This window comes from Mastacembelus armatus, chromosome 7 (genome assembly GCF_900324485.2).
Source record: "Mastacembelus armatus chromosome 7, fMasArm1.2, whole genome shotgun sequence".
NCBI lineage: Eukaryota > Metazoa > Chordata > Actinopteri > Synbranchiformes > Mastacembelidae > Mastacembelus > Mastacembelus armatus.
In genome coordinates, this window is record NC_046639.1 from 9,047,198 (window position 1) to 9,454,217 (window position 407,020).

The window sequence follows — 407,020 nt, forward strand, 5'->3', positions numbered from 1 at the left end:
TCACTGCACTGAACATTCCAGATCCATACTCCAGCCCCACTAATGAAAAGGATGGCAGCTTCCAGGAATCTTTCTTGATATTTGTATCTTACAAGCTGATTTAATTACTGTTGCACTGATTACATCATATACTGTCCCAGATTATCTTAATAGTCATTTTACAACAAAAAGTATTAACATTTATAAAAGTTTTATTTGGTTGTAAACAAATTTACATCAACTATAAATTAATAAGAGTAAGATTCACAAAAATCTCTTACATTTTCAGGCTTTGCTATTGTCTATAGGAAAAATTTGCATTTTGCAATATGATATACCAAAGTGCAGAAGAAGGCTGCAGAATTAGGAAAATGGGTAACACCCTGGACAGAGACAAAAAATGTCCAGCTCCAGAATTATTATGGAAAATAGATCTTTTACAGTGTTCTCTAATTCATGCAATTTAGCAAAATGGAAGAAGGAAAAAGGAAAGAAAGGTGATGAAAAAGGGAAAAAAAAGCCCAAACAGGTCTGAGAAAGAAAAGTACCAAACTGGTCTCTGAGGCCCTGAGGGTGAGATTTTCTGCTGCCTTGTGCTCATCCTTGTGACAATCTGGCAATGCCTTCCTACTGCACAGAGATTCTTTGTGCATTTCAGCGAAAATAAGTAATAAGGAATCAGGAAAAATACAAAGTAAACAACAGTCCACAAATAAAGCAGATCTTGCCAGGAGAGAAGTTATGAGAGGTGAAAACATAATGGTTGTTAACTCACCTCACTGCTCTGCAGGAAGGAACGATACAGGAGATCCTTCACCCCCATTGCCATCAGGCTCTGCAACACCTTAGCTAATGGCAGATGACAACTGACTACTCTCTGACTCACCATATAACTACAAAACTACCTGAATTTCCCTTTTGGGAGAAATCTTAGCTCATCTTATCTTATCTTAGCTCATCATCTCGTCATTATTTCATATTTTATTCTTTTATTTGTGTTTGGGCAGCTTAAAATTTGATGCCAATTGTGGCACACTCTTAAAAATGGCTGTCTGATGATGTGATGAAACAAAATTACTAGCCAAATAAATTGGAATACAATGTGCCAGAAACATTTAACTAATTTATTGAAAATGCATTGTATAAAATGTGAAAGATTTAGCAGCATCTAGTGTTGAGATTGAAATATTGCACCTTCTGAGACCCCATCACCCCTTCCTTTTCCGGGCTCAAGGGTGTGTACACTGGGCATCACCTTTAAAACAAAATGTGATTCTTTGTCTAGAACAATTGTTTGTTTTATTCAATTCAATTCAATTCAATTTTATTTGTATAGCGCCAAATCACAATACAAATCATCTCAAGGCACTTTACAAAAACTAAAACAAAAAACCCAACAATTCCCTTATGAGAGCAAGCACTTGGCGACAGTGGAGAGGAAAAACTCCCTTTAACGGAAGAAAAAACCTCCAGCAGAACCGGGCTCAGTTTGGGCGGCCATCTGCCTTGACCGGTTGGGGTTTATCTGTTCTGGGCTATTGTAGAAATAAGGCTGTGCAACATGGCTCCCTCCAAGAAAGGAGACCCACTCCCTATGTAAATTTAAAAGGTTCATTCTAAGATTTTTTTAAAAAATGCAACAATTAGTATTTTCTGGTAATTACACACTAATGACAACATATTTATCAATACTATTTTTCAATAGAAAAAAATCTTTTCTAATTATTACACAATAAATCTTAAATAGAACAAACTGTAATATTAGTAAAGTGGGCATTTTAAGTAATTTTGTCACATTCAAACTCTATGGCCCATCTGCAGCTGGATTGCCAAGGCAGTGAGTATTTACTTACAAAAGCCATGTTAGAGACACAAAGTGTTAGCTTGCTACTAGCTAACCACCCCAGGCTAACTGCTGTTGGTGGTGGTGCCTGGTATCTGATAAAGGTGGCGGTTTCAAAACTGTTAAAAAAAACATCAAAATGGACATAAAACCTGCATTTTATCAGTTTGTAGCACTGAAACCACATTTAAAAGAAGTGCACAGCAGCAGCTGAAGTCATTAGCAGAAGCACAATAACGCAGAGCCACTATCTTCTGGACAATGGTGTGGACATGAGAAACCATAACTGACTGTTATGAATGGTTATGCATTTACTGTCCTTGACAAACCTACAAAAGACTGAGAACAGCCCAAAAATTGGAAGCACAAGCCAATGACAACCAGGCATCATGAGGTTAATGGTCAGTCTGACAAAAGTAAAAATTTACAGAAAATGAACTATTGCTTTTAAATTGTTTTTCAACAGAAGCGTTTAAAAACAACCAAATCGAACTTCAAATTTTATATTTATCCTATATTTGATGTTTATTCTTACCATTTTTAACATTTTACACTTTAAGAACCTTCAGTCATACATTTAGCTTTATTAATTGTGAATGAGAATTCAGGTGCCCCACAAACTATGTACACCTTATAGAAGGTGACCAGCAGAAGTTCCTGTTTCCAGGCACCAACCTGATCTTGGATTGATTCAGCCTCATATGGTTCTATTGACTGACAAGCAAGTCTCCAAACAGTCCTCAAAAACTCAGCAGTGCTTCCAGATGTAGCCTGCCTTGATCACTGCAACAGCACATCTCTGTGTGAAAGTAAATGGTGAACACCCAGCAGGACACTCCTACACTACACATCAGTGCAGCAGTTTGTTACTTTTTGCTGATGTGGTGTGATTATGAAATAGCATGTGTGTTTTGTCTATGATGTCAGTGTCTCTGTGTGTTTCAGCATTTGAAAGTGTGTATGTGTACGTGTGCTTTTCAATCGATGACTCACTATAAGCTGTTAGTCATCTGTCCAGGGACACACAAAAACTGTGGCCAAGTGTTGTGAGTGATGCCATGTGCTTTTGCAGGCCTTTCAGTTAAGTACACAACATGTAGGAGGCAGAAGTGCCTGCTGTTTACCAAGTGCATCTTCAACAGAGAGGGTTGGGAGAGCTTCTCAGCAACTCCGCTTCTTTACCACATTTCCACATGTCCTAAGAGTTTTTCACACACCACTGCAAGCAGCTTATTTTGTACCTTCTTTACTAGAATGAAACTCACATGAAACTGTCCTGAAGTGCACCCACAGCTCCCACACTGCAGAAACCATTATGCCACCAGCCCAAAAACTGTGCAACCAACTATGAAAAGGGACACTTTTTCAATGTTGTAATTGTTTTGTTTTTTTTTATTTATCAAGAAAGCAAACCAGAACACACATAAAGCTCAATGTGATACAAAGATTCACTCTGTGCCATCTCAATATCTAATTTTGGTGTCTGCTATTCATGTGTGTGCACATGGGGTTAGGCAGAAAGCGGGAGTTTTGCTTTGGGGGAAGTGGGCTAACAGACGGCTGTTAGAAAAGGGGTGGGGAAAGAGCACAGACAGGCTGAAGGAGTAGTACCATATAAAGAGCAACAGATCACAAGCCAGGCTTTGCCCTGCTTGTCTGTCCCACTCACTCAGACCTCACAGCAAACTCCCAGCTCGTGCCCTCACACTCTCACCTTTTCTTCCCACACGCTTTACTTTCACTCCCACACAGTCCCACCGGCTGTGCTGAGGCTGACCAGAGAGGATGGCTGCATCTATATTGAGAATGAATGGGCAGTGGAGAAGATTGTCTGGAGTTCTGATTCTCTGTGTGCTATTGCTCAGCAGTGAGTACTCTCGATTTTTTTTTGTTTGTTTTTTTTTGCAATCTGTGCTGTTCCCTCACTCCTTAAAACCTGATCTATCCAGTCTTACATAGAACTGAACTTTACTGTTCTTTTGTTTTTGTCTCAAAAAAGTATAGTTGTCAATCTACATTATAGTGCGCAATGTGATTCAGTTTGTGTACATCAGTAATAGCTCACAGAGCAGTAATTACTCTGGTGTGTTCTACCATGAGGTTACATACAGATGCAGGGATTCATGGGTCTACTCAGGAATTGAAAGTTGCAGTTAAAAGTAGCTTTCCATCCTGTAGTACATCTGGGTGGAGCCCATGCGTTTGAAAACACACTCCTCATTGTTGCATGGGTCTCAAGTTTATGCCAGTGGGGTTTGAATGATGTTTAATGTACATTGTGTGTGAGCTGCATGTGTGCTACATAAAACCAAAAGACTACGTAACACGTGGATTCAAGCGAGCAAAAACAGTTCCCTCTGCTATGTTTCCTGCAGTTCTGCAGAGCAGGCATCTGTTTCTGTGCTGGTGATAATGTGGATGTGTGCGGACTCACTGGGCAGGCCACTCTAGATCAGTCTGAGGGCTGATGCTAATTGCAGGGTGATGTATGACTTGGAGGGTGTTGCTGCCTTGTTGGTTATAAAGCAGAAGTAGTTCTCTTTAAGCCAAGGGTGCTGTTAGGCCCCATCTATGAACACATGTTTGGAGTGATTTTGGGAAGACTAGGAGGAACAGTCCAGAGCGAGGAAAACAACTAAGGAAAAAAGATCACGAGATGGCAGAACATGTCTGTAGATTTGCACAATAGAAAGTTGCACCACATACTGTATCCATCAGCAGTTTAACAGATGGTAATTAGATTTACATGGAACTAGTTCATTAAATGGAAATCTCATTACTCTGGACAACATACAGGACTGCAGTTAAGATAAAACTAATTATCAACTGTTTATATTTTCCAGTGTTTAAAAACAGGCTCTGCTATTATTACATGTTTATTATCTATATAAAGTAATTTCTATTTATGATATACAACGCAATCTAGCCTCTGTCTTAGGCTTTAGCATACAGCTTCTAGATTTCTACTTTAAGAATATCACAAGGGTGGCTGCTGACCCATCCTCAAATCTTTACCACTGCCAACAGCAGACCTGTGATCACACAGTTCTGCTAAACTGTTAACACTTATGTCCAACCGGCATTATAGTGTGAATCTGCAGGGGCATGGTCACACTGGGCTCTGAAAGATAATGGAAAATACCTCACTTAATATATTTTACACCACCTGTCCAATATTGGACTATGTGACTGCAACATTGTATGGGTCAGAGGTCTGGCCCTGATGATGTCAAATTTTATTTCAAAGATGTTGACATTTTTAGTTGCACTCCATACTACTGCACAGATCATAGCTTCTCCATGTGGACCTGTTGTGGATCAGCATGTTTAATCAATGTCATAGCAGATTCAGTCACAGAGATATCATTAACTCCACAAGGGTAAATGAGGGAGGTGGAATATCTGAGGCAAGTCTGCTCTTCTGAGGCAATACTGAATTTAAGTATGTGTTATTTAAAGGGAAAACTGTGACCATTAAACACTTTCTTTAGTTTGTTATCTCTGATGCCTGGAAGGCTTGGAAACCAGCAAGCTCATTTCACTGAGGTCTTGGACCTACTGCTCATCCAATAACAGGCATTTTATTGGATGTACTGGAATATTATAGATGGCAGCCAAAGTCACTGAAAAGACTAATTCTGGTTGTGCATATTTACAGCTTAGGTAATAATATTTGCAGCTTAGTTTCACATTTGTAGAATCGGGCAAACAAGAAGAGGATGAGTGGATGAAAGGCAGGATGCAGGAGAGACAGCTTTTGATCTGCTTGATTAGTGAATGTGTTTGTGTTTTTCACCCCAACTCTCCAGCAAACACAGATTTAGTTTATGTACCCACTTCCCATGGCACGTCATTCAGTAGTTATGCAATCATGCAAATATGTAGTGCTGAAATGGGCATGGATTGCAATGTTGGATGATGTCATTCAGTGCTTCTTGTAGTATGCTGTCTCACTCTCTCTCTCTGAAGATTTCAGGGGAAAACCCAAGCTTTACATCTGCTTTGGAGAAAGGGAAAAACACATTGTCTCGCTCATTTCAGCTTGTCAATGACTATTTCTGTTGCGAAGCCAGGCCCTCAGGCAGCGCAGTATCAGCTCTGACAGTTGCTGCTACAATATTCCACATTAAACTCAGATACTCGCTCGAGGTTGGGACATTCCAAAATTTGGTGTGCACATGCGTAGATCCATCAATAAACGCCAGAAATACTTTTGTATAACATGTCCTTCAATGATGCATGTAGAGGAAAATGGAATAAATTTTAAAAGCTGCTGGAACACAACGGACAGTGACACATAAAAATTCACAAACTCATGAATTCTGTCAAAGGAAATGTGAAAAAATTCCTAGATTAAACACAGCTTCACACATGTCTCCTTGCATACAAATGTACAAAACACTGTTTCTCAGGCAGCTGATTCGCCCTGCCAATGTAAACACAGGCAGAATATTGCCACTCTTCTTGTGGCCCGTGGCTGTTGACCACCATTCCTTTAGTCCCAAGTTGTGATGGTGAAGTTTGATTCACGTCATCTGCTGGAGGGCGTGGGTCTTTTATGTAAGCTTTGGCAGATAGTGGTCTTATGTCAGTCTAGGGTGTGTGTGTCCACTTGGGCCCAGAATTAATTAAACCTGGAGCCTGTGTTTTGTCAAACTGCCACGTCAGTCTACAGATGAAGTCATTAAAATACTTTCACAAAAATTGGTGGTCACTGGTGGCTGTTTTGTTACTCATCTGCTAACACTCATTAACACAATCAATAGAAGGGCAAGAGGAGGGCATTTTAAAATGTTTTCTACTTCTGAAATATCTTCATTTAAATTCCACTCTAGTCTAAAGAAAGCATTGACAATAAAAAGCCAAAAACACTGTTGGCATTAAATAAATGATCATCCAGGAAAAGGAGTTGACTTGGAGCAATACATTGTCTAGCAACATTATTTACCTAGTGAAACAACCTTAATGCAAAGCAGATGCTGTACTAGCATTTGAATCTTCCTCTTACAATTACTGCTGTTCTGCTGAGCTTATAGCTTCTTGTTCCCTCTGGCACCCTGCTGCAATTTTACAGCTGTTGGGCTTTACCCACGTAAAAGGGAAGAAAAGGAGAGAGTCATCTCTTCCTGTTTCGCCTTCATTTTGAGCCCAGAAAATTTGGCTGCATCTGCAACGCAGAGGCCAAGAACCTTCAGATATCACTGGTCAGATCGAAAACACTCCTATGCTCAGCTAATGAGCAACCCTAAGGTTAGAGTGTGAATTCCAAAACAATCACTTGGAAGCACCATCAACTTCTTGCATCATACCCACTTGCCTGCTTTTCCATGCTGGCTCAGAACTAAATCTCCAGCAACACACTCAGTGATCCTCCTCACACTGACCAGTCCAAGGTTAGAGTGATGTCATGCCAAACCCCAGTTGGTGCATAGTGTATTCATATGTTGGATAACAAGGCAGGGCTGTCTATATGGAGGCTTATGCCATTTACCCTTGGGAATAAAAGCACTTAATGGGCCTTGGCTGAGGATTTTTGACTGCCAGAATAATTGCTCCTAGTAATTAATGTTCAGTAAAAGGCATGTAGTTAAGCTATGCTTTATGGTTCCTAATTGAAAACACAAGACTGTGCTCTTTTGCTTGAAGGTCCTCACTTTGGACACCACATTAATTTGTACTGTGTGTGCTTGCATGCACCATATAAACAATGCATGTGATTCTGTGCAGATTTTTGTTTCATAAGCTGAAACTATCAAATTGTAGCTAGTCTTTCACAATACTCCTTTCTCACTTTGGCTCCTGGGGCTCAGTGATGTCAGAGTCAGATTTTTGAGAGCTATAAGTTTTGATATCTTTGTACAGCCTCTCCTGATGCATTCTTATGCAAAACCAACTGCTGGAATCTATGAACACCTGCTGTTGCATCCCAGTGCTGGTTCTGACACATAGAGGAAAGTGCTTAGCATATTCTAATGTGCTAAATGAACGGAATGTTTTTGGTTACACCACCTTGCTGAAAACAATGTTAATGAGTGAATAAGGTTTAGGTGAAATAAGAGCAATGGTCAGTAACTGCTGTCAGTCATAACGTTACTCTTCATTTTCCTCTTTCTTCAATTTGATTTCTTTTCTCTGTTTTGGATTTTCACCTCTGGAACACAGAATGAAATAAACAAACAAGATGCAGACCAGTTTTAAGTAAATGTAATACATCGGCTTATATTTACTGTATGTCCATGATAGCAATTGTGTGGATCCCTCTCTGGGAGTATGTGTCTGTATTGGTGCATTAATGTGTGTTATCTGTAGCCCCAAGAAGTAGGAAGAGGTCACTGCATGATATGCACCGTGACAGCCACATCCTGTCATAGGATGTGTGTGGTTAACATTCCAACCTGTTGCTAATTTAATTTCTCAACTCGTGTGCAGTTTAAAAACACAAGGGGTGTGGGCAGGGTGGAGACAATCAACTTTTGCCACACGCCTGTGCAGACACAAAAATAGTTCGCAGGATTGACATGAGTGGTGCATTCACAAGATTTATTTTGTTCCAGTTGCAGCTGCAGGTAGCGTTTTTATACTACAATCCCAACAGCTGGATAATGTAATATTTATAAGAATACACAAAATTTGGATGGATAGTGCTTACAGCTCTTACAGCTTAACTGTTTTTCTGTGCTTTTTTTATTTCAAAGTACTTTTTGCTTTGACTTCATATGATGGAATCTTGAATGTCTAACAGACATTTCTCACCTTTTTTAACATTTTACCATCTAAAAATAAATATACATTTTTAAAGAACATCAATAGTTTCAATGTAAATTTCATTTGTCCATTTCTTAGTTGCAGAATTGCTTTAAGCATCTGTGAGGCTGAAAAATTTCTGACTAAGACTAAGCTGAAGTGATGTTTGCTCTAGTAGGAAGGAGAAAGGAATGAGTGAGGGGGGACTTTGGGGTCTTCTGGAACATCTGTAACCGGAGGACACGGACATGTAAAGAGAGTTGGGTGGGGTACGTTATGACAGCCAAAGTGTTGTCTCAGTCGATCGAGATCAAGTCCCAAGATTTAGAGCTGAAGCTCCTCCGCCCCTAAGCATGATGTCACAGATCACGCAGGTCTCGAACATTACAGTACATATGCAGGTAGGGAAGGAGCTCCCTAAGGAGACTTACTGCAGCTGCATCACTCTTCAGGCCTCCACCCCAGTCTCCCAAGAGAGGAAGCAGGATTCATCCTCAAATACCATAAGTAAGACTACAGTTCGCTGCTCATACTCTGACTGCACCCATTTAATCAGGTGTGACAGTATTTGTTATTCCTGCAATTTCCTCACTATTCTGTACCCTAAACCCAAGTGCCAGAATAGCAGGAAGCGTAAAAGATAACCACAATGGCAGCTAAATTTCAGGGAATGACTGGGAAAGGCCATGCCAGATTAGCAAGGCATAGGACACGTTAAGGGGCTGGGACCAGATAGCACTATTCAAAATACATACATACCCTCAAGTCTTAAGTCCACATACACACATGCACACAAAATATAAAGGGGGACAGAGCATTGTGTCCAATTAACATATTCAGTCATGCAACCTGCTGATTCCGCTGTTGTAGCTGAAGGTGAGCTCACTGATCTTAAACAAGACCACTGCAGGGTCCACAGGTCAAAAAGAGGTGCTCGAACCTGTTAATGGGCATGCTAAGTTTTATCAGGTTTTTTAGTCCTCATATGTACAATTATACTGAACACAGTTATTGCTGACATGTGGCAACATCACTAAACACAATTCTAATCAGACAAGAAATACTGAGTACAGTAGAGAGACAGTAGTGTTGTGTGTGTGTGTGTGTGTGTGTGTGTGCGCGTGTGTGTGCATATATTGTCTTACCATAATAATATATCAGTATCATCAATATCATAATATTGATGTTTGTACTATGTCCTGAGAACATTGTTTTCCCTGCATTGTCTGGCTGTATGGGTATCAGTACATGCTCATGAACTTATGTGGGTATGCGGGTTTGTGATTGTCATTAAAGGAGAGATGACAGATTTTTTCCCCAGAGATAAGAAGGGTCTAATAGAAGGGGGAAAAGCAAATGTAAAAACATATGATCTGATTTTTATAACAACTTCAATGCGTAAAGTGATGATAAGACACAGTCCTCCCCCTCTGCCATGTCATCTCTTCCTGAGTCCACTATAGTCTGAACACCTTGGAAATAAATGGTTCATCACCTGTCACAAAGGAAAAAAACCCAGGAACCCACACATGACAGGATTTATACTCAGTGTAATGTATTATTCTGGAATTCAAATAGGTCGTGATGATGTGCAATACAGGGATGTCATGTCAGAAATTTCTTTCTTAATCCATTTCTCCATATGAAATCCACTTCAGTGAGTTGTGAAATTCTTGGCAATCTACCAAGGAATTAGATGTGCTTCATTCATGACCCTGACATACAGTACAATATGTTTGCAGCTGACTGTGGTTTTGTTTATGAAGTAGTCTACTGTTGGGCCAGCAATGAAGTATTTGCCACTGCACCATGTGTTGTGGTCCTGCCAGGTGCTGTGTGTGCTAATTATATAAACAGGCAAATTTTGCATTTTTCATTTGCAAGACAAATACATTGTCTGCCTTTTTTCTGCCTTATAGCTCCAGTCAATTTGTTCAACCCCAGGCAAAAAAAAAAAGAGACATTGAGTACTTGAATTGACACTCATCATCCTGGACCTATGTCATATCCCCTCTTTAACCTGTGATTTAGTTAGTTAGCATCTGGCATGTCTACACACCACACACCAGATCAAAGACTGGAACACCCAGGATGAAATCTTTATGCAGGACAGCCAGGTGAGGAAACCTACTTGATGTAGCCCTGTAAAAAGAGTGGTACGGAGCAAGTTTTACTTGAATCCAGCAGCTACTTATTCTCCATGGAGCCTCGGCTGTATGCTCTCTGGGGAGAGATTGAGGTTGTGTTTATGGATCTGAAGTGTTAGGTATGTTATACATTGTTTGTCTTAAGACTGGATCTCCTAAGGTTTTGTGTTGAGAGGCCTGGTTGGAGACAATGTGAGAGCTATCTGAGGTGTCTGCATCTCTGAACAGACTTTAAGCATGTGACACTAATTTGATTGGTTGTGTATGTATGTGTCCATGCGCATCCATATCTATGTGCATGTATGTGCTTAGCTGGGTTATATATATATATACAAAGTGGCTTTTATCTCAGTGCTTGATAAGGAGGTAAAAGCTTTAAAACATAAATAATCATACTTATTCCAGATAATGAAGTGCTTTGCAAATGTTATCCAAATCTAATATTTATTGTAAGAAAATGTATACCTATGAGGCATGAAGTGAGATAGTAGTTTTAACTCAAGTGGTGTGGAGGTTAGACATTTTACCCCCACATTATTGCACTATTAAACATAGCAGCTCAAACTGAAGGCTATTAGTGGAAAGCTCTAATAGTTAAACATTAGGATGTATGCCTAGTTACACCAGTCAAAATGCAGCTTTGGTCAGTGTTCAGACAGTGGATGCCACTGCCAATATGAAAAACCCCAGAGCCTGGTTTATGGTGCTGCATCACAGTGGCCTCTTGCTAGAACAAATATGTAGAACGGCATTTTGTCTAGGGTGCTAACATCCCTATAAGGAGCTAGAAACATTTTTGGGATCCACCACATATTTATAATGATATATAGTGATTAATTAAATGATGTCAGGGGTGCACCAAAGTATTTTCCCTTTGATTGCAGCATAGTTTTGGTTAGACGTTAAACTGTTTACCCACCGCGCTGGTTTCTTTCCATGCAGATGGGCAGTGTTTAAAAACTGTGCAGGCTTAATTTGACCACAGTGATGTCATCCTTGTTAATGTCTTATTTCTAATGGAAAATGTAATTCTGTCCTTGACCCTGACAGGGCCTGAACAAACACAAATACTACTATACCCATTATGGCTGTGGCAGTAAAAGAAAGGGGGATGGGCTCAGTTGAAAGAGACTGCAGTTTCAGTTATTTGTACATATGATTTAGTATATTGAATATTCACCTTAGACTTTAGAATATTCAAATATTAACCTTAGACCTCAGAAGAGTAAGCCATCTATCCATTTATCTCCCATAAAACCCTCACATGTACTTGAGAAATGTTTTCCTACTTTTTTTTAACCTTCCTGTCTTAGCAATAGTCAATGTTATGGATGTGTAGTCAGGAGGCCATGTCCTTTTTAGTGAGCTGTATATTTTCATAGGCTGCAGACCGTGAGAATTAGACCATATGTGACTGCTAATTTGTTAGAGTTTCCGAGAACACATGCCAAATTTGTTGGCATCTCTGGGTTAGGCATGAGTTGTGGCTCATCAAGCCAAGCTGTTCAAGCCAACCTCTTCCCTGACCACATCACAGTGAGCGTGTACCTTGACTTATGCTGAGGTACATGTACCATGCATCTTTACATACAAGGCTAAAAAATCCCCAAACACTAAGAAGTATAACATGTGGACTAAAAGCTTTAATTTCTGCAGGCATCAAAGAGCAATGATTCATCATATGAAAGTCAAAGGGTTTAAGTTACTGACTTGACAGACTCTGCATCTCATGTGCTTCTGTTCCTTGCAGATGAGGTGATGTGTGAAGACACAGCAACAGTTGGAAATGCAGCAGATGCAGCCAATCCAACTGCTGATGCCAGTGCTGGTAGGAGCTTGGAAAAAAGATATGTGATTTGCAATATGGTCCTGGCAATTATAGTGAAGTTATTCCTAAGTTCTGACCGTTTTAAATAAATTCGCAATACTGTACATGTTTATCTACTTCTAAGAGAGGCTATAATTCCATAGTGATAGGACAAATAACAAACACATTGACAAAGACCTAAATTACCTGAATAAAAAAAGAGCATATGTACATGTTATATGTACCTGTGTATAATAGCATTATGCTTAAACTCTTTTCAGATGTTCCAGATTCATCTGGCGTCACTCCCACTGTTGCTAGTGGTGGAGACCCTGCTACTTCTGGAAAAATCACGCCAGATTTTACCCTTGTAACCATAATTTTTGGTAATGGAGGCGCATCAGCCACTTCAGGGATCACTATTGCCCCTGCTGTCAGAGGCAGTGAGGTGGAGGCAGTCCCAGGTGATGATAAAAAACCAGTGGTGAGTACCTAAACTTCACCAACTTCAGATGGCACCCAACTGTATTTTGCCTTTTAAACATCAGCCTAAATATATATGCATTTTTTTCAGTAAACAGTGTAGTTTAGCATAGCCATATGTCAAAGTGTTCTGGCTTACTGTCTCCACAGATTGAAGTGAGATGTGTTGAAAAGAAGGAAATCAAAGAAAGTAATGCTGTCAAGGCTACAGTAAAAACAAATGACTGTGTGAGTACCCTCTTTTATAATATGAATGTAAAGAAAGATAGATTTCAATCCACTGCCATTAAAGCTACATCCTGCAATCATCTTTATGCCATTTATCCTGTACAGTATCAGCAGCCCTTCTTCGTGACCTGTCAACCACTGTCAGTATCAAATTACCAACAGTTGAGATTGTGACATGCAAATTTATGTCCAGAATAAAATAAGAGAAGAGGGCTGAGCCTACTTACAGTACCTTCTAACGGCACTTTCTTTTACCAAGACCTCTATCTGGACCCCTACACCTCAGGTGGTGTTTTACTTGTCTTAGCAAAAGAAGATGAATGTGTTTTAAGGAGCTACAGTTGAAAATATCGCTCAGGTGGATCTTTTCTCAGACAGTCCCTAGACATTGTAAATCATGACACCGTGTTACTGGCAGGAGACAAATAAAGAGGAGGGTTAATGTTTCTGCTCTTCCTCTGGGATCCTTAGAGGAAACTGCAAGGGTGTGGCTCTTAATACACAAAGAGGTTTTGTCACAACAAGAATGAAAGAAACATCTGTATCTTCCTACTAAAATCTCCAGACACTTGTAAATGCCATACTTGGACAAATCCTTAATGTTCTAATGGAACCAAGTGTTTCGATGTGTACAGTTTGGCACTTAAGGTACATAGAGCTTGAGTAACAGGCCAGATCCCAGTCGACATGCATTAGTTAGCCTCTATTTAGGTCATTATCGTGATATCCACAGAGCCAGTAATGATTAGTTCAAAATGCAGACAAAGAGTGCATGAATGGCATTAAAAATCTTCACTTCCTGTACCAGTGGAATAAATTTAACAGGAAATATTGCTCTTGCCAATGGAATATAAAGTTTTTTCATACATGTGCAAAATTCTCAAGTCACCGGTCACTATAAAAAGTAGTATCCAATATAGCATAACAAAAAAACTCACCCTGTTCTCCTTTGTATTGTTGAATCTTTATGAATCTAAAAAATCTTTAAATGCAAGTGTCACCTAAGGTCAAGCAAAGCTGAGAATATATGATTTCTAAAAGTAATATGCAATGCGTTAAAAGTGACATGCACAGATGGAGGAGAAAAGTGGTTCCACGGAAGTTACTTTGCTGTTCAAACTCAGCCTTCCTGAGTTTCTCTGTGTCCTCAAATATTTAGGTGTTTCAGCAGGGTCCAGCTGTGGGCCCACTCCCAACTAACTCAAGGACTTAAGGTTTGCTCATAGTGGCCTTCTGGGAACATTGAGAGCTGTCTGGGATCACGTTGCAGAAATTGAGAAGAGTTCACAAGTCACAAAGCCTAAAGCTGTGTAATGAGGTGATATCATAGTTCTGGGTTAAGGTGGGAAAAAGGAGGTGTGGTCAGCACTTGTAAATTAGTATATATTGCACATTTATCTCTGACACCTTGTATAGCATCAAATCACAATACAAATCGTCTCAAGGCACTTTACAAAAAACAAAAAAAAAACAACAAATCCCTTATGAGCAAGCACTTGGTGACAGTGGAGAGGAAAAACTCCCTTTAATGGAAGAAAAAACCCCAAGCAGAACCGAGCTCAGTTTGAGCGGCCATCTGCCTCGACCGGTTGGGGTGAGTGGATAGAGAGAGAAAAGGACAGCAACAATAAGCAACAAATAGACACTGCAGGTTGGTGGGGACAGTAACTGCCCATCAGCACATCCAGGACCAGGGACACCTGCAGAAGGTACAGAGAGAGAGAACAGAGAGAGAGGGAGCACAAAGTTAGTGACATTCAATAGTGGAATATACATGGGAGGGCATAATTTGTTACAAACAAATTGTTTTTTTATAGGAGGACACTAAACGCATTATTGAAGAAAATCCTGAGGACTGGTGCAAGGCAAAAACCTGTAATTTAAACATCTTCCAAAATGGAACGGATGTGCTGATTGCCAGTGAGGATGGTGAGTATTGGTGGCATCCATCAATATATATATACTTATATAAATAAATATAGACTTAAAGTTATAAGTAGTGCTATTTTTTTGTCCCCACAGTTAAATTGAATACTTTGGCTGATACACTCATGAGTGGGAAATTAAAAGACAAGGTAAGAGAGTACCAGATACTACCCACTCGTATGCAGTGGTGTAAAGGTTAAATGAAGGCTATCAGTGCAACACCTGGAAATGAAGTGAACTTCTTTTAGCCTGGATTTGTGTATATTTCTCCATTTTCTAAGTCAAAACAAAATAATTCACTGAACCTAAAATGACAGCGTACTTCAATGGGATGACTATGAATGATCATTTTAAATAGTTTCAAATACTATAAATTCACAGACATTTAGACCACAATTTAATCTCTTCCATTTTTTTTTTTAATTTATTTTTTTGCAGCTGGGTGTGCAAAAGGCTGAGAGTCCATCATCATCATCAAATTCCTCAGTATTTGTTGGAATACTTGTCAGTGGTCTCCTTGCTGCCCTTTCAATCATTATAGGTTACTTCAAATGCCAACGCAAGGCTAACACCAAGGGAGTGAGGCTGGTAAGCACATTTCTTACTTACTTACTTACTTGAATGTACAATGTATTGAACTTTATCACTGCTGATACTGTGGACTGCAATCACTCCCCTCATTATAGCTTAAGTAACACTATGCATAGTTATTCTCAGGTTCATGTTTTCTTTCTTTTAAATGGGGAACGTTGCTGGCCAGCTTTCAGAAATACTATGCACAGAAAGAGAGTGTGCCTTATCCAAAGACCCATGTCCTGCCCTTTGCTGCCTTATTCATCTGCGCAGCCCAGTGTTTCATCTACTAGCTAGATACAGCTGTGTCTCTGTACTATTCGCAGTATCACATGATTGAGACCACATTAGAGAGTGTGTGTTTATAACTATCACAGTGGAAGCCTGTGGGGTTAGTGGGTGCATCTATGTGCATACAGTATGTGTTTTTATGTGCATGAACAGCATCTGATTATATTACTGTGGGTGTGTGTGTGTACATATACATATATCAAATAGGCATAGTGAGACAGTTCTTTATGATAAATTGAATAATGCATGCTGTCTTCAAATCAAATGTCAAATGTAGACATTGATGGAATTTTAAAAAATGCACTGAAATAGGCACATTTGAGTTCACAGCTAATTCCCTCTGAATTCACTTACAAGCAACGTGCTTCCTGATACCCAGGTGTTATTGAAAATTTCTGTCTACCCGTTCCATGACCGGTTGTTCATTTGTTCTGTTCTTGTAGGCAGAGGAGGCCTCTCCAGTAAACCAGGAAAACCAAGGGAATACTCTGGTATCTGTGGCCCCCCTCAACCCTCCTGCTGAGACCCAGGAGAAACCCAGCATAAATGGAGAGTCCCCTGAGGCGGCCAAGACCCAGCCTCCTCCTCCAACCAACGGCCACTCCACTGCCAAGACAGCAGACACCGAGCTGTGAAATCATCTACAAATAATCACATTCCAGGAACTAACCCCCACAAACACACCCATCCACACACATGCCTATGCAAAACTCATCTCTCTATCCACTGCTGCCCAATCACACAGCAAAGTGGACATCAGGGACTAGAACAATGACTTAAATCAACAATACTCTTTTCAGGGTCCTCCTTTGGTTATGTGCCTAAACAAACATCAGGAAAACTGGTCTGATGATGATGGCCATTATGGTGAATGATGTTGATGATGACATGGGCTCAGTCCCTGGGTTGTTGATGGGAGCCAGACAGAAGAGATAGAGAGAGTTCTGGGTGGGTAGAGAGTATATTTTCACGTTAATCGACACTGGTTCCCATGATGACCGCAGCCTCTGAAGTCACAGCCATGTGCTGTCAGCACCCAGCAGGGTTTCTGCTTGTCATCAACTTTAAACCTCCAAGCAAACAGTCCATAAATAAAAAACGACATAAGAGCATAAATGGAATCCTTTTATTGTAAAGCCATGACACCTAGAAAATAAATCACTCTGCTTTGAAATCAGTTTACAAACTTCTCAGAAAGAAAATCCATTGGGCTCTGAACTTGTTTATGTCATTAAGATATTGATTGTGTAGGTTTGTGAATGTGTGTGTGTGCCTGTGTGTTTGTGTGTATGTGCTCTGCTTTCAAGATCTGTATGTGTGTGTAAATGTATACTTACATCTGTACTGTGCATGGACTGTATATATCCATAGTATGTTAACTGAAGTAATAGGTTGTGATTGTGTGCGTGAGTGAGCAATGAGTTTAAACTTGTATGTGACATTAGCCATGAAAACTGTAAAGTGCCAAAGTGATAGCTCCACAAGTTGAAGTAGGTCCCCATGATGAGGAGGAATGAGTACTGAGGTTTTAAATCACAGCATTTTGTTGAACTCTGCACTCTGTCACCTCAAAGCAGTCACAAAGTTAATAGCTGTCTTTTACAGTGGCTTCATAGTTACTGATGAAAATCAAGGGGCCAACAAACTCACAAGGGCCTCAGACGCCTCTAACTGTCAAATCTGTGCATTCATTTCTCTGTGCTAATTTCTCTTCAGTATATTGTTTATGCTATTTCTACTATCAGTATTATATTAAGCAGTGTATATACTGAAGTGTGGTGACGTTTTTGTCTTGTTTTTATTCTGTGTAGCCACATTTGCTACAGTATGTTCGTGTTACATGCCAAATTACATTTCATAGCTTTTGTTGTGTTAAAATATGTACTGTACTTTGTGGCATCGTTTGTTAAGATGCAGAAAGACATTCATGGGATGTGATTATTCGAAAGAAGTACATAGTGGCTAAAATCTGTAATTTGATTTCATCCTCTAAAATATGCTTACGATTAAATTCATAAGGAAACAATAATGTTTCCAGGTAAACTGGAACAAAGAAAACATAGGATATGTTGCATTGACTTCAGTTCATTTTGTGTCCTTTCATTGCTCACATTCCAATGGTGTGTGTGTTTCATTTTACTAGCACTGTGTAGTTTTAATTGGATTTAATGTGAAACCATATAAAGCAAAAAATAAATAACTTTTTATGAAATGTCATGTTTTCAGTCTCATTTTATTAAGAGAAATATTTATCTTAAGCATGAGTGGAAAGACTAATGGGGTTGTTAACCACAAAAAAAATGTTACTACAGAGGCACGTGTGCACACGTACATACATCTGTGTCTCGGCACTTGAAACTGAAATCCCACAAGGTCAAACAGCTGGTTTGCATGAGAAGTAGTAATGACATCACTTCACACTGTTTTGACTTTCACAGTTTGGGTGTGGCTGTCTTTTCTAAATGGCACAGGACATGTTCCCAAGAAGCATGTCAGTTTAGTGTCTCACTCTCCACCATCATGATCATAAACACATCTTTAATTCAGTTTCTGTGGCCTTGATTGTTTGCAACAGTGTGATGAGTTTATTTTCCATCCGTCCTCACATTTCTTTTATCCCAAGCTCAAGCTGTGTTTAAATTCCTACCCTGTCCTGTTCCTATCCATACAAGGCAAATCTTTCCTCAAGGCCATTCAGCAGTGCTGTGCAACAGCAAAAGCAGCACATAAAACAAATACCATAAACAAATATATACTGGGTTAAATACTGCTTAATGATGCAAATTTACACACATACATGCCTGATATATACAAACTGTTTGACCTTAAACGTCATGAATATTCATCTATGATCACTTGTTTATATAAAAAAAAACCAACAAACTCCATGAATGTGAGAATATCAAGTTCAGTTCTCTTTTAAGTTTTTGTTCCATATTTCCTGATGTGGGTTTTCCCTTCAATCACACTTGGTTAGGTAGGTTCCCTCAAATTACATGCACACACAGCAAATCCACATTTTCTTACTTACACCTAATATAGTATCTAGCCATGCAGATCATTTTATTTTCCCAGGTTTTAAGATATCTGTGACTGGATGGAGATAGATGGAATGTAATTTATGCCCAGAGCACTGAAACAAATAAATAACAGCAACATCTTTACACTGGTATCTCTGGATTATTATGACATGGCTTTGAATATTTTCCATTAGAACTGTTGAGGTTTGTGTTTAAGAACGTCAGAGACAAAACATGGAATTAAAAAAACAGGGTGTTGACTGAATGGCCAGAAACTATTGGAAGTAAATACATAAAAACATAAATTTGCAATTGTGTGAGCTTTACATTTCTGACCCATTGACATACCCCAGAATTATATCACTCCAAATCTTTTCACAGCTTTCTTCAATGCCACATAATTCCCCTAGCTCCAGCTTGCTCCCCATGCATTCTTCACCCCATCCAGCCCTTACTATCTCCACCTCCCTCGTCTTCCATCCAGCCAAGAGAAGTGTATGTGCTGTGGAATCTGGGATTATGAACAATCAGCTGGTTGTTTTTATTGTGGCGAGGCTCCCCCATCAGCGTGCAGCTACAGTGCCAAATACATCATGTTTTCCCTCTCCATGCCAGTACATGCCCATTCTAAACTCATTGATGGAAAGAAAATAATGGGTGGAAAGGAAGGAGGGGAGGTGAAGAAGAGCAGACAAGAGACCAAGTGAGACCCTAAGGTCAGAAGCTGTGTCAGCCTGTGATGAAAATTAAAAGCTGACACATTTTCTGGTTCATGGAAAGGTTACATGCATGCCAGGAGGTGTTCATCAAGCCTTTGAGTCTGCTTGATAAATCATTTAAGATTTTAGGTTACAACAGTAGAAAGTGGAATTTTGCTACATTAATAAATAGACAATATGAATCTTTTTCTGCAAAAGTCTCATAACTGTGCAATAGATCATGTCTCTCCTTGAGTTTCCTGTAATATGAGAAACTACAATAATGAATGTCTATCAACTCCTTTCCTGCCTAGAACATCATATTTGATGTTTATCAGTCAGATTGACTGTGGTTAAGACAATATGACCTTGCTGAGACTCTCTGGTAATCCATTTTCCAACTATAAATATGACCTTATCTATAAGATTAATCTATAAGATTAAGACAGGTACACTAAATATCAGGCCACATTTTGTGTTTTCACATCCTCTTTCATTTGTCATCCCAGTCTGGAAAAGAAAGAAAACCTCTATCATGTTGTGCAGCTGATTAATAAAAGTTATGACACATGAAAATGTTAAGAAAATGTCAAGAAATCTAATAAATTATGGGTTAACCCTGCAATACTGGTTTTGACCAATTAGGGGCAGCAGAAACCAGCTGTAATCACATAACACACAGCTTGTGGTATGTTATTTTAATTTGATATGTTTATCTTATTAACAAACACAGAATAAGAAGCTGAGCTGCAGCTTGGGCAGTAGTTAAAATCTTTTTGCAGCAGACAGATTATTTTTCATCCTCCCCTATGTTCACCAGCTAGTTGCTAACTTTCTATGCCATTAAGTGCTGGATGAGGTTTAGCACAGAATTGTTGTGGAAACAGCTGCCTGTTGCATCCAGCAATAAGCATGATTAGCCTGAACAGCAGGTTGTAGCCATAAAGCCAAGACAATGAACTGAAAAATGATAAAACGCTCAGTAGGACTGGAGGGAACTGCAGCACTGGGTGATAAAAATGTAAAAGCAACAACTATCACATATAAGTAGTCAAGCAGTACATTGTTTACATAAAAATAGTGATTATAGCTACTCAGAACAATATGACTTTTTAAAGAGCAGGCTAAAAGAAAAGGGTGTCACATCACTCAAGGTTTTAAGGTGTTACTTTACGCATTAGTATATGACTTCATACAGCTCAATGTTGAATCTGAAAGTATCCTCAGATTAAGACTGAATTTACAGTATGAATGACACAACATCAGAGCATGGGAGTCAGTCAAGAATAAATAACTAACTTAGTAGAAGCTAATAAAAGACTTCTTTTCCCAGATGTGATCAGAATGAATAATTTGCTGACAATAACTGCAATGCATGAGTACATTGCAGTTATTAGATAAAGACAATCAATTATTACAACTTACAATTGTGAGCTATTTTACTTGTTTTATGTGTTTGTTTTACAATAAATAACCAATAGCAAGTCAATTAGCTAACTTATAATGAACACAGTTTGAGGGCACATCTGAAACTTACAAGAGAAAGTTCTGCTTGAACTTGATGAACTTGATTTATGTTTTTGAGATGCTGGCAGTAGCGAAAAAGGATTTTCCTCACACAACACCCTTACATGAACACAACATCATGCATCCGCCCATGCTCACTTAGACATTCTCTTAAAATCCAAAGCACATAACAACTGGAGAGAAACTAAAAAATCATACTCTATGGGAAATGTACTATCTAGTTTCAAAGCTGGGATCCACATTAAGGGAGGTGTCCTCTGTAAGACAAATATGGGGCCCCGCTGAGTAATGTGCAATGTGTACACATGAGGGAGTGACCAGACACGTCCTACTTGTTAATGTCCTGTCAGACGGCCATCCCAAAAGCCCATCACTTTTTAACGGATTGTTGTGTAACACACTACAATATTATAATGTTTAGAACTCCAGGTTCTTGCCTTTATGAGTGGCATAGCAAACTTTCTACCATTTTTTAAAAATTGTTTAAGGTATTTCTATCAAACATTTCTGAGGAGTCATTGGCATGTTTCTGGAATTTATAATATAATAAATCTGTTTAAATGAAAAGACAGGATGGCATTATAGAATTAATGAATGCATAAATAAGTGAAATATTCAAATGTAATATTTTGCCTCCATAGACACCTAAACAACAAATAACAGAAATTTAAATTGATATCTCGTCTGTTTCCTGCACATGGCTCTGTGCTGTCGTGTTCTTTTACCAACATCTGTTGTAGGAAACAATCTGGAAAGCATCAGCTCTCTTTTCCTGTGCACACAAGATATATCACACCCTGCACTAAACTGTAGTAAATACCCATGTAGTTAATTCAATCTACTGATAGTTTACAAGGGAACTACAGTTGTGCAGTGGTCTCACAGTAAGAATATATAGGGTTCAAACCTGACTCAGGCCTTTATCTCTGTGGAGTCTGCATGTCCTCCCCATGTCTGCATGGGTTTTCTCTGGGTACAGGCACATGGAGGTTCAGTTGTGTGTAAATGAGTTTGTGAATGGTTGTCTGTCTATGTGTGTCAACTATGTGCTAAACTGCTGACCTGCCCAGGGTGCACTCCTGCCTCTCACCACCCAGTGTTGGCTGGAATCAGTTCCAGGCCTCCGTAAACAGGATAATCAGTATAGATAATGGATGTATAATTAAGAAATGCTGGCTCTAGTGCTGCAGACAAACTGCACATTAACACTACATAATCTGGGTCTGATTTACTGGGCCAGTAAAAAGATGTTATATAAGCCTTAAAATACCAATGTTTACCTAATTACCTAATTTAAAACATACACACTTTGAAATGGGTATATCTCAAGTCACAGTGATGTAGCCCAATGAAGCACACATCAGAAGTTGATGTCTGACTATGCTATTGTTGGGTTAGGATGCCCCCTGCTGTGGGCAAAATAAAAGCAAAGCAAATAATTGGCAGAATTTTAGAAATATAATTCAAAACCCCATTAAGGCTTTACCTTAAGCTTTGGGCGTGTCTGTTCCACATGCAGTCGTTTTCTCATACACAGCTACAGTAACTGGGCTGCCAATTAAAATTATCATCAGTAAAACAGTATGCAAATGAGAAAAGGTAAGTTAAACTTTATTGATCCCATACAAGAAAACTGATATTTCCATGAGAACAGAGGAAAGAAGTATATAATAAATGGAACACTATGAAAATGAAGCATGAAAAAACAGCTAAAGGGTGCTAAATAGTATATACACAATAAATAAATAAAAAGTGTGCTGTGTAAATAATAAATAAATAAATAAATAAGAAGTGTGCTGAGACAGAAAATCAGAAATAAGTTAGGAAACAAGAAACAAACAAGAAATAAATAAATATAAAATAATACATACATTTGAAATTAAACAAAAAACTGCACTTGATGTAGTAGTGTTTGGTGAACATACCTTAACTGATTGAATGTTGCGTATTTAGCAGGCTAAGAAATATCAAATGTTATAGAAACATACACAATCACATCGAGAGCTTATATAAAAGTGACGTATGACGGCGTAAGCTGAACATAAGATAGTATTCAGTCAGATTTGACTTTTGCATTGATTGGAACGTCTCAGGCCATCTTGCTGATCTTTCAGCCGACAACAGGTTGAACTGCAGGACAGTGAATTGCGCAGCTGATCAGGTCAGATTTCAACAACACAGATGAGCAGCCCTCACCGGTTTCACCATATTCAATCACATCTTCAAATTGTTCATTAGCTATCAGTAATATTGTTGTGCGGTTTCTGCTGATTTACACCACCTACGAGTTCATTCTGGCTTCATAGAAAAGAGGGGGAACTTAATCCGAAACCAGAAGCTGCCAGAAGTCAATGGTTTCCCTTCCTCTCTGCGCCCGTTTATGAACATGCGTCAAAAGCATGTGATCCTGTCGACGCATTTCGGAGTGCCGTCCAATCAGAAAACGGGGGTGTGTGCTAGAGGGCGTGGTCTAATGGTGTAGCTGTGAAAATGTCGATGGACAAGGTTTGTCATTAGGGCAAAAGAGCACTGGATTTAATAATAACCGGGAGGTTGGTGAAAGGCTAAGGCGGCGGTGACGGAGAAGAAATATCAAACGGGCCGGAAGTATTGCACAAGAGGCGCTGTCGGTAAGTCATTCCCCTTTCAACAGAAACTGTTTGTTTACATCCACGTTCTGCCCCGGTGATTCATATACCGTCATGTATATGGATTTAGGTTTTAGTGCGTCTGTGGTGGGCGATAAGCTGTTTTAGTAAGGTTTACCAATGTTGCTTTTTTTTCCCTGCGTGATGGTTTATAATGCTACAGTGATCATACCGTATTTGCTTAATGTTTATATTTATTTTTTAAACTGATCAAATGACTTTTAAAATAACTAAGAATTACGCATGACCGTGATTTGATTATTATGATGCAGCATAGAGTTTTCTAACGTTGTTTCTGTCGTTACCCGGAAATAAACAAGGTATTTGCTCACAGCTGTTTCCTTTAAAACATGTCTGTGCGGTTCATTTTGTTCGGAGCCAGTTACAGGGCAGAGGAGCAGGGTGGGATGGAGAGGTACGCTGGATGCTTGCTGCAGGAGGATGTTGCGCACTTCATTTTACCCCAGGAGTGAGTGGTCCGTGCATCCATGCGGTACTGCGTAATGATCTGATATATGTTGTTTTTTATATTTTTAGATGTTTTTGTTTATTATTAATAGTAAATTCAATATATTTGACTGAATCTGTGATATTAAAATTACAAGAAGTGGGATATCAAGTTTGATTTAAACTTGAGCTGGAGGGGAAGTAACGTTACTTTAAGTGTACACTAGTGTACGCAGCCACAAGAAAAACTATATATCCTCACTACTTTTTGTCACCAATTGTCTTTTATAGGCTACTGTCTTCAAATTATGTTATTATTGCAACTGTGAGTCTCATGCTTTAAATATTTTATCATTTCCAGCAAACTGCAATGTGTAAGAAAAATGAACATTTTTAACACTTCATTAAAGAGTCTTTTGTTGTGGAAAGGGCTAAAGTTAAAATTATGTAAGAATGTTTTTCTCATTGCTGACTTCCAGAAATAGATTCCTCTCAATGAATTTATTTTAAAACATATTATTTATTCTTTCTCAGTGCTATTTTTTGTTTGTTTGTTTGTAAACCCAGGGTATGCTGCTGCGGTGCCAGCGACTTGACTCAGCTCCATCCATCCAGAGGTTTCTATGTCATACGCACTTTTTATTTCTGATGTAAACAAACCCCCCAGGAGTAATACCGTTATTTAACACAGGATGGCGCATTTGTGCAGGCTTATTGTAGTGCCAGGACTGAGTAGGATCTGATCAGGAATCACTCTTCTTGGAAAGAGTCAGATATGCTGTCTGTAAGCATGAATACAGCACTACAGAGGTAGGGAAAACTAATGGCTTGTGCATCAGATAGTGGTCGGTGTATGTGTGTTTTCATTCATTTTGTACCTTGTAATTTTGTAACAGGTCTGGCACATCCATGACCTGACATCTTTAACATCAAAATCCCAAAGTGCCCATTTAATCGACTGTCTGCTTAAGGGGAACAGTAAAAAAAAAATGTTGTTCAAGGCTGTGACAGAATTGGTTCAAATGAAATGAATATGCTAGAAAACAAAACAACAGAGGTGCACTGAGAAGTTGAAATTGCTTCTCCTCTAGGTCTTTTCGCAGAGGGAAATTAGGTATTGCTTTCATCTTTCCACAGAAACATTAACACCGAACACGGCCAGCAGCATCCAATGTAGGACAACTGGCACAACTGTGCAGCAGCCAACTGTTTATATTAATTATTGTCAAATATTATATATATCTTGTCAGTCATATATGAATATATATATTTACAGTATTTACATCCAGTGTGTCTGTAGTCATATACATACAGTACATACATGTAACCAAGATTATAAAGGTTTACAATTACATGTTGTCAAAGTCTCTGTTTATGTCTGTACATAGGTCATTTTCTGGCCCAGCATCGTGATCCCAGATCCTGCTGAACTAAGGTGAAACATTTGAATTCATTGTGTCATTTGTTTGGCATATCATGATATTCTGACTGGGATTTTCTCAGGGCCTGCCAAGGGTGAAGCTATGCAAGACTTCTTTTTCTTCACAGAATGCTTAATTGCTGGAACACAAGCGGACAATACCAGAGAGCACCTGTTCGTAGTCTTCTGTGTGGTGACTGCAGATCAGGTAATGAATAAAATAAAATAATTCAATGGTTTACTTTCAGTAAAAACATCGAAAAAAACATCATCTCTATTTGCTTAAACATATGTGTTGGCTGTGATGAACTGGTGATCTGTCCAGGGTGTACCCCTACCTTTCACCCAATGAGAGCTGGAATAGGCTCCAGCAGATCCCCATTAGCCTAGATAGGAATAAGTGGGTATAGATAATGGATGGATATATGTGTGGGTGCATTTAGGGTATGTGCCCACTATTCTCATTACAGCCACAAACAATATCAATGAAGCTGACTGGGCACCATTCCAAAGCTGAGATTAAGGTTTAGGAAGTGGAACAGGCATATCTGATAGATGACATGGCTAAAATTAAAAAACTGCCCACTGGGTGAGGAGCATAAATAGCGGACAGGAAGGATCAGCACTTGGATGTTTCTTTAAAGCTGCAGCATGTCTTTGTCAGGATAAACACAAACCTCTGTCACAGTAAAACTTCCTGTTCTTGTTAGAAGCTACAGGCGGCAGTATGTTTTTTACAGCAACAATTCAACAACACTGGAAAACCTGTAATGAGAGGGTATAGCTATAGCACAATTGGCACAGACATTCAGTATAAGAGACAGTAAATGCATCAGCTCTGTAATATACAGTGCATTTTCTTAGGGAATGTAGATTCACAGTCAAATCCACTTCCACACATAGTCCTCAGTGTTATTGTAGTTATGTTAAATAGGGTGGACATGTAGACTGAGAATGTCTCGCCTAGAAGAGCAGATAGACCTCAATCCTCAGATCAGTACCTTCAGTATCTACCAGTGTGCTCATGGCAAACATGCTTTAATCCCTCAGATCCCGTACAGCTCAAGGGTGAAATCTGATTCTTTTACTGATGCTCTCCTTTCTCAGTCATATAAGGTGAACCTGTGGGCTCCATATCCTTTGACTCCAGTGAGGAATTATGACATACAAAACTACTGTTACAAGTGCTTTAGGGATGAAAATTTACAGCCACACAAAAGTGTTGGATGAAAATTTAAATTTGTAACAGGAAGATAATGGGAAATATAAGGCCTCAAAATCGAGGGATGTTTTGTGTTTCAATAGCTCCTACAAGCCTTTGAGACATCCGATGGAAAACCACAAAGTTTAAGCAGTTAGTGAGACCACACTGCAAAAGAGAAAATATTCCCAAACTGTAGTTGACTGCAGTTCAGGACTTGGGTTCAAGCCAACAGAAACCATGTTCGGAATAAGCAATATCCCCTGTTGAAGTATTCCTCAAAATTTTTTAAAAATTATGAATTATTTATGAAGGTATTTGAATGCACACATTGTCTAGTATCTTCTCTAATAAATAGGTGTGGTGGTGAGCTGACATAGAGAAACTTTGTTTACCTTTTGTTAACTGAGACAAAGCTTTCACTTTAGCTTAGCATATAAAGGGGACTTTATGTTTCAGACTATGCAGACAGACCTAATAGGCACAGCCTTGTTGAGAAGAGACAAGCTCATAAAAGAGACAGAACCAAGCTTGTTCCTCATATTGCCCTGCTGGATGCTGATGGTAGCATTGCAGCAGTAGCTCCACTAATATAAATTTGCTAATTTGACATATTTCAGCCCTATTACAATAATGGATTTTATTGTAGCAGGACTGAAATGTTATTTTTCATATAGTGACCTTTCCCTCAAAGTAATTATGGATGTTGCTAGTGAGAAACCATTAATAGTGTATGTATAATGATTTTAACTTCATACATACTGTAGGAGACCCTGGTATAAGATGGTTGCAGCTGCAGACTCCTTTCTCTCATTGTTTTCTGTTACATAATGCTTTTTTCGTGCTATAATGAAGGCCAGCTAATGTAGCTTTACAGTTCAAACTGAAAGTGTCTTGTCTACTAGAGTGTTCCCCATTAGCCTTGTTTCATTTCTATGTTTTAGGCCTTATGAGATCATTGTAATGCTGTTAAATAGACAGTGATGATCTTTCGGACATTACTTTTTGGTGTTGCACACTAAAAAGTGTTTTTCTCCTTTTATCTTCCTACAGCTCCATTGCTCGATTTACATTAGAAATGATGAATCAGCCAACTGAGGTATGTGAATAATCAAATAAAACTACAAAGACACAGATTCTTAAAATAAGCTCTACTAATGTTTGATGGAACCAAAAAAAGACTATTTATAAAATAAGAGTACAGTCCTTTTAAAGACACAGCTACATATCTGGTTAATAATGTGATCCAAATACACATACATAAAATAAACACTGTATGATTACATATTAGTTTACAGTAAGGTTTTTTTTTATCTTGTTATCTGATTTGTAATTAGTTTAACTGGACAGCAGTATTCTTTTTGAACAGACACAGATGATAGAGTACAGTTTTCTGTGTTTGTTTTAGGGCAGATCTGTGGTTGGAAACACACAGAACTGAAAAGGAAGTTCATGGCCTATAGTGTTATCAGAGTGTTGTTGTGACAGTCAATAACACTGTATATGCTTTTTGTTAATGCTCACTCTTTTTTCGAGGTAAAAAATAGTACCACCGAATGAGGAACAGCATGCATTCTGTAAAAGAAATAATTAAATTATATCAACCAAGATATTGGTTTTACATAAGTAATACACCAAACTGTTCCAGAGCATCACCTAAATATCCCTTTGTGCCGATTCCGCAATAAGTGGAGTTCAATATTTGACAGTATTTACAAAACCAAAAGACCATTTGAGTTCTTATGCAACTGACACATAAGCTGGTGATGTGCCTTTAAAACCAGTGGGTTGTCAGGTGATCGAGGAGGCTCAGTCAGCTCAGCCTCACAGACAGAAGAGCCAGAGTGTGTCTGTAGCCGAGAGCAGAGAGGAGAGAGCCAGAGAGGAGGGCAACAGAGCGGGAGAGAGACCCAATTATAAGGGGACATGGGGAGGGGGGGGGCATAGCAACGTCACAGAGTGGGGGACAGGGAGCCATGGTGGTAGGGTCCCTTTAACTGCAGTCTGCTCATGCTCACTTGTGTTGTGTGGTAGCTAGCAAGTGTGTTTCTAGCTCAGCCTGATCAAGAAGCTGTGTTGTGTAGTCACAACAGTGGTATAAAAGCACAGAGAATTAAGTGCTGCGTCACACTCAGGAAGAGGAATAACGTGACCATGCGTGCGTGTGCACAGCTGTGTGTGCGTGCGTGCATGCGCACGTACATATGCATTTATATAGGGTCTGCTTTGTTTCTGTGTATATGTGTCAGTTCGAAGTAGCAGTTTAATAGCAGATCTGTTGCAACAAGATGAAAATAAAGAGTGCGTATGTTTGAGCGGCAAGCAAAAAGGGAGAGAGAGGAGATACAGAGAGGGAGGGAGAGCAAGTCAGAGAGTGAGAGAGAGAGAGATTTTGGATTAGTTGCTACGTCACTTTTTTCATGTCGGGAGAAACAGAAGCTGAGATAACAGAAGCCCAGAGTCATTGAGTTTTCCACCTGAAGTGGACACAATGGTTTCGGACAACCTCGGCTCTCTCCTCCTCTTCCTCTTCCTCCTTGGTAGTTTTGATCTGCTCTGCCTGTCGCTACTCTATGTGTGTGTCTGTGTGCTGTGTAGTTCCTGTGAGCTGGGGTATCGGGAGTTTCAACATGGATGCTGAAGATGTGACACCGTTTCTCTAGGTCTTCTTATGATAGCATGTTAAGGCGTGTGTGCGCGTTTGTTGGGCAGAGGTACGCTAAAGGGGTTAACAAAAGAATATTCTGGAGGGTTCTTAATATCACAGTGAAGCTCAGTCAAGAATGTTTTGCCGAGAATTATCAAGATATTCGAACATCGGTTTTTTGCCACCATTACTTCAAGGAATATGGAGGATTACATAGGTGAATACAATCATGCATGTTTCCGTATGAAACAGTAGCGTTTAATACACCGTTATATGAGAGTGTGTACAGATGCAGCCAGGTGGGCAGTACAACAGCCATCAAATGAAAGGGCAGGATAAGTTTTTTGTTGAATTTTGTGAAAAAGCTGACATTTTCTGTTTCATTACATGCGTATGAACATGTACTTGTATCTGTGTTTGAATTGTTGACTGCTAGCCTACTTGTTGTGGTTTCTTGATGGAGTTGAAGGGAAAAATGAGTGTGGGGTGGGAGAGGCCAGCATATATGAAGGCAGAGATTGGTTGGGATCCAGCTGTATGCTGCCATCAGACAGCAGACCAGCTCGGTGTCTGTGGTTCGTGGCACTTTTGTCATGATTTGTTTTCACCCTCTAGGGCCACAGGGACTTGCCAAACCCTTCCCCAAGACACATTTGTTTCTGCGTAGTTAGGAGAGACAGCGATGGTGACGCAGTATTTTCTGGGCTGGACTTGTCTTCGACCAGTACACAGCTTGTATCGCTCCCTTTCTCTGGATCCATTTCTCTCTCCCTTCCCTCTATCTGTTTATCTATCTCTCACTCTCTCTCCTGGAAAAAAGGCAGCAATGGAAGGGGGTAAAAGTCATGGCTCCAGATCAGAGACAGAAAATGAGAGAACAGGAGGAGATAGAAACTGTGAGGGAGGTGGGAGAAAGAAAGAGAAGTTGTTTACCTTGCTTTCTGGGTGACTCTGCTTTGGCTTCTCTCCAGTTCACATGCACTGGACTTCCTAAAGCTGCTGCATCACGAGCCATCGTGCCAAAGCTGGATTTTCATTGGATGGGAGTAGCTCTCCTGGCTCCACAAGCTGTGCAGCATTATTTTATTGGCTTAGTGCTAGCAAGCAGCTGGAGTTCAACATCTGATTGGTTAAGAAGCACTGTTCTCTTACACAAAGGTTTTCCTTGTATACATGAGCACCATGTGTGTTTATATGAGTAGACCTGTTGATATATCATTAATTGTTAAAAATGGTAGCATGTGTTACTGTTAACATTAGTCGATTATCATTCATTATCTAGCCACTGCTGGCAGTCTGCTATAATGCAGCAGGCAAACCTCATGGTTTGGTAAGATAATGTTTTACATGTTATAATTTCCTAGTAATAACCCTGGACATTTCCTGGAGAGAGTTATGAAATGTTTATTAATAAAATTGGGGACATAATTTCAGTTGTGTTGCATTCATGTTGAAAGGAAGTGTTGATTTTCTCATATAATTTTCTTTAGAACTGGGTTTGCTTGTTTATTTGCTTGCAAATTCCGTTGTCCATATGCTTAGCTTTAGACAAATATCATGTGTTTGCATATGACCTACTGTGCACTGACCAACAGACCGTTTAGTTTAATTCCATAATACATAGTACCTTCCAGGAAGCTTTCTGCCGGGTTACAGTAATATATCTGTTCTCATAAAAAAATTTATTAAAGGAGATTATGGGCTAAAATAACCAAGGCCTTCCCTGTCAGTAAATCAGAACTGCTAAAAATCTGTTTGTCTGGCACGCCCTGATACCTTTGTGTTTGTGTTGAGGGTGGCAACCACATGAAGGAGTTAAATCCGTAGAAAAGAAAGAGGTGTTTTTGTTCTTTGTGCTGGAAGTCCAGCACCCAAAAGATGCCACATTTCTGAGATGATGCAAGAGCATGTGTGGCTGCTTGTGGTCTGCATTGCAGCTTCTACAGCCTGCGCCTCTTTCTCTCTTTTTCTATCTCACTCTCTCTTGTAAATGTGCTGATGGTACGACAAACTGTTGTGTATTTAGTTTACATTTGTAACTGTTGAAGCTGGTACTGGCCCAGTCATCTTACCCTTCTGGTCGTTCTTCATGAATGAGTTTGCACTACGGATAGTCTACTAGCTTGTGTAGGCTACACACCAACACAAGGTATAATCATGATTCACAGTGAAAGAGAGAAATACATAATTTTAGCTTCCCTCCAGACAGATTCATTATGTGTTTTTTAAACAAAAAGCTGCAGTTTTACACAGTAATGCATTGAAAAGCACAGATATCAGCGATCAAATTGCTTATCATGCAGGTTTCACTGCAGTTTATTCACTCAGCAATTTACTGTTGCTATTACATTTCTTTTTCTGGAGTGGGTGGGGCTGGTGGGGGAGTAGTGATGGTGGTGAGGGTGCTGTTGGGGGCACTCCTCTACAGATATTCACTGTCATGGGTTTCCGCTGGCTACTTCGCAATTCAGTCCTGATTCTGTTGCTGACCGCTCTCTGAAGGCCTCCTGTCCCTTTAAATCTTTTATAAGCATTACACAACAGGTCCAGTGGCACACAAGCAACAAACAACCCGAAAAAGAAAACTGACGGGGTTGGGTAGAGCCAGCCAGGCGAAGGAACCAGACACCTACAGACAGACAGGCCCTCTGATCAGAGCTGTTGCTGTGGCTACCATGCAAACACATAGACACACACGTACACACACTTACACACCCTCATGCACAAACAGCCCTGACAAAAAAAAAAAAAAAATGGCTTGGCTTGGTCCATCTGAAGCCTGATACGAATTTGTAAGGGCCATGGGGATTTTGCCCTTCTTATTATGAAAGTCAAAGTGAATTGCAACTGATGTTTTAAGGCTTGGGCTAGGGTTCTCTGATGTGACTTTAATCAGGTTTCAAGACAAGTAGTATTTGTGGGAGTTGTCACTATAAACACGAAGAAATTGAGGCAGACTGTGTGTGGGTGTGTGTTCTGGAGAGACAGGGGCGTTTGAAGCAAGACAATGAATTGTCAATGGTCCTTTCACCTGCATGCACACAGTAAAAACAGTAGGAAAATAAAAAAGTATAGGCCTATTAGAAACGGCTGGTTAGTTCTGTACTTTGTTAAAGCATTTCGAAGCAAGTCAGGAAACTGGCCACTACCTGTCCTTGCCCCACCCTCTCAGTGTATTGTAGCTGCGTGCGTCATGGCTCTCATTGCCAGTGACTGACTGCCACTTCCTTGCTCTTCCCTTGTAGTGGTTGGAGAGCAATGCACCATCATCCTCACTATTCTGCTGAGCAGCTGAGAGGAGAAGACTCATCATCGAGGTATGGCAGAACTGCAGGTGAGCCTGTACGTTGAAGACTAAGAGTGGTAATGTTGTGAGTGTCTGTTCTTGTTTGGCCCTTCACACAGCCGTAAATCTTGGATCAAGTATCAGATGAGTTGTGTGGGCGTGTTAGAGAGAAATAGACTGGGTGAGAGAGAGGTGTTCTGGTGCTTTCTCAGTGGTTTTCCATTTCATCTCTCTCTCTCTCTCTCTCTCTCTCACTCACCCTTCACCTGCTTCCCTCCTCTCTGCTTTCTGACCTGAACCAGGGCAGTGAAGCAAACCTCTTCCTGGACATGAGCCTGAGAGCCTAAATGGATAAGCTGGTGGTTTTCTGTTTCAGATTACTGTCACAAAAAAACAAAATCCAATAAAAATACCGCATAAAAAGGTACATATTTATCCTACTTACAGTTATAGTCTTTGTGTCCAGCATCTGATTTGGCTTGTTCCATTGTTGTCAAAGACTATTAAACACTGGGTTACACTGGGTAATATGTTTAAATATGGGTACTACATTTAGAAGTAGAAAAGACTAATAATGACAATCACTTTCACAATCTATGGAGAATAGTTCATGTAACACTCAGGCCACTGAGCACATTCCCAACTGCTCTCTAGTGGAGACTGAACACCATTATTAGTTTGTGGAGTCATTTGTAGACAAACTAGAAGGCCCGTATATTTCATAATTAAGTAACATGTCACCTAGTGCAACTGGACAACACTGCAGCTATATGGCATGGAGGAATAAAATAATCAGTTTGAACATGCACACATTATACTGAGATAACATTCATGAGTCTTTTGTTCTTTTAATGAGATATGTTTACAGTAGGATTAATATAGAAAGACATCAGCCTTATCCTTTCACCATCCCAGATTGCAATACATACAAAAGACGATGTCGAGCATCACTGGGGAATCCTCTTGGTCCAGTCAAAAACAAGATAAACAATATAATTTAAAGCATACTGTGGTTATTTCTAATTAAGTGATACTCCTCAGTATAACAGAAACCAATTAGGCTTTGTTAAAAAACTGTTTCCCATAGTCCAAAAACATTCATATCAGGTTGATTGGTGATTCTAAATTTCTAAACTGCCCATAGGAGTGAGTGTGAGTGTGTGCAGTCTGTATGTGGCCCTGTGATGGACCAGTGACCTGTCCTGGGTGTACCCCTGCCTTTCACCCAAAGAGAGCTGGGATAGGCTCCAGCAGATCCCTGTGACCCTAAATAGGAATAAACAGGTATAGATAATGCACAGGTGGATGGATATTGTATGGTTATGCATAATTCACATCTGCAAAAAAGCATGTTTCTATAATTTACAAAATGATTTAACATTTAGTTTTTTGATGGGAGATGTCTTTCTGTTTTTAAAAGCTCTTATCCTTTTACTATTTCAAATGATCAGTAGAAAGATGTAGTACCTGATGACAAATAGAAAGATATCTGACAGTTAATACTAATCACTTCAGCATTGACAAGCACATGTAATTCATCCACAAATGTGAATGTAACTTTAGAGAAATTTCTGCGTGGGCCTAGACTACAGGCATGCCAAATGGATTCAATCTTGGCCCTCATTGCACTTCCATCCTTTTTGAAAATACAATTCCAAACGTTGTAACATAATTCCAAACGTTATAACATTTGGATGTACTGCAGACTCTTATATTTGGACTGTCTCTCAGGCTATTCAATTCAATTCAATTCAATTCAATTTTATTTGTATAGCGCCAAATCACAACACAAATCATCTCAAAACCCAACAAATCCCTTATGAGCAAGCACTTGGCGACAGTGGAGAGGAAAAACTCCCTTTAACGGAAGAAAAAACCTCCAGCAGAACCGGGCTCAGTTTGGACGGCCATCTGCCTCGACCAGTTGGGGTGAGAGGATACTGTCACATCAGTAACTAATTCACATCAACAGTATCTCTCATAGGTTTAATTACAGTGCGTGTGGATATCAAGCTACATGTGTATCTGCTGCAGCATTTCAACATTTAAAATGTTTTCTGAATCCCTTACAGGGAATCCTGCTTGTACCACATCTGTTCTAATGGAGAATAACTTCTTGTTAGCTAGTGCTATTTTACCAATTATTTTCCACAGTTTCCATGACTCAACAGTGCTTTGCACCACAGAAACATGTCTTTTGTCAGATGTGCCCCCCTTGGAAGCTGGTTTCAGATGGTGGCTTAGAGTATTGTCATCTATCTAGCACCATTTGAAATCAGTGTTCTTGGGGCGGGAAGTGTATTTCACTGACCAACAACAGGCAGGCTTCATCTGGAAGGAGTCAATCCCTATTCAGTGGGCCACAAAACAGCAGTCTGCAGTGATGTTTTGACAGCTCAAGCTCTTTGTCCTCTCTCCAAGGTTGACTGATTTCTTTTGGTGTTCAGAGTCTGCTTTTGTTTCTAGCACCATTTGAAATCGGTTACAGTGAAGGACAGATCTCGTCTTACCTTGAGGAGGATTTTGCAACTAAGCTTTTTTTTTTTACCAGAGTGGATCAACTATAGTGAAATCTTCTGATATTACCCTTTTAAATAGCAAACCACCAATATTACTCTCACAATGGCAACAGTACTTACATCTCCAGGAATTTAGTTTTCCATCAGTCCAGGATCTAGATTAATATTTACAGTAGAAGAAAGAGGTATTGGGAATCTTCACATAAGTAAAAGTTATTTACATTACATTACATTATACAGTGTAAACCTACGTTATACATAAGAATAAAAGTTCAACATTATGTGACTAAAAGCATATAAATGGTCTGCATTGCAATACATTACCAAAATAGATTGTTTTTCTACATCTTAATCTACAAAGTAATTGAAATGCAGTTGTGTAAAATGTACAATATTTGCATCTGTAATGGTATAAATATAAAGAAGCATGAAATTAACATTAATTAACATTAATTACAAGTACCTTAAAATGTATGTGCTGTAAGTGCATACATTTTTTGACTTACTGTATGACATTCCACCACTGCATGACTGTGCCAACCCAAATACTTCTGCAGTCTGTGAAATCCACAAGATGGCACTGTTGCTTAGTCTCTGTGTTAGTTGTGCTTTAGGGTAGCTATAATGGGGAAGGTGGAAGATAACATAAATGTACAGAAACTGGATTTAGCACAGCAAGTGTGCTGCAAAGGTTTTTAAAAATTAACTAATGGCTTTTGTCGTTGTGCTGCCTTGGAAGCTTCCTTCTCACTCACTGAATTAAAACATATAGGTAGTTGACAAATTAAAGGAAAACCTGAAAAATGAGAGAAGCATAAAAAAAATGTAGACACACGGGGGGCACTGCATGGTACATAGTTTTTTTTATATCCGGTCATGCTCTTTGGCATGTATAAAATAGATCAAACAATCCTATCCTGATTGGAGCGGTCTCTTCCACGATGATATGCCTTCATCCATAGGGCATGAGGGGTCACTGTATAGTTCGATCAGAAAAATAAATGTAAATGTAAATTTTGCTGCTTGTGCTGTGCATTTTAATTTATGCTCGGTTTATTTTGCATGTATTTTAAACTTGCAAAGAATTTTACTCTTTTATTGCATGTTTTTGACATGCTTTCATTGCATCTTTGTCTGCTACCTGTATGTTATAAGTAACTTGATTGCCTATTGAGGATTAGCAACACCACACTGAGTGGTTAGTTTTGACAGCTGAAAGTTTTTGTTGTATGGTGGGTGGGAACACCACTGATAGGCAACAGAAGAGTTTCTATTGGTGGGTTTGAGTTGGATCGACAGCATGTCTGCACACACAATTCCCTGGTTCCATTAAGCATCAGAGACTAGATGTAAAGTGTTGGGCTATATTTAGGTTAGCTGGGATTATGTTCGTCTTTTTAATCAAAATTATTTTTAAATGTAGCATTATAAATACGTTTTTGACAGCAGAGAAGTTGTACAAAACACAGCAGAAAAAAAGAAAACACAACCACATTTCATTAAACACAATAGACAATAGGCCAGTGTCAGTGGCAGGTATCCTACAACAGCACTTCACCTACCCTGCACATGATTACAAAAATTATTGTCTCTGTACGCAAGAGAGGGAAGGGTAAAACCAAACATTGAGCCACTGGACACAGGAAAAAAACAAAAAAAAAAATAGTTTGAAGATCAGAATTTTAAATTTGACAAATATCCCAATAAATAAATAAATAACCAGGAAGGAAGCAAATACTTTTTCACAGCACTGTATCATGTTTTTGGAATCAGGCTGTGTAAATACATATTTAATATTTTAAGCTGCTTTTATTAATACGCTACAGTCTGTAATATATATAATTACCATTATGGAATGATAGTATCTCTGTACAGGGATTGTCTGTTATACTATAGGCACCTTAATACACCTCAATATTAACGAGACCGATTATATGCAATATGAAATACTATGTGATAAACACCTTTTTAAACAGCAGGCCGGCTGACTCGCCAGGGAGCCACAGAAAGTAATTTCTATATACAGTAGTGTTGTTGAGAATTGTCTGTTACCACTGAGATGAATAGGGAACTCTGTGTGCGGGGTGTGTGTGTGGCCGATGCGCGCGCCCGGTGAGAGAGAGACGACGAGCAGATGAATGTCACGGAGGACTGAGGTGGCGATTGGAGCTTTTTTTTTTTTTTTTTAGTTCAGCTGCAGGCTGGAATGTATAGTGTTATCACTAATTGCAATACGGCAATAAAACCACAACAACTCTTCAGTGAAGGTCGTGTCGATCTATTGTGTGCCTCACTACTCCAACAAACAGGTGATGGGAGTTAACCCCGGAGGACGAGCACCTCGAAGTCCGCGCGGACCTCCCCTGTGTCCCCCGACCACTGTCACGAGACCAAAGCAGGAAAGGTTAACACTGGCGACTACGAAGGGACCCTCACATGTTAACTTAATAAAGTGGTGAGCACAAAGAGAAGAAGAAAAGAAAAGAATAAGCCGTGTGACTACAAATACAACTGTATTAGCATACGCGGCCAAGCTAGCTCAGTATGACCTCCGCGGGCTATCCCTGTGATATTTATGTACAGGAAACTAAGTACTCGAATCCATTTATGTCGCTAACCAGTGGCCATGAAAGTGAGGGGTGTGCTGAGAATGCCTCCAAAAACAGGACACTGGCGAAATGTGAGCATTATAACCCGTTTTTGTGTGATGATAGCTGCACTAACACGCTTACTAAAGAAGGGAAGCTGTTCACGCCGCCCAGCAGCCCCGTTTTACTCAAAGTCTTCCCGCACAAATCCTTTTGTTGATGCTGAAAGTCAACGTTACGGATATGAGGGGAGCATAGGCACCTACATGCACCACTATCACCTCTATACATTAAAAGTGCACTATGCAAACACCAACTTTTTCCTCTGCTCACATGGGGAGGTTTGTACATAGCTCACCAGCCTCTTCTAATTCTGCAGCATCCAGTGCAAAATACACCATGGTATGACCCACAAGGAGTCAGTAATTATGGACTTTCTCCTAAAAGCATTCTACCCTGCTCAGGTTCACTTCAGACCCGCTGCATGCCTCGTCAGCCTCCATCTGACAGCGAGGAGGAGAGTGGTCCTAGAGACACCTTAAATTTATAAGCAAATTCTTTCCCTCGAGGATTAATTTAATTACTGTAACTTGCGTAGTCGGAACTGCTCCGCTTATGGATCATTGTTCCACACTGTCGCACGACGCATTTCAGTAAAGTTGGCACTATGGCAGAGAGCGAAACCGTCCGTAAAATGCAGAATGCCCATCATTTCAAACTTGCGTGTATTGTAAAGTAGAACTGGCGAACGACGACAGCACTTCGTCAATGCTTCAACATCTGAACAGTTGATCCAGTTGGAAACATTAAGTAGTGAACTAAATTAATAATCCATGTTAAAATGCAAGTAACGTTAAGCAATGTACCAAATAAGATAGCTTCTAAAGCATCCAAGTTGTGACTCGGCCAGCGGAGCCGACACAAGATGATGTCATTGTCTATCTTCTACTCGGCATTCTATGGTAAGGTCAAAGTTGATGTTAGCTTGGCTGCGAATTAAGCAGTAGATTTAGCTTGATTTAGCTTACATTGTACAACTTTACAACTTTACCGTTTTAACACAGCAGTGCTAGTTAAAACGTATGTATTTGTGGTAGTATAATGTCGCGACTAAATATGGATGACTAGGTATAGCCTAGATCGAATGTTAAGTTGTGGAAACATGTTTAAGAATGTAAAAGTCAATTTTATCCGATTACCCGATTAATCGCTGAAATATTCTGTAGAATACTCAAATCCAAAAATAATCCATAGCTGCAGCATTATTGAGTAGGGTCAGCCCCTGCCATTTTGCTGTGCTCGGCCATTGTGCATGTAAATGTAAAGTAAGTCGAATTTAGGAGGAATAAAAATATCAAGATCAAAGAGATCAGATTTTATCAATGCAAACTTGTAATAAAGATAAATCTTGATTTCTTTCCAAAATGACATCCATTTACAGCTTTATCCTTGACCGTACCTCATCAGGTCCAAAAAAAAAAAAAAAAAAAAAAAACCATCTACTGAACATCCTGGTGCAGTCATGTGACTGAATTTTAAATTTTGTGGTTTTTATAATTCCCCTGTTGCATTGAGTTCTTGTGGCTTAATAATCTGTAGAACAGAAAAATGGCCCATGTGTCTGTATATTTTGCAGTACTCCCTACATTGTACTTTCTGTTGACTGTGACTGGATTTTCTTGTTTTACAACGTGGGTATGGTGTAATTCAGTGGTGTCATAACTTCCTTTGTACAGAATGAAACCTTGTCCACAAAGATATTTTGTTCAGGTATGTGGGCCTCTTTACCTAAAATGTATATTTTCACTATGATATGAAGTGTGTAAAACTATGTATTTACTGTATACTCTGCTCATTCTGATGTAATATTTTTTGTAATAAGTAGAGGTACAATTTGAAAATGTGAAATTGGTTGACATGTTTCTTAAACTCACTTTTAATGACAACTTGTAGCTTTGCAGCTTGGTTACTGCATTGTGTTAAACTAATTTGAAAAAAGTAATTAAGCCCTTCTGAGACTTGCAAAAGTATCTGCATATTCAGTGTCCTTATTTCATGCCAAAAAGTCACATGTTTATGACAAGATGTTGGGTGCGCTAATTTTATAATCTGAATTTAAATAAGATAATAAACGTTACTGATCACATAGAGGAAATTCCAGAGTAGATAAGTAGAAAGTAGATAAGTACAGTTAAGATACTTGAGTGCATTTTGTTTTGCACATTGAAATAACAAGGCTACAACAATAATTCTGGAAGTTTTTTGCCTCTTTGTTTAAATGGCAGTTCATTTTACAATTGGCTAGTCAATATACAACATAAAGTGGCAGTTTAATCTTTGAGTTAGTGTTAATTATTTTGATAAAAATATTCAAATGTAAGCTAAATCAACTGCATTTTTCATACTAAAGTACAATTTCCTTGTCATACTATATGTGATGTTGTAACATTTTTGACATTTCTAACTCCAACTTTTAAAACTGTTATACAAACTAGCTAATGCCTGCTGCTAAATGGCCTAGAACATGCCTCAGCAACACAAACAGAAAATGCATGGCTTAATCTCAAATACAAGGAGCAAAATGTTACAATTGATCCCATACCCTGGGCCATTCATTCAAACTTAGCTTGGAGTATGAAAATGTTACAACTACAAAGCAAGCTATGTAATCACAAAAATAATTTGAGCAAATGACTTACTTCAAAATTATGTTTTCCCTCACAAATTTTGCTGTCTCTGTCTCAAGCCACTTCTACTTCACATGTGGTCTAAGGACTAAACTTACAACTTGATTAGAGCAATTGTAAGTGCTACAACTGACCCATGTTACAGCAATCCCTGGTGTCCCCTGCTAAAACATACTACACTAAGGCATACTTTCTAAATTTTAAACTTAAAACATACAGCAGCAGCTCACCTTAGTTGAGCTCAAAATGGAATTCTGTCAGTTTTTTATACTCATATATAGAATTATAACATTTCCACAAGTAAAATTATACGAGACGCTGTATGAGGAGGAATCATTTCACTGTTACATGCTGAAATTTCACACACACACACACACAATGCCACTCTGCATGTGTGGACTGTGGGAGGAAGCTGGAGTACCCAGAGGGGGGAGAACACACAACCTTCACAAAAAAAGACCCTGGAGTTGAACAGGATTCAAACCTGGACCTTTTTCTGCTGTGAGGAAAAACTGCAAGTAACTGCACCACCCTAAAAATTTCAGTGCTGCAAATAAACTTTGTAATCTTTGTGGTTATAACCTCACTCTTTGAAATCTGCGTTACTTCAGAGTTAAGGAAGTTGACCTTGTCAGGGCGTAACATGGAAGTCATAGAAGGTTGGGCCAGTACAAAAAGAATTGTTTTTCTTCTCAAACCATTATATATTATTACACATTTTAATTCATTAAATAAAGATAAAAAAGCAAAGAAAGTACAAGATGTTGAGATCAATCTGTACATTTTTCACCTTATGCAAGCACAGACAATATACTGTATATGTCTCAATTCTCTCAAAATATTTATCTTCTTTAGGGCCCTGTGGGGTCAATAAATGAAAGCTAAATCAACTGCAAATCAACAAACTAAAACTGACATTGAGACACAGCTGCAACAATCAGGCTACAGGGCACATAAATGTGCCAACATTAAACACTACCAATTTTTTAATATAAATAAAGTTAGGCCATAATGAACCTTTAATTATTATTAACAATGACCTTAACATTACATAAGCAAACACACAACGGGCTAAAACACTAACTTTGCTATATGAAAAATTCTTTCATTTTAGGCACTATGTCTGGGCTTGTTTCACAGATCCCATGGTTCTGTATAATACTACACATTGAAGTTCCAAGATTGAAGGTCTAAACTTGCATTTATCTATCAGATTTTCCTGGAGTCAATAACCATTCTCATTTCAGTCACAAAAATGGTGTAATATGTGATAGAAGTTAAAATCCAGTGTTTTGAAGAATTAATCAAAAACAATTCAATACTAACTGCAGTACTGAAGGCCAGCCATTTATTTTTTTTTATTGATGTTAAGTCATTGATATACCTGCCAGGCTGAGCTAATAGTGCAAATGTATAAAAATCATCGAGTCCAACCTCTTTGATAAATTTGAAATCTCATTCCTTTACAATTACAGAAGGAACAAAATGTGATCTAAAGCAAGACAGCCCAAGCAACACTAAAGGTGAATGAGAAAAGCTGACTTTCAAAGATCAGAGCACAGGATTGAGATCACTTTTCTGAGGTTTTTGAAACTCAGACCAGCATTCAGGAACTCATCGTCCAGGGTCTTCATAAGCCTGAACAGAGGGAACAAATACATTCACAGACTAGTCCTATTGATTAGTCCTCAGAATCACTGGGCTTTACCTTCAGTAATTTTGGATCAACACAACCACCAGGCTCACTACAGAAAAAAGAAGCAAAGAAAAGTAAGGTTAGAGAGACATTTTTTAGACTGCTTGTAAATAAAACAAAAGAATAAAACCCATCGAGGCCTGTGAAAGAACAAAAAATATTAGGGCAGCAGGTCAGTTAGCAGCCCAGAATAACATGGAAAAGGAAGGAAAATATCTTGGACACTGATATAGCATATGATGTACATGCAATATGAAAAATATCCAAGCGCCTGCCTAATTCTTTCATTGTTCTTGCTCATCACATCATTCTCTCATTCTCTCTCCATTTGGCATTATTAATTTTAAGTTGTCTTAGTGGTCCATCTTACCGAGAGTGCTACTGTCTCCCCATCTTTTGAGGTCTGAGAGTCACGATAGCCTTTCCGAGTGCTGCAATCCAATGATGACTGGTTAACATTAACGCTTTGGTTTGACAGACAAGCAGCCAGACTGGGAGCTCAGAGATTAAAGAAAACCAGAGAAACACTATCTTCACTACTGACCACCATTCTACACCACACATACGCACTTCTACCTTTGTGAGGACACTCATTGACATAATGCATTCTCTAGCACCTTAATCATCAGAACTAAATGCCTAACCCTAATCAAAACCTGCATTAAATCTTAACCCTAAAACCAAGTGTTAACCCTCAAAGGGGAGTCTGAAAAAGTGAGGACCTGCCAAAATGACCTCACTTTGTCAATATGTCCTCACTCCAATAGACTTTATATTCATGACTCGTGGTTTTGTATACAAAATGATTACATTACTGACAGAAGGAAAAAAAGATGTAAAGAAGCTTCACACAGTATGTTGGGTCTTTACACTTTTTACTTGTAGTAAAATGTGAAGACCCTACAATGCCACCAAACACTCTGTTGTCATATTTCATTGCTAGATAATCTTGTGGGCCTAATTGATTTATGAAGCTTGATGCATATTTAAGTTTCACATCTTTGAAAGAAGTTGTCTGAGCAGAATTTTTAATGATTTGGAAGACACATTCTTATACAGAAAGGTGTGTTCTGCACACAATTAATTCTTTTGCAGCAAGGATACTGCTTGTTGACAAACAGTTCTAGTACTACTACTATCTTGCACAGGTAAAAGTTCAGTGGTGCTGAAGGAAAGGAAAATACACTGAACAATGCTTGGGCTGATTTTTTCAGCCACGGAGCCAGGTATACAAAGAGTAAAGCTAGCTAGTGCATACCTAATTGTTAATACTTAAACATGCTTTATCACCTATATGGTGCATTTATATAGCACAGATTAATGTCTTTGTCAACATTACATTATTATTAGTATTGTACCAGCATCAGGTACTTGGGACATAACTCATTCTCCAAGGTGACCTATAGCTCCTCATTATTGCGTCACACTAAGAAAACAAATTAATTCAACACTGCCACAAACTGCAGATTTAAAATTGGGAATACAGTTGACCCAAAGATGCTGGCCAGAAAATGAAAAGAAAAATCAGTTAATGTGAGCATCGTGGCTTCCTAAGCTCACATTGTCCGACAAAGAGTGGTTAGAAGCAGCTTATGGTACGAGTTTGAGTCTCAGTGGACCATCCAGCAGCTGGAAAGAAAGCCAACTTAATGTACCTTTAACATGCAACATGACAACACAGAGAGGAAGCTCAGCCAGCCTGAAAAAGCTCACTAAATATGGAAGCACTGAGACAAACAAAAAAAATAGAGGAGCCAGGACAGATGAAGGGCTGTTAACATTGATCTGGAAGCTGATTAAAAAAATTCATTGCAGGACAAAATTTATAGAAATAAACCCATTGCAGTGGTTAGTCTACATGGAAAAAAAACAAAAAAACATTTTACCCTGTTTGTTTCTTTTTCCAGAATCCAAAGTACCAGCCACAACCAATGCAGATGGCAATAATTAAAATGATAGCTATGCGGATGAGAAAAAGAAATGAAGATTTCTGAATCTCATGAAGCAAAATGCACACACTCTTAAAAAGATGGCCATGAAATCAACAACCGTACTGCCATTTAATTGTCTGAAATTAAAATATAAAGGCTAGACTCGTAAATCCCAAAATGTGACAAACTGAAACATCCACCATTACATGGGTATGCTTTAGTGACTAGATGTGTGACTTTGTTTTTATCTGTTGATCCAAATAAGAACAAAATGACCTCTCAAGAACTCCAGCCTCTATTATGATCATGTCATTCTGTGACAGCACCATGATCTTATTTAAACAAAAAACATTCTTGTTCGACTGTTAAGGAATGAAACTAACTTACCCACAACAGCACCTACTATAGTTGACAGCTGATTTCCAGTACCTTAAAAAAAAAAAAAAAAGAAAGACGACAGGATAGCAATTAATCTAAAGATGACCCTTGAGCTACCAGGTATGACACTTGGCCAGGGAGCAGCTTTAAAACAGAGGAGAAATGAGAAACTTAATTTCCATCTTTTCAGTGACTTGCGGTTTATATTGCCAATATATGCAGCTGTTTTATGTTATAAACTTGCCATGGTATGCCAAATTAAATGTACCATTTTGGTGCACCACTGTACACATATTCATGCAGTAAATCATAGAATATGCAGTAATAGATTAATCAGTCCTGGTCACGGATTTAAACAGCTACTTCATAGGCCTATCTCTATTACTTTAGAGTAAGTAATTCAATTCAATTCAATTCAATTCAATTTTATTTGTATAGCGCCAAATCACAATACAAATCATCTCAAGGCACTTTACAAAAACTAAAACTAAAAACCCAACAATTCCCTTATGAGCAAGCACTTGGCGACAGTGGAGAGGAAAAATAAGTAATATGAGCAGAAATTATAAAAGATGCGTTTATACGTATAAAAATGTAGTATAGTATCACTAGAATTATTCAGTGGTCATAACACAAACAGTACAATGACAGAAATTAGAACCAAGGTATACTGAGGAGCTTTAAGACTGTATAATTCTTTCTGTATGTCTCTGGCACTGTAAAAAGCAGTATTTGATCAGGTGTTTACACTGTCAGACAGTTGTTTGTAAGAATTAACATTGACTCTACCTGTTGGTGTCTTTGTGGAGGAGGTGGTAGTAGTGGTAGTAGTAGTGGTGGTGGTGGTAGGTTTAGTCATAGTTGACTCTGATATAAAAAAAAAAATGGGGGATTAGGCCAGCGTTACTAATACTGTAGATGTATTGAGAACACATCCTTAAAGATATTCAGATGAATTATATTACCAAAGAATAATTAAGATGATGTGGAAGCTAGTTGACATACACACAGTCTTTGAAACAGAGGAGTAATTATCTGTACTGTTACAGTAACTTCCATATCTTTTCATGTTTGCAGTTTCTATAAACAATTCATGTGGACATTTCACATTGAAAACTAGTAGCTGTATGCTACATTAAATGTACCAGACTGTTTTGCTCTATATTATGTGACCAGGCCTTCATTTCAAAGGCAATGTTTATATACCTGGCTTATTTTAATAGTAATAATAATAAATTTTATTTCATGGCGCCTTTCAAAGTCTCAAGGTCACCTTAAAGGCAAGTAAAAACAACATAAAACATACTGCATGAAATACATTAAAATGCCTTAAACCCCCCTATTTGTGGAACACCATATTCATAAGTATATTAGGGCTGTCAAAATTAATGGATTAATAACCCATCAGTACAAATTCATTTTAACAAAACAAATTTTATTAACACGTGACTAATGCAGCGTGCATTTCCTGTCTGTTTTAAATTGCAACAACAGACAGTAAAGAGTGCAGCAGCAAAGAGAAATGGAGAAAAAGGTCTTCTGAAGGCTAAATTCATTCACAAAACGATGTCTGATGTTCTGTCGACAAGACAAAAGTCTGTTTATTGTTGATGTGAATTAAGTTGGCTTGTCTGTTTGAGCAACTCCATCAGAAAGAAAAATAATGGGAACTTGTGTTTTTTCCTCCCCCATGTGTTTAGACATGAAAAAGTTCTATGAAAAACATATCTACGATCTTCGAAACATGTATATGTTCTTTAAGCTGAATGTTCAGGGTAGTTTCACTAATAATAAACATAAATTTGCGTAAAGCATCCAAGTTTGTCCATGCCCATGTTGATTATTGTACTAAAAACCTGAAAAGCATTAATTTAAGGTACATTTAGAACAGATAAAAATGTGCGATTAAGTCGCGACTAATCATGAGTTAACTCATGACAATCATGCAATTAAATATTTTAAATCGATTGACAGCCCCAAATTAAATAAGACAATCTGAATAATCATAGCAATGTCATTTAAAAAAAATAAATAAATCACATTCAAACATAGCATGATGACTTTTCTTTATAAGACCAATGCCAAGTAGTAATTTTCATTTACGACTTACTTTCACATTTTGGAAGTCCAGGTGACCATTCACCCCTAATGTCACAAGTCTGGGTAGCTTGTCCTTTCATAGTGTATCCAGAGGTGCACTGCAGTACCACTGTAGACTTGGGCCTATAAGGGGGTTGAGCACCTGACTCCCTCTGACCATTTTCAACAACAGGTTCTTTACATTCAACTGCAGACAAAGAAATTGGAAAATTGAAGTTAACACAACATCACACTGTCCAACATCACATTCTCCACAATATGCGAGAGTATCAGTCAGAGATTCATCAGTCAGAGATTAATTTACAAAACGATGTCTGATGTTCTGTCGACAAGACAAAAGTCTGTTTATTGTTGATGTGAATTAAGTTGGCTTGTCTGTTTGAGCAACTCCATCAGAAAGAAAAATAATGGGAACTTGTGTTTTTTCTTCCCCCATGTGTTTAGACATGAAAAAGTTCTATGAAAAACATATCTACGATCTTCGAAAAATGTATATGTTGTTTAAGCTGAATGTTCAGGGTAGTTTCACTAATAATAAACATAAATTTGCCTAAAGCATCCACGTTTGTCCATGCCCATGTTGATTATTGTACTAAAAACCTGAAAAGCATTAATTTAAGGTACATTTAGAACAGATAAAAATGTGCGATTAAGTCGCGACTAATCATGAGTTAACTCATGACAATCATGCAATTAAATATTTTAAATCGATTCACAGCCCCAAATTAAATAAGACAATCTGAATAATCATAGCAATGTCATTTAAAAAAATAAATAAATCACATTCAAACATAGCATGATGACTTTTCTTTATAAGACCAATGCCAAGTAGTAATTTTCATTTACGACTTACTTTCACATTTTGGAAGTCCAGGTGACCATTCACCCCTAATGTCACAAGTCTGGGTAGCTTGTCCTTTCATAGTGTATCCAGAGGTGCACTGCAGTACCACTGTAGACTTGGGCCTATAAGGGGGTCGAGCACCTGAAATCCACTCACCATTTTCAACAACAGGTTCTTTACATTCAACTGCAGACAAAGAAATTGGAAAATTGAAGTTAACAAAACATCACATTCTTCACAATATGCGAGAGTATCAGTCAACATTGAGAAAGGTGTAAAAAAAAAAAGAAAAAAAAAGTAAACATTTACTTTTGGCACATGTTGGAGGATCAGGCTTGAATGTTCCATCGCTTGAACATGTTCTTGAATTTTCTCCAACGAGCGTATAATCTGGTGTACGACAACTGTACACAATATTCTCTAAATATCTATAAATCTCCCTTTCTGGTTGATAACCGCCATTTTCAATTTGTGATGGTGGCAGACAAGTTTGAACTGTGTAATAAAATGACATGTATTAGAACACAAATAGATACCGAGTTTGTCTTTAATCATGTGCCTTATATTAACATACAGAGATCACCAACCTTCACATACAGGTAACCTGCCCGTCCACCCTTGGTCTTCACAATTCATTTCAATTCCACCAACTGAGATGAAACTATTTAGACAAAAAAATATTTGACTTTAGACAACAAATTTCAGCCCTAACACTATACATGATGACCTTACTGAACAGCCATTTGATTGGAATACATTGTTCTGTAATCAGGAAAAGTGCTAACATTTAAAAGTTAAAACACAATTTCTGTAAGACCTAATGCTGTGAACATGACACATTAGTTTTATGAGTTTATTACTAACCCAGTGTTGCATTTGACCACAGCTTTACCTCCAAACTCATTATCAGGAACATATTCAATATTTCCATTAGTTACTTCCCCAGCAGAACCACAGGTTTTCTCTGAAAAAGAAAAACCTCTTAAGGATGAAATGTATCCCTTGGGGGGGGGGGGGGGTCACTGGATAACACCATGCACATGCTCTATATTATGAGTCACTCATATAAGAAAAAGTATTTTTATGTTCTTAAGATGTTATTTTATTTTAGAGTTATGAAATATTGCTGCTATTAGTAATTTTTAAGTAAAGATCAAGTGCTGATATTCACTTTGACAAATCAGTGTCACCGGACTCCATATGCCATTAGTACAAGTAATGCTTGGAGACCCTCCTCCAGGAGTGAAACCAGAACTACAGGCAAAATTAACTTTGGCACCATTTTCGAATGTGTCCTTTAAAATGTCATTGCCCCTCAGGTTCATGTTGTTTCCTGGCACAGGTTTGGGACAGTTTTGAGCTATAATAATAATTTAAAAAAAAGAGAGAGAACAAGAGATGAGGAAAAGTTAATCCCAGATAAAACACCAGCTTCTAATCACACTAAACCTTGCCCATACTTCACCTCACCTTGAACCATGGCGAGGCCAAGACTGCTCAGCAGAAGGAAGGAGGTGACCCCCATGACAGGATATGCCAAGTCTGACTGAAGCTAATGAGCCTGTTCTGTGAAGAAACTAAAATATAGCATTCCTGTTGGTTACTCTAGCGTTACTTCAGACAAAAACACGGATCAATACTGTGTGCTCACCGGATAACCGCCCTGTAACGGTGCTTTACCACTTTGGCTCTAAGTTTGTTGTCTAAAAAAAACATTCATTTAATGTGACAGCTTCGACCTGGAAATTAGCCATAGATTAGCACAAAGATGGTAAGAAAAAAAAGCGACATTTTTGCCCTTAAAAATATCATGTCCCGGATATTTGGCCACGCCCTCCGTCCAAAACACAGCAGTAATGCGTCACGTTGGCTAACGTTAGCTAGAGCTAAAGCTCATGTCCAAGGCCCGACTTTAATCTAAGCAGTTATGTAGCATTACTCTGAAATTACCTACGGATGCTCAGAGGTGGAGAAAATGCGTTAACCTACGTTTATGTGATCGTGTGAATGTAACAATCAAGGCATTATAAATTCAACAAACTGTATCAGATCTGGCTAGTCAAACCTCAGCTGATGGTTCGTTAACAATACTCCGTTTTACTCACCTAAGTGTGGTATCGCTGTTCTGTGTTGTTAATCGCACTGGTACGGTTTTTATAAAGATACAGCCTAAAGTTCCCACCTTAAATGTGAACAACCGCTGTGGTATTTCCTTCTTTCTCAATACAAAATGGTCTTTCCTTCTCAGGGCGATGTCGTTTCCTGTATGGGCGTGGCCTTACAGGCAGTGACGTTTACGTGTCCTCAAACAAAGGTCAGCTTCAGTTAAAAGAACACAACATGTAATTTGGGCATACGCAAAACATCTAGAGAGCTTGATCTAAGCCAGGGGTGCCCACACTTTTTCAGCTTGCAAGCTACTTATAAAATGACCAAGTCAAAATGATCTACATACTATAAAAATGTAAAACATATTTATTTATAAATATATTGAGTATTATTTACATGTACAATATATGTTGGTGTACCGTGCATAACTGCATGACCCCATAAATAAATACATTGAAGACTAACTAGGCAACTCGGTAGCTTGCTAGAGATTCGCAGCCCTGCCCTGTATGTCAATCAAGTGACAAATGTAATAGTGAGGATGGGTGATAGGCTGATGTCTATTTTTTTTAATGCCATGTGATCTACCCGCACTAGCTTTGCGATCGACATATTGGGCACCCCTGATCTAAGCTATGTTGAAGAAATAGTATTTAAATGATAATGCTGGCAACTCTACAAATACGTTGCTACAGTTTGTACTTTACTTGTAACTGGTTAGGGAATAGTTCTAGTAATCAAATGATCAGAATTTACCACACATGGCTGTTCATGTTTGCCATGATTTCATGACTTCACATGGGTGAATATGAGGAAGTGGACTGAGTACAGAGACTTTTTAGAATGTATGATGAAAAACAAAGAAAAACTTTTCATTTTCCTTCTAAGTATTAAAAAATAATTTCAGTATGAAAAGTTTTATTTAAATATATTAACACTGAAACTTGAATTTACCTTAACAGATGTAAATATTTTTTGACACAAACCCACAAGGCAAAATAGATGGACAGCAAAAGCTAATTTCTAAGACCATAATGGACACCTATGAATTCTGGTAGATAAAAGAGTTCAGCTTTATAATCGTCCTAAACTTTGAATCCAAGTATACTGTAACTTTTTTTATAGTCCATAGGACCAGTTAGGACAATAGATTTCCATCAAACAAAAAGCTCTCATTGTTACTCAGTGTTTGTGAAAGCAATTAGTGTTGAAACATGTGGGTGAGTTACTAGCGTTCTGATGAAAGTACCTTTGTTCCACATCCAACAACCACTCTGGCTAACTGCATTTGATTGATATGATAAATGTAAATTCACATTGTCAGTATGTTCCTGCCTTGTTTCCACTTTGTCATTATTCATGGTCATCAATCCCAGATGGTTGTAAAAAGGTTCTGTTGTTATTTCACTTTATTAAAAATATTTAATTAAAAATTTGTATACACTTTTATAACAAAGATTTTACAGTACACATTTCAGCAAAAGTGGTGACAGATCATCCCCTTTTTTTTTCACCTGAATGGGAAAGCCTAATACACTAAAACAAGCAATGGTCTGAGATGACTTGTGTGTGTATGAAGCAATCATTGGAAATAAACAATGAAGTGTTGATGAATGCTGAATGAAGACACCCTGGTGTATATTACAACCCATACTAATGCCAGGAAACCAATAAAACCAGTATCACTGAAGCTGATACAACTTCCAAAGAACTGCCATTGCATAATGCTGGTCAGTGAGCCAAATGGTGCATTCTTTGAGAATAAGCCTGCCTTTTCTTTCTCTTATTCTTGGCATTTTTCTTGGGCATCACTTTTGTACATCTAAGAACTATGCACAGGAATATCAGTAAGAATGCACAGAATTGGAACAGGTGGTCAAAGATGTGTTGGCCTAAAGAATCAATGTTTTTAGTGTTTTAGAGGCCTGTAAATCACTGCCAACAATTTGTTTGGTGCTGGTAGAGGCCTGAAGGTAGAAGGCACGTGACAAATATGTGAGGTCTTTTCCAATATGACTTCACCCTTTTTTGTCAAGCTATATAACCCTGATTCTGGAAGAGAAAGACAGAGAATTTTGTAAAGACTTCTCTCTGGGCGCCCGTGATTAAACCTGAGATGATTCATCACACTTGTGTTTGTTTCTGAGAATTAGCAACTCTCAAACTAAAACAATTTCCACGACATATCACATCAGATCTTACCCTGCATATTAACAACATATATACAGCTGTTGTCTGCAGGCATCAGAACGTGTACAGACAGGAAATCACTCCCCTGGCTGCTTATGTCATTACTGGCAATACAGTAATAATCACTGTTATTTTCCACTGTGCCACAGTGTAGGCCCAAATCTGAAGACTGCTGAAGCAGGAAGTCCTTGTGATGAGTGTGCTGATACCAAGCATAACGAATGCCAGTTCCCCTTGCACAACCGCAGCGCACAGTCACTGGCTGCCCCCAGCAGGTCTGCCTGTCCACCAAAGAGCTTAAGGGCCAAAGTCTGGGTTTAGATACTGGAACTGGTACAAAGAAACAAGCAATATATTTAAATCATGTGACATAATAAAGAAATATATGTCCAAATGCAACTTGGATGTATTTTACTGATATTGTCCCAGCAATCGTGCTGGTGTACATTTTCCAAGCTAATCATCAAAATGCTCTGTTTTATTCTTACCTTCAGTGATAACAACGTTAACTGAAGTCATGATGTCAGCATATATTTTGTCAATCCCAATCCAATAATTTCCACTGTCAGTAAACTGAAGATCTGTGACTTTCACAAACAGCCCTCTTCTTCCTGCATCTGTTATACGAGATCTGCGTCCAGTTGTGCCAACATGGTCTGAGTCTACTAAAATCTGACAGGTGTCTCTGGAGTCCCCTCGGCACCAGTACTTTTTACTGAACCGATATCGGTTTGCGTCATAATTGCAGATAATAATGAATTCACCTCCAATATGTGCAGTGATCTGTCTTTTATCACACTGGAGCTGAAGACTTGCTGAAAGACAGAGTCTAGTCAGAAAGTTCCCCTAAGCTTTCAATTTAATTGTATCTAATTTAATGTCATTTTGCATGAGTTGGTGTCCCCAGCCTACAACTGTGAAATAACCAATGTGGAAAAACAACTACTGCAAAAACATTCTTTTCATTTTTTGCATGTACCAAATTTAATAAATAAAAAAATCTAACAAATATCAAATGTAGTTAAAAAAAATGTGAAAATTTGTAAAACTATTTTCATTGTTGAATGATTCTTTTTACATACCAGGTAACAGAGCAGCATAAAAGAATTTAACATAAAAAGGGTTCACGTACCCTTATCCAACAACCATGCACTTTAACTATCCACTTTATATTTATGTATATGTTTACATTGCTTAAGTACACCAGTGTTCAATTACAGAAGAATATTAATGATGCCAACATAGCACTGGTTTTATCCAGTTATTAATGAAGTTTAGATTATGAGTAAAATTACATTTATGCTTCATTTAACTGAAAGAGATATTTGCAGAACATTCTTCTTTTGTCATAAAAAAGATTATTATTCATAGTTGCAAATAACTCACCATGAAAAAGTAAAATCAGATACAATGTCTTCATGTTGATGTTAAAGAAAAGAAGAGTATGAAATACATAACCTTGAGGAGTGCTAAGGAAGTTGTAGAGGTGGACTGTGGTTAGTGTAGCTTCCTGTAGGTGCGCTCTGGGTTACATGAAAGCTTTTGTATATTGTTATATTGTTATGCCATTAACACACAAAGGACAAACTGCATATATATAGTTATATATAACTGCCACATTTATTTTTGGTTATTGTTAAAGCCCCCTTACACACACACACACACATACACACACACACACACACACCCTACACACACACACACACACACACACATACATATATATATAAAACTAAGGCTCTAAGGTTTTATAACTAAGTCATTTTCAACATGGGATCAAGGTTTAATTTGACCTTTGACTTGTGTATTTCCCCCCTTCTGTTATTTCATGCTGTCATTTAGACTTTCTGATTGTGTTACTATTTGCAATAGTATGATGGCTTTCGTAATGAAACTGAACCATCAATTCCACAAGTGACTCCTCATGTTCAATTACCACAGAGCCACTAGATGTCACTATTTTACCGATGTTATGTACAACACCTGACTAATGCAGGGTGCAATGCATTATCAGGGCTGTCAACATATTTGACAAAATACATTATTTCCTCATGCGTAACAGAAACAGACTGCACTGTCTCCTCTCACATGAACTGCATGCCACCTTCTCTGGTAAGCCTATTTTTAGTATGTTTTCTGTATTACATACTATGTACTGGTATTTTCATCTTTATAAATTTTGTATTCTGGAAGCTTGTAGTGAAAATAGAAGTTTGACTACATGCTAAAATTTACTGTAGGTTGTCATTTAAATGTTTTACAAGAAATGGCATTTCCTTAATATTCAGATACAAATAGTTACCGTGGGCATACAGTAGGCATAAATGTTCATCTGAAGCGTTGCCTCAAAATATCAGGATTTTCAGGATTCTCAGGCTTGCTTTTCTTTTCACCACTCCTTCAAGTTCAGCCTCCATCACTAACCACATCCCTCCTCCCCTCCTTTTTTGTGTCCTGATTGTAGACCAACAAGGCTAGATTGGCATTATGCTCTAACTCAGGGTAGCGATGTCTGTTTCTATGCATAAAGTTAAGCCACTACCACTTCGACCACTCCAACGGAAGGGGTCTATTACATCACTTCCTTTAAGAACAAAAAGCACTCTGTGGTGTTAGCAGTGAGGCTTTTAGCAGACTCTCTGGGTCTGCAAGAAATGGTCTTTGAACAAAAAGACCAGTGTCCTAACAAATCTTGTAAGCATGGAGAATGGGCCATGAGTTTAATGTCAAAACTTCCACAGAGTCATTCAGGATTGAATTAATCTCCGTTTGTTAGCCATCATGTCAGTTTCTAGTGAAGTGAATCATAGATTCTGGTCATCTGGGTTTGAATCATGTAGAAACTCATTATGGGTGACTACTGTCCAGCTGCCGGCCATTTGCTCCTTTGTTTTCTCTGATTCTCATTTATGACTGTACAATTATCACACTGTGAAGAAATTATTTTGGTAATACAAATGGGTAGCAACTCTCACTGATTTGTGTCATAGCACTAGGTGCTAGTAAAAGCCACTGTCTATCATCCGAAAGCATGTAGAGTTAAAAACCATGAATATGCAGCTTTAACATAAGCCAAGACACATTACAACATGTAACAACATCATAATCCATTACAGAAAGTGTTTTAGCATCCATTACAGCATCCATTACAACATCTATTACAGTAAGTGTTGCAGCATGTCTGGAGAGACCTGAAAATGGCTGTCCACCAATGTTCACCATCATCCATGGCAATACTGCAGTGGGTCTGCAAGGAAGAAAGGCAGAGGATCCAGGTGTGAAAAACTTGTTGCATTATTCCCAAGAAGACTCATGGCTGTACTAGCTCCAAAGGGTGCTTCTACTCAATACTGAGCACAGGGTCTGAATACGTATGACCATGTAATATTTCAGTTTTTCTTCTCTGTTTTTTTCTGGCAAGATGGGGTGCTGAGTGTACATTAAGGGGAAATAAAATGAACTTTTGGCTGCAATGGCTGCAATGACACAAAGAGTGAAAAATTTAAAGGGGTCTGAATACTTTCCGTACCCACTGTACATGCAATATGAAAAATATCCAAGCGCCTGCCTAATTCTTTCATTGTTCTTGCTCATCACATTCTCTCTCCATTTGGCATTATTAATTTTAAGTTGGCTTAGTGGTCCATCTTACCTGGAGCCCTTCTGTCTCCCCATCTTTTGTGGTCGGAGAGTCACGATAGTCTTTCTGAGTGCTGCAATCCAATGATGACTGGTTAACATTAATGCTTTGGTTTGACAGAAAAGCAGCCAGGCTGGGAGCTCAGAGATTAAAGAAAACCAGAGAAACGCTATCTTCACTACTGACCACCATTCTACACCACACATACGCACTTCTACCTTTGTGAGGACACTCATTGACATAATGCATTCCCTGGCACCTTAACCATCAGAACTAAATGCCTAACCCTAATCAAAACCTGCATTAAATCTTAACCCTAAAACCAAGTGTTAACCCTCAAAGGGGAGTCTGAAAAAGTGAGGACTTGCCAAAATGACCTCACTTTGCCAATATGTCCTCACTCCAATAGACTTGCAAAGTGCACACACATATTACACTCCAACCCAAGTTCAAACAGCTGGTTTACATTCATGACACATGGTTTTGTATACAAAATTATTGCATTATTGACAGAAGGGAGAAAAAAAAAAAGATGTAAAGAAGCTTCACACAGTATGTTGGGTCTTTACACTTTTTACTTGTAAAATGTGAAGACCCTACAATGCCACCAAACACTCTGTTGTCATATTTCATTGCTAGATAATCTTGTGGGCCTAATTGATTTATGAAGCTTGATGCATATTTAAGTTTCACATCTTTGAAAGAAGTTCTTATACAGAAAGTTGTGTTCTGCACACAATTAATTCTGTTGCAGCAAGGATACTGCTTGTTGACAAACAGTTCCTGAGGTGTGTCATACCAGCTAGTACTACTACTATCTTGCACAGGTAAAAATTCAGTGGCGCTGAAGCAAAGGAAAATACACTGAACAATGCTTGGGCTCATTTTTTCAGCCACGTATTTACATTTGCCAGGTATACAAAGAGTAAAGCTGGCTAGTGCATACCAAATCATTAATACTTGAACATGCTTTATCACCTCTATGGTGCATTTATATGGCAGATTAATGTCTTTGTCACCATTACATTATTATTAGTATTGTACCAGCATCAGGTACTTGGGACATAACTCATTCTGCAAGGTGACCTATAGCGCCACCACACTAAGACAATAAATAAATTCAACACCGCCACAAACTGCAGATTTAAAATTGGGAATACAGCTGACCCAAAAATGCTGGCCAGAAAATGAACTACCAGTTAATGTGAGCATTGTGGCTTCCAAAGCTCAGATCATCTGACAGAGTGGTTAGAAGCAGCTTATGGTACGAGTTTGAGTCTCAGTGGACCCCCCAGCAGCTGGAAGGAAATTAATGATTGCACCTTTAACATTCAACACTCAACAACACAGAGAGAAAGCGCAGTCAGCCTGAAAAAGCTCACTAAATATGGAAGCTATGAGACAAACAAAAAAAAAAAAATAGAGGAGCCAGGACAGATGAAGGGCTGTTAACACATTGATCTGGAAGCTGATAAAAAAAAGTCATTGCAGGACAAAATTTATAGAAATAAACCCATTGTAGTGGTTAGTCTACATGAAAAAAAAAAACATTTTACCCTGTTTGTGTCTTTTTGCAGAATCTTAAGTACAAGCCATAAGCAACGCAGATGGCAAACATTATGGCACCTATGTAGATGAGAAAAAGAATTGAAGATTTCGGAATCTCATGAAGCAAAATGCACACACTCTTAAAAAGATGGCTATGAAATCAACAACCGTACTGCCATTTAATTGTTTGAAATTAAAATATAAAAGGCTAGACTCATAAATCCCAAAATGTGACAAACAAACATCCACCATTACATGAGTATGCTTTAGTAACTAGATGTGTGACTTTGTTTTTATCTGTTGATCCAAATAAGAACATAATACCCTCTAAGAACTCCAGCTTCTATTATGATCATGTCATTCTGTGACAGCACCATGATCTTATTTAAACAAAAAACATTCTTGTTCGACTGTTAAGGAATGAAACTAACTTACCCACAACAGCCAATATAATAGTTAACAGCCGATTTCCAGTACCTTTAAAAAAAATAAATAAATAAAAAAAATAAAGAAAGACGACAGGATAGCAATTAATCTAAAGATGACCCTTGAGCTACCAGGTATGACACTTGGCCAGGGAGCAGCTTTAAAACAGAGGAGAAATGAGAAACTTAATTTCCATCTTTTCAGTGACTTGCGGTTTATATTGCCAATATATGCAGCTGTTTTATGTTATAAACTTGCCATGGTATGCCAAATTAAATGTACCATTTTGGTGCACCACTGTACACATATTCATGCAGTAAATCATAGAATATGCAGTAATAGATTAATCAGTCCTGGTCACGGATTTAAACAGCTACTTCATAGGCCTATCTCTATTACTTTAGAGTAAGTAATATGAGCAGAAATTATAAAAGATGCGTTTATACGTATAAAAATGTAGTATAGTATCACTAGAATTATTCAGTGGTCATAACACAAACAGTACAATGACAGAAATTAGAACCAAGGTATACTGAGGAGCTTTAAGACTGTATAATTCTTTCTGTATGTCTCTGGCACTGTAAAAAGCAGTATTTGATCAGGTGTTTACACTGTCAGACAGTTGTTTGTAAGAATTAACATTGACTCTACCTGTTGGTGTCTTTGTGGAGGAGGTGGTAGTAGTGGTAGTAGTAGTGGTGGTGGTGGTAGGTTTAGTCATAGTTGACTCTGATATAAAAAATAAAAATGGGGGATTAGGCCAGCGTTACTAATACTGTAGATGTATTGAGAACACATCCTTAAAGATATTCAGATGAATTATATTACCAAAGAATAATTAAGATGATGTGGAAGCTAGTTGACATACACACAGTCTTTGAAACAGAGGAGTAATTATCTGTACTGTTACAGTAACTTCCATATCTTTTCATGTTTGCAGTTTCTATAAACAATTCATGTGGACATTTCACATTGAAAACTAGTAGCTGTATGCTACATTAAATGTACCAGACTGTTTTGCTCTATATTATGTGACCAGGCCTTCATTTCAAAGGCAATGTTTATATACCTGGCTTATTTTAATAGTAATAATAATAAATTTTATTTCATGGCGCCTTTCAAAGTCTCAAGGTCACCTTAAAGGCAAGTAAAAACAACATAAAACATACTGCATGAAATACATTAAAATGCCTTAAACCCCCCTATTTGTGGAACACCATATTCATAAGTATATTAGGGCTGTCAAAATTAATGGATTAATAACCCATTAGTACAAATTCATTTTAACAAAACAAATTTTATTAACACGTGACTAAGGCAGCGTGCATTTCCTGTCTGTTTTAAATTGCAACAACAGACAGTAAAGAGTGCAGCAGCAAAGAGAAATGGAGAAAAAGGTCTTCTGAAGGCTAAATTCATTCACAAAACGATGTCTGATGTTCTGTCGACAAGACAAAAGTCTGTTTATTGTTGATGTGAATTAAGTTGGCTTGTCTGTTTGAGCAACTCCATCAGAAAGAAAAATAATGGGAACTTGTGTTTTTTCCTCCCCCATGTGTTTAGACATGAAAAAGTTCTATGAAAAACATATCTACGATCTTCGAAACATGTATATGTTCTTTAAGCTGAATGTTCAGGGTAGTTTCACTAATAATAAACATAAATTTGCCTAAAGCATCCACGTTTGTCCATGCCCATGTTGATTATTGTACTAAAAACCTGAAAAGCATTAATTTAAGGTACATTTAGAACAGATAAAAATGTGCGGTGACTAATCATGAGTTAACTCATGACAATCATGCAATTAAATATTTTAAATCGATTGACAGCCCCAAATTAAATAAGAATCTGAATAATCATAGCAATGTCATTTAAAAAAAATAAATAAATCACATTCAAACATAGCATGATGACTTTTCTTTAGAAGACCAATGCCAAGTAGTAATTTTCATTTACGACTTACTTTCACATTTTGGAAGTCCAGGTGACCATTCACCCCTAATGTCACAAGTCTGGGTAGCTTGTCCTTTCATAGTGTATCCAGAGGTGCACTGCAGTACCACTGTAGACTTGGGCCTATAAGGGGGTTGAGCACCTGACTCCCTCTGACCATTTTCAACAACAGGTTCTTTACATTCAACTGCAGACAAAGAAATTGGAAAATTGAAGTTAACACAACATCACACTGTCCAACATCACATTCTCCACAATATGCGAGAGTATCAGTCAGAGATTCATCAGTCAGAGATTAATTTACAAAACGATGTCTGATGTTCTGTCGACAAGACAAAAGTCTGTTTATTGTTGATGTGAATTAAGTTGGCTTGTCTGTTTGAGCAACTCCATCAGAAAGAAAAATAATGGGAACTTGTGTTTTTTCTTCCCCCATGTGTTTAGACATGAAAAAGTTCTATGAAAAACATATCTACGATCTTCGAAACATGTATATGTTGTTTAAGCTGAATGTTCAGGGTAGTTTCACTAATAATAAACATAAATTTGCCTAAAGCATCCACGTTTGTCCATGCCCATGTTGATTATTGTACTAAAAACCTGAAAAGCATTAATTTAAGGTACATTTAGAACAGATAAAAATGTGCGATTAAGTCGCGACTAATCATGAGTTAACTCATGACAATCATGCAATTAAATATTTTAAATCGATTCACAGCCCCAAATTAAATAAGACAATCTGAATAATCATAGCAATGTCATTTAAAAAAATAAATAAATCACATTCAAACATAGCATGATGACTTTTCTTTATAAGACCAATGCCAAGTAGTAATTTTCATTTACGACTTACTTTCACATTTTGGAAGTCCAGGTGACCATTCACCCCTAATGTCACAAGTCTGGGTAGCTTGTCCTTTCATAGTGTATCCAGAGGTGCACTGCAGTACCACTGTAGACTTGGGCCTATAAGGGGGTCGAGCACCTGAAATCCACTCACCATTTTCAACAACAGGTTCTTTACATTCAACTGCAGACAAAGAAATTGGAAAATTGAAGTTAACAAAACATCACATTCTTCACAATATGCGAGAGTATCAGTCAACATTGAGAAAGGTGTAAAAAAAAAAAGAAAAAAAAAGTAAACATTTACTTTTGGCACATGTTGGAGGATCAGGCTTGAATGTTCCATCGCTTGAACATGTTCTTGAATTTTCTCCAACGAGCGTATAATCTGGTGTACGACAACTGTACACAATATTCTCTAAATATCTATAAATCTCCCTTTCTGGTTGATAACCGCCATTTTCAATTTGTGATGGTGGCAGACAAGTTTGAACTGTGTAATAAAATGACATGTATTAGAACACAAATAGATACCGAGTTTGTCTTTAATCATGTGCCTTATATTAACATACAGAGATCACCAACCTTCACATACAGGTAACCTGCCCGTCCACCCTTGGTCTTCACAATTCATTTCAATTCCACCAACTGAGATGAAACTATTTAGACAAAAAAATATTTGACTTTAGACAACAAATTTCAGCCCTAACACTATACATGATGACCTTACTGAACAGCCATTTGATTGGAATACATTGTTCTGTAATCAGGAAAAGTGCTAACATTTAAAAGTTAAAACACAATTTCTGTAAGACCTAATGCTGTGAACATGACACATTAGTTTTATGAGTTTATTACTAACCCAGTGTTGCATTTGACCACAGCTTTACCTCCAAACTCATTATCAGGAACATATTCAATATTTCCATTAGTTACTTCCCCAGCAGAACCACAGGTTTTCTCTGAAAAAGAAAAACCTCTTAAGGATGAAATGTATCCCTTGGGGGGGGGGGGATCACTGGATAACACCATGCACATGCTCTATATTATGAGTCACTCATATAAGAAAAAGTATTTTTATGTTCTTAAGATGTTATTTTATTTTAGAGTTATGAAATATTGCTGCTATTAGTAATTTTTAAGTAAAGATCAAGTGCTGATATTCACTTTGACAAATCAGTGTCACCGGACTCCATATGCCATTAGTACAAGTAATGCTTGGAGACCCTCCTCCAGGAGTGAAACCAGAACTACAGGCAAAATTAACTTTGGCACCATTTTCGAATGTGTCCTTTAAAATGTCATTGCCCCTCAGGTTCATGTTGTTTCCTGGCACAGGTTTGGGACAGTTTTGAGCTATAATAATAATTTAAAAAAAAGAGAGAGAACAAGAGATGAGGAAAAGTTAATCCCAGATAAAACACCAGCTTCTAATCACACTAAACCTTGCCCATACTTCACCTCACCTTGAACCATGGCGAGGCCAAGACTGCTCAGCAGAAGGAAGGAGGTGACCCCCATGACAGGATATGCCAAGTCTGACTGAAGCTAATGAGCCTGTTCTGTGAAGAAACTAAAATATAGCATTCCTGTTGGTTACTCTAGCGTTACTTCAGACAAAAACACGGATCAATACTGTGTGCTCACCGGATAACCGCCCTGTAACGGTGCTTTACCACTTTGGCTCTAAGTTTGTTGTCTAAAAAAAAAACATTCATTTAATGTGACAGCTTCGACCTGGAAATTAGCCATAGATTAGCACAAAGATGGTAAGAAAAAAAAGCGACATTTTGCCCTTAAAAATATCATGTCCCGGATATTTGGCCACGCCCTCCGTCCAAAACACAGCAGTAATGCGTCACGTTGGCTAACGTTAGCTAGAGCTAAAGCTCATGTCCAAGGCCCGACCTTATTCTAAGCAGTTATGTAGCATTACTCTGAAATTACCTACGGATGCTCAGAGGTGGAGAAAATGCGTTAACCTACGTTTATGTGATAGTGTGAATGTAACAATCAAGACATTATAAATTCAACAAACTGTATCAGATCTGGCTAGTCAAACCTCAGCTGATGGTTCGTTAACAATACTCCGTTTTACTCACCTAAGTGCGGTATCGCTGTTCTGTGTTGTTAATCGCACTGGTACGGTTTTTATAAAGATACAGCCTAAAGTCCCCACCTTAAATGTGAACAACCGCTGTGGTATTTCCTTCTTTCTCAATACAAAATGGTCTTTCCTTCTCAGGGCGATGCCGTTTCCTGTATGGGCGTGTCCTTAAACAAACGTCAACTTCAGTTAAAAGAACACAACATGTAATTTGGGCATACGCAAAACATCTAGAGAGCTTGATCTAAGCCAGGGGTGCCCACACTTTTTCAGCTTGCAAGCTACTTATAAAATGACCAAGTCAAAATGATCTACATACTATAAAAATGTAAAACATATTTATTTATAAATATATTGAGTATTATTTACATGTACAATATATGTTGGTGTACCGTGCATAACTGCATGACCCCATAAATAAATACACTGAAGACTAACTAGGCAACTCGGTAGCTTGCTAGAGATTCGCAGCCCTGCCCTGTATGTCAATCAAGTGACAAATGTAATAGTGAGGATGGGTGATAGGCTGATGTCTATTTTTTTTAATGCCATGTGATCTACCCGCACTAGCTTTGCGATCGACCAGTAGATCGCGATCGACATATTGGGCACCCCTGATCTAAGCTATGTTGAAGAAATAGTATTTTAATGATAATGCTGGCAACTCTCCAAATACGTTGCTACAGTTTGTACTTTACTTGTAACTGGTTAGGGAATAGTTCTAGTAATCAAATGATCAGAATTTACCACACATGGCTGTTCATGTGTAGCAGCAGTTTGCCATGATTTCATGACTTCACATGGGTGAATATGAGGAAGTGGACTGAGTACAGAGACTTTTTAGAATGTATGATGAAAAACAAAGAAAACTTTTCATTTTCCTTCTAAGTATTAAAAAATAATTTCAGTATGAAAAGTTTTATTTAAATATATTAACATTGAAACTTGAATTTACCTTAACAGATGTAAATATTTTTTGACACAAACCCACAAGGCAAAATAGATGGACAGCAAAAGCTAATTTCTAAGACCATAATGGACACCTATGAATTCTGGTAGATAAAAGAGTTCAGCTTTATAATCGTCCTAAACTTTGAATCCAAGTATACTGTAACTTTTTTTATAGTCCATAGGACCAGTTAGGACAATAGATTTCCATCAAACAAAAAGCTCTCATTGTTACTCAGTGTTTGTGAAAGCAATTAGTGTTGAAACATGTGGGTGAGTTACTAGCGTTCTGATGAAAGTACCTTTGTTCCACATCCAACAACCACTCTGGCTAACTGCATTTGATTGATATGATAAATGTAAATTCACATTGTCAGTATGTTCCTGCCTTGTTTCCACTTTGTCATTATTCATGGTCATCAATCCCAGATGGTTGTAAAAAGGTTCTGTTGTTATTTCACTTTATTAAAAATATTTAATTAAAAATTTGTATACACTTTTATAACAAAGATTTTACAGTACACATTTCAGCAAAAGTGGTGACAGATCATCCCCTTTTTTTTCACCTGAATGGGAAAGCCTAATACACTAAAACAAGCAATGGTCTGAGATGACTTGTGTGTGTATGAAGCAATCATTGGAAATAAACAATGAAGTGTTGATGAATGCTGAATGAAGACACCCTGGTGTATATTACAACCCATACTAATGCCAGGAAACCAATAAAACCAGTATCACTGAAGCTGATACAACTTCCAAAGAACTGCCATTGCATAATGCTTGTCAGTGAGCCAAATGGTGCATTCTTTGAGAATAAGCCTGCCTTTTCTTCCTCTTATTCTTGGCATTTTTCTTGGGCATCACTTTTGTACATCTAAGAACTATGCACAGGAATATCAGTAAGAATGCAAAACAACACCAACGCAACAGTGTGTACCAGAGTGGCACCCCTGTCCATGCACTGCAAAAAAAAAAAAAAAAAAGGTTTTTTTTAGACAACAAACATTTTCATTTTAGGTCTTGCTATTATTTCCATCAAAGTGAATAGAACATGGATAGACTGACCTGCTGAAAAAAAGATCTTGATCAGTTTGACTAGTTTGTAAAGAATGGTTTGTCGTCTGAGAGTAGGTTTTCATGGTAGTGTGGCAAGTTGTCTGAAGTTGAGTTTTGGCTGTGGTGGTGCTCATCCTGTCCGCACAGTCATAAATGGGTTGGTCTGGTGATTGGAAAGAAAACATTACAATGAATAAAGATATGGATTTGTCCTTCTGTTTATGTCTGTTCTCCACTAATATTGTGCAATGTTTTCTACATTCTGCCAAATTGAAAGTGTAAAAGTAGGTTGCGTTGTTAACCCTAACCTTTATGACTGCATAGTAAGTAGATAGATAAAATGTCTACGAAATACCTACAGACATGCATTTATTAGTCATCAGTGAGATGTCATAGACTCTATGACACACCAAGCACGAAGCACCTTAACTTTAACTTTCACACATGTAAATAAAGTAAAGCCATTGTGAGACATGAAATGTTTTGTAATTATATTTATAGCGCTGTAGTCTTTACTTGGAATGTCAAATGTCATTTTGTCCTATGACGTACTATTAACATATTGACATATGAATGCACAGGCTTTATGGAAAGTGTTGCCAATTGTTGTAGTGATAGTTGTATCAGAGAATACAGCATCTGTGGGGGTTTTACACAGAATGGAACAGGTGGTCAAAGATGTGTTGGCCTAAAGAATCAATGTTTTTAGTGTTTTAGGGTTTTAGAGGCCTGCAAATAACTGCCAACAATTTGTTTAGTGCTGGTAGAGGCCTGAAGGTAGAAGACACGTGAACAAATATGTGAGGTCTTTTCCAACATGAGTTCACCCTTTTTTGTCAAGATATATAACCCTAATTCTGGGATATATAACCCTCTCCGGGCGCCCGTGATTAAACCTGAGATGATTCATTCATTCACTTGTGTTTGTTTCTGAGAATTAGCAACTCTCAAACTAAAGCAATTTCCACAACATATCACATCAGATCTTACCCTGCATATTAACAACATATATACAGCTGTTTGCTGTCTGCAGGCATCAGAACGTGTACAGACAGGAAATCACTCCCCTGGCTGCTTATGTCATTACTGGCAATACAGTAATAATCACTGTTATTTTCCACTGTGCCACAGTGTAGGCCCAAATCTGAAGACTGCTGAAGCAGGAAGTCCTTGTGATGAGTGTGCTGATACCAAGCATAACGAATGCCAGTTCCCCTTGCACAACCGCAGCGCACAGTCACTGGCTGCCCCCAGCAGGTCTGCCTGTCCACCAAAGAGCTTAAGGGCCAAAGTCTGGGTTTAGATACTGGAACTGGTACAAAGAAACAAGCAATATATTTAAATCATGTGACATAATAAAGAAATATATGTCCAAATGCAACTTGGATGTATTTTACTGATATTGTCCCAGCAATCGTGCTGGTGTACATTTTCCAAGCTAATCATCAAAATGCTCTGTTTTATTCTTACCTTCAGTGATAACAACGTTAACTGAAGTCATGATGTCAGCATATATTTTGTCAATCCCAATCCAATAATTTCCACTGTCAGTAAACTGAAGATCTGTGACTTTCACAAACAGCCCTCTTCTTCCTGCATCTGTTATACGAGATCTGCGTCCAGTTGTGCCAACATGGTCTGAGTCTACTAAAATCTGACAGGTGTCTCTGGAGTCCCCTCGGCACCAGTACTTTTTACTGAACCGATATCGGTTTGCGTCATATTTGCAGATAATAATGAATTCACCTCCAATATGTGCAGTGATCTGTCTTTTATCACACTGGAGCTGAAGACTTGCTGAAAGACAGAGTCTAGTTAGAAAGTTCCCCTAAGCTTTCAATTTAATTGTATCTAAGTTAATGTCATTTTGCATGAGTTGGTGTCCCCAGCCTACAACTGTGAAATAACCAATGTGGAAAAACAACTACTGCAAAAACATTCTCTTCATTTTTTGCATGTACCAAATTTAATAAATAAAAAAATCTAACAAATATCAAATGTAGTTAAAAAAATGTGAAAATTTGTAAAACTATTTTCATTGTTGAATGATTCTTTTTACATACCAAGTAACAGAGCAGCATAAAAGAATTTAACATAAAAAGGGTTCACGTACCCTTATCCAACAACCATGCACTTTAACTATCCACTTTATATTTATGTATATGTTTACATTGCTTAAGTACACCAGTGTTCAATTACAGAAGAATATTAATGATGCCAACATAGCACTGGTTTTATCCAGTTATTAATGAAGTTTAGATTATGAGTAAAATTACATTTATGCTTCATTTAACTGAAAGAGATATTTGCAGAACATTCTTCTTTTGTCATAAAAAAGATTATTATTCATAGTTGTAAATAACTCACCATGAAAAAGTAAAATCAGATACAATGTCTTCATGTTGATGTTAAAGAAAAGAAGAGTATGAAATACATAACCTTGAGGAGTGCTAAGGAAGTTGTAGAGGTGGACTGTGGTTAGTGTAGCTTCCTGTAGGTGCGCTCTGGCTTACATGAAAGCTTTTGTATATTGTTATATTGTTATGCCATTAACACACAAAGGACAAACTGCATATATATAGTTATATATAACTGCCACATTTATTTTTGGTTATTGTTAAAGCCCCCTTACACACACACACACACACACACCCTCACACACATACACACACACACACACACACACACACACACACATACATATATATATAAAACTAAGGCTCTAAGGTTTTATAACTAAGTCATTTTCAACATGGGATCAAGGTTTAATTTGACCTTTGACTTGTGTATTTCCCCCCTTCTGTTATTTCATGCTGTCATTTAGACTTTCTGATTGTGTTACTATTTGCAACAGTATGATGGCTCTCATAATGAAACTGAACCATCATTTCCACAAGTGACTCCTCATGTTCAGTTACCACAGAGCCACTAGATGTCACTATTTTACTGATGTTATGTACAACACCTGACTAATGCAGGGTGCAATGCATTATCAGGGCTGTCAACATATTTGACAAAATACATTATTTCCTCATGCGTAACAGAAACAGACTGCACTGTCTCCTCTCACATGAACTGCATGCCACCTTCTCTGGTAAGCCTATTTTTAGTATGTTTTCTGTATTACATACTATATACTGGTATTTTCATCTTTATAAATTTTGTATTCTGGAAGTGTTGTATGGGTGAGTTTATGTCCATAAATAGTCCTTCAATTTCTCTTCAAAGCTTGTAGTGAAAATAGAAGTTTGACTACATGCTAAAATTTACTGTAGGTTGTCATTTATGTGTTTTACAAGAAATGGCATTTCCTTAATATTCAGATACAAATAGTTACCGTGGGCATACAGTAGGCATAAATGTTCATCTGAAGCGTTGCCTCAAAATATCAGGATTTTCAGGATTCTCAGGCTTGCTTTTCTTTTCACCACTCCTTCAAGTTCAGCCTCCATCACTAACCACATCCCTCCTCCCCTCCTTTTTTGTGTCCTGATTGTAGACCAACAGGCTGGATTGGCTGCATTATGCTCTAACTCAGGGTAGCGATGTCTGTTTCTATGCATAAATGTGTGGCTTATTCTGTTTGTGGTTGTTTCCTACTGTCATGCCATCAAACACCCGGGTGAGTTTAGGACCCAGTGAGATACAACTAGGGGGCGCGGCAAAATTTTTAATCTGACCACAGAACCTGTTAGCTTATTGTTGCTTCCTCTAAGACAGTTTGTATGTTCCTTCACAACAGTTCCTTGATGTGAGAGTTGCAAAAGAGAAGTGCTCTGTGTGTCAGCAACAGAAGCCCTGAAACCAAGCTTTTGCAACCCTACTCCATGACCCGTGGACGAGGATCTTTGTGACCTGACATGACTGTAAAAGGTGCCCAATCCCAAATCGTGTACAGCCAGCCATGGAGCAGCAGGCCCAGATACTGAGGAGCTTCCTGGATCAGCTGGAGAGAGAGGAGGTTGAGGATGAGTTGGCATCAAATGGGATTGCCGGGGAGTTTGCTGTGAGTGAAGTTTCATTTTCTTCATTCCTAAATACTGAGTAGTACTGTAAATGACTAAATAAAGTAGATTTGATTTGCTTGAGACTTTCAGTATCACATCATCAGAAACCACGCCATAACCGAAATGACAGTCTACAGACAGTGAACACAATGAGAGTGAACACAAAGTTTCACAAAAGACATCACATTGAGGGAAGAAACACACTGCTCGTGTATTAAAACCTCCAACACATTTGAGGTTCCTCTTTGCACCGATGACCGTCACTAAAAGCTCATCAACAAGGAAGACCTACAGGCAAATGGATTATAAATACCAAAAAACTAACTAACTAAGCCTATTCCGTTATATATATCATTTGTTCTTTTATGATTTATTCATTTTCAGCCTACATACAGCAGCATTCTCACACGATCATAAATGCACTAAATTGAACCACAGGATGACATCAACTGTGGCCTGCTGCCATAGTGATGAGTGATATCCTAGCATGTAAGGACAGCACCGTGTGCTTCACATGCTGCTGTTAAGCCACTACCACCTCGACCACTCCAACGGAAGGGGTCTATTACATCACTTCCTTTAAGAACAAAAAGCACTCTGTGGTGTTAGCAGTGAGGCTTTTAGCAGACTCTCTGGGTCTGCAAGAAATGGTCTTTGAACAAAAAGACCAGTGTCCTAACAAATCTTGTAAGCATGGAGAATGGGCCATGAGTTTAATGTCAAAACTTCCACAGAGTCATTCAGGATTGAATTAATCTCCGTTTGTTAGCCATCATGTCAGTTTCTAGTGAAGTGAATCATAGATTCTGGTCATCTGGGTTTGAATCATGTAGAAACTCATTATGGGTGACTACTGTCCAGTTGCCGGCCATTTGCCCCTTTGTTTTCTCTGATTCTCATTTATGACTGTACAATTATCACACTGTGAAGAAATTATTTTGGTAATACAAATGGGTAGCAACTCTCACTGATTTGTGTCATAGCACTAGGTGCTAGTAAAAGCCACTGTCTATCATCTGAAAGCATTTAGAGTTAAAAACCATGAATATGCAGCTTTAACATAAGCCAAGACACATTACAACATGTAACAACATCATAATCCATTACAGAAAGTGTTTTCTGCTCCAGAAAAAAATGCACCACAATTATATCAGATATCAATATATATTTCTGTAGAATACAAAAATTTAATTAAAAAATCATTTTTCAAATTTCACCTTTTAGGTGATACACAGTGAGAAATAAGAAAGCAACATTTACATGTCTTCAAGGAAGTGAAAAGGGAATTAAAAAGCTGTAGTTTAATGCTCTATAATTTTCAGTATTGTTTGTGTTTTTCAGAGGTTGAAAAACCAGTCACTAAAGCTCCGTGCTGACAAGAACTACCCCACCAAGACAGCAGAAAAACAAGAAAACATCAAGAAGAACCGATACAAGGACATACTTCCCTGTAAGCTTTTGTAACAAATTTGATTTGACTTAAATTTCTGCTTAACATGACCGATTCTACTTAAGGTCTGATGAGATAGTATCCAATAAGCAATCATAATGATTTTCACAAATATTTACGCCTTTGCCACTTTATTGCTGAAAATAAGTATAGCTCAATCAAAGAATAACAGGTGTACAGCATTTAAGGACCGCAAAATTTTAAAATGCAATGTCCACAAATCCCTTTTTATGGGCATGATAACATGAAATGATACATCCATCCATCCATACCATCTATACCCACTTATTCCTTAACGAGGGTGACAGGGATCTGCTATCCCAGCTCTCTTTCAGGTGGAAGCAAGAGTACACCCTGGATAGGTCACCAGTCCATCACAAGGCCACATATAGACGAACACACACACTTACAATCACTCCTATGGGCAATTTAGAGTCACCAATCAACCTAACATTCACGTTTTTGGACTGCAGGAGGAAACCAGAGTAAACCCTAAACAGGGAGAACATGCAAACTCCACACAGAAAAGCCGGGTTGCGAACCCACAACCTTCTTGCTGTGAGGCAACTGTGCTAACCACTCAGGCACCATGCTGCCTGAAATGATACATTTCAGCTAAATATAACTTAAAAATTAGTAGGGACTTTTTGCATATATGATTTTTATATGGGGCAGCGTGGATTTACTCCGGGTACTCCGGTTTCCTCCCACAGTCCAAAAACATGCATGTTAGTTGATTGGTGATTCTAAATTGCCCATAGGAGTGTATGTGGTTGTTTGTTTTTGTGTGTCTTTATGTGGCCCTGTGATGGACTGGTGACCTGTCCAGGGTGTACCCCTGCCTTCCACCCAAAGAGAGTTGGGATAGGCTCCAGCAGATCCCCGTAACCCTGGTTAAGGGTATAGAAAATGGATGGATGGATGGATGGGTATAGATGATGGATGGATGGATGGATTTTTATATGTGTGTTTGGATTTGCAGCGTGTTCTTTTTCTGCATGTGTTTTGACCCTTTGACCGTTTGGTCCACGGTAGATAACAGATTGATGCATGTTTTTGTAATGTTATCATCAGACAATTTGCAATCTGTCCAGCTAATACCAAGGTAAAATGACAAATTCTAACATGTCCTTTTTTCTTTTCTCCTTAATTTTTTTTTGTTTTGTGAAAACACACACCACAGGCTCATGAATCCTGCAACATTCATATATTAACTACATACTTTTCTCCTTTTAGTTGACCACAGCAGAGTAAGGCTCACTCTCGCTACAGCTAAAAATGACACAGATTACATCAACGCCAGTTTCATCAAGGTATAATAAAAATATCTTTGTAATGAAAATACTTTCATTTGCCTTTGCAGTATCTTTATGTGTATAGAGTTTTAGAACACCTTCCATTTTTCCAATTTTTTATTGAAATTTAAGCAGTTCAAGTCCTGAAATGGTACAAAAGTAACCATTAAACTGCCAGAGCTGACAAGCATTTAGGTTATCTAAAACTGAAAAATAATGTACATTTCACAGTTACAAAAAGATGGTTTTCACAGAAAAAGACAGGAGTTAGCAACTTACAGCTGTCCTGCAGCAATGTGAATAAATTAAGCCTTGAAAGTTGATGCTAACAATTCCTACTGATGTCCCAACTTTTGTTGACAACCTACTGTCTCTATAAAAACAGTGTGACTGTGTTAGTACACCCTCCTAAGCAGTATTTGGACAGCATTGTTGCAGCAAATAGTATATTTCAATCATAATGGCGAGAAAACTGCAATTACAATGGAGAGACCATTATAACCATTAAAAGTGTAGGTGTTTCCTTTAGAGAAATTGTAAAGAAAGCCAAAGTGTCAGTGAATAGAGTTTACCATTAACAGGTACTTGGAAACTGGAAGAAACTGACAGGAAGAGGTCTGGCAGACCCAAAGCCACAAAGAATTGGAAGGCATATTTCTGAGCTCAACAGGACAACAGATTCAAGCATGGTTTAACACTTGTCGAAGTAAGCAAGTCGCAATTTCAATTGTGAAGATAAGACCATGAGTTGCAGGTTTGATAGATTGAGTGGTATTGCTGGAAAAAGAAAGAACATTGAAAGACATTTTTGGAGCACTGCCAGGTACCACTGAAGACTGGAAGAAGATCTTATGGACAGATGAATCAAAATTTGAAATCTTCAGTTCATCACACATTTTTTTTTTATGCTGCTGAGTAAGCGAAGGGATGGTTCCTTGGTGTGTGACATCAGCTGTCAAATATGGAGTAAGAAGCGTGATGATCTGGGGCTCTTTTTCTGGATCCACACAAACTCAACAAATTCTTTATGAGCAAGCACTTAGCGACAGTGGAGATTAAAAACTTCCTTTAACGGAAGAAACCTCCAGCAGAACCAGTCACCACTCTGGATTGTCAACTTTAGAGATTTCTAGAGATAAGAGCCACACCATCCAAAGTGGGATGGATGTCGTCTCACAGCCACGCATTAATTTTAGTGTGTTGGCTACTATGATGACATTTTTGGACTTTGATGGTATCTTTTTTATGTAAAATAGTTGTAAAAATGGAGGTGTTCTACAACTTTTGACCAGTAATGTGTAAATGATGTATCTGTATGTTTTGTCGACAGGGAATGTCAGGGTCAAGGGCATACATTGCTACTCAGGGTCCTCTGCCCCACACAGTATTGGACTTTTTGAGGATGCTTTGGGAGTACAAAATAACGGTACAGTAAATTTCTGCCTGTTATCTATACAAAACCATTGTTAGCGTAAATAAATAGTAAAAATAATCAGGGAAGCTACTATACAAATAAAATGATCTCTGAAGTTAAAGATGTATTTGTGTTATACATATTTTGGTACATTATATCTTTTTATTTTTTTGTCTTGTTTGACTCTAGGTTGTAGTAATGGCCTGTCGAGAGTTTGAGATGGGAAAGGTAACAAGACATGTCTTTATTTTATTTTATTTTTTTTTTTTTTTTTGTTCCATAGTTTGCTTATTTAATTCTGAAATTTGTGTGTGCATTTGCTTTTACCTTTATAATCCCCTAGATTAGATCACTGCTTGTCTTGGTTTGAAGTGTAGATTTAAAGCACTTCTGTTATATGAAATCAAAGTTTTAACACAATTCTTACTTTCTCTTATTCTTTCTTCTTCTTGCAGAAAAAATGTGAGTGCTACTGGCCACCAAGAGAAGAACAGCCATTTGTTTGCGGGCCTTTTAAAGTTTACTGTGTAAGTGTTTTAGTCTCAGTCACACTTCCTATTTTGACAGTTTCCTAGAACTGCATAACATATGCTAATCTTGTCACAGAACACCCATGTCATAATACCTGATTGTACTATAATTAATATTATCTAATTAATATTATCTACTTTTTTAAAACATCAAGAATAAGTATTCATCCTAAGGATGTGCTGCTGGCTTTCTATACAGGATTCTGAAGAAAATAAAGGAGATTATCTGACAAGGGTGTTAAGGGTGACTTACTGCAATGTAAGTATTATTTATAATGTGATTGTGAAAACAACTACCTGAGACAAGCAAGGGATAATCAGTTCAAATACCATTTAGCTGCTTCAAAGAAAGTTGTTGAAATATACAATAAATGTATCCATATTTTACATATTTGAGACTGGTTCGACTAACAGCTTTAAAATGACACACAGTAAAATGATATGAAATAGCCAACAACGTGATGAAGGTTTTTGCCTTGAACTGATATAATCTTGCTATTAAATGTACTTTGAAATGAGACATGTTTTGTAATTGTCTCTAATACTTTATTTATTGATTGACTTGTTTCCCAGTGTAGCCGAACTTTGAAACAACTGCACTATGTGAATTGGCCAGATCACGGGGTGCCAGACTCTGTACCGCCCATCCTGGAAATACTGCATGAAATGCGTTCCTATCAGGACCATGATGACATCCCTATTTGCATTCACTGCAGGTCAGCCAGACATCCATATAGAATTGGTCATTTTGTGTGTGCCCCCTGAGATATATCATATTTTAAATCATATCTTTTTTTTCACATACATTCATATTTACATGAGAGTCTTCCTCTTTATTGCTTTTAACACATTGCTGTGCTTCCATCCACTGCAACAGACACTAACACTGTAGTATGACAGTGTTGTTGCCTGAGATGTAATTATTGGTAGGAAGTTTATGACAAAAATAAATAAAGTGTGAATTAAATACTGTCACAGTCCAACAAATAGGCTGTTGATACAAGAGGGGCACAGTACAATACCAAAGCAGCTCACTATGGAGGTTTTTTGCTTACTTATTCAATTTGCAATTAATTCTGCAATTGGCAATTCAATGTGCAATTTGTTCACGCATATTGCCATGGGTTTTTGGCCTGTTTATTCAGGCGGTGACACAGCACCCCCAGTCAAATTCATTACACTGTCACCACGCTCTTTTAATGTTAAAATTCAAATGGAAAAACAAACTGTCACCCTCTTATCAAGGCGGGTTCATGCCTGCATTTCTTATGACCCCTACTCTACTCTGCCTCTGATTGGTTAACTCTAACCATAAGCATGACTAATCAAGGCTACAAGTCCCAGCCAGTAAGAAGGGGAGTAAATCGTTAAATGTGTTATACAATGCATGACATGTCCACACTCTGTTCTAAGGTGTTAAAACATTGAGGCAAGCAGTGACGCTGAAGAATTACACTTGGAGTTATAATTAACTAGTTTCTATGGGCACTTATTGTGTGTAGGAGTTGTATATGCTATGTGTCCCTAACTGTAAAGCCTTACAAATTAGGCACAACTTCTCTTTGTTTAAGACAGGAAATGTGTGTAGGTGGTTAGCCAACTACCTAATAGGTTTTAACATGGGGGCATTTCCCCTGTTTTTCCAACACTTACCCTATGGTTGATTGAAAACCCACAATTGCCCTTTTCATTAAAGTTACACTTAAACTAAAAAATTGACTTGCATTAATCGACACACACAGGGGTAAGTGTTTGGCTTGTGCTTTCTAATCTAGCTGGGGAAAAGAATTATTTCTTTCTGTGATTCAACAAATGAGTTATGGAAATCTCAAATTGAAAAAAAGAAAGGTGGAAGTATCTGTTCAGTGTGCCATTTTGATTATACAGAAAGTGAATTCTATTTTGTCAGGACTGTGCAAGACTTTGTTCAACAGGAACAGAAAAAAATGAATAAAACACAAAGACTGATTGGTCTATTCATGTTTTTTACAGAAGTGTTCATGTGACTTTGTTCCCTTTAGGGATATGATATCAGAAACCTATCATATCTTACTGTACTACAGTTCAACACCACCAGTAACTATACTATAGTTGAATCAACCGCTGTCTGACATAGTGTCAATAAACATTGTGGAAAATATAGTGTTTTCTGCCGTACCTTGCTTTGTGTTGTACACAAGGCTATATTATTGAATTGTGCTTTATTGATGACAGATGTATAATGAATATTCATTTGAAATTATTATGATCAAGCATATTAAACATTTTATTTATTATTATTTTTTAATTTCGTATGTTAAATGAAGTCTACAGTGATGAGCCTTTAGATACTGAAAAGAGTAGAGGATAGGTGCGGTTTGAGCAATGCAGTATAGTGAGCATGAGAAAATAACCACAACAGTGTTTGAGAGCCAGTTGCTCGCAAATCGTGTCTGATGCTTTCTTAGGCTTTTGTAATTAATAATCTAATCACAGAAATATTCTTGCTGGACATAAGGAAAGTTGTTGAATGTGATTTTATGCTGCTGTCATTGTAGCGCTGGCTGTGGCAGAACTGGGGTCCTGTGTGTCATTGATTATACTTGGAACCTTCTGAAGAAGCAGGTGAGATTGCCCTGCTCTGGCATGTTCTGCACATTATTTTGTTATGGAAGACAGTAAATGATTCAATTTGTGTGCTTGTTTTTAGATGATCACTCCAGATTTCAATATCTACGACTTAGTTCTAAACATGAGAACCCAAAGGCCTTTGGTGGTTCAGACCAAGGTAGTCAGCTGTTTTTTTTTTTTTCATTTCTTTTGTTGAGTTGTGTGTTTCATGCCCTGGAGCTATGCCATCTAACAGAAAAGATTTTTGTTGTTTGACCTCAGGAGCAATATGAGCTGGTCTACAGAACCATTAAGCTCCTGTTTCAGAGATATTTGGAGTCAGTGGATGCACAGCCGTGCAGAAATGAAGTAAGCAACAAGTAATGCACCCTTTTGAATAAGGCAGACTACACAGAATCAATGGAAACATATAACACATCCTCCACCAACACCAAATTACAAGTACAATCATCATAAACAAAAACAGCAGCCGTGGCAGGCTTTCTTGTGGTTTCACTAACATAGATCAGCTATAGAACGCAGTCACATGTTCTGACTGGAAAATCATTTAATTGTGGGCTTGGTGTTTCAAAAGTGAACAATGAAAGTTGTGCAATAAGGCTTTACTTGTAGTTAAACACAAGAGATTAGTAGTATTTGTTAAACTGTAAGGGCCTATTTACTTTTATACACATAGATCATTTCTGCAAAATATGAATTAGGATTCATATTTGTTTACCATCAATGCATGCAAATACATTTTCTCCTTTTTTCACTCACTCTTCTTTCAAACTGGTCAGGTGACAAAGAAGCCAACTTCGCCTGCACCTGATGTTGAGCTCTCTCAACTCAGTGAGGAGCCTGATTTGCTGCCACAATTCCAGCAGCTGCCAGATGAGGAAAGGGATATTTTACAACAGTACCACACACCCTTGCCTTCCGCTTCAGAAAATCTCATCATATGGAGAGCCCAGGATGGATGCCAGATAGATGAGCAACAATGGCACCTACACCAGACCTCTCCTGATGCTCTGCTTCCTACCCAGCACCTGCAGGAGGGACCCAGAAGCTCACCTAAACTCGGGCATGCCAGCCAGAGAGCCCCAGCAACAGGAGAGAAGACACAGGAAAGTGATGACATTCAAGCACCAGCTATAGCAGAAGCCATTTGTCAAATGGTGGAGGACCCCTACTTTGATACTCCTATGAGCTCCCCTTCATCAGAGGAGGCATTCATGGACTCAGCTGAAGACGCCAAAGAATGGATAGTTAGCCCTGTCTTTAGCAAACTCTCACTTCTTAGAGACCTCAAGCATAGGTCTCACGAACCAGGTGAACTGTCATATTTGTGCAAATTTTTTTACCAGGCAACAAAGACAACAAATTAGTGAAATTTAATTTGGTGGGTATTTGTATTCATTCCTGTGCAATATAGGTACTGCAGAAAGTCTTACAGATGAGGACCTACCTCCTCCGCTACCCGAACGCACTCCTGAATCCTATATATTGGCAGTAGATACAGGTAGCTATTTGTAGCATAAAAGTTTATAATATAAATCCGCAGCAGTATTTTTTTGTCTGAAATCCATTTTTTTAATCCTTAAGTGTTTGAGAAAGTTATGATTTTGTCTTTCAGCGGATTCGAATCCCTGTGAAATGTTAAAGGTTATCATTCCACCTAATGCTGCTGCTGAAGCTGTCAGAGATTTGGGAGGTGAGAAAATGTCTGAAACTCTTAAATACCTGTGATAACACATTCAGTAATGCCGCACATCTGAAGATGACTGATAGTCATTGTCGTACCTAAATGTCCACCCTTGGTTTGTTAAAGTTTGGGGTACTCTTTGACGTTGAAATACAATATCCAGAATGAACTAATACCTATTGACATATTTCAGGCAGTACCCCTACACCCCCACTTCCAGAGAGAACCCCAGAGTCATATGAGTTAGCTGTTAACGAAGGTGAGAGATGACATCACAAATCCATAATATAAAAATAAGAAATGACTATGCATTGTATGTTTTACTGCATTTCTAATAATGAATTGGATTATCCTTCCTTGACCTTCAGCTGCCATAAAGCAGAACCTAGAGGTCATTCAGCCAGCGAAGCTGGACAGAATAGGAATATCTTCAGAATGGTCTGGTAGCTCAGTACCCGCTGCCAGTGCATCTCAGCTTGGTACCAAACCTTGGATGAGAAGCAAGGTAAGCTTAGCTTCCTGTGGGTCTGAATGCTATAGAGATGATATTTATAGTATTATTTTGGAAAATATCATGACATGGTACAACAAGGATTAGCAAATTTTAAACCTCTTTAATAACTGGATATCTATAATGCACTGTTATGTTTTTGAAATCATGCTGTCACAGTTTAGTCATAATATACTGGACACACTCTCAGACAGCACACAGGGAGACAGCACTGATCGGTTAGAAGATTTATTAAATGTCACTGGGAAACAGGCGAGGATAACACAGGGCAAAGCATAAGGCACTACCAGGTGCAAACAGGGCAGTGAGTCCAACTGAGGTGACTGAGGTGAGGATTAGTGTCCAAAGGGTAACAGTAACACACAGGAGAAGCCCGGAGTGCGGACAATAATCCGAATTGGGAGGGAAGCCACAAGGAGGACACGCAACAATGCAAACACAAAGAACTAAACGCTAACCAGGACCAGCACATCTTGGGACAATGAAGCCACAAACTGAAGACAAGATGCCTGGGGTATATTTACAAAACACAAGGAACGCTAGCAAAACACAAGTGCAGACAATCAGGGTGCTAATGACAAAGTAAAGCAGCACACACTAAGAGAAAGACTGTACACAGGGAATAAGTGCAGGTCATGGCATCTTGCTGTATAAATATACTGTAACAGAAAATAGCATGCCAGCTAATCAACAGCAACATGCTTCTCTTTCTTGCAGAGTATGAAAGCAAAAACGACCTTCACAGGTAAGATATTTATAATGATAATAAGACCACAATTTTAAGGGCTAATATGTATGTGTACTGGCTAGTGACAATATATTATATTACGCAATTATATGATAATGATTTAAAGTAATGTTGCAATTTTTACTTTTTTAGGTTATGTGCCTGTCATTGTGAAATGTGACTATTTCAATAGTAATGTATTTTCTTGCAAAATCCATAGGACCTGTTACACATTTTGATCTTGCACCAAATACAACTTCAAGCCTCCATCCTTTCGATCCACCTTTGGGCCACCTGACTCCGCCGCTTTCTCAGAGTAAGTTGACTCAGCTACATAATGAAAAAATGACCTTAGATTTCTTTAGAGATTATACTTAGCACAGATGGAAATACACAAATATTTATGTGTCATTTCAAGAGAGGGTTTATAAATGAGCAAATAATATTAATAATTATTCAAAATATTAAAAAGTTGGTGTTGGCTGCTGTTTCTATTTCATTGTGCAGCTGAGGATAGCCTGACTCCTTCCCTTCCTGAGAGAACCCCAGAGTCCTTCATCCTCAACACTGGCGAGGGTGGGTGCAAATTCCTTACAGCAGAGACAGTTCACCTTTTGCAGCAGAATTTTTGGTCTAAGTGCTGTTTTGTTTGTCTCTGCATTTTCCCAGCAGTTCAAGTGGGGACTGCCCAATGCCCACAGCCCTTAGAAACAACACAGAACTCACCAAGGGCAGACAGGCTGTTTGAGAGGAATGGCACCTCCCACCCCAAGAAATTCCTTGATGCCATGAGCAGGAGCAAGGTAATGAGGAAAAAAATCAAACATGTCAAAACTTGAGGAGTAGAGTGTGTTGTCCAGAAAACAGATGGCACACATAACAATGACACTTACTTTCTCACTTTTTTATACTCACCTTAGCGCTGCTCCATTTAGTGATGCCTTGATAAATTTGTATTTGTTAGGACTTTAACATTTTCACTTTCAAATGTTCCAGAGTGTCCGAACGAAAAGTTTAAGTGAAGGTAAGCTGTTTTTGAATGTAGACTCTTTTCTCTTTTGCTGTTGCTTCACTTGATCTAGCGGTTCTAAGATAGGGCTAGAAATCTTTTCTTAGTGACAACAAATTCCACAATAAGACCCAAACCAACAATGTCAGTCTTAATCTGTTAATAACTGCCTGTCAGTCTTAATCTGTTAATAACTGCCCACTTCTCCAGCCAGTCTGTGGCACTGAGTCCCAAGCCCATTAGTTCCCACTGTAGATGTAAATCTTGAAACATAAGTCATGTGTATATACTTTTATTGCTAAGAAATGGCCAATTACCTTTAAACCAGTTACTGTTGTTTTTTTTTTGTTTTTTTAGCAAATATTGAATAGTGAATTTATTGGGGACTATTTTCAGATTTGTTGCACCGGGATGGTGAATGAGAATTTTACTAAAAAGTGAACACGTTGGTCATAATGAAGGAAAGTTACACCCAGTGCTCTAATGTGGCCGACTGATTTGTGCTAATAGTTCTGGAGTAACAAGAAAGCTCTGTAGCACAAGAATTACTTGTTTTTGTGTGACTATAGAGACAATAGCTACTAGTATCATGAATTGTGGTATTTGTGTCTTTTCATGTGATATTAGTTTAGATAAGTTTAGGCAGATGACCAAATAACCACAATACAATCTCAGCTGATGACAGCATGCAGATTAAAATGTTTTTTTAATTATCTTCCATGAAAGCAAGACATAATCCTGACAAGATTTTTGTTGCCTTGTTCAAGATAAAGATAGTCTAAATAATAATGTTTAGTGGGACTAGTTTTTAATAGCTGTGTTTCTACTGCAGTGCCCCTCACTGCTGTTCAGCTCACTCCACCTCTTGTGGTCACAGCTGAAGGAGGAAGTGGTAAGTTAAAGGCACTGCACACTACGCAGTAGCCTCTCAAACATACTGTTAATAGACACATGAATACAAAGCCCTGTCACTGAAAAAGCGTTCAGCCAAATACAGCACATCACCCATCACATTGTATTAGAAAAGGGTCATCATCAGAACAACTGTCAAACGCACAAAATCATTTAATTTTCTCTACCTATGTTCATCAGCACAAGCGGGACAGAATGATGTGAACCACAGGCCTTTCCTGAACGCTGACACACCAGGAAACAAATCAGACAAGAGCAACGAGAAGGGCATGTCTCGAACAAAGGTAACAAAAAAGAAACACACAATTTGTTAATGAATGCAGAAGAGAGTAGGCAATTAAATCTTTGTTTTTGCTTTGACTTTCTAGAGTCTGAGGTTTTTTAGACACAAACAAAAACGTAAGTAATGCTAATTTAAAACTCCACTCATTAAAGCACTGATATTTATAAGTTAGTACAGCTAACATGCCTAAAAACTTAATTATCAGCTAAGACTACCCCTCCACCACCTCCTGCTCAGCCTGAAACACCATCTCTTTCACAAGAGGCCTCATCTCCCATATTCAAATTTGGTAGGCCTGCATCTACTTCTTTATCACATTTACATATTTGGCCCATTTCAACAGATACACTATTCATGGCACCATCTTCTTTCACAGGATTTGGGAGTCGTTTTAAAAAGCCTAAAGGCCCGAGGAATTATCCTGACACTTGGTCTTGATGCAGTCACCCGTCTCTAAACATAAACAGTGGCTAACATGTAGTCTAACAATGATAATTATGATACCTCGCTAAAAGACTTGTAGATTTTAAAGTTCAATTATCCCTTGAAGAAAAGCACTGAAAGCCACTTCTGTCTTGCACAGCCCAGTAGCACCCTCATCAGAGGACAGAAAGGAAGTGCCTTGTCAGCAGCTCTAAAATATTCTGTATTATACATCAACTAAGATATATTTTAATATTTGACCAGACCTGTTGAACAAAATGGACTTGGAACAAGGGCTTAAATGTTAATGAAAAACTCAGGACTCTTAGCGTGTAAAATAATTTGCTTGAAAAAGTCTGCAGTGAGAAGTTCATGCTTTTTTTAGTGCTCAAAGCGATGCTTGGCATTGGCAAGATGCTTGTTTGGCATCTTTGCACTTGGGCTTTTGGCATGAAATAAGAAATGATAAGAAGAAATACCATCCAGTTTATCAGCATTGCACCATGAATGTTTTCTTTTTATGTAATAATTCACAAACTCACCTGCTGTTTTCAAATGGAAGTGTTTTAAAAGTATAATATAAAAAAAGAATATATTAAGGTTTAGTGAATGTGATGCATATTAAAATATGCATATGATGCAACTGTAGAGTTATTCTGTTTTACACTTGTTAAACACAAAATTATTTATTAAAAAATATAGAAAGTCTATGCATACTCTGTATTATTCCTACTTAACAAGACTGAATCACATTGGTACCAGATTTCTACTGTCTGTAAGTCATCACTCAGGTAACTGACAAACATTATTAAAAATGTTTCAGTACAAACATTAACAACCGCAATGATTGGTCTACAACACAGAGCATTACAACAAATCTGACAAAAACTGATGTGACAGTGCTGCAACTGTCAATTTATTTCTACATTAATTTAGTAAGTTAAGACCCTATAACAGCCACATTTCTGACAAATGAAAAGGGGCCACTCTGTTTCCTGAATAGGATCTAATGTCTGTGAAAGGCATTTTCAATTGTATGATGCAGTAATTCTTTGCTTCCAGGTGGCATGCAGATGTAGAAATCAAAAATCCTGATGTGAGCAACATAATGTAAAAACTAAAACAAGATACAGTTGCTTCAGAAAGTATTCCGACCAATTTACTTTTGATTTCATTTTAAATGGGGAAACTGTCATTTTGCCCACCAGTTAACACTAAATAACACATAACACAAGTGAATATATGTTTTCAGAAATTTCTGTAGATTTATTAAAAATCAAATCCCGACTCTCTTACTAGCAGTATTAACACCCTTAACTTGTAGAACCACCTTTGGCAGCAGTTAAAAGCTTCACGTCTACTTGGCCAACTCGTTCCAATCCTTACACCTCTGGATTTAGGTAGTTTGTCCCATGCTTCCTGTCAGATCCTCTCAGGCACCATCAGACTAGATAAACTACTTGAAGTAGCATCTTCAGGACTCTCTGTAGATATTATATAGTGTTGAAGTCTGAGCTTTACCTCAGCCACTGACAGGAGACCTGTCCTGAAACTAATTGAGAGTTTGTCTCTATGCCTAAAATTGAATGCCCTTCCCTGGTGTATACTGCATCACAACTTCATTGTACAACTCTACAGCAAATACCTTGAACTTCATGACTTGTTTTTGGTCCTGACATGCAGTGTGAATTGAGGGACCTGTGGGTTTTCTCAAAAATAATTAAAGCAAACAGGATGCACCTGCCCATCCTGTGGAGTGACACAGCATATGTTGCAGCAATTTGTGACAATTTCTAAAAAGCATGTTTTCACTTTGTCATTATGGGTTATTGAGTGTAGACTGGTGGGCCTAATTATTTAAAATGAAATCTTCACCCGAGTACTTTGTGAAGCCACTGCACATATGACTGCTTTGTTTTAAATTATGCTAACCATATACAGTAACAAGGCACTAAGTCAGGGCAGAGCAAAGGCAGTGTTGCATCACTTCCTTTACAGAGGACTAATTTTAGAGGAGCACAGAATGAAGAACTCTGCAAGTTTCAGATGAAACATGAACCTCAATCAGAATGACTGGTATTTTCATTTTAACTGGAAAAACAACTGGTCAATCTCCAGTCTGACATGACACAACACCACTCAAGTTTATACAACATGGTAGCCCTCTCACATCGGTGCCTCCATCAAACTTATGAAGTTGCATGCTAAAAGCATGAATGGACTTTAATTAAATGAAGAATGTTTGCACTAACAGTATTCACATATTCCCAGCTATTACAACATCATATTTACATACTAAATTCAGAAGACATACTCCACACCTAAAGCAAAAATTCTGACAATTATTGCTAAGTGCAATAGATGTGATTTCTTTGTCATTTAGAGGCGCTCCTAAAATTAGAACCTAACTTTAAATATTTATCACTGGTTACAAACCTGTGTTCATACGTTCAATCTTATGAAAATAAATAAAATATCAAAACAGTATTAACAGTAAGAAAAAGGACACTGTATAAAATGACATTTAAATAAAGAATTGCAACTTATAAAGCTAGCAAAACGTTAAGTGCTTATAGCATAATTAGATAATTGTATGCCAGTTTCAAAACAAAGGAAATGTTTTAAAGTCTTTCAAAATAAAAGACTTATTATTTTGATTTTCCTACCTTTATTGACTGTGGCCAACCATGAATCCTAATATGTGCCAAGCTCTTGAGTTATATGGCAAAAGCCTGGCTGTCCTTTGCAGACAACTGACAATATCCTTATTCTATAAAACACAACATATTGTGGGTAAGCTTAGTCTACATGCCCCTGTCGCTGAAACTTAAAAAAAAGCAGTAAAATGTCAGTATCATGCCTTCAGAATAATCATATTCTATGTAAACAATCAGTCCACTTGTATTTATGAGCTCAGTTCTCAGTAATTCTGCCAAAAAATAATAGCTGAGCTTTGAACATAAATTAACGATTTATAATAAGTGTGGCAATTTATATTGTCAGCCTAAAAATAATAACTATTTTGATACACTTGTTTTAAATGGAGTGTTTCAGATTAGGTGTGACCGAATACAAAATAAACCAAAACAAAATAAAATGTATTGTCTCATTAAATAGTATACTTTGGCTTAATCAAAAAAACAAACAAAACAAAAAAAAAAAACATTTTAACCAACATTTGAAAATTTTAAAAAGTATGGATAAGTATTTGAGGTGAAAGGCTTCCTGATTGACAGTTTTAGTCTCAAATTCCTTCACATAACCTCCTCCAGTGGACGGAGAGAGGTTGTGGTTGGGGGGCATAGAGGTCATTTAGAGAGCTCAGCAGTGTGGCCAAAAGCCTTTGGAATGGTGGGTTCTTTTGAAGGTGTACAGCCAGAGTGGACTGGTGCCAACGAAAGGTGGGGATCCTGGTATGTTGGGGGCAAGTGAGCCGATTTGGTGGGTTGTGGAGGGGCTGGCTGAGGCTCTTGTGGAGGTGTTGCTGGCCTTTGGAACTCTGGTTCTTCAGTCTTGGCCACCCCACCTTGCATGCTGTCACCCTGTGGTCTTGCACAGGGGATTACATCAGGCCTGGCAGGGGAGGAAAAGGAGACTCGACCTGAGGTGGGGCTGAGATCACTGGGTTGCTGCTCCTCCTCCTTGACCTTCTCCTCATGATGGTACTGTTTGAGGCGGATGTGCCAGGCCAGGCTACAGACTGCAGACACCGTCTTGAACTGATGGATGACATTTCTTGGGATGAAGTAAATGTCGTCGTCACAGAGCTGGACACGAACATATCGAATGCCTTCCCTCCTCAGCTGGTTGAGCTTGGCGTCGTCCACCCACTGGACGCACTGCAAAGACATACACAGCATTTCCATGTTTAGCCTTTTAGCAATATGTGCAATCTGTTGTATAATGAGCAAATAATCTGTGACATAGTCAGAAATGTTCAGTTCTCACCTGAGACACAGGGGGCTCATAGAGATCCAGCTGCAGTCTCCGGACAACTTCATTGAAGTCTCCAGCATCGAAACAAACTACATCTTTGGTTATCCGAGGTCGACTATCCCTGTAAGAGATAAATAATGTAAATACAAGCATTAATGCCTTATTTATCTGGTCATTAACAATTTAATTAAAGCTAAATCAAAAAATATTCACCATTCTCCAAATTGCACTGCTTTCAGTACCCCCACAGCAGCAGTGCTCTGCCAGTCAAAACTCTGCCCTACGTGGTCAGCATGGGCCTTAGTCCTGTCCTCAAACAGAACTTCTCTGGGTTCACTGGCCCTTGGCAGGTAGTGCAGATTTTTTATCTCATTCATAGACCTGGAAAAATAAATGCAGAGGGTGGAGAACACAGGGGAAGGACTATAAGATAAAGTCTGCAATCTTATGCGAACAAGTAAGTATTATTATTTTATTCTACATTTCCAAAACAATTGATCTTTTTGACATGGAACAGTTTTCCTGTATTTCCTCTAAAGTTGGGGTTGTACCTGCGTCGTTTAAAAGGAGACTTGGGCATGTCAGCAGTGGGTACCATTTGTTCTCCGGGTCGCACCCACATGATGGGCCCATCGTCACTCTGAGAGCGACAGTCCAGCTTCAGACTGGACAGGGTTCCCCATGGTAGGGTCATCTGTGGTGATGCATACAGAGACATTAGTTTTTCTCAGACATTATAGTATTCAATCAGGCATGGTGGTGCAAACAATTAAAAAAAAGAGTACTGTGTGTGAATTAGTTTATGATGACATTATGTGGTAACTATCTATCTAAAAATTCATCACTAAGTAATAATGTCACTGACAGAATTTCTCTGGGTTCACTGGCCCTTGGCAGGTAGTGCAGAATAACAGTGTGATACTTGTACTTCCCAATAAGCTTCTGAAAGCTGTAGTCAGTTTAAAATATAGTAAACAAACTGCTTCCGTTGTGACACTAATGCTGTGGTTAACACATAGCTTCATCAACTTTATGAGCTAGTTAGACTGCAACATTTTTTCACATACAGCCCTTGGGATTTATAAAAAAAATATAAAACAAACTTTCTCCTACCTTGAGGAAGGGTGACTCTTCCAGCATGTCAAGGAATTCTGGGAAATAGTCTCCAACTTCTTCATCCACAGCTCCCACCAAGCTGATTTGCCTCATAGGTCCGGCCCGATATGTTCCTGAACAGTAAGTCCGGTTCACCTACGACACATAAAACAGATTATGTTAGTGGGCCCCATTCCATACCTCAAATACACTTCTTTAGAAAACAGCCCTGGCCACCTGTTACAACTGTCCATTAGCCAGTGTTGCACATATATCTAGACAAGCTCATTGCTAATGTCTTACTAAAATCTGCTCACTTCACTGAGTAAGGGTTATTAGTGTTCAAATTAAGGCAAACAAATTTCCTGCTGTAAAGAAGCAGTGTGTAACTTATAAAGTAACTTTTGTCTAACATAGTCCTTCAGGCTAGAGGTAGAATTTGCCCCCTCATCCCACAAGGTTAATGGGACGGGCACATCTTGCCTTTTCAACTGTGAAGAATCCCTCTCATCTATCACCTGGCATCAAGGGTGGTTTCTCCTCAGTATTGAAATAATGGAAGCTCCATACACAGTCACTGGTGGCTTACAGCAGAGACACTACACAGCCACAGCCTGCGGGTTTTACACTGTCATATATAGGTTTTTTATTTTTACAAATAAACTCTCAGCTACCATAGTGTAAATAAGCTCACAGAAAACATGCCTAACTACATGAATCTGCAGATTATCCTAGTATGCGAGCAGTGCCATAACTACAATATTGTTTCCATCCACGGATGCAGTTTAAGGTACTGACGTTGTTAAAGCACAACTGATGCAACAAAGCATTTTAGTGCAGTCTTTCCACTCTCAAAGGAGCCATTTATTTTGTTAACTCTACAGAGGTGAAATTATGAAACTAGGTCTACTCTCCCTGCATATGCAGAAAAATGCTGAGCTGTTAGTGTCTTCTTTCCTCCCTGCCCTCTTCCTTGGGCTCTGAGTGTAGGCATAAACCCACATGTGCATGTGCATGTGCATGTGACTCCACTACCTCCACTATCTTTCTAAGAACATAGACAACTTGGCACCTGCACAGCATTTAGACAGAAGGGCAGCATATTTTGGACTGAGTCAACAACCAGGAGGCAAATGTTCCTGAGCTCATTCACAACCCTGGCTTGGAATGGATCTCGTTGTACCTTTCTACAATGCTAGCTGGGCATATGCAACTGGGACCTCCGGATATTTGCTGATTGACAAAAATAAATAAATAAATAAAATAAAATAAATAAATCAGCGATGACTGACCAATGATATTTTTTTAACAATTCATAGAATTCTATGATGCTAAATTAAACATCTTGGTTTTAATGACTGTTGGTCAGGTAAAACAAGGTATCAGGACCATATGGGCTCTGGTAAATTGTGATGGTCATTCTTCACAAGAGTCTGACATTTTATGGACTGAACAAATTAAAAAAGAAACTAGATGTAAGATTACATCAGTTACAGCCTTTAGTTAGACATAATTCATATATCGACTGAGCTTATTAGGAATAATTCTGCTCTAATCAGAGGCTATGACCTATGAATTAAGCTGAGAGTGGTCTACTAAACACTTTTTTTCACATACCTGAGAGTGAAAGTTGGCAATAGTGGTGGTCTCGATGTCTTTCTTGCCCAATATCTCCACTTTGACTGGTGTGCTGGGGAAGTTGAAGGCAAAGTAGTCCAGGAAGTCTGGTAGATAGGAGGCTGCGTTGTGCACCACTGTCAAAGCATAGGATGCTGCACCTCGAGACTTTTCAGCAAAGGCCAGCTCCAGGAACTCCTGGGCAAAACACTCCATCTCACCTGGACTGAGACAAGCTAACTCATCAGCATAGGCATGCAGAACTAACCCCCCACCATTGGCTTGCCTTTCCTCGTGCATGAAGCGCCCATACCAGGTGCCCGTCTGGAGGCAGGAGCTGCGGATGTAGTGTTCTTGATGGGAGAGGAAGGGGACCTGTCCCAGTTTGAGAGCATGGAGGTAGGGTACATGGTTGTTGGCTGAGTCTCTGCCAGGCTGCCAATTGTTTTCGTGCTTCATGGCGCCAGGCAGAGACAGATCAGGGCGAATGGGCAGAGTAAGATCTGCTCCAAACCCTGCATATACAGTCTGAACTGCTTTATTGTGCATGTATCTGAGCTTCTTGGCACTGTGCTCATCCTCGCGGTGCTTCTTCTTCTTCTTTTTCTTCTTCAGGAGATACTCCTCCAGTGTTAGAGACTTGACATTCTCATTGTGATGTCTTGGCTCTGCAAGAACAGGAATAAGTAACAGTCAGAGAAGCAGGATACATGCAGAGAACGGAGGAGAATCAGTGCTTTTGTTTAGTAACCCTGCTCAATACAACACTAACAGAAAACATTAAATTAGCAATGCACGTCCTCACAACATTGTTACACAACTTTGTTACTCAACTTATGCAGTGTCATGCATATCAGAACTGTCTAGTAAGATGTTCTGGGTAATACTACTACTACAGGGTTTTGAAGGATTTCAGGTACAACACACATACACACCCACATTTTACAATCTGTTTTCAAACCCTATACATTTGAAATCTCTTGCAGGTGGCACAGGGTCACTGTCTAATGCTGGTCCGTAAACACCACTCTGGGAACCTTTAAAAATGTCTTCCAGCTTTGGAAGGCCTAACGTTATTATGCGTGCATAACATAATAAAACTCACCCTTGTTTTTCTTCAATTCGGCGTGTTTAACATTTGCCTCGGTGTTTTCCTTCTTGAGCTTCAGCTTCAGGTCTTTCTCCCTATGCTTTTCTTTGAAATCCTGGGGTTTGGCCTTGACCACTTTGAGAGGCGTGAAAGTGAACAGCGCAGGTGGCTCGGCGGGCACCGCTCGCTTCTTCTGCAGCTGCTCCGGCACCCTCCGAGGGGGCAGCGGTGGCTGGAGGCTCTTCTTGGTGCCGTTGGCGAGGCTGTGGCCGTGGTGCTGGTGGTGGCTGTGCAGGACATGTTTATCCGCGCTGAAGTTGTGGGATTTGGGATTTTGCTGCAGCGGATGCGGCTGGTGGCTCCGTTGCTCGGCGTGTTGGTGGTTATGGTGGTGGTGATGGTGGTGATGGAGCTTCACTTTCTTCGCTTCTGTCTCTGCTCTCTCCCGTTTGTCAGATGACGGCGACAGATCCCCTTTCTTCTTTTTCTTCTTCTCTTTCATAAACCGATGAAGACTATCCCGCATCTTTTCTTCTTCTACTTTCGCACGGTGCAAGTCGACTTGAGCTGCCATCTTTACACGTACAGTACATTTAAAGGACTCGAGACTCTTACTGCGCAGGTGCTGGACAAATTGTAGTCCTCTTGTCGCCAAATTTGTAGTCTAGTCGAATATTTTGGATCTAGCGCGCAGGCCTAATACATAGAATTGTGGGTTGTGTAGTTTTTTTTTATCGCAAAGCGAAACGGGAGTTGGAGTTTATATTGTTCTGAATGCGTGCTGCTTCGCACGCACTCACTTCTGCTCAGCTGACGTAATGGTTATTTTAACCAGGGCCAGGAGAGGCAGTGCTTCACTGTTTATACAGGAAGAACTGTTATCTGGGTGAAGCAGAGAAAAACTCTGTGAACTCAACCTTTAAACAGGCGGACGTGTTAAGAAACAGTTAACTATTGACACCTCTTCAAAATAAAATAAAACTGTGGGAGGCAGAAAGGTACTGAAGAATCCATTCCAAGTGCAGGATCAAGACAGTATAACCTTCAAAATGCCAGTTGTGTTTTTTTCAGTAAACCTTTATTTATCAGTGCATGAACAGAATGCCATGACAAGATTATATCTCTTCACCCCTTCTACAGTATATAATTTCCTCTTCCTCCCTTAAAAAAATAATGAAACGATTTACAGAGGATTTGTTTCTGCATGAAGGCAAAGATTTATACAAGTGCTGTACAATTTATAAACATTTACAACTACCATGATGTCAAAACTAAGACTTTTTGTATGTTGGAGCACTGCAAGGCCACAGTATTGTACATGGAAATAACTGAAGAGTAAATAATACAGTAGCCCATCATTCAACAATAAAGTGGACAATAAATTAGTAAGTGGTCTCAAAGACCAATAGATGCATGTGTTATTTCTGTACATCCAGGCAGGCTGACGAGGATACTGTTCAAGCAGTGAAAAGCAGTGTACGAACCACTAGATGTCTCTGCACTCCACAGTAGCAACATTAAAACGACACTAAAGTTTGTCTTCAGAGCAGAGCGATCCCAGTAATTTTAATTTTTTTTTTTTTTTCAGATGGGAATTAGATCCCTATCTAATTCAATCTGAAAAACTGTATAGTGAAATTTCAAATAGGACTCCCAATGAAGCAGTTATTTCCACCCTATCCCTCTTTGCCTGGGAAACTAACTGCATTCATTGGAAGTAGGATTTTATCAGTAACACAAACAGTATACTCATGTTGTTAATGATTAACAATTAAACAAAACAATACATTTTTTTTCTCACATTAAGGGGCATGTACTAAAAAAAAAAAAAAAAAAAAAATCATCAAAAATAGTCAGCATGAGGAAAAATGACATTTTTTGTGCCTAGATTTTTTTAGGATAAAAATACAATTACTTCTTAAAGTTTGAAGTACATTGGTGAAGCCAGAGCTCACACATCTTACAATCAAACTGTTATTTGGACTCATCTAATTTATGTATCAATATATATGTAATCATTATGTTAAATAATGCATTTCAGATTAGATATAATGCTACAGCAATATCTAAAATACACAGACCTACCAGTCAGCTTGTATACATACACACATAGCAAGAGGATTTAAAATACAAAGCTGCTAACAGTAGACATTATGAATCCTGCTTGTGTGACTGTTCACAGATCATAAATCTTAGAAATAGAATGTATAGATTGCAGTTTTTATACTGTTATTGTTAGATTGTGATGCTTGTCTACACATTCTATTCATATCCTTAAGTCCACACCAAAAGTGAAATGATTCAGCATGGATATGTGTACTAATAGTTTGTTTATATAATTTCCATAAATTACATTATGCTTTATTATTAACACACATGTAACAAACATTAGAACTGTAACCACAAGTATCTGGTCTGCTGATTGATGCATATAAAGCTCCAGGTTAGCCTGTCCACCCACAGATATACTAATGGGATAAGAGTGTTTAATAGTCTTCATCTCACATGTATTGATGCAGTCCAGTCTCACACACACAAGAGGGTAAACAGGGAAAGCAGTTCATCCAATTACCCAAGAACAGTCTCACAGTGAATGCAATACGGAGCAGCTTCTTTAAAACCGGAGTCTCTGATTGGCACAAAATAGACTTCAGTGTCACACCCATAAAAACCGGAATCTGTCATACATACACACACACACACACACACACGTCGTAAAACAGTACAAATACTTATGCAAGTACAAGCCTGCATGTCAGACCAGATGTCAATGGCTTGACACAAACTGGGTGGAAAAGAAATAAGTAATGAGAAGCTATGTTGCTGGTTACACAGTGATCTGTTTCGTCTAAGATTGCTTAAGAAAATCCTTCCATTCTGATACTCCATCATCCGGAGCTCAGCTTTTCTAAATATACCCAGACAGTCCTGGAAAGATATCAGACATCTGCGTATGCTGTGTCCACTTGGGACTGGATCTTGGTGGAGCTGGGAATTTTCCATGGGCCAGGGGTGATGGGGGGCTTCTTGCTGGTGGTGGTCCCATTGCAAGTGGGTTCGTGCATGCTGCTGCTGGAGCCTCTGGGGTCTTTCTGATTCATCTCTTCAGCTGGCCCAAGGTACTTATTCTCCCAATATTCTCTGTCTCCCTTCACTCTTCCACTTTTCCGGCTCTGGGTGCCACTGTCTGCATCTGACCCTGCCCTCTCCCTGTGCATTTCAGAATAGGATTTCTGTGCCCCTGGCTCTTGCTCAGCCCTTTTGCCCTTCCTGTGGCGTTCACTGGTCCCCCAGCTTTTGTCTATACTCTCTGTAGCCCCTTTCTCTTGCCAGTAAGCTCCATCATCCTCCATATACTTCCAGTCTTTCCCTTCTCCATAGGCAGTGCTAGGCTGTTGACCAGCTGGACGTCTGGGGCTCTGGGGCTTCTCCAGTTCCTTCAAAGGCACAGCAGGGTCGGGTTCTCTCTTGAAGTGGTGGTCTCTCTGCCCTTGAGCTTTCCTGTCCCTACTCATATCGTCCAAGGATCCACTGTGGCCTCGCTCTGCTTTTCTAGGGCTCTGCGAGCGCTCTGTGTGATCAGCCCAGCCTTCAGTGGCTCTTTTGGGACTAGCAGATTTAGTGTCACTCCTGCCTGTTTTTTGGGTGTGGGTGATAGGGCTGGTGGTGCGCATATGGTTGTGGTGAGAGAGCTGCTCTCTGTTAGCCTGCCCAGTGCCAGGGGACCAAGACGCCCTTGAGTCGTTCCCAGAGAACTCATCAGGGACAGATATTTTTGGTGAAGATGGGGACAGTTCTGAGGTAGAGAAGGAGACAGAGGACGGAGAGGCTGGAGAGGAGTGCCCATCATATGCAGAGAGCCTGGGAAAGCTTGAGGTTGGAATGGTTACTTTGTCCTTTGAACCTGAGAAGCAGGCAGCGGAGAGTAAGAAAAGGTCCTAACTGAGCAAAAAACATATACTCAAACAAACAGCAAGGGCTAAAATATTAGATAAAATATATTTTGCACATTCAATATAAATGAAACATGCAACAGAAGCACAATATTCTCTTATTTTGAGATGTTTTTCCCCCAGTTCACTATCTGTAATAACTCTCTGTTACCCCTCTAAATATTTGCATTGTTTGAGAGGTGTATCAGTAGTCAACATAGCCATTAATGAAAAAAGGTTTCTTTCATTTGCCCAGCACTGCGGTTTCAATTTTCCCCTGAGCTGTTAAGAATTACACAGCTGTGACTAAGAGCAGATATATGCAGCAGAAAACCAGAGATGGAAAGAGAAGAGTGATGGACTTAGTGGTGCTGGAATGAGCTTTTGGATTTCTAGGAGCAACAACTCATAGAAATTCATTCTAATTTGGTGTTTGGATTGAAAGAGTGATGCCAGTGAATGCACACAGATCCTTGTGCCACTTGTCACTCACTGCTCAATATCTAGTTAAGGTCTCCATCTTCAGTCATGCTCAGGATGAGGTGTGTGTTCAGTGGCATCCTTGGTTTTATAATACCCTTAAAAAATAACTTGTGGGGGGCTCTGAAGTCTCCCAGTGCTCCTGCAGGTCTGTTCATTCTTCTAGGACTCACTGCTTTAATTCAGCCCTCCAAAGAAGAGTCTATTTCTTATATACTGGGTGTTTACTGAGCCAAAAATAACTAGTCTATTTCAGATTGATCATGGGGATGAAGCAAGGAACAGAAAACGACACTTAAATCTGGGAGATGATTTACTTTGAAAGGAGAGGTCAATGGCAGACGTAGGAGGAGTACAAGGTTTTACCAAGGTTATTAGGGACAGACCAAGAAAAGCAGTGAGGCCTTTAGTGATGCTCTGGTTTCATGTAGAAGCACAGGGTGGAAGAAGAGTTCAGACCTATAGGAGGAAGAGATAAACAGGTAGAAAGGACAGCCGTGCTGGTGCAGAAAACAGAGAAAGCAAGGCAGATTAAGATCATAAGAGGTAGATCAAGATAGAAGTAGCGAGACAGAATGAGAGGAGAGAAAGGTCAAGAGAGAAGCTCGCAACACATGCATGAGAATAAAGAAACTCAGCAGTCAAGCATATCCATACAAAAGCTTCTACATATGTACGGTGAATATGCTCTTTACATCTATTTGCAGTGTGCATGCATGCGTGTTGTTCTCAGCAGTCACTCACTGTGATCCGGGACCAAGCCCTGGCCAGGTCGAAGCAGCAGATGAACTCTATTGCCTCCTGCCTGGATCAGCTCAATAGCCCGTGTGTGTGTGATGCCCTGGGTGGCCTCGCCATTGATCTCTACTATCTGATCTCCAACCTGTGATGAGAATATGGTCCATTACATTTTACAAGGAGGAGGCTTTTTAGAATATACCAAACAGGAGTTCAGAATGAGATCATACTTTTTCAAACTACAAGGCATCCTGAGAAATTCCAAAAACAAAAGGGAGTATGTCATTTAAATCTATTCTGAGGACAGACATATATAATACAAGCAAGATAACTCACATGTATCCTGCCGTCTTTGAGAGCAGGGCCATCCTCAGCCAGTCGCAAAATGAACAGACCCATGTTATACTCCTTCCCTCCTCTCAAACTAAAGCCAAAGCCCCGCTGACTGCGCTCTAGTTCCACCACAAAACAGCCCTGTAATGCACAGACAAGACAATTAGCTCTTGAGATGGGTCCATTTCTTGGAAAATCACTGCTGGTTGATATGAGTTTTAGCCCAGCGGCCTTAAACGAAAGTGCTCAGGAGAAAAAACATTGTACTTTGAAATTTTAATTAAGAATTGACTAATTTTGGTTGTCACCTTACCTGCTTAGGGCCTGTTGTGGTAAGTGTACCCATCTCTCTTTGTGGGAAAGAGTTCTTCATTTCATTGTCACTATTCCTACCCCAGAAAAAAAAAACCCAAAGCACCTTGTAATTTGTTTCAATATAACATGGCAAAATAACTCAGCAAAGGCGATAGCATGTGATTCAATATAAATGTGCAGAAAGAATGAAAACAACACAATGAAAAAAAAGTGTTTTGTTAAAATGTTAAGTTATATGTAATATACATCAGAGCAAGTGCAGTAATATGAAAATATTTTGATGCTGTGTAAATATGCTATGTTATAAATAACATTCATTAATGCTTATATATTTCCAAGCACAAAATACCGATGTAAGCTCTGCAACCAGACTAAAGGTGAGATTTTTAAAATCTGCTATGGGGCAATGTGTGTGTTGTATTTGAACATAAGTGTGAGGATTTGACATGTTAACAGTTAATGTGATATTAACAGTGATGCCTGTATGTAACCTACAGTATGAAAAGTGCTCTATATTGTAGAGACAGAATGAATGTCATTCTCTTCACCCTCTGCTGTATCCACACACATTGCAATGCATCCAGTACAGCAACAAGAGCCTCTTTCTGATGATTTCGCTATACACAAGATCAATGCAAATCCTTCAAAAAGCTACACTGCTTGATGTTCAGCAGCAGATAACGGGGAAACACTTTAATGCTTTGCAGAGATCATTACATGGCTTTTGAGGGAATATAGCTGTGCTAATACACTATCTAAAGAGTTTGGACTTTCTTAGCAGCTCTGGCGTGGAGAAGAGTTTACACACTTCATGCTATCAAGCCAACAGTCTTAGCCTATATCTCTGAGGAGAAGGGGAATGCATGCTCGCCGACAGTGAAACAGAGCAAGCAAAGGCCAGAAATGATGGTAGTGATTTGCTGCAGCAGCAATGGATTAAAAAGCCTGACACAGGTAATCTTATTTAGAAAGAAAGATCAGAGAGGAAGTGAGACACCCTATTAATCTGTCTCTGTTTCTTTGCTTTGCCATCCAAATGGTGACCATGGGGAGCATTTAATGTCTTTCTGGATAACAAGAAAAGTGTGGGCCACCAAAGATGGTAATGGGCCACAATGTAGCACTAATCGGAACTTACTTTGAGAGGATTGGGGTTAATTTATGGTGTAGGTGCCAGAACATGTATTAACCTGTCTCCGTTAGACCTAATGTTTGAGAGTAATGCTGGTAAGCCTGTGTGAATGCGTTTAATTTCAAGTGAGTATGTTTGTATACTTGTGTACCTGTCTGGATAGCTGGGAGGTTGTTGGCCCACAGCTCTATGTTGTGCTGAAGGGCTCTGCTTGGCTGAATTTGTTCCAGATGGAGGAGCACTGTCTGTTAAAACACGATGCATACAACATTCCCATTTAGCCTAACATATACGAAAGCCATTGTTTTCTGATGTGCTATTGGATTAATTTCATTCCAGAAAATGTTCATGGTATTTTCTCTGTAGATCAGCCTCTGTGCCAACCTACCATCTTCAGGCACAACAGTGAGGGTGACAGAATTGCCGGCATCCTTGATGAGCTGGACGATATCGTTGTGTGACAACTCCATGATGGACTGGCCATTGACAGCCGAGATACGGTCTCCCACCTTCATCTTACCTATACGGTCTGTAGGGCTGCCCTCAATAATACGGCCGATCTTGTGAGGTATGACTGAAACCAGGAAAATCAGAGAAATGACAACCTGTTGTCTTATATGTTTGAGCTACTACTACTACTAAAAGTACTGTACCATCTAGATATCGCTTTCAAATACTGTAACATAACAGGCAACATATTGTAAACAGTGTTTCTGTGTATTGGACACTTAGGAGAGAGGAAGGATGCTGCACAATGACCTTCAGTTTGTGGTCAGCAGTGCTGTTACTAGGGACCTAATTAAACAGCATAACTCCAAATGTAAAATCATGTCATTAAGTTGTACAGGATATTATGTGATACTTTTTACAAATGTAGTTAAATGAATTCTGGTCTTATATATGTAAAAAAATCCTGATAAATACAATTATATATAATACAAGTTTACAACTTTGCTAGGGTTTATGAGGCTGTGCTTTTGAATAGTGCTGCTGTGAGCTAAAAAATAACATCAGAAGGCTAACATGCAATCCATGACAACATTTACATTCTGATGTTTAGCTCATATCATGATGTTTATCATATTTCCTAACTTATTGTACAGTAGTTCAGCATGGATGGGACTATCATAGACAAACCACTGGACAAATAAAATGAAAAAGGGAACTTACTGTCAACACCTAGGAAACAATGAAGGGGTTGTCAGAGTTATTATAATTTATCCTGAGGCACATAAAATGCTAAATTCCATGGTAATCCATGCAGTAGCTGTGGAGATGTTGGTGGTGCAAGAGGAAAATTTCAGGGGATTACCAAAGTAATTAGGACAAATCTTCTAGAAGCCATGAATGGCTGCACAAGATGTTGCCAGTACATCTAATAGGGCTGCAGTTATCACTGGGGACCATAAATGTCTGTACAAAATTTCACAGCAACCATCCATAAAGCTGCAGCAATATTACTATCACCAAAAACCAACAAACTCTTATGTGAAAATATCTGAAGAGCAATCCGCTGTTCCCTAAATTCTTTATAGATCTGCTTAAAATGAACCTTTTCTAGGTTTTATATGTCCTAATGATCCTATTTCTTAAAAATACTGCTAAATCCTTAAATGAACTCATGCTTTTTATTTATTTGATTTTTGTATTTTGTTAAATTCTAACCTCCAGGCGGTGGCTTGTTCTTTGACGTGAGAATGACAAACCCAAAGCCCTCATTGTCTTTGCGCTGCAGAGTAACGTCAAAGCACTCCGGCCGAGAAAACTGGGCTGGTTGGATGGTGTTCGGCAGCTCACCGCGAGGCATCTTGGGAGAACTGTTAATCTGAAGGGATGCAACCTGCTCGGGTTGCTGATCGCTCTCCTCCTCTCCATCACCATCATCATCTGACAAACAACAGTGCACAGAAATGTGAGGGAGCTCTTTCAGTCATACATTTGGATCGGGTCTTCTCAGCTGGTTCCACCATGATATAAAGCTACTGAAGATAATGCATGTCATCAAAGTTACAATTCATTGCTTTCACTAACAGGACAAGACAGTGACTGTGAGCAGTGGTCCGTCCAATCTACCTAACATACAGTATGTTTTAAGTCATGAACACTTATTTTTTGTAAAAATGTTCCAAGTGTATCCTTCTTGAGATCCTTCCCAGAACACAGCAGCTTTACTGAAGAAAGCTTTTTTTGTTGAATTTATTGCACACATAAAATACAAGACTGTCAACTCCACACTGGAGCTGAAAGCGCTCTACAATCTGTTATTCAGAACACAAGCTAATCTACCTCAATCTCTCATCAGTGCATGTTTGTTTTGCTGAGTCCCTGTTTTGTCAGCCGGCATCAGGGAATTTCTTTCTAAACCCCTGCTTTGAAAGCATAAATCCTTACATGATTGATGCTTAATTTCTGCAATGTGATCAAAGCTGTTGTTGCAATACATCAACTCCAAAGTAATTTCAAAAAGTGCTTGTAATATTCCTAGAGTGGTTATTTGTGGGGTAAACAAACCTGAATGGTGGAGGGGTTTGTGCTGTTGAAAAAGAAACCTCAGCATAATCTATTTTTTTCAAGCTTTGAGATGTAAATCTACCAGCTGATCCAATCTTGACTGCCCTTCACACAGCTCCAATCAGCCTCAACACATAAACACAGAGCCAAGATGAATGAGCTGTTTATTGTAAAGCACTTCTACAGTTTTTTTTTCCCTGTTTTGGTGGATAAAATATTTGCATACATTTTCATATGATTAAAGTAAATTCAAAATTATTTTTCAAAACATAATTTTTATTTTTAGGAAAATGTCTGCACAGTCCACTGGGTCAAACTATATGTATTGAAATATATCGCCAATGAAGTCATCCAGAACGAACTGGGAGGACTAGTGAAATTATCCAAGATCAAAGCTTTTGCTCAGAGCAGACTAGTCTACTGATCTACACAAATGGAGCAAAAACAAGAAGCTTTGATCGAAAGCTTCAAGTACACTCAGACAAATGTAGAACTGATAACTCTAAAGCACACTCACCTGAGTGTATCAGTTTCCTGCGGACTGTGAGCATGACCTGGCCGTTACGGGCAGCATTGGTCATCAGCTCCAGCACTTGCTTGTGGGATTTGCCCTTGACTGGGATGCCATCTATACACAGCAGCTCATCTCCTGCACGGAGGCGTCCATCCTTTTCTGCTGCACCAAGTGGCACAATGGCACCAATGTACACCTGTGGAAGCAAGAGGATATACAGCTTGACACCCTGATCTAAGCCAGAGAGAGCTGGAGGATTGACCAGCATTATGAAAGTAATCAGTTGAAAGCCTCTCAGGTGCTTTGAGACATTTTTCCTGTGTTCAAGATAGAGGGTTTCTGTTTTTTTACCCCAGTGTGTGAAAGCAATACCAGAAGTCCAGGCTACTGAAGTAACTCAATGCAACTCAGTATTGATTTGCTTGTTGTCTGGCTCCTGGTGTTCTCTGAAATCTTAAGACTTTGCCCAGACTGGATGTAAACAGTGGGGCTGTGCTCAGCTGCTGGGCTACTATACCTACCGGTTGATCTGGCCCCTCGCCTCCGAGGACTCTGAAACCAAAGCCTGATTCCTGGTTCCTTTTGATGAACACGTCCAGGTCTTTGGTGTTAGGAGCTGCAGAGAAAAGAGAGTGAACTAAACACACTAATAATGCTGTTTGTGTGTTATGTTATGTAGGCCATAGGGCCAATGTGCGTATTAGATAAGGCCAGGGAGTTATAAAATGATTCAATCAGATGAGGAAATATTTTGATTCAAATAACTTAAAGATTATATTATTTTTTAGATACCACACGTACGATGAAACTATCTGATTTGATTTCACAATTCAAGGCTGAAATTGGTTAAATAAAACTGAGGATAATGATTCCTGACATTTTCTTGACAGTAAAAAATAAACTATTTTTTGGTTTCTCAAATGTAAACATGTTTTTCTCTCCATTATATTATTATAAATTTAATGATTTTAATAATCAATTTTAATAAAACTTAAAGCTCGGGTGCCTAGGGAGGTGAAAGAGATTTTTATGCGGTAAACTGAGAAAATATATGCCAACATATTAACATTAAATGATTGAAACTGTACACTTACGCTTGCTGTCCAACAATGCCTTGGACTTGAGGTAGAGCTCAGATGCATCCGGTTTGGGTGAAGATGAGCGTAGAGTGTTGGTGGAGAAGGAAAGGGGATTAGAGGGCACCTCTGGCTGACCGAGGGTCTCTGTGTTGTTGATAATCTCCTGTCGCTGTGTTAATGGTTGGGGTTGCTGCTGGGGTATGGGATGAACTACCTGTTGAGGTGTGGGCTGTGACATGGCTTGGGACATGGGAGCTGTGCACTGCAACACAGATCAAGAGCCTTGTATATAACACTTAATCCAATAATACACAGTATAAGAAATTTCATAAATTTATGTCAGTGACATCCAACCAAGAATGATGGCACTAAGTCAGATAAATTGTTCAGAATGACATGGCCAGATTACTGTATTGTCCTTAATTTTTAAAACTAGACATTGGATCCTTCTGTGTTGAACCAATAAAAACAGTATGAGTAAGCCTATTGGCGCCTCAACTCCTCTCTATTTTAAGAGTGCAACATGGAGGAGCAGCAAAGGAACAAGCTGTTGAACATGGCATATCATCTTAAAACACCCATACACAGAGGGATGGCCAGGAGCCAGCATATTTACCCACATGCGGTTCCAGAAATAACAGCTCTGCTAATGTGGGCTCTCTGAATAATGGAACTAACAACAGCTACCACACTAGCAAAAGCACACACACAGAACCTTTTTGGTTTAATCATTAAGCAGCAGATTTATTAAGTGTGTTTGCTGAAAGTTATCTTCACTATCTATTTTTATTATTTAATACCATGTGGTGAGATATTTGAAAAGCTGTAACAAAACATTTTTGCTGGCTATATCTCCACCACCATGAGGTGCAGCAGAACTGGTGTCTACAGATTCCATGGTGGATGCTGAAGAGACTGATATATTATAATGATTTTTTTTAACTTTTTTTTTTTTTGCCTGTATTTCTACATATTTCATTCAATCTCTACCAAATTTGGTACATGCCATATATTTGGATGACCCATGTTTTAACAAGTTTAACCTATGTAGGGCATGTTAGCATGTATTTAGCTTAGTGATATCTGGTATAAATAATTAGTCACTAATATTTTAGGAATGTTGGTCTATGACACAGTGCATGTAACCATCAGTTTCTCAGAGAATACACATCCTAAACAAATCTCATTTGCTACACAGATGTGCCATGGTGAAATGGTCAACATATTGTAAGACGTTATCAGTGCTGCCACCATGTGGCCAATTACAAGCCCTAAACCTTTGAATTTTCCACAGTCTCTTACTCCCATTTGCATACCACTGAAATAAGCCTTCACGTCTACATTATCCAGCTGATTAATTCTCCCAGCAGTAGCTTTCAGCAGTCACTAGTGAATGAATTTGAATGAATGAAAAATTACAAAAATTAGCTTACCGGTTTTAGTGATTTCACAGGAGAGGTCTGGCCTGCAATAAAAGAGGTATACATGGAAATTAAATTTCAAATTTTATTAATTAAGAAAATAACCAGCTATTATCTAATACATGCCTTAAAGGAGGAGTTGTACTTTCACTCTTTTTCTGATCTTTTGGCCTTCAATGGAAGAGTTTCACAGTATATCTGCTCCCACTCCTTATGCTGACTTATTCCATGTTTACTGAACTTGCCTTGAGGTTTTCTAAATATTTCCTCAATTCTCACTCTTCTTTCCTCTTTGCTTTTGAGTCACAGTGTAAGACAACCAGTAGGGGACAGTATACTTCAGCGGTAAAACTGATTTACATGTCATTACAGAGGTGACCCTAAGCCATGGGAAAACATGTGCTTCTCCAGGTTAAACCTGCCAGCTGTTCATTACAGTACTAAAATGCTGCAAATTCATTCACTGGCTGTAGATTTTCAGACTTGAAATGTTAATAATATTACAAATGAAAATTCTTATCTGAATCTGTATATCTCCTTTTTCAAATATTTATGATACTGGTGCTATCTCCCTATTGACACTTTCTGTTTCTAACATAGCATATCGTAGGTACTGAGTGCAGTACATAGGGCACTTTGTCTCATTTTCAGATGTAAATCCAGAGCAGTGAGCAGAGTCAAATAATTTCCTGTTCCATTTTACTCTGCTGCTGTCACCAGGGGGTAGCTCTAGCCCTTGGCCAGGAGTAAAATCTAACATAATCCTGGCCTATGGGTGACCTGAAGGAAGCCCTCCAGCACTGCTTCTTTAAGCTGCGATCTCTTGCTCTTTGCTACTCTTTGAGGAGTAAACCACATCCACCCTATGGTACATACACTTATGGAAATGTGGCATCAAAAGTGTATGTAAGTCAAATGCATGTTTGTCTTCATTTGTTATTTATCTTTGATTAAACTAATTTCCTCTATACTTACCCTAACCTTAACCATAACCACTGCATGACCCTAAGCCTTACCCTAAGTGTAACCTAACCTTTATCTAATGTTAATCCAAGTCATCAGTCTTAAATTCGGTGATTTCCAATATGGGGACAAGCATCAAGACAAGGTCTGAGGAAGGCCAATTCCAACAGGTTTCAGTCCCCACATTGTGAGTAATACACACACACAGACACACACCCACACACACGCACACACACAAAATGAGCCCTGGAGCTCAGAACAGACCCCAGCTGCGCACATCTGATATTTGGTTGCAACACTGATCTCTTGAATCTAGGCTACTGCACTGCAGTAAAGGCAAAAAGGAACAGGCCTTTCAAATCAATAAAAATCTGAAGCAAACAGAAGGGCAAAGATTTCCCATCACCTTCTAACTATCTTGACTTCCTTCTCTCTTTTTCTCTAAGCAGCAAGTGAATCACCGAAAATGCCATCTTGCTGCGCCTTCCCAGCACAGCCCACCATGTGACTAAGCATGACTTCATCCCTATTTGGGAAGGCTCATGGTGGAGGATGCAGAGTTGGTGTGGACCAGAGCATGAAATTGCTTTATTTGAGATTGGGAGAGTTCATGTGGTCAAGAAATACTGACATAGAACACCATAATTGTGATATGTTTAAAATAACAACAACATGCATGTTAGATTAAATCTTGCTGAAACCAAGTAGACATTTATCAATACTGTTTCCTCACTCACTTTCTCATTTGGATTTGAAAAAAAAAAAAAAATCACATCCAAGCAGGTGGGCTTCTCACCTCTACTGTTTCATTTACAGTTTTCTTCTGGGAAAACAGTAACAGTGAGATAGAGAAACAGACTACAAGCAACATAAAAGCTGTGTGAGGATTAAAATGATTTCAGGAGCATGGGAATAAACCACCAGACTATCTCCGGGCACTCTCACCTGTCTGTTGCCTGAACAGTAACCTGAGCAGATTAATACAGACAGCCATGATTTAACAACAAAGATTATCTCAGCTCTGTAACCCTGCCAGTTGTGAAATACTAGGCGTTGTTCAAAGTTGCAGGCTTACCTGCAATGTGCCCTCTTATTTCTGCCAACTCACCTCCTCTCAGCACTAGCACGTTGACCTCACTGCCCACAGGCAGGTCTTTGAGGATGTCCACCACTTGGGAATGGCTCAACGTCTGGACGTTCTGTCTGTTGATCTCCTTGATAACATCACCCTTCAACAAACCACGGCACCACTGGGCATCCAGGATCATCTTCACCTTTTGGCCCAGGGGGCAGTCAGCAATGGCAAAGCCAAATCCTCCAGGGCCTTTCACCAATGGCACACTCACCAGCTCTGGCTGTAACAGAGTAGGGTCAGGGCCTTCTTGGTTGTGAACATGAGAAAGATGGTGGTGGTACTGGTGGGAATGAAGATGGTGGTGATGACGCCCTCCATTGGTCATGGGTGGCACTGCAGCAGTTTGCCTGGAGAGGGTCCCTCCATCTGGGATTGTGTAGTGAGAGTCTTGTGGTGTAGAAGTAGAGGGGGTAGGAGAGGTGTCCTTAGAAGTGGAGAGTCCTCCCGACACCTCCTCACTGCTGTTGGAGTCTTCGGGCAGTGGGTAGCCTCGGCACAGAATCATATCCACATACTGGTTGACTGGGATGGACTGGAACATCTGCACCACATCAGCATGAGTCTTCCCCAGCACACACATCCCATTGATGTCCACAATTACGTCACCTAAGGATGAGCAATTAGCTTTTACACATTGGTGAAACAGCTAAATGAGTAAACACAGAGGAGACTGTGGAGGAATGCAACAGAGTTATCACAATGACAAATGAAAGTGAAATCATAGTTGGAGATGGCTTGTGTTAGTATAATCTGTATATGTCGCTATCTGCTCTTCAAAAATTATAGACGTTAATGGGAATGGAGCGAACAAGAGAAAGCATAAAATAGAACAAGACCACTGGCATGTTCTTCTCCTCTTCCTCCTTTCATCTCCTTATGAGGGGGGTGAATCTCATCACCTCTGGCCTGGCTATGATATACAGTGGGGCTGCATAGTCAAATTACTGAACTGCTGACTGGCTAGTTGGCTAAAAGCCCAGAGGCAGATTCAGTCCACCTACACAATCAATACGCTCTCCTGACAAACACAGCTACTGAAAGGTTTCACTTGAAATAAGCTCTGTATTGTAATGCAGTGCCTGTTCAGACCTATTTAGTTTAACTAGTAACTAAGCACGTACAAGAGAAGAACAAGAGAAGAAAGCGTCTCAGACTATACATTCTATATTTAGTAATAAATAAATGCGGCTGGTCTGCAATCAAAAAAAATCTCAAATCCAAAACAAACAGCACAGAGTTGACACAGTCCACTGCTTGCTATTATAATGAAATTAATTACATTTATTTCTTGATTTAATCAGTTACTCTCCTTCTCAAGGGAATTGAAAAAGTGAATGTAATTACTCCCTCTGTTCCACATTCAAGTTGATTCTCAGCAGCACTGCTGCTGCAGCTCTAAGAGCATTCAATATAATCAATATTACTGTAATGTGAAACCTCCTGAGGGACTTTACCAACAGTAATTTAAATTACTACAGTCATCATGTATGTAATCACAGCATTTGTGTATACAATAAAAGAGATTCTACTGAGCCACAACATGTGGCTGTTACTACGGAGAGGCACATGTAGGACTATCCATTCTGCTGGCTACCACGCACACACACACACGCACACACACACGCACACACACACACACACACACACACACACACACACACACACACACACACACACACACACACACACACACACACACACATATACATATATATATGTGTGTGTGTGCGTGTGTACACTGTAACGATGAGCAGGCTTGTTACCCTGCAGCCATGAAAATAGCTATTAAATCTTTGGTATATGGCTGTATATAAAATCTGTGTTTCATCGATAACCTGAGCATGTACTGTATTGACAGAAGCTTCCTATTTATAGCGCTGCACCACTGAACAGTGCCTATAAACATTTGTCTTTGCTTGATCAAGTTATGTGACATTCATGGTGAAGTGCTTATTTTCTATTTTTTCTCTAAGTGTATTTGTGTGTACACAGAAGGTACATAAAACTGGGCTATTATGTAATGTACAAACACAGATGCCAAGCCTGAGTATCACTGTGTGCCTAAGCATACAGTACATGCCATACAAACTGTGTACATGTGAATGTGACGGAGGATTATGTTTTGTTTAGAGAAATAATAAAAGCCTGTTTGTCTTTCCTTAACTCTTGTCTCTAGCAATTTATCCCTATATGATTATGCAACATGGTCATGTACAGTCTTACAAACAGCAGTCTTGCTATGCAGATACTGGAGTGCACTTTTATGAACATCAGGTCTTCAGGAAAATATTACCTGATGCAATCTTATTATCATGTGCTGCAGGCCCATCTGGAAGGACATTTTTGACCTGAAGGAACTCATCAGGTCGGTCTCCCCCGATTATAGTGAACCCAAAGCCCTGGGGGCTTTTTCGAAGGGCTGTCTGTAGGATGGAGCCCTGCAGCTGAGATGGATCCCGTGTGAAGCCCCGTACTCCCTTGCCAGGCTCTTCTGTTGCAGAGATAATGGAGGAAAAACAGGAAGGAGATTGACAAAAGAAAATGGACTATGGAATGGAAAAATATATTTACTGGTCTAAGAACTCTAATTACTATATATGAAATTGCTTGTTTACCCACTTTCACAGACAATATTAGTTGTAGTCTAACAATAAGTAGTGAGTCATAAAATTCATCTTTTTTATTATAAGTAAAATGAAGTCAGCCTATATTAAGTCTATAGATAAGAGCAGCACATCTTTAAAGTTCACTGGTTTACGTGCTATGACTGTCTGAAATATGTGGCACAGACACACGTACATGTATTTAATAATGAGCTTAGGATATGAAGAGAACTTGCAATTTAAGTGCAAAACCAAACAAATGACACACACAAACACAAAACCTGTGAATCCTCTTTTGCAAAGGCAATAAACATGCAGCTATTGCAAAATGTCTGAATTCTGCCTCAGTCTTACTGCAATTCCTTTCGCAGCAGTGATAAATCCATCTTGAAAAGCACCTGACATTTTTCAGCTAAACTTTCATTGCATATTTCCTTTGTGGTGCCTGAAAGAGTAAATGGGGCAACCTTATAGAAGACAAGAAAGAAATTGTATTAGACAGTGGGTGTGTGTGTGTGCGTGAGAGAAAGAAAGAAAGAGGGTGAATTAAGAGCAATGAGAGACATAGAGAAACAGAGTCAGCCTTGACAGAAAGAGGGAAATCTTAACTAAATCCTGTGGGTCATCTGGGCTTCATCTGATAGATGGTGGGACATCAGTCTTATAGGGAACATCACTCTCACTGTGCCATAGCATTTCAATTTGCATAATTGTATTGCAATTGGCAGATGAAACAGATCCTCATAAAAAAGAAAATTGCCATGACATTTCTACTTCAGAGCTGTGCCAGAGAGATACTTTCAAGATGTATGTATATGGAAATTAATGTTAGCCAAGTATATAAATACAGGTGTATGTGTATAATATGTACAGTGGGTACGGAAAATATTCAGACCCCTTTAAATTTTTCACTCTTTGTGTCATTGCAGCCATTTGCCAAAATCAAATAAGTTCATTTTATTTCTCATTAATGTACACTCAGCACCCCATCTTGACAGAAAAAACCAGAAATGTAGAAATTTTTGCAAATTTGTTAAAAAAGAAAAACTGAAATATCACATGGTTATAAGTATTCAGACCCTTTGCACTGACACTCATATTTAACTCACATGCTGTCCATTTGTTCTGATCCTCCTTGAGATGGTTTTGTTCCTTAATTGGAGTCCAGCTGTGTTTAATTAAACTGATTGGACTTGATTAGGAAAGGCACACACCTGTCTATATAAGACCTTACAGCTCACAGTGCATGTCAGAGCAAATGAGAATCATGAGGTTGAAGGAACTGCCCAAGGAGCTCAGAGACAGAATTGTGGCAAGGCACAGATCTGGCCAAGGTTACAAAAGAATTTCTGCAGCACTCAAGGTTCCTAAGAGCACAGTGGCCTCCATAATCCTCAAATGGAAAAAGTTTGGGACGACCAGAACTCTTCCTAGACCTGGCCGTCCAGCCAAACTGAGCAATCGTGGGAGAAGAGCCTTGGTGAGAGAGGTAAAGAAGAACCCAAAGATCACTGTGGCTGAGCTCCAGAGATGCAGTAGGGAGATGGGAGAAAGTTCCACAAAGTCAACTATCACTGCAGCCCTCCACCAGTCGGGGCTTTATGGCAGAGTGGCCCGACGGAAGCCTCTCCTCAGTGCAAGACACATGAAAGCCCGCACAGAGTTTGCCAAAAAACACATGAAGGACTCCCAGACTATGAGAAATAAGATTCTCTGGTCTGATGAGACCAAGATTGAACTTTTTGGCGTTAATTCTAAGCTGTATGTGTGGAGAAAACCAGGCACTGCTCATCACCTGCCCAATGCAATCCCTACAGTGAAACATGGTGGTGGGAGCATCATGTTGTGGGGGTGCTTTTCAGCTGCAAGGACAGGACGACTGGTTGCAATTGAAGGAAAGATGAATGTGGCCAAGTACAGAGATATCCTGGAAGAAAACCTCTTCCAGATTGCTCAGGACCTCAGACTGGGCCGAAGGTTCACCTTTCAACAGGACAATGACCCTAAGCACACAGCTAAAATAACAAAGTAGTGGCTTCGGAACAACTCTGTGACCGTTCTTGACTGGCCCAGCCAGAGCCCTGACCTAGACCCAATTGAGCATCTCTGGAGAGACCTGAAAATGGCTGTCCACCAACGTTCACCATCCAACCTGATAGAACTGGAGAGGATCTGCAAGGAAGAATGGCAGAGGATCCCCAAATCCAGGTGTGAAAAACTTGTTGCATCATTCCCAAGAAGACTCATGGCTGTACTAGCTCAAAAGGGTGCTTCTACTCAATACTGAGCACAGGGTCTGAATACTTATGACCATGTGATATTTCAGTTTTTCTTTTTTATTAAATTTGCAAAAATTTCTACATTTCTGTTTTTTTTCTGTCAAGATGGGGTGCTGAGTGTACATTAATGAGAAATAAAATGAACTTTTTTGATTTTGGCAAATGGCTGCAATGACACAAAGAGTGAAAAATTTAAAGGGGTCTGAATACTTTCTGTACCCACTGTATGCTGTTTGTAACATAGGTTGGTGGAGACTGTGGGGTAGGACAGGGAAGGGGCCTACACACCAAACTCGTGTTTACATGGTCTTGATTAAGCTGTGGGCTGCAAAAGGACAGTCTGTCTTCCCAGGGTGAAGCGATTATATGAAACGTCAGACAGGATTGTCAGTGCTGTAATTATGGTTGAACACAGTGCTGCGCTTTGCTCGTGTGCTCTGCAGCATTGTCTGCGAGGTCAGGATAGCCAGCCTTGTCAAAACAGTGTTTAGAAGCCACCTTACGCACATCCACACAGTTGCACAAGACCACCAGCCATTAATTCTCATTAACACGGGTGGGAAGGTGCAGAACGGACACATGGGAAGCAGCTGAAGCTAGAGGCAGTCATACACAGGGGCAATATCATCCACAGACTGCAGAGAGACTTTACTGTGGAAGGTGGGGTCTGCATGCAACACAGTGAGGCAGACAGTTCAAGGGGTGTCTGAAATGCAGAGGCTAGTTTGAATACTAATGTGGCCGTGCTTTGTGTGTGCACGCACAGTATAATAATTCTTGGTCATGTTACACCAACACAGCGATTCCAATTTTCAGGCATTTATTTTGACTGAGGACAGAGCGATTACACCAGTAAAGCGGCACCACTCACCACAGGTGGTAAATGATGAACAGATGACCCAGTAGAAATGCAATTTATGATCATAAGTGACTTTCAACTGTAGTCACCTCTTTCGTTGTCTGCCTTCCTTCTGTTGTAATGAGAGATCTTTGAACTGGGGTGAATGAATGGAGCAAAGCATTTTCAAAGAGATCTAAGAATGCTCCCTATTTCATATCTACTTGTCAAAATGAATTCTGCCGCCCAGTGAAGCGCTGCTCCATTATTCAAATTGAATATCATTGCTTTAGAGGCTATGGGCTGTTTATCAGCAGCCTGTCAACTGTTAGAACATCCTCCAGACAGACATCTCACTATAAAGGAGACACTAAACATGTTTCGGTATTTGGATAACAGATAACACTTTGTTATACAGGTTTTTTTTTTTTTTGCCTTCACTGAACAAAAAGCTAAAACTACAAAGCCGGAACCTGTGTCTTAATAAGACTGTCACACAACACTGTATCTTATAAAACAGTGGGAATAGGAAAGAACTCAAAATGTAAAAGTTAATGATTTAAAGCACCAAGCTGTTCACACTACTTACTGTCAACCTCTGAAAAGTTAACTATACATTTACAGTATGTTTTTTTTAGAAACTAGAAACCTACAGTAAAAACCAACATGTAATACTGTGATGTGTAGTTATAGCTGAAATCGGTCTTTCATAGATCAGCACAAGATACAATTTAAGTTAAAAAAAAATTGCTACAATGCAAGCTACAATGAGCTACAATAATATATCTTCCAGGCTTATTTAATCAAGATTAAAATTCATCATCTGTGTTACTTTGTGTTCTCTCTCTCTTTCTTACATTCCAGGATACAATTTATGCCAAATGATCTCACTTCCTGTCCATTTCCCTTATGACCAACTAGGCAAAAACTTCCTGGCCCTCAATCTAAATCATGACATTTAATTTAAACATTGGCAGAGCCAACTCAATAGTCCTTATCTATAATGTTCAGTTTCTATTAAACAGTAAAACCATATTCATTATGCCTGCATTAAATCCTCACTTTGTTTTAAACAAACTGACATCTCTCAATGTGGGAATGTTTTGATATATTCCAAAAATAAACCAGCTTGAACTGACATTTTCTATCTACTCTTCTATCTACATTTTCTCCTCATTGCCACTTTTACATGAGAAAAACAAGAAATGAGAAATCACAAAATAATCTATATCCTTCTTCATATCATGTAGGCAGTTTGCTCCATAGGGCTTTTTTTGTGAGTAGAGGTACCTGAGGGTGTGGCTGCCGGTGGCGGCACTGCAGTGGGTGTGTCCACACTCAGCTTCCTCTTAGCTTCCAGTACTGGATTTTCAAACTGGGTCTTCTGGTTGATGTGGCTGCAGAATAAAGATAACAACATTACATATAAACAAGAACTGAAAATAGTAGAAGTTGTTACATAAATCTTGACTGCCCATAACAAATACAGTTCCGTTCAGTGTTTGTTGGCTTACTGTCCATCACACCTCCCACTGTTTTTATTTATTCACTTACCTACATCAGAGGAATACACACAGCCTGAGCTGCCAGCTACTCTTCCTGCTTTTTATGTTTGTCTGTGGTCTTACCTTTTGGCCTGACAGAACACAGCTTCCCTACACTGCTGATACTGTTCTTTGCCTGTCATGCAAAACTGTGATTTGACTATGACTGGCTGGCTGTGACATACTCTATGCTGGGCAGCACATCATCTACTGTAGCACACAGGCTGTTGTAATACATCATGTACAGTAGCAAGAAAAAGAAAAGTGAACCCACTGGGTTTCTGTAATTATATTTGAATTAAAATCTGTTCAGACTTTCATCTAAATTGCAATTTTATACCAACACTATTTGAAACGGCAACACACAGACCATTGTAATGTTCTTGCCCATACTAAACACATCACTCAAACATTTACAGCATAGGTTGGGAGAAGCATGTGACAGCTGGTGACATCAACAAAAGCTAATTGAAGTCAGGAGTTACAAAACTGGAGTCCAAACAGTGAAACAACTGTTGTTTGTTAGGCTTTATAAAAATACTAAGACAAACATTATTCACAAGAACCATCTGTTGATGTTAACCATGCCTTGCAGCAAAGAGGTCTCAGAGGACTTACCCTCAAGAATTGCTGATCTGCATAAAGCTGGAAAGGATTACAAAGTGATCTCAAAGAAATGCTAAGAATATGTCAAGATGATAAAGTTCTGGGAGAATGGTCCAAATTTCCTCATGAACATTGTACAAGTGCTCTCTGAAGTTACAGGAAGTGCTGGTTTGAAGTTACTGCTGCCAAAGAAAGTTCAACCACTTATTAAATCCAAAGGTTCACTTGGTTTTTCCACCAACACTCTGAATGCATGTATTCAATAGACATGAAAGAGTGATTGTTTGTGCCACTATTAGGCACGTTGTGTTTGTCTGTATTTGTGACGTCTTGCATGATTTAACAAAAAAAAAACAAAAAACAGATCATAGTTTATGACCAATTAATGCAGAAAGAAAAAACTCAAATAATATGCTCAGTGAATTCAAAGAGAAACAGCAGGAGAGGATCAGGAACAATTTTTGATGTGATACTCCACATTATTAGGATGGGATAAACATCTGCTCAATGCAGCACAATCCCAGATAGATGTAAACAATGGTGTATCCAATTATTCAGATCCTTCCTTATAAGGTTTTTTTTTTTTAAATAAAGCTACATTTATGGATTTAACAATAAATTTAATCTAAAACAGTTGATGATTAACACAGACCTCTGCACTGAAACATTGTCTTCTACCCACAGAAAAGTCCCTCCATGGTTAGAGGTGGTAACTGGGAGAGATAGCTCATCCGCATTATCAGCTTTAATGGTTGTAAATCCTGGTCATGACAGCACCTTGGGAAGACAAAATGCATTGATGCTGCACAGCGAATCAGCCACATGCTGAGAGGCTGATGTGTGTGTACGCGTGAGTATGCGTGTTTACGTTCAACAAAAACTACTTTGCGTTCTTGCTGTGTATGACATGCAAAGAGATACTCTCCCCATTTTGTCTGAGGAGATAAACATTCCCCTCTCTTTCATTTCCTCTGCTGCTCTCTGTCTCACTTTCTTGCTCCTTGATTGCCACACCCCAGGTTTTGTGCAGCTGCTCAAGAAATAATCAGACTGTGCCACGCTGTCGCATTTGGTCATTCATTCACAACAAAATTTCCCAGACAGAGACAGGAGAGACAGCCTCTAAGTGACCCTTTTGCATAAACAGGCACGTTGATTTTCCCCCCTGCTTGCAAGCCTCTCCCTTTTTGTCCATGGTAATGGGACTAAAATGAAACATTGTGCTCTTGTTTACACTCTTGATCAGAATGGAATCTCGCCCTCAATTCCCTCTCAGGGACCTGAAACCTTCATTGTCTGTTGTCTTCACTGTCTTTCTTTCAAATACACACACACACAACTTGTAACTCACCAGTGTTATCTCTACTGACATAATTGCTTTCTGCAGGATCGTGGGAAACTACAGTATGGTTCAATTGCATAATATGACACTATCACACTGCCTACATATCCCAACAGTCAATACTTCTATATATTTGGAATATGGCTCAAGTTTTAGAACATGTGAACATAATTATAATGACACAATAACACAGAGCTCATTCTAAAAAGTGTACCTTTGTGAAATCAAACATGCAGACACAGCTCCAGGAGACTCAGCCTTTTGTTGTCACTTCAGTAACGATACAAAGAGGCTGACTATGAGCATCCAGTAAGCCATTTCCTCTAAAACCCCCACAATTCACAGCTGTAGCCCTCTGGGCCCCTCCAAGCACAGGGAGAAGTTTACTCACTCTACGTAATAGGTGCCGTACTGGGGGTCTTCAATCTTCTCCCACCCATAGGGCAGCTCTGGGGGAGAAAAGACAGAAAACACAGACGTAAATCACTTCAGATATTGCTGAGACACTGCATGGACAATTGGACACATACACTAAAGTGTGGTGCTTCGACTGGTAGCTTCACAGCATGCTTACATACACCTACAGAAGAGGAGAACTGCTTTTATTTGTCATTGTATGCTTAGGACTTTATACACCCCAATGGAGGAGGCAGGAGGGAAAAACAGGATCTATCTCCCTGGAAAATAACAACTTTTCTTTCCAGCATTGTGTATATGAGCCACATTGAGTTTCTGCTGCTGTGGTGTGACAAACACATACAGCACAGAGATCTTTACGCAAGAGGGACCATATAAAATTGCCTTGTGAGAGATGGTGCACTGATGAGCTCCCTGCATGTGTCCCAGAAACCATTAGGGGAAGAGGGGCAAGCCGGAAACTGGAGGTTTGTGCTGTGTCACTGGCACGACCGTGACTAGACCTGCTCAGCTGTTCAAACTCCGTCTGTTAACCAGTGCCCCCTTTAGAGAGGCAGGGACGCGACCAATGCACTTGCTGATCTATGCAGCAGGGAGCTGGGAGATACATTGGTAGGGAGGAGAGTATATGAGTGGGACTGTGGGGTAGAGCTGCTACCACAGAAGCATTATCTTACCTCCATCCTCGCACTTCTCAGGCGGCTTGGACTTCTTGGCGAGTCTGGGGTCCAGCCAGGTGGTGGTCTTGCTGTTGTGACTGATGCACAAAGAGGAGGCAGGACTTTAAGCAAAGTAAGCATTTACTTTAAAAACATTCAAGATACTGTGACAGTTCAGCAATTAGCACTGGGAACTCTCATGGGCCACTTTACCCAGGAGCTATTCCATTAGCTCCAAGAAACAAACAGAGCTCCCTGATAACATTAGTCTGGCTAACATCTAATCTTTTGGGATCAAATGGCTTATTAAAGAAGCCTTTAAAATATTAGATTATTTTTTACCCTAGCTCAAAGTACCCTTTGATATACAGGGAAGAGAGTGCAAGAGCAAATCAGAGAGTAACAACACGGGAGAAAAGGAGGAATAAGTAGACCACAGAAAGGAAAGAGCAAGTTGCACAGATCATAAAGAGAAGAGAGAGAGCAGGTCAGGGGTGGCAAGCTCCATTTAGCCAGTTGTTTCTCTCCTTGACAGAATGAGCTATTGATTTAGCAGTGAACAGCAGCACCTGGCTCCGTCAGCGCCTCAGCATTGACTGCCTGCCACACTAATGGGCCAGGTAAACAATGTGGGCCTGCAGCTTTTCGCACCAGCCAACAAACCCGACATCAAACACAGGGGAACTAAAAGAAAAACTTAATCAAGAACAATGCAACTGCCATTGCTGAGGCTACAGATAGAGTACATGTCCAACACCTGGTTTGGTACAGTACAGAGGAATGAGTGGGGAGTACAGAGGACTCACTGTCAGATCTCACAACTCATTTGGCTTACAGTGCCAGAAAAAAAGGCAGTAATTGGAAGACTACTGGTACAAGGATTAGCACAGAGCTGATGTAATGGGACAGTAATAGGACCAAAACAAGGCAAGCAAGTAGCAGTAGAAAGGCTACTTACTCTATGAAATAGACCATGCCAGTCTCAGTGTAGGCCATCTCCCAGTTTTTAGGTAAGGGCTCCTGACTGTCATCATGTGTGCTCCATACACGCAGGTCCATCGCCCCGGCTGACTGGTTATAGCTGGGTACTGTCTTCTTCCACTCCGCCTTGTCCTTGTGCTCTGGGGCCCGGCATGGTGAGAGAGACATAGGCATGGAAAGAGAAAGAGGAATAGGATGGGAGTAGGGGTATGGGAGATGGTAGAAGGAGAAGGAGACAGGAGGTGAGAATGTGGTGCCATTGGAGCTCCTCTGGGCTCCTTGCATCTCTCCCTGTTGCTGCTGCCGCTTGAGCTGCTCTTCCTCTGTACACTGGGTGGACGGTTACATCCACAGGAGAGGTAGGGGTAGAGACAGAGAGAGAGAGAGAGAGAGAGACACACAGAGAGGACGCAGCAATTGCCATAGGATTTGCATGTCAGCTGCGATGCATTGGGAACTACCTCCCAGGCAAGGACAGAGCTGACCAATGCTTCAGTCCTGCCGCGAGCAACACATCAAAACTCTGTTAGTATCACACAGGCTGCTGAATTTGTGTGTATATGTGCATTTGCATAATCTTGTGTGTGTGCGTGAGGCTCTTATCTGCAGGTCTTCATCTGGCTCTGTATGACCTAGCTTCATCATGCCACTGAATGCTCAGTTTGGCTGGGGTAATTGAATGGCAGGGATGTAAAGTGGCAGCTGTTGACTTGAAGAAGTCAAGAGCTTTTTGTGTTGAAATTGTGGCCTCATTTTCATGACGGAACCATGGAGGAGTTTCAGCACTTATAAAGTCGGAACAAATGACTACATACAGACACTTGCTCCAGGCTACAGCAGCTTTCAGCCCTTGCAGAGAGATATAAACTGGGGCTGTTGTGCGCAAATGTGGCCATGTAGACTATAAGCTGATGAGAATACTAAAAGGACACAAAAGATAAATGGCTGTTCACAGCAATGCATGACCTTTAAAGAACTACCTTCAAGGCATGGTGATATGTCTTCTGCTACCGCTTTTGTTGTACATCATTGGCACTTGTAACAATCCAATCCATCCATATGCTGACAAAGGTAAAATAAACTGCATTTGCTATTAGACAACTCATGGACTAAAGAATTAGGAGTGGCATTCACCAATGAGTGTTTTTTCTTGGCTGGGGGCCATACTGCTATCATTACAGTCCAAGGCCAGAGAGATGATGCGTCTCTCTCTTGTGCTCTTGGATGTGAGATGAGCAGCTCATCCCACATGCTTGTTTATTTTGGTCAATAATTTCATCTTGACGCTTCTTCCCTAAACCAAGTAGTACCATTTCTGTGGTTACCAGAAGTGTTCATAACAGTTTAAGATTTTCGATGTCTACTGACTTTTCCTTGTGGACCACTGAGTGTGTTCAGTGCAGTCACAGTAGTAACATGGTAATAGCAAGCATGTTCTTATTTTCCTTTCCTTACGTTATGAAAAAGTCCTCACAACCCAAAACAGGAAAAAAAAAAAAACCCTAAAAACTCAAAATAACCTGCAGCTATATCCCTCTTTAGTCTATCCAGGCTGTTGTCAGTTAAGAAACTTTTTCTTCCTGCATGATTGTTGAACACTACTAGAGAATAATTAAAAGGTCTGTCTACTGAACTATGGTAATCGTGCAGTAAATATTTTGACATGATATACAGCCTCTTACCTTTAAGAACCAAAATATGACCAAAGTGGCAATGTAATGTGTAACTCTTATGCAACAACACTCTTGTCCAGGGGGTGTTTGGGTCTGGTCAGACACATTGAAGACATAACAGAGGACAGCAGGACCGACAAGAGAGTAGAGGATGTCTGCTCAGGCAGCACCAGCAAAGAGCCAGAAGCTGCTACTTTGTTAAGTTAGCTGGTTTGAGATGGGTTAATGGTATTGGAGATAAGCCTAAACGTTTTTGCATATTGATCATAATTATATAACATTTTGGCACACAGTAATGACTTACTCATATCATTAAATTTTCTTGCACTTTATAATTCTACAGCGATTCGAGCTTTTCTAACTACTTTCACAATGAGGACACCAACTGAAAACACATTTCTTATTTTGTTCGAGCCATAAGGACATCACTGTGGGGGAATCAAAGAAGGACAAAGTCTAGCTCTTTAACTGAGGCTTCTGTTAATTTCAGACAGAGTTTGACTGCTTCTTGACTTTGCAGGGCTGTCATTTAATGCTGACCTTGCATGCAGAACAGCTAATCCTGAGAGTGTTCGGAGAAAAAAAAATGATAAGGAGGAAAGAAAAAAGGTCCTGCTGTTTTGCATTTGGAGAATAATATGATGAACAAAAACATAAATAAATCGAGCCAAGAAAAACCTGCTTGGGTTAAACCTAAGGGAAATCAATACAACATTACTACTAGCTGTAAGAATTTTGGAAACTGTGTGATATAGAAAATAGGGCTGTCTCTCACCAGTCAGGCCGTTGACAATGGGAGGCTTCTCTTCATCTTCTTCCTCCTCTGGTGCAGCGCTGTCCTTTCTGTCCATTTTACTGACAGAGGTTGTGCGTTTTCGCTGGACCTCTGTGTCAAATTCCTCATCAAAGAGAACCTGGTCCACCAAGTCAGGCTGCACAGGGCTGGGCTCTGCAGGGGGCTTAGGGGTGCCATAGTAGTTTCCTGGAATGAGGAGAGAGAGAGAGGATCTTGTGACTGTGGCCCCTGCCAGCATGTTGGGTATATTAAGCAGCAGGTGAACATTAAGTCCTCAAAGTGTTTTCTTATTCTTGAAAGCAGGAAAAACAGGCAAGTGTAAGGATCTGTGTGGCTTTAAAAGGGGCCAGTGTGTGGTGGTTAGATGACTGGATCAGAGCATCTTGCGAACTATAGATCTTGTTTGGTGTTCCCAGTCTGCAGTAGTTAGTACCGACCAAAAGCTGTCTATGGAAGGACAAACAGTGAACAAATGACAGGGTCATGGGTGTCCAAGGCTCACTGATGACAAGGTAAACCTACTGTCCATAAAACTTTGGTCCTTGTAAATATGGTAATGGCACAAGTACAAACATACTCACAAATGTTAAATACTTTATGAAAATAAACTGCAGGTATCTTTTCTGGCTTTGCACATCACAACACAGAAAGCAACAACTAAACATAAAACCACGTTGCTGACATCAGATCAAGAGGAAACCACATTACCGGTACATCAAGTATAGCAGTTGTTTAAATGTATTCACAGTCACAAGGGAGAGTCTGGTTATTAACTACAAATCAAATCTGGCAGAGTCTGAACTGTTTGGAACAAAATGAGGCCAAGTTTCTGCCATTATAAATCTTGGGTTTTGGAACAGTCTCCTGGATGATGCAAAAGTGTTCCACCACCTCCACATTTTTGGATGCAACTTCATCTTTGTTATTCATATTGAGTGTTGCTATTGCTGTCACAACTGATGTCACTGTCAGTGGAAGGTTTACCCACAGCACCACACGCCTAAGGTTACGTTGTTTTCCTAGAACCAAACCTGCTGATTTGGTTCATTTATCAGAAGCAACAACAAACATATGGTCCCTTGCTCACTTCCCATCTGCAAAACTCAGAGATGAAACATTTTTCTAATTTAACAGTTTCATCATCTTCTGTATGTCCTATAGAATTTTGAATTAATATATTATTTTTTTATGTTCACTATATTTTTATATACATGTTACTATTTTTATTATTATTACAATTCACTTTAGGACTAGTCCAAGTCTTCGATCCAAAGCCAGAAAACCTGGACTGCTGTACTGTCATATTTCCTCCCTGAGGAACTGTGACTACAGCATTTATACCAAGGTGTGTTGTCAAGCACTTGATTGTCCCTTTAAGTCCATCAGTTTGCCTTTTCTGTCATGTTGGTGCCTAGGGCAGCAAACAGAGCCAGCCTTTCCTCAGCTACAGAAGAGGGGTGACCCACTTTACTACTCACTACCTCCTCTCGCTCTCACTGTGCAGGAAAATAAGGAACAACAGCAAGGATGAAAACTTAGTGCAAGAGGTTAGAAAAAAGTTGGGTATGCATGGTGCAAATATTGATTCACTGGTTGTTTTCTGAGGGAAACAACAGACCTTCAGTGTTTGTGTGGGACTGCAGCATGATTAAGGATGAGCTGTGTCTGAGTAGCTGAACATTGTGTTGTAACTGTCAAATAGCACATCAGGGAGCGGACCGATACTGTGACAAAGGAGTCTACTGGGAGGGACAGAGAAACAAGAGACTGGGAAAAAACAGGAAAGACGAGAGGCAGCAGAGAGCTGGAGGAAAAGACAGAACATTTTCGTATTGACATGGTGACAGAAAGTTCTACACAGAGCAACATGGGGAGCAATCTTACTTTCTGAAATTTAACTCAATTAATACATTTAATATATATATATATATTTACTATACTGCTATCACAGTAAACTATAACTCATTGTCACCTTACAGCTCACTTTACAACTGAGCGAAGTTTTAACTGCTATAATTCTATGAGCAAAAACAGAAGGCACAATCCATTTGGGGCGTCATGTTAAATAAAACATCATAACTGACGGAGGTAATTATATTAATCTGTGTTTTAATTAATGAAGCAATATCAATACTCTATTGAAAATCATTAAATCCTTTAGTTTTAATTAATTGGAAGCTTAATGGTGGGATGCAAATTGAGAGAGTTAAATTAGAAGTGGTAATTTGCTCTGTGCACCTCTCCTTTCCCAAAGCTTACACAAAGGTACATGCAGCGTCTGTAAGGCCCATTAGCAGGGTACTGGAAGATAGTGGCCACATTAAGGAAATGCATTATGATGGATCATGTTGTAATTAACTGTGCTAATGAGTCACAATATAAAAAAGCAGTCTTTGAGGAGAATTTATAACTTCATCCAGTGCAGATGTACAACCAAAATCCCTCACCCCTGACCAAAAAAAGAACTCCAAGGACTGAGTGTTGGTGACTGTTGGCTGAGTGTTTTGAACTTCACTTTAACTGAGGTTTCTGTCTGGGATGTTGCATCTGAATGTGGCTCATCATTTAGTTTCACTTTACACATATTTTGTGTATTTTGTGTCTATGGGCATAGTTTTACTGACAATATTTAGTTGAAGGTATAATCCTGTTGTAATGTAGAAGTTAGTTAATTTCACACGTTTAAAAATTAGAATTACAGTGGGTACGGAAAGTATTCAGACCCCTTTAAATTTTTCACTCTTTGTGTCATTGCAGCCATTTGTCAAAATCAAATAAGTTGATTTTATTTCTCATTAATGTACACTCAGCACCCCTTCTTGACAGAAAAAACCAGAAATGTAGAAATTTTTGCAAATTTATTAAAAAAGAAAAACTGAAATATCACATGGTCATAAGTATTCAGACCCTTTGCAGTGACACTCATATTTAACTCACATGCTGTCCATTTCTTCTGATCCTCCTTGAGATGGTGCTCCTCCTTCACTGGAGTCCAGCTGTGTTTAATTAAACTGATTGGACTTGATTAGGAAAGGCACACACCTGTCTATATAAGACCTTACAGCTCACAGTGCATGTCAGAGCAAATGAGAATCATGAGGTCGAAGGACCCGCCCCAGGAGCTCAGAGACAGAATTGTGGCAAGGCACAGATCTGGCCAAGGTTACAAAAGAATTTCTGCAGCACTCAAGGTTCCTAAGAGCACAGTGGCCTCCATAATCCTCAAATGGAAAAAGTTTGGGACGACCAGAACTCTTCCTAGACCTGGCCGTCCAGCCAAACTGAGCAATCGTGGGAGAAGAGCCTTGGTGAGAGAGGTAAAGAAGAACCCAAAGATCACTGTGGCTGAGCTCCAGAGATGCAGTAGGGAGATGGGAGAAAGTTCCACAAAGTCAACTATCACTGCAGCCCTCCACCAGTCGGGGCTTTATGGCAGACTGGCCCGACGGAAGCATCTCCTCAGTGCAAGACACATGAAAGCCCGCATAGAGTTTGCCAAAAAACGCATGAAGGACTCCCAGACTATGAGAAATAAGATTCTCTGGTCTGATGAGACCAAGATTGAACTTTTTGGCGTTAATTCTAAGCGGCATGTGTGGAGAAAACCAGACAAAACCTCTTCCAGAGTGCTCAGGACCTCAGACTGGGCCGAAGGTTCACCTTTCAACAGGACAATGACCCTAAGCACACAGCTAAAATAACAAAGGAGTGGCTTCGGAATAACTCTGTGACCGTTCTTGACTGGCCCAGCCAGAGCCCTGACCTAAACCCAATTGAGCATCTCTGGAGAGACCTGAAAATGGCTGTCCACCAATGTTCACCATCCAACCTGACAGAACTAGAGAGGATCTGCAAGGAAGAATGGCAGAGGATCCCCAAATCCAGGTGTGAAAAACTTGTTGCATCATTCCCAAGAAGACTCATGGCTGTACTAGCTCAAAAGGGTGCTTCTACTCAATACTGAGCACAGGGTCTGAATACTTATGACCATGTGATATTTCAGTTTTTCTTTTTTAATAAATTTGCAAAAATTTCTACATTTTACGTTTTTTTCTGTCAAGATGGGGTGCTGAGTGTACATTAATGAGAAATAAAATGAACTTTTTTGATTTTGGCAAATGGCTGCAATGACACAAAGAGTGAAAAATTTAAAGGGGTCTGAATACTTTCTGTACCCACTGTATGTTACCAGTAAACTTAAATGTGCCAAAATCTGGGTAAGCATCAACAAATGTGTTTTGACATATTAAAGGGCCCCACAGAGAGAATCATACCTTAAACTGCTTTTCACTCCTAAGTGGCATGTAGAGAGACAAGGTTAATTTTGGTTTAAGTTTTATTTATTTTCTTCTAAACACTGAAAATGGCAAACTTAGTAGATTATACAACTGCATTTCAAATAACTAAAATAGTTACACGTAATAAACTAAAATCTTTATCCTGTAGCACTTAAGTCAAAAGCCTTAATTGTTACAGGAGAACACACTAAATCTGGTCAACTCCAAATAAATAAAACAAAATTTTAATTTGTAAATTATGAATCTACACCTAAAATATTAAAGCTTTCACATTTTACAGAAACTAAATTCTGTGTTCACTTCCGAATGAATAAACAAGGTCTGTCGTGCAGCAACTGTCACACGTGTTTTAAGGGACCACCAACACTTGTTTGGGTCTGGGACTGCAAAGTCTTGCATTTTATGTGCTCCAGATGATGGCACTGCTTTTAGGAGGTAAAAAAGTTAGTGGTATTAGCTGTTTTTAGTGCAACATTCGTATATTCTTGTCAAATATAGGTGTAAGTTTTGCAGTGTGTGCTACTCTGCTTCTTGTCGGACTTTAACAATATCTAAAATATCTCCACACTACTAAAGTCCTCAGACACTCGCTCTCAACAATGTTCTCATCTTTTGAGCCCTGGGATGTGTCTGTTTGGGTGTTTTCATCATTAACTGACACTCGAGTTGTCAACATTTTCTGTTCTGTTCATCTTCTCTTTAATCAGACCCCACTCCCGATGTACTGGCTTACACAGCTACAGCAGCCCAAACATCAGTATGTGAGCTGCTGCTGGCTGCTCTTCCACGCTCCGTTCTGTGTGCGCCAACCTAACTGACGTGCTCTAACTCTCTTCCAGCCATGTGATTTCTTCAGTGGGGCACTATTTTCATTATCATTGGCTGTTTGTGCTTTCTGTCCAAACAATGATGGAATGAGTCCTATCGTTGCTGCATCGATCATGTCTCATATTCTTATTGAAGAAAAGTTATATCGCAATAATTATTTTATTATGGAGCTGGGCCCTATGACAAGGGACGCTGTTCTTTGGCCCTAACCTACTGCACTCTTAAACTGACCTAACATACTTTTAAGCTGCTAATGACTCACACCCTAACCCAGGCAAAGAGTAAATGGTCAGCAGCTCAGACAAGACCAGTCTCTACAGTATATTGTATCACCTTAGGCTAAGCTGCCATGGGCAACCCAGAATCATCCACAGGCTTGGCAGTTCCATCTCAGTGCCAGAGCACCATTAAATCTTTCTTTAGTCCTATCGTCACTCAAGACATAGCACATACTATCTGTATTGTGTTTGCTCAGGTGAAGCTACAGGGGCAGGTCCAAATGGCTTGTTAGTAGCTCAATCAGAGAGCCAGGCCTGCTCTGTTGACCAACCAGCATCACTAATCTAATCCAATCTAAAACCCAACTGAATTTGTGTGTGAGTGCAGGCAAGCCTACAGGGTCATCAGAGGGGGAACCTTCTCAGTTTTTCATTGAGTTGGGGCCATGACACCAAGGAGGTGTGTTCCAGTAAACAAGTAATGAAGCATCCACTTCTATTTCACTTTCAAGAGTGCCCTAAACTAATGAGCATAGTAATAAGGATGCTACCTTTGTTCTGAGTTAACAGCATACACTTAGCATAAATTATTAATATTCTAATGTGACAGAAAAAAGTCTCATCTTTCTTTTGATGTGACAACTATATATAGTATGTTTTACATATCAAAGATTTCAACCAACTGTAGAAATAGCAATCAATTATTAAAAACAGAACATGCACAACAACAACAGTCTAGATCAAAACGGCGAACATTTGTGAGTCTAAAAGATAAATAATAGATAGGTGAATGGTTAACTAAAGAATATCAGATTAAAATAATGTGTGACAAGCACAGCAAAATGTTATTTGTATCTAATCCTTCACAGTTAATCTCATAAACATCATGATTTCTTTACTATCAGTTTGAACATGAGATGGAACTAATGTTAAAATATCCTGTGACCTGACATTGTAGCTAAATGCTGTGTTTGTATGAGACCAGATAAATAACACAATGAAATTCCTGGAGATGAGCTCCAATAGCTGGTTCTATTTTGGATCAAAGTTGGTAAAATACTTGGATTTGCAATGAACCCTGGCCAAACAAATCCCTTATCTAACCTGTCATTCACATTATCTGTTACACTCTGACAGTGCAGACATCAGCAAAGAAAGATTTTTGGGCCTGTAGTAATGCAACAACTAGCTCACCTTCAGTCCATTGTAAATGTAAAACCCTAGTGATTTATTCAATTGATATTTAATGCAAGAGAAATTGGAATTCATATTATTTTCACTGTGTTGGAATTTATCTCCTGCTATAAAATCACAGCGCACTGTGATGCACAGAGCCAAGAGTCTTTAAAGTGGAGTGAGATGCATGCATATAAAGAGTTAGAGTATGCACTATATCACAGAGCAGAAAAAGTACTCGATTGTGCAAGGGCCTTTGAACTAACTAAAGATGAAGCAGGATTTGTTTCTATTCACAACAGTCAGAGAATAAACAGTCCACACAGTCACTGTAGTTACTGTGGTTCTGAATTATACAATTGAGAGAAAATAAATGCTTTATATGATAAAGCAGTGAATGTCTCAGCATATTAACAGGTTGACACCCAAACTGTACTGTTAGCACAATAGGATGTTTCTTAAGTCTAAAAAGTGATCAAGCCCAACACTATTAGACTGGCAGAAGAGAGGAAAAAGCTACTAAAGTACTACTACACGTATATGCACTGGGCAAATTATATGTTCTGTTCATTTTTGAATTGAGAAGATGTAAATAGAACAGGAAAACAAAACCAGCCATTAATCAAATCTCAATGTACTGTATTATATTTTTTCAAACTTAAAATTAAGCAGCAATTGTAACATAGACAAAAGTATGGGTACACTGCTAAGTTGGTCAAACCCCTATCACAGCTTGTGAATGTGTTCCGTAGCCACATATGAGTCATTCTAGTTTTTATTTAGGAACTTTCAGCCACTCTTACTGCAGATCCCATCAGGTAGTGGAGTATTTTTGGCTGTTTGCGAACACAGCATGTTTATCTTCTAATGTGGTTTTCTAGGATGTTCAGGTCAGTGAACTGTCAGCTTTCGCTAATAGTTAATGGAATCCATCCTTCCAAAAACACTGATCTAACCTGTTTGCAGTCCTTAGATATATTTTACCTGACTGACAAATGCCCAAGGTCTGGGATGTCTGTTCATCTTTTCACAGTCCTGATTTGTTGTGTTTTTGTCAAGTGCCTTGAGATGATTGTATTGTGATTTGGTACTATACAAACAAATTTAATTGAAATTGAAATTGAATTGAAAAATGTCAGTGTGACCACTTCAAATCGTTCAATTGAATTACTGCCACCGATTAAAGGGCAGATCATTTTTGGAAAGGAGGTGGGGGCAATGGGGGCACTGACTCAAATGTACAGGGAAAATACAGTAAGAACTGCAGTACGATCTAAGAACTAATCACGTTCACCACAAGCTGATATCTGTAATATGTATATATCATATAATGTATGTACAAAATATAGACAGAAAATTCTAAAACATCTAAAATTCTAATACATCTCAACTTGGTTCCTGTATTTTACCTATTAAAGGCAAGGTTTGTCCTAAATGCAGAAGAGAACTGAAAATAAAAGGATTGCACCTCATCACGCTGCAAAATTCAACAGTTTGGTCATCGACCCCTTATGTAATTTCAATCTTGCTTCCCTTTTGTCAGTGGCAAAAAGACAAAGACCAGCCATGTAGAAAAGAAAGGTAAAGGCAGAAGAGGGCTGATCATTTCAGCAATGTTCTTACATTTAGCTTAAATATACACTACTAGGACCAAATGTGTTTAGGAATGAGAAAGAATGTGTGTGTGTGTGTGTGTGTGTGTGTGTGTGTGTAGATTTTACACCATCTGTTTTACTCAGCAGCTGCCAGTATGTCTCATCTCCACCTTGTGAGAATGTCACTAAAATGTGAGTACAACTGTGAACAGACTTGTATCTGCAGTGAGACACAACCTCGCTAAATCTCACTATACCCTTCACAAAAACCGATTACGGTCCGTGACTGAACTGCGACTGAGCAAAGGTTCTTGCAGTCATGGTCCATGGTCCTTCAGCACTGTGAAATGCAAGCAACGTGTTTCGTGGCAATGTTTTCAAACCCCCCAAAAAACTGGAAACACCCCTTTTGTTGTCAGAGTTTGGGGAAAATCCCTCATGGCTTTATATACCTTTGCTTAGCCATCATCTCCCTCCCAGACACCCCCGACCCCACCTGCCCAATGACCAACTTCCATCACACCCATATACTCCATTTGGTCCCTCTGCCTCTTTGAACCTGCCAGCCATGATCACACACCCTCATTAATCACTGAACATGCACTTGCACTCTCTTGGGCAGTCCCCAGTCTGCTGAGGCCTCTTCACTGACTGCCAGTGCCCCAGGCGGGTGAATCCCATCTTGTGCCCCAGCTTTGGCAGAGGGCTTGGGAGCTGCTTGGGATGGATGCCCACACTTCACAAGCCAACCTTGTCAACCCTGCATTCCTCCACTCCCTGTGCATGTGTGTGTGTGTGTGTGTGTGTGTGTGTGTGTGTGCTGCACAGCTTTGCAATTCTGTGCCTCTGATAAATAAGCTTCTTTCCTAGTTTAGGTTCATCACCACAGTCTGTGTAGTGATACTTATTACAAATTACAAACCCTTCTTATCTTTACTTTTTTTTAAACTGCTCTCATCCATCTTAATCCCTCTTACTTTATCACATCATCTTTTATTCTTCCATTTTCTGTTTCAGTGTTTTTTGGGGTTTTTTTCAGTGTTTTTTTTTTTTTTTTTTGGTTCTTTTATTTTATTTGGATCTGTTTAAAAACAACACTAATCCAACTAATTCTCCTAAGGTCTGAGACATTTCATAATCTTCCAGGCCTCTGTTTTACCAGTTCCTAGGAATGGGCAGCTATTGCTAGTGTAGCACCTTCGCACCCTCACGGGCACGATGCTCCCACCAAAAAATACACTTTTAATGAGGAAAGTTAATGTGCACGTTTTAACCTGAAGTTTTGTCTGAATTGTGCACATTTCTATTTTCACATGCAAATGACTTGTTGCACATATGATTTGTTTCCGCATATTCTTAGACTATGGCCCTTTGAATTATAGCAGTGTCTGTCAACAAACATAAGGGTCGTGACAGGTAACCTGCAATAAATCAATCCTCAATAAATGTTTAATTTAAGCAATGAAAACACTTTTTATTCCTGGGCACTTTTTATTCTTTGTGAGATAAAGGGGGAAAATTAAAATCGGCAAAACAAATCAGCCAAAAGAATCGGCATCATATATCGGCTATTGGCTGCCCTGATTTCTAAATATTGGCATCGGTCAGAGAAAACCCGTATCGGTCGACCTCTACTCACATACTTCCTTTTCTGTGACTTCTGGCTTGTTGCCCTGTTTCTATCTAATCCACAGCTATGCAGCTTTCCCTCAGAACTTCACAAAGCCTATAATACCAAAAAAGACCCTATTATAAAATGGTTGAAGGCAATGCGGTCCACCAAAACAAGGACATGGTAAATGGTCATTTCCTTTCTGGTAAAACCCATGATTGTCATGGGGAATGAATTTTGTACTGCACAAATAAAGGGATTTCATCATCTTCATCCCCTGTCAAATTGGTCTCTAGCAGGCAGATAACTACAGAGAGTAGCTGTCAGAGACAATGAGTACCACACAGTTGTCTTGTCAATAAATCATGACCTGTTTTCTTTGCTCCAGCCTTTTATGCGTCACCTGTGGAGTGCCAGTCAGTACCACTGAATATTCTCACTGCATCCTTGCAGCAGGCCATGACCCCATGATGCTATCATATACCTCCAATGTGTAATCAAGGTTATTTTTTCAGTTCCAGTCGTATGCAAAAATGGATGGTGGCATGGACATATCCAGCCAAACAGAGTTCATCAGCTATGCTGAGTGGAGAATGCTGCAGAAATCTTCATATTAACTACTGTACCAGGCTGACTGGTGCAGACTTTGATTTTCAGCACCTGCTTTCTTGGTTTTGCTTGTCCATTTCAGCTCTCTGTCTGTCATGAATGATTCACACTAGTGGCTCTTCTATACCTTTCGCAGCGAGGGGTAGAAAATTGGACATGCCCTGAATCACATATGTGTGCACACACACAACTTTAATTCTTGAGACTTTCTACACAGCCAAAGTAACAACCTGACACTTTCATCACTCTGTAAAACAAAGATGGCAGAATTAATTTCTTTTTTCTTGCGCTATTTAAACTTCCCCATACACTTCACTGGCTGATTCAACCTTGCTGCTAAGACCTGCTTGGAGTGCATAGAGCAACAAAGTGTGGAGTTGAAAATGTATTGGATTAAAGCTGAGGAGTGATCTCATAGAGACACACAATCTTCCTCTTTCATGTTTGGTTACATATTTTCATAAGTAAATTAAACTTCTGAAATAAAACTTTCTTTAATTAGCAGGTGACATTACCAATCTGTGCAATGCTCTTATTCTCAGATACTGGCTTCAGCAGAGCAGTGGAAGTGTCACTTTTGGTTACAGATTAACGGTGACTACAGGAGACCTTGTTGTTCACAGGACGAGGATTAGTCAAAGTGGTGAACAGGGCTGCCCAGGTCAATGCTTCCATTCTTTCATCCACATATACAATGAGGCCTCGTTCACACGGGGAAACCTGAAGAAGAATAATGACCTCACCTAAGATGAATAATGAGACTGCAGTGAAAAAGTAGGTTGGAATGGAGTGTGGTTTCCCCCCAGTCCTTGACACTCTAAGCTTTTTCTCCCACAGTCAGAAAACTATTTTTGCAGAAACTTAACATGGAAACAATGAACCCAATAAAACAATAGAAGACATAAAAAGTGGGAACTTGCATAACATAACACAAATAGTATATGTGATTTAAAAAAAAAAAAAAAACTGAAACAGTATAGCTTCAAAAGCTAAACTGTTTTCAGGTGGCTACATCAGCAGCTTCCGCAACCATGTCTCAGTGCTCCATCCCCCCCAATGCTGGGACTTGTACATTTCTATTAAAATACATGTTAGTGCCAGTTTTAAAACCATACATTTTTTTGTATTTAGAGTACAAAATAAGTAGCAATTAAATAAGTAGCAACTATAGTAACTGATCTGTAGTCAATGGCTAACTCACCAAGGACAAATCATTCATTATGTGGTCTATTTTTCCCAGCATTCAAGGGTGTCTGTCTGCAGGTATGTTTATTTGTTTTTCTGTAGAGACTAAGAGGTCAAAAGTGTGGACATTAATAATTAACTTTCATGGGGGTTTCCGAATCTTCAATACACATGCATCTGTGTTACAGGGAAGGGCAGGGAAGAGCAGATCCATTATTCATCCTGTTGACTGGTTCGTAGGCCAAGGGTTGAAGGGCCAGTCACTCAGGGCTGGATGCGAGACACAGGGCAGACATCATATTTGTGATACTGTGTGTGAAGGATTGGAGTGAAGTTCTTTGCAGCAACAAAGTCACCCGGGGATATATTATCTCCATTTCTGTCATGTTTATGATGGAAGTTAGATGACATGGGCAATGTGTTGACTGCACCTGACGACCTAACGGTGCACAGCTCAGCAAATTCACAAGAGAACTAATAACCATGTCCCTAGAGTGGACTGGGATGATGTACTCTGGTGATAGTGTTGAACACTCCGAGTTATCTTTATTATAGCTACCTCATCTCCTCTTTGCCTGTGTAGTTTAGTTAATTTAGGCTCCCAGTTACAGTGTTTTACTGTGTGCATTGAGTTGTGCTTTAGACATACCATCATAGGTGCCACTCTCCAGCAGCAGTCCACTTTCCTCGAGCTCACGGAATTCCCCCACACTAATGAAATTGTAGTCCACCCCAGGAACTTCCCCCTCTCTGGGCTGCCGAGTGGTACCTGCCAAAAAATGACACGATTTAAGACAGAGGGAACATCAACACAAGTCGGATGTGTCGTTCTCTAATTTGGGGGGTGGGGAGTGGGCACTGCACCCAACATGCCCACAGGGATGTGATTCAAGTCCAAATACAGCACTCATGGGAGGATCTGTGTCTGCATCATGAATAGTCAACAGAGCTGGAACCACAAGGCTAGAAATTCATTATTCAAATATGAAACAGAGGAAAAAAATCCCTGCACAGAGCAGCACAGCTGTCAGAATACAAAGGAAGTATAAGTGATGATAATGCTAATGAAGAGTATTTTAACTGCACACTTTAACTTTTGTGTACAAACACCACTTTCATTCCATAAGGACACAATTCAATTCTATGTTAGTGCAATAAAGTTGGATTTAGGTTTGTAACAAGTACTGTACATGAATGGATGAAATCTAACTGTACTGTTACTGCTACTTTAATATCTGGTTTGTGCATTTACAAAGCAGTGTCTCCACAGAGTTCCCTGCACAGACTTGTCTCCATGGCAATATGATAGGATATAATTATTAAAGATATATGTAAACTGGGGACTTGTCAGCTCAGTGCTGACAAGCAAAAATCTTGTTTATGCCAGACCATTGCTGGGACATCCCTATTTGCAATAAACCAAAGAATGAATTTGTGAACCCATGGAATTAACTCATAAAATTGTGTCCTCAGAGCACCATCACCATCAAAGTCCTTTCCAAGAAATTTACAGATTACAGCCTTACTGCTGCGTTTCCAACATTGGGAAAGATTTGTTCACGTTCATAAAACCCAGCTAAACTCTCTAAGGTCCTGGAAGTAAAAATCAGTGACATGTTTTACAGTGTATTCACTTCCCTCAGTGCCAGCAGTTTTGATCAAGGTCAGTCTATCCATGTCAGAAATGATCTTTTAGCAACATTTCTGTAATATAACCTCAAGGGTTCCAACTTTGTGACTTGCCAGTTTTTATCCCCTTTATAAAAAACAAAACAAAAAAAAAAAACAGTTAAGCTCTAAATTTAAATTTTAAATTTAAGCTCTGCAAAGTTAGAATTGTTAAATAAATAATCTGCCAAAACTGCTGCAACTGGTTAAAAAAGTGCCATGTTCTCCCTTGCTGATGCTCTCATTTGTGAGACATTGAAAACATGTTGTTATGAAAATGATTTTACGCTGTCTAACATGTCGACTCTGCTTACCGTCATCTTAGATGTAATCAGGGCTTTTACAGTACCTCAGCTGAACTGCTCTGCTATCTGGATGTACTGCAGGCACAAGGGATATAAACTCAAGAGTTTATTAGCAATGTATCCCCATTCTTCATTTTCTTTCTGTGCCAACATCCATCCTGACTGCAGCATGAGCCATCACATCTGAAACAGCTTAGACTGTTGCAACAACAATCTTTTATTCTGTCGAATGGAGCAATCCGAGGAAACCAGCAAAGCCACAAAAACAGAAAATATGACTTTGTTTTTGAAAGAAGCAATAGGAAAATGTGGTTGCTTAGCTTTATATTGTTTATTCAGTTACCTTTACTGAGGATTCTCAGACAATTTGGATCAGTTGTCCCACTTTGCCAGTTTTAATTCTTCTCATACCACCATATCCCTTTGTAAATGCAATTTTGTCATCTGATGTCCAAAGGGCTGCTGTAACATGACTACAAGAACTGATGGAATTTTATAAGACAAGAAGATTAATGATAAAGATACAAGAGGAAAAGTAGGGAAACAAAGGTGGTGAATCTGCACTGATGTGTCAGTGAAGTGATGGGTGAATTTACAAAGCAAAGCATCTCTTCAATCCCCGTACCCGAAGAGCCGTGAGAAGGTGCTAAAACTGTGAATACTAGAAATTCAGTTGTTACCTGGGAAGGAGAGTTGGGATAAAGAGTTGTAAAACTAGAAGAACCAAGTCTCACTGGAAAAAGAAGACTTTATTCTAAATTCCATCTCTTTGGAGAAATGAAACAATGCACAGCATACTCATCAACCAAAGCAAATGGGAAAAAAAAAAAAAGAAGTACAGGTCTTTACCAGATCTACAGGGGTTATTGTAGCTTAACAAAAAAACTTGGCTCTCCACTGTTTATATGAACTATATGTGAATTTCTCGCAGGTGCAATAGGTTGAACACGCACTCAGCGGGGCATCAGAAGCCCACTGAGAAACATTTACCAAAAACACTCCCATATGCTAATTGCAGCTGAACAATAAGAAGAGAAGGGGAAAAAAGGGGTAAACCAACAAATGTAAAATTATATTTACAGATCAGACAGCGACAACTTCAAATTTCTACAACAATGAATAGTGTTGACTGTTGCCTGTAACACAATTTAGAAGGACAACAATAACACTGACTATGCAGTATAGCTAATTTTTTTTTTTTTAATCATTTGCATTTTTCACGTCCTTTAAATTCTGGCCACTATCACTGGCTATAGTGAACACAAGTGAAAAGTCTTGATCCTGGCCTATGAACACTTGTAAGATATTTATAAAGAAATTAATTGGACTGACACACATCCAATTCCTATCAGAATAAAAAGACAAAAGTTGGTGTAAAATAAGTGTTTTTAGATAGTTTTCAATTAGTCACTATCATGACTATTAGAACAGCAACAACAGCGGCTGATTCAGACACTGTGTGGGACAAACACACTGGTCCATAAATAGAAGTTGATGTTCGATGTTTCAGTTGCAATGTAAACTCCCTTCTATCATACTTTATATTTAAAAAAACATTGGTCGGGTCACAACAAGCAGATGTTTGCCTAAACAACTAGACACGTTTTTCCTATTTTTTTTTAGAGGAACTTAAAGATCAAAACAATCGAATCTGAGCACACACAATTACAGTGGTCCCGATCAAGTGGCTGGCCATTGCTGTGTTTAACCTTGTAACACCTTCATTTATTCACTGAGTGGTTACTGGCCTACATTTATTGAGGCCAGCGTGAATAAAGGCAATCTTCAAATGAAATATAAGAGGCAAAACTTTAGTTGATGATGTAGTTAATTTAATGCATTTTTACTTTTACTGTATTTTATTTTACTGTAATATCATGAATGCAAATCTACTGTACATTCTGGCTTTTATCTCAGAGCCCTGTTCAGTTTTCTCAAAAAAAAAAAAAACCCCAAAAAAACAGCATTTGTCAAAACCTGGGGCAGTTCTTTTTTTTTCCACATTTCCACTATCCTTCCTCATTTTCCTATCTTCCTCATGGAGCTGATTTCCATACTATGACTGATATTAATGCCTGGGGAAGGAGAGAGGTAGTTGGCTTGAAAGGGGGCGTGGGGGTGGGCAGGAGTCAGGATTTAGCCAAGCCTCAAGGACTTTGTGGTGTCCTGGACCACTGGCATGGCTTCAAGCTCCTGTCATTTTCTGTGGGAGTGACACTCGTGTGTGGTGGACGGAGGAAGTCATGCTTGTTTCGCCCTGAGATGCCACTCAGGCTGCTGTGGAGAGCATAGGCATCGTGCTGCAGTGGCCACTCCTCGCAGGGTCTGTGAGGGTCAGCATGCTGGTACTGGCATGAGTTTGCATGAGCAGAGGGGACGGTTGACACATGCTGAGTTATTGATGCCAGACTGCAATATCTCATATGGGATTGCACATGACAAGCTTTTGTCTTCCATCATGACTCACTAAAGTGGTCTCAAAAGGGCAGAACTGGGTAAAACCAGAGCATGATGTTTGCTTTAACAACTGATTATGCCTGAGGTCTTTTGTGTCAGGAACTAGAGAAACTAGAAAGCCTTGCTTATTATGTCATTATCTCCAGTAAATGTTTTATAGCACATTGAATACAATTTCAAAATACTGGATGCCTTAAGAAAATGACTTCCTCTACTAATTCCTCCATGCAAAATGTTAGAAATGTGAGCGTTCCAAATGCAATCTGAGTGTTACACAGATAATAAACACCGTCTGGAGCAGTGATAAATTGCAAAAGAAGGTTTTTAAACTCAGCTGTGCAGCCCAGAGAATTGTAGCTGCTCTTTCATTTACGTTTGTTGGCACTGTTGTCCATTTTAAAATCACTCGGGTATAAAAACAAAATCATTCTGTCCTGGTTTTATTTATTCTTCCATTTTAAAAGTAGAGAGGACTCGTAAAGAAAAAAACTTAAAGCTCAACTGAAAAACAATGTTTTACTCTTTCACACATTTAATTGTGAGATACCGTCTGGCTTTAATCAGAAAGTGAAAAATAACTGTCTATCTTAATTGAACTGAATACTTCATATTGTCAGTGTTAAAAGTCATATCAGTAAAATGAAACGTAAAAATGGAGAAAATGTCCACCCCCTTCAACTTCTTTTGTACAAGCCCTGGGGTCTTACAGCATATTTTACTCATGGTAGATAATGTTAGCCCTCCATATCAAAGTCTACTCGGGGTTTCCTAGGACATGAGGGTTACACTGAGCTTAAAACTTTTACTAATTATGTTGAGAATCTAAATAGAATGAAAATTTTTTGCAGTTTATATAAATCACAAATTCATATTATCCTTGTGAATTGAGGAGGCAAAAGGAAAATGAGTGGAAGATAAGTTAAAGATGGATTTAAAATAAAAAGGCATCTGAAATGCAGGCATGTAAACAGTAGGATGGTGCAAGTAGTTCTACAGATGAGAACAGACCAAGCTCCATCTGCAGGGGTCAGAAGGCACAGCTCAGACAGAGAGAGGAGACAGGTGCCCCAGGCTGTAGAGGCTACTCACAGGGAATGGTGCGCAGGTACAGGTTGTCCCTGATCACCTGCTGCAGCTTATGGTCCAGGGAGCCCTTCTGAAACTGCAGACTGAGGTAGTGACGCAAATCAGTATTCAAAACCTTACCTAAAGGAGAGGGAAGAGAAATCTGGGTCAGTTGAACAATTAACTCACGTAGGATGGCAAGTGCATACAAAACATTCAATCTGATGATGTGATTCTGAGAGAATTAAAAAGACATCCTGAAATTTCAATTCATAACAACCTACACCACACTGGTCTGATGGATAGCCACACATGCTACGACCCCCACAACAAAAGGATTCTTGTCTGGACAGCAATTACTTATACCTGAGAAGGCAAAGCGGGCACACCGATGCCGTCACATGTGATGAAACATTAATTGGACTCTTTAAGATCTCAAAGCATGGATGATAAGGAGGAACACAAAACTGGACTACTGCTTCGCATGATCAACAGCAAGTGAAGGTGACGACATGTTATGCCATAGTGTAATTATGACATAAGTTACACTATGGCAGGTGTGCCCAACCAATGTTCCTTGAGAACCACTGCCCTGCTTGTTTTCCAACTATCCCTGCCCTACCCACTGCTTATTAACTGGATCAGGTTTGTTCAGCCAATTAGCAGCTGGAGGATACTAATTTACTTTGTTTTCCCCAACTCCACCCTCATCTAGTTGACTGAAGACACCTGATCCAGGTAATCAGCAGTGAGTAGGACCGGGATAGTGGGAAAACAAGTGGGCCAGTGGCCCTCAAGGTACACAGATCGGTATCAATAACTAGAGCTTTCCACTCAAAGCTGCTATGCAAGGGGTACACCATTAACCTAAGGCAGAGTAAGTGAGCATTGGGGTTTAGTAGCTATGTAAAACACCAGCTGCAGTTGCTATGACAGTTATCTGTAATGTGCCTAATCAAAATCTAGCCTAATTTTCTGTTCTACATCTACCTTCACAGCTCTCCAAGATCAGAATGTGATCATGTTTACTGTCAGTGTATGTGCCAGAGCCTGACACAGATGTTAAGATCCCATAGATCTCAAGATTAGACAATATTGATAAATCAAAATGGCATAGCAGGCAGGCTTTGAGAAATCTCATCCAGACTCCATATCAATAAAGCTTCCGTGAAGAACGTCAGTCAGTAGGGTCTGACACCTTTTCAGCACAAGAGAAAGAGTAAATACATAGCTTTTTTCCAATGTGAAGCTAACTCTACTGTTGGCTAATCCACGATGAATATTTTATCATACTACACTGTTGTGAGCCAATGTTCATGACACTTTCTGTTTTTGCTGTCACTGATCAACTGAACACACAAAAGTCACTGCAGCTTTGATTTCCAAAGGAAATATTTTTATATTCTATTTGAATCCATTCATCCCTATAAACACGCATAAGAATAACTCTTTCAGATGAGTGATGGGGTTCAAACTGGTAGATGTTGGCAGACATAAACTGAATAAAAATAAGCATAAGGCATAGAAACAAAGAGAAATATTCCCACAGTGAAAATAATGAAAATTATGAAAAGTATGAGGCATCCTACACATCCCACACGCTACAGGAGTTCTACCCGAATACTTCAACAGTCTTTATTATGACACTGATTTGCAGCAGGAATGATAGATAGATGTGGTTGCTAAACAATAAAACTATCATCTACTTAATTTGAAACATTGTAAATTAAAAACATTAAAAACATTGTAAATTAAGTGACATTTTTCTCAGCATTATGTTGGTTAGTAAAGGTTGTACCTCTCTCCTTATCATCTTCCAAAAGTGGAGTTGGGAGTATTTTAGATAACGCCTCGCTGCCTGCTTACTGGGAGTTGAACCCAACGCATTTGGCTTTTGCTCTGCAGGCACAAACATGAGCTAACAGTTTGAGTGATTTTGGAATTTCGAGGCTTCTAGCCACTCTGTGTGAGCCTGCAGCATTAATTGAGACCAAACAGTCCAGAAACCACTGCATGGCAGAGGTACAAGTGAAGGTCAGGGCCAAGAGAAGCATGGCCTCTCCATTATGTAACTCTATAGACCTTTTACTGAAACAATGAATGTGAGGAATTTAGGTCATGGAAACAAAAGCTCAGTCTGGCTATGCCTCTCAACTTAAAAGCCACAAGCATGTGGTCCATGTTCCCAGAAGCTATGAGACATGAAAAACCCCAAAACACACACAAACAACATACATCCCATTCCCTACCCCTGGGTCAGGCTGGTTCCCATGTTAAAGGAGATGAGAGTGATTCTGCCTTACTTGAAAAAGGCATTTTCACACACTGCCTTGAAAGTTCATCTAGTTTCATTATAGGCACTTAAGAGTACAAATTGCTACCACAGGATTCTTGCAACTAAGGGTAGATATCCCACTGGGTCAACAAAATCAATCTCTCTCTCTTCATACACACAGACATGCAAATCACCTCTTCTGCCCTAAACCAACTCCCACTCAAGTGCTTCTAACAGGGTAGCCTTTGTGGCCCGGCTGTCAGGTTGTGTTAACGTGCTACATCATATCTCCAGAGACAGAGAGAGAAAGAGAGAAAAGGAGGGAGCAGCAACTCAGGGCTTCCCGCTAGGTTACAAAGCAGCGCATCACTGGCCTGCCAGGCTGGTAGTACGATGCATGCGGGACACAATGGAAGCCTTTGTGCCTTGTCATCTGGCTATTAGACAGTCTCTCATACAGGGGAGTTGGTGGGGAAAAGGGGGCACCACAGCTCAAGGATTGAAAAACATTAAAAATAGAGGGAGTGGGGGACGTTTGAAGAGAGAAGTGCGAACACACATCCCGCCTTTCTCCACCTGCCCTTTAATTGTTATTCTAACGCTCCATCGCTGACTATACATCTTTGCCTCCCTCACTGTGGATACTCATCATGCCTGACAGATCTCCAAAGGGCTCATCACACCTATATTTGAGATCACTTTCTAAATAACTATCAGCCTTCCCTGCATCTCCCCTTTTTCTCTCTTCCAATGCTAGCCACTTAACCTTGTGTTTTCACTCATATTAAGTCTCCGCTTTCAAGTGAGGCGTGATATGAGTGGAGAGGAGAAGGGGTGAGGAGAGGCCTTACTCAGATCAAGATCTACAGAATTAAAACCATACTGTACAGATGTACTATTTTTCTCTCTCTCTCTCTCCCATACTGTACAGATGTACTATTTCTCTCTCTCTCTCTCTCTCTCTCTCTCTCTCTCTCTCTCTCTCTCTCTCTCTCTCTCCTCTTCTCTCTCTCTCTCTCTCTCTCTCTCTCTCTCTCTCTCTCTCTCTCTCTCTCTCTCTCTCTCTCTCTCTCTCTCTCTCTCTCTCTCTCTCTCTCTCTCTCTCTCTCTCTCTCTCACACAGAAATAAAAACAAAGCACATGCTGCTGCCCATCATCCTTCCCTCAGTCCCCTAGGACACTTACATTTTGGTATCTGTCATGGGAAACTGCTACTCTAAGCTCACCTCACCATCTGTCATTTTCAGTAACTGATGTCAAAACTGTTGAAGTGCTTTACAAAAAGTCCTTCATGGAGAGACTTACTCAGCCAAATGACCAGACAGGACCTTTAGTGTTTCTACCGTTATAAAACAGGTTTAGCAGCACGAACATCATTTTCGACAGAACCTGTCTGCTTTAAGGCACACACAAAGTCCACAGGACACAAAACCTTTCAAATTCGGGGATTCACCAAAGGAAATAAGCTTTATCTATATCTTATCCTTCATCCAACTGAAAGACCAGCATTGCCATGCTGACAGAATAGCTAAAATTCAGACTTGTGCATAATGCAGCTTTTTTGGCTCATGAGTGTTTTTGGCATATGCTCAGGTGAAAGTGAAATTTGGCACAACAACTATTGTGCCAGTTTAGGCAGAATCCTTGCAGCTCAGCTCATTCCTACCATGGCCAAAACAACTGACAAGCAGTACAGATATTTACCCAACCATTCAGGAAGCGGGCAGTTAAATTACAATGGCTGTGCATAGACATAGTGCTTTACCTAAATAAGAGCGGAAGCAATGCCGAGATGTCACCAGCAGGGGTGTCAGTGGGCGTCTAATGAGGCAATTCTCTGACAGTAATGCAGCTCCGGAGACAGTGAGAAAGTCCCCACCATCTGCTAATTACCGCCTTGTTAGGTTCATTTGGCAACACAATGTCCTGCCTCATTCTGTGTTACACACAGACAGAGAGAGCATCAACAGTTTATTGGCATCTAAGAGACACTTGGCCTTTTCACCTTCTCCTTGAAATAGCAGAGAGCCAAACAAGATTACCAGTTCCGGCATAACTGGTTTTCTCTCCAAAGAACAACGGAAGGGAGGTGGATATGTTGGGTCCCACTGACAATGGTCCCCCAGACCCATGCTGGTGGTCACTTAAAGTCTTGGTGGTGGAAGTATACTTTCCAATAAACACTGCAGGCGTGGAGTGTTTTGCAATCTCAGACAAGCTCTGTTGCTCCTACATCCAACTGTTGAAGGCGAGTGCTGTAATTGGTCAGTGTGAAGTCAACCCCAGGAGATTAATTGTGGATAGAAGTAGGCTGTGGTATAAAAAGCATTACACGTAGAAAATCAATGTCCCCAGTCACCCTTTTCACCCTTCAGGTTAGATGCTTAGAATCCAATTACTTTAACCATATCACAAGGTAAGGTCAGTCTTAACAAGCTGGGTGTTTTGGCTAAAACATGTCTAATGACCAGTTTGAAAAAACTCCTTCTGCATCATCTACCTTTCCAATTGCACCACTGTTATATTAAAACACAGAAAAAACATGTCTTTGGCTAGATGTTTTCAACATGTTTAACTGCAGAATTCATAAGCCATGGGCATCATATTTGTAAATGATAACAGAACATAGGAAAGAATGCGGTGCTAGAGGGGAAGTCACTCTTTGAGTTTCTATTTTGAGCTTGTGGTGCCACATGGACAATGGCATTATCCCTGGTCCCTTGGCAGAAAAGTGTGATCAACTGTTTTAGCTGATAATTGAAAGGAATGGTCTTGCTACACACTGTGTGCCGGCTTAATGTTGCAGGCTTATTATAGTCAACATGATAATCATCAGCACGCTTGGCAAAAGACACAGATGGCGTCCCAAAGCACTCAGCATTTAGGAATAGATTCTCAGCTCTGGGTGGCTTGCCTGCTATGTTGGCTGACTATACTGACTATCCATTCGTTACATATTGGAGATAATAATTCAACAGTAAGTGCATGTCCTGCTCATGCATGGAGTATGCATGTACACAATGTCATAACTTCAGAGCAGCCAGCCAGTGTGTGTGGGTGAGTATAGTATTGATCAAAGTGGTGATTTCACCTTAATTCAAGGTACCATGTCCTCCCCCATCACTATGTTACAGCATGTAAAAAATATCAAACATTTTTTTTGTCAGAGATTGAGACATGACCTTGAAAATGTCCTTTGTAATCCTACTGTAGCTTAGAGGATGATATTTAAAGGACATAGTGAGCGCTCGAGCCCCCTTTGTCTGTCCCTTTTGGATTCTTAGCTGTGGCAGGGAGGTGAAAGAACAGTCACAAACACCCTGTGGTCAACCTGAGCGGGGAGGGGAGATGGCTCCACCTCCAGTCTGCATCGCTTGTGATGTGGAGCAGAATGACAGAACATGGCATTAACCTCTCCTGTGCCCTGTATCCATGTCCAACCGCATTCATGAGCACTACTATCTGCCCTACGATCTGTCAGGTCCAGTGCAGCTCAGATCCAGGTCAGGTCCAGTGCAGCTCAGTGGACACTCTCACCACCACTAAGGAAGTCAGGGGTTAACCACCAAAGAATCCACCCCTCAAAATGTAAGCACCTACCTACTAACAGTTTTATAATAAGTCAGAAGTGAATATTAGGAATAGTTGCTGTTTTTTTTTTTTTAAGCTACACTAGACGCTTGTGTCAGTCAGCTGGTCCAACATTTTCACGAACTATCATATGGAATGACATGAAATTCTGTACAGATATCCGGTGTGCCTATAAAAGCACACCTATTGATATAGGTGATCCCCCGACATTTCTTCTAGTGCTTCTACTGTCATTTATCTAGTGACATCTCTCGACATCTACTTCATATATTGCTACAAAATTTTGTAAAGACACCTAAGAATGTACCCTGCTCCCTTTACTTTTCTGCTGGCACCACCATGAGTGTGAGATGACTTTCCAACTAGTGCCCTTATCAAAAGGTTTGACTGTCTGTAGTTCCAAGTGTCCATAAACCTGCTCTGTACTGTTATGTTTTTATGGTTATTGACTCATCAAGCAACTATGTAATTGATGACACCATGACTGTTTCTGTGGATCCTGTGAATAAATAATGTGTATCACAACTGACCAGTTTCATGTATCCCATCATTTATCCCTCAGTGATACTAGTGATTTACTTTACTCATAAACTAACCACTGTTTGCCACTCTGGACAGTTTAAAGTTTAATACTTTGAGGCAAGTCTCACAAAGCAAGGGCTGTTATTCAGATAGAGCAGAAAGAAAAACCAGGTCAATACAGCAAGTCACACTTTAATGAGCCATGGAGACCTCTGTTGTTCACTACCGCCAAGGGTATTGCTCAAGCATGCATTTCCTGAATTGCAGCCAGGCAGCAGACCAATAGGAAAAAAAGGGGAGAGAAATTTTGACAGCAAGCATGAAAACAGGAAGATTATAACAAGATGTCTTCAGTTCTTTTCACCTGTTTCTTAAGTTTTTGGGTTCCTTTTCATGTCTAGGGTTCAGTATCTCAGCAGCTCTAGTGCCCTCTAGAATGCAGACCTCCAAAAGTGAGGTTAGCCCCTTTGTGAAGCACACAAACAAAATAAAGTGGCTGAATAACATAGTGCAGCAGAACTCAGGAGGAGAGAAGTGTGTGCGTGTGTGTGTGTGTGTGTGTGTGTGTGTGTGTGCACATGCAGACTCAGAGCCATTTCCTTCTCGCCCCATTGTTCATCTGGTTGATCTGTTGTGTGGAGGCCGTCTGGATGTGACCACAGAAGTAGAAGCTCCCTTCTGCACTGTGCATCATCAAAAGCCTGCTGCTGTTTGCTATCGCTGTGGTTTGAAGCCTCCGTCTGTCTATGCGCACACAAACACACACCTACTGCAGACAAGCCTGCAAACAAACAAAAAAACCCACTCACACTGCATGTGAGCAAACAGGAGCACTCTCATGTGGACACATGATAGCTTCCAGAGAGAATGAATGAGAACACAAGATCAAAGAGTGGAACAACCCTTTTCACCTCATCTCCATGATAGTGAGGGAAATTTACATCCCATCATATGGAGAAGGAGACAAAAGGCTCCATTGTCACCAGTGAATCAGAGAAAATGAAAGACATGACATGGGAAGAAATAAATCAGTGTATAATTGAAAAACTAGAGAGGGAGGAACCATATGGAGATAGATGGAAGGATTCATACAGAGCATGAGATGAAAGACAAAACTACATTACATTTTAGACTAGATGATCACATCAACAGCAGAATTTTACCATATTCTAGGAGAAATTTTACTAAGAGGAAACAGCGACTGGAAATTGACAATGCTCAGTTTTCCCGAAAGTTGTGTAAAGACCCAAAGACCAGGAGTGCCACAGTTTGATTTCTCTAACAGAAAACTCCAGAGCAGCAGCTTCTGCAGCCCTGTGGATTATGGTTCTGCAGAGCAAGTAAAGTGATGCGCTCTTAGCCTCAATAAGTTGAGCTGTCACTGACAATATGCTTCCCGATGCATCTGAAAGAACCCCAGGGGACATAAAAAGTCTCACCATTTTTTTCTTTTCCTTCATGAACACATGCACATGCACAGGCACACACACACACACACACACACACACACACACACACACACACACACACACAGAACAACTGAGCATTTGCGGGTATGATAAGTGACTAAAGAGATTAACATAGGACTGAGGTATTTGCTCTCAACACTGAACATGAGCTGTTCCATGATTCCACTGTCCTGCATATGGGTGAGTAAGGCTCACTTCAAAGGCCTCGGGTATAGCGAGCACTGATGTTTTAGGCACGTCTGCTAATAATATGCGCAACCAAGCAGAAGGCATTGTATTAGAAAGCACAGCCTGAGGAGCTGCAGTTGCTGATGTGATGTGTGCGTCTTTTGTTGCCAGGCTGACCCAGATGCCACCTCGATCCTTGATTCACACACATTTTCAAATAGCCTCCTGCTGATACACAGCAACACACCAGGCCCATATTTGCATACATCAGTGAGAAAACAATTAGTTGACTAATCAATTAGTCAACTCATTTTTACAGAAATGCGCCGAGGGAAATCATTTTGATGATTTATGATCATGATTTGCTTGCTTTTCTCTCCTTTATATGAATCAATATTCTGCATTTGTCATATACATTGGAATTTTTGATATATTAATAATTATCAAAATAATTTAAAAAAAAAATCCCCCAAGTATAGAAATATAATTTCAGTCTTATAGGAAGATGATATTGAAGTTGAAAATCCATTCTTGACCACGGAAACAGCAGTACATTGAAGCTGTAGACCTTTCTTGCACATAAAGGACTGTAAAGCTTATAAATTAAGACTAAATCTGGAATCTTGAACTGACTTTCTGGGAACAAACCACCAGCTGGGGATGATCACACAATACAAGCAGAGAGGTCCTTAAAGTCTTAAAAAAAAAAAAACCTCTATATTCCAACATCTACTCTATAGTATCTTAACAACGGGATTAACTCCTGTGTAAAATTAGACCTTTGAATCAAAAGCTCATTAAAAAAAGATTTTTAAAAATACCAGTAAATGCGTATTTTATACTTAGTCGGAAATGCAGTAGATCATAACTATTCTAGCTCTCACTGGAAACACATCCTTACCGACGTAGTCCTTCAACATGCTGTCACCAGTGGGTGCAGCTAAATCCAATTCCAAGTCCAGGGAATGGTGTAACTATTACATACATGTATATGCACTGTCACAACTTATTTATTTATTTTTTTTTGTTGTCCATCTCAAAGGATCCTATGCAGGGATTGTGTGCATGAAGAGAAACCACTCTCCTACATTACATCCACTTATCAAGTGCTGGAGCCTCTGGCTGCAGAACATGAGTCTTACCGATGACTGAAATGAGCCTGCTCAGTCAATTCAGCCTTACTTCCACCTAACACCCCTTTTCTTGAAAAATGTGTGTGTGCTTGTGTCTGTGTGTGCATGCAGACAATGGTTAGAATTATGGTGTGAGGATTTTGGAGCACACATGCACAAGGGTAGCTTAGTGAAGCCTATATAGACCGTTGCTCGGCCACTGTATGCTGACATTTAGTTCATGATTTATCTCTACCTCTTTGAAGGGACACACGAGGGGCTGCTCAATAAGCTGACCAGATGCCCAGGGAGGAGAGGGCAGCCACATCAGTCACTCACAGCAGATGAAAAGGCTTTAGCAGCCAGACGCTATAGAGCAGATATGAAGAGAATCAGAGGCCAAACCTCCCTACAACCACTGAATGTCAACTGAATATTTGCCTCATGCTGTTTTCTGTATTCTCTGATGACTGAAATTTGTACTCTTCCAGTTGTACATGGCAGACGTTAGTTATGTTTAATAAATAATTCTTCCACATGACTGTTAGACTTATGGATGGTGGGGTGGGAGTGAACTGGAGCGAATCAAACCGAACATCTGTGTGCTTGCTGCTGTTACGAGAATGACAGAGATGGGGTTTCAGTCAGCCAACACCCTGTCTATAAACATTGCTAAGTGTATAGTGGGATCACAGTATGTGTGTACCTGTATGTGTTTACCTTTATAGGTAAGTGTCAGACAGAGCTAACCCACACACAATGGCACCAAAAGAGATTGCAACTGTATGGGAAGAAGGGGAGCATACGCACTTCAAAATATAAGCATCTTTCTGTCCAGAATGAACAGCACACATGGAGAGCAGGGCACTAATGACACCCAGTACCAGTGGGTGAGTCATGGTGACTGATCCTGTTTAAACTGATGGAAGAAAGGCATGTATTCTTCCCGTTGATCCATGGGTCTTTGTTATTAGTATGATGTCAGAGATAGCTTGCGAGAGTGTTTTGGATTATGTTAGACTGATTTGTTCCATGTGTGATGGTTTTAGTTTACTCACCTAGATTTGCTCTTCTTCACATTGGTACACAGTCACACAAACAAAAGGATAGGTCACCTCCTTGAGAGGTTAACCTTCAAAAAGGCAGTGTGGTTTTAATCATGATTAAAGAATGGAGCTCAAGGAAAAGCCAAATCTGTGAGTAAGCCTAATAAAAATTGAACTGACTCAGTGGGCCAGCATCAACCAAAACTTAACCTCCCAATCCCCAAATACCACCTCCCCAGACAATATTACTTATACAGACACAAAACCAGAGAGATATTATTTTTGAGACACGTTTTCATTTCAATAAATGCCTGAGGACAGGATCGCCCCTGACCGCAAACACACTGACTCACTCAATGACAATTATCTGGGTTATTCTGTCGCTGATGCTCCTCTGATACACCCAACCCAAGATGCACAGCTAAACACATGGAAATAAGAAACTATGGCACAGAAAATGCAGTCAACAATGCACGTGGATAACAAAAGGTCAAGAATGTGGGAGGGAGGAGGAGATAAAAATCAGAGGCAGGGAAAAAGTAAGATAAAAAAAAATGTTTTTTTATGCATGCACGATGGAGACTCAATGCAGCTCCATATGGAGTAGGTGTAGTAGGTGTCCATCATCAATGCCCCCTTGCACTGTTTGAGTTGGAAGTGTGCTGCAATGAATTTGGAAACAAGTGTTTCATTCCTGTTTTGTGCTCTGCTCACACACTCCTCGAGGCTTCTTTTGACAGCTTAAAGCTTTGCCATCTCTTAGTGAGGAGAGGTGTGTCTTGCTCTCCAACAAAACAACACGGCGCTTATGTGTCGAGTGCTATGAAAAACAAGTATGGCACTGGCAGCACTGGAGGAGAAGAGCAGGGGACAGTGTGACAGTACAGAATGATGGCTGTAGAGTAATACAGTACAAGGGTAATAAAAGCGGATACCACCAGCCTTCCTTGTCCATGGTTTATTTATACGATGTTTTTTTGTACTTTTTTCCTTCTTAAGAGCTGCTTGAGAAGAAAATGGTAGTTATTTAGCAGCTTAAAACCTCACAAAAGGAAGAAGATTTTGGTAAAGAAAGTTCGAGGAGGCAGTCCATCTAAGGGTCTATCTATATATATATATAGATATAGATATATATATATATATCTATATATATCTATATAGATATATATATATATCTATATCTATATATATCTATATCTATATATCTATATATCTATATCTATATATCTATATCTATATATATATATAGATATAGATAAATAAAAATTATTTCCTTGTAAAAACTATAATTGCTTGGCTGGCATTTGGATTTTTTTGTCTACTTAACAATGGCACTGTGTGTAGAAATGTCATGCAGTAGTGTGGGGCAGAGCTGTCTTTAATAAAATTTTTCATGTAAGTGTATGTGGGTGTGTTTGTAAGAGGCATTATTACAAAATGTATAATACTGTGTTTGTTTGTTTGTGTGCCTGGTATTACTCACATTTTGGGAACAAAAACCTGTTATATTACTCTGCGTTGTTATTCTGTACACATAAAATAGGAACAGACACACGTATAAATATATATATACATATATATACACTAGTTATTTATTGCTGATTAAGTAGCAGGTGAACAGTCAGTTCCTGAAGTTGATGTGTTGGAAGTAGGAAAATGGCCAGTGTAAAGATGTGAATGACTCTGACCAGGACAAGACTGTGATAAGAGCATCTACAAACCAACAGGTATTGCAGGGTGTTCCCGATATGCAGTGGTCAGACCTACCAAATGGTCCAACTAAAGACAACTGGTGAACCAGTGACAGGGTCTTGGGCATCCAAGGCCCATTGATGCATGTGGGAAGACATGTCTAGCCTATCTGGTCTAATCCAACAGAAGAGCTACTGTACTATAGCTCAAAAACTGAATGCTGGCTGTGACAGACAGCTGTAAGAACAAGCTGTCAGCTCACTGTGCCTATGTTGCTGTCCATCACCAACAGCACCTACAATGCGCACGAGTGTCAGATCTGGACCACAGAGCAATGGAAGAAGGCGGCCTGGTTTTATGAATCATGTTTTGAGTGCATGTCCATTGTTTTTCTGAGGAACAGATGGGGGGAAAAAAAAAGCCTGATTCATGGAGGCTCCACCTCACAAATGCCAGGACTTAAAGGATTTGCTGCTGAGCTGCTGAAAGGGGACCTACACAATATCAGGCAGGAGGAGCTATATAATATTACACAGATGGTTTTAATATTGTGGCTGATCAGTGTATGCACACAGCTGGATGAGCAAATTCAGGTCATGATTTCCAAGGTGAAAGGGAGTTCATTATGTCTTAAATAAAATGATGTCCCTTTATTAGCGCACACATCCCAACCAGAGTAAAGAGAATGAAGATGCCAGCCATTTCCAAAGACAATGATACATTTAATTAACTGTGAGATACAACTGCAGGGAAATTCATACCATTCTTTGCAATAATCCACTTTCCATGACAATATTTCTTAACAGGATTATCGATGGGAGGAAGAGCAAAGAGCTGGCTGTAGGACTCGGCTTGGTGGCACACTATCGTTTAAGTGCAGGGTTTCCCCATTAGTGGGCAACTTGAGGAGGAGTGGGTGTCTGCTAAAAATTTGGTGCCTGGAGGATGAGCAGATGAGATGGTGGATAAGTTGATCCCTTATGAAGCACATCAGTAGCTCTCATTCATGTCATCTTTGAGGAAGACTCAAGTGTCAATGCCAAAAAAAGGTCATTCTCTTTAGCATGCTTAGACAACATGCTGCCAATTTGTAGAACCACAGTACTGTAATTAGGATTCTGTATTGGAAAAATATTTCATTTTGTATATGCCAGCCTCCCTACCAGTCAATTATCAGTTAGATTACAAACTGACTTACATTCATAGTTGAACTGCAGAGGCGACATTTTCGGTTACAGTGATGTAATCAGGAGAGAGTATCTGACACTGGACCATTACTGCCTGGCTGTTAATGCAGCACCCACCATTCACACTTTTGTACCAATTGTCAAATGGCTTGAGGGATTAAATATCACCACTGTAATAAGAGATAGCCATCATCACAATTATGTCAGTCATCACTGAGTATTTTCATAGCTTTGCACCTGGAGGGGGTTGCTGCTACTTCTCGGCATGAATGACAGGTTTGTGAGGAAGCAGGCGTAAGGGATCTATTAGTGTTGATGAAAGGACAGCATGCTTTATGGTGAAACCCCTCATTTTCAATTACAACAGTGGATTAATAGCAATCAGCACACCCAGGTGGGGCCTGTGATTAGCTCATCTACAAAAGCATGCATAATGACATCTGTTCCACACTGCACCTTGTGCCAGCTTACCCTAGTTAACATAATGTAGCAAGCAAGAGTAGAATAGGGGGCGGGGGGGTACATACTTACATGAGGGTATGTTTATCATGAAAATCACAACAGAAGGAGAAGGTCACAGAAGAAACACAAGGTCACATGAGGATGTCTGTCACTTCACATTTCTCTCATTTGAATTGGTGTCAATAGTTAAGAGAACAGAACTCAGAGAGGCAATTATAAACTAAATTTGCTCTGTTGAAATAGACTGAAATCATGCAGCATCTTGGACTGCTCTGTTCCAGCAAAGCCCCTTTTGGTGCCACATATGCAGAAATCAAACTTTGGCACTTCAAAGCCATTCTGCCACTTAATCAAGTCGATACAACCCACAGCAATGTTGTTTTTTTTTTTCTAACCATTTCACTTGTAAGCGGACAGACAAAGTTGAACACTCACTGCCAGTCTTCTTAATAGGGAAGGAGGGAAAGCCAAGAGCAGGCACTAATTGAGAGGAATAAATACATTTTCAATTAGCAAGCAGAAGTGGTGAAGAAAACTCAGCAGTCCATTTTTAATCAGATAGGCTAGTTCGAAATTGAGGCCTCACCCACTGTCTGTCGTTTTAATGACTTTTAACTAATTGTCTACAATCCTCAGGGCTACTTTGACTTTTGCTCACTGTCTTTAGATTACATATGCACAGAAAACACAAAGACAATGAAGCTGTATGTATGCTCCAGAGTGTAAACCAGTGTCATTATCTCAGCACGGAATTTACCATCCAGGCCAGCACTTTAGCTCTGTGTAATAAATGATTTATTTAAATTTATTATTATAGTTTTGATTTTTATTGACCCATTGACTTGGTTTATTCTGACATCTCTGCTAACAGAGATGTGATTTTTAGGAGCAATACAGAACACTGCCTTATTCATAACTTGCATAATAAAAAAAAGAAACCATATTTGTACATTTTTTGAGGCAAAGCCACTAAGTTGTTTAAGTTGTGTTTGTAAAACCTTTGGAATTTCCTAAATCACTGCATTTTTTATAATTTAGTCTGAATGAACCATAGTCAAAACAAAAATACAATGTAAAATATGGCTGCAACTGACAATAGGATGTAAGCATAACTAGAAAACCATTTCTTGAAATCAAACTGCCTTGAAACCTTCAGTGTGATGTTAACCTACACTTGTCCAGGACCTCAGAGGGGGAGTGTGTGAATTAAAAAAGCTGGCGAAAGTTGGAAAATATTTTGTTGTCCATCACATGGTGAAGACATGGTAGAAAAGAAGGAAATTCAGCAGTGCTTGCCTATCTCACTCCCAAATGCTAAGACATCACAGAGGGACAACACAGACTGTTTCAGTGGAAATAAATGCTGTCTCTTTCAAGTTTATTTGAAGATTAACTGAATTGTCATATTGTTACAGAAATGTTTTCTATTACAGAGACAAAACTTCAGTGGGGAAAACGAGCCATTTTCATGTAAAAATGAACATTTTTAACTGCTAACTGCTTTGTTAAAAGGGGATGTTAAAAAAAAATAGCCTATGGCCCCACAGGCAGCTTTGCAAAGCTGCATTTACAGCACAGCAGTGCTTTCAGATGACCATGGATACAAGATTTTATACTGACCAATCCAACAGCCTTCTGGACCAAAGTGGTGGACCGATCAAGCAACTGACTACGATCCATACAGCTGTGCCACTGGCATGTCTTATAATGGCTAAGGATTCAACACTTGTGCCTTTGACCTGCTGAATTTGCATACTAACAGTAGAGTGACATCCAATATTTAAATGGAAAGTCAAAAAGCCCATCACAACATGGACCAAGATCTATTAAGTCATACACTGCAATAAAGCTGTCAACTGAAATATCAGTTATCTTTTATGACCTGTGGGTCAGAGAAGAAGCCAACAAAACAATGGTCTTTCAGACTGATAAAGCACAAAGGACATAAAAACCCTGGTTTAAAAGACAAGCAGACACAGGTTGTAAACACTAACAACTGAGGGGGCTGCAGCATCGCTGTTTGAAGGCAAGCCAACTGATGATCCAATCTGTGATTGATGCTACTTATTTCTGTCCTCCCCTCATGGCCCTGGCACTGTCATCCTGAACATGGTGTGAAATTAACAGAGGCTTAAAATTTATGATATTGGGACATTGTTATAAAAATGATAAAAGTGCTTTTAAGGTTTTGGGTGAATGATGAGAGAGAGTGAGAGAGTAAGAGAGAAAATGCAAAAGGGAAAACCATAATTGAATTCAGCAAGGATAAACGTTGCACTGCCAGATCGTATTGGATGCATCTTGCGTTGGGTCCTTCTGAATGAGAATAATAATGAAGAAGAATAGAAAACAGAGGTGAGGAGGCGAGAGGCAGCGTAAAAAAGATTTGCATCTTCTGTGCTATGATATCACTGTGTGTCAAATCCAGGCTGTCAGCACTGCATATATTCAATCAAGGCTCCACAGGCTTTTCATTCGGTGTAAGGCTGGTTTGCATGCAATCCGCCTTCATACTCCATATAAATATTAGATGCAGTGCACGCTATGCTGCAAAGCTGTCTGATGGAACAAACAGACACACAGAGTCAGACAAAGGGAAGGGAAGTGTGAAAGTCAAAATACAGACATCAACGCTGACTGTCTGCATAGCTGAGAAAAGGTAGTAGCAGTCATTTGCCAGAAACAGGAAAAACTTCAATTAGTGCAAGAGTTGTCATGTCAGACTGGAGTCAGAATGCTTTCAGATGGTTCTCCTTTCATTACCAGGCTGCATTCAGGCCTGGTAATGTTGGGCACGAAAAGAAAACAAGGCAGCAGTAGAGAGAAGCATCAATCACCCTGATATCTGCTGGGGATTTCAATCATGGTGAATGGGCAGATACTCTGTGCAGGTCGCTTTGTCAAAAAGTAAAAGCTGTGTTGTGCACACTGCTTTATTCTGCAAACAATAGTGCTGCTACACATGCAGAGTGTTTTCATCAGTTCCAAACTGGGTAACTATGTTTTAAAAAAAAATGACAGTAACATCTGTTTTAACTTCAGTGAGTTTGTGTATCTCCAGTATAAACGCTTTTCTGGAAGTACACCTCAGTCAGTGATGAAAATGCAAAATACTAGAAAGAACTGCAAACTTCACACTGGATATTTGAGGCTCTCCAGGGGGTCTACATTCTCTAACATAATGTCCAACAGAACATCAGCACTAAGAGAAAGATATTTCCACACTTTTGATTCTTACACACTTACTTTTAGAAGTAGAATTCATTTTTAACAACAGCTGTTAAATGGGTTCACCTAGGCTCTTTCAACCCTCTAACAACAATAAAGAGATTCTCACCTCTGTTGTAAACAGTCACATTACTGAAGTGACAGAGAACTTAAAGTGAAAATAAACAACGTCAATAAAGTCACAATGTGCTTACTTTTTTAGAGCAGCTACCTTTCCCTGCAGTTAAATCAGGAGCTGTCATAGTAAGAGGCAGGGATTATAAAGCACAAGGTGTACAAGAGCTGAATTAACAGTCTTTTTTACAGATACCACACCAGCAGCAACATTTGCAGTGTGTGTTGAAGGCTGACTTAAATAAAAATATAGGGTGCAGTTAGTGTGTATGTTGGAGCACCTCTTCAGACTGTTGTTCACCACTTGATCGGACCTTCAATCACTCTTTCCACCCCTTCCACCGCTCCATCACTCTGAGCACCAAGATGATCAGCTTTGTTCAGAGTAGAGATTTTAACCATTAACAATGGTGCAGTTTTATCCAAGCGTCTTAGTGAGCCGTGACAGCGAGGTAACAAGCACAATACCAGGACCAGGAAAGCGAAACAGCTATGATTCACTTTATTATTTACACCTGTACTTGTCAAGAAAAGGACTTGACTATGATACAGAAGTCGCTGTCATATATAGTACAGACCAAATACAACAAATGCCTTTCATGCATATTTTTACCAAGGACATGATGTTAATAGGAGGTAACCATATGGCCTGATTTTCTCTGATCTGTATGGCAGAGTGACTGATGCTGCAGTTGCTATTCACAGCTAATACACAGTGGAAAGGCAGTAGATGGTGGGCTTGAAGCTAATTAACCAGCCTGCCTGCATGCAGAGTAGCTAAGTTAACTTCTGACCGTCCTTCAATCCTGGCACCATGCTATTCCAAAATCCTGTAATAACTGGCTAGAGGAGTGCTGCTGCAAAAGGCCTGCCCTATAGGGCTATAGGGGCACCAGCAGGTCTCTGGGGTCGGTGACTGTGTGTGTGATGGGCTGTGGCGGGTCACAAAGCAGGCCGAATTCACACACCCCTAACAGTCTCCTGAGCAATGGGCTAAGGTGGCCCAGAGAGACCTCTGTTAAATTTTCTTCTCAGGGAAACAGCAAGACTGCAGCAGGTCACCAAGGTTCTGTTCCGAATTGTTGTATCACTATGTATCACTACACAAACTATAAACATCACTAGATGGAAATAACCACTTCAAAGCACAATGTTGCAGTACAACAAGGTGGGCATGCTCTGTTAACCTACTTAGAAACAGCATCTACCACCTTTTAAAGGGCACAGAGGCAGCCAGTGTAGAAAATAAACAAACTCATGCTCCAGTTGAGCCAAACCAGGGTCTGTCTGTTCAGTAAAAATGATGAAAATACTTTTACTGTTGAGATTCAGTTCATCTTTGGATCAGTGCTTTGGTTGAGGATGTAAAAAGATTTACAAGAAACAACCAACTGTGCCTTAAGAATAATACACACAAATCTGCTTTAAGGAGAAAAATTATCTCTTGACCCAGCTGTGGAATCATACTCTATTCTCACTGTGCAAATTAAAGGTGCAAACAAGAGCAGATGTACAGTACAAAACTAATATTAATATAATTAATATATTAATTAATATATTTTCAGTAGATTAAAAGAAAACACATTGCTCTTACCTTAAATGATCACAGATGATTTGGAATTGATGGAAAGAAGCAGAGCCACATGAAAAAAAAGAGAAAAAGTATAGTCAATCATCAAATAGTGTTACATTTGTTTCAACTCTTTGTATATTACAGATTTGAATGCATCGAATGCATTCAAATCTGTAATTTGACATTGACATTTAGAAAATCATGAGCAAAAACGGCTTCAAGGCACTCATCAAGCCTTCCCAAGATGATATCTCCCACAACAGGCACAGAAGTGGGACAGGTGAAGCTCATAATGATAAAATAAGAATTGGTTTGAATACTGTGGAAAAATTAATCCATCTGTCACAAGAAAGTAATGCCCAATGCCTCCTCAAAATTATGAGGGAGAATATAATATTTTCTGTGCTAGCACATAAGGCACAGTACATCCATCATTATGATAATGTTCTTGCGGCCACCATTTGATTCGACTTCTATGTGTGCACAAAGCATGAGGAGGACTCTCAACAGGTTATATAAATCAAATTACTACAGAACACAAACACTATTTGTATTCATTACAGAAAACTGGCATGCTACATTCAACTGGACACACTGTACATTGGTTTGTACGCGTAGAGTAATAAGGGAGCATTGCATGATCTACTGCAACAAAATCAATTTGGGCTATGTGTAAGTAAATAAAACCTTTTTATAGAATCCAGCTGAATCCAAACTGCCATCACGAGAATGCTCAACTTAAAGTCGCGTCTGTGGAAACTTTGTTTAAAAAAGACCTTAGTGGAGAATAGGCATAATACATATTTGGCATATTTTCTACTTTCCTATTTCATTTAATGCATCAAAACAACATATTGCAGCAGCTGTCTACAGTGACACTCAAACTAATCAGTCCGTTGCTGTAACTACCAGAATTCGCACTTTCAAAAAGAGCAGTGACAGCACCACTGTATGATATCCTATACCAGAAACATTATAGTGTTATAGTATAGTGATGAAATATCTTTGGTAAGCTAAGGGTTACAAAAAGAACATCAGAGGAGAGTGCGCCACAAAACTGCACACACAAAGGAAGGTCAGAGTACTGAACTTCATTTCTATGTTTAAAAAAAACTCACTACAAGTATTGACCTGAATTAAATTTTAAGAGTGCAGCTGGGGTGGGGTCACTGCAGAGGAGCTCTGGGGATCTGCTAGTTTTCTATCCCTTATTCAGCAAAAAAAAGAGACATAATGGCAGGGATCTTGCTTTTCAGAGAATGTATCAATCACAAAATCAAGGGCATATCACAGAATTTACCATCTCAGCCCTTGGGTAGTATCCCCTGTCTCTATCAGTCAGGTTTTAATCCCAGAGTCCACCATTTTTCATTATGCAGTGTGGTTTTCCTAGGTCGTGCTAGTGAGATAGATATTAGATGCCAGCGTTCTCAGAGCCCTAAGGGTTTCCTGCAGACTTTCTCTGAGGTGTGGATAGCTCAGAACAATCAGTCAGCCTGCAGACAGTCTCTTCTTGCCATTACTCTCAGTGAAACTGACTCAGGAGGGAGAGATTTTTTTCCTAACCAGCAGGCATTATCTCCACACTCCTAGCAGGGCCCTTGGTCCCCGATCCATCTGCTGGCTGTCCCTTACACTCATTAATTCTGTCTGTCCCCAGGTGGCTGCTAGTTGGTGCAATGTGATTAAGCTCAAATGAACCACCAGGAATAAATAGAAGCTTGAGCCTCTCAGAGGAGACTGGGGAGAGAGAGTTAAGATAAAATTGTGAAAGATCTTTCTGATCGCAAGTTGTGAGGGACTGTCTGTCTCTGTGGGCTCCAAACTGTTTTGACTCCAAAGCAATCTTGATTTTAAGGGTTTATTAAAAAACAAAAAAAACAAAAAGAGGCATAATAACAGAAATGACTGAGGGAACTGTTTAAAGTCTGATGAATGAAGGTGCTTAAATAAATACATGTGTTGCCTTGTATGATCTTCCATAACAGTTCTACAGTTACTGATATGTGGACAAAAGCAAACCGTCTAGGTATGGATGTCATAGTTCTCTTTTTTGTTGGCCATGTAGGTTCCCGTGAGTTATCCCTGCGTTCATTGTTGAGTCGCTCTCCTCATTTCTCCTGAGGCTGCTTTACTTGGGGGTCTCTCTGAAAGGCCTGTCAACCCTACACTTTCCAGTGACTCGGTATATCGACAAGCTGTCTGCAGAGTGGCTGGGCCGTACAAGCCAGGCGCCTTAGAGTGCAGATGCTGCCCTGGCCTTTTAAAGTGGATTTGATGGAAATGCTATCAAGACTGGTCCATCTGTCCAATTGGCTCTAGTGTGTCTGGGTTTACAAAGAAAAAAGGATGCTGTTCGGGAGGGGGATAGGTTATAACTACTGTCACTAAGGAGATTTGGGGGGTGGAGAAGAGATACCAATTGCTGGGGATTAATGAAATGAAATGATATGAAAATGTGTTTTTGTATGACTGAATGTTTCTGTATTGCTCATTGATGTGATGACCCAAAACTAGAATTAAAAGGATGGAAGCCCATCACAAACCCACCCACCATTCTGAGGTCTTGAGTTAATTACATTTTTTTTTTCATAAGACAAGGGAGCACAAAACAGTGCATCATAGCTACAGAAGCATGATTAAAAACACAGATGGATCCTTGATCAGAACGTCTGCTAATAAAGATAATGGGGGCATGAATATCTACTGTATGACTTGACAACCTGTCCCTGAGCAAAATGCAACACAATACACCATATCAAACCCTACTCTTTTCTCTGCTCTCTAAAGCAGAATTTAGGATTCTCAATATTAGCACAGGCTGACCTCCTTCCTTTCCTCCTCACACAGGACTTTGATCATCCCTGCAGCATTCATTTTACAGGTCCAGTCCTCCTAATCACAGCCAACTGGGCCTGTTTTGCTTCTGGACTGTGATGCTGTATTTATGCAGAGGTTTGATCCCAGATTCGTGCTTGAAATCGCTAGGGGCTTGGCATGCACTAGTTAGGTTGGAACTAGCATTTTCACTAAAAAGGAATGAATAGTCTGGTTATAGGCATATTAGCATTCTTAAAGCATGCAAAACATAATGTAACATCTGAATTCATAAGATAAAGGTTTATTTTGTTCATTTTTACATAACAATGCATAAGAAAAACAAAAATTCACATGAAAATGTAAAGTTTAAAAAATGAAAGCACTACATATTGCTTATATTTGTCTATAGATTAGCTACTCAACAACTTTTTCTAATGCTTTCACATTTGCAGTGCAAAATCTATGACATACTAGCCACTCTATAACTGGGCTGTATTTAAAATTCTATACAGCAGATGCATCAAGGCCCTGAGATGTGGGTGTGCAGCATAATGTGTAGTCATCACTCTGAAGTCATACCACTGAAAGTTCAGGAGATCAACAAAACATCCGTCTGTTTATTCTGAGTTCAGGACATGTTGTAGTTATTAGAGCTGTACAGATCAATTTCCACTTCTACAGCAGCCTGACCACTGAAGTGAAATTCAAAAGACCTTAAGTCTTCTCAATATCAAATACTCGCCACCAGTGGGGTTGCTTCTTTTGTTGCATGTGCACCTCTTATCTCATTAGGATTATTACTTGAGAAGGTGGTTGCTAAGCAAATAGCTCACTATGTGAGGCTGATGCAAACAAAAGCCAAGTTATTTTTTCTGACTTCTTTGAGCATACTAAGCAAGGGCAGGCAGTCCCTGCAGGGCTGATTTGATGACTTTCTAGGATTTTTGACATTTTTCCTCCATCACCTAAAATTGTCACTTTTGGAATCCATTGTGATCAACAAGAATTCAAACTGACAACCATCTCTGTTGTCTCAATAAATAATGAAACTGCCTCTATTTAACAGCTGTCTTTCAAAAGAAGAGCTGTGATACAAAAAGAGCATGAGCAAAGACTCAGTAGTTTCAGAATGTGATTCATTGTTGGAGTGAAGAGAATCTGACCCTTGTTCCACAAAAGAAAAGATGCATCTATGACAGCGGCTGTACAGCAGAGGGCAGACAGGCAGATAACATACAGCTAAGATATATGTACTCGCCCCCCACTGGAATGCTCCCCTGTGATTTCATGGTTAAGAGTAGTAACAGTAACGCAGTAATATTGTGTTGTATCTGTATCTGAGCTGTACACCAGGGAAACGGCACATAAAACAGTTTTAATGATTTGTTGTGATACTGGGGGAATTCTCCTGATGCAATGCATCATAGTCCTGTCATGCATTGTTCCCATATGGAATGTCTTTTCATTGACAGCTGTCACTGTCACCTTTCTAGATTTCCCAGCTGCAGTTTGAGCTGGCCACATTTCATTATAACACTGTTACAACAAACCTTGACCTCTCTCACCAGGCTGTCCTAGTCAACAAAAACCCAAGGATGTCAAGTATGCGCTCCTGTGCCTCTCTATTTTAACAGGAAACCCAAACTGGTGTGAACAGCAATAAGGAAGGCAAGAAACTGTAGCAGGAAGGACCAGCAACTCTCCACACATTCTCCACACATTCCAAATATTTAAGTGGGAAATGAATATCAGCCCCACATAAAAAACGGAAAAGAATATGACTGCTCTAAGCCAGGCACGGTGTTCATTTTTCAGAACTACACATACACAGCTGCATTAGCAATATCTCACATGTGTCATTAAGATCAATGCTGAGTGGAAGTGCGGCTTGCGTAACGAGGCGAGGGACGTGTTCTGAAAACAGCTCTTGCAAAGACTCATTCTCATTCAAGAAACACAAGCTTTGTGAATTACAGAACACATGCCTGCACCAGTCAGTACAACCCACATCCTGCTACAAATCACACAGCACACTGCAACAGCCCATTTTCAGACTTTTAATGCCCTTTACATGTTGTGAGGGGCTTACATAAAATATATGCATGAAGCATATACAGTGTATCTTAGCACTTGGTTATCACTGCTTTCATATAATGTCTCCATTTAACTACAGTATGCAAACTACATGCTGATGAACACCATCACCACACATTATTAATCTGTTTCTGGACTGATGTGCCAAAACAGTCTGATTTGGACTTCGGTGAATGAAGCACTGCAGAATTGTTGGGTTTAGTCAGTGGATTTTAGATGGAGTAAGTTCCCAGTTGCTAACTCTCTGCTCACAAGTGTGTCTTTTGGGTAAGCTATGTGGTGTTATTTGCAGCACCAAACAACAGGCACTGTCTTTACAACACATCCTCCACAAACAGTTCACAACACTCATCATGTGGGTGAGACATTTGGTCAGACATTCCCGAGAGCTTCCAACACCTGACTAAGACCATCCGTCACAGAGGAGGAGTGTACGCTACCACCTCTGCTCTGTTGCATTTTAATTGTTGTTGTCAAAGTGAGGATGAGAGGCACTGAGGGCTTTATTGAAAGGAGGGATGTGGGTGCTGCCCATAGTGCAGGTAGTAGTGGTAACCAGCAGCATTTTTATTCTTTATTTTAATGCAATGACCTTGGTGAAAATTTTATTTTGGTTTATTAACTGAAAGGAAGGATGGACCAGTTGTCACACACAGGAAGTTTTGCACTCTAAAGCAGGTGAGTATATTAACCAGGTGCAGTGTTGTTAATGCTCAACTGAAAACAGAAACAGCAGCACCATTGTCAGGTTGATGTGTATATGTAGAGGGTTTAGAGATGAAAAGTCTCCAGGCACCAATGTTTTAAAGGTCATATATTGTCGGCCCTCGGATGGACTGGTGACCTGTCAAGGGTGTAACCCCTACCCTTCACCCAAAGAGAGCTGGGAGAGACTCCTGCAGATTCCTGTGAACCTAAATAAGAATAAGCAGGTATAAATAATGAATGGATGGATGGATGGATATTGTATGTCAAGAGCTAAGCATATCTCAAGAGATGGCCACATTCTGAATCTCTAAGAGAAAAGGTGAAAGTTAGGAAGGAAAGGAGGGAAGAGCAGCATATTCATGTATACAGCCTGTATCATCACAATATCCATGATACCCTGTTTAACCAGCCAGTAGCCAAAAATAGGGAGAGTCAGGGAGAGCAGCTGAATAGCAAGACTGACAGCAACTGGCTGCATATTTATCAGACCATTGGTTAATTAAATAACACACTGCAAAAAAATTTGGGTGGACTGTAGTATCAACAGCTAGAACTAATTAGTGTCAGGACACTAATTAAATAAAGCATTTTGGAATTATACACATCATTAGATATTTTTTTCTCAGCCCTGTCAATAGTGTCTTAGGCAGCTGTGGTAAAGAAATAGATGGCAAGCAGGGCATGAAAAAATGAGCAAAGCTCTAGAGAAAAGGATAGATGTAAAGATCTAAGATGATGGCAAGAAAAGCAAGGAAACATTTATCCACAGGAATATTTGTCATTACAAGGTAAAAGCAGCAGGCCAGTGACAGTGATTGATATAAAGAGAGAAAAAGAAATGAAGAGCTACATGAGGCGCTATTACACTGAGGTTTTCTTGTTAAAGTTCTTCATGGCTAAAATCAATGTAAAACACACAGCCAAACAAAAGTAAAATAAATGTTTTTTATCACCCTACCCTTGGTGGTACCAGAGAGGATACAGTGTGCACTGTGCATATAAAAAATACATGCCTTGGATTTGTGTACAGACGCAGTAGCAGCTTTTACTTTCCAGCCATGACAGGCCCAGCAGAGAAGTTCAGCAAAGGGCGCCACTATTTGGCTACTATCTGATAGGCTGTCATTCAGCACGCAGCGTGGCAGCACTGAGAGCCCTCACCACCTTGATAACGCACCTTTCTTCCTTTTACCCTTCTCTCTCTCTCCCCAGCTTTTTCCATTCTCCTGTTATCTTGTTCCTGCCCATTGGTTTAAAAGGGCTCTTATATTTTTCTTTCATGATCTTTTCTGTTGCCCACTTCTTTCAATCAAAGTCTTTATCTCCAATGCGAAAATTCTCATTACTGGTATCTTAAGAAGTCATAAGACCACACAACTGCAGTTTGAACTTGTTCCCTCTCTGTGAGTTGGTGCATTGTACGCAAGCTTATGCTCCTGTTAAGGTAGTAATCTGACGGTGGAGCTCATCAAATGAGTCATCATAGCAGTGCCACAGTCACAACCCAAATAGCACTTACATTCTGCTGTTTAAATGACTCCTGCTGTTTAAATGACTCCTAATGAATGAGAGAATATTAATATATGAATGGTGAGTTATTCATGTATTTTACAGGAGTAAGATACCCCCAACTATGAGGGTCAAAAGTGCAAGGCCCATTAAGTCTGATAGCTATCATTAGCTAATGAGTGACTACTGACCCATCATTATGCAACGGAAGCCATTGCTGAGCCCAGCCAGAGAGCTGCTGTTTTCCCTCTGTCCAAATTGAAGCCTCTTGATGGTTTAAGCCTTAGGATTTACCCAGTTATAGTGGCTAGGAACTAAAAATAAACACACAGAGGAATGACCCAAAGGCTTCGAAAGCCTTCTGCCCTATGAACACATGCATGCACAAGCACACACGCACGCAGGCACGCACGCACGCAGGCACGCACGCACGCACGCACGCACACACACACACACTTACTTCAGTCTGACCAGCACTGTCCTCAGACAAACTAATTAATGTCCTTCAGTGTGGCATGTTGGCTCATCTGACAGCTCATTCATCCCCTATCATGTCCTCCTCTTTCTCATTCTTTGCTTTCCCTACAGAAGGCTGAGGAGATACTTACTAACAAGATGCTGTTGGGGAGGGCAGAACAGAGATTGGACATGCCTCTTCTATTCCAGCTGATTTGCTTTATCTAGATGCCAGCACAGACTGACACTCGTCCCACAGTGAGGGGACTTACTGACAAAACAAGAAAATGAAATGAGGGGTTTTCTTTATCTTGCTTGGTTGGATTTTTTTTTTTCATTTTTTGGAGCAGCTCCATGAAATAGTTGCCTGCTCAAAGATTAAGCAATGGTTCGCCTTGGAAGGAATTTGGGATATTCTAGATGGAGATCTGTTGAGTAAACATATAATCTAAAGCAAAGTTGAGAGGAACAGCCACACCACAGTGGTCTACAAAAATATCATTCTTAATATCCCCCTGCTCAGTATCTGTAACCACGAGCACACACACACACACACACACACACACACACACGCGCGCGCGCGCGCACACACACACACACGCACGCACACACGCACGCACACACGCACGCACGCACACACACGCACGCACACGCACATGTACACAAATGCTGTCACGTTTTGTTTTTTTTCCAGCAGGCCACAGTTTTTAGCCACAAGTACAGCACAGGCACTTTCTTTGTTCACAACATCTAAACGCCTCACACTTCAGGTCCGCTTTTAGATGACAACTGAATATACAAAATTATTAACAATGGCTGCCTGCAGGCCACTATGTCTTCCTGGATGTTTGTGATCCTATAAACGGCACAAAATTAGTAGGGGTAAATAGCAATTAGAAAATAATAATATAGCAGAAGCCAACAGACGTGCAGAGACAAAAGCACAGTATAGATGCACAAAAACATTCCCACAATACTCTGTTTTACGGCACACCTTTTATTTTCACCCCACTAAATCAAATGTTACATCAGCCTCAAATAAATTAAAATTCTAATTAATTCAAAAATCATTCATTCATTCATCATAAAACTGCTTTGCATTAAAGGCCTTTATAGAGATCATGCATTAACATTCAATATTTCAGTAAAACACAAGAGATCAACCCTTTGTTTCACATCTGTGGCTCCCGGAGTGATGTCTGATCTATGCACAGAGCAGCACAGATAAGATAAGATAAACTTTATTCATCCCCAAAGGGAAATTCAGGTAAATGTAGATGAAGTTTTGATGACAAGGCTTCATTCTGAAAATGTTATTGCCAAAGAATGAAATGAGATTCTTAATTAAATTATTTCATTGCTCTCAGGTGGGATTTCACTGAAACATTACATATATGGTCTACAGCCATACTTGCAGCTTTGAGCTACTGTAAATGTTAATTTCAGCAATGACAACACTATGGGAAGCAGGTGTAATTTTTCTCCTAATCACCATGTTCTGCATGCTAAAAAGTAATAATTAGAACTGAATACAAAGTCCAGTTTAAGCTGATGGGAATGCCATATTTTTGCATGTATTTGCTAATAAATGAAATTACTGAACAAACTAAAATATTGACCTGATGGTGTAGCTAGAGGAGAGTCCAGGAAACCACCCAAGTCATCAGGAAACATCTTCTGAGCACCGTGAATCCATCATCTATGCCCAAACAAGTTAAAACGTAGGCCAGTTAAGTGCTGATCCCAACGTGAAACTGACATTGCCATTCCTAGAGTTATGCTGCTAGCATGGCCAAAAACACATCCGAATAAATGGGGTTTAATGGTCCACACAATGATCCATGGTATCAGTGACCCTGTCATAACAACCAATCAGGCGTACATACTGTAATCAAAAGCTTCCAAATAGAGTTTTGTTAACACAGACACTGAAAATTGATGTCAAAGTTCACACGGTTTAACATTTTTATGCTCTTCTTTCTGCTGATAGCCTAAATGTAACAGCTCTGCTTCAATGCACAAGAAACACTTTGTCCTTGGCACTGGGTATAAATAAGAGATTAAAAAAAAAGAAAGAAGTACCGAACAGTCCTATCATCTGCACAAAAAAAAAAAAAAAAAAAAAAAAAAAAAACTCACCTATTGATGTGTGATGGAAAAAAAAAAAAAAAAAAGATGAGAAGCGCTGACATGAGAATAACAAGCACATTCTACAAGTACGGAAGTTATTATGGCTAAAGACGCAGAGTTAACAGCACTGTCCCTTTTTTCATATCTGTTCTAAATGAAAATGGCTGGGAGTGAATTTATTTTATTTGTATTAATCTGTATTTTACACAGTGGGAAGACAATTTGAGCTCCAATTATACATTCCAATTTCAATTCTATTACCAATATAATCACTGATATTAAAAGATGATCAATAAAGAAGATGTCTTGCATCTTTAATACCACAGTTAACTGCACTGATACTGCTGTGATAATATTAGATTAAGATTGTATTTGTTCAACAGCACCAAACGGAGCCAACTTGGAATTAGGCTGAGACTACAAATATTAGCACAAATTAACATGTTTCCCTGCTGCTGCTATCCTGCAGAGAACCTTTCAGTCATTATGATATCAGTATTTATCCATGACCCACGGGGCGAGCTTTTCTCAACCCAAATGTGGCTAGCCACTGCTACGATAATTGCGGCTGCGACACATACTTTGAGGCGAAACTGCAACATATGCTAATTGTTGAGGTGAAGCAAGGCCTCAATCACCCTGTGTACATCACTTTGTGGAGCCAAAGGGTTGTCTGTTTTTACCCATTCAGAAAGAGGAAATCGGCTCAACCCGGCTCATATTTAAAATCAAACAAACCTCAATAAAAAAAATAACAATACCACCCCCACATTCCCGATTCTCACTACATGGCAAAATGTAATCCTGGCCTTTTCCCTACAGCTCAGCAAAAGAGTAATGCTGTTGTTGTTTCTTCTTGCACATGCCACTAACAGCTTGTGCCACACAATCTCTTGGGCAACCTCATTTTGCCTCATCTGAATATTTATGAATGTTGTAGAGCGGCCACATTCCATTATCGAGGAGATTGCCTGGCATGGGGCTCCCAATCCTTTCACCCTGCTCACGTCTGTCTGGGAGCCTTGCACTTCATCCAATTGCAGTCTGTATTTCACCATGCCTGGCTGCCACCAGCACTGCCGGTGTTATAGAGAAAAATGAGAAGCAAAAATCCTTATAGGGGGAAGAATGTGGTAAGCAGTCAAGTAAAAAAAAAAAAAATGTACAGGAGAAAGATGAATGGCTTTTTCAAGGTTGCAAAGGCTAAATTAAATCGACTAATTCTGTGGGGTGAAAACATATGCCAGAACAGCGCCCCCTGCCTGAGAGAATTAGCCCATGAATCAAACTTTCAGGGTGAAGGTAAAATATAAATCAGCCAATGGGAGGAGACGTGGATGCATGCCAGTGCATTTACACTTGAGTTCTCCCACCTTATCTGTACCACCTTTAGCACTCATTACAAGATTTATTAGAAATCACATCTGTCTACAGAACCAAGCAAACAAGAGGTGGTCAAGGAGCTGCAGCAACTCCACTACTGCACAATGTTCTCATTGTTCCCCACCTGGGTGTAGCTGACTAATGTAATCTATTCACCCTGCTGAAAACAAACACTAGGAATACAGAGGGAAAGGCTGACCCAAAACTGCCTGATAAGAATCAGGTCCAAGCTCTTTTACCTTCCTAAAGAGATAATGGGAGTTTTCCTGAAAACATATGAAACACATAAAGCTGGAAGAAGTTGAGAATGTTCCTCCATGTTTACAGCTACAAATATTATGAAGTATAATACAATGAAGTACAAATATATGAAGGAGTTGTAGACTATTCATCATAAATGACTACAATATCTATAGCCTTCTGCAATATCTAGTCAGCATTCCATTGTACTATAAACCATCAAACTCTGGCAGGATGTGATAAGTTTGATCACATACAGTAGGTGTTACTCTGGTACTTATGAGAGGAAAGGGCAAGGATTGGAATTTCAGCAAAGACAAGAATTCACAAAAGATGCCATAAATATGTTCATCACCAGAGATACCACTGTAAAGTACACACAGTCACCCTACAAGACTGCTGCCTTTTATTTTTTGTTTAAACACTTTAAGAACAAACGTGACAAATATAAGAAATGTTCTTTTCATCCTACTCACATAACCCAAAAGAAGTGCTGATGAATACATTCACCATGCAGTGGGATGTTGTGAGAGAAAAGAGAAAACAGAATAAGAGCCAAAAATACACAGGAGTGATTTTTAATTTTTTTTTTTTTTTTTTTTTAAATGTGAGAGGCGTGATTTTTGTCGACATCATCCGTGACAAGTGCTACTGCTGAAAGCATACACACCTGATTACGCAGTGTGTCACCTGTCCGCCTTCGCTGGTTTGTAATCTTTATTCAGAGCAGTGTGGCTTGATGTGCATGAACAGGGAAATGAGAGTAATTTCAAAACAATCCCAGGCCAGGGTTTGAACTTAAAGCTGTGGTTAAATTAGGAAGCTGGGTCAGGACAGGTCTTAGACCAGCGATGGATGACTTTGGAAAAGTATCCAAGGCACATAAGAACCTGGATATTTTGTTGCACCTGCTGCTTGCACAATTACTCCTTGTTACACATTCAGGGTCTTTTATATGAACCACTCTCTCCTGCATAACCACTTCCACCTAACAGAACCAAAACCATTCTTCCACTACATGCATGAACATGGAGCTCCTTCAACTCATGTCCCCGCTGGCTGCCCACAAAACGCAGACTGATTTAATCTAATCAGCTTGTCAACAACTATTTAGCCTGCTCTCCCACATCATTTTGATGTAAATGCACATTTAAGTGCTGAGATACGTGAAATGAAGGACGGCCCATGATGGATAGGCATCAGTGTTCTGCTCACTCAGGCACACATAGACAGCACGAGTCAAGGTGAAGCATATGGAGCAATTCTGTGCTCCACATAAAATCACCACGACCTGCCTGGAAGCAGCATGCATCACAGAAAGCAAAGAGCCAAACGTAACTGTAACACAATGACTTTTGTAAAAGTGTCAGCTGTAGATCTCATGTTATATCATGGCCTTTCACAGGATGTCACTCTCATTTGCTTTTGCTCTTTGAGAAATGACCTTCCCAAAAATGTCACAACTGTCTGATGAGTCCTTGTGCTGCAGTGAGATAAGACAACAGTGTGTCCTCTGCTGGTAATTAATGCTTTGGCTAAGCTGGGCTGGGTGTGGGGTGAAATCTTAGAAGGGGAAAGAGTGGTTAGCGGAAAAAGTGGGCACCGAATAGCACTGGAAATTGTCTTGCATTGTAATAGACCAAATTATGTTAATACGGCAGAGAAGATGAAACGAGAATGGGAATGTGCAATGTAGACAACCTGATCCATCATAACAGAGACTGATAAGACTGTTCTGCCATTATGATCTGGCAGTGGAAACTGTGTACACACGCAGGTGATTGTTGGATTACGGCCACATTCAGACCAAGATTAGCAATTTCATTCATGTCACTACAGAAAAAAAGGCATTGTTAAAGAAAAAGTTAAACGCAGATGAACCTTTTACTCCTACATCAGATTAGACTTACAGTTGTGTATTAAGGTCTTACACCATACTTAAAGAATCTACATTTCTAGGCAACATAACTAATGTGCATTTGCTACAGCAGCTACAGGCACAGCATACAGGGATCGTAAAACCTATGACATTTTGAGATAATGTAGCCCACTTGTGGTCTCTGGAGCTGATTATTGATAGTGAAGACAACATAAGCCTCAGAGGTCTACTCCTATTCAGCAACATATAATTAAAGCCTGATATTATCATGTATGTTGGGTATTTTTGTGGTGTTATCAATGGGTGAAATTTATCCAAAACCCATACCTGTTGGTGACTATTGGGGACTTTTACAAATTCTATAGTGCTTAGTTATCTGGTTAGCATTAAAACCTTGGGGTAGTATTAATCAGACTTGACATTTTCACAACTATATCTGTCACAACACACTCCCATGTAGCCCTTGTGTTATTTTTAACACAGTGTGACTTTTAGTTCACACACCCTCCTAAAATGTTTAGATGAGAAGCTTCACAGAGTACAGATCTAGTATGTTTATTCATATATGTGACACTGGATGAAACTGAAGAATTCCCTTTGAGCCTGTGTTAGGAAGGTGAAGAGAACAGCAAAGGTGTTAGTCCTGGTCTGTGATCTGGCAGGGTCAGATGAGCAGCTCTAAAGTGATTAGGTCTGAGTGCAGTGGCCTGTGGAAAGCAGAGCAAACCGAGGGAATAGGCAGCAGTATGATGCATCATCGTGTGAATGTCTGAGGTGGAAGAGAGGTGAACAGCCTCACTTACGTTGCTCTTCAGTGTTAATGCACATTGTTGGCTCTGAACTGATTCATCACAGCCCTGTCAACAGACTCAACCAAACAAATGTGAAAGCTAACTCACTTGAGGAAAACTAATGTGTTTGTGTTAGTGAAAAGGAGCACATGTTTCAATTTCACCTTGGGTAATGATGTAAGGCCTTGACATTTCTACAAAGCTATATCCTTTTCTAACGCCTCTTAAAGTTGATGGCAATCACAAAGTGAGCATGAAATCATCAGCCACAACCAATGAAGACATCCGGCCCCTCCTCCTCAGGAACCAGTTGTGTTCCCCTGAGAGAATCCGAGCTACAGCAAAACATCTCCTTACAAAGCCAGGAAGGAAAAGACTGAAATGGGTGCAGCTACAAGGCACCTGGATCTAGGCCCTGAAACTAATTGAAAACATTATTCACATAACACTAATGAGATTACATCAAATGCCCCCAGGAAATCTGCTCTGAGGTGATGAAATTAATTACTTTTAGTTTTTTGCCTGTGGTGTGTCCTTTTGCTATTGCAGTGAAGTAATGTTTACTTAAAAATACTGCATGTACACTGCCTTGAGTCAAATTCAATCAGTTATTTACAGTTAAAGAGAGAAGAGAGAAACTTTTATCCAATATTTCTGTTTTTACAATAAAGTTCAGATGCCATAGACATTCTTCTGAAAAACATATTTTTCATTTAATCTTAATCTTTGTGTTGTTTTAACTCCTTTTCCTGATATTTCATCGTACCATGTCAAATTCTTGTATTTATGTATTAGTATTATTATTATAGTGTTTGGTATAGTGCAGCAAATTGCCCCAAAACTTGGGAGTGTAGAAACATTTTCCCTATAACACTAAACAGACTGAAAAACAGTTGACTTGAATATATTCAAAATGTGTGTGTATGTAGATGGGGAATAATAACCACATTTAACACTAATTTGGTTACAGCACACATCCACAACAAAATACTACGAAATATGGAGTGTGGCAAGAGTGAAATAGAGGTTCCCCAAGGAAGAATTTGGAGCTTGATTTGGTATTGGAGTTGTTTACTGGTGTCTGGGAGGAGATGTTGCAGGAAAAACAACTATTGATTGTTGTCATATCTTAAACATTAGTAATGACTTTCCATCTACTGGATGGTTCGTGTGAGCCTGAGTTCACTCATCACGCAATGTTGTAAAAACACCCATCATACTTATGCTGAACGAACACACACACACACACACACACACACACACACACACACGGGTCAATACTACCTCATCAGCTCTTAAATAATGAGGGTGGTCCAGACACCACACTGGTAATGAGACAATTAACTCCTCATCTGACATTTTCATCCAACAGCTCTTGAACAACAGAACAGCCGGCAGCAATGAGTGCAGGAGTCAGAGGGAGGTGGGGGTGCAGCCTGGGAAAGGTACACCGTGTAATTGAAGGAATGTCAGAGATGATGACAACTTACTGAGAAGGCATGGGAATAGCAAGAAATGGGAAGGGGTCAAAGACAGTTGGGGGAGGAGGTGAAAGATGAACGCACATTTAAGAATGAGACTGATTGAAAATTGACAGAGAAGAAGCAAGCACCACAACTGAAGCAATTGCCCAGTATTCCATGTTGCTGTCCCTTCTCCTCTCTGCAGCAGATGTTGGAGCGGGATGAACGTGTGAGAGTGCTGTGAGCTGTCAACAGAGTAGACCCCTGTCTTCTCTGACCTCATCATCAACAGGATGGCCCCTTGGTGAACTACAGGACACAGAAAGAGTGTAAAGGTTGCCCATACAGGACGGGTGCACATTCTCCCGTCACAGTGAAAACACAGATAACTGCCTGCACCAGGGAACATCCACAAATGTAGTGGATTAAGGCTGTTGCACCAGAAGTTGACACAGTGAAATTGGTGACACAGGAACTACTTCCAAAGTTGTAAACTATTCTAACTGGTAAGGTTAAAAACATCCATAAGTCAGTCACAAAAAGCTTTTCTTCCATTTTCTCAGTTGTTTTCTCCTCTGATATTTTGCTTGTAGGTGTGTTTAAAGTTTAAAGAATGATTTTTTTTTTTTACCAAGGCCTTAAGGAAAAAAAAAAGAATCTGGCACAAAGTTTCATACGTTCTTCAATAGACTGCAATTGAACCTACATTTTTCTGATATAGAACAAAAGATTTTGCTGCTTCTCAGGAGCCATCACTTATTTAGTTTGATGTGTCAGTGTATGATTCTTTCGTGAGCAAGAAAACTGAAATCTTTTTGTAGCAGTCAACTGCTGGCAACACACCATCCCCCTGGTGTGCTCCTACACAGTACAGCATTACTGTTCCCTGATGTATTATATTACATGCACAATATGGAGGTCCCCATTTGGCATGTAATCACATCCTTATAAGTAACACTATTTCAGGGCTGCCTGGGTCAATGCTCCCCAGTAGCACACGTGGGGAAATCGATGCACCCTTTGTCAGACGAGACTAATTGGCACGTTGCTGATATTTGGTGGAAAAGGCAGATGCCTGAAGGAGGTGTTCCTGCAGTGTCATGGAGACAGAGGAGGAAAAGAAGGAGGATTATTATCATGTAGTTTTCTTTCCAAGTTGAAAAACAAGCCTGTGATGCAAGAAGCTGCAGGCTCAACTGAACCCTGGTGCCAGTCAAAGCTCAGGATTGTGGATGTTTGCATGAAGAAAAGAACAGACAGGAGAATGAACTGATGGTTAGACAAGTGAAGAACTAAACTGAAATAAAAAAAAGTTCACATGCTGCAATTTCTAATGAAAATGTACATAATAATACAGCAAATGTGATTTTATGTTAAACCAACTTTAAAAATGATATTATATAACAGCCAATTGCAAGTAGCATGGAATAGCATGCTTGGAGTGTAGCCCAGTCATAATCCAGCCAATGTGCAGACAAAGAGCATCTCTAAGCTTGGTCATTTAATCCCTCATACTCATTCTTAAGAGCAAGAGCAAAATTTGATTACAGTATACCAGTTACATATAAGGTAGATTTGCTTTAAATGCGAGTGAGAAATTGGAAATAACAAAATGAGTACACATCATAGGAAATAGCAGGTTGTGTCTGTCAACTGAGCTTGCGTCCGGTCTCGTTTGCAATTTGTGCAATGTGTTGGAGCAGGCCATCGATAATGCAAAACCACAGATGGGGGATGACACTGACCAGACTGTGTTTCCGCAGCCTAAAAAAAGACTTAAAACCTGCATCCTCCATGGATTACTGGTGTCTTGCAGGAAATTGGCCCAATCCAAAACAAATCCACTGGGATATTTTCTTGTAATTCACCACATGTGGCGGCTATCCTTTTAAGCACACTCAGACACGTCTGACAGACCTTTTGTTCTCACGCTTCACTGGCTGCGGCCTCAAGACATCAATCTAACAGACGTTATTAGCCAGCCTGGACTTGATTACACAAGAGCCGCATTACAGATGCAAGACAAGTAATCCTTTAAGATTAATAATAAAATACTCAAAATGCATATATAGCTAAATAAACATAAACTAAAAAAACATTTATCAGCAGAACACATTCTAATGTCTATACTTACATTTTAAAAGCATCATCCACACACATGATTAAGATGATTGTTTTTAGATGACTGTATAATTAAACTGTTACCTGAAAGTCTTTAACCTTAGTCTTGTCATTTTGGACAAAAACACACACATACACACGCACGCTGCTTGCGCACACAGTGCAACAGGCTGGTGGTGTTATCAAGCACTGTGTCATGGCAACCTTTGTTAACTACACACTGCATCTGTGCCTGTGCCTCCCTCTCCTCTCATCCTCTCTAAAGTCCATGCTGCACCAAAACTCCCACTCCCTCCTCTTAATTCTGAATCAACAGGACAAGATCTAATCAAGCCATGTTTTTTTTTTTTTTTTTTTTTTGTATTCATCCCGTGTAGGGTGACCCCTGCCCTCCTCACCTCTCCTGTCAATTAGCCACAGCTCATGACCAAACCCCAACTCAAGCACTTCCCTCCCTCCCTCCCTCCAAAAACCCCTTACATAAAGGGATCTGGAGCAGGACATATGCCCCTGTGTCTCTGCAGACCCCACGCCCCTGCAGCCAAAGCCTAGGGATGACAGATGATGAGAGAAAAACAAGCAGGGAGGGCAGGGAGAAACAAAAAAAGAAATTAAAAATGACAGAAATAGAACAGAGAAGAATGAGACCACCAGGTTATGATTGTCTCTGAACTACTGTTTAACCAGAGAAATGGAAAAGTAATATATATCCTGACTGTGTGGAGTTCTACATTATCAGTTGTGTTGCACTGTGATGCAGCATCTGTAAGTCTCTGGGCAGATTAATAGATAGCATGATTGGGAGTTTTCAGTTTGAATTTACAATCCCCATCACCTGTGGAAATGAACTGGTCCAGTCACATTAGGACAACCAACACAATACATCATCCCCTCTCCAGTGAACAGGGCAAGGGGGAGTGCGAGGACCAAAGGTCTTGCCGCAGAATCGGCTGTGCATAAACAACATGGTTCTGGTGGAAGGGAAGACAGGTCTGCTCCACACTGCTCTCTCCAGACTGACATGCTCTGATCTGATTTTATCACAGATTCTGCACAGAAATATAGTTGAGGTCTATTATGTGAGGTATGCAAATGTAGAGAAGAGGAAGAAAGGACTTAGGAAATAAAGTGGGAGAAAGAGAACAGAGAGTCCTATTTGATAAGACCAGGATCCTTTTTGGGAAGGCATAGTTTCTGATACTTTAAATAGTTTTACTCTCTTGCATCGCCGTGTCTGTCTTACATCCATCCCCAGTACATCTCCTCCTCTTTCTTACCCTAACTGCTACTTTCTCTACTTCTCCTCCCTTGGCTGCACATTCTGCTGGCAGGTCTTATTGAACAGCAAGCTTGCATTGCGTTAACAAAAGCTCCCTCCGAGCCAAATTGCATGGTGGGGAGACAGCATCAAGCGGTGACTGTAACCCAGCTATCCGTTTGTGACCTGTCCACCTTGAGCTTTGGAGGTTGGAGCATAGTGACCTTTACAAAAACTGATATCGCTGTTTCAGAAGCTGATGATGGGCATCAATCCTGATGGGCCTTCTCTTTCACCCTTGATAAACCTTATTAGACAGCACTGCTGGTCTTATTGATTTAGCAACATTCTATCTGGTTCCCATCCAAAAAAATCTTCTCCAGGGTAAAATGTAAAAGTTGCTTTACACTAACTCTACAGCAAGTTCAAGGCAGGAGCTGTCTTGTTTACTTGAGTGCTGAAAAAAAGAGTTCCCACGGCTACAAATGTCTAGAATATGGATTGTAGATTTATTTTCATCTGCATGCCGTCACATAAATCCCAGGTGGCATTTCTTGGGTAGCCAAGGTCACTTTTGTCATGGTCATGAGATTCACGAGAATGACAGGCCAAGAGAAGAGCTGGAGAGAGGGGTCACCAGAGGATGAAATAAGCAAACCTGTGACGGACATTGAGGATTCGAGGTTACAACATCTGCTTCAGCTAATAGCCTGAGCGAGAAGAGGGAGAATGAGTGTTATACAGAAAGCCTCTTGATGGGTTTTGTTTTGTTTTGACTACACAGAGTGAAATTTGAGACCAGCACAAGTAGTAGATAAGATTACGGGCAATAGAGTACTGAAAGTACTTTGCCTTTGTTTATCTTACACAGCCACTTTTAAACAATCAATGCAATGCCTGTAGTTCTTCTGTGAGCACTTTATTTCCACTTCGCGCCATGTCCGGTATGAAAGAATGAAACAAAACATGCATCTGGTGGCGGTCTTATTGATTTGGTCTGCTCACTATGTCTGGGGACCAATTTCGCTCGGCGTGTGATGCGCTGCCTGGCCAGTGGTGTTCACTTTTTCAAACTGGCCAGATTTGTTTGAAGAGTATCAGTTTGCAGCTTGCAAATTTTTGCATATTATAACAAAGCTAAAAAGCACTGAAAATCAATAGTGACATTACAACTGACATTCTGATAATGCAAAAAACAACTATTTCCAAATCCATAGTGTATTCTGTAATATGAAAATCCAGGTACAAATGATAAATATTCAGTTCTACCTCAACAATTACAATCTGCATCCTGTACCTTATTGTATTACAACGTGATACTTTATTATGATTTACATCTCCACTCAAGTTTATATCAGCAGTGTTATTTTTCACGAAATTAAGGTTAGATTGAGTTGAGCTGTATTTATCTTCTGCCACATTTGCATTAATTGTAGCAAATCAGCAGCAAGAAGCAGTTACCTCTTTTTTTCATAGAAATGCTGCTGCACATTCCTTACAGCAAAACTTACAAATATTACAACTACAAGCCATACATCAAATCATCATTCGCTGGTTATTTAGCAACTACAGGAGCTCAGACCAGTATGAAACATCTGATCAAAACCACTTGGGGAAAAACAAGAGGTGGACTGCCTCAAGGCTCCTGACTGATTGTAATGCTCTCCAGCTGCAGGCCTTGTTTTTCTGTTGACACTTGGCTGGCACAGTGAGTTCGGACAAACAAAGGTCTATTGTTCGCAGGCATGCATTTACAAAAACGCCTCTCCCACTGATTGTATCCCTCAATTAACCAAATTCCACACAGTGTAAAGTGGCCAAAATGTCATGAAGTTATTGAAACTGGAATGAAAAGGAGTTGAAGTGAAGGCTTTAAACTTTATCGATACTTTCTTACGGTGAAGTTTAAATGGGTCAGGGGGCTGACAGCTCTGATCTGGTAAAGACATCAGAGTGGCTGTGTACACACTGACAGCAGATTTTTTGATTTTAAATACTCAGGGCAGAAGACCATCTGGGGGAAAATCGTGATAACATGGTTACACAGAGGTCTGTTTTAAGGTGGACTGCAACTACCACTCTCCCCTTTAGCAGAGCTGCGCTACTATAAAAAATACAAAATGACATGCAGCATTGAACAGCAGCCAGTAACTGCAACATTGGTCACCACTTAAGAGCACCAGCAATCATCACTACTGCCCTGTACAAAACAGTACACAGTGCTGCACACTATACACAGGGAAAATGTATCAGGTAGACATTCCACACAGCCACATATAAACATAAAATGTGTCACTTCAATAAATCCAGATTTCCCTATAAAGGCTTCAAGCTTTCAAAACTCACAGCTGCATCTTCAATTTTAATTCACACACTAAAAAGAAACTACGCAAAGAAGAAAAGTCTGAAATAGATCTTAACTCTGTATAGATTGCTTCTCTTAAATTTACCCAAGCTTGTTTTGACACTCATAAGTGTTTGATTAATTTCTTACACTTTTCAAATGTAGCTACTGAGAAATTATGACTTCTCTGATCCTATTCTAAGCTCTCAAAAGAAACCAGCTCTTGAGATAGCACCAAGATCCCAAAACAAACTTTTTTGACTTATCAATATTATAAAATTTGTTTTAAAGATTCTTCTTTAGAGATGTAAGACTTGAGGCAAAAGTCAAACTAAAGATCTGACAGCAGCTACCAAGTGTAATAGAGAACACTGGAATTTAACTGAGATCTTCATTGTGCATTAGCAGCTGAGGTGCCAAAAGCAGAACATGCAATATAGACAAAAACACATTCCTTACTTAAGTGACTGCGATCTGCACGACTGTAAGAGACTGGACCAGTCAGAGAAGAGCTGTATAACACTGTGTGGTTCATTTGGGGGAAAAAAAGCATACCTCACCATTTCACCGTTTCACATGACTCTGTGTGCACTAATTAAAAGAAGATTTTTGTGGCTCATGGTAGAGCCACAAATGATAGGGTGGTGGTTACATCCTCAGCTCCTCCTCTCCACATGTTGAAGTGTGCTTGGCCAAGACACTGAACCCTGGCATAAGGGGATAAATGCAAAGCACTATATAACTTTACCACCTTAGATTGGATTGACCTAATTTGAAGACTAGGTAATACTGAGAGGTAATCAGAATGTTATGTTTCTCAAACACATTTCAATTGTAACTCTGAAAACTTTCTTTTCTTTATCTTTGAATCTCAAATGGTCATTCGGGAGAATCTCTGACCACTGCATCTCCTAAGTGAGACCTTGCTCATTTCTTTAGCTTTTCTATTTAACTGTTGCTCCATATTTCCTCTAAGAGGGATTTGAAAGGAAAAAAGCTCCAGTGGCCTTATACTGAAAATAAGTATGTGATTTGCTTCTCAGGAGACAAGGGAAAGACAATTGTGAGCAGCACCCTCTGTTCTCTGACTCTGCTCACAATGAGGCATCACTGAGGCATGCGTGGAAAAAAAGCCTTGAAACCAGCAGGTTTTGGAGCACAAATAGCCCAGGAGATCTGTTAGAAAACACAGAAAATCTGGTTTGAAAAAAAACAAAAAAAAACAAAAAAAACACTTGGAATCTGCAGCTGCCTCTACTAAGCACACATATATAGCAGATAACTGTGTAAAGGTCTAACGTAGCCAAATCTAATCAACACTCATGCACCTGTGGACACACCTGTTATTGTACTGTTGCACTGAAAATGCACCTGGCTATTTCATTACATCGCTGTACTGTAACACCACCAGACTCTCTTTGGGATTTATTAGTTAAGGAGCCAAATGAAGAAGAGAGATGAGAGAGACCCAAACGGTGATAGAGAATGGCAATAACGCAGACAACATAAATGCTTCAGTTCACACACTGCTCATACTTGAAACACACAGGCACAGCTGCTCACGGAAGCAGCTATCCCTGACAAATACACAACCCACATAGACTCAGACTAATCCATAGTTCACTTAACAATAACTTGGCACTGTGCTCACTGAACTACAAGAAAGCATGTACTGTATGTCTGTGTGGTGGAGCGCAAGTGTGTGTGCGTGCGTAGGTTAAGTAAGGGTGAAGCAACACACACACACACACACACACACACACACACACACGCTCTTGCAAAGTTCTCCTCTCCACCCTGTAGTCTGAACATGGATGAGGAGAACAATAGGCTCCATGAACCCACCCTCAGTTCCCTCCCTTTCTCAGGAGACATATTTTCTTTAGTTGTTTGATTACTTTGAATGAATAATTACACCTCTGAGCATTACAAACTATGTGACCTTGTCTAAGAGAAGAACACTTGGGTTGAAGGCAGTGACAGTGACTGTTTGGCAAACCTTTTACTGTGATTTCAAAAAAAAAAAAAAATGTTCTTCATCAAGGCTCTGTGTATTTTTCTCTGCTTGTGTTGTGTCATGCAATGCCAGATAAATAAGTAGCCCTTGCATCATACTGTTGGAGAAATGCCATCAAAAAAGTTCAACGTCCTTTCAAATCTTCACATCAGCATTTCTGACAGACACAGCTCTTGAGTCAAATTCTCCTATGAGCCATTTCAAAGCACAACCTCTTCAAACAAACAGGTTCATTGCACGAATGGGATTTTGAAAAACTTGGATGGTTTTCAAAGAGAGCCCAGCCACGGTGCAGTGATGTTTGAAGAATATTACCACTGTTGTTTACACCACGTGGGCAGCAGCTCAAGCCCAACGCCCAGCATGTGACCGGCAGACCAACACAGAAGCACCGAACTTATGTCATCACATGCTTAACCGGTCAGAGGTAATCTGTCATGACTGGTAGACCCATTAAATATGAGAATGACATGCTGCCCTAATGCTGTGCTGATAATCCCAAATCATTGATATTCATGTCAAACATGAGGCCGACTGCCAGTCAAATAGGGTGAAGTCCAGACACGATGCAAACTCTTCATCAGTAGAGAGAATTTCCTCAAAGGAAGTAGTTGAAATACTGGTGATATTAAAAACAGATATAGCAAATAAACATAATAGAGGTCTTTTTATATTTCAAAAAGACATATCTGCCCAAAGTGTGCCTAAAAGGCTAAGATATTTAAACAGTGCTGTAGCTGCAGCCTGTCAGGAGTAAGCAAACACTTGGTTTCTGTTTGGCTGTTTCTCAGAATATTTACACAGACCATGTTATCTTGCTCCAAAAAGACCAAAGAATGTGTCTTAGTATGAGTGGGTTTATTTTCTAGTATAATCCCAGGGTAAATACATGTCAACCAAATTGACTGTTGTAGGTAACTATTTCCTTCCAAAGCAATTAGGCTTTGAATTTAATATCTTCCAGCTATCACGCTAAAGAATAAATACATCAGCATGTCAATGAAAAGATGAAAGGTCAACACACCAACACAGTAATCAACTGGTTGAAGAGAAGACCTCAGAGCACAGAAATGCACATCCTCATACACAGAAACTCCCACACAGATATATTATTAAAGGCAAAAGAACAGATGTATGCACACAATAGATACACAAATTTAAGACAGCCATCATATTCGACCCCACTAAATGAAACTACTTTTCAATTAGGGAACACAATACCCCTGAATTTATTGTTTCCGCTTGCGGCTTTGTGTTTGTGTGTGTGTGTGTGTGCGTGTGTGTGTGTGTGTGTGTGTGTGTGTACAGGCAAACATACACCCACAAATACACCAAAATGTTCAAGTTCAAGTCCAGTGACTATTGCTTAATGGCTGAGATTAATGACCCAGCACGATATAGACAGTGCTGAGTGTCTGGAGTGCAGCTAATCAACACGATTGTTGTGACATTTCCGACCAGCCATTATCTGCAATTGGCCGTAATTCCATGCTGCTGCTGATGACTTAATTTAGTGATCACCATAACGTAGAGACAGCATGGCTCATCTCCTCCAAGATGGGGCGCAGGGCTTAGCTCAGACCTCTCCCCTTCCTAATCCTCCTCTTTTCTTCTTCTGTAGTTCTTCCTCCCTCTGTCTCACTCTACTCTTTTCTGTCTCTCTCTGTCTCTCTCTGTCTCTCTCTGTCTCTCTCTCTCTCTCTCTCTCTATCTATCTATCTATCTATCTATCTATTCTGCTTCTGCCCAGAGCTGAAGCACCCTGTAGCCTGACAGTGTCAAATGCCCTTATGTCCTCAGAGGCACCTCTTCAAACAAAAAAAGCATTTCTTGTGCACTTCACTCTTGTGTCATTGTGTCTACCGAATACAAAAGTAAACATTACTGTCTTAGAGCAGAGTTATAATTATTCTCTTACACTTATGTAAATTTGGTTTCCTACCTGTTTTGTTTATATGGCTGGCAGCGCAAAAGGTTCGTCACAACTCAAGTATCACAACTAAGAACTATAAAGGAAATATATCATTAATGCATCCGCAGTTGGCCTTAGATTCTACAGCATTGGCAATGAAGGCCTAAAATAGACTACACAAGGCATCTTGCAGCAGGGTTAATAAAGGAAAAAATAAGAGAAAAATGGGATCTGAAGCAGATCAAAGAGAAAACACTCAAGCTTGACAACTAAATTGGAAAAACATGTCAAAAAGTGAAAGCTTTAGGGTTGTATAGCTTGAGAGAGTAATATTTCATATTGCAGGAAGCATGCCTGTGTGTGCATGTGTGTGCACATAGGTATAAGTAAAATGGCAATGCTGCCAATGTCTCCCTGAGACATGCCCAATAGGTCTGGGATCAGGGAACGAGCTAATTGGTCTCACTGCGCTGTCTTCCTCATGTGCCCCTATTCTTGAACACAAATGTACAAACAGACATATGTGCACTTCATACAATTGTGGCCTTACACTACAGTCACAACGTCTGAGTCTGTAAAGAACTCAGCTTACCTGTCCCCAGGTGAGCGAGATTAAAGCAGATGTAACGCTCTGTGTCATTTTAAACCGCACACTACGAACCTCGCTCTTTAATGTTGACTGGTGTAATGGATACTGTTAGGCGCTGTGGCTCAATACTTGCATTCTTGATACCACAATTCCCACTGATTGTGAAGGACAGCACCAGGCAGAATGGAATCTTGTCAGATACAACAGACATTTGGAGTCGCAGGTTCAGATGATTATCCGCACCTTCAATCTGCTGCAGTGGCAAAACAACTAACATGAAATGAGAAACATCATCATACTTCAATCCGGAAAAACAGGCTCCCGTATAAATACAATAGTGTTCAGAAACTCCACCGAAACTAACAAACAAGTGTGGCTAGTCTAAGCTGCACTAACTGCATCTGTTCCTTATGAGCCAAAGGATGTCTCTAACCATGATGAGGGGTGTTTCTTAAGACTTATGGGACAAGCATTTGGTTATTTTCGTATCAAAACATATCACTTGAATCACTATTGCATGTTTCCTAAACATGCAATCGGTTGATTGTGTTTGCATGTTCTACATTGGAGGCACTGTTCCCCTAACCATCAACAAACTCTCTTTCCTTTGAAGCCAGTACTGCGTTGTAAACCACAGAGGGGAAGAGAATAAAGCTTCTTCTACTTTAGCCAGTCTCCCCCATAAACCATCTGCAGACGAGCAGGAGGAAAACAGAAGGACAGAGGAGATAAAAGAGGAAAAAAAAGGGGAGCAAGAAGCGGTGGGAGATGGGGGTGGTTTTGACAGAGGGCTGAGAGGAGGGAAGTGTGGAGCCGCTTATGCACCCTGCCACCCTGCATCACCAAGCACCCAATGATGGATGAATAGGAGCACATCCCAATAATAGAAATGACTTGGGCACCGTGCAGGATCATTAGCTGAGTAACAGCAAGCCTTTGGGAGATCATAAGAATATGTGTGCCTCTAAGTATATTTACGTGTGTATGTTAAATTCTCTTTAGTTCAGCAAGGTTTCATTTGTCAACCTGCTGAGCAGCAAACCTACAGGGAGTGCGTGCCAAATGTGTCTCTATTTCTAAGGTAGTATCAAGGCCTGAGGATTTGAGTGAAAACACCAAATCTGTAAACCACAATTCAACCCTTTAACAGCATTCCCTAATATTTCTTCCTCTGTGCACTCGTGTCCTGTTTTCTCGGCCTCGTTACAACTCTTGATCATCAGTTATGATGCAAACTTCGAATCAAATGGTTATTTGCCGGAGACAAAGCTGGTCATATATTTGCCTAACGTGGCGGCGGCAGTCTCTGTAGCACAGAGATAAAAATGGACAATAAATCAGGGTAAACAAACAGATGGCTGGAACAAACAGAGCAGTAAGAGAACAGAAGGGTTGAGATGGAAGAGGAAACACAGGTATCAGAGACCTGCACAGATTGACGCTTCTGCTCCTAAAACGCTCATCTGCATATACCATTTAAGGACTAAACAGACGGGTTTCCACGTTTTAGACCATTAACTTTAACAAGGCGCATACATTTTACATTATTCCAGCAAAACATAGCCTTTTGCAACTTCTTCACTATACTTTAATAAGTCATAGCTTTATGCAAGAGAGTTGAGAGCAAAGCAGCAGCTTATTTAATATAAGAAACAAATGGCATCAGTCATTTTTGACATCTATGATTCCTTATAGTTTAAGAGTTCATATTTCTGATTTTTGGAGCTGATTCTCAAATCACATATGTTGTACTCGAATCCTTCAATAAATTTCAAATAAGCTCTGTTCAACTGCAAAATCTCATAATAAATAAAACAAAAATAAATGAGTTAAAAAAAATAAAATAAAAAAAAAAAAATGTACACACAGAATCTGGTCCCTGGGCTGATTGCCTGGAATGCAGAAAAACAGTCTGAAAATGACTAACACGCTTTACAAACAGTCATCAGTTACTAATGTGCTTAATGGACTAAAACATGAAAAACAATTGTGCTGTCCTTTAAGTCTGGGGTGTCTGAGAGTTTGCTATTTTCTGGAGTTTTTTTAGTTTGTGGTAAGCCACTGAATGATCATCTACCATATGCAGCTACATGACAGCATCAGCAATGTCTAATTCCTGGAAGCCAGTGTAGACTCATGGTCCCCTTCTCATCCACAAGCCGCTGTTTAGTGGAAATGTGACTCAGCAGAGGTGAGTATGTCATCAGCTGCATTGCTGGAAAACCGCAGCAGCTTTTAGGTCACAAATACACCCTGCTTAAGTGTGTGTGTGTGTGTGGGGGGGGGGGGGGGGGGGGCTGAGATCCACATATGTTTTTTTACAATATATGTGATTATTTCAGTGGAGATACAGGAGGCAGAGAGGAAGAAAATGATGCTGCAGAACATTAGTTTGTGTTGTGTGTTTTCCTTTCGTTTGATTTTCATTTCTGGCATCTGTGATTTGTAAAATGTATTATTGATTTCATGTGTATTTAATGGTTGCTTGCTGTGCATTAGTTGTCTTCCTTCAGCGAGAACAAGACAAGCAGTATGATGAATCAACAAAGATGATGTTGGTTGCAACAGATCCTTAGAAGTTGACGAAGAAAGCACAATCAGCGAACACCGTGGGTGGCAAGCACTGTCACCCCATAGTGTGAAGGTTCTGGGATCTTTCTCCCCTTTTGTCATATTATGGCATTCTTATTGTAACGGAAATTTTTGCAGCACGACTAAACCTTCACTACAATACCAAGAGACTTTGCTATAATAAGGATTTTAGTCACTGTGCTACAACAACTGAAATAACTTAGAGATGATGATTTTCTGAATCCTAAAGTTCAACAACTTCATTTCACAAATACTAATAAATAACAGCAAAGCAACCGTCAAGGCCTTACATTAGCATAAAACACGCACCTCACATGTCAATACGCATTGTAATCGCAGCACTGAAAACAAAAAAAAAAAAAAGCCTGTATGTTTCATGACAAGAGGCTCTATTTCTTTTCACTTCCACATGTCCACTCCTGAGCCATCCTGTGCTGACCTGCTGTGAGGGGTCACACAGATCAACAGATGGGTGGGTGGCTGTCAAGAAGAATCTGAACTTTATCCATCATTTGTGCGTGCATGTGTTTGTGCGCATATGTGCATGTGCTGAGCGCCTGTGCCTGTGTCTGTGTCTGCATGTGTGTTTACTCCTCAGCCTAGTTGTGGCGCCTGTCAACTTAAGCGTGGAATTAATGTGAGCTGTGCCACTCTGTCACCTTGTAAGGAGCCCTTTGACAAACAAGGGCAGCCTGGCCATGCAGACAGCAGCAATGCAAAAGTCCTAGATTAGTCAAGAAGCCTGATATCATGAAAGTAGAACAAGCCCAGCTGTTGGCTCTCACTGGACTAGCTCTAAGCAACACCGTTTACCAAAGCCAAAATTTACACCTTTCAAGAGAGATTTGAGCCAGTTCACTTCTTCCTCAGCCAAAGCTGAGCCATTTTGCTTGGGTATTGGATTCATCAACCTGGGGTTGTATTCATAAAGATCCTAAGAATCCTCACAGAGAGCATCTAACTTAGCTTAACACTTTCAGCCAGGAGTCTTCACTTAAGAGTAATTTAGGACCAATCTTACCACACATCTGAGCAGGAAAAGAAAAAACTCTTTATCTCAGTGAGGATATGGGCTACCCCCCATTGCTAAGCGTCACAGGACTGGTTGTCAAAACAAACAAAAAAAACAAAAAAAAAAACAAAAAAAAACAAAAAAAGCTCCACGCACAAACAAAAGTACATGATACTGATATGGTATGCCTTTTCCTTTCTTTGAAAAAAAAAAACAGGGCTATTTTTTGTATATTTCACCATAATTGCACCCACAAGCTTAATGTATTCAAAAGTAACTGGTGAAAAATGGCCCAGCTGTTTATAGTCTGCAATGGAAACAACTTGTACATTGATGCTGTGGTACCTCTTTCTACTTAGCCTACCTCTTTGTTTTCTGATGGTGCGATCCATCACTTGCTCAACAACACCGGGGAAGCCTGATATGGCCATATATACCTTTTAGTGAGCCTGCAAGGTGGAAACGAAATAAACTGTTATGTGAGGTGAGGTTTTGGGAAGGCTGTACTAATTGTTTCCGTATCACTCTGCTGATGGAAGATTGCAACAGATATAAGTGATCACTGCCGTATTGTTATATTTTCCCAGTTGCCAAATACCTCTGATGATGAGATAAGGAACCTTTTTAATCCCTGAAGGGAAATTCAGATAGTCTTGTAGCAAAATAAATAAGTAGTAAGTAGTAAAAATAGTGAATAATTGATATGAGTGCATCTGTAATAAGATTAAATGCAAACATTATTCCTGCACAATCTAATCTACAAGGTTTGAGTAACTCACTGTCATCCAGAGTTTTGAGCACATTTATTTTCCCTCTTTGACTTCCCAGCATTTTCCCAGAAACTCCTAAGCCTCTTAAAAGTCCTGCTCCCTACTCCTGTCAGTTTTCCAACAAAGACCTCTTTTAAGGATTAAGATGCTTCATAAATAACTTTTATCTTTAGTAGGGTCTCCTCTTAAATGATAATAGAAATTGATGAGAAATGTCCACAATTCTAAGAATTCCCTAGGAGCTACTCTATAATTGGTGCAAAGGCAAAAAAGACTGAATCCAAAAGGTATGTTAAAACTAGGTCTTTCAGAGCAGGTTAAGACATTTCACCACTCCTCTTGTTTTCTGTAATGTAGATGTACAGGTTGTACACCAGTTTGACCACATTCTTCTTCAGTGACCCCATCTTCTAGACATGTAAAGGAATTCAGTGAATGTACAACTACGTGAAAGTGATTTCCCTGATATAGGTTTCAGTGTGACAAATTGACTGGAATTATAATAGGTTAGGACACCTTAAGGCCATGCCACACTGAAACCACTTTTCAGTTACAGCACATGTGACAGAGCTATGACTGACTGACTGGCATACAAATACTGGGCTATGCATGATACTGTAAGCTGTTTTCCTACATCAAGGCAAACGTGCGAGAAAAACAATGCAACCACATATGCAAGAACAAATGCCATGTATGGAACAGGAACCTTGAAAATAAATCCATAAGATGTTTTCGGAAAACTAAAAATGTTGTTTTCATGCTGTGTTTAAACTGTGACACTGATGGTCCTCTGTATCATTTTATTGTCAAAATGTGGACACTAACTGAAGAGCATTCAAAAAAAAAAAAAAACAAAAACAAAAAACAACATAAGCAAAAAGGTTGGAATTGAAAAATGAAAGAAGCAACTCTCTTCTTCAATTTTTCACCATGATCTCCCAACACTAAACTGTCTGCCTGATAAGGTTGGTAACAATACAGTAGTGAAACTTGCTAACAGTTCATGCCATGGACACCAAATCCAAAATAACTGCATTCCACAGATCACCATCCTCAGATAAACAGTCAAGTCCTCACATGGATCATGCCAATTTGTCAACAGAGATCAGGGAATATTTCAAAACTTATTATTTTTGGTTTCAACTGATAATGTAATGAAACTGTAACAGCACGTGTACCGACACTTTGAAAACATGTTCTTAATCCAGCAAACATTATAAACCAGACAAACACTGTGACAACAGATGGCTAAACGTGATCAGGAAATACAAATATACAGAGCTTGCTCAGCCAGCTGTAATTTAAGTATGAGTTAGGGTAAAAGGATAACAGGAAGTGTATAGGAACTGCTGTCCTAAATATATGAAACATGACCAGGTCATCACCTCTGAAGCAGCTGAGGATTTTTCACTCAAGTCCGGACAGACGGAAAACCTCTGTGGTTCAAGACAAGTAAAACAGAGCTTGTCTTTACCGTCCCTTTTGTAGGAATACGTCATATCCAAAAACTATTCAAACCATCTGTCTGGCTATTGTATGGCAGGCTTGAATGACTGGTACTAGTAGATACTCTAGCGATTACATCACTACAATGCTAGGATTGCAGAGAGACATGTCGTTCTGCTTACTTTAAACAGTGAGTAATGTGCATGTGATGTCTTGAGTCAATTTGCTCAAAGATCTCAGAGAACAGGCGATGGGCTGGCTGCTGCAGAAGCCTGCAGGGCAAATTTGTCATTTTGTGTGTGTGTGTGTGTGTGTGTTGCCTTAGAAAAACACAAGCAAAAATACCTGACAACCACAGACTCACAAGTGCAAAGAGTTCAAATACTTTTCTCATTTCTGGATCAGGAAGAGTTGGCCTGGGTTTGGCTTATTAGCAGAAAATAAGACAAAGCATTCATCAGCAAAATCCTAAGTAGGCAGGCTGTCAAGCACCAGTCACTGTTCAATTCAATTCAATTTTATTTGTATAGCACCAAATCACAATACAAATCATCTCAAGGCACTTTACAAAAACAAAAAGCCCAACAAATCCCTTATGAGCAAGCACTTGGCGACAGTGGAGAGGAAAAACTCCCTTTAACGGAAGAAAAAACCTCCAGCACAACCGGGCAACTGTGAGCTCACTATCTCCCTCTGCAAACCAAGAATAAGAGCTGCGAGTCAAATGCACTGTAAGCAACATGTCCTCCCAGTGTCCTCAACTTTTAATAAAGATCGGGCCCTTGGGTGTATGCAACAGCTACAGATGCGTCAGCTGACTTAACAGGGATAAGATTGGACCCGATCAATAACCTGTTAGGCAAGCTAAAGAGCAAAGCAAGCTAAATTGGTTGGGCTGAGATCTTGATAGCTATGAATTCTAATGAAGCCACTCACAAAACCTCATCTCCACTAAGCATGACATTTCAGCATGGAGGAAGCAAGGTGTACACATTGCATTAATAACACAGTGAGAAAAATGGCTGACTCCAATGTCCCTCATCAGTACAAATGCATTTTTAGATTGACTTCATGACTCAAAGAGGGTTTGTTTTTCATCCATGCAACCATTTGTATTAATATAATTTCATCCAGTCCATGTCTAAACAGCTGTGAACAACTTTGGTCATGTCCAGTCAAACCAATAGTGAAAGCTTAATTTAAGCAGCAATAACGTGTCTGGCTTAATCGGATCATAACTTAAACATATGGGATCAGGACTTTCACCGAGATGTTGTCATCAGTGTGAGCAGAATGGGCCGAGATCGATTCTTTGAGATGGAGGACCACAACTAAACAGCTGAGTGGGCTGCACTGGAAGGAGGAGTATTGACGAAGGTCCCATCAGCACAGGCAAAGGGCCAGGTCTGAAGTACCACAGCCAACCAGGAGGATGAACTGAAATTGAGTCTTCTCAACTCATTTATTTCCCAGAGCGTACAGAAAGATCCTAACTGAACGGACGGAAAGACGTGCAAGTCCACAGCATACTGATAGGCAATTCGTCTTAGTCTTTTCGTTACCCTCGAAAATATACTCCGGAGATCTATGAGGGAATGAATCCAGCAAAGTCAAAACAGCACCACCTTTACATACCCCTTCGCTGCCGCAGAAAAGAGATATAGAAAACTATGAACAAAATTAGAGAGGTGATACTGTGGAAGCATTCAAAAGCACGGAGGAGGATGCCCGCTGTCTTTCTCTATGATTGTGTCTGGCCTCAGAAGTGGAAACCAATTCCGATGTGCTTTAATTTTTGATCATCATGCATGCTTGCATACACTCACAGATACACATACACACACACACACACACACAGATATAGATATAGATATATATGTATATATATATCTATATATATATCCAGCAAAGTCAAAACAGCACCACCTTTACATACCCCTTGGCATATATATTGCAGTCAGACCACACAGGCTGGTTACTTACAGACATGACTGGAAATACTGACTGTGGGGTTAAGACTGAAATAGTGAGTGTCAGCTTAATGAACAGTAAACAGAATCATATCAGTCACAACAGAGAATCAATACTATTATCTTGTTTAATGATAAAATCTTTTTCAGCCCAAGATCATTATTGTCTTTGAGCTCTATCTCCGATTCTTCTCCTGCTATTCTTACTATGTTTCATCTTCCCTCTCCCTTGTATTGTCAGCACTCCTCCCTCTTTGACCCCGTTTTCTTTGCTCTAAACCTGTTCATCATCTTTTTTTTCTCCCATTTAAATCCAATGCATCCTTCAAAAGAGAATCCCTCTCAGGGAAATTTCCGAGGCCAGGGTGTGCCAGCTGCCTCTTCTGTCTGTTCCCGTTATTGGCTCTGCTGCAGCACCGCAGGGATGGTTCATACAGACCGTGCCAAAAACAAAGCCCCCAAATAGGCTCTCCACAGAGGACAGGCAGGCAGTTAGTGTGCATCTGGAGAAAACTCAGGTCAATCAACTATCAGATAATCTATCCCCTATATGCCTCTGTCCACACCCACACCTGCGTATTGATTCATGACAGTCGGTTTTCATCACTCTCTCTCTATTTTCACAAAAAATTACATCCTCACAGCCATATGAATTAATGCAACCACTAGAACACTTACTCTGGCATAGCTTCATACATCATACAGGGATGGACAAAAACATCCTCTGCAAAAACAATGCGTGGTTTTATTTAGAAAATGAAAGGCTGGTGAATATACTGAAACCATTCTTTACTTTATCACCATTTTCTCCTTATCATCCACAATAAAATACCTTGTTTGCTTCTAATTGTGGCAATTTGCATTTTTGCAGAAAAAAACATAACTTCTCCTGGTACCTGGTAACAAAAAAAAAAAAAAAAAAAAATCAGTAAAAATCTGTTTAATTAATATGTCTTCTTCTACAGGGTGGGCCATTTATATGGATACACCTTAATAAAATGGGAATGGTTGGTGATATTAACGTCCTGTTTGTGGAACACATTAGTATATGTGAGGGGGCAAACTTTTCAAGATGGGTGGTGACCATGGTGGCCATTTGGAAGTCGGCCATCTTGGATCCAACTTTTGTTTTTTCAATAGGAAGAGGGTCATGTGACACATCAAACTTATTGGGAATTTCACAAGAAAAACAATGGTGTGCTTGGTTTTAACGTAACTTTATTCTTTCATGAGTTATTTACAAGTTTCTCTTTGTTCACAGCCATTGACATGTCGAAGAGGTTAACACGTGATGAGCGGATCGAAATTGTGTTGATATCTGGTGAACGCAGTAACCGGGTCATTGCAGCAGACTTCAATGCAAGACACCCTACGAGACCACCCATCTCCCATGCTACAGTTAGCAAACTGCTTGCTAAGTTTCGTGAAACTGGTTCAGTGTTGGATTTGCCAAAATGTGGACGCATGAAAACTGTCACTAATGAGCAAACATCAGTGGCTGCCCTAGCTTCATTCAGCAAGAGCCCACAGAGTAGCACTCGCCGCATGTCACTGGAGAGTGGCATTAGTCGAACATTCCTTCGGCGGATATTAGCTACTCACAAATGGCACCCTTACAAACTCCAGCTACTGCAGCATCTCAACGAGGATGACCCAGATCGGCGCACACAATTTGCAGAATGGGCAAAACAAAAATTGGAACAGGACCCTCAGTTCACGCAGAAGATTTTGTTCAGTGATGAGGCAAACTTTTATGTGAATAGTGAAGTTAACAAACAAAACCACCGCTATTGGTCTGACACTAACCCACATTGGATAGATCCCTCCAAGACTGTTGGAACAAAAAAAGTGATGGTATGGTGTGGTATATGGGGTACAAAGATAGTGGGGCCATTCTTCATCAATGGAAACCTCAAGGCCACTGGATATTTGAAATTGCTACATGATGATGTGTTTCCCTCTTTATGCACTGAAGCTGGCACGTTCCCTGAGATTTTCCAGCAAGATGGTGCACCACCACATTATAGGTGTCACGTCCGAGCATTCCTAGATGAACAGTTTCCTGAAAAGTGGATTGGTCATCGTGGGCCAGTTGAATGGCCCCCAAGGTCTCTCGATCTGACCCCCTTAGACTTTTATCTTTGGGGTCATCTGAAGGCAATTGTCTATGGTGTGAAGATACGAGATGTGCAGCACCTGAAACTACGGATACTGGAAGCCTGTGCTGGCATTTCTCCTGTGGTGTTCATCTAGGAATGCTCGGACGTGACACCTAGTGTGTGAAGAGTGGGAGAAGAGGGTTGCATTGACAATCCATCACAATGGGCAGCACATTGAACACATTTTATAAGTGGTCAGAAACTTGTAAATAACTCATGAAAGAATAAAGTTACGTTAAAACCAAGCACACCATTGTTTTTCTTGTGAAATTCCCAATAAGTTTGATGTGTCACATGACCCTCTTCCTATTGAAAAAACAAAAGTTGGATCCAAGATGGCCGACTTCCATATGGCCACCATGGTCACCACCCATCTTGAAAAGTTTGCCCCCTCACATATACTAATGTGTGCCACAAACAGGACGTTAATATCACCAACCATTCCCATTTTATTAAGGTGTATCCATATAAATGGCCCACCCTGTATAAAAATGATTGCAAAACGAAAAGAATGACTTGAATGAATTAATTTAGGTTATTGTTCCTAATGATACAGGAGATGCCAGGCTCTGTTATGTTCATCCACTGTTCCAACTGACCCACTACCTGTGCCGAGAAGCTTGCTGTTGGAGAGAGACCAATTAGGAGTCAGACTGAGGAAAAGAGAGCAGGAGTGTCTGATGAAGAGAGTGTGTGTACACACATTTCAAAACTGCATATGCATTTCCACCAGCAGCAACCTGGAGACACTGCTGCTGCTGACGCCGCAGCACAACCACTCAGCGAGTTGAAAGAGGCAGTCTCGGTGAATCAGCACACACTCATCTCTACTGCCTTTAAACATGCCTGCCAAGTCATGGTGGCCGCCAGAGAGAGCCACAGCTCATGTGAAAATGCTGTCTTTGTTCTTGGCCCGTTCATTATCTGCAATGCGGCTCCATGGACAGTGTTAGCGAAGGAGAATGAAGAAGGATACCCTAGTCCTTGCACACGTGGGGGGAGATTTGTAGAGGTTTGCCGTTAGCTGATGGTTCCAAGACGGTAAACCGATGCAGGAATCATTAGATAAGTGATCATATGGGCAAACTTTTCATTCTCCTTCTGTCATTCACTTTTGCTTCCGCACTAATTGACTCTGTCTCACATCCACTGCAGAAATTGAGACAAAAAAAAAAAAAAAAAACATGCAAGACAGGAGGAGACAGAAGTGTGAGCTTGTGTCAGACACAGGGAGTGAACCAGGACAGTGTGAGGTGGGGCTGGGCTATGCAGAAGGGCCACTCCAGGCAGGGATGGAGGGATGAAAAACAGCGGTCAAGGCGTGCTTTGGTATTCACAGCAGCCACTGTCGTCTGGGGTTTTCAGCATTCCCTATCCGCCCTCACCGTGGCTCTCACTGTCGGCCCTCGTCACTCACAGGCTGGCAGGGCGAGGGGCGGGGAAGTATGACAGGTTTGGGGAAGGAGCAGGGAGAGCAGCCAGCAGGAGGGGGATGATGGGTGGATGTCATATCAGGTGTACAGCTGCAATACACACACACACGCACACACGCACACACGCACACACGCACACACAGACACACAGACACACAGACACACAGACACACAGACACACAGACACGCACACACGCACACACGCACACACGCACACACGCACACACGCACACACACACACACACAGAAAATAGGACGCGGCAGAGAGCACAGAGAAGGGTGCCAGCAAAGCTCCATTTGCACTTTGAATACTGAACGGCCTCCATGTTTAGATTCACAACAGGAGCATGATGTGAGAGGAAGAACAGCATTCAAGATTATTATGCAACCCATGACTTTTCACTATATCCAGGATGGAGTGGGTCATTAAAAAATTTAATATCACTTCATAAAATAAGAATGAATGTCTAACTATCATGGTCTCTGTAAGTCTCTGTAACTGTGAAGTTTTGGTTTCTGATGAACTCAAAGCATAAACAGAAATGTACTGACACAATCAAGGGCTTCAGTGTAGATGCAGATGTAAAAAGGCAGCAGCTGGAACAGAAGTTACATTTACTGTGGGGAGAAGGAGCCACAGAATCAGAGAGATCTTGACAACTCCTCTCAGCAGGTTTAGAGCAGCTTAGTCACAGAAGGCCTGACCGCACTGTGGGGGGAACCACATTAACACAGACTGTATGCTTTTACCGCTCTGCTATGCTGATGACAGCAAATGCACGCAACATGCGTCAACTTCAACATGACCTCCAGCAAGACAAGAAAAAGTGTGTCAATTCTGGAGAGAAGAAAATTATTAGCAAAAATTAGCAAATTACTTCATGTCATTCAGGTTAGTTAAATAATATAGGGATGTATGTCCATTTATTACACTTTGTAAAGATGGAGACAGCAGGTACTCCACCCCAAAGAGCCTTGATAGGCAAAAATGGAAAACATATCATTAACACAAGTAGTCCTGCAATAATTAGTTGATTAATCAATTAGTCGCTTGATAGAAACCTAATTGGCAGCTATGTTTTTAAAAAAAAAAAAAAAATCAAATGACCATTTAATAAGCAAAATACCAAATATTTGCTGGCTCCAGCTTCTCAAATCTGAGGATTTATTGGGTGATTGTGAGACTTCACTGTAAAATGAATATTGCTTGTTTTGGACTGACACTACAAAACAAGGCAATTAAACATATTATACTGGGCTGTGGGAAATTGTTTCACACGTACTAAAATTTTTCAGACAAGAAATTCAATTTGTCAGTATGAAAACAATTCTTAGTTGCAGCCCCGAAAACAAAACAAGTTCAGTTTGCGCAACTCACTTTGCTCAGCTGCTTTGGTGCAGCCACACGTAAACCATGGCAGAATGCAACAAGATAAGGCAGACTTTCAGGTTGCTGTCAAAAGGTATTATGGAAAAAGGTATAGTGTAGTGTAAAATGAAAACACTTCATCTCATACGGAAGCATTGAACATCACAGCTTGGTGACATACAAGACTATATGTGGATGCAAGGACAAGGAAAGGGTCCTCTGTTGAGGAAAGTCTAACAGGTGAAATAAAGGACCCACTGCAATGATCTCCCACTCAATTATTCAAGCTCATTGTAACCCGGATTCCTTATGGCTCCTTTTGTCCTCAGGATCCTTTTCTAGTCTCTATAGTAAAGAAAGGACAGCATGCTTGAAAAAACATCTGTTACAAAACTGCCTGTAAATTCTTCATAATTGTATGTGCATATCAGAATAAAAGCCCCAAGTGGCACACCCTAAGCACTCCAGTTATCCACAGTTCTCTTTCCTAAATGATAATGGTAATAAAACAAAACTGAAAGCAGCTCATTTTATTGTCTCTACTTGGGTATTAAGTGGAGTGTGATTGTATGAAATTAGACATATAATCACAATCATTTCTCACTAGATACAGAACGAAGTGCCAGGTTCCTGACATACACTCAAAATATAAAGTGTAGCTAGAAGAGTCCTAGTAATTTTCAGGACTCTTAAGGGAAACTTTTATGCGTTAAAGGGTAAAAAAAAAAATTTTATTACTGAAAATTAAAATATGTTGGGGCTCCTTTAGAAGATATCCTTTGCACCTTTATTGGCCAAGAATGAACACAGGTGTCAGAATTAAATAATTCGTTCATTAAATGGTCCATCCATTAAGCTCCATGAGGCTAAAACAAGCAGATCTAAGTCTGTTTACAGCATTAATCAATGAGATGCCCACTCACGTCTCTAAGCTACAATAGGTATCTGCGTATCACTACCCCTCTGCTCTCAATCATCCCCTCAAGGTTACTGCCGTGCGCCTCTCATAGGATGAGAGCTGCATACTGAGTCCATTGGCTGGTCTGGAGCCAGAGCATCACCAGAGACAATCTTCAGTTTTCTGTCCCAACTGCACAAGAGAAGTGGAATGAAGTCTCAGCTGCAGTGTGGGTTTAAACTTATATTTGACTAAGGAGCTGCAAAATCAACTGTCACAGCAGCTGGGTGCAATTACTCCCTTCACTGGAAAGCACTAATGGGAGTAAGACTGAAGAAAGGTTGTGCGCAATTTTAAAGATTTACTTAGAGGGTAATGTAGCTGATGGGGAAGAAAAAGGAAATACAGAGCAAACAGGTGATGAAAGAGGAATTAGAGTAAGAGTACAAAGGCAAATTGGAGAATTGGAATAAAATAAAAAATGGTGGTTAAGGAAAAGAAAATAGGAAATGATCGGGGAACGGCAAAACATAATGATAAAATACAATCGACAATGGAGAACATGGCAATGAGTAAGAGCAACGTGGTCAAACAGGTAGTAGGTAACCTTTTTTGCTGTGTTGTGCAAACACGAGGCATACAGGCGACACTGTACTCTGACAAGTTTACAACTTTGTTTTTGAAACAGACACACAAACCTCAGTTTAACACCAAACTTCTCAGACTCTTAGCATCTATCCTCACCCCCAACTTCACAGCCTCCTGAGAATACAAGTTTACATCCACACGGGACAGCTAACATCTGATCCACCCATCAGCCACCTCATCTTGGCACGGAGCAGCCATCAATGATGGATGACACATGAATTAATCATGAGAGAGGAGGCAGAGATATAAACACACAGTGAGGGCCCAAGGGGAACACAGGAGCCTGCACACGTCAAACTGTAGCTCAAGCATCACTTAGCATACAACTAGCATTACACAACACAAGGTCAAGAGAAAATGCAGGAAGCTTTTAACAGTGTGAATGTTCTAAAACTGGCATAATAAACTTTTACTTCACTTGATTTCTAATATCAAAATTCAGACAAAAACTAGAATAAACTTCATGCATTAACATTTCCTAGCTAAGTGAAATTAAAAGCTCACAACATATGTTATTAGAGGTTTTTGTTAGTCCTTGCTCATTGGATAGAACATTAATGCTCAAAATGAATCTTAATATTGCGATTCTGATTTTAACCACCAATCACCAGCCAAATCTAATGTACAAGAGAAAGATAGATTTCCCTACAGGAAACCAACATAAAGCAGAAATGCTCAACAATCATGGTGTGAAGTCATGACGCCAGGCTAGTGAAGCATCCTGGGTATTTAAGGATATGGGCCTAATTGATTCAATTAGTCTTGGACTCACATTAATGCTGCAAGCAGACTGACACTGTCTAAGCTGGCAAGGCAACCATTACCAAATCCCTGCTAAGTGTTTTCAAAGTGCCACACTGAGCAGGGCCCCTATTAAATCCATCCACCCTCACTAACATAAACACACAAACAGCTTCTGTCCACATGACTAGTAGAGTTTGACTGTCACCAGATTGATTGTGGCATCTTACACGCACCTAATAGCCATGTGTGTGAACCCACATCTAAGCGCAAATATGTTTCTAGTGAATCAGGTGATAACACACACACAAATCCAAATGAAAAAAAGCTTTCAGCTGAGGGGACAGACGCAGATGCATGTAAAGTAAGAGTGACGACTATATGAATGTCTTCCAGTACTGTACACAAGCCCACAAGAGGACAGCCAACACTTGTGCATGGATGCAAAGATTACAGGCTGAGTTCAGACAGGCTTAATGACCAGTCATGGCCTATGTTGTGGTACATGCAGATCTTGGCACTATGGACAAGCACTCCTAAACACAGCATTTCCCTCACTTGTGTTGTTTAGCAGGGTTGTGCTGCAGCAAAAGCACTAGTAGAAATGTGTGTGTCCACATGAATGAGCTGGAGGCATGTAGATACACAGCTAAAGGTATGATCAAATCAGCTGAAAAAAAAAAAAAAAACCTCCAATACATATACTACAGAAGACTGCGCGCGCGCGCGAACGCACACACACACACACACACACACACCTGGTCCTTCAGCACACAGCCATACAGTAGGGCTTATTTATTCATGATACTAGTTACACCTCCCCTGATCACTCTGGTGCAATAAATCTTTACACACCTGCGGCAGGTTTGGTTGTGTATGTGGATTAGTGAATGAGGGGGGCCAAAGGTCACTGATTCAAAAAAAAAAAAAGAGGATGGGCACGGGCATGCGCGCACACACACACACACAGACACAAAGACAGAGACACACAAAGACACACAGAGACACACAGAGACACACAGAGACACACAGAGACACAAACACACCTACCTGGTTTCACGGTTTTCAGGCGGATGGGCTCCCGAAAGTGGCGAATGACAGCCAGTGTGTCCCGGTTGGTGAGTCCGCTGACTGGGGTGCCGTTCACCTCCAGCAGCACGTCCCCGCTGCTGGGAAGCCTCCCAGCGTGACAAACCATCGCTTCCGAAACTATGTGTCCGAGGTACGGGAACTCTCCCATCTCAGCGCCACCTCGCACCTCCGCTACCGCGATCAACTCGCCGGAACCCCCCCACGACACGGTGCACTCCTGCACTTTTGTGGACCAGTGCTTCTTCTTTTTCAGTGTCTTGGACATTGTTGGTAATCTCTTGTAAACCCGAAAGCAAGTCCAAGAATGATTGTCCTTCAGAGTAAGACCCGCTTCTGATCCTAAGACGCAATGACGCACGGAAAAATCATTGCAGACTAAAGAAGTTCGGGCTGATTTGTCGTCATGTATTCCATTCCAGGAAAAACAAGTCCTCTTATCAGATCAAACTCCTGGCGCGGACGATCGGTGCTTCCATTGAATTACTCGAGCATCACCTGTCTGCGACTGGGATGCGAGAGCAGCTGCGTCAGTGTCGCATTGAAGCGGAAAGTGCTGGTTTTGATGTTGGGGCGTCTCGATCCCTACACCCAGTTTGTGCGCTTAAAAGCAACAGCAGCTTCCTCTAACCTTAACGCCTTTAAAGCAGGACGGATCCTGTGCGCACAACAGCGTGTCAGTTCCCAAAGCGTGACAGACAATATATTCCACTTAAGGACTTCAGAAAATGCCAGCCGAATAGATAACACTGCCGAGAATAGACTTCAGTCAAACACTGGAAAAGCTCGTAAACAGATTTTTGTCAATATTTATCAGCTGCCGAGCAATTCTCCGCTCACTGACAGGTCTTCATCTAAACGTACTGAAGAAGTAAGTTTACTCTGCGCACCTGTCCTGCTTTCCTGCCCTCCTCCGCGGTGACATCAGCAAAGCAGCCCTTGGAAACGGAAAAACATACCTGGTCCTCCTGTGAACCGGGCGGTTTTCTGATCCACTGAAAACACAGCCTGCTCGTTTCGTTCCGCTGCGCGCTCCGCGCTCTCCCCTCTCCTCTGCTTCTCCGGAGGCACTGAGAGGATTTTTCTTACTAAAACTACGCAGCACCATGCAACAGACGTGATCCGCTTAAGCTTCACTCCATAACTTTTTTTTTAATGGTTTTCCGCGTTGCTTTCTTGATTGCAGGGGTTTCTGTCCAATCAGAGGTTGGGGGACGGTACATAAAAAAAAACCTTTCAGTTGAACCAATGGTGAATGGCAAGAGGCGGGTCTCCTGTGACTGGGAAGCGCTGGATTTGTTTCCATGGTGTGTTTAGCAAGGCGGAGTTCCCGCACTGAGACGTGGGTTATATTTTCACATGGGAGTTTGAGTGGATGACGGTGGACCTACAGTTTTTGTACAATTGGTCTGCTGTCTGAATTGTTTTAGATGGGTTCTTAATGCAATAAGCTGCAGTTTCCAGTGATTTTTGAGCTTTGTTATGTAGTGGTACCTCCGTGAAGTAGAAGTTTGGAGAGTTGCGACCTTTCCTGCTCTCAGATCCGAGGAGGGGACTATTTGTTGAAGGCGATTTTTTGCACAATTCTGCCCCCTTGTGACTGCACTAGTCATTGCGCACCTATCAGCAACCCTGATGCCGCTGTAGTCTTTCACTTCATTCCTTACAGATAAACTCACAACATAAATATACACAAACTAGAAAACATTAGACATTACGTGTACACCACAGCATTGACCTTCACACACATTTCACATTTTAGTGGTTTGACCTATTTATTATTTATTTATTTTTTGCTCCCATGTTGTACTTTTTTCAGCCAAACTTCTCATCTGGGTTGTAAAAACAGACTGACCTTAACCCCCTTCCAATAAATATTAGTCAGACTTTAGTCTTTATCTGTTAAGGCAGCTGGAGGTGTGGGCACAGCACCTGTTACTGTTATCATTTCTGCTCATTTGTTAATGTTTAACAATCACTCAGCTCTCAAGCTCAACACGTCGGTCAGTGCCCTCAAAGGCAGGTGGAGAGAGCTCAGCTCATTTTTCTGTAAAGCTTGATTGATATTTTTACTAGATTGTTACTGTGATTTTTCAATTTCTCCACTGCTGTTCATTTTTATATTATAAGGCTCGAAATGTATGTTTGCGCCAACATTTGCAAATCAGGTTTGTGGCAAGAAAACTTTAAAGTAATTTGTAGCAATTAGATTTCATGCCACGTTTGACTTTTCAGTGTTTTTCAGGGTTTGGGGTTTCTTCATAATTTTAATCTTCACAAGGGTAAACTTTCCTGTTGGTGACTTTTGAATTTCTTCTGTCCTTTGTTCCATATGTGATAAAAGCCAGCTGCTCCTCATGGACAAGGACACAAAATGTAGCAAAGACACCTCTCTCCCCATGTGTTGTAAGTTTTAAAAGTCGTTCTTATTGCATTGCAAACAGCAACATTCCTTTTGAATCCTACAAATTATGTGATTTGATAGTCACCACATATGTAATGTCATATTTAATGTCATTTTTAGAGTTGTAATATTAAGGCAAATAAATAACTGCGTGTTGAACCTTCTTTTTCACTTCTGGAAATGAGGAGTCATCAGGTCCAATTGCTGTGATCACCATCCTTTCTCTGTTGGCTCTCAGCACAGTTTTAGTGGTGGCTCTGATCTTCTGTAGTCGCCACAAGAACAAACAAAGAAGACAGAGTACCCTGACTCATTTTCAAAACAGTGGGGACGCATACATTAGTGCCTAAAAGCAATGACAGGTGCCTTTCTATCAAATAAACCTGTATCCTGTATGTCCATTGTGTTTTCTAACAGGTCAGCATGGTGTATCACCAACTGCAGCTCCACAGGTCCAACAGGCTTTGTGTGCATGGGAAATCACTGAAGAATGTGTTCTTGAGGGACTAGAGTTCGTGCAAGGCAGGCATCACCACACACTCACTAAGCACTGAGCATTTTATTAGGTACACCTTTACAACTAAAAGTACAATAGTTGTGCCATAAAACTCATGTTTCAGTTTTTGGTGAAATTGCTACAGATGTAATAAATTCAAGTATATGAACTTATTCAAGTATGTGGACGGTGTTATATCCAGCTGTGTTCCTAAAATTCTGACCCCTTCATCATGTAAACTGAGAGAACAAAAATATAGAGACAGCACTAAATATATAACAGTCAAGTACAACACCACCTTTAACTATGACCTTTAACTAGACATGATTGAATGGCAGGGGATGTTGCATTAATTTGTACAGGTGTACCTAATAAAGTGCTTAGTTAGTTTAGGCTGTAAATAAATTTTAAATATATCTAAGGTTGCTTACTTTATTTGTTATTATTTGATTCCTATAACCCTCTGTTATTAATGTAACTCTGTATAGATGGGCCAAAACAGCCTTAAGCTAAGGAGTTTCTGGAGTGGGTCCTGTTCCATGCTACAGTATGTAAACATGAGAATATAGTGAGGATGATGTGCTGTCAGACCAAGTGTCTGCCCATGTACCTGATCTTAGATGCCTGCAACCCAGGGAATCTCCTTCACTTCCTCTGGACGCTCAGAAATGTAAAAGTAGTACACAGTTTAAATTTGAACTTAAATTTGATGGTACAGCCATAAATTCCCTGTAATGACAAGGAATTTTTCTTCCCTCTAGCAGAATGCAAACACTGCCAGTGCATTGCAGAACTTTTCTGAGAGGTCAGTGCTTCTAGTGGCAAAGCAGGTTGCTGCTGGCCTGGTGAGTCTTTTTTATTAAAAAAACAAGGCTATAATGAGTTCAGTTAGATGTCATGTTGTATTGCAGATGACATTCAGTGGTGGAGCAGGTCATGATGCAGGGTACATGGGAATTTGCTGTTTATTTTGATTTCCCCCCCCCCCAAGAACTTATTTTATTTTGATTGGTTTCTCTCTTAGGATAACCTGATGTCAGAGCACAGGCTGGTACATGGGGATGTTGCAGCCAGGAACATCTTGATTGGCTCTGGCCTCTCGGCACGGGTGGCTGGACCGGGTGTGGCATTTAGAAGACACAAAATGGATTCAGCAATTAGACAGAGGGCAGCAAAGGTGCCTCTCATATGGCAGATTCCAGAGAGGATTATGATGTAGTTCAGTATCGACAGGAGCGACGTGTAAGGGCGGCGTTATGGCAAGCAGAACAAAATACACACAAACCAGCTAGAATGTATTGGGTTGAATATATTCTGTTGTTTGCTATAGTATGCCTTATTGCATTTTGCAGTAGCCATTTGAAAATAACTTAGACCTGATGTTAACATTTTCTTTCCCCTAGGTGGTCATTTGGAGTCTTACTGTATGAACTGATGACCTTAGGTAAGAAACGTTTCTGTCAAACATCAGTATTCGTGCCCTTTCAGAAAAGACTCTTTTAAATGTACTCATGGAATCTCTAGCACTGGATCACAGCACACTATTGTTGGCATTATATTACAACTGCAGTAACTTTTAAGAATACTTTATTCATTTCTATTTATTTAAAAATACTTGTTTTTTTTTCTGCCTCAGGCTCTCCTCCATATCCTGAGCTAGAGCCTCTGTGTGTGCTTCCAAAAAACAAAGGGTCTTATCGGATGAAGAGGACAGAGAATTGTGGAGGACATCTGTAAGTAAACCTGTTAAGAAACAGGTCTACATAACATGGAGTAATATCCTGTACCTTATATAGGCAACTTATATAATATCAGCATTTCAACATCTATGCTCCTGCAGAGCTATGGCAATGAGAAGACATGGCATATGGCTACTTAAAGAAATTATTCAACGATTTGGGAAATACACATATCCACCTTTTCCAACAGTTATAGAAGAAGATTGAAACCACTCTCATGTTAAATGTCAAACTATAACCAGCAGCCAGCTAGCTCATCTTAGCATAAAGACTGGCAACTGTTCAAAAGTAACCTAAAGCTCATCAGTTAACATATTACATCTTTGTAAATCTTTACCACACAAAAACCTTATATAAAACCTTTAAGTACTAGTAAGTGGGTTTCCTGCCAAATCTTTGTATGATTGTATACTACTAAAAAAATTGAGGGAACACTTAAATCACACACCAGATCTTGATGAACTAATTATTCATCTTGAAGATCTTTATAATGGAATAATTAGTGGAAACCAAAAATTACAACCCACGGATGACTGTATTCAAAATCGCATTAAAAATGATAGTGTAAATCTGATCCATTGAAGTTGTGTCATCACAGTAGCTCTTATTGTGACTCAGAAGTGCGTATGGCCCTTGTGTGTCTGTATGCACTCCCAGCAATGTCTCATGCTCCTAATGAGTTTGTCCTGGGGGATCTCCTCTCAGACCTGGATCAGGACATCAGTGAGCTCCTGGACAGTATGGTCAGGGGTGGTCCTTGGTGGCATCAGATGTATTAAGACATGCTCAGTTGGATTTAGGTCAGCTGAAGATGAGGACCAATCAGTGGCACCAATGCCGTCATCATCCAGGAACTGCCTACAGACTCTAGTCACTGTCCTTCACCAGGAAGACCCCAGGGCCCACTGAAGCAGGGTAAGGTCTGACAGTCGCTCTGAGTATTTCATCCTGGTACCTCACAGTATTTGGGGTACTGTTGGCTGTAACATGGAGATCTGTGCCTCCCCATACCATCATTTTCATTAGCACGAAAGCAGGTGAAACTGATTCAAAGCGACTTGTGCTTGCTAAATGGACAGATAGATATACTTCATTTTAAATGTCTGTCAGACAGAGGAGTGGAGTTATACAGGTTTATTGCTCTGAACATGAAGGATTTCCAGTATCTGTCCTTGTGGCAGCGAATCTGAAGTAGTCTGTCTGAAGTAGTCTTTTTTAATAAATTTTTGCAAATTTATTAAAAAAGAAAAACTGAAATATCACATGGTCATAAGTACTCAGACCCTGTGCTCAGTATTGAGTAGAAGCACCCTTTTGAGCTAGTACAGCCATGAGTCTTCTTGGGAATGATGCAACAAGTTTTTCACACCTGGATTTGGGGATCCTCTGCCATTCTTCCTTGCAGATCCTCTCCAATTCTGTCAGGTTGGATGGTGAACGTTGGTGGACAGCCATTTTCAGGTCTCTCCAGAGATGCTCAATTGAGTTTAGGTCAGGGCTCTGGCTGGGCCAGTCAAGAATGGTCACAGAGTTGTTCCGAAGCCACTCCTTTGTTATTTTAGCTGTGTGCTTAGGGTCATTGTCCTGTTGAAAGGTGAACCTTCGGCCCAGTCTGAGGTCCTGAGCACTCTGGAAGAGGTTTTCTTCCAGGATATCTCTGTACTTGGCCACATTCATCTTTCCTTCAATTGCCACCAGTAATCCTGTCCCTGCAGCTGAAAAACATCCCCACAACATGATGCTCCCACCACCATGTTTCACTGCAGGGATTGTATTGGGCAGGTGATGAGCAGTGCCTGGTTTTCTCCACACATACCGCTTAGAATTAACGCCAAAAAAAGTTCAATCTTGGTCTCATCAGACCAGAGAATCTTATTTCTCATAGTCTGGGAGTCCTTCATGTGTTTTTTGGCAAACTCTATGCGGGCTTTCATGTGTCTTGCACTGAGGAGAGGCTTCCGTCGGGCCACTCTGCCATAAAGCCCCGACTGGTGGAGGGCTGCAGTGATAGTTGACTTTGTGGAACTTTCTCCCATCTCCCTACTGCATATCTGGAGCTCAGCCACAGTGATCTTTGGGTTCTTCTTTACCTCTCTCACCAAGGCTCCTCTCCCACGATTGCTCAGTTTGGCTGGACGGCCAGGTCTAGGAAGAGTTCTAGTCACCCCAAAACTGTTTCCATTTGAGGATTATGGAGGCCACTGTGCTCTTAGGAACCTTGAGTGCTGCAGAAATTCTTTTGTATCCTCGGCCAGATCTGTGCCTTGCCACAATTCTGTCTCTGAGCTCCTTGGGCAGTTCCTTCGACCTCATGATTCTCATTTGCTCTAACATGCACTGTGAGCTGTAAGGTCTTATATAGACAGGTGTGTGCCTTTCCTAATCAAGTCCAATCAGTTTAATTATACACAGCTGGACTCCAATGAAGGAGGAGCACCATCTCAAGGAGAATCAGAAGAAATGGACAAGCATGTGATATTTCAGTTTTTCTTTTTTAATAAATTTGCAAACATTTCTACATTTCTGTTTTTTTCTGTCAAGATGGGGTGCTGAGGTACATTAATGAGAAAAAAAATGAACTTTTTTGATTTTGGCAAATGGCTGCAATGACACAAAGTGATAAATTTAAAGGGGTCTGAAACTTTCTATACCCACTGTATGTCAGGATGATTGGTAATTCTGCCCATAGGAGTGAATGTGAGCAGATGTGGTTGTTTGTCTCTATGTGGTCCTGTGATGGACTGGTGACCTGTGACCCTAAAATAGGAATAAGCTTGTATATATAGTGGATGGATAGTTTGACATTTGTTTTGTATCATTTTAGATATGATCTGATGAAGTACTGCTGGATGTGGAGTTTCAAAGACAGACCTACATTTTCAACCATCATGAAGTTGTTGGATTCCTCAATGCATCTGGCTGTTACTAAGCCTATCTATATTCCTGAGGTCATAGATATATTTGAGTATAACAGAAAGGCTGGATCGCTGTCATAAATCTACCCAATATGGCAAACTAACTTAACAGGAGAAAATCAACAAATAAACAAACGGCCACTGTGTACAAGTGAGCTTTCTCTCAAAACGTAATGATTCAAGGACACTGAAAGCAATTTTACTCTATTTATTGTGAAAAATGTACAGGCTTAAAAGCAGAGATCTTTTTTATCATTGGGTACAGTCTCTGTATCTATAATGCTCTTGGCATGCATACATTACTGTGACCTCACAGTTTGAGAACCCAAACATTCACACAGGAAAGCTGAATGCACTTCTGAATGTACTAGTGTTCAGTTTGTGTATATACTTTACACTGTAGATTACATAGATTTTCTTTTCACAAAATTGATTATCAGAAACCATTTCAAGAGCCACAGCAGACTTAAATCAATATCTGAATTCGACGACATGACTTTTTGTATTAATATTATCAAAAACAAATTTATGAAATTCTGTTCCACCAGATAGTTTGGTATTTAGATAACCCATACACTGTAAACACTCTGAGTTATGGCTTACAGAATGTTCAATTTATTAAACTCACCAAGTGAATGATGTCCCTTTATTTTGACACCTCTGATTACAAGCTCAAAGATTTTTGTTTTCTAACGTTTTCCAAAGGTATGGAGTGAATTAAAATGTAAAGGGCTGTGAACAGATACATGTACCTGTTACTCTGTGCTATTATCTTCATCAGGCTTTTGAAGAAATCTGTAAAAAAAAACTATATAATCTCCCAATATGCCACACACAATGCAGAGAGGCACAAATACTCACTGTGAGACACAATGAGTAATGCCAAAAAGTTGTCCTCGCTAAAAAGGACTGGTCTACAAAATGTAGACCATATCTACTCTGTTCTACCTCAACCTCTCTGGATTTAAAGTTTCAATAATGCTTCACTGCTGGTGTGCTCACAGCCATCATTGACTGCAGTGCAGTGTTACAACATCTTAAAAAGTTGAGGCAGAACTTGCAGTGAGGTGAAATTTTTACCCAGTAGATGGCAGTAAAAGCAGGATATGCAGCCCGTGTGTTGGGAAATTCACATTGAATCACAGAAGGCAGAAATCTGCTGGTGCAATGGTATTTACGGGGCACAACATTCACTCATGTTGCATGTCTGACTCAGTCTCAATCAGTGATGTCACTGTAGGTGTTCTGACAAGTGATGGAAAACACCTGCGTTGACATCACTGATTGGGCAGTGGTCAGAGGAAGTACTACGAGGTTTGAGTGTGATCCAGTGTGGATTAAAATAGTTAAAACTGCAATTCCTCTTAAAACAGAGGCAAACATGCAAGGACCCAGTGAAAATCACACAGAAATGTGGAAATCTTAAAGGCCTACATTGTTTCTTAGACACCCACAACTTGGTTAAAAACTAAAAGTCTTCAATGCTAAATAAAAGAGAAAAAAAGTCCCAAATGTACAGTATCCAGGGTTGTGGTCAGACTTTCAATTCAAACATACATCAAATACCAAATTATATAATAAAAATGACAGATCACTTAGAAAGGTCAGGAAATACCTAGATAATGAAAACATTGGCTTTTGGGGGCACATCCTGATATAAATACCTCTCAAATTGACCCCCACCCCGATCCAAATTTTAAAAATCAGTCAGTTAGTACAAGACTGATCAAAGTGCTGCATGAATGTCCATTAAAGATAAACCAGAAAGGACATGGAATCTCGAAAATGCAGCTGAGAAATCAATAATGGCCTTACCTACACACTGTATCATTCAAAACAGGTAATGGTTAAGCTCTGCTCAACGTTGTGGCATGAATTAACATTAATTTGTCAAGTGCAATTACTTATTTAAGGATTTTAGAAAACAAATTAGAGTCAGAGATAATAAAAATGTATTCAATATTCACTTTAAAATACTTTCATTTTCTATTACTGTGTGAAACGATGTTGCAACAAAATTGTTTGCAAAATTGATGAAAAACTAGATTAATACTGAAGTAGGGAGATTACACAGGAGATAAGCCTGATGAAAACAAAAACCACACAACCCCTGCCTTCAGTGAAAATGCAACAAAGACCTAAGACAGCATGAAGGTTAATCCATACCAGTAACATTAAAATGTCCTTGCCATACCTCGTTCTAATGCCCTTCTTTTCAGGTTCTCTCTTAGAGGTGTCACATGAAAATAAAGGTTAACAGAGCATGTGTTCACCTGTGGCATGAGCATGTTCAGCTTGGATCCTCCATGGAATAACTGGAGTCTAGAAGCCTCAGTTCACCCAGATGGGCCAGAAGTAAACCTAATTGGGAGTTTTGGTCAAAGTCAGCACTCCTTACACTTTACTACTCCAAAGGGATGTTGGGAACAAAATATAAGAGATTGACCACAGCAGGTAGTAGACACAGGCAGGGGGGAAGGAAAAGCAGAACAACATGATGATTCCTGAAATTGACAAAAAAAAAAAGTAGTTGAGTGACACATTATATTTGAATACACAACAATGTCCTGATTATATTCCTCAAAGACCACTGGGTGTAGTTTTCATTATAACTACACACTGAACAAAATTCATTAACTCTGAAAAAACTCAAAATCACTAAATCAAAAATGCTGAGGGTACATTACCCTGAGTAACCAGAAAAAAAAGGTTTCTCTTGGTCAAATGTTATTTTTAGTATTTTTAGTGGCTTTGAGAAGTAGAAACTGAAGTCCTGGAAACCATTGCTCTGGACTTCTGTATTGTCTAAAAAGTGAGACAGAATGAGTGATGTGAAATGACTTTACCTCCAACGTAGACTACTTTCTTCCAGGCCTGGGATTCCAACACTCTGTCATGGGGGTAGAAGTTCTGACTGATCATGAAGAGAATCATGGCCACTGCAATGACCCGCAGCATGGCCATGTTTCCCCCTGACAGCAGAGACACGCTGGCCAGAATGGCTGAGGAGTAGATGCAGGGCAGACCACGGTACATGAATGGGATCCCTAAAACAGGCAAGAGGAAATCTCCTGTAAATCCTTTAAATAATAAAGTGCGAATGAGATGTTGACTGTGATAAACCTATCGCTTGCATAGCCTACATTACACTATAATGCTACATTTTGGAACCTACCACTTGAGAAAAAACAGAGGCGGACGAACACAGAGAGAACATAACACATGCACAGGACATTGTCTAGCAGGCCAGACGTTCTCAGGAGCAATGATGTAGCGATCCCAAATGTTGTGAAGTCAGCAAAATCATCTAGCTTTGCACCTGAACATGAAAAAGAAAAGTGTCAAGTTTACATCAGTTTTAGGACCTGCTGATAGATACTACCAAATACACACAAGCAAATATATACTATATTTTGGATTATGAAAGCCAATGTTAATATGTTGTCCAGCATGGTACCAACATGTACAACTGCAACAAATCTGCAAGTAGAAATTTCAGTGTCAGCTGAACAGGGAACCATTCTATAAACAACATTCTCCACTGTCTTGTCCCTTTATCCCTCAGGAGCATGGAACATGTTTTCAAACACATGAGGATGAGGTGATTCAGGCCCAAATGAACGCGATAGAATACCAACACCCAGGGTCAAAAATTTCAGAAATTTCAGATATGCATAGAACTCAAAGCAACAGGATAAAATAGACAATTGGAGCATGATCCTGTGGAATTATGCTGCTTAATGTGAAAGTGATTGTTGAGGACACAACAACATCCACCTGCAAAGTCATGCAGAAAAACCCTGTGAGGACACAAAGCCTCCTAAAATGTGCAGTGATGTGCCATGGTGCACCTGGGAGCTATTTTGGGTTGCTGAAAAAATTTGCACATGCACACCAAAATGTAAAATACTGTATATGTTGCATTTGGTAACATATGATATATACATTAATTCCTAATCCCTAAAACCCGATAGTACCTTTCAAAGTCTTTACAAATATAGAAAATAACAAGACACTAATTTTAAGTGCTAATTTACATGATAAAAATTGTATGATTCTTCTCTTCGTGCCTTTGGAAGACTATCAATGGCAGTCTCCTTTTACTGTGTAGCAAGCCATGCCAACACCCCAGCTGAAGTTCATCTTTGGTGAGAGCTGTTGACCACAACAGTCCACTTACCCAGTGCCGAGCAGGCATCAAGTTGCCTGGCAACTGCGCCGTCTGCCAAATCCAGCAGGTAGCCAATCAGAACCAGCCAACATGCAGCATGATGGTGCCTAAATAAAACAAGTGAGTGTTATGTTTAGCTGCTTGTTGACAGCAAACCATTCAAAAGGGAAAAATATTTGCAAGATCTTGCCAGCGGTTCAAAGGGCTGAAGGTAATCGGGCTTAGATTTCAACAGTGTTACAAATAAAATGAGTTGTTCTTCTCCTGCGGTCAAGTTTGGTGACAGAAAATTTTGTAACTAGCCCTTGCCTGGACCTCTTTATGTGAATTCTATCGCTATTATTTTACTGTTCCTAGGGCCCTGCATGGAAAGACACAGCAATGCTAAAAAAAAAAAAAGAATAAAAAAGAGAATACAGCAATATTTCATTAAACTTATTAACATGTTTTCCTCATTCTGTGATATTTTTACTCATTTATATTCTCTAGCATTGTTGTGTTTTCAGTTTAATTATTGTAAGTTCTTATTTGTTTCTGTGAAATGTGTGTTCTATTTTGTTGTTTTGTTTTTTCTCTGTCAGGGGCATCCTATAAATTTTCTCTTACTGAACTTTAAAACCACCTGCAAACTTAATGATGACCATGCACAGCATTTTGTCCATGTGGAGCCTGTCTAATGTTTCAAGTAGCATGTTCACTCACCCATTAAGACTGCTGAGAATGGAGGCCATGCCCATGACCATGTTGGCAACTGACAGAGCATTAGCTGCATTTTTACGTGCAAACTCCTTGATCTGCAGTCCTGTGGCCTGATCACTCAGAGAGAGCTTGTTGGTACACCAGAAAAAACCTGAGACCACACAACAAGAGCAGTTAGTAGTTGTCTGTGCTTGGTCAATAACCTTTGCTGTGGTTTAAGAGAAAATCTAAATCCCTATGCTCTAAATCGCTTGACCATTTGGATGAATGCGCCTGAATAGGAATAGTTTACTAATTAGGCCAGTTTGAGTCAAATTTCGACTGGGTGAAAGGTAAAATGTCAAAAAAATGTAAATTATTTACCAGTCATTCAGTCACTAAATAATAACATTTTTTATATCATCTCGTGCGAATTCTTATTGCAGGACCTGATACCATATGTTTGCCCACGTGTTTCTTTTTTACTGCATTTAAATCAAAATATCACTATGAAATTGATTCCCTCGTCGTATGTAAAAGAAGCATCACTTACCAAGACGTATGTTTATTGGATGGAGACCGACCTTACGATACATTCATCCATTTTCAGATCACTAAAATGCATTTGTTACTGTACATTCATTCAATAAGTGGTGCGCAGCCTACAGCATGCAACAGTAAATAGTGCCTCATCATCTACTCATTAAATCATCACTTATACTGTATCTATGCAATGAAAATATACATAGTTTTAACTATTAGAAAATAAATAGCCACAATGACATGCATTAAATCTAGATAACATTTAGAAAGGGAAAAATGTCAAAAAGGATACAATATCAAAACAGGATGCATGTGAAGTGTTAGCATTATAATGTGATCTCATCAGGGGTCAAATACACATAAATACTGGTGGGGGAACAAGCTATGAACATTTAAGGGACTTGCACATACACCATAGCCTATAGTGAATGTGAGCTGGACCTACTGCACTGACACATACCAGACGTGAGATTGATTAGCCTGTTAACTCTGATCAAGCTAAGTGACCTGAGACAAGGACATGGCAGCAGCAGCACTCACAGAGCTGACTGTTCAAATTTGTGCCTTCCACTGAACCCCAGGTTTTAATGAAGATTCTGACATAAACGTAAATCTACAACCTCACCTGGTTTTCTCATTTTTATAACATGCAGTTTATCTGCAAATGCTAAACGACATGGGGTTATTATCATCAATAGTAATAGCAGAATAGGCCCATGTTTGCTTAAAGTACAATTAGTAAAGAGTGCAACGATAACTTGATAAGTTTTGTTGTAATCATGAGAAAATTTGCAGTATGACCGATAAAAGCTACAGTCACTATCTTAGTCAGCAAGCTGGAATGACACTGTCTCACTCCAGCCAAAAACTGCCCCTGCCCCCACAAAGCTGTGTTTTTTAATGAAGACAAACAAAAAAATCTTTGTTTTCTGTCTGCCTCCTCTCTTGTGAGCTTATTATTTTCTCTCAAGTCATAGCACTGTCTATGACAGTATGCACAGAGAATGACCTGTAAAATTTAAATCTTTTAAATGTTGCAGTAGCAACCCTTCAAGTGTTTTTCACCCTGAACTTCCTGTGATTCCAAAGCCAGGCGAGTTCAAGACACTCTTCATCTGAAAGAAAACAGTGTATGAGACACAGCAGAAAGCCAACAACAACTTACATTTTTACTTGAAAAGCAAGCTTTTTACTTCTCATTTACAACCTGGCATTTTCAATATTATCTGAAATCCTTTCATGGGAAAATACAGCACATCAGTGAATGCGGACAACATTCTGCATTTTTTACTGAAAAGCATGTCATTGCACGAGTAGTCAGGTTCATTAACTTTTGTTAGAATAAACAGCATCAGAGAGCCATGCGTGCTGCTATATTTGAATTAAAGTCTGTGGGGTTGCAGATCCAACAGTCAACTTTTACTCTCACCACTTAATTCATTGTCTTGGTCACTAATAAAGAGAGGATAAAGCCAGAGCCAGACACACTGTCAATTTCAAGTGGGTCTCTATTTCTGGATTGCTGCCTAATGAGTCCAAAGCATGATGGGAAAGCTCTTGTTATGTAATTTCCCTGCCATGTTACCAGGTAACAACTAAAAAGAATTAAAGAAAAGCATAGAAAAGAATTCACAACAGGGATAATCTGAAGTGAATATTTTGCACAATTTTGTGGTATTTTCATCTAAGAGGTAAATGTGTTTATGATAATGAGTTACAGTAAAAAAATGAATGTCAATGAAATTGCAATTAGTTATAACCGTACACCCATCGGGGAAGCTGTAAATTGAGTGTGGGCTGTGTAATGTCCTTTCTTAGTGTGTACTAACATTCACTCACAAAATGTGCAGTATACATTAGTGTATATGAAGTACAATAACCGCCCATTGAACCCAAATGCCCCTGGCCTTAAGGTTAAGGTGCACTGTATGTTCTACCTTAATTTTACAAGTCAGTTCATGCATCTTCAAAGCTCCGTAAGCAAAATTTGTCATATTTAGATCAAATTTCCTGCCCAATTTGATGCGAGCAGACCTTGGCTTTAATCTCTGGCACTGATGCCCATACAGTAATCCAGTTTATAAAATGAGACTGAGTAACAAGTACCTACCAGAAGAGGGAGTCAGGAGCATCATGACTGTCTCTGGCTCACAGTTCAACAGCTGAAAGATAAAATTTACATGCAAGACATTGCATATCTAAAACATTTGTATCATTACAGATACATTATGACTGGAAATAAAAATAGGAATGATCTACATCATTATCCTACATTATCCTAGCCCTTAATAAGATTTTAGGTAATCACTTTTGGCACCCATAGCTATCAGCATTTGTCTATTTTTGTTTTCCAGTCGTAAACCTTTACCCTTTGGATAGTCTTCTCTCAACTGCATTACTTTAAAAAGCTCATCTTTGATCTCTGTGTTTTAAAGCTGGATTATCATACATTGGCTCAACGTTTCGGTGTAGGTCATTTGCGCAACAATCTCTGTTCCCACCTTGCTTCTCTATCATTTACTTTCTTATTTTTTCCCAAACCTATTGATTCTACTTCTGCTTCCGAAACTACTCTTTGCCTAACACATCGTACAGCTGCACAGCAGGAGGCTTAATGCGCAATGCTCTGTAATCAGCACCGGTGTCCTCTCTCCATGTTACCGCAGCGTCACGGCCCACATCCCTCTGTGCAAAACTATCGCCACAGACATGAGAAGATCAGCGCATCTTAAATAACGGCTGAGCTGGCGCTGCCTGATATCCCTACATCTTTGTCAAAAGGTTGGAGCAAGTGGCGCAACTGCGTCACGACCTTATTATCCGACAAGTGCAAATTAGGCCTGAATTCTGATTTTAAATATCTCTTCACTATGAGGGTGAAGACACTATGATATCATATATTACCCCACACAAAATGCATCTCATCTTACCTGAAAGGACCTCCACAGATAACGGAGTTTATATACAAATCAAATGATGGAGACGTTGTGAGCGCGCACGTACACGCCGCACCTTATTTGTCTTTCTTTCCTTTCTCTGGCAGATTTTTAACCACCTGTTGTGTTTAATGTCGTCACGCCGGCAGGGAGATGTAACTTAGGACAGTTTACCTGTCAACTTCACAGCCTCCGTTTCAGCGCGTCCTTTTAAAGACCGGGGGGACAAATCCGCTGGAATATTCCACCGGAAATGACGCTTCAGTTGCTTCTAGTTTTTTCCACAGTATTTCATGCTCTTGGATGTTTATTGGCGTTTGGCAGACCAACTTATCGGTGCAAGTGATGGACAAAACTAGGCTTTCTTAAGCACTGAATCAATATGAAGCAGTTGTGCTAAAAATGCTTCAGTGTCAATGCATCTGGCAGAGTCGAATATGGCGACATCTGATGGTCAACCCTTAGGATTACATTTCCTAAGGGGTCAACCCAGATGACAATGAAACACAGGCTGATAATGCTGTTTCATCGTCATATATTGTATAGTTCTGTCATATATTGTATAGTTCTATTGTATTCTATACAAGGGACGATAAAACAGCATTTTCAGCATTAATTTTCAAGTATATGCATCTTAAAAAGCTACGAACTACTTTGTTAATACGGTTTATAAACTTACTATCTATTATGTATATTTCTATATCACTGTGTGGGAGATTGTGCTACAAATACAATGTGTTTTACAGATATGATTGTGCAAGAGATAGCCTATAGAAAAACATTATATTTGGGGGATGCTTGCGTAAATACGAAAGTCGCCTCCACTCAAATATTTCATAAAGTTTCCATATATTCTACCTGATATATTCCCCAAATGAAATAATGAAAAACCAATGTGTAACCTTAGTGACCGAGACTGTTCCTCTCACTACTGTTGGGAAAAATATTATTAGCAATTACATCCTATTTAGCTTGTTAAATATTGTTTATGCACACATTGTTGCAAAGAGTTATGCAGACCTGACACACTAGTGTGTAAAAAGTACTGTCTCCACTGTGTGAAAGAACGTTAAAAGTACTGTCTCCACTGTGTGAAAGAACGTTAAAAGTGTGTGAAGAGACACACAAGGTATTGAAAAGAGCTAGGTTTCTGCAGAAGGAACACACTGCTTACACTCAATGTAAGGACCAGCAACTTAAATTCCAGCGTCCCGCTCTTGTTTTGAAAGGTCCACATGCAGTAGGTTACCTCTCGTTTTCTCCCAGCTAATGAGGCAACGTGATTCACCTGTTTGCTCTCTTGTGTTCACAGCTTTTATACCTCTCTTTAGCCATAGACAAGTCGCCGGATTGTCTGATTGTCCAGTTCAGAGAAGCCGTGCCAACTCTGCTTCGTTCAAGAATACCACACTGAATCAAGTAAGCCTTTTTTGAATTTTCATGTTACTAAAAAGAGGAATGAGTTTTTGTTCAAGCGGACTTTGAGTTGGACAAAGTATTGAGAAGAAGGAACATTAATCAAGCCACTGAATCTTTCATTTTTGTGTGTTAAACCCATCAGCCTTTTTTCCCTCCTGTGAGAGTTGTTGAGTTTTCTGTTGGAGGAGTTTTTTGTTATCGTAACCTCTGGACTGTTTGAGTTAATCTGCCAGATCACCAGGCGCCCTTGACCAAGGCTAACCCGTACTGTCAGATGTTGCTCTGCGGGCCAAGTTCTGGATTCGAGTCTACATCTGTCTAGGTTCCCTCGAAGGTACCAAGTGCGGGCTGAGACAGCAACCACGTCCCAATAGCATCTCTGTTTTTGCCTCCACACCCTGGTCATCCTTCATTCCACACTCAACCCTGCTCTCTGTCACACAAAGGAATAAAGCTTTTAAAAACTGAGTTTGGTGTTGGCACTTGTTTTGGTCCTAAATTTCCCCCATTTGTGACAGTACAATCTGGCCACTATGGACCAAGCCTCACCCACTCAGTCACCATGGTGCGTCGGCATTGAATCCGCCATCCAAGCTCACAAAGAGAAGCTCAGTAACATTGGCCAGTCTGTCGATCGTGTGTCCACCCAGCTAAGTCAATTACTACAAGCCCTGTCCGTGCGGGACGTGTCCAACATTCCTCTACCGGCCTCTCCCCCAACCCCCAGACGAACGGAGGGCGCCAAACCCAGACTTCCTCCCCTGGCCCAATATTGTGGTGAATCAGGACTCAGTCGTTCGTTCCTCACAAAGTGTGATTTTGTTTTCGCTCTACAGCCATCCTCCTTTCCCACCGAGGAGGCCAAAGTCGCCTACATTATCTCCTTACTGGGAGGGACGGCAGGGCAATGGAGAACTGCAGCTTGGTGGTGGCAGGAGAAGTTCTGCAGATCAGGGAGGGACTTCGGAGAACAGCTATCCAGGATATTCGACCCTGTGCAGACCGAGGTGGAAGCTATGCATCATTTAGCAAGTTACGGCAAGGAAGCCGCCCCTTATTAGAATATGTTATCCAGTTTCGCACACTAGCTGAGGATAGCCCATGGAACGAGGCGGTGCCATTTTTATTTAGGACTTAACGACAGACTCAAGGACGATCTAGCTCATCATCCCAGACCTAAGGACCTGGACGCCCTAATCGAAATCACTACACGTCTAGATCAACGCTTCCAGGAACGCCAGCATGAGCGCCGGTGACTCAGGCAACATTTCTCCCCACAAAAGCCATGAACCTCGTCTAAGACCCTTGCACGAGCGCCTAGCCCAAATTCATCCGGTCCTGAACCTATGCAATTAGGCCGCAAAAAAGTGTCCCTGTCAGGATCTGTGTTTCTGAGTTCCTGTTTTGTGCTTTTATTTTGTAGTTCCTTTAGGATATGGTTTTGTTTTCCCTTGTTCCACTTTACTTTGACCCAATTAGTTGATTGTTTGCACCCTTGCCTCGTTTGTGTTTCTTCCCTATTTATACCTCTGTTCAGTCACAATTCCTCTGCTAGATCATCTGTTCATGACCTGCTCCGTTCTGCCAGATCATTTTGCTCGATTCCTGTTCAGCCTACGCTAACTCCCCTAATCAAGATATGTTGCCTGATTTGCTTTGCCTTTTCCCCTCAGTTCTTGGATTTGATTATGGACTACCTCTCGTTCTCTCAATCTTAAGTTAAGTTCGCCCTTTGTTATGTGTGTGTGTTCTCGTCATTTCATGTTCTTGTTTAGCTTCGTGGTTTCGTGTCTCGTCCTCTTGTTCATGCCTTGTTCCCTCTAGTGCTCACGTTTTGTCTTGTTCACATTTAGCCTCCCTCATGTCTTAGTCTTGCCATATGTCTTCTGCTTGGTCCTTGTTGACCCTTGTGTGTAAGTCTGGTATGTCCCCAAGGTGTGTGTGATCCCAGACCTTTGACCTTTGTGTGTAAGTCTGGTGTGTCCCCGAGGTGTGTGTGACCCCAGGCCCTTGACCTGGTCTCGTTGTGTGTAAGTCTGGTGTATCCCCAAGGTGTGTGTGATCCCAGACCTTTGACCTTCTTGTCTTGTCCCTTTGGCTTGTTTGCCTATGTCCCTTTAGTTCCCGGTGTTCCTGCTTTGGCTTTCTTTGAGTTCTGTATTTTGAAATAAAGACTTGTTTGAATTTGAAGTACCAGAGTGGGCACTGTTTGGTCTGTCTTCTCTAACTCCCCAACACCTCCAATCCTGACAGTCCCAGGCCAAAAGAGAACGCAGACGAGCACTGAAGCTCTACTGCGGAGCGCCGGGACAGTTGGTTCAACTTTGTCCAGTAAAAGACCAGGCTCAGTAAGGGATGTGAGGACTTTACAGAGCCGAACCTTGCTCGAGGGCAAACCCTCACGCTCCTTGACCATTGTCACCATCGGCGCAGCTCCACATTAATGGCAAATCCAAGTCCTCATAGATTCAGGAGAAGACACCAACCTCATGTCACAGTCTATCATCAACCTGCTTTACTTGGAGACGGAACCCCTACCTCAAGTCCTCCAGGTGAGAGCGCTCAATGACATCCTATTGCACCAAGTCAAGGTCAGAATGAAGCCAGTTTTCATATCTATAGCAAATCACCAAGAATACATTGCTTTCCACTTCATTGACTCTCCACTTTCCTCAGTTATTCTGGGTATCCCTTGGTTACAGCTCCATAATCCCCACCTGGATTGGACAACCGGGGAAATATTGGAATGGAACCCGGGTTGCCACGTTACTTGTCTCCGCACGGCACTAAGCCCTACGCCCCCCCAACCACTGGATCAATACAAACCAGACTTGACCAAGGTCCCTAAAATATATCATGACCTCAAGGAAGTTTTTAATAAGACCCGGGCCACATCACTACCTCCCCATCGCCCCGACAACTATTATTTAATAACAACAGTCTCTTCAAGACTACTGCCTGTTCCTCAGAGGTTGCTGTAATGCCATGGAAGAAGTGCAGTATCTACATGATCTAGATATGCCTGCTAATATGTTGACCATCATAAGGACGTTGCCTTACAAACTCAGACAAGTGGAGAACTGTAGCCTGTGAACTGCAGGAAATAAGCAGCCAGAGAGCTACGTTCATCAATATCACAGATTTCATAGAGAAACAACCTATTGAGTTCTCGCCTGGCACCAGTCCACCGAAGGGTCGCCTATATTCCCTATCCGGACCAGAACAGGATGCTATGCACTCATACATTCAAGAGTCCCTGGCTGCAGGGATTATCCGACCCTCTAAGTCACCAGCTGGAGCTGGGTTCTTTTTTGTAGAGAAACAGGATGGAGGTCTTTGGCCATGTATAGATTACCGAGGTCTTAACAACATTACAGTAAGAAACACTTTGCCACTTCTCACATCAGGGGGGCCCAAATCTTTACCAAGCTCGACCTCCGTAATGCCTCGTAATCACCTCGTTCGCATCCGAGAGGGAGATTAGTGGAAGACCGCCTTTGTAGGAGCCATGAATGATTTAGAATGAAAGTTATTGTAATATTGGGTATGATTATTTATTTTACATTGTTACCATGGTGATTAGGTCACATGGGAAGGGGCGGAAGTAATTATGGTTCAAGAAAGCACCTGTTCATCTGCATGGGGGTTTGGTAGGAGAGAGGTTGAGTGGGTCGCTGTATTTTTTGTTGACCGCTCTCTTAATTTGTTTATTTCTATAATTTGATTGCTGTTTTACTTTGATCCTTAACATTTGATTTTGTTACAAGTAAATCCTTTTGTTTGATTAAAATCCATAAAATGTATTTTTGGATCTCAGCAAATTTCTTATGTTCAGTGCATCAGACAAACAAGGCCCTGCATCAGCCTTTCAGCGACTTTTAGTTTGTTTTTTGAAGTTGCTATATTTTTGTCAACAAAAAATAGGCATTAAAAAGACATCTTCAGACAGTGCATGACTTTAAGGATCAGCTGGAAGCGGATTAAACTAAATAAGGTAAATCGAAGAAGAAATTACCGTCTGTCAACTATCACGACATTGGAAGTCACAGTCAATCACAGAAGCCGAGGTAAGAGTACCTACCTTTGGATGTGCGTATTATTTTGTATTAATAGAAGGAACCCGGTTTGCATATTCACTGCTTTGTCCACTGAGGATGATTGATTGATGGTTGAAGTTGACGCTGTTATGCCGATGCACAAAATGTGTTGGATGACCTTTATATGGATATCTGGATGTGTTTTAAATGCTCAATTTGCTGAAAAAAAAGAAAAGGAAATTCAAGGAGCAAAATAAGTGAAACAAATGCTGGTGCTGAAAGTTCTGAAATGGAGTGTGGAAAAAGAGAAACTAAACTCACTGCAAAGGCCTTGGAAAATAAAATTGAAAAGCTTCAAAGGGAACGCAAAATCGCCGTTAATAAAATTAAAGGGATCATTCCAGAAATACAGTGGGTACGGAAAGTATTCAGACCCCTTTAAATTTTTCACTCTTTGTGTCATTGCAGCCATTTGCCAAAATCAAAAAAGTTCATTTTATTTCTCATTAATGTACACTCAGCACCCCATCTTGACAGAAAAAAACTGAAATGTAGAAATTTTTGCAAATTTATTAAAAAAGAAAAACTGAAATATCACATGGTCATAAGTATTCAGACCCTTTGCAGGGACACTCATATTTAACTCATATGCTGTCCATTTCTTCTGATCCTCCTTGAGATGGTTCTGCTCCTTCATTGGAGTCCAGCTATGTTTAATTAAACTGATTGGACTTGATTAGGAAAGGCACACACCTGTCTATATAAGACCTTACAGCTCACAGTGCATGTCAGAGCAAATGAGAATCATGAGGTCGAAGGAACTGCCCAAGGAGCTCAGAGACAGAATTGTGGCAACGCACAGATCTGGCCAAGGTTACAAAAGAATTTCTGCAGCACTCAAGGTTCCTAAGAGCACAGTGGCCTCCATAATCCTCGAATGGAAAAAGTTTGGGACAACCAGAACTCTTCCTAGACCTGGCCGTCCAGCCAAACTGAGCAATCGTGGGAGAGGAGCCTTGGTGAGAGAGGTAAAGAAGAACCCAAAGATCACTGTGGCTGAGCTCCAGAGATGCAGTAGGGAGATGGGAGAAAGTTCCACAAAGTCAACTATCACTGCAGCCCTCCACCAGTCGGGGCTTTATGGGAGAGTGGCCCGATGGAAGCTTCTCTTCAGTGCAAGACACATGAAAGCCTGCATAGAGGTGGCCAAAAAACACATGAAGGACTCCCAGACCATGAGAAATAAGATTCTAAGCGGTATGTGTGGAGAAAACCAGGCACTGCTCATCACCTGCCCAATACAATCCCTACAGTGAAACATGGTGGTGGGAGCATCATGTTGTGGGGGTGTTTTTCAGCTGCAGGGACAGGACGACTGGTGGCAATTGAAGGAAAGATGAATGTGGCCAAGTACAGAGATATCCTGGAAGAAACCCTCTTCCAGAAAACCTCTTCCTGGAAGAAAACCTCTTCCAGAGTGCTCAGGACCTCAGACTGTGCCGAAGGTTCACCTTTCAACAGGACAATGACCCTAAGCACACAGCTAAAATAACAAAGGAGTGACTTCGGAACAACTCTGTGACCGTTCTTGACTGGCCCAGCCAGAGCCCTGACCTAAATCCAATTGAGCATCTCTGGAGAGACCTGAAAATGGCTGTCCACCAACGTTCACCATCCAACCTGACAGAACTGGAGAGGATCTGCAAGAATGATCCCCAAATCCAGGTGTGAAAAACTTGTTGCATCATTCCCAAGAAGACTCATGGCTGTACTAGCTCAAAAGGGTGCATCTACTCAATACTGAGCACAGGGTCTGAATACTTATGACCATGTGATATTTCAGTTTTTCTTTTTTAATAAAGAAAAACATTTCTGTTTTTTTCTGTCAAGATGGGGTGCTGAGTGTACATTAATGAGAAATAAAATGAACTTTTTTGATTTTGGCAAATGGCTGCAATGACACAAAGAGTGAAAAATTTAAAGGGCTCTGAATACTTTCCAAACCCACTGTATGTATATATATGTGTGTGTATATATATATATATATATATATATATATATATATAAATTCCTGTCTCACCCCTATGGGTGGTGTGTGTGTCTTCCTCAATCTCGGGTCTGGGAGTTTGAGGGTTCTTTGCAGTATCTTAGCTGTTCCTAGCACTGCGCTCTTCTGGACTGAGATCTCTGATGTTGTTCCTGGGATCTGTTGGAGCCACTCTCCCAGTTTGGGGGTCACAGCTCCGAGGGTGCCGATTACCACGGGGACCACTGTTGCCTTCACCTTCCACATCCTTTCTAGCTCTTCTTTAAGCTCTTGGTATTTCTCCAGCTTCTCATGTTCCTTCTTTCTGATGTTGCTGTCACTTGGGATCGCTACATCTACCACTACGGCTTTCTTCTGTTGTTTGTCCACCACTACTATGTCCGGTTGGTTAGCCATCACCTGTTTGTATCTGGAAGTCCCACAGGATATTAGCTCGGTCATTCTCCCTCACCTTTGGAGGCGTGTCCCATTTTGACCTTGGGACCTCCAGTCCATACTCGGCACAGATGTTCCTGTACACTATGCCGGCCACTTGGTTATGGCGTTCCATGTACGCTCTGCCTGCTAGCATCTTACAACCTGCTGTTATGTGCTGGATTGTCACAGGGGCATCTTTTCACAGCCTGCACCTGGGGTCCTGCCTGGTGTGGTAGACCCCGGCCTCTATCGATCTTGTGCTCAGGGCCTGTTCTTGTGCTGCTACGATCAGTGCCTCTGTGCTGTCTTTCAGTCCAGCTTTTTCCAGCCACTGGTAGGACTTTTCGCTATCAGCCACTTCTTGTATCTGTTGGTGGTACATGCCATGCAGGGGTTTGTCCTGCCATGATGGTTCTTGCTCTTCTTCCTCTGCATTTGGCTTCTGTTGCCTGAGATATTCACTAAGTATTCCATCGCTTGGGGCCATCTTCCTGATGTACTCATGGATCTTGGCTGTTTCATCTTGGATGGTGGCTCTGATGCTCACCAGTCCACGGCCTCGTTCCTTCCTCTTAGCGTACAGTCTCAGGATGCTGCATTTGGGGTGAAGTCCTCCATGCATTGTGAAGAGCTTCCTTGTCTTGACAGCAGTGGCTTCTATGTCCTCTTTTGGCCAGCTTATTATGCCAGCGGGGTATCTGATGACCGGCAGGGCGTAGGTGTTGATGGCTTGGACCTTGTTCTTCCCTTTTAGCTGACTTCTTAGGACTTGCCTTACTCTTTGTAGGTATTTGGCTGTGGTTGCTTTCCTTGCGGCTTCTTCTTGGTTCCCATTTGCCTGGGATTCCAAGGTACTTGTAGCTGCCCTCAACATCCGCTATGCTGCCTTCTGGGAGTTCAACTCCTTCAGTCCTGACAATCTTCCCTCTCTTCGTTATCATTCGACCACACTTGTCCAGTCCGAATGACATTCCAATGTTGTTGCTGTATATCCTAGTGGTGTGGATCAGTGAGTTGATGTCTCGCTCAGTCCTGGCATACAGTTTGATGTCATCCATGTACAGGAGGTGGCTGATGGTTGCCCCATTTCGCAGTCGGTATCCGAAGCCAGTCTTAGTGATGATCTGGCTGAGGGGGTTCAGGCCTATACAGAACAGCAGCGGGGACAGACCATCTCCTTGGTAGATGCTGCACTTGATGGAGACTTGTGCTATCGGCTTGAGGTTGCCTACTAGGGTTGTTTTCCACAGTCCCATTGAGTTCCTTATGAAGGTTCTTAGGGTCCTATTGATGTTGTACAGCTCCAGGCATTCCAGGATCCATGTGTGAGGCATTGAGTCGTAGGCTTTCTTGTAGTCAATTCAGGCAGTGCACAGGTTGGTCTGCCTGGTCTTACAGTCTCGAGCAACCGCTTTATCCACCAGTAGTTGGTGTTTTGCTCCCCTGGTGTCCTTACCCATTCCTTTCTGGGCCCCGCTCATGTATTGAGCCATGTGCCTACTCATCTTAGCTGCTATGATGCCCGACAGGAGCTTCCATGTTGTGCAGAGGCAGGTTATCGGATGGTAGTTGGATGGGACTGCTCCCTTTTGGGGGTCCTTCAGGATCAGGACTGTCCTGCCTTCAGTTAGCCACTCTGGGTGGGTCCCATCCATTAGCAGCTGGTTCATTTGAGCTGCCTCATGGAGGGCAGTTAGCTTCTTTAGCCAGTAGGTGTGGATCATGTCAGGCCCCGGTGCTGTGGACGAGTGACGTCGCTCTGGAGGTTGACCTTTCCGGCACCAAATGTCCTGGAAATGCTCTGGAGGACAACCTCTTCGGCGAGTGGAGATATGGGGCAGTTTTGGAGGACGGCCCCCGAAGCAATTGTAGGTCTGAGGCTGTTCGGGAGGATGGCCTTTCAGGCTGGTGTGTATCCTAGGCGGGGCTGGAGAAGCTGGAGATCCTAGCCGAGTAGGACCCTAGCTGAGTAAGCAGCACTGGGGATCCTGGCTGCTGCGGCTTCGGCTGAGGTGGTGATACTGGAGACTCTGGGACGGCGAGTGCTTGTCCAGCTGTGGCTCGGGAGGCAGGTGCTCATCCAACTGTGGCTCCGGAGGCAGAGGCTCATGCGGCTCCAGAGGCTGAGGCTCGCACTGCTGCAGAGGCTGAGGCTTGGGTGGCTGCAGCTCTGGAGGCTGAGGCTCGGGCGGCGAGAAGGCAGGTCTGGGTTGAGTGAGTGAGTGGATGTGAGGACTCAGGCTGAGAAAGATTAAGCTTAGGTTGAGAGAGTGAGGCCTCAGGCTGAGGGGAAGAGAGCTCAGAAAACTCAGACTGAGGAGGAGAAAAATCTCAGACTGAGGGGAAAAAACCTCATGCTGAGGGAGAGGATACTTAGACCGAGGGAATGAAAGCTCAGGCTGAGGGAGGAAAAACTCTGGTTCACTGGCCAGAGATGAAGTTGACCTCCTCCTATGTCGCCGACGCACAACGAGTGTTCTATAAAAAAAATATTTATATATGTATAAAAGGGCTAATGTTTGGTCAGCCTTCTCCCTTGTTACGTAGCCGGGCGGGTGTGTAAAGCTCCTTGTTAACACCAAGCAAAAGGCCAGTATCTCCGTGTATCCCTGGGCGTTCTGGATAACGTCCGCCAGGGTTTTTAGGAAACCGGAGATCAGTCGGTCCTCCGTGGTCGAGTCCGCTGGGTCCTTATCTGGTGGAAGTATTCTGTTACGTGTTGGTGGTGTGTTGGAAAAGGAGAGGCGTAGGACCCAATTGCAAACCTTTTATTCACTGCTGGGAATTCCGGGGCTCAAGCACAATGCCAATAATAAGCGAATGTAACGGCAACACAAATAACACGGTAAGCACAGACTATCCGATTGGGACGGTATCTGGCACAACACAATGCATACACAAACACATGCATGTATAATGCTCTCTCTCTCACACACACACACACACACACACACGCAAACACGCACACATACAGGGAAGCAGGGCATATATATATATATATACTGATCTCCGGTATATATATATATATATATATATATATATATATAGGGAGAAACAGGGTAATAGAACACAGGTGAAAATACTTGAGGTAAATAACACAAAGCTGCCTGGGACCAGTGCAGGGGAGAAAAGGAAGTCTGTACAAAGTCCCTGGCAGGAAGTCCCAAAGGGGAATTGTGACATCACCAGGATAATGTGAGCATGAAAACTGAGTCAAACCCATCTTCTTGTCTTGTGCAAAAATCCTCTGACATAATTAGATGATTCCTCCTCACAGTTGCCAGCCACTGCTGCCTGTTGATGGCACTGTCAGTGGCAAATGTTCACTTTGCTTCATTAACAATCAACAGTAGATCACGATCATTTATCTCACATCTAGGTTTTTACTTTATTCTTTGTAATTACCTCCCATGTCTGTATTTTCTATCCAAATACAGTACCTCTGCAACCTTAGAAAAGTGATCTTTATCACTTGTACACACCATTCATAAACTCATTCATATACACTTTTGTTTTATCACTGTACATAAGCAATATTCTGTTAGTATCAACAACTTAGCTGAAATTTCAACCTACTTAAACTTTCAGAAGATCGTTTTGTTTATCTGCAGGCACATTTACATATGGTCAACGTAACTTTAAGAAACACAGTAGCCTCTGTAAGATGACGATACTGTACTGGGACTGATTTATTGATGAAGCCTGATATGAGTGTAATCTCATCAAGGAAACGCTCAATCTTAGCTGACTAGTCAGGCAGTGTAAACAGCCTCTATTCAAGGGTTACCTGTACAATGGTTCATTAGGGAAACAGTTATGTGATTTGGTGCATTTGGTGCAGATATGCCCCATCTAACCTCTGAGCATAGAAAGGACCACATCAATACAGTGAAAACTCACAAGATTACAAATAGCACATGAATTTTGTTTTTAATTAAGAAACACAGAGGGCAAGGGGAAGCATCTATTCACTGGAAGTGGAGCAGTCAGGTCATCCTGACATAGACAATATTTCATTTGGTACACCTTAATTCATTTAATCAAGTTATCTGTTTTTTTCTGCCTTTCTAAAGTGTAACAGTAAAGTGTTAAAAAAAAAAATCAAAATAAAAATCTCCATCATTACTAAAAGTGCACCTTTCATATTTTGTAATGGCATAAAGACAACCAAAAAGCAGTGGCAGTTTCATGATAACTTTGCATTAACAGTGTACAGTTTACATATTCAGTCCTGAGGGGGAAAAACAAGGGGATGTGGGAGGCAAGACACAATAACCAGAGAAAAGAAAATCACAAGCTTCTGTGATTGCTCTAAAACAACAGAAAAAAGCCTTGAAACAAAAGTGATGGGGGAAAAAAGAAAATAAAAAAAAAACATAAAATAAATAAAAATGAAGCAACCCCTGGTGAAAGGCTAGTACTCATTTTTAGGATAATATCACAAATGTTTTAAGCTTACAAAAGTCAGAACCCCAAACTGATCATGTTGTCGACTAAAGGCAGGCGAGCATGCTTTATTAGAGTTACACTGCTGGTCACAGGTCAAGAGGTTTTCACTTCATTCACACATGATCAGACACTATTGGCACTGTGTCCTGATGCTTATTTGCTGCTGATGAATCTCCCTCTGCAGGGAAAACTTACAGAACTATAGAACTTTGAGAGCTTACTGAGTTAACACTAAAGCTACCAAACCTGAAAATCAGGTATTTTCTTGAGGCAGTTCTGGGTTGACCCTCCTGAGGATATGGATAATGACACGTGCGCAGACACGCACAAACACAAACTCCATACTGGTTGTGTGACCTTTGAGAAATGAAAAAGGGCTGTGACATACATAAAAAATCTACTTAGCATACCCACCCATTCTCAGTTTATACCAATATCTAACTAAAGGGCAGATAGTTTGATGCATAAAACTATATCCTCAACCACCACACATAAAAAAAACTACATCCTTCAGTTCTTAAAATCTACTTTTTTGAGATCTACTCAATCATATAAGGCTGTAGAGGCAACAGACCATGCCATATTATCATAAAATGAACCTCAAATGCCATGCATATAAACAAATATGACACTAATCTATATTGTTTTTATTTTCTTAGTAAGTAATCAAATGACTAAAAACAAAACTCCTCTACACGTGATATGACTATTCGCTGTATCTTCATGTCCGACATTAGCACCAGGGTTTCTTTCTTTTTCATAAAAAAAAGAACAAATACAGAAACAAGAGAGACAACAGCACTGTGAATGACTTGTGAAGCAAAATAAATTCACCCTACTTAAAGCGGCAGAACATTTGCAGTTATTCTTTTTTATTTTCCGACCTGAGTTGTGTACTGAAGCTGCGTGTTACTGTGACCATGTGCGCTCCTCTCCCAAAAGACTGTACGCATGCTCGCACAAGGAAGGGTTTCTCTACAGAAGAGAAGAAAGAAGGCCTAAACGTCTTCAAGTATTAATACAGTTAGACCTGAAAAAAGCCCTGGACACACAGTATTAGAACCCAGAATATACTCCAGGAAAGTTGAAAAGCAGTTATGGTTAATTTGCATGTTTTCCCCCCACAAATATAATATATATATATTTATATGTATATAAATAAAAATTCAGTGCTGTAAAAACATCTCCAACTCCATAGGATCTGACCCATCTTACAAGGCCTAATATGTTTTACTTTTCTCATGGCTAAAACTACTGCTGGAAGTATGTAAACTGTACTGTTCTCCTGTGTTAATAGTCCTTCATTGAGAATACAACACTGAGGAAGAGAAGACTTGTTAATATTGTGTAAATTTTTCTCTTTTTTGGTTTTACTGCACACAGAGAAACATCCTGTTGTGTCATCTTGTTTTTTCTTTTTTTGGCAGCAGCAAAGCACCAAGTTTGTGTCAGGCTCTATGTGTGGAAGTCTCTCTGTGTGTATGACATCACTCCATAGTCTATGTGTGTGTGTGTGTGTGTATGCGTATGTGTGTGTGCCCGCAATCTATGTAGAGCATGGCTGCACGTTGATGCCGTGGGCTGCGTGGGCCTGAAGGTCGATAGCCTGAGCTGGCTGTTGTCCTGGCCGAGCATTCATCAGCGTCAGGTTCCTCACGCAGCCAGTCATTCCTGACAAAAACTTCCCTCCTGTCAACGCGGCCATGTCTGGGGCTCCGCCTGTCACATGACAACACACGTGCAGTTTGAACATTTGGACCTCCAAGAGAGAGTGTGCTAAACGAATCTGAAAAACTTCTCTCATTTGGAAGAACTACAGAACACTGATAATATGTAAGATTACATCGCAGCCATTAAAAAATACAGCTCAATTTATCAATAAATAACACTGTTAAAAATGTAAATGAAGTAAATATATGGAAAAGAAGTAAAAGTGGACTAAAGAACAGGACTAAAGTGTGTTTCAAATTAGTGCAATAACCAAAAGGATTATGTGACTAGCTATCATAACTGAAACTGTCATCTTGTAAGCATGAGACTTTAACGTTAAAATAATGTTATGAAGAGAGAAAAATAGTGTCTGTGAACTTTCAAGACAGCTAACTTAGTTATCGTCTGCTCACTGGCTATTTAGAGAGTTATTGCAGTGATGGCGCAAATGTATGCAGAAAAATATATGGATGATTCACATTACATTAAGCCACACTCTTCTCAACTGTGCTTCTGATTGTTTTTAGCTGTTTGACAACTGACAGGAGCTTTAAAAATACCCTTTATATTTATTATTTAACTAACTACTTATCAATAAATTCCTGTGTATTTTGAAACTTGTCTGATAACATTTTACTTAATTATGTCAGTTTCAAGACTTCTTAGTTTGTCTACTGACCAAGATATATACTCCCTTTGGTGTTGACCATGAGGCTTTTGCCTTTAGACTGTCCATGCAGTGCAACTCCTCCGTCAATCTGGATGTATCCATCTTTTCCAGTTCTGTAACAAATAATGAAACACAACTAAATACAAAAACTAAACATAAGAAAATAGTCGACAGTTGTTGATAGCAGACATTTTTCAAACCAAGTTCAACATACAGTAGCATTGTTAATACTTTTAATTGCATCTCTGCTTTTCCTGCTATAACAATAAATCTCTGCTGTGAAAAAGGTGTATAGATAATTTAGGTTTTGCTTCTGTGTACCTAAAGAATTTTGCTGTAAAGTAAGTAAAGTAAAGTTTAGTAAGACAGATAAATACAGTGTCAAACCAAATGACTTGAGGATATAATAATCATACCTGACTGCTGTAATCTTATGCCATTTTCCATCGTTGATGGACTTCTGGGACAAGATCTCTGCCTCTCCACTGCCTAGCTGGTAACTAGGTAATGTATGAATCATCAACATTACTACAACAATCATTTGAGCTGCTGAAAGGTCAAGAGAACTACAGGTTTAGGGGGACGAATCACCTGAAAACAAGGTGTCCGTTCTGCAAACCAAGGCTAATGAAGTCTTTGCCTTTGCCATGTTCTCCAGTTTCCTGGAAATAAATGTCAGCAGAGAAAGAAGATGTTGAATGACTACATACTGCAAAGTGACCAATGATAAGCTACCCTTTAGTAGTTTTCCACAAGGGGTATAATATCAAACATGAGGCAATGCAGTCTATTTGTGTATGACAAAAAATGACATAAGAAGCCATCATGCACATTATGCAATGCAAACACGAACCATGTGGGTCTACAGTATTACAACTGTTGTGACATACATATGTAGTGAAATGCATGTTATGAAACATACCATATAAAAACATCTTGTGTTTTGTGTTTGAGTGGATACCTTTTTATTAGCATGCACTTTTCGCAAATTGTGTGCGCCTTTGGTCTCCTGAGGAAAATGGAGGGTGTGTTAGAGAAGCAACATGCACTGGTTTAGTGGTGTCAGATATTGCTGGGCTTGCAGGCAACATGCCCAACAAAGTCACAGCCTCAGTGGCACAAGTATGAATTAGACAGTGTGATGGCGAATGCGGCTGAACAGCCAGTGAAAAACTGAAATGAAAAAAAAAGCAATATTATATTATAATGTATTATTGTTGACATGTCTAAAACTGAGGTGAGTGCTGAGGTGAAGTGAAATGAAGCAAAGTTAAGGAGAGGATGAAAATGTAGAAGGCAAGACTGTAAGAACTGGGTTTAAGATTTGGATAAAACCATGTCAGAGTCCTAGAGATAAGTCTGAAGACATGAGCAAAACCCATGACCTACCACTCCCTGCCACAGGATCAGTCCCTCAGAGGAGCTGGTATTGATCTCCAGTTCAATGGTCTCAGGTGAGTCATGGGCACTACCAAAAAAAATATTAATAAAAATTTAAAAACAGTAATCTTACCCCTGATGAATTAAATGTTGATAAGATACAACTATGAGAGGAAAACAATGTAGAAAATTACCTTCTGGGGAAAATGGATTTAGGAAGAGCAATGTATCCATTATTGTGGAAATGAGCTGCATACTGGTAGGGTGAATCTACAAACAAATTACAATAATATCCAAATCAAAACAAGCATTTGCAGTTGGTAAAGCTGCTGTGAACTTTCATTCACACTGTCTTGGTGCCCTCCAGTGGTGAAAGCATGAAATAAACCCTGGTAAGACAGGCTAGATTCGATATAATTGTGCTCATAACTTTACATGCCCCTGGCACAACTTGAGAAGTATTGGCTATTGCCAATACTACTGGACTTGTAGAATCTGTATCTGCATTTTCATCATAAAGAAAATTACAATTATTAAGATACAACCTGACCACTGTTTTTTTGTAAAGAAAGGTGTTTTGTGTGACTATTTCTATCTTTTAAAAATGGCCAGTATTTCTCAAATTGTACCAGGCAGGGGGATTTAAATTTATGAGTACAACATATATGGACAGAAATCATTTATTTATTAGTTATTTGTAGATGGTGTATAATGCGTGACTATGTAACCTCTAATTGTAATAAAATTGGCAAAGCTGTGTATTATATTTTAAAAACGCCATACTTCTCGCCTCAAAAGTTATTCAGTATCTTATTAAATACATAAAGTGTAATAATCAGAAATTTCATTACATGCTCAAAAATGCAGTGCAATTTTGAAACAAAAGAAAATCTTCAGTATGATTAAACTCCATGATGTAGATTCATTTGACAGTCCTCACCAACACACAGTTATTTGCCATTCGTCACACTCTTCAACATCTCTGACCTTTTGACAGAGATTGGACTGATCCATGCACAATAACAGGTTGTTAGTAACAGCGCAAATACTGTATGTCGACATGGAGCAGGTTTAATGTTCTGTCTTAAACATTTTGAGAGAGAAAAACAAGTATTTTGTTTTCTTGTTTTACAGGCAGATGTACAGTAGACAGAAAAGAAAGATTTTATATTGTGAGTAACCATCCTATAGACATAACAGGCAAAAAGAAAAACAAGGGGAATTCCATGTCTAGTATGACTATTGTCCAAAAACAGGCAGCAAAAATCAGTTGATCTCCCAACTGCAGTTTACCATCCTGTTACCTGTTAGTATAGATGTCCCAGATTTCCTTTGGACATAAGAAACTCAGTTTCCAGTTGAGTAAAGACGCATGTTTGGGTTTGTGTTTATGCGCAAGTGTGTGTTAGGCGATAACATAGTTTGGGTTGAGACTGGAAGAGACGTGGGGGCCCCTGAGCTCAGACGGGCCCGTGTTAGTCACGGTCGTGTCAGGCAGACTTAATTTTGAAATACTGTACCATTTGCCTCGCTAGCTTCCAAATTCCACAGGACCTCGGGGAAGTTGGTGACCTGGCCTGTGTGTGCAGGATATAGCCATGAGAGTGCAGGGTAAGACACATGTAATCACTTAGGGTTAACCCTGTCAGAATGCAGGCCAGTGCTGGCAGGGGACAGAGGGAGTAAACCCTCTGATGTTGTAAGAGTTTCATACAACAATATGAAGAGACATATGGGATTGTTTCTGGCTGTATGCTCAATCTTTCTGCTTTGATAATGAATAATTTTGTCCACAGGATGCAGGTGTTTGCAGTACGTAACTTGCAATGTGACAACACACATCCTTTGCTTTGAAATTGGATCATTACAACCAAACAGACACAATGAAAACATATTTGCTGTATGTTTTGCTACAGGTTTGATTTTGTTTTAATACTGGTATATAATGTATGATAGTGCTGGCAGTCAGTACTTACTTTCTTCACAGATCAGGCCCGTGTGCCCAGGTGTACAGACACATTGGCCATTGACACAGCTGCCACCATTCTGGCACTGACTGTTGGCCTGGCACACATCTTTCACCACCTCACAGCGTTCACCTGCACATTGAATATTAACACCAAACAGGGGTGAAAGGTCAAGGGTCAAGCTCACGTCAAAAAGCAAAATCAGCACAGCTTATATTTAAGGCGACTGTATTGGCCAGGTACAGGCTTGAAAATCTTCCAGATACAGGCAGTGAAGTGAAAAGTGTGTTATAAATAACAATGAACAGTGTATGCACATTATATTCATATGAGCCCTAACAGGAATTCTGAGGAGACTGGGCTTTTGCTGTTTTTTCAAGACTTAGAGCACTAACCTTCAAAGCCATCCTTACATAGGCACTGGTACTCATATTCAGCACTCGACATGCAGTGACCACCGTTTAGGCAGGGCCGGCGGTCGCAGGGGCCGTTGTCCACACACTTGCGGATAGCTCTGCTATCTGTGAAGCTGTAGGACAGATCCACCTTCTTGTTGTTGATGGAAACCTAAGCATGCAGTGCAGACAAGTTTAAGCTTCACATATAAAGAAAAAGATTTATTCACTTTTATTTTCCTTTTTAGCACAGAGATCTCACCTCTCCTATACATCCCTCATACATTTTGGTGACATTAGCAGGCTTAGGCAGGATGTCCATTTTGGCGACTCCTCCCAGGTACATGGGGGTATGAATATTGAGGCCCTGGGCTTTTCCTGGAGACATCTTCCTCTCCACTGGGCCTTGATCAACCCTAAGGTGGCCGGCTCTCTTGTTCCGTTCAGCCACAACTCTGTGCCACTGGCCCAAAGAGACTGGCTCAGGACTGAGAAGGATTGCTTGGCCTGGAAGTCAAGATACACACACAGAGAATTTTGAGAATTGTCTGACCTTATAAACGGCAATGTAACTATAGATGGTAAGAAAACTTATATCAATTTTTACTATCTAAACATTGGATGATATGACTAGACATTCTCACTGTGTTACGGATCAGCTGGACTCGCACATCAATCACACACGCCGATCCAATTCACCGGAGTTTTAATTGACATTTCCATTCACCTGCGTGGTGGTTTTCCACCGCGCTATAAAGTCTCCCTCCTGACATTCTGGCTTGTCTGTTCTCGTTAGAGACATAGAGACTTCCTACTGTGCTATCAGTGTCAACCTACCTGACTACCTTCCCTACTCCAGCGTAGTATATGATCTTCAAACTAACCGGCATTATCTCTGTATCGATCTGATCACTCTACTGAATAAAACACCCTCCCAGCGTCCGCTACGTTCCTGTCTATATGTGACCATAACACACTGCACTTAGACTTTTATTATATGAATTCATTTGAATGCATACTTCTTCTTTTCCTAATCGGCTGCTCCCTTCAGGGGTTGCCACAGCGAATCATTTGCCTCCATTTAACCCTATTCTCTGTATCCTCCTCACCCACACCAACTATCCTCATGTCCTCCTTCACTATATCCAAGAACCTCCTCTTTGGTCTTCCTCTGGGCCTCCTTCCTGGCAGCTCTAACCTCAGCATCCTTTTACCAATGTATTCACTGTCCCTCCTCTGAACATGTCCAAACCATCTCAATCTGGCTTCCCTGGCTTTTTCTCCAAATCATCTAACATGAGCTGAACATTGCTGGTCTCACCACTGTCTTGTCCACCTTTCTTTCTTTCATTCTTGCTGACACTCTTTTGTCACACATCACACCTGACACTTTCCTCCACCCATTCCAACCTGCTTGTACACGTCTCTTCGCTTCTTTTCCACACTCTCCATTGCTCTGGACTGTTGACCCTAGGTACTTAAAATCCTCCACCTTCTTCACCTCTACTCCCTGTAACCTCACCGTTCTACTTGAGTCCCTCTCATTTACACACACGTACTCTGTTTTACTGTGGCTAACCTTCATTACTCTCCTTTCCTGAGCAAACCTCCACCTCTCTAGATTTTCCTCCTCCTGCTCTCTGCTCTCACTACAGATGACAATGTCATCTACAAACATCATGGTTCACGGAGATTCCTGTCTAACCTCATCTGTCAGCCTGGCCATCACCACAGCAAACAAAAAGGGGCTCAAAGCCGATCCTTGGTGCAGTCCCACCTTGCAGGGGCTAATAAGTAATATAATTACTAATATTATTAATTACTATAATTTTTAAATTAAAACATTTTAATTTAAATTAATTAAACTAATTAATTTAAAAAAATGAATAAGTAGCAAGTAAAAAAAGTAATACGTAATATACAATTCATTTGAATGCATACACTAACACAAATAAAATCAAGCAGATGTAAGTTACATGTAAGCAAATTTAGACAATTGTTTAATGTTGTGCTGAAATGGTTACAGCTTGCTGTTTATACAGATATTTGCTTGTCACCACATTACTGTCAGAGCGCAAATACAATAGTTTACCTGTGCCCAGTTCATATCTGAACTCTATATGTCCATTCACCATGGAGATAGCTACGAAGTCCTCCACCTTCATTTTCTTCCCACCACAGAAGAACATCAGGCCATCTCTCTCCAGTGGCTTGAACTCCAACTCAACACGCAGGTCATCATGGATGTTGGTCAGAGGAGGATAGGCTATGTATGACTCCTCCCCATTAAACAGTGGAGTGGTCACCAATTCACCTAGTAAGGGCAAATGAGGAGGAAAACTTAATTTGATTTAGAAATTCTTCAACAGCATTTTGAAGAATATTTCATATTCAATGTTTCCCTCAGAATATTTGGCAAATATTTACTGGAGATGAATGAGATTGATTTCTTGTCTTACCATCCATGCATTTGTGTCCAAACTTGCCAAGATGGCAGCGGCAGTCATAGCCCAGGCCATTTGGGCGATTGATGCAAGTGGCGTCTGGCCCACAAGCCTCTGTGACAGAGACAATTTCTATTATTTAGTAGTTCAGTGCTGCCCTGCTAATGGTGTATACAGATCGTGTTGACTTCACTGTGTGGTCAGGTAGGAGCTTCACATGTACCTGAATGGCAGTGCAGCGATGAGTGGTGCTGACAGTTGCTGCCAGTGAATCCTCTGGGGCAGCTGCACTTATACAAACTGGTTTCTGAGTCCTCACACCTGCCACCATTCTGAATTACATGAGAGAAACCACCTTGAGATTATGGAATTAAACACTGGCCAGATACTACAAATGCATCAGGTGGCTGGATGCAACTGACCTGGCATGGGTGATCCTTGCAGGTGGGACAGTTTGTGACACCAGTAGAGCTACGATCAAGGTCTTTGAAGATGACTTCCTCACCTTGGATGACCAGCTGACGAATACAGCCTGCATTGTACCAGTATTTAGTAAGGACATGTAATAACATAGAGAACACATTTTTCCACACTATATTTTTGTATACTGTTGTCTTACCAACAAACCCTGTCTTAATGCCAGCAGTTTTGCTGAGGACTGTGTAATTAGGATAACCACCCACATGCAGTTCTTCATTCAGGTCCAGGCCCTGGAACTTGCCCTGGGGAGAGGAAATTACCCTTTATTGCACTGATCATGGAATTTATCAAACGGACATGAGTGACAGTGGTAGGTCTGCTCACACTGACAAAAGTACCTGTGAGCTGCCACTGATAGGCTCCCCTCCGTCTACTATGATATAGCCCAGGGTGTGGTTGCGATACAACTCAATGGTGTGAAACTCTCCCAGTTTGACAGGGTGGGGGTCACGTATGGTCGCCATGCCAGAGCCCACGTCAAATCTGAGAAAACACAACAGATTTTGAAAATAATTATCAACAAGCCTCATGATGCTATATTTAATTATGAGCTTGAAGATCAGCATGAACTGACCTGAACTCTAAGCGGCCACCCACAAGTCCCAGAGAGATAAAATCAGCTCCTGTGGTCCTCCTCTGACCATTGTAGAGGATCATACCTACATCATGAAAACAGGGTTAGATGCTAGTACAAACATCATTCTAAATGTATACCCTTCAATGATATCCATCTTAATAAGTCAACTAATCTACTGGATGAATTTTAATTTAAAAAGCACAATTTCTCAGTATTTGGAGTAATGCATTTTAAATTCTTTCATGAATTTCCTTCAATATCCTTTTTTCAGCTGTCTCATTGTAATACCTGATATAACAATAATATTAGAGATTTTCAGTCAACAAAAACAATATTTTATACCTAATATAAGTGGAAGTGACTTGTTAGGATGGACATTGCTTGCAATTGAGTCACTCACAAATAAACTCTGTGAAAGCTGTATGGTAAAGCAGCATGCTATGGGGAGGCAAATTTAGAGCAAACCAAAGCTAAGTTATAACCTCCTGTCTGCGCATTACTTGGCATGGAATGTGCAACTAGTCACATTTATACAAGCAGTCCTCCTTTTTTTTTCTTCACATGCTGTAAATGCCCATGCTTATATAAGCTACACAGGCCTGTGGGGAAATGTGAACATGCCCTCAAACACATTTCTCTATCATTTCTGCTAGTTCTGAAAAGGGGTGATCAAGAAAGAGTAGATCCCATAAATAGGTAACATGATTATTTTGTGTTAATAAGCTCACACATAATATTCTGGGTGAACTTGTATAACGCCTTCAAACAAAAAGAGTAAAGTGTAGGCAAATAGCTTTTGCAAAGAATTTGTAACTTTTTGAGTATCAGTTCCTTTATGGGTGTGATGGACTGCGACTGCCAAGACTAAACAGTCACAGTCACGTTGCTAGCCAACGATAAATCAAAAATCATCAACATTCCAAACAGAGTGTATTTATTTTGCTGTCATGACCCTAAAATCTGGCACTGTTACTTATAAAAATCCAATAACTACTTGCAAAAGCTATTGCTCTCACTATTTTCAGAACTATAGTGATATTAAAAAATACCTGCAGAAACACGTGTAGCATTGCATTTATATGCAGTTCTAGTATACAAGGACTGGTTTTAACTCTATGAAATGTAGAAGCTGACAAAGTAGACTAGGAGGTAAAAGTAGATCTGTAACCAATCGCTTTACAGTGTTAAGCCAATGACTGTAATACTCCTTAAAGTGGTGGTGTGATCATGACTGAACAGGCCGTAGAGTATGAAAACAATGGCCATGCACTGTCTTGTATCTCTTCACATCATCACAGCCCCTAAATCAGCTCTGAGCTGGATGCACTGTGTGAAAGTTTGATGCAGCCAAAAAGCAGTACTGCCAACATCAGCCTTGAGCTCCTGTGGTTCTCAAGCACTGAGACTCACCAGCATACAGTATGAGACCTTCCCACCATATGGTGAGAGGTAGAGGTGAGGCAGAGAGGGAAGGGACAAAAGACGCAGTGAAATTACACATGAGGAAATATGACGAACAAAATACACAACATCCAAAAAGTACAATAAGGAATAAAAACAGACTTTAAGATTCAACAAGTAAAAACGCAGAATAACACACTGTAAAACTGCAGTTTTCACACTGGACTTCCTTACCATCAACATTATCAGGTCTAAAGTTGATCTTAATGCTGAAAGCCTTGTAGGCATTTTTGATGGTGGGCAGGGTGAGATAAGACAAGGGTTCCTGGGCAAAGTATGGCATCACTCTCTCTGAAAACACATCTCATAGTCAGATACAGAAATCTGTGTAGTTCATACTGAAAACTTTACTTTATCCAATAGCATCAACTCCTTCTGTACTCCCCATTCTGCAGACTAACCATGAACTTGAAGAGTAGTAAAGGCTTCCACTTTGCCCTGTTTGTTAGACGCAGTGCAGATATATGTCCCAGAATCCGCTTGGTTGACACGAGGAACTGTCAGCACGTTGGCTTCCTGGAAACCCTTAGGAGGAAGCTCTCCTTCCAGCTAGGTAAAGAAGCAGACACAAAGAAGTCAGTATCATAAATAACCTCAGCATCAGCAAATCTTCACAAAACTCTTCAGGGCATCTCTTTAGCCTAAAGAGACTGCACAGTATTAAAGAGATTCCCTGAACACTAGCTTGAAAAGTTTGGTTATCATTGGATACCTTGGACCATTTGATTTCAGGTACAGGGTATCCTGAAGCCACACAGTGAAAGACTGCATCAGACCCGACTGGCACCTCTTTCGTCTCAGGTAGTGCAGCAATTTGAGGAAGGGCTGTGCAAATAAGCAAAGGACTTAAATGAGGGTGGTGACATCTTAACTGCCAGCATAATGCATTGGTGTGTGTGCAAGTGTATTTGCATATTTGCTAAAAGGAAAAAAGAATGTATTATAGATTACTCACACTGGACGTTAAGAACCACTTGGGACTGTACTGAGCCTACATCATTAGTGGCAGTACAGCGGTACTGCCCGGCATCAGCCTCTGTAACCTGCTCGATCTTCAGCATGCCACCCTTCACCATGATGTGAGCCGATAGGGACCCACCTACTTTGCTCCATTTGACTGTGGGATCTGGGTCACCAACAGCCTGGCACTCAAACTCCACAGAGTTCCCAATCATCACAGTCTGCACTGAGGTACGCACATTGATCATCACCTTTGGTAAGGCTGTGGAAAAGAGCAGGAAAAAGAAGAGAAGAGAAAAGGAAAAAGTAAGTAGCAGGAAAAAACCTACATGCTATGCTTATTTGAAATGGAGCGGTGTATGTAAGTGTATTTGCAGTGAATGAGACAGACCTTGGATGGTCAACCTGGCAGTGTCTTGGGCCTGACCATACGTGCTGGTTGCTCTGCAGATATAAACACCTTCATTGCTCTGGTCAAGGTTCTCAATCCTACAGGAAAGAAAAACATATCAAAAAAATCATCCCCATTTTACCTCCCATATTACATCCAATATTTTAACTCCATTAATAAGTTCAGTGCAACTCTTATGGTCAACAAATCCCACGAAAAGCCCAAAACCAGCAATAAACTTAAGCCTGCTGATAAGCACTGTCTGTGTTTCCAATGGCTAAAACAGCATATCTTATTTCTCTGTGACACAAAACTCAATCACACTGTTGCACTGAATGACAGATTTTGTCATAATGATGAACACAGTGTAATTTATTTTGAGCTTATCCCACATTAACCTTGTTGATGTAAATACATGAAACTGCACCAAATCCACAGCTCAAAAAATTTGACTGCCACAGACAGGGAAGGGATGTTGGAAAGAACTGAGAAAGACCAATGCATAGTTTTTTTTTCTGGGTAGGATACAAAAAAGCATCAATAAGTAGCAACAATCATTCAAAACATAATTGTTTAATGGTTATAACACGTACAATAATTAGTTAGCTGTCTGTTTTTATCATTCCAACACATGGTGTATATGAGTCACCTGAGCACCCCATCCTTGATGTGGTGGTTTGGTGGCAGGGCACCTCCTTCCTTCAGCCACTCAATTTTGGTTTCTACACCACCTGCGACCAAACAGGTGAACTCCACAGCACTGCCCCGTGCCTTTACCTCAACCTGTGGTGATACACGCACTGCCAAAGGGGCTACAGAGAGGAAGGACAGACACAAAATCTAGGTCTTGCAATGGTAAAGAAAAGAAAATTACTGTTAGACATCTCTGCACATCCATTTTGCTCTTATCAACAGTATTTTGTTTGTGTGCTTAGTTTATACTGCAAAAGTATTTAGGTCTGGTTATAACATGGAAAATTATCACTATAACTTACATCTGACTGTGACTCTAGCAATTACTTCACTGTTGCCCACTTTGTTGGTGGACACACACTTGTAGTTCCCAGAATCCTCTGCAGTAGCCAGGTTGATTTGGAGATCGCCTCCACTAATCTCAGCCCTGGGAGAAATGGGTCCATCTATCTTGGTCCAAGTGTAGGTCAAAGGAGGAGTGCCGTGAGCCAGGCACTGCAATCGGATCACCTCCCCTATGCGCACAGCCACATCATTGGGCACAGAAGTGACATAAGGAGGGGCTGGAGGTGGAAAAAAAAAAGGTTGACTGGGTTTATGTGTTTTCATAAGAGATGCACAAAGCAAAATTAATATATAATGAATTCTTCATTAGGCTCCAGCAGATCCTTGTGACCCTAAATAGGAATAGGCAGGTATAGATAATGGTTGGATGGATGAATTCTTTGTCAATGTATACTAAGACTATAATTCATTTAAAGAGGACTGGATACATTTCAAAGCACCCTTGGACAGTTAGGACACATGACAGGAAAAACATTAAACCCACTCACTCTCTACATCTACCATGATAGTGACTTCACTGGTGCCCATGGTGTTAGTGGCACTGCAGATGTATTCTCCAGAGTCTTGGCGGCCCACATTGGGCAGTATCAGAGTGTTATTTACAACCTTATGTTTCCTTGGTAGAGAAGACCGCAGCTTGGACCAGGTGATCTTTGGGCTTGGGAAACCTAAAGAAAGTGAAGCAGACCACTTTGCTTTCTTCTTGTGACATTCACTTACACAGAAGGTACAATAATGCTGTCTTTCGTACAGAGTTAACATTATGGACAGATAGATCAAATTTTAGCAGTCATTACCATGTGCTTCACAGCGCAGTGTTGCAGTCTGCCCATCTACCACAACCATCAGTGGCTCAGGAACCGAGGCCCTGGGTACTGATGGTACTTGAGAGCCTCCCTCAACAATGACCTCTACCTTGCTCTCCGTAGTGCCCTCGTTGCTGCGAGCTGTGCACACATATGTGCCACTGTCTTCTCGACGTGCCACTAGAATCTGCACAAGAGAAAAAAGTTGATATAGTTCACTATCAAGAAGAATAAGCACCAAAGCAACAAAGAAGTAATGGATTACCTATTTGTTCTGTTATCAGATGCATTAGTACCTGCATGACTGCATTGGACTCCATGGGTACCGGGCTGCTCAACATGATCTTACGGTTGGTGTCCAGTCTGTGCCATGAGACTGAAGGGCGGGGCTCTCCGGTTGCCTGGCATTCCATGTTAATGGGGTCGCCCACCCTCACCCGCACAGGTCCAACAGGGGTTATAACAGCCACAGGAGTTTCTGATGGCACAGATACACAATACTGGTATGCTTCTGCATCTGATCAGCCACTAGAGGGAACCTTTCATCAGAGGTTTCGCTAGTTGATCATAGATACTGCATCTCAAGTTTAATGTAACACAAAATCTGTGAATATGTCCATGTGTACATGTAGCGTACCTTTAACAATCAAAGACACAATGGTTTGGGTGATGCCGAACGGGTTGCTTGCCACACAATTATAGGCACCATGGTTATTTGGGCGAGCATTGGTAATGGTAATAACAGAACCATCAGGGCTGACTCTGACATTATCTGGAAAACAGAAATGCAAAAACATTAGCTCTGCTGTGGATATTGCAGTATAAATTTGAAAATTTATGTCTTAGCTTGGGCTTGAGACTTAAATTTTTTAACAAAAACTTCACGTTACAAACTGGAGGTGTGGCTTTGAAAGAGATGAGCATTTAGGAGGCAGAAAGGCATAATACAAAATGTAATTTACAGTAGTTTATTAGAAGAATTGTATGATCCAATGTTTTTGGAGTTAAAATTTTTTTGTGAGGCTTTTTGGATGGTTAAAAATTGCTGGAATAGCCCTTTAAGACATGTTAACTAGTTCTCAAGCTTAGGTCTATGACAGCCATTAAAGAGATTGAGACTTTTTATTGAGTATTATATTCACTGCATTTATTTTAGTTCTTTATTTTTAGCTTCATAAAGATTCAAAATAAACAGTGGGCGTGGAAATCTGAGATGGGAAGAAATTACTGGATACAGCATGCAAATTCAATTTACCCTTTTTATTGAACACATGCTGCAAAACAAAAACATGTTTCAAAAAGAAAAATTCATCATAGCATGAAACCCAACCAGGCATCATTAACACCATGCAAAATTTTATTAACGCCAGTGCAGTTTTATTAGAAACAGATTTATGCATCATTAGTCATTAAGTGAAGTAACAGAGGAGTGCTTCATCGGTGGGTTATATCAGTAATTGCTTGTAAATAATGACATCATAATATCACAACTCATTAAGTAGGATTATTCCTCAGAGATGGTGTGTGGTTATTACCTGGTAGGGGCTGCTTGTTAGCCAGTTTCCACTCCAGTCTGACAGGCTGGGCTCCGCTGTACACCCTACACCTGAAGCTGGCCGACTCCCCGACACGCACTGCAGCACTGTGGGGCTCAATGGCAATGATCGGACTCTGAAGGCCTGCAGCAGAAACCAGCAGTTTGGGTTGTAGACTGATTCTATATGAACATTACTGTCCATGATCTCTCACTTCAATAAACTGGCTTATTATTCACAGGAACTCGAAGTAACGTCTATTCAATGTGGCTATGGGCTTCACTGGCAGCAAGGGCTCAAACACAGCCAATCCAGGAAGGAGTGAATGGGGATGAGATCATGGGACAGCAGAGGAAAGTCATTCAGTCTGAGGTCACACTGGGTTACACTGGAAAGCACAACTGGAAAGTTCATTCATGAAGTGAGGCAGTGTTAGTCTGAGAACATCATCGTGCCATGTAATGTCCTGCCCATAATGTGTTTCCCCCAACCTTTGACTGATGCTGTATTCTAATATAATTTGGCGAGAAAGAAAGGACTGTCAAATCAGTAACTGTAGTGTACGCTGAGAATAAGTGCTTAAAAAAGAACAGATGAGCTCATGTATTTCTTCTGATGCAGTAGGTTGCAATATAAAAAAAATGGGAGACCACTTTGTCAAGTATTGTCCAACATACGTGAAGAAGATAAGGTGACAGACACAGACACAGAGGCCTGGTGGACACGAGATCCTGGACTTTCTTGGCTGCTCTGCACTCGACAGATATACTCTCCTGAGTCCTCTTGAGTGACTGACAGAATTCGTAGCTGATTGCCCAGAACCTGCACACAGCAAACAAGAAATAGACTCAGTTTACTTCAGTCTATGAGTTAAACTCACCATTTTAACTTAGCCGGAAAATAATACTACTGTCTATACTAATACTGCCAATAGAAGTGTCACTGAATTAAATTAATATAGACTTTACATGTATAGAACAACAAAAAAAAGATTGGACTTCAGGAAAAATCAGGGTGTATGTGCTTTCATGTTCAAACAAGCTTTAAATTGTAATTTTAATGTTGTACAGTGTTTCTATGATTCTAACTCTACTTTAAGCTTTGAGGTCTACCTACCATTCCCTGTACATAAAAATGATTACCTGGTGGTTGGAGGAAAGGCGTCCACTGGCTTTCATCCAAGTGACTTGGGGAGGAGGATTTCCAGGGGCAAGACAATTAAGCTCCAGACTCTGTCCCTCCTGGACATCAGCTACAGATGGCTGGATGCTGACCACTGATGAGCTATAGTCCACTTCACAAACAAAAACACATGCACCACATTATATCTTTTTTTTAATATAAAACTGTACAGTCTTACAGGAAGTACTGATTCTTTTGTTGGCTCTTTTTATGTATTATAAAAGGTTTCATGGCTTATTTAAGGGCTGTGCAAAGTCCATGTTCAGATATGGGAGATATCTGTTTTGTACTCAGGTTTCATTAAACACATTCCCTATGCTTTTTAAAGTAATTGAACGTTATGTGACTGAAATTATTATTATAAAATTACTGTACATGTGGGTAACCTTGGAGCAGATTGCGCAAAGAGAAGAAAGGGTGAAAAGATAGTAGGAGAGAGTTATATGTTTTTTTTAAATAGAGGGAGAAAAGGAGGAGTTGTATATATATATATATATATATATATGCACCATATATAATTCTGAACATAGTTTGAACGTAGTTTGCATAGGGTTTGCATAGGGTTTTATATAAATAACCTTTGCTGTCATGCCAAACTATGTTCATCCATGTTATGTATGTAATTAAATTTAAGTACAATTAATAAAGGTTCCTATGTCAGCACAGTCAAATTATCTAAGGAAATGTGTTATTGCTACCTCTGAACAAATGTCTAAGGTAGTCTAATTCAGTTTGAGTATCAGGCCATCTCACCTTTGAGCACGGACACTTTAATGGGGGCACTATTTGAGCCAATGCTGTTGCTTCCAACACACATGTAAGTGCCTGAATCGGATAGCTTGATGTTGGGGATGAACAGAGTGCCGATGTCAGTGCGCTCTATCTGGGCCTGGAGAGGAGAAAGCAAAGAGATTAAAAGCCTGTTATTTCATTGCTTACTTCCTGATGTGACATACATCGCTGTGCATTAGATCGCAGAGATTTCACTAATATTTACAAATCACTTACCTGTCTCATGTCCTTTGAAACGACACAGAAATTACATTGCTGACATCAGGATATTACTAGCTAATAGCAACACAAAAGCACTACAGAAAAGATCTTGAAGGCAAGAGAAGAGCTGTTATTGCTACAGTTCAGTCTTTCTGATTATAGATTTTAGGTTTATGATTTCTACAGCACAATACTTGGTGCACTTTGTGTTAATACATCATAATCAGTGATGATTTACTATACTATTATCTTAAATCTAAAATAATTAATTATTGATGAATGTAAAAATGATGGTTAGAATTGACAGTTTGATTGATTTCTGATTTGTACAGAAAGTTACACAATAAGCGTTACACAGCAGAGCCTGGAAGTGAAACCATCCCCGATCAAATTTCATAGAGCAAATACTGTGAGAAAACCACAACTCTGAGTCAAACTCAAAACTATTTAGTAACTCTAATGACTCTCTGTCTCATTATTATTCAGTGACTCGGCTTGTTTTGTACACTACTCCACATTGTAGTCAGAGGCCCAGCAAGGCTGAAAATTAGCTTTTATGAAGTTTGGAAACACCTCAGAGGGGAGGGGAGTCAGGAGAGGAGGGATTACTGTATCCGGGGGGTGTTGGGGCATTCATGGACAAAGCTGCTTAGCTTTGGCCCATTCAACCATGAGGGACGCTAAACCGAGCAGTGGCTGAGGCGGGCCCTGGCTCAATGTGTGTCTGAATCCATTGACAAGTTTTCAAAGCTAGAGTTAAGCTAGAGCATACAGAATTTCTGCGTGGTCGCACGGCAGAGCCCAGCTCCCCCTGGGAAAGGCTGACACAACGCAGAAGCTCTCTGAGGCAGAACTAAATAGGCCTTGGAGCCCTTGCCGACCCAAGGAGGGCAGTGCAGAAACTAGACTAACACAAAACCCCCCTGGGGCAGGGGGGGCAGCAAGCTGCGTCTGGCATGGAGCAAAATACGTCTGAAATACCTAGTACTGTATGCTTAATCCTGTTAATATACACAATGGTATGATGAGGGTTAAAACATGAGGGATGATGTGGACAGTACAGAACAAAGGACTATGGAACACTCACAAATAAAACGCAACATAAAAACAAGTACTGCATGCAAGTAGACCAAGACGTCAACTGGACCCAGCTAGTTGGTTTTAATTTAATCTGCACCAGCTCTAAAAGGACTTAGTGAGCACCTGTGGTAAATTAACATGAATTACAAGGTATGAATCAAAGACACATATGATCATGCACTTAGTCACCGACGTGTGAAGACGAGGTCAGTAATGGACAATGGATGTGAACTGTGAGACAGGATAGACAGACAGCGGACAGATGGACAGACCTGCAGCTCCTCAATACGTCTCTGTAACACATCGACACTGTTGCTTTTAAACTGATGAAAACCGTGAGAGGGAATGGCCTGAGCAAATGTCAGAACAGGGTGGGATCAAAAAAAGGAGGGAGAAGACAAACACAAGGGAGGGAAAAAAGATAAATGGTCAAAAATCATAAAAATTGGCAGTGTGTGATGAAACACTATCGGTAGTGGACACACCATGAAGAGTCAGGTAGAGCTATACCACAGTAGAATGTAAATAGTTTGACAGTTTTTGGGTCAGTCACTGTGAAAGTCATCTTTCACAGAGACAGTAGGAGATGTCTCACCTGTGGAGGGATCTGTCCTCCATTTTTCAGCCAGGTGAGCTTTGGTGTCGGGGATCCTGATGCACGACAGTACAACCTCAAGGTGTCACCTTCCTGAACTTCTATATTTTGGGGACTAACTTGGACTTGGGGCTGTGTGCCCACGCCACTTGGGCTAGACTCTGATCAAAAAAATGTACTGTGATTATTCAAAAACAAAACACAACCATCAAACACAATCTTATTGAATCTCAGGACTATCTTATTCTAGTGGGTTCATTTATTCAACAGTGCCATGCTTTCAGATTTACACCTATCCTTAACCATAACTACAACATTCCTAACCTGAGACTTTTTGCTAACCATAAACTAAACCTAATATTAGGATCGTAACCTGTGAACTAATATTATTCCTTGTGGGAACTTGTCTATATTTTCTATTAAAGGGAGGTGTGTCCCCACAATGTAAGTGTAAAATACATCCACACAGACAAATACAGAACATACTTTGGACAAAGAGGGAAGCCCGTGCTGTGTGCTCGCCATGAGTGTTCAGGGCCTTGCAGATGTACTCGCCCTCATCAGCTGGGTCCACTGCTGGGAAGGTCAATACACCACCTCGTATCCCAGCTCTGGGAGTGATTCTGTTCCCTGGGCTTCCTGCCACAATCACAATGTTACAGACTGTTACTGGCTGGTTCAGGGTACATTAATGCAACCAATGGTAAACCTGGTAATGGACTAAATTTCCCAGAATTATCTAATGCGCTTATTTAAATGTGATAAACTGAAACAAAAAAATTGCCTTTAATGAATATTATTTTAAGTCAATAAGATTGGCATTAGCAAAAGGAGAGTTCAAACTGGTCTTACTTATCCATTCAATGGCAGGTGCTGGGTTCCCAGTCACTGTACAGACAAACTCTGCCCGCTGGCCCTGCTGGACATTCAGCGCTGAAGGACTGATGGTGGCCACAGGCTGGGCCCCCTCTGCAGCTACAGAAGGAGACACACCAGTCAAAACCAGCCCCAAACAGAGGCTTCAGTTAGATACATAGAGAAATTAAGCATGATAATGGAGACTGAACTGGTGCAAAATGGTGTGGTGATGGTGTGCATTGAAACCTTCTGGGATTATATAACCACAGCTTGTCCATTCTATGCTATGCTATACAAACTGTGGGAATGCTTTTGATTATAATGAAGTGACCAGACAGTGAGTAAGTGATGGCCTATGCTCACACCTCCACCCTCACCCTTGGCAGTCTAGTTCCTCAGAGCAGATGGAACAGATGAGATGTGGCAGGCAGGCCTGGGCATGGCTTGTGGGCATACTGCTGTCTGTGCCAGTTTGGCTGGCTGCTAGACTTTGTATTCAGTCCAATCCCGTATGATCCCAGGGTAACAGAGCAAAAGAAAGGCCCCTTTCAGTAGGGAGGGAGGAGCATGAGGCTATCTAAGCAGACTAAAAAATTCTGGGTCTATCGCTGTCTGGACTGAGCTGTGACTCCCTGACCTTGGTGATACCAATACTTCAGGGTGGAGAGAAATTCCATCGTCCCCTGAGGGGCACATGATGATCATAGGTTTACATCACTGAACACAGAATGATTTTGTTGTGAGTATATTGCTTTGTCTCTGCCATGATTTTTGATCAATAGTGCATTAAAAGATGAAACCTAAAGGGTTTATTTACCCTGTCTAAGAAAAAAACATTTTCTAACTAACTGGTGACATCTATCCAAGCCGATAAGGTAGTCACTGTGTTATTTAAAGAAGACTTGCATTTGTTTGGTGCACATAAACAAAGCTTCTCACACTGGACACCAGTCTGCTACCTACACTGAACTATGATGTAAGGAGCATGTGATGGGATGTAATAAGCACAGTATGATGTTTGAAGCCCAGATGAGAGCTATTGCTCAGTATAGCATGTTTCCTGCGGAGAAAACCGAAAGAGCAGATTGGAAAATAGGACACCTCCTGTCTCTGAATGTGGAAAAACTGTCCCCCCCAAAATATCTGTGAGCTTCAAGCAACTATGCAGTAGCTAACAGACTTAATCATATGATCAAGATGTAACAACATAACTTTTTCCATGGATTAAGAAGCAATTAAACCTGTTTATGTAATTTGCCGGATAATGCAATCCCTTAAAGTGAACTTCTGTTATACTGAATTTTATATAGTCAAACTAAAATTCATTAATTAATAGGTTTTAATATGTTTTTGTCCAGTTTAGAGGGACTTAACATTCAAGAGGAGTTGTCCATAAGAATGAACATGCACTTTTTCCTGCAGTGATGGACCCAAATGAGCCCAAAGAGCCAGGTGGAAGCCAGTGAGACTCATGTACAATCTACAAGCTTTGACTTTATCAAGTTCAGGAGCTTGATTAATGTCCATCTTTAGAGCTAAATTCAACTAAAGACAATTGCTTACAAACAGCCTGGACCATGTGATGTTCTGAGCGATCGTGTATGAGTGAGTGCAGAGTTCTGCTTGGTTGATTGTACATGGGCACTGACAGGCTACCAGTATATCCATGCTGCAGAAGATGAGTGCATGCATGACAGAAAGAGGGAGAGGCCAGGTGGCTCATGGAACCCGACAGGGAGGAAACCAAGCCCATGCGGACTTACGCTTTCTGTGTCCTTCAAACATTTCATAGGCTGTGTAAAACATATGAATCTGTGAGGCCTCTGGAGCTGTGGGAGGAAGGAGGGAGGGGACAGGTATACTGACAGGTCAGTTCTCCAGGGTTACCTCCCATCTCCCCAGAGACATTTATATCCACCTCCAACCTCCAAACGAGGGCTGCCATGGTTTTGTCCAGTTGATTCCAAAAAAAGCATCTCACACACAATGTAAACATGCTAAAAGAAAAATCATGAACTTGATTTCAACTGGCACCAACTTGACATCAGGCATTAGAGCTTTTGTTTTCTCCAATTCAGCAGATTTTGCTGTTTTGTTAATGATTTTTGGAACTTTTTGTTGTGATAGTTGATGCAATTAAATTCATAGTTACTGTACATGCAATGAAATTTCTAACTTACCTGACAAATATTTATTGCTGGTTAGAATGATTGTATCATTTGGACTATTTAATGGTTATCTCACTCTCAAAACAATGCAAAAAGGTTCTTATGCTGTAAAATGTCAAAATCAAGATACACAGATACAAGACATGTCCTAAGTGCAAAAACTCTACAACAGCAAAAAGAAAGATAAGGGTATGCAGAAGAGCAACAAGTGAGACATGCAAGTTAGTAGCAAGAAGCTGTTTTAAACACTAGTTTCATTTTAGCTGTTAAAAGCTGATATACAGCTTGTGGTTATCCTGAATTGACCAAGAAAATATGATAATTGATGAGCCCCATCCATAAATTATCAGTTCAGTTTGATCTATTGTAATTATTTTAATCAATTTTCACAAAATATTTTCACAGTTAAGATAAATACATTACAATGTGAACATTACATGACTTAGGTGTCTTTTCAACAGAATATTTTTAAAAATAAGTGTAAATCTTTACAGAAGCACCTTTGGGTATATTTTCAATCATATAGCCTTTGAGTCATTAAGAATGAACAAATAAAATATGCAGTCATGGTAAAAATGTGACCTGTTTTTTTGTTGAGCTATAAGATATTCTCTGAGAAATTTTAAAACATTTTCTCATAAAAACACCTGAAATTGCTTAAATGTAAATACACATCATATAAGAAAACATGGCCAATTACCCTTGAAAAAACAAAGAGAAATTCAAACATTTCTGATACATCTGATTTCATGGAAACATTCCAGCATAACATATTTCAGTCAATCAAAAAATAAAATGTGCCAATAACATAGGGTGATAGGGTGTAATTAAAAAGAACAAAATATACAATTGTAGCTGATTATTGACAATTATAGTTTTATTTTATTTTTTTTTAAATAGTGTGAGCTCTTGAATATTTTCAGTCTGACAGGTAACACTTAGTTCAAACGAGACTAACTTATGCACACTGAAGGAATGGGGGAGTAATTCTACAGTAGCACAATGGCACTTTTAAACTGAGTTCAACCACAGGTTTAACCAAGTGCAAAGGCTAATAGCACCATTTTGTTCATCAACATTCATCATCAGGATGATCTGGAGCGTGACACTCTCAGACAATAATTTCAGGAGGGAACACTATATGAAGTGAAACAAGACACACAGGGACAAAAAAATCAGGGCAGTGGGCTTCTTCCAACTTTCCCAGATACACTGAAGTCTTCTTTGAATGTCAGTTGTGGAGTTACTAAACACCCATGGGGGCATCCGTCTTCCTTCTCATCATTACACACTATAGCCCAGGCATGGAAGAACCCCAGGAGCCCACAGTTAAAAACAGACACCAGAATCCAGCACCCTATAACAGCAGTTACCCGCAACCCTACCAGTGATCGCGAAGCATCCAAACCACCACCGATTAATTAAACCCATGTAGAAAAACAAATGAACAGGAGGGAAAAAAACTGCAGTAGCTTTAGTAGAGTGTTGGCAAAAAGCACAACCCGCAAATCACTGATCCAAAATTGTGTTCCCCTGTGGCTTAAGTCTAGAAGTATGTGTAATGACCGTGATTGCTCATTAGTTACTGGAAATATAAAATGGCATCCTTGACTCATATGTTATTTGAAAATTTGTAATATATGGTTTTAGTTTTAACCAAACCCACAAGCTGTATTTCTTTATATAAGGTACTGGTCAGAGACATCAAAGACAGAAAGTTAAATAAAGGCAGCAGGATGAGCTGGATTGGCAGTATGAAAATCACACTTGGCTTATAAGTCGGTGTCTCAGAGCACAGGGCAAAGCACTAGGAGTTAGAATTACAAGCTTATTATGCTGAGTGTTTACAATGACCAATGACAAATGCAGTCAACCAGAAGCATGCACCATTCCAAGCTGAGCGTGAGGGGGGGGGGGGGATCTTTAGGTTGGGAAACTACAGAAGCCAGAGCTGATAGGGTAGCAGGGGATGATGAGTAATGGAATGCGGTGCCGAGGATCACAAACCTGGCACGTAGAGGATAGCGCTGCCTTCGTCCATGGCAAAGATGTTGGAACCCGTGCAAACATAGATGCCTGCATCCTCGGGCTGGACATTCTGAATTGTCAGGATGCCATTGAAGTCCATAGCCTGGCTGGGAAGCTTCCTGTTACCCTTCCGGGTCCACACCAGTGTGTATGCTGGTGACTGTGGGCCAGGGGAGCGAGCGGATAAACACACACATATCACAGTTGAATAAACATGAATGCTTGTGTTGTCCAACTATTCTACCTGATAGTATATGCATTTTGTGCTTTGGACAAAGCCAAGCTGTCCCATTGTTTCCAGTAACAATCGTCTAAATCTTTTCATCAAAAAAAAGTGTTCATTGTTTTACAATATTTGCTACAATCTCAGTGTCTAGTGTTACCTTGCTCTTTGCAGTACAGATGAAGCTGACAGTAGACCCCACCCTGACAGTCTGGGCTTTAGGTTCCTCAACTGTCACCTCGATAGGTTTGGATGGGACACCTTGTGAAAAGCATAAATACAGTCAGGTCATTGTACAGTACAATCTACAACAACGATCAATCTCAATCAACCAACCTCGAGAAGGAAGGCTTACATGATTGGTGCATAAACAAGCCATAGTGTTTCCTTTCATGACATAAATTTCATGTGCTGCCAGCAGCATGTGCACAAACGGCACTTGTTAATAGAAGTAAGACTCATACACACTTGTGACAACAATTTCAGCATGGCTCCTGTTGGTGCTGCGCTGGTCTCGGCAGGTACAGATGTACACGCCTGCATCACTCGGCTGGACACTGGGAAAATACAACTCTGCTCCTGTATACACAGATGAGCAACAGAGGTCACAGTCCCACATCACAGCAAGCAGATCAGTCAAATCAGAACTTCAGGAAATATATTCTAAACCTGAAGGGAGAATACAAACACATTTCAAAAACAGTTTTTGGATTACTTAGATGAACAACGTAAAATCCTATCTGTCTATCCCAATCAGTGCAAAATCCATGTCGTACCATGTCCGCGTCTTTCAGTATTGCGGGAGATGGGCCGTCCATCCTCTCTGGACCAGTAGAAGTAGTGTGGAGGAGAGCCGGACACTTGACACCTCAGAGTGACTGGGCCACCCTGGGATGCCAGGACCCTCTCTGGATAAATCTTCACCACCAGAGAAGCTGCATCTGCAAAGTGCAAAGGATAAAATGAAGATTCATTCAATACACTCATTCATGAACACAGACCATAAATGGTGGCCGCATCACTTTTCATGAATGATTAGATAAATGTGAAAAACTGCAAACCAGAGCTTACAAGGCACATAGTTGGTGCACTGGGCCTCAGAAATACAAAGGAACTGAAATTAGTGATATTTCACAAAGCAACCTTGTGAAGTAAATTAGTTTTACTATTTGTGTTCAAACTGACCAAACAGTTGAGCCTTTAAAATTGGGCAAATGGATGCAAACACAGATGAACATGAACATTTTTAAATTTTAATATATTTGATCATGAGTGCCATTTAATCATATTTCTGCTAAAGCTTACCATCATATGGACGACACTTCACTCTCTCCTGTGGGTTGCCAACATACCCAGGAGCACAACTGATGATAGCAAAAAGAACAGAAAAAACTTAACCAGAGAAGTGAATTTATCCAACAACTTGAAATGATTTCAGTAACTGTTTGGCCACACAACTAGAGAATGTGTTGGGCGCTTACCGTTCACAGTATTGGCCAGTGTAGCCAGGTTGACAGGCTGTGCACTGGTAGCCTCCATTTCCAAGGCTCTCACAGGTAGGTGAGAACCTGTTACATTAGTTAAACACACAGACAAATAGTTAAGTTAAATTTCAACAGATTCTACAAAGCATATTTACTAAAGAATTTAGCGTCACTTTCACATTTTGCTAATAATTGAGCAAAGAAGCTTATGGTAGATGAACCAAGACACCTTTTATCAAAAAACAAGTTGATCTACACCGAAAGAATGTGTCTGATGTTTTCATCTTTTACTGAACAATTTCAACAGTAGCTCTCTGCAATAGCATGCTGATTTGTTTAAATTATGTAAATGTAAAATGTATGGGGTCTGTGTCTGACCCCACCATAAAATAAAATGTAAATGAAGATGCAAATTTAGATGATTTCAGTGCAAAAACATATATTCATTGTTGTTGGCCAAGAAGATCTCCACAATATACAAGACACTGGAATATGCTGTAAATAAGACTGAGCTGGATACTGACTTGTCTCGAGCTATAAATGGAGATGGAATGTGAGATCTTGGTATCTCTGCCAGTACTCACTGGTTGTCAGGGTCAGTGTGAGGGCAGGCACAGGGCTGGCAATCCTCTGGAGTGCCAACAGTGGGGTCGCCAAAGAAACCAGGGGCGCACTGCTCACAGAGTTCACCCTGTGTGTTATGCAGGCAGCTCTGGACAGAGAAACATATCACACTTAGAGATCTATCCATCATGTCAGAGTGCAATAATCTAGCCACAACAAAGCTCAGTCATAAACTCTTCTTGCGTCTCATACCGTGCAGATGCCGGTCTCAGGATGGCAAGTGTCAGAGTGACCGTTACATTCACAGAGCTCACAGTGACCCAGGTATAAACCTCCCCCAGTGCGAGTATATCCAGGTGCGCAGTCCTAAAAAAGCCATTATGTGATTTAGACACCTCAGGAAGTAAAATCAGCCTGTATTGTCTCCTATGAAGTCAACTATTCAGGTAAAAGTAATCTGGCAGGATTACCTGACAGGAGAGTCCTTGGTATCCAGGTGGGCAGCGGCACTGCTCCACCTCAAGGGCCTGTGCCAAGCCACTGTAGTTGGGCACAGCAACTTCCATGCTGATGTCAGAGATGCTGGAGGAGCGCATCTCAGTGGAGTAGGAGGCTCGGATAAGGACATCATCCAGGTCAGCCAAAACCATCATCAAGTGTTCCCGGGTGGCAGGCATGCCATCAGGACGATGCCAGTTTTCCTATTAACAAGAACACAGTGGGTATCCTCGTGCAATTAGAACAGCCCTCTTATTGTTAGCCCTTCTCTAGGAGTGCAAGAAAACAGAGGTAACAGATCACTTCAAGAGGCCAGATGTTTGCTGACAAAGTGTACTGTTCATCATGTTACTGTGCTGAACCACCCACCTCTCTGAAGACAATCTCAAATTGCTGAGTTTCTCTGCTGCCGTGCTCCCTCCTCTGCCAGGGCTGACGAGCTACCAAAGTGATGTCATTCCCCTACAGGAACAACGCTGTCCAGTGAGAAAGCACTACCCATGGATGTAATCGTGGAAGAAAACCTTGAATCAGCATGAGGGCATACTCACAATAATCTGGATGTCAGCATCATCAAGCAGTGTTCCTCTTGGACCAGCCACATAGGAGATGGTGTATTTGAGTTTACCACCATAAGAACCCACCTAAAACATGGTTAGCAAGAAGTTTTAGGTCAAATTAAAGCAAATCCCATGATGCAACAGAAAAATCTAAATGAAAATGAAACAAAAATGTTAATAAGAACTGGGGTTATGATATTAACACCAGGGGATAGTGCTGTTGCCTCACATCAAGAAGGTCCTGGTTTCTCAACCCGGCCTTTCTGTGTGGAGTTTGCATGTGCTTGTGTGGGTTTACTCTGGGTACTCCGGTTTCCTCCCACAGTCCAAAAATATGCATGTTAGGTTGATTGGTGACTCTAAATTGCCCATAAGAGTGAGTGTGAGTGTGGGTGGTTGTTTGTCTCTATGTGGACCTGTGAGGGACTGGTGACCTGTCCAGGGTGTACCCCTGCCTTCCACCCGAAAGAGAGCTGGGATAGGCTCCAGCAGATCCCCGTGACCCTGATTAAGGAATAAGCGTGTATAGAAAATGGATGGATGGATGGATATTAACAGGATGCTGTCATTAATGTTCAGCATGGTGAATGCCCAGGGGCACTCCATTTTACACATGATGCTCAGTTTACTCATCATGTGCAAACAGTCACATCATCGCGTGTATGGCTCTGAACAAGTAACCCCTGTTAACTCAACTTGACGACACAACATGACTGACTTCAAGGCAACCCCTGCCTGTGTAGATTTAAAAGTATCATTCTAAGATAAGAAAATGCAACAGTTTGTATTTTCCAACGATTACACACTAATGACAACATGTTGATGAACACTATATTTCATTTCCAGGGTATAGACCCCTCTGCCTCTCAACCTGTAATATTTGGTAGAACCTGAACCTGTAAGGGGAGAAGGAAATTCAGACAGGTGATGGACTGGAGAGAAGGGAAGATGGTGTTATACTGAGTTTGGTAGCAGGAAGGCTGGTGTGACCTCCAAAGGCTGACTATGGGTAAGGAGGGTACATCGCCACAGTTTTCACAGTTACCTTATTCCCTGTAAACTGCGCTGGGAGCTGCCAGTAGAGCAGATCATCCTGGTGCAAGCTGAAACCTTTGTAGACCAGAGCGTACTGAGAGGCAAATGGGGAAGGAGAGGCAGAACAGAATAAGCCACAGATGAGGAGAAAGGAAGCAAGATTGAAACGTAAGTAGGCAGAGAAACAACAGTAAGCATGACAAGACTCTCAGGACAAAAGTGTGACATACAGTTAAACTCCCTTAAGTACATCTTAGTACGAGTGCTATTAAAGACTTGGTGACACTTTGATAGCACCATCGCAGTCCTACTGTGCTTTGTCTGGCAACTAAACAGTACCTTCCTCTGTCAATAAAGTGAGAATAACAGCTTAAGATGTGTCTCAGTAAGAAGGGGTTTTGAAGCAGACAATATTATAATGACAGACCACTTAAAACCAGTCTTACTCTGGACAACTACAGTGATAGCAAGCTATTTGTTTAACAATGGTAAACACCACCCAGTCAAGCATTAGCTGAGTGAAACATTCATTCTTTGTCAACTGTGAACTAACTAAATCTGCATTTCTTTGGCCGATCAATAATTCTGATCTAAAGATTGGCTGGCATGGACTTACACAGCATAATCAGTTCACTGAATTTATGTTTAAAGTGCTTCTATCAAAGAACAAGGTTTCCTGTGTCTACGTGCCACAACGCAAGACATGAAGTCAGTCACTCAGTCATGCCAGTGTCTACCTTGCTGCTGACCCCAGAAGCACGAGCAGAATTCTTGCTCACTGTGTTCTTGCTCTGTTGATCCACCGCAGAGCCAGATCGCCAAGAGATACAAGAGAAGTCACAAATGCGAGCAAGAAAAAAAAAAAATCGGCTCATACACAATCCATAAACTTTCCACAATCTCAGACAGAGTGTACCTGAAGGCGAGGAGCATGACCTGGGGAGTAGGGCTGTGTTCTGGTTGGCCTAACTGAAGAGGAGACACCGGATAGAGTGGAAGGGGGACTCAGACTGCGCAAGGACCAACGAGAGGATGAGGAAGCAGGGACTCGAGAAGAAGAAGAAGAGAAAGACGAGGAGGACTTAGAGAAGGAGGGGGGAAAGAATGGAGGGGAACCCGTTCGTCCATTGGAGAAGTTAGAAAGGAGCGCCCAGACCTCATCATCAAGCTGTTTGATATCACCCTGAACCAGCATACAGTGGATATCATGGGAACAGTCACAACAATGGAGACACAGTTTAAGAATCAAGTACATTGCTCACAGACGTATTTTGCTGTGAAAAGGTGAACATGCTAGATCATGCTTTTTATCCGTGAACCGCAATACAACAGTTGGAGTGGTTACATACACCGACGTAACCAAGTTAATTAAAATATGGTTAGGCAGGTGTTAGAAAACATGTTTTCTCGCAATGTAGTAATCAGTTCATCGTCAGTAAAGTAAATGCCAAGGCTCTTGTCAGTTTTTTCTTAGATCAACACTGAAATCACATTAATAAAAAACTTGAATCAAAAAAACTTCTTGTATTTTGAAAACTTTCCTGAAACCTTACTTTGTATGTCAGCCCAGAATACTGTAATTCCCACACATGCAAACGTACATGTAGTTATATCTAACAACATGCTCCTGCTCAGTGCCCCTCCATTAAACTGAGATGATTCTTTTGCTGCTATGGCTTAAATCCAAGGACATTTATTTCCATAGATCAGGTTCCAACTGGAAGTATTCTTCCTTGGCTGCTCTTCTGGCAAGTATGAGTCATTCTCTGTTAATGTGCATACTGCAAGCTCTTTGATCACTTTCCTTATCAATGAGCTGATGGCATTAGGGAGTGTTATGGCTGTGTTATTCAAGCATAGTTAAACTGTAAGAAGCTCTCAACCTGACCGTTTAATGATTAACCGTTTACATGGATCATGTGATGTTGAGCAAAAAACAATGCCTGTGCACATTATGTATGGCAGTGTTAGTGGTCAAATCTAAGAGACAGTTAGTGGCCACAAGGTGCACATCACAAATGGTGCTGTAAGAATACCATGCTTCTAACAAATTCGATCAACATCAAGAAGTGATTAAAACTATTGACCATGGCAGCCATTCATAATATATTGATACACATTACATAAAAAAAAACAAAGTAAGGGGATCAGTCACTTTAAACATGCCAAACAAGAATGTACACAAAAGGCACATCATTTATTTTGGCCAAACTACAATCACAACATCACCACTGACTGACACTGCTGTACTGTACCTGTTCTGCTCGCTTTGTGCGAGTAAACAAAGAATGTTTCTATAGGGAGTGAAAGGAGCAAACACAACAAAATGCTACGTTATATAAAAGGCTTGGGTCCCTCAGTCTATGCACAACATTTTGTCCTGTAAGCACACAAACGTAAAAGAAAAAAAAATGTAGGTATGGAGAAAAAGAAGCTGCACACAGACAGAAAAAGAAATCTGAAAATTGCTTGAAGATAAATATTTGAGGTTTGAGGAAGAAAAACATAGCAAATGTGGACAGCAATAGAGCAAGAGCAGTCTACAAGTTCCTGACAAGTGCAAATTAGCTCATTAAATACAACAATAAGAGGTTCTAATTTGGCTAGAGTCATTTAGCACTGCATGTGCTCTTCAATACCGACCTTGTCTCCTTGGTAGACCCCTGGAAGCTGCCAGTAGTGAGGCTCCTGTCCCAGATAGTCAAAGTTGCTGTAGGACAACTGAGTGCCTTCAGTAGAAACTTCCACAGTGAAACCAGTAGAGATGCGGTTGGTGCGCTGACGATTTACCAGAGCTAATCCCTGGAAGTTCCCTGGAGAAAAGACTGAGGACACCTGCAAAAGCACATTTACGTTCACAGTTAAGCTCCAGCAATTCGTACAGTAAATAATAATTTAAAAAATGTTTCTACTAACACTATGCAAAAATTCTGATTATGACCTGCAGAACTAAAAGGTGTACTGGATCTTAAAAATAGACTGATTGTGGCCCTGGAAAGATGCTGTATTAACACATACATAACACACCATTCCTTAGACTGACCTTGAATGATGTGCAGAGTTTCATGAGGACTAATTGGTTGCATTGGTTACTATTGCCTGTTCTTGCAGTAAATGTAACGCCACAACTTTTACTGCAAATTTCCTAAACAACAGAGTTTGCAACATGCAACAGTGGCCCTTAGTAGAGAATTAAATAAATAATACCAAGAGAGCTGATATGTTCCCAGATATGTAAGAAACAACTTTTCACACCCTGAGGTACCTACTTCAGGAGAGACCGAAGGCAAACACTACATTTGTAGTTATTCACTAAGGAAGGGAGAGTAGGTAAATAGTTAAGTTAATGCTTATGTTGGGAGGTATCAGTCAATCTCTGGCCACTAATGGATGCGATCTCACTGGCTTAGAATGACCTTAGGCAGTGTGATGAGAATAATTATAGACTTTTCTCACATACACACTTTTCCAAACAAGTGTTCAATTCACTTGCTGTGGCTAATGCATAACTGCTTTATCCAGTGCAAACTTTCAAACTTACTTTAGTATAAACCATTCCATGTTTTGTATAACCTATTCCATGTTTTGTATAACCTAAAGGCCTTACCAAATCTCTATAGTAGGTAGAGCTGGAGCACTGCTGAATGACACCCATACAGAAACAGGACAGGCAGCCATCTTTGTTGTCTTGGCTGAGATGGAAGGTTCCAGATTTACAGCTGGAGCAAGATGGGCCTTCAACATTCATCTGTAACATAGTATCAGGGCAGTAAGACACACACATCTAGTCCATGCAGGGATAACTAGAACGTGGTGTGGTAAAAGCATCTGTGATCACCTTGCAGCGGCAGACACCACCACTGCAGCTTTCATGTCCCCTTTGGTCACAGTTGTAGCAGTTACCTGTAACAGGTCAGTCGAGCAGACACATTGTTAACCTCCTAAGACCCGAGCTTTGGTTTGGCTTGCATTTTAGATTTCTTCTAGCTATTTGGGGTTAGATGTACCCAATAAATAATGTGCTTATGTTTTGTTATTGCTTTTGTTTTTTTGTAATGCTCCAAAACTACTACTCTGAAATAGGAATGTCCTTTTTGTCTGTGGGAACAGTTGGATCACACTTAACGTTTGTGAAAGACAGAAAATGACACAAAATGAAGTTTTACAGTGCAGATAACAAAAAATATGATGTCCACGTATGTGGACGCCAGGTCATAGGAGGTTAAAACCAGATCAATGAAATTAAAGGACATTCAACTTGTGTTAAGATAAAGGCAGAAGATGGAAAAATATTAGTCATATTCCTGGATCAAAATATAGAATGTACCATTGACTTCATTGTTGCCAGCACATCTCTGTCCAAGCAGTGGGTTGCCGGTGTATCCCGCTGCACATCTGAAATAAAAATACACAATGTGTTTAAGTAAATATTTCCAGTCAAGGCAGACACATACTTAACCCAAAGAACAATGATGCAGGAAGCTGGAAAGTTTGCGAAAGGTGATAAATGTGATGAATGGTGTCCTTAAGGAAGTTCCCTAAAACCAAGGCACACCCAACCATGGATAACGAACTGAGTCTTTCAGACAAAGAACATACAAACTATTCTCTTGCTCCGTCCTGCAAGTACTCAAATCTGCACTGAAGACTAGTCTTGTAGTCACGTGATCCAAAAATCACAGACACCCAGCATTTGCAATGTATAAAGGGCTTTTCCAAAGAAAAAAAGACAAACACTGCTTCAAATGGAGATGGATGAAGCATAGCTGCTGATAAAAATATTCAACATGTCTCAGATGTTGACTCCATCTCTCCAATAAGTGCTGTGCAGCTGAAACTCAGAAAACACCTTTGCAGAGAAAGAGGAAAAGTAACAGGGAATCAAAAATACCACATTATATAAATGTTACAATAAAAGTTTTATGAGTACAAGATGATGCGCTGCAGAAGATGCTAAGCTGCTGAGGAGAAAAGCCATCACCCCAAGCAAACAGCACTGTCAGCACTCGAGCATAGCCTACAGTAATCCAATGACAGATCTGTGCAGGTTGTCCTGAGGACAGCGGCTGTAAGTCTTACCTCACCTGTCCTGGTCCGTGGGTCAACAGCCAACAAAGAGGATGTCCATGCTATGAGCTTGTTTTGGGGAAAGTCTTTAGTTTTGCAAGTATTCGGTGATAAACCAAATTATTGGAAATTTTTAATTTTCGACCAGGTGTGAGTGACGAAAAATCATCATGGACATGAGATTTTTAAAATGCACTTGGGGATAGATGGACTTGAGGTAGTCTAACCATAACAAAATGGACAAATGTAGACCCATGACAGGTACTCATGTGAAGTTAGCTCTTCATAGCAGGATTTTGTGCAATAATTTTGCTGCTAATCATAAAATCTTAAAATTCATTTGTGTCAATATGTGAAAATCACCACTTCCATATATATCACCACTTCAACCTGACTTCAAATATATACAAAGTCCCTATAAAACATAACCCTTCATAAAGATACATTGATGTATTTGCAGTAACAGACATAAATAGAAGGACAAGATCCAAAGGTATAAACAATAGAAAAAAAATAAAATGAAATGATGAAATAATTAAACACGTTCTTCTTAGTCATCCGGGATAATGTTGATAGGAATGGCCACCCTTCCCAGGACAACATGAAGAGAACCATCTTGGTTCTTTTTGTGGTTTGCAGACAGATTTCTTTTTAAGAACCTCAGTAGGTTTAAAACATCAGAATGATGGTTTGTCTTCTTTTTCTGCTGTTTTCTGTTGGTTACTTTGTTTGCAGTAGCCTTGGTTTTAGGGGGAGCTGGTGTCCTTTTTACTGCTGGGACAGACTTCTTCCCTGTCTTGGCTTTAGAAGGAGTCGTTTTGCTTTTTATTGTTGTTTTAGACTTCACTGCAGTAGTAGCCTTGACAGGCTTTGTAGCTGTGATCTTTGTTTTGTGAGAGACTGATTTATGTGAATTGTACACCATCTTTTTCTCATTTAGGTTAAAGTTATGTTTATGGGGCTTTGACGATTTCTTTGAATTGCCTTCTGTAGACTTTCCACTCTCCTGAACCTTCTTCACGACTGGTGCATCTGATCTAAATGTCTTCAGTCCATTGTTTTTAATTGAGAGTGCAGAGTTCCTTTTAATCGTTTGGTCAGATTGTTTATGCAGCTGAGGAGTTCTAGCGGGCTTTGATTTGTGAGATGGTGGCTCCAGTTGAAATTTAGTGATTATTGCCGCTTCTTTAACTTGCTTTGGTCTTGTTTGGCTTGGCATTGAAACATGTTTAGCTGTCACAGCAGACCTCCTACCCTCTGGCCTTTGTGTTTCAGACTTTGCTGTAGTTTTAGACGCAGTCCTTGGTTTACTGAAGGTCTTCTTTGCAGCTGCCATTGGTGTAACTTGACCTTTGGATGACCTAGTGACTGACTGGAGTTTTGAAGTGCTTTTCTCTGGCTTAGAGGGATCTGCTGGTTTGAGTTTTCTCCCTCTCTGAGGAAAAGTAGTGTGTTTATTAGCAGGAAGACCTGGAGTGGCTATTTGTGTGGGCACTGTGGCTTTACTAGTGAGTGGCATTTCTGTAGGGATAATTCTGATTGCAAGCTGCGGTGTTGAGTACAGCTGGACTGCAGGGACTGTGGCAAGTGATGGCAGAACCCTCTTTTCTTGAGGTGAATGGGAGATGTGTCTGGTGCGTTTCATTTTGTTTATTTCCTGAGCTAGGGCAGTGAAGCCATCAATCAGGATTTCTAGCCTTCCCTCAAGTCTTGTCAGACGTGCCTCCATGTCTTTGTAGCTCTTCTCAAGCTCGCTAACCCTCTTGTTCTTCTCCCCAGTTGACATGACATTTATGAGCTCCTTCAGTTTGGTGCTCAGATGACTCTGCTGATCCTCCATTCTACGAATGCTCTCTTTCATATCAAGCGTATTGCTTTCGAGCATTCTCAAACGCTGGTTAAAAGTGTTCAGGTGAATCCGGAGCACCTGCTGAAAGCTGGAGTGTCTGCTCTCTGGGCTGGGTGTGAAGCGTGGTGGGAATCTGGATGCTGATCTTTTGGGAGTCACTGAGACCACACCCACTGCTATTATTTTAGTGGATTGGGTAGTGTGACTGTGAGCCGTAGTAGTCGGTGAAGCCCTGATAGGGATGGTGGTGGTAAAAGGCCAAAGGCTGTCAATGTCATCATCATCTCCACTGCCTTTCTCACTGCTGAAATTGAATAATGCTTCACCTCCACATCCCACAGGCAGGAATTCCTCTATCTGCTTCTCCAGGATGGGGTCCCCACAACTGTCTGCAGCCAGCTCCTCTTCTCTTAATGTCAAAACAGCAGAATCAGGTATGACTCAGGCAAAGATGTTCAAACAATAAATAATTTTTGAGTTGCTCCTTACACCCAAGTCACCTTGCCATCTTTGCCCTCAGGTGGCAAAGATTAATTAGCCAGACAGGAGTCCTCATAAATGCCACATCTACATTTATGTCAGAGAGGTTTAGAAAATACAATTAGTCTGCACAGACAGAAATCACATGAGTAAACACCTTAAAAATTCAATGCAGCAAAGCAGAAAGCTGAAGCAAAAAGCAATCATGGAATTAAGGCAAAAGATAGAAGAAAGCACAAAATAAGATATAAAGGACATACAGCACTGCTATTTCTACATTGGCTTATTTCTTTTCCACAAACAATAAAATCTGAGTGATGACATTCTCAGTACCACCAAAGGTCCTATATCCTATAAAAATATATATGATTCTATCAAAAAAGCAATATCTAACAGCAGATCTGAAAAACAAGTCATAGTAACCAAACTTCACATCTACATGAGAATGGGTGGCACTGATTTGCGTCTCCCATTCTTACTGACACCGCTCAATCACAGCTGCCGTGGAAAAACAAGAGAGATGCGAACCGCACACATGCTTGTATCCCTTTCCTGTGAATAAAACCAGGTGGGTACTAGTGCCAGTCCCTGCTATCTGTATTGCCAGCCTGCCCGGGTAACCCCAAACACTGAATGAGAGAGAGAGAGAGAGAGAGAGAGAGAGACAGAGGGGGAGAGAGAGAGAGCGAGAGAGAGCAAGACAGAAAGAGAGTGAGAGAAAGAGAGAGAGAGAGTGAGAAGAAAAGCTGAAAGAGAAGGGGTGGGGCGTACCTTTCACACCGTCGGCCAGTGTATCCATGAGGGCAGCTGTCGCAAGTCGGCTGACCATCAGAATCCAGGTAACAGGTTGATGAGAATCTGTATGGAAAAAAAGGGCCACACACACCACAATAATGCTTTTCCTAGTACTAATCAAGTTGGCTCATATACAGTTTCATTTCTTCTTATTATGGGCCACTGGAATAAAGTGGTTCATCAGCTCCTACATTGTATACACTTTGCTTAATGTAGCAATAAACAGTAGAGCAGTAGAAGTTACTGAATAGCAAACAGTAATCTACACTGACTTAATGAAACTAACTCAAATTGACAAGACTTTTAAACAACAACTTACTGGTTGCTGGATGTAATTCCAGGACAAGGGCAGGGCTGGCACGCGCCAGTACCACCAGTTATTGGGTTTCCATAGAAACCAGCCCGACAGCGTTCACACCTTGGCCCATCAGTGTTATGGAGACATTGCTTTTGGTCAGAACACACAAAAAAGAGGTGATCTCCATGGAACAGTTAAATATACAGTAGTTATGAATAACAGTGTTTCCACATGTTTGGATTCGCCAAAAAAAAAAAAAACATTAATGCATTCCAGTGAAGAGATTAAAAAAGGTTTGGCTTTGGCAAAGAAGCAAGAGAGTGGAAGAGTGGAAGAGTGGCATTAAACCTACCAGACATCTGCCAGTCTCTGGGTCACAGCTGCTGGCATGACCATTGCAGTCACACCTCTCACAAGTGCCGAGGTAAAGGCCAGAGCTGGTCCGAGAGTAACCTTCATCACACTCCTGCAACAGCACGGGAAAACACCTCAGGTGAGAGACAAGCGATGTTAAACAGGAGGAGGTCTTTGCTCTGCTGCAGTAGTGAGACAGCCTGCAATTACCGTGGACTGTAACAGAAAATAAATTTTGCTTCTAACAAGCTAAGGCATATCTATAATTGCCTTTCTTCCAATTCTTTTTTAAACTGAAGTATACTTACTCTTGAGCTTTTAAATAGTAACACAAAAAATATTAACTCAAAAGTCCACTCACTAGCTTTTTCCTAAGGTTTTGACCAAACCTCACAATATGCCTCAACAGACACTTTGTTACGAAATAGCATACTGAGGTTATGTAATAAAAAAAAAATCAGCTATCTTTCTGGTGATGAAGATGGTGAGATGCAAATGAACGCTTCAAAAAACAAAAGCTTGTGAGTGGACATTAAATGTTTTGTACAGTTAAACTACTTATCTGAAATCTACATGTGTACCTGACAAGACGGGCCTCTGTACCCCTGAGGGCAGGTGCACTCTTCCACCTCCAGAGCACGGTCATTGCCAGTGGAATGAGGAACAGCAATGTCCATCTTAATGTCTGAGATACTAATTAACATAAAAAACACAACAATCAACAACGCACTTTCTACCTGCCAATAATTTCAATACTCTTGAATCAATTTTGAGGCATGTGAAAACGCTGTGCATTATCAGAAGTTCCTCTCACCATACCTGCTCTCATCCATGTTGTCTGCATAGGTGGCCCTAATCATAAAGGCAGTAATATCAGCCAGAGCCATCAGAAGGTGCTCCCGAGTGCATGGCTGTCCGTCAGCACGTCTCCATTCAGCCTATCAGCCAGGGAAAAAAAAAACTCAGTCTACTAATGCTGTAGGGATTCAGATTGAGCTATAGGGTACTCTCCTATCAATGCCAATGAAACACACTTCTCTGAAGGTCACAGTGATAGTTTGTGGGACACGTGGGAGGGGCTTGGTCTGGGAGTAGTGTTCAAGGAAGATGCCATTGCCCTGAAGAACCACATCTGACTGGCCGTCAATCACCAGCGAGCGCTGAAAAGGCTCAAAGCGTACTGTGTAGCGAAGCTCCCCACCATAGGCTGTGACCTGGCAGCAACATGGTGAAAAGAAAAGCCCATTTTAGCAAAACTGAACAGGGGAAAGCTCTTTCACCTCTATGATACTGTAGGGGAAGTCAGTCACAAGACACACATGTTGGGCTTTACTCTAGGCTTAAAGTTCAAAGCAGGTTCATTGTGTGGATAAGTAACAACATGTTCAGGCATGGCTAAATGGAACACAAAGTGCAGGGATATCTAACTTAACTAACACCTGGAAGTTTTTTCCTCTCCTCTCCCCAGTCTGCTCTTCTCTTTGATGTTTTCTCTCACCTTATCTCCTCGGAAGCTCTGAGGCAGGACCCAGTAGTAGATGTCGTTGGGGACAAGCGAGAAGGAGCGGTAGACAACTTCAGAGGAGCCCCTCTGGAAGATGCCTTCAGAGATAGTTTTAGTGTTGGCGCTGTTGGCAAGGGAGAAGAGCTGCCCATTTACCCCTCCTCGTACCTGAGCGAAAACAATATGGCAGAATGAGATATGAAGTAACATGCGTGTACATGCACTCGCACATCCTGGGCTTGCATGCTACACCTGAACTATGGCTTTGCCTCTGAACTGCATTTAGCATCTGAAAGGATTTGCTGATATAGCAGGTCTGCACAAACAGTCAAACCTTGACAGCAAGGCGAAAATTCCTCCCTCCTTTAAGTTTTACATCTTGGCAACCTACCTGATCTCTATTCCAAGTAGAGCTGGCACACTGCTTGGTGACGCCCATACAGAAACAACGTAGACAGCCTTCAGGGTTGGCCTCTGATAAGTGGAAGAACCCGGGCTTACATTCATCACACAGAGTGCCTGCCACGTTGTTCTGCAGCACACACATGAACACAAACACATGCACATATGTAACCCATCTGCATGTCAAGCAATTTTCTTTCATAAAAAATGAGAGCAGAAATTTTAAAACAGTAAGAAACAGTAAGGAACCACAAATAAACTGCAGATTTACAGTAAAAATAGATGGTTATGAATATGATGCTGCTGTAATAGTTCATTTTGTATCTATACCTTGCAGCTGCATGGCTGGCTGCTGGAGCTTATGGTTCCTCTGTTATCACACTTGGAACTTTCTGCAAGGAAAGAGCAGCATACCTCAGCCATGACTACATACTGTACTACAGCCTACTGTAACACTGAGGTACAACCAGATGGTAAAAATTACAGAGGTGGTCATATCTCTGGGTGGCAACAGGTAAAACAACCCAGGTACAAGTTTTTCTCAATTTCATGCCTGGAACTGGAAATTTCAAAAATGTTAGTGCAGTTGTTTGCTGTGTACTCACGGCTGGGGACACATTTTCCATTAGGTAGGAGGGGGTTACCCTGGTAACCAGGAGCACACCTGAAATAAAACAAAAATATAATTTATATGCTTGACATATATAGCTCATAGCTTGTTCTGCTAGTTACCATCAATTCTTATTTGTCAATACCATATTCCTGAATTGTTTGTCATTGATAGGCATCACATGATGACATCTAGCTTTACCAGCATTAATTAAGGATTGATACCATTTCTTTTTAAGCCAAGTCACCACCATTTTAAACTTTTTAGACTGCAGTCTAAAGGTATAATTAATGGTATAAATTTTCTTACTTTTCACAGCGTCTGCCTGTGTATCCGGGTCTGCAGGCATCACATGTTGGCTGCTGGTCAACATCCAGGAAGCAGGTGTCAGAGAACCTATAAAAAGAGCCACAGATTGAAATGTACAGCCGTAAGTTAATATGTAGCATGCTAAATGAATGAACATTGAGCAAAAACCGCTCATTCAATTCCCAGTGATGCCATAGCTCCCAGCAGGTGCATGTGGGTATAGATGTGCCCCTATTTTCTTAAAGTAGATGTTTTTGTCTGTGTGTGCTCTGTGACCTTACCTTCGTGTTGTCTCATAGTATGGGCAGGGACAGGGCTTGCAGTCATCAGGGCGACCTCGGCTTGGGTCACCAAAGTAGCTGGGGCGACACTTGTCACACTGAGGGCCTTCTGTGTTGTGCTGGCAGCTCTGTGGCGTGGAGAACACTGGTCATTCTCTTACATAGATACCACTCAAAAGAGTTTAAAAAAGAAGTTCTTTAGAAGTTCTGGTGGCGGCTCTTATCCCCTGTTTCTATGCTAAGCTGAGTCAAGGTAAGGTAATCATTAGCTGGCTCTTGCTTCATATTGAACATAGTGAAGATAAATTTGTCATATGTGATCAACAGCCATTCTTGCCCAAAGGAGATATTACCAGGCAGTGTCCACTGATTGGATCACAGGCGCTGGCATGTCCATTACAGTTACAGCCAGCACAGGTTCCAAGATAGGAGCCACCAGGGACACGCTCGAAACCGGAGAAACACATCTCACAGGACAGGCCTGAATATCCAGGAGGACATCTGGGAATGATAAATCAACAAGTTTATGACATGTCAATTACAATGCCATAAATTGCAAAGTTTCTCAATGATGCAAGTGAAAAACAGCAGACTGAAGCAAAACCAACATAAATTGTAACCTCTGGGGGGCATATTGCCTTTTTACAAATGTTTTACAGTGGAAATACTGTAATACTGTATTCAAATATATATATATATAAATTTTAAAACTAGTCATTACTATATCTGTTCTGATGAGTGATTATATTATATTATAATATTATAGTGATTATATATATATATATATATATATATATATAAATAAATATGTATGTATATATATAAATAAATAAATATGTATGTATGTATATATATATATATATATATATATATATATATATATATATGTATATACTGTATTGCTGTGCATTAGCCTATAACTATGTACATAATGGATACATAACCAAAAGACTGTTCTGATGAGTGATTATATATATATGTATATATATATATATATATATATGTATGTGTATATATATATATACATACATACATACATATATATATACACACATACATACATACATACATACATATATATATATACATACATACATACATATATATGTATATATATATATGTATGTATATAATATTATAAGATCCCAACTGACATGGTTTCAAACTGAAAATATACTTCAAGTATTTTTTTCTTACCGGCACTCCTCAACATCCTTAGCATGGCCACGAATGCTGTACTCCACAGTCGTGGTATCCATAACGATATCACGGAGTCCCACACTGACCATGTGGTTGTCATAGATGGTGCGAATACTGATGCTGTCCAGGTTGGCCAGCGTCATCATCAGCTCCTCCCGGCTCACAGGGCGGCCATTTGTGTGTTGCCATTTATCCTAAAACAACAATAATAATAGGTTTACTGACAAATGAACTTCAAACTTAGTTCATTCTAATTTGGACATGATTTTACTGCCATCATTATTCATAACCATAGTTTGACAAAATTATGTGTCATCACCAGAATCTCAAGCAACTTTTCTCCACCTACTTCAGTGAATATGATCTCTTTCTGGTTGACCTCTAGGGGAGGGGTGGAGCTGCCTCTGCGGTACACAAGCCTGCGTTCATTTCCAACCAGGATCACATCAGGTTTCTCCACAGGCTCAGACAGACCACGGGCCAATGTGTACCGCACCTTGTACTTCAGGGACCCTCCATAGGAATCAATCTAAAAAGAGATGGGATTATTTTCATACATAAATGTGATATGACTTTCAATAAAATAAGGCTTGCAAAGAAGTTCTCTTGACCTTGTTTCCCAGAAACTGGCGAGGCAAGGTCCAGAAGGAGTCCAGGTTGAGGAAACGGCGTGAAAGGTCAACAAGCTGGAACTCTTCCATCTCAGGGTTTATGAGGAGCTGAGTGGAGGAGAGAGGAGGAGTGCCAGGCCGGGATGGGTAGGTGACATTCACTCCTGGAAGTACAGATAACAGATTCACAGATGGAGTTTTATGGTTGTATTCATGGTCAAAATGTTAGGATTTAAGTAAATATTTGAGTTTACAGTGTATTAGCATCTATTCAATTAGTTTCATAAGCATCAGTGGTTTCAGTGCCTTTGAAGTCTTCCTCCTCAGTAAATTGCAGGCTGATCTGGTTGCGGTAGCGGCCTGTGCTCTTGCAGTTCTTGGTGATACCAGCACAGAAGCATGACACACAGCGGCCTTCCACACTGAAGTGACCATCGGGACAGTTGCCTGGACAGAACAAGATAGACAAAGGACAGAAGGGGATATACCTTTAATCAATATCCATTTATGGTTTGTCATTTAAACTGCATTGTCTCTGTTGGTGGGCCGAAGATAAAAATAAAGTGTCAGTACCTGGGTTTGGATTTGATGTGAGAGTTAGCACTCCATCAGGGATACCAAACACCAGGCCTTTAGCATTGATGGCCTCACAGGTGTAGGCCCCTTGATCTGCCTCCTTTACATCACGAATGTTGAGGGTGCCGCGACCATTTTCGCTGGTCATGGAGATCCTGAGAACACAGAAATTCAAAACAAATTATCATTTTTATAGTAATAAACCCAGTTCAGAGTGACCCATATCTAACCATGTTCCCTAGAAGGAACCCTTTTTCTGACTCACACTGCATCAGCCTGAGGAAATACATAATACAAAATACATAAACTGTGATTGCCAAACCTCAAACACACAGTAGACTACGCCCAAAAATAACATTCTGAGATAGCAGCTTTAGGAGTACAAGTACACCACAAATATCTCAGTAATTAAAATCACAGGTTTTTATATAATTATGAGTCAGCTGGTAAACACTGATGTAAGAAGGCTATTGACAGTTATAGTGTAACCTCCAATTCATGTTAAAGATAGAATGCCCCAATACTTAATCACATTTCTTTTCTAGACCAGTATCAACAAAATTCCATATTCACAATCATTTGGACAGCATTTTCTTTAAACTCTGAAAAATAAGCTGGCAATAAGCATTATTTTTTATTATTACAGTGTAATAATACAATACAATAATACAAGTAATTATTTTTATTACAGTACTGAGAATTCTCATTAAACCCACCTGCCGCTTACAGGAATGTGTCCCCAGTTAAGTCTCCAGGTAATGATGGGTGTTGGCACTCCAACAGCCTGACAGGTGAATGTCACAATACTACCTCGTGCTGCTTGAATAGACTCTTCTGGCGGGCTTGTCACAGATGGAGGGGCTGTAAAATTGACAGAAGGGTGAGAAATTTTTAAGCCATATAATAGCTGCACATGTACAAAAAGGGTGGCATGTGACTGGAATTTGACGATCTAGTGGAGCTCATAAAAGCCTGAAAGTGAGAGAAAATGTAATTCCATGCTATAGAGAGACAATTCCTATTCAATCCTGTGCTAACAAAAGGCTCTGTGTCTTAGTCAACACATGAGAAAGAGCCTGGTTCCTACAGCAAATTGGTCACAGTGTAAAAATGAACTGGGTGACATAGAGAGGAGTCAAAGAAGCAAAGACAGACTGCAAAAAAGTGAAATGTGAATGAGAACAAATGACTGAGAACAGCGAGCCATGAACAGCTGTTGATGTGAGACTTACTGCAGCCATACTCATCGGATCGGTCGGGGCAGTCTGGCTCTTCATCACACTGGTAACTAGCTGGGATACAGGTGCGATCGCTCAGGCATTCAAACTGCTCAGGAGCACACCTGTCATCAGGACCCTTGGTGGCTATGGTTTTGATAAAATGGACATTTACAACAACCCTTAATCGCCCATAAACAACAGCAAGAATTTAGGGCCACAATCATTTACACTCTATATTTTGGGAAAATAAACCAATTTATTTATATATATTTATATATTGCTGGGAGTTAGATGAAAACATTGACATGGCACTCAGACACATTGCACACATTAGGTGACATATGACAACTTGTGGTTTTATGTACTGGAAATATTTCTTGGCCAGGAGCAGCTAGTCAGTCTTTATTCTAAGCTAACTATATCCTGGTTATAGTTCTAGGATATCTAGTTCTCTGCCAAAAGCAAAAAAGCATATTTCCTTAACAGCTGGCCTATTCCTTTAAGGCAGACCTTTGCTGGCTCCAAAAGGAAATTGAGACTTACGGCAGTCTGTTTCATCTGAGTTATCCTCACAATCATTGTCTCCATCACAACGCCATAGCTTGAGAGCACAGCGACCATTTTTACACTTGAACTCATTTGGTTCACAAGGAGATGGTGTACCTGTCAGAAGATAAAGGATTTTGAGTCTACATTTGTTGGCTGTGAGTGTGCATATGCATTACATTACTGCAAGGCTGCATTATTTACCACATCTGAACTCGTCACTTCCATCTGAGCAGTCCCTCTCTCCATCACAGATGTAGTCTCGAGGAATACACTCTCCGCTCTGGCATGTGGCTTGATCCGCTCTGCAGGGTCCAGGTGGGCTGGGGACCTGTGGGGTCTTCTTAGTGGTGGTAGTTGTGGTGGGAGGGGTGGTGAAGACGACTGGAGGGACTGGAAGCTTCGGTTCTAAAATAAATCTCTGATTAAACTCAGCCAATGTACAAAGTGGACACTATAACGATAAGTGAATATATGACACATCATCCACACCCAGCTAGTATACCATTATATAGCTGCCAGCAAGTCAAACTAAAGCTACTCAACTTACCGCAATTAATCTCATCACTCATGTCTCTGCAGTCTGGTCTGTTGTCACACAGGTATTCCATCAGGATACATGTTCCATCACCACATCTGTGTTCATCTGGCATGCAGGGTCTGATGTTAGTGATTGCTAAGAGAAATGCAGAGGGGAACAGAGAGGTGACGGATCAAGGAAATGCAAGCTAGGGTTACAGTACAGCTGAACACACAGTAGTGCCAATGTCATATCACAACACAAATAAAACATAGTGACATGAAAAACAGCAGCATCTTGAACCAAATTTCCACAACAAAGTAAGTGAATAAGTTGAAATAAGATGCTGTTTTTATTGAGTGGTATACACTCAATACACTGAAATTCTGATGCACTGCATTGAAATGATGCTCAAATCAGTGTTAATGCATGCAATGTGCATTATTGTACATTTATAAATTAATGACATATAAATTGGTGAGTAAATATAAAAGTATTGGAGAGGTTACACTACATGGTGTGTGATCTCAGAGTTCAGCTGTTCATCAGTCTAGTGGTGTGTGCTCTGATCAACCTATAATGCTTCCCTGAGGGGAGAAGTTCAAACAGTTGGTGGGCAGGGTGAAAGGAGTACTTTATAAAGCAGTTTGCCTTTTGCAGGCAGCAGGAGGTGTTGATGTCTAGGGCAGGGAAGATGTGTGTTGGTGATTTTTTTTCTGCGCCTATTACGACTCTTGCAGGGCCTTTTTGTCAGCTGCAGAGCTGTTGTCGAACCACACCAAGATCCCATGAGTCAGAGCACTCTCAATGCAGCAGCGGTAGAAGGACACTAACAGCTGATGGAACAGGCTAATATCTATAAAATACACAGCTGAAACAAAATGTTGTTTCTCACTAGCTTCTGACAATGCACAAAAATAATGAATGTTCTTAGGAAGTAGAGTTAGTGTTGTGTCTTTTTAACCAGAGACTTTGTGTTAACTGTCCACGTGAGATCGTGTGATATGTGAATGCCCAGGAGCCTGAGACTGGCTCTCTCCTCTTTGCCACTGAAATTAGTTATTCTTCTTCTTTTTTATAATTAACACCAGGATGATCTCAGCAGACCAGTCTGTCAATCTTTGTACCTCCTCTCTGTAGACAAAGTCAGTGATCAGCCCCACCACTGTTGTATCATCTGCATATTAGATAATGGTGTTGGTGCTTTGGGATGGAATGCAGTCATGAGAGCACAAGGGCCCAGTACACAGCCCTGTGGAGCTCCTTGGTTGAGTGACAGGGTCGAGGAGCAGTGGGGGCCCATCCTGACTGACTGGCCAGTCTGTTAAGAATTTCTGTATTCATAGGCTGATGTTATGTTGGATGCCTTGGTCAGCCATCTTAGAGAACAGTCAGCTCGGTAGGATTGTATTGAATGCAAAACTGTGATGCACAAACATGCATATGAATCTCATTGTTCCAGGTGGAGCAGTACAGTGGGAAGAACAGTGGAAATAGTGCCATCCATCGACCTGTTGGTTTTGTATGCATATTAGTGAGGGTCCAGAATAGGTAGGAGTGCAGCTTTCATGTGCTTGAGGACCAAGCTTTCCAGGCACTATATGGTTACTGGAGTTCTTCATACTGGCCCGTAAACATCATGGCAGGTTATTACACTCTGCTTTGGAACTGGCATTATGGTGGATGTCTTAACACAAGTGGGGACAGCGCACAGGGCTAAGTGGCATTAGTAAATACCCAAGATAACTCCACAGTACATTCTCTGAGATGCCGTCTTGGGATACCAACTGGGGCAGCTGCTTTCTATACACTGATGTTCAGGAATCTGCATGTAATATCTGCAGTCTGCAGCCTGAGTATCTGGCTATTGGTGTTTGGAATTAGTGGGGTGCTCATGGCAGCCCGTGTTCTCTTCCCCTCATTGCAGACAAAGACGTGGTTGAGCAGGTCCACCACAGAGGCACTGCAACTATTGGAGTCAAGCTGATGTTATTAATTTGACCAGTGATTTGATATATTCTGTGCCATGCCTGAGTTGGTAAAATGAGACTCAATCCTCTGCTTATAGATGGCTTTGGGCTCTCTGATGCCTCTCTTCAGGTTCGACCTGGCAACACTGTACTGTTGTGTTCCACCAGACTGAAAAGCCTCTAACAGGTGTTGAATGTCTTTCTTCATCCATGGCTTATTGTTGGAATAAAAACTTATTTGTTTTGTAGTGGTGACATTTTACATGCAGCATTTTATATAAAACAGGACAGCAGAAGAGTGAGTATTAATGTCATCCACAAATAAAGCCCTTTTCAGTTTCTGACTGACTCTGCTTGTCCATAACTAGATCAGACACACTGACTAGAAAAGACTAGACTAGAAACACAGGACAGGCTAGAATAAATAAACTAGAATAAACACACATTAAACACAAAAGTAAAGTTACTGTTAAAGTCAATCAGTTGCCATGTCGGACAAAGAAGTATTGATTTGGTGGAATTGATATAAATCAAAACCTGGTTTACATTGCCGTGAAGAGCAGCCTTCCTGACTAAACTCATGCCATGCAAAGGTCTTTCTTACACGCTGTGCACTAGTGGCCTTCAGGGATCACACTCAGAAATCTACTTTACATTTGTGTTTCCATGCCAAAAATTCTTCCAACCACGACCATAACATGATGAAGGAGAGGTAATCGTAAATTGGTCACTTCATGAGGAAGGAAATGCTTGACTTGTCCTTTCTAAAAGCTGTTAGGATTTAGCTCAGATGCAGGTAAAAACTAAACTCTGGAAGGCTAAGACACATGAAACTAATTAGACCCTAACAACAACAAGAGATGCCAAGGTAAGGAACAGAAATGACAAACACTTCAAAATAAAAGTCAAAGGCAAAAAATGTTGCGGGTTGTCACAAAGGCACAGCAATCAACCTACAGGTTCTACAGTACAGTCGGCTCAGTTACCATGCAGAAGGCATGGCACAGTACAAACCTGGCACTGCTATAGACTTCACTGGAGGCAGAGGTTCAACTAGAAACCAGAAGGAAATGTTAAGGACACTGCTTACTGCTCTGGTGGACCTTAATTTGCTCTTAAACATACGGCAAGGTCTTGTGAAACAGAGCAAGTCACTTCACTGCTGTGTTAAGTGATGTTCCTCTCTGTTGAGTTCTTACCTTCCCCAAGCCGTCTGAACTGAAAGCCTTGGACTGATGTGACGTAGGATGCAATGGATCCCTCCTTCACCACATTGTACAGCACGCTGCGGATCTGTTCTTCATTATTGTTGTTTTCAGAACCCACATCTAACTCCACAAATATGTCCACGCCATCCTCTCTTACCACCTTCCTGCAAAAAGAAAGGCCTAATGAGGCTGTGGAATGACACATGTTTAAAGAGTAGAGCTGTTTAGAGGTATGCTTTCTCTTTAAGGTGTCCTTTCAAGGAATTACTCACTGCTGATGAATTACTGACTACACAGGCCTATGCTGTTGGCCTTGTGCAGCTTGGAAAAACAGAAAAAAATATCACCTGGCTAGAGTAAGACAACCAGGCAGCAGCACACCGCTGCAGGGTATCTACCTACCTTGAATGTTACAAAACATGATTTAATGGACTATTGCTCTTACTTAATGAGGACCACGCTGACTGACTGGACACCTGGAATCCTGTTGTATTCTGACTCCAGCTGTGGATAGAAAACCAGATTCAGTTATGTTGAAATAAACAAGCCTGGGTCTTATTTTCAGACATAAGGTTACGCCTACTTAAATCAGCAAAGTCATAAATTGCATGCCTGAACCTTATATGGTAGCCTTGCTGTTTAGGAGAGTTTATCCTACAAGGAAAAGACATACCGTGTCCACTACCGCTTCAGAGATCTCATTAAAGGCTGGAGAGAAGATGTCCTCAAGCTCAGGGCCATAGACCAGAGAGTCAGTAAAGTTGACAAGTGCTCTGTAATAAACTAGAAATAGAGAAATAGGAGGAACACTGTCAGCTAAACCACAGAACATACAATGACCACAGACTCAAAAATAATGTCCAACATTGATGCATTGCAGGGTTTAGATTTTACAGCAAGAAGCTAGAATAAAGTTGCTAAGTCTTTTAAAGTTTTTCGTTAAGAGTTTCTTTAAGTAAAATCTGAAAAGCGTGACTGTGGTTTAAATGAGAACCACACACAAATTATGGCATCTATTTCAATATCTCAGTTGTGGCTGGGTTTGTGCAAAAAAAAAAAAAAAAATGACTGCAGCATTGCACTACACACAAGCCCTAACAAAAGGCACGCGCTGACATAGGCACTTGAATATAACCATGAAATTATAGTGTCAAGGCAAGTCGTCTCTCTGTTTGTCTTTCTGTGAGTCATGGACATGGAAACGCATATTCAGAAAGCAGCAGGCAGAAACTGATAAAGCCTCTTTGTTGCATGGACAGACTTGACTACACTGAAACCTACCATAATCAATGCAAACACTTAAATGCACAGATCACGAATATCAGCCAAAACAGCAGGACCACGGTTTTGCACCAGACCTCCTGGATGAATGCTGATGATATCAGAGAGGTGAAAGGTAAGTAAGTGACCACAGCTATGTCAGCAGATGCAGAAGAAGAAGAAAATCCTTTCTGAATGACTCTGAAATGGGGCCTCAACTTTCCTTCCTCATGTACCAAGTCAAACACTTCAGGCAGGCATGAAAGCAGCGGGGGCGGCTGCAGCAGGGATTACATCAGTAGCGTACAGAGAGGCTATGTTAGCTGGTCACTGAATATATGGGTCAAATGGCTGCACTGTATTCAGATATAAATCATACATAAATTATACCACTGTTTTTAGTTGCTTGGAGAACCAGGTGAAATGTGTCAATCCCATAAGTACGATTCAGATACTTTTTTTTATAAACCTTGCAAGCAGCTAGTAGAAATTACAGTTCCTGTTGAATTGGTTTAGATGTTCCACTAAACCCAGAAAATATGCTACACTGTTGTTTACGGTCCTTTAATCACTCTGAAAAAGTGTAGCAAAAGAAAAAAGTTCAGTCATGTTTTGCAGAGTACAAAAAAAATTTTTTTTTCATCTCTTGTTATATTAATACCATTCAAAAGAAATAAATGGAGGGTTCATACATTCATAGTCTTACACTTTATACAGCACCCATCTTTTGCATTTTCAATGCCACATTTTAAACGTTTCTAAAGTTGTGTTGGCTTTTGAGCTGATTCCCAGTATAGATTTTTCACAGAACTGTACCAAAACCACCAGTTCAACTAATTAATTTTTCCATCCCAGTTATAAACAGACCACTGAAATGCGCCAGCGGTCACATTCTATAAATAACAAATTGCATAAAACAACCCGATGAGCTTTATGAGTAAGGCATTATCAACAAAAATGTCAGCTGTATTATTATTAGTCCAAAGTCACAAGCTTAGCCCATGAAACTTAAAATAGCCCAGGTCCACAGGGTGCCCAGTTTTCACCCGCCTGCCAATACTTTGTTAGAATGGGCCTGCCAGCCTCTGATATCACACTGGCACTGTGGGTTCAGGGAGGAAGTCAATAATGTACTTTAGGTTGCTGTGAGATGCTACTTGCCATGCCAAAAGCAGAGCCATATTATAGGAAGGCATCTGCTGAGCCTGTGGTTACAAACATATTTGCTCATATATGTATACAACCATAAACACATCCTTCGATGTCGGCTCTTCCTATCATTGTGAAGCAGAAGTCACCAAGTGTTGGATTGTTCACCCACTAATAGGGAACGTGAGCTGGGCTTAGACCATTGTGAGACAGGTTAGTTTTACCCTACTGATGATGTGTTGTTGCAGTAATCCTGCGTTTCACACGCACAGTGTGCAGAAACTATACACACACTCTTAGTGTATATCCTTATTACATTATGATCCTTTTGATGCTCCTAGGATCCTTAAGTATCACTAAACATGTAGATACTTATAGATACTGTGCGGAACTTTAATGCTAAATCCCTTTTTCTTACGCAAAGCTTTGGCACTACAAGACCTTCCGTTCCTCTTGAGGAAAAGCCTCATTTATGACAAAGTAAACTTAGCACTGCCTGTGAAAACACACACTAAGATGAATGGGCAACAACAGAACTGCAAGCATTAGCACAGCCTGGCAGGATGCCTGAGCGCTTGCTTTGCTTTTACTGTCGGGAATAATTGTTAGGACTGAATGTGAAACCAGAAGACAGGCAAGATCAAAGTTACTCATCAAAGCGCCTCATTTGACCCACATATAATCTAATCCCTTCAGTGGGTGCTTGCAGCTAAGACAACCCTCTGTCTCTGAGCTTGCTGCTTTGGCATTATGAACTGGTGAGTGTGGGACTGCTGTCGCTTCAGATCCTCGGATTAGAGAGCCAGGTCATGCCCTACTGCTAATGAGTGGCCCATTCTGCTGTGCATTGCTTACTGTTTCCAGTTAGGGGAACCCCTCGTCAAACACCAAGGGTTATCAAGTGCAACAAAAATGTCAGAGTGATGGGATGGGAAAAAAAGAGGAGTCTGGGCAAATGGCATTCCACACTTTTAATTCGTAAACTTACTTAACTATTAAAGCTGGTCAGTAGAACTGTGGCAGCTTTGTGTTTTGGTCCCCATCTGAACACACAGAGGGCTATGCGGAAGACAAAGAATTCATTGAGGAGTGAGCCCAGCCTGGCCTTTAAAGCCCAACCGCAGTGGGCTTGATCTTCAACCCCCAAGGCTGCACCCACACCATCAACCCTGCACCACCCGAACCCTTGAGAGAGAGTGAGGGACAGCTAGAATCTATAAAAACAAGACCCAAACCACATTGCACCAATGACCCCATCAAAAATCTTTAATAATACATATTTGTCCCTTCCATTTGCTTTTTACTATTTCTCATTGTCTCATAGATTGCTTTAGCTCTCCATCTCAGCAATAATATATTCATATCATTCCAGCCAAACAACTCTGTCTCCAAGTTCAGTTATTGCCCTCTGGGGAACCTTTGGGAATAACTTCTTGCTTCACTATTAAATTCACTCCCATTGTGTTCTTCCACAGCCTGCATCAAACCACCACTGTATACTGTGTAAGAAACCATGTTTTTGTTGCTACATTGATTCCGTGAAACAGCTGGCTCTAATCACTGAGGTGAGCCATCTCCATGAGGTTGAAATTACAAAAAGCACTTCTCAAATTCAATTGCAGAACACATTTTGCAAGTGTTGGCTGTCAACAAAAATAAATAGTTACAGTATGTAATTCCAACACATCTTTACAGAGCTTTTCAGCTGTAAACATAGAGGTCTGAAGTGAAGTGGACTCTATTACTCAATGGAACAAGCCCATGATTGTCCACTGGAATCAGAAATCACTTGGAGAGGACTGCAAAACTCCCTAAATTCAAACACTACATGTTTAAGCTGTGTCTTCCTTGAAATGTTATCTGAGAGTGTGTTTGAAAATGACAGTGTCTAACTGAGTGAAACAAGTGACAGGAGAGTGTGCCAAAGATAAGAGAGGCGGAGGAAACTGCAGCATTAAAAAGAAAGACGTATTTGAGGAGTTAATGCAGTCTTTTTTGGTTGGTTTCTGTATGCTCCACGTATATGAAGAGTCCAACCAGTGTGCATTGGCGAGCAATGCAAGCTGAGGGGCCAAGAGCAAGAGACAGTGGGAAGAGATATAATGCAAAGGTCAGAGAGGCACAAGAAGGAGCCAAGGGGTCAAGGATCAAGGTTGAAGATCAAGTTAGTCAGGCAGGTGCAGTGAAGTATAAGTTTCAGGAATATTAGAAAGGAAATGATTGGATATGAGGAGAGAAAATAGAAAGTGACAATCAGAAAGAGAATTTCACAAAGAGACACTGAAGATTATGTGAAATAAACATAACAAATCAGCCAAGACAACAGCAAGTAATGAAAAGAAAGTTGTCATGAAATTAGAAATGTCAGCATCGGTTTGGTGTTATCAAAGGCCCAACTAATCGCTTCCATGCGTGTGTTGTGGATAGTCATGCTTATGGGGAGCATCGGGGCTGTGGGGCTGCGATTTTTTTGTGGACTAATGAGTTCAAGCAGTAGCTGCCTGGAAACAAATAGGATATCCTTTGAACCAAACACACACTTCCGTGCACTGCTCTCCACATCTGACACATCTCACGTCTGTCACACACACATTCACCCGAGGGCTTTGCAGTGATGGAGGGAGGAGCTGCTTCCTGTTTTCCCTCCTTAATGGAAAGAACTGAACACCATTATTAACAGTTTTCTTTTAACCAAAAAATGACGATTCCCTGCACTGGCATCGGCAACAATGACCAGGTTCTGTTATGTGGTGACTCATTCATTCTTCCACTGCTTTGGATGCAGTTTCGCTGTGGGGCATGTTCTGAAATGTCAACACAGGAGACCTCTTGTTCACCCTCAAACTTGGAGGGGTTTTAAGAAAAGGACCTTTGTAGAAGTAGAGTTTATAACATATCTATTCCCAGTATTTTAACAAAGAGGTAAGTAAATAAATATAGATTTGAAACATGTTTAATGTTTATTCTTTACACTACAACAGATTTGCCTGCTCTGATCCAGATTTTGTATAAGTCCACTCCGTAAACTTCGACAGACAGACAGAAGCAACAGTTCTTTCTTAATCAAATGAGTGTGCTGGAACCAGCTGTTTTACAGCTGCAGATGCAAAACAACATATGACTTCTGTACACCATTAGTGCAGTTGTGGCATGTCTTTCAAGGGACAATAGATAAAGAAAAAGATGGTGTGACATTTTTAAATTGACTGAAACTGTTTCAGCATGGTGGTACAGAAAGATGAAAGGCAGGTAAATAAATAAATAAATAAAATAAAAGTTGCAGAACAGAATATCATATATTAGGAAAACCTATTTTAAGACTACAAAATCCAGCCAGGAAACAGGAGACGTGGAGAAATGTGCCCTACCCAAACCATCTGAGATCACACTCAAGAACAGTGACCCAGACTAATTAGAACTAATGAAGCATCCGCCTCTTCAAAGTCTGCTGATATGATGTGATCCTTGTCAGAGTCAGTAACAGCCATAATGTTACACTCTGTTTTACGTACTGTACAGCTCGAGCAATGATCACTGACTGAAACAAAGCAGCCACTGTGTAACATCATGAACAGACTGAAAAAAAGATAAGAGAAAATAAATAAAAGAAACTAATAAAGCCAAACCTGGTGATACAAAGATTCTAACTTGTACTGACTGTTTTACCCATCAGAAAAAAAATGTTAATGTTAAGAGCTTAATAAATCCCATGAGAGATTATATTTAATATGGATACTCTCTAGTGTTCCACCAGGAAGTCACTGATGAACTGTGGAGCTTTATTCAAATAAACTCTCAGATCTGGGAAAGCTGCGGGACAATTGAATACAGAGACAATAACCACATTATAATTCAATGTTTGTGTTGTAACAAAACAATTTTTTCAGCTCCAATTTCAAATATTCTCTTCTTGTTGCAGCATGTCTTATTATGAAGGTCATCAAAATAAACATCTTAATAAACACTTACAAGCCTGTCCAGCTGTGAGGAAAGAATAATCTTTCAAAGAGCCACACACACTCTCTTTCTACAAAACGCTCAATATCTCTTTCCTACAGAAAAGAAGCAGCACAGTTCTCCAAAGCAACACATTTGTTATTGGTACTGTGTAGCATCACAGGGCTAGGTGCTGTAACAGGGATCAAATCTGTGACTAAGGCCATTCTGCAGTCTTCCAGTACTATGCCCACACTGAGTGAACTGTACACAGTTGCATGAGCTTTTATCAATGATTGACACAAACAATTCAGACAAAAGTTAAACCAAGCATGTGTTTTAACATTGCAACACCCATGTTTTGTTTGCTCTGTTACAACTGTATTGTCTACAAATAGGAGTAGGCCAACAGATTATAAAATGAAAGTTTTTTTCTGTACTCAGGTGTCAGTGTATGACCACCTTGAGGGATCCAAGCAGTGCCACCACAAAGACTCCACCAAAATAACTGCAGCTGCCAGCACTCATCCCTCTGTGAAACTACCCAGATGGCTTCCAATTTCTGATACACAGAACCACAAGCATAAACACACACACTGAGTCAGTGCCACAGAGGCATATGTATCACCAATGTCACATTACAAACTGCTTGACTGGGTGGCCTGGTTGTAGCCTGTCCACTGCCCAGCCCAAGCTGACAGACAGGCCACATTACCCTGATGTATTGTCCATTTATGCTGCAACATCTGTACTCCACTGGAGATAATAGAGAAATCTAAACCTGGATTGTGTTTTCTTCAGACAGTACCCATGAGTAAAACCAGCTGAGGCTACACAAAAATGATTTGATCTGTATGAGTCAGCCTCAATTGATGTCCACATGGATCAAGGACAACCTGACCCTCAAGTTTAAGCAAAACGTTTCTGGAGATTAAACACACACGTTTCTCTGCTCATACTTCACTTGAATCAGCTGACAAACTCCATGCACTAGCACTATCAACAATTTAATAGTCTTTTCTCTATTACTTATGGTCACAATTTAAACATTTGGTCTAACTTAAGTTCTGAGCAAATGCTGTTTGGACTGCTTAATGTTTAAAGGATTTCTGTTAAGTGAATACATGCATCAGGCTAGATGAGTCCTTTTTATAGATATCAGGTATGAGAAATACTGTATGCTGGGAAATAGCAATATTGCACAGTGATGTAAATCCATCAACCAAAAGAAGCCAACAGTGTCACAGTGTGAAAGGGTTCGCTTGTAGTGATGAAACCTACAAAGAATTATCAACTGAATGTGCAGCTCCCCTCAGCTTAGCAGAGCTTCAAGTGACTGTTTCACTGTCCTATCCATAAATGTACTGTTTTGCTTCACTCTCACTGCTCTCATGATGTCATTGCAGCTGCACAAGGCAGCTGTGTTGGCTAAAACACATCTCTAAATGAATGCTAATGTTGCTCAAATATCAAATTTACATTATACTGTAAATATGCAACTGAAAAAGATATAGCAATGATACGAAACTGCAGTATTCACAGTTTGTTCCTATTAACCTCCAAGTGGCCAGAAAATTCAGTTATTTTAGGTTTAAATGTGTTTTTTTTAACAGCTGCAATGAAGAAACGTAATGATCAGTGGATTTTATGGATATTTTATGGTTAGGCACGTTGTATGGCAGGCATATGTTTCTATTCCTTGTCATTTCTCAGCTGATTTTTTTATACATATATCTACATTAATCTAATATCAGCTGTTACATTGGCTTGGTTGATTTATGGGTCAGGCACTGGCCTCAGTATATGAATTCTCAAGCTTCTAAACCAAAATTAGCACTGGGAGAATCTTAACCCCAGCAGTCCCTTACCAACATGATAACCTTTGTTTCTTTGTTTCTAAACAAAGTGGCCAATATCCTTGGTGCACTGGGAATGTCTCTAATAGAGCCCAGGGAACAAAGAATGGCTCTCACAGAAGAGATAAGGCAGATTTTGTCTCCCAGAAATCTCTTCGGGGCTCTTAATGTGGAGGTCAAGACAAGAGGTTATATGGACATGGGACATAGCCTTCCGGTGAAGATTACAGACTATGATTAGAGAGAACAAAGAACAACAATGGACAACAATAGAAGTTCAAAATAGTCTCACCTCAACAGTTCAGACTGCAGATGTTTTTGACATCATCCATGTATAAGATTAGGAAAGAGGGAAATGGGAATTCCTTAACCTTCAGCAAAGGGTAACATAACAGGATACAAGGCATAATGGGGGCAAATGTGGCACCTATGTCATCCACTTAACAGCAGTGGAGACGGAAGGAAGACAGAAGCTTGTGTGAATAGTCTAACAGCCAACAGGACAGAGACACTCAGCAAAGTATAAAGCATTCAGCACAGGAAACCAAATTTCCTTCCCATTGGTGTTGCACTCAGACTTAAATATGGAAATATCCTGTCTCCTCCAATTATAGCACAACACACATACTGAGAAAAAGGCAAATGTCTAGCCACCTTTGAGATAATACAATATATTTAACAAAATACTGCATAATCTATCTCCTCAAATTAAACTAACATTGAGCTTTATGCGGTTACATATGCTGGGAAGTTTATGGAAACAGAAGCAATAAACCAAACTAATAGAGAATTTTTGGGCTCATGTCACACCACGAAATGTAAGATTTTCCATCCTGTGCTGTGAGTAGAGCACATTCTAGCTTTGTATTATATGACTTTTGTCTGTTTGTGCATTTGTATCATAAATGACTGGTGAACAAGCAAAAAAGCTTGTAAATGCTAAATATGCTAACGTCAGCTTAACTCAGTTTACAATCTAAATGTTACACAACCCCCCCAGTCCGTTCACCTTTCCTTTGCAAAGAAAGATGTTATGAAGCAGCCAGTCAGAGTGACAATGGCTTTCATTCCCGCTTGTGAATACGTTTTGCATAATGTAAGGTTGGTGAAGCCAAGTAGAACAAATTCAGTCAGTCAGTCAATCAATAATAACTATTGTCAATATGAATTATTTATATGTTTTTCATTGGTGCACTGCTAAAAACTGACTTAGACTTCAATTAAACCTTACTATCCAAATTCATCACAGTCATATGATGTGTTAAATAGCTCCTCTGACTCCTTTAACTACCCAAATTCACTGAGGCCTCATAGCAGTGTTATTTCAGTAAGCGAGGCACATGATGCTGTATACTTCAGCTCTGATGTCAACTTGTAATACTGCTACCAAAACAATTACTCTGCCATGATGTCATCAGCTGCTCTAGCCTGCTGAGTGCCCACGTCTGGCACCAAGGACAAGCTAAAAGAGGCAGCTAACATGCCTTTGTCTTTATAAGGAGTGAAATAATCTGACCTGCAAGGTGTTTGCATTTAATTGCTTTGGTAAATGGATTTTATGCATGGAATATGGATACAGTGATGACAAACTCTTCCAATGTGTATATGGGTATGTCAGTATTGTTTTAACATACTGTATATTTCAATATTGTAAACCTATTCTTCAGCCAGCCTGTACAAAGCATAAATCCACCTGTAGTTGAGTGTCTGTACTGGTTAATCCAATTTAAGTATTACCAGTTAATGCTCTTGGTGGCTAAGGTCAGGGAGCATGCAGACATACTAAGCAAAAAAGTAATTTAACTATGCAATGAAGTTGTCTGCAGCAAAAACAAGAAAAATGTTCTAAGAACAAAAGCATTTCAGGCAGCAGCAAATCAGAGGCAATAAATACAGTATAACATCCATCAAGCAAAGTTTAATATGTTATTTAAAATGTTGACCCCTGCTACTGTGCAATGTGATATAGTGGGCTCCCTGCATATAAATACTTTTCCAGTTCACATAAAAATAAGGGTTCTTGGAAAAGGACAGTGGTGAATAGAATGCAAAACAGAGGTGCCCTGCCTCAGCTTTTATTGTTCATCCTGCTTTCATGCCTTATTGTGCTGTCACCTCTGCCACTGGTTAAAAAGATAAAAGAGCAGAGGAGATGTTTATGTCTCAAAGACAAAGCTGAACTCCTGTGTTATGACCAGACACTGAGAAACTGGCAACGAGGCAGGAGAGGGTATAGCAGGATGTGAAGGCATCATCATTCAGGCAGACAGACATCTTACACAAATGCATGCACACACGCACGCACACACACACACACACACACGCATGCACGCACACACACACACACACACACACATACACACGCACACACAAGCACACACACACACACACACACACAAACTGCATACAGCCACTTGAGTCACAGATGGGGGCACTTTAGAGGGCTGGTGATCCTCCACACATAAATATAGTCTGTCACTGAAGAGTCATTAGATTTTCTCATCCCTTACTTGTGGTCTCGAGCCACGGTGTGCTCCCATCATCCTCCCCGCTGGGCAGGTCTGTGGAGAAAAAGAAGTATAGGGATATGGTCAATGTGTAGGTTCAAGAAGAGGTAAGCCTATGGAATAGGAAACATGAGACATAAATTCATCTTGAAAAAAATAAAATCTGCAAGTTAGTGTTCAGATGGATGACATGATGAAACTAAGCACTGTAGTAATCATCAAAAAGCAACATTTTCTCATTTTCAGTTTTGGGGTGGGTTAATAACCTAAGGAATGTAATGTATGATGAAAAACGTGACTCCTGTGAAGTAACAGTTGGCGGTCACACAGTATCTATTAAACCCACATCCTGAAACTTCATCAGCAGCAAAGTCCTCATCGTCGTCCAGTAGGCTCCGAGACGCTCGGGCATCTTTTTCTGCCTCCAAGTCTTCTGGCAGTGGGACCTCTCCCCACACCTTCGATGTCTGAGTCACCTGCAGCACAGAGACATTTGTAAGGGTTGAAGTCTGCAAAAAAAGGTCACATCCAGTGTTATACATGGACCACAGAAGGTGGAGGGAAAACAAAAGCTGAGATGGGAAACAAGGCATTGTTATATGTTTACTTTTCCCATTTATTGTCTCTTGAAGGGTTTCTCAAGCAAAATGTTAATGGAACCAGAACAGACAGTTGAAATTTTTTTCAATGCACAATTTAAAAAAAAAAAAAAAAAAAAAAAAAATCATTATTCTTGGCTGTCTTAAGCATTTCTAATCTTAAAGGTGGAAGTTGGCAACAGATATTCAAAGCAACTGAAGTTGAGATGAGAATGACTGAATGGCATAAATCTTTTTAAGTATGCTTTAAACTCTGTCCCCCGTGGGGAAAAAAATATCCAGCATACCACAACTAGCCCTTTACGACCCGCTCCTTGCTGTGGAATTAGGATGGAGTCGATCACGAAACATTATGTCACCTCCAGCAGCAGTAAAATCACCGTCAGCAAATGCAGCACCTCAGAGAACCGGTTGCTTCAAAATCAGATTGTGATCATCTTTTCATTCAGGTTGTTATATGAATAGAACAATAGCAGAAGGGTAATTCAAGGATGGGAATGAAACTGAAAACTCCAAAGGGCGACAGCAAAGTGAAATTTCACTTGCTTTTTTTTTTCTACAAAAAAAGTCAATCTACAGTCCTAGGGCTGGATATCAAATGTTAATACATGTTTGGACCTGGCTACAATGTGGGTATAGCCCAGGGCATCCAAAAAATCAGGTTCTATTAACTTAAGATTGGATGCTTTGGACGCTATCTCATTTTTTTCTTTAGTAATCCAAGTAATTATTGTAATTGGTTTGATAATCAAATAATCGGTTCAAACCACCTATTAAGCCACACATTGACTGTCTGTTCTTCTCATATGGTGATTTTCACTTTTTCATTGATTCATATCATTATGAACTGAATACTTCTCAAATTAGAAGAAGGGTCAGGGTTTCACTGAAGAACTTCAGATTCATCAAACTGTGAATGTTTGGACAAAATGTTCCATAGTTGCTGAAATACTTCAGCACAGGCCAAAGTGTTTACCAGTACTATTATAGGAAGTTGAAATGATTAACATTTGTGCACAGTGCACATTAAAGTATATTACACTGTTATACATGTTTTCCACAATCAGAATACTAACCTCAGTGGGTACTGATGTATGAGCATCTCAAAAAGACAGTGTAGTGTAGTGTAGTCAGTGTAGATTTCAAGCACAACACAACAGGCAATCCTTAACAAAACCACTCATAGTCACATAACACCCGATAAAGCCGCAATCACTAGAGGGGAGACAGGAAAGGAGCACACTGAATAATAAGCTTCTCTGAAACGTTTACTGTCCTGTCGGAGAGACTCATACAGGACAGTATCTGATGATCTTGATAAAGGTCACTGTGCCTGCCCAAGTGGATCACCATGTACGTTTATTATGTCTGTTCTCACCATCTCAACATCCAGTCGTTTAGATAAGACTCTGGCAGGATGCCACCACAGGCATTTCCAGTTGGCATGGCCTGCCAATTCCTATTTCCACCCAACTCTGTCATGGTAGTTTTTCCATTTAAATCGCTTCAGCTAATAAATAACTTGATCTATCCCCCCCAAATCCTGTCTCCCCTGACTGAACACCCTTACAACAACAATCCCGGGCCATTTTCAAAGGGAAACTGCTGACTAACCAAATTCTTTTCACTGGTCCCAACCAGCCAACCATTGGTGTGATCATCTCCTGCTTCCCACTGCCTTGGGACAGGGTATCATCTGAATATGTTAGATGCTATATGGGCAAAAACCTACACTAATGTAACCCTTGACAGGGAAGCCAATATTTTGCACTTAAAGCTAACTGTCCTCATCCTAGGGAGCTGGGAACATATCAATTTGTTTTCTCACTTTGCTACTGCATTCTACTTCAAAAAGCTAGTGTGACCTTTACTCTCAGTCTAGGAGTTGAGACACGTCTTTTGTGTTTAAACTCTCTCTCCCTTGAGATAATGGTCTTGAATAACTGTAATTCTCTGCACTCCACCCAAGCCATAGGACACTGGCTCTCCCAGGTCTCCCAGCTTCAGAAAACCTTTTGCAAATTCCAGTGAGACACAAGGCAACCAACTAAATGCTTCAAAGAAGAAATCTTGTAGATAAACTCTACATAAATATCAAAACACAAGACACTGATGAGGATTCACATTCCAGCCAAAGAGAATTCCACTGTTTACTTATGAATTATTGTGACCACAATGCACAATGTTTGACTCGCAGAATGAAGTAGCGGTGACTCTAACAAAAAGGAACAGAATCCATCGATAATGAGTGACAGGTGACACTACACAGAGGCCTGGGAATAGGCCTTAATTTTGCCCAGCTGTTGTTTAATGGGACTAGGGGAAATATCTACATTCCTGTCTGTGAACATTTGATAAGCAGTAGGACAGAAGCAGAACTTTTTGGAATAAACACTGGTGAGACTGAAATAACTGAGCCAAGATCCTTTCAAAAGGGTACTACCAGCTGTTGTTAAATCTTGCAGATGGAGACCTCCTGTCCACTTTTAAACTAATGTGTGCTTATCAACATGTACCTCTACACTAAAAGCCTACTTCTTTAATTTCAGTCACTGGTCATCAACAGCCAATCAGATTTCATGCTTCTTGGTTTCCAAAATATACTGTATGTAAAAAAACTGACTATAGGATTCAACACAACTTTTATTTGTAAAACACTTGTTAACTGACTCAGTGGGATAAAAAGTTAAACATTTTATCACCGGATTTCTAGTTCCCAGTTGTTGCACATTAATGCTTCCTAAGTGGTGCTTGCTGGCCACCCACTCTGCGTAAAATTATGGGAGGTAATTTGAAACAACAAAGTTCACATTTTACACATTAGTCAAGTTTGTAGAATCATGGCCAGCCTTTGAGAATGTGTGTCCATTGCATTCTGTGTTGTGTCAAACCACATTTGGTTATTAGTTATTAATTTTTTGGAAGTGTTCATTTGGAGGAAATCTGTTTGTCAGAACAGTTTTTGACCAACAATGAAACTGAATGGCACAGAGAAATAAATTGGTTTCAGGTACCATTTTGCTGAAGAATCTATTCTTTGCTAGTTTTGATCCTGTCATGGGATTTGTTTATAATGACCAAAACACATACTATTGCCATTAGAAATTTCACAATCAGTTACTAAACAGTTTTTGCAAGCAGCAAGTAGCAGATGTCAGAAAATCAAACCGAGAAGGGCTTTGTGATGGGTTCTGTGAGCTGCGTTTCTTGCTCTTTAACTTGTCTGAAATGAGAACAAAAGAAAGCTACTATGTTGAATTGCCTGTTGTAAGAAAAGCTAATTACTAAAAGTGAACTTAAAAGTTATATTAAGACTATAGTATGAGTATATAGTATACTATGGGTATGAGTATAAGCATATGATTGATTAAAACATCAAAATCCAGTGGTATGGTAAGGTATGGTAAATGTGCACACAGATGCACAGCACATGAATGTGGTAGCACATGTGAGCACACGCTTACAATGTCATGTCCACATGCACTATCACACACCCACACTTTGGCATTCCCATCCTAGTTACATCTCTGTGACAGCCAGAGCCAGAGGCAGCATGAGAAGAATTCTTAAGGGGACTCAATTCACCCACTCTGCTAATAATCTCACTGATGCAGCTGCAGGACAGTTCGTGAGAAATATCTAAAACCAAAGCCAGTGTGTTACAGAAAAAAAGTAATCAGACCAAGCTCACACTGAACATACGTGCTGCTTTTGTCCTCACCAGAGCATGTGGTAGGCAAAGATAGAAATATTAAAGCCAAAAAAAAAATTATTCCAGTAAATAGATTCAAACAGCAAGAATTGACCTTTCAAGTCACTCACAGAAAACCTTTACAACATGAATTTCCAACCTCCTTGACCTCTCATTCCTCACTAACCTTTTCTGCTCTTGCTTTGTAGAACTAATAAAATTGGCTTAGACATGAAATAACAGCATGTGCTGTACAGGAATGCAATGTAAACTGCAGAGAGTAAGTGGATGAAAGCTTGACACATACTCTTCTCTCTAGGCAGAGCAGCCTGAAAAGAAAAAGCAGACCAAGCACTACCTGGCACCGGCGACTTAAGCTGCAGAACTCCAGCACTCCCTTTACTAGACATGCTGCTATCTGTGGAGTAATTGCAGGAGCATTAGCAGTGTTACCTCAAAATCCATGACAGATTAGAGCGCTTTCAAAATGAAAAAAATAACTGCAGAGATTTAGATGTCCAAAACACCAAAGCAGAATGAAGGTGTAACAATAAACTGCAGTATGATGCATGTATATTCTAGTCATTTTTGAGAGAATAAAATAAACTTTGTCTCAACATGAAGCTCTTACAGCAACATGTTTTATGGCTCAGACACACAAATGATGATCTTAAGTGGTGTTGTGCTTAATCTCGCTGTGAAAGAGTGATGAAAGAGAAAGCAGAAAGAGGATAGGCCCAGCAGAAATGTTTCACACTGTGGCACAAACAGTGTTTCCTATGTTTAATTCTTGATTGGAGTGGTGGGTGAACTGATAAACTGCCACTTCTGACACTAAACCTCTGACTGGGCCTCCTGTTGCATAAAAGGCCCGATGAGTGAGGCCCTTGTGCTTTCTGCAGCTCTTTGACATTTCGGCAGGGTTTAATCCACAGTGAGTGGACTGAGAGGAAGTGGAAGGAGCCTCTTCATTCAAATGACAAATACTCTTTGACAATGTGTACAGATTGTCTTCTCAGAAGGTTCCATGACTAATACTGTGGGTGCAGCAGCAAACATGGTGGAATTTCTTAGAAAAAGGGATTTGTGGCGAGGAGGGACGGGGGCCAGGGAGTAAAAAGTGGAGGATAAGTCCACATTTTTGAACAGATGCTTGAAGTGCCTGCCTAGCCATCTTCCCCCAGGTCATTCATTCTCTTTCCCACACAAAGGTCATGCAATAAATTTCACAATAAGGTGGGTTTGGAAGTATGTCCAGAAAACTGCACTTTCTTGACAGGCATTATGCAGCTTCAGATATGTTCTGATGTTGTAAAGTGGTTCAGCTGCAAGCAATGCAACGAGGACTGTTATTACATGTACTGACGGGCAGTACCGGTATGTTTTTTTTTCCTTTGTGAAGACAAACATGATGTCTCAATTACAAAAAGTGTCAAAATCAATGCAGCAGCACTAGAGATTTTGGCTTTTTTTCTTGACATGGCACCTACAGTACATTACCCACAATCTGCCTTAATTTCAGACAGGTCAGCTGGCGATTCATGTGTATTATGCTATTTGCTGCTATCTGGTAAACGCATCTTTCTGCGTGAGTGTTCTGAGTGTTTTTCTTTTTTTTTATGTTCAAACTCTCAAAATTTTCAGACCCAACTAATGCTGAATTTTTTCTTTTGTCTCTACTGCATCTTAGGGCAGGGACACACTCGGCCGACAGCAAAGATGTAACGGTGGCAAAAGGTGCTGAACATCACCGTCATCTGGACCAAAATGTGGCACTTAAACACACAGCCCACAGCAAACTAAAACGTACGTTCTACACCTACATGAGAGAAAATAACTCAAATGAGGGAGACAGACGCTCGCCTAAGGCCGACCATCGGTTTCGTGTCAGGAGCTTCAGTGTGATCAGGTTCTACAAAAATAGTCTGCTGAGTTTTTGTATCTGCCCATCTCTTCACGTGAGGTATAACCACACTCAGACATTCTCTGTGCCAAAGAAGCAGCGCCACCAACTACTCAGCATCTGCAACAGAACCTCTCACCCTGTTCTCCCTTTACACCAACACTCACTATTTAAGGAGCCATGTTAAAATAAGCAGGCAGCCTGAGCATACGTGTGGATGGTACAGCTACACAGGGTGAGAAAGGATGTCTATAGAGCTACAAGATGAAAAAAAAGCTCTTTGTTCATGACCTTTTTCTTTCTTGGCCTGCTGGGATCAAGGGAACATGGCAAACTACAGATTATAAGCAGGCTGAAATGAATCCCTACCATCCCTACCCCTACGTTTGCAAACACCATACCTAATTAAAATAGCATTTGCAGGCAAAGCCTACCTTTTACTTTATTCTTCTTAGTGTATCAAGTGCTGAACATTTTTCATACAATTACATTTCCAGTTATTGAAAGCATCTGAAGTCAATTTAGCACATGTTTCTGTAACTGACAATAACTAAAGGATTATATTGATGCACCAATAAATGATATAGATAAAACTACAATACAGACTCATTTAAAGTATTTTTGTACTTTACGTCCATCTGAATCAGCTCCAAATATTTGTGAGAATTTTCAGCCACAGTGTAAGCCATCATAATATATTTCAGGCTAAAGGTCGCAGCCTGGCGACAACATGACCAGACCAGACTACAGATTCAAAGCAGGCTGTAAAACAGGACACCCCCATCTAACACTAACTGAAACATTATCTGTGATGGGCTTTTCCAGCAGTGATCAGTGATTACAACACACATCACAAAATCACAAGGCTTGGGTAAAAAACAATGAAAGCCTTATTAATCCCTTTATTTATGTTTCTTTGTGATTTTAGAAGTTTAAAAGTAACAGACAAATAAATTACTATAAAGTACCAGAAATCTTTTTTTTTCTAGATGTTCCCAAACTAATGTTAATGTTAAGAGTTATACTGTATTGCATTTTCACTGAGGGTAGAACAACAGAATACATTCCAGCCAAATGGTCACTAGGTGTGAAGATCCAGCTGACACCTTCAGACACCCTGTCTTTTCAATTATCACCTCAGCAGGAATCCCAGGACAGGCAGACCACCTAGAATCACAGCCACAGCTCATCCAGTGGTGGAACCTGAAGGCCACCAACATCAGTAAACAAAGCCCTGAAACCACCCACTGTATTTATACAGGCATGTATTAAGAGATGCACACACAGAGACACATGGATGACTACACACAAACAATGGAAATACACTGTTAATAGGCACACAGTTGTTTGCTCAGACTTTCAGCCAGGAATTAACCTATTCTCTATGGATTGTGGGAAACAGCAATTTATTGGGTTGGAGGTTTAGCTCTGACAACCAGTGGTGCTTTAATTGCAAGGAAAATATCCCAAATAAAGACAGATCTAAAACTTGAAACAAATACTAAACACACTGTCTTTACATATTTTGAATCCTTAAATTTAAAGGGGTATTCATCATACATGCATCATCTTTGGAAATTTTAAATATGATATTTGATATTCCCTTAAATGAGACTAAACAGAAGTAGGCTAAAGGCAAAGTTTGTCATTATGCCCACCCTATATAACATCCTGTTTCACCTGAACTGTGTGTCACATCAAACATAAACACTGAGTGTACTTTGTAGGGTCTATAAATAGCGAGTGGTTCCGGTAATATTTCTGAGAGAGTGACCTGCCGGGGAAGAGGGGACTGAGATGCCAGCTCCAGTTCCCCCAGACGACAGTTGACGGGTGAGGTGCTGGGACTGGTGGCAGCTCAGAGGGGAAGAGCAGCCTCTGCCTGTTTATTTATAACAGAAAGAGGCTTGAAAACACTGTTGTGTCACTCAAGATATCTGTGTTCCTTCTGAAAATCAAAGGTCTGAGGTGCCCGAACATTAAGCTGACACTGCAAAACAGCAACACCACATGACGATCGATCGATAGATAGATAGATAGATAGATAGATAGATCGATCGATAGATAGATAGATCGATAGATCGATAGATCGATAGATCGATAGATCGATAGATAGATAGATAGATAGATAGATAGATAGATAGATAGATAGATAGATAGATAGATAGATTTTAAATTACAGCAGGGGTCATGAATGCCTGAACCAAATTTCATGGCAATTTGTGCAAAAGTCCAGATACTTCACTACTACATTCGGGGATCATATATATCATATAGTTACAGCAGAGATCATGAATGCCTGAACAAAATTTCATGGCAACCTATCGTCCAACTTTTGAGGTATTTTAGCCTGGACCAAATAGGATCCGACATTGTTATCCCTATATGTATCATTGCATAAGTTAAACGTATTTTTTTTCCCCCTGAACATAATGCGTTGATTCTGCTGAGCTGATTGATAGCCTTGTGGGCCAGTTCAGCTTTAGGAAGGAAGTAGCAACAGCTGTGTAATGGCTCTGTGATTAAGCTCTGGTTTCTTAACACTGGCAGCAGCAGTGTTAGATTTACTCTCCTCTCTTTTTCCTCTTGCTCATTCTTGCCTCAAGACCAACTAATCTGACACCACCTGTTGCCTTGGCCATGCTTACATTGTCCCACATAATCACAGGCCAGAACTAGTTCACTCTGTCAAAACTCACATCCCCCCGGAGTATCATACTCCATTAGTGGATCGGTGCACTGTGTGGGAAAAGTGGGCTAAGCAGACAAAATCTTTCTATGTGAGCAGCTTATGCAACCATTTGTAGAACAAATTGGACCTCCTGGGTAACAACATACTGCAAAGCTTTCCACGGAGGTGTGGAAATGTCAATTTTGCATCCTTACACTAACAAACTGCACATGAGCTGACTTGGTGAGAACAGAATAGCTTCAACGATTTTTTTTTTTTGAAAGAGTCAAAATACCCTCCTGGTGTCCTGGCCAGAGGGACCAATTTCATGTTGGCAAAACCATGTTCCACCAGTTCCCAAGGTCGTGCCATTTGGGATGGCAATCTCATAATTAACAGGGATTTGGCAGGTTTCCATGGTGAAGCATTTGGAATGCAAAGCAGTTCCAACATGTTGAGCATTGCAGACCATGAGTTTTTAAGAACCATTGTTTGGAAACCCAAGATGCACTTTGTGCTTAAAACATCACAACAAAACCTGCTGTTAACTGAACAGAGCTCTTTGCTGGACTCCATCTGCACTTCAAAGCCTTTTTGCTTTTCCCACAACTTTTTTTAGTAATACTCTTCTAGCTCTGCCAAGAGTAAAAAATGAAGTCCACAGAAGTGATGGGCTATGAGAACAAAAATACTCTCTCAGCTGCTGATGCCATTAATATAAACATAATAGGGTTATAAGAGAAAACAGGGCTATGCTCCTCTACAGATGTTCTGCACTGAAAGGCAAACAAGACACTGCACTCTGATGTTGACAAAATTATCAAAGGCAGGAAGAAGACAAGGTATTCATAAGTTCTCCTTGTCATTCAGCAGCCCCCTCCATCCTCCTTATTGGAAATTACCTGACAGCTGTTTTTGAGAACCTACTCACCATGGGAAAGTCATAGGTGGGAGTAGACAAGAGAAAAATGTCAGAGTAATCAGATCTGACCTCAAAACAGCAAAAAATATCCAAGGGCAACAGAAAAAAATTAGATTTAATCACAAACCAAGATGAAAGGGTTCTCTAGTCTTTTACCATCAGTCTCAAATAACCAGATCAAAAAATACCCTTATGATGAGCATCATAGGTTGTCTGAAGTTGACAATTAAGGGGAAATCTGAAACATATTCACACTAGGTTGCATTGGAGGGTGATTCTTGGTACTACAGTATGAAAATGATTACTGTCTTATATTTATCTTCAGGCATAGACCATATAATTTGCTGTTTCTGCCGTGTAGCTGATCTGTCAGATCAAGTCAAGCAAATGATTGTCCATATCAGCTCCTCCAGTAGACAATTTACAACATGTGGACCTAAAAACAATCCATGTGCTTTAAAAGGGACATTTGCCACTTTTCCATTACACTATTTTAGCACTACTTGGCTCTACTCTATGCGGTTTTGGTCATTTTCCATTACAATTAAGTACCACCTCAACGTGGGCAGGGTTGTTGTAGCATGGCGGTGTGAAACTGCCATGACGTCCTTTATACATGACACAAACACGCATACACACCTCCTCGTAGGACCACTGTGTTGTTTTGCAAGTAGCGTAGGCCATTCACCTTGATAAAGACTTTAAAAATGGAAAAACAGATGGTTTCTGTTACTGGTTGTTAAAAAAAGGTGGGTTTTTTTTTTTTTTTTTATTCTCGCTCATGACTCCTCTAGTGGCATTACCCCCTCTCCAATCGGTGGCCCGCAGTCTATTGACATCACATTTTAGTATTAGTATCGCCCGAGGAGGTACTAAAAAAGTTCCTGCTACCAGGTACTATCCCTTAATAGAAAACCCAAAAAGTCGAGTCAAGTCGAGTAGAGCCGAGTAGTGCTACTTGAAAAGTCCCAATATAGTATGAAAGCATTGTGACATGCACAAACATGCAATATACCATATTACCCACCAAAAAAAAAAAAACAATGGAAGGTACTATGGCTGAACCCTCATTTGAGTTGTGGCACATTACAAATTATACTATTATTAATGCTCACAGCTGTTGCCACATTACATACAGGCCAGCTTGGCAGAACAATGCCTTAATCAATTATCGAAAGGCAGGACAGCACCTCAAATGTTTATTCATGCATTGCACGGATGTTTCGGGCTAGTCGCATTTCCTCAGCAGTGTTGCAGCCAAGCACAGGTGAGCTCAAAATAACAAAGTGCAACAATGTAGCCAGTAAGAACTCATATCCCAAAGAACACTCATGTACAGAATGTACAGAATGGAAAAAAAAGAAAGAAAAAAAAGAAATCTCCAAGAAAGTTTTTTTTTTTTTTTAGTATCACAATGGGTTTCAGTGTGTTAGTTTATCACTTAGAACAATGCTATAATCAAATTCCACAGAAACAAACACAAAGCCATTTATGAATTTGTCATTGCTCGTCCAAATGCCAGCATATTTTCAAGTAAATATGGGGCATTTGGTTCTAAGGAAGTGGGCAGAGCATACTGCTGATGTTTGTTGGGCGGACTGGTGACAGCTAAAGCTTCCTTCCTATAGAACAGTTCAGCAACTACTGGTGGCTTAACTTGAAGTAACAGTGATTTATTGTACCCATAAAAATGAAGGAACTATAGCATGTCAGGTGATTTTTAGAAATCTATGTCACAGACCACTGCAGCCTGAGTTCCCATGCATACGGAGAGGAGACCTCCGAGGGGAACAGAGGTGGATTTCCAGGGGGAGATAAAAATACCTTGGTACTGCGTTGCTGCAGGTATTATTACACCATATTCCTGAGGCCCTGCAGCTAAAGTGAGTGCAGGACAGAAAAGGGGCTAAGTCCAGTTAGGTGAGATTATCAGGCCTCCGTACTGTTTCAGACAAGTCACAGTTCATAAAGTTTTACAGTTCAAATGGCATCAAAACAGATTCCTTACCAAACCTAGAGTAAGTTATCGCCTGTCACATAATAAATTTAAAAGACTTGCAAAATCACTGTAGATTCCCAAGAGTTTCAAGATGATAATTCAAACCATTCATGCGTTTAATGGCTGTGCATAGAAACCTGATTTCGATTTGGCCAGTATTGTCAAAGATGCTTTTGTGTGAGGCTCTCCTTACACACATGCTTTCTATTTTTTCAGATCTATCGTCAGGCATCCAGCTCCCCTCCACATTTGACATTAGACTTGGACAAGAACCAATAAGCACTAAGAAAGCCATGTTTTAGAAAACACTGAGTGGTAGCAGGCACAGCCAACTGTTGCTCAGTATACTGACATGCACACAGAGGACGAGAATAGGCTTGAAATTGAAGATGTTACACCCAGCACACACTGTTTAGGCTTCTTTTACTGTTTTTCACTTTCCAGAATAGAGTGAGTTCACAACTTTGTTTTGACAGCATACAATTTTTAATGACCAAAAATAGACATGAATGTTTTGAAGCAAATCCGCCCACACTCTGACTCGCAAAGATGTGACCTTAAGTTTAAGCCTAACAAGGGACTTTCCTGCAGGTTGTCTTCTATGTTTGGTGAAGGAAGTCGTTTATCTTCCCCTAGTCCAAGGACTGAGGCAAATCTTAACCACCCTCCAAAAAGTCAGTTACGTTTACTTCTTTAAAGATACCTCAAAGCAGCGAAATGAGAACATTCCTGGAGCTAATTATTGGGGTTGACATGTGAGAAGGGATCAGGTACCCACTTTCTCAGCATCAAGCCTTCATTCTGATTGGCTCTCACCTTTTCTATTCACAATTTAAAACCCCTGACCCATACTCCCACTGTCAACTCCTGACAAAGGATCACAGGGCAGAAGACAAGAACCAAATTATCTTCTGGATGCTGATACAAGGAGAAGGATCTGGAGAATCCAGGTCATTTCCCCAGTTGTAAAGCACATTTGTTTAGTTTCAGACAAGTCACATCAGAAAACCTAATCCCTATAAACAGGATAAATTATTACTCAGGGTATCTGCTAGTCATTCTATTAGGCTTATGTATCACTTTCACCTTTCTCTAGTTTACAATTTCTAAGTTATATAATTATGTCCTTAGTGTGTCAGGACAGAAGTAGTCAGTCATTCCCTTGTGCACTGGCGGATTTTATGAGGAAAATCACTTGGCTTAAACTTTAAATAAGCTTTGGCAGCTGTTGGAGAAACAAAAAGTTCCTTATACTGTTCTTATACAATGCCTCCAACTCCAAGTATGGAGATCCAAGCCAGTCAAAACCTAATTCAGTCTCAGAGCAGACTTTGGATAAGCAAACTGAGAGCGTGCAGGATGAAGATATGGATGTGAATAAGAGTCAGGGGAAAAGCTGTTGGATGAGAGATAAACAGTGGTCCCGTCACTCATTCTGTCCAAGGTCAACAAGGGGCTCAACAAGTGCCTTTTGAGATGTTTTTGACTCTTCTTGAATCACATACATTTTTACAGGCCTGATGTCTAGCACTATATCTTTTTCATACATGAGTAAAAATTACTCAAGATTTAAGTACATTAACAAAGTCACGTGATTATTTTACACCTTAAATGTTTTCTACCTTTTCCACCAAATAGTCAGGTAAAATAATGAATACAGCACCATTTTATTGCTTTTAATGGCTTTTACAGTCTCATCACTACTTATCCTGTTTATTTGTAGATAAAACCTTTCAGTATGAGTCATGCTTAAAAGCTATATGGCATTATGAATTTTGTTACTAATTGCATCAGCAACATACGGTGTATTAAGTCACCTAGACTGAGAATCTTCCTGTCTAGACAATTTCCCTGTGGGGATCATTCACCAATCCATCACACTGACAGCTTGTGGCATGGTTTCAGCTGTGATGATTCAGATTGATAAAAGACAACAGATTCATTAAATGAGTCACTAAATTTAAAACGAAAATTAAAGCCCATCTGGTTCAAATGGTCTCCAGACGTGAGGTAGCAAAGCATAAACGCAAATCTAAAAAGTGAAAATGGGGAAAAGAAAACAAAAACAACCAAACATTTTTTTGCTATGCTGAGGAGTCCACATATCAGAGTGGGACAAAAGAGCTTTTCACTAAGCCCAACAACGCTCTCATTTTCCCTGATGAACTTGGGAATTCCCCCAGACAGGACCACGCCTGCTGGATCTTACGCTTTGAGAGCCAGATAAAATCCCTAGCTAAATTAAATACTTCCTTTACTTCATTTACCATCCCACCACAGAGTGCCAAAAATAAACTACTTGCTTTACAACAGTATCTAAATACCGACACAGCACTCACTACACTGTAAAACTGGCAAAAGCAGACAATGAATATGGCACATCATTCATATTTTTAATAAGTTGCAGAATATCACCGTGGTATAGAAACAAGGGTGTATAATAATAAAAGCAATACATGCTTACAGCCAAATATTCATAGAATACTGACAATTAGTCTGTATTTCTAGTTTTCCATTTCACTCTACTTGTAGGGAGATTCAGCAATACAGATACAACAACATGCACAGTGAGGATATCACTACACAGATCTTTGATAGTATCTAATACTACCCACAGTATTTGGAAGCAAAAGCAAAGGTGAAGAAACCTGTACCAAACCTGTACTCTACTACAGTAGTGTATGGTATATTTATGAGATAGATAAAATGATAAAATCTCTATACCTATGTTGCACTTTATTACAGAAGACTGACCACACCAGAATTAAAGGGGGTGTTTTTGCAGTAAAATTTCTTCATTTCATTCGATTTTTCTCATTTTGCCTTTTGTTCCATTTATTCACCCGTGGGCACAAATTTCTTGCGTACATCAAATTTCAATATGCGGAAAGCCTGACACAATATTTTCACCTGTTATTACAATTTCTCCCACACCCCACCCCCATCACCAACATTTTCCACCAATAAGTCTTTATTGAGTAATACCATGTACATTCCTGAGAACAAAATGCCAGGAGGGATTAAACAGCACAGTACGGGAAAACACAAAGAAGCTTTTCCCTAATGTGACTGCTTGTTATACCTCACCAGCTACACTAATCAATCAATTAGTAGTATGGGCCATATTAAGAAGTCCTATATTTTAACAATCAAGCTGCTGAGTAAATTGCTAGTAAATCTGTTGAAAAGAGAGCTTAAAAAAACAAGGCCCTGGTTTTGTGGCTGAAATAAAAAACACCCCATAATATTGTTTCTGAACTAACAAGTAATGACCCCATCATTGGGTAGCTAATTGGAACCATTAAACCATTACTAAGGGCATTCATTGGAGATATTTAGCTTGAAAGCAGAGGCTTTTTAATGGTCATGGTCCTGTGCTGTGCAAAAAGCTCCTATTACAGTTAGCCAGGAGCTGAACATAAAAGTCAGCAGTTAACATAAAAATGGTTGGTCGATTGAACAGAAGCCCATATTCAATGAACTGTTCTAACATTTGGTATGTTTTTACTTATAGCGGGATATTAAAGACTATATTGTGCTTGTGAATAACTTATTATAGCTGACTTTTATACATGTGGAGCACCATCTTCTGCATTCCTATCAAAAGCCATGTTTTTGACTATCCAGTGGGCAACTCTATTAAGTGGGCTTCAGTAGTAATCAGGGCAGTGTGTAATCTACATTCTAAGCAGTTTTTTTTTGTTCTCTCTAAAGTTATAAACAAATGCTGCAGGGGATACAGCACATAATAATTCACTTTAATATCCTCCAAAACTTAAGAGGACACATTTGGCTTGTTTCAACTATATAACAAACCCAAGAGCTGACATCTGACAACTATAAACAAAGTCTGTCTTCCTCTCAACAGTTGACAGATGAAATTCACCTGTCGTCGTAATTCAACAACAGGTCTTAATTTGAAGGTGTGCTCACACCTACAAAGACATCTGTTTGCCAGGGGTTTATGCAATAACACAAGAAAGCAGGAGGGTTAACCTGCCTATTCATTGGAAGCAGATGTGAGGGATCCGTTTCCTTCTCTTATATGAGGTAATTATAGGCAAGTAGGCAAGTGGGCCTGTGTGTCCGTGTGAAAATACACAGAGCTCCGGTGGTTAATCAGTAAAGTCAACCTGTCAAGTACACAAGAGAAGGCAGTGAAATTCATCATACTGATAATGAATAAGACGCACTAGACAGTTCGTGACATTTTGAGGAAAAAAAGAGCAGAAGAAGGATCCTTTAAGACCCCACTTTCACTAGTCACGTTTCTCTGACTTTCTTGACCATTCTTTACAGTAAAACTGTGCTGAATCAGACACTAAGCAATAATATTTTTCAATGTATAAGTACGTTGTAATAAAATAAATAAAACTTTCACCCGACAAGCCCTCAGAAACCCAGCACCAAATTTCTATGTTTGTGGCCAGCTTGTTGTAAAAAACAAACAAGGACAAAAACACAACTGCAGTCGTCATTCTTCTATCTCTGTCTACTCCTGTTTTCCATTACTTTGGCACCAGGAAAGTCCTGATGAAACAGCAGACTAAATAAATCATATGGCCACAAGCAAGGTTGATATCTAAGCCAGACTGCAGCCTGCAGTCTGGCTTTTGTGCCAAATTTTAGTTGTGGTGTGCCCCCATTTCTACCCCTTGTACCCATGACAGGGGCATAATAGAGTCTTAGCAGGTATAGCTAAGTGTATGTTATCCCAATAGACCACTTCGCTCTCAGAGTGCAGGTCTACTTGTGGTTCCCAGAGTTTCCAAAAGCAGAATGGGAGGCAGAGCCTTTAGCTATCAAGCTCCTCTCCTGTGGAACCAGCTCCCAGTCTGGGTTCAGGAGGCAAACACTCTCTTTTAAGGCTAGACTTAAAACCTACCTTTTTGACAAAGCGTATAGTTAGCGATGGCTTCAGGTAACCCTGAACCATCGCTTAGTTATGCTGCTATAGGCCTAGACTGCCCGTAGACCATCAGTGCACTGAGCTCCCTTACCCTAACCCTCCCCTCCCTTCATTTCCTCTCTCCTCCTCTTCTCCCCCCTCACATGTATATTCCACCATTGAATGTCACTAACCTTGTGCTCTCTCTCTCCCCCTAGCTTGTGCTCTCTCCCTCGCTCTCTCTGCTCTCTCTCTGAACCTTCTGCAGGTGTCCCTGGTCCTGGAGCTGTATATTGCTGATGTGCAGTTACTGGTCCCACCAACCTGCAGTGTCTATTTGTTGTTTATTGTTGCTGTTCTTTTCTCTCTGCTCTATCCACTCACCCCAACCGGTCGAGGCAGATGGCCACCCAAACTGAGCCCGGTTCTGCTGGAGGTTTTTTCTTCCGTTAAAGGGAGTTTTTCCTCTCCACTGTCGCCAAGTGCTTCCTCATAAGGGAATTGTTGGGTTTTTTTGTTTTTGTAAAGTGCCTTGGGATGACTTGTATTGTGATTTGGCGCTATACAAATAAACTGAATTGAATTGAATTATAGCCTGGTGGAGGAAGACAGGGCCTCTTCAGCCTGGCACAGCTAAGAGTTTCCTCTATGTGCTCACAGTCTTCATAAATCACCCAGGGCCTCAGGGCCTCAGTTCAGAGAAAGAACCAGTTAATTACCCCCTTTAAAGCAATAATTGCCCAACATGGCTGGAGGTGCTGTCTGCATTAAGACAAACAGAAAAGTCAGACCTTTACTGTCACTAATGAAAAACAATCAAGGGCAACAAAAAAAAATGTATGTCGAAAAATGAAGAGAAGAAATCTGAAAATTACTTCTAGTTGTCAAATTGAATCAAATATCACAACAGCTGTGCACCAATTTAAAAAAAACCTTAATGCTGAACAGCTGCTGTTCCCATATCTTGGTCCTGATTAATGTGGTTTTGTACAAGCATTGTTGGTGGTCACCAGCTACTTACTGTAAACTGCATGTCTCAAATGAGAACACAGGCTGATTCATAATTTCACAGCAGTTAAAAATGTCCACGGCCCAAAACGGGACAGATAAAGTGGAAAACTTTAGGTAGATCTCAAAAGAGAATTTTCCTATGTCACAGCTCGCCTTTCTTCATATTTATATGTCTATGCCATCTCTGATCAAACAGTAAGCTGCAACATTCAGGAGCACATAAACAAGTCTTTAAGCTTGGCATTTAAATGACTCCCAAATCCATGGAATGAACAGATGGCCTGGGTGGAGAGAAAATTATATACAACCACTTTAGTCTAAAACCACAAACATTCCCCTTGCCTTACCAATTGTGATACAAGGCCAAACTTCAGCTTCAATGGCCTGCCAGGTATTGGGTAGACTTGCATACTGTCAAGCTTCTGGGCACATGATGGACTCTAAGGTACTTAAGTCACCACAGTGTCTAGTCTTTATATTTAGTATAACATACTCTACACGAATAAGGATAAAACCTGAAATTCTTCACCCAGACAACCTGACAGTTATCTGGAACAGCTTCAAGAGGACTGCATTTGCAAATGATCCGAAGGCTCAGTGATGATAGTTTCCAGCACCATATAAGTCTCTTTGATTTATCTAGTTTAACACTTAACCATTAACATGGTCCACATCCTACTATTATGAATGGCTTGATTATTATTCTGAAGAGTGTTGGCTTAGAAGTGTCCTGCTGTTCTTTCAACCCAGTTTTACACCAACCATACATCTCTTGGTATCAACTGTTAGACACATCCAACTGTTCAATAAAGATTGAACTTAAGTAAGGTAGTAGGACAAGATAAACTAGTGCAATTGACTGTTTGCTTCCCAGTGCAATAATTATAGCTGAGCAAATAGCTGGCAGAGTAGGCTTGTTGGGGTAATACTCCATATATAAAAGTTTTTGTGGGTGATGTATTTTTTAAAATGTATTTATTTATTTTAAACCAAACACAAAAAACACAAATGTAAGAATGGATTAAATGGGGCTGGATCCAAACTTTAAAAAGTGAACTGGCTAAGTATTGAATTTTCAAGTTTGGACTTTTTTTTTTTTTTTTTTTTTTTAAAGATAAGTTATGAATAAGAGCAAACTGCAAAATACATTTTGTCAGCACATTCATGTAACACTTTTTAATTACACTATGAAAATGTGGTATACATAAAATATATACCATCTCAGTTTGGGTGCCTGACAATTCTCTCAATCACAGCAGTGAACGTCATGATTCCAGTTCATCGTGGCAGTTACAGAGAAGGCAGAAAGCCTCAGACCTCAGTGGAGTGGGAACACTAAATTAAGCTACCAGAAGAAAAAGTGGTGTGTCCAATATGCCATTTGAAACTGGCACAACCATCATGAAAGCAGCCCAGCCTAATAATAAGTTTGCCCATAGATGCATCCCCAGACAGTGCAGCCATCAACATCGTCTACCACACGTAAAACTCCACCCAGCACTGCAGAGCTGATCACAGAAGAGCGAGAGGTCACAGAAGCCACAGTAGAATTCATCACGGAACTGGTGTTGGAACAGCGCTGCACTGCTCATTTGCAAAAACCACCAATTAGTCTTCATCAAAAAGCATTTCTCTTGTCACATTAAAAGTAAAAGTAATGTTAGAAATGTCGATGTAGGGTTATGTTAGAATGTGACGACAGTCCGATCCTTAAAGAGAGATCAGACTTGGAAGAGGATGCTGACATGCAGCTTTAGTCTTAGTTTTGTAGCACAGTTTTGTGTTGGCATCTATAGTGCATATTCAAGAACTCTTTAACAGGGTCCTCATTTTAAACTAATTAAGCTGATTAACCAACGCGTGGAACTAAATTTAGCTTTATTAACTGGCAAGCTTCCACTGATATAATCTACCAGTGAGCTGTCATTTCACCAAGAACCACAAAGAAAAATCCTTGTCTGAAATCATAGACCCACTGTTTCAAAAATGACTATGCCTTTATCACTTCTTCTTCTCTAAACTTCTTCCATGCTGTGTACTATTAAAAAAAACATACACTAACTAAGGGGAGCAGGGCTTAGCAAACAGAAAATAACCAAGTTGCAATCTACTAACAGATCCTGCTTATAGTATGTTTTTTATCTATAGTAATACTGAGTATTCATTTAATTTGTTATAAAACACAGTTGGGATGCATTATTGTGTTTTTTCTGATAGAGCTAAAGATGTATATTTAAAGACCTTTGATAATGGATGAAAGGTCTTTATGAGTACTATTTAACTATAGTGTGAATGAATGTGTGTCTAAATCAAAGCCTTTTTTCCATTACAGCACAACTTGGCCTATGGTGGGGAACATACATCTTCAAAAGCAGAAAACCTGTATGGAAAATATTTCAAACCAAGCAGCTCTACTCAGTCAAACACACTGTGATGGAAATTCAAATATCACATTCTAGCTGTGAGAGAAAAATAAAAACAAGGGCTTGTACTTCACCATAATTAGGTCCAGGGGAATAAACTAAGGCTTAGCTCCAGCATGTTAGCTGCCAAGTTATAAAAACTTATTGAAACTAGATTTGTGCTTGTGCTTGCAACCTGTGCCTGTGCTTTGCAACTACACACAGTGACTAGCTGACAGACACTCCAAATGAACTCATCACTGTGCAAAAACTGTATGATAAAGGCCACTGTCTTTACTGATTAGAAAGTTAAAAAGCTGGGGGGATATTTAAATAAAACTTGCCTGTAGAAATGCAAGCGCAAAAAAATTGGAATGGTTATAGATTATGGAGATTTAAAAATAAAAACATACTTCAGAGAGAAAATACTGTATATTTATTGGTGGAAAAACAATAAATACACTGAGTCATTCCCTCTGCATATACTGAGCACAACATCTGCACAGTGCACAGGAAAGCCTGAATAAACTTTGCATCAGGAAAAGTGGGGTCTTCTTGTTCAGTAGATAATTCCAGGTTTCATTTCCCTAACAGGATGGTGACTCAGCAAAGGACATATACAAGCCAGTGCACTAAAACAATGGGTTGCCGGCAACCTCTTAATCACAAACCTATTTGTTTTCAGAAAGTTCTAAAGATAGCTCATCATGGACTAATTACTTGCCCATGTTAACTTCCTAGTCACTGAAGTAAAAGGTGGTCAGACAGGTAAAAATGTTCTCTACAACTCTAATATAAATGTGCTTCACCACTCATTTACAATGTGTGAAGACAGATTTGATAAGCAATAAAAGTTATGACCAAGAGTGAACAGAAAGAGGAAAGGACAGAGGATGAAAACGGACAGAAACAAGGGGGAAAATTCCTCTGAGAACAAGAAAAGCGTACATATGTGTACGTGTGTGTGTGTGTGTGTATGTGTGTGTGTGTGTACGTGTGCGTGCGTGTGTGTGTGAGAATGTATGTATAACAAAGGAGGAGGAAGGAGATGTTATGTCTCGTGGGATGGCAGCTGACATGATAACACAGACCCACTCTCCTCCTGTCTGCAGGCTTTGTGAGGGCCAAGTATGTGAAAATTGAACTCGTCAATAAAATATATCTGAAATTGCATTCTACTAATCCTTATATGAATTGTGACTATCCATGCTGACATTTTTACTAGTCAGAATGTATTTTAGATATTCAAAATTACAGATATCTGAAATAGTTTTTCATTTTGGATAACCGAAATTACAATTCTGACTTCTGATTGTAGGTATCTGAAATAGGCAGATACTAAGGAAAAAATTACAAAACTATTATTTTTTAATAGTTTAATTATTTTTACAATCTTTTTAAAATAGTGAGAAATGGGAAGATATTACAGCTAGCAACAGTACAGAGTAATGACTGAAACTGGTAAAAATGGTAAAATGGCACTTCAATCTGAAAAAACAGGAGGAGCCTGGCATCTCTTGGCCTCTGAAGGAAAACACCGCCATGTATACAAAGCATTGGGCTAGAAAAGTGATGGCATATCTACACAGAGAACACTTCTTTCAGTCATCCATTTCATGCACATCTAACAGAGATTAAATGTTTTGAATAAATTCAGCTGTCTATGTGTAAAGATTCATTGGAGATGTATATCAATGAACCAAACCCGAAGTGCATTTTTAAATCCTAGTTTACTTCCCTGTGTTTTATTAATATACTGGGCCCTGAGCACCTCCAAAATTAGAGTGACCTACAACTCCTCCTCTGCACACCAGGCCCAACATGTTTCGCTGGTGAACATAGTGAAAGTGCGCCTCTGTGGACCAGTGCAGGTGATCAAGTCCAGTCCACAGGGGGTGACGAAGCTCAGAAAGTTTCCATGGTTGATTTGAGCAGAAGTTATCCCAAACAGGTCTGTTTTTTCATGCTCACTCTTTCATTGAATAGAATTTTTAATTGATGCATTTAAGAACACAGCACACAAAACCTATCTTGCATAGCTCGAAGCATCTGCATTTGTAGCATATTTGGGGTCTAACACATCATGCTGCATCTTTTCCACACCTAATCTACCACAGAATTGCATCTGTTGCAACATCATTTACTCTGGTTCGTGTATACACAGAGTTGGTTGATAGTGACATGGAGGCTCTACACACACAATGAACTGATCATTTTATCAAACTAAAACAGGTATTTTGTCCTTTATTCTGTTGTTTTTCATATTGCAATATATATATATATATATGAACAGTTTATATATATATATATATATATATCACAGTGTCTGGTATTGTGCAACCATAATCAGAATTTAAAATGTGTAATTAGACACTGCCTATAAACAAGCTCCTGAATTAAAAATTAGCAGAAATGGAAAGCCAGTGTTTTCCCTCTATTTGCTTTTCACTGAGCTATTACATCCTGAAGTCTGCAAATTTCTTTCTGTGAATATTTACTTCACCTACTTAGGTGAATTTGAACCTTGTTATGGGTGCATTAAAGTCTTACAAAGATGCAAGATTTTCTGCTTCACAGGTAGAGACTTGTACAGTAAGAGGAAGTGGAGGCAGGGCGCTACTAGTCCATCAGCTGTGATAAGACACCAGGGTGGGATTTTTTAACACTTCATGGGATGTCAGGGTCAGCCCTGGTTTCAAAAGACAATGACGTGAAAAAAGAATGACAGCATTCCTTTGGTAAACTTAAGTACCCTGGACAAAAAATCTCTTCTGCTCACAGCACACAAAAATGCCTTTGGTGAAAAGGGCAGTAACCTCACCTCCATTAGAGAAGCTGTATATGCTGGGAGGGGCATACAAGACAATGCAGCAGCTCCTTTTAGTAAAAAAGCAGAATCCCCAAGTGACTTCGCATCAGTGCTACTGACAAAGACAACAGCCAATTCAATAGGGCACAGAGATCTATAAAGCACCTTCAAAGGGAAAGTGCAATACAGTTAACTTTGCATTTCAATCAATCTCCTATAAGTGCAAGTCTTAGTATAGCCTGGGAAAAAGCCTGGGAAAAGACTGAATAGGCCGGTAGGCCAGTGTTAGATTTAAAGCTCACTATTTCTAACTCCATCAATAAATGAAGTGGGAGATGTACATTAATGTTTACTTTAAGCATGCTGCACTGAAACATACCCAGAGTAATTATGTCTGTTATAAATAGATTTTTTTATACACATGACAGAAAATGTATTTTGAACATCTTAAAGTGACTTTGTCATGTACTGCTGGCACTGCTTACATGTGTGCACTTGTCCACTTTAATGTAGCCTGGAGCTCTTAGTTTAAAGCATTAGAAACGTAGTTCTGGAGGAACGTTGTTTGACTTCAGTATGCACTGTAGTCACTTACATGACTGAAACAACAACAAAAGCTATTTGACTTGACTTGACTCGATTTCCCAAGACTGGGCCTTGAAAAGAAGCTGTTTGTTTAGTTAAAACACAGGTGTTGTAGTCAGAGGTTTGAGGGCTTAAAGTGTAGTTTGTCCTGAAAAAGCAAATAAAAAATTGAATTTTTATCAACAAAAATCTTTAAGGGTTGAATTACATAAGTAATTCAGTTTACCTGTCAGAAGCTTCAGACTGATCTGATGATGATGCAAGTTAAAAAAAAAACTAAACATAAATGTGTGATGAGAAATAAATGGAAAGAGTGGGACAACAGGAGGTACTCAGAGTATGTGTGTTCATGTCAGCACATGCACAGCGTTGCTGCTGTACCAGCTGAGGTGCAGCTGTGTTTGGAGTCGGTTCTTGACATTGGGCATAAAAGCGCAATGCTACCACAGCTACAGAGCACTGTGCATTGTGAAACAATTAGGAAAGTGTGCAGTTGCAGCTAATCCTGACTGGGAATAAATCATGAGGAACCCTGATGAACTGAGAACAGAGTCAGGTTTAGAGACCTCATCCCTGTGACCTCTATACCGAGCCCAAGTCACACCTCAGTGCAGAATCAGCGAAAGCCCGACGACCAGCACTCCATATGTGCCAATGTGCTTAAGGAGCAGTGTCCCATGAGTCAAGATGGCCTCTCTCCTGGGACTATAATTCAACAATGCGATGTTTACTGAACCCAGTCTTCAAGCAATTATGTGAATGGCTTTGGAGAGAGCAGACCTTTCCTGCTGTTCAAACTGTGGAGTGGCGTTGGTGTTTGCACTGCTGTGCTTTGCATGAAGCCCTCATTGACTCTGAATGGGAATTAAACACCAGGTAGGCCAGCCCTGAAACGACAAAGTGCCACACAGAAAGACCACCCGCCTCGCTCAGTCAATGCATCACATTTATTCAGCACAGGCTGAAAAGAAATCTCCAGATCAAAATGTTGCTACATAATATGCAGCACCAGGGTGAAGAGGCTGTGTTACATACAGCAGAGAAAGGAAATAATTTACACAGACGTCACATGCACTGCAGATTCTAGAGTCATAGGAATCCAGGCTGCCCTTCCCCCCATCTGCAGTCCAACCCCCAGTGAAGGCAAGAGATACTTGTGACAGTCTATACTTGGAGGGATCTCCAATTGTGCTACAATTGTCAGCAGTAGTGCTCACAGCTCATCTGATGTTACATTACAAGAAACTAGAATGGCCTTCCTCACTTTTACATGATTATATGAAAAAGCAACGACCATTGGCCTCCTCAAACCACTTTCACCTGTAAAACACTAGTATGACTCAAAAACAATTTTCTAAATAGCCATTTCTATATTTTTTGAATATTAAGCTGTAAAAACACTTGACCTGGATAATTCCTCACCCTAGTACTGCTGGTGGTTCACGGCAGGATATGGGTACTCCTTAGTGATGAATAACTCTTACTCATTGAGACTTTTTATTGACTTTGATTGTTTGAGTTGTTGCGCATGACCCTGACATTCCACCAGGAACAAAGGGGGGCCCGTAGTAACGCCAGCACGTGTGCTTAATTGAATCAAGGGACAGTCTGCCAGCTGTACTTCAAAGTCATAATGCAAGAAACAGATGCTGGTGGTTCCTGATAATTCAATTATGCTGGTACTGTTGACCTAACAGGCAATCAAAGTTAAAGTGTAGAGGCTCGTGTTGCACTGCAGATAATAACCCTGCAGGGACTGGATAGCTTTCGCACATCGATTATACTGACAATGTACTTTAATGTTGTTAGTTAGTGTTGCCTTTGAAGATGCAGGTAAAAAACATTCTGTCCCGACTTGACAGACAAAGTGACAGATCATGTCATCCACAGGAAAGGCACAGAGGCCAATAGTACATCACAGCTGGATGTTATATAGTCCCTAAAGTTGTAAAAATTTCACCACTATAGCTTTTCAAACATCAGGCGCTGGTCATATACTCTGTATTCAGCAGGTGAAAGATTTATGTGTGCTGGCCACTGTAACTATATCCCATCATTCAAAAAGGCTTTGCTTCAAATCAGATCAACACAGAAGAGTCACAGATATCTCAACCACGACAGCTCTGTTTATTGGAGGGTATTGTGATGGACCAGGCTGGGTTTCTAGAGGGGGAGGTTGAAGGGTCTATTCTCAGCAGCAAAGCAGGGGTCAGCCTCTAAATAATTCATACCAAAAATACAGCAAAGTAAAAACTTATTTCAGATTCAAAAATCAATTACACTTGAATAAATACCAAGCTGTGCGTGGGCAGTATACTAGAGCTGACACTATTAGTTTATTAGTTTGATTTAATGAACAGTTTCAGTGAAAAACTGTAAAGTCATTTATCCAGCTTAAAAGTTTAACTATTCTGCAGCTCCAGCTTCTCATGTATCAGGATTTGCTGTTCCTGGATAAAATGAGCCATTTGAAAACACATTACTGAGAACCAAGAACTTGTTTTGGGCAATGGAGAGATTAAATTATTTAGTGTATAACTTGAAAAAATAAACAATTATATGAAATACCTGTTAGTTACAGTAGTTGTACCACCGCAGAAGAATACAGCAACTACTGCGTAAGTGTGAAAAAGCCAAACAAGTAAAACCAAAAGATGTAACTTCACTAGAAATTCCCTCTGCCTGGATAGAAAACAGTGAGGAGTTAAAGCAACTTAAAGCACTGTTTGTAAATAACCCCCAACTTTTATTCTGAAGGATTCCAGGCTTTCCAGATCTATAGATGTAGTGAGGACACAAAGAGTAACAAGAAACAAACAAATGCACATTTCCATCTATTCTGTGACACAAAATAGAGAGAACTCCATACATTTGTTCTAACTAACAGCCAGTGTGGGTGGAGGCAGACGATGTTTAGAAGGTTTAGTTAGGAGCTGAAGACTACAGGGGACTATGAATAGCTTGTTTCTATGGACAAACTTAGCCATCCTTCACTCAGCAGGAGCTTTGTCATATTACTTTTAAAAGCATCTTTACAGTACATGCTGATATGACCATGTGCACTGGAATCTGCAGTTCACCTGCATGTGACCATGCCTGCAGCAGACCACTCTATTTACTGACGTAACATAAATAGCAACATGGACTCATGCCTTTTTCTGCCTGAATAGGACAGAAAGGTTGATTTGTAACTTTGATTTGACCTTTTGGGGGAATACATGGTGTTACAGGTCAGTGCTGTGGGGTGAATGAAACATAAAATCCACAGTGGAGAGGGAAAGAAGAGTGAAAACAAAAAGTGCAAAAAGGATAGGACTGAGTTTACTTACAGTAAGCAGCTGACATGTGAGTACCAAACAGAGGGTAAGTCCACTGATCGAAGTGACCGGAGCGCCCATTTTCCACCAACCCAGCACTGGCTGCAACTGCTGGGGAAAAGGAAAAGCCAAGGTCCTTCACTCCGCCTGGCCACCGGAGTGCTGTGTTGCCTGCACCTTCTTCCCGACTTTCCTACCGTGAGGAAACCCCGATTGCTCTTCTGCGTCCCACACCCGGTGGGACTTCATCAACAGGTAAAGAAAAGGATCCGGATCCTTCTTTTTGCGCTTTCTTCTTAGTGAAGGGAACGTAAAAATCTCAATTTGGAGAGTATCCAAACTTGATTCTTCTCCCTTGCACTCCGGAAACTTGGGACTTGGTTGTGGGCTAAATGCAGTCTTGCCAAGTCACTGGTAAATCCTGTGCAGTGAGACCGCTGCCGAAAAAGTAAAAGGCGGAATGGAATTCAGGGAGTGCTGAAAGAGAAGACAGCTAATCCCAGCGTGGGGAGACGCCACCTATAGTAGACCCATGCTGGCTCTTTGCATGGCCACACTCACATCACAAAACGCTGTTGTACTGTTGCTGTCTGTGTTTGGAAATACTGATTTTACTGGAGGAAGAGGTGTTTAGATGGTGTACTTAAATAAAAACACAAATACCGCATTGTTTAAAAAATAAACCCTGCTTTCCGATTTTTACTCGAGTAAAACAAAATTGCAGCAAAAGTAAATGAAGTTAAAGTATTTTTACACAACAGGGGTTTTATAGTTACTATATCTAACATATACAGTCTATATTAATGTCTGACTTGTAAACTTGTAAACTGCATTTTAATGTTGTGATTGTGGAGCTGATTTTACATGCCACTGGGCAGTTTCATCTATAAGAGTGTGTTGTTTTTTAAATACTAATCACATAGTTCATAATATACAATATATAAATTATACTGAAATGGAAGTACCTCTAAATCTCATATAAGTACAGCAAATGTACTTAGTTAACTTCCACCACTGGTTTATTGTGACTTTGTCATTGACTTCTTATGCATATATATCTTTCTATATCAAGTACTCCACTAATACTTTTACTTAAGACAAGGCTCACACTTTTTCCAGCAGAGGTATTGCTGCTGACATACTGTTGTTGGGTCCTTTTTCTAAGTACAAATATCAAAAAAGAGGAAAGTATCAAAGTAAAAGTGGTCCTTATGTAACTGAATATCTCTGTCAGGGTCAGTGGTATGCATATACTGATGAATATGTGTTTTTATGTTCATATGCTTTGTATTTAAAATCATACTATGTAACGTAACAACTAACTATAACTGTAAGATAAATGTAATGGAGTAAAAATAAAAAAGTAGCATAACATGGAGATATATTCAAGAAAAGTAGTAATTAGTACTTAAATACAGTACATGGGTAAATGTGTTTAGTTAATCTCCACCACTGCGGTTTCAGCTGTGCTGTCTGTTTGTATTTCAGGTGGAGTGGGATCAGTGGGATAGCACAGTGAGGCTATTCTCTGTTATGAGTCCTCCACATCTGGAATGTACTTTTCATGCACTTGAGACACATATATATTCATAATGCTTAATAGCATCCAAGAAACTAGTTCCACCCAACTCTACTTTTAACTTGATAAATGAACAGCAATAAAATATGTTTATGGAAAGCTCTGGGTTATTTGAAAACTGAAAATATGTCATTTAGGTGAAAAATAGGACCACTGTTGCATTAAGACAGTGGGCATTAAGAGCCCTCTGCTGGAGATCAAAATATTTTACACCAAAGGCCAAAATGATTTCATGCAGGGATGAAAATGAAGAACTCAAACATCAAGTAAAAATAAGTGTGTTAAGTGTTGCTGTCCCATCAGAGGCATGTCCTAAATATATACACAACATGGTAAAGTAGTTGTCAGGACTGAAGTCAGTAGCTATGTGTGGGACGGCATGTTTGTGTCCATTCATGTAACTAGTGTAAAGAGCATAGTATCTCTCAGAGCTCTGAGAGAACAGCTGCTGCCATTTAAAAGCTGAGCCCTGAATAGAAATGAAGCTGCTCTAATTCACTTACCAAAACAGTCTAAAAGTAGACAAACTACATGAGTTTATAAAGTTGGTTGGTGTGTTTGGAATGTAACACTTGGGATACTTGCATTGTTTTTTAATCTATGTACATTAGAGCAGGTAGAGTAATATATGTCTTACTGTGTACTAACAAAGGAAAGAAAGGAAACCTGAAGGTTGGGACCTCTACAAAGGAGGTTACAAGATTAACATTAGAAGAATGTGAAAAGGCAGATCTGTCTGCCGCAGCAGATATATGTTTTTTCAATGAATTATTCAATCATTTTACATCTTCAAGAGCACTTTAGATTTTTATGTTGAACTAGTCACACCTGGCAAGCATATATTAGGAATGCCAAGGGACTGTACATTGTTTTCTTTTATCTTGATTATTCAAGTTTTGAGCTTTTTCTGCACATCTTATCAAGATGATCATATATAAACTATGTGCTATATCTCTGTCTTATCACATGCATACTGCAGACCTCTGAGCACAAATTTGCTCCTGCAGTCTTTGACCCTAAATACAGGAGAAACATATTTTCCATTTTTCGACTGTGAATGTATACTAGTAATGTATACACTGACCACAGCGGTGTGTTGCCAGGACCACTCCCCAGCCTCCGGTCACCAGAAAAGTACTGGAAAAATTGTGTCAAACATGTTTTTTGTTTTTTTTTTTTTAAAAAGTGTCTCAACCCATTACTACATATCCAAAAACCAATGTGCCCTCCAACAAACTGTTTAGGATACTTTCGTGTCTTCAACTCCTGTGCTGCTAAAATGGACTAGGCCCTCTGACTCACAGACACTGGTATTTAGAGGTTTGGTGAAGTGCACTACTGTTTAACGAATGCTCAAAGGATCTAAATTAATGTTTGTAGATAATGTAGTACAAAAGCTATACAGCAAAATTCTCTCTGGCTTTCAGAGAGGCTTAAGCTCAGGATTATTTAATAATATCTTGACGCTGGGATAGCCCTCAACATTTTTGGTGTTTTGCTTGTAATTTGTTCACATTTTTAGAAGCAGTCATGAAGTATGGTGGTGAAGATGTCAGATGACTCACTCTAACACTGGCCGCTCAGTGTATTACATTGGAGTATGTGTAGCACAGTGTGTAATGCCAAATGGAGTTGGACTATGCAGCTGCAGAAAACAGCTGTGACAATGAACAACATATCAGAATATGAAATGTTTCCGCTCTCAGTTTGTGTCAACGCCCTTGGAGTCTGAACTTTTTTATATGGTCTTTTTTTTCACAAAAAAACACAAAAACAAAAAACCCAACAAATCCCTTATGAGCAAGCACTTGGCGACAGTAACTGCACATCAGCGATATACAGCTCCAGGACCAGGGGCACCTGCAGAAGGTACAGAGAGAGAGCAGAGAGAGAGGGAGAGAGCACAAACTAGGGGAGAGAGAGAGAGCACAAGGCAAGGTTAGTGACATTCAATGGTGGAATAAACATGTGAAGGGGGACGAGAGGAAGAGACGGGAAAGGAAGGGAGGGTTAGGGTAAGGAAGCTCAGTGCACTGATGGTCCTCAGGCAGTCTAGGCAGTCACTGAGAAGAAGAAAAACAGTAAAATCATTGCAGTAAGCCACAGCCACGAATTGAAAAAGTTGACCTTTGCCCCCTTGTTTAGATTACAGTGGACAGTAAAACAACCAGGCATTTCCCAGAAACGTAGGAGCCTAGGTCTTCTTTATTTAAAGCACTAAGACAAATGTTCCCCTAGGAGAACACTTAATGTTCTGGACAGTGTTGGCTGTTGTAAAACTTTAGGTTTACCCTTTGGAGATGTGAATGCTGGTAGTTAAGGTAGAACACACCAACATTCTTTTGTTACTGCAATCATTGCTCATTACTCTGAGGAAACAAAAGAAAACAGAGCTTGTCTTACATCACACTGATTAGACAGCATGGGAGAGCTGCCATAATGGGAATAACCCCTCACGTAAAGCAGACAGTTCCTGTTTGATATATGCTGAAATATTGAGATAACAGTTTGATTTACAAACACGATATTAGATCCCAGTTTGGGGCCGATCCCAGCTGACCCTGGACAAGCTGGGTCTGACACATAGAGACAAACACTCACAGTCACATCTAATTTGAAGCTACCAAGCTTCCTAACCTTTGTGTGTGTAGATGGTGGGAAAAAGTGTGATTCGAACATGGAACCTTCAGTGCTAACCACTGGCCTACTGTTCCTATGCTACAACACAGATCTTCATCATATTTGTTTATCTACTTTTGGGTATGTTGGTTAATTAAAACAAGTACATCTGAATGCAATACATCTCCTATGGGTGCGGCTGAATTGGACACTTCCTTAGTTACGTCCTCATCTGGTACAATTGGCTCATCAAAGAACGCATGTTAAGGAAAAAACAAAGTGCCTTTGATTTTGTGTACTATGTGTTGCTGCCATACAGTTAACATGACACACACACACACACACACAGTACCCTTGTGGGTTCATGCTGTCTATGCTACATAGCTGACATAGGCAGTTTGTGAAAAACCTTCTCCAGCAGCAAAGCTGTAGTAGACATAAAGGCAACATAGGGCAAACGAGCCTCAGCAGAATGTTAGGCCTGAGGAAATGTTTTGTTGAAACTTGTTCTGAATTACTGTTATTTGGACAGATTAGTTATTTTGGTGGGAGACATCTGAGGGTCTAGTGCAAGCAGCTCTGTGTGTTGAATGATTCCTGCAGTGTCTGTTGTCCACAGCTGCTTTAAACCATCAGTACATGAAGGCCTCCATGTTGATAAACCTGCACCACCATGTTTACCTTCACTACCACACATCTCTGACTCTAGAAGTCACTACACTAAAACCACTGGTCAGGAAGAAGAGATGTGGGATTACAGAGGTCATTAATACCATTCTAACTTTACACTTTCATTAACAGTTCATGTTTTTCTTTTTTAATTCAAAAAGAAGCATGACTTTGACTATACCGTATAAACGATTTCAACAAACAATGTTTTCATTTACTTCTATCGACATCAATAAACTACTTAAAAGTCAACCAACGTTCACGCCGCTCTGCACAGTAGGGCCGAGCTCCATCTGTAGCCACAGCCACTGGCACTGTTGACGCAGTAGGTGGCTGTGGCTCTCTCGCTCTGCAACATCCACTCAACAATAAGAGCGTCTTGGTAAGGCAATTTTTTGTGTGTTGGATTGTTCATTCAGCCTCAAATGTGGCTGACTGACATTTAATAATCACCGGACTCTCCCATTTACTTTCCTCTTCACACTGCTAATCCATGTCTTATGTCCTGGCGCCGCCTACAGGTGCAGAACGTAAACAAGCAGTGCATTATAGGCGGGACTGCAGGACTTAAACATTGCAGATTTAAATACACATCCAACAGATTTAGGAAGCACAGTTCCTGTAAAAAGTAGTCACGCTCTTGGATGTTTTACCGCTGATTTTATAAATCAATCATGGTGTATATAATTAGGCTTTTTTGACAAAAGAAAATTTTTAAAAAAGTCAAAAAGTCTTTAATGTCAAAGTGAAAACTGGTCTCTACAAAGAATTGTCAATTAAATAAAGATATGTAATGTGAAATAATGTTGAAGACAACTCATATTAAATCTTGATTAGAGTTTGCCAAAGGACATGTGGGAGACTCCATGGTCAAGTGGAAGAAAGTTCTTTGGTCTGATGAGACCAAAATGGTGCTTTTTGGCCATCAGACAAATTGCTGTGTTTGGTGGACACCAAACACTGCACATCACTACAAACACACCATGCACAGTGGTGACAGCATCATGCTGTGGGGATTCTTCTTGGAAGCCTGTCCTGAAAGGATTGTAAAGGTACAGTGTAAAATGAATGGGGCAAAATATAGGAAAATCCTGGAGGATAATTTTATTCAGTCTGCAAGAGAACTACAGTTTGGGGTTTGGGAGAATATTTATTTTCCAGCAAGACAAGGACCCAAAGGATACAGTGAAAGCTACACAGAAATGGTTTAAAGACAATAAGGTGAATGTTCTGGAGTGGCTGTGTCAAAATCCAGATCTCAATCCAATAGAGAATTTGTGGCTAGGCTTGACAAGGCAAGTTTGATTGAGACCTATCCACACAGACACAGTGCAGCCAAAGGTGCATCTACTAAATACTAGCTTGAAGGGGGTGAATATTTATGCAATCACTTATTTCACATTACATATTTTTATTTAATTGACATTACTTTGTAGAGACCTGTTTTCACTTTGACAGTAAAGAGATTTTTTTGTCGGAAAAGCCAAATTATATTGACCATGATTGATTTATAAAATCAATAAAAGGGAAAAACATCCAAGGGGAGTGAATATTTTTTATAGGCACTGTAGGAGTTTCTCCTATTTAACTTTACTAATACTAAAGAAGTTATTATGTGTGATGTCTGCAGCAACAGGATCCACTACTATCTGTACTAAGTACAGATGTAGATGTGTTCCTGTGAAATATATACAGTATATGAATCATAGCTGTACTATGATTCATATACTGTATATATTTCATGTATATTCTTAATATACGTGGCACATCTACAGTCATCTACAGTAGACCCAATACATCAATATAATTACACCAAAGTTAGTGTATGCTCGGTTTATTAATTTGTACTTTCAACATAAGTAGTAAAAATGTCATTAATATAAATTTGTTTGTATTGTATGATGTAAATATACAGAAACCTCCTAAAATCATTACCTGTAATTCAAAAAGTATACAAATTAAATGATACATTAACACAAACTTATCAACATGATCATTATGACACAAAACTTTTATTAATATTTTTTTAGCAAGTTGCAAATGATTTGTTCTGTTGTATGGTGATTCAGTTCTTCAACAGTGTATCATCCAATAGGTTGTATTAAAATGCTTTCTGTTACTTGACTTGATTGAATAAAGTTGTGGTTGCAGTGGGTCTGTGTTGCTAACAAACTGTGTCCTGCTCTACGTCATCTATCCTCATCAGTAATATTTAATTTTTGGTAGGACACACAACATTTCAAACAGGAGGTTGGCACCAGTCAGTGCAGTATTCCCTGTTAAAGAAACAGAAATACAGTATATATATAATGGCTTTAAAACATGTGTCTATACATTTCAATGAGAGTGAAATGTGTCAAGTACCTGTGGTGTCATAAGGTGGAGACACCTCCACTAGATCACATCCAACAAGATTCAGACCTCGGCAGCCCCGAATAATTTCAAGTCCCTAATTCAAACCCAGAAAAAAATAATTAATGTTCATACAAAAAAACTAAGGCAAATAGGTTGATCAGATTCACTTACTGTCAAAAAATAGCATGTGACATCTTCAATTTTTACTGTAATCTTAATCTGTGTATCATTTTTTACAAGCCCTGTTCATTTTAATACCATCAATAACAACACTCACATTTTCCTCCTGTGTGTACAGAGAATTAAATTACATTTTCTGAAGTAGTTGAGTAAAAAAGTTGTGTCTCATCATCTTTTTAACCATTTAGAAGGATTCAAATGTGCTGCATTTATTTACCTGGATGGCAGTAAGCCCTGCTATCTCTGGGGTGCCTGTCCCAGGGGCAAACCCTGGGTCAAGAGCATCGATGTCAAAACTGAGGTATACTGGCCCGCTGCCCATTTGAGCCCTGACTTCAGCCATCAGAGGTGCAAGAGATTTTAACCAGCACTCTTCCACTTGGACCACACGGAAACCCTGCACAATATACAAATACAGAGCATTTGTTTAAAGACAATTAACTGCATCAGCTGCAGGTTTCTGGAATTGTGAACATTGTTAATGTTTTTTTGACACACCTGTGCTTTTCCTGCTATGGCAATATACCAATATACCTACTATTAAAAAAGACAAAGATTTCTAATACTATAATATATACAACCAAAACCAGGTACGCTGAAAAAACCTGTCTTTCATCTAATGTTAATTTGTTGCCTATACTACACCAACATGCTTAATGTGAAGATAAAGATGTTGTAGAAGTTGATTTTCAGCAAATTATTCTAGTGCCTTACTCCGTTGATTAAATCTGTCAGTTGAACAAAAGAAAATTTGCTATCCTGATTGATTATTTTATTGACATAACATTCATTTTACTCTTTACTAACACTAGCTATGCAGTAAACTCAGAATGCTGGCACTGTAGAGTACCTGGGCCCGGCTCCATTCATATGAATCTGCAGAGTAGCCTGAACCACGAAGGCCGATCTGGACCACTCTCTTACAGTCCAGTAGCCCTTCCTCCACACAGCGTCTGAAAGGTGTCCCATGTCCGATCTTTTCCCCCAAGACCATATCGCTGGTGTCGGCATGAGCGTCCACATGGACCAGACCTACTGGGCCATGCCTGATAAAGCATCACAGACTTAACTGGGAGATACAGTATATGAAAATATTAAGAGGCAGTTCAAGTTAAAGTGGTTTTGCACTAGTTTCATACATTTAGCTTGGGTCTCTGCTTTGTCCTATATGTTGGTGGCTATATCTTCAAAGAATATAGTTCATCAAGTAAAACAATGAAATATCTGATTTAGGGCTAAAAAAAAGTGTAGTTGATCATGAGAAGATTAAAATTTTTTACAACTGATTAATTATTTTGACTGTTTTTCCAACAAAAAATACTAAATATTGGAATGAATGAAACCTTTATGGCCCCATAGGAAATTTTTCCTACACCAAAAGAACCAAAACACAGCACAAGGACACAGAAGTAAACAGTAAAAAAGCATAACAAATACACATACAAAATATAAAACACAACCACAGGTGTCATATGGTAACATTTGGAGTGTTGGTCGAGTACAATGTAAAATGCAGGGTGCTGAGTACAGTTTTCTGAGTTTGTTGAGCAGCTGAGTACTTCGTGGGACAAAAGATGTGTCTCTTGGTCCTAATCTGAGGCAACATGTACCTGCGGCATGAGGGCAAAAGTTCATACTCAAACCAGAGGGGGTGGTGATCTGCAAAAATGTGTTAGGCCAGATTCACTGTGTTTATTGGTCAAAAAAGAGATGATTTGTTCACCAATGATTTTACTACTAATTTTCACCACCTTGTCCAATATTCTCTGGCTGCTTGTCATGCTTTTCAATCATTTAAAATGTGTAAATATCTTTGGGTTTTGGGCTGCTGGTTGGACAAAATAAGAATTGAAAACTGTTTTATCTCTATTACAATTCTATTATATTTTAATCCATTAACTGGGGACACATTATTTAAATCTAAACTGTACAGACAATGTAAACTTCTGATAACATGGATCCAGAACCCACTTACTTCTCAGCAACAGCTTGCAGAATAGGATATGCAATTGTGTGATCGCCACCTGCAGACACCAAAGTCTCCTTAACATCAAAACTTCTTATCGAGCATGTTCCAAAGTTTATAAGGGCACAGTTATAAAACATTATCCTGACTATATTTCGTCTATCTCGTTAATAGTCGGACCAATCAATAATTTCTTTCTGTAGTTGTTCTCACCCATTGTCAGAGGGATGCAGCCAGCAGCCAGGATCTTTCTGTAGGCCTCCCTGATGCGTCTGCAGGTGTCTTTCAGGTCATACACATTCACATTGACGTCCCCGATATCAGCCACCACAAGGGACTCGTATGGAGCTGCCCTGGTGCCACTGTTATAAGCCCTTAGCATGGCAGACTCTACTCTGATCTGACGAGGACCAAATCTGTGGCGGGGAAGGGAAATGACCTTCATAAAACTGAAAACATTCATTTCGTTTCAATCAGTGCCAACCTACACCATGACTGCTTGTTATTTCAATACTTTCGTGTTGTTACAAAGTGGGTTTGAATGCAGGGTGTTTACTTTTAATGGAGATTTGTATTATTGCCACCTTCTTCTAAAACTGATGTCTGTCTTATGTTCTACTAAAGAGAAAAAGCATGAAAAAAAAACAGACGCTATGACTTATAACCTAAATATGTTAGCAAAAGTGACTGTTGCAGGCACGTGACACAAAGTGTGACTGAACAGCTGCAGAAAAAAAAACAACACCTTGCTCCAGGCCGGTTGGAGGTCCCGGTATCAATCGGGACACCGACAAAAGCCGCATCGAGCCCGTCCGCGGTCTCCTTGTAAGGCAACTTGGCCATGGTGGGGATCCCCGAAACCCGAGCGACAAACTCGGCGCTCGGTGGCACATTGTAGGGCTTCCCTGACAGCTCTCTGAGGGAACTTGTGCACAGACCCGGTCTGAGGCTGCACCCAGCCACAGCTGGTCGCCGCTGTACGGAGAAAAAGTCCGTTGCCGCATATGGAGAAATAACAGTGCGACATATATTCAAACTCCTCCAAGAAACAAACATTACTGCAGCGTTCTGAGTCTTGAAATGAGCGTGTGTGAGCAGTGTTGCAAACGCTTCAAGGACTACTTTAAGCGTTTTCTTTTAAGTCCGTAACATTTCAATGGCTCACAAAAAAGTACTCCGGGCCAGTTTAAATGCTTATATTTTGTTGTGACTGTTGCCTCTGGTCATCCAAAATATGTATATATGGCACCGCGATAAATGTGCGATATAAATCTGCTATTTGTTTGTAGGGTCATACTTCTGATTTTCAACTTTACGAGGTGTTTGTTAGCAGTGAAGGCAGCATGGGCAAGTCCACGTAGGGGAGCATGTGGGAGGGGAGAGCAAAAAACAACAGGTCCAAACCAACTGTGTGTGAGAAAAAAGGCCACTTGACTTACTCCTGAGTAGCATTTCCAGCATGTCGTAGATGATTTAGAAGAAATATGGTTTCTGTTTAATGTTATTAATATTCCCATGTTAGACGGCCACAATTAGAAGCTGCCGGGCTAAACTAAAAAGCATAATAAAATAAAACACCGTCGTAATAACATAAAATATGTTTTCTTTAGTGTTGTATTGCATCTAGAACATGGATGCTGTCATTTCCACCTCTTATTAACACACATAATACGCTGCATGGTTGGGCTGTGTACCCCTAGTGGTGTGGTGTGGTGTGGTGTGGTGTGGTGCAGTGCATCCCCAGATCAGCTTCAGACGTCGCACATCTCACACGCAAACTCCTCACACACATTGAATAATATCGGCAAGACATCATGGTAAGTACAATATTGAATTCAATTTCTAACATTTTTCTGTAGATTTGCTGTTTCAATTGCATAACCCATATGAAAAGGGAAGGTGAAGAAAGTGGGTCGCTCATATAACATTTTCCCAACCTTACCGCTTTCTCATTTTAATATAACCTTTAATATAACCTTTAGTCTTTCAGGCTATACATTTCCTGGTTGGCAGTATGTCTCCTGTCAAACACCTACAAATGAGCTAGGTTTTCAGTTTTTTACAATGTAATCTTATGCATTTCTGCGCATAAAACGCCAGATCCTCTTCTCACCTAACTCGTCTAAATGATCTTAGATGTTATTGCTTCTCAACTGGCTAGCTTTGTTATGAGCCTGTCAATATGATTTCTGGCTTTTTATGCAGCTCCTATATAGTAGTACATTCCATCAATTCAGTTCTTTGTTCTAAAGATAATTTTATATGACATTATAAATCTCTCTGACTGAATTACATAAACCTAGGCCACCCTTAAGATCTCTATTTATTATAGGCTACAAAAAATAGAATAAATTAGAAATTTCATTGGACAAAACCTCAGTGGATGTACTTCATGTGGTTTTTTTAAGGGGACAGCACACTGCAACATGCCTGGCCTAGATAATCCCCTCCCTACAGTAATCCAGTGCGCACTAGACACTAATGTCGCAGCTAAAAATGCACAGCTCCAGTAAAATAAATGATGCATGCTCATGGTAAGAATGAATTGAAACACTTTACGCTCATCGACACCATCACTTGTCATGTGGGAAAAGGTGACAGAATTATTTGTGGTGTCTATGATACTTTGCATTTTTGCAATTCATTTAATGTCTGTCTAAAGGTGAAAAAAAAGAAGCACCTTTTGATTTTAAAGAACCTGGGTTTGAAAGGTCCAGTTCTCTCAGTTTTGCATGTGATTCGTTCCTTATAAATTCATCTTCTTATGTCAGATGTACATCTTAATCCAAATCTTCTTTCTCTGCATCCCAGCGTGAGTGTATCTCCATCCACGTTGGTCAGGCCGGTGTCCAGATTGGCAATGCCTGCTGGGAGCTTTACTGCCTGGAACATGGGATTCAGCCAGATGGACAAATGCCCAGTGATAAGACCATTGGAGGAGGAGATGATTCCTTCAACACCTTCTTTAGTGAGACTGGAGCTGGAAAACACGTTCCCAGAGCTGTTTTTGTGGACCTGGAGCCCACTGTCATTGGTAACCACTCAGAAATATAAAGTTACCTCTTGATTTAGTTTTTTCAAACCCTTGAGTTATTTCTGATTTTCCCTGTGTCTTCAGATGAGGTGCGCACTGGGACCTACCGCCAGCTGTTCCACCCTGAGCAGCTGATCACCGGTAAGGAGGATGCTGCCAACAACTATGCCCGTGGACACTACACCATTGGCAAAGAGATCATTGACCTGGTGCTGGACAGGATCCGCAAACTGGTGGGTAACTTTATCAGGAGGAGTTTGTTCCTAATATAAACTGAAATATCCTAATTAAAAGTGAACCACTGTGTCTGATAAATTGACTCAGTGTCACTGTCTGTCTGTCCTCAGGCCGACCAGTGCACTGGTCTTCAGGGCTTTCTGGTTTTCCACAGCTTCGGAGGTGGCACTGGTTCTGGTTTCACCTCCCTGCTGATGGAGCGTCTCTCTGTCGACTATGGCAAGAAGTCCAAGCTGGAGTTCTCTATCTACCCAGCTCCCCAAGTCTCCACTGCTGTGGTGGAGCCCTACAACTCCATCCTGACCACCCACACCACCCTAGAGCACTCTGACTGTGCCTTCATGGTAGATAATGAGGCCATCTATGATATCTGTCGTAGGAACCTTGATATCGAGCGTCCTACCTACACCAACCTGAACAGGTTGATCAGTCAGATTGTGTCCTCCATCACTGCTTCCCTTCGTTTTGATGGTGCCCTCAATGTTGATCTGACAGAATTCCAGACCAACTTGGTGCCATATCCCCGTATCCACTTCCCACTGGCCACTTATGCCCCTGTCATCTCTGCTGAGAAAGCTTACCATGAGCAGCTCTCAGTGGCTGAGATCACAAATGCATGCTTTGAGCCAGCCAATCAGATGGTGAAATGTGACCCTCGCCACGGCAAGTATATGGCTTGCTGCCTTTTGTATCGTGGTGATGTGGTGCCCAAAGATGTGAACGCAGCCATTGCCACCATCAAAACCAAGCGATCCATCCAGTTTGTGGACTGGTGCCCCACTGGTTTCAAGGTTGGCATCAACTACCAGCCTCCCACTGTAGTTCCTGGTGGAGACCTGGCCAAAGTCCAGAGGGCTGTGTGCATGTTGAGCAACACCACTGCTATTGCAGAGGCCTGGGCTCGGCTTGACCACAAGTTTGATCTGATGTACGCTAAGCGTGCATTTGTTCACTGGTATGTGGGTGAGGGTATGGAAGAGGGAGAGTTCTCTGAGGCCAGAGAGGACATGGCTGCTCTGGAGAAGGATTATGAAGAGGTCGGAGTCGACTCTATTGAGGGAGAGGGAGAGGAGGAAGGAGAGGAGTATTAAAAGATAATAAAGGAACTAGTTAAGCAGGGCACAGTTAATTTCCAAAATGTTACTAAATACATTACAAACAGAAATCTTTGTCTATAATGTTCAGAGTAAAAAAAATTCACTCTGTCCTAAATAAAGTTTCTTTAAAGGAAATTGAACTTTTGTGTTATTTTGCCAAAACATTTTTTACTTTTACCATTAGTTGCAGGTTATTTCTCCTTCCCAAATATAAAATACTAAATGCTATACCAACAGATGTCATCAGAGGAGGAACCAATGGTTTCCACAAGATAAAATCTGTTCATTTTGTTTTTGTCTTTTCATTTTTGTTTTTTTTATTATAATTAATTATAAGGAAGTCAATTTTTCTTGTTTCTCAAATTAGCATCAATTCACATTACTCACAGATATTAGAAACAAGATGGGTTTTAAAAAAATAAAAGTCACTGTTATCTCTTTTCAGACAGATACTTTTATTCTGAAACACCCCCCAAAAATCTTTCTAAAGTCAATATATTCCTCAATATCTTTAGTTTTGTTACGTGACGGTGGTGAGCTGGAGAGAAGGAGAGGCGTTGGACCCAATGCAGGGAAAAAAGGAGCTTTATTGAATCCTCCTGGGATCACCAGGGCAAAGGGAAAAACATGAAAACACACTCACAGGTAACATAAGTTTCTCAATGTCAATAGTCTCAAAGCCCTTAATGTCATTGACAATGCTCCAACCAAACACAAAAGAAACAGGGAAGTATTTATAGGGAGCAAACCAAAGGTGAAACTAATCAGGTAAATTAACGAAAAGCTACTGAGGAACCCAAGAGGGAGAAAACATGAGCTGGAAAAAAAATAAGAGTCCTCAGCAGGAAGTCCAAAAAGGGAGTCATGACAAGGTTAAAATATACACTTTATCTTGTATCCTACTGATTACATGGACAAGAACAAACCATTTTGATAATGATTATAACGATAATGTAAGTTTAAGTGACTCTAGTTAAATAATTCAAAGTAATTTACCAGAAAATAATAGGTAATTTACCAGAAAATAATAGGTATTATACATAAGCTGTGCAACAAACCAACACCAGTAATTCATGACAGTGGCTCTGAGCAAGTGCACACCACAAAAAGAACAAAATCCATAAATTATTTTTTTGGCTTGCATCTTTGCACAGACACTCACAAACACCTGTTTGTGAGTGACACTCACAAACACATGCAAGTTGTGTGTTACCTATGAATGTATAAACCCTACCCTACACAATAGAGTCTGTTTAGTAGTGTATTATAATTTTAATGTAAACTATCTGCATTGCCCTTCACCTAAATCAGTTCACACAGGTAAAATAACTGTATAAGTGCCTTGCAAAGATCTAGAAATGTTGAATGAGAACTGGTCCCAAGTGCAAATTCACCAAGAGTTTATTATACAGAAAATCACTGGAGAACTAATGAGGGCACAAAGGAACTCCAGGTAAGAACAGGAACTCAGGAGGTGCAAGGTTCAATCCGCAAGCAGCAGGAACGCCAGCTTCACCAGGAGGCGGACGATCGGAGAGAGACCAAGAAACAAGGTAAGTAAGCAATCAAACAACAACGAGTAGCTCAGGAAACTATAAATCCACTACCGCGTCGGTAAACGGACAAACTGACGCTGTAGTTGTGAAGATCCGGGTCTTTTATGGTCATTGGTTAAGGTAAGTCACAGGTGGGGCTCATCAGCGCCTCCCAGTCTCCGGCGACGCACCTGCAAGTAACCAACTGGACGAGACAGAACAACACACATAGGGAAAAAGGAGAGAGATACAGGAGGTAACAGGGTGGCCAGTACTGCCACCTCATGACAGGAAAGTGCATTAAAGATTCTATAAGAAAATATTCACACCAACCACAGAAATACTACAGCATTTCTAGCATAATGTAATTTGCTGCTACTGAGAAACAGCATTAAGAAAAAGAGAAAAGTCAGTAAAGTAGACAAAGATACCAAGAGCAAACCCTATAGTCCATGATGCAATGCATACAAGACATGTTTGCATTAGGGGCACTAGAAGCAAACTCCTACTCATGCATCAGATCTAGGCGGACACGATGCAGGCCTGACGCTGATGCCCATACAGCAGGAATCCCACAGCAGTGCGCAGGTCCTCCAGGTTAGACAGGAAGCTCCTCTGAAGCTCTGCCTCCACCACAGCCTGTAAGGAAAACCACGGCAGAGTGGCACAGCAACCAATCAGTTACCTTCTTCATGCCAGTGCTGTCCTGATTGGCCAGGGCGTTTCGTCCCCAGAGGCTGAGATGTAGCATGTTCGCAGCTACGCAGGCACTAGGGCGCTACAGAATAAGAAAAATAACATTGGAGTGTGACATATAAAACTCTTGGTTCTCTATTACTATTACCAGACTTGTGCAATTAGGAGAATGGAATGCAACCAATGAAAAAGTAAAATGTGTTCAGCCTACAATGTAATATGTAATTTCAAAATCATTAAAATCATAAAAAGATGCATTAATCAATAGTATTATAATGATGATGGGGGGGGGGGTCATTAATGTTTTAATTGTCTCGCTCCCTCTTATCTTTTGGAGCTGCTAACTGAATATGCCCCAACCAGAACAATGAGGTCCTCTACACTATTTCTTTTATCTATCCCAAGAACCAAGATCAAAACCATAGGTGATAGAGCTTTCTCTGTGGCAGGTCCCAGGCTTTGGAATAGTCTGCCCCTGACTATCTGAGCTGCACAGGCAATTGATGTTTTTAAATCCAGGTTGAAGACATACCTTTTTACAGTGGCTTTTAATGCATTCAATTCAATTCAATTCAATTCAATTCAATTCAATTCAATTTTATTTGTATAGCGCAAAATCACAATCAAAATCACCTCAAGGCACTTTACAAAAACAAAAAAACCACGAACAATTCCCTTATGAGCAAGCACTTGGCAACAGTGGAGAGGAAAAACTCCCTTTAACGGAAGAAAAAACCTCCAGCAGAACCGGGCAATTTTTAGCTTTTTTAGCTGAATGAACTAGGTCTTAGTATTTCATATGCTCTTTTATGTTTTATTGTATTTATTGTATTTATGTATGCATGTGTATGTGTAAGTATATAAGCGTGTATACGTTGGCTTATGCGTGTGATGATACTTCCTGTCTCTCGCTCTTATTTTGAAAACCCATTTTTGGTTTGGTTTCCTACTCATCTTCACTCACTTGACTACATAATTGATTTCACCTGTTCTCTCTCCTCTGGTCATAGCTTATATACCTTATATATGGAGTTGGACTATGCAGCTGCAGAAAACAGCTGTGACAATGAACAACAGATCAGACTATGAAATGTTTCCGCTCTCATTTGGTGTCAATGCCCTTGGAGTCTGAACCATTTTAAGTGTTTTTTTTCACCCACTTCCTTTCATTAAAATTAATATGTGGGTCATATATTTCCTTATTTCTACCCTCATTTACACTGAATAACTGCACAGAACCACATTTTGTTAACATATGTATATTACAACATGACCTTTTAATTACAAAGTGCAAATGTTATGATGTGGTTGTTTCTGTTTCTGGTCCGACTTTTATTTTGGTTAGTTTCCTGTTTTCTCTTGTCCCAGGTAGCTTTGTGTTTATTAGTTATATATATATACTCCCTCTTTTCCTTTGTTTGTTGTCGGAGTATTATATGTGTTTATGTTTGTCTAAGGAGAGCTTTTCGCCCATCTCCAGTTTCTTTGCTTTGTGTCCTGAACGCTGAGTGGTGTTAGTGATTTCTTGCCTGTGCCTGGTGAGTCCAGGCTAATAAAGCCTTTGTGTTTTGCACTTGGGTCCTCTCCTCTCCTCCTTCATCGTCACACCACCAATTCATAACAGCAAATTGAATATTTTGTTGATTTTGCTGACTCTCGAAAACTCAGTTATAATGAATCAGTCACAGAGAATAAGATTATGAGAATAAGAATAAGGTATTATAGTCATGTTGTGTGGTATTAATACAGTCCATGAAAGGGAAAGTTATTGTCAAGTTGACCTTTGCCCCCTGGTTTAGATTACAGTGGACAGTAAAACAACCAGGCATTTTCTAGAAACCTAGGAGCCTAGGTCTTCTTTATATAAAAGCCTAAGACAAATGTTCTCCTATGAGAGCACTTAAAGTTCTAGACAGTGTTGACTGTTGTAAAAGTTTAGGTTTACCGTTTGGAGATGTGAATGCTGGTAGTTAAGGTAGACCATACCAACATCCATCCATCCATCATCTATACCCACTTATTCCTAAACCAGGGTGATGGGGATCTGCTGGAACCTACCATACCAACATTTCAGTGCAATATCTGTTACATTTTAAATTATGCATTATTCTAATCTGCAGGTTATGCAACAACTTTCACTGACAAATGAACATTTGTTGATTTCTTTACTGCAATCATTGCTCATTACTCTAAGGGAACAAAAGAATACTGAACTTGTCTTACATCACACTGATTAGACAGCATGGGAGAGCTGCCATAATGGGAATAACCCCTCTTATGTAAAGTGGACAGTTCCTGTTTGATATGTTGAAATTTTGAGATAACAGTTTGATTTACAAAAACAAACTTAGATCCCAGTTTGGGGCCGATCCCAGCTGACTCGGGGCAAGCAGGGTCTGACACATAGAGACAAACACTCACAGTCACACCTAATTTGAAGCTACTAATAATCCTTACCTTTGTGTGTGTGGATTTTGGGAGGAACCTGGAGTTGTGCGGGATTAGAACATGGAACCTTCAAAAACAAGGTACCTTTGATTTTGTGTACGATGTGTTGCTGCCATACTGTTAATATGACACACATACTCACACACACACACACACTACCCATGTGGGTTCATGCTATCTCTGTTACATAGCTGACATAGGCAGTTTGTAAAAAACCTTCTCCCGCAGCAAAGATGTAGTAGACATTGAGGCAGCATAAGGCAAACAAGCCTCAGCAGAATGGTTAGGCCTGAGGAAATGTTTTGTTGAACCTTGTTCTGAATTACTGTTATTTGGACAGATTACTTTAGTTATTTTGGTGGGAGACCACTGAGGGTCTAGTTCAAGCACATCTTAATTTAGACTTCTTGTAAATCTAAAGGTATTATAGTCATGTTGTGTGATATGAATACAATCCCTGAAAGGGAAAGTTATAGTCAAATTGACCTTTGCCCCCTTGTTAAGTTGCAGTGGACAGTAAAACAACCAGGCATTTTCTAGAAACCTAGGAGCGTAGGTCGTCTTTATATAAAGGACTAAGACAAATGTTTCCCTATGAGAACACTTAATGTTCTAGACAGTGTTGGCTGTTGTAAAACTTTAGGTTTACCCTTTGGAGCTGTGAATGCTGGTAGTTAAGGTAGAGCATACCAACATTTCAGTGTAATATCTGCTACATTTTAAATCATGAATTATTCTAATCTGCTCCATCTGTGATGTGAATATACAGAAACTTACCAGAATCATTACCCGTAATTTAAAAACTATACAAATTAAATGATACACTTAACACATAAATTTATCAACACGGTCATTATGACACAAAACTTTTACTAATATTTTTTTAGTAAATTGCAAATGATACCTGCTGTTGTAAGGTGTTTCAGGTTAAACAATTAAAGATATGGTTGCAATGGGTCTGTGTTACTAACAAACTATGTGTCCTGCTCTATGTCATCTATTCTCATCAGTAATATTTAACTTTTGGTAGGACACACAACATTTCAAACAGGAGGTTGGCACCAGTCAGTGCAGTATTCCCTGTTAAAGAAACAGAAATACATTATATATATAATGGCTTTAAAACATGTGTCTATACATTTCAATGAGAGTGAAATGTGTCAAGTACCTGTGGTGTCATAAGGTGGAGACACCTCCACTAGATCACATCCAACAAGATTCAGACCTCGGCAGCCCCGGATAATTTCAAGTCCCTAATTCAAACCCAGAAAAAAATAATTAATGTTCATACAAAAAACTAAGGCAAATAGGTTGATCAGATTCACTTACTGTCAAAAAATAGCATGTGACATCTTCAATTTTTACTGTAATCTTAATCTGTAATCTACATCTGTGCGTTTTTACAAGCCCTGTTCATTTTAGTACCCTCAATAACAGCACTCACATTTTTCTTCTGTGTGTACATATCATTAAATTACATTTGCAGAAGTAGTGGAATAATTAAGTTGTGTTTCAGCATCTTTTTAAACCATTTAAAAGGATTCAAATCTGCCGCATTATATTTACCTGGATGGCAGTAAGACCTGCTATCTCTGGGGCACCTGTCCCAGGGGCAAACGCTGGGTCAAGAGCATCGATGTCAAAACTGAGGTATACTGGCCCGCTGCCCATTTGAGCCCTGACCTCAGCCATCAGAGGTGCAAGAGATTTTAACCAGCACTCTTCCACTTGGACCACACGGAAACCCTGCACAATATACAAATACAGAGCGTTTGTTTAAAGACAATTAACTGCATCAGCTGCAGGTTTCTGGAATTGTGAACATTGTTAATGTTTTTTGACACACCTGTGCTTTTCCTGCTATGGCAATATACCAATATACCAACTATTAAAAAAGACAAAGATTTCTAATGCCATAATATAAACAACCAAAACCAGGTACGCTGAAAAAATCTATTTGTTGTTAATTTGTTGCCAATACTACACCGACATGCTTAATGTGAAGGTAAAGATGTTGTAGAAGTTGATTTGCAGCAAATTATTCTAGTGCCTTACTCTGCTGATTAAATCTGTCAGTTGAACAAAAGAAAATTTGCTATCCTGATTGATCATTTAATCGTTTTTCAAGCAACAACAATTTGATCATTTTAGTAAATGTAATATCATGGGTTTTGGACTGTGATAAAAAAAGATATGTGAAGACCTTAGCTTGGATTCTGGGAACTGGGAGTTTTTAAAAATAATACTCCTTTAATAATAATATTCATTTGCTGCAGCCTTACATGAATCTAATCAGGCCTACTAACAAGAACTGGTGGTGAAATTATGAATTAACTTTTTCTTCCATATTCAGACACAAAAAGATGCTACCATGACAACAGGATATTTCAAATATCATATACGATTCATGAGGAATAATAAAGCTAGTGTTTTTACTGTTTACTGTTTAACACTAGCTATGCAGTAAACTCAGAATGCTGGCACTGTAGAGTACCTGGGCCCGGCTCCATTCATATGAATCTGCAGAGTAGCCTGAACCACGAAGGCCGATCTGGACCACTCTCTTACAGTCCAGTAGCCCTTCCTCCACACAGCGTCTGAAAGGTGTCCCATGTCCGATCTTTTCCCCCAAAAACATATCGCTGGTGTCGGCATGAGCGTCCACATGGACCAGACCTATTGGGCCATGCCTGATAAAGCATCACAGACTTAACTGAGAGATACAGTGTATGAAAATATTAAGAGGCAGTTCATGTTAAAGTGGTTTTGCACTAGTTTCTTATATTTAGATTCGGTCTGCTTTGTCCTATATGTTGGTGGCTATATCTACAAAGAATATATCATCTTACAAAAGTTGTATAGTTCATCACGTAAAACAAATAACTGATTTAGGGCTAAAAAGGGTTTAGTTGATCATGAGAAGAAAAAAATTTTTACAACTGATTAATTGTTTTGGCTGTTTTTCCAACCAAATATACTAAATATTGGAATGAATTTATTGCCCTAGAGGGAATTTTTCCTGCACCAAAAGAGCAAAAACACAAACAATCAAAATACTGAAGACAAGACAGTATAACAAGCACAGCATAAGGACACAGAAGCTCAGTAAAGAGTAAAAAAGCGTAACAAATACATATACAAAATATAAAACACAACCACAGACGTCACATGGCAACATTCGGAGTGTCGGTCGAGCACAATGTAAAATGCAGGGTGCTGAGTACAGTTATCTGAGTTTGTTGAGCAGCTGAGTACTTTGTGGGACAAAAGATATAATGTCTCTCTTGGTCCTCATCTGAGGCAACATGTACCTGCGGCATGAGGGCAAAAGTTCATACTCAAACCAGAGGGGGTGGTGATCTGCAAAAATCTGTTAGGCCAGATTCACTGTGTGTTTATTGGTCAAAAAAGAGATGATTTGTTCACCAATGACTTTACTACTAATTTTCCATTTAAAATGTGTAAATATCTTTGGGTTTTGGGCTGCTGGTTGGACAAAATAAGAATTGAAAACTGTTTTATCTCTATTACAATTCTATTATATTTTAATCCATTAACTGGGGACACATTATTTAAATCTAAACTGTACAGACAATGTAAACTTCTGATAACATGGATCCAGAACCCACTTACTTCTCAGCAACAGCTTGCAGAATAGGATATGCAATTGTGTGATCACCACCTGCAGACACCAAAGTCTCCTTAACATCAAAACTTCTTATCCAGCATGTTCCAAAGTTTATAAGGGCACAGTTATAAAACATTATCCTGACTATATTTCGTCTATCTCGTTAATAGTCGGACCAATCAATAATTTCTTTCTGTAGTTGTTCTCACCCATTGTCAGAGGGATGCAGCCAGCAGCCAGGATCTTTCTGTAGGCCTCCCTGATGCGTCTGCAGGTGTCTTTCAGGTCATACACATTCACATTGACGTCCCCGATATCAGCCACCACAAGGGACTCGTATGGAGCTGCCCTGGTGCCACTGTTATAAGCCCTAAGCATGGCAGACTCTACTCTGATCTGACGAGGACCAAATCTGTGGCGGGGAAGGGAAATAACCTTCATAAAACTGAAAACATTCATTTCGTTTCAATCAGTGCCAACCTACACCATGACTGCTTGTTATTTCAATACTTTCGTGTTGTTACAAAGTGGGTTTGAATGCAGGGTGTTTACTTTTAATGGAGATTTGTATTATTGCCACCTTCTTCTAAAACTGATGTCTGTCCTATGTTCTACTAAAGAGAAAAAGCATGAAAAAAAAACAGACGCTATGACTTATAACCTAAATATGTTAGCAAAAGTGACTGTTGCAGGCACGTGACACAAAGTGTGACTGAACAGCTGCAGAAAAAAAAACAACACCTTGCTCCAGGCCGGTTGGAGGTCCCGGTATCAATCGGGACACCGACAAAAGCCGCATCGAGCCCGTCCGCGGTCTCCTTGTAAGGCAACTTGGCCATGGTGGGGATCCCCGAAACCCGAGCGACAAACTCGGCGCTCGGTGGCACATTGTAGGGCTTCCCTGACAGCTCTCTGAGGGAACTTGTGCACAGACCCGGTCTGAGGCTGCACCCAGCCACAGCTGGTCGCCGCTGTACGGAGAAAAAGTCCGTTGCCGCATATGGAGAAATAACAGTGCGACATATATTCAAGCTCCTCCAAGAAACAAACATTACTGCAGCGTTCTGAGTCTTGATATGCAGGTGTGCGAGCAATGCTGAGACAAGACTCAGTGCTGCCAACTATTTTCAATGGAAAGTAGCTAAATGTCGCTAAATGACGCAATATCTAATTAGCATATTAATGGCGTCATCACGGCGTATTTGCATTCTGCGCGTCGCAACTTCTTAACACTTTTCTCCCCTAATTCGTGCCTCAGAGGTAATGGTGGACTGAACAGCTGTAGAGGTAATAATGGTGGAGGAAGCAGCAACAGAGGTGGAGGGAGCAACTGCTGGGGTGGTGGTGGAGGGAGTAGCTGTAGAGATGTAGATGGAAGTAGCCACATTGTCAAACCTGATGTAATACTGGTTGAAGGTATTGGCTGTATTCACATCACCATCCAAAGAGAGTTGTTCAGTTTCTTACTCCCCTCCACACCTCGGTGTCATTGTTCTCCAGCTGTTTTTCCAACTTTTGTACTCTCTTAGTGTCTTTTTGAGCTCTCGTTGTATACTGTTCAGCTTCTCCTTATCCCTGTCCTGGAAAGCCCTCTTCTTTGGTTCAGGAGGTCTTTAATGTCATGGTTTATTGTTTAATAGCACTGTACCTTACTAACTAGGAGTACTGTGTCTCTACAGAAATGAATGTAGTCAGTGATGATGTTGACTCTCCTGTCCAAGTCATTGTCCATTTCCTGCTCCTCCAGCAGTATATCCCAGTTTGTGCACTCAGAGCAGTCTCTCAATGAATGCCTCAATGAATGCCTCTAGTGACCATTTCCTGAAAGACCTGGTGGTAACAGGAAGCTTCTGCACACAGGGTCTGTATGTGGGCTGAAGATAGACCATGCTGTGATCAGATCAACCCAGTGGTGAAAGAGGTACAGCCCTGTAAGGCATGAAGTACATCCCTCTATTGAGGGAGAGGGAAAGTAGGAAGGAGTATTAAGATATCAAGAAGCTAGTTAAACAGGGCACAGTTGATTTCCAAAAGGTTACTAAATACATTACAGGAGAGAATAAATACATTACAGACATCTTTGTCTATAATGTTTATTCAGGAATGTTTCAGGCCATCCTAAAGTTCTTTTAAAGGAAATTGATCATTTGTGTGTTATTTTGCCAAAACGTATCTTCTAATTTTACTATTAGTTACAGGTTATTTCTCCTCCAATCATAAAATAGTAAATGCTATCCCAACAGATGTCATCATATGAGGTATCAATGGTTTACACAAAAAGTTAGTCTGATTCATGTTTATTATAATTAATTATTTTAATAAGGAAGTAAGTTTTTGTCTTGTATTTTTCAAATTAGCATCAACTTACTTTATTCGCAGATATTAGAAACAAGATGGGTTTAAAAAAAGTCACTGTTAGCTCTTTTTGGACAAATGCTTTTATTCTGAAACACCCCCCCAAAAAATCTTTCTATAGTCAAAATATTCCTCACTATCTTTAGTTTAAAATATACACTTTCTTTATCTTGTATCCTACTGATTATGTGGACGAGAACAAATCATTTTGAAAATTATGATATTGTAAGTTTAAGTGACTCTAGTTAAATAATTCAAAGTAAATTACCAGAAAATAATAGGTATTATACATAAGCTGGCAACAAACCAACACCAGCAATTCATGACAGTGGCTCTGAGCAAGTGCAAACATGGACATAAAGTGCACACCACAAAAAGAACAAAATCCATAAGTGATTTCTTGGCTTGCATCCTTGCACCACACCCACAAACAGCTGTTGAAGAGATTCTTAAGGACATGCAAATTGTGTGTTACCTATGAATGTCTAAACCTTACCCTACACAATAGAGTCTGTTTAGTAGTGTATAATAATTTTAATCTAGACGATTTGCATTGGCCTTCACCTGGAACTGCATATCAGTTCACACAGGTAAAACAACTGTGTGAGTGCAGTGTCTTGCCTTGCAAAGATCTAGAAAGTGCATTAGAGATTCTATAAGATATTCACACCAACCACAGAAATACTACAGCATTTCTAGCATAATGTAATTTGCTGCTACTGAGAAACAGCATTAAGAAAAAGAGAAAAGTCAGTAAAGTAGACAAAGATACCAAGAGCAGACCCTATAGTCCATGATGCAATGCATACAAGACATGTCGCACTTTGCATTAGGGGCACTAGAAGCACACAAAGTCCTACTCATGCCTGAACTACAACCCTTAATAATTCATACTGCTGGAACACACAGTCACAGGTGGTGTATTGCAGTGTAAGAGTAGAGTGCTTTTGCTCTTCTATATAGCCATTAGATGTAAACGATAAGACTAAAAATATTAGAAATAAAGTCAAATGTTAGTCCAGGTCTCCCAGTGTGTCCATCTTAAGGACTTGAGTAACAGAAGATCTAGCCGACACGATGCAGGCCTGACGCTGATGCCCATACAGCAGGAAGCCCACAGCAGTGCGCAGGTCCTCAAGGTCCAGGTTAGACAGGAAGCTCCTCTGAAGCTCTGCCTCCACGCTGGTCCCACTGGGTCCACCACAACCTTTCAGGAGAACCATGGCAGACTGGCACAGCAACCAATCAGCTACCTTCTTCATGCCAGTGCTGTCCTGATTGGCCAGGGCGTTTCGTCCCCAGAGGCTGAGATGTAGCATGTTCGCGGCTACGCGGGCACTAGGGCGCTACAGAGTAAGAAAAATAATGAGTCTGACAAATAAAATTCTTGCTTCTCTATTGCTAGACTTGTGCAATTAAGATAATGGAATGCGACCAATCAAAAAGTAAAATGTACCTATATGTTCAGCCTACAATGTAATTACAAAATCATTAAAATCATAAAAAGATGCATTAATCAGTATTATTATGATGATGAGGGGGGGAAAAAGAAATCACCTATTTCCCTATCTCTTTTAGCTCATTGTGATTTAGGCACTGTTGTTGAGCAGTATGACTATTGCCCTGATTTTTAGTTTTGGTTCAGTTTTGAGATTTCATTAATTTATGTTTTTATTATATTATTATCTACACCATTTGCTGTTTGCTATGTGACATTTATGTTAGTTGTGGCTACAATTTTCCATTAGAGTAATAAAATATTAGCCATCTTATTAAGTAAATACTAAAGTTACTCCATGTATACTGGATGTGTAAATAATCATCATTCATCAAAATGAATTTTATAATATTGCAGGTTAGGTCTGTTTAGCTTCTTGCACTGCCCTCAAATAACCAAAAAACATGAGTACAGGCAGGTTTGTTTTTTTTTGTAGATATTTAGAGTGTTATGGTACATTACATTACAAGTTCTCTTATTAAATGTAAAATAATATGACACTGCTGTGTTTATAATATTTCAAAGTAACATTTTAAAGACTTCTCCTGTCTGATCAAATGAATCACAAACAAATCCTTCACACTTGCTGTAATACCTTGCTCGGGTTCCTCCTCAGAAGTAATCGGATGACTAACTGCACATCAGCTGGAACACTGGAGGGCAAAGGAGGAAGCTGCTTCTCCTGGTAACGCCTGCTCTCCAGCCCCACTGCTCGATAGAACGGGTTATGCTGTCCAAAAATCTCATACGAGATGGCACCCACAGCCCAGGCATCAGCCTTGCTGTAGTCAATTACCACACTACATCCTGGAACTGCAGTGGCCACCTTTGGTTATAAACATCATAATGAGTTTGATTATTACAGTTGTTTTCAGAAAAACAACTTTCTATGTGTGTCAGACTTCGTTTTGTGTGATTCTGTATTCATCACAGTCTTTGCAATTTATGCCACTTATGATTTGAGTTTATGCCACCAATGGTCATGACCATGGGGAGAAACATCATTGAAAGTGGTTTTGATGGGTATTTTTTATTTCCCATCATCTCCAACATCCCATTTGTCTCTTGAACACTCTCACTCTCTACCGTGGTGATCTTCTGCTTCTTTGTTAACATAATGTAGTATAAGTTAGAAATGGACAATGAAGAAATGGCTCAGCAACCACTGGACATTCTTAATACTTAATAATTTAGAGCTGGTTAAGCCTACCTCAGGTGCCATAAGGGAGGAATTCCCTCCTCTGCTAACCCATATGGTGTTGAAGGGCAGCTGTAGACTGGAATCTCTCTGGGCCAGGCAGCAGCCAAAGTCACTAATCACTAAACGAGGGCAACCATCTGCATAAAAGCAAAATCTTACATTTTAATGTTCTATTTTCATTTTAACTGATGCAATCAAATACTGAACACATTTTTATCTTCTTGCTAACTCAACCATTTCTGACCTGAGTCAAACTCCAGCAGAACGTTGTCTGATTTGAGATCTCTGTGAGCGACACCCTGTCTGCAAAGATGATCGACACCCTCAAGCAGCTGCAGCATCATCAGAGAGCCCTGCCTGCGGCCTGGTGTGGACTCTTCAAGGTACTGTCGCAGTGTGTAGGGATAGCTATGGCACAGAAGAAGATGGGCTGCTAGTGCTATCTGCAAAAACTGATCTGGATGCCTTTGGTTTTCTCATATAAACTGCTTAAATGCAGGCAGTAACATTTGTTTTCAAAGCATTTTAGTTTCCATGCTGTATGAGATTTCACGATGAGGAAGGCAGGGCTTACTTCTTCATGACCAGGAAAAGAGTGCGGTTGTTGCCCAGACCGGCAGGGTAAAGCCTTGCTGGCAGTACATCTGGATACTCTTCTTGGGCACCTGGTAGCAATGGGACATCTGCTGTGAAAGCCCTGTACACTCTGATCACATTAGGGTGCGCTGACACTCTTTTAGGCAGAATTCCAAATTGTCTGTGTGTAGAGAGGGGAGATTACAGGTATTCATAAGCATCTTTACAACTCACTGCTCAACATTCCAGCGCTAGTAAAGAAGAATGAAAGCTGTGCAGCTGTGGAACTTACCCATCAAGGGTGATTTGTTCTTTTTCACGTTTTAAGGCCAGTGGGTGGGCTGGCACCAACTCCTGTGACATAGATTTTAATATATTTTCGCTGGATGAACCTGCCTGCAAACAAATGGCATCAAACAAGTCAGCACTGAAGTGTGATTGACAGCTGTTTTGCTATCTAAAATGTTGAGGAGTCAACAGTGCTGTAGGATACCCACCCCAAAGTTCCACATCATTTTGATAGCCATAGGGAAGCTTTTTAGTGAGCAGCATGTCAGCGATCGAGCAGTCTCCACTTCCTCTTTGTCTTCTCTCAGCTGCACCTGGGAGCACTTCTTCTCAGTGTCACTCTCCGTTGAAGGAGCAAACTGAGCTGCAGCCTCATACACAGCTGCATTGGAGCCTTTCCCAATCTGCTTCCCAATCCTGTAATCCTCCAATTTATATCCAGAGGTGAATGGCTTCAGAGGGCCATGGAATCTTTTCTTCCTGAACACAGCCTGCAGAAATATTGTTTAGGAAACAGAAAAGTAGTTATCTGTATGTCCAGACTTATTTCAGCCAGGAGAGGGGAAACAGGTTCTGTCAGAGAACAACAAACAGTAACCACACATTGTATTAGAGCTTTTTTGGTAAATAAACATTACTAATTTGTATATATATTTTTAAAAAAAAAAATCAATTTAAATATCCAGGAGGAGCTATGGTTTGTTTGATTTCTGCACTGTCAATTACATGATTTTGGGCAAACTTCAAGAGCAATGACTATAAAAACATCATTCTGTTAGTAGCAGGAGGAAAACAGACAGGATTAGTGTAAAGATGGTGGACAACTTTAGTACATTTTGTTTAATTGTAAGAAAATGTCTAGCATTAAAATGTGTGCATACATGAGCAAAATAATCTCATATATTAAATGAACGTACAGGTTCTATTACAACATAAATTATAATACTGGATTATTCTTACTGATGTATTAACATGCACCTAGTAATTTATTGTTGCAGGTAAATGATGAGTTACCAACATTTTACAAGCTATATAGTAAATTATAGTTATGTTTTGCATGTAAAATTACAAAAAGTAACAAACAACAAATCGTTGCCAGCTAAATCATAAGTATCATATAAAAAGCAAACTTAAGTGAAGGACGTGTTCCCGAGCAGTGTAATGACGTGCGGGACACAGGACAGCAGTTTATTTGGGAGTACTATACCTGGATCTCCTCACATGTCGCCGCAGTTTTCCTGTCATCCTCAAGCTGCTGCTCGATGAGCCCCACACCGAGACCGAAAGCCAAACACACGGCCCTGTTTCGCGGGGACCCGCCGGTGAACCTCCTCCTGAAGGCAGCGGACTGAAGCTGAGCTGCCAGGCCCTTCAGAGAGGTGCGGTAATACCGGTACCGAGACGGCAGGAAAGCCTGAGGCTGAGCGGTGCGGACCGATGGGCCTACACGAAAACGCTCAGCTCGGAGCTTTGCTGCGAATCGGCCACCGGATTTGAGACCAAGCTGAAGGACTGACCGGCCTAACTCCAGCCCCCGGTAAATGGCATGTTTCACAGACATAATTTACCCCCGAGAGGTAAATGAAGCTGCTTTGGAAGTGCGTCAGTCAGTCCTCAGCTGTTCCAACAAGGTGACTGGTGCAAAAACAAAACAGACGATACTGAGCATGCGCGACCAGACATCCCTCGGCTACGGCTTTTAACTTTTCTTATTTCCCATAAATACACCTCACTTCATGAAAACTGATGGCATTGGGCACTTGGAAATCATCAATTTTCACAATTGTATGGCATTATGTATATAACAAAGAACTGATCAATGAATGGAGAAATTAATTTTCATTGAAAAATAAAATTTAAAAGCAGAAACGATGTATCAAACTTCATGCACAGATTGTCATCATCCTGATCAGTCAATCATTCAATGTACAGTCAATCACAAAAACACAACAATGCCATTTACTGACAGAAGCGTCCATGAGCCCTACCTCAAATTGGTAAAACCACCGTTCATGTCATGTCGTGCACAAAAATCAATCAAGCACAAAGAGTGGTTGAGGGAAATCCACTGGACACAAACAATAAATAAATGACTTTGGCATTGAAAAATACTGGCATTGACTGAAAATCAGAAGATTTATCCAGAAAAAAATAACTTGGCATTGAAAAAAACTTACATCAACAAAAAGATTGTAAGAGTTTTCACTATGAATGCTTTTTAAAAAAATTTTAATTATTTTTTTTACTGTTTTTGTTTCCAGTGCCAAATGTTCTTTTTTTTATATCATTGGCAAAATGTATTTTTCAGTGTCCAAGTTTAGTTGTCACTGTCTTGGCTCCATAAGAGTCCTCGTTTTTGAACACATTTTTTTTTACCCATTTGTCCTCTGCTTTCCACACAAATGCTACTGATTCAGCTTGTGAGAATCAAATTTATTGGCTTTTTTATTTCTAAAGGCAAGACAAGAGATAGCTTAAAGCATGCACAGACAACCATTATCATAAGAGAAATATATTATCCATTCAGTACGTATGGTAATATCAAATGCATCACTGGTCTGATGTCTTCACAGCTGCATCAGTCAATATTTTTATACCTACAGTGGGTTAAATGACTGCATGAAACTGCAGCATCTGGTGATAATGCTCTGTGGATTCATCATTTTGAGTGACAGCTTTCAAATAGTCTCATGATTCAATATGAAGTTTAAAAAAGGTGTCAGTGTTACTGATTTAAACTACATATCAGTTAATGCTAATACAAATTATTATTATTATTCCTGTATCTAATTTCTTTATTAGAGCAATAAGTCAATAAAAACCAATGGATTATAAGGATATTAACTTATTCCCAGGAAACTTCATTATATATCTAAATATGTAAGATAAAAGGAATAAATCTAGATCATCAATGATCATAGCAACGATTTATGGGATGTCAGTGTCAATAATCCAGTTGATCCACTGCACGTAGTTCCTCACTTTGGTGTAGACCCCAGGGTAGTATGGATTTGCACAGCTGATACCCCATGAGACAATGCCCTCAAATTTGCCATTACAAATGAGGGGGCCACCAGAGTCACCCTGTGGATGACAAATGACATATAAGAGGTTTGTAGGATTAGTTATTGGACTTTATTTCGTTGGCTTTATTTATCTCCTGTCATCACAATACTGTAGACATATTCTTGAACATGATAAGAACAACATGTAACTTCATATTTTCAAGGCCACAAGTACTTCATAAGGAGTAGATGATCTGATTAGATTTTGGAGCACCCTTTGGCATAAATTTGAAAATTAACAAGAAACCATAGGAAAAAAGACAGCTGCAGGACTGCTGTGATTCCTGAACATTTTAAGAAAATAAGTGCAAACTCATCACAAATACTTGATGTTTCATGAAATTTTGTAGAGACACTAAAAGTTCAGTGTGTTATGTGTATATAGGGAATCACGTTTTGTTTTAAAAGTGACAGCCACCATTCCCTCCCTCGAGGGAGGAAATGGATAGGTGATGTGTGAGGGGTGATCAGAAGGTTGAATTCTGCAATTTCACCACTTGATCCTGCTAAATCTTTCACATTTTACAGATTGCACCTTTAATGTCTAATACGTTTGGTGGCCCCAGGACTTTTCTTGTAGTGCCAGGATGTAGTATCTAGGATCTTTTTTTTTTTTGTTTGTTTGTTTGTTAGGGAGATGTCACAAAAATGAGTGTTCTGTTAGCGGTAAAATTTAGTACAGCCATTCTGAACTGAAATTGTGTTCGCTGCTCAGGTCAAACATAATATTTATTCTTTACTTTTGTTTATGACAAGTTAATTTTAAGTAATATTCTCCCATCAGCCTTAGCTGTTTGTTTAGTCCTAATTAGTAAAAGTTAACATACTAACACACTAAACTAAACTTGAATGCTATACTTGCAAAACATCAGCAGAGTAGCATTATCAATAATAACAAAAGGGATCTACTAATGTTAGTTTGCACTACAAGACAATTTTGTATGGAATACAGAAGCATGCAATACAGCATGAAGAGCAAAAAATGCAAATTTTGATGTTAAAAATAATACATACTATACTGTAAAAGTCAATATTATGTCAAATACTAGGTATTAATTAAAGCATGGAACACAAAAATAAAAACAAAACAAAAAACATACCTGGCAAGAATCTTTGCCACCCATTCGTAATCCAGCACACAGCATGTTTGGGGTGATCCTGCCCCAGTAGTAATAAGAGCAGTAAGGCTGTATCCTCACATCCACAGCACGGAGGACAGGAGAAAGGTTGATGCTGTAAACCTGCGTCACACCCCAGCCACTCACTGTGCAGACATCTTCAGTAAGTGGAGGGGTGTTATCGTCTGGGAGGTCAGCCGGCTGGACATTGGCATTCAGCACTGCTGGGTCACTCAGCTGTGGCACCAACCAAAGTTATGACACCACATCTGTGAGATGCTCACCAAGCAACTGCATCACTTATCAGATGAGAACAACAAATATTTATTGTTGTGCCCCTACTGCCCTCTTTATATGGCACTTTAATTGTTTCTCCAGGCCCACAGACACCCTCCACTACTCTACAGCTGTAATGTTTAGTTGAATAATTGATTAGGCAGATGACAAAAAATTAACTTGCAATTTTGATTAGTGATTACTTGCTTGAGTCAGTTCTAAGCAAAAATTGCTAAAGGTGTGCAGGTAACAGCTTCTCAAATGTGCTGTTTTTCCTTTCCTATGTTATGTTTCATTTCCTATAAATATGTTAACTTTGGCTTCAGGGAGTAGTGATAGGCATTTTTCACAGTTTTCTAACAATGTGAAGAATGAACAATCAAATATTAAAGGAAATAATTGCCAGATTTATTGATTAATATTGATTGCAGCCTTACAGGTCTCCAGTGAGAACTTTAGCTGAGAATTGCTGTGTTACAGAAAAAATGATTAAATACTTTACAACAAACAAACTTTACGAAATATAATTCTTATAAACATTAAATAAAAAATGTAGGTATTAAAACTTGTTCCTTCTACAATTATTATTGTAGAACTTCTGAATTATTAATGATTATTTAAATTATGTCGACCTAAATAATATGTAGTGAACCTGTGGCCCCTGTGCAGTTGCCCGCTTTGCCTATTGACTATGTTTTATATTACTACACTACTGCTTACCTTAATGAGCATGATGTCATTGTTGAACGTCTTGTAGTTGTAATTGTGGACATATATCTTTGAGACATTGAAGACCTGCTCAAATCCCTCTACTGTGGTCAGGCTGTGTTCACTTAACACCACCTTCATCAAAGTGCTCCTGAGGGCCAAGCCCAAACATAAGGTGCTTAACAATTTACTCTCTAATTGTTGAATACAGTAAAGTTTCATGCTGTTACAAAAACATGCGTCCCTTATTATATATAACACAGTCAGTTATTATAACATTTTAACTCTTCTCAAAACATCAATCTGCATTGCTGTGTACTTTAATCTGTAATTTCTTGTGTCAGTACTTACGGTCTCCAGCAGTGGGCAGCAGACACCACCCACTGTGAGTGCACTAAGGTCCCTCCACAGTAGTGTTCCCCTTTGTCAGTCTGCAGGGATGCCTGATATTTAATGGAGTATGGCACAACCTCCTGACCCCCAATGATCCTTGCTGCATATGTCTCTATGGATAGTGAGTGCAGGCAGAGAGTCAGGCATTTAGACTTTCTTCTGGATGATAATAAACTTGGTTTGTAAAAACTGTTTTGTTGTGTGATTAAAGGCTTTTTCAGTATGGTCAACACTCTATACAGTTTAGGATATCATAGTTCTTAGCATATACTCAGGAATTAAAATGGAAAAGCCTGAAGAACTTACCTGTTACTGATAAAGCTAAAAGTAACAAAGTAGAACTTCGCAGTAGACCCATATTTTTGATTATCATCTGTAATGGAAGCACATAACTTTAACAACAGCATTTGTAAATAGTACACTAAATATCTGGTTTTTAAAAAAAAATTAAATTTCTCATCTTATCCTGAAATACAAACAGACCCTTTAGATACTGATTATTAAATCCAGTCAGATTCACATTTTACTTACCAGTTAAGTCCAAACACAGCAAACTCCAGAGAATCTTCGACTGGAGGGATCAATGTTCTCCTGTTGCCTTTTATAATGTAACTCTACCCATACTGAAATCTTTTGTTTGATTTAACTTTTTGTCATGTTTTGTACTAGAACCGTCTCATGTTGCAACAATGAAACTGACCTACTATAGACAAAGCTAAGGTGTTCTCTTGTTTTATTATTTCTTAGCTCTATTTTTTTACTTGCACCTTAGGATATGAACCTATCTAAGATGGGAATGCCTTCCACACGAAAGAGAGCTGGGATAGGCTCCAGCAGATCCCTGTGACCCTGGTTAAGGAATAAGCGGGTATAGATGATGGATGGATGGAGGAAGTATTAGGTGGCTATTAATGATGCAGTATTTATATACACTCTCCTGTTCTCTCTATTACAATATAGGCTATAAACTACACACTTGTCATGGTTCTACTGTACACACAAGTGCATAATCTCATGGATTCATCACAATGGTTCTTCTCTGACCTGTAAAATAACACATAATAGTAACTGAAGATCTTTTGCCCAAAATGAATTGCATAATGTTTGGTCGAGAATCACTGCTGAGACATCTGTGCTGTTGGAGCAGTAACAAAATTATATGGTGCTGATAAACAATTTTAAAAAATTCAATCAGATGGTGACACTGCTTTAGTACTCTATGTAGTGTTCATGTGCAGTATAAAAATATTGTTTTCAATAAGCCTATAATGTAGTTGTGTAAGATCAGGGCATTTCTTGTGTTGATAAATGCATATTAACAGTTATAACTCTGCATATAAAGCATCCACTGTTCAAGCAGTTTAGAATTGACTGGTAACATGCTATAAAATGATATGTAATGGGACCGATAATTAATAAATCATCAATAAGTAGTTCCTGAACAATTCCAAATCAAAGACCACCTAGTAGTAAATGAGTTACTGGAGAACAGACGGGAAGATACTATATTAATGAATCAGTATGTAATGATTAGTTCATAAGTATCTGGGAAATGGAATAATGATGACGTTCTTCATGAGACTGTCCTCATTAACCCTGAATCTGCCACTGAGCAGTACAAACAAAAAACTACTTTGTCATCCCTCATTACTTAATCATTAGCTAGTCTTTTTTTACCCCATGTAAAACGATACATCATAATGAGCAGTTACTAAGTGGTTCCTCATTATGGAACCCCACAGTGTTCATAGTTCAATAAATAAATAAATAAAACATTATGTTATAACTAATAACTAATTGTTTGTATAAAAACACACATTATTTAAATAAATACACAATTTTATATTACCATGAAATTGTGAAACAGATCTTTAAAATTACAGCTCATTATTATGACATTTTTTTCATTATGTTTTATGTTTTTAGTTTATTGCAAAACTCCTTTTTTAAAAACTACAAGCTACAAGCAGCATTTATAAATTATGACTTAATTAATAAATTCAATCAATATTCCAACTAGACTGTATACCAAATAAATGCAAAATATTTATGAATAATTTGTTATATTATATTTAGACCTATGTAGCTTCTTAACTTAAAACAAGAAAGGCTTATATCTCCAATCAGCTGGTAATTTTAGAGTGAGTGGCCATATTAAAACAGAGAGGACAGTTCTGATTTAGAGCAGTGTAGTTTGTGATATATTGCAAAGACTTTTCAATCCAGGGTCAGACAAATGAATGTGAGAACAGGGAGCTAGCAGCCGTGTGTAGTAATGACAGCACTTGGACTGAGGAGTGGGCCATGTGGAAAAAAGGCAAGGGCCAGCACTCAGGGGATGAAAGGGGCACTTTGAGCCTGGCTATAGCTATCAGTAGTAGTGAGGGCAACAGACAGGCTATTAGCCAGCTGAGGTCAGGAACTCCACAGAGAAAAGGCAGCAGTGAGGAGACCTGCCTGAGCCATGCTCCATTTTTAATGACACCCGGCTCTTGAATAGATGTGGAGTAGGAGTGCTCGCTCGACCTGGCCTCATACAAAAACAGTTGCTTGTCAGTCAGTCAATACCTTCATTAATCCTTTCTGGGCAAATCAATGAAGAGAGACTGTATAATCATTAAATGCTACAGAACACTGACAGAAGCCCATTTGATCCATACTGAAAGCTTCAATCACAAGCTGAAATATGTCAAATATTAGACATAGGTGATGGGGCTAACACATCAGGGCAGATCCTAGCATTACATGATGATAAGATAATAACACAGTACATCTTTCAACTCTTATGTGACAGTAGATGTATCCAAGATAAACTAGGTGATCACACAAAAAATGGACAGGATAGCTTAGTAAATCGAGGAAGAGGTGAGGGGCCGTGCTGGGAAAGCTTCAATTATATATTGGTCCAGGACAAGGAGGTGACCATGGAAACGGAAATAAGAACTATAAGAAACCCGAGAATGCAGGTACAATGCCTTCCCATTAACGTTAGACAGGTAGCACACAGTTGAAGCCTCTGTGTGTGCACAGACTGCTCTTCCTGTTGGCTCACTATGGGCCTGCCATCCTTACTGCTTTGTATACTGTTGGAAGTCCTGGCTGTAAATTGTAAGTAAGCTTCTTTATCTTGGATTTCTTTATCTTGGAGTTCATTTATGTGTAGATGAAAGGGCATTAAGTGAAGTTAATCCTCTGGGTTAGAATGACAAGAAAGTTGGGATGCATGCTTTGTTGTCTAACACCCTGAAAAACAGCGTAGTCACAGATTGGGGTTTCATAAATTGAATCTGTTTCCATGGGTGAAATGTTTTTGAGAACATGGTTTTAAAATATGGCAGTTCTGATGGGGTTTTTTTGTCGCAAAAATGTGACTCACTTCATGTTTTAAATCATAATCACACCAGCAGAGTAATGGGGAAAAAAGAATTCAGGTATACATTGCAAAGCACCTATACGAATGGAAAAGATGATGACATGTTAGCTGCAGAATGGGGGTAGAATGATTATTCAAAATTTGTAAGGAATAATTCAGTTTTCCACTGTTAAATCTTCTGTAGTGATTTCTTTTGAAATGAAATTTTCATCAAAAATTTGAAACCCAAGGAACAACATATGAACACTAACCACTAAACAGTAAGTAATTATGACCAACACCCCCTTTTGTGCCTGGCAATTATGTCACATGAAAGGGGATTCTGATAAACATCTCGAACAGGTGTAGAATCTGGGATTAAACAGAGCTACCTTTTATCCCATGTTGGGTAGTGAACACTTTTTATTTTTCTACCTTTTATTTGACCTTGGACCGTAATATGAATTAGAGTTGTTTGGTTTAGTGGCAGCTAACGGCTTATGTGCTCATCTCACTGTATAGAGTTAACATTTTGCTCTAGATTCACACCACTGCTGCTAATTTTAAATTGGTCTCAATATCTTGGATTGCAATGAGAGGCCATTATTTCCACCCTGGTGCCATTTCTGTGGATGAAGTGACTCGCAGCCACTTTGAGGTGCACTGTGGGTTTTAGACAAAATGTTTCTAATGTTCAGAGTGTAGATACTCTGGGACCCAGGATTTGACAAAATACTGAGGCCATGAATTCAACACCCCTCACGTCTTCAGAGATTTTAAAATGTGTTGAGTTTTCACAGCTCATTTATTCACTTAAACTATAATGAAATGGAAACAGCTGGGAGAAAACAAAGAGAAGATATATGGGTCAATTTCATGTTTGATGAGGAAATTGTATTTTGCAGTACAAAGGTGTGTTGTGTCAAAGCCTGCTGCACACACCCAGGAATGCAATTCTGATGGGGTAATACTTAATCCTTGGCACAAAGTGGTCTAGAAGCAAATGTATTGAGTCCTAAGCAATGCTGAGAAAGTTTCTTTAATGAATTACTAATTACACATCACTCACTAAAATTGTAGTTATATTACCTTACTAATTATACAACATTGTGTTATAGTACTGATTCTGAGCAGTTCAAAAAATTCATAATTCATGATTCAGAAAATTACCTCCTGTAAGTGTTACTACAGCATAGTCAAATACATTATATCATTTGATTATTATATTCAACCAAGTTTAAGTAGCGTGTTAGTAATTTTAATTGATCAAGGTGGATGTAGTTTTAGCTATTATATATACTCCTGAATATGTGTAGTTTCATTTTAATGTCTTTTTAGGCTTATCATATGTTTTGTATGTAAAACTATACAAATACGTAGAGTGGAATAAAATGAACAGTTTTCCACAGGACCGTACTGGAACAGTATGAAATGAAATAAATAAAATATCTTCAGTTGTTGAAGTGCAGTATTTGCACTGTAAATGTACTACACAGCACCACTGCTGTGTAGGATCAAATCAGTAGGTTGTTTCGAATCATATGTCTCATCTGTGAATCAACGTACCTCAGAGATAAGATTGTTTTTTATTGATCTGCTAAGCCAGAGGCATCTGTGCAGTAAAGTCCTGTGTTGTTTTTTTATGACTTGGCTTGTTCTTGCTGATGCTGCAGCTGCAGTAATAAAACAACAGCTGTGTTAGCTCAGCGTGGTTTGCTCACAAAGGTTATGGATTGTTATACAGTATGTGTTTCTCCCTCTAAATGCAATCTCAGCTTCATCTTTATCTCTGCTTCCTTCTGTGGGTGTGTCACAGGTCTAGACATTGCACAGCAACGTATAGTGGGAGGATATGCACCAGTTCCACATTCAATCAAATACATTGTGTCGATACAGACAACTGAGCGTCAGCACTTCTGCGGGGGCGCCTTGATAAATAAGTATTGGGTAATCACAGCAGCACACTGTGACCAAGGGTGAGCTGATTTTGCTTCTTTTGATGCACCTCTGTTGAACATAAATGTTACATAACCACAGGCAGAAACACAACTTGATAAGGCGGTAAAATAAACCTCATATCAGACTGAACAACTTTGTGTCCTGATTTGACACACAATGACCTCACTCACTTCTGTGTGTGTAAATACGTACATACGAGATTTTCAGTGTTATCAACTGTTGTCAAGTTCTGCTTCCGTATCAGTCACCACACATCACTGTCCACAAAAACCATTACTATTTGTTTATATTATTTATGTTAGTGTTAATGGATGTATCAGGCAATTCACATGTTGGTATGATATTTGCAGTGAATACTTATGAAACCAACAGAAAATTGAAAACATTGTTGAAGAAACTCCAGCCATTTTGTGTTCCAGCTTCTCAAATGTCAGGATTTGCCACTTTTGTTTCTGTTATATCAATATAAGCTAATTCTCTCTGGGTTTTGCACTGTTAGCTACAAAACACAATATCTGAAAACGTCACATTGTACATTTTCACTGTTTATTAACATTGTCTAGACTGAACAATTGGTGGACAGATCAAGGACAACCCCCTCAGATTAATCATAAATGAAAATAATAGTCATTTGCAACTGTTCAAATGTACCTTTCAGTTAAAGTAAAGCTCTTTTTGACAAAATACTTTTGCTTTTTTGCATCATGCACAGAAAACATCAGGAGCTAAATGTATTTCAGACATCCTTTTTAATCTTTTTATATTTACACCTGCCTGTCCAACTGTCACATTTTAAAATTTCTTTTGTGTGAAAGGTCTATGGCACATATCATTTACATCTCACTCAGAAAAAAAAACAAAACTTTTATTTTAAAACAGCAAAGATATGGAATCTAATTAAACAGTTCATAGTATATTTACTTATTTAGTGAACTCATTCATATTTATAGTGCCATTGTATGTTTTACTGTTTACTGTTCTAATGCAAATTATTGTTAAGTATTTGCCATATTTTTAACATCATATTGTACTACCTTTTATATGCTCAGGTCTCCCTTTAAAACTACATCTGAATAAGTGTACAATATTTTCAAATATGTCCTGTTCCTTGAATATTAAACTGAACCACTTTGGTAGTTGGTGTACTGCCAGTACACCTTGATTTTAATTTGATTTTTATATCTGCAGGTTAAGCAAAATGATGATAATAGCAGGAGACTACTCTCTAACCATCTATGAAGGCACAGAGCAAGAAATCATGCCCCAGCTTTTGGTACCCCACCCAGAGTACAACAGCACCACCAACAACAATGATATTATGCTTATTAAGGTACAGTAAGCAAACTGCTGGCTTTCTGCTGGATTTACTTTGCTGGTTCATCTGTGACTATGAGTTTTACTCACCTTTTTAGCAAGTCTGTTGCTGATCATTGTGCACTATTATATATCTCTCTAGCTAAGGGCACCGGTCTACCTAAACAGCTACGTTTCCATTGCTCTGCTGCCTAGGCAGGGTGCCTCCATAGTGGAGGGCAGTTTGTGTCGGGTGTCAGGCTGGGGGTACACCAGCCCCAGCGGAAGTCAAATCCCTTCCACCCTCCGCACTGTCAAGCTCCCCATTGTCTCCACACAAAGATGCAACAGCAGTGAGTCCTTCAACGGTGATATCACAGAAAACATGCTCTGTGCTGGTTACAGTACTGGTGGAAAGGATGCCTGTCAGGTAAGAGTTTTATGCAGTGTATAGCTGTTCAAATTAAAGTTTTAAAATGGGACACTATTTCAGACTACTCAAGGGGCATCCAAATGATTCTGTAATATAGTTGCATGTTTTTGTATGATGTAGTAATTCCCATTAAACAAACAAATCTCCATCTTGTGTTTGTCTGTCATTTTTTCCTAATTTCTCTGGCACATTTTTAGCCGCATAAAATGTTTACAAATGTGTAGTGTGTTTTTTTTAAAAAACCTACATTTTCTGAGCTGGACACAGTTGTAAGAAAATGTTACTTAAACAGAAGCAAATTTTGTTTTTAGGGACTATTTTCAGAAGCAGATTAAAGCACATTTGGTTTGGATTCACCAGATCAATTCGTTGTTGTCTTTTCAGGCAACTGGTTGATAATACGAACTGTGGTGTTTCTTTTGTGCTGTTTCAGGGGGACTCTGGGGGCCCTCTTGTATGTGAAGGTCGGCTCTATGGCGTGGTGTCCTGGGGGAGAGGTTGTGCTGATGCTCAGTTTCCTGGAGTCTACACTGCTGTGTCCAAGTTTCGCCGGTGGATAGACAGCACCATATTTAGCTACTACAGCAGGTGTAACAAAGACTAATACCCAGTGTTGAGGAAGACATAACACTCACTGAAGGCTTCAGGTCCATTATTTCGGTTTAGCCTGCTTTGAGTAGATGTATATGTTCATTTTATTATTTGTACACATGTTAAAGGAATAGTTCAAAATTTAGGGAAATGCACTTATTTGTTTTCTTGCCAAGAGATAAATTAATTAACACTGCTCTCATTTCTGTAAGCTAAAGATGAAGTTACAACCACTGTAGGTAGGTGGTTAGCTTAGCTTGGCATTAAAACTGAAAACAACAACTAGCCTGGCTCTACAAAAAGGTAAAAATGTTAACATAGTATATCTTGTTTAATATGTACAAAGTGTAAAATTTACAAGGTTATGTGCTAGTTAATCTCACACTGGATGAGAAAGGAAATAAGCACATTTCCCAAAATGTCAAACTATTTGTTTAAGTTTTAAAGCATGAATATTTACTATGTCTGTTGTTGGTCTGTTTAAGCATTTCAAATAAACAACCAACATCACTCTGGTAAAAAGGCACACAGTGCTACTGACCACATTAGGTGCCATATCACTGCTTAAACTGTCCAAAATCAATAGCTTTCAAAACCTCACAAAGAACAATCTGAAATGCTGTAAGCGGTTGTACTCACAAACGCAACATGACAAATCATTTTTGTATTCATTGTTCATGTAGGGACGATAGACACAACAACTACAAATACCATGCAATCCAACACAGCAGCCCTGCAAAAAATCCCAGCTTTTTGAAGCTTACATTGTTTAAACTAAGCAACATTCAAATATAAAGACTAGCTGATGTTTGTTTTTTTTTTACATTATTGCAAAGTGAAGTGCGTGGTTTGGACACAGTTAGATAAAAACGTTCCCTGAAGGGTCTAGCAAACTGTCATAGGAATTTTCCACTAATGACAAAAAGCGCTAACAATGAATTTGATTAATAAAACAATAAAAAATGACTTTCTTTCAGGCCACAACATTGGTTCAGCTGTAGGGCAAGCATTGTATGTGGGTTTATTTATTTGGATTGCAAAACGAAACATCAAATGGTAAAATTCATGCTTTTGACCCACTCTGATGTTACTGAATGCAGACATATAATGCGTGTGAATGGTGGAGGAAGCCAGGGCAGCTGTTGTTTGTTTTCATTAGTAAGTAAACGATTACTGCCAATTTTACATGGTTTATTTATGGACTGGTAGTGTTTTAAACCTAGTAATATGCATAAAGCACTTTTAAGTGTGAGAGTTGTATAAATGCATGGAAGAAGGTTAAAGAGAGAATGAAGCTGTGTCATAAAACGGTGTTATGAACTGCAGTTTTCTTGTTTTTTACACCTTATTAAATTACCGATCACCCCATCTTGCTTTTTTCTTTCTTTCTTTTTTTTTTTTAGCTCAGAGGCTTGTTAACTCTTTTTGCTTCTGAGCGGAGACTTTTAGGAATGGATTCTACAAGGTGTTTGAATCGATAAGTCCTTTTCACGATGTGTTGGTAATGCCATTATTGCATTATAAGGTGACAAGTCACTACACTGATTAATTCTTAAAATTTGGTATCAAGTGTAAGTCTTGGTTGTTTGTCTCCAACGGTGTTTAAATAGCTGATGAATTATCCCCCAAACTAGAATGCTGTCATGAAATATGAACAGTCTTATAGTCTTCCTTCTGAGCAATCTGGCTCTGAGGGACAGGACTCTTCACGAAGCTGCTGCCTCAGTCAGCCGTGATTCCTCTAAGGACGAGCAGAAGCTAAGTGAATCAGTACAGACTCCATCACACCTGATAGGTATCACAACAGAACGAATAATTGATGTCCTACTTTAGAGACATCTCTGGTTTCACATCTCAGCCCTGTTCACTGTCTGTTGATGGGTGTGTCAGTGCCCCATGTGATTGATGAATTTCAGGGTCTTTTATGCCTCTGATTTTTCAGGCTTTGTTACATAAAGGCTTATTCCTTTTGTGCTGGCATGGGAAGGCCTCTCTGAGGAGTGTCTCAGGGTCTGTTTGATAAGGTGTATGTATATTCAGGTATACAAACTATGACTGTTCCACAAACAGCCTTTATTCTTTTTATTCCTTGTTTTGTCTAAAACTAGGCCACCAGTATTTATTTTCCTAAATGTATGAGTCGTCGACCTAGTTTAAGTGCAGTGGTTCAGGGTCAGGATCCTCCTATAAGGGTCACAAAGTAAATAGGGAGTGGAGGTGAGAAAAATATTTTTTTGATTTTTTTTGTGAGATATTGGATAATTTGACCTCTTTGAGCTTTGTACAGTTAATGGCCTAGAACCCAAAATACACATTACCTTTTTTTTAGGGGTTGCAAGTTAGAAAGACTATTTACTTTTTAACAATAGCTTGTATTTTACAACCATATCATGTATTTTTATGTAAAATTTTGATCTGAAAACTACACAGCCACAGCAGCATGATAAAGGTATTGGAGTATTAATAGGTATAATGTTCTGAAATGTAGTGGAGTAGAATTGACATGTAGAATAAAACGGAAACAATTAAGTATAGTAGATGTATCTCAGAACTGTTCTGTACTATGTTAGTTTTCATTTAGGCATCTTCAAGTTTTTGCCATTCAGCATAAATACATCCAAGAATCTCACAACAAAAAGCAGTGGCTGTTGAAAGAAGATGAAACTGCACATGATTTTTTTGAACCACCAGGGGGCATCTGATTATTAAAGCATGAGGAATTGGAAAAACAGTAGGTGAGGTGGAGGCATGCTGGCATTTCCGCCACTTCATCTCCTTTTTGATTATAATAATTCTTTCCTCTGAAGTGTTGTGTCTGCACATGAAAACGTTAGATCATCCTTTAGTTGAATTGATTATAATGTAGAAAAACATAACACAGTAATAAATGTGTTTTTATTCTGCTGGTGGTGCAAGAAAATATCCCTGGCACACCACACTTATTATAGCCAAAGCGCACAGCCTTGTTGGAATTTAGTGGGATGCCAGGAGGCTCAGAGGCATAACAGAAGCTGAGATTACTGTGTGGTGCTGTCCTTAAAACCAAAGAGCCATTCAACTTCAGAACCAGCCTTTATTATTTTTTTCCTCTGACCCTGCAGAGAATCATGCACTTTATTTCTCTTTAACAAATTCTCTCTTTAGTTCTTTAACATGACTTCAGCCACAAGGGTTTTTCGTGAATCTGGGACAACGGGCATGTGTAAAATATGCAGAAGATGGAATGATTAGCTCAGAGGCAAAGCTGAAATATGATTTTTTTTTTTGAATCATTACCACATTCTGAAAATAATTTCTTTTAAAAGAGAATTTGATAGAGGGGATGGCAAATGTAGTCCCTCTGTGATTCTTTACCTAATGTTGCTTTATTACTGTGCATTCAAGCTCTTTTTTGTTAACCTGCTTTTCATAGTAAAAGCATTCTTGATGGCTGCATTAGACACCAAAAATAGTTGCTGGTTTTGAACTGGAAGACATATCCACAGAATAATGAGTAGGCTGTGTGACTCAATCAACCACTCTATTTCAGACTACTTCCATTCTACAAAATACAGAACTGTAGACACACTGAGCATTTCACTAATACAGAAAATAACTCTTTCATTCTAGGTGTAGACAAGAATTTAAACTTGCCTCATCTCATAATGCAGCTGACACTAGTTTTACAAAAAGTTGGTGCTAAAATCCATTACATCTAAAATGAGACCGTTTGTTTTCCCTGTCCATGGAGAAGAGTTTGTGGCTAAATGGAGATGAATAGCTTAAGTGTTAGATCCTGGCAGTTACACACACCTAGAAAAGCACAGTCGAACATTTAAAAAAAAAAAAAGTCTGTCATGTGGCACCAGGTGATCAGGAAATGCCTTCTTTACAATAGGAAATCTGCATTTACAAATGGTGCATGTATGTATAATCAAACTTAGCACTGTCCATTTTTTCCTCTGTATAATAAGTGTACTGTTTTGTGATTTGCGAACATCATTTGCAGGTGCATTTTGTGTCTAGACCTCTTGAAGACACCCTGCCATTAATAAACTCATCTCTATTAGACTTTTAAATTTATCTCTAGTATCAGGCTACGTACCACAGGCCTTTAAGACTGCAGTAATCAAACTCTTACACAAAAAGCCTAGTCTTGATCCAGGAGTCTTGGCTAATTATAGACTAATATCCAACCTACCATTTATTTCTAAAATCCTAGAAAAGGCTGTTCCTAAGCAGCTATCAGACCACTTACACAGGAATGAATTATTTGAAGATTTTCAATCAGGATTTAGAGCACATCATAGTACAGAAACAGCACTGTTAAAAGTCACCAACGATCTTGTCTTAGCCTCAGATAATGGACTTGTGCTAGGACCGATTCTGTTCACCCTGTAAATGCTTCCTTTAGGTTATGTCATTAGGAAGCACTCTATTAATTACCACTGCTATGCAGATGACACTCAGTTGTGTCTATCTATTAAACCTGTTAACATAAACCAGTTAACCAGACTTCAAGCGTGTCTAACTGACATAAAGGCCTGGATGACCAGTAACTTTCTACTTTTAAATTCAGAGAAAACAGAAGTTATTGTATTTGGGCCTAAAAACCTGAGAAATAACTTTTCTAAAATTATAGCTACCTTAGCCCTGGCCTCCAGCACTACTGTGAAAAACCTTGGAGTTATTTTTGACCAGGACATGTCCTTTAACTCACACATAAAACAAATCTTTAGCACTGCCTTCTTTCACCTGAGCAACATTGCCAAAATTAGGAACATCCTGTCTCAAAATGATGCAGAAAAACTAGTCCATGCATTTGTTACCTCAAGGCTAGATTACTGTAACTCATTACTATCTGGATGTCCCAGTATCGCCATAAAAAGCCTCCAGTTAATCCAGAATGCCGCAACCAGAGTCCTGACAGGAACTAGCAAGAGAGATCATATTTCTCCTACATTGGCTTCTCTTCATTGGCTCCCTGTAAAATACAGAATTGAATTTAAAATCCTTCTCCTCACATACAAATCCCTTCATGATCAAGCTCCTTCATACCTTAAAGACCTCATAGTACCATATTATCCCAATAGACCACTTTGCTCTCAGAGTGCTGGTCTACTTGTGGTTCCCAGAGTTTCCAAAAGCAGAATGAGAGGCAGAGCCTTTAACTATCAAGCTCCTCTCCTATGGAACCAGCTCCCAGCCTGGGTTCAGGAGGCAGACACTCTCTGTACTTTTAAGGCTAGACTTAAAACCTTCCTCTTTGACAAAGAGTATAGTTAGGGCTGGTTTCAGGCAACCCTGAACCATCCCTTAGTTATGCTGCTATAGGCCTGGACTGCCCGAGGACCATTGGTGCACTGAGCTCCCCTGCCCTAACCCCCCCCCTTTCCTTCCCTTCCCTTCCCTTCCCCTCTCCTCCTCTCTTCCCTCCTCACATGTATACTCCACCATTGAATGTCACTAACCTTGTGCACTCTCCCTCTCTCTCTGTTCTCTCTCTGTGTATCTTCTGCAGGTGTCCCTGGTCCTGCAGCTGATGTGCAGTTACTGGTCCCACCAACCTGCAGCGTCTATTTGTTGTTTATTGTTGGTGTTCTTTTCTCTCAGTTTGGTCGAGGCAGATGGCCACCCAAACTGAGCCCGGTTCTGCTGGAGGTTTTTTCTTCTGTTAAGAAGGCCTAAACTGCCCGAGGACCATCGATGCACTGAGCTCCCCTGCCCTAATCCCCCCCTTCCCTTCCCTTCCCTCCCCCTCTCCTCCTCTCTTCCCTCCTCACATGTAAATTCCACCATTGAAGGTCACTAACCTTGTGCTCTCTCTCTCCACTAGTTTGTGCTCTCTCCCTCTCTCTCTGTTCTCTCTCTATGTACCTTCTGCAGGTGTCTCTGGTCCTGCAGTTGATGTGCAGTTACTGGTCCCACCAACCTGCAGTGTCTATTTGTTGTTTATTGTTGCTGTTCTTTTCTCTCTGCTCTATCCACTCACCCCAACTGGTCGAGGCAGATGGCCGCCCAAACTGAGCCCGGTTCTGCTGGAGGTTTTTTCTTCTGTTAAAAGGAGTTTTTCCCTTTCCCTTGTCTACCTCCCAGATGTGGCAGATTGTATTAGTTACATAAAATACAAATCAATTAGACAAAGACATCTGCTCAGCTACAACACAAATAATGAGCTCAATTGGTCACAGTGGTAAACAATTACAAAAAGAGTTTATGGTTTAAGTTTAATGTCAGGCTGAGACAGCATGAGATGGTTTGAGGCAGAGGAAAAATATGGAATGGGGATGATAATTGCAAATAACAGCATGCCAGTTTCCATTAAAGACATTTACCATGGAGGATAACAGAGATGTGAAGTGTGCGTCATCTCTCTTCTCAGCCCCAGAGACAGTCTGATAGGAATATTTTTGCATTCACAGTTGAATACATTTTCACTGAACATGTTTGTTCATCATTAGCCAAACGTAGGCAAGAAAATGCATCTTTGGGGTTAGTCTTTAAAATGTAAAGAACACATGACAAGACATATTTTGAAAAGCTGTTTTGCTTCTCCCATTTTTTTTTTTTTTTTGCCTGTGCTACCATATCCTTTTTGCTGCTCAGTAGATTTATCAAGTTTCCCCTCAGAGGATTAGCAGAAAGTAGAGCACTTTAATCATGTTTCCTAACTTAGGGCTGCCATCAAAGGGAGGCAGTGCTTTGCTCTGTCGAGAATATTTTGTAGATAACCCCCTCAAAGCCTCAGATCAGGACCCACTGACATGATTCCCTCACCTCTTTACCAGCTAACAGAACATCTTAACATAGTGGCTTTAATTGTTAGAATAAAGAAGTACATTTACTCAGTGACAGTTTGAGGTACTTTACTCAAGTATTTTGCTTTTAACTTTCAGTGTAATATATGATGTGCATCTATGTGACAACCAGCCAGATGTGGGGTTGAACAAGCAAATAAATGAGTGAAAGCGTTCTAACAGTGGCCCTCAGAGCTAAGAGTCCTCAGCTTAAAAAATGTAAAAAGACAAGCAAACACACACATACTATAAATATAAGGACGCAAACTGCAAAAACAAAAAACAGAGGCAACAACCCAAACAGTATAGAAAAATGGCACAATGAATTCCTTTCTTTTTGATGATGACACTCCTTTACCTTCACTTAATATTCTGAATACATGTATATGTAACAAGGTAAATTTACACTGTATTGTAGCTAAGTTTACCTTAGTCAAGGATCTGACTACTTCCTTGTATAACTTTGGTTCAAACTAATGTGCACTGACTCTCACTGCTGATCCAGACAGTGAGAGATAATCATAAGTAAGCAACTGTGCTAATTTAAAACTTGATGAAGCAGAAGTGACGCTTATGTCTCACTTGTATTACATGACACTGTCAGATGGTGGCAAAGACAACATTTGGGGTGTAAATGGAGGATGTGTGAGGAAGAATAAGAGAGTTAGTGACAGAAGTGGGTGATATGAGGGGATTAAACAAAATTTCCAGTCTCATCAGAGCTGACGTTTCAAACGAGCCATGAGGCTTGCTGTGTTCCAGTGTGAATAAATGTCACTTCCTTTACTCTAATAATACATATAGGCTACACTATCTTTTGTCTAATCTCACAATAAGATGCAGTTTCACAGAACAACAAATTATCAAATCATCATCATTGTTGTACAGCTTGCACCGAGAGGTATGTACTGTACTTGCCTGCAGTTTACATGTCAAACTCGACAGAGGAATCCTTCCACATTGAATAATACAGTGCAGTTAAGCAATCAGTCAGCTGCTGAAATGTTTTGGTCAGACGACAGTGAAAGCAATGCCGTGGACAGTAAAGGCAGGAAATTCCTATGTTAGCAGTGACAGTAGTGTTTTGTTTTGACAGCTGTGGAACTAAACCAAGTTGAAAATGTGCAAAGAAGAGGTGGCAAGAGGACAAAGTGGAGCAATTAATCTCCCTGTGCTCTGAAACTTCACTGTGTGAAACTGATGCTGCCACTCAAGAACAGACTATAATCACACTTCTATCCAAATCTAGGAAGGAGACAGAGAAGAGATCTCCAAAGCTGTTATGCAAAGAAGAGCAAGGGAGGTTTTGACAGTGATTGGTGGGTGTGCTGTAGATTGGGTCTGAATTTCTTTCTGAAGTTAAACCCCTCAGACAGAATCTTAAATGTACTTGGCAAACATTGCAAATGTTCAGTGGATCTCCAAACAGTAAATCTACTTTAACAAGCTTCTTTAATCTAACTGTAAAGAAATACATTGGGTCCTGTGGCAGAGAATATGCAGTGTCACATCTGAGTCTGGGTTGCTTTAATCACTCAGTAGATAGGATGTTGAGATCAGTCTCTGCAGAGCTGCAATGTCAGGGGTGATCCAGCAACATGAAACATGAAAGGTCAGCGATGGACACAAGGAAGTTAGGGGTCCCAGATTCTGACATGTGAAACTCCATAGTTTTAGTGGATACTGCTCATTGAAGAGACAGCTCCCCTCTTTGTATGTGTGTGTGTGTGTGTATGCGTATGCAAAAACAAAATCTTTTAGCTCTTAGCTTTAGGAGAGAACAGTGATTGAACACAACAGAGTCATTTCCATCCCCTGTGCCCTGTGGCCACTAGATAGCACTTCCAGCTGGAGATGGCAGACAGATTACATCTCATCCGTATGCACAATGCAAGAACTGCTGTCGTTCCCTGTTTGCTGCCAGCCGGTGATTAGTTGTAGAGTGAAAGGAGGGGTTGCAATCAATATGAAGAGAAGGAAACTGATGGGATATTAAAATACACAGGCCTGACCTAAAGAGATCCATGTTACTGCCAGGCCAATTCCAAACTGAAACAGGTGGTATGTGGCTGTGGAGCCCCAATGCAATGCAGGCTCTTATTTGAGTCTCTCTGAGCATTCGTGCAGGAGAAGCACAATCTGTGACTGAAGTCACAGTGCTCCTTATGAGACCTGACTATTAAAACATTTGTAAAGTAACTAAGTAAATAAATGAGCGAAAACAGTTTCAACAGTTTTGACAACATTTAAGCAGTATAACAAAAAATGTATACAAGTAAATATAGAAACATGCTATAAATACTGGAAATTCAATGAAATACAAAAATGTGCTGCGAATACAGAAAACACAACCAAATTAAAAAGGTGCATTACAGATATGGAAATCTCAACCACATACAAAAACATGAAGTACCACTTACCCTACCTGGAGTCGCAGAGGGGAATTAAAGCCTCTAAAACATCAGAACATTTATGGTTCAAGGGGTTACTAAAGAGGGCAAAAAAAGTTAACTGCATCTAAATAGAGAATTTCTGGAGAAATTGGGGATATATAACAAAGCAATTCAGATTACCAGGTGACTTTATTTCTCTGAAATAAAGTAAATATAGTATTCATATATATATTATCATTAGTGTGTAATCATGAAAACTACCAACCGTTGCATTTTCTTAATCTTAGAATGAGGCTTTTAAATCAATATAGGGAGCAGGTCTCCTTTCAAGGAGGCAGCCATGTTGCGCAGCCATGTTAGGATCATAACCCCTATCCACAGTTTGTTTTGAAGGTGAATTTTCTATGTACTGGACTAAACTAAGCATTGAACTGCATGAGCCTCTGTCAAGGTGCTATATAAATAAAGGTTGATCTTTGATGATATACAGGCTAGAGGCTGTGTTTGTAGTGTATAATAAAGTATAACCAGTTAACACAGCATCTATCTCAGTTTCAGTGTGTGGTGTGAAGGAGGAGAGGTGAGGACCCAAGTGCAGGACAACAAGGCTTTATTTTCTGGCTACGCAACAAATCTCCGCCACTCGGCGGGCAGGCAGGCAAACACAACAGAAACGCCACTCGGCGTAAACGGGCATCACACAACACGCAGATTAACAAACAATGCTTCAGCACCAAACAAAGGGACAAGGGAGGTATAAATAGGGAGGAACGCAACAGGTGATTGAACTCAGGTGAAACTAACGGGGACAGGTGAAACTCATGAACACAAAGCTGCCAGGGACCAGTGCGAGGAGAAAACAGAAGTCACTACACAATAAAGGTCCTCAGGCAGGAAGTCCCCAGAGGGACTCATGACACACAGTGTCAGTTCTTTTTCAAACATTTTATTGATTATTGATTATTGATTATTATAAGTGTGAAAAAACAATACAAACATTGACACATAATATTTTATATAGAGATCCCCACCCAGAACTCAGTATCAGTTTTATTTATGTATGTTATATTCATAAGTTTCTTCTTTGTATTTTTAAGTTTTATGGATTTGGTTTGTGTTTTCTGCATTTACTGAAACTTCTTTGTTTATTACAATACACTACAGAGATGCTTCTTTCTCTGCAAAAATAAATATTTTAAAGAAATTAAAGTTACAGTGGTGACATAAAAAATGACAGGTTATGTAAAAAAATTATGTACTAACATACAGATGAAATATTTTTATTTTTTCATGTCTTTTGCTTTGTTATCTGTTTGATTTAGCAGCCACATTGTGATGGTGCTTGATAACCAAGTAATGCATTCAGTTACTTTCCAACAACATGCAGTATTGGCAGATTAACTGCCAAGATAGTCTCATTCACTCATTAGCATTTTGGGTTCCTCACAGATTCATGTATTCAGCCTTCAGGCCAAATGTCTCCCTGCCTCACAAGTACAAACAAACATGCTCGCAAACCACAGATATGACAGTTGCTATTTAGAGGACATCATCTAATTCCAAAATTGCATTCATGGCTTTGCTATGCAATTTTAAAATGATGCACTGACTGCACATGTTGCTACAGCATTTTGATTAACTGAAGTGCTGTACTGTAATGAGGCTCAACCCACATGACTAATCAAAACTGAATATGCTAACCATCTGTAACAGTTGCTTATTAACAAGCCTTATTTGCAAAATTGAAGTGCAAGTGAAGAGATTTATTGTCTGTGAGAGGCCACTTGTAAAGGTAAAATAGAACAAGTTGAAAACAAGTGCATCTCCAGCCGCATCAGCAGTTGGTGCAGCACAGGCCAATGTACATCTGCTTATACCACAGGGCTAATGGCTTCATTAGTAAAGGGCACTAATTAGGATTAACAAGGCTTTCCTACAACAAGTCAACATCCCTGCACTAAGACCTGCATCTGTCACAGGTTTTAATATGTTTCACCATATTCAGTCTTTGAAGTGGACTTCACATAGTGTCCTCAATAAGGTCTGGTTATGACTGATTTAGTTAATTGCAGATTTAGTTAAAATTAAATTTAAAGTAGTAGTGTAGTGTAGTGTTTTTCATAGCAGTTTTGAAAAACACTCTTGCTTTCCTGATGATAGTGACATGAAAAAAACACTCAATTTTCATGGCTGAACACTAAATATGAAGTTACAGCCTGCAGCCATAGCAGTCTTAAGACAGGATGCAATGGGGAAACAGCTACTCTGGCTCATACCAGTGGTGACAAAAATCCACTGACCAGCACCTCTATAGCTTACTAATTAATATGTTATTTGTTCAATCCATGAAACTGAAAATCAAGATGTGATTTTTGGATTTGACATATTGGCAAGAAAGCAAATAAGCATATGTGCATAACTGTTCCTTTGAATTTTATAATACAAATAAATTAACATTTCCAGATAAAACAAAGAAATTAGGACAAAATGCATGTATGCAACATAACAGAGATTGCACTGTAAAAAGCGACTCATATTTGAGCTATCAGTTTCTCTTTAGATGGACTATTACAGTAATTAAAGGTTTTGCTTTCTTGCTTGGACCGTTTGTTTTTTAGCATTTCATTTTGGTGAGTAGACAATCTGTCTCCTTCATCACTGGAACCAGGTATGATTTCATGGTTTTGGTTTTGATGTGTGGTAAATCTGAGGTCCCTGAGGGAAATGTTTGGCTCTTTAGCTGCTAAATGCCACACTATGTTCACCAGCTGGTCACAAACTGTGTCTGCCTGCTGCCTGATGTTGAGCAGATAGGGTTTTTAAGGACTTTTTCCTCTGAAAACAGCTGACTGCTGTTACTCTATGGCGAAATTATACACTATGAGAACAGTGCTTGTGAACCAAATTAGTAAAGTAAGCACAAAATACTAGAAAACGCCATAAAGCTGAGGTTGAGAGTTGCACATTCAGGTGATGATTCTCTGTAGTGCCATTAATATGAGCGTTCTTGTGAACCTGGATTTGGCTTCCTGAATGCATGTTAAGATTTAGCGGCTCTTCAATCAGGGCCTGGGTAGATAGGCCACCTGCTAACCTCCTTCACTCTCTTCAGTTCTTGTGGTGGCTGTGGCTGGTTTTCTTACAGAGCAGTTTTATGAGCGCAAGACTAGGCTTTGTTTTTTGGCCTTAGTTTTCCCTTCAGCATAGTTTATCTGCTGTTATTTTGCCCTTTTGTTATTGTGTTTTTAGTGCAACTGTTTGTTCAGTTACTCCAGTTTTTATTGAAATAAATCAGCATTTTAACAAAGAATACTTGCTGAGACTTGCTGTTTTATCTCTTGCAAGGTAACATTTCTGTAGATTGGTTAGAAATGAGAAAAAGGTCATGCAGACACAAAGGAACTAGAGTTAAAAAGAATTAGATAAACTGCAGTCACAGAGTGGAAAACCAACCATCTTCATTCAGTGTTGAGGACATGACCAGAAAACAAGAAGAAAAAGTTAGCCTAGTTTGTCTGATGAAAGCAGCTATTTTTTAAAACAATTTGATGAATTTACACTTGATCCAATCCTTTTCTTCAGCTTCAGCACATTTAAACTACAGCACATATAAAGAGCAGGCTATCAATGCTTTTGTGCATGTTCACTGGGGACTTTAAGCTGAACCAACAATATTCCTCCAACTTCATATATCAGCACAGTGTGCTACATTTAACAAGGAAGAAGCTCTGGCTTATCACACAGCTTTTCAAATGAAAAAGACTGAGACACAGCATAGCTTTGTTGCTGTGATAAATTAAGCTTTCAGTGGCCACTCGTAGTGATTCATAGGTTTACAGGCCGTTTGTTTGTTTTAACTGATACTTCTTTTCTCTCACAGCTCACATGAATCACAGACATAAAATAAAATATTGCAATAAACTTGAGTATGATGAAAGGAGATATGGATTATTGTGGACCCACCCTGAAAGGGTTACACATTTCCACATAATGATGATATTACAGCAGCTGGTGATATACCTTGGCATGAATTACAATACCCACAGTTGATGAAACTGAACCCACATTGAACCACATCCTATCTATGCAGAGTGCATGAACTACAGTACATGATGAGGAGAAACAAAACACTTTTAAACTACTATGCCCTGTACAGTGAAAAAAAATGTTTAAAGTTGTCTTCTCTTAGGAATGTGAGGCCTTGCTCAAAGTGGCTTAAATTGACATTTTTGACACTGGCTCAAATAGCAATGAAATGGGTTGCTTGTATGGTGAGGGAAAAGGGAAGTTGGAGAGGTTGCACACTAATATTGAAAATGTATGGATTTGGAAACCAACAACGTCAGCGGTGGAAAAGCCCCACCTCCTTTGAACTTCGTAAGAAAAACTAAAGATATTGAAAATGGACAGCACACGTGTTTGTTCTTTATGGAACAAGCAGAGATGTGGGTATAGATTAAAAAAATAAGTTATACTAATATAGTGCTGTATCTAAAGAAAAAATATACAGGAGCCCGAATTGCTGCAACAAGAAAGAAAAGTTCATTACACTCAAAAAACTACAATAACTTTATAGAAAATTTATAGAAATATTGTCCTGTATCATTTGGGTCAGACAGACTCTATATTTGTCATCTGTCATCACTGCAACGTGAAGTCCATTTTAAAGGCACGACACAGAACCTCTGAACTTATCTGGTTCCTACAAACTTGCACTGGTGTTATTGGCTAAGTATGGTATCATTGTCAAGATGACATACAGCAACAAAAATGTTTCACACTGTGTTGTTTCCCTAGATGGTCCACCATATACTGTAGTATTTCCAGTGCTTTGTACTGTGGTACAACAGTGTCTATCAGCAGCCCACTCAAAAAGCCGCAGTATCTTAAATAAGAACTGGGTGTTTCTTTCTTTCTTCTTTAGCCATTTTCTATTCTGAATGCACCATGCAAAACCTGCTTAGAGTTAGTACAGTGTGTTACTTGGATTTTAAAACACAGTTTATTATGTGGAAAGCTGTAAATGACAAATTCACTTATTAAGGGGCTTTATGAACTGGCGAGAGGAGCAGATGATTTATTTTATTTTATTTTATTTAATAAAAATGCAAGTCACTTCTAAGTGTTACTAAAATTTCCATTGGATATTCCCTTTGACTTTGAAGAAAAAACTCTCCTGTGCACCTAATATTTCAAAATAACATATTAGACAAACTGTAAAAAATCAGGAGTAAACTGATGCAGTGGTGCAAACACAGCAAGATGTTTTGGGTTAAAACCTATTGGTCAGCTGGGTTGTTTCTACACTGAATGTGAAGGAGCTCAGATTTCTGTCACATTCACATTAATTGTATGATCTTCAAGTTGCCTGGCCTGTTGTGTACATTTTCTTCCTGTTTCAAAAGATAACAAACACTTTAAATATTGAATTTAAATATTAAAAAAAACATTTCAGTGACTGTCAATAAAGCCATTCTAATCTAAATCATTCCAAATCACTTCTCTGTTGGCATTAGCTAGAGATTATATCACTATACATATTTCCAAAATGTCCATAATCCTCAACAACAACACAAATGACACAAATTTGGTGAAGTTGATTTTTCCTTTGGAAGCAGAAAAGATTTTAATACTGTGGGTGTTGTTGTATTTATGTGGTGTCCCTGTGCCTCAACTGCTGTATTGTAAATTAAAACATGACTTATGGTTTGATGTACCAAAGATTGCTGTGTGTTTGGTAGTGCCTTAAGTGGGAGAAGAAAATTGCAAACCATTCTTCTTATCCACCCTTTAATGTCTCACTTGGGCTCCCTCACTCAGATTGCTCATTTTCCAGCTGCTGCTTTTTAATTGAAAGTCTGTCCTGTGAAACTGGACAGTTGGTGAAACGTCACAGAGGATGATTTGACAACAGAATCAGTGCAGCATTTGCACTTGTACAAAAGTAAAGAATGACATAACATGAAGTACATTTCTTACTCTTCTCATATACTATATAAACAATGTGTGGTCTCATTACTGCAGTGTGATTCAAATATAAAGACATGAGACAGGAACAACAGCAAAGATGTTTATTGATATTAGAAGAAGGAGAAGAAGAAGAAGAAGAAGAAGAAGAAGTAGTACTTGTACCTTGAGTACTTTATTAATCCCCAAGGGGAAATTCAATTGTTACAGCAGTTATTCAAATTTAAAGTTATTAAATTTAATATTATTTAAATAGTATTCATTAATAGTGATTAATAAAGTCATTAATAAAGTAATAAAGTAATTAATTTGGATGAAGAAAAGTAATAAAGTAATTATTTTGGGGGGTTTGTGTTTGTGTGTGTGTGTGTGTGTGTGTGTGTGTGTGTGTGTGTGTGTGCATGCGTGTGTATGTGAGTTATTGTTTATATTGTGGAATTATAGATTCTTATGGCCTGGACACAAAAGACTTCCTGAATCTTTCAGTCTTGGCTTTAGGAGGAATTAGTCTGTGGCTGAATGAACTTCTGATTCGCCACAATTCCTCATGAAGTAGGTGGGCAGGATTGTCCAGTATGAAGCTGATTTTGTCTAGCATCCTACTCTCTGCCACAACCTCCAGGCTGTCTAGTTCCAGTCCAACAACAGATTTTGCCTTCCTAATCAACTTGTTTAGTCTGTTGGCCTCACCAGCCTTGATGCCACCTCCTCAGCACACAACTGCAAAGAACAGTGCACTCGCTACTACAGACTGATAGAACATCTTCAGTTGCTTGTTGCACATGCCAAAGGAACAGAGTCTCCTGAGGAAGAACAGTCTGCTCTGTCCTTTCTTGAAGAATGCATCTGTATTGTTTGACCAGTCCAGTTTGTTGTTAATGTGGACTTCAAGGTATTTGTAGGAGTCCACAGTCTCTACTTCCTCTCCAAGAATGTAGACAGGGACTGGGGTCGTCCTACTCCTCCTAAAGTCCACCACCAATTCTCTGGTTTTCTTGATATTAAACAGTTCAACAAAGCTTTTTATCAAGTATCTGTATTCCTCATCGTTATCATTCTTGATGCATCCAATGATTGAAGAGTCATCAGAAAATTTCTGGAGGTGACAGGTTCCTGAGTTGTAGTGGAAGTCTGAGGTGTAGAGTGTAAACAGGAATGGTGCCTGTACAGTTCCTTGGGGTGCACCGGTGCTGCTCATCACCACATCAGATATGCAGCCAAGTGAACAAACTGTGAAAGTGAGGAAGTCTTTGATCCACCCCACCATGTCTGCGGGAACTTCCATATCCTGCATCTTTGCACTTAATAGGTGGGGATGAATAGTGTTGAAAGCACTTGAAAAGTGACTCACAGTGTTGCCCTGCCTCTCCAGATGGAAGTATGCTCTGTGCATTAAGAAGATGATGGCATCTTCCACTCTGATGTGTTCCTGATATGCAAACTGCAGGGGGTCCAGAATTCAGACACTTGAGACCTCCGGTGTTGCAGGACCAGTCTCTCAAACACTTTCATGACATGTGATGTTAGCACTACTGGTCTGAAGTGACTAAGGGTACTGGGATGGCCTCTTTTTGGTATTGGGACAATACAGGAAGTTTTCCATAACTTAGACACCTTTCTGAGTCTCAGAGAGCGGTTGATGAATTGCTGAAAAACCTCTGCAACCTGTCCAGCACTCACTTTAAGTACTCTGGGACTGATCTCATCTGGTCCTTTTGCTTTGTTGGTCTTTAGTTTGGATAGTTCCTTCCTCACCTATTCTGTGGCAAAGGCTGCGCCTGTGTGTTGTGTTGATGAGGAGTCAGATGATGAGGGCAGGGGAGGAGGTATTGGAGGTGAGGTATACTTCAATGTTTTATGGCTGCTGATAGAGGAGATGGTATCAGTGGGCAATGGGGAGGCAGCACTGGCAGAGATGTTGGGTGGAGGGATGTGAAGAGACCCCAAGGCATCAGCTAAGGTGGTGTAGGCATTAGGGATGGTGTGTGAGGACACTGGGTCAGAGTAAGAAGCAGAGGTGGTGTCAAATCTATTAAAGAACAGATTAAGTTAATTAGCAAACTTTGAGTCTCCTTCCGCAGCAGTGTGTGACTTCTTATAGCCAGTCATTATTTTCATCCCTGCCTTTCACCCAAACAGAGCTGGGATAAGCTCCAGCAGATCCCTGTGACCCTAAACAGGAATAAGTGGGTATAGATAATGGATGGATGGATACAAGGAAGTGTCCTCTTATGAAAGATATGGTGGACATCAGTCAAAATGAAAATTTCCATATCCAAAATCCAAGTTTGGGGCAATTGGTGAAAACCAGAGAATGGTCAGACAGTAGTTTCAGCTGAATATTCCTAACCTAAATACATAGTGTCTTGTTCTTCAGTTTGTCATTGACTTTTGCCGTATTGTCAAATCATAATCAAGTACTACATGTGAAGACTTCAACATAACCAGTAAAACACCTGTAGCCATAAAGACCATCAAAAGAGTGGATACTGTAAGAAAACTAATGCATACAGTACTAACACATTGCTTTTTGGCAAAATATATTTACTGTTGCAAATTTGTATGCATAATTTCTAGAGACTGCTCTCTTTCCTATCAGGTATGTTTAATAAATGGTAATGTGGAGGAATATTTGATTTGAATCAATTTCTATGCTTTATTCACTGTTTTTGTTGTTATAGTGAAAATAAAGAGAAAGAGAAAATGAAGTAACAACTGCCAACACAATTTAATACAATTTTAAAAATGTAAGTTGCTTTAGTGCTTGTTTTGCATCAGGAAGACATGACAACCAGTACAAGTTTCTATAATGATGTGTCACACTGTGTTTAGATGAATAATAATTATGGAAATCAGTTTAATAAACCACCTCTTTCCCTTTATGAGACATATAAATAAATAAATAAATAAATAAATAAATAAACTGCAATCAACCAGCACGAAGCACAGTGTTCATCAGGAGAAATGATTGGATCCACAGGATTGACTGCACACAAACTGCTGGGATTCAGTTGCCCAAACATGGCTTCATCATGTAACTGGTATGTAGCTGCATCATGTAGCTGGTATGACTTCTTGATTTCAGGGTTTCAGCTTACTGAACTAACAAAATAAAAACACTGCAAATGGGATAATTTGTTCTGAAAAATAAATCAGCTCTGACGTTAATATCTGAGCAAAAACTTTTAGCATGTGAGGACTCACGTGAGCCAAGTTTTGGGTCGATTGATGTGAGTGCCTTTATTTTTAATCTACAATTAACTTGAGTCAGACTTTACAGAGGCACTTTGCAGTGTAGCTTAATTACCAGCTGTTAAATTGAAATGTAAATTTGCTCTTTCTTCTCTTCAGAGCACTTCCACAGTTTGCAGTGCAAGCACAAGACAAAGAGTTCTTTCTGAGATATCTTCAAGGGTATAATGTCACATTTGGAGCATGCCCATATGGGTGCAGAATACAAATCACTGCAATATATCAAGATGTCTATAGTCATCTGCTATAAGACTGAGAGATATACAAAAGGATACACGAGGTCATTAGCATGCAATGCCCAGTGAAAAAAAGCAAAGCAGGTTGAGCGACGTTACTACATTTGAATATTCAATGCAATTAAAGGTCTGCTCTGTGCTTCTGGCTGTGGATGTGGTTTGAGTTAACAGCTGAATATTTAAGTTGCGCCATTCAGCTTCATCAAAACGATGAGATTTATAAATTCATAATTCTGCTTTAAGAATTTTTTTTCATATGCACACGTTCCCTGACCTATTTCCTTTTTATGTAACATTGTGGCTGCTTAAGCCTATTTCCAAATCTTCTCATGTTTTGTCCTTCATCTTCCTGTGCCTTTCACCATTGCTATTATTCTGCAGATGACTGCTTATTATTGTTGCCGTCATACCATCAGTGAGATTTAGACCCCATTCAGTCAAAAATACAGAGGAAAGGAAAGAAGGCTCATCCTCAGTTGCTGTTTTGCCATTTCTTTATTCACTCTTCTATCAGGGGAGATTCTCTGCAGATATCAGTGATTCATGCATCTAGATACTTTTGTAAATATTTGGTGATTGAAATTTTAATAAACTCAGTCAACTCTAAATTTTCCTTTGAGTCCACTCAGAGGGGCTTTTATCCCCAGTGCATGTTCCTCTAATGAACATAGAGTTTGGTCTTTTTATTGATCATGAGTCCTGCTAATGAGAAATTCTATAGTATATAATATAAGTTCACTCCCAAGTGGTTAATTCTATTTTATAATATACATGTCAGATATTACCTGCATGCTATGTAATATATCAATGAGTTAAATAATCAAGGGTTTTGCCACGATAGCCTTACTTGTTATTCTACTATGGAACCCCAGAGTGTTCAAAATTAAATAAATAAATAAATAAATTACGAAATGACTAATTATTTGAATAAACATAAAGATTATTTAAATAAATATACACCATGTAAATGATGTAACACATCTTTAAAATTCAGCTCATTATTGTTAAATTGTTTTCATTATGTTTTAAAAATCTGCCCATTATTATAAAGTATTATTTCAATATGCATAAGGAACATGGTGGAAAATCTTTAGAGCACAGTGGGACAAAGACTTTGAGAAGCCAGGTTACATTTTGCCCTGAAAGTTAATAAACAAAGAAGATGAACATAGAGCAGACAGGCGAGTAAAACAACATTGTGACTTATTTTGACTATGATTTACATGTGTATTCCTAAATTTTTGTGCACTTAAGTACAAAGCCAGTGCCAGAGTGATTTTGGATACAGATCATAAAACAACAGATTGTGATTCAAATCTTATTAAATGTAACTGAAGTATGTAACATCACATTTTCCCAGCAAAGCCGAAAAAATAGTCCTGACAGAAATCTCTCAATAGAAATAACTAAAAATGTGCTAACTCTGCCATAAAATTTGATGTTGACATACAGTACCATCCTTTTCCACATAGTAATAAGACAAAAGAGAAAACACATTTTCAGGCCTCCCAAATACAGGATGCAGATAATAAATTTAACTGGAGGAGAGCAAATTTATTATAATTTATAAAATAAAAGCACACTCTGGTGTATATAAGCCTGTTCAAAGCCTCAGCGCTATCAGTGGATAAAAAATGCTGTGTTCATGCCTGAGCTGAAGCTGTGTATCTGATCTAGACTCAGATTGAGGTTTAAGACGTATTTTGTGGGGGCAGCTTTTTAATGAACAGCATCCTTTGGGTTTGGAGCAACTCAGATCTAGTAGGGATTCATAAAGCCCTATAGTGTGTAGGAAACAGGGTTTATTTATTTCATATTTTCGAGTCCACATACGGACCGTTCTGTGAGGGAAGGACTTTCCATTTCTGCTCTGACAGGCACTATCTGACATTTGCACAGCCAATCTGTCCTCTATCAGGCGATTATTGTACCTTGAAATGTTAACGCTCAACACAGTGACATTGTGTTATTGCTAATGACAGATTATTTAATTTTGAAATCAGTCACAGGGGTACAGCCCATTTTCCAAAATGATGAAGGTGAAATATGTCTGTCTTGGCAGCACCAAATGATCCTGCTTTCAAATATCCACTATCAGTCTCAGAATCGTTCCTGCTAATCCAACCTGCTTTTATAGATGACAGTTATGATCACACAATGTCTGGAAATGATTCTTTGTTAAATATGTGTTAATGCTGGCCTGTCAAAATTAGACTCCCCACCATATATTGAGTCATAAAACAATGTGTTACTTGTTAATGTTGTTGCCAGTCAAGCTCAAACCAATTCGAACTATTTATATGATGGTTTGGTAGTTTAATTAATAAACTGATTATATTTTATGAAGTATGCTTTTGTGTGTACATTTTTAAAGGTACTGCACTCACGTGTGTGCACAAACTGCTCCTGATCTCACTCACCCTTGATTATCATTCATATTTGTGCACAGAGTGTAGTAAAATTATGTATTTCGCCATACTGCTCAACCTACTCTGATGACAGGTGTACACAGCCGGAATAACAGAAAAGTGGAAGAACAATTATAATAGCAATGGAATAGATACAGTATCATACCAAACCTACCTGTAAACTGTATGTTACTTACTCTACTAAATTATGTATATATATATATATAGATTTTTTTTTTTAAAATATACTTAAAATTAAATATATATTACATTATGTTACATTTCACCACAGAAGTTTGATGGTCTGTCACTGAAGCTCTCACTGATTCTCACTGTTGGAGTTTGCTGAATTCTGTCATGATTTAAATTGTCTCCAAATATTCTCACTCACCAATTTCTCTGAGGACTCTTCAGTCAAAGCCTAATTTTCTTCCTAGCAGCCATTTCCTTGGCAGAGGATCATGATGTGAAACAGTCCTCTACCACAGCATTTATAAATAGCACAAACCTAATGGCTTCAGTGAAATATAGTCAGCCACTGTGTGGCCTCTGTGTGTGGACATAACCACTCTTAATTTTTGTTATGGAGTCACAGTAGCATCATCCATGCGTCTCACGCAGAATGCCGAGGCGGTGTGAACTGACTAATGTGGGGCTATTTATGGACGTCAGTGAGAGCTTCATGATTAACTGTGTCAAGTGTGGGAGGCAGTGCTGGGAAATTTACACCGTATCCTTCCTCTCCTTTGATTCGGCCTGTCTGATTTATCTAATGGCTTTGGTATCTCATCTGCAGCCTGTCTGCCCAGTGGCCTTTACTGTGTTAATAAACTGTAGAAGAAGGAGGGCAGAGCATAGATTTCATATTAAAGAAGAGAAAACACATATAATGTGGCTGCAACAACACAGGCAAAAATTTGATATTTTGCCTAGTGCTGTTTTGCAGCTCATTTTTTGCCACTAAACAGTGAAATTGTGTGCTTTCTTATTTACTAACAAATTGCAATGGTGTTTTGCACCAGAAAAAACATTAAAGTGGCACCAATATAATTTGTTGTACTGTGGGTCTCGTGCATTATGAATTCTATGATGTTTCCATTCAGGGATGGAAAATACGAGAGGAGAGAATAGGAGTTACAAATACCTGCAACACCTGATTTACCAGTGCTGCAGAAAACAGACTTCTGGCTGATATCTAATAGCTGACGTACCTGTGAATGCTATTCATCCAGCAGGAATATGGTCATAGTACTGGTCAGATTGAAGTTTTAAGGTGATGGTAGTGTTTAGGGAAAGGTTACAGGTTCATCAAAGTTATATATATAAGTCATATATAATGATTCATTCTAAGGAGAATATGAATTTCTAAATCAAATTTCATGATAAACATTTCAATAATTGTTTACCTATTTTACTCAAAAGCCGAACACAAACTTGCTTGTGGCAATAACAGAAAAGATCTAGGTACTCTGGATTCTCTTGGGACCATTAATGTCCACAAAATGTTGTGTCAAATCTTCTGGTAATAGTTAACTGGAAACATGAAAACTTAAACTTGATGTCTCGAGATTTAAAAAAAAACTGTGGGTCCCTGAAGTCAAGGGTGTTTTCACCCTCCTTGATTGGTTTGGTTGAGTCAAACTCTGGTTCTTTTGGGCAGATCAGAACACAGTTTTGACCATTGTGGTCTTAATGCAGAGAACATGGATCTTCTCCCTGTTACCCTCCTACTCGCAACCCAGACTAAATTAACCAGTGAGCAGAGGGAATGTTCTACCATGATTTTCAGTGTTTTGGTGTGCATGGATTGTTCTTACTGTGAAAATAACCTAAACCAAGGGGGAAATGGACCATGTTTACAAACTAATCCACTGATTCAGAGTGCAAAGACTTAGATCTATCCTCTGGTGACCATGAATGTCTGTACAAAATTTAATGACACTTGATTTAATATTTGTTGAGATATTTCCATCAGGAATAAAGTGGTGGATCATCTTATACTGCCATTGTAAGAACAATACTCTGCTATACTCATACTCTGCTATGAATGAATGAGGTTCCTTTGTTGCAGCTGATTTGCTTCAAGCAGTCAGATGCATTTCTGCACTCCATATCTGGCTACAGCAGAGCAGAGAGGCGAGTCTTGCTGGGGATCATTTGCCACTCTGAGACTGGGCTTAGCTGAGGGGCTTGGCAGGCCTTGCTTTTTGACAACCACATTGTTTAAAGCTTCAGGAGATTAGCTGAGCCAAAGCCACTGCCAGGCTCTGATATGACTGCTGCTGAATTTACAGCAGGCCTGCTGAAAAGAAGTTGAGTCTGGGGCTGGCTCTCTGGGGCTATGACAGGCAGGTGTGCTTATTCCATCTGAGGAGTAAGAGCAGGAGACATTGACTGAAAAATGTCTGCAGTGCTGTTGGGGCAGCATGGGGGATGGGGGCAGAGGTTAGTGCACCCCAGTGATGCCCCCACCCAAAGGCAATCTAATTTTAAAAGGTTCTCATTACCTCCAAGCTGCTGCAATCAGGTATGTCGTAAATCCTTTGAATCCAATTTATCCTGCAGCCTCTATACAGTCTAATAGCTTTCCTAGACTTCCAATCTCAGACTCACACAGACAATCCACTAATTCACTTATTACAATAGCTGACAAGGGCAGAGTATTGCTAATCAAATCAATTAATATTAATTGGGTGTAATATTTCTTAACTTGACAGTTTACTAAATAATTTCAATACACAATAATTTATCATATCTCCACTAAATCACCATATCAAATATTCTGGTATATTTTAAAAAGCTCATCTTTTAACTTTCTTTGTCTATTTAAGTGTTATTATCTGCAAAATTACAAATAATAATCATAATTTCTCTTTTGTATGGTACATACTGTTTTCAAAAGAACATATTTTTAGTTTTACATCTATTCCAGTGTAATACATTGCCACTTTCTGCATGTCTATTTCTTTTCCCTCAACTCATGTGAGGAAAAAGACTAATGGAAAAGTTAAGGCAGCTTCATCTTGAACTGATATGTGCCTTTACATATTTTACAACCGATCAAGTTCAGGGAAGGACTGCCTTCGTTGGTGTAGCCTTGTGGGAAGGGTCAAACAGTTACCTCAGATTAGAACCTCATCTCACCAGTTATCACTACAGGAGCCCCTAAAGTTTCACAGCATATGCTCAGTGAGCTCAGCATATGGTGCAGAGGTTCAGGCTGCGCCGCCTACCTGATGAATAAATTTGAATTTCTTCACTACCAGGGACAAAAACAAAATGAGGGTAAATAGTGATGACAGATTTACAATAATTCTAAAATAATCACTGACACTAACAAAACTAGCTATATACTATAGTTCATAGTGAAATGCTATTTTTGATTCTTGTTTATGTGGGTTTGGACTTTCCTGAGGGTATGGAGTTTTGGAAAAGCTCTTCTAAGCAAGAAAAAAGGGAGTGCAGAATGTCATGGTGATATAACTAAAAACAAAAAAAAAAAAAAACACAATTAAAACCTGGTAGCAATCACAGGCTTTAACAAAAAAATACTACTAATAAAATTAAAGTTTATACGGATGTTAAAAACTCAACTAAATTCACAGTCCCCAAATTCATACTTGGCATTAATTATTAGTGGAACAGCTCCAGGTTTGATCTCTTGATGATTTCACAGATGGAGGTCTTGTCTCTTTGGTTTCCAGCATTTTTAGATTAATATAAATTTTAAGAAAATACCATGCTCATTATAATTTATGTATTTCAGTGTCCTGAGAATAGTTTACACTGGCATACTAGTGGTCTCATTTATTGCTAGATGTGGTGTTCTTCGCAGGTCATTATGTGAAGGATGTGCCACACTACTCTATTACTTCCAATTTTGGCAAGTAGAGTACATGAATAAGTAATGAAGATTTGAGGTGGCTGGCCTTGGGCACCGCAGCATTTATTTTCTGCTGTTAAATGCCTTGTTAGTGGCACTTCCTGCTAGTCTCTCCCTCCCTAGCATGATTGGAGGTAATTGTTTTCGGTATGCATGATTGAACCACTCCTAGAAATAAACAGCCAGAAAAAAACAGCAATGCAACAGAGGAGACAACAGCGTCCCAGCCTATCTCTCTCTGTCAGATTTGTTGTTCTGAACAATTAGTGGGATAGTCATCACAGATTTTTTTTTCCTGCTTACATTGTGATCAAATTTTAATGAGAGGATTTTCGCCCACTGCCGGGTGCGTGTGGCTGTGTTCCATCCTCATTATCACTGGCAGGAGGATATGGTAAGATTTGGACATCAAATTTTTCTCCAGGCAGAGCAGCTGTTGAACATGGCAGGAACAGATGTTACTACAGACCTTTTTTGCAAAACAGAACTTTTCTCTCTTTTCAGCAGTAAATGCAGTTTGCAGCTTGCCTGAATGTACCTTTACACTTACTCTGCATATCCAGAATCTGAGAAGATTTAAATAAAAAATATAAAAAATAAAAATCAAGAAGCACCCCCTTTCAAAAGTACCAACCTTTCTGAAGTCAAATAATGGCTGGTCTAATGTTGCCATTTTCATTTTCAGCTCTGGCTCGAGAGATGGATATTTTATTCAGGAGGTCAGTCATTTCACCACTTTAGCCTAGACTGAAATCTTACATAAAATGGATGGATTGCCAACTATGCCAAAAATTTAGAGTTTCCAGAGGAAGAATACTCCCAGATTTGTCAGGAGGGCGATATTTTTGGTTGGTTTATTACTTAGTGAAACACTTCAGTGAATGTCAAGTACATTGACATGGGCTGGAGACATTCATGATGCCCTGAGAATAAAGACAGACCAAGAGGCGGGGTGCACGCTGGACAGATCGCCAGCCTATCACATGGAGACAGACAAACTGTCTCACTCAAATTCAACAGGGTGGTTATTATTACTATTATTATACTACTATTATTACTGGAAGCATGATTGCACCTAGGTCAAGGTCAAAGTAAACTTTATTATCCCTGAGGGGCAATTTGTTTTGCAGGCAGCAGTGCATAAAACATGTAAAGTATATCTGTAACACAATGTTACAATAAACATACACATACACATACAACATCCACATTGATAGATATCACGTTTTGCTCAAAGGACTGTTGTGACTGATTAGAGCTCACTAACAGATCTCACTGTAGACTCTTGTTTTCTGTGTGAGTGTGTAGATAAAACTATACAATTTATACTATCCCTTTAAATAAGCCTGTAAAGTGTTCTTCTGTTAATAGAATAATATTATTACTGTCTGTCACAGTCTGTAAGGCGGTGAGGTCTCCTGTGGTGTTCAAGATCACAGCTCTGTGACTGCTGAGCACAGACTGGAAGCTGCTTCAGTCTGAAGAGTAACCTGAAAGCTAAAAGGACACTTCGAAGCAAAGCCACTTTCATGGCCAAATGGAGATTATCCTTGGCCATGCTGAACTCCTCACAAAGCCAAGCCTACAGGCTTTCCTGCTTCCCTCAGTATCTACAGATGGCATTTCATCTGTGTTCACTGGGAAGTGAATAAGTGAATAAGACTGTGCCAAATTGGAAGAAGAATCAAGAGAAAAATACAAAACCAAGACAGGTGTCATCACTGTTTTTATTATTTCCTTCAGGCACCTTGCTTGAGAATTGAAATGACTGATTGGCTGAAATTTTGCTGAAGAATATATTGTATTTGTCTCATTTTTTTAATATGGAATAGGATACTTTGAGCACAGAAGTAACTTTTTTATTTAGATTTTGAAGAGGAATTATCAAACAAAGAACACAGTTTAAAGCAATTTAAATCAGCGGTGACCCCAAAGGACAAACAAAAGGGAAAGCACAAACACAAGCAAATAAATACACAGTAAATACAAAAATCTATAAAAATTGCTCATTTTGAATGTCCTTTAAACTTTGACCTTGTTTTCATAATTGCAGCAAGGTTTGTTAATATTTGTGCTTTTAATATGTATGTACTTTGTCCCTATGGGCCACCATAAATCATCAATATTTTTATATTATCACTAGATCACTTGTAGCACTTGTGGAGAGGAACCTACAGAAAACTGTTGACCTGACCTTCCTCCATGTAGTTTTCTAGAAACTTTCAGCTCACTGTTTTGGTTTTTCGTCCCACAGCTTAATTTTTTGCTCTTGTCAATACTGTTTTCAGACTGGTTTTTCAAATATGTTTTGCTATTTAAAAAGCACTGCACGTTACTTGATCAGCCCCGAATGGTAGAAAGCCAACATTAGCAGCTGGTGAGCAAAATGGATCATGTAGCACCTAGAGAGCCACATATTTGTCTGAGACTAAATTAGAGCTACTTTAAAAATTGAGTACATATGTGTCCAGTAATGCAACTGAGAATAGTGATAATACTTAACAGTTAGATATATAAATAAGCATTTGTACTCTCTATAGGCAAACTCAAAATACACTGAACAGCTTTCCAACACACCATGCTTTATTCACTTAATGTTCTTTGATATTTTTCCTTCCCTGCTGTGAGTTAGAGCAGAGCTAGTCCAAAGTTGGCTTTGATTGGTTGGCTTAGATTGAACAATTTCACAAGCCACCTGCAGAGCACACAGAGCCGGGTATTGCGAGAGGGCGAATATGTGCAACTGAATGAAAGAGGATATTATTGTGCTTATATTTGGATATCAGTAAATGCTCAATTTCTTTATTAAATTATTCTTTTTATAACAATTTCTATACAACCTTTAATTTGCTTGCAAAAGATCCATTTCAGTGCTCTGAGAAGTGAAAGACAAATGTCATATTTATCTGAGAAGGTCTGTCATGTTCAGGTGCACTTAATAAATGTACTTCTATAATCACATTGAAATATTCAGAACAAGTACAAAATAATGTTATGTAAGTGACCTGGCAGTTTCTTTTGATTGATTAGCCCTGATAAATCACCATTAAAACCCTTTCATCAACTCTACTGTATTTACCATGGGGTCAGTGTGCAAGGACAGAGGTGATAGAGCAGGACAGAGCTACTGTATATGACAACGTGAATATACAGCAGCTTAGCACTTGCAGGTCAAAGGCCAGAGCCAGTCTGCCAGAGATAGCACTGCCTGAGGACAAACTCTGTATTTAGGGAAAGGTCAGTGGGCTTTGAACTGAGCACTAAGATGTTAGACAGAATGAATAAGCTAAATCTTTCTTTGATATTTTGTATTTCCATTACTGTCTTATAAACCACCTAAGTGATAAAACTGACAAGTCTAGTTCATGAAGTATAATTTTACCTCTAGCTGTTTTTGAAATGTGAGGAGCAGCTCTGGACTGTCAAGTAGACATATTCATTCCCCTTATTTATCATTTCTCAGAGTGAACCTTGAGCCTGGTGTTTCTTGCTATTTTGATGCAGTCCACTGTAGCTATATAGAAGATTCATTCTGAGGTTTTAAGATGTCACTTATTCAATCTTCTCAAAAAATGGCAGCTCCTTTTATACATAAATACATCTCGGCAGACCCACCTCAGCAGGGATTCAGCTTTTTATTTTAGCCTTCGAATATGCTGCTGCCATATGGATGCTATCTAATATTAAAAGACCTTATTAGTATGGCTTCAGTTCAACTTTAAGTTAGATACTTATCGAGCCAACAGCACACATTTAGCCTCTACCTGTGGAAGGTAATGAAGACTCTTGATGAAAGAAATCAAGCACAGCAGGTGCAGGAGGCTGAAGAATACATTTTTTGAGTGATCTATAGGGATGCCTGCCTGTTTTCCTAACACAGGTAGAGGAGCTGATGAGTTTTAAAATTAATTAGCATTACAATGTGTGTGTGTGTGTGTGCGTTGCTTTTGGGGACCACATCTGTATTCCCCTCCAGCGCTTGTCAACATTTTCAGAGCCAGTATGCCAAAGTGCTGGAGAGATAATATAATAAAATGGGTACAAGGACATTTGTTGCAAATGAAATAATGAGGTGGAATGAGGTGAGATGTGTATACGGTAAATGCATAAACAGGAATATTGAAGCAGCTACGTGCTATGCACTGCAGTTAAAAATAAAACAAAGCACATATTATACACCCTGACATAAAGTTTAACATGTTTAATCCACCTTAACATTTATGAATGCATGCAGCTCATTATGTCTACCTTAACCTCAGCTTCAAGGTTGCACTGGGTAGAGATTGACAGATTTTATATTGAGTTCCTGCTGATCCCAAAGGAACATGGGCACTGTCTGAGGACGCAAGAGGGATTTGTCATGCATTTAAATCACCAAATAGGATAATCCAAGTGGAACACAATACCTCTGGTTAGAGAAACATTAGACTATTGAAACAGCCCAAGAAAAACAAGAAAATCGTAAATTCTCTCTTGAACAGGTGTTATTAAATATCTGCATTACATTGTAAGGGTTTCATTTAATTTAGCTCTTGGGGGGGAAATGGGTGCATGGATTTGCAAAATTTATCGCAGTCTAAAATCACCAAGAGATTTTGCTTTGCTTCTTACGCAACATTTTAGCCATGGTAGCAGTGTGATGTTAGGGATGGCAATGTTTGTCTGATGGTGAGTCCACCACTTTACACATTCATGACTTTGGTTATTCCCTGACCTTTGCACAGGACAAGAGCTTGGCACCCCTGGTATTTTTGACACCAAAGTTATTTAAGTTCCCAACTGTTGGCATTCTTCACTCCTCATCCCTTAGTAAATTACCATCTCTATTTCTAAAGCGAAATAAACAACAAAATTTTGATTGAAATTCTGCATGATGCGTGTTCTACATGTTGATAGATTTGGGGCAAAATGATGGGTTTGTTCTGGCACTGATATGCATTAACAGGTGTTATGTTAAACCTGTACTTAAACATGGGAATGTAGCTTTTACTTATATTTTTATTTTATTTTGTTTGTTGTTTTTGTCTGTATTAAATAAGGTGTTCAAAAACAAACAATATATATAATTACAAGAAAGCTAGATTTAAGTCAGCTCTCAGTTACACACACTGTATTGTGATTTTAAGTACATAAAGCATAAAGTGATGTGAAAAATAAAGCCATTATATTTATAAATGGACTCTGGCATGTCCCGTCTTGTAGACTGCAGAGGTCCATCCTCTTTTTGTGCATCCTTGTTTGTTCAGGTACAGTGGCCATGGCTCATATCCAAACACAGCCTCCTCTGTGGCATGTGCCAACCCACTCACATGCTGGTCAAGACCATCCACTCCTTTATCCCACTGTCATTCTCTGTAGTTCATTGAAAATAGAAAAAAGCCTTATTGTATCCTCAAACACTGTCCAACCAAAAATAATGTCAAATAATGTCCCAAAAATAATGTCCCCCTTCCGTGTGCATATGTGTCTTGACCCAGTTTCTCTTAAAACTGTTTGTTTGTGTGTGTGTGTGTGTGTGTGTGTGTGTGTGTGTGTGTGTGTAGGAGTGTGTGTAGGAGTGTGTGTAGGAGTGTGCATGTGCATGCCTGCCTAAGTGATTGCTCTCTGGTACCTTGTTTGTTTCGCCATTCCCCGGGTAATAGGAAACTTGGAAACAAATGGATGCTGGACTGATTGCCTGTTTGCTGTCCAGGAAAATGCTCCAGGGGTAAATACAGATTTGTTTTTCTTTTTGATGGACCCTTATTCTCTTCTACTTCACAAAACTTTCTCCAAAGTGCTCCTTGTTGGTCATTATATTAGTCATGCCTCTATCTAAAAATGCTCAGAAACCCACAGGTATAATGACAAGTACACCTTCTCTTTTAGTGCTAATAGTAGAAAATGTGATCTAATTGCAATGAATTACTTTCCTGTTGCCCCCTGGTGTTTTGAAAAAGCTAAATATATAAAGCCTTTAGCAAATGACATAACTGTAATGTTATTCTTCTCCATATCCAGCAGTGTGTTAAAAAGAAACACAAAGAAGACATCTGGAAGAGTACATTGTCTTAATGCTACCCAGTGGATGGTATTAATTTAAGATGTGAGAACTGCAACAATAAATTGCTATATTTGAAGGAGTTTAGCACTTTTGCACCTGAAGGAGTACCTTTCAGGAAATATTCCCTTTTGACAATAGTTAGATAAGAAGCAGAGGTTATATTGGGCAGGAGAGCCATCAGAGCTGAACTACACCTTCTGAAATCCAAATGGCATCCTGTTAGAACTCAGCTCTACTTCATTACAGTGTTGGTGACTTTCACACTTCTGACTTGAAACACCCACGGTCTCCTGCTGACCAAACAGATGTAAAATGTACCTCCTATTATTTAACTTTACTGAATCGCTGTGGCATTTCACACAGCAACAGGATCGATATGTGTGCCGCCGCATTGAGAGAGGAGCTGTACACAATTTACGCACATGGCGCAACAGTGCTAACTCTTTTAAAGATTTAAAAAGCCTGCTACTAAAACCGGGCAGTACGGTTTATTGGTGGTTAGCACTGTTGCCTCACAGCAGGGCCTAGCAATGGACTGGTGACCTGTTCAAGGTTTACCCCTGCTTTTCACCTGAAGAGATCTGGAATAGGCTCCAGCAGATCCCTGTGACCCTAATTAGAAATAAGCAGGTATAGATGATGGATGGATGAATGGATGGATGGATGGATGGCAACAGGTCAGCTGTTACTCACACATTCACTGTTTCCACAGTGATACAAAGCAGTTCAGGATAAAGTCAGCACCATTTTTTCTGTGGTACAGCAGCAATTCATTGCTGAAAAGGTGTTCGACAGTGTAGGCTGTGACAGCTGAAACAAAATAAATTACAACACAAATACAGTTCTCAATTAAAATGTAGCAGCTCAGCAATGTGGGCACAAACGGTAAAGCATTGTAATTTGGTTTTGTTATATCTCTAAAGCTTCTATTTCCACCTTTTTAATTATATCTGCTGTCTAAAAATACCTACACTGCTTGGTCATCTCTGTCCTGCTGTTATTACCAACATGCCTATGCCATAACCCATTGACTAGTATCATTCACGTTTCACTTGGCAATAAACTGCTAAAAATACAGAACAAAATAGAAGCAAATCTATGCTGTTTATTTGGTGTGACTATCGTGTTTAGCACTAGGAGCAAGTATTTGGAATAAGGCTTATAAAAAAAAAAAAACATTAAAAACAACAAAAAACAGAATGATTCAATAATCAAAATTTGTTTTTTGTCTTTCTCTAAACAAATAGAAAAGAGTGAAAAACATGATATACTGTTGTACATTGCTACATTTCAAGCTTGGATTTATTTATTTTTCAGGTTATTACAAACAGTGTGATTTCACTTTGGATTGTAAGAGAATCAGGAGAATCAATTTTTTAGGCTTTTGGCAGGACAGTGCATGAGCCTGTTTTCCTAAATGGTGAGTGGATTCCTGTAAAATCACAAGTAATCATAAAAAAACAACCTTGTTACTCTTTAATTCTAACTCTGTGCTGACATTGGTATACAGTGACAACAGTCATCATAAATCATGGGTGTCAGACGAGGGTGATGCGGCAGGAAACCAGATCTCACCATTACAATCAGTGAAGCAGCTGACGCACAAACACAACAAACACAAAACAGTTTAGGCACCCCCACAAGGACATAAGCAGCACGGTCTCCAAATGGGTGCTATAAAAGAACACTTTGGAAACACAAACCTGTGCTCCTGGGTTATTGATTTCATAATTAGTCTGTGTAATGGATCTTTGGTGACATCAGGGGACAACGGATACGTGCAACCTTTCTGCAATCCCTTCTACCATTCTGTAGCCTGCGGTGGAAAGACATCAGGTGGTATGTGACAAGGTTATTAAATTTAGTCATGCAAGTTGTATAAAATGCTCTTGCGTTTTCCAATTTTGAAAGAAGTCATTTAAATGTGTTTAACAGTGGGATGGTGGTTGAAAGGACAAGGAACAGTCCATTTTGGTGAAACTGACTGAAATGCTATTCAACACAGTAGACTGCAGCTGTTTCACCAATAATACATTTCTCTTCAGCCTTTGCCTTGCTACAAAAAACATGCACTGTTCCAGGGAGAAAAGAGATATTGTTCACTTTTTTGAACAATATACTTAAGTAGCATTGAGGCACGCACTGAACACGGAGGCATTATTTCTTACCCCAGTTTTCTTCACAACAATTCTGGAAATACTTACATATTTGTAAAAAAAAAAAAACAAAAGGAATGTTACATAGTAGGAACTAGTACAGTACCTGATTCTCATGAAAATGAGCTGTATAGTTATGCTTACTGGCACACAATATTTTGTCGCAGTCTGGGGTGCAGTTTACTCTGAACACAACAGATGTGGCCCCCGGAAATGACAGCTAATTTTAATGAACTCTCACTCACTTTAAGGCTCTGTGGAGAAACTGGGCTGTATATTATTAAAAGTAAAGTATTGGAGTCAAAAAAGAAAATCGGGAATGTGCATGTGAGAGTGCAGTTCGGTATTTTCTTTACCATCCTCTGCGTTAGTGTGATTTTGATAGTGTTGCAGGGCAGCAAAACAGAGGGCATGTAATTTGCAAATCGCCAGGTTTGCAAGTTGTTTCTTAGAATATACTATAGATGAAAGAAAATGATGGTTGTTAGCTTTGATGGTCTGATCATTTAAGCTTAAACAAGGAGCATAAAATAATATTCTGTCACCCCTAAGTATGACATCATCAATCATTTCAGAAAGTGTTACAACACAGCAACAGCTTTTATGACATCAAGAATGAAGGAAATCAGGTGCTGGTATTTTATAACCTGTTAAAGACTGTCTCATATGCTGTGTGCAGTGGTTCCTTAGAAATATTCTGTGAAGCTGTTGTGCACTGCTCTTTAATGGAGCTGGCAAAGTTAAACAGACATACAATTGCAAAACAGCATTAGTCTTCACACACTCTTCTGTAAAGCCAATGAAATCAGTTTGAAAACACATAAATCTCAGTTTTGTGTCTCATTTTGGAGTGTGAAATGGCCTGTGTGGCCACTGTGGAAATTGACTACAACAATCACAAAATATCTCGGTGTCATTCTAGAGGTCAAGGATTTTATGGTTTATTTTAAATGACTAGTCAGGAAAAAGACATAAGGAAAATAATATGTGGAACAAAATTTCTGTTCAGCCAGCACCATTAAATTCAAAAGCACACACACATAGAACCACTTTTTTCCAAGGTCTCATTAGTGTTCATCTCTCTCTGTACTGAGGAGAGCCTCATTGAGCCACAGTGTCCTTCCTTCGCCTGCATAGTCTGTTCTTCATCTCTTTCATCCTCACACAGAAGCTGCTTTTTATTTTTTTTGGCTGGAACAAAATGGACTGCCACCTGCTGCCAGCTGCTCTGGGACACAACATTTTGTTCTTCCTCTCCTCCATGTCGTGACGGAGATGAGTGGGCCTGCAGTGTTGTCACTCACATTCCTGCTTTTGCTTCATGAGAAAACCTCTGAACAGCTGTGAGCAGGAAGAAGAGGTTTTCTAGGTCTCCAAAGGCACCCTGTTGTAAAATGCTACAGCATAGCTGTGTGTGATATTTGACAGGGGAGTGTGCATGCCAAGTCTGATCAGATTTCATGTTTCTTCTGAGCATCTCCTGCAGCTGAGGGTGTGACAAATCACAACCAGCTTTGGATCTGGGCTTGAGCCCTTGTCATTTTGGAAGATGAGTGTGATAAAGCCCAGCGTGCACCTTGCTGCCGCCATCTGCTCCCTCTCTTCTGTTTGCCTGACAAGAGTTATGTTTACACAAAAGCACAGTGACTCCTCTGCCAACCACTCCGTGTTGGTATTGTCAGACACATTCCATTTCTGCATGAATGCCACCGAGTAAACAGTGTGAATGAGGTAAAGACCAAACATGCAGGGAAATATAATAAAGCAATAACACAAATGGTTTTCTCTTAGTATTCAGTTTGAGCAGTTATCCTTGCTATCTGTGGTGAGTGTACAGCAAGCATTTATTATCTGTCCTCTGACATTAGATCCAGTTCTTTTTCACATGTAGTTTGTTCCAGAAAAAGAAAAATATTTATCTCCAGAGTTCCAGCCCAAAGTACCTTCAGAACAACCAGTCTCAGTAATTCAAACCAACTCAAAATGATTTTCTGATACATCAGCAGAGCAGCACGAATTCTTCTTCAAAAGCAGATATTAGCTTTTGATGATGTTTTTCCATCAATAATTTTATAAAAGCAAAACCTCATTTATTGCACTGCAGTGTAATGTTGTGAATGTGTTGCTGGAGTGTATAAAAAGAAGAATGTTCAGAGAAAAAGCTGCTGCTGTAAACTAAAATGTTTCATTGTTGTCTCATTGATGTGTGATTCCCATAAAATAGCTTAAAGACCATAATAGCTGATAATACCAGTATAATGGTTGATGGGCAAATCAACTTCATGGTCCCCATTTTGGATCACTCAGTTCTGTCAGAGTCTGACAGCCATCCTGCCGAGCTAGCTGCTTTATGTTCATTTCCTGAATAATTCAGACTGCTGATTAAATGCTCCCCTCAAAGTAAAGGACCAGGAATCCAGTAAAATGCCTGCAGATATTTATCAAACCACATGAACCTCTAATGGGAATTATTGGTAGTATAAAGTTAAAACTGTGTGTTTTCTTGTAGAGAAACATTTTTTATACCATTTTATATCTCAGGAAGTTGATTATGGCAAAATAAATATGATTTTTTTGTCTTTGATGTGTAGGTTAGACTTATTTTCACATCACAAACATGCAAATGTACACTGGTGGAAGGTACAGTCGTTGGAGTCATTTGAATAATCTCTTTGATAGCATCTTGAAACACCCTCCCTTTGAGATTCAAGAAGAAAACTAAAGTGAGGGTAATTTTTATTCATATTTGGAAAATAAATAGCTTCATCTCATAATAATCACAATGCATCTTTAGACAATAGCACAGATATTACAGGAAATTAGCTAAAGTGATATTCAAAACAGTTCGTGTTAAATTGTAAGGGTCCATCTGCATTTTTGCAAGGGCTCAGGTGGAAAAACTGCATTAGCAAAACTTGGCTAAGAAAAGCATACCAATAGTAAATTGAGATCTGTTTTCTTGCTGTGACAAACCAGATAACATTGCAGCAGATATATAAAATAATGTATCAGGCTACATAAACTAGAAAGCAATGCATGAACAGCTACGTATTTTGTCCTGGTCACACATTTATCACAGTGTTAATTATAAAAGCCAAAGGATCAAAGATGTCACATGAAGAAAGACAAAAGCTCTGCACAAAAATGTTGCTGCTGACATGTCATGCATAAATGATAAGGACTGTAACAAATGGTAGCAATAAACATGTCGATGCAATGGCTTGCCTCCTAAATTATAGCCTTATTCCTTTGTCGGCTGTGATCATTAGTAAAATTGTAATAAACTTCTTTTTACAATTGTGAGCACACAGAAAGGTCAGTCTGTGAACAATATCAATGAGGATTGTCATATTAGAAAAATCTGACAAATTTACAAAGTTCCTCCCTGAAAAATATTACAAGTCAGTCCAAAGATTGTACCTGCTGGCACACATGGCATTAGTTATACTCACAAATATAAGAGATAGAGACCTAATAAACACATCCTGCTTGGTGCTGTAATCAACATGTCACCCACATGTCAGTGATGTCAGCATCAGTGCTCTGGCGTTTTCTGAAAATCATTGTCCTTGTCTTCATTGTGCTATTGTTAGTCACCAGCCCACTTTGTAAACACGTAGTTTCCCAAACTGCTATTGCAGAACCAGCATTGGAGCCATCTGGCCAGGAGAGAAATTACTCCCAAAGAATGATCGTCTGTCTTTCCTCTATCCTCTACGACCCAGTAATAGGAGAGGTTTCTGGTAAACACTTCACATTACGTGGATGGGGCAGGAGGGAGCCTGAGTGGGGTGTTGGTGAAGGGCAAAAAGAGGAATGTGTTACTGTAGTGTTGCAGAATCACATTTGTGAAAAATACTTTATGGTCACACCAGAGAGGTTATAAACGTAAATGTGTTGTTGTTGCTATCACTGACAAAGTTAATTTGGCACTGCTCCAATCTTGCAATGTCCCCAATGTCCAACTCTGATAATAACTGTGTTGGTTCTGTGTTTGTTATTAAAACCTTTTGTTTCTCCTGTTGCTCTTCTTCACCGTCCTTTGGTTCCTCTGTAACCTGTTTTTCATTTTTGCTGTCATCCTCCTCCTCCTCCTCCTCTTCCTCCTCCTCCTCCTCTGTGATAGAGCAGAGGCGAGAGGCACTCCCGGGGTTGTCGGCAGGTGGTCTGTAGTGACACTGACCGTTCAGCAGCCTCCTCAGTGGCATCAGAGGGACAGCTTCCTCACCCAGCAGCTGCTGCTGGCAGTGCCGGAAATCACTCTGACGCTTCAGCCGCTTGAACTCGCTGAAGGCGGAGGTGGCATTCTGGTAGAGACTGTGGGCAATGGCCTGAGACTTCTCAGACTTGTTTACCAGAACGGCGTGACACCGAAGCACCACTGCCATGTTCTTGACCTGATGCCTATAGATCCAGGCCAGGATCTTGGGCCGACATGGATCAGCAGAGCAGTAAGTGATTCTGTTCAGAGAGTAAAGGTGGATGGGTTTCTTTTTCCCAGATTTGTCAGCGCTCATCCGGATGCCCTGTGGCCCCACTGTCAACCTCATTTTGACACTCTGTTCCCCGTAGTTGCTCCTTGCCCAGATTTTGGCAACTGCCTCCTGGGTGCAGCCATCTCCCTTAGCCATGATGGTGACCACACTCCCCAGGTAGCGGACATTGTAAACAGGCTCCTCTTTGTTGAGTTCCACCTTTTGCCGTTTGGTATGGAAGATGCTGCCCACCCAGTCAAAGGGGCAGTCAGGGAGCAAATCAGGACAGGAGCGCAGTAGAGAGGAGAGGATGGAGTGATAAGTCAGCCCAGTCCCTAAGCTTTTGGGTTTACTCTTTGATTCATCCTCCACCAGAACAAACTTATTCCTTCTCCAGGGCAGCATGGTGCGGAAAGAGTTGGTGCGCTTGAGCCCCTCTGCTGCTGTGTTTGCTCTCGTTAGCTCAGGCAAAAAGAGCAGTAAAGCCGGTTTGTGCATGGAAGAGAGGAAAAGCAGGGAGACTGCTTTATGAAGCACTGAAGAGAGACTGAGAGCTGCGAGCCTCAGTCAGTCTGTTCCCTCTGCTCGCTCCTCCTTCCTCTCCTCCTCCTCCTCTGTTGTCTGCATCATGCAGCGCTGATCAGTACAGGAGTCTTAGCCTGATGCTCAGGCACCCTCAACCCCCTCCTTGCTTCATTGTTTTGCTTCCAAATGGCTTTGTACCAAAGCATTATTTATCCACCCAGCTTTGCACTGAGGTTATCACTGTATTTATGATTCTTGCAAACCCGAGGAGCAGGATATATCGCCTCGTCATTCTCTCTCAGGGGAAATACTGTATGTGACAGCTTTTTAATTTCAATGTTTAAGTCAGCCCAATCCTATCAGTGCAATGAATGCTTCTTGCTACGAATAAGGTTTAAGTATAATAATTATATATTGTCCCTTATGTTGAAAAAGATAAACACTTTGGAAATGTGATTTCTTGAGAAAGACATAAAATGCTGACTTTTCCATCTCTAACACACTCTCCCAGTTCTAAAACTTCCAGTGGCGTGATATTGCTAAACATTTCAAGAGCAAGTTAGTGAGATTAAAAATAGCCAAAATAGAGTCAAAGGACAAAACATAAGTACTGTATGAAACAAGGAGTCCCATTATCATTATAAGTATAATGTATTTTCCTTCACAGTCCAATGTCTTACTAAAATTGAGTGAGCTCTTGAGTGAAGCAGAAATTCTCAACTCAGTATCTTACTAATAGTGTGTATGTCCTATTTTGTTTTTGCCTGTACAAGTTAAAATTAATTATGTTCTGAACAGTGTGGGCAGTGAAAGGGTAGCACATTGATGTTGGGGATGGGATATGTGTCTTGAGTGTGGTCATGCTAAGACTACAAAAGCGCTTTGTGGTTACAATTTGAAGAAGTAAACACATGTCCTGCAAGTTACCAGGACATAAAAAAGGGAGAATGACACTTGGAAACAAACAGCTGCCATTATTTGTACATCACACAGTGGCAGATACATCAGAAAGCAACTGTGTTTGGTTAATCATAAAAAACTAATAACATTTCTGTTAGCTTCGGCTGTGCTCTAGTGTAAATTATTGCTCATTAAATTAGCCAAATATTGCATCCTAATAAGCTACATTAACATGATGAACATGGTAAGCATTATGCCTGCTAAAGACTGCTATTCTGAACATGTTAGCATGCTATGCTCCAATATAGCTAAGTGCAGCATCAAAAAGCTGAAAGCTTGGCATTTTGTCTTGTTTAATGTGTGTCAGAAATCATCATAGTTCCCAATAAAAGAGTTTAACTGTGCTTTACTTGCTATGAGTGAATATGTGAATGTTGTGGGAAAAACTAATACACTGTCAATGAAATTTGACATTTTGCAATTTGGTTATACATTCATCATGTTTTTTTTATATTTTTCAAATGATTTTTTAAAATATATTTCTTTTTTTATATAATTTTCTGTTTCCCTTACACATATACACATCATTTCTAGGATCCTGGGCTGTTTTTATGGTGCAATCTTCTTTGGTACATTAAGAACGTGGGTCAATATCTGTCCTATATTTATACTGTGTCCAAACATCTGCGCGAGTGGCCCGCACTTCATAGGGCAGACACAAGCTGGTTGCTCTTTCAGTGGAAGATTCTGCAGCAATAAATCAAAATAAGCATCATCTGTGTCTGCCACCAAGCTGTGGCAGCCAGCGTCGACTGAATTGTCATGTGTACTGCAGATGGTGGATTAAGTTGTTTGCTGAGAGGTTAGTTACTGTAGCAACACTGGAAAATAAATATCTCTATTCTAGCACTGCTATGTGCTATGCATTAAAGGAAACCCTGAACAAAAAATAAATTTAATTGCAGTATCTTATATGTAGATATGATTTATTCCAGGTATTTAAAGAATAGAGCCAATATGAGTGCAGAAATATTTCTGAATTTCCTTTCTCTTCTTATCTCTTCGCTACTGTTTAATATCCCGGTTATTCTCACCAGCTCAGGATGCGCACTGAGCTTCTTTGTAAACCACATGCATAGGCAGAGGGTATGTGGCCAAACTTAAAACTGTCGGCCTTATGGTTGAGAAAAGCCTGGGCAGTCACCCTGGTGAAATGATTAAGAGATTTTGCTGTCAGTCTACTTTTGCTCTTTAGTGAATAAAGGAAAAAACCAAGATCTGATCCAAGATAAACCAGAATCGTGTTGATTCTCCAAAGACAGTGTAATTGAGAGGCCTTAAACAAATTGCTGTGAGATAGGCCATGTCTAACCACAGAAGATGAGTGCTCAGACTGATATGCTTATAACTGAAAAAATCCATCATAGTTTGGCCTTTACACAAATGGATCTGTGTATTTAGTATTGACTAATCTGCCATCTCACTTACCCTGTGTAAGAGTGTTGTTCGATGAAATTAGAAAGTGTCTTGATTTTTATGTGCAATCTTATTCTCTCCTTCCTGGCAATTTATGCTACATTATATCTGCAAGTTAACTGCCACACAATCAAGCATGCATCACAGATGGTCAACAAGGGGAAGCATCCCCTTTATTATATTCTTCACTTGATAACTCTTATACTCCCACCTCCCACTTTCTTCAGGATAAGGCTAATGGATGGATGGAACACACTGTAAACACATTTAATCTTGTTGGAGAACTACCAGTTCCTTTGCATGATAAAAATCATTATCACAATTCAAAATTGTAAGGTCTTTCTAGCATGTGTTCATTAGCCTTTTCCACTGCAACTAATGAGAATCGAAAACCTCAATTTATGTGTTACAAAAGGGGGTGGATTGGTGGGGTATAAAAAAAAATACTAAGCATCTACAGCAATGTTAACAAATCTGTGAGGCTATCCACTCAGCTAAATGCCAACATGCTCACAGTGACAATGTTAACAACCTCAGGTTTTGTTAGTATATTCACTATCTTGGTTCAATACTACACTGCTTACATTGTCTAAATACCATGAATGTCAACAAGACTTAAATCCATCCAGTAGTCTTCAGATAATTCAGTCTGAACCAATGTGGTTTAAAAAAAAAAAAGACTAACAGATTGTCCAACACTGCCATCCTCATGCCACTGGTGATTCTATAAACTCTGTAAAGTTGAGCAGCAGCCCTGTTCATTCTCATTCACGCTAACCCTAACTTTCTCTCTCCCCTCCCATCATCCACATCTGTTATCATCTCAAACAGGCGATACAGGGTACCGAATCTTATCATAGCAATCCAAACTTTAATCTGCCCAGATTCTTCTTCTTTATTTGCAGTCTCTTTGTGGCTCTTGAAGACATCCTTTTATCCAGAGCAACATATGCTACATATTTTTGTCTAGCAAGGCAGCCTAATTGAATTGAACTCTCTCTTCACCACACTACACTTACCCAACACAATGAATCAATGAGCAGGCCCTGGCTGAGAGGGTCCTAGCTCTTGGCTGATTTATGTGAGGGCGGCCAGGCACACAGTAAAGAACAACAGAGAGGGAATGATGATAGAAAAGGCTAGTCTGAGTGTGCTCTTTATACAGATAGCTGCCAAAGATAAGACGCCTACACCCAAACAACTCTGATAAAATCAACCTTTTGTCAAGTTGTAGTCATTTCTTTGTTTACAAAAAAAGGAGATACAAGCCTCAAGGGATACAAATCAATACCAACTCAGTCTCATGCTACAGATTCCCATAGGCTTGGCTGAATATATAATGCAGTTTAAGTGAATCATAGTTTAATGAACAGGGGCACTGCAGAACATTAGATACAGGAGGCTTGTTTCTAGCCTTAATCAGGAGAAAGATAGAGTCACAAGAGACCTACAGGTCACCTTCCTCTCATTTACTCCTGAACTATACCACAGGGAAATAAAGCACCACTCTAAGTGATTTATTAGTTTGGATGCAAAGTCAAATTAAAAATAAGACAACTAGCTGGGTTAAATTAGAGATAAGGGTGTGTAAATTATATTAAGGCAAATTGCGAATTACACGTTTTTGATCATGCTCTGAAGCATGTGTTAGTGGTACATACATATGTATACACACACACACACACACACACACACGTATGTATATATATATATATTGTCTGTGTTTTGAAGGACAGAATGTGAGAGTCACCATAACAAAGTGTGCGCCAAATAGCCTCATTAAATATCCAGCGTTTTTGTTGAGTAGTCCTCAGAGGCAATCCTCCAGGCACAGAATGCCAGCTTATCTCAATATCTCCAGGAACTGAGACTTTTCCAAATAACGTGCTCTTCACTGGAAGAATAAGATTGTATGCCAAGGTAGAGCTAAAAACTGTGTCATACAGCAAGTGAACCAAAAAATAATCTTTCAATTATTCCAAAAGGAATATTTTACAAGAGATATGGTGCTTTTGAATTTTTGATCAAATTCCCAAGGACCTTTGATCACTTTCTTGATGTTGAGTGTTTGATCCATTATAGGCACCTTAATGAGGTTTGAAAAAACTTGACTGATGCTGTATCTGAACAACCGTATTTGTGAAGTCAGACATTAGAGAATATGCAAAAATATGAGGCACAGCGGGCTTACTACTATTAACTGCTGTCAAAGATAACACCAAAAGCTTGAAGTGTTCCAGTATTAAAAAGGTAGAAAAATTTGTTCATTGGCTGTATAATACTACTACTAATAAAAGGTCTGCACTGAATTACTTGGGCTTTTTGTCAAGTATGTTACATGTTTTGCAATTTCAAAGTGTGTGCGATAAATCCAACACAGGATTTGCACAAAAACGTAAGTGCCTGCTGGGTGTTGGGGTGTGTAATTGGATATACTCTAAAAGGAACACAGTGTGTTTGAATGTTGACAGGCCTTCAAGGTGCCAGGCTTATCTGAACCAGTCATAGGAAATTCCATCTATCATTCAACACGACAGCATCGGGAAGGATAGATATGTTCTTCTTTTTTGCCTCTTGTACTTCTCCTATAAAGCTGTTGCCTACATCTGCTGTTGCTGTTTCTGCTGGTCTGAAATCCACATGAATGTGTGTCGGAAGTGATTATGTGACAGAAAGTAAGAAAGTGGGAGGTATACGTGGGCATAGAGGCCACTAGACCTGCAAGGTAGACTTTACTAAACAGCATGACTAATGCTGAATAAAAGACCCAAGGACATTTCTGTTCTTTTGCTGGGGTTGAAAACAAGGTTGCACCTTTTCTGTCAGAAGCAAGCCACAAAATTTTTCAGATTTATTGCAGATTTATTACCTCCTGAGCCACTACCGTGGGCCGTGATCCTCTGGTCCACATGTCAAAATGCCCATGGACAAGACAGTAAAGCACAAGTTGAATGGCAACTCCATGGCTATTGGCACATGTGAAAGGAATAGACGGTGAAAACTGTAAAGCACTTTGTCTATTATGGTGGAAAAAAATCTATATTTGTGCAGTCCATTTACCATTTAACATAGCTGTCACTTTTCTTATAAAGAAGCTACAAACTGTGGAATGGGACCCAAAATGCAGACTCTGACCGGCTGGCAGGTAAGGTTCAATAGTTTACTTAACAAAGAGGCCTACTTACAGTCCAGCCAGAGAAAAACTGAGCAGGGAGACAAAGTGAGCGAATTAGAAACATAGTATAACAAACAGTCAAGGGGAAAAGCAAAAGGTTAGGTAAAAATATGAGGATCACAAAAAACCTCTGGGAACACTAATAAATAGCTTCTATAACAGGTTTGAAAAGAGTCCTTTCACACCTCTCACCCATGTAAATGGACTGCATGCACCCCACCCAGATCCCCTGCCTCCACTAAAGATCTGTGAAGAGGATGTTTGACGGCTCTTTCAGAGAGAAAAACTCAATAAGGCTCCAGGCCCTGATGGTGTGTCCCCTTCCTGCCTGAGAGTCTGTGCGGATGAGCTGTTGCCCACCTTCAAACACGGATCTTCAACCAATCCATGGAGCTGTGTGAAGTGCTTCAAGTGAAGCGCCATCATCCCAGCCCCCAAGAAGTCCTCCATCACAGGATTATATGACTACAGGCTTGTTGCCCTAATATCTGTGGTCATGAAATCTTTTGAGCCACTGGGCAAACAGGTTGGCGACGAGATTGTCGACATAGGACAACTCCACCTCAACTCCCCATGGACATATGCGAGGATCCTGTTTGTGGACTTCAGCTAGTCCATGCATTTGTTACCTCAAGGCTAGATTACTGTAACTCATTACTATCTGGATGTCCCAATATCTCCATAAAAAGCCTCCATTTAATCCAGAATGCCGCAGCCAGAGTCCTGACAGGAACTCGCAAGAGAGATCATCCAGGTAATGAGCAGTGGGTAGAGCAGGGATAGTTCGAAAACAAGCAGGACAGTGGCCCTCGAGGACCAGGATTGGACACCCCTGATCTAGATGTCTGTTGTTTTCTATGTAGTCTACTGAAAGCTATTAATTTATCAAAAACACTGTAGTGACATCAACTTAACTTAAACTCCCAAAAATAACAAAATACATCAAAGCTGTGAGTTCAGTGTTTTTTAACCTAACATAAACACATTCAGTCAATGTAATACATGAATTTTGAAGATCTTTTTTATAAACATCATTTTTAAGTACAGTGTTTGCCTGTTCAGAATCCATCAAATCTGATGATGCAAAGATTATGCATAAAAAGCAATATACCCAAAGGAAAATCCAGTTATGAGGATGAAATATGGTTCTTCTCTGAGATGAGGAGTAATTAATCTAAATAAAAGGCTTGCCCATTCCTCTGAACTCTGTTATAAATATACTGACTCACACTCTCCCTTGCTCCCTTCTGTTGTCTGGGATTTTTTCTTTTGTATATTCAGATGTAATTGTGCACATGTGGGAATGTGAGGTGACCCAAGGTCAAACTGCCAATACACGTATTGTAGGAAGCATAATATGTATGTATGTAACACTGAAACCACAATAACTCAGAGGGTCAACTCAAAGCAAGAAAGTCTTCCTAAACCCTATGTGGCTTGTTCACTACCATTTCAATTGGTTCAAATCTGTACTAATTTTGCTATAGGACTGGCCTTATATCCACTTCAGTTAAATGAGAAGAATGAGTAAATGCTGCGGGCGAATTAAATGTTTCACGGAGGTGAATAAGAAAAAACTGAATATGATGAACATTCTAACAATTAGGTAATTAGTTATCGATTATTTCGTAAACAATCATCTGACCATCCAGTTTTGTTTTTTATTTCTTTTGACACAGAGTTATTACACCTGGAGTGCACATTAATCAAAGAGAATGGGAGAAATATTTTACTTGTAAGATTTTATATTTCAGAACATCATTCTGTAATTTACAACATATTGTTCACGTGTGGCCCCTAATTTAGTACACTGCCTGGATCATGGGTTGACTGTTATGCCATTTTGTTCTGAACAAATTATATAATTATATTTTTAAGGTTTTCATCATGGATAATTTGTTTACTAAGATCTGTTGTGTGATTAATAGTTCTCTTGATTTTTTTGAGCATCAGTGTTAGTCAGTCTGTGACCTTGGAAAAATCACTGCAGATTAAACTTCAGGATAACGTGTTTTTTTCCTTAAAGTTTAATTTCTTTCCCTCTAGATATTTATGTGGCTGTCATTGCATGAAAAATGGAAAATTGAAAATGAGCAACAATGCAGGACAAACAGATGTAACATGACTGCACCCTCACCCAGACATACATTTTTGTATGTCACAAAATATCTGGATGTTTAGAGTCTCCAGGATCCAAATACTGATTTGGGGGCATTATTTCTATCTGTTGAATGACTTGCAAATGTGTGTTTATATTCAATGCGTGCTCAGGGCCATAACGGTGCTGTCGAACCATAGCAAAAAGAAATGTAAATAGTATTTGTATTTTTGTGACAAATGGAATTTCGGACTTACCTATGTTTACCTATTGTGAATTAACAAGTCTCCCAAACTGTTCTATAATTGACAATGCATTTTTTTATATTTATAAATGTTCTTATTTCCTCTGCTATACTCAGGTCAGCTCAGTGAAACTAACTCATTTAATAAATGTTATGTGATTACCACCAGATACCATCTGGTGCATGGTGCAAAATTCTTTTAAAGCTAAAATGTGACTCTGAATTTTTTTTTTTTAGATCTTCAAATGGCTTAAAATGACTGAAAAGTTTAAACCACCAAATATTTATAACCTAAGATTTAGCTCATGTGTAAATAAGCCTTTATAAATTGTGTGCACAGCTGTCAGCTGTCACACAAGCTGTGTGATTGTACAGTTTGTGTGTGGTTTACTGGATGTTTCCCTTTCACACAGTACTGAGCCAGTATTTTCCATATCCAGTACAAAAAGGTGAGATTCTCCTCTTTTTATGCACTGTGTTTAATCACCTAACACCATTTATTATTTTTTGTAGCTGTGGCTGTGTCCTACATTTAATTTGAATTACACTGTGAACCATCAGTCTACATCAGCATACACTTGATAATCAAGTGTTTTTTGCAAGCATACAGTGTTTTCTCAGTAGTTGTTGGTGATATTTACTGTGCCATGCAAATACCAAAAATACACTTAACAAAATGTCATAAATGTGATATGTGAAAATGGTCTATTACTGGACAGCCTCCTGGGGCATACAGGGCAATTATTTCTTCTTGGTCAGAGACACTATAATATGTTCAGGAAGGCTAATGTAAGTAATGAGGCAATTTTTCATTATTTTCTGACATTTTATGTATTACACAATCAGTTCATTACTGAAGAAAATAATGGCCCAACCTAATAAAAAATCACTTATAGCCATACAGTTTTCCTGTAATGGAATAAGGTGAACATGTCCATGTTTTCTGTGTCTTCATTATGTGACAGAAGAACAGAAAAATTGAAATAATTGTAACAAAACATTACAACAAATGTGTAACAAATATAAACTCAAACAATTTAAGTCCTAAAACTAGAATGTCATATGGATCCTCTCGACAAGACTGGGAACAGAAGATGGAGGGTGGTGGACCTGCCATAACTGACAGTGTTCAGTGATGCAAATAACAAAACTTACATCAAAACCAGCAGCAGCATGATGGTTTAGCGGTTAGCACTGTCCCTGGTTCGAAACCCGACAGGGACATTTCTGCAACATACATGTTAGGTTGACTGGTGACTCTGAATTGCTCACAGGAGTGAATGTGAGTGTGTGTAGTTGTCTCTATGTGGCCCTGTGATGGAATGATGGCCCGTCCAGGGTGTACCCCTGCCTTTCACCCAAAGAGAGCTGAGATAGGCTCCAGCAGATCCCTGTGACCCTGATTAGGAATCAGCGGATATAGATAATGGATGGCTGTAAAACCACTTGTGTGGATTAAACCTCTGCCTTTGAGGCCATTTATGATTCTACGGTGACATCTACAGGCAGACAAGAGAAATGGATTTCCTGTTTTTTATTTTGAACTGTGGGCCCGCAGCTGTAGTTCTTTGATAGAGGGACGAATCTAGATACAGGTTTGACAAACCTTTTCACAGTGGTCCGTAAATACTGTTGGCAATTACAGCTATTTATACTATGACGGCTGCACTATATTTACGACTGGTGGCTGAATACAGTGTGTTGTTAGCCAGAGGCAAAGCTAGCAAGCTGCTAATTTATCTAACTAGAGTTAGCTTGTAAGTGCAGTCAAGGAAGTGTGTGACTGAGCTAAAGAAGGTAACCTGTAGGTTTGTAGCTTTGCTAAAAGACTAATTAACTAACGTTAACTAACCAACCAACCAGCTAACCCTTGAATTGCCGCTAACTTTTTGGGTTTACGGGCTCCAAACAACAGCGTATGCTAACCGGATATAAGCACGGAGCTGTTTGTCATCTCAAGCTAACAGTGCTGTGTCGTGTTTGTAAGCAAAGGTTGTAAATAGCCATAACCAGCAAAATGGTCAACATTTCAGCACTAACGTTGTGTCATGTTTATTGTCTGCGCCGTCCAGTTATTTTTTCCTAAGTGTAACACTGTTATTGTTGCATTTCAGCACTGTTAGTTATTGCCATGAATGTTTGTGCTAACTTGATATGAGGAAAGTACCATTTCCTCATACAGGCATAATCAAATGTCAGACACAAGGAGAGACAGGGACGCTTAAGATATCGTAAGCAAAAGTAAGAAGGAGCTCTGAAATAAATGTACTGGGATAAATTGGTACAGCATTTGCTGTAAAATGTATTCAGTAAAGTAGCAGGACATGGAATCAGTTACCAAAAACTGTTTTTGCACTAAAGTAAACCTAAGCACTGAAAAGTTCCACTACTGGTTTTGCATTATAAAAGCAACTCCTGTTTATTTGTCAGTGTTTAGTATAAGACAGCTCCTTAATATGTTCTCATCACCTCAGCAGGAGTCCACAGGATGGATTCCAGTGGGAAACCCTCAACTGCACAGATCGTGGTTTTAGCCACCAGCTCGGCCCTGACTGCAGTCTTCTACTCTATTTACAGGAGCAGATCTACAACGGTTACAAGATTAAAGGTCAACCAAATTTCTGCACACTCTATCTTTGTCATGTGATGAGCATGGGGATTTATTGCCCCGTTATGTTATGTTTGTTAATCTTACATATTTGTTTCTTTAGGAAGCCAAGAAGCTTTCGATTGACCAGGATTTGAAAAATATCCTGTCTGAAACCCCGGGAAGATGTGTCCCATATGCTGTCATAGAAGGTCTGTTGAGCCACTTTGAAAGCCTGACTAAAGTTAATTTATTGTGAATTACATTCTTACCCAGACAGGATTTACAGTAAAAACATATGCTGTGTAATTTATCATGACTAAAACTTGTACATGTACAATTGTAGCACTAACTTTACACAATGTCTATTTCTTGCACACTGCAGGTGTAGTTAGATCTGTGAAGGAAACTCTGAGCAGTCAGTTTGTTGATAACTGCAAAGGTGTCATTGAAAGGTTGACACTGAAGGAGGAAAAGATGGTGTGGAATCGTACGACTCATCTCTGGTAAGGCAGTGAGAGGGTTACAAAAGTTTTAAGCAGAATTCTGAGTATAAAAAGAGTAAATACAGTCAGAGGACACTGTAAAGCTTACTATTGTGCGGGCTGTTGGTTGGAAAAACATTTGACATAGACATTTCAAGATGTTATCCTGGACTCTGGCCAACTGACATTTTATAGTCCTAGCCCATAGCACTGATTAATAACTAAAATAAACATTAGTTGCAGCCCTGAATTCAACAATACCTGTGATGTTTTTGAACAGGAACAGCACAGAGAAAGTTATCCACCAGCGCACCAACACTGTTCCCTTTGCCCTTGGGTCTCATGATGAAGATATTGCTGCCGCAGTCCGGGTCATACGTCCACTAGATGCTGCTGAGCTAAACCTGGAGACCATCTATGAGAACTTCCACCCCACAGTCCAGTCCCTGTCCAGTGTTATCGGCCACTTCATCAGTGGGGAACGACCTAAGGGCATCCATGAAGCTGAGGAGATGCTGCGGGTGGGAGACAACGTCACAGGTGTTGGAGAGCTGGTCCTGGATAACAACCTGATCAAAGTCCAGCCTCCCAAACAGGGAGGCTGGACTTTGTAACTTCAGTTATTTCCTGACCCGGCTGGACTATGAGTCTCTCGTGAGGAAGCAAGAAAAAAGTGTCAGACTGTGGAGGATCTTGACTCTTGTGTTTGGTGTCACCGCCTGTTCCGCACTCATCTATATGCTGTGGAAGCAGTATGTGCACCACAGACAGAGCAAGAAGGAAAGGAGCATGCTCGAAGAGTTCAAGGAGCAGCAGAAAAAACGTATGCGTGAGCTCAACATGGAGGAAAACAGCGTGTCCCCCACTAGCTGTACTGTGTGTCTGAGCCGGGAGCGCTCCTGTGTCTTTCTGGAGTGTGGTCATGTGTGTGCCTGTGCTCCATGCTATGAAGCCCTGATAGAGCCAAAGAAATGCCCCATCTGCAGGGCAGTTATAGACAGGGTGGTGCCTCTTTACAACAGCTAATGTGGTTGTACAATACAAATATAGTGTGGAAGTGTGTGGAAATGGCATACATGTACATGACCTTGGAAATCCTCTCAGCACTTTACAGTCATGGCACATCTGCAAATATGTCATTGAAAAGTCTTCTCAGCCTTAAAAGGTAATGTCTGCTTTTTTTTGTTCATACTGATAGATAAATAGCTATTTCTCTGCTGAAACATGATTCAGTCACAATTCCCATCAAATGTTCAAATCAAATTTTGAATCTAATTCATCTTGATGGAGAAAATGGAATCCTTTCTTTCATCTGTATAAAGAAAATTCAATTCCCTTTTCATTTTGAGAGTGAAAATAAGATTTCCTCTTCCATAGACAGGCACAAATATTGATCAGACAAATGGTGGTGGTGTTTCCAATAAAGCTTGATCTTAAATGTTGGGAGCATATTCTAAGAGTGATTTTTATATATTTGTGTTTCTAAAGCAGCATTTCAGAGTAGATGCATGTGCACACAGTTAAGAGCTTCTGAATAGACTGTAAATTGTACCATGAATTAAACATATCTGTCACAAAGTGGAAATGTCAAATGTCAAATGAATCAGTGAGATTACATGAATCTGTTGAGGACGATGTACAGAACCCATTAAAAATGCAAAATACCAAGAGAAAAAATGGATTGTACCACATTTACCTATAGGTAAATAGGTACAATGGATACCACTACAGTTCATTTAAATCTAAATGGTTAAAGGGTAAAAATACAGATTCAAAAATGAACAAAAACAATGAAATATGTTCCCTACTGTGATAAAGACATGCAGCAGGTGCTCAGGCTCCAAAGATTTGCAGTCACAGTACATGGAGCAAGTAGCAACACATGTAAAAGTTTACAGGGATGATCTCTGAAACATCTCAGCCACTGATTGTTCCTGGAACTTTCTCTGTTTAAAGTCTCATTAAAGACAAATGTGAAAATACTATGACAAAAATCACAGTCATTGTACAAAATAAGTGAAAGCATTTAGAAGACGATAGCGATTTCTGCCAGGAGAGGGGGATGTCTGCCTTTGATAAAAATCAGGGATTCAGGATTTGGAATCAGAATAAATAGACAAAAAAATGTAAGGCCATTTGTGCTCCCAATGCAAGCAGTTGCAACCCTGCTGTCTTTGTTGCTCCATTCATTTCAACCTGCCTGTACATTGAAACATTGTGAAAGAAATAATGTAATAATGTCAAAATGTAATCTATAAACCGAAAGGTAATTAATAAGCGTTTGCTCCTGTATAAAAACCTAATTTTGGCTTAGTATCTGTTGCTTAAAATTACCCACCTAATGACTCAAGTTTCTGTTCCACTGTCACCAAGCACATCCTTTCATCGGTGGGTAAGATACAAAACCTTTATTTTACCCTTTATTTTATTTTATTTTTTTACATCATAGATCAAGAGCGCATTTTAATCAGACATTTGAAAAGCAAAGGCCAGAGGTTGGAGACAGAAGATCACTTCACCACAACTCAGTTTTAAGCTCCAAGGGAGGCCATCTTATAGCAGCATGAGCACTAAATGTCCTCTTCTTGTTGAAATCATTTTGAATAATTTTTTTTTAAATCCGTTTTATCATCCCGCATTATGCCAAGAAACCTCTGATGTATTAACATTACACTGAGACCTTGGCATTATCACATTAGTATTGAGCGGCTGGCCCACAGATACTTGTTTTTCAGGAGTGAGCTGGCGCTGGTTGGTCTGCCAAAGATCCTGAGGTTAATGTCAGATAAACAGTGTAATCAAGCCTTAATGTAATCATTCCTATAAATAAACTGCCAGATAGCAGTGAAAAATGTCTTCAAATGTTTCCTGAAGCCCAAAGTGATGTTGTCAATTTGCCTGCTCAACTGTCCAAACCATAAAAAATACTCAATTTACTATCAGCTAACACAAGTAAAGCAGAAAATCCTCACAAATGCCAAGTGGGGTTTGACATTTTTACTTTACTTACTTACTTATTTTTACTTTACTTTTACTATAGTTAATCAAATGTCAAATTGCAGCTGTAATGAACACACACTGATAATTTAGGCCTGACCGAAGGAAGAAGTTTATCTAAATTATTTTATAATGATATAATTGTGCTACCACACACACTTCTCCTTTCGGCTGCTCCCTTCAGGGGTCGCCACAGCAAATCATCCGCCTCCATTCAACCCTATCCTCTGTATCCTCCTCACCTACACCAACTATCTTCCTGTCCTCCTTTACTACATCCAAGAACCTCTTCTTTGGTCTTCCTCTAAGCCTTCTTCCTGGCAGCTCTAACCTCAGCATCCTTTTACCAATGTATTCACTGTCCCTCCTCTGAACATGTCCAAACCATCTCAATCTGGCTTCCCTGGCTTTTTCTCCAAAACATCTAACATGAGCTGTCCCTCTGATGTACTCATTCCCAATCTTATCAATCCTCGTCACTCCCAAAGAGAACCTCAACATCTTCAGCTCTGCTACCTCCATCTCTGCCTCCTGTTTTTTTCTCAGTGCCACTGTCTCTAAACCATACAACATTGATGGTCTCACCACTGTCTTTTGTCACACATCACACCTGGCACTTTCCTCCACCCGTTCCAACCTGCTTGCACATCTCTTCACTTCTTTTCCACACTCTCCATTGCTCTGGACTGTTGACCCTAGGTACTTAAAATCCTCCACTTTCTTCACCTCTACTCCCTGTAACCTTAGTATCACCACAGCAAACAAGAAGGGGCTCAAAGCCGATCCTTGGTGCAGTCTCACCTCCACCTTGAACTCCTCTGTCACCCCTACAGCACACCTCACCACTGTCTTGCAGCTCTCATACATGTCTTGCACCACTCAAACATACTTCTCTGCCACTCCAGACTTCCTCATAGAAAACCACAGCTCCTCTCTCGGCACTCTGTCATACGCTTTTTCCAAATCTACAAAGACACAATGCAGTGCCTTCTGGCCTTCTCTGTACTTTTCCATCAGCATTCTCAAAGCAAATATTGCATCTGTGGTTCTCTTTCTTGGCATTAAACCATACTGCTGTTCACAAATGCTCACTTCTGACCTCAGCCTAGCCTCCACTACCCTTTCCCATAACTTCATTGTGTGACTCTTCAGCTTTATTCCTCTGTAGTTTTCACAACTCTGCACGTCTCCCTTGTTCTTAAAAATGGGCACCAGTACACTTCTCCTCCATTCCTCAGGCATCCTCTCACTCTCCAAGATCTTGTTAAGTAGCCCAGTCAAAAACTCTACTGCCACCTCCCCTAAATACTTCCATACCTGCACAGGTACAGTATGTAAGCAGGACCAACTGCCTTTCCACTCTTCATCCTCTTCAACGCCTTCCTCACTTCATCCTTACTGATCTTTGCTACTTCCTGCTCCACAACAGTCACCTCTTATACTCTGTGCTCTCTAACATTTTCCTCATTCATCAACTCTTCAAAGTATTCCTTCCATCTTTCCATTACACATGTCAACACATTTCCATCCCTGTCCTTGATCACCCTAACCTGCTGCACATCCTTCCCATCTCTGTCTCTGTCTCGTCAACCTGTTCAAATCCACCTCTCCCTCCTTGGTGTCCAACCTATCATACAAATCCTCATATGCCCTTTGTTTGGCCTTTGCCACCTGTACCTTATGCTGCATCTCCCTGTACTCCTGTCTGTTCTCTTCTGTCCTCTCAGTGTCCCACTTCTTCTTAGCTAACCTTTTCCTCTAACACGCTCCTGAACTTCCTCATACCACCACCAAGTCTCCTTAACTGCTTTCCTCTTTCCAGATGACACACCAAGTACCCTCCTACCTGTCTCCCTGATCACTTTAGCTGTAGTTGTCCAGTCATCTGGAAGAGCCCCCTGACCTCCCAGAGCCTGTTTCAGCTCCTCCCTGAAAGCCGCACAACACTCTTCCTTTTTCAACTTCCACCACTTGGTCCTCTGCTCTGCCCTTGTCCTCTTCATCTTCCTCACCACCACAGTCATCCTACACACCACCATCCGATGCTGTCTGGCTACACTCTCCCCAGCCACTACTTTGCAGTCACTGATCTCTTTCAGGTTGGAACATCTGCACAAGATGTAATCAACTTGTGTGCTCCTGCCTCCACTCTTATATATCACCCTATGCTCCTCCCTGTTCTGGAAAAATGTGTTCACTACAGCCATTTCCATCCTTTTTGCGAAGTCTACCACCATCTGTCCTTCTGCATTCCTGTCCTGCATACCAAACTTACCCATCACTTCCTCATCATCTCTGTTTCCCTCACCATGTCCGTTGAAGTCTGCCCCAAAATCACAACTCTCTCACCCCAGGGATACCCTGAATCACCTCATCCATCTCCCTCCAGAATTTCTCCTTCTCTTTTAACTCATATCCTACCTGTGGCGCATAACCACTGACAACATTCAACATCACACCTTCAACTTCCACCTTCAGACTCATCACCCTATCTGACACTCTCTCCACCTCCAGAACATTCCTAGCAAAATCCTCCTTCAGGATAACTCCTACTCCATTCCTCTTTCCATCCACACCATGATAAAACAGCTTGAACCTTGCTCCTAATCTATAGGCCTTGCTACCTTTCCACCTGGTCTCCTGAACACACAAGATATCCACTTTTCTTTTCTCCATCATATCAGCCAACTCTTTAGTTTTCCCTGACAAAGTCCCTACATTCGAAGTCCCTACTCTAAGTCCTACATTCCTGCCCTTCCTCTTCTCTCTTTGCCCACGAACACGCCTTCCTCCTCTCCTTCTTCGACCAACAGTGGTCCAATTTCCACTGGCACCCTGTAAGTCAACAGCACCAGAGGCGGTCGTTGTTAACCTGTGCTGCGATCGATCCAGTATGTAAGTCATATTGATGATTTGCATGTTTGATTTGGCTTACATTTTTTACGTCGGATGCCCTTCCTAACACAACCCTCTGCATTTACCCAGACTTGGGACTGGTAACTCCGGCACATGAAGACACTGGATTGTGCTCCCTTGTGGTTGCATTACTGGTACCACACACACTAAACTTGATAGAGTTAACATTGCTAAACATCAGCAATGTTAGCAATGTCACTGTGAGCATGTTGACATTAATATTTATATATATTTTGCTGTTCCTGATGCTGTGTTCATGTTATATCGTAATGTAATATCGTAATCTGAAAGAACATTTTAACACAATGCATAGATGGTGCGTTTCAGAAAGTGATTCTTAATTTTGTGCAACATGTCAGAAGCTTTTATGCTGTAGTGCTGCATTATCTCACTTACAGTAGTCAACACATTCACACACCACCCTTTGTCCTTGTGCTATGAACATGAAAGCTCTGGTCCAACACCATGGAAACCCTTCAGTCGAGCCTTGCAGTGCTTTCAACAACAGGAGCTATCACTTATACGGACACTGAGTGAACCATCAAAGGCATTTCCATTTTTATTATTCCCCACTTAAGAGTTTTAAATCTCAGTGACACATGAGGACTAGACAAGACCAGCACGATAAGAGCAACACACAGGTTTAATTACAGGGGTGAGATGTTGACCAAACAGCATTTACCCTGGAAGGATACCATTTGAAATTCAAAAATTATCACTTTTTTCCATGAGTGCATTATTTGGCCTTGATTCATCAGGATTCATGTAGCCGTCACATCTGGAACCTGCCCACTCTGACCTGCTGGCTGTACTGGAGCAGTAAGGATCTTGCTCAAGGGCACCACAGCGCCAACCACGAACATCCATCCATCCATTCATTTTCTATACCCGCTTATTCCTTAACCAAGGTCACAGGGATCTGCTGGTGCCTATCCCAGCTCTCTTTCAGGTGGAAGACAGGGGTACACCCTGGACAGGTCACCAGTCCAACCACAAACATTATACTGTAAATGTTTATGTAAAGAATCTATACAGTTTGAATGTATAATTCACTTTTCTTTAGATTGTAAATAATAAAAATATCACTGCAGCCAAATTTCGTGACCTTCACATTATAGGACATGGTGTCCAGCAAGCTTTACAAGAAAGCAAAATTAAGATAAATGTGAAGAATTCCCATTAAGTATAAATTAATTTAAACTCTGCCTGACTATTTATAAGGCATCTGCATGGCTTGAAAAGTTATAAAAAGCACTGAATTCAATTCACTCAATAAAAACTCTCAGGAGGTATTAAAAAGTCCCAAAACCCATTTATGTTTTCTGTCCCTGTGATCAGTTTTGGTGTTTTTGTGGTGGTTTGCATCCGCTTGCCTTCTTTGAACTAAGCTCTGTGACTTTCAGACAATAAATATTAACAGCCACATCATACAGCATCAATGGTTTCCATGGGAGCTGCTAATCATCCTCTTAACTCCTGCCCTCCAAAGTTGACACAAGATTCATTTATTCTACCCCACAACCTGCCTCCAAATCAGTTTACACCTAGACAGTGCAATTACTTATGTTTGTCCTCTGCCC

At 39.9% G+C, this 407,020-nt stretch overlaps 18 protein-coding genes and 2 long non-coding RNA genes across 58 annotated transcripts; 7 read left to right on the forward strand and 13 right to left on the reverse strand.

Moving 5' to 3' along the window:
- Positions 1–3,450: 3,450 nt before the first annotated feature.
- On the forward strand, positions 3,451–18,233 carry cd34 (CD34 molecule). Its single transcript, XM_026331824.2, has 8 exons — positions 3,451–3,689; positions 12,464–12,541; positions 12,802–13,004; positions 13,154–13,231; positions 15,049–15,160; positions 15,254–15,306; positions 15,596–15,745; positions 16,465–18,233. The coding sequence occupies exons 1-8, from the start codon at positions 3,608–3,610 to the stop codon at positions 16,654–16,656; spliced, it is 948 nt and encodes a 315-aa protein (XP_026187609.1). The 5' UTR covers positions 3,451–3,607; the 3' UTR covers positions 16,657–18,233.
- Positions 18,234–23,725: 5,492 nt separating this feature from the next.
- Positions 23,726–33,333, forward strand: LOC113145285 (uncharacterized). Of its 3 annotated transcripts, none has more exons than XR_004463107.1 (8): positions 23,726–23,896; positions 24,297–24,383; positions 24,929–24,978; positions 25,750–25,796; positions 25,910–25,989; positions 28,036–28,081; positions 32,875–32,963; positions 33,218–33,333. It is a non-coding gene; the product is annotated as an uncharacterized LOC113145285 (long non-coding RNA). The 3 variants fall into 3 exon arrangements; XR_004463108.1 differs by having other exon boundaries at positions 32,875–32,946; positions 33,218–33,329; XR_003297230.2 differs by lacking the exon at positions 33,218–33,333 and having other exon boundaries at positions 32,875–33,011.
- A 2,696-nt stretch (positions 33,334–36,029) lies between these two features.
- Positions 36,030–49,921, reverse strand: LOC113145281 (membrane cofactor protein-like). Of its 17 annotated transcripts, XM_026331812.1 has the most exons (14): positions 49,764–49,921; positions 49,129–49,235; positions 48,830–49,018; positions 48,523–48,622; positions 48,246–48,319; positions 47,968–48,153; positions 47,668–47,844; positions 46,825–47,001; positions 45,504–45,581; positions 44,724–44,765; positions 44,292–44,364; positions 42,776–42,836; positions 42,418–42,454; positions 41,410–42,347 (listed from the first exon to the last, which is right to left on the reverse strand). In XM_026331812.1, the coding sequence occupies exons 2-13, from the start codon at positions 49,181–49,183 to the stop codon at positions 42,452–42,454; spliced, it is 1,215 nt and encodes a 404-aa protein (XP_026187597.1). In that variant the 5' UTR covers positions 49,184–49,235; positions 49,764–49,921; the 3' UTR covers positions 41,410–42,347; positions 42,418–42,451. The 17 variants fall into 17 exon arrangements, with proteins under 17 accessions (XP_026187599.1, XP_026187597.1, XP_026187598.1 ...); XM_026331814.1 differs by lacking the exons at positions 41,410–42,347; positions 42,776–42,836 and adding an exon at positions 36,030–36,053; XM_026331813.1 differs by lacking the exon at positions 42,776–42,836.
- A 1,350-nt stretch (positions 49,922–51,271) lies between these two features.
- Positions 51,272–53,610, reverse strand: LOC113145284 (Fc receptor-like protein 5). Its single transcript, XM_026331826.1, has 3 exons — positions 53,344–53,610; positions 52,446–52,772; positions 51,272–52,287 (listed from the first exon to the last, which is right to left on the reverse strand). The coding sequence occupies exons 1-3, from the start codon at positions 53,375–53,377 to the stop codon at positions 51,959–51,961; spliced, it is 690 nt and encodes a 229-aa protein (XP_026187611.1). The 5' UTR covers positions 53,378–53,610; the 3' UTR covers positions 51,272–51,958.
- Positions 53,611–53,751: 141 nt separating this feature from the next.
- LOC113145280 (membrane cofactor protein-like) lies at positions 53,752–62,628 on the reverse strand. Of its 7 annotated transcripts, XM_026331802.2 has the most exons (14): positions 62,473–62,595; positions 62,018–62,069; positions 61,837–61,932; positions 61,538–61,726; positions 61,233–61,332; positions 60,956–61,029; positions 60,678–60,863; positions 60,378–60,554; positions 59,535–59,711; positions 58,223–58,300; positions 57,581–57,622; positions 57,154–57,223; positions 55,610–55,670; positions 53,752–55,204 (listed from the first exon to the last, which is right to left on the reverse strand). In XM_026331802.2, exons 3-14 carry the CDS (start codon positions 61,889–61,891, stop codon positions 55,082–55,084), a joined length of 1,332 nt encoding a protein of 443 aa, XP_026187587.1. In that variant the 5' UTR covers positions 61,892–61,932; positions 62,018–62,069; positions 62,473–62,595; the 3' UTR covers positions 53,752–55,081. The 7 variants fall into 7 exon arrangements, with proteins under 7 accessions (XP_026187587.1, XP_026187585.1, XP_026187586.1 ...); XM_026331800.1 differs by lacking the exon at positions 62,018–62,069 and having other exon boundaries at positions 61,837–61,943; positions 62,473–62,628; XM_026331801.1 differs by lacking the exon at positions 62,018–62,069 and having other exon boundaries at positions 61,837–61,943; positions 62,550–62,614.
- A 1,244-nt stretch (positions 62,629–63,872) lies between these two features.
- On the reverse strand, positions 63,873–66,977 carry LOC113145089 (uncharacterized). The gene is made up of 5 exons (XR_003297209.1): positions 66,849–66,977; positions 65,952–66,278; positions 65,472–65,793; positions 64,491–64,644; positions 63,873–64,386 (listed from the first exon to the last, which is right to left on the reverse strand). It is a non-coding gene; the product is annotated as an uncharacterized LOC113145089 (long non-coding RNA).
- A 463-nt stretch (positions 66,978–67,440) lies between these two features.
- Positions 67,441–82,171, forward strand: ptpn22 (protein tyrosine phosphatase non-receptor type 22). Of its 2 annotated transcripts, none has more exons than XM_026331830.2 (27): positions 67,441–67,575; positions 68,224–68,487; positions 69,830–69,938; positions 71,175–71,251; positions 72,564–72,659; positions 72,837–72,875; positions 73,103–73,174; positions 73,377–73,436; positions 73,751–73,893; positions 75,715–75,781; positions 75,867–75,944; positions 76,049–76,135; positions 76,567–77,098; positions 77,202–77,288; positions 77,403–77,480; positions 77,665–77,730; positions 77,840–77,976; positions 78,700–78,727; positions 78,930–79,025; positions 79,217–79,285; positions 79,379–79,512; positions 79,706–79,733; positions 80,551–80,610; positions 80,811–80,914; positions 80,999–81,029; positions 81,119–81,202; positions 81,290–82,171. In XM_026331830.2, the coding sequence occupies exons 2-27, from the start codon at positions 68,386–68,388 to the stop codon at positions 81,349–81,351; spliced, it is 2,526 nt and encodes an 841-aa protein (XP_026187615.1). In that variant the 5' UTR covers positions 67,441–67,575; positions 68,224–68,385; the 3' UTR covers positions 81,352–82,171. The 2 variants fall into 2 exon arrangements, with proteins under 2 accessions (XP_026187615.1, XP_026187616.1); XM_026331831.2 differs by having other exon boundaries at positions 79,382–79,512.
- A 2,339-nt stretch (positions 82,172–84,510) lies between these two features.
- Positions 84,511–89,716, reverse strand: rsbn1 (round spermatid basic protein 1). The gene is made up of 7 exons (XM_026331832.2): positions 89,090–89,716; positions 87,985–88,652; positions 86,386–86,523; positions 85,824–85,966; positions 85,486–85,653; positions 85,285–85,393; positions 84,511–85,175 (listed from the first exon to the last, which is right to left on the reverse strand). The coding sequence occupies exons 1-7, from the start codon at positions 89,646–89,648 to the stop codon at positions 84,645–84,647; spliced, it is 2,316 nt and encodes a 771-aa protein (XP_026187617.1). The 5' UTR covers positions 89,649–89,716; the 3' UTR covers positions 84,511–84,644.
- Positions 89,717–91,978: 2,262 nt separating this feature from the next.
- magi3a (membrane associated guanylate kinase, WW and PDZ domain containing 3a) lies at positions 91,979–195,830 on the reverse strand. Of its 3 annotated transcripts, none has more exons than XM_026331828.2 (21): positions 194,623–195,830; positions 134,406–134,522; positions 129,536–129,655; positions 117,345–117,551; positions 114,874–115,036; positions 113,934–114,013; positions 113,231–113,288; positions 110,638–110,744; positions 105,921–106,115; positions 103,601–104,233; positions 101,542–101,573; positions 100,124–100,370; positions 99,551–99,645; positions 99,033–99,225; positions 97,670–97,891; positions 96,393–96,578; positions 96,156–96,249; positions 94,871–94,946; positions 94,561–94,698; positions 94,231–94,369; positions 91,979–92,978 (listed from the first exon to the last, which is right to left on the reverse strand). In XM_026331828.2, the coding sequence occupies exons 1-21, from the start codon at positions 194,927–194,929 to the stop codon at positions 92,014–92,016; spliced, it is 4,374 nt and encodes a 1,457-aa protein (XP_026187613.1). In that variant the 5' UTR covers positions 194,930–195,830; the 3' UTR covers positions 91,979–92,013. The 3 variants fall into 3 exon arrangements, with proteins under 3 accessions (XP_026187613.1, XP_026187612.1, XP_026187614.1); XM_026331827.2 differs by having other exon boundaries at positions 105,921–106,118; XM_026331829.2 differs by having other exon boundaries at positions 105,921–106,118; positions 195,621–195,806.
- A 1,188-nt stretch (positions 195,831–197,018) lies between these two features.
- LOC113145152 (tyrosine-protein kinase STYK1) lies at positions 197,019–202,297 on the forward strand. Its single transcript, XM_074933676.1, is given in 10 exon segments — positions 197,019–197,064; positions 197,246–197,389; positions 197,483–197,576; positions 197,707–197,795; positions 198,050–198,231; positions 198,323–198,406; positions 198,586–198,803; positions 198,965–199,005; positions 199,198–199,294; positions 202,125–202,297. Coding segments are annotated over 10 exon segments (1,167 nt in total). The 3' UTR covers position 202,297.
- A 111-nt stretch (positions 202,298–202,408) lies between these two features.
- Positions 202,409–210,786, reverse strand: tmem269 (transmembrane protein 269). Of its 3 annotated transcripts, XM_026331836.2 has the most exons (8): positions 210,538–210,758; positions 209,718–209,769; positions 208,673–208,722; positions 207,089–207,236; positions 206,396–206,493; positions 205,391–205,534; positions 205,062–205,262; positions 202,409–204,719 (listed from the first exon to the last, which is right to left on the reverse strand). In XM_026331836.2, exons 4-8 carry the CDS (start codon positions 207,127–207,129, stop codon positions 204,610–204,612), a joined length of 594 nt encoding a protein of 197 aa, XP_026187621.1. In that variant the 5' UTR covers positions 207,130–207,236; positions 208,673–208,722; positions 209,718–209,769; positions 210,538–210,758; the 3' UTR covers positions 202,409–204,609. The 3 variants fall into 3 exon arrangements, with proteins under 3 accessions (XP_026187621.1, XP_026187619.1, XP_026187620.1); XM_026331834.2 differs by lacking the exon at positions 208,673–208,722 and having other exon boundaries at positions 210,538–210,760; XM_026331835.2 differs by having other exon boundaries at positions 207,089–209,769; positions 210,718–210,786.
- Positions 210,787–222,123: 11,337 nt separating this feature from the next.
- hspg2 (heparan sulfate proteoglycan 2) lies at positions 222,124–309,797 on the reverse strand. 9 transcript variants are annotated; one of them, XM_026333495.2, is made up of 87 exons: positions 309,312–309,797; positions 282,849–282,978; positions 282,506–282,556; positions 272,468–272,577; positions 272,240–272,298; positions 271,786–271,958; positions 271,601–271,639; positions 268,647–268,772; positions 268,301–268,504; positions 268,094–268,213; positions 267,563–267,694; positions 267,047–267,191; positions 266,328–266,485; positions 266,061–266,201; positions 265,755–265,918; positions 265,493–265,672; positions 265,141–265,337; positions 264,297–264,444; positions 263,944–264,071; positions 263,663–263,749; positions 263,349–263,407; positions 263,074–263,135; positions 262,733–262,873; positions 262,336–262,509; positions 261,872–262,051; positions 261,657–261,775; positions 261,419–261,530; positions 260,836–260,949; positions 260,505–260,632; positions 260,162–260,248; positions 256,322–256,389; positions 255,833–255,897; positions 255,602–255,742; positions 254,638–254,829; positions 254,250–254,288; positions 252,911–253,177; positions 252,732–252,785; positions 252,005–252,088; positions 250,951–251,043; positions 250,769–250,861; positions 250,372–250,602; positions 250,154–250,267; positions 249,922–250,049; positions 249,335–249,421; positions 249,159–249,217; positions 248,630–248,794; positions 248,322–248,432; positions 248,014–248,114; positions 247,610–247,790; positions 245,198–245,263; positions 243,429–243,551; positions 243,063–243,215; positions 242,577–242,737; positions 242,254–242,331; positions 240,662–240,797; positions 239,869–240,020; positions 239,404–239,548; positions 238,727–238,870; positions 237,829–237,963; positions 237,488–237,669; positions 237,183–237,378; positions 236,874–237,053; positions 236,343–236,603; positions 235,997–236,159; positions 235,348–235,445; positions 234,952–235,218; positions 234,709–234,821; positions 234,398–234,545; positions 234,171–234,287; positions 233,946–233,963; positions 232,533–232,617; positions 232,297–232,441; positions 232,098–232,200; positions 231,901–232,010; positions 231,702–231,810; positions 231,494–231,592; positions 231,127–231,348; positions 229,297–229,541; positions 229,035–229,206; positions 228,649–228,771; positions 228,193–228,249; positions 226,867–226,942; positions 226,682–226,760; positions 225,884–225,954; positions 225,709–225,792; positions 225,302–225,405; positions 222,124–224,631 (listed from the first exon to the last, which is right to left on the reverse strand). In XM_026333495.2, the coding sequence occupies exons 1-87, from the start codon at positions 309,378–309,380 to the stop codon at positions 224,459–224,461; spliced, it is 11,103 nt and encodes a 3,700-aa protein (XP_026189280.1). In that variant the 5' UTR covers positions 309,381–309,797; the 3' UTR covers positions 222,124–224,458. The 9 variants fall into 9 exon arrangements, with proteins under 9 accessions (XP_026189280.1, XP_026189282.1, XP_026189284.1 ...); XM_026333497.2 differs by lacking the exon at positions 271,601–271,639; XM_026333499.2 differs by lacking the exon at positions 245,198–245,263.
- Positions 309,798–315,984: 6,187 nt separating this feature from the next.
- LOC113145045 (agmatinase, mitochondrial-like) lies at positions 315,985–319,777 on the reverse strand. The gene is made up of 7 exons (XM_026331372.2): positions 319,413–319,777; positions 318,881–319,083; positions 318,677–318,725; positions 317,552–317,747; positions 316,919–317,098; positions 316,531–316,615; positions 315,985–316,442 (listed from the first exon to the last, which is right to left on the reverse strand). The coding sequence occupies exons 1-7, from the start codon at positions 319,721–319,723 to the stop codon at positions 316,369–316,371; spliced, it is 1,098 nt and encodes a 365-aa protein (XP_026187157.1). The 5' UTR covers positions 319,724–319,777; the 3' UTR covers positions 315,985–316,368.
- A 596-nt stretch (positions 319,778–320,373) lies between these two features.
- On the forward strand, positions 320,374–323,051 carry LOC113146169 (tubulin alpha-1B chain). Its single transcript, XM_026333478.1, has 4 exons — positions 320,374–320,484; positions 321,479–321,701; positions 321,786–321,934; positions 322,049–323,051. Exons 1-4 carry the CDS (start codon positions 320,482–320,484, stop codon positions 323,027–323,029), a joined length of 1,356 nt encoding a protein of 451 aa, XP_026189263.1. The 5' UTR covers positions 320,374–320,481; the 3' UTR covers positions 323,030–323,051.
- Positions 323,052–328,658: 5,607 nt separating this feature from the next.
- On the reverse strand, positions 328,659–332,462 carry LOC113145810 (agmatinase, mitochondrial-like). The gene is made up of 7 exons (XM_026332898.1): positions 332,084–332,462; positions 331,552–331,754; positions 331,348–331,396; positions 330,209–330,404; positions 329,281–329,460; positions 328,883–328,967; positions 328,659–328,794 (listed from the first exon to the last, which is right to left on the reverse strand). Exons 1-7 carry the CDS (start codon positions 332,392–332,394, stop codon positions 328,721–328,723), a joined length of 1,098 nt encoding a protein of 365 aa, XP_026188683.1. The 5' UTR covers positions 332,395–332,462; the 3' UTR covers positions 328,659–328,720.
- A 1,300-nt stretch (positions 332,463–333,762) lies between these two features.
- pink1 (PTEN induced kinase 1) lies at positions 333,763–338,920 on the reverse strand. The gene is made up of 8 exons (XM_026333491.2): positions 338,468–338,920; positions 337,470–337,751; positions 337,265–337,368; positions 336,971–337,153; positions 336,641–336,804; positions 336,406–336,533; positions 335,791–336,021; positions 333,763–335,043 (listed from the first exon to the last, which is right to left on the reverse strand). Exons 1-8 carry the CDS (start codon positions 338,819–338,821, stop codon positions 334,711–334,713), a joined length of 1,779 nt encoding a protein of 592 aa, XP_026189276.1. The 5' UTR covers positions 338,822–338,920; the 3' UTR covers positions 333,763–334,710.
- A 1,268-nt stretch (positions 338,921–340,188) lies between these two features.
- On the reverse strand, positions 340,189–343,382 carry LOC113145507 (trypsin). Its single transcript, XM_026332323.1, has 6 exons — positions 343,352–343,382; positions 343,127–343,193; positions 342,779–342,932; positions 342,440–342,578; positions 341,426–341,680; positions 340,189–340,344 (listed from the first exon to the last, which is right to left on the reverse strand). Exons 2-6 carry the CDS (start codon positions 343,191–343,193, stop codon positions 340,189–340,191), a joined length of 771 nt encoding a protein of 256 aa, XP_026188108.1. The 5' UTR covers positions 343,352–343,382.
- Positions 343,383–345,873: 2,491 nt separating this feature from the next.
- Positions 345,874–350,466, forward strand: LOC113145506 (trypsin-3). Its single transcript, XM_026332322.1, has 5 exons — positions 345,874–345,928; positions 347,989–348,148; positions 349,320–349,461; positions 349,588–349,854; positions 350,291–350,466. The coding sequence occupies exons 1-5, from the start codon at positions 345,874–345,876 to the stop codon at positions 350,459–350,461; spliced, it is 795 nt and encodes a 264-aa protein (XP_026188107.1). The 3' UTR covers positions 350,462–350,466.
- A 36,962-nt stretch (positions 350,467–387,428) lies between these two features.
- Positions 387,429–388,451, reverse strand: fam43b (family with sequence similarity 43 member B). 2 transcript variants are annotated; one of them, XM_026333182.1, is made up of 2 exons: positions 387,621–388,442; positions 387,429–387,587 (listed from the first exon to the last, which is right to left on the reverse strand). In XM_026333182.1, exons 1-2 carry the CDS (start codon positions 388,440–388,442, stop codon positions 387,429–387,431), a joined length of 981 nt encoding a protein of 326 aa, XP_026188967.1. The 2 variants fall into 2 exon arrangements, with proteins under 2 accessions (XP_026188967.1, XP_026188968.1); XM_026333183.1 differs by having other exon boundaries at positions 387,429–388,451.
- A 9,491-nt stretch (positions 388,452–397,942) lies between these two features.
- mul1 (mitochondrial E3 ubiquitin protein ligase 1) lies at positions 397,943–401,801 on the forward strand. The gene is given in 6 exon segments (XM_026333664.1): positions 397,943–398,050; positions 398,930–399,063; positions 399,167–399,254; positions 399,428–399,548; positions 399,808–400,126; positions 400,128–401,801. Coding segments are annotated over 5 exon segments (1,074 nt in total). The 5' UTR covers positions 397,943–398,050; positions 398,930–398,943; the 3' UTR covers positions 400,554–401,801.
- Positions 401,802–407,020: the final 5,219 nt, after the last annotated feature.

Bases quoted from the DNA above. Each gene is read 5' to 3' on its own strand.
- cd34 (XM_026331824.2), top strand. From the start codon at position 3,608: ATGGCTGCATCTATATTGAGAATGAATGGGCAGTGGAGAAGATTGTCT. The intron at 15,307-15,595 runs GTAAGAGAGTAC...ATTTTTTTGCAG, and splicing joins GTGGGAAATTAAAAGACAAG to CTGGGTGTGCAAAAGGCTGA. The intron at 15,746-16,464 runs GTAAGCACATTT...CTGTTCTTGTAG, and splicing joins ACACCAAGGGAGTGAGGCTG to GCAGAGGAGGCCTCTCCAGT.
- LOC113145281 (XM_026331808.2), bottom strand. From the start codon at position 49,183: ATGGGGGTCACCTCCTTCCTTCTGCTGAGCAGTCTTGGCCTCGCCATG. The intron at 45,582-46,824 runs GTAAGTCGTAAA...TTTTTATATCAG, and splicing joins TGGACTTCCAAAATGTGAAA to AGTCAACTATGACTAAACCT. The intron at 44,365-44,723 runs GTAAGTTAGTTT...TCATCCGCATAG, and splicing joins TATAGTAGGTGCTGTTGTGG to CTATCATTTTAATTATTGCC.
- LOC113145284 (XM_026331826.1), bottom strand. From the start codon at position 53,377: ATGAAGACATTGTATCTGATTTTACTTTTTCATG. The intron at 52,773-53,343 runs GTGAGTTATTTG...TCTGTCTTTCAG, and splicing joins TCTGATTTTACTTTTTCATG to CAAGTCTTCAGCTCCAGTGT. The intron at 52,288-52,445 runs GTAAGAATAAAA...TCTTTGTACCAG, and splicing joins TAACGTTGTTATCACTGAAG to TTCCAGTATCTAAACCCAGA.
- LOC113145280 (XM_026331800.1), bottom strand. From the start codon at position 61,891: ATGGGGGTCACCTCCTTCCTTCTGCTGAGCAGTCTTGGCCTCGCCATG. The intron at 60,864-60,955 runs GTTGGTGATCTC...TTTATTACACAG, and splicing joins CAGGTTACCTGTATGTGAAG to TTCAAACTTGTCTGCCACCA. The intron at 55,205-55,609 runs GTAAGATGGACC...TCTTCCTTGCAG, and splicing joins GGGAGACAGAAGGGCTCCAG to ACCCACTGCAGTATTGCCAT.
- ptpn22 (XM_026331830.2), top strand. From the start codon at position 68,386: ATGGAGCAGCAGGCCCAGATACTGAGGAGCTTCCTGGATCAGCTGGAG. The intron at 72,876-73,102 runs GTAACAAGACAT...TTCTTCTTGCAG, and splicing joins GAGAGTTTGAGATGGGAAAG to AAAAAATGTGAGTGCTACTG. The intron at 79,286-79,378 runs GTGGGTGCAAAT...GCATTTTCCCAG, and splicing joins CATCCTCAACACTGGCGAGG to CAGTTCAAGTGGGGACTGCC.
- rsbn1 (XM_026331832.2), bottom strand. From the start codon at position 89,648: ATGGCAGCTCAAGTCGACTTGCACCGTGCGAAAGTAGAAGAAGAAAAG. The intron at 86,524-87,984 runs GTATGTGAAAAA...TATGTGTCGTAG, and splicing joins TTGCCAACTTTCACTCTCAG to GTGAACCGGACTTACTGTTC. The intron at 85,654-85,823 runs GTACAACCCCAA...TTATTTTTCCAG, and splicing joins TCTCCTTTTAAACGACGCAG to GTCTATGAATGAGATAAAAA.
- magi3a (XM_026331827.2), bottom strand. From the start codon at position 194,929: ATGTCCAAGACACTGAAAAAGAAGAAGCACTGGTCCACAAAAGTGCAG. The intron at 134,523-194,622 runs GTAGGTGTGTTT...CCTCTCCTTTAG, and splicing joins CCTGAAAACCGTGAAACCAG to GTAAGGTTTTGAATACTGAT. The intron at 94,699-94,870 runs GTAAGGTGACAA...TGTGCATTACAG, and splicing joins CCACAACAGGCCCTAAGCAG to GGCTGTTTTGTGGTGGAACT.
- tmem269 (XM_026331834.2), bottom strand. From the start codon at position 209,742: ATGATGCTCCTGACTCCCTCTTCTG. The intron at 205,263-205,390 runs GTAGGTTCCAAA...TGCCTGTTTTAG, and splicing joins CCTCTGTTTTTTCTCAAGTG to GGATCCCATTCATGTACCGT. The intron at 204,720-205,061 runs GTAAAGTCATTT...TGTCAATTTCAG, and splicing joins GAAAGTAGTCTACGTTGGAG to GAATCATCATGTTGTTCTGC.
- hspg2 (XM_026333495.2), bottom strand. From the start codon at position 309,380: ATGGGCGCTCCGGTCACTTCGATCAGTGGACTTACCCTCTGTTTGGTA. The intron at 282,557-282,848 runs GTGGGTTTAATA...TTTTCTCCACAG, and splicing joins TGCTGATGAAGTTTCAGGAT to ACCTGCCCAGCGGGGAGGAT. The intron at 263,408-263,662 runs GTAAGAAAATTT...GTTTTATTTCAG, and splicing joins ACAGGCAGACGCTGTGAAAA to GTGTGCTCCTGGTTACCAGG.
- LOC113145045 (XM_026331372.2), bottom strand. From the start codon at position 319,723: ATGTTTGTTTCTTGGAGGAGTTTGAATATATGTCGCACTGTTATTTCT. The intron at 318,726-318,880 runs GTGAGAACAACT...TGGTGTCTGCAG, and splicing joins CTGCATCCCTCTGACAATGG to GTGGCGATCACACAATTGCA. The intron at 317,748-318,676 runs GTAAGTGGGTTC...ATGCTTTATCAG, and splicing joins CTGCAAGCTGTTGCTGAGAA to GCATGGCCCAGTAGGTCTGG.
- LOC113146169 (XM_026333478.1), top strand. The intron at 321,702-321,785 runs GTAACCACTCAG...CTGTGTCTTCAG, and splicing joins CCTGGAGCCCACTGTCATTG to ATGAGGTGCGCACTGGGACC. The intron at 321,935-322,048 runs GTGGGTAACTTT...GTCTGTCCTCAG, and splicing joins TGGACAGGATCCGCAAACTG to GCCGACCAGTGCACTGGTCT.
- LOC113145810 (XM_026332898.1), bottom strand. From the start codon at position 332,394: ATGTTTGTTTCTTGGAGGAGCTTGAATATATGTCGCACTGTTATTTCT. The intron at 329,461-330,208 runs GTACTCTACAGT...TATATTGTGCAG, and splicing joins ATGAATGGAGCCGGGCCCAG to GGTTTCCGTGTGGTCCAAGT. The intron at 328,968-329,280 runs GTAAATATAATG...GGTTTGAATTAG, and splicing joins CAGGTCTTACTGCCATCCAG to GGACTTGAAATTATCCGGGG.
- pink1 (XM_026333491.2), bottom strand. From the start codon at position 338,821: ATGTCTGTGAAACATGCCATTTACCGGGGGCTGGAGTTAGGCCGGTCA. The intron at 337,154-337,264 runs GTAAGTTCCACA...CTCTACACACAG, and splicing joins GAACAAATCACCCTTGATGG to ACAATTTGGAATTCTGCCTA. The intron at 336,805-336,970 runs GTAAGCCCTGCC...TCTGTGCCATAG, and splicing joins CTTTTCCTGGTCATGAAGAA to CTATCCCTACACACTGCGAC.
- LOC113145507 (XM_026332323.1), bottom strand. From the start codon at position 343,193: ATGATAATCAAAAATATGGGTCTACTGCGAAGTTCTACTTTGTTACTT. The intron at 341,681-342,439 runs GTAAGCAGTAGT...TTGGTGCCACAG, and splicing joins ATGACATCATGCTCATTAAG to CTGAGTGACCCAGCAGTGCT. The intron at 340,345-341,425 runs GTATGTTTTTTG...TGTCATCCACAG, and splicing joins GTGGCAAAGATTCTTGCCAG to GGTGACTCTGGTGGCCCCCT.
- LOC113145506 (XM_026332322.1), top strand. From the start codon at position 345,874: ATGGGCCTGCCATCCTTACTGCTTTGTATACTGTTGGAAGTCCTGGCT. The intron at 345,929-347,988 runs GTAAGTAAGCTT...GGTGTGTCACAG, and splicing joins GGAAGTCCTGGCTGTAAATT to GTCTAGACATTGCACAGCAA. The intron at 349,855-350,290 runs GTAAGAGTTTTA...GTGCTGTTTCAG, and splicing joins GTGGAAAGGATGCCTGTCAG to GGGGACTCTGGGGGCCCTCT.
- fam43b (XM_026333183.1), bottom strand. From the start codon at position 388,442: ATGCTGCCCTGGAGAAGGAATAAGTTTGTTCTGGTGGAGGATGAATCA.